At 41.0% G+C, this 576,716-nt stretch overlaps 3 protein-coding genes across 3 annotated transcripts; 2 read left to right on the top strand and 1 right to left on the bottom strand.

Annotated features, from left to right (window-relative positions):
• The first annotated feature begins 140,060 nt into the window (after window positions 1–140,060).
• Window positions 140,061–478,092, top strand: KCNH7 (potassium voltage-gated channel subfamily H member 7). Its single transcript, XM_065413350.1, has 16 exons — window positions 140,061–140,136; window positions 142,135–142,365; window positions 336,191–336,346; window positions 364,738–365,166; window positions 372,838–372,858; window positions 376,373–376,587; window positions 410,843–411,268; window positions 420,432–420,831; window positions 425,588–425,787; window positions 440,875–441,127; window positions 444,653–444,858; window positions 455,163–455,262; window positions 469,023–469,274; window positions 473,162–473,330; window positions 476,613–476,805; window positions 477,826–478,092. The coding sequence occupies exons 1-16, from the start codon at window positions 140,061–140,063 to the stop codon at window positions 478,090–478,092; spliced, it is 3,594 nt and encodes a 1,197-aa protein (XP_065269422.1).
• A 13,494-nt stretch (window positions 478,093–491,586) lies between these two features.
• On the bottom strand, window positions 491,587–513,777 carry GCA (grancalcin). Its single transcript, XM_065413853.1, has 8 exons — window positions 513,660–513,777; window positions 509,271–509,444; window positions 501,137–501,206; window positions 500,065–500,108; window positions 499,618–499,765; window positions 495,424–495,537; window positions 494,927–494,985; window positions 491,587–493,739 (listed from the first exon to the last, which is right to left on the bottom strand). The coding sequence occupies exons 1-8, from the start codon at window positions 513,681–513,683 to the stop codon at window positions 493,713–493,715; spliced, it is 660 nt and encodes a 219-aa protein (XP_065269925.1). The 5' UTR covers window positions 513,684–513,777; the 3' UTR covers window positions 491,587–493,712.
• Window positions 513,778–526,509: 12,732 nt separating this feature from the next.
• On the top strand, window positions 526,510–565,260 carry IFIH1 (interferon induced with helicase C domain 1). The gene is made up of 16 exons (XM_065412872.1): window positions 526,510–527,002; window positions 533,040–533,196; window positions 536,075–536,257; window positions 543,212–543,295; window positions 547,358–547,578; window positions 548,850–549,063; window positions 551,582–551,799; window positions 553,329–553,445; window positions 554,259–554,382; window positions 554,501–554,728; window positions 556,896–557,152; window positions 559,353–559,502; window positions 560,895–561,056; window positions 561,783–561,973; window positions 563,720–563,813; window positions 563,912–565,260. The coding sequence occupies exons 1-16, from the start codon at window positions 526,553–526,555 to the stop codon at window positions 564,092–564,094; spliced, it is 3,033 nt and encodes a 1,010-aa protein (XP_065268944.1). The 5' UTR covers window positions 526,510–526,552; the 3' UTR covers window positions 564,095–565,260.
• Window positions 565,261–576,716: the final 11,456 nt, after the last annotated feature.

Raw genomic sequence — 576,716 nt, 5'->3', positions numbered from 1 at the left:
ATTCATACGTCAGGTGTTTAAATCTTGCATGAAGGTGCAGTTTAATTACTGCTGTCATATCAGCTGGTGGATCTGATTAGCTCCACTCATGATTTGGAGCCCCTTTCTCTTTTGAGCAGAATGAACTCTGCAGTCATCCAAGTTTAGGCAGAAAGCTTAGGCTAAAGCTTTGGTTGTTACAAAGATGAATTTCTTGTAAAGCTGGACCACAAGGAAGTGATAAGTTTGGATGAGCTAGTGTGTGTGAATGTTCAGAGTGGGATGGGAACTTCACCTATATATTTTAACCAATTATGGGTTTCACCCCACTGAAAAAATAAGGATCTTGGACTAAAAAGTATAAGGGTTTTCTACATTATTTACATAAATTCTTATCTGAATTGCTTGGCACATTAAGTAGATATGTCTTTTTTTCTGAAATTAGTCATTCCAGTATTGTATTACCTACTTTCCTTGATAAGCTCCCTTGTCTTATCTGCAGGAACATATCACTTTGTGTGTCCATGATGTAAGATGTATGCTGTCCGTAGTGGTTCACAGAAAATGCTATCTTTACAAGACAGGATTTTCCAGTGCTTTGATTTGAGATTTTCTCTCTTGCTTTTAGGCTTGTTTGTTTACTATGAGTCTTATTTTCAGTTACTCTAAGGCCCCTTTACACTACCAAAGTGAGGTAAAGGAGACAATTACTAGGCAATTATGAGAATCAGGCAGTCAGTATCTTGTATAGCAACAGAACTATATTCAAAGATTCCAAAGAGCAATCAAAAACAAAGAATGAATATGATTTCACTATCTATTCTATATTTTCATTTACCAATAACTCATGTTTTAAAATAACAATCAGGTACACAACTCATTTTAGTAAAGGCTATACTATACATGCTGCACAGTATGGTAAATGAAATTCCTGAAGATAGTTAATGTGCACAGCGATTTCAAGTCAGTTGGTATTGTGTGTTTGCTGGCTCATTTGTTTTGATTAATTATTTCAGTGGGGAGGAAAAAACTTAAACTCAAATCAGGGAAATAAATCATTATTTAAAAAAATTCTCTCCATTGCAAAAGCCCATTTTTATTATGTCTACTGTTTCTTTAAGAAGCACACAACCTACACACCACCACTATTTGTCCTCCCTTTGGCTCATTCTCTCACACTTTGTAAGGAAAATTTGTCATATTTGTTAGATCAACGTAAAAGTACCTGACAGGCCTGTAATGTTGTTTTCATTTTTTGTTTAAAGTGGCTTCTTAGCAAAAGGGACAATGATTGAAACTACTAACTTCAACATTCTAGAATTGTTGGGTTGATTATTAAATATTTTATCCTCTGTATCCCTATATTTTTCCCATACTTTGTCTCTTGCCAGCAACTCTACTGCACAGTTCCCAGGGCTACTTTCAGTATCTGACCTCACGTCAATCATAACTTTTCCTCTTAGCCACCAATGCTTTCTTCCCTTTCCATTCTCTTCTGTGCTACACAGGAGCTGCCGTGGAAGAGGCAGTAGCAGGAAACAGCAGAAGAGGTGGTGTGTGTGTAAAATAAATATAAAATGTAATAGTTGAAATTACATATCTTTCTAACTTGGCGTTGGGTAATTTACACCACCGCTAAGCCTGTGGGAATGGAAAGCCTGAGTGGTGAGTTTAGCCATAAACTTTGTTTGGTGGGTTTACCTTTTGTATTCTGTGTAACAGGTTTCTTTCCAGAGTAGTAGCCTCTGGCATTTGTTTGGGGAGATGAGACTTCAGTGACATATAGTACACCGTGACAAATTAAAAAGACAAGGCTGTCTTACAAAACTGTGATCTAGCTGAAATGAAATATTTCTGGTCCAGATAATGCAGCGACAACACAACATGGTAATTCAATAAAATTGCACCGATCTTATAGTGTGTCTTCAAAATAACTGCGTTTGTCACCATTAATGTCCTGTTGTGTTTTGTCTTTCCAACGTGGGGATAAGGACCACCCTTATACAAATATCTCCAGGGCATATAGCATGTTGTCTGATAGAAATATTTTCTATTTTTCCCTCTGCTAACCATGTTAGTGGCTGGTGTAAACTGAACCCAAAGAGCAAGTATGAGCTAAGGAAAGCACGCCAGGACAATTTCTTTACAATGGAAGTCGGAATGCCCTCTTACTTTCCTCTTTAATTTCGGGTTTCGCTCTTGTGTCAACACATCCCAATCTGGTTATATAAAGATTTAAAACTCAAAAAAGGAAGCTGCTCCCCTGGTTTTCAGGTGTCCCAGGCTCCTGCTGTGCTATCATTAGCAAAAAATGGGAGGTACATTTCAAATTTCTCTATTGTAGAAGTTGCTGTACCATATTTCAGAGAGATGCCAGAAAAGGCCCATTGTTTTTCCAGTGGGTCTCCAGTGTGCATTCCTACAAATCGTGTGCACACAGAATCATCATTAGTACACACCTGTACAAATTAAGCTAAGTCCTCAGGCGAGTGATGTTTTGCATGCACAAATCTGTCCGAGACCAGAATTAGGCCCCAGAAGTCCAGATTGCAACAGTGTCATTCCCGAAAAGCTTGTGCTTATATTTAATGAAACTGAAATTCAAATCTAGTTTAATCAGACTGGAATTAGTGAGACTGGATCAAATTTTGTAACGTGATTTTTAAATTAGCTAAAATGTGAAATTTTAGAAAGTTTCGGTATTTGTCATGGGATTTTTGTGAAGCAAAAATCAGGAGTTTTTCAGGTATACCTGGGAAACTTGAGAGAAATTATTTTGAATGCTCCTCACTGAGGGAAAGGTTTGATTGTGTTAGTGGATGGAGCAGAGAGACTAGATAGATGTAAAAAATCACATCATGGGCAAAATTGGCAAATAAAAGAATAAAGATAAAATTTCAGAGGTTTTGAAATCTCTGAAATGTGTTTCAATTAAATATACAAGTAATATCCAAGCTAAGAATCTATGTAATGACAACTAAGTAAAATAATCCTCAATAAAAATAATCCTCTTCAGCCCTCCCTAAATGCAGGCTCATATACTTTCTACCACATTACAATTCTTCAGAGTGTATTGTAGGAGATATCACTATTGGAAATTCAAGTGCCTAAACATTCGCCATGCTCTTGTATTCTAAGAACTCCCACTGCCTCAAATGTACGAAGACACACATTTTTAATGAACCAAATGGACTGGTGTTTGTAACTGAGATAAGGTGTTGGGAATGGGTAATAGAAAGTCCCTGCTGAGTAAATGTAAAGTACCCACCTTACGAAATGTGAAAATAACAGGGTCTCATAGATAAATGACAGACAAAATAATCCTGTCACTTGTAGTTTGTATTCAGTACCTGAGCATTTGTTCAGAGGTTACACATTTTTAAAACCAATATCTTTTTTTAGTAACCTAGTTATATTACTGTTCCATGTGAAATATTGTAACAACAGATGGTATGCATTTACCAGGTCTTAGTGCAAAATAGTATATTGATTATGCAATTAAAGACTGTATCATGCTGCATATGCACAAGGGGACCGAATTCAGGTTGCACAGGCAACCTTAATCGTGTCATTTGCTAACTTTTGAGAGGTTGACTATGCAACCTTAATAATGTTCTTAATATTTTTTGTGTTATTTTTATTTTTTAAAACGAAGCAAACTGAACCCCCCCTCCAAATTTTCATCACATGGTATCATATGGACACCCACATGTCGTCAGCAGGCTTGGAGCCTTTAGATCTACTGCACAGACATCTGCTGCTTGAGCTAATGGGGTTACTAATAGTCTGTTGCCATCCTCTATGTGGCTCAGCACTAGAGGAGGATGAGAACCACACTTTGCCATGGATTGTATTCAGAATTGACCTGAAAGCCAGGCCAGAGCCTGGAACATCTGTGTAATGTGTTCATGATGCCCTAACAACCAACCAACCAAGAATAGAGATGGTTAAGTTGTTCAAGGAGAATTCAAACAGATTTTGGCCACTTATATATATAATTGTAGATATAATCTGACCAACCCTAAGCTATGAAGGTAGGCAGCCACATTTTTCAGTACGTCCTGTGGAAAACACATATTGTAGCAGTGGTTTACAGGGCCTCCTCTTTAAATTCTGGGTTAAAGAGTCAAACTATGGGCAAAAGTCTCTCATCTGATTCTTGCTGAGAAAAATTGTTATACTCAGAGTCATGCATTCTGCAATTGTTGGTTCAAATTAATTTCTTCTCTTCTGTTGGCTGCAATTCTGTCAGGATTGCACCTGCTTTTGCCAGGCCTGACTTTGGCCCTCTTCTCTCTGACCAGTGCTGGCAGGATGGCTTATATCTTAGACATGCATCAGGCAATGAGCCACACCCCTTCTGCACACAGCTGCAACATGTTAGAGCAATATTTACCTATAACATTTAGTCACACTGGTGTAAGCAAAGTGTATACTGTCTCCACACTAGCTTCACATATGCTGGCATGGAAGGGAGTAGCAGGAGCCGGCCAGGGGAAAAGAAAAAACAGGACCCACTATTATATGCATGATGGATCTAAATACATCAGACCAGCACTCTAGGTGCTAGTCTAGCCCCTGGGCTGCACTCATAGCAATTTGGGGACGGGAGAATGTGTCAGAGGCTGTTCTGCAGCCCTGCATCTTGATCCTGCCCGTGGATAAAGAATTTCATCTTCATGACCCCTATCCAGCTTTACCCAGGTAAAGCCCAATCAGTCTGGGTTTTTGAGTGAAGTAAACATCACCCCTTCACTTTGGGGAAAGGAATGTATTTTTCTGTATGTAAGGTGCTGTAAAAATGTACAGCAACATATAATTTGTTTGTAATAAAACAATAAAAGCAATAAGCCACAAAATAAGTCTGTTCAATATTGGCCAAAAGACAGCTCAATCTGATATAAATTGAATAAACAATTTCATATAAATTCAATTAATTAGTGTGGTCTTAAGTGTGCAAGCAGCCTATTTTGTGAAATTATGAACAATAACTGGTTCCAGAACTGCTGTTATATAATTGCCTAAAGTCAGAGGATAAAAGAGAGAGAAAGCTGAAAATCCATTATGCTCATGTAACAGTCTTACTAAAGCTAATTAGCTGCTATCTAAATTTTCACACCTCTATTTCATGAGCATCTTTGCTTCCCACAAAAGGAAAAAAAATAAACAAAAATAGTGTTAGAAACATAAGGATACTAGGCTTGATTCTCAGGTCCGCTCTAGTTACTGTGTGCCACTCAGGCACAAGATCTCCCTAAAGCTAGATAAATTGACCCCATGGGTATGTCTACACTGGAATTAAGAACCCATGGCGGGCCTGTGCCACCTGACTTGGGCTTGCAGGGCTCAGGTTAAAGGTCTGTTTAACTGCAAGGTTAATGTATTTTTCTGTATGTTCAGGCTTGGGCTGGAGCCTGGGCTCTAGGACCCTGACAGTTGGGAGGGTTCCAGAGCTCAGTCTGCAGCCAGAGCCCAAACGTCTATGCTACAATTAAACAGCCCTTTTGCACTGGCCTTGCAAACCCAAATCAGCTGGCATGGGCCAGCTGCAGGTGTCTAATTGCAGTGTAGACCTACCCTCTCTGAGGGTTCTTCTTGTGGATGGAAAGGCATATAGCCCCAAAGCACATTCTATTATATCACAGTTCCAAACGTTCTCTCGTAGGTTAATGTAATCATGGAGCTGAGGGATATTTTTATTAACGCCTGATCTGTTTGATGTCACACATTGTATTGATTAAGTATATGTAGACCCTGATGGTTTGAATGTTTAACTGTATTGTGAAGCAACTAGCAGATGTTGGATTTTTTTGTTTGGTGAATAGTGCAGTATGTGTTAGCATAAGAGTATCTTGGAAATGGAGCCCTTGATTAGGAAATGGAATTTTATAATCCCCTAGTAATTTGTTATTGACCTCTCTATACATTTGTGCAATATTTTAGGGGGCATTTTAAGGTTATAGAGGCATCAGTGAGAATATGCAGAGGCACTTCTTGAAAAAAACCTGTGCTATCAAGGAAAAATATTGGTCTTTTTGTAACCAATGTCTGAAATTATGATCTCACTGCTGGACAACACTCATGCACACTGGGTGAGAGGCAGTGCGTCTTGAAAACTAGTGATGCTATTGCTGAGTTTTCCTGTGTCTGTCAGGAAGTCCTTTACTGTACTGAGTGCCCCAAAAGAAGACACACAGTGATTCTCTATTTTCTGGTAAAATGATATTGCAGGGCTTTATTAATTGTTTCACTAATAATGTTACTTATATTATGACATTCCTATGCAGCTTAACACACATGGGTAAAACTATTAGAACCTTAAAGAAACACATTTAGCATGTTGAACTTGATTATATGAGGGGACAGCGATTACCCTACAGCTAAACTTTTTATTAATTTGCAGTAGGAAATTTCCACTTTGAAATTCATAGGCATTTAGAAAATTAATCCTTCATGAACAGAAGATAATATAGACAGTGAATTGAGCAGAAGGGAGACCTTTTCACTGTGGACACATTATCCCCAGGAGGTCTGAATGAAGAGCTCTATCTAAACCATTTTATATAAGAATCCTTTCAGTAAGGACGTTCAGCCATTGGCCTCCTTCCCCTCATTATGAACCAATAAATCTTGCATTTACAAAGCCCTGTTTATCCTGGGATCAATAAGTGCTTTCTAAAAACAGCACACCTGAGCTAGGATGCAACCACTACCGTACAGAAAACAGCAGGGTAGAACACATCAACATTTCTATTGTCAGCAAAAGATAAAGTTACCCTTTTTTATTCCCCAGCTGAAGAAACACTCCAGTTCCCGCACAGGATCCCACTAGGGAAGACTGCTTGGGAGCAATGCTAAATCAGGCCATTCTCCAACTGCTCTGACCATGTCTTATCCCTGACCTTTGTTTCTGGAGCGACAACAGATACCTGTAGGGCTCCTAACTTATATCCATTGCAACTCCTCTGTATGCATGTGTGTGCAACCTGGCCCCAGCTGAATTTGGACTTTAGGAGCTGAGTGCATGGAGTTATGCTGGCACTCTTGTCATTTTGCAGTGAGGAGTAAATTCAAACCTCATTACCCCAGATCTCAATGGGGTACTATTAAAATCCATGTGGGGAATCCTCCCCATGAGGCTATGGAGCAGCAGTAGAGATTCTCTTCAGCCGCTATTTCAGTGATTAGAATGGAGTATACAAGAAGCACCAGTAAAGATGGGCTCTTCACACAGCTCCTAGATTCTGTCGTTCCCTAGCACAGGGAGATTGAATGGATTCCACTTGCACTGACCCTACAGAGGTGATAGCAGGATTTTCCCCAGGTTTTTTTTTTTTTTTTTTTTTGGCAACATATCATTACTTCCTTACAGCACTTTATTGTACATATATAACACATATGAATTTATTAAAAATGAGGAAGTTAAAAAACAGGACAATGAATTTTTTAAATAAAAAACTGATAAATAAGCATGAACCAATAAAAATCAAGTTTTTAGATGTTTAATAGTGACTATAATTGGAAGTGTTTGGTTACATGTATTAAATGTCACAAGTATTCACAATTATTGGTTTAAATTATTTTTCTATCAATTTTCTTACCTCTGTGAAATAGAAGTCCAGAACATTTTTAACCAAAGTATATACATTTGTTAAACAGATAAATGTTGTGATTATCTTTGTTGTATATAATTCCTCTTGAGGGATTCATTTAATTGAACATACCTTTCAAAATATAATCTATGGCTTAATTAAGCTTAGCAAATATAAAATTTGAAATCACATACCCCGTATTGACAGGAAAGTTATTGCTTATTTTTATTTTTTCCTACAATGCTGCTAATGATGTTTTACTCAGACCCCTCACTGCATATATGTAGCCCAAGTATATCCAAAAAACGCTAAGTCTTTGATTTCACTGTCAGAGCTCAGAAGTCAATTCTTCATATACTGTAAGTATCTCAGTAACAAAATAAGAACTTATTGATGCTAAGTACATTTCATAGCTTGTAGAAAAGACACACATCATTGTAATGTGTGAAATTTTAATCAGAAATGTTGTGAAGGATAAAGGTAAACTGACTGCTATAATTAATGTGTTCTGCCACAGAGATTTAACTGGCACATTTGTGAAGTGTGGGCCTATGTTAACTATTCCATTGCTTAAATTCTGCCATAGCTAAAGAATAGTAGTGTGTCATGGTTTTACATTTTCCTGCTTTCTGACTATTCAAGCTCTTTCCTAACTTAGCACTAGCACTTCAAACACTAACTACTGCATGCAGTGCTTACTATTGTAAATAGTCCCAGTGACATTAAAGGGACTATGCTCGGTAGCATATATTATATCCAGTAGTAAGTGTTTGCAAGACTGAAGCCCTGATATGTAGCCTTCTCCCCCTCTACTTTACAATTTTGGGTGTTTTGTTCATTTATAATTCAATTTACGACATGTGGCCATTGTCTAAGCCCGCGGCCATAACCACACTAATAAAACAAATTTTAACATGTTGCCAATAGAACACACTCCAGTATAACTACTATCCCCACCGTAACAATGACATAGGATTAAGGAGAATAATCTACTAAAAAAAACAAAAAACCCATCACATTTAATCCATCTCTGGAAAAAGCCCAAGGCCCTGATTCTGCCACCCTTACTCACAGTGAATGGAACCATATGGTCCCATTGGAGTTGATGGAATTGGTTTGGGAGTATGGTAACACTCAGTCTAAGTAAGAGTGGCAGAATCAGGCCCTGAATGAACAAATGGGCTCTGTACCTTGCCCTAAAGGTTAACAAACTGGGCTGGGTCAGATCAATGGAGTAAGGAAATGCCAGGGTTGAGGGACTTCGAGAGAGAGAGTACTCTGACACCAGTTCCTGAAACGTCAGGTCTAGGGACTCTTTGGGAGAGTATTCATTTAACACTCATTTTCTTCTGCACATGTTGAAGAACATACATTATTTTTATATTCAATTTATATTTCATCTTACTTCCACAAGCTGAGTGCTATGTATAACTAATTACTTTAATAAAGCAATGGCAACCTTGAAAAAGACATGGAAACAGTGTTAGTACTTAATTTTTTATTCTGAAGCAATAGAAGGGTTTATGGTATAAATCACATTTGTTCTAATGACTTACAGGCCTGATCTTGCTGTCCTCAGGCAGTCAATGCTTCTCATGGGAGCTTTCCCTGCCCCAGGATAACTAAATCGGGCCCTTAATGGATATTTTATTTTCAAACTAAATTAATTTTTTTAAATCTTGCTTTTTCAAACAAAAATAATCATTAATATATTTTTTTCTTAAAATACGTCAGCATCAGCATTAGGACACGTCTCTAACTGGCATGGATTATGAATATGCAAAACAAATAATTAAGATCAAACTAAAATAGATCATTACATTACATTTACTGCATCAACCCTGCTTTACAGACAATGACACTATTTATCAATAAGATGCTATTAAAAATTAGACACTAAAGCTTCGTTTCATTTTAGTCTTTTGCAGTGTCAATCTACCTGAAAAGATCTACTGTAGAGTCCTCTTACAGTGCCAGTATGGTTGAGCAGCAAGCAAAAGACATACCAGAAAGGGGAAGACAGATATGCCACTTAAATTAAATAGGAAATGAATTGGCCAGCAAGTTGGCATGTCTGCTGAGACAAATCATAGACAACATGTCTCTCAACAACAGAACTTATTTGTTTTCTCTTGCCAAGAGATTCATCACTGCCCAGGCAAAACAGGCAAAATACATTAGTGTCATGGTAAACTGATAAAGAGAAGTGCCTCAATCTAGCATCCTCAATGGTGAAAGTCTTAGGGCTGTATTGATCTGTGTTATATAAATCTTGTTTTCTGTCTGCAGAAGTGAATCAGGAATGACCCTTAAGGTTAACAAACATTGTAATGTCTTTCAGCTGGGGCAGATGCCTATGTGTTCCCCACATTGTGTTTGGTCAAGTCCCATCTTGTCATTTTACTGCCAAGGAGCTTAACTAATTGCTGGCAATCATAAGACAGTTTGATGGAAGCAAAGAATTCCTGCAATTGTTGTGCCTCTCTCTTTTTTTAGTCTTAACAAGCACTCAAAGCCATGTAGCGGAAAACAATCAACACTGAATTAGTCAGCAGGAGTCTTAGCTGAGTTGGAACTTTATGTAATTGGCATGTCATGCTCTTACATAGCCAGGAGCAGGCCTGATTAAGCTGATGCATTTTGTTTCAGAAACTTTTACAAAAGAGGCTTTACCTCCTCTTGTTTCAGTTGCATGTCATAGTATGTGCTTAACATGATTTCCTTCTGGTGGGCATAATCATAGTACAAACATAGGGCTTTTGTAATGGGGAAGTGTTGCTACACTTGAATGTGAAGCAGTATCTGAAAATAGTGCCAGTATTAAGCAAAGTTTATTTATTGATGGTTAGCTTTTAAATAATGCACCCGCAGCTTATGTTTAAAGGTGTACAAATTCATTCATATTGCATAACTATATTGAAAAGAACTCCATTGAGATATGGATTTTTGTATTATTATTTCATGTATGGTTTCATATTTTATGCTAAGTTTGGTAAACATATTCCTATCAAGCAGGAGAGTGTTCTTCCAATCGAAACACTTCTTAGAGACGTTAATTAGCCCTCCCCATCTGATCCAATACTGTTTTACTATGTGTCTCACTCTGCCCTATAGGATAGATTTAGCCCTTACATGGAATGCTAAAAATGCCAGCCTTTATGGGAAAAGAAAGGAGCTAATGCTTATCGTTAAAGCTAAAGGCATGCCAGCTGTATTCTCGTGTACTAGTGTCCCTCTTGTCATAACCTTAAATCAAATAATATAGTTGAACTTGGCATAGATTATTCAAGCTAAAAGAGAGCAGTTTCTGAAGAAGTACTCTCTGCTTCTACTACGTCATAGCTGACAATATAAAGACAAGATTCAGAGAACTACTAGAGCTTTTTCCCCCCCCTTTTGTCATAGAAAGGTCAAGCCAGTTTTCAACATTTTATATGTATGTCATTCTCAATATAGCAACAGAATCTCTTACAGAAAACAATGTAAGTAAATGTCTCTATGAAGCTACTAGTCACCTGATCAAAAGCCAATGTTGAAAAACACTTCTAATGACTGTCTCTTATGCATCAGTGCACCTACTAATGAGCTGCCAGAAAAGGCTTTGCAAAGCTTTGCTAAGATAGAACAGGAATGTGAAAAGCCTGAGATATAACTTCCCTGCTGTGATCCCTGCCTTTCTACTAACAGGGAGCCCAGGCTCTGAGCTACTAATGAGCATGCTGGATAGTGTGTCCAAACCAATGCTGGCTATAGACAATCCACCTGTCTGCTTTCAGATACAGAGTATGGTGCATGACAGTAAGACACCCTGTTGTATTTTTTCTTTAAATAATTTAGATATTTATTGATTTTTTCACATTTTTATTTTGTCTTTGCATTGACCTTATTCTCAATGGCAACTATCACTCTGGGAAAGAAAGCAAGCAAGTTTCAAGGAAGTGCCCCCCGCCCCAAGGAAATTGGTGCCATTATGTCAGATTATAGCAATCCAGAATTTAGAATTAGTTCCTCTGTAAGCATAATTATGCATCCCAGTGTTGATATGTACAAGATATAAAAACTGAAAAAGAATACATTTTAAAATCTCAAATCTCCTTTATTTAAACAAGAGGACTTCACAGTAGAGAAGAACATCTGTTTGACACTAAAAACAGTGCAAATTGAATAAATTAAAGCCCATATTTCAAAAGGCATCTCACTCCATATCTTTATCCATAGACAAAAGCCAGCAGGATACTGGTATAAAACATTTACTTAACTCTGTTTGCAGAAATTCCCTATAAATGGAATAGTTACCACAGGATACCTTTCAACTCCAAGCTGTTCACAGAACATGTCTTGATGATACTTTGGTCCCTTTGGGTTTTTCTAGAGGTTACCCTGCCAGTTAACATTTTATTAGCCAAACACACAAAATTGTAGAAGCAATGTAACGTTGCCACTGAGCAGTAGCCAGTCACTTTTACATGGAAAGAAAAATAGAAACATAGCAACTGGATTCAGTAATAATTATTTGAATTATTTCCTGCATTCTCAGCAGAAAACCTATTTAGTTCACACAAGTCTGCATGAGCTGTTAATTTCAGTTAACATTTTTTCTGTTTGCCACCAATGACCTACATTTGGACATAATGATCACTTCCTAGATGCAACATAGTATGATAACAGAGGTAATGATTATAGTATAGATCCTACATAAAGTCTTTCTAAGTATGTTGAGAAAATATCTATTCTGTTCTTGATACATATGTCTAATTCCCATTGACATTAATAGGACTTGTGTGCACGTTGAGTGTGTGTGTGGGGGGGAAACACTTTAATTTCAAGGGTTAATACCCACAACAAGGTGGTATTAAAATACCACTGAGTATTATTAGCACATTCTAACCCATACCAATTGGACATTATTTTTTCTGAGTGGCAGCATTAATTTTATGTTCCATGACTTTTGTTTCAGTTAAAATTTTAATGGTGTTTAAACTTTTTTTTAATTAACATCCTGGATTTCCATTTTCAAATCACTTCTTAGGAGGCTCTGAAATACTTACCAGTCCAAATTTTGGGTTAAAAACATATTTACTTTTGCTTATTTTTAAATTGTCTAGGTTGCTGGGGGGGAGGGGTTATTATAATTTTTTAGGCATTTCAGCAATTTAGAAAATTTTGGAGGGACTGACCAGGGTGCAATGAAAGAAATTAGTCAGATTTGTGCATGTGGTTAAAAGCTGGAGTACCCTAATAAACATCTTGTGCCAGATATGTCAGAGTGGCTGTGCTGCACTTTATACAAGACCTGGTGTATGCAGGGGGGAGAGGTAGAGGGAGCTGTTTCTAAAACACGGTTCTGTTCTCCAGATCATTCCCCTGATGGGGCCCCCACTGGTCCCTGGTAGAACAATCTAAGACTGCTCTAAGATATGCTGGCCAGAGTGGTCCTCTAGGAGCCAATTTGCTGGCTAAGGATGGCTGAAGCATGGCGCATGCCACCCTCTTATGCTCCCATCACACCCAGAAAAGTCCTTTACATTGTGGGAGCAGGGAAATAGTGGCACTGATCTGGTTATGTCTGCTTTATGCTTTCCAGGGATCCTCCCATCTACTTGCCTGCGAGGGCAGTTCTCCGTCCTCTTTGTACCATTACAGTAGTGCAAAAAGGATGTAGCTGGGACCAAGATCTGGCCTCATGATTGCAGAATCCTTCTACTTACACTGGCAGAGTAGAGAAAAACCCAGTGGAAATAAAATGGGTTGCACAACGGAATGGTTCAAATCACTTTACTCCCTTCTCCTCGAGGCAGGCTCTGTTGGGAATAACTTTACCTCTCCCCAGGCTTGTGAGGGGAGTATGGTTGCAGAGGGAGGAGTGGAAGTTCTGATATAGGCTCTCTTCATTGTCTCTGCTCTGAAACTGGAGCAGAGGGCAACCAGATTAGAGCGTCTACTTTCTGTTAATTCACTGGCTTGGTATCCATCCTGGCAATTCCAGAGCAGTGTAGGGTGGCATTAGTGTCTGGCGAAGGCCACATACCCTGGGGCCCCTGGAAAATAGAGCCTGCATACAGGACAGAGATGTTTGTTCTCCTCTGTTTCTATGCAAATATTACCCTATTAGAGCCTATCAGGTTAGTCACACAACCCCTCTCTCACTTTTCCTGTAATAACCATGTACACTCCTCAATACATCAGACTCAATGTCTGAGGCCACACATGTAACTGAGGTAAAGAAGCTGTTGAACCATTCACCTATCATCTTCCTCAGTTTGATCAACAGATCACATACAGTGCAAGAACCCACTGAGGCTGCTGCAGTTCTAACGCTACCTCGCCTGAACCTACAGCTGGTCAAAAAATTTCAGACTAAACAGTTTTCCATCAGAAAATACAGTTTCATCAAAATCTAAACATTTAATGGGAATTTAATGTTGATTTGGAGAACATTTTCAAAAAGGAAGAAGTCAATGTTTTGCTAAGGTAAAACACTTCATTTTGACTGTTTTGATTTGTTTTATTGACATTTATACTACATGAATAAAGTTGCAACAAAATTACTCAAAATGAAATGTTTCAATGGTTCCAAATCAGAATTTTTGTTCCAAGGAAATTTTAGTTTTTTGTTCAGATTTGGAATGAAAACAAATTTCAAAATATATTGCCTGCCTGCAGAAAATCCTGTTTTCTGACTAGCTCTAATTTGTGGGTGATCTCTCATAGTAGTCAGTGTTCTAACTGGGTGGGTGCTCCCACTCAGATATTCCTGTGAAGAAATAACTGTTAATTCCAACAACTTTGCTTCATCAGCTAGAGAGTTTGGCTTCTTCAAAATGGCTGAAACATTTATGAATTTATGACTCAGAGGAGAAGACCTCTCCAGGGGTGCTGGAACAATTTGTGGGGTGCTGAGAGCCATTGAACCAAACTGTAAAACATGTATATGATGGAAACCACTTCAAGCCAGGGGGTGCAACAGCACCCCCCCCGTGCCCCTAGTTCCAGCACCTATGGACCTCTCTTCTTGAGAACAACACTTTACAGGGAGTTCCAAGAAGGCCAACAAAAATGGTTGAGGCAGGAAAACAAGTATACATGTAACTTTACTAAGCTATAAGGAGAGGGTTTGTAGAGTATGATAACAGTCTACATATTTAAAGGGTGTAAACATGAAAGTCTGAGAAAAATTAAAGAAAAAAATGTAGGCTAAATATCAGGAAAAATAGACTTCCTGACTGTGAGCTGTATTAGACAGTAGAATAGTAACCAAAGAAGTGATGGGAACCTAATAGTGGGGGACATTTGTCACTTGACTAAGAAGACCAGTTGAATGACCTAGTAGGTTTTACTCTTTTCCATCTCTATCTTCTAAGATTTTAAGCAGACAGATAAAACAAAGGGAGTCAGAATGAAGAAGCTTCAGATTCAATGCTCCCTTAACATGATTATTTTATCTTTGTTGTAACTTGCAGTTTTCTGTCATCATATCTTAATCTCTTGGTCAAATCTGGATATTATGTCAATTAGTTTCTGACTGACTTACCTTGGCTGCTGGTAAAGTGAATGTGTTATAACAGACTTGATACATGATGATTTATATATTTAGGCATTTGATGTCAATAATTACTGTACATATTATAGGACCACTTCATAAAATTACACATCTCCATAAAATAACTGCTATGGATTATTTAATTTTGAACTTCTAAAGACAAAAAATGGAAGTAGTTACAATAACCATTATTTTCAATGTTATGTAGTTAAGTGGTTTTACAAAAAAAATTAGCCTTCCAAATTACATAGTTATAATGTATTAATAGTAGCATAACATGTCATTATATTATACAGCATCATTTCATGGATATTATATAAAGTTAGACATGTTAGACTCTCTTGTCCTTATAGTTATTAGAAGACACTCAGTTTTTCAAACCATATTCTGCGTAACACTATTACTTGATGATTCCACTCCTTATCCCCTTGGGCAGATGCACAGATTAGTATCTTTGCCTCCATTCCTTCTTCTGGAATGGTGGTGGTGATCTAGCTGCCTGTGGTTTCCTCTGTGGACCCTTGATGTTCTCCCCTTTATCTTTTCACTACAAATAAAATATATTCTGCTTTGAGGGCTGCAGGAGCCATCGTGCAGCCCGTTGTGTACCCCTGATATCCTCCCCTTTTGCGTTTCACTACTAATAAAAGATATTCTGCTCTGAGGTCTGGAGGAGCCAAGGTGCAGCCCAAAGAGTGGATGAGAGTGCGATGCTGTTGGCCTGTCTTCTTTGAAGGATCACTCTTCGGAGTTTGCACATAACAAAGGAATCTATGGTATTTAGACCTTTTGTGATATGATTGCAGCATCTCCTGCTGTTGGTCCATCTGCACTATCTGGGGAGAATGCAAGGACAAACACTGGCTCCTGTGAAATCAAGAGGAAAACCAAAAATTTTATCCCATTAAAAAAAAAAAAAACCTTGATGGTGCAGAAAACCACCAGATATCCCAGTGGCTTACAACAGGGATGAAGCTGTAAATTATTCCTCTTCTGCTACATTACCTGGCATTTCTCTACATAAACTTAATCACTCTTCAATCCACCTAATGCCTCAAACTATTCAGACCCCTCTGTATTTTTAATTTACCATTTTCTGTACTTATTCTGAGCCTCTGCATTTTGTTATCTGAAAATTTTAATGTGTCTAGTTAATTTTATCCACAAGGTCACTAATGAGTATATTGAATAACACTGATTCCAATACGATCCTCTGAAATGCACCAACTGACATATGCTCCCATTAATCTCATTTTGTTTCCTGACTGTGAGACAGTTGTTTTTCAAACATATTTAATTACTGTTACCCCGATATAGATCTCCAATATTGCAGTGAATTTCTGTGCCAAAAATATTGCTAACATCTGGAAAAATTAGTATTTGTTTATGTTATTCCCTTTAGGTAGATACCTTACAACTCCAAGCGCATCAAAGATGATTATCAGGTTTGTCCAGAGACTCATGCAGACCAGAATTCCAGGATCTCCTCCTCTCCAGTTGCCCATAAAATCAGTTCCACAGCTAGGTGTTAAACTACTGTATATGGCAGAGAGTTAGGCTAACAGTTCTTTCTTATTTCTCTTTTCTAGGGTAAGACTATTATTTTTAGTTAATTGCATACGTAGGAATGTGCAGAGCACAAGAAGATATGGCCCATACCCGTTGCAAAATAAACAATACAATATAGACATATAGGGCCTAATTCCCCACTGTGTTCCAGTTGCCTTTCATTGCTCGCCCAGAATAAAACAGGAATAAAGTGAATTTCGTTGTAGGCAGATTCTCCTGTGTCAGGCAAATGGCCAGGAAATAGCTGGCATAGCAGGGGCTCTCTTATGCCCAGTGATGCAGGGCTGCCAGAATAGCTGCATGGAGTTGTTGGTAACTGGGTTAGATTAGATAAACCTGAATCTGCTCTAATTTATGCTGGTGACTACCCATGATGGTTTAAAGTCAATTTAGTCATCCCCTGGATTTATGCTTAGAGGCTTTTGGTCACATTGGCCATAATGCACAGAATGAAGACAAGATGAGAAGATCTCTAACTAGAACATAGGGATTGCTCTGTTGGATCAGACCAAAGATTCATCTTGTCTACTATCCTGTCTGTTGCAGTGGCCAGTACCAGCTGATTCAGAGGAAGGTGCAAGAACATCTAAAAAAATCTCCCCCCCCTCCCCCGCCCCGCCATGAAGGGTTCAGCCTAATGCCTACTAATTAGAGATTGACTTAAACACTGAGATTTTTATATCTCCTCAAATACTCTTTTTAACATTAACAATTAAAACTCTAGATGTTCTTGTTATCATATATATGTCCAATCCCTCTTTGAATCTTGTTAAGTTCTTGGATTCACAAGTAGATGCGAGTAAATAATTGATTTTTTCAGTTCAGTGGCTGAAGTAACAAATCCCCCAAAACAGTTTGGTTCATATTAAAAAAAATGGTTTGATTTGAACAAAATGTTTTGAAGATTGAGTCAACAAAATGCTGTTTTCAATCAACACTTCTTGGTTGAAATGTCAATTGAAGTCAATAGTTTGATTCAACATTTCATTTAGAAAATATCAATTCAAAACAAAATGTCAAAACATTTCATTGAGAAAATGTTGAAATGAAATTGAACCCAAATGTGCTAATAGTTTTGGTGACCTCAAAAATGCATTTTTTGGTGAATTTCCTATTTGCCAAAAAAAATAAATAAATAAACAATAATTCACCCAGCGCTACTCACATTCTGCAGCAGTGAGTTCCACAGTTTAATTACATATTGTGTTTATTTTAATTGTTTTTGAATTTGCCACCTTTCAATTTCATAGAATGTCTACTCATTCTTGTGTTATGAGTCAGTGTGAATAGATATTCCCAGCCTACCTTTTATATACATTTATCGTGTCCCCTCTTATTAGTCTCTTTTCTAATGTAAACAATCCTAGTCTTTTTTGTCTCTTTATATGAGAGTTTTTCCATGCCCCTAATCATTCTAACCATCTGTCTCTGAAACCTCTCTAATATTGCAATACTGTACCATTTTTGAGATAGGGTGACCAGAACAACACATAGTATTCTAGATGAGGATGTATTATTGATTTATATAATAGCATTATCAATTTTTCCATATTATTCTCTATCTCATTCCTTATGCCTGATATCTTTGCTTTTTTTTTTTTTTTGACCATATTTTTGACCTCCGTTTCACTGAGCTACCCACAATGACACCCAGGTCTATTTCCTGAATGATAGAGTTAATTTAGAATACAGGAAGGTGTATGACTAGTTCAATTTTCCCCCTCCAATGTGCATTATTTTGCACATATCAACATTGAACTTCATCTGCCATCATGTTACCTATTCACCTAGCTTGGTTAAGTCCCTCTGAAGTAGCTCACAATTTTCTCTAAAATTGACAAACCTAATTCAGTGCAAAAATTTAATAAGAAAACACTTCAGTATATTTCTTTTGTTGGTGAACTAACAATACATTTCACAGAAGAAGTGGGTTTAAAAGAGAGTTAGATTTAAGGGAAATTGATTACTTGGATACACCAGTAAAGGGAAGAATTTCCAGGCATAAGGGACGACATGGAAGAAGGCATAAAAAAGTGTGAGGTACCCCACAATACAGCTAAAAACATACAAACACTGCCCGAAGAGCTTACAGATTCAGATATCATTTGTGCAGCAGACAAAGAAAGAGATTTTAGAAGTGGCTTTTTGGGATACGCTGCAAAGTATATCTTCAGTCTTTTCTCTTCTGCACTACGGCAAATCCTGTATTCTATATTCAATTGTATCTAAATCTTGGCACCCATATTGATTCTAGCATGAGCAGTAATCCTGCTTGGCACACAGTGCAAGAAGTATTTATATTTAAATATTTATTAGTAAAGACACCATATATTTCAGTGTCTTATAAATCCCAGGCACTCATGCTCACCCTAATAATAAAGAAATAGTATGATGTTAATGAAAATTTGCATTACTATATTCACTGCCAGAAGAGGACCTCAAAGTACGTTACAAACATTAACCAGATAAGCACTGCAACTCCCTTTATAAGTAAAGGAGGGATACAGAGGTGACTTGATTCACTTCTGTGGTGGAACACAGCAACTACCTAAATTGTGTAGTAACACTACTGAGGTCCTGGTCCTGCAGTATCATAGAATCATAGAATATCGGGGTTGGAAGGGACCTCAGGAGGTCATCTAGTCCAACCCCCTGCTCAAAGCAGGACCAATCCCCAACTAAAGCAGTAGCGTCTTCTAGCATGGATCCCTGGAGCTGTGCAGAATCCCACTGATGTCAATGAAACCTCACACAAGTGTAGAGAGACTATTAATAGATCCTTATGCAATGCAGGAGATTAAGAGAATAATTGAAACTTCAAGAGGAAATCCATTCAGATATCTTCACCAAAACATATTCCTTCAACTCACTGGTGTAAAATGATCCTTATTTATCAGCCAAACACTGATGAATCATACACCATAACTGCGTGATACTGTACAAACTGATATAGACTATCAGAAATAGAACCACTTATGAATTTACTTTACATCGTTCATCACCTGAATGATTGGCATTTATGCTTTACATCATCAATGTAACTATGCTCTTACAATTAATGTTTTAGAGCACAGTTCTGTGACAAGTGGTGGATTGTATGTCACATTGAATAGACAAAGCTCTGCTTATGAGTTCACAATAAGATCCAACCTCGGGGAAAAATAGGGTCAAACCCACATCTTTTCTACCACTTCAGGGTGTGCAAACAAGTTCTGATATACACTAATTTGTCAGCCTGTTTCAAGCCAACTTTGTATAGGTTCAAGCAGTTTTAATCAAAACCTTCACTCATATCAGAGTAAGTAATGGAACTGAAAAATTAACCCATTTTTGGCAAGATTACAAGAATCCTAATTTTGATTCTTAGTGTCTTTTATTGAACCTAAATGTGTCTTGTTATAATAGTGATTTGCTGCCAATATTCTAACAAGTGTTTCTCCTTTTAAACTCAAATAAAGCTATGTCCTATGATTGCATATGCTTGCAGATAGGACAAGTAAGGGCTCTTTTTTTTATGCAAAAATGCTTTCCCATAACTATAGCCTAGGAAGGAGGAAATGCCACTTGGCAAATAAAGTTATACTAAGTGCAGTTTCTGGAACAGTTTATATTTTGTTCCTGAGAAATATACTGAGTATATATGATAGTATAGTAGAATTGGCATGGGGGGGTGGGAGGGTGAAGACCTGATAGGGGAAAGAGGTGTTGATCCCACAGGAATTTATTTTTTAAATATCTGCCATTTAGGGCAATCTGGTCCATTCAAAGGGCAAACAATTTACTCTTCAACAGTACCTATATCAGCCTCAGGGATGGACGTCATTCCTGATGGGGATAATTTAGAAGTATCCATAGAGGGGGTGAGCAGGCAGAGGAATAATCTTCTGCTTGGTGGCAGAATTTTAACAAGGGTCTCTGGTGAGCCCTTTTCAGCACATCATGGTTTTATTGAAATATTCTTCTCAAAATACTGAACCACTGACAGCTCCTGTAATCTTGCCAAAAATTGAGTAAGGAATAAAAATAAAATGATAACTTGAAATGTGTGAATAATTTTGATTTGATGATAACATCTATTGGAATCAAGGCCATAATTCAAAGCTGACTTGAAACACGTTCACATAATTCAAATTACACTAAATATCTCAAACTTTTTAGGCGTTGCTCTGATATGATGAGAGGAGGCTATGTTACAAGCTCATTTCAAACTTTCCTCTGATCTAACTGAAGATTAAAGACATCTTAGGTCCTACAACCTGAACCAGGGTAGGTCAAAGGACATACTAGGCTAGTGCTAAGTTGACTGGATAAGGTGGGCTGGGTGGTTAAGGTAACAAACTACAAGCAGATGAAATGTGTAAGCACCAAAAGAGAGAGTAGACTTGCTCAGGGTGACTTCAGGATACATAACTAGGGAGTAAAATTTAGCAAACGAACATTTAGGCTGAATTTCCTGACAGTATGGTCTATTACACAGCGGACTAGAGTCCCCTAAGGGAAACAGTTGAAGCCCCAACTCTAGGCAGGACAAACACTGGCAGGACAAACTAGACAGGACAAAGCACTGAAGATACTATAGGGAGCATTGATACTCTGGTGGTGGGTCAATTTCATATTAGGTCTATTCCACCTCTAATTTCTATGTCAAACCAATGTTTCTTTACAAAATAAACTAGAGGCATTATCTACAGGAAGCTCAGCTGAATTACAGAAGACTTCTCTTGTATTTGCTCTAGCACCTCCCTAATGTTTTAACTAGAACTAGGTTTACCAAAGACACTAGCTGAGTACTGTCCTCCATTTCCAATGTGTTTCCTCCCTGCCACCACTAGTGCAACAGATGTTTGCTTTTATGTGAAGTAGGCTCTATTTTTCCATTGTTTTCATCATACTGCTGTTCCTGCTCCTGAACTCTTGACCGTGGCTGTCACTTAATGACAGCAAGGCTGCCAGTGGAATCACTGTCCGTAGTGTTAAGTGATCTATAAATCTATGATCAAAGAACTATGGTCAGGAGAAAGTAGGTGGCCAAAGTTGAAGGTGGCCAAACCATTTAATCAAGACTCTGTGAAAATATTGTCTTCCACCAGGTACAAATGAGGCTCAGCACCACTATCATCAAGGAGACACAAAAATTCTCTTTTAGGATGCACTAGGAGAGTGACCTGGCTGAGGGTTTCTGATGTTGCACCGAGTTTCTTAGGTGCATTTTGATACAAATGCTACAGCTTAAAAAAAAATTACCAAAGAATCCAGTAACCAAAAATGCCTGTGTTCTCACTACATGTACCTTTGTTGTGGCCAAAAGAAGGCAACAGCAGAGGTACTGACTGTTTAATATTTGCTTTTATTAGGAACCATAAGAGCAACTCGTTTCCTAGTCACCTGTGAAGCACACACTCTCACAGTCCCTACAGAGGTGCCACTCAAACTCTGAACTGGACTCTGTAGTGAATTGGACAGGAGACAGAACAGTGAATCTTACAAAATGCAGCACTTAATTGGTATCACTACTCTGAATACTTGACTGTAGCATTTTGCATTGGAGCTTTGACAGAGACAGGGTATGTCATGAGATGACTAGTTTATTGTACTGACTGGTTGGAAATGAAGTATTTTGTGACAAAGCACACAGAGATTTTAGGTATTTTTTAATGTTTGAGGTGAGTTTATTCTCATTCATTCTTTTTGGAGTCCGATGAGTGAAGTTAGAGTGGTCTCCACCCAGAAGCCATAAGTTACCCCTCAGGGCATTTCAGGGTCTTTGCCTATATTTCCTTCTCAACAGGACAAATTCTCACGATAGATAGGGCTGTTGTGTGCCACTCAGGACATTTTTAAAGCAGTTTAGTATTGCCAGAGTGGCCAACTAGGGATTCCCTTAGTGTAGGAGAATCCCTTGATGCATACAGGCTCTAAACATATATCTCCTAGAGCCACAGTGTAGAGGGTATGTCAGGGTGTATCTGGGAGGGTAAAGGCACGTTTGGAGCACTCTGTGCTTTGATGATCTCCAACTGATTCAACTTTCCCTTGGGTCTAATTTATACCAGGGAATAAACCAATTCCCAGCAATCCCATGGATTAGAGGAAACACAAAAATGGCATAAAGACACTTTTGCTCCTCTTCCCTTGGGTCCTGCACAGCTCGGCAAGACTGGACACTATGTACAGTCTCCCTTGGCTTGATCTTGCAGCCTGCTCTGAGCACACAAACACATACAAGCTTATACTCAGCATGAAAGCATGATTAAAAACTCTTGTTCTGATATTATGTGTTTCCATAACTCCACAGGCTCCAGTACAGAGTGAGCTTCATTTAGTTTATAGTGGATTTGGGTATAATATTAGAGTTTAAGTACATGCCATCTTCTACCTGCCTAAGGAGGTGATTTCAGGGTGGTAAAGAAGATCAAGCCTAACGGGTGAACAACAATTAGCATGTGAGCTGAAATTCCAGGAGCCTGAAGGAGTTTGTTTGCAAGAATCTGAAAAAAAGATTGTTTTGTTCTGAAATAGCTAGAGGCCAGACTGGTAAGAGTATCAGGAAAAAGAGGGAAGGGTAAATGAGGTAATGAGGGACCTATTCTGCCATCAGTTGCTGAACACACACAGCTATTTTCCATTAAATTTAAATCAGAGATCCTTAAAATTGGCTGTCTAGTTTTTCCCTCTTTCACACATACGTTGATTTTAGTTTTGTTCTGCTACTAAACAGATCATAGATAATGCAAATGGGTGAGGCACAAAGAATTGTATCTAGGCTCAATGAACAAGTTACTCCTATTTTCTTTTCCTAAGTATACAATATTTATTACATTATATGCATGAAGCCAGATTAATTGCAATGTTTCAGCTGAAATGTTGGTCCCACCTAAGTTAGTAAATCTGATTAATGCTCCTGTAGCAACTTAAACTCTGTCCCCCTGCATTACAAGAGGGCCTCTCAATTCATGAAGGCACAGTTTATGCAGTACTACAAAATGCATTGAAGGGTACAGAAATACATACAGTTTGACTGTACATCAAGAGCACACCAATGTTACATTAGAAGTCATACACGTCAAGGGACAGAGTTAAGATTTTTGTCAGGAAATTATCCCGTAGAACCTGGTAGATGAGTATTTGCCCATCTATTCCCTTTCATACCCTTCTCATTTAAGGCCTCAAGAATGCTCCCAAATGTCAAATCCATCTGCAATTCCCTCATCAAGCATCCCATCCGACCATGGTTGCAGTTACAGAACCCTTGATACATCCTATGTCTAACAAGCACCTGGTTCTAACATCTATCTGACAAACATAGTCCTGTCCACCCTCAGGTGCTGAGTACGCCTCTCTCTCACATCTTGTCCAGAGCCATCTCTTTGTCCCTCCCTCCCAGCTATCGAAATCCTGTCATACTCCCCTCCCAACTGTAAATCATTCCATCATCATCATCCATCCCCAAGTGCCCATCTCCCAACAAAAGACAAGCACCCAGTGCTGGCCTGCCATCTCTCAGAATGCATGTAAGGCCTCAGTCCAGCAAAGCACTTAAGCATGTGCTTAACTTCAAGCATGTGAGTAGTGTCACAGACTTCATTAAAACTGTTCACATAATTAACCACAAACAAGTATGGCCAAGAACCTTCAGTGCTGATTCTGGGTCCATGCAAATTATGTAGCTTCTGGCTGTACGTGTCACATATCATATGACCAGAGAGGCTGCCATAGGCATCACCTGAGAGCTACTGTCAGGGCCTGCACTGCCTGCTTCCAGTAACTCCTATAGCAATAGCAGCTGCATCCACCTTCCCTAGCCATACAGAGGAGTCAAGACAGATCTTGCTGCCCTGTGTAGAAACTGCACAAAACTGATATTACTCCATCTCCAGGAGCACCAGAGGGGGAACAGGCAGAGCTCAGGAGATCGGGCAGATGCAATGGGTGCAGAGAAGGAGGCACAAAGGATATGAGTGGGTTGGGCAGTAGGGGGCAGTGTGCATGTTTGAGGGTTTTGACTGAGTCCTAGGGAGGTGCGAGATGAGGCAGTGTTTTAATGTGTAGTAGAGGTTGGTGTTTGAGGGTTAAAGTACATGTGGAAAGCGCGTACTGGTTGGGAATTTTTCAATGAAATGTTTCTCTGCTGAAAAATGCTGATTTGTCTAAACAGAACTAAACAGGAGCCATAAAAATTTTTAGGAAAAAAAGTTTTGATATGGTAGAAATGTCCTGTGTCAATATTGTCGAACCAGAAAGTTTTGCTTCATAGAGTTGAAATGACTTAGTTACACTAAAAAAGATTTTAAAGAGAAAAAAAGGTTGAAATCAAAACCTAATGTTTTGATTGACCCAAACCAAAAAGTCTCAGGTTATCTTTTTCCAAAAAATTTTGAGATGGGAAACATTTTCAAAATTTTGAAAGTTTTTGCAGGTTAGGAAAACAGTTTGCTGCCCTGCCCTCCATGAGACATCAGTGGGAAGGTGAGTGATAGAGTGGAGGAGTAGTTATTGGCTTCTTTCTTTTCCAAGAAAAGTAGTGTCCCATAGGCCTCTCTCAAACTTCCTCAGCAAATTGGTAGAACCAGCTCTGAGACCCTGTCTCCACAATCACAGCAGTCCTAGCTTTCAAAATATGTCATTGTTCTCTCTCTCTCTCTCTCTCTGAAAAAATAACAGGAGTACTTGTGGCACCTTAGAGACTAACAAATTTATTAGAGCATAAGCTTTCGTGGGCTACAACCCACTTCTTCGGATGCATATAGAGTGCATACACTCTATATGCATATAGTGCATATAGCCCACGAAAGCTTATGCTCTAATAAATTTGTTAGTCTCTAAGGTGCCACAAGTACTCCTGTTATTTTTGCGGATACAGACTAACACGGCTGCTACTCTGAAATCTCTCTCTCTGAGTTTACTGTTTTGTTGATCTTAGACATAGGAGCTAAGGTTTTAGTGCCGAACTAGAAGGGATATTTAGTCATGCTTCTCTAAGGCTAAAATAGAACTACTAGCATATGGAAATGTTACATACCTGGGTTTACTTTACTTTACATATCTAATGAAATGAACAATTTACATCTACTCCTTTCATTAAGCATGTAAGTAAAGTGATTTGGGACAAAACAAGGGGTTCATTTTAAGGCTATTAACGTTGACAGTTCTAGATGACAGACTATAAAACTCTATAATCTCTAACCATTTTTGTTATCTGTCTATGGACCCCTTCTGTTTCAGCTGTATGTTTTTTTGAGATTTGGTGATCAATATTGCAGGATGTTGTCCATTTGCTTTCCTTTTAGAAATGATCAAATATTACCAGCACTTCATTCCGAATTATGCCATAATGACAGTACCACGGGATCAGTTATTCCCTCTGACACCTCCTGAGAACAGGCAAGAGTGTCTTTGGAAATAATCACAGAACTGAAAACGTCACTCATATTCCCACCAGTGCTTATTAATTTTTCCTGTGGATACTCAGAGATTGTGGTAACTTGAGATGTGTCAGAACTGACCACAGGGACTATTTTCTTTGAAACTTAGGACAGAACAGACATGCTATTTGCATCCCAAGTTTGACCCCTACATTGCATAATGAGAAGCAATAGCGTGTTTATTGGCTTCTGAGAATGAGACATGGATCTTGTTTCCACCTGCTCATATTTGGATCACCCATGTTTAACAGCTCATCTGGCTGCTTCAGGCTTTGGCTACGGGCCAGCTCACAATGATAGCTGGGCACAACTATGTTATAATTTCAAATGACAATTTGTGACAAGCTGCTAGCAGTGTGATAGTCCTCCTTCCATGGTCCATGCCTACAGATTACTGTAAACACTATGAGACCAGGCTCAGTTCTGCTCTGAGTTATACCTGTGCAACTACACTGACTTCAACAGGGTTTTATTGGTATAACTGACAGCAGAATTTGTCCCATTGTCTTCAGCTAAATAAGACAGAAAGAGATAGGGGATAATATAATAGAAAGAGCTAAAGAGTTTCAGTGAGACTCATTGCGCAATCAGTGGAAAGCCTTCTCTATCTGAGGTGGCCTCATTATGACCAATGCCTTAGACAAACCATTCTTTGAAATATTTCTGCCTTGACTTATTATCAGACTAAATGATCACTGGTCTTGCCTATCATTTCTAGTTAGTTTTATCAGTATTATTAATCACATAGTGCCAACAGTGTGCTTATCCCTTTACATACAAGTAGGGTGACAAGTTCCCTGGCTTGAAGAGTTTATAATCTAGATCAGAAATTCTCAGATATTTTCGTAGTGCGGACCACATCTTAATAAAGATATTGTGTTTGGAACCACCTTCACTCCCATTCACAATCACATAACTTATTTGTAGTAACTACAGGGATTATTTACATGGAAAAGTAATATTAATAAAGTAGTGCTGTATTATTATTATGACTACCATTTTTAACACTGATAACAAGAGTAGACTACCCCATGGGACCAGCCACCTCTACACAGGCTATGAGCAGTCTCTCCAGGGACCACAGTTTTGAAACCACTGATTTAGAGTATCTTACTGTGATGGGTTCGGTCACAGAGATCCCCTTGGAACTGTCACCTGATGTGCTGAAATTACCTCTGAGCCCATTTTCCCTGCCAGCTTGGGACTTGCAGAACCCTGCCTTGTTGAGCCAGACATGCTAGCCTCCTGCAACCCAGACCCAGGATCTGGTCCATGCCCCCAAAGCTGCAGACTTAACTGAAAACAGCTCAGCACCCAGACACCCAGTTCCCAATGGGATCCAAACCCCAAATAAATCTGTTTTACTCTGTATAAAGCTTATACAGGGTACATTCATAAATTGTCCGCCCTCTATAACACTGATAGAGAGCTATGCACAGCTGTTTGCTCCCCCAGGTATTAATCGCTTACTCTGGGTTCACTAATAAACAAAAGTGATTTTATTAAGTATAAAAAGTAGGATTTAAGTGATTTCAAGTAATAACAGACAAAACAAAGTACGTCATCAAGCAAAATAAAGCAAAAACACGCAAGTCTAAGCCTAATACATTAAGAAACTGATTACAGGTAATACCTCACCCTCAGAGATGTTCCAATAAGCTTCTTTTACAGACTAGACTCCTTCCTAGTCTGGGCCCAATCTTTTCCCCTGCTACAGTCCTTGTTAGGTCCAGCAGACATCTCAGGTGGTAAGCGGGGGTTTTCTCATGACTGGCAGCCCCTTTTGTCCTGCTCCACCCCTTTTATAGCTTTGGCACAAGGCGGGAAACTTTTGTCTCTCTGGGTCCCCACCCCTCCTTCTAAATGGAAAAGTACTAGATTTAAGATGGATTCCAGTATCATGTGACATGGTCACATGTCCTGTGAGACCCCAGCCTCCATTCTTCCTGGGCTGGCCCACAGGTATACAGGAAGGTTTGCAAGTAAACAGAGCCATATACAGTTCATTGATTCTGAAGCACCCTTAATGGCTTTTACATAATATGTTTACATCAGTAATACAAGTTTATATCTTATTCTCCTAACTCCAGACATAGAAATAATACATGCAAACAATTAAGATGAACACACTCAGTAGATTATTAGCTTTGTAATGATACCTTACAAGAGACCTTTTGAATAAAGCATATTCCAGTTACATCATATTTACATTCATAAGCATATTTTCATAAAGCATATGGAGTGCAATGTCACACTTACATTCTTTGAATCTTCTACTATGTAAATAGTGGACCTCAATTTATTTTTTCTTATACATGTAAGGTATGTTTAAAACAGAGAGAGATGAAGCATATCAAAATAGCAGTATGCCATTTGGAGGCCAGGGGCGGAATGCATTAATAGAATTTTAAAAGGAGAACACAGAAGTTATGGGGTTTATCTCATAGGGAGGTCATATTATGCACCATTGTACATTATCAGACATGTAAGCACATTATAATAGAATAATAGCCAGTATCCTAGATTGCTGGCAAGGAACTATTTACATGTTGAGAATTTGAAACTAAAAGCCATTTTCAGCAGCAAAAAGCTAAAAAGATGAACTCTTTTTTGAACCTTTAGCAACTTATGATGCAAGCTAACAAAATAGAGCAGGAAAATAGCACATTGATCTTCAATTAAGGGATAAAGAAAATGTGCTCACAGCAAAACTTGAGGAGTATATAGTGTACGCAACTTATGAGAAAATTTCTTGAACAGGAAAGGCAATGCTCTGATGTGGCATAAGCATTTTTCTCAAACTTTTGTTTCTAAAATAAATTAGTAACAGAACTGTTGTACACTGCCAGTACAGACAATTTGTTCATCAAAATTTGTTTCAATATATGATATAGCTCAAAGAACACTTTGTATTTGAAACACCTGTGATTACATGATGCTTAAGATTCAGAAGGCCATACAGTTATCCCTGAGATATTGATCCTTGCTGCCATCTTGTGTTGATACTGTATGCTTCTGAGTGTTTAAAGAGGCTGATTTTCATAGTGCTATGCTGTTCTACATCTGCCTCTGTGTGCCTCTGAGAAAAACACAGCTCCATCTGTTCAATACCCAAGAATGACTAATTTTTTTAAAAATAGACCTCTGCCACCACTGCCCTAGCAGCTTGATTGTGAAAATCAGTGATTTTCAAAGATTTTTTTTTTTTTTAGTAAAAAGGCCTGTTGTGTGAAAAGTGCTTTTTACTAAACTAGGAGGGAGAGGTAATGCTATTGCATTTATAGAAATACATCCCATGAGTTACTGACCAGTTGGCATTGCTGTATGTCTTTTTAAGTTCTGTAAAACAAATAAAAAAAATCTGAGCATGCCAATGTTTACTTTATAACACAGGCTATCTTAGAAACAGATATAGTTTCTGAATAGAAAATATACAGCAGACAAAAAGGAGACACACAAAATGGATGCCCACATTTTCAAACTTCAGTGCCTAAAGTGAGTGAAAGTGTCCTAAAGTGTCTTACCTTTCAAAGGTGGTGAGCACCTGCAACTCCTTATGAAGTAAATGAGTGTTGAGAGTTTGAGTTTAAAAATCAAGACATTTATTTCAGTGTTAGGGATTTAGGTAACTAACTTACGGCACCCAGGTTTGAAAAAGGTAGCGTGTCTTTAAAAAGGTGATTTTTTTGTGATCAATTTAGGGAAGAGCAACCAAGGAGGGTAAAACAAGAACTTATCTGGATCTTTGCTGTGTACTCAAACTGATTTTACTGTACGTAGAGCTGTTCTGAAGCATGAAAGAGTTGGGTGACATTTTATTTGTATGTGCTTTTAATATCTGTACACTTCCTACTTTTAACTAGGCTGGAAAGCAGAAATACTGTAGTGCAAGCTGAGCTATTCTTGTGGTACTTCAATATGACCCAGGCAAAGAAGTACTAAAGATCTCACAAGAAAACCAAATCTTTTGAAATTACCAGGATGAATTCTCACTCAAATAGGATGAGATAAATTTATCAAAACTTCTGAACCAAGCCTTCAAATCTTTTGACGTTCACCCATAACGTACAGTAGCTTCTATAACATTTGCTACATTTACTCCCTGTGAGCATGCTTCACTTCCCTCATTGAACCAGTTATTAATCCTTTTTTTCCCCTTTCTGAGCACGTAGCAGTGGCCCACCTCTAACTTTGTTAAGTTGCGTTACTTTTTAATCACATCTGCTGCTCATGAAAGGTGCTAGATTGATAACACAGGAAACTGAAGTCTTTATCCAGAGGATGAGAGCAGCAGACATGGCACAGCACAAATTTCTTTATACTCCCCTGTCTAATATTTAGATTAACACAAAACACAATCAAGCACTAATCTAGGTGCCTTTGCCATATAGTAAAACAATAGCCACATACACCTCTACCCCGATATAACGTGACCCGATATAGCACGAATTCGGATATAACACGGTAAAGCAGCGCTCCGAGGGGGGGAGGGGCTGCGCACTCCGGTGGATCAAAGCAAGTTTGATATAACGCGGTTTCACCTATAACGTGGTAAGATTTTTTGGCTCCCAAGGACAGCGTTATATCGAGGCAGAGGTGTACTACAGTCAAAAACAAACCTAGTAGCTTCCTCAAAGCTAACAAGTGGAAAAAACATCAACACTCCAGGCATTGATCCCATCCATCAGTGCATAAATCCCAAGCCTCAGCACACCTCTCTCTCCCCAAAAGCCTAGGAAGAGATATGGGCTTTGTAGCCTTATCTACTGCCTATATGCTTTTACCTCTGACCTGTAGGGACCAATCTTAAGAGTGAGAATGTAGTTCAACCTTCATGTACATTTGATCCTTGGACTTTCTGCTGTGTATCAACTAGCCCTAATTATGGTGTCTGAGGTAGATGACATTCTACTCTTAAGTAAACAGAATCCATCCAACTTTTACATGTGATACCAACTATTTTTTATCAGTACAGACCTAGCAAGCTTCAGACCATTGATCTAGAAGAGAAGCACTTCGATCTCTATTAATTATTCTCTCTCTCTGACACACACACACCCCACCAACACCTTGGATTGAATGTAAAAATGCAATCACATTGTCACATGCTGTTATAAGCATGCATTTGTGGCTTGTATATCCCTGCGGCCTGATTCTCTACTGTCTTGCACCTACTCTAGGTATAAATCACTGCCAAGTCTGAATGGCAGAATTTTACACCCACTTTGTCAAGGTGTTCATGATTACAAAAAGGGCAAGGCGGAAGAGAACCAGAGCCAAGGTTTTTTCTCTCTCACTCTCATTCAGTTACCTGATTCACCTCAATGGAATTGGTCTGGTCTTATGAAAAAGGTCTAACAGTGTAATCTGCTGACAGTTAGTAAGTGGCATTTATGTAACCAAATCTCCGCTTTAGCCATGAGGTAGATAGGTACCCACTGATTTTGAGCTATTCTAATAATTTTGGACCATCACTATTAAGATTAAGAGGGCATCCATTTTGTGTGTCTCCTTTTTGTCTGCATTTCTTATAATAAGACATATACATGGCTCAGCTACATTAATGCATCTGTTAGTCACAAAGTGTTACATGCAAGATGTTGTCAGAAAAATCTGACACTCATACTGTAATGAAATATGTTATATACTGAAATGCACATTCAATGCCTTCATTCTTCTGATGATGCATCTCATTGAGCCTGATTCAAAGCCAAATGGAAATATTTGTATAGTTTCAGAGGGCTTTGCATCAGGCCCTTAAACTGTCAAACAATAATTAACCTATCTTTCTAATAGGGAAGATTGTTAGGCTTTGTGTATGGGCAGCTCTCTTGCCTTGTATCTAACCCCGTGCGCTTTTCCTTTATCCAAGCTAACAAAACTTGCATTTGGATTTTGTGAATAATATTAATTAGCATTTCACATGCTAAAGATGAATTTGAAAGTACACTTAATTATAATCAATTACAAGATTTTATCCAATAAGTGTTTGCATGCTTTTTATTCATCTTTCATGCATGGCAAACAAAATGCTAGAAGTCTGTGCATTATTATTTTAAAATACCCACCATCTCTTAAATGCCTTTACAGAATACACCATTCCTCTGATTTCAAATACTTCATTTCTCATGGAACACTCGAATAAGGACCTAGCTGGCCAGTAAGGTGAGTTCTTCACTATAAGCCGGCTATGTCTAATTATAAAAGATGAAGGCTTTGAAAATTTACATAATTGCTAGCTCTGGTAGGGGTCGGTAACATATTTGCATTAGCTACTTATGCTTCATACCAATACTTTTAAGCACCACTTATCAAAAATAAGTCCACCAAGTCAGAGGTGCTTAGGTGTCTAAATATTGTAACCTGTTAAATATAGGTAGTACCTCCTATTTATATCACTAAGAGGTACACAGGCTTTAAAAAAATAAAGGTGTTTGCTTTGTTTTGCTTGGCACTTAGATATGAAGGTGATAGGTACTTCAGAAAGATCACAGATAGGATTTAAAATGTTCTATTCCTTTAAAATAAATTTGTTTTAGCTACCAAAAATGTTTTGGTAATGTTCAATTTAATTCATACCTTAGGATATTCTTCAGTTTACTGCTATGTCTCAATCATTAATCTTTCATTCTAGATACAGGAATTGATGTAATTTTGTTCCTTAACAATTTGCAGGACATTAGCAGCTACCTATTCTTCTGGTCCAATCGTAACTCTATAATACTGAAATATCCACTGCATTTGTCCAACATTAATTTCCCCCTTTTCGTATAGTAGGAAAATTCCACTGGACTTACAGCTACATGGCGTACAGACTATACAACACAAAACAATAAAGCAGCACGTACATTTCAAATTCTCTGTGCTTAAAAAAAGAGCAAGATTATGTTACAAACACATCTCTTTCTTATTACGCTCAACGTCAGCAAGCACTCTTTGGGAATCCTGACACTGAATGTTTCTTTTCTCTCATTTTTATTGTATATAGTGATTTGATGTTTTTTGAACTCTGGATCAATTTGGTGACACCGTGGCTGATCTTATTTATCTCTGCTTTGCTTGGCCTATTTTTCGTTCTGAGGCTCCAGTCTCCCATTTTCCTCCAACGGTTCATTAGACTTGATCTCTTTTAGCCTTTTTACTCCCTCTCCTTTCCCCCTCCCCCCACATTGGACTCCAGGTTGCTTTATTCCATAGGTTCCCCTATAGGTTAAGCCTAAATTCTTATCCCCTCTTCTCTAACTCACAGTCAGTATTTGATTCTGTGTTTTTTTTAACCCTCTCTATAAATAACTAGGCCTGGGTACAGCCCTAACAAGTATTAAATTTTTGAAAGATTGAAGTCCCCCATGAGAACCAGAGACTGTGATCTGGAAACTTCTGTTAGTTGTTCAAAGAAAGGCTCATCTACCTCATCCTCCTGGTCTGGTGGTCTATAGCAGATGCCCACCATGACATCACCCCTCTTGTTCTCGCCTCTAAACTTAAACCAAAGACTCTCAACAGGCTTTTCTCCAGATTCATACTGGAGCTCTGAGCAATCATACTGCTCTCCTACATACAGTGCAACTCCTCCACCTTTTCTCCCCCATCTGTTCTTCCTGAACAGTTCATACCCATCCATGACAGTACTCCACTCACGTGAGTTATCCCACCAAGTCTCTGTTATTCCAATCACATCGTAGTTCCTTGACAGTGCCAGAACTTCCAATTCTTCCTGCTTGTTTCCCAGGCTTCCTGCGTTCGTGTACAGGCACCTAAGATAACTAGCCGATTGCCCGACTTTCTCAGTGTGAATCAGGAGGCCTCCCCTGTTTCACCCTCCTCCTTGTGTTTCCTCCCGGTATCCCACTTCCCCACTTACCTCAGGGCTTAGGTCTCCATCTCCCTGTGAACCTAGTTTAGAGCCCTGCTCACTAGATTAGCAAGCCTGCCTGCGAAGATGCTCTTCCCTCTCTTGGTTAGCAATCCTTCTTCCTGGAACAACATCCCATGGTCAAAGAATCCAAAGCTCTCTCTCTGACACCACCTGCATAACCATGCATTTATTTCTACAATTTGATGGTCTCTACCTGGGCCTTTTCCTTCAACAGGGAGGATGGACGAGAATATGTGCCTCAAACTCCTTGTGCCTCAAACTCCTTTAGCCTTCTTCCCAGAGCCTCATAGTCTGCAGTGACCCACTCACGGTCATTCTTGGCAGTATCATTGGTGCCCACATGGAGAAATAGGAAGGGATAGTGGTCCGAGGGTTTGATCAGTCTCGGCAGACACTCCATCACATCCTGAATTCTAGCTCCAGGCAAGCAGCACACTTCTCAAGTTTCCCGGTCTGGATGGCAGATGGATGACTCCGTCCCCCTTAGGAGGGAGTTCCCGACCACCACCACCCATCTCCTCCTCTTGGGAGTGGTGGGCATGGAACTCCCATCCCTAGGACAATGCAACCCATGCCTTTCGGTCGATGGGGTCTCCTTCTGATCCCTTCTCTCAGATGACTCTTCCAAACCATTCTCTGCCATAGTACCTGTGCAGAGAGCCTGAAAATGGTTTCTTACCTTTATCTGCACTGGGGGTACATGGATTCTCCTCTTTCTTCTTCTGGAGGTCACATGCTGCCAATTTTCTTCTTCTTAGAGCAATAGATTTGTTTTACGCAATAAGGAAAAACTGTTGTAAACACTTTCATTAAGTTATAAGGAAGACTAATAGTAATTAAATATGTTCAATGCACTGTTTTATTTGTGCTTCTTTCTGCTCAGTGCATATTACTGCTTGTTTCTCTTCTGCTGTTTTAATATTGGGATGATTCCTGCACTCAGTTCTCAGGCAAATCTCTCACTGACTTTAATGGAACTTTTGCCTGAAGTGTGAAATGTTTTGCAAAGCTCTAATCACAAAGTGTTTCAAAGGAGCAACTTGCCCGCCTTACAGGTCTCCTCATGTTCAATACGTCTGTTAATGATAACTGCTCAGTGTCCAGTTAATTTCACTTGTCAAGTAGATCATGAGCTACTTAGCACAATTTTGGAGAAAATGAGACCCTGGAACAAATTCACCCCTGGTGTAAGTGGGCAACACTCTTCAGTGGAGTTTATGTCATTGGCGACTTTGGCCCTCAGTTTTGGGTCTTTCTGAATCTAAGATGTTTGCAGTGTTGTTGTAGCCTTGTTGGTCCTGAAGAACTCTGTGTAAACTCAAAAGCTTGTCTCTTTCATCAACAGAAGTTGGTCCAAGAAAAGATATTACCTCACCTGCCTTGTCTCTCTGAATCTAAGCTGGATATTTTGAGTTAACACAACAACAGTTGCAAAAAGAATAGTAGCATCATACAGAAAAGCCCCAAATCTAATCTACATACAGAAATATGGCACAGAATAAATAGAAACACAGTAGGGGAACAATGAAAATACTAGTTACTAGGGTAACCAGAATGGACACATCTGGATAATTGTTAACTTTACCATGGCTAACTGGTTTTGAAACTATAGCTGATGCTAACAGGACTTAAAATGGAGATCTCTTACTGTGCCCCATGAGGATCACACAATACATACACCTTGGTGTGATGAGTTTTTAGTCACTGGGCATATTTTAGGCAGGGCCGGCTCCAGGCACCAGCTGAGCAAGCAGGTGCTTGGGGCGGCCAAGGGGAAGGGGCGGCACGTCGGGCTCTCGGAGGAAGGACCTGCTGCCGAATTGACGCCGAAGAAGAAAGCGGCGCAGTGGCGCTGTCGCTGATCGCGGCTCCCCCCCCCCCGCCGCTTGGGGCGGCAAAAACCCTGGAGCCGGCCTGATTTTAGGTGCCCACAGTCCAAAAGCAACATGATGTCTATCAAGTTAAGTGCATCCATAAGACTTTGCAGGTTCAGGGCCTGAATTGCCTTTCACTCCCTTGTTAGTATTAGGATGCAGATCATTACAAAGTCAAAAACATTTACAGAGCAGTATCACATTATGTCACCTCCTAGGGAGTTTCCTTACATTAACATCTTCAAAACTCAGCTCTGTTAAAAAAAAAAATAAGGGGGGGATTTATAAAAAGATTTTTCTTTGAAGTATCTAGGTTCTTCCCAAGATGTGGCAGCTTCAAAGGAGTTCCCAGCAGAGTGATAGAAGTTCTAGTTTAAACTAAAGGTAAATTGAAAGATCCTAAGTACTTGGCCCGCCCATGGAGGACTCAAATTGGCTGGTTTGGTAGAACTGTCACACAAATATGCTGCTTCTCTCCTCCCTCCCCCAGAATAAGAGCCTGGTTTTGCATTGCTTGTGCAATTTTCAGTGGGAGTTTTGCATACACAAGGATTTGGTGTAATTTTTTTAAAAGGTAGAAACTGCCTGCTATGCGAAAGCCTCAAAAGGAACTTCCTTATATTTAAGGTGTGTACATTTTTTTTTTTTTAGATATTTACATGTTAACATTTCTGTTACTCATTTTAGTAGAACTCTGGCTATGAGAGCTCCCCCGCCAATAGCAGGGTTGCTACACAGGACATTATCTTGCATTGTCCAGTCTAGTTTTACAAGTCTTAGGAGCTGGAGCTTGCCATAGTTCAGTAGCTCTCACTTTGGGGGATTTCACCCCCGAATATTTAGCCTATAGTACCTTTTTTTTCCTCCACTTCATAAAATTACTGTAAATGAAAGCCCTTTTATGATCCTCAACAACCCATATTTATTTTTATTTTTATTTTTATATTGATATTTATTTTAACTGAAGTTTCATCTTGAAATTTTCAGCTGTGTACAGAATGTGGCATTTATAATGGAGATACTGACATATCTGTATCTATACTTTGGCTATATCCACGGGGAATTAGGGAGGCCAGTGGTGAAAACCAGAGATTGAGCATTAGGATAATTGGATTCCTTTTCTGGATCTGCCATTGACTCACTATGTGACATTGGGCATGTCGATAAAGCCTGTATTGCAGTTTAAGCCACAGCTCTCAGCAAGGGGGTGAGGAGAGACTCTACCTTAGCCCTGGGTGAAATTTTGTATCCATTGAAGTCAATGGCAAAACTCCTATTGACTTCAGTGAAGCCAAATTATCACCCATTGTGCTTAGGCAGTCGTTACTGCTACACCCATTAAAATGATGCCAGGTGTCCACTGGTTGAACTTAGCCTCCATACAGGTTTTTAGCACTGCCACCATCAAGGATAAAGACTGTGGCTGCTTCTCATGTGTGAGGTAAAAGGGTAAAGTTTAATCTAGCATTCACCCCTTTCTATGCCTCAGACTGCAAATCTGTAAAATGGGAATAATAATAATTCGTCTCTACCTCACAGGAATGCTGTGAGCTTTATTTAGTGTTTGTGCAAAGTACTGGGGGAGGGAGAAAGAGAGCATGTATTGGAAATTAACTAGTTTAAGGATAATTAATACATTATTTTCTGACTGATAACATGGTGTTGAAGAAAGTGCATGGCAGAAGCTTTGTCAGATCCTCAGCTGAAAAACACTAAAGAATTGCAAAGTACTAGTCTTACTGAGATGCGGATTAATACTGTAATACTGTCACTCCAGCTTGTTAGTGATTAGATTAAATTTGTTTTCTATTCAAAACTCATTTTCAGAATTGGAAAATGTACATTAACAACAAATATTCTTTTTCAAGGCTAGCACTTTCTGGGCCTGATTCCCTTCTCACTTACAGTTTTACGCCAATGTAACTCCAGTGACTGCAGCAGTCGTCCCTGATTTCCACCAGTGTAACAGAGAGGAGAATCAGGCCTTATATATTTCTATTCCATCTGAAAGAACATTTTCCGATGTTAGTTTCCAGTGGTACTGGTCTTTCCGGTACAAACATACGGTACAAAATTCTGAAATGCATGAAATGTTCAAAAATCATGTAATTTTACCTGTTATATTGTTCTGTTTGTGTAAGTAAAGTTGCAGGTATTTAAAATTTGTGTTAGGGAATAGGGCTCTTTATTTCTGTTATTTAGAAACCAATAGGCTTTAAGGGTATATTATTGCATGTGAATGGTAAGCTGTAGTTCATGACCTAGATCTAATGGTTACTTTATCAGTTGCAATGGACAATTAAGTCTCTGAGTAGTGAAACTGACATTGAAGAGCAGATTTTGCCTCCAAGCAGCTTTCAGGATTTAGATTTCACTATATCATGTTCAGAAAGGTCAGAGCTCCGGCCAGATGACCAGTATAGAAGTGCAGATGGCACTGTATGTCACCTGACTGCTATGGGCCTCCACAACCTGCTGCAGGGGGCTGGAGTTCACAGAAAGGTTACAGACATATACAACTGCAGTGCATTACGGGTTTGTGAGCAACATGGTACTCCTTTTACTGAGCTGCATGGAATACAAGAAATGTATACAGTAACCAAAGCCAGAGGTGCAATGACAGATTACAGTCACAGACACAGCAGGGATGTTGCTCAGACAGAGAGCTTCAAATCCTTACTTCTGATCACTACCCAATATATAAATACGTGGTTAATAGGTATACTCTTCACCACCCCCAGTTACATAATCTTCCCTTTTCCTTCCCTCCCCCGCAAAATATTAGGGACTCAATTTTTAAAATGATTAGCAAATATATGTGCAAAATACATGTCTATTTGGGCAGGTGACATGATATTTGTCTATGCAAAACAGATAACTGCACGCAAGTGACCAGCACTGGTCATTTCATTTGTATAATTCCCTGCCACAGTCAGACTTTCTTGGCCTGCTGCCTCTCTATACAGTTGGCCCTCTTTCTGTGCCATGACCCAATTTGTATGCTCAATTATGGTATATGCACACACACTTTAGGTACACATTTTGCAAGTGAAATCATGCATCTAACCATTAAAAAACAAAACAAAACAGGTGTCCTATCGCCCTATTTTGAAATTTCTACAAAATAGCACAGAATAGTTTGCCTCATTCTAAAAATTGATTCAAAGGAGATCCAGCCAAAGTCTGAAAGCTACCTCAGCTAGTTTTGTGGCAATTTTTAAGGAGAGTTTAAAAAGAAGAGATATTATTTGAGGGCTTCTGCAAGATGACCCATCACAAGTCTCACTGCCTGATTCAGACTGGCTATAATTTCACGTTAGGAGTCTGGGGAAACCAATTTTCATTTTAAAAAACCATAATCCTGGCCAGATTTGGATTAGAAATGTCTGTCTTTCAAAAGCGCTGGACAGGTGAAAGATTATTCTTGGCTGATTACTCTGCACTCATCAAAAACAGTTGGTTCACAGTCTCAGAGCCCACCTTCCCCAAAATAATGAGATTGGCTTAAAAATTGGGTGATTTTAAAAAAATAACTTTTGGGTCTTTTTCTTTGCTCTCTGGGTTCTGAGCCTTTCGGGCATATTTGGGTCACATTTTCAAGATTTTCTCTCCAAGCACAAGGACTACAAACTTCGAGATTCTCACTCAATCGCTTATATCCAGGACCTGTGGCTCTAAGTAAAAGACCAAATATCAAGAGACTCATGATAATTCATGAGAGTTTAGAACACTGCCTGTCAATCCCTAGCCTCTAGGGAAGACACACACTGGCAGGTCAAAATGAGCGCTTTCAGGACCAGTAAGCTTTTGTAAACCATGGTCCCAAATCAATGCTTACAAATAAAAAGGTCATGCCCCTTAGTTCCCACACAGCCCATCTGAACTCACTCACCAACACTCACCTGTCCTCCACACCACCTACAATGGTCCCCAGCTGCACGAAGGATCAACACTGATGGGGACTGTCCCCTGCCCAGCAGCAGGTGTCCTGTGCTTTGGTGAAGAGGGACAGTGTCTGACTGTGCTGGTCAGGGAAAAGCTAGTTGTCTGTCTGTCTATAATGAAAGATATATCCATTGTAGCTAGTGTTTGTAGCATAGTATCCTGAACTGTAACTCAGCCAGTCCTTCCAACTCTCCCCACCTCAAAACCAATTGTTTTTGATGAGTGCAGAGTAATCAGCCAAGAATAACTGCCCATCGTTCACTTGTCCAGGTAGCTAAGATTTTTCACCAGATATCCCAAGTCTCCCCCTCTCTCTATCAGCAGTCCCAGTCCCCCACAGCATCCACAATTCCCATCCCCTGCCATTTTCCACTTCTCCACAGTACCCTCCATTCCCTATTTTCACATGTCCTTTTTCTCTCCTAGCAAGCCCAGATCCCTCCTTTGTTCTAGCCATAGGATCCCTCACATCCCAGCTCCACTAGTAGCTCTTTTCTTGCCCTCTTTAACCACAGCCAACCTCTCTCCTCCAAGAACCCCAGGACTGTATTCTGATCCCAGTCCTAACACCATCTCTCTTTATGGTCTTTGGACCAGACCACTCTGCCTATAATTATCATCGCTACATAGGTTATTTCATTAATAAAAATACACCACTATTTCCCCCTTTCTCTCAATACTTCACAGTAGGGTTGTTTCCCAGAGTTGTTCCAAGGCTGTTTTTACTCCCGGAGAAGAAATGTTATAAATACATTTTATAACTTTTATAAATAAATTCCCACCCTGAAGCTTATGGAACACTATATAAACAAAAACTGGGTAAATCTTACTCTTCAGTACAAACCATGTTATACTTTGTAAAATCACTCTCTGACTGCACATGATGTACTGCAGCAACAAACACTCAGATCTGGGAAGAGGCTCACACTACAGGCCTTCAGTGAGCACTGTTGGACAATGATTTGATGGTCAGAAACTAATATTGGATTGTCCAGAAAGTCACATTCACTTTCATGTAATTAAATGCATGGAGTACAGTGACATCTATAGGAGATTCTGTGTTGCTACAATAAAGCTTGTTTTTTCTTGATGCTTTGTGTATACATAAGTTATTTCACAACAAAAATCTCTGTTATCTAAAATGTATCAGGAAAAGGTAAATTAAACATCAACATTTTAATGCAGGAGACGTCTCTCCTGAGAGTTAAAATGAACTAGAACACATTCTGTAAAATACGCTCAAACAAAGCTGTAAAAGCTGATGGGAAAGAGAACAATTGCTATGGTAACCATATAATGGAAATAAAAGAACATGGAAAGTAAGGAAACAAGAGAAGGAGAAGAGTATACTGTAATGACAGAGGAACACGAACATTTTGACTGAAACTTCTATAGTAAATACTACTTAATGCACTGAATGAGAGAAACATGCACATGGAATTCAAAACATGGTAAATGAATGGCCCTATTGTAAATGCTGCATTGCTCTGTACCCTTTCTGTCGATCTTTGAACAAGATGCTATTGGGGTAACTCTCATATTGAACAGGTGCCCCATTTTCCCCTCCTACAGTGAAACCTGCAGGAGAGGGTGGAGGGGGAAGAAGTCTCTGAAGTTTCCCCTCAAAGAGAGATGTCTCCATTAGTTGCATCAGGGACTTGAGGTTTGCTGCTTTGAGGACAAGCCATGGGCTTGTTGGGGTCCACTAGGCATAGCTACCAGGTAACTCGGGAGAGCGGAAGGCCAAAAGTGCCGATGAAACTCTTTTGCTCTGGGCCTACCTGAACCCCCAAACTCCATCTTGTGCACTCTCACCTACTTCTGTGCTAACTGCTTACATGCTCTGAAGCAGGCTAAAGCAGAAATGTATTGGTCAGCGTTTCTAGCAGATGGCTGCAGTTTCACTCACACTAGCAGAAATAATAGAGATAAGGAGCGGGGGAAAGGAGGGGTAGTTAGTTTGCAGGCGTCTAACTCAAGGTCGCAAAGACTGGGAAAGTTTTCTCACAAGCTTATGTAGAGTTTATTGTAACAGCTGTCTGGAAGGGAGGGGTAAGGGGGAACAGCCAGACAAAGAGATGTATGTAAACAGTTTGGAGTATAAAAGGTAAAATTTGTTTGTATTTGTTGCACTGGATTTGAGACATGCTGGTCTCCTAGTGCCATTTCAGAGCTCTGAAATAAACTTGGCTTGCTCTCTCCCCTCGGTGTCTTTATTGGTGCCAAGCACACCGGGCGACGGACCATTGTTGTCCCCTCGAGCCCTTTAGGGCGGGCAACAGGCTGGTCCCCAATCTCCATGGATCCAGAGATACAAGTAGGAGGCCATGGCTCTTACACAAAGGCCTTGTGACCACCAGCTCATTGTCTTTGTGGCCCTGCTAGATTTGCACCGATAAGACTCTTGCAGTTGGCAGTGTTCACAAAGAACCCCCATTCAGGGACCAGTGGATGCACTCCACATTTTCACCAGGGTAACTGAATACAGAATTTGGCCCCACATCGTGTCTTGCTTAAGCAAATGGAAAGGGCAATATTTTCTACTGGTTATTTCTATTATTTCTAACTCCAACATAGTAATGAAATTAGCATGCAGCAGGTTCCTCTAGGAAGCAGTGGTCCAGGAGGGACATGTGCAATAAAATCACTCCAAAAGGAAACAGCTCATTCTTTTACAACTTATCTGATACAACTTGCTGCTATGGCAATTTGCATTAGTCTTACCGATTGGACAGATAACAATAGCCTTTGTAGTTCTTCACATTGATCTAAAAAAGGACTCAACTCCATCCATACCTCCACTCTTATTTCCTACTTTACTCCTCTTGCTTGTTCTTCCCAAGCATCCCTCCAAACTGCCTGCTTATATCTTTCTCCCAAGCCTCAGATTCATACCTTCTTCCATTATGCCTGCTAATCCTAGAAATCTCATCCTCTGCTCATTCACCAAAAGGCCATCCCTAGTGTTCTTCAAATTTCTCTTCACAAAGCACTTTATGAATGAAATAATTCATCATCAAGCTTATGGCACCATGTCATTCCTGGTACTTTAGACTCTGCACTATATTATCTGCATCAGGATTTGAAAAATTCACTTACCCACTAGTCAGTGATATACAGAAAACTTTCCTCTGTGTGTTTGTGCGTATTGATATATAGCGGGAATAAATAAATTTCTGCAATTCCTTCAAATTCTCCTTCTCTCCTGCAGCAGTCAGAAGGACTGGGAGCTTCAGACACCTACCAGCCAGAAGTTGACAAGGAAGACTGAGCCACTGAGGAGGGTTTAGGGGCTGCATTCTCCTCATAGGAATTGCAGCATCCTTCCTCATCCTATCAAATCTGGGTGAGTGGGTCAGCTTCTCAGTAAGGTTTGCTCTTATTTCACACTGGTTACTACAGTCCTGTTCCCCAAGGTCTACAAAATGCTGCCCACTCTATGGGGTTAAATGTCTCATGGCAAAAAACCAAGGCCCAGAACATCAATCATGGTCACTCTGGCTGGCTTGAGAGTCCTCAGTAGAGTATGTGCATTTGATGATGATGATTGATGATGAGTAGAGCTGTGCAGGAACTGGAATTTCATTCCCACAGAAAATTTCACATTTCTGAAATATTTATTCCAAATTGGAACACAAAGAAACAAAATGGAATTTTATGAAAAGGTACTGTCCAAGTTCCCTGAGTTCTGAGGCTTCCCAGCAACCCACTAGTCAGGATACCATGAAGCCAGGGAGCTGTGGAGCCCTGGGCCCCAAGCTCTTTGTCAGGTGGGCTGCCAAGGAGCTGCAGAACCTGAAAGCATGGGCAGTCAGGCAGCCCAGGCTGGCAGGAAACCAGGTTGGCCAGCCAGTCTATTTTCCACCAAAACTTTCAGTGGAATCAACAAGTTCCCAAAGAACATTTCTATTTCATCAAACCAACATCTTCCAGTGGAAAACTGTTCAGGCAGAAAGTTTTTGACCAGCTCTATTGGTTAGTAGATACTGGATACATTTGTCCAGTCCTTCTCTGCACTGGAATCAAAATATGATCTCTGTGAGGTAGTAACAGCATCTTTCCCTGGAACCCAGATTACTTCAAACTTATAGTTCTGTCAGTAGTTTTCCTAACCTCAGTAGGACTAACATTTGGTGTAAGACTGCTCTCATGAGCATGGTTTGCACAATCAGACCAGAAATTTGTACAAAGCTGTCTTTAGGGCTTTTACTCAAGTAACAATCGTACTGTGAGCCTAGGAGTCTAATAAGCAAAAATACCATTTCTCTGAAAGGGGCCTTATCATTTAGTTTTCTTTTAATGTGATTTATTATACAACATGCTCTTCTAGCCTCCTCTACAGGCTATACCATTTAAATGAGGTATTACAATATACACATCCTGTAACTGGTAAAACCCATTCTTCATCATACACCAGTTGGTCATTATACATATAAACACCCTTCTCAAAGAAGTGACTTTACATCTCCTCACGCAAACCTTTTTTTAAAAGAGAGAGAGAGAGAAGGCATTTTAAGGTACAACCTGAAAATCATAATATAAGAATCATCCATGAAAAATGAAAAAAAAGTATAAAATTCTCCATATAAAGTAAAATACAAAACTTTGCATTTTAAGTATGTTGCTATTAAAAGGAAATCTAATTAAATTCCACAGCAATAAGTACCTTGTGAATTTCTAGTTGCTATGGTAACAACTTATTTTTATTAAATAGAATACAAAATTATCTTCAAATACACATTTTGTTGGTATGCAAGTGAAGGGTGCCCCAAGGCAGCCTAAAGAACATTGATGGGGCTGCAATAAATGGCTTTAAAAAAAAAGAAAAAACAGCTTGTATTTGAGGATATTAATTTAGACAGGTATTTTTCAGACGATCACTTTAAAATAAGAGAACAGGGAATAGGATAGAACCCCTGCAGAGTCCAACTTTAGGATTAGTTATTAGGGGGAAAAATCTGGAGTTTGAGCCCTTCAGAGGAATAGAGAATGAACAGACCTCAATACAACATTCTTCCCCAAAGCTGAACTGGCATTTAGAGGCAGATAAGGAGGGATAGATTTGCTCACTGTGTCACCTCATTAAAGCACCAGATATTTTTCATGCCCACCCTCTACCCTCCCCAGCCCCTGCCAACTGGCAAATTCTCTAGGAAGAATCCTCAGCTAGCACAAGGAGAAGCCTCCAGAGAAATATTATCATTGCCTATTATATCTACAGCAGATACATATATATTATTAAAGTAGTTCACCACTGGATGTCATTGTTATTCCACAGAAATACAGCTAAGAAAAATTTCTTTAGCAGTAAAATCTTTAGCTCTACAGAAACATGGAACAGAGTATCACAGCTTCAGTGTATACAAGCTGATTCAGCATCATTATCCTGATTTCCAAACACAACTTAACTATTTTTAAATGGATGCATATGCTGTGTGTCCTATATGCAGCGTTTAAAATAGCTGACAAAACATTGCATCAAAGAGCACAATGAATTTGTACGGTAAATTATTCATATGCTAAGGTGTTTTGTGGATTTTTAGTGTATTCTGGTTTGAGTTGAACTTGCAAAGTTTGGTGGCTGATAGATTTATTTCCATTTTCTACCCCCAGGACTCTAGAAGCAGGAAGAAAAACTTGTTTATGGCCCCAATCCTGCAACAGTACTTCATACAGCTGCAACATTCTGCTTGCACAAATCAAACTGCAGGAATGGGGTCTGTGTCTGTTATGTGTCCCCCTCTGTGCTTGATATACAGAGGATGCAAGCCTGTTCTAGCTGTCATCTTGAGAGCCTGGTACTGTAGCGCAAAGAGAAGACCGGGTAGCTTCTCCCACAGAGCCGCTGCAGCTGTTGAATGGTTTAGTGTACCTGTAATAGAGGCATGACACACAGGAGTGCTGGGTCTTTATTTCATATCTGTAGTTGAATGAAAGCTTATACCCTTTTCACAGGGCAGTGAGGCATAGCCATGAACTCCAGTGGCTACTGTTACAGCGTCTACTTGTGTGCTTCAATCATAACAGTTTGTAGCCACCAACTGCAGTGAAGAAGCAGCTGTATGCTGTCCCATCTACAGGAGTGAGAGAAGGACTTGATTCCTGTCAGATTTTTTCCACTAGACCTCAGCTTCTTTAATTCCTTCCCAGTTCCCATTGCCAAGCCTCAGATACTGTCTGTCTCAGTTTGTCTTGCTCATAGAAGGCTAGATTCTGCGAGTCTCACCCACATTGAGTCAGGCTTTGATGGAATGCTTTGGAACTGCTCACACACACAGAGTTATGCACATATTTAGTGCCTCACTGAATTGGATTTGGACTGAAATAAGGGAGAGAAGAATAAGACCCAGAGTGTGCAGAAACTTCCCTCCGGATTTAGTTTTGAATATAAAATCTTTAGATTCAGCTTTGTATCTTTTGGTTCCACTTCAGCAACAACACAGAATCAAGTACCAAAGCATGATATTAAACCTATGTCCAGTAGTCATTTTCTGGGTATGTAAATGTGTACTGGAGATAGATCAGAAGTGGTATACATTGACTCTGTAGCTTGGCAAACAGGTATTCAGTTTTGTATCAAACTAGTCAATTGCTGCCAGATTTGCGTGGATTGGGAGTGTGTGTGCAGAGAGAGAGCACAGTAGTTCATTAATCCTTCTCACATCTTCCTTATTCACCCTGGTATTCAGAGGTGTAAATTAGAGAGGCAGATGTACAATCTGGGAAGTTTTCCAGTTTCTTTTTTTAGAAAGTGAAGCATTTAGCACTGTGGGCACTCAGAGATTTTTTGGTCTCTCACAAAGCCACCAGCAGCTGAGTGCTGAGTGGCATAATTGGGTGGGGCTCACAGCTCAGTCAGAGAGCCATCATTAACAGAGTCTACCATAGCATTCTTGTACTTCAGTAAGCAGGAGGCTAGGATGTGGGGAGGAATAGAAAAGTTATGGTTTCTCTTGCAGCTACTGGGCAAAGGTGACTTCAGTGATCTCTGGTGGAGGAGGAGGTGGGAGATTAAGAGGGGTTCCATTTCTTGTAAGGGTAGAGGGGCTTGGTATTTCAGGGATCAGGAAGGAAGGAAGGAGTTGGTTGGTTGGGAATCAGCAGAAAGGAAATCTGGATCAAAGGACAGAGATATCAGAATAATCTGGACTCTGTCATTTTCCTCCCCACCCTATGCCCTGTTTACTCATGGGGGTCCTGGACTAAAGCCCATTAACTCAATGACAGTCTATTGACTTCAGTCAGTTTTGAATCAGGCCCAAGGTGTATATATGTGCCATGTTAGCAGTGCACATGGCTGCAATGAAAATTACTCTTGGGTTCATCACCAACCTTTATCATTGGTCTCATATTCCAGCTTTTTAATTAAAAATAAAATCTTCCTTCTTTCCATTACATTTACTTGCTCTTTTACCTCCTGTGCTGAAGTAGCAGAAAGTATGTGTAAATCTTCTCTATGCACTCCCAGCTTTACCAGGACCATCCCATACTCCTGTGATAAAATATTGATACCACCCTGCCCCATCATGTATTCTCTGTCATATATATACATGCATGTGATTTGTACTATCCACCATCATGGGTCACCACCAGTGACTGAACCTCCAGTGCTAAAAGCATAAGCTAGATTCTCCACTGGCTTATACCTTGCCTTGTCATTAACACCTGGTGAAGTGAGTGCTCATTGGCTGTAAAACGCTACTCTTCCAGTTCAATAGTAAAACATAGGCATACACATCTATACAGGGTGCAAGGCAGCAGAGAATTAGACTCAGGAGGTCTGGAATGGGAAGATTCCCTCATTTCCAGTGGTGTACCACAGCATTACCTTCTAGTTCTGAAAGATCCTGAGATATTGTACTGTAAAATCATGACATTTTTAACATATGGAGAAGCTCTTCTAGGTCATGGTCAAAAATGTTTCATATTTGACCTCCAGGCTGGACTGTTGCAATTCACTGTACATAGGTACGAGCACTTCAATGTTTCAAGAGATTACAGTTAGTCCAGAAAGCGACAACCCAAATCCTCATCAACATCAGTCACTGAGAGCACTTACCCTAGTGCTCCACATTCTATGTGGACTCCACATAGAATACTGGGTTGTATTCAAGAACTTAAAGGCCCTCTTGGAAATGGTCCAGGATGCATCAGAGAGCATCTTGAACCTTTCTGACAGCTGTATTCCTAAGGAATGCTGAAGCTATCAGCCCCATAGGAGAAGCCTGTGAGAGTAACAGGACTCTCTCAACAGCAGGGCCCAGGTTTGGAACTCATTAATGGAAGAGAGAAGAATGACTACAAATCTCAGAAGTAACGATAAAACTTCTTCAATGTAGTATTCCCACAGATGGAACTCAAAACAGATAAGAAGAGAGAAGGAGGGGAAAAAGGGAAGCGGAACCAAGAAGTAAGAAATCTAAATTATATTCCTGGATCAGTCAGAGACTTCCTGTGGGACCCCAATACTCCATAGAATCATAGAATCATAGAATATCAGGGTTGGAAGGGACCTCAGGAGGTCATCTAGTCCAACCCCCTGCTCAAAGCAGGACCAATTCCCAACTAAATCATCCCAGCCAGGGCTTTGTCAAGCCGGGCCTTAAAAACCTCCAAGGAAGGAGACTCCACCACCTCCCTAGGTAACGCATTCCAGTGCTTCACCACCCTCCTAGTGAAATAGTGTTTCCTAATATCCAACCTAGACCTCCCCCACTGCAGCTTGAGACCATTGCTCCTTGTTCTGTCATCTGCCACCATTGAGAACAGCCGAGTTCCATCCTCTTTGGAACCCCCCTTCAGGTAGTTGAAGGCTGCTATCAAATCCCCCCTCATTCTTCTCTTCTGGAGACTAAACAATCCCAGTTCCCTCAGCCTCTCCTCATAAGTCATGCGCTCCAGACCCCTAATCATTTTTGTTGCCCTCCGCTGGACTCTTTCCATTTTTTCCACGTCCTTCTTGTAGTGTGGGGCCCAAAACTGGACACAGTACTCCAGATGAGGCCTCACCAATGTCGAATAAAGGGGAACGATCACGTCCCTTGATCTGCTGGCAATGCCCCTACTTATACAGCCCAAAATGCCGTTAGCCTTCTTGGCAACAAGAGCACACTGTTGACTCATATCCAGCTTCTCGTCCACTGTGACCCCTAGGTCCTTTTCTGCACAACTGCTACCTAGCCATTCGGTCCCTAGTCTGTAGCTGTGCATGGGATTCTTCCGTCCTAAGTGCAGGACTCTGCACTTGTCCTTGTTGAACCTCATCAGGTTTCTTTTGGCCCAATCCTCTAATTTGTCTAGGTCCCTCTGTATCCGATCCCTTCCCTCTAGTGTATCTACCACGCCTCCCAGTTTAGTGTCATCGGCAAACTTGCTGAGAGTGCAGTCCACACCATCCTCCAGATCATTAATAAAGATATTAAACAAAACCGGCCCCAGGACCGACCCTTGGGGCACTCCGCTTGAAATTGGCTGCCAACTAGACATGGAGCCATTGATCACTACCCGTTGAGCCCGACGATCTAGCCAGCTTTCTATCCACCTTACAGTCCATTCATCCAGCCCATACTTCTTTAACTTGGCAGCAAGAATACTGTGGGAGACCGTATCAAAAGCTTTGCTAAAGTCAAGGAATAACACATCCACTGCTTTCCCCTCATCCACAGAGCCAGTTATCTCATCATAGAAGGCAATTAGGTTAGTCAGGCACGACTTCTCCTTGGTGAATCCATGCTGACTGTTCCTGATCACTTTCCTCTCCTCTAAGTGTTTCTTAATTAATTCCTTGAGGACCTGCTCCATGATTTTTCCAGGGACTGAGGTGAGGCTGACTGGCCTGTAGTTCCCCGGATCCTCCTTCTTCCCTTTTTTAAAGATGGGCACTACATTAGCCTTTTTCCCGTCATCCGGGACCTCCCCCGATCGCCATGAGTTTTCAAAAATAATGGCTAATGGCTCTGCAATCTCATCCGCCAACTCCTTTAGCACCCTCGGATGCAGCGCATCCGGCCCCATGGACTTGTGCACGTCCAGTTTTTCTAAATAGTCCCGAACCACTTCTTTCTCCACAGAGGGCTGGTCACCTTCTCCCCATATTGTGCTGCCCAGTGCAGCAGTCTGGGAGCTGACCTTGTTTGTGAAGACAGAGGCAAAAAAATCATTGAGTACATTAGCTTTTTCCACATCCTCGGTCACTAGGTTGCCTCCCTCATTCAGTAAGGGGCTCACACTTTCCTTGACTTTCTTCTTGTTGCTAACATACCTGAAGAAACCCTTCTTGTTACTCTTAACATCTTTTGCTAGCTGTAACTCCAAGTGTGATTTGGCCTTCCTGATTTCACTCCTGCATGCCTGAGCAATATTTTTATACTCCTCCCTGGTCATTTGTCCAATCTTCCACTTCTTGTAAGCTTCTTTTTTGCGTTTAAGATCAGCAAGGATTTCACTGTTTAGCCAAGCTGGTCGCCTGCCATATTTACTATTCTTTCTACACGTCGGGATGGTTTGTTCCTGCAACCGCAATAAGGATTCTTTAAAATACAGCCAGCTCTCCTGGACCCCTTTGCCCTTCATGTTATTCTCCCAGGGGATCCTGCCCATCTGTTCCCTGAGGGAGTCAAAGTCTGCTTTTCTGAAGTCCAGGGTCCGTATTCTGCTGCTCTCCTTTCTTCCTTGTGTCAGGATCCTGAACTCGACCATCTCATGGTCACTGCCTCCCAGGTTCCCATCCACTTTTGCTTCCCCTACTAATTCTTCCCTGTTTGTGAGCAGCAGGTCAAAAAAAGCTCTGCCCCTAGTTGGTTCCTCCAGCACTTGCACCAGGAAATTGTCCCCTACACTTTCCAAAAACTTCCTGGATTGTCTGTGCAGCGCTGTATTGCTCTCCCAGCAGATATCAGGGTGATTAAAGTCTCCCATGAGAACCAGGGCCTGCGATCTAGCAACTTCTGCTAGTTGCCAAAAGAAAGCCTCGTCCACCTCATCCCCCTGGTCTGGTGGTCTATAGCAGACTCCAACCACGACATCACCCTTGTTGCTCACACTTCTCAACTTTATCCAGAGACATCTTTATCCATCACTCTGTGCCTCAGTTTCCCATCAGTAAAATGGGATAATAATACTTCCCTACCTCACACTTGTTTTTCAAATTTTATTAAGTTTTTCAACTGGCAATGCTGACAAGTTCGAGTATGGCATGTCCATGGACAACTGTAATAGTAGCTAGTGATCAGTTTGCACCCTAAAGTATAAGATTGGAAGATATTTCTTATAAATGTAGGGTGGGATTTCCAACCATTAGTTGTCAGTGGTACTTGTGCCTTAAGTCACTTAGGTGCTGTTGAAAATCCAGCCTGAATGATTATAACATGAGGATTTTTATTTTGGTTAAGGTAACTACCTGTTCATATGTGTTTGATCTTTCACGAATCTTGCTAGCTTAGAGAAAGAATCATTTAGCATCAACACTGCTGTCCCTCTAATTCCAAGTATTTAATTCAGGTCTCAGCTAGACTATGCCTCTAAATGTGCAAGCATACAGTGGTCTGTCATGGACAGTGGGTTTGTGTTCTGCTAAGCTTTTTTTGTTTGAAGCATAAATGGGGCAAACATGGTTGTAGAATGTGTTCGAGAATATGTTACAGCAAAGGTTGCAGTCAGTTACTGCCTACTCATGGACTGGGCTGCTGCATGATTCACTAACAGTATTGCTCCATTCAGATTTGACCATTCAAATTGCCCTTACAGTGCCAGCCAACTTACACTGCCAGGCCAAAGCTGTAGTATGGCTAGACCCTTCTTTACACTTGATTCTAACACTTTTTCTAATTGCTTGCTGTTCTTTTGAGCTGCTACTAGATGGCACTCAATACCCTCTTATTTTGCAGTTGTAGTGTTTTAGGTTTAGGATATATAAGACAGGCTGGCTTGTTTATTGTTCACTTTGTTCTGCCTATGGTTTTGCGGTATGTTTCTATTTTAAAACTTTTTACTTTGTTGGTTTCTTTCAATAATGTTTTCCTGCCTAGACATTAAATATTCCTTCCAAATGGAAAAAAGCAACTTTTCAATTATCTTACCGTTCTCCTTGTGTTCCATTTGCCTAGCTCAGCACAACGAGTCCCTTGGAACTCATCAAACTTTCAAGAGGTCTGTGGTCTTTTCAAATAAAAGAACTAGTCCACACTACTTTTTCTAGTAAATTATTACAGCACTTTAGAAATTAATTTGCACTTTCTTCATATTTCATTATTTAGCAATTTTAGTGCACACCTGATCCCAAAATAAAAAATGTCAGGGGAAAACTGACAGCGCCTGTAAATGTCTTTAAAATATTTTCAGCAAAAGCTTTTATAGAATGGAAGAGTCAGTACATTTCAGAGGCAATGGGCCAAATCATACCCTCCATTTTGACAAGGCAAATCCAGAGTAACTCAATTATGGTAATGAATACAGTTGGATTTTAAGTGGTGTAAGTGAGAGCACAAGTCAGCACATAGTGAATGAGAGGAGAAAACATCTACACCACATACTACCACTTGATTTAAAAGGAATCAACAATGCTGTTCTTGGGAAGTATTTAAATCTTGGACCTGAGGAAGTCAGCTGGAAGAGTCATTAGTTCCAATGGTTCTGGAGCAATCAGAGCTTTAACAGTAGAGAGGGATAATACCTAATGAATAAAATACAAATATGTCCTGGTATTAATTTGATACGTCAGTTTTTTTAAAATCTCTGAACTCTTTTATTTTGACCATACTTTCTCCACATCCAGCTTTCCCAGCTCTCCACCACCAAAGTCCCGTACTAGCCCCCATTAGCAGGAGCTCTCAGCCTTTATGCTCTACAGGCTAATTAAAACAACAGTAGTATCTGAGCCTTTCCCCACTGTCTCCCTGATGCCAGAGCATTTCACTGAGGCATGGAGCTACACATGTAGGACTTGTACACTACGTGCTGTTGTAAGTGTAGATGTAGCCCTTGACTGGAGAAGCACAAAAATGGAATGCTCCCTTAGCTCCTATGCCAACAGTTCAGCCAAACTCAGTGATCGGGACCAGAAAGTACATAGTGACTGCAAAATGCTGCCATTCTGATTTGGTAGTGTTTTATACCAGCTCTGCACATGTGTAAAGAAGAGCACAAGGTCAAGTGTACAGGAGAATAGGCCCATAAGTCTTCAAGGGATTTGATCATGTGAACAGCAAGTTTTAATTGAGATTCTAAAGGAAAAAGAAGGGAGCACACAAATGAAAAGAAACAATAAGAAATACATTTACAAGGAAAGAAGCAATAGATTATGAGGAGCACACTGTGTATAGAACAACTTTCTGCTGTTGCAGCACCTGAGCTCCGCAGGAGTGGAACTGCTTTCCACCTCAAAGTATAAACTTGTGAAGACAGAAGAGAAGACATTGTCCATCTGTAGCTCCCCCACACTGGTATGCTCTTGCCCTAGATGTAACTCAGTGTTTATCTATGACATTCTTTAACACACGGCTGAAGATCGCTCTCAGTTCTCTTTTTATTGGGTATACCATCCTGCTATGCTTGCACTTATGTTGGGTAGGGATGTTGGTGGATTTTTTTCACCCTAATCCATTATGTTTCTCATTGTTATTCTACAGAGTTCTGACAGTACAAAGTGCCAGGAGATGAGCTGAGAGCTCTCTTGGCTGTCTTGCCCTGCCTCCTTCTGAGACAGCTCCTCCCACTTTGTGGGTGGTGCTGGTTACCTGGGCCCCGGCAAAGAGGCACTTGTAGTTTGCTTACTTCTCTGCAGCTTACCATCCCATCACCCCTGAGTTCTGTACTGTTCTATTCTATGTTCTGTTATCACACTCATCCCTATAGCATCTGTGCACTTTCCAGTAGTGCATTAAGCAACGTGACTAATATCTGTCTGTGTTTTGTTCTCTCATCCTCTCCCGATGGGGAGAAAAGTGTGCAGTAGAATGTTTTGTTTTGGAATTGTTTTAAATAGAGTAATGTACATGTATACATATTAAGTTTGTTATAGAAAGCAGGTATAAGAAATTCACCCTGCACTTAGAACAGAAGGTGGTGAGGTTGTGATGGGGCTTAGTTCCTATGGGAGTTCATTCTAGAGTCTGGGCCCAGCCCTAGAGAAAGCTCTGTCCCTTGCATAGATGAGATTTACCCTTATTGTAGAAGTTCCATTGTGCCAGAGGAACAAAGTTGATGGAATCCAAAGAATGAACTGGGTCTGTTGCTCATTTCTTATGGTCCCAGAGGCCTTTGCAGATTGTACACCAAAACATTAAAGGTGCCTTACTGTTGTTATAACTCAGATAGTTTTCAGGCCTATTGCACAAGAATTTGACTTTGCTGTCAACTCAGAATATTCATTACCAATGATTGAACAACTGATATCTATGGACCCAATCCTGCCAGGTCCTCCTGAATGCCTCCTGAACGCCCATTTAAGTCAATACCCATTGAAACTGGAGTTGAATGCACTCGACACTTTGCAGGCTTGGGCTTGCAAATATTAATCAAGTCAAATGTTTATTTTAAAGAGATTATTTTTTAATAAATATGTTTCAGAATTCCCTCCCAGTTAATTCCCATCCATTGGGAAAAATAACTGAATTACTTAACAGGGCATGACTACTTTATAGGGTTTTTCTCTAAGTGTGTGAGTGAGTGGGTGGATGTGAAGCACTTACTGCAGAGATGCTAAGTCACATGAATTTTGCATTTAGTTCCTGACATAGTGAAGCCTATGCTTATTCTTAGCTCTTGCAGGAGTGCCTGAGTCCAGATCCAGCTCTTGAGAAAGTTCTCTCTCCCTCATTCTCTTCACTGGCTAGGTCTAAACACCTGGGAAGCTCTGAATATTAGGACCGAAACCTTGAATTGGACACTAGTCTCTAGGGAGCCAGTGCAGAGAGTGCAACACTGGGGTGAATTGCTCACAGAGATTCTGGTACCATTTGTTTAAAATCATCATCAGTGGGAGTTTTTTGCCTAGGGTGACTTTCAATACTTAAGTGTAAAAGTCGCACAAAGGAGATTCCCTCCCCTCCTCCCCAATGGAAAGTTTTTCATGGAAAAAATTGATTTTCAAAGAATTAACAATCAAAGAATTTTTATTAGAAATTTCTAAAATGGTGCTTCATGGGAGTTGTACTCCAGGTGCCTTGAGCTATCATGTCCCATGAAGCACCATAGTCCGGTTCCCTCTTGGTGATCTTCTGCAGTGAATCGTAGGAATCGCTGACCGTGTTGCATCATGTGTGGTGAAATTTGGGTGGAAAGTCTAACTCATAGCGGGGAATGGGGTCATGAGGTGCCCAAACTGCATCTCAAAAAGTACCAAGGCAGCATTTCCAAATCAATTTTTTTCATGTTTTGGATTAATTTTTTTGAATTTTGCTGAAAATTTCAGTTTTCATGTGTTCGGGTTTTTTGATGAAAGCCAAAGTTTTCTGTGGAAAGCACATAACTTTTTTCCCCCCACAAAAAGTGACAGAAAATATTTAACCAGCCCCAGTGACAAATACATAGATCACTCTGGGCAGATGGAAGCGTGAATTTTTGCTGCTATAGCTATTGGGCATGTAATGGAAAAGTCCAGAGGACCCAGAGACCACAAACTGACCTAATCAGATAGCAGATGCCCTTAACAAGAGAAAGTATATTCTCTGAAGCCCTTTCTTCTTTCTACCAGAGGTGCCTCAGTCTTGCCTAGATTAATCTTTACCAATTGCTCTTCACCCAGGTACTGATTTCAGCTGGACACGGAGAAAACTAGGAGATGCTGCTGGCACTTCAGCCTGTGTTGTCTGATCAGTTCTTTCAATGGATTCATACTTCGCACAACACTGCCAGCCACTGTTGAGGAATGCAAAGAACCTGGATTCATAGGTTTGCCACTTACTATTTCATGGCTTTACCTCCTCACCAGTGAAATATGTTTCTATTCTTTGATATGTTTCTAGTTCTTATTTACATTAGTTCATTTTATTAGTGTTTCTGATCATATACTCTCCCATATTTCATTTATCTTTTGCCATACTTCAGGTAAAACCTCTTTCATTTAAGGTTTGGGCAATAATACACAAATTTGTCAAACACCTCCCCCAAATTATGTCATTCCAAACAAACATCTTAGCTATGGGACATGTCCAGGTGGTGACAGTTCCTGCATTACTCCTTTGCTATCAACTAACTATTGAAGGAAATGCTGCTATTTCTTCATACATCTTTCTCAGTTTAATTGTTTTGAGATAGCACTGCAGTTTGGAGAACCTTTACTACCCTAGTGTTTTTGTGTTCTACCTCAAGAGAATTCTATACTAGAATGTCTGACTGATACTGCCACTCTCTCAAAACTGCAGGTTTTTACTCATCCTCTGCTAGAAAGAAAAAACATATTGATGGAATTAATGATATCCAAACCACAATCATTAATCCTTATATACAAGTATTATCCGGAAAGCCATTGTATAGGGCATTATATATATCCACTCACAGCAATACTTCCAGAAGACAGTAATTAATACTGGTGGTATTTATGTTTTCAGGTTTTAGGGCATTTTATCAGAACCTATTAGCAAGTTTCATTGTCTGCCTTATTGTCCCAGGGGCACATGTTGAAATAATGTTGTTTTTTTTAGAGGCACAAACATCTCTTTTTATTGCCTCATTTAACCCTATGAATATCATCAATACATTGCCTGGAAATACTCAGCTTTATCCTAAAAGTATTACTCTTTTGAGTACTAGATATTTAAAACAATATGTTTTACCTCTCCTGACATCTACTATCTTAGATATTAAGGCTGGGGACTGATTGGCTAAGCAGCAGTTCTGCAGAAAAGGACCTGGGGATTACAGTGGACGAGAAGCTGGATATCAGTCAGCAGTGTACCTTTGTTGCCAAGAAGGCCAACGGCATATTGGGCTGTATTAGTAGGAGCACTGCCAGCAGATCGAGGGAAGTGATTATTCCCCTCTATTTGGCACTGGTGAGGCCACACCTGGAGTACTGTGTCCAGTTTTGGTCCTCTCACTACAGAAAGGATGTGGACAAATTGGAGAGAGTCCAGCAGAGGGAAACAAAAATGATTAGGGGGCTGGGGCACATGACTTACAAGGAGAGGCTGATGGAACTGGGGTTATTTAGTCTGCAGAAGAGAAGAGTGAGGGGAGATTTGATAGCAGCCTTCAACTACCTGAAGGGAGGTTCCAAAGAGGATGGAGCTAGGCTGTTCTCAGTGGTGGCAGATGACAGAACAAGAAGCAATGGTCTCAAGTTGCAGTGGGGGAGGTCTAGGTTGGATATTAGGAAACACTATTTCACTAGCAGGGTAGTGAAGCACTGGAATGGGTTACCTAGGGAGGTGGTGGAATCTCTATCCTTATAGGTTTTTAAGGCCTGGCTTGACAAAGCCCTGGCTGGGATGATTTAGTTGGTGTTGGTCCTGCTTTGAGCAGGGGATTGGACTACTAGATGACCTCCTGAGGTCTCTTCCAACCTTAATATTCTATGATTCTATTTTGGTTCAACTCACTTGGTTTCTAATGTCCTGTCTCTCAACAATTCCAATACTTATCCTTCCCATCTAGGTTAATTTGTTTCTTTTCTTTTATGATGCCCTTTGCTAAGTACTTTCTTCCACTGTGTTTTTAAAATCTAATCTGAAGCTCTTATTTATTTTAAAAGCAGACTTGCTTTCCTTTAAGGAGGAGGTTTTCTAATTATCTCCTTCAGGCCTTTAGCCAGTCTTTTTGCACCACTTATCCTTTTATAATTTCAAATGGCTTTATCATTGGCATTGTTGACTCTAGAGTTATGTCTAACATCATTTGTGGCTTTCCCTAGCTAGAAAATAACAAACAAAAAACAAACAGTAAAATGATGGAGAAAAGTTATCACAAGCCACAGAATAGAATCCAAAAAGCAGTTAGGATATAATTAGACATGATTCCAAAAACACACATCCTGTTTTGAAACACCACTGAATATCTGAACAGTTTGGACTTGCATCTGAAATGAAACTTTACAACTGACAGTCCCTTCTCACTCTGACTAGACACATTGAAACCTTGGATTTCAACACTTTGAAACTTTAGAAGGGCCTGGATAAGAATCTTTGCAGTTCGGGTGCATCTCTAGACAAGCACAGTGAAACTTTTTATTGATTGGAAATAAAACTGATTCAGAGATTCAAACAGAATTTGGTTCTTTTTTCGCCTTCTTCATTTGTATATGATTCTATACTTCCTAGCTTTGACCAATATGAAAAGAACAGAATTAGCTAACTATTCTCAAGAAAAGCTATTCTTGCTAGTTTTGTGATACAGATAAGAAAGTGATTTTTTTTGTTGAAATTCATTATGCAGAAATCCACTCAAATGTGTGGGCTATGGTGTGTAATCTGTAAGTAGATACGATAAGCAAATGATACTGCAAAATGTCTTTCAATCTGAAGACTCCATCTTCTAAAAAAAAAAAAAAAAAAAAGGATTGTCTTGTGATGAAGGGAGTGGACTGGGACTCAGAAACATGGGCAACCCACCTTACCACCCTGTGCTTAGCGTGTTTTGATATATTACATGGACGTTCCCCACCTACCTGCCCTTTTTCTGTGTTTTCAGTTTAAGTTCTGTTGGGCAAGGGCTGTCTGTCTTTTACTATATGTAAGTACAGCACCTAACACAACAGGGTCCTCATCTCAGATGTGGCCTCTGGGCATTAACATGTTACAAACAATACATAATAGTAACTATAGCAATACTAGTATGAACAAAGGAATAAATGCCTTGCAAACTGCATAGTCCATTATGCCAAATTAAGTTAACTATCATGAAATCAACATACTTTCTAAACAAAAGCAGCGAATAACAGTTAGTTTAGAGGGAGACAAAGTATTCATCCAAATATCCCAAAAGATTAATTGCATTTGTCAAACATGGCTTGTATTTACCTAAGATAGCATGCTTTTTGCTGTCCAAAAGGAATTCAAATAGCTCTGTTACTGTGATGCTACAGTTTAACATACCATTGTAAACCAGTTCTGCAAAGTGTACTATGCCAGGTCCATGTAATATATCAAAACACACTAAGCACGCTTGCATTGTCATTGATGCATGTACAAGTGGAAAAGCAATTGATTATGGAATTGTTGCAACTCAGCAAGTCTTGTTCCCCAAAGAATCTGTACTAGGCATGAATGACTTGAAGATCCAATTCTCAATTCAGTAACTTTTTATTGGCACAACAAGCTACACAACTGTTGCCAAAATGTAAGAGGTAAAAAACACACTGCCCAGGATAAGGCTTCCCAGCATACTCAGGATTTTATTTGCTGTGTCCATTTGTCAAGCTGTTGAGGGTAAAAGGAGAAAGAGATATAGCAGGCATACATAGTTTAGTGGTGGAATGGGCTGAGTGCCACTGAAGGCTTCTTAGGTTTCATGTTCATCTGGACTTTAATTTAAAAATATGAAAAACCAGCAACAAATATTCTCTTTCAGTCTGCAATTATCTAGGCACTTATGGCTCCATTGCAATAGTATCTGAGCACCTAATAGACACTAATGAATTTATCTTCACAACAATGCCTGTGAGATACGGAAATATTATTACTTCATTTTACAGATGGGGAACTGAAGTACAGAGACCTTAAGTGGCTTTCCCAAGATCAAATGAAAAGTAGAAGAGCTGGGAATTGAACCCAGATCTCCTGCATCCCACAAGAAAGACCATGTTTTTTCTCCAGTGTCTTCTAATATACAAAAGAAAGGAAGGACAGAAGCTGGTAAATTCTAGACAGATGGATTAGCAGCTAGAACAAGTAGGAATAATAACCTGCCTAGAGAATATAAATAAAAAATCTGGCCACACACAGATTGCACATTGGCAAAGCTACACAGGCAAATTTGAACAAAACATTCAGAGGGTCAATCAGATCAAAACACAAGTTGACAACTTGGAACAGCAGATCAGCACAAGACAGAAAAATGTGGAGAACCTGAGAGGCCATAATCATGAGCTTCATAAAGCCCAAAGACTGGCCCAGGTGGTGATGCCAGCACTCTCCAAGAGTGCATCTTACACAGCCTCTGTTTGATTTATATTTTTATGTCCCTGTTTATTTTCTCTCAATTTCAAATGACCTAAGAAGGCCTCCTGAGTGCCTGCACTAAGGGAACTGGGAGAACTCTATAATTTTTTAGATGTACTCTTCCCCCTAGTATTTCTTCCAAATTCTGCAGCTATTAAGAAAATGGATATTCTCTATAATGGATGTGCTGTGCTGTAATTGTACTGTCATTCTGGCCAGCAGATGTGCAAGCAACATATGTTCCCTAGAAGTCTGTGTGTCAGCTAATAAACTGCAAGAAGATAGCAGTGTTCAAAGGGAGTTCCTTGGAGACCTTTGTGTGATAATTGTTAATGCATCCCTAGATAACTTACTGTCTTTGAAAGTCCATATCTTATATAAAGTATGTGTGAATACATATATGTATGTACCATTATTGTAACAGTCTTACCTTTCCAACATCAGGTCACGTGACTATGTTTCAGGTTCCTCTCAAAAGGTTTGTCTCAATTTGTCCAACTAGTCTGCAGTCTCCCACTTGCAGAAAGGCTGTTTATGTGGTTTTAGTGTCCTCCAGCCAAAACAAAATGTCCTCCCCTTCTTGCATCCAACAAAAGTCCAAAGACAAAACACATCCTTGGGACCTCCTTGGGCTAAATATTTCCTTCTCTCACAAGTCAGCCTGCACCTCAGTTGATGCAGGGCTTCTCCTAGCAATCATTTTGTGCTCCTCCCCAGGTCAGAGCCTTCACACCTACTAATGTTGTGCTGATCAACACCAGTAGTAGTTTGCCCTCCACTGACGAAACAGTTTCTTCACCCTCACCCGGCTGAACAGTTCGATAGCTCTTTTCACCCCCATCAGGGTGCCTTGGCCTTGCCTTTGATACTATAGTATAGAGGTTATGTGTGCATGTGTGTGAAGGAGAGCTTCCTCCCACCCTGTCTGTGAGTTTTGGCATGAGCCCCATAATTAGGAGCTAGGGCTCTTGTCCTACCACAAGGTTTCTGTTGCTCCTTTTGCTGTGACTTTTTACTTAATTTATTTCACCCCTCCCTTGGTCTTTCCATGTCCTGCCTGTTTCTCGGCTTCAGCACAGATCTCCTTGAAGGCCCCTTTTCATAGCCTCCATAAGTTGCTTCCCCAGCTAACTTAATGAAAAATCCCTTAATGGAAAACTGGAACACTCCAGATTCTGATCATTCTAGGCAGAACATTCCTGATCATTCTAAGCTGAACAAGTAGTTTGCCTTAAATAACCCTGTCTTTCCAAGCCTACAGTGGCATGGCTCCTGGATCCCTCGCATCGGTTCTTCTGGACTAATTTTCTCAGAATGCATTTGTTTGAGACTGAACTGGCAGCAGGGCTGTGCCCGGTCCAATGGCCAAATAGGTCATTCCCACCTCTAATTTCAATGGTTCTAAATGGTGAACAATATATAGTTAGGGCTAATTTGGCTCCTAGAGTACATAAACCAGTCACAGAAGTTCTGAACGGGGAATTGGTGAGGAAAGCAAGTGAATGCTAACTGTGCCTTGCTTATCTTTGCCATTTAAACAGCTAACACTTTTATAACTTAAAAAATGTAACTCACATCTACTACTAATTTGACATTTTTGGACATTTTTCATTTTTAACATTTTGATCAGATATTATTCCTCTTTGCTTTAGAACTGAAGCAAGTAGGAATTAATCTATATTCATAGCTGACTTGACTAAAAGTCAAGAGACTTTTTAGTAAACGCACCAGCAACAAAAGTGGCAAGCCAAATTTTGAGTTTACCAAGCTTGTCATTATCCCTTAATTATTATCTTGATAACCTATGAGGTCTATCACATTATTGAAAATTTCTGTACCACAAAAGTAAGATGCTCAATTTATGTATTGTACTGGATATGTACAGAATACATCGATATTAAAAACTCCCGTTAAAATAGTTACTGTGTGAGTGAATAACATCTGATTTAAAACTGGAATGATAATTTTTGAAAACTCAGAGATAAAGATATGGTTCCAGCAGGCAGAATGTAGGAGAGCTCTGCTTTTACAACTCTAATTCACTGAAATGTGCTAAATAGTGGAACAAATTTGCTCCCAAAGTATCTCTAATTCTTAAGGAAAAGAGTTTGGTATGCCAAAAAGGAACAAACAAAGGGACAAGAAATCTTCAGCAATTTTCTTCAGGAAGCAAATCCCTGCACTGAAGCAAGCAGGCCTGCTCTCACCATCTTGTACAGCAGGAATGGAGGAGATTCCCAGCTACATGTACATAGATATCTTGATGAAGGGGAATGAAAAATGGGCAAAATATGTTTTCATTAGTCTATATCCCAAGGTGGGAAAAATGACTCCATAGGTGAAATCTTGGCCCCATTGAAGTTAGTGGAAGCTTTGACTCCATGGTTCAATAATAATATTAAAGCCAAAGCAGTCACAATAGAGAACCAAGTGACTGAAAACTGGTTTGACAGAAATAATGGAGCCTTGGTGAAGAAATTGATGTATGTCAATGGGCCAAATTCTGCCCAGAGTCACACTGGAGAAATCCAACTGATTTTAAGTTGGATTAGAATTCAGTCCCTAACTTCAAACTTGCTTGAGTGTTGCTTTTGTCTTTACCTACCACAAAATACTAAGACTTATCTATGTTCTCAACAAATTGTCTGCAAAGTGCCATACAAATATATGTCTGAATATACTGGGCCAGATTCCTAGCTGGGGTAAATCGGTGCAGCCCCACAGTAGTCACTGATTCATCCCAGCTGAGGATCTGACCCACTAACTTTTGGTCTGTGTGTATGGAAGGGAGGATAACTTCACAGGTCAGGCGGAAAATTATCCTGGGGAAGTTCCATGGCCTGTGTCATGCAAGAGGTCAGACCAGATGATCACAGTGGTCCCTTCTGGGGTGAAAAGGTGATCACCTAGGGCAGCCAAACATTTATTAACCTGCTGGGTAAGTGATTCCAGGGTGCTTGATTCAGACATTTGCCAACTAGCCTGGAGGAATGGCACTGGCTCTGCAGTGGGTGAAGTACTTGAAATTATATTGAGATTTGAATTCCTATGGCTCAAAAAACAGCAAAACATGTCTTCCTGGGAACTGGGAAAGCAGAAATCACTCCATATCCAACACCTTCAGGCGTCACCAATCTCCTGCAGATGACTGGCATCAATAATGGAAAGTAACATATTCTACTCTGCAAAGATGAAACATTGTAAAAAAAAAAAAAAAAAAAAGCAGGACTTGAGGTAAAAACTCACTGCTACCTGTGAGTGAGGAGAGCATGTGAGAGAGACAATATGAAATCCGAGTGAATGTGTGTAAAAACAATTAGCTATCTGCATGTACCAGGAAGCTCAAGCTGGGGTCAGTGCATTTCTGTTTGTATTCAGGCAGCTGGCCAAAGAATATAGAAGCCATTTTCATCCCATTATCATTAAATTGTATTCTAGGGAAGCAGAGAATAACTATTTTCCAGGCATTTTCCATAGGCACATATTCCACATACTTTCAGAGTAAGGACAATATTTCCTGGCTAATTAATTATCTACTTCTCTCTCTCCCTTTCAGCTTCAAGTAGTAGGAATACTGCAATGCTTCCTGGCCATTAGCCAAGAGGACTCACACATGCTTTTTTCATTGTTAGACTACTGTGAAATTTAACCGTACATGTCTCTAGCACTGTTCCCTCATGTTGAGGCCGATGCTCATTTTAAAATAGACTTGCTTCAGAAAAGTGTGGAGGGCAGGCCTTTTTGCAATTCATTATCCTTTATTTTATTTTTGCCTGGCTAGCACGTCACATTCCTTTTTATGGGCCCAATCCTACTCCCAGTGATGGGCATTGGAGCAGGATTGGTTCTTAAGTGAGCAGGAATTGTTAGAGCACAACACCTCCCGTACATTTTAATAAGCAACAAACCCTGCCATACTCGGCACTTAAGCAAAACTCCTAACAATTGTGATGGGAGTTTTGCCTGAGTAAAAACTCCAGGATTTGGCTACAAATGCATTAAGGGACACATTAATGTTCTCCCTAGAGTTTTGTCATTGACTGCATTGGGAGAAGGATTTGGCCCTAAATGAGTGTAACAATAAAAGTGTGTAAGAATAGGGCTTGCCAAGATTTTATTCCTCTTATGTTTTCCTCAAGTCACATGTCTTGATCAACTCTACAATTTAAAATTAGGACATAAAAACTGGGGAACACACACTATAAACTGGAGACATATCTGGCCTTTGCAACGTTAAAAAAAAAAATCAAAGGCAAAGAAAAGTTATTATTTTCATGAATTCCAATAAGCAGTAGTAGCTATTTTTGTTCCATATCACTAATCTCCCATCACTGGTAAAGCCTTTGTTTAAAATAAAATAAAATAATGCACTCACTTTTTCTAATGTGTCAAGATAGCAGATGGCTGGGACTAAGGGACTTACCTCCACCGTGCAGCCAAAGATTGAATAAGTAATAGGGTCCCCAATATAACTTTTAGGAGTGCAAGCCAACAACAACCAGGTGTCTGTCCTCCAATCTAACAGGTCACATTTAGGGATGCAATAATAACTGATGGAAAGAGGCAACCCAAGGCTGTCCAACAGGGCTGTATTCATTTGTTGTGTTTCCTCTGATAATAAACAAACGTTCAAACACCACTAATAATAAGAACAATAGCTGGGACTCCACCATCCATTGTACTAAACTGACACCACTAAGAAACGAATACCAAGTAACCTATTGAGATCTGTTTCCACCTCTTGAATTAAGAGTGGGGAATAGATGATTACACCACAAACATGTTCCTGTCTAGAGTAGGGAAACACATGGTGTTTTAAAACACGTTAGCTAATATGAATTAACTAACACATTTTAAAACAGCACTTAGCACCTAATGTAAGCAAAGTTTAACAACTTTAAAAATGTGTCCTGGTCAAATCTAGTCTCTGTATTCCACTTAAATTTCATGTAAAGTCCAACCAGACATGGGATGCCTTCTCAAAGAAAACATTTTCCAGTAGATTGCAATCAATAAACCATTACTTCCATGAGCCTTCCTGGCACAGCCAGAAACAGCTCGCTTAATAATTTCAGGTTGAATTTACAGACTAAATTCAAGAGTTAGGCTAACTGTAACCCTAATAACACGAGATTTGTAGAAGCGAGGATTGTGTGAGGCAAGTGGGAAAGAACTGTGTGAGAAGTTGTTGCGACCTTGTGTAGATAATATGGAATGTAGACTAGAGTCTAAATAAGTGAGAAAAATAAGATATCAGGATGACCTATGTATAAACAAAATGCAGCTGTTGCTTATTATTGTCTGTAACAAAAGGTATAAATGCTTGCTGTAATTGTTTACCTGTAGAGAGACCTGTTCAGCTCTTTCCCTCCACGCAACTGCTAGAGATAATAGAGTATCTGATTTGCTGCACCCAACCAAAAGAGTGAGAACTCTGTTTTTCTCCGACAAAACAAACAAAAATCAAGCAAGGGCACGGGCATTTCATGTCCATTCCTTATCTTTCTCAATCACACATGCATTGCCTAGGGACATACAGCATAGCACAGATGGCCTTTCATGATTTTTCTGAATATGCTGATAGAGTCATTCTGCCAATGTCATTAGAATTGCCTACTACCACTGTATTACCTGTATCTTTTACATCTCTACTGTATTACTTGTATCTTTTACATCTTTCTTCATCTTGAGATTTCCTTTGTTTCCTCCCCACATAATGTTGCATATTACTCCCAGTAAATCCCAGTCTTGCTAAGCAGAACAGTACACAGCGCAGCTTGCCCAGAGTGGACAATGGAGGAACCCCCCTCCCACCCGCTTGCCTGGAAGGTAGCATAGGATAGACAGTACACCATATTCTTACAGCAGATTTCTCCCCCCCCCCCAATATTTTGTCCTCCCTAAAAAGAGGGTCTTTTTTTTCTTTCCAACAATTTAAAATAATCCCCTTCCAGCAAAGAATGAACACCACTCCAGCTCTTTCCCAAAGCACCTACAAAGCTTAGCAAGTGAGGCTGCTGCAGCCCTACTGAGATTGAGTCAGCATTGATTGTCCCTCTGAGAAAAAGGAGTGCTGTATTCTAACCATACTGCCCAGAGACACAAGGCGGCATAGTTAACCATACTGAGAGCACAGGGCTTGGCAGTTTCCTTCACCCTTCGAGCTTTCTAAAACATTCTCTACTTCCAGACCAGCCAAGGCCTTGTTTGGGCCCAATTCTATATGCATAGAGGCTTATCAGTCTGTCACAGTTACCCAGAAAATAGAGCTAAAGTGCATCAAAAGATGAGATCCATGCAAAGCTGTGCAGGAGACTTAAGGAGAAGGAAAACTAAGGTCAACAGCAGACCAACAGGAGAGGGAAAACGAAGAGCCAGATTCCAACCTCTTTACCCATGTGGGGCAGTTGTTTATTACACAGGAAATTTAATTTTCAATAGGCCAGATTGTAACTCAGCTAACATACCCATGAGGAATCTAATGGGGCTTCAAGCACCTCTCTACACTTCTGCACTTGATACCTATATCACTGGTAGCAGTGCAGTGAGAACAGCCTGTGTGGGGCTGCTGTAGCCCCTCCAGCATAGGTAGAATGGGAGTGGACAGGTAGGGGTAGGTAGTGGGCAGAGCCTCAGCTCTACTCTTCTAATGTGCTGGGCAGCACAGCTGTGCTGCCATGACAGGGGAAGTAATCTGCACCAGGTAGAGGAGCATGGGGGAAGTCATGTTTCACAATCTTCAAGAGTCACAATCCGGTTCCTGGTCTGCTTCTGGGGCAGTCCAACTACTATGCACTGCACCTTCCTCAGGGCTCATGGCAAAACCACTGTTTACCCCAGTGGGAGTATTAGTGGGAAAAGGGCCATTAAACATTAAAAAACCAACCCAGACCTATTGTTTTGTAGTTCCAGAGCCATGTGAATATTTTAAGGTGATATTTAAGGTATTATGTGCTTACGTGGCAGCCCATGATGTTGGGACCATGCTAAATTATTATTATGAATTACTCTGATTGATATGAATGAATATGGTGAACATGAGTTTGGTATGACTTGGTACATCTCACTTTACTAGAGGATTCTTGGAGCAGGATTCTCTTAGTATCAGGTAGTTGATATGGAAATTTACCGAGAATGCTGAGATTGCACTTCGATGGGTAATTGAAACTCTATCCGTGTGTGTTTTTCAATATGAAACTTTGGAACATATTAGCCGACGACCAGCTCACCAAGTAAAGATAACGAAAAAACACGCCATCAGTGAGCTTGGCACAGGCTGACCCAGGTCAAAATGACCCTTTTGGATGACACCACGCTAAGAGCTCAAGTGAATGATTGATGAAAGGATAAACATCAGCTGATCTTTGGTCTGTGTCTGTTTGCAGCCCCCTTCTAAAATAATAATTAGAAAAAACAGTACTGGAATGCCCACAAGGAATATTTCTGGGACATGTGACTCCTTGGAGAACAAAAGATATAAATGCTAAGCATCAGTGTTAGTTAGTTCCCCAATTAACATCTGAAGAGGTCTGTGATGCTGTAAAACAGAGGGTCTCGAGGTAGCCAAAACCCTGCTTTGGGAGACATTTGACCGACCAAGTACTTGAGAGCGGAAGAGAAGAGAAGAGAAGAAATCTGCATCTAGGACTGGTAGCTATACCTGCTTTGTTTGCCAATCAGGATACTGTGTAAGGCCAACATAGTTATTGAGGGTTTATGCTTGGGGAATTGAGGCTTATTAGGGAGACATATTATATAATCTTTTACTGCTTGTGTGATTCCTTCTCAAATAAACTGCTGTGCACTGAGCAAATTGAATCCGAATTTTCACTGGTACCGGTAACAATCTGCCCAGCTATGGCCCATTAAAGATTTGTTTCAACACATGGCCTCTCTGTTGAATGCAGAATGGTGCTGATCCTGATTTTTTGCTGAGGTGTCTTAAGAGTTGGTGGGATTTCAATCCACTGTGTAAGAAATTGATAGATTGGAACAGTGGTGGCAACCTGCGGCCCATCAGAGTAATCCACTGGATTAGAATCTCATGATTTACTGTATTATATCCTGCAAACTGAAAACAATACTTTTTCCTGATGAATCCAGCCTCTGTAACCCACCAGACAAAGCAAATGAAGATCAGAGACAGATCTGAAGATATATCGACATATGATTGCAGAATGCCAGTCTCTATACTTATCATAGACTTGGGATGTGCTTCTGACACCATTTTGACTGTAAGGACATGTAAGTGATTTTGGAGTGATGTTTTCTTCTTTTCCCTCTTTCAGATAGCTTTATGAAGTTTTTCTTTGACTCCTGTTTCCCTGTTTATGTTTTCCATACTTTCCTGACACAGACCACCATTTGTGGAGCTCTTTACTAAATAACTGTAATATTAGCACCTGGAACACACTTTTTGGAAACAAACTGCTCTGAATCCAGCTGCTCAAGTGTATGTTTTGGCTAACTGGGGGCAGTCTGTAATACTCAAGCGTATGTTCTTGAAGCAGCTGGACTAGAGTAGAACAGCCCATATCATGAGCTCAGCACAAATCTTAACCAAACTCAAGAACTGTCTGTTTGTGCCTTTAAGCTAAAAACACAACACAAAAGGTGACTGCCTCGTTACAGTGTTGAAGCAAAGGGCCTGTCCTAGCCTCGTACTGAGGAGCTCCTTTCCTATCCCAGGCTCACTCAGCACTGCCTGCAGTACCATCAAGCAAGCCTTCTTAACTGGCCTGCAGACTCCCTATTGGTCACTCCTGGCCCTTCTAGGCCTCTGGAGGACTAAATCTCATTGGTAGTTTGGCCGAAATAGGTTTTGCTTATGCAGGTAAGCATTAGTGTGCTGACGCCTCCAGCAAGTGGTAGAGAAGGCCTGATAAATCTGTCATAATCCCCCATGGTCCTCTTGAATATCAGACCAGCTCAAGTGTATGTCATTATGTTGCCTGCTAGAAAGTAATTTTAAAGGTTGTATCCTACTATTTAGCTCAAGTGTTCTTGGAGCAGATGGTCTTAGGCTACATTCCTGCTGATGACTAAGAACTCTATGCAAAGCCCTGGTTGGCATAGTCTAATCAGTCATGGATAATGCTGTGTTTTAAAAAAAGTTAATGACATATTTCACAACATAAGACACATTTAAATATTTGAGACATGCTGTGAAAATCAGATGGCACATTGGACCACAGCATCTTTTAGTTAATTGTAAGTTAAAGGAAAAAGGACATCATTTCCCCTTTCTTTGGGCCAAATCTGGCTTGCCCCACTCATGTAAGCCAACTAATATCAATGGGAATGTGAGCGTAAAGTGGGCACATTTGCTCATCGATAGGTCTCAGACTCACTTTAATATAACAGCAGTGATGATAGTTGCACTGATATTATGTAGGCAGACCTCCCCATACTATGATTCTAAGACTATGTTGCCAGTATTACAATTCTGTTGCAATATTTCACTCAAGGTGATGCTAATGAATGGTGACTGTCTGGTGCTGGTGTTGTTCCAAATTCCTATTTTGATATAGTTTACATCAATGGCATCTCAGACAACCATAATCAAAATGGCAGTCCATTCAAATGCACATAAGAGAAAAAGAAAGAGAAAACTAAAGCAAGAGAGACAGAATATTGAAAGAAGAAGGAGGAAGCACTGAGGACGGGAAGAACAAGTATTATCTGTTGTGAAATCAATACGGAATAGTCTTAGAAAAAAGTATATATTACTGTCTTTAGAATTTGTTTTCTAAACTGCCAATGCAGCAATATATGCCACACCACCCAGGCTGAAATATCACAAGCAAACTGAACATTCACCATACATATGCTGGAGAGTACGTTAATTTTGAACAGGGCATCAACTTAGCCTTCTTCCCCACACACAAATCAGTACTCACTATCAATATCTAAACCCTTGATTCAGCATGGGCTTTAGTTCAATATGTAATTAATTCCCATTAAAGTAAATAGGACTAAATACCATACTTAGGTTCTTTGCTGAATGAAGGCCTAAATGACACCAGCTGTGCCAATAAATTCCAGGTGCAATAAGGGCTACCATGTTTTAAAAGTTTGACCTCCACCCACCCAAAGAAATTTCAGAATGGGCCTAATTATGATTTTCTTGTGGTTTTTTTTTTTTTTTTTTTTTGTATTGGAGCCAGGTGATCTGAGAGCCAAGACATTCCATAGTCATCTCCTTTCTCATTTCCACTTTTAGTCCTCCTTTAGAAAATGAGTTATTTTCTAGAGTGTGGACAAATAATAATAATACAGGATACATCCATTTTGTTAAATATACGCAATAAAATATAAGAACAACATACACAATTGGTAGCCCTTAAAATGTTATAAAATGAAGGACCTAGTCAAGAGAACTGTTGTGAAAATTAGCCCACAGTAGCTTTCTAAACTCTGCTTATTCAGCCAGAGGTTTCCCTTTGCCAATACCAGGCTTAAGCACAGAGACAAACATAATGGACATATAATTGAAAAGCACTTCTCAACCCCACATGCACCTCTCCACACACCGTTTAAATAAGCCCCAGACTCCTGCAGACACTGAAGCTCACAGACTCATAGACTTTACGGTCAGAAGGGATCATTGTGATCTTCTAGTCTGACCTCCTGCACATTGCAGTCCACAGAACCTCACCCACTCCTGAAATAGACCCCTAACCTCTAGCTGAGTTACTGAACTCCTCAGATCATGGTTTAAAGACTTCAAGTTACAGAGAATTCACCATTTACACTATTTTAAACCTGCAAGTGACCTATGCCCCATGCTGCAGAGGAAGGCGAAACCCCCCCAGGGTCTCAGCCAATCTGACCTGGGGGAAAATTCCTTCCTGACCCCAAATATGGTGATCAGTTAGATTCTGAGCATGTGGGCAAGACCCACCAGCCAGAATTCTCTGTAGTAACTCAGAGTCCTTCCCATCTAGTGTCCCATCTTCAGCAGGTGAGGATTTTTGCTACTGGCAGTCACCGATGAGCCACATGCCAGTGTAGACAATCACATCATACCATCCCCTCCACGAACTTATCAAGCTCAGTCTTGAAGCCAGGTAGATTTCCCCCCTCAACTGCTCTCCTTGGAAGGCTGTTCCAGAACTTCACTCCTCTGATGGTTAGAAACCTTCATCTAATTTCAAGCCTAAACTTGTTGATGGCCAGTTTATAGCCATTTGTTCTTGTTTCTACATTGGCACTTAACTTAAATAACTCCTCTCCCTCCCTGGTATTTCCCTCTGATGTATTTATAGAGAGCAATTATATCTCCCCTCAGACTTCTTTTAGTTAGGCTAAACAAGCCAAGCTCTTTCAGTCTCCTCTCATAAGGTAGGTTTCCATTCCTCAGATCATCCTAGTAGCCCTTCTCTACACCTGTTTCACTTTGAATTATTTTTTCTTAAACATGGGAGACCAGAATTGCACACAGTATTCTAGATGAGGTCTCATCGGTGCCTTGTATAATGGTACTAACACTTCCCTGTCTCTACTGGAAATACCTCTCCTGATGCATCCTAGGACTGCGTTAACCTTTTTCACGGCTGTATCACATTGACGGCTCATAGTCATCCTGTGATCAGCCAATACACCCAGGTCTTTCTCTTCCTATATCACACTTAAAAAAATTGGCCAGAGGTGGTTTCTTGATAGCCTGGTGCTTAAACCAGGGTATGTTAACAGAGTATCCTGTCTTTAACTTTATTTGTAAGGCACAATACATTACATGCCTACATTCTAGCCTATAGATTGGAAAGCATGGTACAGACACTGTCATAAACCAATTGGTCTTGCCTAAGTAGGATGTGTGTCAGACAAATGTTTAACGGGGCAGCAAATAACTGAAAGTGCCATTGTTTCTTAAAGAATCCCCGAGAAGAGAAAAAAATCAAGACAAAATTCATGAGCATTTGTAACTGTCACCAAAAGAGGAGCTACTCTATTCTGTTCTATTCAAGTCATACTGCATACATCACTGTGCTTGCTGAGTACCTTGGTATTGCATTGGCTGCCTAAGAAAGCCCTGGAAATCTGTTGGTGTGCAACATGGAAAATCTTGTCTACAGCAAACTGTGTGAAAGCTATTTCATGTGTCACAGAGGACATAGAACTGATGGGTGCACCCATGGCAGGGGTGACATAGGGGACAAACTGAAACACAAAGTAGTAAATCAATGGAATCAAAATGACATGTTTTGAAATGGACAAGCAACTATTGGTAATTGGCCAAAAGCAGGCTAAATAGGAATGGATGGCCAGGATGCATACCCGTAAGAAATTAACAACCATAATTCAAAACTTTCACCCAGAAGCCACAGAAATACTGTGAGAAAGATACAACCCCAGATACTATGGGAATTGGCACCTTAGAAATACATATAACAAATAATCATATTTCCTAATCTGGCTAAAACCATGAAGTACTGACAGTCTCACAAGATAGCTTGATCTTTCAGCACAGTTTCCAGACCAAAAAGGGTTGAATGGCTTTTGGATAAGCATCCAAACTGAAGAATTTAACACTTATTCTCCTATTTTATTTGCTTATTTTAAAATGTGCTTCTTCAAAGATCTAGGGCAAATATACAGATCACTTAATATTACATACAAAATTCCAGCTAATCCAATAGCCACCTTATAAATCCTTCCCAAGCAAATAGTTTCACCTTCCCAAACCATTCTCCTCCTCAGAACAAGCCTGGAAAAAATAGTCAGGTTCTTCCATTACTAGTAGATGGTTTAATGATTGATCTGCCTCTAATATTTAATGACGTCATATATTGACTCTAATATTGATAGCCTTTTACTTACACTCCACCTTCCCCCATCCTGCTCTCTCTGGAAATCCTTTTTTATTTAGAATAAATTAATCCTGACATCTGATCTTTATCAGCTGTACTCTCCACGGAATTTTCAACTCAGTGTCTGTCACTGTCCTTGTAATGGCCTTTCTTTTTCTTACTCCTGAGGTGCTGGTGTAACATCTAAGGCTAGGTCCACACTACCCGCCTGATTCGGCGGGTAGAGATCGATCTTCTGGGATCGATTTATCGCGTCTCATCTGGACGCAATAAATCGATCCCAGAAGCGCTCCCCCGTCGACTGCGGAACTCCTGCTCGCCGAGAGGAGGAAGCGCTGTCGACGGGGGAGCTTGCCTGCGCCGCGTGGACCCGCAGTAAGTAAACTTAGTTCAATCTAGGAAACGTCGACTTCAGCTACGCTATTCTCGTAGCTGAAGTTGCGTTTCCTAGATCGATCCCCCGCCCCAGTGTGGACCAAGCCTAAGACACTGCCACTCTCACTTCTGTCTCCAGTCTTTCCCTCTTCCTCTTCCCTCCACTTCCTTTGAGGATTACTCTACCCTAGGGGAATCACAGCACTTTACAAACATAAAACCAATCTCACAACTCTCTGTGTATATTTTAATGGCAATTTTATAGATGGGCAAAGACTGATTAAGAGACAATTTGAAACAAGGAGTCAGTAGCATAGTTGGAGGTAAAAAACAGATCGTCTCAATTTCATTCCTGTTTCCTTACAGTGGCCCCTAGCAATAAGGACAGTTTCTTGCAAAGAGAGTTAAAATGTATCTTAACCTATTTTCAGGTATACTGTCTGCTGGAAAACTATTTTCATAACAATGCTAAAAACCAGATCTGTGGTTCTAAACAAATTTCCCCCTCTAACAGTTGCATTTCCTGACTGAATGAAGAAAAACAGGTGTAGATAAGTCATAACACATTAAAATTAGAATAGAGTCATGTCTCTTCTGGTCCAAGTAACAGATAAATTGCTGTTGTGCTCATATGAGTTAGCATACCCCGTTTATGTTGACAGATTACAGCTAATCATAGAGTTCTGAACTTGAATGATTATAATCCTATTATTGACTTTTAATGTATAATATGTACCTTGTTGAACTGAGCAGCCATGCTATGAATATAACACAAATTGCATGACAGTCCATTTTCCCCCCAAAACATCATTTGGCATGTGATCTGCTGCTCCTAAGTAATTTATAATAGTCATCAGTGAGTGTGGTGTGTCACTGAGATTATTCACTACCCGTCAGACAGCTTGTAAGAATTCTAATGTTTTAGGCCAGAATCACTCTGGGTCTCTCCCAGGTTCTGCAGGCCAAGGGACCCTGTCGGTGGAAAGTTAATCTGGAAGGGGCAGCAGAGCAACCTCTCGTCCACCAGGTAGACAGCTTTCATCTGGCCAGTGCAGCCACATTAGTGGGTACACCGAGCAGGAAGGGTGAAGCGCAGCCTGGAGAAGCACTGGTTCAGGGCATCCACACTGCTGTCTCTGAAGTTGCATCCACTTACACCAGAGCCTGTGTTCTCGCAGAATATGCAATCCATGTCATAAACACTTCTTTTCCACAGCCACAGTGGCAGATTGACATGAGTTACACTACTTTGCCATTTACCCTCTTTTACGTGCCTTCTCACCCTCTTACACCCAATGTGTAAGTTACAACATTTGACTCTGTTGAATTTTTTTGAATTTTTTGATAACTGCTCTCATTCTTTGTCTGTCTCATTGCCCTATTGCCTCTTCTCTGTTGTTCCTTCCCCCGCCCCCATCCTTGTGTTCTGTCCCATCACTTTTTTCTCTATTCCCTTTTCAGTGACTTGATCCTTCTCCTCCCACAATGAAGTAAGAAGAGAAAAACACTCTGGTTTGACTCTTGCTTGCCTCCACTCTGAGTTTAGTCACAAGAGATCTGTGACTCATCATTTGAACTGAGCCCAAGTACCTTGAATACTGCCACTTAAATCAGAGCACTTCTGGAAGTTTACAACCAGATTCTCACTGTGCTCAATGTCTTATAGGCACAGCAGGGTGGGGAAGCTGCAAAGGAGTGGGTTGATTCTCACTGATCAGTGGTCTGATTCTATATAAGTCCCAGCATAGCTCAATGCTGCCAGCTCAGGGCAGCTTTAATCTATGCCAGCTGACTATGGCCCTCAAGGTTCACCAACCAGGGATCTCCAGAGTGCAGTATGTTCTAGCCACACACACTCCCTTCTCTGACATGTCCCCTATGCCAAGTGCTTGCAGGGGTTTGGGTGCAAGAGTGACACTGACTTTGTTTCAATTGAGTACTTCCCTATTCCAGGAGAATCCCCAGCTGGGGAGACTGGGCTGGTTTGTGGGGCCAGAGTTAGGAAAAGAATCTAGCTCTAGACGTTTTCGTATTTTCACTAAAGCTCTTTAATGCTGAACAGTGTACTGTATGTGGTAATGGCTTTGGAAACCTGCTAGTGAATGATTACTCCTGAAAGCTGCTTATCAGGAACACGTCCAGCAACATCAAAAGGGAGGAATGTGTACTGCCTTATAGCATCAAGCTGTAGAGTTTACTTCCAGAGTCAGATGTGTAAAACTGAAGCACTCATATCAATATACTCATGACTTGTCATACAAGTACTATACTGCAGCTGTAAGAGGAGCATTTACATTACTTTACAGCATTTCCCACAAACTGAATCCTGAAGATTTAAAAGACTATACATAATCTCAGAGTTACAGCTTTAATAAGTGGTCGGTTAGACGTGCCTTATGTCTAAAATCCTATGGAAGGGTTTGTTTTAGCCATTTTATAGTTCTTTGGGACCTTACATTAAAATATCACAACAACTCTGATGAAAGGCTCATCTATGGAAAGACTCAAATAACTCCTAATTCAAATTGACTGAGAATTGTTTGCCTTGTTCCTGAGTGTAGATCCTTTCCTTTAAATACAAAAACACACATGATTATTGTTTGGGGTTTTTTTTAATACTGGTATAACTACAATTCAAACACTAAATGTTGTTCAGTTCAAATATTAGCAAACAAACAAAGAATTTTGATGTGAAAGGTAGGCTCCAAATCAACCAGAGTAACTGAGTTCCAAACAAATACTGGATAAAAAAAAGGGTACTTTTTACCAGTCAGAGAGAAATATCTAAAATGAGCTGAATGCATCTATTTTTGTCTCTAGCCTGCATATTTATATGCCAATGTTACTAAATTTAGTCATTTCTCTGTCTCCTTTTACCAGCTGTGAGCCAGCACTGTTGGGCCTGGTCTACACTATGAGTTTAGTTCGAATTTAGCAGTGTTAAATCGAATTAACCCTGCACCCGTCCACACAACGAAGCCATTTACTTCGACATAAAGGGCTCTTAAAATCGATTTCTGTACTCCTCCCCGACGAGGGGAGTAGGGCCAAAATCGACATTGCCATTTTGAATTAGGGTTAGTGTGGCCGCAATTCGATGCTATTGGCCTCCGGAAGCTATCCCACAGTGCACCATTGTGACTGCTCTGGACAGCAATCTGAACTCGGATGCACTGGCCAAGTAGACAGAAAAAGCCCCGTGAACTTTTTAATTTCATTTCCTGTTTGCCCAGCGTGGAGACCACAGGTGACCACGCAGAGCTCATCAGCACAGGTAATCATGCAGTCCAAGAATCGAAAAAGAGCACCAGCATGGACCGTACCGGAGGTACTGGATCTGATCGCTATATGGGGAGAGGATTCCGTCCTAGCAGAACTACGTTCCAAAAGATGAAATGCCAAAACATTTGAAAAAATCTCCAAGGGCATGATGGAGAGAGGCCACAATAGGGACTCACTACAGTGCCACGTGAAAGTTAAGGAGCTCAGACAAGCCTACCAGAAAACCAAAGAAACAAACGGAAGGTCCGGGGCAGAGCTACAGACATGCCGCTTCTACGCTGAGCTGCATGCAATTCTGGGGGGGGGGGGGGGGCGCCACCACTACCCCACCTCTGACCGTGGATTCCGAGGAGGAGGTAATCTCAGCAATGACTGAGGATTCTGCGGATGGGGAAGATGAGGAGGAGAATGAGGACGAGCTTGCGGAGAGCACACAGCACTCCCTTCTCCCCAACAGCCAGGATCTTTTTCTCAGCCTGACTGAAGTACCCTCCCAACCCTCCCAAGGCATTATCTCAGACAATGAGGCCATGGAAGGGACCTCTGGTGAGTGTACCTTTGTAAATATAAAACATGGTTTAAAAGCAAGCGTTTTTTAATGATTAATTTGCCCTGAGGACTTGGGATGCATTCGCAGCCAGTACAGCTACTGGAAAAGTCTGTTAACTTGTCTGGGGATGGAGCGGAAATCCTCCAGGGACATCTCCATGAAGCTCTCCTGGAGGTACTCCAGAAGCCTTTGCAGAAGGTTTCTGGGCAGTGCAGCCTTATTCCGTCCTCCATGGTAGGACACTTGACCACGCCATGCTAGTAGCAAGGAAACTGGTATCATTGCATGACAAAGCCTGGCAGCGTATGGTTCTGGTGTTTGCTGGCATTCAAGCAACATCCGTTCTTTATCTCACTGTGTTATCCTCAGGAGAGTGATATTGTTCATGGTAACCTGGTTGAAATACGGGAATTTAATTAAGGGGACAGAGGTGGCCGTTTGCCTGTGGCTGAAAAAAAATCCTTCCCTGCAGTTAGCCAAGCGGTGGGTGGGGGGGCATTGGCGCTGAGCTTTTCGCATTTGGCTAGCAGGGATCTTCCCTGATACCAGCCACGTGGTGGGGGGAGGGGTAAAGCGATCATCCCACAGAATTGGATTGGGGGGGCGGTTAGTTTGGTTTCTGCAGGGATCTTCCCTGATACCAGCCACGTGGTGGGGGGAGGGGTAAAGCGATCATCCCAGAGAATTGGATGGGTGGTGGTGAGGTTTAGTTTGGTTTCTGCTGCTGCACGTTAACAGGAAAACCGCAGCACTCAATGGGCTTTGCTTGGTATGGGAAAGGAGAGCGCTGCTTTAATGAAGGTTGCAGAAGCCGAAAGACAATGGTTTACCATGGCTGCATGCAAGCCGAATTCTGTTGCCCAGCCCTGCGTCTGTGATCTCTAACACCAAAGCTACAGGTACTCAATATATGATGCAAAATGCGACCTTGTACTGAAATCACATGTGCTATGTAATGTGAATAGTGTTGTTCACCGTGAAAGAGTATAAGCATTGTTCTGTAAAATGTATCTTTTTAAATATTTCTCTCACTTTTTTCCCCTCCCTCCCGCAGCTGCAAATTTTTCAAGCCTCCCTCCTCCGTCCTGAAGGCTATCTCAGATAAGGCAGCGAAAAAAACGCACGCGAGATGAAATGTTATCAGAAATCATGCAATCGACCCGCGATGAAAGAGCTCATCTGAATGAGTGGAAGGACATGGTATCAAAGTACAGGAAAGATGCCAGTGAACATGAGGACAGGAGGGTCGAACGTGAAGAGAGGAGGGACGCTCAAGATGAGAGGTGGCGGCAGGAAGATCAGAGGCGGCAGGATGCAACGCTGGGGCTACTGTGGGATCAAACGGACATGCTCCAGCGTCTGGTGGAGCTTCAGGAACGGCAGCAGGATCACAGAGTGCTGCTGCAGCCCCTGTATAACCGCCCTCCCCCCTCACCATGCTCCATAGCTTCCTCACCCAGACGTGTAAGAACGCGGGGGGGAGGGAGGCTCAGTGTACCCACCCACTCCACCCCAGTGGACAGCTCAAGCAAAAGGCTGTCATTATTTTGAACTTTTGAAGTGGCCTTTTCCTTCCCTCCTATCCTCCTCCCAAACCCCACCCGGGCTACCTTGTCAGTTCTCTCCTTATGTTTATAAACAATTAATAAAGAATACATGATTTTTAAATGATAGTGACTTTATTTCCTTTGAAAGCAAGCTGTGATCGAATGGGGGAGGGTGGTTTGCTTACAGGGAATGAGTCAATCAAGGGGGCGGGTTTTCATCAAGGAGAAACAAACAGAACTTTCACACCGTAGCCTGGCCAGTCATGAAACTGGTTTTCAAAGCTTCTCTGATGCGCAGCACTTCCTGGTGTGCTCTTCTAATCGCCTGGTGTTTGGCTGTGCGTAATCAGCAGCTAGGCGATTTGCCTCAGCCTCCCACCCCGCCATAAAGGTCTCCCCCTTACTCTCACAGAGATTGTGGAGCACACAGCAAGCAGTAACAACAATGGGAATATTGGTTTGGCTGAGGTCTGAGCAAGTCAGTAACGTGCGCCAGTGACCCTTTAAACGTCCAAATGCATATTCTCCCACCATTCTGCACTTGCTCAGCTGTAGTTGAACAGCTCCTGACTACTGTCCAGGCTGCCTGTGTATGGCTTCATGAGCCATGGCATTAAGGTGTAGGCTGGGTCCCCAAGGATAACTATAGGCATTTCAACATCCCCAATGGTTATTTTCTGGTCTGGGAAGTAAATCCCTTGCTGCAGACGTTTAAACAGATTAGTGTTTCTGAAGACGCGAGCATCATGAACCCTTCCTGACCATCCCACGTTGATGTTGGTGAAATGTCCCTTGTGATCCACCACTGCTTGCAGCACCATTGAAAAGTACCCCTTGTGGTTTATGTACTGGCCGCCCTGGTGCTCTGGTGCCAAGATAGGGATATGGGTTCCATCTATCACCCCACCACAGTTAGGGAATCCCATTGCAGCAAAGCCATCCACTATGACCTGCACATTTCCCAGAGTCACTGCCTTTGGTAGCAGCAGCTCAGTGATTGCTTTGGCTACTTGCATCACAGCAGCCCCCACAGTAGATTTGCTGACTCCAAATTGATTCCCGACTGACCGGTAGCTGTCTGGCATTGCAAGCTTCCACAGGGCTATCGCCACTCGCTTCTCAACTGTGAGGGCTGCTCTCATCTTGGTATTCTGGCACTTCAGGGCAGGGGAAAGCAAGTCACAAAGTTCCATGAAAGTGCCCTTACGCATGCGAAAGTTTCGCAGCCACTGGGAATCGTCCCACACCTGCAACACTATGCGGTCCCACCAGTCTGTGCTTGTTTCCCGGGCCCAGAATCGGCGTTCCACAGCTATAACATGCCCCATTAACAGCATGATCTCCAAAGCACCGGGGCCTGCGGTTTGAGAGAATTCTGTGTCCATGTCCTCATCACTCTCGTCGCCGCACTGCCGTAGCCAACTCCTCCTCGCCTGGTTTTTCAGGTCCTGGTTCAGCATAAACTGCACGATAACACGCGAGGTGTTTACAATGTTCATGACTGCTGTCTTGAGCTGAGTGGGCTCCATGCTTGCCGTGGTATGGCGTCTGCATTGTTCACCCAGGAAAAAAGGCGGGAAACGGTTGTCTGCCGTTGCTTTCCTGGAGGGAGGGAGAGGATGTACCCAGAACCACCTGTGACAATGTTTTTTGCCCCATCAGGCATTGGGATCTCAACCCAGAATTCCAATGGGCGGAGGAGACTGCGGGAATTATGGGATAGCTACCCAGATTGCAACGCTCCAGAAGTCGACGCTAGCCTTGGTACATGGACGCACTCCGCCGAATTAATGTGCTTAGTGTGGCCGCATACACTCGACTTTATACAATCGGTTCCCAAAAATCGAATTCTGTAAATTCGGGAGTAATCCCATAGTGTAGACATACCCTTGGTTTAGAAAATTAGTTACTGTTACTTCTATTAGAGATGGGCTTGAATCAAACCTCTACATCCAAATACCCTAGAACTTTGTGTTGGGGCTCTGAACTCCAGTTTTAGTACTGATCTGAATATTGCAACTAGCCTGTCTCTCTCATGTGCTGAAAAAAAAATCTCTGAACTCAAGATGCCTGATTCTAATTTCACCTACATCAGTGTAAATGAGGATTACCTCCAGCAAAGTCAACGATCTTGATGCAAAATGGCTAGGACAGCAGAATCGGAACCTGGCAGTTCAGAATCTAGATCTCAGTTTTGCAACATGGACTCATCTCTATATACTATACACTATTAACAGTGGTTCTTAGTTCTAAGGGCTGCAGCATTATTTCTTTGAGTCCTTCATGGTTCAATTATATGGAAGGCATTGTATAGTTTGAGAACTAATTATATCCACCTATATCACCTTAGGCAAGCTGTATATTATGTTTTTTACACAATGGAAAATCAGTGGAAAAATCTGTACCTATATCAAAGATTTATAGGCAACCTATGACCTAATTTGCTATCTCTGTGCAAATCAGGCAGAAAAGCAGTTGGACAAGAAGCCTATTCCAGATTCAGCTTCATTCTCATAAGTCATAATGTTGGTTTGCATTCAGATAAGGGAGGGATCAGAGACATTCGAGAGAGAAATGCTCTTCAGATGGCAGGGGAATGTGATCCAGAAGCAACTCGTCCAGAGTGTCCTTGGCCCTGATAACTTGCCAAAAATCCACTGTAGAAATTAGAATAATAATGCATAATGCCTGCATACAAGAAGAGCAATGGCAGGGCATGGAGATATAGGGAAGAGTGCATTTCAGTATTAGCCAGCGACAAGGCAGTGACTGGATACCCAAGAATACTGGTTTGATAGCCAGATTTACTGGTACTGTCCTTTCAGCACGTGGTATCTGGAATAAGATAATGTGAGCGCTGCCACCAAAAAGGTACAGCAGTATAACCATGATACACACACCTATTGGGAAGCTCTCCCTATATGATTCAGTAATTGTGGATCACTTAGTTCATTCTGGAGCTACTAATCATAATATGAATACATGAGAATGAGGGCCAACTTCTCACTCAGGTGAAGCTGGCACCAGATTGTACTGTAGTGCAGGGCCTGTAACTCCAGGTTGGTTCTCAGAGTAACTTGATTGCTTACGATTGCCTCTGAAACATCAAAGGCCATATATAGTATGGAGTCTAGGCTGGACAGTATACGTTCCTTTTTCCATTTTGGCCATGAATGACTTATTCCTGTGTAGAAATCTGCACAGCTGGTCCTAATTACAGCTTGTCAGAAAACGTCAACAAATATGAAGTTTTGACCAGGTCTAATACAGTCTGAAGTGGTATTTATGTTACGTGCTGGGACATAAGTAGTCTAGAGCCAGAACCAGAGCCGTGGGTCAGAGCTGGAATCAGAAGACAAGGGAACAGGGATTTGGGAGCAAAGGTGGCACAGGACAGATTGCAATTGCAAGTGTAATTATTGAGCAACCAGCAATCTCCTCCTGCTGCTGCTAAATTTAAATGCAGTCCTGTTAGCTTCTTGCCACCAATCAGGTGATTCTGCCACAGACCAGCTGGATTTATTTACTGGCCTGAGGGTTAAGACAGGGAGCCCTAGGCTCAGCCAAGGGGTCTCAAACCCATAGTTCCTGACAATTTACTCTACAGACAAGTGTACTGTTGGCCCAAAAGTACAAGGTGGCCCAATGTGGGGAGATGTGCAGGTACAATAGAGAATATGGAGAAAATAAACTTTCCCTTAATAAAATAATGTTTGTGTCCCTCTTCAAACAGGTATAGCTTGATTAAATTAATCTCAGCTCTGAGCCCACAATTTGCTTTTTACAAATGTTCACACGGACCAAATGCTAATGATACAAATATATACACAAGAGTGAATAATGAAGAGATGAAGAGACACACACAGACCAACTTGAAATCCAGTTTTTAAATTTGCCATGAATGATTTTGTCCTATTGTGTGAAAACTGTGCACACAGATGTGCAAGGGGAGAGTAGGACCACATATGTTATATCTTGATTTCAACTGGAGTATGGACTTAGGGCAGCCAAGGGACCCAGCATGGCCTTTTTTTAGGACAGATCCCTTACATGTACAATAGAAATGTCATTGCAATTGCTAAATTTTAATCCCAGACAGCACAAGTTATGGGAATACACAGCCTGAAAGTATTTCTCCTCTTGAAAAGCACAAGACACTCATCAGTTCAAATATCCCCCACCCCAGAAGAGTTTACACCTGCCGAAATCTTTCAGGCAGCTGATCATTGACTGGGTGCAGTTTCAAAAGCCTGTACAATCTGGCTGTTCCTTGGGGAGAACACTGATTTATCATTACAGTGCAGGAAACACAAGAAGGGTAAATATCTGTTTCTATTCCTTGCAGATAGAAACAAGGAATGTGGAATGGGTAGACTGAGAATTCCCAATTATCTTACCAGTCAAATAAAGGAATTGAAGACAACATTTATACCTAAAAATGATTGACTTCCATATTCCTCTGTAATGGAAAATACAGCAAACAGGTTGTATTATCCTATGTCAAGATGAAAATTGGATTACACAGCTAAAATTCAGCCATAGCAGAAACATCTCAGAGATAAGGTTTGCTTTCAATATGCCCTAAATTAGAAAGTGAGTAATCATTTAATATTGACTGCTTTGTATATGGTTTTGTCTCCTTACAATCATCAGAGCAGAGAAAACCATGAAACAATGCACAAAACTTCCCTAAATTGTCTTCAACAAGGTGTAATAATTTACTCAGGATTGCTTTGAAAGGATTTATCAGTAGATACATATATTATGAAAAAGTAAAAGATTATAGGCTAGAATGCTTAATAAGAGCTGATCCCACAAAAATCTTTAATTGAACCACAATAAATTATATTAAAATAACTTTCTTCTGTGAATATTATGTTTTTCATTATAGCAATGCTAGTAGTGTCAGAAAATGCAGAGTTAAAGCAAAATACGTAGATTTATATTTAATCCTGATTCATATCATTGCATTTAATTCTTTTAAGTACATGGGACCATTTAAATACATTGTACAATTCTGCTCTGGACAGCATAGGCAAGTCTCCCACTGAAGTCAGTAGGACTCACGTGTGCCTAAAGGACAATGCTGCTCATAAATCAGGTACTGTTCTGATATCCCTCTATTATGTTGTATTATACATTATTCCAGGAGAGGTCTCATTGAGTTCAATTGGCCTATTCATGGAGCAAGGTACTACTTAACAGTAAAGCTATCAGAATCTGCCCCAAAGGTATCAGATAAGAATCTGGACTATAACAAGATTTCTAGAAAATTAAGGAGGGCTCCTATTTACCATTTTTGAACATCTTGTGACTTTATGATTTTTAGAGGTAGGACACAGTCTCATTGGTTCTGCTATCACTACTGCAGTGCATCATCAATAACTTTCACTTAGTGTTCTATTTTGAATGGTTTTGAAGGTACATGCTGAACACCAGGCATATAGAAGGGAGTAAACACAAAGTGGATCTGTATTATGAAACAGCAGCACTGTGTCCAGCAACATATTAACTGGCAAAATATAATATATAAACAATATGAAATATTGGACTTTACCAGTACCTCATTTGGAGGGTAAAGCTATATAAAGACTCCATCCAAGCATATTAAGGTGAAAATAAACTTCCATACTAACAAGGACACAAGTATCATGGAAGATTATTCTACTAGCATAAGAATAAACAGCTAATGTGGGCAGCTACCACTGGCATATAACATTGTTCTTTAACCCTGTTGCCCATTTTGGGTGATAGTATACTATCTTCCCTGGTTCTGGGGACACAGTTTGATAATAAGGGGAAATAAGCAGATATTTTTTCCTTAATGTTAGTGAATAAATTTCATTTATACATTATTTACCCCTTCTAGCAGTATTTAAAATTTATACAGAAAACTGGCATTCCATCATTCTTCAGTTATGGTTTTGACTAGAGCTTCCATACATCATTGCCACTTTAAATTTTTGGCAGGTCAGTAGATCTCACAACACAGCAGCCACAAGTTCCTGATAGCAATGACCAAGATTGCACTAGTAGTACCTTCATATAACCTCTCAGCACAGCAGCACTTACATATATGTAAGCAACTGAAACCAGAGTCTTATAATGGGATTGTAGGTCAACCTTAAAAACAGCCAGTACCTATATATAGCATTGCCTATAATTAAGGTTAACCTACACATCTCATTATAAGACCCTGTTTTCAGATGCTCAGAACCTGTAAACTTTAACTGGTTGGGCTAAAATTTCCCATGCAGGGTGTCTGCCTGACGCCAAATCTTTCTGGAAAATTTCAGTTAAATTGGGTCAGCTGATTCCAAGGAAAATGCTTGGGCAAAATACATTATTATTCCCATGTTAAAAAATTCGGACATCTTTTTCTTTGACAAGTTCTAGCACTCCTATGCTTTGGAACAGGGACAGGAAATTTGGCGGCGGGGGGGGGGGGGAAGAGAGGGTGTCTTTTGCCCTCCTTCTGAAAATACACCCAAATTTCACGAAGTTAGAAGTCCTTGAAAAATCTCAGTTCTCACATAGTCAGTACAGACTTCTTAGATTTTAGCAGCTAAACTCTCCAAAGATCTGTAAAATGGGAATAATACCCCTCATCTCTCAGGAATGTGATGAAAGTACATTCATTGTTATTCATGAAATACTCAGACACTATAGTGATAAGCAGCAAAGAAAATTCCTGAGGAAATTAATAATTCTGTCTTCAGAGCAGGGTTTGAAGAGAGTGCCATAAATAAGGCATGGGGACCACACACTAAACAATGAGAAGAAAGCAAAAAGCAAACATTGAAAATTGGCTCATTAAATGAGCACCATTTTCCCTGCGCACTGAATGAGGCAGGAGCTCAGTGGAATAAAAGAGTATGTGATCATGTAATTAAAGACTGTATCCGAATGCTCACAAGGGGGTTGAATTAAGGTTGCACAGACAACTTTAATTCTGGCATTTCCTAACTTCTGAGTTCTTGATTTTGCAGTCTTAATAATGTCCTTTTAACAGAATATTTTTCACACACACATACACATACACACACCCCAAGAGCTCTACTATAGTTAAGGTTAAGATCAAGTTTTTGTTTTAAAACTTCACTGTAAGTCCTCTAACATCTACACAGTTGCTTGGATTGTCTTGAAATTTGGTGTGCCATATGGGGCAAATTTTGGGCCATTTGACACACGGGTTCCCAAGATACCCCTTGACTAAAAAACAGCATATTTTAAAGTTCAAAGAGTCTGCCAAGCTTTTTTTCAATCACACAGAGATTGACCCATGGCTCAGATCATTACACCAGGGTGTCCAGAGCTTTATTGTTACCCAAGCAGATGCCCAGCATCTACTAGCCTTTTGGGGAAAATCAAAATGTTACTTCAAAAAGAATTTGCTTCTCCCATTTAGTATTTTGCAAGCCTCATGTGCTGACATAGCAACTGTGTGGCCTAGTGGAAAGACCGTTGGACTAGCTCTGCCACTGGCCTGAAGGGTGACCTTTGGCAAGTCACTTCACCTCTCTGTGCCTCAGTTTCTCATCTGTAAAATGGGGACAATAATGCAAAGATCTTTGAGAGCTACTGATGAAAAGCACTATATGAAAGGCCTTTTGATTATTACCTAGCTACAGTAAGATGTCTGCTGCAAACCTAGGTGAGAAATACAAATGTCTAAATGAGCACTAACTGTTACCAGCAACCATTTCTTCTTCTGTTTAAAAAATAGGAAATTAAATGGCAAAGAGACTTAGCACAGAGTTAAAGTTGCCCGGCGATAGGTTGTGCCCTTCCAGAATGTCAAGTTTAGCAAAACTCAAACTTCTGAAAACCAGGAAATACAGACATGAGGGAAAGGCTCCTGCAACTTTAACTCTGCCCTTTGAGCGATGCCCCACAACATTCATAACACACGTTCCCACTCTGCCTTTCCACTGTAATGGATAGGCCCTACCTGAGCTTGCCCTGTGCTCAAACACTGAGCCTACTCCCCTGAAAGAATAGTACACTCAAAATTTAACCACTTTATACCCTTTTACAACCCCTTGACACTTACACACAGGATACCATCTAAACCTATACTTTCCCTTATCCATCATTACATCCACAGACAATCGTAATACCCTAGCTCATTACTGACAATACCTATACAAGAAGGCCCCCTACCCTGCTACTGACAGCCTACAAAATTCTGTACTGAAATGATGCAGTGAAATTGAAATTAAATGAACTCTCAAAGTATATATAGGAAGACTCACACATAGGAGGACTCAGACCCAGATCTCATGTCACAGTAACAGCTCTTCCAAGCTTTTTCCTCCACCACTCAGTACAGCTATATCTAAGACAATGAATGCAGCTGGAATGCATGCAGATAATTCCCAGCCAGCCCTGGAAATTGCCAGCCCCAGGAAGGTTGTATGCATGTTTACCTGAACTCTGTATTTCCTGGTATTCAGAAGTTTGAGTTTTGCTGAACTCAACATTCTGGAAGGGCATGAGCTATCGCCAAGGAAAATAATATATATATTATTACACAGAATTAGCTAAATATGGCTTTGTCCCCTCTTTCCTCTTAACAAATACAAAAAGTTAAAAAAAAAAAAATCAACCTCTCCAAAACCCAACATTCTTGTTATTCAGAAAATTCTTTCCACCATCCTTGGAATCCAACTTGAAATGTAAGAAACCAAACATTTGTTTTTGAGAAAAATCTATCACAGTGTCTGATTCAAGAATTCTCCTTAGTCCATTACATAACTGCAGCTCACTTTTCAGAACATACACATTGAAAACTTTGTACACAGTCTTCTTTGACATACATTTACACGTACAGGGGCAGAAGTGGTTAACTAATGTCTCCATATCACTTCACTGCATAAACCTTGACTTTACATTGGCTGAATATATAATGTTGATAAAAAATATTGCAGTTGGCTGTCACAATGCATCAGGAACATCTCCAGTTTCTGAGATATTCCATGATGAAGTGAAATATGGCAAACACAAAGTAAAAAACAATTAATTTTAAAATTTCACTTGCACTTATCTCCCCATCCTGATCCTCTCTCTGACACAACTATCAGGAAGAAGGAGGTATTTATTTTCTTCTATGATTATTAATCCCTTGGCATTGGAGTTTATGGATCAAACTGATAATGTTAAACAAAAAAAAAACAAAGAAATTTGTACAAGTGTCCATACAGACGCTGTCTTACAGGTTTGAAGTGCTCAGAGAGCTATATATGGGATAAATGTCCTTATGCTTTAGGACTTACATTGATCACTGACAGAGGATAAGAAGCCAGTGGTATGGCAGTAATTTATCTTTCATGTACCATTTGCCCTCCTCTGAAATATCTGGTATAGGCTAGTGCTGGAGGTTTAGATACCATGCTGTTATATATAAGTAAAAAGGAGAGCATATGAGAGATACATGAAGAATAACAGATTAGACAGACCTTTGGTCTCTTCTGGTTCCATAAATCATGATTCAATTAAAGACTAGCCTGAACCAGAAACTGAGATCTGAAACCCCTACATTTGGAGGGAAGTGTATGTGTTTGTGGACTCAAATCTCCAGATCTGGTTCATAGATTCCAAGGCTAGAAGGAACCATTGTGATCATCTAGTCTGACCTCCTGTATAACACCAGCCATAGCACTTCCCTGAAATAATTCCTGTTTGAACTAGAGCAGTGGTTTTCAACCTGTGGACTATTTCAGGGTCATGTTAACACCGTTGACTCTTTGGTCCTATATATTCCATCTAAAATTAATACAACAGTAAGTACTTATAGGCCAGGAAAAGGTGGGTGGGTGGGAAAGAGGGAGACAGATCTAAAACTGAAAAGGATGTTATATTTGAGAGTCAGTTCATATGTAGCCCAGGATAAGGGAAATCCTGTGAGAATAGCTGACTTTGCATTATTTCACCTATTGGGGTCAACACCTCACAAGAAGAACTCATGAGTTTTGAGTGCCATCAAACTTGAGTTCAAATCCTAGACTTGTTACAGTCACAAACCCAACCCAAACCCTGAGCCCTAGCTTATTCCTAACCTAGATTCGAACACCTCATCCTAGGCACGTTCTCTAATTAGTAATGCAGGCCTGCTATCTACGAAAAGCAGGTTCATTTGTATGGGAAGGACCACCTGGTATTGCCAACACATCACTATTCTCAGCTGGCAACGTCTTGGTGAGGATGAGAATAGTGAGATTATTCAATTGTTTTATAACCAGGCATTCATTTGAATTAATTATTGGTGGTTGTATATATGCAGATTCAACATTGTTTCTTCAATTACTGCTTCATTTGTTTAGATACAGCAAACATTCTTTGTAATCATTGCTATGCTAAGATGTAATGAGTTTACTGTAGGTGGCTAAACATTTGGGTTACTTTTGAAAGGTTTTCTGAACAAATTTAGGAAGACAGACTAATTTAATCATTGGCCTCATTGCTAATTAGCCACAACATAATGGCAAGCACTTGAGTATGTGTAACTAGGAAGAGGGCCAGAATTCTGTTTGTAAGAATGGATATTGTAAGGATCAGAAAAGAGAGTCATACCAAAAGCTAAGTAAATACTTGTATGTATCATACAGTGAAGAAGAACATCCACCTGGTCTTATAATAGTAATGTCTAATAAAGTTGAAAAGCTTTTTTCCCCATTCCCCACTGGCCATATTTGTCAACACAGAGCCCTGATTATGCTGAAGTATGACTGACATAGGGCCAGCATGGCATGCAGAGAAGTGAGGGTAGATGGAGAGGGTGTGGGTGGGCTGGGCCACTCAGATTAGGTTGCCAGCCTGTAGAAGAACTGTAGGATTACCAGAGGGAATGCCTCGCTGCTCATAAGTAGCAAACAGAACAATACAATCATCATAATTTTCTCTGTTTGGACAGATACTTGTCCAGTAAAGAAGAACTCATCCTAGCATAAAAACGAACAAGGAGTACTTGTGGCACCTTAGAGACTAACAAATTTATTTGAGCATAAGCTTTCGTGGGCTAAAACCCACTTCATCGGATGCATGCAGTGGAAAATACAGTAGGAAGATATATATACACACAGAGAACATGAAAAAATGGGTGTTGCCATACTAACTAACAAGAGTAATCAATTAAGGTGGGATATTATCAGCAGGAGAGGGGAAAAAAAACTTTTGTAGTGATAATCAGGATGGCCCATTTCCAACAGTTGACAAGAAGGTGTGAGTAACAGTAGCATGGGGAAATAGTTTTTACTCTGTGTAATGACCCATCCACTCCCAGTCTTTATTCAAGACTAATTTAATGGTGTCCAGTTTGCAAATTAATTCCAATTCTGCAGTTTCTTGTTGGAGTCTGGTTTTGAAGTTTTTTTTTGTTGGAGTATTGAGACTTTGAGGTCTGTAATTGAGTGACCAGGGAGGCTGAAGTGTTCTCCGACTGATTTTTGAGTCTTATAATTCTTGATGTCTGATTTGTGTCCATTTATTCTTTTGCATAGAGACTGTCCGGTTTGGCCAATGTACATGGCAGAAGGGTTTTAGCCCACAAAAGCTTATGCTCAAATAAATTTGTTAGACTAAGGTGCCACAAGTATTCCTTGTTCTTTTTGCTGATACAGACTAACACGGCTACCACTCTGAATCCTGTCACCCTAGCATAGTTATTCTGTCTGCTAATTGTCTGCATCAGTTTCCGTAAATGTCAATAATGTTTTTATTTTTTGGAAGAACCACACTCTATTCTGCCAAATTTTGTGTCAATGACATAGCCAGATGTCTTTCCAGCCTCCTATCAGCTCAACCTGTCTTTTAAGCATTCAAAAATATAACCTTACAATTATATGAGCTTTTGTTTATATTTCTGTTGATATAGCTATAGGTGTATGCATAGAATTAAAAAAAATTGAGACTGGAAAGTCAAACAGCCAAAGGGTAGGAAATGCCAGAATTAAGGCAACTCCCCTTCGCACACATTATGTAACTAAAAACTACCATAATGTATATGATTTTTCCCCATAGGACTCCTCACTCAGTGCACAGTAGGGGCAGTGCTCATTGAATAGTTAACTATTTAATATTTCTTTCTTCATCATTGGCCCTAGGCATTATTTACTATACACTGTCCAAACCTCATCTGAACACAGAATTATTAATTTCTGCATGGGCTTTTTATATGAGGCTTATTGTAATATTTTAGTGCTTTATGAACTTCACAACACCCCTGCAAAGGGAGGTGATATTATCCCCATTTTATACATGGAAACAGATGCATAAAGATGAAGGCCAAAATTGTCAGAGGTAACAGCTAATTTTGGGTGCCCAATACGAGAAAGACAAGACCTGATTTTTCAGAGTACTTAGCTTTTATAGCCCTGCATATGCTCAGAGGAGATCTCTCATTGACCTCAATTGCTGTGGGGGAGCGCTCAGTAGTTCTACACATCAGACCCCAGCAGCACATAGCAACACTGTGGCTGAGGCAGGGTCAGAATCCAGTTCTTAAGGACAGCATTCAACTGCCTTAACCATGAAGCCATCATTACCCTCCTGCAACCCGCTCCTCTTTCACTGCACACCTCCCAGCTTCTGCAACACATGAAGCAGGGGTCCTACAGACCGGAGCTTCACCTGCTGAACAGCTCCCATTCCCAGAGCCCTAGCCACACTCTGCACTTGTGAAAAATGTAATTAAAGACATAAGGCATCTACAGTTTCCTTACTTTTGAAGGCTTGACTTCTCATCCTGAAGATTCTTTGAATGTAGGGTTTTTACAGGATAGCCTAACTTTAAAAAATTAAAATAATTTAATCACAGAATCATACTGACACTCAATGTGTGTCATCTGCAGGGTAGATACAAGGCACAAGCCTCTACACCCCTCCCCCATCCACTTCTGCACCTATCTTCCACACCCCAGCTCCTGCCCCTCCCTACTGCTATCCCATCAGCTGCTCATCCATATTTTCCTCCTGTTGTTTTTGTTCCTGAACCCACCTCTACAGCTATCCTCCCCAGCTGCTTTCCCATCCACAGCCTCTCTAGCTCCTGTCCGCAGCCCATGTTCTTCTCCCCCTGTTCCCACCCCTTCCCCTCTGCTCTTATCTCTCTTCTCCCCCCATTCAGTTCTCTGCCCTCCTCTGCTCCTCATCCCCCTTATTCCAGGTTCCATCCCTCTCTTCCCATTCTACAACTTTGCATTCACATCAGGCTGCTTCTTCATTCATCTCCATGCTGCCTGGGCACAGCAAGGGGAGAACTGAGAACACAGGATAGACAATCCCCCTGCTTTCCATTCTAATGCCCAAGAGAAGAAGCAACCCAGCAAATGTCCTGCTCAGCCCCTGCAATTGGGGGCTGGAGCATGCACAGTCCAGCCACCACATAGGAGTTCTGAGGGGGATGGACTCTTCAGCGTTTGCTTACCAAACTCACAGTTCTGCCATAGGGCACGGCTATCCCATAGCATCCCCCTGCTAACAAAGTATTGTTCCACAGGTTCTCCCTGCCTCAGTTTCCTCTCACCAGGTTTCCAGAAAAAAATCCACAAAGGCTTTCCATTCAGTAACTCCCCCTTCTTGAGGTCTGCATTTATTAACAAAAGTCCTCAAAAATCATGTCCCAAAATAAACCAGCCTGAGCCTTTTCTAGCTAAAGTCCTTCTACAGGCCTCTATCATCCTTGTCCAACTCTCTGAATCGGAAACCAGCAGGTAACTCCTTTTCTGCTACTTTCCTCAGTCTCTCCTGATTTCTTAGGGTTTGACTCCAAGGCTGCTTTCCTGGAGACCCTTACAGTATCAGCCCCTCTAGGTTATCTTTCCAACTTCCAGCCTCTGAAATAGAGCCCTGGCTCCCAGATTGTTCACCCTAGAGTCCCCTGTTGATTTTTTCCTAGTGCCTACTTCATGAACTTTCACTAGAGCCTAGCTTGCCCCCTAGGCTTCTATTCCACTAGACTGCATTTTCTGCCCTTTTATAAGGCCCAGGTGTTTCAGGCTATCATGTGACCCCAATTAGTCCTGCCGTCTATGGCTAAATTGCAGTCAGGTGGGGCTGATTGAACAGGGTTGGCTAACTCCAGCCTCCTAGCCCTTAGAGAGGCAGGTCACCCTGTTGCAAAGTGTCTAGGGAACGTGTGCAAAATGAGATTTTTCAGAGGCTCATGTTGGCCAAATTTGAGAAGATTTTCAAAGGAACAACAAAAGGCACATCCCTGCCTCCTGGGGTCCTGTTTTCGAGCCCCCGCTCCAACATATGCAGGTGCTAGAACTCAATAAAATGGGTGTAAGAATTTTTCTTTAATCAATGGCAAACCTTATTTTCTTCCAACCTCATTCCCTCATTTTCAGATACAGCTGAACCAATTTTAGCTGAAATTCTAAAAATAAGTAATAATCAGACGTAAGCATATACCTGACATGGAAAATTGCATTACAAATGCTTACACTTTTGCCAATTTATAAGTAATTGAAAATTGGATCTTATAATGGAAAAGTACAGGACAATATTAACTATACAGATCATTACCTATGCTGCCTTTAATATAGATAGAGATGCATATATATATGGATGTGTGTATATCTATAACAAACAAAAAAATACAGTAGTTACTTTGTGTTTAAATTCAAACAGTAAGGAGAATACTGCTTAATAAACTCAGATGCTTAAATCAATAAAAATTATAGTCATTTTTAGAAACTTCCTACATTTACTAAATTCCAGTGGACCCCAGCTAACCAGCACCACCCTCAAAGTGGGAGGGACTATCTGAAAATGGGGTGGTACAAGTTAGCCAACAGAGATCTCAGCTCATCTCCTTGCACTTTGCATTATCAGAGCTCTGTAGAATAACAATGAGAAACATAATGGATTAGAATGAAAAAAATCTACCAACATCCCTACCCAACATAAGTGCAAGCATAGCAGGATGGCACACACAATAAAAGAGAACAGAGAGCGATCTTCAGCCATGTGTTAAAAATGTCATAGATAAACACTGAGTTACATCTAGGGCAAGAGCATACCAGTGTGGGGGAGCTACAGATGGAAAATGTCTTCTCTTCTGTCTTCATAAGTTTATACTTTGAGGAGGAAAGCAGTTCCACTCCTGCGGAGCTCAGGTGCTGCAACAGCAGAAAGTTGTTCTATACACAGTGTGCTCCTCATAATCTATTGCTTCTTTCCTTGTAAATGTATTTCTTATTGTTTCTTTTCATTTGTGCGTTCCCTTCTTTTTCTTCAATCAAAACTTACTGTTCTGATGGTCAAATCCCTTGAAGACATATGTGCCTATTTGCCACTACTTTTGAGCTTGTGTGGTGCTTTACACCTGTGCAGAGTGGGTGTAAAACACTACCAAATCAGAATGGCAGCATTTTGCAGTCACTGTGTACTTTCTGGCTCCGGTCACTCAGTTTGGTTGGCACAGAAGTGAAGGGTGTGGTGGGCAATGATGTTAGGGAAGTGCAAAAGTGGCATACTTGTCCAGGGCTATATCTAGCCACCTATGGCAGCATGTAGGGTACATACAAGCATTACATATGTAACTACACGGTGCAGTGGAAGGTTCCAGCAGCAGGGAAAGGCTCCAGAAGCAGGGAGATACTGAAGCCTTTCCTCACTGCCACAGCCTTTCACTGAAGCATGGAAATGCTCCAGCAGTGGGGAGGCAGTGGGGAAAGGTTCTGATCAAGAGGGGGGGAGGGGGCGCGAGGCAGCAGGGAAAAGCTCTGACAGCAGAGACATGCCAGAGCCACTCCCCATTGCCAGAGCTTTTCCCCAGCTTTCTCCTTCACTATGTCTACTCTTACAGTGGTGTGTAGAGTACAGACACTGCACACCCAGCTTGCATGGATATAAACAGCAGTATAGACAGTAAGATACAACTTAGGCAAGTATTATAGAGTAGAGGGTCTACACAGCTAAACTCCCAGAGTATGTACCCTTTACGGCTCTCTACTCACTCAAGCAGTGCCTCCTCTATCTACACTGATGTTTTTGGCAGTGTAGTTTCCTGCTGCCAGAACCTTTCCTCACCACAGTGAAAGGCTCCCACTGTGGGGAAAGGCTCCGGCAGGTGGAAGGCAGTGGGACACTACACTGCAAAAAATAGCAAAATAGATGTGGGAGGCACTGCATGGACATGTAGAGACTCATGAAGGGTATGTACCCTGGGGGTTCAGGTGCATAAGCACTCTAAACTACTTGCCTAAGCCATGTCTCACTGTCTACACTGCTATTTATACTCATTCTAGCTAGGCATGCAGTATCTGTACTCTACCTAGTGCTGTAAGTGTAGAAATAATCAAGGAGAGATGGGGGCTGTTTCAGCCCCTAACACAAGAACAACTCTAACTTCCACCAGCTTGTAATGGACTTCTAGGAAGTATCATGCCGATGTGGATCTCAAGCGCACAAGATGCTCCCATCACACTGCTTCCTGCAGTTGACATGCTTCCTATGCTGGCTGTATACCACCAGGGAATGTCCCACAATCCACAGCTGATTGCTGAAACCAGGTTTTCCACCCCTTTGAGCTGCTGGAGCAGTGCAAAGCAGCTAGAGTGGAGACCAAGATCTGGCCCACTTTGTGTAAGTGGCAATAGCCACACAAGCTGCCAGACAGTGGAGAATCAGGCACATATATTTTGGATTGCTAGTTATGTTTTCTTAATTCCATGACTCTATACACTTGCTAGTCTTCAAACAGACTAATATGGGTTTTATGATGTTTCCAGTACTGTCTCTAGAGTATATTTATTTGACAAAGAAGCAGACTTTCCTGGAGGAGTTATACCCACCTACAGGCCTGGCATGTTTATCCTTTTTATTATTTTTCACCATTTATTGAAATATTTTGCCAAATAATTTTATTTCTAAAGATTCCTCCTCCTCCTATATTTGTCTGCATTGAACTATCTCTGTCATTATTGGCTTTTAACTGATCTAAGCCTGTATCCAGATAGCTACAGTATTCTGTATTATTTACTGTTATGCCCATTTATAGTATCATCCATCTGTGACTCTCTTTGTTTTCCTTTTCTGCTTTTTGTCCCTCCCACCCAGCACCAATTTACTGCGCCAATTTTCTTCTTCTTCTTCTAGGAACAAGAAGAAAATTGGCCCAATAAATTGGGGGAGGGGAGAAACAGAAAGGGATAATTCACAAAATTGGTTACACCTACTAAGGGATATAAAAGGAAGTAAGAAGAGGTTCTTTATAAAGTCATTAAGAGAGAGAGAAAGGCCTGGTCTACACTACGAGTTTAGGTCGACTTTAGCAGCGTTATATCGAATTAAGCCTGGACACGTTCACACGACGAAGCCCTTTCTTTCGACTTAAAGGGTCCTTTAAACCGGTTTCTTTACTCCACCTCCGACGAGGGGATTAGCGATAAAATCGGCCTTAGCGGGTCGGAATTGGGGTAGTGTGAACGGAATTCGACGTTATTGGCCTCCGGGAGCTATCCCACAGTGCTTCATTGTGACCGCTCTGGACAGCACTCTCAACTCAGATGCACTGACCAGGTAGACAGGAAAAGCCCCGCGAACGTTTGAATTTCATTTCCTGTTTGCCCAGCGTGGAGAGCACAGGTGTCCACGTAGAGCACAGGTAACCGTGATGGAGTCCCAGGATCGCAAAAGAGCTCCATCATGGACCGAACGGGAGGTACGGGATCTGCTCACCATATGGGGAGATGAATGAGTGCTAGCTGAACTCCGTAGCAGTAAACGAAATGGCAAAATATTAGAAAAGGTCTCCAAGGCCATGAAGGACAGAGGCCATAACAGGGACGCACTGCAGTGCCACGTGAAAATTAAGGAGCTAAGGCAAGCCTACCACAAAGCCAGAGAGGCAAACGGAAGGTCCGGGGCAGAGCCGCAAACATGCCGCTTCTACGCGGAGCTGCATGCCATGCTAGGGGGTGCAGCCACCACTACCCCAACCATGTGCTTTGACTCCTTCAATGGAGAAACACACAGGGAAGCGGGTTTGGGGTACGAGGAAGATGAGGATGAAGATAATGTAGATAGCTCACAGCAGCAAGGAAGCGGAGAAACCGGTTTCCCCAACAGCCAGGATATGTTTATCACCCTGGACCTGGAACCAGTAACCCCCGAACTCACCCAAGGCGTGCTCCCAGACCCTGAGGGCACACAGGGGACCTCTGGTGAGTGTACCTTTGTAAATATTACACATGGTTTAAAAGCAAGCGTGTTTAATGATTAATTATTAATTTGCCCTGGCAATCGCGGCCAGTACAGCTACTGGAAAAGTCTGTTAACGTGTATGGGGATGGAGCGGAAATCCTCCAGGGACATCTCCAGAAAGCTCTCCTTCATGTACTCCCAAAGCCTTTGCAAAAGGTTTCTGGGGAGGGCTGCCTTATCCCGTCCGCCATGGTAGGACACTTTACCACACCAGGCCAGTAGCACGTAGTCTGGAATCATTGCATAACAAAGCATGGCAGCGTATGGTCCCGGTGTTTGCTGGCATGCAGACAACATCCATTCCTTATCGCTCTTTGTTATCCTCAGGAGAGTGATATCATTCACGGTCACCTGGTTGAAATGGGGCGATTTTATTAAGGGGACATTCAGAGGTGCCCGTTCCTGCTCTGATGAACAGAAATGTTCCCTGCTGTTAGCCACGCGGTGGGGGGGAGGGGTGAAGTGATCATCCCCGAGAATTGGGTGTGGCGGGGGAGGGGGGTTAGTTGGGTTTGTGCTGCATGTTAACCCGGAAACTGCAGCCCCTCCTTTTACATTGCAAACCCATTTTAAATGGCCAACCCAACGGGTGCTTGGTATGGGAAATGAGGGCACTACTGTTTGAAACCATTCCCACATATTAAGAAGGTTAAAAAAGCCAAAAGACTATGGCTTACCATGGCTGCCTGCAAGCCGAAATCTGTTGCCTGGCACTGCGTGAGTGATCTCTCACACCAAACCGGCAGGCCCTCAATATAAGAGGAAAAATGCGACCTTGTAACGAAAGCACATGTGCTGTGTAATGTGAACAGCAAAATTTAACGTGAAAGAGTGTACCCATTGTTCTCTAAAATGTGTCTTTTTTAACCACCTCTCCCTTCTCCTCCACCAGCTGCAAATGTTTCTCCTTCACAGAGGCTAGTGAAGATTAGAAGGAGAAAACGTCAGACTCGGGATGATATGTTCTCGGAGCTCCAGATGTCCTCCCACGCTGACAGAGCACAGCAGAATGCGTGGAGGCAGTCAATGTCAGACTACAGAAAAGCACAATATGAACGAGAGGAGAGGTGGCGGGCTGGTTAAGAAACAACCAATTTGTAAGCACTTACAGGATAACAGGGTAATAATAGCCAATATGGAATTGTCAAGAACAAATCACGCCAAAACAAAGTAATTTCCTTCTTTGACAGGGTTGCCTAGTGGATCGGGGGAAACAGAAGATGCTATATATATCTTAATTTTAGTAAGGCTTTTGACACACTTCTATATGACAGTCTCATAAAAAACTAGGAAAATATGGTCTAGATGAAATTACTAGAAGGTGGGGGCATAACTGGTTGGAAGTCTGTACTCCAAGAGTAGTTGTCAATTGTTCACTGTCAAACTGGGATGAGATATCTAGTGGGGCCTTACAGGGTTCTGTTATGGCTCCAATGCTTTTCAACATTTTTTTTAATAACATGGATAATCAGGGGTGCTGGAACAATTTGTATAGTGGGGGTGCTGAGAGCCATTGAACCAAACTGTAAATCCTGTGAATAATGAAAACCACTTCAAGTCAGGGGGGTGCTGCAGTACCCCCCGGCACCCTTAGTTTCAGCACCTAAGTGGATAATAGAGTACAGAGTATCCTTATACAATTTGCAGATGACACCTCGCTGGGAGGTGTTGCAAGCAGTTTGGAATTAGACTTCAAAATGATCTTGACAAATTGGAGAATTTTTGTAAAATCAACAAGATATAATTCAATGAAGACAAGTACAAAGTATCATACTTAGGAAGGAAAAAATCAAATGCACAAATACGAAAAGGAGAATAGGTAGTAGTTCTGCTGAAAAGGATCTGGGGGTTAGATTGGATCACAAATTGAATATGAGTGAACAATCTGATGCAGTTTTGAAAAGAACTAATATTCTGGAGTGTATTAACAGGAGAGTCATATGTAAAACAGAGGAGGTAATTGTCCCACTCTGCTTGGCACTGGTGAGGCTTCAGCTGGAGTACTGTCAGTTTTGGGTACCACACTTCAATTTGTCCACATTTTTGTTAGAGTCCAGAGGAGAGCAACAAAAATGATAAAAGGTTTAGAAAACCTGACTTATAAAGAAAGGTTAAAGAAACTGGGCATGTTTAGAATTGAGAAAAGAAGACTGAGTGGGGACTGAGTGAGTTTTCAAATATGGTAAGGGCTGTTATAAAGAGGACAGTGAACAATTATTCTCCATTACCAGTGAAGATAGGACAAGAAATAATGGGCTTAATCTGCAGCAAGGGAGACTTAGGCTAAACATTAGGAAAAAATATTAGGAAAAATAGGCTTCTGGGGAGATTGTGGAATCCCAGTCATTGGAAGATTTTAAGAACTGATTAGATAAATACCTGTCAGGGATGGTCTAGGTTTACTTGGTCCTGCCTGAGTGCAAGGGGCTAGACTAGATGACCTCTTGAGGTCCCTTCCTGATGTAATTTTTAAGCTTACAGTACCTTCATTTATGGGGGAAGCCTGAAAGAATTCCTTTAGTTGGCATAAGTGAACTTGTTAAACTTTGAAAAGGGGGGAAAAAGGAAAAAATGTGTGGAGGGGAGGTAGGGGAGGCCAACAAACCCATGAACAATATTCATTTCATTGTACTCAGTGGCAAAAGGTGGGAAGGAGGGGTGAGGCAAGCAAGGGTGAGAACAAAAGTGGGAAATTTTCAAAATTCAAAAATATTTAATGGATTTTTTAAAAAACATTGTTCCATTGTGAACCCTGCAAAATGAAAACAAACTCTGAAATTTTTAAGTTGTTCATGAAATTGTTTTTCTATTTTCAACCAGCTCTAGAAAAATGAATGACCAGAGAATCAAATTCCCCACAAAGAGGAAGGCAGGGTAGCATTGCACAGTTTTCTGTTTAATCATATTGTATCAATCTGTGCTGTATGATACCTCAATTTTTTCTAATATTGTGTCAGAAAAACCTGGGCAAATGTGATGACATACCCAGGCAGTCCAGGCAGGTGTATACTCAGACAGCTAACCCAAGCCACTGCCCAGGCTACCCTGACTACAGTGCTATTTTTAGTGTGCATGTGTATGTGCAAGCTGGGACTCACACCGCCCAGCTCAAATGGAGAAGCTGAATGGAGTTACAGCAGGTGCATGGTAGAATCAGAGGGCCTAGCTGCACTAGGAAAAAGACTAGCTGTTGACAATGATTGTCAAGAACGGGTTCCTGCCCCACTCCACCCCCCACAATTAGTTTTGATAATTGTTTAGGTGCAGGTGTAAGGAAGGTAGGACAAAAACTATTTTCAGTACCATTATAGTAAGCATTATGTAGACACCAAGTTTCTATCATGATTTCTGTCATGGTGCAAAGCCCCTATCCTGCCCTCACAGCATAGCATACACACACTGGGGTAATATCCATACCTTACAACACTGCCCAGCATTCACTTTTACTGGTAACTTAAATAACAAAATACAAACCCGAGCCTAAGTATTCTCTAGAGCTTAGCTTTTCCCTAGGAAAAACAACGAGGAGTACTTGTGGCACCTTAGAGACTAACAAATGTATTTGGACATAAGCTTTCATGGGCTAAAACCCACGAAAGCTTATGCCCAAATAAAGTACTCCTTGTTGATTTTGCTGATACAGACTAACATGGCTACCACTCTGAAACCTTTTCCCTAGGGTTTCTCTCTACAATGCATTGCTCTCCCTTCTCCCTCAGGGAAAGGGGCACTGAAGCATTTTTACACCCTTGATTGGAGCAATGAGCCCCACTTCCTCTGGGTTCTAGCTTAAACCAGCCTGAGTCGGCAGAACAGTGCTGCCTCTCCCTGTAGAGTCTGAAAGCCTGAAAACCCAACACAACATTCCATCTACAGTAGCAGCTACACTGTCTTCTTATTGTGGGATTGGGGCCAAAGACAATAAAGATATATCATGCATTAAGCCATGCAAATTGCAATATCTGTGACTGAAAATACATAATGTTATGTAAGGTTTCTCACTGGGTGTTTTTGTGCCATTTGTTTTATGTTCTTGTTTGATCCATTTATATAATGAGCTGAAATGAAAAATTGGCAAATAAAGGTGTAACAGTTTGCTTTCTAAAGAGAAAAGCAATATATCATTTCAAGGAGACAGATTAAGTGGAGTCTGTATATGAATTATAAAACAATATGGGGCAAGGCAAATGATGCTGCAGTACCATTCCTTTTAAGGAGTCTATTTTTCCAGATAACGGGATGTGTACATTACATCACTGCAGAAATTTGTGGTAAAATTGAGTTAACATTCTTCTTCATGAATTACCAGCCATTATGCTCAATGACTACAGTCCAGTGACACAGTGCAACACTTCATACAAACAACAAGTAATATTGCATACACCACTCCTTTATTCCAAAGATACACAAAGCACTTTGCAAAAATACGTGCAATGATAGATAGATAGATTAGATGACAAAGTCAATGACAAAACTCACTTCAGTGTGGTTAGGGTTTTGCCCATAATATATACTTACACTCACAGCACTATTGAAATGCAGCTATTTCTGTAATAGAGGGTGGAAGCCAGACAAGCACCTAGCATGCAACATACCCAGAAAGAGAAATTTTCGCCAAGAACACTGGGACAAATCTTTGTTCTTATGAAAAGGACTGTCCTATTTTAATGTCCATATGATGTAGAAATGACCTCATGTTTTAAGGTGTCATGTGAGTGCCCCCACCTCTCTGCACAAGAAACTGCACGGAACTAAACTGATCAACCTAAGAAGGATGAAAGGCTGAGTTGGCTCTGGTATTATTTGATCCTTCGTTCCAGCAGGTGAAAACATTTTCAGTCTTAGATTACTAAGCAATGCAGTATATCAGCGGTGTCATCATTATGTACATTTATTATTCAGATCTCTTATAATCTTACAGATGGAGATAGATTACACTTTAGATGCAGACAAAATCTATTTTTAATAAGAAATAGGTTAATCAAAGTAGAAAGGTCCAAGGGGATGAAAGCCTCAGTTTAAATGAATTCCTCCACTTGGCAGGTAAAACCAAACAAACAGCTATTTCTTCTTTAATTCTGCCCTGGGCTCATTGTATAAGAGACTTTCCTAGACATGTTTCAGGGCTCAGTCTCTTAGTGTAAGTTGCCCTTAACACTCACACCTAGCTATGACAGAGACCTGCCATGAAGCTGTCCTGGAGTGATGCACATCACTGGACTCACCAGAAGTTTGACCTTGAGCGCGTGTGTGCGCGCACACACACTAAAATAAAATAAAATACAAATCACTTGGTTCCCAAACTCTATAGTTCATGGGCGGGCCCTTTTCTCTTCCCCTCCCCAGACAATGTAATAGGAACACAATGAATTAATTCACTGTAGGCCCGCCAACGGCGGGGAAAAGGGGGCAATCGCCCAGGGGCCCGGCAGGCGATTTAAAAGGGTCCTGGGGGCAGTGCAGCAGAGCTAAGGCAGGCTTCCTGACCGCCCTCACTCCGCGCCACTCCCGGAAGTGTCCGGAATGGCCCTATGGCTCTGGGGGGCCTCCATGTCCTGCCCCCGCCCCCTGCGCCGACTCTCCAGCTCCCATTGGCCAGGAACTGTGGCCAATGCAAGCTGTGGGGGTGGTGCCTATGGGCAGAAGCACACGGAGAGCGCCTGGGCCCCCCGCCTAGGAGCCACTGCCATAGAGGTGTGCCAGTTGCTTTCGGAAGCCACCCGAAGTAAGCGCCACACCCTGCACTCAAACACCCTCCCAGAGCCTGCACCCTGCACCCCTTCCCAAACACAAACTCCCTCCCAGAGCCTGCACCCCACACCCCCTCCTGCACCCCAACCCCCTGCCCCAGCCTGGTGAAAGTGAGTGAGGGTGGGGGAGAGTGAGCGACAGAGAGAGGGGGGATGGAGTGGGCAGGGAGCGGGGCATCAGAAAAGGGGAGGGGCAGGGGCAGGGTTTCAGGGAAGGGGTGGGGTAGAGGGAGGGGCAAGGGTCTTTGGGTTTGTACAATTAGACAGTTGGCAACCCTACCGGGCGGGCATGTGGAAGCCTTGGCCGGGCTGGAAGAGCGTGCCCAGCTGCGCTGCCGGCAGCTCGCTGGGCACCAGCCAGCGCAGGCACAGCACCGCCCAAATGTCAGGTGGACCGCGTCCGCTCGGGTGTGGCTTGTGCATGCGTGGGAGCCTATTGACTGTTCTGCCTGGGGCCCGAATTGCTATCAGTAGGCCTGATTCACTGGCTCATTAGATCTCTTTCTACTGCAGATGGCTTCAACTGATGGCTTTATCTTCCCTTCTGGCAGTTAGGCCAGTCCTTGTGCTTAGCAGAGTCTAAGTGATAGCATACTTAATCATATCTCGGTGTGGGCACGGCAGGGGGGAAAGCCTTTGGAGTCCACGAAACCAGAGTAGCAACTCCATCTCTAATCTGGTTTCCATGAGACCTTCAGAACTTACATTTTGTGCTTTAAAAAATGTCTGGCCACTGATGGGGCTAAGCAAGCTCAGCATTTCTAATAAATAGCCCAGAGAGCTAGAGAATCGAATCAGTTTGTTTAAAAAAAAAAAAGAGGTCAGGAGTCATACAACATCAATTTCTGTATAATCAGTTCTCCCCCTTCAAGTTCCTTGGCACCAACCCAGCAGGCATCTTTACAGGTAATACTATACATGCAGATTTCTTTGGCATCCCTCAAACCCACTTGACACTACTGTATGTAATTACTGCCTTTTTTCATCAATGGAAGAGTTACTTTCCTTCCACTCCTTGTAATTTTACACTGTCAGAAGATGTTCATGTTGAGTGATGTTCATGTTGAGTCCTTCCATTTACTGCACTATTTTGGGATCCTGCTCCTCATTATGGGTAATGTTTTGGTCTTTCCCACTTACAGAATTAGAAAGCACTTCTGGAGAGCAACGTCCTCATGTAAAGTAAGACTGAAGTTTTAAAAAACACAAAATCCCAGGGAAGATGGAATGAGGAGAAGTACTTTAAGCACCTTAGCTCAATTCAAACCCATGAAATCTCACATGAAATATTAATACTTTAATGACCAGAAAGGAGTTTAATTTGATCTGCAGAATCACAACTCCAGCAGTATAATATGTCCCATGGCCATGCAAAGTGCTGAAGAAAGCAGAATATGCCCAGATTCCTCTGCCAGGAAAACTCTGACCTACAGGCTGTGGAGCAAAACACTTACTAAGCATCCCAAATAGCTGTCTAATGTATATGCCCTCTGGAAATGCTTGAGGTTTTTCTCTTTAGCTATCCATCTATGATCTCAGCAACCAACACAGTTTTTCTTTGCTCAGTGACCTTATAAATAGAAGTGCAAAGATCTAGAAAAAATTGCTAACAGCATGCACATTTTTATGAAAGGCCAGTAATTGTGAAAGTTTAACCCTAATTGCAATTATGTAGACAAATCCAGCAACAAACCTTTTATGTTCCTGAAAACACCCTGTCTGTCATCACAGCACCCGTATTTATTTGCTTTGAAAAGCAGCTCTAATTGATTTATCTGTTGCTCAGAATAACGTCATGATAAATAAATTATCACCTAAACACAATTGATTCCTAACATTTCCTTTTCTAATTATATTTATGACATATTACTAAGGCTCCCATGGTTTAAAAGCTTACATATGTTTCTTCCATTCCCGTAATCTAATCTAAGGTGCAAAGCCTGGATTTGTGCCAATAAAACCCTTTGTTAATATACTGCTACACTAGCATGGTCCATCTGGAGTTACTGTTCTGCTTGATGTCACATGACAGATCCTACCTGCACAGAAGATGAAAGGACATTCAAGGCATGTGTCTGGGGATGACAGTTTTCTTTGTGATGAACCACAGAGTCACAGCTTGTTAAGTAAGACTGTGACAGTGATAAAAGACAAAGCCATCATTTTATAGTAGAGTATGGCCTATCTGCACATGACAAGCCATACTATCTCTGATCACACATGCTGACATCTCATAATGCACTTCCCCAAGTGCCGGACAGAAATAGTCCCTGAAGACAGCACCACTAGAGAGTAATAGCATACTGCTTATCTAGGAGCAAATGAATGGAAAAAACCTGAAGTGTACAATGTGTCCCTATTAACATCACAGATAAAAGTGGCTTTCAATTTAAAATATTTTCTCCTTTGTACCTATTTCATTAAAGGTTCAATAGGCTTAGGACTACAAAATAATTACAACTAAATTGGCCTCATTTTCAATAATAGAATGATTTAAACTCTTCCACATCATGTTTTTTTTTTTTAAATTATCATGGTAAGTTTATAAAAATCAATTTAAGGCTCTCCTTCAATCCAGTACTTCAGGCTAGGTGTTCACACTGTGCGTGCATATATTTACACTACATGTAACATTCTTAGCACTTCACATCTTCCCAGTAATGTACAAACATTATTAATTAATCCTTATGGGCTCCCCGCAGGCTGAAAGCTAGAAGAAATGTGGGTTACACAGAGAGTTCAAATTAGGGGCAGGGAAGAACCCTCCAGGAGCAGGTGGTGCAGGAGACATGGGAGGTGAGACTGACAGCAGAGCGAGGCCGGTGCACAGCATGAGGCTGTTGGCCTGCTGCAGGGCATGGGATGTGCTGGTGGCTGCCTGAGAAGGAGGGGCCAGGGAAGGAATAGGAAGGTAGAAAGGGTCTCATTGGACAGAAAGAAGGATAAAGAAACTTAACAAGCTGCCACTCTCAGCTCACCATTGTGTATACAAAATACTGACATTAAAGTTATCTTCCTCTCCTGCTGGTCTAACCATCTCACTCTTCTTTCTGAATCCCTCCACTGACTTCCTCTGGCCTCCTACATCAAATCCAGGCCAGGGAACTGCACATGTATTCCCACTGCCTCCCTTCTCCCAAGTCTCCGTTACTGAATGACTCATTTGCATCCTTCTCTCACTCTCATTTTCACACCTTCTTCCGCATTTTCTCCTCTCTCCCTCTTTTTTTGCACCAGTCTAACTCTCTCTCCTCATGGAAACTGCAGGATTTTTTTCAGGGAGAATTTGTTTCTCTGATAACCTCAACCTTGGTTGCTTGATATTTGCCCCTTCAATCTGCGTTTGAGCCATATAGCTAGCTTGAGGTGAGCCCTGGCCCCAACCCTACAAAAACTAGCACATATGCTTAACTTTAAGCTTGAGTATATGCGGTATTGCCAGCTATTGACAGCATTTTATTGTGAGTCTCATGATACTTGATGTTTTTCTTAAAGCTCCAGCTCGTAGGGTCATGTGATGCACAAAAATCTCAGTTTTCATTAAAAACAAAAGCCAAAATCTTTCTGTGTGTGGAGAAATGCTTAAATTCTGACTCCTAAAAGCTCAAAATCCAAAAAGCAAATAAAAAGAATCCAACATTTATTATTTTTTAAAAACTCCTGATTGAAAAGCTAATATCATGAATTTGGGGCTTTTATTCGTGATTTTGGAATGCTTGGCATTGGTATTAATGGAGCAGTTTGATTTCAAGCATATTGAAACCTTAGCTTGTACATTCATTTCAGTCATGTCCTCCTGTGTATTTGTACCATGCTGAGCACACTGCATCAGTGCTCAAATAATAAAATAAAATCCCCAAACACTAAAAATTGATAGTTCCCAAGGTTATGAAGTTTTGGAGTTTTCTCTTTTGGAATTTGTCAGCTTAACTGGCTTTTCTGGCTGCATCTACCATGTGAAACTAAATTAGTGATGGGTGAAGTGGTTTAAGTAAGTCAAGATCACCCTGACTTCATCTGAACCCAAACTGAGCATTTTTATTTTGAGATTTAAAAGAGTTTAGTTAGCTATTTCCTTTTCTTTTTATGTTCTCTTCACATCATAGTTCCAGTCATGACTGGAAATACTACAAAGGTCACAAGAAAGAATGTTCTCACAGTATTTGGGGGTCAGTCACAGGCAGAAAGTGCTGAAAATCTACAAGAAAACCTGATCCGGTGAGTTCTTCGGCCTAGCTTTAAGATCTGAAAGACACAATTAAGCATCTGAGCTTTTGGATGCTTATCCAAACCAAACTGATTTTCTGAAACTACTGAAGTTTACCCATCACTACTCTAAATTAGTTGAATGCTGTAGGCCTAATAGCAAGTACAATGTATTATCAATAACAATATTTCAGAGTGTAGTCTTAATATATATTTGGAATGGCATTGCCTAAAACACAAGTGTGCTGTTGGTGGCTTTTCTAGTATGGTATCTACAAACAAACAAAAACAATGACAACAAAACTGTTTAATATAATACCCTGGCATTGCCACTATTGTTTAGACAAAATTTAATTTCACTGCATCTCCACAAGCTATGCAGCTACCAAAGTCACATACAGTGGTGACAGAAATTAATTATATTGTTTTCTTGGAGTGTAAGAACATTTGATACTGAGGGAGAATGCTGCCAAAAAGGATAGGAATGGATCTGCCTGCCATATGCTGATCCCCTCCCCCAGTGGATTGGCCCAAAGAACTCATCTCTAGCATTGGGATGTTCCAGCCCTCATCTAGGCTTCAATCTAATGGGAATGAGCAAAAAGGTGCAGAAGGAAGTGCATTGAGCAATAGCATGGGATGCTGAGCAGTTTGTGTTGCTGAAACCAGTCGAATGCCTCCCGCCCCCTTGCTGTGCTCTACCCTCTGGGTTCCAGGTTTATCCCTAGGTTGGATCTGGAAATATTCTAGGAATGGTTGCTATATAACATAATAGCACTTAGGGAAGCTTTACTTAGCCATTCCCTCCCTCTGACTTTAGCCATGTCCATTTTCTCTCCAGAGCAATGTTAAATTGCCTGGCATGCAAAAAGTCTAGAGAGGGAGGTATACATTCAGCAGATGGTTCTTCATTATACTGATCAGAGATGGCTGGGAACTTTTCAATTAAACTTTTTTTCATTGAAAAATGCCAATTCATCAAATCCAAAACTTTTCACAGAAATCTATTGGTTTTCAGTAAAATTTCATTGGGAGGGTTGGATGGAATTTCATTGGAAAGGTCCAGGATGGAATTTCTGGTAAAAACCAGAGAAAGACAGATGGTGAAGGCATCAGCTATAGGAGAGCTAGGTTCAAGTTCCCTCTCTGAGTCAGACCAGGGACTGGTCACACCTCCAAGGAGAATGTCCTAACCATTAGGCTAATGTCTATTGTAGGTTGAATCTCTCTCTGGTTTTACCAGAAATTTCATTCTGGACCTGAGAAACCTTTCCAACAAGCGTTTCATCAAACCTAGAGGGGTTTTAAGAGTATACTCTGCCTGATTTGGAGCAGGAATGTGAACCTGAGTTTCCCACATCCCATATGACTGTCCTAAGCACTTGGCTATGGGGTACTCTGGGGTGTCCCTCACCTTTTCTCAGAAAAAATGTCAGTGTCTCATTTTTGTTTCAAATCAGAATGGAAACAATTTCCAAAACCTCAAAATTTTTCATGAAACAGAATTCCTGTTTTCCTGCCAGCCCTAATGCTGATTTTCTGCTATTCAAGAGCACTACTGAAAGTGAAACCACAAGTGTGGAGATGTTCTGCATTATGCACATCTTCAGGCCAATGGATCAGGCTCCTAATTATGGACCTAAGCACCTAACTGCAGGCACTTAAGTCAGAAACTTTTGCCCTTACCCCCATGAGTGCATACACCCTCAGAAATCTTGCTTGTCTGATTCTTTGATTTGAAGATCTTCTGTTGCCTATTTAAATTCAAGTTTACTTGCTCTATATTTTTTTCCTGCAACACGGTTATATATTCTGCAGCTGGTTATGTTAAAAAAATAACATATGCAAAACTCAAGGACATGAAATCAAAAAATAGTAAAATATTTAATACATCTGGATTACCTACCCTTCAAGTGGGAAATAATATGAATCACTGGAAATTATAGTGCAAAACTACTATATGCCTGGATTCTGCATCTTTGGATCTTCAGCACACTTCAGCTAAAACCATTTTCACTAAACCAGTTTGAAACAAGATTTTGGACTGCTTTAGGGTAAAAGAGTAACATGAGTTAGCAAGCCAATGCACCAATAGCACAGGCACCTTCAAATTGGAGCTTGTCAAGGACTTTCTGAATTTTGAAATTTGAAATTTTAAAAACATAACCAGGACAAACTTCAAATGATTCTTCCCTCCCATCTTTTGACCAACTATTGAGCTAGTCAGTTTTTCCCCAAATTTTGAGAATTAAAAAAAAAGGGAGGAGGGAAATTATCATGATTTTTTACCCCTTTTCCCCTACCAGCTCCAGTTTAAACTGAGTCTGGAGAGTATGTTCTAGCTTAGCCATACTCCACATTAAATACCCCTTCATGCACATGACTGATCATACAATCCTGTATACAGAGGAAAAACTCCTTCATTATCTTGCATTCAGTCAATTCTAAGGTAGGAAACTAGATTGGCTTTATTTTTATCTTATCTTGGAGAGCTGTAAATACTGTTAAAGCTTGTAACATGTACCAGCTTCTTTAATAATATGGACAGGGTATTTGAGAAGTCAGCTGCAGTATTTGATGCTGTAAGGGCTGATTTTCAGAAGTGCTGAACACCTGCAGCTCCCACTGACTTCATTTGCAATTGGGGTTGCTCAGTACCTGTGGAAATCAGGCCAGGTCAAGCACTGACTCGTGGGAGGGCCCTATTTAAATAGAAAACTATACAGTTTGAAGTCTAGGTTGTTTCTGCTTCATCATGCTCTCTGTTCTGAGGTTTGTGATTCTCTGTGGCAAGGGATGTGGCTCACTAACCCTGCAGATGTCCCAAGATTAGAGATTGCACCCCAGTTTATTTCAGCCAAGCAAGCAAGTAAGGAGATGTAAATCTGGGCAAAACCTGCCAGGATCTTGGGTCTGGCACCTGACTCCTACTGGCCTGATACTCCCTTCTGCAAGCAAGTGGGAAGGGGGTGAGGGCATGAGCACAGCCCTGGCTCTGTCCCCTCTATTCCTTCGCCAGAGTATCTAGTGAGGTGTGGGGTTGCCAGCTGCATCCTTTCAAGTGCTGCAATAATTTACTTCTTGCTGGAGCAACACAGGAGTAGAATAGGAATTATGACACTCTCTGAGGACTTGTCTTCAATACAGGGATAGGTCGACCTAAGTTATACTACTACTACGTATATACTACTATATGTAAATAACGTAGCTGGAGTCGATGTAGCTTAGGTCGACTTACCATGGTGTCTTCACTGCACTGTGTTGATGGGAGACGTTCTGCCGTCGACTTACCTTACTCTTCTCGGGGAGCTGGAGTACCAGGGTCGACCGGAGACTACTCTGCCACCGATTTAGAGGATCTTCACTAGACCCGCTAAATCAACACCCGTTGCATCAATTGCAGCAGCGTCAATCTCCCCGGTAGTGCAGACAAGCCCTGAGTCACAATTCCTTCCTAGAGCTTGCCCTCAGGCAGAGCAACTGTGTACCACCCCTTACTCAGGGACGGAGCCTAAATGCTCCATCTAGCCCTATGAGATTTCACTTACATGTGTAAAGTCAAAGTAAAGACACAAAGTTCTTTCTTCAGGCAAGTTTGTTTTTCAGAGTGTAACTGAAGATCAGGAAAATGATTATAAAGTACAAAGAGACGGGGTAGTAAATTACTGAAACTGAAAAAGCTGACTGTGTCAGGACTGAAAAATAATGTTTCCTTGAATTCTCTTTAAAAGCGACCAATTGCTGTCATTGGGTACATAAGTGTTCATCTCACTCTGTGGCCATTTATTGTTTTTGTCTATTGCTACTCAGCATAAATTGCACAGAGCATCATGTATAAAGGAGACTAATGACACCCTACTTTGAGTTTTGCTATGGTTTAAAAAATCACACAATTAAGGTTTATGGTTTTTTACCCACAGCAATTTTTGTTTAAGGTATTTTTGTGTTTAAAATGTTACATGATTTGTTTTGGCTTTCATGTGAGGAATGAACAGTTGTTAATGGCTATAAAAAAACCACAATATTTAAAAAAAATAAAATAATTGAAATTAATTATAACTCTTGTATAAAATATAAAAATAATTTAGAGAAAACCCTTTGTTCCCAAGGTTCTGCAATGAGATCTGTGTGCTTGGATCCTTGCACCTGAACAAAATCCCACTGACTTCCCAGGGGTCAATGTGAATTTTGTTGCAGGATCAGCACCTTTCTTTGCAAGCTCTGTGTGTGGGCTGATCAAGCAAAAGTGTCAGTGAGCTACTGCTGATAACAATGGGGGAGATATGAAGCAAGCAGAAAGGTTTATGAGTCAGTATACACTGTGAACAATGATCAGAGAGAGTAGCAAACAGGGCAATTTGGAGGGAGTTTCAGAGGAGGAAGGAGATACTGACAAGTCTCAGAAGTGAAAAGGCTCCCTTGAGAAAGTAACAGCACTGGGCAGGGCCGCCCAGAGGGGGCAGCAAGTGGGGCAATTTGCCCCAGGCTCCGGGCCCCGCAGGGGCCCCCATGAGAGTTTTCGGCGGGTGTTCGGCGGGTGTTCGGCGGCAGGTCCTTCAGTGCCGCCGAACACAGTGAAGGGCCCGCTGCCGAAGACCCGGAGCTCCTTCCCAGAATTAGTAAAGTTTGACTACATTTATTTCAGAAGCATTTTGGCTGTAGAGCAGTGTAATGTAAATTGGCCTAGACAGATCAGAAATTTATTTAAAAAATGATTACATGAGATTTAACTTTGAAAAGTCCAAATGAATGATCCCATGAAAAATAATCCCAAACACATATACTCAATGGGAAGGAGAGCCCTAGGAAGTGAGAGACTTTGGTATTAGTAGGTAGCAAATTACACTTGAATTTTCAATGTGACAGCAGTAAAATAAACCAATGAAATTTTGGGCTGGATACACATGTAGCTCTGAGGCAACTGAGGCTGGAATATTAATTTTCTGTTAAACCACATTACCAGAAAGATAATGAGAAAGTGGAAGGAGTTTACAAAAATGTAACAAAAATGATCTAAGGGCTGGAAGAACTGACTCATAAGCAGAGCTGGCTGACATGTTCAGAATTTCAAAATGTTTAAAAAATTTCTAATTTAAAAAGTATTTTTTAAAAAAAAATTAGTTTACCCGCCTTTTCAAAAAAAGCTCAATTTATAAAATGAATAAAGATTAAAATAGCTAAGGAAGAGAATTTCAAAGTCACAAAGGGCAGTTAGGTGCCCAACTCCCACTGAAGGTCATTGCCTAACTCTCATTTGTGCCTTTGGAAATCTCCATCTCAGTTAGTACAGTTTGATGGTGGTGACTAAACAGAGACATAATAAAAGCCTACAAATATCTCAAGGGTGTTAACAATGAGGAGGAGAGTTATCTAATGTGGTACAACAGAGCAGGGGTGAAAGTAATATTAAATTTTTACCAGTACGGGGGCCGGCTCCTGTCCCCGGAAGGGGCGGGGCCTCGGGCAGAAGGGGCGGGGTTGGAGGGGTCAGCCTCCCCCAGACAGCCCATCCGCGCTGCCTGGCTCCCGCCGCCCAGGGCTCCAAAGGTGATTTAAAAGGGTCCAGGGCTCCAGCCACTGCGGCAGTAGCGGCAGCGGTGGCTGGGAGCCCCAAGCCCTTTTAAATCGCTGGCCCCGACAGGGGAGGCAAAAGGGGCAGCGACTTTAACATGGGCTGTGTATGGGCCGGTACCGGCTTCTTACCAGTACGCCGTACCAGCCCGTACCAGCCCACTTTCACCCCTGCAACAGAGTGTGAAATTCAGAAAAAGAAAATTCAGGCACTTAGGAAAAATCTGAGAGTTGCATTAGGGTGTGGAATAAGGCAGAAGTCCCAGCTTTGGGTCTTTTCAGACAAGAATGGACATAACAGTAGAAGGTGGAAACAATTCTGCACTGGCGGAGACACAGGCTGGCTGAGCTAATATGTCATTTCTACCTCTAATTTCTGTCACCCTGTGAATCACTTCTCTTTTCCATTTTGAGCATACAATTTTGGAGAAATTAGTGATAATCATGGATGCTTGTGGGAAAATGACTTGGCATGGGATTGTTATTACTGCATCATATTGCTTATCAACAATACAGAATTGAAAGTCTATTTTAATCACTTGATCAGGGTATCAAAACCTTGCCTTTCTCAACTAAAGTTAGTCATTTAATCTGTTACGCATAGAACAATTTATGTGGTATCACATTTGTAAATGACTGAGTGAAAATATGAAAGCAATAGCCACCTAATATAAAATCATTAGCAAAGGGTATAGAAGACATTATAAATGCCTATATTTTCTATAGCCAATATGGTGCATGACCATATAAAGTTCATGAGAGAGGAAAATATACTCCAAAATCTCCACAGATTTTGATAATGGATATACTGGACCTTTAAGACTATAGGGGGCCAGAAGACCCCATTCAAGGATCACTGGAATTAAGAAAGGCCCTGGAAATCGCTGTGTAGCAGGAAGAGAGGAAGCAGTCCCATGGGATTAGTAGTTGGATGGGAAAAAACAGGACACTGTCCCTTTAAAGGTCTGGACCCAGGAGCCTTGCAGTGTAAGGCTCTCTTCTCTCCCAACCAACTGGGGGAGAGCTCTATATATATATACTGCCTTCTCCCTCAGAACAGGAAGTATTCTGACAGGGAGAAGGAAGCCAGAACCAGAATGCTGACTCATGCTAGGAAGGACATGATCTGTGGCTCTAGAAAGAACAGAATAAGGGCTCTGTATATGGCACAGAGCTGGAGATGAATATGAACTTTTGTGCTGCTCTAATGAACTTTATTTTTGGGACACAGGACTGTCTTGAACTGCTTTTGGCTATTAATCCAGCTCCAGGTGGTGGTAGTCCTGAGAGAGACTGTAGGAAGTTCCTAAGGAGTTCTGAAGAGGGAAAACAGAGTGAGCGTGCTGCAGAGGCACATCTGGCCAGGAGTGCATTCCCAGTAAATGGCAACCCTGCTACAATTGCAAAAATGTGGGGAAATCAACTTATTTGCTCCTCTTGGGAGAAGTTCTCATGGCACTGCAGAATGGGCAGTGGGCATACTCCTGCAATCCTGGAGGGCCTGAGGATCTGCAGGAAAATCATGCTTAACCCCACAGGTTCCTGTTATATAGGACAGAAAGGCCAGTCCCTCTCACAATTGGCAGCACTCCTCCCTATGGAATGTGTACTGACATGGGCTATCTCCATCTTGGGTTCTCATTTCCCCACTTCTCTAGGAGCTGTACAAGAGAATTAATGCAGCTTCTAGACTGAGGGGTTCTATATAAGAAAAGGGGAAATAGTCTCCTGCTTAAGCAGAGGACTGGGAGATCTCAGTGTGAACCTGGGTAAGTTGCTTTCCCTCTCTGTGTTAATAGATATTTGTTAAGTTAATAAATATTTGTACAGCCTCAGATTCTCAGAAGGTAGGCACCACATATTTGCAAAGTATTCTTTGATTGAATTGATCAACAGGTTTTTTCCCACAAAAGTCTTTTGACTGAAAAATGACATTTTTACAAAAACACTTTTTAAAAAATCACCCATTGTATTTACATTTTCTAGTTCTTGCAAAATGTTTGATGTTGTTTCTTATATTTTACATCATTTTTGAAATAATTTTTGACATTTGTTTGTTGAAAACAATGTAGTCTTATTGAAAACAATGGGTTTTCAGTAACCAATCATATTTGAAAGCTATTTCATTACAATAGTGCTAAAAAGATGGGACAAGTTAATTTAAAAAAATGGAAAACTGGTCCATTTAGAACTGTATGAAATGGAAACAATTTTGAAATCATTTCCCCATTTTTAATGGGCTCTCACTTACAGTGTTGCCAACTCTCATGATTTTATTATCAGTCTTGTGATTTATGGTGGTTTTCTTAAAGCCCCACTCCTGAAGTCAAGAGATTTCATTTTATTAAAAGAAAGCAGAGATTTTATCACAGGGCTTGTCTACACCAGACGAGTGGACCTGCTGACATGCACTAAATGCTCCTTAGTGCAAATTACTGTAATCCCATTTCAAACAGTACTACATCAACATGCAGTAGGGAACATTTGGTGCATGGCAGCAGGGTGCACATGGTGTATATTTCAATTTACACCCCTCTAGTGCAGACTAATGCACCATGTAGAAAAGCCATACGTAGAAAATGGGAACCTACAGAAAATAGAAAGAAATGACAAGAAACCAAAATCAATTCTTGAAAATCTCATGTTCTCTTAAGATTTGTTATTTCTCATCACAGGAGAGATTTTAAAAACAACCCAATGAATCTATTGAATAATTCACTGTACTCTAAAATGTATGGTCTCCATTACTGCATTTCCTTTAATATATTATTAGCTTATTATATGAATAGCTACGTTCTTAACTGAAGGAAACCAGTTAAGCAGCTGAAGTTGACAGCATGGTCTATTAGACATGAACTAAGGTTGTGGTGTGTGTGTGTGTGTGTGTTGGGTTTTTTGTTTGTTGATTTGGGGTTTTTTTTGAATAGCAAACTGAAGGACAACAAAAGTTGCAACTGGAAGCCTGCACTCTCAATCAGCTTAGATAGGCTACACATTTCTTTTGAAGGACACAGAGTTAATTTGCCTACTTGTTATCAAGCAATTGATAGCAATATACTACCAACCACTGATTAAAGGACATTGGCTGACTTACCATCCATCTCACTCTGCTCCTCCTCCTCATCTGTTTCCTCCTTAAGGACAGATATAGTAATTGCCCTTTAGGGTAAATGTATTTATGTGATATGCAAACCGCACAGTCAGGTGTATTGGAAACACATGACTGTACACAGAACAGTAACCATGGTCTAGTCCTAATGCCAATTAAATTTCAGTGGGAATTTTGAAAGGGATTTCAGTGGGAGTAGGACCAGACCCTGTAGTCCCTGATGTAGCTGTTTTCTGTTGTGTCCACATAGTACCGCTGAAGAGGATTTGTGGGTCATAGTGGATCACAAGTGGAATGAGTCAACAATGTGATGCAGTTGTGAAAAGGGCTAATATCCAGGGCCGGCTCCAGGCACCAGCGCAGCAAGCCAGTGCCTGGGGCGGCCAACGGAAAGGGGCGGCACGTCTGGGTCAGTCCCTCTTGGAGGGAAAGATCTGCCGCCGAATTGCCGCTGAAGAATGAAGCGAAGTGTTGCCGATCGCAGCTTTTTTTTTTTTTTTTTTTTCCACTTGGGGTGGCAAAAACACTGGAGCCGGCCCTGCTAATATCATTCTGGGGTGTACTAAGAGGACAGCCGTATGTAAAACAGGGGAGGTAATTATCCCACTCTGCTTGGCACTGGTGAGGCACTGGTGAGGCTTCAGCTGGAGCACTGTGTCCAATTTTGGGTACCACACTTTAACAAAGATGTGGACAAATTGAAGAGAGTCCAGAGGAGAGCAATAAAAGGTTTAGAAAACATGACCTATGAGGAAAGGTTAAAGATACTGGGCATGTTTAGTCTTGAGAAAAGAAGACTGAGGGGGACCTCATAACACCCATCATACATGTTAATGGCTGTGATAAAGAGGATGGTGATCAGTTGTTTCTCATGTCCACTGAAGGTAGGAGAAGCAGTATTCAGCTTAATTTGCAGTACAAGAGATTTAGGTTAGATATTAGGAAAAACTTGAAGAATAGTTAAACTTTGGAATAGGCTTCCAAGAGAGGTTATGGAATTCTCTGTCACTCATGGTTTTCAAGAAAAAGTTAGACAAACATCTGTCAAGGAAGGTCTAGGTATACTTGATCTTGCAAGGGGCTGGACTAGATGACCTCTCAAGATCCGTTCCAGCTTTACATTTCTATGATTCAGTGTCACAAAGGTAACACAGCTGCCCTAACAAGAATCCTCTGCTGGTGGAGAGCTGATGTAGCTGGCTCTATACTCTACCCCTCCCCACCCAGTATAGGGTGTGTGTTGAAAGAGAAAGGGCATGCCAGGTGCAGAAGTGGATGTGACATTCTCTGATGATCCTAGGTTTGCAGAACCACCCAGGAGACAATTGCAGCTGGCAAATGCTGGAACAGTTCTGAGGCTGAAGGGATTCCCTGCCCTCCTCCTCCCCCCCCCCACGATCAGGAGAGTGCAAACATGCCTTTTGGATCTGGACATGTGTTTTTAATAAAGTTGTCATGATGGTATATTCAACTGGCATGTCTGTCCCTTCATTACATATACGGGTACCTCAATGTGTTTAAAATACATTATATAGTTCAATATGAATTCAGGCCTGAGGGTTAAAATATTATGTATATTGTGATATATTTCAGCTACAATACAATATATAAAATACACACTAATGGCCTGATGCAGTGACAATGAAGTCAATGGAAACACTTCACAGACTTAATTGAAATCAGATCCCAAACTACTTTATTTTTCATATTAGAGAGATAAGATGGGTGAGCTTTTTCATATGGAAGTTACAATATTTCTGTCTCTAAAGCTCTGAATTTTCTCTTTTTTTTTTAAAGTGATGACAAAAACCATTCACTATCCATTAGAGCTAATTGGATAATAATCAGAGATAGTGTATTTGATAAGTTTCAGAGTAGCAGCCATGTTAGTCTGTATCCGCAAAAAGAACAGGAGTACTTGTGGCACCTTAGAGACTAACAAATTTATTAGAGCATAAGCTTTCGTGGGCTACAACCCACTTCTTCATTTGTTAGTCTCTAAGGTGCCACAAGTACTCCCCGAAGAAGTGGGTTGTAGCCCACGAAAGCTTATGCTCTAATAAATTTGTTAGTCTCTAAGGTGCCACAAGTACTCCTGTTCTTTTTGTATTTGATAACTAACTTCACTATTAAACACTAAATAAATTATTCATGGTTTTTGTTTTGTTCACTATTAATTCAGACTCGAACATAACATAAATTAAAAAATGGTAATTTATTTAACAACCTCAAATTATTCACAAATATGTGTTTTAATAAACTAGTTCTACTACCCCTCATGTCTCCAGGGCAGATATTAATTACACCTTCAGGTCCCCTCCATAGTGATTAAAAGCCAGGTTACACAATTTTGCTATGTGCCACAGTTCTCAGATTTTAATATCAATTCCCAAATGAGGTCAGGGCACAGGTTGAGAAATATTAGCCCACAGCCTGTTTCTTGATCCATGCCCTAATAAACATTCCTCAGGAATGAATTCTCTCTGCTTAGCATATACACTATGAATGTATAAGAGTTTTCTTGTATCTTCAGGTCCATTAAAATTAATTATTGTAAGCATCATTTTCAAGAAAACAGACCTGGATCTGGAAGTACATTCCCACTTTCTCCCCACTGCCCTATTTACTCTCTCTTGCTTAAGTTCTTCAATGGATGGTTTCCAATCAACCAGCTTGTCACCATATTGACAGGTCTTTCAAAATATCATCAGATCTGTTTTTAAACGTGTAATAATCAGGGCCAGATTAAGGTAATCCAGGGCCCTTGGAACAACATGGCCTCATCTCTACCCCATAACTGTGGACTCCCCAGTACTTGGAAGCACAATGGCAGGGACCCTCCCTCCCCTCTCTGAGATTCATGGGTCCCTCTCTTTCCTCAAGGAGTGGCAGCAGGAGCACCCGTCCCACTGGAGGTAGCAAGGAAAGAAACAGGATTTCCCACTCTCCTAGAATACCATGGGTGGCAGCAGAGCTCCCTTTATTGCTTACCCCAGCAGAAGTGATGTACCTACTTGTGTGGATAGACCAGACCTGCTGCACTCTTCACCTGCCACATACGCAATTCTCTGCAGGGGTGGCTCCCCATAGAAGTGAGACTGTAAATCAACATCTAATTATGATGCATAAGGCAGTTCACTTATGTTAGAGCTATTGTTTCAGGCTAGCTGTAGGCTTAGGCCGAAGTCCTTGCACAAGTTCCACCCAGTTTGTTTTCAAGCTTTTCTTTGCACCCATGAGAGCTAGAAACTTCATTTTTTTAAACAAAAGCTCCAGTTCTGATGTAACATCAGTAATAATACAAAGACAATACTGGTGATGATTTGATTATCACTGATCTATTTCTCGGTGCAGATGACATCACAGAAACATAGAAAATGTAAGATAAGTCTGAAAATTCTAAGACCTGATTGTGATGGATGGGGTCAGTTCACATCTCTCAGAGCTAACCATGCCACCCTTACTTCTGCATTATTGCTGGCGACGGCAGTGCCTTCAGAGCTGGGCACCCGACCAGCAGGTGCCACTTTCCAGCCGCCCAGCTCTGAAGGCAGAGCACAAGTAAGGGAAGCAATACCACGACCCCCCTACAATAGCCTTGTGACCCCCTTTTCGTTTGGGATACCCAGTTTAAAAATGCTGACTTAAGGTCTTTACATGTTTATACTTTGCAGTTTTAAAATACATATTCATGCTTTGTTACAATACCGTGAAATTCAATTTTTAAAAAATGCTATGACCACGAAATTTATGAAAATGGACCGTGAATTTGGTAGGGCCATGCTTACAAGTAATTTTCAAATTGTTGTCTAACTACCAAGTTATTTCCACCCCCCAGGAATAATAAAAAGCAAACAAGTTGTGTCTCTATTTTTTCTTTGTTCCATGTCAATGTGAACAAAGAAACAATGCTCTGCTGACTATAAGTGAAAAAGAAATTTGGATTAGGTATGATGACAAATACCTGAAAACATTTAATTTAATGCTGTCCTAAACAGATGCCGGAAAGGGCTCTGCTGGATTTATCAGCTTGTGGGTTTTTTTCCCCTAATTCCTTAAATCATGAGAATAATGTCATAAAATGTAAATACTCCCGCTTTCCACAACACACTACATTTCACTAGACTGGCATGTCACTGCATTTTTTAGTCAAGTGAATCTATTCATAGGCAAAATTAATAGAAAAACAAATAATTATTCACGCTCTTTATTAATTCAGTTCCATTCATTTCTGGTGCCTGTGGTAGGTGACTTATTGAATTAGAGATGGCTTTGTTTATAAATGCAGATCTTATGCACAGGAGCATTCATGCCAATGTTAAATAAACACTTCTGGTTTCATTTTAGTTTACGGGGTACATGGCATGTATGAATTTAAATATTCTGTAATCAGGTGGCAGACACCATATAAATATGTCAGTACAATAGTCAACAAAATTCTCTGGGATTCCCTTGATGATAGCTAGGGCAATTCAGTGAACTGGAATCTTCAATGCACAATCACTATTCAGGTCTTTCAAACACATTGGCATTGATACTATGCACTAGCCCAGGTGGACTATATTTGCTTTCAACAAACAGATTTTATGAGAGCTTTCTTAACCACACTTGCATTTATCTCCATTTTTCCATTTTACACGTGAATGGTTTATACAAACAGCTTAGCAATTACTGGTATCAGTTTATCCCCCCACCCCTCTACAGTATTTCTTTATAAAGATGAGATCATTAGTTCACACTTTGAAGTCATCTATCAGACTCTTCAACTTTGTGCCCTATAATACATTTGGTGTTTATGAGCCTGGATAATTCAAAGTCTGTGAAGGATCATACTCCCTGATTATCCTAAGGGAGTTAGTGTATCTGGGCATCTCTTGGTCTCTCCACTATCTGCTTGGGAAAAGTGTCCTGGGACCACCCTTTTCCTGGTGAGGAGAGATTCTGTCTTCCTGGAAGTACTGACACTGGTCTCATACACACTCTATTAGCACCACTGTTAAGGGTAAACTCCCTATGTGTGCAAGTGTGCCCTTAAAGGAATTCACATTTACAAGAGACATCAGTGTGTTACTTACAAGAAATATATCTATGCCTACCAGTACATTTGTATGATTTAATGATGTTTTGTTTCCTCTTAGTTTCTTCCTCAAGGCTACCCCCACTGCATATAGTGTACAGAATGTAGGAATTTCTAGTCCTATTTTCATGTTAAATGACTTTCTGAATATATTACTTTGTCATATCTGTGACAAAAAATTAACTTTGCCTAGTGTTCAAAAAGTTATTTTCACATGAAATTTGCCGTAACATGTGTTTTATAGCTGAAACTGTAGGTTTTCTGTTCAGAAAGGCTCCTGGGGGATTTTCCCTAGATGCAAGTGAGGTATGGGCCTTAAAAGGACAAAGCAGGATTTGACTAGAAAAAGGACAGTCCCTTTTGAGAAGAAAACACATGAAGTGAAATCTTGGCTCCATCAAAGACAATTTCAAATCTACCATTGATTTTAAAAGGGAACAAGAGAAATAAGTTGTGAATATCTACAACCATGAACCTTACTGTGAATTTATTATTATTTGTTTAACACTCTTACTGCTTTCAAAGTGTGCTCTCTGACCTTTTGGGTGCCAGAACCCAGAAAACTTCTCTTACATTTACTCTCTAGCTACTTAGACATATACCAAACAACACACTGTCTGGGTAACAAGCCTAACATTGCTGTTGGAACCCCCCTTTTAATCTTCCTGACCTTCTACATTTATTTATTTAAACCTCGACATTGGATTAAGATATTTTGTGTACATTTATGACTGTGCTTCCCTTTAAGTTACTGTTTCAGTGGGGCTACTGATTGTTAATACAGCCTACTCCCCCCATTCGGTTTTGGCCAGGCCGCCTCTTAACCCCGCGGCGAACCCAAAGCAAGGAAAGAGGCCCCAATAAATTGCATGACCTTATTAGGGCATAGTGCTTATCACAGGAAACTTATGAGGGATGTATCCATAGTGTTTACCACAAAAAACGTTTCTGCAGTTTCTGCATTATATTGTTCTTCCTAATAAGGGGAAGACAGTTTGGGCACTAAAAGCCAATCAACGCGTGCCACATTTATTTTCTGAACTATATACTTAGTCGCCCCTGTATAGCAATTAAAGTGCCCCGAAACGATTCAACGTCACTGCCAGTCCAGGTCTGATCAACCTGGGCTTGACCCTTCCGCTCCCGAATCCAGCCCAAGCCTGCGTCGTGTAGCCGGCTCGAATTCACTATGTATATATGTAGTGAGCCGGTGTGGCTCCCCGCCGCCCCGGAGGGGGAAAAGCCCATCCGGAGGCCGGAGTGGGCGGAGCTAGGGAGCTCTGAGCCCGCCCCTTAGAGGGTCAGGCGGCGACCCAGAAGTATAAAAGCTCGCACTCACAGCTCAGTCAGGCCCCAGCCGCCGGAGAGACCAGACGTCTCCGACCTAGCTTGTGGCTGGGAAGACCCCGCGGCCCAAGGCGGCCGCCAGGACTGGCCAGGCCTGCCCTGCGCCCGCTATCCGGAGGAGCCGCCGGACCTGCCCTGCGCCCACTATCCAGAGGAGCTGCCGGATCTGCCGATCAATCCCTGCCCTGGCGAACCCATGATCCTGGATCCCCCAGAGACCAACACCAAGACCCAGGTAGGCCCCGAGGGGGAGTGTGGAAGTAGCCCGGGGGCAGCCGACCCCAGTCTGGCTGCAGCACTGCCAGAGCCTATGTCAGTGTGTTGCGGCCAGGATCCCCACTGACAGCAGCGGGTCTTCTGCCGCTGCTAGGGCCCCGGGCTGGGACGCAGTGGAGTGGGAGGGCCTGCATCCCCCCTGCCACCCAACCCGTGGGTGGCAGTCTCCCCCTCCCCCAGGCCTTTTGAGGCTTGGGCCTACTATTGTTGCTCAGCCCTGATTGAGGGCCTGAGCTCCTGACTCAGTGTTTGTTGCCCTGACCTAGGGCCTGGGCTTAATACTGTGTACTATTGTTGCTCAGCCCTGACTGAGGGCCTGAGCTCCTGACTCAGCGTTTGTTGCCCCGCCCTGACCTAGGGCCTGGGCTTAATACTTTGTACTATTGTTGCTCAGCCCTGACCAAGGGCCTGAGCCCCTGACGTAGCATTGGTGCCCCGCCCTGAGCCAGGGTCGGGCTTACTGTGTCTTCAGGACCGCAAGGGCTGCCGAGGGAGACCCTGCAGCCGGACGAAGTACCCAAGCACCAGTGTGTAGTGAGCCGGTGTGGCTCCCCGCTGCCCCGGAGAGGGTCGAGCCCCGGCAAACCCTTGTACAATATGCTTTCCCATCTGGCTGTTATTTGCATGGTCGTAAGTAATTAGTTAAACATCATTTTTATGTGTTTTTGTCTGTAGTTATCTTGCTCATTATCCCCTAGTGTGTTTAATTGGGAACGGGCTTTATTTTCTTATGTGCTTCCCTCCCCTTACCTTGCTCACTTAAATTTCGTTATATGGCAGCTATAGTTGTTTAAATTTAGTTATATATTATTGTAGTGGTTTAATAAGGATCCGTGAAATAAATATTTACCATACTTACCATCTTACAATAAAATTGAGTTGTATCCATTTCTCCTCGTCCTGGGTCATTCAATTCAGTCCTTCACCGAGAATCCCTAAAGAACCTCTAGCCTCAATTGGGCAGAACACTGATGTACTAAAATGAAATCTGGGCATAAGGATTTGCAGGACTAAGGCTGGAATTTGTACTATTTTATATGTAAATGACCTGGCAGGAAGATTTAAATATAAACTCAGATTTAAAATAAAATCAAAGATTGAGTGAGCAGTGTCGTTAAAGCAGATGAAGGTAAACATTCCAGAAGCAATATACGACTCAAGAACACAAATGAAACCCACCGTCTGATCAGATACTACTGGCCACATGTATTGAAGGGTTTAGCAAAGGGCTCAATTAGCACAACTGATAGTCCTCTTAGTGGTTTTCAAACAGGGGTGCATGAGAAAAATCCTGTAATGGTGGACAACCCAGTTTATTTAGTAAGACTTGTCAATCTAATAAATGTTTAATCCATAGGCGTAGTTTGATTTCTATATTGGGGGAGCAGGGCCCCTGGCTAGCAGTCACTGCTGTCCGGCTGCGCAGCTCTGAAGGCAGCGCCGCTGCCAGCAGCAGTGCAGAACTTTTGAGCTGGACGGCTGGAGAGAGATGGCTGCTTGCCGAGGTGTTCATGTTGTTTATGGTGCGGGAGGACTGCTTTTTAATCCCATTCCTGTCCCGCCCCACAATACCCATTCCTCTCCCACATGTTCCCTCATTGTTTCTTGAATTTTTACCCTACTCCCGCTATTATGGCAGCAATCCCGCTGCAGGGCTCTACTCTGAAGGCAGCGCTTCCGCCAGCAGCAGCACAGAAGTAAGGGTGGCAATGGGGACTATCCCTGCCTGTACCTGGGGATGGTGGGGCATGGGAGCTTCCCATCCACTTTGCATGATGATTCAGGGGCTTTCCAGCCATTTGCATGCAGGGTTAGAGGTTTCTAATCCCTTTGCATGGAGAAGGGGAGATGCAGGGGCTGCTCATCCCCTTGTAGGGGTGCATGAGGACTTTGATCCCACTGCATGGGTGAGTTCGGAGGGTTGGGGTGTTCCCATCCCTTTATGGGGCGGAGGTGCTGGTGGGGAGACATCTGCTGACAGCAGCACTTCCAGCCATTGCTGGGACAATTTCAGAATCCTGCAGTGGGACTGGGATCCCACGGGTCCCCCAGGACCTGCTGCCATAATAGCAGGAGTGGGATAAAAATTCAAGAAACAATGGAGTGGGTGGGAGCAGGCATGGGTACTGCGTGCCACAAACAATATGAACACCCCAGCCAGCAGCCACCGCTCTCCAGCTGCCCAGCTCTGAAGTTCTGCGCTGCTGCTAGTGGCAGCACTGCCTTCATAGCTGGGCAGCTGGAGAGGGGCAGCTGCTGGCCAGGGGCCCTGGCCCCCCCCAGTATAGAAATCCAACTACACCTCTGTTCATAATAATAATAATAATAATAGTATCCAGGACAACACACTCCAGGGCTTGTGCATTGTGTTGCATCATGTTATCCCTTACAGACCTTTTCTTTGCCCTGGTCTACACTGGGGGGGGGGGTCGACCTAAGATACGCAACTTCAGCGACGCGAATAGCATCGCTGAAGTCGGCGTATCTTAGGGCAACTTACCTGGCCATGAGGACAGCGGCGAGTCAACCGCTGCCGCTCCCCTGTCGACTCCGCTTCTGTCTTTCATGAGCTGGAGTTCCGGAGTCAACGGGGAGCGCTTTTGGGGATCGATTTATCCGCATCTAGACGAGACGTGATAAATCGATCCCCGATAGATCGATCTCTACCCACTGATCCAGAGGGTAGTGAAGACCTGCCCTTATTATTTAGCTATATTATGACCCTATCTCAGATGGGGGTATGTGGTGGACTACATTATTTGGAAAGGGGTACTCAGCCTAAAAAGTTTGAAAAAACTGCCTTAGAGGAAGTTCTTCTGGAACTTTTTTGAGCTAGATCAGTGTGGCAGAATAGGAGGGATCTTTCACTGCTGCTGATCTTGATTTACCTGTTCTGTGAATGAAGAGAAATCATCAGTTGGTTAATCTGGAGCTGTCAGTTTCGAAAGAATGGGGGGGGGGGGGGGGAAAGCCTAAGCCATATTTGGCCAGCCAGCTACAAGCATCATTCTGTAAACTGGAGGCATCTGTATCACTTAATCCAGCCAGGAATCTGGATTAATTTTTAATTTAATAAAACTAGTCTACAGTTTTGGGACACATTTTGGGCCCATTGAATTCAGAAGAGGGTCAAGGGGTAGAGAGAAGCCTTTATTCTAATGGACTGGATCACGTGGCACACATTATCATGTGCAAAAGGAAGAACAGCATACAAAGCTGGCCAAATTTCAAATGAGTAGCCTGGCTGGCAGCCGAGCCATGATCTGTGACCTTCAGCAGCTGCCGTGGGTTTTCATGGATCATTTCTGATGAACAGAGCCCAGAGTAATTACATTCTTGCAGATTACTTGGTCCTGTAATTATACTTGAAGTTACTAAGCAGTTCAAAGATTAATTACTGTGTAACTCTCAGTTTTTTGATCTAATAATAAGGGTTGTTGTGAAGGCAAATGCAACATGATGATGATGCTGTGACCACAGGGATATTAAGTACTCATGTACTTACATGACCAAAAGTGGCCAGAATTTATACTGCACATGGTGCCCTCTAAACATAAATCTGTACCTAATTTGATGTTATGGCTAGAAAGATGGGGAGCTGAGACTGCTGTTGCTGATTTGTTTCAACTAACAACAAAACAAAACTCCTCAGTTACCATGAATTGTATATACATGTAGTCTTTGAAAAAAATATTCTTGCATTGCTTTTACCCCATCTTCACTCCCCCTACCACCTGTCTCCAGATGGGTTGTTTTACCTTTCTTTACATCTTGTCTTCAACTAAATTGTGATTCCTTGGAACAGGGTCTGACTTTTACTATATTTCCACAGCACTACGCACAAAGGAGCCTCTGCGTGCTACTGTAATATTAATAATATTTGCACCACTCTGGAAAATGTGAAGTAAAATGGTTTGCTATTTATTTATTTACTGGGTAGCAGAAAGGGATTTTCACAGGTTATACAGATATAGTTAATTAGAATCAGTCTTATTCAGACAAGGGCTCTTGTGCTAAAAAGAACGTATCATATTCATAACATATTTTATACCCAGGTGAAGTTTGGTGGTGCTAAATTGACTTGGGGCCAGATTTGTAGAAGATGGAGTCTAGGGTCTGTAGAGATTACAGAGACCGAAACACCATTGTTGGGATGAATGCAAGCCTGCCCTTATTACCTGTTTTTTCACAGACCCTTACCTCCTTGCTATATGCCCCCTAATGGACATCCTGAATAGTGGCACTAAACATTGACAACCAACACCACAGAGTCAGAACTCTCACTTCGTATATGTGAGTGTGTCAGCTGAGATGCATGGTCACTGCTTTGGCTAAGAATCATATGCTTGCTACTTTAATGCCCTTGGGTACCTTGGGTAAGCCAATTAATCAAAACATGTTTTTCTTTCTTCTCCAATGCATCTCCCCCCCCTCTGCCCCCACCCCTCCCCAGTGTAAAGCCTCTTTCATTTCCCATGGTGATCAGTCAACACTTCCTTCCCTCCATGAGCCTGATTCTGCACTCACATTACTTTTATACCAGTGTAACTACATTAACTTCAATGGAATTACTTCTTATTTATACTGGTGTACTGTGTTCAGTGAACAGTGAGAGAGAGAGCAGGATCAGGCCCAATATTAACAGTGAAACATAGGAGGAAATTGCTAGAAGGAGAGAGTAATGTGAGCATTTATTTTGCCTAGATGCTGATAGTAGGTTACTTCGAATTGTATTGCTACACTTTTATTATGTTTAGGCATTAATTTTGTTGCCTAAAGCATTGAGTGATCTTTTTATTAGCAAGCGTGTATAAATCTAAATTCAAATTTCAGCAAAATGTTTATCTAAGAAAGAGAAGGAACTGTTTTAAAGAAAACATGTAAACATTTTGCATATATTATTATTATATAATAATAATAAGGCAAGCTGCAAAACGATGCATGGATACATGTTAGGAAAAAAGTTGAATGGTGGTTGCTGGAACCTGACTCATCAGCGTGTCAATATCCAGAGGGGGAAGGAGGATTTATCCACAAGAGTTTGAACAGTAAAGTTCTAGAGAATATTTAAATAGATAAAGCTCCTCTAAAACAAAGTCTGTCCTTCTCTTCCTCAAAATAATACAGTCATCCTTCAGTTTTGTTTTTATTGAATCATTTTGCAGGGAATTTAACTAATGGAAGTGAAGGAAAAATTACAGTTGCTAAAAATTGGATACTGTGATGGCTGTCACAATTTACCACCACTGTGGAACTGTGTCAGTATCCCAACTGTCAGTTATTGTCAAATACGATTTACATATGCAGAATATTTAACTCAGTCTATATTGAAACTAAAGCAAGTTAGTGTTTTTCTCAGCAGATGCTGAAGATGTCTCTTAATCACAGTATTCTAATGCTCAATTTGTTCTAACTTTACCAAAGATTAGAAAGATACCACAACTATATAAAGGGGAAAATATACTTATTAGTAAAATTGAGTGTCTGCCACGTGACTATTATTTAGGAGAAATTGATACTTTTGTGGAGAAATATACTTTCCCCATCTCACCTCCCCTTCTCCCTACCTAGCATCAGTCAAACCATGGGCCAGATTTACCAAAGGTATAGGTTAACTGGAGCCAGCCTTGCTCTCGTGGGGATAGGAGACACACTCCAATGGGTGAGCAGGTCATGGGTACTGCCACTGCCATTCCTCGGGGTCTTCCAGCAAGAGAAAGCAACTTAAATTACAGGCAGGGATCCACTGCAGCCCTGTTGGCTCAATCAACACTTCCCACAGATGCTGTATGTAAGCTAATGCATACCCATTTTGGGGTCTGCTTTGGTCCCCTGGTGCAGTGTAGATTGCAGATGACTTCTGTCACTGCAGTTTCTCTGGTAGACCCTCCAACACTGTGGGCCTCTGCTTTCTTATGGAATAGACTTTGGGCTAAATTTAGCTGGGGGCTCATGGGCCGAGTGAAATGAAGTCTAACACTCAATTTGATGAGATGTCTCTGTTTCTCTGTAATGTGATAACTTTGGAACACTCCATCCCATCAATTCCAAAATTTCAGGCAATATTCTAGGAATCAATGGGCTCAAGCCTGTTTATTTTGGTTCAAATAAGGACACTGGAACAGCCTGCTTCATTTCTCTTGTTCCCTCTTCTTCCACAGTGGTTCCTTCCAGTACTGGACATACTTGTTGGGGGGCCAGAAAGCAGAAGTATCCAGACAAAATCCAGAGGCAGGTCAGGCACCAGTCACTCTCCCTCCTTCCTAGTCCAACAACCCCAAGGATCTCACCAAATCTCTACCAAATTAAATCAACGGCCAGGTAACAGTCACTTGAGCATTAGATAACTTCTTAAGGATAAACCGCCACTGACTAAATTACTCATATTACTCATGCTTTTTCTATTCAGAATGACTATTCAAAATAAAACTGTTACTAAAACACCTATACTAGAGCTAGGCCCAGGACTTTTTAAAATCCCACCCCCGCTATTATGGATCCCAGTCCCATTGCAGGGTTCTCACCTACACTTGTGGGGTTGTTTGTGCTCTGGAGAGGCAGGTATGCTGCTTCTCCATCTCCTCCGAATTCTGGCTGGGACTTCACCATCAATTCCCTTTTGTAAAAATTAAACCAGAAATAAGTTAGTCAGCTTTTCTTCTTCATCATTAATCATCCAGGGCTATGCTGTAATGTTTTTACTTTAAGATGGCGGAAGGGCAATTATAACTGTAGAAGGCAGACTGTACTCAGTTGTTCCAGGTAATAATATCTAGCATTTTGCCATCTGCACTGTGATTCCATTGCTTACTATCAAATTACATTCCATGTAATTAAATTAAACAAAAATTGAATCAAACTCCATGTGTCTTTATCTCTACTGTAGTTATTTACATTACTTTGTTATGACTATTAGAGAAGCTCGTAAAGCTTGTCTCGCTTACCAACAAAAATCGGTCCAATAAAAGATATTACCTCACCCATCTTGTCTCTCTCTATTAGAAAACATATCCATGTAGTGAGGGGGTTAAATTAAAGGAAGAGGGCTAATTTGGTGGCCTAGCAATTATGCTTTGAATTTCCATGTAGGACAGTAGATTAAGGTTCTGGTCCTTTTCTCTTGCTATTCAGGAAGAAAAGAATGGTGAGTGATGTGGAGACAGTATTCTCAGACCTTGTGAGAGGAAGGATTGCACAACAGTGAAACCCTCTGACAGATTAAGGGGAGATGCTAAAAAACATCCCATTCTTTTTAGCAAGGAGGACTGGGGATGCAACATGGGCCCCCCTGAGAGTGAGAACTGGATGATTAAAGAAGAGACACAAAAGATAGTCAGTAAAGGAGACAGTAAGAAGTACAGTATAGTCTATAACTCTTTTCCCATTTGATCTCCAGCTCTCTGAATTGAAGCAATCCCTCTTCTTTCTCCTCATTTTATTTTGTAATTTTTTGCTACAGTGGGATTACTCAAGTGCTTAAATGGTCTGCTGTACTATGGGGGCTTATAGCTGGGTGATCAAAATGGCATAGTACTGAAAATTGGATATGGAAACATGTAATTTCATCTTTATGCAACCTTCCCACTCCATATTCATGGCTAAAACTATTGGCAGAATGGACCATGTAGGCATGTCTGTGTGGTAGAGGGAAAAAAACATAGGAAAAGAATTTGTATCCCTTGGCTATTACACTCGCACTTCTCTTATGTCTTATCTTGTTTATTCATGGTATTTGTTGACTACTGTTAGGATAAATAGCCTCCCAATAAGAGGTGTTCTAGTATGATGGTAATTACACTTATGTATAAGTCAATGTCAAGGAACTTGGAGAACTCTATTTTCAAAAAGTGCTTAATGAGAGAGGATGGTATATCTGGAGGAAGGAATAAAGCCTGAATATTGCACTGTATTGGCTTTGTCTCTTTTTATGTTTGAACACTGAGCAGGTATTGCCTCAGCTGGAAGAGGGAGAGGAAGATGGTGCATGAAAGGTGCATTTATGTAATGTTATGGAAGCCACAATAGGTGATCTACCTAGGATTTTACATGGCTGCAGTACCTGAGACCTCACAAACATTAACAAATATAATCTCACAACTCCCCTTTATGGTGGGGAAGTTCTGTCCCCATTTTACAAATAGAAAATGGAGTCAGAGGAGATTAAGGGGCTGATCTAAAGTTTAATTAAATCAGTGGAAGTCTTTCCATTGACTTCAATGGGCTTTGGATCAGACTCCAGGTGACTTGCTCAGGTTTACAAAAATAATCATAGCAGACCTGAGAATTGAACACAGGTCCCCCTAAGTCCCAGTCTCTCCTCTCTTAGTTCTTCCTTTTTCTCTGAACTAGTTGCCACAATACTGGTTGTCCAGTGCAAATCTCCATTCAGCACTACTTGTAGCTTACAGCATTCACTGTATTTGATGTGTGCTGCCGCCTTTAAACTATATATATATTTGATGTGCATACTGCATTATTCCTTGGAATAAAACATACTGCATTTTCCATTTTTGTGAAAATTACAGTGGAATGCTGATGTAGGGGTCTGACATGTTTGGAGAGATGTGCATGAAACAAGGTATAAGGGGCACCTGTTTATTTTTTATATATGTAATGTTTAATCTGAAAGAAGCTTTAGATAGTACAAACAGAAGTATTCTGTTAATGAACCATCTATTACCACCTTTTTAATCAATAATGTATCACTTACGCAGAAGTTCATGACTTAAGAAATATATTTGTAGCTTTGATAAACAGTGAATAGGCTTCAGTAACACAGTAGAATTTTAAGCTTATGCTTCAGTGAACCATGTGGCTGGTATATAGCCAGTAAACATGTAATTCGATCACAAGTAGAATGTGCATCCAACTAGTATTTGAAATGGGAAGTTTCCATTTGTTCAGAACAAGTATAAACACTCTGTATAAACAATATCAAAAGTCTATACATTCTTAAAATGGTATCCTTGTGAGTAATGTGGAAATGACTGTGGCACTAATCACTGAATCAGGCTACATCTACACTACAGGGGGGGGTCGATTTAAGATACGCAAATTCAGCTACGCGAATAGCGTAGCTGAATTCGACGTATCAGATCCGACTTACCTTGTTGTGAGGACGGCAGCAAAATCGACTGCCGCGGCTCCCAGTCGACGGCGCTTACTCCCACCTCCGCTGGTGGAGTAAGCGCGTCGATTCGGGGATCGATTGTCGCGTCCTGACGAGACGCGATAAGTCGATCCCCAAGAGATCGATTTCTACCCGCCGATTCAGGCGGGTAGTGTAGACCTAGCCTTAGACTGGATGATCTAGTGGATAGAGCGGAAGGCTGGGAGACTGTTTCCTAAGGACTCAATCCCCCAAAAGCCTGTGCATTGTGGGACTGGGAGTTTTGTCCTGGTTGTGTCACTGACGTAATGTTTACTTTTGACCAAGTCACACTGGGCCTGATTTTCCAAAAATGCGTGCATATAATTGCTCTCCTAATTATTAGAGCTGGTCAGGAATTTTCTGACAGAAATTGCCCTTTTAACAGAAACAAAATTTCTTGTGGGTAATTTCCATTTTGCCAAACGATTTCAATTTTCTATTGGGAAAATCAAAATGAGGTCTCTTTGGAAGCCCACCTGGAAGAGAAATTAAGAAAGAAAGAGAAAGAGAAATTAATAAGAGCTTTCCTGGAGTGGCGCTGGCAAGCAGAAAAATCCCATTTTGGTTCTCCTGAAACTGATTTTTTTCTGGAGGTCCCTTTCCACAGAAAAATTCACATTTCTGACTTTTTGTCCTGGTTCAGGATGGAAAAAAATTCAAAAACAAGAAAATATTCACAGGAATTGATTTCTATTTTCTGACCAGCTCTATTAATTCTGTGTTAAAATGCCCATCTTTCCAAATACCCGAGTTTACAAGCTGCTGCATAAACAGCATGAAAACTAGGCATGCTTCAGGGTGTGAATTTTTGAAAATCAGATCTTCAGTCCCTTTATATGCTTGCACAGCATGAAATAGGGCTAATACTTAGCTACCACAAAAGACTATCATTAGTATTAATTAGTACATCTGTATTGTCCAAAATTTTCAAACTTGGTTATGTAAAAGTGGGCATCTAATCCATACATAGACAAAGTAAAGTACAGCTCCAACAGTACTGTTTTAGATGCCTGAATATGTACTTAGGTGCCTAACTTCAGATACGTAACCTGGCAAATCATACAGCTACAGACACAGTGATGAACACTGATCCTTCATCACCTGAGGAAGTATGAAAGGCCATCCAAAAGTTGTAGAATGGACATGCTGCTGGGCCTGATGGTATTCCACTCAAGCTGCTGAAAGGTGCTTTGGAACCAGAGAGCAGTGGCCTGCATCAACTGTTTTTAAAAGTGTGGGCATCAAGCAAACTACCAGCGGAATGGCATCTTCGTGTCCCCATGCAAGGGTAAAGGATCTCACACTGAGTGTGGCAACTATATCATGTCTATCAGTCCCTAGAAAAGTGTTCACTCATATTCTCCTTTCATCTGAATACTATTACCTATGCAGCAAAGTAATCAGCACTGGGAAAATGGGGGAAAATGAGGTCGTTGGACAAAGCAAAGTAAGTGATGTAAAAGACATGAGTATACTAAAAATGTACATTTTCCTTGTATGCATAATAAATAAACAATACCTTATAAAATATACATAATGGCAGAGATAGGAAATCCAGGAGAGATTCTTTAAATAGATCCCCTTTCAGCATGTGGAAGACCCTCATTTGTAATTTGTGTCTGTCTTTCTGTCATTTTATACTATGGCCAAAGCTTTCAGACCTGGGTGCCTAAAATTAGGCTCCTAAATACAAAATTAGGCATTTAAATATAAGTTGGAGAGGTGCTGAGCACCTGCCCTTCCCATTGACTTCATTAGGATTTGTGGGTGCTTGGCACTGCGGAAAAAGCCAGACCATTCATATTTAGCCATATTTATTAATATGAATCCAGGAGTCTTACTTTAGACAGACACCCAGGTTTGAAAATGTTGGCCTATATAAATAGTCTTTTGTCAAAAGCAAAGACAATACATCTGCTCATAGAGCAGATTTGTGATGGAAGATGTTGCTTTGAAAGGGTTTCAGCATGTGGCATCTCTTCAGATTAGATAGACAAACACTGTTTTTTTGTTTGTTTGGTTTTTTTGCACATAATGGGGCATGCCAGGATATCATAAAAAAATGGAAAATATCGAAAGAGAAATACCTGACCTGGATTGTTTCAATTATTGTTGACTGCAATGTGAGCAATGACAGTGACAAATGCTGTGTCAGAAATAGTTATTTTGTATGATTATGTACAGTTAAAAATTACAGTGAGGTATTATTACTTGAACAAGAATACAGAAGAATTAAACATGGAAAAATACAGGAGTAGAGAGAAAATATATACACCAGGTGGAGAAGACTTCGCCTACAGAATTCAGTGTTAGAAAAAGGCTAATAATAAAAATGTTAATGACTAATTGAGTGCAATGCAGAAACCACGGTTACCTTATTTAAATCAAGTGAAAAAATGAACAAGGTATAGAACACTAAAAATGAAATAGTTCATGCTCTATTTGTCTGGATCTTCTGATTAGCATAAAACACACAGCACTACTAAGGTATATCAGAGAAACCACCTTCATAATACCAGTTGGAGCCAATACTACTAAAAGAAGCTCATATTATTCTCATGTCTTCTTGTGATTAAAATATGATTTGATTAGCCTATGCCAGAGATTCCCAACCCCTGGACCAGAACCTGCAAAACAATGATCAGCATTTGACAAAGCTGTCATTGCTCTCTGATAGTGACATATACAAGCTCTTTGGGTCTATTTAATAATCTTCCCAAAGAAATAGTGGAAGCCCCATTCCTAGGAAACATTTATAAGTAGACTGGACAAAACGTTTGAGAATGGACTGTAGAGCAGTGCTGTTCATCCTGGGGCCTCTTGTGGCTCTCAAAGCTATAGATTTTAATCTGTGTGGGTACCTGTTTTAAAAAGAAAATGTGTATTTGATTGTTAATTTGAAACATCCCTTGACCTTCACCCCATGGTTTTTAAAATAAAGTCTTTGAATCACCCCTGTTCCTACAGGGAGAAGGTAAGGCGCTGCCTCTGCAACTACCTCCCATTGCTTCCCCTGCTGTCTCATGAGAAGCTCTGGTGTGAGCCAGAGCACTTTAAGCAATTGTTGTCCCTTCTGTGCTGCAGTTGTTCAGCAGTGCCTCACTAGCAGCTTGCTGCATCACAGTGGAAGGGGAGAGGGAAGCTCTGGCTGCTCCATCATTCGTTTCCCTGCCAGACTATGGGAATCCTGCAGAGAGCAGGATGGAGGTTCAACTGGGACTGCCTGAGCCTAGGAAGTATTGACTGAGGCCCCTTGATCCTCTGAGGGTTTTAAAATAATGTTTGGCCCTCGGGATGAAAAGCTCCCACCACTAAAGAGCTGGGTGGAGAAAAGGAATTTGATATCTTCAGACTTAGTTTCATTCTGATTTGGAACAAAAACCAAAAATGTTGAAATTCTCTGCAAAAGGGAATGGAGCCTCAGCTCCAGGGCAGTCTGCCTAGTGGAGAAAGCAGAAGCTGTAGACTCTATAATTGTTGGGGTCCCAGGCACTGGGGCAGTCTGCTTGGCATGCTGCTGTAGACCCTTGAAGTCCAGGTTCCCTGCAGCCTGCCAGACAAGCTGTGAAGGAGCTGGGAGGATGAGCTAGCAGGAATCCAAGCAGGTTTCTGATGGAAACCTACCTGGGTTCCATTGGAATTTTAACAAAATTGAACCATCTCTGTGACCAGCTCTACACCAGTACTATATGGAAATCCCCCTACACTGGCATAGGGATGGTCCAAGACTTTAGAATAAATTCCCATGAGAAGTAAGTAGGCAGATCTCCTTGACCGTCACTATATAAACACATAGCAGCATGTACATACAATTTTAAAAAATCTACCAAAACTACACCGCACATACAAGTTTCTCCCTGGGAAGAAGATGAAAGAATGGAGCATGCTTGACAGATATTAATCATGTCTCTTAATGCACTATTGGAAGGTGGCTGTGGTAATGAGGGCAGTATAAGAGCCTGTATACAACTTACTAGAAATATAATTTTAAATAGATGGATTAGATGATCTACAACAAATAATTTACGCAATAACTTTTTCTGCTCCCGGATTGTCTGCTAGCAGATCGGAATTTCCTTGCATTTTTTTCTAGTTTACTCAACTTTTACAAGGTATTTAATTTTTTTCTATGATGGATTGACTTCATGTGTCCGATAATCAGTATTCAAAACCTAAGATGTGCTGGTTAGTTGTGGTGGATCACATAAATCATGTTCTATTCTATTTCTTTTCCATAAGTAGACTACAGTTCTAAAATGTCACTCAATCCTACAACAGCTAAAGGTACAGGTTAGATTAGCAGGACTAAACATGTTTATCTTTGATGACATTTCCCTTGTACCTAAATAGAAACTAGCAAACCTTTGGAGCAGAATACTGCATTTATGTGCTTTAAAACCTCTCTATATATCTTATAAGGAAAATAAATGAATAGTGGGGTATTTTTCATATCTTGCCTTATTATCATCATTATGTTTGGATTTCTGACAGATAACCATGATTGTGATTGGTGTGTGAGCTGACTAGAGAGGCACACACCATCTGGAAGCCATCACTGCCCCTCTTAATTGCCAGAATGGGTCACTAGTTAATAACTTGAGGCAATCATTGGCCAAACACCTAGGGAAGTAAGATAAGCATCTAAAGAATGTGAACACCAAAAGGACTAAAAAACAGTTTGGGGTGGGGACTAGGGATTAGACTCAACAATGGAACATTTTGCCTTAATATGACGGAACAAAATTCTATGGTCAGATCATGAAGATGGTTAAAAAGTTCCTCAAAGTAAAGGAAGTTCTATTTCTTGAGTAACTGAGAAAAGAACTGGATAACAGTGGCAAACATACCACAAGAAGCAATCCACTGGCAGGGACAGACTAGATGAGCTCCAATAATGTGTTTGTTTCACTTCTATAATTTTCTTTCCATGGCCTATTCACACTGCCTAAGCAGTACTTCCAAGTCATGCTGACTTATGACCTCCAAAACTTATCTCAGATCCCTAGCTTTCCTAATGTATCAAATCAGCAAGAACAATATATTTTGGCATACTGCAGAGTAACAACCTTTAATGCTCAGTAGAGCATTCCAGAGAAAATTATACTAGCTTGCATTTTACTTGCCCACCATGTGACACTACCTTTATTTTTCAGTCTAGGAGACTGAATTAATAAAAGTGAGTTAAGTAATTATAGCCTTTTCATTTATAATCTCTCTTGGCATTGAGCTAGAATGCCACAGCCAGAATTGCATATAAAAGTCATTTGACAATCTAACAGAAGCAAAAAGGATACATATAGGCTGGTATATTTGAGAAAGGTATATTTGAGAAAATAAGAGCATTGTGGGCTATTGCTAATACTAAGGTTTCCAAGTAGGTCCATGAGACCCTGAGAGTATGAATAATTTTGATGAAAGGTGAACATATACCTTCTCTAGATCGTGCAGTCAACCACCTCCTACTATCGTTCTGGGATCTTCATCCACCAACAGAACCTCCTCACTCTTTTCTACAGTGAGCAGCAGTCAATTCACTTTAATTCAGATCCCTGTCTTGATCAGATGCTGCAAAAATAAGATCATTGACTGTATTCAATGAAAATGAGACAAAACAATCAATCTGTAGATGAATCTCTAGCATTCCAACTGCTAATAAATACTAGACTGCAATACCAAATAAGGGAGACTGGACAAGATTCATATATTTGCCCTGTTTACGAAGGATTATGTATACTTGAACAATTGACCAGTATTGTTCATCAATAAATATGATTTACAATTAGATATTAGGATTCTCAACATTGAGAAGGTCATTGGGTGGTTGTTGTTTTTTGGACAATGTAATTCACAATTATTAAAGGTCATCATTTTCTATTGCTGGTAAAGAAATGTCTTTGGTGTTTCTTTACTTAAAAGCCAGAAAGAGATCCGTCCTAGCTGTTAAAACTGGACTAGGTGCTATGGTGTCAGGTGTTATGTATATAAATATGCAGCTCTCATTCTGTACATACAAATTCTACTAATGTAAATGGGAACTTTGCATGCATATCTGAGGCAGTATATGTCCCTTCTAACCAGTTGTACAGAGAGAGAGAGAAAGAGAGAGAGAGAGGGAAATTCAGCTGGCAGCCTTATCCGCTAATGTGAACTATACTAAAAGCAAGGGAAAATACCATATAAATTACACTGCTGTTGTACTGGTCACAGAGCCACAAGAATGTCATACTTCTCCTCCAGAGGGTAGAAATGAGCCCTATATGATTACTATTCCCCTGTTTCATATTTCTGAATATAGAGTGAAACATTTGTCTCTGTAAATAGGTAATGCATAAAAACAATTACAGGGATAATTTAGAAGCATTACACTTGTAGTCCTCCATTCAAATAAATCATTTGCAATATAAAAACGCCCTGCAAACGTGCATTCAATCCTTAAAAAGACGGATTGTATAGGTAAATGATTTCATTTCCATTATCTTGTATCCAGCTTTGCAAAAACAACAGGTTAGGAAACAAACTAGCAAACAAGAAAAACCTACGAAGGCCAGTTTCTGCCCTTAGTTACACAGATGTAAATCTAGAATTATTCGACTGTGATCAGATGGAATTACTCCAGAATTACATCCTTAAAAATAAACGCAGAATTTGGCTCTCAGGTGATAAATCTCTATGATGAAGCATAGTAACAGAGTAACAAAGGCTACGCCTGAGAAAGGCCGTTGGGAGAAAGGAAACACCTGCTAGTATTGCTGGTGAACAGGTGGAAGGCAGAGCTTTGCAGGCTCGATATCCTGTGGTTAGTATTGCCATTACAGAGAGTGGTTTTCAGGTGCCCTCCCCTGCACTCCCGCCAGCGACTTTATAAAGAAACGTTGCTAGTGAACCGATATGAGCGATCTGCTTTGTGCTTCCGTGGAGATGCTCCAGCAGAGGCAGCACCGCGTGACTGACTCCAACTACCTCTTTGTATTAGCTAACAGCAATCCCGTCGTGCTAGCCCTGCCCTCGCTGAGTGTGCGTCTCGCTGCCTCTTGTTAGTGCAGCCAGGAAACCTGAATTACAGCCTGCGACTACTAGACACTTCCCCCAGGATCTCCCTGAGCTATTACTGTGGGCTGGGGAGTACTCTGTCCAACTTGCCCCTGTTACTAGCTCGTCAGAGGGCTGCTCGGATGGCGGCGGCTGGTGCTCATCGCCCCTGGTCAGCAGCATCAGCACCACAGACAGCTCCGAGCATTTAGCATCCCCCAGCTCAAAGGCCGCCCAGCAGCAGGACTCCTGGAGCCTCCCGGGCCCGCGCTCCCCTGGCACTGCAGCCCTCAAGCCGCTCTGTAAAACCAGGGTGCCCTTAAGGGGAGGGCGCAGCTAACGGGTTGAGCCAGCGGGTCCCCTCCACCGCCGCGGCTGTCCCGGGAAGGTGCCCGCCCGGGTGGCCTGCACTGGGGCTGGCTCGGGGGAGTCCGGCGGGCAGTCTGGTGGGATCGTGGCCGAGGCCGGGCACCACCAGGCAGCCCACCCCGCTCTGGCAGCTCAGCTCGTCCCCCTAACGCCGCCTCCTTGGGGAGACCTCGCCCCCCACCCCGAATGGCGCTAAAGCCCCCTGGCAGCCCGAGCAGAACCCGCCGCTGGCGCCCGGCTCAGGGGAGGATGCCCCCCCCCCACACACACATTTCCCTTTCTGCTGCCCCCTGGCCTGGGGGGGGGGGGGGGGTGGCTGCCATTTTAGGCCACGCCTCCTGGCCTGGGGGGATTGGGCTGCGGGTCTCCTCCTTACCCCTGCTGCTGGGGCTTGCTCCAGGGCCCTGCCCTTCCCTCCCTGTCCGGGCCTGTGGCTGCCCCAGCCCAGCTGGCAGCCGGCGCTCCGCGGCTCTCCACTGGCGCGCTAGCAGCCATTCATCGGACCCGCGGGGGAGAACGAAGTGGGAGGACTCGGAGGTGCCGCTCTCCCCGGCCGGGGCCCAGCGCCCCTGGGTGCAACGGGCGGGAGGCCGAGGGGGGCGCGCTTGCCCAGACAATGGCCGAGCCCCCCCGGCGAGCTGCACAAAGGGGCCGGCTGGGGGGTAGCTAGAACGATCCGCGGTAGAGAAGTTTTCGCTGCTTCCTCTGTGGGTGGCTGCGGGCGGGAGGCTCCCCCGGCTCTACCCTCCCACCCGGCGTGGGTCTGCAGGGTTGTGCCCCGCTGCCCTCGCACGGAGCTCATTGTGCAAACCCAGGAGGCGCACGCAAGGGCAGGGAAGGCAGCTAGCTGCTTTCCCACCCAGCCGCTCCTCCTCTGGCAGGCCCTGGGTTCTTGTGCTCCTTGCAGCTGCTGCGTTGTGGGGGAGGGGGAGGATGTGGCATGTGGCAGTGGTACCGGGGTGGATCTCATGCCTGATGTCGCTGTTTGTCGCTGAGTTTTGGAGAGATTTATTGGCTGGCTCCTGCTAAGCCACGCTTGAGTAATCCGAGCTGCTGCGCGCTGTGGTGAAGCCCGGAGGGGGGGATGTGGGGGGACGTCACTCCCTCTGGTAGCAAAGCAACATTAGTCTTCCATCCCTCTAACCATCACTACAGCTTGGGAAACTGCCGGGTCACATCCATTTGCATTGGAAAATTGGCGATGTTTGGTGGTAGAGAAACAGATCGATCACCCTTGTGATTCCCCCTGCTCCTGTCCCTGCTTACCCCACCCCTACCCAGCCTAGAGACAATAGCATCCGAGGTCCCCCAGAGGAAGGAGCGGGGATGGATCTGATTCCAGTAGGAAAAGCGTGTGCCTAGAAGTGGTGCTAATGGGAAGAGATGCTGTGATCCAGAGGAGGATGATTTGTCACAAAGGGTAGCTGGCTCAGTGCTTTGGGCTGGAGCCGTGTAGAGATCATTGGAGAAGTCATTGTGCACAGGGAGCCGAAGATCTATACAAACATGCCTGTTCGCAGAGGGCATGTGGCACCACAAAATACATTTTTGGGTACAATCATACGAAAATTTGAAGGGCAAAGTAAGTTCTCTCTCTCTTTCTCTCTATTTTGATACAATAGTTTGGGTCTGCTTGGGACTAGATACATAGCAGCTCCAGACTGTTTTAAGTTTGTAGGTTGGAAAGGAAAAACAGGAGGCGAGGAAGGGATCCCGAAGAGCCTTGCTGATATTCTTGCTGATCTACATTACAGTTTTCTGTTCCCCCCTCATCTTAGGGGGCAGTTGTAATTATTGACTGTATTATATTTTGTGTTGTAGCTACTGTACCTACATTCCAGCTGTTCAGCATATCATACAGCGGGGATGCTTATGCAATATTCAAGGAAAACATTGCTAGCTTTTTTTTTTTTAACATAAATCAGAACAGGCAGACTTTGATTTAGAGGAGACAAATAACACCCAGAGGAATTGTTAAGGGAAAAGTACTCTTATTAGCTTGTCTTTGGCACTGCCTTTTTAACATATTTATCAGTGACGTTTTTGTTTATCATTAATTTATGGAAGCTTAAAGTATCTATTAAATCAATGCAAATGCATCCCCAGGGATGTTGCTGATCTAGTCTATGTATCCTTCCCTATGCAGTAGTTTCCTACCTGTCAACGATATTGAAGCTTTCATTATTTTTCTTTTAATTCCAATTTACTGTACATCTCACACTTGAAACTTAAAAATAATTTTATAACAGCATCCAAAGAAACAGTATGTTTGACACACCTAATTTAAATATTTAGCATGTTTATAATATATCAGGCCACTACAAAAAGAAACTAAGTTTAGCTTATACACTTTGCAGTTCCTTCCTAAATGTATCTACAGCAAATGTAATATTCTTGTAACTTGTGTAAGAAATAAAAGCCAGATCCTACACGTTTTACATATATAAGTATTGAAATCAATGGTACTATTTATGTTAGTACAGGGTTACAGACTCAGGCCATTGAATTGTGTGACTTACTGTTGCAGTGAATAAAGCTAGTTAATAATACAATCCTTTAAATCACTAATACAATATTATTGTGAAAATTCAGCATAATATGAAGGGGAAAGTATAAAATGCACTTTTTTCTACAAATGTTTTGATGTGTTAGAGAACAACATATTTAATTAAAAATACTAATATAGGGTCATACAATGCTCACATAACTCATGATAAATCCTATTAAAATTGTGGGGTCTGTTTGTGTGAACAAGACGAGCAGGACTTCATAAATGGTAATAACATAGCAATTGTATCAAAGCTGAATATCCATTTGTAAATGGGAGCAGTATATAGTGCAATTGTGAACAGAAATAAGTAGAATCGTTATAAGACAACTTTGATACATTACTCTCAGGTGAAAGTTTCAAGAGATATGTGTGGCTTAAGCATATCATTTTACACGTGTAGTTGAGACCAGAATTTGACCCAAGATGATCTTTTACTATGTGACTTGTAATTTCCTCTTGCTGTAATAATTTTAGCTCATAACAACTACACAAGCAACTGAATTATCATATTACATTTATTTTCTTGGGAGTTTAATTGAAAACCAGATTAATGACTTGATCCTGCTCATATTCAAGTCAATGGAAAAATCCCATTGGCTTCTGTAGTGCAGGGTTGAGACCTTTGGTTTGGGCTTGATCCTGGTAAGATCTCATGCAGATAAAACTCCCACTAACTCTTCAGTGGAGTTTTCCTCAGTAAAGACTTGCAGGACTGAGCCAATAGTCTGGGTTTCAATGACACTGAAAAAGCTATTACAAATTTGGAATTCAACAAGAGCTTTGCAAAAGGACTTGTTGGATCTGGTTTTATTTTCTTAAAAGCCAACTATCTTCATATTTAATGTATAACAAGTGTATTGAAGTTTCTTTAAGAGTTCTGGGTCAAGATAGCTATATTGAAGATCTCTACATCATAGAAATCACATGCAAAAAATAGGTAATAGGTTCTTCAACATCTGTCCTTGCAGACAACAGTTCCTGGAGTGTTGAAAAAGTACTGAAAAAATGCATCACTTTCTTGTATTGCAGATAAAAAATTCATCATTGCTAATGCTAGAGTGCAGAACTGTGCTATCATCTACTGCAATGATGGGTTTTGTGAGATGACTGGATTCTCCAGACCAGATGTCATGCAGAAACCTTGCACCTGTGATTTCCTTCATGGGCCAGAGACCAAAAGGCATCACATTGCCCAAATTGCCCAGGCACTGCTTGGGTCAGAGGAGAGGAAAGTGGAAGTCACTTATTATCACAAAGATGGTAATGTTTCTCTATTTTAAAGATTTTTAATGTGTTTGGGGGACCAGTTGGCTTGTAAATAGGTTTTTAAAGAAATTTCTTTGACACTCTGTGCAAAATCCTCAGCTAGTGTAAACTGGTGTAACTCCATGGACTTCAGTGAAACAACAATGATTTATACTATCTGAGGATCTGTCCCTATAAAATCAAATTTTTGTATTTATCAGACATTTCTACACAAATCTGTCTATTTAGAATTGGAAGAAAAATCCCCATTTTACTTATTATATGACCAGTGTACAAAAAAATTATGAACAACTTTTAATGGTACTAAAATAAAGGGTCTGACTCTTCTTTCACTTTCACTGGCATAAATCAGGAGTAACTCTAGTGCAATTCTATTGACTTCAGTAGTGTAAAACTGGTGTACATGAAAGGAGATTCAGGCCCAGACAGTTAGTTTCTATGGATGGTTTCGTATCATAGACTGTAGTAACAACATACAAGTGCCAGAGGGTTAGACTCTGCTACCCACACTCAGCTTGAGCAGTATCTTGATGTAAAAAGGATATCTGAATAAAGTGCTACTCATCCTGAGTTCAGGGTGACATAATCTGGCCCTTGTTAAGTGAAACGTAATTGAGAAAAAGTGAAAAAAGAAGAGGCAAATTCTTCTCCTAGTTGTGCTGTTGTAAATGCTGAGTAACAACTGAAATCCAGAATGATGCTGTTGTAACAAGGAAGGATTTAGGTCCCATCAAAACTGAAGGGAATTCAGTCTCCTCCATCCCTCCCCAGCCCTCAAGGAAGAATGCAGACTGAACAGAATACCATTTGTATTATGATTGTCATATGGAAGAAAGAGTAAAACAACGATGCTGTTATATATTTACTGTTGAAAGCATGAAAGGAATATGTGTCTGTGTGTTCTGAAAATGATGTATCTGGATATGGGAGTACTACAGAACTAATTATGATTCTTTATAGTTAGGTTTAAGAATTTTTTCTGATTATTCAGCATTATTTACAGGAATGTCTAGCTTCAAAGAGGTCTGAGTAATGTTTAAGTATGGTGTACTATGTTCTGTCCCTCACTGTGTATATACTCAAGAGAGAAAGCAAAGGAAACTCATATATTCAAATGTTGAGCTTAATTTAGTTTTGGAGACATGCCAGAGTACTGTTGGCATTAGTTTCAGAACTGCAATGACAGAGGCTCTCAAGCTTTAAAGTCACAGAGCCAAATTCTATTCTCAGTTATTATTATTCCAGAGTGACAAGTGGGTTGTAGCCCACGAAAGCTTATGCTCTAATAAATTTGTTAGTCTCTAAGGTGCCACAAGTACTCCTGTTCTTTTTACCAATGAAGTAAATACTGTTATTCCAGATTTATCCTGAAGTAATTGAGAGCAAAATATGGCTTACAGGTTACCCCCTCACATCTGATATTTTAAAAGTATTCTCCTTACCCTTTGGATTCTCATATTCTCTCTAGAGTTAGACCCAACCCCAACCCCTGGATCAGAACATTTTCTTGCTTTGGGGAAGTTCAGATCTTGGTAGAGATCCTCACCTAAGGTAGAGCTGCTTTGCTCAATTGATTTAATTGAGGCTCTGGCCTTCTGTGTCTTGTGGAAAGTTTTAATCTGTGTATGTTAACATGAAATATAAAATAAAAGTAGCATTGGAAGTGTGAAACACCATAGCTAACTTTGAAGAGATCACAGCCGACAGATCAAAGCACTGGCTTCTGGGTATGATCACTCAGAAGTGTTCTTCCTGCTTCAGTTTGCAAAAAATGATTAGGGGGTGGGGTGAGAAAGAGGGAAATGGTATTTACTTAAATAATTAATAAACTATCAGATTACCTTTTTAAAAATAATACATTTCTGAAATGCTGAATTACGATATTATGCAACCTGACTCATTATAGAACGTTAAGAGTAAAATATAAACAAGGCAAATGTTTATTTTCTTTTCCACATCTTACTTATTTTTTTTTTCAGTTTGCAACATATAATTTATTAAATTATAGAGCATTTAGGGGAAGATACTGTAAACAGTTATGCACAAGAGTAACCATACTTTCATGATTAGTCACTTTAAACTTAAAGGTGATACCCATGTCCGTATAGCTAATGCTCAGCCCTGGGTTTGCAGAATCAGTCCCTTTAGAAAGCCACAGATAGTGTTTTTAACAAATTAGAACCTAAATCCTTCAAAGATTTACTACTGGGCAAAATAATTTACCATGAGCATTAATACACTTCAATAAACCTTTGCACATTTGGGCCCAACTTTTGGAACTTAAATACAGAGAATTAAGGGATTGCTATTGCACCCAGGCTGTACTGAACCATTGATTTCTAGGCAAAACAGCCCATTAGTTCTTAAGAAATCCCCATAGAAATCTATTATAGTCTATGACCCCATGCTATTTGCAAGCCTGCAACAATCATTTGGAGCCCAATCCTGAATTCTTATTTCATCTACAATTCCCACCAACTTCAGGGCAACCTTTGGATGTGGAAAAAAAAAAAATCCAGGATTGGACCATTTTTTGGAGACCACTTCAATAACTTGGCGACAAGCTGGTGGCAATTCTATTTATTACACATATAGACTTTTTTGCATTCTTTCTATATTATCTGTAAGTCCTTACTATAAGAAAAGTATGAAAACATTTTAAAAAATCCTAACTAGCAATAGTGTTTTGTAAAATTAAAATGTAGTATAAAAACATGTTCAATATTATGCTGGGTGTAGTTACTCTCAGATTAGTATTATAGTGTTTATTAGCAGCTGAAATGTTCTATTTTAGTTTTCATAAAAAGTGTATGTATGTATTTTATATATAAATAAGCTTGGCAGAATTCAATTTTTAAAATAATTTGAATGATAGAATGTTTATTTTAAGCATGTTTTTCAATTAAAATTTTTACAGTTGTGGGAAATTATTGGGTGGGGTCAGATAATTATTTAATGAGAATAGATATTGAGATTTAAAAAGTTAAAGATTTATAACCATTAAAACACAAATTGTCATAATCACATCACATGTCAAATATATGCAAAGTAAATATCCTTAAGTTCTCAAACACCGTTTTTCTTACTTTGCCTATCTCTAAATTATGATTATTATTGATGGAAATATCTGTGTGTATGATGAAATCAAAGTTTACTAGCATTACTAACATTACTGCTAAAAATCTAATCCTTTCTAGCATATATATATATATATATCAGTGAAAGCTTACTAGGACCTTTTTCAATTTTCTGAAGTGGGCAGCAAGGTAGGGTGCAGAATTGATAGCTCTGATGACTGCTCATTTTGTATTATGCAGCGTTTATTTTTTTTAAGTGCTCAATCCTGTGAACAGTTAGGCATGTAACGTATTCATGTGAGTAGTAACAGTGAAATACTCAATGCTTAAAGGTTTGATTTAATCTATACACTAATTAAGAAAATGCATATATGTATAGACATGTTGCATAGCTACACACAGTATACTTCTGTACAAACACAATATATTAGTGATTCTACAGCTTCCATTGGTATGAAGGCCACAGTTCTAGCTCAGAAGAGTTGCAAGATTTTGGACTTTAAGCCTGTCAATGATGCAAAACTGAATTTTTTGCGGGAGGAGGAAATTTTTTTTGTAGCAGGCTGATTTTAGAAAAATGGTAGCTGTCGGAAGCTGCACAGAGGTTTTGAATACTGAAATAAATCCTGGGATGATGGATTAATGAGCAGAATGCAGGTGAGGTGGTCAAAGGTGCATGACAAAGACTAAATGATCATTTAGTTCCATTAATCAGTTACGTGGCTATCACCATCATGTATATTTCCCTCTACAGTATATATGATGGGGAGGAGAATATACATGATAGTGTGTCGTAACAATTTTAATGGCATGAATTTGGGATGACATCTTTATTAATCAAGCTAGAAGGATTTACCCCAATTTACCCAAAATTTCAAAGGTTTTGAAAATTTACTGCTAATCATCCTGCTTGTATGTCATAGAAATCTGAAAGGTATTTTTATCAGAAATAATTCTGCTAATATAGCATATATTTTCTTTATTTCCCTTTCTTCATTCTTTGTTAATAAAAGTCTTTGCATAATACAATCATTGTTTCTTAAGTCCTAATCATTTGTTCCAAAAGAACCTGAAGAAGAGCTCTGCATAGCTCGAAAGATTCACCCATGTTGTCTGTTCCAAACGAGACAATTATGAGGTCACCAAAAGGATTACAATTTTTTAGGGAATGATTAGAGGAGGAGATGGACTCATAAAAACTAAGAGCTCAAACATGTATCTCTTACTTACATGAGTAGTCCCATGAGTCACTGGAACTACTCATGGGAATAAGGCTGTGAGATTAGCCCCTAAATTCCTTTTTAATGCAAATGTCCTCATTAATAAAAAACTTGGGTAGATAGATGCAGGAAAAAAATCACAAGCAGCATCATTTCGAAACAGAATGTTTTTCAAAGTTGCCTGTGAGGCATTAGCAGTTGTTTAAATTAATAAATTATACTCTAAATTCATAGCAATCTAGTACAGTGTGTTCCTTACTGTTTATAACTTCCTCTCCCCAACTGGTTATCTAGAGTATATGATCTGTATTAGATACATTGGAAGGTAAGATATTGTTTATCCAGAGTATAAATTTTTGTTTTAATAAAGTTATTTGCAGTGGAAGTGTTTGAAAGCTTTTCCTTTGAGGACTCCATTTTACAGTTTAAGTCATTATTACATAAAGCATCCTGACAGCAGTAAATATTACTTGAAGTGATAAAGCTGTAAAGTTTTTGACATAAAAACTATAAATTATACAGAGATTGAGGATGGGCATATGTTAATCAAAGTATATTGTCACTGCATACTATTTTGGCATGTGTTCTGCAGACAACAGTAGGATATAACTAAAAATATAGCCTAAAAAGTCTGCTTATTAGTATGAAGTACAGGAGTTCTTTAACTACTTTACACTGATGCAGATATTTTATGGATAGAAAGTACCAATGAAGGATGTAATAATGACTAAAAAGATGATAGGAGGAAAGTGTGGTTTCAGATAGTTGTCTTGATGTTACAAACAACAAGAAGTACTTGGCATTCATCTAATTTTGAGTTATCCAGTGTGCTAGAGCTGACTGCAGAATAAAAATATTTGTGTTTCCAAAACTCACCAAGGTTCCAAATTAATGGTTTCCAGACTTCTAAGTTTTTTAAGTGCTCCTTTTCAAAACTAAGAAAAATAAAATGTACCAAAATATTGTTTAAGTTAAGTATTACTGGTGTCCTGAACCTAGTCAGAAATGTCAAGGCATTTTTGAATAATAGGTATATGCATTCCGCTTCAGCTCCAGCAGACATTTGATCACCTATTCACTTCTGAATTGCCCTGAATTGATCAGTCAATTTAAACAAGGTAGGCGCAATAGGCCCATGAGGGCAGACCCTTACACTTGCATGGGCCTCAGTGTAGTCAATGGGACTTGGCATTGATGCCAGGATATACCAGAAGGGATCCGACTGCAGAATTCAGAACTGACAAAAAAGGGAAGAGAAAGTGGAAATATGCTAATATCATGACACTGTAGGAGTTATTAGTAAAATAGGAAACATCGTATGGCTGCAGTTGGATAAAGGAAGTCTTATGCTTTCACCCCTCCTCCAACTCTCCCAGAAAAACAAGAAAATCCTTCTGTAACTATGAGTTTTTCAAAACATTCTAAAAGCTACTTATAAGTGTGTGTACATTAGGATATCATGCAGTGTTCTGGATTGAAAGCAATGGATATGAGCAGCCTTCTCCGCAGAACAGGTAAAGCACAACCATTTGTACTTCAGACTTTGGCCTACCCCCACTTCACTATGACTGTACCCCGTAACTATCTCCACATCACAGAGCCTTGAGCTAGAAGCACCAGCTGTAGTTCAGTATCCATTCACATTCAATTTTTGGGACCTTCGCTGATAGTAGTTAGGATGGGGGGTGGGTTCCCTCGTTCTTTTCCTTCTTCTCCTCCTCTGTGCTTTGACTGATTTTTTGGGCTGTTTACACTAGTTCACTAGGAACGGGACTGAAATCACAAGACACAGAATGATTAGGAGATAAAAAACTTTCAGTCATCCTGAGCTGTACTGGGATCAAACTAGTTATTTAGAGGTGATGGTTGATATCATTTCTACTCCCCTGAATCATCAAGTTCCTCAGCTTTTACAAAACAAAATGTTGTTTTAAACAGTTTTAGTTAAATTGAGTTTATTATAAGGATTTTTTGTGGGAGATAAGTTTCTCTCTCCTTTCCATGCATTCCTGCTAACTGGATGTCTAAATGAGGGAGAAAAGGGAACAAAAAATTAAATTATCTTCAAGGTTAGTCTTTCTGTCAAAACTCAGGACCTGATGGGTATTTTTGGATATATCTGATCTTAAGATATAGAGAAAAGCACAGCCAGTAGTAATTGTTTTCTCAGTGGGTAAATCCATTGGTGATGCTAATGGTTGGTGCAAGACCCTCTCTACCAGTTTAGCGCCACTCAGGTATAAATAGGGGAACTACAGGCACGGTGGTCACAGAGGAGACTTTTTCATTCACTCTGGATTGAGAAACTGCACTACCCTTGATCAGGATGGTTCATAGAAGAGGTTTGAGCAGTAGACTGGGGAGAGGCCCCTGGGTTCTCCAACTTATACTGATCCAGTAGCCTAAACCTTCCTTGATGCAGGTACAGAGAATCAGTGGTTGCTGTTTTAGCCTGCAGGCTCCAGGAGTGGTGAGACAGGAGCTATACACACACTGCAGCCCCACTGCCTACACTTGTTATGTGCAGGGAATTGTATTTTATCCCTCCCAACCCTTGCTTAGTGCTCCATAGGTAGCCCAGTTATTCAAATTTTGAGCTGGAGAAGGGAATTTCAACCATTGTGCAAGTAGTGGGCAGGATTTTTAAATGACACACATAACAGTGCAATGATTCCTAATAAATGGCAGAATTACTGTAATAAGTCCTTCCATGATGCAGTGGTGTTAAGGTAACTGGTGCTTATGAAGTTATTAGCTTGTGCCCATGAGCCACCTAATGCAGTATCTTGTCTCTGAAAGCAGCAGTACCAGAATCTTCAGAAGAAGGAGCAAGAAACTCATAGGAGGCAGATGAGGGGTAATCTGACCTCTATGAAGATTTCATCTTAATCCCTCTTAGTTAGAGATTGGTGTAAAACCTGAAGCATGCAGTTTTATACCCCTTAAGTACTGTTTTTAGCATTAATTATTATAACTTTAGATATTGTTGTTATTCATGAAAATGGCCAACATTTTTTGAAAGTTTCTGTAGTCTTTGCTAGGAAAACATCCTATGGAAAGGAGTTCCACGTTCTAATTAGGCATTGCACGAATACGTATTTCCTTTTATCAGTTTTGAATCTGTTTCCCTTCCGTTTCATTGAATGCCACCTTGTTCTTGTGTTATGAGACAGGGAAAATAGAAGCTCCTGATCTATGTTTTCGATACTATTTTATATATTTGTATCATGTCCACTTTTATTTGTTTCTGTTCTAATTGCAATCATTTCACTCTCATATGCAGAGAGTTTTTCCATGCCCATAATCAATTCTTTCTTGTCTCCTCATTCTTCAAAAAGAGGCTCAGACTGAGCAAATAAAGTAGCAGATTTAAAGAGAGACATTGGGGTAGAGCCATTGCTTTGGAAGCGTGTAGCTGTGACCTTAACCACTGGATGTTATTACACATAAGCTTTAGAATGACAGTTGGATAGTATATGTTTGTAACATTATCACTCTGCACTATGTGATCTCATGCACAGGAAAGGGGATAGTGGTGGTGTTTCTATTGTGCTGAGTTTAATTTGTTTTAGGAACCAGCTTTATAGCATTCCATATAAATTAGATTTATCTGAATACTTCTCCATGTATATATCAGAGTACTCCATATTCGGACCAGCTTCCAGGCCAAGTATGAACCTGCCTAATCAAGCAACAGAGGGCTAAGAGTAGCAGTGGAAGAGGCTTGCTGGTTGTGGGAGTGGCCAACTCACCCTTAAAGGAACACACACCAAACCAATCAGAAGGGCAGCTGTGAACCCAGATCTGAGTGCAGAGTGGATACACATATATATGTGAGTTCCACTGGCCATAGTAGGAAGCCCCCTCACCAACAGACACACACAAGAGAGGGAGGGAAAATTCTAGGCAGCCGGATCACATTGTATACAGTGGTACCTTACAATATTTGCAGACATACCTTATCACAAGTGAACACATGGACAAAGGTCTTTCGAGTTTCAACAGTTTCATGAGGTAGATCACCACACACTACATTGTCCAAGAACTAATCTGTGTCTACCAACAGCATGCATTGTATCACACACGTTTTTCTCCCTAGACACATGTATACACCAGTATAGCACCACAGTGCATTTTCAGTAAACATAGAAGGATTGGCTGTGGCTGATGTCTTTGAGGCTGCTGCTGTATATTGCTTCCTACCTTCACTTTCAGTGTGGCTCGGAGACTGGAGTAACTTCTTGTTCTGACTTGATCAGCTTTGCAGAACAATGTATTAGTATAGGTTGTGAAGTAACTGGTAGAGATCCTGGATATACTCTTTATGCTTTCTGTATAGCCAAAGTAACTTAGTCCTGACTAGGAGCTACACAGGTGGCTGCACAGTTTGGATAATAAACATGAAATTGGATTTAGTCCACACAAAATGGCCTATTTGACCCAGAAATACTACAAACCAGGAGGAAAATTATACCCAGACCCAGACCTAGCTCCTCTTTGGAAGGTCCACAGCTGCCATTGCAGTTAGTCTCAGTACAAGATTTGCTTGTTAGTCCATAATTATAGTCTGTTTTGGGGTGACTCCATATTTGAGAGATTATTTCTGAAGTTATAGGTGCAAATGCTGTTTATTTTATGGAGCTTGATTTTTGGTCTCTGTTTTTCTATATATATTTTAATTTCAAAAAGTTTCAGTTATGTTACTTTTAAGAAACATTGCACATTATGTAAACATGTTTAAAAGTTAAATGGAAATTTCATGAACTGGGAACCAGAATCCACTCAGCTCCTGACATAAAAATCTGTTTGACCCCCTGCATTTCCACAGGCAACCAAGTTAAAGCTACCCCAATAAGCTACTAGTACTGCACCACTTTTTCATTTCAATTTTCATACCTTTTTGCATTCTGTAACCACAGTGAAGTCTCATTGCTCAAGCTCACCTCACAGGTTAACAGTCTGAAACAAAGCTCAGTGTCAAAAATGTCAAAGTAATGATAGAATAAAATTCACAAAGGGGAAAGTTAGTAAGCAGCCTTGTATGTTCTACTATTTCATCAACTAGATGCAGTGTTAGAGGGCCATATTATAATTTCTTCTGCTGAAGCCCTGTACTATAGCACTGATGTATTATCCAGAAAAAGAATATGAGGGTATGGGTGTTTTCAGCAAAGAAAAGCAGTCACTGAAACCGCCAGATGACTGTTTAAAATGTCAATATTGTTAACTGTTTCACTGCTGATATTTTGAGCAGAAGCTTCCAGCTAAGAGCATTTAACCCAGAATCTCAAATTACCTCCCAAACATTCTTGGGTGCTGAAATCTCTCACTACCCAAACCTTAACTTTCCCCCTTGCAACTTCAATGATGTAGCTACACATAGTCAATACAAAAATCTGTAGCACACTGAAAACTGGAAATACAGGGATACCGAAACCAAAGTGAATTTAATACTAAAATAAACAACATACATGGATAGTATTTTTATTTTTATTTAATTCAATAAAAATCACCCATATTAAATTTAAGTGAAGCCACCACAGAAACTCAAGCCTGCCACACAAGAGAGCCAAACAAATCAGAGGGCCTTGACTCAGAATTAAGGTCCTGCTTCTCTGGTGTACCTGGACCCGTGACAATATTAAAAAATGTTGGGCTCTTTAAAAGTATTATATTGGACGCAGACACTGCCTGATTCTGTTCCCAAAAGTACCACTTCCTGAGGGACATGGGGGGTAGCTATCATTGATTTAAAGACACAGGGTCTGATTTCCAGAGATAATAAATACCCACAGTTCCCATTGACTTGAACTGCATTTGTGGGTGTTGGCATTCAGGTGTTTCAAATTCAGGTTCATGGTGTCCTCTAGGGGTCTATGATGATGCAGGTATTTGGGGACAATATCAGCTAGTAGTCAAGTGGAACGTGTGTTGCCGAAGTTGCTTTTAGATCAATAGCACTTTACATAAAAAACCTATAATCAAAAAGCATCTGGCCAAAGAAAAACCCATTATTTTAATCTACAAAGGTGGTTGTTTCAGATCAAGAATAGACAAGTACCTTCTCTCTGTCTCCCTGTCTTTGTCTTTTACCCAGTTGCCTGAAAAGCAGTTAAATGTCATGTAAACAATGCTCATACTAAACCACACATTATGAAACATTTACCTTGAGATGTTCCTGGACTTTGGAGTGTGCACCATTTTCAGAGTATTTATTTGTTAGAGGGTTCTCTGCTGATTTTCATTCAAATCAATGTGATTGTATCTCTGCAAATTTCTCCCTTTCAAAACTCATTTGTGTCAACCTGCCCTGCTCCTTCCTCTCTGAAAAAAAAACCACAGGATAATCTCATTAGTATTTTGCATGTTTGTGGCTATTCTACAAGAAAGCAATTTTTTTCTGTTTGCAGAAGAATATGAAATACAGTATTGCACAAATCCTATTTTCATTGTATTTGCAGTAAACTATTGTTACAGTTCTTCTTTGTCTCTTTCCTTGTAAAGGTGGCTTAGGACTCACAGATAGTGACATTTTTAATCATAGTAATATAAGTAAGGAAATTTTATCCTTTTGCAATTCTAAGCATCTGCCAATGTTTTCAGACTATAAAATATAACATGAATCAATTTAACACAGAGCTCTATGCAACAAAAATTATATGAGACCTTGCAGGATGTGGAAGTCCATGTATACTGGTTGTACAGTGTGCCACTCTATTCAGGAGAGATGTAAGCTTGATATCTAGGATGTATAAGATTGATGTATATGGACCAGATCCTGAGGTCTGGCTCAGGAGTGCGGGACACAGTTCAGGAAGGTGTATGAAAAGATGGCCTTAAGCCACCTTTTCACTACCCCATTCCTGGGCCAATCTGTGCTGGTCCATTCCCTTGGATCATCCTCAGGCTTGCTTTAAGTTGTACTTGTTGCCTATGGCAACAGGGACAGGCAAGTAGGGTAGCTGCTCTAATATAACCCAAGGTTCCTCCTGTACTGGGGAGATCTTTGGGACCTTCTTAGTTCAGACAGCTGAAATCTAAACATTGCTTGGACATTATATAGTTCTCATACATTGAGAGAGGCAGGTGTGGCCATGTAGAAGGCTTATCACCAATTTAGTGATCCTGGATGCTATTTTCTTTTGATTACGGACTATCAGTACCTCAACTGCAGTACTAGGTCTAAGTAGAAATATCACAGGATTCAGCTAAGAGCGTTATTTTGATTGGAAAGATAGGCATATGATATTGACAATAAGATCTAGATTTGAAAACAGACTTCAGATGGAATATGAGCCCCAATTATAGATATAGAAAAGTTATTTCACTCTCCTGGGATCTAGGAGGTTCTTTGAGTCATCTACTTGTGAAACTGCCAAAATTCCACTGTCCCAGTGCAAACAGACTATAAATGAATCTAGATATACTATAATTTCCAAGGTCTTCTCTAACAAACTTTCATCTTCATCCAAGCACACGAAACCATGAGTCTAACAGTGACTTATATGGACACATATTGATTTCAATGATTAAAGCAATAAGTCTCTGACTGATAACTTTGAAACACAATGTGAGTTTATAGTTCCAAGCCGGCATTCTCTGCAGCATTCCTGCGCTGTTACCTGCTTTCCCCCTCTGCCTCCTTTCCTAGGGCCGCATATCCACAATGTTCTGTAATCCTCCCATGGAGGAACAATAGCACTATGTGTGTGTATTTTATATATCTCCAAACTAAAGCTACTTGCTGAGAATGAGTGAGTCCCAGGAATGATGAGCAGAACCAGAATATAACATGATAGTCAGGTGCAACTAACTTTTGCAAAATAGCAATTTGTCATAGAGCAAAATAAGAATGATTTTTCATCCAACATTTAGGAATTTAGGGTCAGATTCTTGGTGCTTCAATGGGGCCATAAAACTGGCTTAACCAGCTACCTGGAGATTCCCTATGAGGAGGAGGAATCCTGATTGGTGCAGTTGTATACTGCTCCCATTTCTAACCTCTGGTGAAGGGAATATTTCCAGGAGAAATGGGGTTTATTGAGGGCATCTCTACACCCTGGTGATCCTCTGCTGCCAAAATAGCCCGTTGGGTCTAGAGGCACTTGAAACTAATTTAGTACACTCCAAGACTGCTCAAAATTATACTGGGGGGCCAAACTGGTTCTTGGCCAATCACAGGATCAATGGCAATCCAAAAGTGGAATTAAGCCACCTTCATCTCTTCCCCTTGTTTATCCTGTACTGATACAGCTGCATTGGAGGACCCAGTCTTTATGCTTTCAGAATTCCAAACAGAGACTAGGATCCCCAATTAAACAACCCAAGTATTTCTGGTGAAAACATACAAGAAGAAAGCTGTAGCTACCTGACTCACACTGTATGCATTCTCAGCTCTTTTCAAAGCGGAACAAAATAGTTTTGTCATTTGCAAACTTTTGATTTGCAAATTATTTTAAAGGTTATACTGCTGCTATCTAAAGAGAGCCATGAATCAGACATACAGTAGCTGTGACTCAGTCTTACACTACATTATTATTTTTTAACAAACTGCTTTGTTTTGTTGTGTATTATTTGCCTTCAGCTGATTTTGAATGTGTCTCTTAATTTGCAGGAAGGTTTATTTTCTCCTGATAGATGAAAAAAGACCATAAAGAATAAATGAAGTTCTGAAACACTAGCATGTTGCTCCTTTAACAAATTTGTAGAGCACAGTCTCCCCTTACCACACTGTGTTTCACTAGGATTCTGAATGTTAATGGGAGTCATGTACACTCATCAGTGGGTAAACAGACCCCTCTGCCTGAGGTGATATATTCTTTCTGCCTGGGCTGTCTCATCTCTAGTTCTGATAGACTGACAAATAATGTTCTGGTAGGATAGTCCCACACTGTAAATTGTTTTCCATCTCAGATCTCTTCCTTCATTTATATGTCACTCTTTCTAAGAATTTACATATTGACACAGCCTCACAAAACTTAGTTCCCTGGTTCAAGTGAGAATCTTCATATAAGTAGTGGTCAGTTTACCTTTGACTTATGCAGGCCTTCTTGCAAGCATGGGACAGGCTCTAACTAATATATGTCACTCTTCTACAGCAAAGTCCCCTTGTAAAAGTGATACACTGGTCTTTTGTAGCCTCATGCATTTATGTTTTAACTGTGTGTCTGCAGATGCACAGATAGGTCAATTGCCTTTTTAAGTTAGCAGCACAATTATGGGCATTCTCTCACATTTTTAATTACACTAATTGGAATTCAGTGTTATTGTACTGAATTTTTCTTGCTGGAATTTTGTAAGTTATTTCAAAATATAGTTAAAGATTTCACATGGTATGTGTGAGTGTGCATGTGTATAGAAGTAATTAAGTGTGGTCAATACTAACCACGGAATGATCCATTTCCATCAACAAGGTTTGTTGTGTTTGAAATCTCAACCAGCTTTCATGTATAATATACACAAGATTTCATATGACTTGTACATACACACTCGTGCCTTGTGGAATCTTATAGTATTATACATGAAAGCTGGTTGAGATTTCAAACACATTTCTCATGTCTAGGTTGTAGGTTGCAAATGGACCATTCTGAAACATCATTACAACTATCCAACTATGTGGCTATTCTATGGCTTCCATTAAATGAGCTGATGGTTTCAGTTGCAGACAGATAGTGCCGTTTGTGATAGAGACTAACTCGTCTACTTATTAGCATCTCCACTGGAGGCCAAGGATGGAATGGCTATGCAAACTAACCTGCCCTTTGACATTGAATGAAGTTTCCTCTAGCTCAGACAACATGCACCCTGCTGGATGTTTAGAGACATCAGCAATGGCAATACTACTACCTGTTACTTTTTCTGTGGATAACTAAAGATTTCTGTCTTTGGACCCCACTTCTTGCAGCATATTGGTTTTTCTTTGGCAGTTTTTCATCCAAATCTATGCACGTGTCAAGGGGAAAAGAGGCCTCCTTTCTGTATTCCTAAAATAGAAGAATTAGAAGAATAAGTTGGGTGGCTCGGTGCATAGTAAAGCTAACTGTGATGTGTATTTTCTTGTAAATCTCAGGCAGCTAATCAATTGTCTCCTCATATTTGGAGATAAACACAATTGCTGCTGACATACAATTATGGTGTCCCTGGTATCCATTATTCACCACTCTATCTACACTGCTGAAGATGTACTGAAAACAGATCTTCCAAGAAAGAAATATTCTTCACACCATGTGGAATTCTCTTAACAGTATCAGAGTGTCTGGAGTGAGATAACCCTGCCGAAACACTTTCCTGTCTCAGTAGAAAAAGTTCACTGCCAAGGTTTCCTTATCTAGGGCACAGGGAGAAAGGAAAATCTTTGTTCTCTATTTCTCTTCTGCTGTCACGTCTTTCATTTCTTTCTAAGTACACACACACACACACACACACACACACACACACACACAGGTGCTTATTTACTTCTACTCTCCCTCCCCATCACCATGTCCTATGGCTCACTTCCCCTGTCCCTCTGATCTTTACCAGAGGCACTTGGCACACATCAGGATCTGGTCTGTAAGAAGCAAATCCTAGCAAAGGGCAGGGCTTCTTCTTAAGAAAGGAGGAGGGAATTTAGTAGCTTTGAAACCTAGCTAAGTTGCACAGTCTTTGGTTCTTACATGGGAGCTGTCCCCAAGCCCCTCCTGCAACCTGCCTTATTCCCCACACAAAGGCCAGGGAGAAGCACGGATATTGCACTCAAGGGAGTGCAGGGATTGTTCCTTCCTAGTGCACCTAGCAACTAAACCACCCTCAAAGCAATTTTCCCTCTATGTTCACACCCTGACCTGGCCAGTAGAACAAGCTGGATGTGCCTGGGGGAGCAGGCTGTACCAGCCTAGTGGCTCGAGCATGGTACACTCACACCACAAATACTGTGGTGCTTCAGGTGAGACTGACACCTGCGACACAATCCTCACTGAAGTACCCCACGGGGCAGGGAGGTTCTGTGCCATCCTGCTGTGCCCAGCTTAGCAATTTTTATTTATTTATAAACTGACCAGTATGGGTCTGAGAGACACCATAGGTGAGCTTAAGACTAAGGTGGCTTTAAGCCAACCTTGTGCCCTCCTGATGTTGAGCTGCTCCAGGACTTCCAGTGTAATTTAGACAGCGCTGGTGGCTGGTCTAAGTTAGGCAGCCTCCTGGGTCTGCTCTATCGTCGCCAATGCCACCCTGAATCTGTGCAGTACTACATGAAGCAGCATCACCCTCAACATGCCTCTTCTGCCCTCCGTTCTCCCCGCGATGAAATCAATGAGAATCTTTCTGTTGATTTCAATGAGCTTTGGATCAGGCCCATAGATCTAGCTGCTGCCAGAATACTGAAGACACTGTAGCCTGACTCCTTACTAATGGCCACATATAATACATTGAGACAGAGGGATAGAAAGGAGACAAGATGGAACCTTAGAGAATCCCACATGAGAAATCCCTCTGGATCTCACTTGCCAAAGGGAGCATCATTTACACCCACTCTTTGTTGCTAGACAGCACCATCTCATGATCAATAGTATAAGGTCAGAGGACAGATACAACAAGCTCTTCAGTATTAAAATGAAATTGCAGTGTGTACTTTTAGGAGGCTACAACAGTGTTATGGCTACTCAGTAGATGCAAAGAGCAAGACGTACATAATAACATCGTGATGCTTCAGCAGCCCCACCTGTGGATTCCTGTAGCCCCACAGAATTGCAGTGCAGTTGGAAAGGAAGATTAAATAACACGCTCCCAGAATATTTATAATTTAGGGCTGCAACTCCATCTGTGGGTCGGATGATATTAAAAAAAAACCCCACTACTCAAACCAGACACTCACAATTTAAAATGTCACCCAAATTCAGTGGGATGACAGCCTTATTATGTGCAGTTAGGGGACATTATTCCTTATGTTCAATCCTTTATATTTATTTGGACAATGGCTGTTAAATAAATGTCAAGTGACTATTCAAGCATATTTAATGAGCATTAGCACTGATAAGTTCCTTAGCTGTATGAAGGGGGTCCATAAGCTTCATTAAGTATATTCCCACTAATTCAAAGAACTTTAAAGATATTTTCATATTATTAAAAGCTTTGGGCCCTCATTCTTTACATATTTGACACTTTAAACTAAACTAAGGTCTGTTAGTTTCTTGCTTAATTTTATTTTTAACCACCCCAGTTTGTTGTAAGGTTATACTACACAATCTGCTCACTGATTTTCTAAGAGATGCGGCTTCTCACCCTGTTCCCATCATGTCAAGTAAGAGCAGCTGGGATGATCTAGCAGCATTTGAACTTTCCAAGACTGGTGGCAAGTCAGCAACTTCTGAAATTCAATTCACTTGATGACACGCCAGGCCCAAATCTAGGAGTTTACACTGCAGTATTTGGAAAGTATTTATTTGTTTGATTTTATTTTTAATTAAGGCTTGTCTGCAAGGCAAGTTACTGCACAGCGAGTCAGGGTATAAATCTACAGCACACCAAATTGCTGCATGGTAATGTCCTCTGTGGCCACAACACAGTGAAAGTTTGGAGTGTGGCTTGGCTTACTTGAAAGTGTAGTAAACCAAGTTTGTTTTCTGTTTTTATAAGGTTGCCAAAGAGTATATGTATTGGTTTGTTATTATTGGTCTCCTGGACTGTAACAAAATTGCTATTGTAGTGTTGCTAATTAATATTTGACTGCAAACACTGGCTTGTTAGTTTAGGATGGTTCTTGCGTGCTTTGCTCTTGACACTGAAATTTGTATAGGAACTCTACAATATCTGATTTTTAATATGACATATTTCCTTGCCTACATTAGTAACACAACCTCAGAATAGTAAAACAATTTTTAAAAAAATCTGTTTAATTTCTATTATGTATGCTCTTTGTCCAAGCTCAGAGAAATGCAAAATACACAATAAAAGCAATTAAGTCAGTTTCACTTTTGACACCTCAGGTTTTTAATGCTGCAATCTGGAGTTGCAGGCACTACAGGAGAAAGTGTATTTGTTTAAAACAGAAAGTGTTTACTGGGATTTGAAAACCATGGAAATATTTTATTGGTCTTTGGCTTCATAAAAGTTTGTTTTTTGGAACCAAACTAAAATGGCTGCCATTTAAATGAACACTGAGGCATTGTTTCTTAGATATGCAGTTTATTAAGAGTTACATGAGTTTTCAATCTGTTATAAGAGAAAACATGATGTGACTAAAATAGTTCAGATAAGCATTATCAAGTGTAGCACTAACAGACTTCACAACAATTTTAAATTTAACCACACTGCATCCTCTCCATACAGAGACCAGTTCTCAAAAATTATTTCCTAGCAAGGTCTTTTATTTTGGGGGGATAGGGGAGTGGGGGAAGAGTTAACAAGGCCTAAGTTAAAGCACTATGTTTCAATTCTAATCACTTTAATCAGCACTTCAGTCTCTCAGTGGATAAACTATAAGGCCTAATTTAAGTGTTAAACTGAGAAAACTGAATCATATATAAAACATACTTGGCCACTGAAGTCCTTCGCTGCTGACCACAGCCCTGGCCAACGTGGCAGTGGCATTTGTTGGTGTTCTCTGAAGTAACTGTTGTTTCCCTGGAATGCTGGCACTCATATTCACAGATTCCAAGGCCAGAAGGTACCATTGTGATCATCTGGCCTGACCTCAGCCAGAAAATTGACCCAAAATAATTCCTAGAGCATATATTTTAGAAAAACATCCAATCTTGATTTAAAAGTTGCCAGAGATGGAGAATTCACCACGACTCTTGTTAAATTGTTCCAGTGGTTAATTATCCTCATTGTTAAAAATGTATGTTTTATTTCCAGTCTGACTTTGCCTAGCTTCTGCTTCCAACCACTTTCTCCGCTAGTTTGAAGGACTCGTTATCAAATATTTGTTCACCATGTAGGTGCTTATAGACTAATCAAGTCACCCCTTAACCTTCTCTTTGTTAAGCTAAATAGACTGAGCTCCTTGAGTCTATCACCATAAGGCATGTTTTCCAATCTTTTAGTCATTCTTGTGGCCCTTCTCTGAACCCTATCCAATTTTTACACATTCTTCTTGAATTGCAGACACCAGAACTGGAACCATATTTCAGCAGTGGTCAGACCAGTGCAAAATACAGAGGTAAAATAACCTCTCTACTCCTACTTGAGATTCCCCTGTTTATGCATCTGATGATCGCATTAGCCCTTTTGGCCACAGTGTTGCACTGGGAGCTCATGTTCAGCTGATTATCTACCGTGACTCACAATTTTTTTTCAAAGTTACTTCTGCCCAGGATAGAGACTCCCATTCTGTAAGCATGGCCTACATTCTTTGTTCCTAGATGCATACATTTATCCATATTAAAACATATATATTTTTGCTTGTGACCAGTTTACAGAGTGATCTGGATCATATCCGGGTATCAGTGACCTGTCCTCCTCAATATTTACCACTCCCCCCCAATTGTTGTCATCTGCAAACTTTATCAGTGATGATTTTATGTTTTCTTCCAGGTCAGAAATAAAAATGTTAAGTAGCATAGGGCCAAGAACCAATCCCTACAGAACCCCCTTGGAAACACACCCAATTCCCTCTTTACAATTACATGTTGAGACCTATCGGTGTTTAATAAGGCTAATGAAGGGCTTAGGAATAGAGGGAGCGGGACAGAGGGGAATAAAGGAGGGGCGATTGCAATTACAGTATTAGAGGTGGAAGCCAAACTTGACCAGCTAAATGGGACTAAATCGGGCGGACCGGATGATCTCCATCCTAGAATATTGAAGGAGCTGGCGCGAGAAATTGCAAGCCCCTTGGCGATAATTTTTAATAAATCTGTAAACTCGGGGGTGGTACCGATGGACTGGAAAATAGCTAATGTGGTTCCTATTTTTAAGAAGGGGAAAAAAAGTGACCCGGGTAACTACAGGTGTGTTAGTTTAACTTCTGTAGTATGCAAGGTCTTGGAAAAAATTTTGAAGGAAAAAGTAGTTAAGGACTTTGAGGTGAATGGCAATTGGGACAAATTACAACATGGGTTTACGAAAGGCAGATCGTGCCAAACCAACTTGATCTCCTTCTTTGAGAAAGTAACAGACCTTCTAGATAAAGGAAATGCGGTGGATCTAATTTACCTCGATTTTAGTAAAGCGTTTGATACTGTGCCGCACGAGGAATTATTGGTTAAATTGGAAAAGATGGGGATCGATATGAAATTCCAGAGGTGGATAAAGAACTGGTTAAAGGGGAGACTGCAGCGGGTAGTACTGAAAGGTGAACTGTCGGGTTGGATGGAGGTCACCAGTGGGGTTCCTCAAGGTTCGGTTTTGGGTCCGATTTTATTCAATCTATTCGTTACTGACCTCGGAACCGAATGTAGGAGTGGGCTGATAAAGTTTGCGGATGACACAAAGTTGGGAGGTATTGCCAATTCGGAGAAGGATCGGGATATTCTGCAGGGAGACTTGGATGACCTTGTAAATTGGAGTAACAATAATAGGATGAGATTTAATAGTGAGAAGTGTAAGGTGATGCATTTAGGGATGACTAATAAGAATTTTAGTTATAAGTTAGGGACGCATAGGTTGGAAGTGACGGAGGAGGAGAAGGACCTCGGAGTCCTGGTTGATCGCAGGATGACTATGAGTCGGCAATGTGACGTGGCTGTGAAAAAAGCTAATGCGATTTTGGGATGCGTTAGGCGAGGTATTTCTAGTAGGGACAGGGAGGTGCTGCTTCCGTTATACAAGGCGCTGGTGAGACCTCATTTGGAGTACTGTGTGCAGTTCTGGTCTCCTATGTTTAAAAAGGATGAACTCAAACTGGAACGGGTACAGAGAAGGGCCACTAGGATGATCCGAGGAATGGAAAACCTTTCCTATGAAAGGAGACTCGAGGAGCTCGGTTTGTTTAGCCTAACCAAAAGAAGGCTGAGGGGGGATATGATTGCTCTCTTTAAATATATCAAAGGGATTAATACCAAGGAGGGAGAGGAATTATTTCAGCTCAGTAGTAATGTGGACACGAGAACGAATGGATATAAACTGGCCGTGGGGAAGTTTAGGCTTGAAATTAGAAGAAGGTTTCTAACCGTCAGAGGGGTGAAATTTTGGAACAGCCTTCCGAGGGAAACGGTGGGGGCGAAAGACCTTTCTGGCTTCAAGATTAGGCTTGATAAGTTTATGGAGGGAATGGTTTGAAGGGATAACGTGATTTTAGTCAATTAGGCATTAACGTGCCATCGCGGGTAAAATGAGGGTCCGGCTGTAGAATCTTGCCTGTATGCTCGGGGTTCTGCTGATCGCCATATTTGGGGTCGGGAAGGAATTTTCCTCCAGGGTAGATTGGCAGAGACCCTGGAGGTTTTTCGCCTTCCTCCGCAGCATAGGGCAGGGGTCGCAGGCTGGAAGATTCTGTTGTGGGTGGGTCAGCTTTTGTGGCCTGCATCATGCGGGAGGTCAGACTAGATGACCATATTGGTCCCTTCTGACCTTAAAGTCTATGAGTCTATGAGTCTATGAGTCTATCAGTTAGCCGGTTTTTATATCATTCTAATTTTTAATCAAAATATCATGTAGTACCAAGTCAAATGACTTACAGAATTCTAAGTATATTACATCAGCACTATTACCTTTATCAAACAAACTCATCAAAAAAGGTATCACATTAGTTTGACAAACCATAAACCCACTTTGTTTGACATTAAATATGTTATGCCCTTTAATTCTTTATTAATTGAGTCCTGTATCAGCTGCTCCATTATCTTGCCTGGGATGAATGTCTGACTGACAGGCCTATAATTACCCAGGTTATCCTTTTTAAATATTGTCACAACACTAGCTTTCTTCTAGTCTTCTGGAACTTCACCAGTGTTCTAAGACTTATTGAAAATAACATGTTATTTATTTGTACTGTAATTGTTCTTTGAGATGTGGGTACAGATATGTATTCCACTCAGATGTGGGCACACCCAGCACAACAAAACAAGATAACTTTGCTTAGCAGTACCCATTGGGTACTGTCTCCTCTGTCTCTCTTAATAGGTCCCTCCCAGGGCTATTTAAGGGTGGTGCCATCCCGAACCCACAACCTTTGTAGAGGGCTGGCTCCCTCCAACCCCATGACTGCTCAGCTCTATTGGCTAGATAATTCTATTGGGGAATTAATGCGAGCGGCAATGCTAAATTCAAGCAGTCTTTGAGCTTAGGGGTAAAAATCAATTAACTCCTATCAAGCATGAGCAATCAGCCTTTTTGGGGTGAAGCAGAGAAAGGTTTGGGCAGGCAAAAAAAAAAAAAAAAGCCTGCAAGTCAGATTAAGTTCTACATCTGTTACTCTAGTTCATAGGCTGCAAAAAGCAAGTGCAAGTCCAACAAGTTGTTGGATCTTGGTAACTGTGACCAATTTCCCAGCTCATACCCAACTTCACCCTCTGCTTTGGCCTTTAGAGGCCTGATTCAGAAACCATCCCTACAGTGTTAAGGTGGTACAAAGTCCTCTGTGTGCATCTGTACCACTGCTGGCCCACCCGCATAGCTGAAGGATTCTCTACACCAGGAAAAAATTCACCTAGGGAATTGAACAATTAGGACTGTAATTGGACCCTACATTTGATGCAGACTCCATATGTCCTTTCTTCTCACTCTTGCACATCTAAACAGGGAACTTCACAAATTGGTTTAGTCTCCTAGCAAGTTTATCACCATCTACCATGGTGATTGTCCATGCAAAGGTTATAAGAAAAATAATTACTAAATGTGGAAGGAAAGAATAAAGAATAAAGCAGCTGCAGTAAAGAAGAACATATTTTTTGCCAAATTCTTATTCCAGCCTTTTCTGTTGTGTTCTCAATCCTTTCAGCAAAGACTTCAGTGTTATTTTTCTTTCTATAGTACAGAGCATGCAAAAGAAGGTATTTAACATTGATATCGACTTTTTGATTTGTAAAAAACAAACATTATTGTATTAATTTGCAAACTGTTTTGCATGTTGCTAATATACAAGACATCAAACAGTGATAGCCATGCTCAAATTTTTGCTCAGTACAATGCGTCAAGTGAAAATAAGAGCTGGACAAGCATGAGAAATCCTGCCTGGTGAGGTTCCAAGTTAGCCCAACATGCAAGGGTGGTTTGAGCTTTCTTAACAGTGCTAGAAATTTTAAAGGGAGAGAAAAAAAGATGGGGAAGGAAGGACGTGGATTCTCTCTTCTAACTCAGCATAAGTGGAACAGCTGGCATGGGGCATATGCTGTGCATGAATCAGTTGGGCACACCTAACAAATAGGTGATTACTCATGCAGTTTGCTGGTTAGCCAGAATATCAGATTTTTTTTAAAGGAGTAGAGTGGGTTTAGCTATAGTTTTAAACACACAATGGGCCAGACTATCAGAAGTGCTCAGTTTAATTTGGGCACCAAGGTATGTGGCCAGATTTTCTAAAAAGCTCAGGATGATGCAGCTGAACTCTTTTCAAAACCTGCTCATAAGCGTTTTGGTGGGAGCTGCTGGGTGTGAAAGTCTGGCCTGCATTTAGCTGCCTAAATGTGAGTTGAACAGTTTTGACAATTTGGCCTCTCTATAGGTGCTGAGCTCTTGAAAATCTGGCCCAATAAGCATACAAGGAGTTCAGTGGTACATTAGCTTTTATGATCATCATGTAGCATCTCTATCTTTTATTCTTAAATCTCAGATTTGGTGTCTAATCATTTTTGAGGGAATGGAATTTGGTATGAGGGCTTTGAACAAGAATTGCCTTTTTATCATTTGCTGCATGTCTTTCCACTGTTAGCTCTACAACAAATATCGTTGGATTCAGAACATGGCTCAGTAAAGCAGCAGCACAGAGACCTTGTTATTGTTCTGTAAATTTTCCTCATTAGCTCAACCTCCAGCATATAGCAGTGAATACATTATTCATTCATGATGGTACTCCTGTTAGATGTGCCAATATCAGCTTCCAGGCTTAAGGCAATTACAGCAAGTGGCAGGGCAAATACACCTAAATCTATGATGCATGCAATTGTACATATTTATTTAATCTATAGTAATTAGATTTAACTAAGCACCTGACACTCTAGGTCTCAGTTAGAGGTGTGTGCAAGACCACATGAAAGTCATCTGGTTCTGGGTTTCATTACAAACTCAGAAATCAGAGCAGATCAATCAAAAGATTGGATGCAGCACTTTTGACTGGCCGTGAGCCCTCTTCAGACTACCAGTGTCATGCCTCCAGGGCTCCGTTACTACAGCTATCCATGGAGGGCATCCTATTATTAAATATTTGTATTATTGTAGCACCTAGAAGTCCCAGTCCTTGACCAGGACCACCTTATGCTAGGTGCTGTACAAACGCAGAACAAAAAGAGAGCAAGAAGACTTCCACTGCACAAAGGAAAAGCAGCACAAGCTAACACCTCCTGAGGCTGTGTTAACAAGTATTCAGCTTCCTGCTTGAATTGTGAGACAACAACAGTGACGGCATCTCCCTCAGCCCTGACCCATCAACTTTGCATAGAGAGTACCCAGTAGAACACTACAGAGGAGCTTTGGTATTGGGGGAAGGAAACACCCTTCTGCAAATGTAGATTCTCTCTATGCACAGATGTGAAGGGCAGCCTAGAGCCTCAAATTACATGGCTGTAGAATCAGGATTAGAACGCAGGAATTCTTGGCTCCCAGCCCTGTGTTCAGACCACATCTCTCTCCTTTGTAAAAACACTCAGAAAGTGTCCATAGACATGAGAGCTACAGTAATACACCTCAAAGTATTGCAGAGAATGCACTGGACACCAACCTGAATGTACTATTTGGCATAATTAAACTTTGGATAAATTATGGAAGTATAAATCCTGAGCAGTTATGGGAATGTTTCACAGTTTCAACTCTTCTGACTGGACATATTGAAATAAATCTAGACCTTCAATCTCATTTACAACTTAATATGGAAGCTTTTTAGCTGGGGAACACACAAATTGTCACGGAACAGGCCTAGGTACTTCCTGCATCTACAGGTTTAATCAAATCAAAATGGAACTCACAAAGGTGCCATAAAAAGAAGAGCTGAGTCATAAAAATCTATTTCAGCAGGCAAATTCCTTACAGGAATTTAAGCAAAGTTAGCAATAATCATTGCACTTGGAATCCTTTTCTATATTTCCATGGTACAGACTCAGGGAGCCTGATATTATTATTATTAGTTTACAATTAGAACTGGTTGAATATAAGGACCCCCCCTCCCCAATTTACATAAAAATCATCTCCTCATTTTCTGTCTGAAACATTAAAAACATATTTTTGACAAGCTCTATTTATAAATGACAAGTCTAATATTTAGAGATGTGTTACTGTCACAAGATTTAGGTCTGAATTGGAAATAGCCCAGATTTTGGGGAGCGGGGCAGGAGGAATAGAGGGTGTAGGATCTAGAATTTGGGGTTGGCCCATTCCAGTGAACTATTTTCAAAATTCACATCTATTATAGCTGATTTGGGTATGTTTGAATCTGGGGGCTTGGTCTGAGCCTCTCTAATATAATGTCCTCTCCAATTGAGTGGTTTAGACCCGTGGAGCTCAATTCTCAGTCACTGATCTGGCTGCTTAGTCTGACAAAAGAGCCAGAAAGAAAATCTAAAGTGGCAGCACAGGAGAATCCTACTGTGGCATAGCAGGAGGAGTGAGAAGAAAGCATGGGAAAAGGAGGGGCAGCACATTGCACATACCACTCCAGCTGATCATGGACTAGTGTAGTGACCCCTCCTGGACGGGTACAGCCAATGTAACATAGGCTGCTTTAAGTTACACCCACCCGTCATTTCTGTCTCTGATCAATCAGGACTATGGAGGGACAGGGAAAGTTGGAAGAGAGTCATGTTCCCCACTCACTCTCTTCAGTTGAGCCAAGCATGAAATAGGCAGAGCTGCAGCTGAAATGCAAGGTTTCCCCCTTTAAAACATTCTAAACTCTGATTTTCTTCCCATTTAATCTTCAAAAAGCTTCCATATTTACAGGTATAACAAAATGTCAGACTAATGATTTTTCTGCAGCGGAGTGAAAATGTAAACTTTGAAGTGGTGGAATGAGACTTTGCTGCATATAGATCATTTAGATGCGGTGGTTTCTTGATGTACTTTTGTTTCTCGATATTTAAGTAATTTCATCTCTTTTTTTTAAAGAAGTCATTCAGGAGAAGATAATTACAAATGAAGAAGAAAAGTAACCCTGTACATTTTGATGGTAGCAAAATTAGATATTTATGAAGGGCTGACTTGCTACAGGTACAGCACACAGATTCTGTAATTAGCCCTATAACTATTCATTATTTACCCACAATTGAATTTTAACTACACTGAGCCAGCTTGCCTGGGCAATATTACCCATGAAGAATGTTCAGTCTATACTGATCAGTGTGAAGGTACTGAACCCCCTGGGAATCAGTGGGGTTGTGGTCAGAACTACAGCCTACATCACAGAGCAGGGCTAATCTCTGCCCCATTACTCCTTTGCAATAAGATTCTCCTAGATTTTCCATTCCTCCTACCCACAACCCAGTCCCACAGTTATTTTGAAGGGGATATTATGGGCCTCTGAATACCATTTATTTATTCATTTTTAAATTAAAAATATTTTCTTATTATCCCTTCGCTGCACCTAGCTAATAATGCTTTGTTCCAGATGCAAACTCAAGAGCCTCTCTTCTTCTTGATTGTTCCCAGGTGCAAAATAAACAATAAATATTAATAAAATCACCAACTTAAGCAAAACATCCCCTCAGCCACTTCATTGTTTTTTAAAAATGCTTGAAATTACTGTCTTGAGAACTCTTCTCTGACTTTCTGTGCCTTTTGGATACATTTTACAGTAACACTATTTTACAACCTTTCTTCAGAAGTGCTAAAGCCAGGAACAGATAGTACCTAATTTAACCTTACAATCTCACAAGTAGGTACCCAGTTCAGACCAGTTTCTGCAGACAGACCCTTTGCTACTGTTTGGAAGCAGGGATCCATCCATCTGCATATGGGATCAAGACCTTGCACTGCAGTGATAAGTGCTATGGAAATACCTCCAACAGATTATATAAAATGAACATCCTATTATCATTGTGAGGACATCTCCTCAAGAGGGGCAGAGCCAGACTAGAACACAGAAGCCAAAATACTCACAAGCTGGGAGGGAAGTGCACACTGCAGCAGTCAGCTACCAAATGGCCATTTTAGGACTATAATGGCTGTGTGTCTCAGATTTAAAGGGCCAGTTACTAAAGAAGAACATGCCAGAAAAAAAATCTGTTTAAACAAGTGAAGCCAAACTGTAGAGTTCAGGCAGCTGAAGTGATAGTAGCTGAATATTAACCAAAAATAAATAAATAAAATGATTAAATTCCCCTATGGGTTTGTATGTGGGATGCTGATAACCTTGAGCTGCTCCCCTCTTTGAACATCAGGAATTTGGGTGTCAGATACCCCCCAGTACAAATCTGGGACTTTCCTGAGTTTGGAAGATGTATGTTCATAAACTACCATGGTTTATTACTGTACTAAGGAAATGCACTGAGAATATGGATTTCTTTAGGTAGCCTCTGCTTCCTGTGCTTGAAATGATAACTGATGACTAAAACTGATTACTAAAACTAAAAAATTGGGAATTTTTCGATGAACATTTTCACAAATAATTTCACAAAAAAGTACATGTAGCCATTTTATCACCAGCTCTTCAGAGTGGGAAATGGAATCCAGATCTCACTTGAGCATCTTAGTTAAGGTCTCAGCCCAGGTTGACCTTCCCTTTGTCTCCAGATACGGGAAAGTCTGTCTTTTTCTATCTAGGCATATGTAATAGAGCTGGTTAGAAAATATTTTTTCTTCACAGAAAATTTAAATGAAAATAAACAAAAAATATTTTTCTCAATATTTTCAGCAGCAAATTTGATCTTTTTGTGGAAAAAAAAGAAAACCCAGAAAACTCAAAAATTTTGACTCCGAACTGCCAAAAAAACTTTCAGAAACTGATAAAAATGAAAACATTTTCAGTTTTCGCTCAAAATGTTCATTCTTCCAATATTTTTTATTTTTTTTAAATTGAAGGAAAGGAAATATTTTCTGCAATAATTTTCATTTATTCAAAAATACAATTTTCCAGCAAAGAAGATTTTTGATTGAAAAATTTCAACCAGCCCTATTGTGTAATTCCCACTAATGTCAATAGGAGGTATGTGTACATAGGCACAGGAGAACAGAGATCATTTGGACTCAGGACTCACATAACCAGTCATCAAGGAAAAAACAAAACCAACAAAACCCAAATGCATACTGAGCACCTGGTGCAGCACTCTTCTTTTAAAGATTGTCTTGGGGTTCAGCAGTTTCCACATGTTTGAATATCTGAAAGCAAAATTTCAATTTATTCTTATATCGGTGTCACAATTTTAAACTTTTCTAGCAGTTCTTTCATTGTGAACCTAGTGGGTGTGCTATATTCAGCTTTGTGAGTAATAAAGAACAATGCAGCTAAAACGAAAGAAAGCACTTTCTGAGGTCTTGTGTACCCTAATGCTGTAAGTCGCTCTAAGTTACGCTAGTTACGTTATGTAACTTAAGTCGATGTAACTTACAGCGACTTAAAGCGGTGTCTATACCACGCTAGGTTGACGGGAGACACTCTCACATTGACATAGTTTCCGCCTCTCGTTGAGGTGGAGTACTGAAATTGATGGGAGAGCACTCTCCCATTGACTTAATGCATCTTCACCAGACCCACTAAATTGAAGCTGCTGCATCAATGACAGCGGTGCCGATTTAGCGTGATAGTGAAGACAAGTCCTGAGTATATAATGGGTTTCCCCTTCTAAGATTGCTTGAAATTTAATGATTTATAGTAGCTAATACAGATTTTAAAAGGACAGATCAAAATTTGGTTTTGTTTACTTTATTCCAATAGACTTGATGTCATGTGCCAATTTGATTTGTTAGTATTATCATTTATGAAAATATTTATTACTAGGAATACAGAGAACTATAAGATAAAGGTTTAGATATGATACACTACATTACAGAATACTCTTAAGGTCTTTCATATTCTATGAGGATTCAGACCACATTGATTCTACTGGGGTTTTTTTGGTGCACATATTTGTAAAAGTGCAAAGTTTACACCTTTATTTAGAACAACCAATTACTTTTTTTCTATGCCTAGCAAAAACTATAATTTAACAATAGGCAGGTTTCATTGTGAGGTATTTATAATGATCTTTGAGAAATAAATGAAAAATTAAACATCCTTCCTTTTCCTATCTCTTCACCCATAGCCAGCACTCTGATTATGAACTTAAAATGTTTTTTTATATATTTCTGCTTGCCCTATCAAAAACACTCTACAGTATCTGAAAGCATTTTTACACCAGCAAAGTGGTGCAGAGATTTTAGATTAATTCTTCCATTAATAGTTCAGTTTCCTCTTTTCTCAGCTGAACCCACACACTCTGTTGTTTTTTAGCCTTTTATTTACACCAGCTGTTTTGTTGCTTTGTGGGATAAAGCTTGTGGTCTGCTCAGTTTCCATTTTTTAATTCAGTCCAGAAACAAACTCAGAATCTCCCGAACTCCAGATTTCTCCTGCATGTGCAAACTCCCACTCTAAGATAGGATAAATGACAGTTATTTGACTATATAATAGGAAATTAGATTACCACTAGTATGGTAAGGGCAACTTTTACTGCTTGAACAGTAAATCTACTAATACTTCTTCCACTGCCTGCCTTAACTGAATGCCCTCAAGCTCAGTGTAAATTGCTTTATTCGGTAGTGGAAGCCAAGGGCTGAAAGAAAAAATATATCGCTTTTTTATTAATATTAAAGACAGCAACTGGTAATTGCCCAATTTTTATCTATGAATTACTGAAACAGAGAACCTCAAGGTGAGCAGTAAAGTCACACTCAAGTGAGATATTTGTTTCAAGGATAACTGTGGGAACCCACTGTGTTTTATGCTGGGAATCCTTCCATCAGGGCCTAAGAAAAAAGTTCCTTCTTTGAACTGAGTGAAGTAACTGGGGTAATGTTTACATTCAAACTCCTTAATATGCATTTGCTTCTGCACAATTTTTGGAACTACCATTAAATAGAGGCACAATCATGAATGTCCCCAGCTGCTCCCATTTAGGGAACCAAACACCTGGTTGCACCAAAAAATGCTTTAGTTGAATAAAATGATTTATTGTAATAAAAGCATTAGATGGAGGCATAGATTGTGTATGCAGTATTGGAGGCCAAGTAGAGGCCTAGTTAAAAACCAGAATCAATATGATTAGTAGTGTAGTTGAGGATAAACAGAGTTTACCCACTTCTCATATGGGGAATATGGAATTTAGCTTAGGTTAGTTTACCCACTTCTTTTTTTACCATTACACCATTGAACATGATGTGCTCAGACCCTATAGCAATAGGCACCTAGATAGGCTGAATAATATGAATAATAAAATGGTGTCTGGTGTTGCACTTGTTTAACATTGGTATGGGGGGAGGATCCAGGAATCTTTACTATTTTGTAGCCCTATGCAACCAGTTGGGTGGATAAGGTGAGCAGGACAATATACCAACACAACTGAGTAGAAGCAAGGATGCTGTACACCTTTACAGGACTGTAGATCTGCCGGTGCAGTGTACACTCCCCAGATCAGTCAGAACTCTTTCTGGTGCTGCCAGAGCACATCTTCTCCATATGCCCTCCAATGCAGGATTGTACTTCTAAGGCACCATCTAGCCCTATGCAATTAAGGGAAATATATTTATTGAAATAGTAAATAGACTAGAATTTGGTCTGATGTGGTGACATTCATACTCATCTCATTTCAAAGTGCTTTCCAAAATAAAGAGCTGCCTTTCGGAAGCACAAATGAACAACTATTGTATGCTCACTAACAGCTTGATTACTAGAACCATTTGGGGATGAAGGGAGAGATAAAATTAATCAGAACATGGGGTTATCACACACTCTTTATATATATAAGATGAGGATCGATCTTTGGGAGCACTTCTGCTGAACAGCCATTAGAGATGGATCCTCATCTTAATTCTCAGCCAAAGGACCACACATCTTAAAGGATAGCTTCCTTCTAATACTGCATTGCAGTATCAGTTATGGATTTGTGCCCAAATCCTGGTATGGGTCTTGAACTCATGACTTCCTGGCTTGGACACAAGAATGCTATGAACTGAACCATAAAGATGTCATGTTGTGCTGCAAGATATGCGATAGATGCATATGCCTACAAAATAAATAATCAGCAATATATTTATAATTAATGGCTATTTAAATTACAGTAATTATCCTATTAAATTAACTCGACATCTATGTGTTAAATATACATTAAATAACTAATTATTAAAAATGTATTTCTTATATTTCAACAACATGAAGGGTACAGAATTTGGACTTGATTTTGTTCTGACTCACACTGTCTTTATTCAAGTTAATAGAATATCTTATGACCTACACAAGTATGTGTGACAGGAGAATCAGTCCCATGAAGGTAAAGAGTTGCTAATCACATTAATTTAATTACAGTTCCAATATTTAATTTAGTAGCCCTTGTAAAACATAGTTGTCGTCCTCCAACAACTAAACATTCATGTGGATGGCATAACTACTGTATTACCTTAGATTCTGTTGTAGTTTATGATTAATGGTACCACTGAAATGTAATTGTTCTGTTTGTGGTAAATGCTGACTATTTTGAATTCTACAGAGATTGTTATGACTGTGAGAGTTGCTCAAATATGAAGGCATAGTTTGGCTCTGCATCCCAGCATCAAAATGAAAATAGAGAGATCTCAGAAATGTAATTTTTGCAAACAAAGATTAGAGATATTGTACAGTCTTAAATAAACATGATCTCAACATTTATAGGGCCATTCCCTTGACTGCTGTAAATCAGCATAGTTGCACTGAAGTCAATAGAGCTACACCAGTTTATAGCAGCTGAAGATGTGGCTTGAGAACTTTTAATGTACTGTGAATGGGATAACGCGATTTTAGTCAATAGGTCAATAACGTGCCATCGCTGGTAATTAGTAACAATGGTCAATGACGGGATATTAAAAGTTACTACAGAGAACTTTTTTCCGGAGGGTCTGGCTGGAGAATCTTGCCCGCATGCTCGGGGTTCAGCTGATCGCCATATTTGGGGTCGGGAAGGAATTTTCCTCCAGGGTAGATTGGCAGAGGCCCTGGAGGTTTTTCGCCTTCCTCCGCAGCATGGGGCAGGGGTCGCTTGCTGGAGGATTCTCTGCGACTTGAAGTCTTTAAATCATGATTTGGGGACTTCAACAGCTGAGTCAAGGGAGAGAATTATTCCAGGAGTGGGTGGGTCAGCTTTTGTGGCCTGCATCATGCGAGAGGTCAGACTAGATGATCATAATGGTCCCTTCTGACCTTAAAGTCTATGAGTCTATGAATGGAATCCCAAATCCAGAAGCTCTCCCTCCCTCCCCCTTTCATAATGGAACCACAACTCTTCCACTATCAAAGGGTTCTCAGCAAGTGCCAGGGGTTAGATTCGACTCAAAGCTGTACTCCTTGCCAAATACATCCTTAGATCAGGAGGCCTTCATTTAAAAATCCCTTGAGGGAGGATTCTTTATTAGCAGCATCATTAGCAAATCATTAACTGTACACAGAGAAGGCTCTAAAGCACTCCAGGAGGAAGGCCATGAAGAGAAAACAAATAGATGTTCCTACAGACCTAGAGGGATTTTGCAAAATTTAAATGTTCATAATTTTAAAAGCACTGAACCAACTTTCTTCAGTTTTGAGATGCTTTTCCATGGTTAGTAATAAGGATGATAAAAAGAAGTCACATTTGAATTTTCTACCATCAGCAATTCTGAGTTATATTTCAGTTAGAACATCTAGTGAAATCATTCTTTAGGTCCACTTCTGTGACTCAAGAACAGCTGAATAAATTTTGTTCACATTATCCAAAATGATCGCCTTTGCCCTGAAACCAAGAATGAAAATTTTCAGCCCCAAAGTGATTTATTTGACAAAATAATGTCAATGAAAATGGAAGTTAAAATGGAAACAAGAACTCAAAAAACTATAGTATTTGTTACCCACAAATACATTTTCATCCAATGGAATATGTAAGAGATCTTCCCTAGGTGTCAACACCAGTTTCTTGACCTTGATATCAGGACCAGGATACAAGTGGTCTGACCTTGTGTTAAAGCCAGAATCCAGCCTTGGTTAGAACCAGAGCCAGGAATCAAGCCAAGGGTCAGAACCAAGAGTCAGTAACCAGAGCCAATGGTCAGAACTGCAGTCAGAAGTCAATAGTTAGAACCAGAAGCCAGGAAAGGGGACAGGACCAGATTGGGGCAGGAGCAGACTGCAGCAGGACAAGAAACAAGTCAGACCCAAAGGCAGTTACCTCTGCAGACATAAACATTGAACAGTCAGCAATTTGTTGCTGCAGCTGAGCTTAAATATAGACCTGCTGGCTCCTTTCAGCAAATTAGATGGATTGGCCAATCAGGTCATTATGGCTCAGCCCAATTGGAATCCAGATTTCAAACACTCCTAAAGTTTGGGAGTGTTCAAGCTGAAGGCTGAACTGGCTAGGCTCAGGCTTAACTTAGGGAACTCAGCACCATGATTCCTGACCCTTGATTGGCCAAACTGGCCAATTATAAGTCCCAGAAAGAGAAAAGGTGGTGGAAAATATATTTGACTTGTAGATGGGCCAGAATTGAAGGTAGAACATTCCCAAACTTTAGGAGTGTTTGAAATCTGGATTCCAATTGGAATTTTGAAAATGGCCTCCATTGTTATAATGGACCTCTGGATCTGAATACCTCAGAACTTTGGAGTCATTTAAATATAGATTCACAGCTGAGTTCTGTGCTTTCAATTCCCCTGTACTTTGGTCTGGAATTCTGTTTTTTTGTCCCTTAGAGATTTCCAATAGGTGATTTCTACTAGATTTCCACTAGATCCTTTTTGGACCAGTGGGCATTAGCAATCTGATTTTCAGAGTTGTTGAGCACCTATAGGTTCCTTTGACTTCTGGTGGAGTTGTGAGTGCTGAGAACTTTTGAAACCCAGACTCTGAATGGACTTTCCTGCTTAGAGTCTCCAAATAGCACTTTATATTAGAGATGAGCCAAGCTCTCTTGCATTTAGTTTGGATTTTGTAAACATTTGTTGATAAGGATTTGGTTTTTCAAGCCAAATTGGATTCACTATGGATTCCATTTATATGAGCTGCAGGTTGGGGTAAATTAAAATAAATGGTGCCAGTCCAATAAAACTTTACTTCAAATGCCTCCTTTTTGTTTTACAGCATTGTTTTATGTCTGTTATTTTTTGTCCAATTTACCCACATATTTAGTTTTATTCCCCCACTGTAGTATCTAAGCACCTCCTGAGTATTTAAAAATAACACACACACTTTCTTCCTTCAAAGGTGGAAGAAGAAATAGCATCATTACTTAAGTGTTCATATTCATTGGTGTATACGCAGGTGTGTTGTGCATCTGTACACCTCTACCCCGATATAACGCGACCCAATATAACACGAATTCGAATATAACGCGGTAAAGCTGTGCTCTGGGGGGGCAGGGCTGCACACTCCAGCAGATCAAAGCAAGTTTGATATAACACGTTTTCACCTATACCGCGGTAAGATTTTTTGGCTGTCGAGGACAGCGTTATATCGAGGTAGAGGTGTATGTCAATCTGAGTGTGCGTAAGAGAAGAAATTATTGAGGGACAGCTAAGATGAAGAAATTAGTTTTGCATTTAGTTCTGAAAATGAGCAAATTCCATAGTCTATGTTCAGCTCCCGTGAAGGTTCTGGCTCCCGCACTCATTAGCCTCCTGCAACTGGCTGACATTTTCATTGTTCCAGGTGCATACAGCTGTCGTGGAAGGTCATGGTTGCACAGGGAGAGGTGATCTATCAGGCAGCTAGACCCTCAACTGTATTTTGCAGTCGATGGAGAACCAATGTGGAGAGCCAAGCTCTGCGTGATGGGTTCATGGCAACTTGTATTGCCAAACAGACGGATTGCTGTCTTTTATACCAGTTGTAGTTTTTCAGGGCATACAGTTTTAATAATAATTAAGCCAAGAGATCATGAGTTTGTGGTTTGCCATGGCTAGGACTATGATGGAATGGGGAACCCAGCTGCAGGTGGAAGCTGGCATTTTCTGCTGTGATGGCTATTTGGGCATCTACCAACATCACCTTAGTCTTGCCTGGGTCAGCTTTAGCCAGGGATTACTGAGTTCTCTACTTGTTAACTATCCTCTTTTTAAAAGAAGGGGCTAGAGGTTACAGCTTTGCCTCAAACAGAAGTGCTACACCAGGTCAACATTTATTCTTCTACTCTATCCCACCTATTAAATATGTTTGCATTTCATAGTTTGCATAAATAAATTAGTTTAATGGGCTGCTTTAATGGAAACTAAAGCTCAGTCAGCTTATTTGTAGTGACATAGTCCAACTGCCTGGAATCCTACATTACAGTTACCCATAATCTCATCTATCATTATCTGTTACTTTGTGTCAGTTTTGTCCATAATAAACATGGAAAACATTAATAAAAAACTGATTAGAAACAAAGGAATGAGAACATAAAATTCAATATCCATTGTGAAAATTCAGGTCCCTGCCTGGATAATATGTTAAATAATGAGATACAAACTGATTACTTGTTTAAGAGTCACTCACAGAAAGGGTTATCGGATTGGGCCCTAAATTCACTGAGCCCAGTTTTCCACTCCTCTACGTTCGTGTAACTCCACTGGGGTTACAGCTGGACAGGAATCTGCTTTCCTCGTCCTGCAGATTGTTGAGAAAAAAAATACCCATTCCATACCAGGACTTTTGCAAAAAAGTGGGTAAGACCCTGGAATAGACTTGTGTTAGGGCACTCACCTGGATAAATCAGGCACAATAGTCCTACAACTCACACTAGGCTATTGGCTATTCTAAAATACAGCTTTCTCTGGTATTGACCAGTAAATCCATCCTGGACCTGAGATACTTCCTGTTGAAAAAGATATGTTTCTGCAAAAGGTTTCAGATTTCATGAAAAACCATTTAGTCAAAAAAGTCCTGACCAGCTCTGAGTTACGTCAGTGTAAAACCAGCCTAATGGAGCAGAGAGTCAGGCCCCTTGTCTCTGCTTGAGTCCTAACCATGCTTCTGTGGAAGTCATTCGTGAAACTTCCATTGACTTCAAAGGGAGAAGATCAGATCCTAATGTCAATCCACAAATATCAAAATCTATGATCAATTTATGCCCTGAAGCACGAAGATTGGTACTGCTCATAATTTCATCATAATTTCATTGTAGATGCTATTCCTGTTCAATAACATCTTTGTCCAACGCTTTATAGAAACTTACTAATCTATTTGACCTACAGTGATCTTTACCATTACCCTTGGGGCTAAATTCTGCCTTTCTCTCTAAGCTGCATTGAAGAGAAAAGGAGGGGAGCTGTAGCAGCACACACAAGGTTCTCGGGACCATTCTGTCTGTGCAAGAGCAATGCTTTCTGACACAGTCCTTGCTGCTGTAGTGCTTGCTTCTGGACACCAGCAGGTGGGTGTACAGGCAGTCCTCCACTTTAAGACATTTGATTTATGATGAACAGCACTTACGATTTTTATAAATTGTCATCGGGTTTTGACTTTACAATGTCGGTTTTGACTTTACGACGCTTGAGCCAACATTGTTTTATGGGAAATTCAAGTTACAACGTTTTTGACTTAAGACACGATTTTCAGGAACCAATTGGGTTGTAAGTCCAAGGACTGCCTGTACAGGGTACCATGACCCTTTGTGCACACTCACAGGCCATGCCCCCTGGGGACCATGAACACTGCCATGCATGTAGGGCTTGAAGGGACCTCAAGAAGTCATCATGTCCAGCCCCCTGCACTGTGGCAGGACAAGTAAATCTAGACCATCCCTGACTGGTGTTTGTCCAACTTGTTTTTAAACACTCCAGTGATGGGGACTCCATGACCTCCCTTGGAATTCTATTCCAGATCTTAACTACCCTTGTAGTTAGAAAGTTTTCCTAATATCTAACCTAAATCTGCATGGCTGCAGATTAAGCCCATTGCTTCTTGTCCTACCTTCAATGGACCTGGAGAACAATTGATCACTGTCCTCTTTGTAACAGCCCTTCTCATATTGGAAGATGTTTATCAGGTCACCCCCTGAGTCTTCTTTTCTCAAAGCTAAACATACCCAGTTTTTTCAACCTTTCCTCAAAGGTCAGGGTTTTTTTAAACGTTTTATCATTTTTGTTGCTCTCTTCTTTCCAGTTGTCCACATCTTTCCAAAAATGTGGTGTCCAGAATTTGACACAGTAATCCAGCTGGAGCCTCACCAGTGCCAAGTACAGTGAGACAATTACCTGCTGTGTCTTACATTCAACACTCCTGTTAATACACTGCACAATTATTTTAGCCTTTTTTGCAGCCAGACATATTAGACTATCCCTTCTCTAATGATCAATACAGTAACAGGCCAGCATTCTGTCTGGCTCCTGTACAGAGACACTAGATGGGGAAGACACTACTTCCATCTCTTGCCCCTCCTTGCAAGACATGGCAGCCATCACACGAGCAAGTGCTTGTTTGGGATTTTGAACTACAATGGGTCTTAGATGATCAGGACAAGCTTCCTTTGAGCAGAGGAAACCACTTATGTGATAGCCACCCAGTGAATGACCCACCCAGGACTGCACTGGGGTCTTCAAAGTGAAAAGCATGCACTACTACTGCTTAAGCTAAAGATCTAGAAGCTGGGAGCTTTAACAACTTGTATCTACTGTAGGGAGGCACAAAGGGGGATCAGTAACACATGCTCACCAGAAGGTTACACAAATGCAAATAATTAAACTTGTGACTTAACCATCTCTATTTCCCTACTAATCCTGATCAATACTTGTTAACTAGGTCTTTAGACATAGGGATTGTTAATGAAAAGTGCCAGAAATGTGATGGCAGCAGGCAGCCTGGTTGATCAGAGGAATAACAGCAAAACCATTTCTATGTCAAAGCTTAACTATTACCACAATTCTGATTGAAATTATTGGCTTGAACTCATCTCCTTAAATTTCTTCTGTCAAATCTCTTAGACAAAACGTTTCCTAGAACACTTCATTAGCAGGAGAAACAGTTACGACTGGCTTCTTGCTGCTAAGACAACGGAGGATTAGTCTCACCGAACACAAGGAAAGGAGTTAGTTAGGCAGGGAGGCCTTTGCAATGCACTGGAACTAACACGACCAACCATCTGAAACACAATTGACATTTTTAAAGCTTTTTAGAAAGAGTTCCCTTTAATTTATACAATTTCCATTCCAAGCTCAAGAAGTGCTGAATATTTTACTGGAATATTATATTCATTTAAAAATAGGACTATTGTGATTTACACTGGAGCCTACAATACATGCAAAGAAAGGCCCCTTTCAGTATATTGAGGGAGAGAGAGAGATTCTGATCTGACCTGCCACCCTGCTATGATCTGCTACATTGAAGTCAATGGAATTATTTTAGGTGTATACTGGCATAACTAAGATAAGAACCTCATATACTGTACATAATGCTACTTATTAGATTAGAATGGGTCAATATTAAAGGACGGAAGAGAAGGATGCAAGTGCACTCATATGACTGACACCAGATAGAGGTTTTTAATTCCTGTGTGCCTTTATATTTGAGATTAGAGCAAATATTTGTGGGTGCCCTAGTCTTAAAATTGCTATATTTGTTTTTGCGTATTAGCAAGCTGAAGTTTTACTGATCAAAAAGTAACTGAAAATCTACAATATCTAATCTTCTTTTCTTTGCTTATATTGCCAGTTTATCTCATACATGATTAATTATTGCTTGGATCTTTGTGTGTGTTTATGTTGATAGTACACTGCCATAATGATTTTCGGTATTACTGGTTTTTAAAATAGCTCTGATTTAACTTTCAGTGAAGGATTTCAGTGAAGGGAAATGGAAAAAAAATTGCCATGGTAATCTCTAAGCTGCTTAAGATAGTAAAGAAAAGGAAAACAAAGTGTTGACTGAGATACCAAATTATACTGAATATTTTCAGCTCAAGTAAAATAATTGTAGGGAAAATATTCTTACATATTTTCTTTTCATGATAGAGTTATATATTTGAAATTGTATTGCTAAAACCAGCAATGATCTCCTCTTGTATAATAATAAGCATATTCTTACATGTTTATTAAGTTACTTTGTTAGCTTAGATATGGAAAAAAATAGTTTTAACTACAACAAAATTGTATTACCTAATGACTGAATTATATAACACGTTTAATCCTGATTGATATTGCAGTGAAGCACAAACTAATCCTGCCACTAATTAATGAGTACTTCTGTATCTACAAAAAATGATTTAACTGGTCCACAGTATAGATTTTCTTGGGGCTAATTGTTCAATTTAATGAAGCAGATATCACCTACTGAGGCAAGTGCCATGTAGCCTTTGCCCAAGTGACTAACAGAGCTATGAAAACCCATTGTCCTATATCCACAGATACATGCAGGGGCAAATTCTATACTCTCTTCCACCTGTGAAATCCCACTGACTTTAATGGGAATTCACAGGTAGAACATAGCATGGGATTTGATCCATTTACTAGCTTGATGTTGACTGCTTTTATTCATGTCCTGTGAAAACTGTTCTACTCAAAATACTGAAACTAAAATTGCTAGGGTTGTAGTACTCAGTTATGAAACAAATTACTTCCCTTAAGATGAGCAAGAATATCAGAGGTTTGATTTAGTTCTCAGTCTTGAGCTTGCCAGTAACTACTGAAGGGCGTGACACCTGCATGACAGGCCAGCAAACACCAGCCACCGCAAAAATGCTTTGAGTTCATTAGGCTTGTGGGTCTCAGGCACTCTTAAAGTAATTGATAAATTAAACAGGAAAGAAAACAATTATTAAAACAAGAAACAGGAGAGCAGCTGAATACAACTGAGGAAGCCAGAGGGGCCTGATATCAGTTGTCATTATCGATGTAGGGGATCGGATAAGTTTAGGATAGCTGATAGGGAATTGTAATGACATGGTGGAATGAGATGGGGCACTCATTCACGAACAGCAGCGCAAACATTGTTGATAAAGAGCAGTCATTTGCTTAGTCACTTGATGCTTGGTGTTATTGACTGGAGTGCCAGTCTTTTCCCACCCAAGCATTACTTAGGACACTCGACTGTTTCTATATTTTAACACTAATGGCGGATTAAAATATATAAACGAATAGAATATTTGGAAAAATAAGCAAACAAAGCCACTGTTTTGAAATAAAGTAACATTATGTCTGGCAATGGGGTGAGTTAGCAAAGTCTGGGATTGAAAGCGGGACTATTAGTAAAGTACCATGGGATTTGTGTTCCAAGGATTCCTTGCTACTATATCTTTGCCTCTCATCTTGTAAAGATGTTACACACAACTTGTCATCTGCATCAGCCTCAGAAGCAGCAGTGTATCAGGAATGCTAGCATAAAGGGTGTTTTTCTGGGTCTTTGGCCCTAACCTTCAACTGGTATAAATTGGCATTTCCAACTGACTTCAGTGGAGCTATGCCTCTCTACAAAAATTGAGGGTATTTATATTTATTTTTAAAAAACATAATTTGTTATAATGTGTATTTTTATTATTCGGATTTGCTGCTCTGAATTTCCTACAGTCTTTCCTAGATGCATTTCCAATGAATGTTGGAAAGAGCATGGGTTAAATGCTTGAGAGCATCTGCAATTAAGTCAGACCATAATTTTTATATCAAAACCAAGTGTCCTTTTGTATAAGTCGCCATCACACCAAAAATCAACTGCGTGAACAAAGTGAAAACTTTTTCTGCTAGGTTTTAATGATGACACCTTTTTTTTCTGCACTGTTCTTAATGAACAGTAAGAGGAGTTACAGCTGGAAGGAGCTAAAAACAAGAGAGACACTAGAAAAGGATATTTATTCTCTATGTTTCAGACAGTGTTTGCCAAGGTATCAGACTAGCAAATATGTCTGTCAACACCTGTTCACATTTTTCAGATTGGCAGCATTAGGCAGTTAGGGCTGAATATTATTCGTAAATCTTGGATCCAGTGAAGATAGCAAATCTTCATTCACAGCCAGATTCTGGTTCTGCAGGGTGTTGAGCAGCCTCAACTCCTACTGACTTCAACAGGAGTTCATCATCAGGTCCTTGATCTAGAGCAGGTTGCCTTCATCCAAACATCACTGGCCAGGGCTTAAACAACTCCTTCACTGATTGCACTTACCACCTGATTGGTCTCCAATCAATCACAAATCTTGCCCATCTTCAGTGTCCTCTTGAGGCCTGGTTACTGAGACATCATATTCACAAACCTTAACCTTTGTCTGATCTCTTAAACTGCATCCACACTTGAAGCTAGAGGTGTGATTCCCAGTTCATGTAGACATACTCGCCTGACCTCTCATCAAGTTAGTGCTCTAAAAATAGTAGTGCATTTGTGGTAGCATGAGCAGAGGTGAGCAGCAACATGGGCTAGCCACCCTGAGTATGTAACCACAGAGTCCAGACGCATCTGTACTCAGGGCAGTTAGCCCATGCCACCACTTCCCTTGTCCGTGTTACTGTAACTGCACTGTTTTAAAGAGAGCTATCTCGGTGAGAGCTAGTGTGTGTATGTCTATGTGAGCTGGGAATCACATCCCTAGTCCAAGTGTAGACATAGTCTGAGTCATTTATTTGTTCTCTTTCTCACTACGTGACACCAAGCCCACTGGATACCAAATGCAGTACACCTTCCCAGTTCATCTTCTTGGCAGATACCCACGTTTTAGCTTCATATGTAATAGATGTCTGCAGAGATAAATTTAAAAATGCTAAGCAGGAAGTAAAGTATTCCTTTTATTGCATGTTTTATATCGTGCCAAAGGTGTAGTAAATACTTAGATATTTGGGTAGTTAAGATGTACTTGGAGGATTTTTTCAAGTTCACAAGTCTTATGTCTTTGTCGAAGAATTCATTCACAGCACAGGAAAAGCAGTCAGGTGATTTTCTGAACCGTGACCTCAATCCTCAGTTGGACACAGTAAGCACAGAGCACAGCTGAGCGGGACAGCAGCAAAATACCTATTTGAAGTTCCCTGTTGCTGGGGATTATGGCCCCAAGAGACTGGTGTACCAGCTGGGAATGGCTGAAGTGCACTGCGCTCAAACCATGCTTCCAATTGTCTATCCCCCTACACTGGGTGGGCCAGGAGGTGAGTGGTTTAGAAGCAAGCTATGCTACCTCTATACCACCTAGAGGGAGAGATCAGCCAGCCTTTCAACCCTTTTCACCACCAAAGCAGTGAAAAGGGACCAGAGTGGGGTACAGGACTGAGACTGTTGTCACAAGGCATTTTCAGTATGGAATTTCAGGAGCCTAATGAGGGGTACTTTAGCTTTACTAATAAACTTTAAAATTATATAGCCCTTGTCTTCCAAAGACCTCAAAGTGCTGATTATGCTGCTATTGCCCAGGTTTCCCTGACTTCTAGAAAAGACTTTAAAAAAATCTGACAAAAGTAGTCTCACTGTCCAGAACTTAGAACACTATCTTCTCCCATGCCAAGGTACTGCCTATGCTTGTGTGTACGTATGAATAGAATTTGCTGCTCTACAGCATTTGCCAAGTCAAGATCCACCAAATGGACAATTCCTCTTTTAAACTAGGTACCATCACTCACTGATTTTCTCCTTTAGCTTTTAAAGACTCTTGCTGAATGATTAGAAAATGGCTACAGTTTGGCATTAAACAACTGATGCAGGAGTACAGTGTTTTTGTTAAGGAACTCCTGAAAATATGTCCAAAATGTGTGTGTGAGAATTTGCTTTTTCAATACTAGCTCCATAGTGAGGGATAATGAACCCAAGAGAAGGACCTTGGGAAGTAAGCCATGTATTGATTTGTTCTTGAAGCTTTAATTGTATTTGGATGGTTATCCATGGACTGTAAGACCCAGAGATGCAAAGTGTAGCTTTGTTTTCAAAAGCTTCCGACACAAACAGATGCTGTTTTGGAATGAGGCTGGTGAATTTTGATACTCATATACTATACCTTCAATGTTTTTCCACTCATCCTTACATTATTAGTTACATGAATAAGTTTGCCTTTACCATGGTATAGGGCTTACATTATTAATACTGTTGCATTGTTATACAGATGCAGTACTGTCGTTTGAGATGGTATGATAAATTGGGGCATTGCAATGTCAATGAAGCAATTGAACTCACTATTATCTGCCAAACTCTATGGTGAATATCACTTACCACAGTAGTGACAGCTACTGATAGTTCTGTGACTTCCCGTAAAGTTAACAATTTTGGGCTGGATCCTCAGCAGGAGTAAACTGGACTAGCTCTGCTGAAGCAAATAGAGTAATGCTAATTTACACCAGCTGAGGATCTCAGCCTTTGCATATATTTGGCTTGGTTATTATAGTTATTTAGTTCAGGCTGACAGAGTCACTTTTAGTTAGCCAAATACATTTCCCATCTCCTGTGTCATAGTCAAACAACCATATTGCAGTGGGTGAATTGCTTGTAAATAGCACTTTAGGGTAGGCGTGACAGGATTGGTTCCAGGCTGTCATGACATACTGTTTTCTTGCAAACAGGTTTTTCTGTATTCATGTGTAGAAAACTCCACATATCAAATTCTGATGGCTTTCAGCACAGTATGGAACTGATATTAGAGAAAGGAAGTGGAAGCCGATCTACTCCTCTGCTTCTCTGCCACCATCACTTTCCTCTCAAGGAAGGATATATTTTACTTTAGCTTCAGTGGCACTTTTTTACAGTTTTCTTTCCCTCAGACACTTTTTATTTGTTTAATATTCTTTTCCTTTTGTATCCCTCTCTTCCCCTTAATGGTCTCAAATATTCCTCCTCTTCCAGTATCTTGTTTTCTAAATTTCCAATCTCAAATTCTTAACTATTCAGGTTTAAGGTTAAGTCTATATTAATAGTCTAAGGGGACCAATCATGCCTTAAAAATCCATCCATCTGGCTCCCATTGAAGTCAAGAGGAACTATGTTTGGTCTTTGGACTGTCACGGGGTTTGTTTCTGCTACCAATAAAATAATACTCAGTGTTACTTACCATAATGTACTATATGAATAGCTATATAGAAATTCTGTGACGATTAACACTGAATTCAGTTTCTATGGCTATTATTTTTGGCAGATGAGGTACAGAATTGCTTGTTTTTGACTCCCTACCCACTCCTAGCCGAATCTCTTGCAATGCCATCAGTGATTTCCCTCGTAATTTTACCCCATACATTTCTGTATATTTTGGGGTATGTCTACACTGCAACTGAGAGTGTGATTGTGGCACAGGGTGTGCATACCCACACTAGCTTTAATCTAGCTAGCATGCTAAAAATAGCATTGAAGCTGCAGCAGTACTTCAGGCTTCAGCATGGGCTAGTAATGAGATTACATAGCCACTGGGCCACTGCATCTTCACTGCTGTTTTCAGTGTGTGCAACACTGTGGCCACTTACTGCCTCCTGAGCACCCCTTGTGGCTAAGGTTCCTCTGTGACCATTCTACCTCTATTTCCCCTTCACCTCAGCCCCTTTAAAGAACTCACTCCATTTCTAGTGACCTTCTGAGCTCAAATCCTTTAATTTACTCTTCACCAGTTCTCCTCAGGCTGGCCACAAAGTATGTCAAAAAACAAAACTCAAGAGTTCAAAACAAAAGTCTTTTAGCTCATCTTCCTTTCTTTAACTCTCACTCACAGGCTTTATCTGGCAAGGATCATGCTCATGATTAGCTTAGATAAGTAAAGCAACAGGCTCACTTATGGGCTTAAAATTAAGTGTGTGCTTACCTACTTTGCTGGACCGGGGCTTGGGTCCCCAAACATAGACTTAATTTTGGCTGTAGTTCCCTTCTCCATAGACTGATTCTTCTGGTTTCATGCCTATCTGCGATGTTTGTTTCTGTAACAGACAGCAACTAAATCAGAAGGTATAAGAATATTACAGCTCCTTGGTCTTCCTCTCTAGAGTTACACTTAATTAATTCTTTTTAAAAATGAAATCACAATTTGCCTCAAGGAAGAATAAGGTTCCCCTAGAAAAACTGTCCCTTGGGATCTGGATTCAATAGACAGAAATTCCTTCTCTATCCTCGGGAGGCTGTAACTTTTTCACAGAGTCTGCTTTCCTGCTTTGCAAAACTCATAAGGCCTAATTCATTCCTGTGCTGCTGCTACGCTTGGCACAGGGGCTAAGGAGTGAGAGGAAAGGAACTAAGGTTACTTCAGCCAAACTTGTACTCAGCTACCCAGTGGGCTTTTACAGCAGCTGGGAATAATTGACCTTAGATTCAAAGCATAGTTTTGATGGTGGCAGAGAAGACTCTCTTCCACAGATTAGTGTCTGTAGACAGATGGCAACCCATGTAACTTACACCCAGAGACATGAGCATAACTTCACCCTCTCTCTCAGATAAGGCTCAGTAAGGTGTGGAATTTATCATTAGGCCAACCAATAGGAAAATGAAGATGTGACAGCCCAGTTGGCTTGGCCGAGGAGAGGGCTAGGTGGGTTTCTGGAAGTTCAGGATACTCAGCACTGCCCCCTACCTATACCAAATAAAACTTTCAGAAATCAAGATTGCACACTGTGTGTGCATGGGTATGTATGCATGTGCATGTTGGGGGGAATTTCGTTATCTAGTTTGTAATCTTTGTATGATTACTGCAAAGACCGCACTATTTTTCCTGATAATATATCCTGCAGCCAACTGTGCACATATGATCCTTACTCGACCAGTCCCATCTGTTGCTCTTGGTGCTCTTTGCTGCCCTTTTGGCACCTCTGCTGCTCACCCTTTAACTGAAGTGACAATTACATAATAGAGAAACAAAATTGAAACCGTAATATAAAATGTTAAAAGCTTGAGGCTAAAACAACCAAAATCTCTTTGCAGATAAAATTAAAAAATTATAAAGTATGTGAAGCCATATGATATCAATGTCAAGTCTATCAGAATTTCTAGAGCGACTTCACCATGCAGTGTAAGAAAGGCAGGTTTTGTCTGATGTACAGAATCGCTTTGTCATTAGAAGTGCAAAACCTTCAAGATTAATTAGAGCTCAAAGGATAAAATGAAACAAGGGAACTTCCCTCCCCTTCTGTCCTCTCCCAATGGACATACGGGATTCCCCTGTCCTTCTGTCTTCTACCCATGGCCCCTGGGGGATTCCCTTCCTATCCTTACCCATGGTGACACTTCTTCTTTCCTCTCCCCAGAGGCCATGGGGAACTCTCTATCTTTCTACCTCCTCTTCCCTTCTGTTCTCACTCTCTCTCACTCACTCCCAGTGGAGGGAGATGGGGATTCCTCTGCCTTCTGTCCTCTGCACAGATTTATCACACTCGTCTCTGTTTAAATATTTCAGTCTGGGAGACCTGTGTTCTCTTTCTTTCCACTCATGCACCCCCTGAGTCCTACCCTTAATTGTGCAAAAATATGAAACCACACACCCACTTCAGATTTAGTTACTGGCAGCTGTGATCTAAATAGCACTATATCCACTGAGTCCTGCTCTTGCTGTCTGTCTCCTTTTTAAATGATGATTTATTATTGATGTGGGAAATGTGGGCTTAAAAACAAATAGAAAACCAAGAATCCACTTTCAACAGCAATTATTTTTGAGGGTTCCACTCCAATACTGGTCATACCCTCTAACATTTCTTGCCGTACTCAGTGGAACCTAGCTCGGTCCCGGTAATGATAGACTACTGCATACGGTAAATTAGCAAGCATGGATGAAATTCACCCTCGTGCAGGGGGGCAGCAAAAAGCCTATGCCCCACTTAAGTGTCACATAAACCCTAAGGGATTTAAACAGGCCATGTGTAGATTCTCTGTGGAGGGGTGATGTTCACTCTGTGGGAATAAGCATGAATTTATAAAAGCCAGGAATAATGTCTGACAAATAGACTTCATTTTGATATTGATAGTTTTGTTTTAACAACTTAGAGTACTGCAGACCATAGTAGTAAGAAGTACTCTCATATATTTCATAAAAAATAATGGGGTCTCACTAAAATGATGCCTCAGTACAGAACTATCATATACTGTCTATTCCATGCTATTAACTCAGTGCTGGGGTGAGGCTGGGCTCTGTGTGAGAATTTTCTGCTCAGCTCTGTCTGCAGATCAATGAAGTAGGAAGTGGTAAGGGTCTAGTGTCCCACACTTTCTCTGATTTTCAATGTTCATTTCACTTTTTCCAGGAGGCATCACTATCCAGGACTAAGTCAACAATAGTTTAAAAAGGAGAGATTTCAGCAAAAGCAAACTTGGGAAAAGAAAAATAAGTTTACCTGCTTAATATAATTCTGATCTCTCTGATTAGTTGGAAAATATTAATATTATAGGAGGAGGTTCTCCCGCAAGACCCAACTTCTCCTGATTGATACTACAAGAGAAGTCATAAATCCTGTTTGATCTGTAGTCATAGAAATGATTGTAACGTCACTAAAACATCATTAATATTCCCATGTAGGATCACATAAAAGAAGATGGTTTCTTAGGGAGCAAATCCATGTTTAAACATAATTATAAGCCTGTTGGGATACTGACATCCCCCAACCCTTGTTCTGATCGGTTATTTAGTACTCCTAATTTCATAGGCAGAGAACCACCAACATAAACCAAAAAACTGCTATTCAGTCTTTAAAACCACTTTACACAAGAGAACAAATTTACACTTGTGACTTCCTCCACAGAAGCCATTTGCCATAGGCTATTTAAGGATGATAATCTTTAATGAAGTAAAAGAACACCATAGACGGCCTATAACATATATATTTTGAAGTTGTATAAAGTCATTGGAATAATATTAAATCTGATCATTCTGAATGTTTTCATCCTTTTAAAAAGTATTTTTTGCTTCTCAAATCATGCAGGTAAACTGATCCAGATCTTAGGCTATTAGATCATTAGTCCATATGTACGTGAAAGATATAGCAGTCTAGCCGGATTTCAGCATAACCAGTACCATTCTGGATTACACTGAGAGGCAGCATGGTCCAATTTATTGAGCACAAGGGAAGAGCCAGGAACTCCTAAGTTGTAGTTCTGGTTCTGTCACAGACTTGCTGTATGACCTTACAAAGCATTTATTAATTTTAGGTTCCTCCGTTTTTTCACTGCCCAACCTAATGCACAACATAATGCACAATGCAAATTGTGCTATAATTTAAGGGCCAAATCATGCTTTATTCATGTAGGTCATCCATTTAAGTCAATGAGACTACTCATGTGAGTAGGGCAAAAAGGACTTTGCCACAAAACCTCATGACTAACATGTCACCTGTTACCATTCACTCATCTTAATACCTAATGGAGTTTGTATACTCTTTCATAGTTGTGGACCATGCTTTTAATAGAGAAGTGGTCTCAAGAGGTGGCTCACCCTTGCCTACTATAGATGATTGTATGAATAGTCTCCTCTCCTTTGCAATTAAATAGCATCCATGTGGCAACTTCAAGGAGCATGTACATGGAAAAGTAACACTGGAGACTATTTAATGTAGTTTTAGCTGACTGTCATGCAGTTTAGCAGCTGGAAGTAAGAACCAGCGCCATGTGACCACTAGTTTGAAGCCTCTCTTAATGAAACACATGTATTTGTGTTTCTATTGGATGCAGATGTTTATTGATAAAAGGCTCCCCAGTCCTTCCTGCTATTTTCTCAGGCAAAGCACATACAAATCAGCATCATGTCATTTTCTTAGTGCATCATGGAGGTAAGGAGGATAGATAAAATGGGGAAGAAACTTGTGAGTGTTGCGGGGGAAGAGGTGTCCAGAAAAGCTCCGATCAAATTGTGATGTACCAAGTCTGAAAGTGAACACTTGCAAGCGTCAGTAAAGAGAGGCTTTGTCAAAATTAGGTCATGAAAACATTCCATAAATTTTAGTTTTTTTTTTTTTAAATTAAAGATTTAGAAGTGTCCAACAAAACAAACACCATTGACAGTGTAGCTCACACACCTCCTGGGTGTAGTGTTCTGTCCCATCTAGTGGCACTGAGACCACTTAGAGAAAGAGATAGCAATGAGTCTGCTCTACAGTCTTAGCTAACAGACATATGGCTTTTAGCTCATGCAGTATAGGCTCATGCACTAAGCTCCAGAGGTCCCAGGTTCGATCCCGATGACTAGAGTCTGTCAGTGTTACAACAGCACTCTAATAACTACTGAGTAGACCTTGGTGCTATGATTTGTTTGGAAGGGCAGCCGCCTTTCATGAGCTTGTTATTCCAGTTTGCTTATCTAATGTAGCAGGCTAATCTGCTGTGCATTTGTTCATTCTTTGTCATCACATTTTTAACCCCTTGAATGTTAGCAAAGGAGCACTTTGGCATCCAATAGGAGGATACAACACATGGGCACATCCAGCTCTTCTTCGATGTTACCCTCCACTCTCCTAAACAGTCCCTTTAAGAACAGCTGCATGAAGCCAGGAGCAATGTGAATTCAATAAGTATTCATCTTGTATGAACATTCATTAGTCCTTATGCTTAATACACAGCTGCTCCCAAATGTTGTGAATGGCATGGCAGTAAGGGATTGAATTCAAGTCAGAGTCTTTAGAAAGGTGTAGGGATTGAGCACATTTGATGTCATATTCTTCTGCTAAGAAAAGGAGAGATGCATCTATAACAATGCCTGGAGATTGGACTCTTCTAGAATGTAAGTTCTGGATTCATTCTCCTGCCTTGAGGGCAATTATGCTGCTAACCTGCTGCCTCTAGTATATGAAAATTCCAGGCCTCTGGAACTCTTCTGTTGCACATTATGTTCCATTTCTTTTAATAGGATTTGATATCTCGCAAATATTAGAAACATTTTCTCATGAGCTAATTCCCTGCTTCAGAAATTTTGTATTAAGAAATGACAAAGCAGCAAAATAAAACCATGCCCCACAAACAAACAAAACCCCACCAAACTGGCTTTAGTCAGGGCAGTGTTTCTTTTCCTCAGACACAGCTACACTGTATCTGCACTGCCTGAGAGACAGACTGCAAAGGAGGCAGCTGTTTTGAATATGTACAAACAAAAGAAGTGGTTTCTATAGCAACCAGGGAGCCATGAGAAAATTCAGCTACCCCATCCCTTCCCCCGTACACACACTGGCTTCTCTTTTGTGCAGTGGTTCACCCCTGTTTGGACAATGAGATGCTTAGTCATTTGTATTAGCATTGACATAGTGAGTTATGGTGAATATCAGAGGTACATTTATACTTTGCAAGCCAGTAAAAATTTGCAGGTTTGCAGCTAGCCCCAATGCTTTAGAACTAGTTATCTTGGAAGCCAGTACAAAATACCTGGCTACTTTACATACCTAATTTCTCATTAACCTCTGTGAATAATTATTCACAAACATTAACATAAAATATGTTCAAGCTATCTTGGACATGTATGAGGGTAGCACAACAGTAATGAGAAGCAGTTGTGGCTACAGGGAGTCATTCACTTTCAGGGTAGGTCTACACTAAGGATCAGCCCTAAGCCCATTCCTATTTGTGGTTGTAATGGACACCTTGACACAGGAGATTAGCAGTGAGGCTCCACAGAGCTTACTTTTTGCAGATGATATTTTGTTTTGCTGTGAAGATAAATATAAACTGGAAAGGGACCTAGAACTCTGGAAGGCTGCATTAGAAGAAAATGGCTTACAAATCAGCCAATAAAAGACAAAAAACATGTAATGCTTCATTCAGAGGGACAACGAGACGCCTATAAAATTAGCTGGTATAGAGTTTGTTAATTGTAGGTTGTTTTGGGTATCTTATTCTGAAATTGGATTAAAATTCATACTTTTTGCAGGCCTGAAGAAGAGCTCTGTGTAGCTCAAAAGCTTGTCTCTTTCACCAACAGAAATTGGTCCCATAAAATATATGACCTCACCCACCTTTGTGTCTCATTTACATTGTATATTAATCTTCTTCATCATCTTATCCTGTCAATCAGGGTCAGCAGCTCTTGTTTTTCATCTTCAAGTGTTCATGTCAAGTGCTGACACCAACCTTCTTCATGTCCTCTGTCAATATCTCAAATCACCTTTTTTGAGGTCTTCCTCATGGTTTTTGTCCTTGGACTATTAGCTCTTCTATTCTCAGGCCAACCTATCCCACATCTTGTTGTCTCACATGACCCATCCACCTCAGTCAAAATTCCATCAGCTTCACTTGGTTGTGACACTCTGAATACCTTTCCCAGACCTGAAGAAGAGCTCTGTGTAGCTCGAAAGCTGGTCTCTTTCACTAACAGCAGTTGGTCCAATAAAAGATATTACGTCACCTGCCTTGTCTCTCTAATATCCTGAGACCAACAGACCTACAAAACTGCAAACATAAAATATACATATTAGTTGGAGAAAAACTTGTATGAAGACAAATATTCACCTGCTGAAGAGAAACCTGTTGCAGACAATAATCGAGTATGAATTTTAATCCAATTTCAGAATAAGATACCCAAAACAACCTACAATTAACAAACTTGTTTGCTAACTTGCCTCTCTTCTCATTGAATGTATTGACCACACCTTCCCAACCTTCCCCAATCTACAATAGTTTCTAATGCATTTGTCAACCCTTTTCCTTCAAGTTTCCCTTTCCATTGGCAAGAAGCCAGAAAGAAAGTCTCTGTCCCAATTACCATTGTATTGAATGATCACTTGAAATTCATTTAAACAAACAAAAAAAACCCTCACAACTTATAGGCATACCACCCCATAAGAGACCCCAAATATGATTAGTCCTGGCTTCTGAATACTTTAGTAGTATTATCATAAACAAATTAATCAGTTATTTCAATGTCCAGAAAGAGAGAAAGTGTTTGTTTGCATACATCAAGTTTAAAAATGGAAGAATACATTTTATTTTGGTGAACTGGTCATGACCATAATTCTTGGGTAGCTGACTGAGGCATAGCTCCCATAGGAGACCTATGTTAGGTCACCACAAATAAGTGCAAATTACCAGTATTGTTTCTCTTTTCATTCACTTTGAGATTTTTGTTCACACCATTTATAACAAGTGTTTTGCTTTACTGTTTCCTTTTTCAGATGATGTTTGCTACTGCTCACAAAATAGGCATGAAAACAAGATTCAGAGTCTGAGCTAGGTTAATACGTGTCACTTTCATAGCTGCAGTGTTAGCAGACGAGGGAAAGTCTAGGTTTTACTGAGCTTTTTTTTCTGCATTTAAGTTACACACTATATGCAATATGCCATGGTCGAACTGAGAATATCATGTTCATTTTTAATTTAGATTTTATTAGGATATCAGAATGAGAAAAATGTAAGGAATATCCTCCAGCACAACATCAGGGACATATTGGTATGAGGGTAACACCTCTCTCCGCAAAGTTGGGGAGATGGAAGGCTGAGTACTGTGTCAGCTTTCTTCACCCTTCATCCCAGGACTGACATCAAAGGCAGCAACAGAGATGGGGCAGCTGATGTGGCTCAAATAATGTTGCCTATTAAGCAGGACTGAGGCACTCACTGATTCTTGTTGACTGGGTAACAGCCAAGTATCTGATGCCACCTTTCCTGTACCTAACAAGGTCCAGAATTCAACACAGCTATTTCAATACATATTCATGTTGACTGGGTTTTTGAATGGAAGGTGCCTAACTCTCATTAAAAGTCACTGAGAAATGGCCACCTTACTGAAATGCAGCCAGTTCTGCTTTACAGAGCTTCAAAGTAAGAGGGATAGGAGCATTCCACTCTCTTGCAACAAGATTTCCCCCACACACACACTTTATCCACTTTCATTTCTGATTAACCATTCACCATTTCATGGAGTACAGTAAATCTAGGAGAACTAAGTACCCTGACTTCTAGGATCTGCTTCTGCACTTCCAGCAGCTGTAGCCAGAATGTTCTCAGTTGTGGACAGAAACAGACCATCAACTAGATCTCCCTGCATCAGCTCCACAAATGCATTTTGCTGGGGATCAGCAGAGTTTGCTTTTGAAATGAAGATGGATAATGCACAACTTGGCTGCCTAGATAAAATGTGAGGTCCCTTAAGCCCTTCCTTCCAGTATGCATCAATACACGGAATCTAAAGGCTCTTCTCCCATTTGACCTTTTTTCCTTTAAAATTAATTATAATGCTTATGGACAATGACAAATGTGTCAGCGCTTTTAGGGATGTGGACACCTTCTTGGGAATGGAGGGAACTCCAACTTGTTTCACTTAGGCCATTAAGTAACCATCAGATAGTAACAAATTTTGATTACAACCAACCTGGGACAGATATGAACCAAGATAAAAAGCTCTATATTCTGTTACTATTCTCCCGAGCCATACAGTCATCTGGTTACTGTATGTGAGTACACGGTATCTGATGGGTTTAATTTTATTCTCTTGCTTTCCTGAGCTCCCCAGCTAACAATTACCTATACAGTATCTATAGACTGAAGAGGTAATTTTTTTATTCAGACTTGGATCTAGTTTAGATTTTTAGGATTCAAGCTTGAAATTGAATCAGGGCTACGACTTGCATTCACACTTGATTCTGCTGAAATTTTGTAAGCTACTTTTGTGAGATTTTGGACTCAGCTGTTGATATTATACACTGGCTAGCAAACATATATTATGCTGAAAGTACTGCCGACACTACATATTCCAAGCATTTCAATACATGTTATTAACCATTAATATAGCAGTTATATAGCCCAAAGTGGTCTTACTTTTATTATATTCCTGTTAACTTATGCTAAGCATCCCATTCCCATTAGCTAAAGTAAGCTTTGGCTTAAGTAGATAAGAAAACTGTCAGTATTGGGATATACAATTGTTTCCATATAGCAACAGAAAGGGAGTTATCCTCACAAGCCTATTTACCCTGGTACAAGTCTGGGAGGTGAGTTCAGACCCGTTAGTCCCTAGAATGCATGTGCTCAGAACAAAGATAAGGGTGCATCATGACCTGGAATGCATGGGTTCGGAACAAAAGATAATGGGATACACCATGGTACCAGAAACAAACAAGGTAAAAAGCGGATTAATTAAATCCAGTTTCAGGTGATGTATACAGTACTTTTTACTGGTAAACAAGTAGGGTATAAAAAATGGCTTTAGGGATATAACTTTAGGGAGCACACCTTCTGCGTAAGGTGAATGGAACGTCGCTGCACTGCAGACTCCCTACATATACTCTGTACCTGGCAAATCAGCTTACCCACAAATATGTGGGTGGTGCTTTCTCTTGGTAAGGTAGGTTGGACCTACCCCTCCCAGGCACTCACAAAAAATCCCTTTTAAAACCACTGTAAAGTGCTAATGTGTGTTCATTCAGCTCGACCAAGAGGTCAGCTGAACATCCCTAACCCCCTTATTTTGAATAAAGGGTACATCATTCTGCTAATTGATTTTGTTTTTTAAAAAAGGTTCTGACTAACATTTGTTACCATCCTGTAGCAGAACTGAGCAGGAGGGAAAATGCCCAAAAGGATTACCCCAGTGGAAATGAGAAATAAACCCCTTCACATTTCTGATAACAAGACAGGACACCTTGGGATTTCACTTTCCCGTCCTACAGCCGTGTGTGAGCATTGCTAATGAGGAACTCCCGTCATTTCAGGGGTACTTCCAGATTTACAACAAACTAGGATTAAGAGGCTAGAAGCCAAATTCTGGGATCAATTACATGGTGCTAGAATGACATCCAATCATGGTTAGTTGCATTCTTCCCTTTAGGTAAATCAGACATTTCTACTGAGTCGAATAAAGCTATGTGCTAATCTTTTTATGGAAGTTGCACTAACTCCTCTGTCTGGAGACATTTAAATGTGTTGATTAAGAAGACCATATTTATATCTTCAGGGAAGCATGTATTTAAAAGGGAAAAACCTTGTAGGGCAGATGTTGCAATTGGCTAAAAGATTGAAGCTGAGCTTTGTTTGATGCAAACTAGAGCGTGAACATTTATCATGTAACTTGCATTTAAAGAAACAGAATCAAACAATAAATGGACAAAAGTCAAACATGTCTTTGTACCTCAGTAGTGTACATTGAAGGTATAGAAGTATATCAGAAAGACGTCAGTTCCTAATATCTTTTATCCTGATGGGTGCATGGTTGCTTTTAAAAGATGCTTTCAGCAAACTCTGTTTGAACACACAGGCCACACCAACATTTCACTGATGTTAAATGTCACGAAACTGTACTTTGCCCAATATAATTAGAATAATCAATCATATGCATTCAGATAACATGGCCTGAAGGAAAATGGATCTTTTGCTGTCAGGGCTTATTGTACATGTGGCTAAAATTGTGAAATGTTAACTCGGCACTGATATGTTTTCCAGATCACCTAATGTATTGCTATTATATTCAAAGGCTATTGGAAAGACTTTTAGGATCCTGGCACTTGGAAATAGAAATGACATATTAGATCATTGGGCCCTGAAACTAGAGCTCGAGTGCAGGTATAATTCCCCAGGAAGATGCATCAGATAATTTTCTAAATTTCTTTGTAGTTTTCCAAATATGTTGGCTGTCTCCATTGTTAATGGAAGGGAACCAAATAGCTTTTACAAAATTGTGGTCTGGATCACTCAGGAGGAATTTTCATGTAGCAGACAAGTTTGGGATCTGAGATCAGTCCTTTGCCCACAGGGGTGGGGAGCCTGTGGGGGAACTGTGGAAAAGATAAAGTATTCCATCACACCACTCTCTAGCAGCACTTTCTGACTATGTATAGAGTCATACAGACAGGCTCTGCAAAGAGCTGCATCCAGCACAGTTGCCAACTTTCACATGGTAAATAAGCACCCCGACTTTCACAATAAGCCAAAAATCAAGCTAATCCCATTTCAAGGCCAAAACAAGCCAATCCCTAAGAACCCCAACACTCTATGTGACTAGATCCCCCCTGGTGTGCAGTCTGGGACTGTGGTGGGCCTGCTGTGCACCTCTGACTCTCTCCCTGCCTTGCTCCTGCTTGCCCCCCTTTGCCCCTGCTTGCTAAGAGCCGATCAAAAAAAAAAAAGGGGAAGCAACAAGCTACAAGCCAAACAAGCAATAAGCTACAAGCCAAAAACTAGCCAACTATCAACTCACAAGCCAATTAAGCCAAAAACAAGCCCAATGTCTGCGTTTTTTCCACAGGTTTGTCATGTCTGGCATCCAGCCCACTTCACCAAAGAGACAGATATCCCAATGAGAGGCTTTGGAGGTTGGGGGGAGGGTGATTAAATGGAGGGGATGCCTGAGGGGGGGGAGGGCTTCCAAAGGAGAAACATGTCCCTCAGTCCACCAGCAGCTCAGTGTGTGTTCCATATGTCTAGCCAAAGGATAAAACCTATGAAACAAAAATGGTGAGGATGGAGCTCTCAAGTTTATTTTGCTTATTGATCAAACAGTGCTACATTTTTTTTCAGCATTCATTGTATTTCTTTACTAGGACTATCGGGAAATTGTGTAACACAGGTACAAGGAGAGAAAATGTGTTTTCAATAGATCTACAAAAACTGGAGTGCTTTTGCCTGTTTTTTTTTTTACAATGCAAACCTCCTTTCTCCCTACTAGAAATCTTACTCAAGGGCCTGGACAAGGATTTTAAGATGCTGGAGTCAGACCCCCATAGCCCCATTGCTGTTTTAGGCTTATTTTCTGTTCTTTCCCAGGGGTTATATTCAGGCTTATGAGGAAGAAGCTTGAACTGATTGATCAAACTGCTGTGTTTTTCAGCAGCTTTTTTTAAAATCACTGTTTACAACCCAGGTCAACAGTTTGCTTGCATAACTAAATATTAACAGAAATAAAATTACAGCAAAGGAAAAACAAACATTCTGAGAAGGCCCTGCTATGGATTTGCCCAACGGAGAAATATAAAAGGGCCAAAACACCCACTTGAGATTTTAACCTATAATTATATTGGAGGAATGTTTATAACAGTAACCATAGTGGCAAATGCTAGGTTCCCTCTAGCCAGAGCCCTGTGATATGAGTGTTGAAATCAGAGCACTGATGATAAGACAGTGAGCACTCAGTTATTGGGACACTATGTCATTCAATTGTCATTATTTTGCAAGCCGGCATATTTAATTCCCTCTTATGTATTATATTGGACACTGACAACCCAACTGTCAGTTACATGTACTCCATAGCACACACATTTAATTTTTGGCACTGATTTCAGTACTTGAATCAGACTAAACCTTCCTGGCTGAGTGTACCGTGGACTTTTTACTATGAAGATCCCTTACATTCTTGGTACCACATAGTGTACACATTCGGATCCAATCTGGTGGACCTGATATTTTTATTTAAATGCAGTCAAACGGCTGAGTGAGTAAAATAAGCATTCTATTTATAGATGAACAGGCAAGATTAATTCAACACTGCTCTGGCTGCAGTTTCCCCAAAGTTATCTGGTTTTCTTATGTGGCATCTAAATATGGTTCTCTCTTAAAAAGCTATTTGTTCAGAAAAAAGTAGAAGCCCCTAGCAATCTAAAGGAGAATACAGAACATTCTCAAATACAAGCTGAAATTTTAGTATTTAATATTAACAGTGAGCATAACAAGCCCAGTGAAAGAACAGAACATTTTGAATTAACAGAATGTTGCTGGGGTAAGCTTACATTACATAGCATGGTGATGGGTGCATTATAAATATTTTAAATAGATAGACTGATAGATAGAGGGACTTAATATCTAGATTCCAACAGGAAATTCATAATTAAGTAATTTCAGTTTCTAACTTCAAATAAAAAATATTAGAATGGTAATGAAGTGATGAATAATGACTGCAAGTTGTCATCAGCTGATGGCTTTTTGGTGGCCCATTTGATATGAGTTTGGTGGTAGGATTTGAGGGGGGAGGCATAGGTATTGAAAAGAAGGAGACCTTGCTGCTGGACAGGGGCTGATTTGGCTTCCAACATAATTCGCTCTCAGAGCTGGACAGATGAGGAAGTTTTAGTCCATGGGTCGGCAACCTTTCAGAAGCGGTGTGCTGAGTCTTCATTTATTCACTCTAATTAAAGGTTTTGCGTGCCAGTAATACATTTTAACATTTTTAGAACATCTCTTTCTATAAGTCTATAATATATAACTAAACTATTGTTGTATGTAAAGTAAATAAGATTTTTAAAATGTTTAAGAAGCTTCATTTAAAATTAAATTAAAATGCAGAGCCCCCCGGACCGGTGGCCAGGACCCGGGCAGTGTGAGTGCCACTGAAAATCAGCTCACGTGCCACCTTTGGCACACATGCCATAGGTTGCCTACCCCTGTTTTAGTCACTCATTTAGAATGAACTCATGCTTTTGGCATGCAGACTGATTAAAGGACAGGTGAGGAGGTATACCACACTGGGGTAGCAACAGAAGGAACCAGGCCTTAGAGAATCCCCAGTTCTGCTGTGGTGGGGAGTAATTTACTCCCCCATATGGGAGAACAAAGACATGAATCCACCTGTTTCCCACCACTCTCTGGCCAGTTGTGCTAGAGGAAGCATTAATTATAGCCAATCTTAAAACAGGTTACATGAAGGTGGGATGGGTAGGGTGATGGCTTTTTCCTTTCGACTGTAGAATCTTTTTCCAAACTCAGATGTTTCCCCTCAGCCCTCCCTAATTCTCTCCTCCCCAAGCCCAGCTTCTATCTAGAACACGAATTATTCATTTGTAGAAGAATCAGATAACTGAGGTGATCTTTTTATTACACTAATTATTATTTCTCAGCCACTCAAACATTGTCACCAAAAGTTTCCTGATTACCCTTAAAGCACAAGCTGAGGGTATTTGCTAGACTGCCAGCTTAAAAGTCTGGGTATCATTAGATAGATGCTAACCTAAAGAAGTGGGGATTTGGGGGTTGTTTGGGGATCTCCCTCTATCTAGTCTCAAATCCTGCCCCCTCTACCAAGTCCAAATAGCTCACTGTGCTTGGGAAAGCTCTGCTGGAGTGAGGGAACCAACCAGGCAGGGGAGCAGAAGTGGAGCTCTTTCTTAGCTGCAGCTTCAGCTTTTGAGCTGGAGATCACATCTGCTGTGCTGAGGGTCATCTATGCCCAGAAAAGGAAGAGGGTTTGTGCCCTACTGCATTGAAGGGATAAACTTGGCATATATACAATGAAGTTTCACCCCAAATGGCTTAGAGTGGTGAAGAAAGGTAGCTAATTCTGTCCTTTCAGTATAGAGCAATGGTTCTCAACCTGCAGGCCACCTGTGGCCCAATCAGCACAAGCTGCGGCCCATGTGACATCCTCAGGGCCATACAAGTAGTGTTGGATGTGGCCCACAATGGTAAATAGGTTGAGAACCACTGGTATAGAGTGAGTTCCCCAATTAAAATTCCATATAGTCATTAATTTCTCTCTCCAGCTCCCAGCTCTAGTAAAAAGAGGTAATAGTTTAGTTGGATAATAAATGTGCTTGTCATTTTGCTGCATCCCTTCTCCTCCCCCTATAACTATTTGTCTCCATATTTATAGTTGAGAAATCTCATTGTCATTATCATTAGTCTGGGAAGACTTCCAGGTAAAGGAGGTAGCAAGGGAGGAGCATGACGTGTCTGCTTCATAACAAATGAGTCCTTGAGATAATCTCATACATTTCCCCCCCCCCCCCCCCAATAATGTTTCCTCTACATTTTTCTGCATACTGCACCCTTTTTCCTTTCACTACATTCAGTAAAATAAAGAAGCACAAACCTTTTGAGACAATAGCTCAGGACATTAGCTCCTGAAACTATTAGATCTCTTCTTAACAAAGCCTTTTGAAGATGGTGTCTTTACTGATTATTTTGCCATTACCATTGCTCAGTTAGTATGTAGATTTACATGGGTGAATCAGTATTCCTTTTATACCTCTTTTTTAATGTATTAACAATTTCAATTATGTATCCCATTCTAAACCTCCTGTCTTCAAATAACTTCCCAGTGGGGTAAGAAAAAACAAAGAAAAGTGATATTTCCTTATTGCTGTGCATCATATATGAATACAAACAAATGGAAATTAGAAAAATCATTACAATACACAAGCTTTACCCAAACAGCACCTGAGTAATTAAAAGAAAATAACTTTTCCCTTTAGTAGTTTCACACTTACTAACAGATGTATGCATGTGGGTCTAGTAATCTGAACCTCCCTCCAGTCACTCAGCCTGCAAACCTGTCCTCAAGGTATCACCTTGCCAGGACTCTGAACGTTTTATGTATTCACAATTCTCAAGTGCTCCAATCATAGATTTATCTTTCTGAGTTAAAGGCAAAACCCAATGCACTACAGCTCTGATCAACTGCCAACTGAACTTCTTAACCATTTGTTCTAATCACTGGACAGTCCTCATTCTAGAGAACATGCACCAGAGATTACAGGAATGGATCCTGGGAAGTTACCACAGTAAACAGTTGCCAATTTTAAAATGTCTTAGGGCTGCACTAGCTTTGTCAGACTATGACAGATCTCATCTAAATCATCTAGTTTACTCGTCTTGTTTCAGTTCATTTCAATAATCCCATTTCTTGACTTCATTTTGTTCATTTGATCTTTCCACTTCCCAAAACAGATATGTTACCAGTCATTTCACTCTGCCAGTCAAAATGTATATATCAGTGTTATCTGTGAGTTCTTTTTAGTGTCATCTCTCATTGCCTTTAAAATAGCTTGGTATGTGTCTATATATACAAACACACTAGAATAATGGAAATCAGAGAAGAAAAAGGTTGTGGATTAAGTCTCCTATTTAGTTCCCCTTGGGAAATTCATGATTGTTCCTTATAGTATATTTTGTAGAGCTTTGTCCAGCTTTAGACAACCAAACAGATGGGGCTTTACCATTTCCTTTGTGAGGCTATTCAATAGTCAATTATATTTTCCTTATAGAAAACTTTTTCCTATATTCAGTGCTATTTCATTACTCAGAATCATGTCCTCCTGGCCTATTCTATACAGTTGTCACCCCATTATGGCCCTCACTTTCTGCACTTTCAGTGAGTTTTAATTTCTGATGGTATCAGACAGGAGAATACTAGGCTACCAAAACTTAGTCCCTGTATGCAAGCTGAAAAATAAAAATTCTCTGGTGGTTGTTGCCATCTTCACCCACCTCTCATCCCTGCATTGTTAGAGCTTGCACCTTTTCAGTAATTAAAAAAAACACTTCAAATGTTTAAGGACAACATATTTAAAGCACATTTGATGGAACATTTAGACAGTAATACTAATACATGAATAATTAATAATCCTGCATTTCAAAAAAGGCCTGAGATGAGGTTGGGCCAAGCACCCAAGATTATTTATTAAAACCTTTTAACTCTGCAAATTGGGTAAAATATTTTTTTTCTCGAGAACAGTCTCTTATAAGGTTTCTTCTTTCAATCAGACCTGGACAGGAACTTTTCTTGAAATGCAAATACTTTACTTCTATTCCCATGTGAAGAATATAGTGCATACCTTCAATATCACATACATTGTTCGGTTCATATCCAGCTTTATGTGAAGGTTCAGCTCAGTTTTTATTTTATCCAATCAGTTGACACACCCCTAATGCTAAGTGCACTATTATTAATTATGGTAACACTGGAAGGCCAAACCAGGATCCTATTGTACTAGGCACTATACATATGCATAATGAAAAAACAGAGCATATATTGCCTTCTTTCTCTAAAGCAGGGATAGGCAACCTATGGCACGCGTGCCGAAGGCGGCACACGAGCTGATTTTCAGTGGCACTCACACTGCCCGGGTCCTGGCCTCCCGTCCAGGGGACTCTGCATTTTAATTGAATTTTAAATGAGCTTCTTAAACATTTTAAAAACCTTATTTACTTTACATACAACAATAGTTTAGTTATGTATTATAGACTTATAGAAAGAGACCTTATAAAAACGTTAAATTGTATTACTGGCACGCAAAACCTTAAATTAGAGTGAATAAATGAAGACTCGGCACACCACTTCTGAAAGGTTGCTGACCCCTGCTATAAAGAATAGTCCTGACCTGATCAAACTATTAATGACAAATAATCTGTCAAATTTTAGCCCCTTTTTTTCTGAATCATTTGTGAAACTATCCTCTCTTTTGTAATGTATTCATAAATATTTTTCCAAATTGTTCAGATAAACAACTCTCAACCTATGGGTTGTTCACTCAGTTCAGCTATTTGTTGTTCCCTCTTCATATGTATGATTGGTTTTGCTCTCTGTCTGAATCTTTTTAAACAGGACAATATTGAATAAGAAATAGTGACTGCTGAATACTCTTGTTCCTGCACCAATACTGTGGATTTTATACATATATGGGTACAGTCATTCCCCAAACAGTCCTATGAACATAAACCTATTTGTGTGAATGATCACGAACAGCAAATCAAAATAGGTGTGATCAAGGTTGAACTGCTCAGCTGTTCGGAATCTGAATGATCTTTGCAAACTCCGCATTTGCCATGTTCAGTCAGTTTTACCTATCTTGAAAACATTGTACTGGTGCTATTAATGTCAAAGAAACTTATCATATTTAGTAAGTACAGTGGCTGTTTAAGTAAATGAACTAATAGTTAATTTTAAAAACATTGTTGTAATTCTAAAGGATTTACTCAAAAAATTCTCAGCTCAAGCTGGTTTCTACATTACTGGTCTGAAGCATATTACTGTAGCGTCATTAAACGCAACTAAGAATTAGAGGAATTCAAAAAAATATTCTACTGCCTCCACAATCACAATCTGGCTCTTAAATTTAGAAGCAACTCAGGTAAAACCCTGGACTGATTGATTCCAATGGCAAAACGCCCTTTGACTTTAGTAGAAGGCATGATTTCACCCCCCTAGTTTCCCCTAGATCTAGTCCCATTGAAATAAGTGACAAAACTCCCGTAGGAACAGGAGCAGGCTCCCTTTCAGCAAATGTCAGTTTGACCGATTGTTTCTTTTCTTTGCGTGCCCCCAGGAATGTATTAAATAACATTCAAAACAAATTCTAGATTGTGGTCAAAGCTTAAGTTGTACTATTGTCCTGTGATAAGCTTCTTTACTTCATGCACAATATAATACTGGGGAGTCAAAATAGCGGGTAAATCTTTGCAGGCAGATTGAAAGAGTGATATCTAAGGACAGAGAGGCAGTGAGCTGTTGATTCAAAGTGGTGTATAAGCCTTTTGGGACTTAAAGTATCCAGGCTCAAACACCCATTCACCTGTGAGATTTATACCCAGAGAAAGACTCAGATGTTCAGAAAAAAGTGCTCTCTTTTTTCCACTGTTTTGACCCCCTTTGATGGGCTAAATAAGCTATTAAAATAAAATTGAAAACTTAGAGATGGAAAAGACTTGTAAGGTCCTCAGGTCTAGGCCCTGTCAATGCAGGGTATATTTTCCAGTGATTTGTTTACTTGGAACATTTAAAATAAGAGTAATGCAGATTCCAACTCGCCTCCGGTGCTTATTTCACGGTTTAACAGACCTCACTCAAAGAAAGTGTTCAGCTGTGAGCATAGGCAGGAGAGCTTTGTTGAGAACAGTGGGGGGAAAGAAGAACATGGAGGATAACATGGAAGCTGGGCATAAAAAACTATTTTAGGAAGGGGGACAGGTGACAATACCCAAAATGTACTGGAGGATGGGAATGGAAGCAGAGACAGGTAGGGTGAAGATTATGAGAAAAATATTCCCATCATCAAATCTCATCCAGATAGATTAAAACTGCAATACAAAGACACAGACAACACACAGGGAGAAGCTAGTCCTGTTTCAGGAGGTCCTTATGTATAGGGTATAAAATTTAAATTTAAAAAAAAAGGAGGCTTGAGGCAGCCAGGAGAAATTTAGTATTTTGAAGAGATTCAGAAATTTTGCTTATTTATTTAGGGTGAGATTGAGCCTTTACGGCTCGCCCTAGGCAAATTATGTCAGAGTCACATTTCCTTCTCTGATCTCCCCTGGCTCCAGGTACAAAGAAAGTTACTGCAGCCCTTTATGAAGTGGACCTTAGTTCTATACCTTGTGTTGACTCAGCTCCTCTGGCTGGTGCATTTGGGAGGTAGAGTCAAAGCTCCAACCGCTCCCTGCCTTTATTTCTGAAAAGAGCTTGACTCCTTGACAGGTGTATGAAAAAGTATTCCTAAACGAAAGAGAGGGGTTTTAGTAAGTAATCACTTATTGTTATGAATGAATTCTACTCATGTCTCCTTACTTCACACAATATACCTACTACTACTTTTGCTGCAGTGGATATCAGAGGTATAAAAATGTCATTAATACATCTTGGTAGGAATCTATTCTTTGGAAAACAGCGGATTAAGAGAGCAGTTAAGGTATGAGATTATGAAGCTATACAAAATTCTGAAGGAAAAAAGAGGACAGCTGTAGCAGGTTTATTTCAGCTATTGTCAGAAGTAAGGACAAGGAACAGTTTCGAAAAGGCTTGGGAAGCGCCGAAGACAGGGGAGAAAGGGGCAGACTGGTTTACTCAAAAGCTATCAATGTTTGATAGTTCAGGCTGTTCAGTCACCAATTTAAAATGAGAATCACAGCCCATCTCCTAATGGATAGATGTGTACAGCACAAGAATTACCTACACTAATTGGCTCAGTACTTTGTCTTAGTGGACAGGCAAATGTTGAATGGAGACTGAATCCCCTTCCTCCCCATAGAGGTAATATATAAAGATGAGGCCTGAGGAATCTGATGTCTCCAAAGCTTCCAGATACGCAGAGAAAAAGCACCTGTTCTTAGCCCCTTACATTGGGAGTAGTTTATTCTCTGTTGCAGGGCTGGACAACTCTGATGTTTAATTGGAGCCATGCCCCTGCCAATTCATTGGCACTCCCCACACCCCAACCCCGAGTTGCAGAAATGGAGCTGCACAATATTTACAAGCAAATCTAAATTGTCTGTAATATATATATCAATACCAATAAATATTAATAAAATAGTATAAAGGAATTAAACAATACTATCAAGTAGAGCTGATCAACATCTTTGTCAAAAAAAGGAGGTACATGTTAAACTAAATGTCTGCTTTAAAAAAAATCCATTTTTAACCATTTCATAATGAGGGGAAATGCCCACCTTACCCTGTGTTTTTTTTTTGTATTACTCACCCTCACCTTCCCATCCCTCTACCCTAGGGGCAGGCAAACTTTTTGGCCTGAGGGCCGCATCCGGTTTCCAAAATTGTATGGAGGGCCGATTAGGGGAGGCTGTACCTCCCCAAACAGCCAGGCATGGCCTGGCCCCAACCCCTCCTGTTTCTCACCCCGTGACAGCCCCCCTGTGACTCCTGCCCCATCCAACCCCCCCGTTCCCTGTCCCCTGACAGCCCCCGGACCCTGTGCCGCCCCATCCAACCACCCCTCTCCTTCCTGACTGCCCCCCAGGACTCCTGCCCTATCCAACCTCCCCTGTTCCCTGTCCCCTGACCGCCCCTGGAACCCCTGCCCCTGACTGCCCCCCGCTGTCCCATCCAACCCCCCCTCCTTCCTGACTGCCCCCCTGGGACTCCTGCCCCCATTCAACCCCCCCTGTTCCCTGCTCACTGACTGCCCCGACCCCTATCCACACCCCTGCCCCCTGACCACCACTCCAAACTCCCCTGCCCTCTATCCAACCCCCCCTGCTCCCTGCCCCCTTACCATGCTTCCTGGAGCATCGGTGACTGGCAGCACTACAGCCGCGCCGCCCAGAGCACCAGGACAGGCAGTCGCGCCGCCCGGCTGCAGCCAGCCACGCCACCGCACAGCACAGAGCACTGGGTCAGGCCGGGCTCTGCAGCTGCGCTGCCCCAGGAGCTCGCAGCCTCGCTGACCAGAGCATTGCACCGGCGGTGGAGAGAGTAAGCTGAGGCTGCGGGAGAGGGGGGACAGTAGGGGAGGGGCCGGGGGTGAGCCCCCTGGGCCAGGAGCTCAGGGGCCGGGCAGGAGGGTCCCACGGGCTAAAATGCACTGGTAGCTACTCCCCTTGCGGAGGTGATTTTATTACAGCGCTGGGAGAACTATCTTCCAGCGCTGGAGCTACGACTACACAGCCATGTTAAAGCGCTGCTATGGTAGCAGTGCCGCGACAGCGCTTTAACGTCGGCTGTGTAGACATTCCCTTAAAGCTACTACCAATACTCTAGACTAAAACTAGTAGACAGCTACTGTATCAAAGTCAGGCAAAGGGATCCATGAAGTTAAGTGTGTAGGAGTGGAGGTGGGAAGGGGGGTTGCGATATGACCATACCATTGTCTTTCCCTCCTCATTAACAGAAAATTCAGCAATTGCCCAAGTGCTAAATGCCTGATTTGTTTCAGATTTTACCAAAATAGTTAGCAGCAATTGGACGGCTAACATAGCGAACATCAGTGTAAATGGGGTAGGATCTGAGGGTAAAATAGGAAAATAAAAAGTTAAGAATTGCTTAAATAAGTGAGATATCTTCAGATCCACGGGGGTGAGGTGGCTAATAAAATACTTCCTGGAGTACCTAAGGAACTGACTGAAGAGATCTCTGAGCCATTAGCAATTATCTTTGAGAACTCATGGAGGAAGGGAGAGATTCCAGAGGACTGTAAAAGAAGAAATATAGTGCCTATCTATAAAAAGGGGAATAAGGACAACCCAGGGAATTATAGTCCAGGCAGCTTAATTTTGGTATCCGGAAACATAATTGCGCAAACAGACAATAAATTTGTAAGCACTCAGAAAAAAAATAAGATTATAAGTAAAAGCCAACATGGATTTGTCAAGAACAAATCATGTCAAGCCAACCTAATATCCTTCATTGGCAGCGTAACAAGCCTTGTGGATAATGGGGAGGCAGTAAATGTGGTATATCTCAATGTTAGTATGGCTTTCAATACTGTCTCACATAATCTCCTTGATTTCCTTCTTTGACAAGGTAACTGGTTTGGTGGATGGGGGAAATGCAGTGGACATAATATACCTGGACTTTAGCAAGGCTTTTGACACAATCCCACGTGACATTCTCATAAGTAAGCTGGAGAAATGTGGTCTTGGTAGAATGACCATTAAGTGGGTATATAATTGGCGAAACAACCACAAAACAAAGAGTAACTATTAAGGGAATGATGTCACATTGGAGGGAGGTCTCAAGTGGGGTTACAGAGGGATCTGTTCTGGGTCCGGTGTTATTTAACATCTTTATTAATTACCTCGATGTAAGAACAGAGAGCATACTGGTCATATTTGCAAATGACTCAAAGCTGGAGAGGATGCAAACAACTTGAGGATAGAACTGAAATTCAAAGGGATATTGATAAGTTGGAGAACTGGGCTATAGAAAATAAAATGAAATTTAACAAAGACAAATGTAATGTGCTACAATTAGGAAAGAAAAAACAATGCACAAATATAGCATGGGGGACAACTGGTTTGGCAACAGCACTGCTGAGAAGGATCTGGGAGTTGTGGTGGATCACAACCTCAATATGAGTCAACAATACGATGCTGTTGCAAAAAAAGCAAATGCAATTTTGGGTTGCATTAACAGGCCTATCATGCAAGTCATTGCAAGTGATAGTACTGCTCTACTTGGTGCTGGTTAGGCCTCAGCTGGAGTACTGTGTCCAATTTTGGTCACCGCTGTATAGAAAGGATGTAGAAAAACTAGAAAGGTACAGAGGTGAGCAACAAATATGATCAAAGGGATGGAATGCAAGCCATATGAGCAAAGGCTGAAAGAACTGAGTATGTTTAGTTTGGAAAAGAGGAAATTTGGGGGGGAGGAGGAGGGAGAACATGATAGTGGTCTCGAAAGACTGCCCTAAAAAAAAATAAAGATGACAATGGGTTCAAACTACAGCATAACAGATTTACATTAAAATCTCATGAAAGATTTCCTACCTGTAAGAACAATAGGACAATGGAACAAACTGCCTAGGGACGTCATGGAAGTTCCTTCATTGGAGGTTTTCAAAAAGGCTGGATAGCTATCTGTCTTGAATGGTTTAGATACAACGAATCCTGCATCTTGGCAAGAGGTTAGATTATATGACTATATAACCCTATGGTTCGATGATTCTGTGATCTTCTCATAGGCCAACCAGGGAAATATAGCCTAGATGAACCTACTATAAGGTGGGTGCACAACTGGTTGGAAAAGCATACTCAGGGAGTAGTTATCAATGGTTCACAATCAAGCTGGAAGGCTATATCGAGTAGCATCCTTCAGGAATCTGTCCTTAGTCCAGTTTTAGTCAATATCTTTATAAATGATTTGGATAATGGTATAGAGAGTAAAGTTATAAAGTTTGCAGATGATACCAAGCTAGGAGGGTTGCAAGATCTTTAGAGAACAAGATTAGAATTGAAAGGATCTTCACTAACTGGATAAATGGTCAGTAAGAAATAGGATGAAATTCAATAAGGACAAATGCAAAGTACTAGACTTAGGAAGGAATAATCAGTTGCACAAATACAAAATGGAAAATGACTGCCTAGGAAGGATCCGGGGGTTAAAGAAGATCACAAACTAAATGTGAGTCAACAATGTAATACTGTTGCAAAACAAAACAAAACTCTATCATCATTCTGGGATGTGTTAGCAGAAATGTTGTAAGCAAGACACAAGAAGTAATTCTTTCACTCTACTCAGCATTGGTAAGGCCTCAATTGGAGCATTGGGTCCAGTTCTGGGCACCACACTTTGGGAAAGAGGTGGACAAAATAGAGAAAGTCCAGAGGAGAACAAAAATTATTAAAGTTCTAGAAAACATGACTTGCAAGGAAGATTGAAAAAAATGGGTTTGTTTCGTCTGGAAAAGAGAAGACTGAGGGGAACATGATGCAGTCTTCACATATGTAAAACATTGTTATAAAAAGAGGGGTATGATAGGTTTGTTCTCCTTAGCCACTGAGGACAGGACAAGAAGTAATGGGTTTAAATTGCAGCAAGGGAGATTGAGGTTAGAGATTACAAAAAAACCTCTTAACTGTAAGGATAGTTGTGAAAGGGGCACTCACCACCTGTGTGCCTCCTAGTGTCTGGGTGTGTTACAGCAATCTTTTCCCCACTCCTGACACCCCTATAGATTGCAAACCTGGCTCAGCCCTCTAGTCAAGTTCCACAGTCAACCCTTCTGGAGTAGGAAAGAGTTCAACAAACTTTTGCCATCACTAAAGGCTTCAGCCCCATCTCTGAGCCCTTAAATCCAGACCTTCATTTGGACTGCTAAAGGAGCCTTTTCCCCTTCTCGGGTCTTAGGCCACTTCACCAGTGACCTCTGGGAGGGAACCTGGACCCACCCACTACTTCCGGTTCCAACCTAGTGACCCTATAAATAGCAGCAACGTACTGCTTCCTTTAATTAGTTGCTACTACATTCTCTGGTCCTCTTTCCACCAGGTCCCTTTATCTTCACCCATTAGTTTAGGATTATGTTCTCAGGTCCTCTCTCTCCCAGGTTTAGCAAATGCTGCCCATCAAGTTCCTAGGGCCAGCGAGGAGGAGCATCATCCCTCCGTTCTCAAGTCCCAGACAGAAACGGTCTTGCCAAGGCCCTGCAGCTCTTTTTATCTGAGCCTGCTTGGCCCTGACTGGTTGTTTCCATGCAGCCTTTCTAGGCAGGCCTGGAAGACCCATTTCTACTGCTCCTTCCTGGTGCAGGCTGTAGTAGGCCCACAAGGGGCCAAATACATCCCATCACAGTAGTTATGAAATGGAATAAATTACCTAGGGAGATTGTGGAATCCCCATCATTGGACACTTTTAAAGGACAGGTTAGACAAACACCTATCAGGTATAGTCTAGATAATACCTAGCTCTGCCTCAGTGCAGAGGTCTGGACTAGATGACCAATCAAGGTCCCTTCCAGTCCTACATTTCCATGATTTTTGTATCATTAACCAAAGTCTTTTGCTGCTTCACTATTGAAGTGCTGCTCATTAAGGCCCCAATACAGCAAAACACTTAAGCTTGTACATAATTTACTTGCTTAATTTTATCAGGGGAGTAGTCCCATTGAAAGTTAAGCACATGTTTAAGTGCTTTGTTGGATTAAGATGAGAGAAATTTGGAATATCCATCACATGGGAAATTTCAACATCTGTTTTTGTCCCAAATCAGGATGAAAAGTTGAAATATCAATTTTTTTTCATGGAATGGAAATTCTGAAAACATTCAATTCACAAAAGTGGAAATGTTTTGATTCAACATTTTCAACTGAAATTAGAAACATTTTGACATTGCCCAAATCAAAATGTTTCATTTCAGTTTGTTGAACTTACCTGAAATACTTTGAATCAGTTCAACATTTCCCCCCATTGTGGCACATTGCCTCCTGGGAGATATAATTCAGGAATCTGATGCCCCTATTTTCCCCTCTGGGCTTGGCTCCCTGTTTGTCTACAATGATTCACCCAGGGTAATGTTCTCCATGGTGTCCCATACACCATGCAGAGCTTGGTCAGAGAGCAATCTGCACTGCATTATGAAAGATTTAGTCCTCCAAGGAGTGTGTTCTATAGGAGAGAAAGAGGATTCAAATTATAGCTCAAATAAGGCAATGTGTTGATGAAGAAATTAATTTTAATGTTTTATTGAATTGATTTGAAACTAAACATTCTGAGTTAGTTCAAAAATGTAATATTCCAATACGGGTTGAACTGATCCAAACCAAAATATTTAACTTTGATTTTTCTGAGAGAAAATGCAGTTTCCACAAAATCAAAATCTTCTGCAGGACACTCTCAATTTTGCTGTATTTTTTTTTTTATTATTTTCAATACAGAAAATCATTCTGATGGAAAATTCCCAATTAGCTCTACTGAATAATTTGATAGTTAGCAACATTCTCTCCTTCCTACATTTTCTCTGTAGACATACACATCATGGGCCTGACACTACTGTCTTACACCGATATGATTCCATTAATTTAACTAAAGTTACTCCTGATTTACGTTGGTATAAGTCATAGGAGAATCCAGTTGCAAGAAACTGACCAAGTTTCATATTTGTCCATTACATCATTCTTTCCTTTGTTTAGTATTGATTTCAGTTCATCTTTCTCATTTCCTCAAACTCCTTGAAGTTCCTTCACTGATTTCATATGCCTTTTCAATCCTTATTAATTATCCACCTCTTGTTCTACAACATCTCCATTTTCTTTCTCATTATTCAAATTGGAATTTCATGCCAGAGTTTTTAAATTAAGTGAAATCTCTTCTCTAGCACATTGCTACCTAGTGTAAAGCCTGCTTAATACACCCTAATAGTTTTGAACTCAAAGGCTAATATACCATCTGCATAAGAGGAGCTGATCTAGACTACTTCTCATCACAGAGGCATTCCAATGCTTCAGGAATCCAAAACAAACTCCAGTATACTTTTGGGCCATCCAACAGTGATTCTCTAATAATACTGGTTTCAGTTTCCTTTCTTCATTTGCACTGGAAAGATCTTTGAGAAGATCAATTGTGTCAATCCTGTTTTTACCTATCTTCCTTAAAGTCACCCAGTAAATCTATAAAACCTCCTTTCACTAAGGTCTCTGCTTTCCCCCTCAAATTAAAAAAAAGGAAATTACCCACCACCCTAAAATAGCCTTTGTCCTTCATGTCATATTGCTTGCTCTAGTTCCCAGAAATAAGTAAAGTATCTTCATATATATATAGTCTGGGCCACATTCTTCACTATTGTATTGAGTCTTGTCCTCTGATGGATCCCTTTCAGTGCTTGCCTTTCAATCACTGGACAGGCTATTATTGCTGCCTTTTGCTTTTTCATCTGTTTTATCTTGTAGCTTCATATATGGCTGGTATGTATGTTAAGTGTATCGGTAATTGTTTCTGTTCTATTTTCTTTCATCCTTCTACGTATCTGACCCATCCTTTGTCTCAGTCTGCTAAGCATAACTTAACAGTGCTTTCCTTTGTGAATTATCTGAACCCTTTTCCCATGTTTCTCTTGGGAGTGTCAGTAATTATCCAGCTCCTTCCACCATTTCCTCCAGAATAAAAAGCAGCTATCATTTTGTTTGAGCTCCATTCAGAAACAGGAACATTGCACATCTGAATATGGCTGCATTGCTTTCATTAGCCTTCCTATGCCCCCACTGAGGTTTCTTACTTCTAGTAATTCCTTCTTTTTTTGTTGGAGCCTGCATGGATCTTGGTCAACTGGAACTCACCTGTTTCATGCCCATTATATGTGACTAGACTCCAGCCCCTGTTTGCAACCATTCCTAAACCCTGCTTGCTCAACCCAGAGGTCCCAAACAAATCGAGATCTGCTCAGAAATCACTCCAGTTTATCAAGCCAGCACATTGCCTCCTTCCTGTTTGCTGTTAATTAAGTAAACTCTGATTGCTTAGTTGATTGCTTTTAGTCCCCACCTCAGTAAGTCACACACAACCTAACTCACAACTCAGATCAATCTTTTTTTTCTGAAGATTCACTCTGCTTCTTACTCACTCTGCTGCTGCCTGGCTGCAAATGCTCCTTACTCTCTTGCTGTAAAATTACAGCTTGCCACACATGTATGGGGGGGATTTTAGCTATAAAATAAGCAATATGATAGCAGAAGATAAGGTCACCATGATAAAGCATTTGTAATTAGAGCAGGTCAGAAAGATAGGAAGAAAATTCATAAGATGCTTGATTTTTGGAGGGTGGGAATTTTAAAATTTTGTCAGATTTCAAAATCTGAAAATGTTTGACCAGTTGTAAAAATGGAGGAAAAATACAAAATTTTGAAAATCACAAAATTTCAACCAGTTCTAGTTACAAGATACATCTAGACACAGTAAAAACAACAGGTATTTAGCAGTCAGTGAAGTCACATGTAGATGTTGACACTCACAAACTCTGCCTGCCCCAATGGAGAGTGCTGGAAGGGAGAATTTGCAGCAAGTCTTTTGTTACTAGCACTACCATGTACAGTTTAACAAGAGAGTGTAGTCTCAGTCCACATCTCTTAAGCAGTCACTCTAGACCCATCAATGCAAATTCACCCTTAATGTACTGACACTGGGTATGTCTATACCCAGCCGCTAGTTCGGCGGCTGGGAATTGAAGTTCTGGGTTCGACTTATCACGTCTTGTCTGGACGCGATAAGTCGAACCAGGAAGTGATCGCCGTCGACTGCGGTACTCCAGCTATACGAGAGGAGTACCGCGGCATCGACGGGGGAGCCTGCCTGCCGCGTGTGGACCGAGGTAAGTTCGAACTAAGGTACTTCGAACTTCAGCTACGTTATTCACGTAGCTGAAGTTGCGTACCTTAGTTTGAATTGGGGGGTAAGTGTAGACCAAGCCACTGACTTCAAAAGAGGCCTGAACCTGACTTTGTGTTTATTCGCTAAAGCCTAGTTTATACGCTCAGGTCTAGCTATCCCAGAAGACCCTCCTAGAGTAGATGTAGCTTCCATCAGGGGGAAAAAAAGTATTTTTGATGGTATAACTTATAGTGAAATAAAAACTATCCAGTATAACTGCATGTATAATAGGGCTTTTTCCAGGTCAGAAATGTTTCAAAAAATTACACACCCGTGCTCAACATAACTATGTTGTCAAAAGTTTCAAGTGGCTTCAGAAACAATTACAAAATAGACCTGGCATCAGAAACAATTAAAAATGATTGCTCTCACAATGTTTGTTCCAGCATCGCTGTGCTCTAAAATTTAGTGCTTTACAAAAGGATCAAAATCAAATTCCAGGAAAGAATGAGTGACGGAGTTCAGAGGCCCTGTCAAAACACCAGGAGTTGCAGGGCTAATTAGCATCAGAGAGATAATTCTCTCCTCAGCTCTCCCACACCTGTACAAGATAGAGTCCTGGATAGGACTCATGGCCTAATTCAGCATCCAGGGAGAAATCAGAGATCCCAACAGCAGTTGCTTGTGGGCTGGGTTATAAATTTAATTGGGCTTTTTCTGCTCAATCTTCTATGTACGTGAAAGCTTTTTGATCTAACCTGCCCACACAAACACATTAAAATAAGGGACTGAGTGGCACAAAGGGGTCAGAAAGCAACCAGATCTGGTCAGTGTGGGGAAGGTCTCATGTGGAGCAGGGCTGTCTTACCTGGCTTCTGCACAATTGACCTCACTCTGACCCAGTACAGGGGCACAGAGAAGAATAGGACAGAGTGTACTGTGCTCTAGTTATGCTCTGCTGACAGTCAGTATTCAAGTAACCTATGCTGAGGCTCAGGAAAGCCCAGATTTGGACCCCACTTTCTTTTACAGTAAGCTAAGTATTTGGAGAAAAAAATCGCCTGGTCAAAGACTTGTTTTGTTGCGTAGCCACATGGTCTGTTCCACCAGCTTACCTTTGCCTGCTGGTTTATGAAGGACATTATGAGACGGGATCAAATTGTGGATGTAAGATTATCATCCATGTACCTTAGATTTATGATTTCAGAATACTGCAAGCTGATTGGAGTGTGATTATTCTACAAAAACACAGGCTCTGTCAAAAAACAAAGTTGAAAAATGCAAGTCTGTCCAAATTATTGATAGACTAAGGAATGGAGAAATGCAAAAGAAGCATGTCTCATTGAGGAAAGCATGGAATTAACAAGTAAACAAATTTAAAATTCAAAAAGATCTATGTTATTTCCCACTCTGAAAAAGCCAATAAAAGCAACTATAGACAAATACAGCAAGTTATAGCTGTGCTAAAATGATATTGCACAATGAAAAAATTAACAATCAGAATCAATTCCGATGAAGTTGGAAGATTGAAATTTGCAGGGCTTACAATATAGTTTATAAATACTAAAATTCCAGCTATGGAAAATAGAATGTAAGCTCTTAAATGAGAATGCCAATGCATGCTAGAAATGGAAGAAAACAAAATTGTCAGGAAACATGAGGATCTAATGATTAATGTTTTGAGAACTAGGTAATACCTACCTAGTAAGAAAGCACTGAGGCCAGGTCTACACTACCGCGGTAGTTCGACAGCTGGCAATCGAAGTTCCGGGTTCGATTTATCGCTTCTGGTCTGGACGCGATAAATCAATCCCGGAAGCGCTCGCCGTCGACTGCGGTACTCCAGCTCGGCAAGAGGAGTACCGCGGAGTCGACGGGGAGCCTGCCTGCCGCGTGTGGACCGCGTCTGAACCGCGGTAAGTTCGAACTAAGGTATGTCGACTTCAGCTACGTTATTCACGTAGCTGAAGTTGCGTACCTTAGTTCGAATTTGGGGGTTAGTGTAGACCAGGCCTGAGTGTCTAGGGAGAGTTTAATTACCAAAACCATAAAAAAAATTAGAACAAGAAAAAAACACTACAAAAATATTATAGAAAATAGAGTTGTTGTTTCGTAACTGTACAGCTTTTCTCTCCACTGGATCATTCTTGTAACCCACTTTAAAAGTACGTTGACATGATGTTTACACTCCAATGTGTACCTTCCTTAAAGGAAAGTATTGTTAATCATATGCAGTATTTCTCTCTTTCTTTTGCTCTCTCTCTCTGCATATCTGTGTGTGTGTATTTTATGTAATGGAGATGGGGCCAAATTGTAAATTTCAGAGCCAGCCAGCGTTTAACAACCTCAGATTAGGGGTGTTTGTGGTGGTGGTGTTTTAGATTTACAAGATAGAGGCCTAAGGAAAGGATATTGTTGGGCCTTAAGTGATTTGATTGTATGTGCACAAGTACAAATACAGTCCTGTGTTATAAAACACCATTAACTGTCATAAAGAAACGGCCCACACCACTACAGCTTCAGTGTATTGCAACAATGTTATGAACTATTATTGTAGCTGTAGCATATGATGGGGTCTGTTTTATAGAAGGACAGAGGAACATCACCGATGTTTAGAATGCTACAATATATCTAGGACCAAAAGCCCTGATAAATGAAATACTGAGATTCAAACTCTTTAAATGTAGAGGTCCACAACCATGTCAAAAAATCTGTACGCTAAAGTGTGCTCATAATTGTGCATGCATAACAGGAATTTCACATGTAAACCAGTAAATGCATCTGCTAGTGTCCTAACAAACAACTCTTGTGTGTGTAGACCCCTTTTGCAAATCCAGTTGGAACTGTGCATACAATGTCAGGTGCACTTTTACACATGCATTTTGTGTTTGTGGATCTTGGGCCTCCACCTTGAAACTTTGGCTCTTAAATTTATTCCATAATTTGTTTATCGTTTTAGATTTCACAGTTACACTATAGGAGGGGAAAAAACGGAGGGTAAAGGGTACAAAAATATAAAGTAAAACACTACCAGGTGCACAGGTATATACACATAGATGGATACCCAGCATCCTTCAGAGATGTTACATGGGATTTAAGGGAAATAAATGTTTAGTTAAAGCAGGGGAGGGGGCCACTAAAGCAACTGTATTGTGCAGATGGCTCACTAGCAGCATATGTGTTTGATTATGTGGCATACAGGTGTCTGATTACATATTTGTTAGCTAGGAAACCATCCAGCAGCCAGGTGTTTGTGGAGGGAGGTAAACATGCACTATTGTTGCAATGAGAAAAGGAGAAAAACTCATTCATTGTTATTACCTTATCTCAGGGATTGCGCAAGAACCATTGTTCTCATTTCTCTTCCCCTCCCCATCTCCCAACTGTGAGTCTTTTTCCAAGGTTACGACCATCACAACTAGAGAAGACACGTTTCAGAGGGGTAGTCGTGTTAGTCTGTATTAGTAGAAACAACAAGGAGTCCTTGTGACACCTTAGAGATTAACTAATTTATTTGGGCATAAGCTTTCGTGGGTGATAACCCACTTCATCAGATGCATGGAGTAGAAAATGTACTGGAATTAATTTGCAAACTTGACACCATCAAATTAGGCCTGAATAAAGATTGGGAGTGGCTGGGTCACTACAAAAAATAATTTTCCCTCTGTTGATATTCACCCCTTCTTGTCAATTGCTGGGAATGGGCCACATCTACCTTGATTGAATTGGCCTCGTTAGCACTACAAAAAGTAATTTCTCCTCTGTTGATATTCACCTCTTTTTGTCAACTGTTGGGAATGGCCATATCCACCCTAATTGAATTGGCCTCGTTAGCACTGACCCCCCACCCCCCCACACTTGGTAAGGCAACTCCCATCTTTTCATGTGCTGTATAAATATACCTGCTTACTGTATTTTCCACTCCATGCGTCTGATGAAGTGGGTTCTAGCCCATGAAAGCTTATACCCAAATACATTTGTTAGTCTCTAAGGTGCCACAAGGTCTCCTCGTTGTTTTAACTAGAGAAGAGTTTTCTTTGCCTTGAAATATATGGTATTGCACAGGCACAACCACAGCAGTGCGTTAGTCCATCAAACCTGCTACATGTTCTTCATGATGTCTACAACTGCTGCTGCTTGTTCTGTGGGGAGGACAAAGAGCGAGTGGGAATTTGGTGACACTCAGTAGCATCACTGCTTTTCTCTGACTGACAACAGCTCTGAGACTTTGCTATTCCTCGGTAAGTTGTTGCACACTTCCCCAGAGAAAATGTACATAACAGCAACACAGTATCATGGCTCTCTAAATGAATTTGGACTGATGTTACAGAGTGCAGAGAGGCTGTGAGAATAGGGCCCTTGGTGTTTATATTGGGTGATACCTTTCCCCCCTTCTTGACATTTTATGTTTCTATCATAACTGAATTAGACAAGTATAATCCTATGGTGCTACGTAAGGAAACTCCATGGAGATTTAGGAAATAGAAAAAATGTATATGAAAAATAGTGAAGTTAAGGTTATATTAGTGAGTTGTGGACATTGTACTGAAATGAAATCCGTGTCCAGTGGATCTATAGAGAATCTGGGTGGACAATTACACTACAGTATGTTGGGCAGTAGGAAGCCAATATTTGGAAGCCAGCATTTGGTGCTCTGAAAGAGGCAGGGGGAGAAAAGAATTTGGGAAAGATCTCAAGTGGCAATGCAAACAGTACAAATGATCAATAATTTATGCTATTATGACTCTCCATTTTCCAAATTCTACATGAGATTATCATTAACATCCTTGTTTCTGCTTCAGTCAGTGAAAAGCAGAACAATTACACCATTCCCAAATGAAACTTATGAAACCTTTAGGGCATACGTATGTCATGAGAGATGATGCTAAGGAGAGATTCGGTCAGAATGGCCACTTGCTTGATACACACAGTTCACCCCAAGGGCATACAAGTTTCCCGATAACAAACAGACACACACATATCTGTATGTCCACTGAAACTATGCATGCTAGTACAGCAAGCTAAGTGAGGTTTTGTAAAATTGGGGCATCACTGCAACAAATTTAAAATGAGGCACATGGGTGGAGGATACATCCCATACATTGCAGTTAACATTCTGTGTGAAGAATCGTCATCTGGGCGCTGCTGACCAATGACAGAATAAAATAGAGCACTGAAATGTACTGTAATTTTGTCCTTTGCTGATTAAACCCTCTCATCCTACTACGTCTGTCCCCAAATATGAAATCAATTTCAGAGTATTGCATCCAAGAACAAAAAAAGCACATGAATTGTAGATTTCACTTGCTCAGTCTGTGTCCCCTCTCTACCCTCTGCTTATCACAATCTCTCTCCATCAAAAACAACAACAACAACAACAACCAAAAACATACCCAGCATGTTCAGAAAGAGATTATGATGCAGTGATCTCCTGCTGAAGGTTACCTTGTAGTTGACCTGAGCTTAGAGAGGTATCTTTCCCAGAATTTGATTGTGTGGCAAACATTTCTCATTATAAGATATTGATAAAGTGTTGTATAAGCCAGAAATGATTCAGGGCTCAGGGAGGTCTGCAGGATTAGGACCCTTAGTGGGGAAAAAGAGTAGTGTGTTAGTTCAGGGCATTCAGACTTGTAATAGAAAATTATTCAGGCTGAGTGTACTAACGCATGTTTATAACAGTGTCTTTGAGCAATGAAGACAAGCTCAGAGACAACTACGAAGCAAAGTCAGTAAAGTTTTGTAGCAAAGGAGTAACAGCTGATCTTAAAATATTTGGAAAGGACAACTTCAAAAGCTGTACATTTAATACATTTTAGAAGCTCTGAAAAGTGACAGTAAAAAGAGCTCAAATATCCTTTTGTTGTTTACCAGCTACCAAATATGCATACAATAAATCTTATTTTTGAGAAATTAGTTCAACACCTACTTAGGAATAAAAGTGTATGAACAGTATTGGACATTGATATACTATTATTAAACACTTATTCAATGCTACCATCATCTCTCTGTTCCTCATGTTTGGGTTGTCAGCCCTATATTAACCCTTTGCATACAATACATTCCTACGCACCTAAACTGATCATTTCAAATACTGTGCATGAATAAACTCCCAGTCAGTAAATTATACTGAAGTATAGAATAAAAGTGGGTGAACCAGTTCATTTAAAAGTAATAATATTATTGTTTAATCTTTATATTGCAGTAGCACCTAAAGGCCAACCGGGTCAGGGCCCCATTGTGCGAGGTGCTGAACAAATGTATAATAAATGACACTTGATCACTGCCGCAAAGAGCTTACAGTCTAAAAGACAAGACATAACACATGGATGAGGCAAGCAAGCAGGCCAAGGGTGGGTGCCCAGGGAGAGAGGTCACAAAAATACAGTATATTTTCCTAGCTAATTCCTAGCTAATCAGGAGCATTGATCTCCACCTGCCTAACCATGATCAGGTTGCAGTTTTTGTAGGCATTATGGAAAAGGGAAGTTTTTGAAGGAGGATAAGGTGATGGGAACTTGTCCCCTGCAAAACCTTTTCCCCATTCTAGAAACTGTACCAGGAAAATTTGGTTAAGACCTGGACTTCCTGTTATCACCAAAAAGCAAAAATGGCCAGGTTCTCAGCTGTATCAGAACAATACTCAACAAAGGTGAAGAGAGATATGCAAAGGTAGCTTGAAGCAGTCTTTACAGCTCCCAGATCCTGAGGCCATTTCATGTTTGTTCCAGCCCTTGGTGTAAAGCAAAGCTGCCTCAGGGATGCCATACATCATGCTAGCAGTGAACACCTATCCTGCCCAGACACACCTCTGCAATAGATGCCAGGAGGGAAGTGGTGTTGGAGCTGCTACAATGGCTTTATAACAGGAAGATTCCTCAGGGGATCATTTAAGAGGACATGTCTTTTTTGTGCCCTCTGAACTCTGAACTTTCTGTGAACATTTTTGGTTTGGATTGCAGGGTCTCTGGACACTAAGATATAAGGTGCAGAGGAAAGGTGGTGGTACTGGCATATAGAGTGGGAAGCATTGTTTAATATTTATGCCTGGGATATAAGAACTGTAGCATAAACTATACAAAAAGTTTTAAATATAAAAATCTGAGTAGAGAAAACATACTAAAACAAACATAGGAAAATAAGGAAAATGTCCTAAGCAGGATTATTAAAAATATTGTAAAAGGAATATAAAATGAAATGAAATATTTAAAAGACGTTTCATGTGTCACTGATTTATGGGCCAAAAGCATTTGCATCCATTGCACCATAAAAAATAAAATCCATCACATACCTGTATCTTTGCTGATGCAAATGGGGTTGGCAAGTTCAGCTGCAAGAATAAAGGTTCCCAATTCAGTTGAGCCTAGCCTAAGCCATGAAGATCACTGGGGTCTGACATTCACCAGAATCCAAAGTAATCTGTTTTGGGTCCAAACTTATTTCCTATTCCTAAGCACTTTAATGCCATACAGGACCTGATCCAAAGTCTTTTGTAATCAGTGACAGTCTTTCTACTGACTTCGGTCGGCTTTGGAACAGGCCCTTAGAAGGGTAGAAGAAAGTTTGGATTAGCAGAATAAGCTACTGAAATGAGCTGCCTGGAGAATAGAAGCTTGGGTTAAAAAATATAGGCCATAAGCAGCTCTGTAAGGTTTCTGGAAGCCTGGGCCAAATATATAGGCATCTGCATTTGGCTTGTGATTCACCTTTTATGTAAGTGGGAGATTTTGTAATCCTCTAACCATATTTTGATTTTAAGGGTCACTGTATAAAGAAATAATTATGACTGCAATAAAAATGCAGACCAATAATTACATACAGTGGAATGAGGTTTGGTTAGACCCTTACATCAAATAGAACCATTAAAAGAGACTAGTGTAACAGCTTCTATTGTTGTAACAATCTGAAACACTGTTTATGATGTATTAATATGATTTTCTGGCCTATTGTTTCCAAGAGGATCTTCTCTGAGGACTAAAGCTGCAGGGTCTGAAAGAGACTGACATATTGTAAAGGAAACAAAACACACATACAAAATAGTCATCATCGTTTATTTTTACCTGTCTATGGATGTTTGGCTTAGCTACATATTTAAACCTTATCAGAACTGCCAGAAACTCTTGAGTCTACAAAATTGGATTGGGAATTTCACGAGAACAGGCTACCTGGAGAAAATCCTCACTCTTCTATGTCTGGTGTCAGTCAAAAAATACACTATGAGAACAGTGTAATATGGTTATGGCACTTCTGAGTTTGGACCAGACCAGGAACTGAAAATTCACATACCCAAACATTTCAGAATCTTAAAAGATATTTGGTTCCTGTTCAGTTGTTAAAAGAAATAAGAGTGAAAGTGCAGGGGATTGGGAGAAGAACTTTATTCCAGTCAGTTCACCAATGAATAAAAATGACTTTAATACTATTTTTATAATGTATTTATTACTATTGAGATCATAAGCTGTTGCCTTTGCTTCTAGATCTTTTACCTATTCAGAATGTACTGTCCTCAAATTGAGAAAAGCCACTAAAACCTAACAGAACAGCAGTGTATATATGTAGTTAGCCCATGTTTATATATAGTTAGTAAACATGATTATTTGGAACCCAGCTCTGTCTGTGTGGTTTCCTTATATTCTTATAGTGAAAAGACACAGTATAAGCCTATCAGTAGGTTCCCAGCTAAGGAAGTCATAAGAGTATTTATTGTCAGCTGGCAGGGAGTGGTAGGATGAGGGTATGGGGGTCTCCGTTTTGTGGCCAAATAGTGCGTCCATTTCTATTTATTGTTTAGTATGTAATGGGCATAAAAATACATGCTATCAGCTTTATCCATGGTTTATTCTTTGCAACACTATATTTCTCTATCACATGAAAAAGTGCCATTTTATAGCTCATTCTTTTCAATGAAACTTCATGTACCCAACTGGAAACGTTTGTTATAGTTTCCTTTAAATCTAAGCCTGTTCATGGAGCTTGAAATGGAAGCTCTGTTCATTCCATTATGTGCTTTTGCTAGCATGCAATCTATCTCCTGCAACAATAAATCATACCAGCACCCTTCAAAGCAGTGAAACATCACCTACACTATTCATTCGCTGCTTAAGGCCAAATCCTGCTGCAGGGAATAAGGACACTGGCAAACTTTCCTCTACTGTAGGACTCCAGTCCGTCCGAACAAGTTTCCATGGGGAAACACCACTGCATACACAATGGGATGTGCTTTGTTTGCACTCCAAACAAGAGTAGCATATACCCTTGAGACCCTTCCCTTCTCAGGGTCCTAGAGCCCGGGCTCCAGTCTAAGCCCGAACGTCTACAACTGTGGGTGTCTAATTGCAGTGTATACGTACCCTACAAGGCATCCTACTTTCACACACACACCCCTCTGCTCACCAGAGCATCAGAGGGCAGAGTCTACCCCTTTTGTATTAAGGCCATTGCCTTTTTAACTTTTTTGTAGCTATGTTATGTCCAGGTTACAAAAACGATAAAACACTTTGATGTTTTCTCTTTGGTTTGGACAAGAGACCATTTTGTTGCTTTAATTATGTGAGTTCTGAAAAGTCTAGAGATTGCTATTAGCACAAAAATGCTTCTGAACAATGAGCTCCCAGTCTTTGGCCCTTCTTAACACAAGTGATTCGAACTCCATGGCAACCCTCCTGAGAGAGTTGTCAAAAAATAGCAGGGAGGGCCATGTCAATCAGTGCATGACTTGTGACTGTTCTTCTAAGCAGCAGTAGACAATGTAAAACTACAGAGACAGTATTCTCTGCTTACTTTTCTTGGCAGTAGCCAACAGCTCTTAGTATTGTAAACATGGTTAAAAATATCCACCAGTGCAGAGCAAGATATAAATGGCCTTGGAGTGAAACATATGAGCAGACATTGTTTATCACCACTAGGTATGGGGGTAGGGCAGTATTGACATCAAATTCAGGCAGGATGTATATACAAGCTTGGGTATTTACTGAGCTGGGGCTATTGGCAGAGAACCCAGGAGGAGGAATCTGGATTCATGTTTTGGTATTTAGTAACTAAGCACAGATTCCTATTTAGAAACAAGCCTGAAAACCCATTTGGTTAATAGGTTCTTCTCCTGACAATTTTGTATATTTGGGGTATGTGTTTAGCTATAATTGTCATTAAAGATTTATTCTAAAAACCTTTACTAGCCCTTTATATCCTGTAAACTCATACAATATTTTATTCTTCAGCATAAATCAGTGAATGAGCACAATTATATTCACCTCATTTGAAGATCGTACAAGGTAATATGAACAAGTTCTACAGCAGATGGGATGAGTTTCATTGCTCAGTTAACATTTTGCTTTCTGAATCCAGCCTTACATTACAATAACTCATTCAGAAAAAGATCCCAGGGGCTGTCAATTCCAACAAGAGAGATGCATGTTTAATATATATTCTGCACATGTGCTGCACAAGAAGATTAAAATGGGAATGCTAGAGAATCTAATGCAATCAACAACATCAGGCACATTCCTTGTATTTCATAAGTGCGTGTGTGTATACAAGAGTCCCTGGGTTTAGAAAGAACTTCTGATGCCCTTGCCTCCCAAATCAATTAAAAACAATGTGAAAATGGTGCACTTTGGAAGTTCATTGTAAACAGGAGGTGGAAACAGTAGTTTATTTGTCAGTGAACCTGGAGGAATACTCCATCCTTTAAAAATGTCCCTATTTTCTTTGTTTTATGATTTTATTTATTTATTTTACTCATAGACTTTTTGGTAGCCTCCCATCATTGGAATATTTGTGTACTTCACATGCATTAATGAATGTGTACTCTCAACACCCATGTGATTTCCATTTTAGAGATGGGGAACTGAAGCACAGAGAGATCAAGGCCAGAATTTTCAAAAGAGCTCAATGCCCATCACAGGGACCAAATTTTCCAAGTGTTCTACACCTAGCATTTCCCACTGAGAACAACAGGGCCTGCTGGCTGAGCTCCTTTGAAAATCTAGCCTCTTCATTTCAGGCTTGTCTATACAGAACCAGCAACGCTCATTAGAGGTGTGATTTGTAGAGCACTCTAACTTGCTGTGCTCTCACTGCCCCAGGTACACTCTGCAGTACCACAAATTAGGTACCTTTCAGTTTGCAGCAGCGGGGTCTACATGGGGCAGTTAGAGCACTCTACAAATCACACTTCTCTAATGCAGTTTGCCAGCGCCGTCTAGACAAGCTCTTAAATATCCAAATGGGAACTGTGCTCTGCAGAAAACCAGGCCCCCATTGTGGATACAGAACACTTTCGAAAATCTGGCCTTATGTGATTTATCCAAGGTCACAAAGGAAGTTTGTGGCAGAGCCAGGATTAGAACCCGCATCACCTCCTGATGCCAATTTCAGTGCCTTAACTACAGGAGCATCTTGTTCTCTGTATGATCAATAATTTCCCAGACAGAGAACTAATTTGTCTCCTCCTTGATATTTTACTGTGGTTTACATCAAAAGTTACTAAATATTGCACCAATAATTTGCTATGAGAAAAAGATAGTGGGAATAAACATTATTTTGTAATGTTGCAAAATGGTGTTTTATCGTGGAGAACAACAAAAATAATGAGATTGATAAGGACTCTTGGGTGACTTTACATTTATCATCTGTAATATTATGTACAGTTTCTCTTTTCTAATGACATTATTATTACTATTTGGACACAGCCAGCGTACTTGGCATTGTACAGAATAAAGGGGAAAGAAGTGCTTTGTCCTGAATAATCTTTCAAATGAGAATCCCTCATTTTCAGGTCCTGTGGTTTCAGTTTGACCAGATTCTGCTTCATCTTTGAACCACTATTTGGCTGCACACTGATGAGACAATGCAACTTTTACAAAAAGAGAGAAGAGTTACGGCCAGGGTACAGAACAGATACAGCATGCTGATATTGTTGTCAATATGGGATTGCAACCCAGCCCTGTTGACATAAAAAGACTAAGCGTTTTATTATTTTGTTTTGAAAACAATGATATTAGAGTAGGATTTAGAGGAGTACATTTGCTGAAAAATAACTTGTGCTCTTAGTTGCTTTGAAGGCAGGTGATATAACTGGGCATGTACCATTCTCCTTCCATTACCAACCACAGCTTCTTTATGCTGGTCAAGCTGACAATAAAAATCTCCTCCTTGCTTGCTGCATATCTGCCAACATTATTTCTAGCCAAAAGAGTGTGGGAGGGACTCATTTCAATCGTCACTGAGCCAGGTGTGTGTGGGAAAGTGCACCTCCACTCAAAAGAATGCAGCTGTACTCTGCTGCAGCTACAGAGCTGCAATTTGGGAAGGTGCACACGTGATTTCTGAAGACAAAAAGAACAGCACTGTACAGAGAAAACAGGGTAAGAGATGAAAGTCAGAAAGAAGAGGGGAACCCTCCTCTCTTTCTGTCCCTTCCATTTTTTCTCCTTTTCTGTTTTTTCCTTACCTTCTCGTCTCTCTCTGAACCCCCATAATTTAAATATGCCAACAGTGCTTATCTTACACATAGGGTACATTACAGGAATTCCAGCAAACACACTTCATGTTTACAATTCTAATGACTTAACTTGCTTAATATTAATTACGTTAATATTCTTTTGCTGAAGCAGCAGCTTTCCCTTTTATTCAGCTGTTCTTTCTACCTCAGTGGTGTCAGCATAGCAGAGCAGTAAACCAATGGATTAGCAGTGACATTGGAAACTCCAGTGACAGAATTCTAAGGGCTGAGTTACACTGCAGAGATGTCACCCTGTGGTGCGCCCAGTGCATAGTCATATTGTCTCAAGGAAGCAAAATGTCTCTCAGAGCTCCTTGATGCACAGGGGGAGCACTGTCTCCATATGTTCCCCTTCATAGATGGCTACCTCCTGTGAGAGGGAGGAACTGGCCTGGGTGTCACCTCTGCCCCACACCAACCAGCTCCAAGATGGCTTGTACTGATAGAGATGCTAAGCTCACATAGACCTTGCACTCAGTGAACCCAAGGATTGACTGTGCTCAGACATTGCATGGGGGCTCCCTTACCTGTGCACCTGCCTAGTGTCAGGGCAAACACTCATCCTGAAATTACAGTGCAGTAGCAAATCAGCAGCAGTGGGACTGGCAGGCGATCAGTGACTTATAGATAATATGAATTCTCAGAAGGGGCCCTGCTCACCTTCCCCCAAAAGGACCCAGACCCAAAGAAAATAGTTGGTTCTTCTCTGCTCTGCAAATTTGCTATATTAGTTAAAAAATTCAGTGGATAAATCCTAATCCCAGCACAAGGTCTGAGTAACTGGGCTGCGCACTGGGGCTTTCTATGGGGGAAAAGTGCAAAAGGAAGAACTCCTCCCCTTCAAGGCTGTGCTTTGTAACTGTCATTGGGGCGCAGGGTGATCAGACAGCAAATGTGAAAAATCGGGATGGAGGTGGGGGATAATAAGAGCCTATATAAGGAAAAAGACCCCAAAATCAGGACTGTCCCTATAAAATCTGGACATCTGGTCACCCTATTGGGGCGGGAAGGGCATACAGGGGAAGGCAGAGTGTTGGATCTATGTACTTGCATCATACATACATACATACATAGCCATCAGCCCCATCCCCACCCTTATTCTGCCTAAACCCAGCTCACAAAAATATATTCTTCATGCTGTGACAAAGGTAACCAGCCTATAGCCCAGCTCTAAAATGTACTGGGGGTATGGACCCCTTCTTGGATCCTGGAATTGCCCTATTTGTCATATTTGTTCTGTGGCCAGCAGAGCCCTCCACAGGTCTGAATGTATTTACCTTCCGAATGCATGAGCTGTGCACCATTTCAGCAAGGCTTGGGTGTCTCTGTGCAGAGGCAGGCAAGTAGGTCATGTATTTCGCCTGCAGGGCCTGCCTCACAACTGGTGGGTGTTATTGTCATCTTCAATATTATCATTCCCCAGAGCACCATTTCTAAAAGCAGTCTTTTAAGGAGTGTAGTGAAAAGAAGTGTGTACCCACCCAGCACACACTTAGGGTCAGATTGTGGCTGGCCACTGAGCAAGCATGCGAGGGGACTTAGGGGAGGGAGGTGTAACAGAAGAATCCTCCCTCTCTAGCACTCAGGGGAGAGTCATAGATGCAGTCTCTGCACTCTCTGCGGCATAGATATTTGCTCTCTTTATTTCTACATGCAGCACGGCCCACCTCAGGAGGAGCATAAAGGAGAAGGGACATGCCCATCCCTCACAGCAGCCAGCACAGGCAACTAGCCACTGTGAGCAGCAGTACTGCACTCTCTTAAGGAGCGTGGTATTGGAGTGCTCCCTCTCATTTGTCTAGGATCTCAGACGCAGAGCTGTGCAAATAACCATTGTTTCAGTTCAGAGGTCAAACTGAAAAATGAATAAAGAATTCAAGTGAAGTTGACCTGAAATGTGTGGGGGTTTTTTTGTTTGTTTGTTTGTTTTTTTGTGTGGCACTACAAGAAAGTTGAAAAAATATTCATGAAACATTCCGTTCAACCCAAAACAAAATGTTTCATTTGAGGTTTTTTTAAATCTTTTAGTTTTTTTAATAAAAATAGTGAAATTTCAACACAAAATAGCTTTTGAAACAAAGTTGAATCGTTCGTGATATTTCTGATTTTTTTTTTTATTTGATCAAAACAATTTACCAAAATTGACATGAGCTCATGAATTGTTTCAGTTGTCCCAAATCTGCATTTTCCAGCCAAAAAAAATAGATTTGCATGAAAAATTTTGCCCAGCTCTACTGAAGAGGGCCTTGTTGCTCCCTGAGGCACAATCCCCCTGGAGCTTTCCCGGAGGCAATTTGTCTCCACACTGTTTTTGCATAACTCCAGCTACATAAGGAATGTAAATAGCACACCTTGAGATGATGGATTGGAAAGGAGCTGCTGCGTGATCTAGTATAACTCGCTGCAGTAGCACGGGATTGCACTATACAATGATCACTTAATGTGTCTATTAGTAACTGGTCTGCTTGGCAAATTCTGCTCCTAAACCCACAGTGACACCAAAGGAGGGGTAAATGAGAGCAGAATCTGCCGCATCATTTGTTAAGTTTAGGAAATACACAAATGCCACGTTAGGGAATGACAGAGAGAAGAGCGTGATTTTAACTCCAAACAGGGAACTTTATTAGGATAAAGAAAAAACATTCGTAAAGATTTTTTCTCCCCCATTCTCTGTTCACTGGTGAGTTTGTGCCCAGGAACTTCCCGAGAACCCACTCCAGTCTGGCTCTCTGCTGTTGATTTAAAGAAACAGAAATATATCTATATCTATATCATAACATGATGCAGTCACAATCAATGTACGGAAACATACATGGATATGTGCAGAGACTAATAGAGGCACAAAAAATAGGAGTAAGCAGAGGACTCAGTGTAAAATACAGTTTCAAAGTGGGGAGAAGAGAGTCTTTAGAGATGCCAGTGTTTCCTCTTAGCTGTTTTATTAAGTCTGATTTGAACACCGCTAGTGTTGTTGCCTGAGCAACCTCCCTTGGCAGATTGTTTTGCTGTCTAATTGACCTTGTTGTTTAAAATGTTTTTGTGAATATCACTATTATGTGTTCCTGTGTTCAGTTTCAGGCCATTACGCTTAGTTTGACAAGCCTTGTCCACCTTGCATATTTCCCCCTGCCCCCCATTCTTTGCTATTACCTCTCAAGGGTATTTCAGTCTTGTCCTATCTTTAATAAATATAAGCAACAAGGTCAAAATTTGGATTTTCCAGTCCAAGACCATTACTGCACCAGTTGTCTATTTTAAGCAGGCTACATTCATTTAGACACAAGACCCAGCACTTACAAGCAGAAAATGGACTCAAATTGCCATTCATAACTCTCATATTAGGCTAATGGACCTTTCTTTAAGCAAAACTTCAAAATGGTCCAGCTGAAATTTGTATTTATTTTTCTAAAGCTTTGCCCTTAGTTTCATCCAGTCACATCTTGTCAGGGCAAGGCCATGGGTAGCCTGTGTGCACCAGTCAGTTACCGAGTCTACCAACCAGGAGAGAAGTAACTGGGTTGGGGGGTGAGCTGAGTCAGGATACTAGGAAGTCAGGGTCAGGCACCAGGTTACAGGGAGCAGACAAGTAACAGAGTCAGGGCAGGGAGGAGTTCTCAAACTGGGGGTCGGGACCCCTCCTGGGGTCATGAGATTATTACATGGGGGGTCACGAGCTGTCAGCTTCCACCCCAAATCCCACTTTGCCTTCAGCATTTATAATGGTGTTAAATATACAAAAAGTGTTTTTAATGTATAAGGGGGGGTTACACTCAGAGGCTTGCTATATGAAAGGGGTCACCAGTAAAAAAGTTTGAGAGCCACTGGTCTAGGGTTCACAGCAAGGCAAGGTCTGGAGCAGAAGCAAGCAGGCAGTCTCCATTGTTGCTCAGACAGCTCCCCTGCTGGCTTCCTGGTTTATATACCAGCCTGAGCCAGTCAGTGGGCTGTGAAGGGGCAGCCACACAGGCTGTGCTTCCCTGCAGTGTCTAGCTTCAGCAGGTCCTTGAGTCTAAGCTTCCAATGGTGATATAGAAGCAGCAGCAGCCTAGAACCCCTGTAGTCCCAGGTTCTAATCATGCAGGTTCTTTTACATTTGTTCTGAAATTTATCTCAGGAAAGGTACTGTTCTTATGGGATTTTTCACTTAAAATCAGAAAGCACTGGAAATCTCATGAGGCAGTCTGCTCTTGTGTAATTTTCTTCCCAACAGGCCAAAGAGGATGGGGTACATTTCAGATAAGGATCCACAATACACTTGAGAAGTTTTCAGGTCACTAGTGACTAATCACTCATTGCAACCACTCTCTGTCTATCATGCTATGGAGTTAGCATTATGGCCACAGGATCTGGTATCTAACACTGCCAGAGCTTTAAAAACACACAGCCACAGGGCAAGCTCTTTGAAACAAAATGTACTCTAAGCTTGTGAGTTTAGGACAACAACAAAAATTGGTGGAAAAGAGCTCACATCTTTCAGCCTCCGCCACCCCCAACCAAAAATAATGTGAAATATTTAAACATTCTATCGATGGGACAGATCCTGAGATCTTTAGTCAGACTTTATGAAAGCAGAGCTCCCATTAACTTCAATGTGAATTTCAAATAAGTAAAAACTGTGTGACGAGAAAGTCCCAGGCTGTCCCCCAGGATCAATGTGGCTCCCTACTTGCTGTATGGAAAAGAAGAGTAATGCCTCCAAGTCCCCCTCCCCCCCCCCAACTGCCTGGCATGGATGCCTGTCTGCTAATGCTCTGTGTGGATGGAGCTTTGCAGAGGAGGTAAAGAAGGGGAGAAGCTTCTGTCAAGACCAACAATGCAGTGTTTAGAGATTTCCAGGTGAAAATCTAAATAGGAGGTAGTGCATCTCTAGCTCTCCTAACTGCAGAGATACCCAGCTAGTGGCAGTACAGTTCCTGCTGGAACTGTGCAAATAGAAAAAAAATAGAAAAATAGGGTCAGGGGAGCAGCAGCTATCCCTGCAGGAAGGTTCCTGCCTCCACATGGAAGGGGGCTTCCCTAATGATGGCTTCCTCCACAGGAAGTGCTGATCTGGCCCTGAGTAAGGTTTCCAAGACTTGTCACTATCCCTTTGACTGAAAGATATTCTTCATAGCTAGTCCAGGCTCAGATAAAACAGAGGCTGCCCACAGAAATATATAAATATTGTTAGTTTTTCAAAGAGCTTTTCATCTGAAGCCTGAAGGAAGAATGGCACTGAGCTTGTGAGGTTTTCAAGGAGGCCAGAGGTTGAACTGCTTGCAAACATAGCCTGCTGTACTGTACCTTCTGTCCTTCACTGTTCTACCACAGTTTTGAGGTTTAATGAAAGTTTAGCCAAACGGGGAGAGGGAAGGAAACAAAAAAATATTACACGCACACACACACACACACACACACACACACATACACAAAATCAGTTGGGCAATAAAATGATGGAATTCTTTAAACTGCTTGTAACGATGTTCTGTAGGAAAGAGTACGAACAGCTCAGTATATTATTTTTCTGGATGACATTTTTCTTACAGTTCTCTCAGGATGAATATTTTATTCTCACCCAGATGTTTGAGATTAAGGCCTATTAAGTTTCCCTCAGAATCCCTTCCATGACAGTGCTCCTATTTGTTCAGGGAACCCAAAAAACATCGCTTGAGGTGATGAGTGGGAGGCAATAAAGAAATGATGGTTTGGGGCTTTAACAAATACTGTGTTGTTTTAACAATGAGACACCAGCTCATGACTGGCAGCCACTTTCTCTCTCCATTTAAATGTAGTCATTGACTAGTTTGTACTATTTAAACGTGATGTGCTACTGAGATGACAATGTGCTGAGCTGTGGTACTGGAATGTTCAAGCTCAAAGGCTGACTCAGCCATACCGCAGCTGGAAGTCTAGCACATCTCACAGACAATGCACTTGGCTCATTTCTCCTCTTGCTTGCACTGTTTATACACCTATGTCACTTCATTGACTGTGCCCCCCTCAGAGAACTCCAAGAGATGTGTTTTGCCCCCAAAAGAGTGGTGTGGGGACAAGATGGGGCTGCAGTCCTGCCTCACTTCTGCACCAATTCACAGGGCATGCCTGCTATGCTGCAAGTGCCTCTTTGTATCGAAGAGTTACTGGAGAGTACCTGCTGTCTATCCAATGCTATGCCTATGTAGAGCAGCTTACTTTTGAAAAGCAGCATTTGGTACCCTGAAAGAATCAGCAGGCAAGAAGAATTAGGCAGGATCTCAATTACCAACAAAAAGCATGCAGGACAAAATGTCAGTTTCTTATAGTGTTAAGGCTCCGTTTTGCATATTCCACACAGGATTTTCGTTAATAGTCTCATTTTGACTTCAGACAGTAGAGTTCTAAAATACCCCTCTAAACATGTGAAATCTTTAGTGAGTAGATATGACACAATGTGACTTTTCTCATGGATTTTTTATTTATTTTCCTATCCTGAAAGAGTGAAACCAGTTAGAGCTTATTTGAGTTGAAGAATGACATGATGTTTTTTTTAATTTACTTTCCCAGGGGAAAAAATTGGCCTGGACAATGGCTTACTTGGGTAATGCAAAGAGCCCTTGAATTACCCCAGCGGAATCTATTGTGGACTAATGAATACAAAAACACACAAAAGTGCAGGGGGATGTGGTGGCAGGAGGGAGGAGTGGGGGGAGTCCAGAGCAGGGCAAGGGTAGGTAGGGATGTGGATGGGGAGCAGATCCAGAACAGCAGGAGATTGTGAGGGAGGAATGTGGGTAAGAGGAAGTGCTGCTTCTTGCAAAAGACTAAACCAATCCCATATTGTTTTTACTGTGGCATTATTGCTTATATGTAGGATTCGTTCTGTTTAAAATTCTTTAATATGAGTATCTGTAACTCATCAACCCCCTAAAGTAATGTAAGTTCTATGTGTGAGTGTGAATCATGAGACATTAAGTAAGTCTGGGTTCTCAAACTATTTACCATCCAGCCCCTCTTTTATCAAAGAAAGTAAACTACGAGGGGAGACAGTCAAGGGGGCATGGAGGTAGTTCCCTGTCCTAGGGGTGAGGAGAGGATAGGTGGACTCTCCAGATGAGCAGCCACGGTGAGGTGTGCACTTTTGTGTGCACTAAAGATTGACTTTTCAACCCGTAATTATCACACACACACACGAGCAGAGGTGTACAGGGGCGATAAGAAATCAAAAGACAGTTAAAATATGATTTGATGGGGTTTTTAATCTCATGATTTGCGGGGGAGGGAGTTCCAACTCATGATTTTTGTTCTCTTGAGGTTGGCAATGCTGCATCCAGGGTCTTCTGATTTAACTCCCACTCAGATGAATTGGTCTGTTCTCGCCAGTTTTACAGGTATTGTTTCAGCTTATTTGTAGACTCAGAAGAAAGAGGGACAGTGTCAACCAATGATGTTTTCTTCCTGATACCCGTGTCCCAATCCCATATTTGACACCAATGTGGCCCTTCTGCCATGTAATAGCAGCCATCAAGGGCCTTGCAGGTCCGCTTCCCAGTGGAGGAGAAATCAGGGATGCAGCGTGTGGGTATATTCTAAATATAACTTGTTTTACTTACACACATGCAGCAGTCCTTGTGCAGAGGTGATCAAACAGCATGCAGACAATCCCTTGCTCCAGAAATCTCAGCCCAATACCAATGCCTAGATCCCAGGGAGCAGCTCTGCCTCAAGAATTGAGTCTAATCAGTCCTTACTGGAGAGGACAAACTCTCCTGCTGCTCACATCGCTCCCTCTCCAAGGACCACTGCCTCTGCATATAGCCCAAAACTAACACCACCACAGCATGTCTTCCTAAGGCTGAACATTTCCTTGCAGGGTAAGATGAAAAACATGCAAGACTAGGTATACGAGCACCACCTGCTAATGTCAGCCACAACAACATTCAGTTTGTTTTGAAGGTTATTTTTATAAGGATTTAATCTACACTTTCATTTATTAAAAATACTATGTGGAAGGGAGTGGCAGCAAATTTCATGAGTGTGGCAATCACAGAAAGCACCCAGCGGTGGGAACACCAACATTACAATCTCAGTATTCAGTGAAGGAATCATTTAAACTATTTCATTATCCATAAAACCCTTTTTGAGAATCTTGGCTGAGCAGGCCTACAATTATTCTGTTCTGAGTTTTAAAATAAAATAAAAATTTCCACAAATCAACTGTCAGACATTGCTTCCAGCTGGAGGCGTTCATGATGTGATAAAATTAGGACGCCGAAAAGAAAACACACTCAATGCAAATGGGCTTGATTTGAAAGCCAGGCTTCACATTTCAGCATGGCCAATGATTCCACACACGGCACAGCTCTCTTGTCACAATGGGTCTCTGTGCCATAAAGAAAACTTTTTGAGTCCTATTATTCTGGAGCGGGATGGGCCCAAGGACACATACATGATGATGATGAGCAAACCTAAGGCTTTCCTAAAGATTTTTCAAAGTTCACCAGGCACACACAAACCTAGGGGAATCTTCATCAAAGTCAACGAAGAATGGAGAAGCTTAAATGGAGAGAAAAATTAGGGCAGCAAGAAACACACACAAAAAATAAGATGATAATAAATCGACACCATTCTCGAGGGAGACAATGGCCCTATTCTTACTGATTTGAGATAGCAGATTATCCTATGGAAAACAGGTAAACAGAAAAGCATTCACCTGTCCTCTAATGATTCGATAGATAGAGAGTTCCTTAGGGACATGTTCTCGAAAGAGCTCAGCTCCAATTTAGGATCCAAAATAAATGGGCAGATTTCCAAAATTGCTGAGCTCTTTTGAAAATGTGACACCAATGGGGGTGCTGAGTCCTTGAAAATCTGGCCCTTAGGAACTTAGGCCTGAATGCACAAGAGGAGTTAGGGGTTGTGATGTGGCAGTGGAGGAGGGTTTCCCTCATAATGTTTAGCCCAGTAGTTTGGTTACTCCCCCACCCCATTCATGTCCCCCCTCCACCTGAGGGGAAGAAGGCATTTGAACAGGGATCTACCACCTCTCAGGTGTGGGTTCTAACCACTGGGCTATGGGACATTCTGATGCTTCAACTCTCCTGTTGAAGCTGTTGCACTGTGGATCAATACAGACATTGGCACAGGATCCTAGGTCTCCAACTTCCCAGCTGAATGCTTTAACCACCAAGTTACACGGTCATTCTCATGCTTGTGCTCTCTGGCTCTCACAGAGTCATTTTGGTCACTGAAAGAGAGAGCGAGAGAGAGCGAGAGAGTGCTCATGCTCAAACCAGCCCACTTGAGGTTCCTACATTCTGAGCTTTAATTATAATTACTACCACTCTGGAAAAAAAATTACAAGTGGTAAAAACAATCACAGAACTATTTCTAGTTAGTACGTATCACAGTTCAGGGTACTGCACCTGTATTCCCCCCTTGTGGTCCACCTAGGGCATTCACTCTAGGTTCCCAGTCTGCAACCAACTGGGTTTCCAAACTCAGTCTGTTCCTCTCCAGCTGCAGCATCTCCCACTCTAACTATTGAGCTCTCCACGATTCCTGTTGCATATGGGACATGGTTGTTGCCTCTGTCAGTTTCTTCCCAGCTTCTCTCCAGGTAGTCGGCTCCAAGATTCCTCCCCCATCCCACTGGGCTGGATGTTCCCTGTGAATCTGGGCCATCATTTCTCTTCTGATCTGCAGAATACTGCAAGTTGAATAGCTTCGCCCTTGTCTGCTCCCCAGTGTTGAGCTCCCTTTCTGTGCATAGCTCAAAGCTTTGCCTAGCTGATCTTTCTTCAGCTGTTCATAACTAATTTCCCCCTGTCTCTCTTTTCACTATTCCTTTCCCCAAAAGACTGAGACTTTTCTGTGTGCTTTTTCCCTTCTCTGGTACTTGCTTTCACTACTGATGGTACTTATGGCAATTCACTCTGTCATAGATCCCACACATGATGCCACTATATTTGTCACACTTCAGGGCAGCTGCCCTTGTATTCCCCGCTGTGGTCCCTTGAAGGCCCACCTCCTTAGCTGTCACCTTTCTTGGGCAGAGATCCACATCTCTCCCTCCTGACCAGTGATTTTTCCAGGCTGCACAGTTCCCTGCCTACACTGTGATATTCCCAGTGAGCCAGACCACCTAAAAGTCAGTATCTGTGCTTTGCTTTCTCTGTAGTTATGAACAGTACCACACTGCTCTTTCTAAGCAAGCACTTGAAAGCATTTCAGAGAACACACATTAAAAACAAAAAATAAAAGAACCTACAGTCATGCTAAAAAGCTTACCGGAGGTCACCCCAACTCCAACCTTGGGCTCTGGTAGGTCTGTGTCAGTTTTTCAAAACCCACTGCTGGGTTTTCCCTCTGATTATAAGTTCATTAACTGTCTCAGATTCAGAACCACAACAACCTTAAGTAGTTCAGTCTTTCCTTTATACAGTTTGGGCCTTTGATCTTGGCCTCATGTAACAGGTGATTATCAGACAAGGGCTTATTCCTCAGGGCATAGCTTCAAAAGGTTGGGTTTTTGCATAACCAGAGGTGGGGAATTTCCATTAATCTCCCCCGAAATATTCTCCAGGAAAACCACATAACACTTTTTGTTCAAAAGTCCATTCATGTCTGGTACATTGTTCAGTATAGTCCTTTGAACCCCAAGATCTCACATCTGTCCCATCTCTCCCCTCAAAAGGTTACATACAATCCTGGCCCACAGTAATACATAAACCATTCACTTAATACAATGGACTCCAGAGATACTTGAACTTAATTCAACAAGTCGGACAGGAAATTGTCCTATCATTCACAATATGTTTTTAATCACACCAACAATTAATGAACACAATTTGTGGAGTAAAATCTTGGCACCCACTGAAATCAATGGCAACCACTGATTTCAGTGAGGCCAGCATTTCACCCCTGGCCTTTAAGCTAGTCAACATCATCCCTCAAGTCCATTTCTCTCCTGCTGGCTGTGCTGTGCCCAGCCTCACAATTCTGAGCGATCACTTAGTAAATATGGTGTGGATAGTTTTGGCAACCAGTGGGAGGGGGAAACTACCATCTAGCTGCCTTTCCTCTCAGTGGGGCCAGTCCTTGATCGTTGTCACTGTGTAAAGGGAGGGGCTCATATGTCCCCATGTCTGCAAAGCCAGGGCTCTGGCAGAATAAGAACATAAGAACATAAGAAAGGCCGTACTGGGTCAGACCAAAGGTCCATCTAGCCCAGTATCTGTCTACAGACAGTGGCCAATCCCAGGTGCCCCAGAGGGAGTGAACCTAACAGGCAATGATCAAGTGATCTCTCTCCTGCCATCCATCTCCATCCTCTGACGAACAGAGGCTAGGGACACCATTCTTACCCATCCTGGCTAATAGCCATTTATGGACTTAGCCACCATGAATTTATCCAGTCCCCTTTTAAACATTGTTATAGTCCTAGCCTTCACAACCTCCTCAGGTAAGGAGTTCCACAAGTTGACTGTGCGCTGCGTGAAGAAGAACTTCCTTTTATTTGTTTTAAACCTGCTGCCTATTAATTTCTTTTGGTGACCCCTAGTTCTTGTATTATGGGAATAAGTAAATAACTTTTCCTTATCCACTTTCTCAACATCACTCATGATTTTATATACCTCTATCATGTCCCCCCTTAGTCTTCTCTTTTCCAAACTGAAGAGTCCTAGCCTCTTTAATCTTTCCTCATATGGGACCCTCTCTAAACCCTTAATCATTTTAGTTGCTCTTTTCTGAACCTTTTCTAGTGCTAGAATATCTTTTTTGAGGTGAGGAGACCACATCTGTACACAGTATTCGAGATGTGGGCGAACCATGGATTTATATAAGGGCAATAATATATTCTCAGTCTTATTCTCTATCCCCTTTTTAATGATTCCTAACATCCTGTTTGCTTTTTTGACCGCCTCTGCACACTGCGTGGACATCTTTAGAGAACTATCCACGATGACGCCAAGATCTTTTTCCTGACTCGTTGTAGCTAAATTAGCCCCCATCATGTTGTATGTATAGTTGGGGTTATTTTTTCCAATGTGCATTACTTTACATTTATCCACATTAAATTTCATTTGCCATTTTGCTGCCCAATCACTTAGTTTTGTGAGATCTTTTTGAAGTTCTTCACAATCTGCTTTGGTCTTAACTATCTTGAGTAGTTTAGTATCATCTGCAAACTTTGCCACCTCACTGTTTACCCCTTTCTCCAGATCATTTATGAATAAATTGAATAGGATAGGTCCTAGGACTGACCCTTGGGGAACACCACTAGTTACCCCTCTCCATTCTGAGAATTTACCATTAATTCCTACCCTTTGTTCCCTGTCCTTTAACCAGTTCTCAGTCCATGAAAGGACCTTCCCTTTTATCCCATGACAGCTTAATTTACGTAAGAGCCTTTGGTGAGGGACCTTGTCAAAGGCTTTCTGGAAATCTAAGTACACTATGTCCACCGGATCCCCCTTGTCCACATGTTTGTTGACCCCTTCAAAGAACTCTAATAGATTAGTAAAACACGATTTCCCTTTACAGAAACCATGTTGACTATTGCTCAAGAGTTTATGTTTTTCTATGTGTCTGACAATTTTGTTCTTTACTATTGTTTCAACTAATTTGCCCGGTACCGACGTTAGACTTACCGGTCTGTAATTGCCGGGATCACCCCTAGAGCCCTTTTTAAATATTGGCGTTACATTAGCTAACTTCCAGTCATTGGGTACCGAAGCCGATTTAAAGGACAGGTTACAAACCTTAGTTAATAGTTCCGCAACTTCACATTTGAGTTCTTTCAGAACTCTTGGGTGAATGCCATCTGGTCCCGGTGACTTGTTAATGTTGAGTTTATCAATTAATTCCAATACCTCCTCTAGTGATACTTCAATCTGTGACAGTTCCTCAGATTTGTCACCTACAAAAGCCAGCTCAGGTTTGGGAATCTCCCTAACATCCTCAGCCGTGAAGACTGAAGCAAAGAATCCATTTAGTTTCTCCGCAATGACTTTATCATCTTTAAGCGCTCCTTTTGTATTTTCATCGTCAAGGGGCCCCACTGGTTGTTTAGCAGGCTTCCTGCTTCTGATGTACTTAAAAAACATTTTGTTATTACCTTTGGAGTTTTTGGCTAGCCGTTCTTCAAACTCCTCTTTGGCTTTTCTTATTACACTCTTGCACTTAAGTTGGCAGTGTTTGTGCTCCTTTCTATTTGCCTCACTAGGATTTGACTTCCACTTTTTAAAGGAAGTCTTTTTATCTCTCACTGCTTCTTTTACATGGTTGTTAAGCCACGGTGGCTCTTTTTTAGTTCTTTTACTGTTTTTCTTAATTTGGGGTATACATTGAAGTTGAGCCTCTATTATGGTGTCTTTAAAAAGGGCCCACGCAACTTGCAGGGATTTCACTTTAGTCACTGAACCTTTTAACTTTTGTCTAACTAACCCCCTCATTTTTGTATAGTTCCCCCTTTTGAAATTAAAGGCCACAGTGTTGGGCAGTTGAGGTGTTCTTCCCACCACAGGGATGTTGAATGCTATTGTATTATGGTCACTATTTCCAAGCGGTCCCGCTATAGTTACCTCTTGGACCAGCTCCTGCGCTCCACTCAGGATTAAATCTAGAGTCGCCTCTCCCCTTGTGGGTTCCCGTACTAGCTGCTCCATGAAGCAGTCATTTAAATTATCGAGAAATTTTATCTCTGCATTTCGTCCTGAAGTGAAATGTTCCCAGTCAATATGGGGATAATTGAAATCCCCCACTATTATTGGGTTCTTAATTTTGATAGCCTCTCTAATTTCCCTTAGCATTTCATCATCACTATTACTGTCCTGGTCAGGTGGTCGATAATAGATCCCTAATGTTATATTTTTACTAGAACATGAAATTTCTATCCATAGAGACTCTATGGAACCTGTGGATTCGCTTAAGATTTTTACTTCATTTGAATCTACACTTTCTTTAACATATAGTGCCACTCCTCCCCCTGCACGGCCTGTTCTGTCCTTCCGATATATTTTGTACCCCGGAATGATTGTGTCCCATTGATTGCTCTCAGTCCACCAGGTTTCTGTGATGCCTATTATATCTATATCCTCCTTTATCACAAGGCACTCTAGTTCACCCATCTTATTATTTAGACTTCTGGCATTTGTGTACAAGCACTTTAAAAACTTGTCCCTGTTTATTAGCCTGTCTTTTTCTGATGTGCCAGATTCTTTTTTATGTGGCTGTTTATCATCTGATCCGGCCCTTACATTATACTTTTCAGTCCTCTGCTCCTGACTATAACCTGGAGATTCTCTATCATCAGACTCTCCCCTAAGGGAAGTCTGTGTCCGATCCACACGCTCCTCTGCAGCAGTCGGAATATGTTGCTCTGCTGCATGAAAGAATGTTGGATGTGATGGATGAATAAAAACTCAATGAGTTAGCAAATGTGTCTGGGTATGTGTTCTGAGGAATGATATAGAGCAGGGGTCGGCAATGTTTGGCACGCGGCTCGCCAGGGTAAGCACCCTGGAGGGCCGGGCCAGTTTATTTACCTGCTGACGCGGCAGGTTCGGCCGATCGCGGCCCCCACTGGCTGCGGTTCGCCGTCCCGGGCCAATGGGGGCGGCGAGAAGTGGCGCGGGCGAGCGATGTAAAGATGCCGCCAGGTAAATAAACTGGCCCGGCCCGCCAGGGTGCTTACCCTGGCGAGCCGCATGCCAAACGTTGCCGACCCCGATATAGAGGTATTACTGATTAGTTTATACTGAGTTACAAGCATGTAAAAAAATAGGCTCCCTGCTCCAAGGAGGTTTGATATAAAATAAAAAAAAATATGGACAAAGGAAAGGAGGAAAGGATGTAACATAAAAACGTATTTGGAACCTGTCTTGTCATTGTCAAGAGGATTTTATATGGATTTACTTGTTCCTTAGCATCTCCTGGGCTACACTAAGCACTTTCAACACACATTGTACTCATTAGGCAAGATATGTAGATTGGTTCAACTATGTATCCTTGAACTCTTAATTCTATGCAGTGAAGTATATTCTGTGCAGGAAACATATTGTGTACATGAGTGTTAAAAGCTCATTGTTCTTCAAATGTTTTAGTGTATCTATGTGAGCTGACTCCAGCTATGAAATACACATTTATCTGAGGTTCTTGCTGATTAAATAAAAGTTTTAAAACTTATAAACAATAATGTTCATGGCACTTCTAAAGCACTCATTGCTATTATGTATGGAGCATTATTATCAGACCTTAAGTTACTCATTGATTTTTATCATTAAAATTCATTTTGTTTTGTATTTTGGATGCACTTTTTGTACTGTCCAGAGACCTACACATTTTTGGTGGGATTTTCTTAAGGAACATATGCTAAGATGTTTATAATGTCTTTGATCCCAAATTATAAAATCCATGTAGCATAGAGAAGCATAGAGACACTTAGAGGAAGATGCAAAGATTTTTAAATCTCTTAAGTACTATCATAGGAAGGTTAAAGTGAGCAACAGATCTTCAACCATTTTAACAACATTTGAAAAAGAGGAACAGATTTGTTTAAACAGGTACAAATCTTCAAAAACCCCTGACTTGATGAACAACACTTCTATTTCATCTTCATTTTCCGCCCAAAGCATTTGACAGACTGAAAAAAGAAACAGATTTTTAAATGCTAAGAAAAAAACATTGAAAGCAGCAGTTTTTGAAAAACCTCTGACACAATCACCAAAACCCAGATCTTGTTAACTTAAAAGAGAAGCTGGGAAAGGTTTTTTTTCCTCTTTCTCCCTCTCACGTATGCACACAAACATGCCCACACACTGACAGTCAGAAAGGTCAGAGAGTTGTCTTTTTAGTCCCCAGAACAAATATTTTTATTTCCTAATTTCTGCCAGGACTAAGCTGTCTCAGCCTTTTGGGGTTGAGGGAAACAATGTACTGACCTATTCAGGAGACACTCCCCCTGCACCTTCAGGGGGTCAAGGTGAACAAGAGTTTGTGTGGATGAGGTTTCCACCTCACCTAGTTCCTGATTCTTGATCACTCAGCCTCTTCAGTACAACCACAAAGCCTGGCGTCCAGATTGTGCCTCAAGAGACCAGTTGTACCTCATAGACACAGCCTTGAGTAAGGTATGATTCGGATGCTCAGCACACCAGCAACAGCAGAGGAAGTGCACCGACTGCAACCTACCTTAGGGTAGCATTAACCTGTTCTCCCCTAGGTGCCCAACCAGTTCTGCCAGCCAGTCCAGAGGGGTTTAAATCATGGGCAGTGCCCATGTGCAGCTAGATGAGAGCAGAGACTGCAGTTTTGCCTAGCCACTCTGTAGAAGGCTCTAGGTGGAGAGGGTGTAATCCGTCCCTTCATATCCTCCCGGTGCACCTGCACAGCCTCTGACTTATGGGAGGTTAATTTGTTTTGTCTGTTTTCAAACATACAGTGTCTGAGTGTTTTGCAAACTCGAGCCACACAAGAATTCTAGTGTGTTAATGTAGGAGACTGAAAAAATGGAGCACAGGGGAGAGAGGCAAAGGAAAAATAGGATTCAAAAGGGGCAGAGAGAGAGAGCAGGGTGAAAAACAGACTATGAGAACAGAAGCCGTGAGTGGAAGAGAGACATTCTGGGCTATTGGCTTCATTAGGATTTGTGCACATGCAACTGATGAGTTAATTAGGCTCCTAAAGGAAAATAAATACATTGGCCAAGATTTTCAAAGTGACCAGTGATTTGGGGGGCTTAACTTGAGATGCATTGAATGTGTCTGATTCTCAGAGAGTGCTGAGCACCCTGTGACGGGTTGGGTCACAGAGATCCCCTTGGGACTGTAACCTGATGTGCTGAGACTACCTCTGAGCCCATTTTCCCTGCCAGCTTGGGACTTCAGAACCCTTCCTTGTTGATCCAGACATGCTAGCCTGCTGCAAACACAGACCCAGGTCTGAACCATGTCCCCCAAAGCTGCAGACTTAACTGAAAATGGCTTAGCAAGTGCTCCTGTCTCTAGCACCCAGACACCCACCTCCCAATGGGATCCAAACCCCAAATGAATCCGCTTTACTCTGTATAAAGTTTATACAGGGTAAACTCATAAATTGTCCGCCCTCTGTGACACTGATAGAGAGATATGCACAGCTGTTTGCTCCCCCCCAGGTATTAATTACTTTCTCTAAGTTAATTAATAAGCAAAAGTGATTTTATTAAGTATAACAAGTACGATTTAAGTGGTTCCAAGTAATAACAGACAGAACAAAGTAAGTTATCAAGCAAAATAAAACAAAAACACGCAAGACTAAGCCTAATACATTAAGAAACTGATTACAGATGAAATCTCACACCCAGAGATTTTCCAATAAGCTTCTTTCACAGACTGGATTCCTTCCTATTCTGGGTCCAACAATCACTCACACCCCCGTAGTTACTGTCCTTTGTTCCCATTTCTTTCAGGCATTTCTTTGGGGTGGAGAGGCCATCTCTTGAGCCAGCTGAAGACAAAATGGAGAGCCTTCCATGGCCTTTTATATTCTCTCTTGTGGCCAGAAACCCCTTTGTTCTTCTGTGCAAAGCCACAGCAATAAGATGGAGTTTGTAGCCACCTGGGCAAGTCACATGTCCATGAATGATTCAGCTTTTTGCAGGCCAGTGCCATTGTTTACATGTTAGTTTGAACGTTCCCAAGAAAGCTCAGATGTGGATTGGCATCTCCCAAAGTCCATTGTCAGTTAAGTATTTCTTGATTGGGCACTTACTGAGAATAGTCCTTTCTCAAGAAGCTGACCAAATGCTTCACTGAGGCTACTTAGAATCAAACACATTGAGATACAAGTACATAGCCAATATTCATAACTTCAACTACAAAAAAGATACACACATACAGACAGCATAATCATAACTAGCAAATTACAACCTTTCTATAGACACCTTACTTGACCTCCTTTGTACAAGATTTGGTGCAACTATAGGACCTTGGTTGCAACAATGATCTATACGGTCACAGTTCATGTCAATAACGTCATACACCCACCCTCTGAAAATCAGAGACATTTAAGGTTTATGAAGCTGGGCACTCAGGATCACTAGTCACTTCTGAAAATCTAGACCATTTTATATGTCCACCTTAAGAAGGTCACCCACTTGCACTTGCTGACTCATGGGGCTTTTCTATTCTGTATAGGTTCTTATAATGCACTCATCACCATAGTATCTGAGCATGAGTGTCTTCCAGTAGTGAATTAAGTGATATGACTAACATATGTCAAGTGTGGATTCTCTCCCATATATTATATATATAGCACAAGTTCAAAAAGCTTATTCTTAAAAAAAAAAAAAAAAAAAAAAAAGGCACATGGGTCCTTATCCCTACTACATGCCTGAAATAAGTTGACAATTGCAACCTTGGGTAGCTCCCTGGTGGGGAAGTTGATGTTTTAAAAAAATATTGGGAGATATACATCCTAAGAACAGCTAGCAGCTTCTGCAGCTGCATATCTCACAATGCCCCCTAGAAGCCTACAAATTTGGGCTGGCTAGAGCTAGGGAACCATTTTTAAATGAGAGAGAAATTTACTGCAAAATATTGGGAGATAGTATTTGGTTCTATATCATCTTTCCACTGAAACCATTTTCTATAATCTATGCTATGCAGCTTCATCACATTGCACACAAAAGACTTGAATAAATGGGTATTCATTAAAACCAACCAAGATTTCTGGAAATTGTCTAAAAATAACTGATCATGGCTGACTAAGTAGAATTACATATGCCCTTTGTGAGTGTTTGGTTGGCACACAGTGCCACATGTCATACACAAGGGCACCTTTGGTGTAAGCAGATGCAGCTCCATTGATGTCAATGGAATTGTGACCACTTATGCCTGTTATGAAATCATTCCACAGTTTGTGCATGTTCCAATTCTATAAAACTTAATGTAGATATAGGCTTTTTTCCACTGTTAAAAGAGGCATTTGAAGGCAGATTTTGCAGCTTCTCTAGTTCCTTTATCTTACTTCTTTCAGCCGTTTCTTACATAAATTTGGGCCATATGTTTTTTTCAGTAACCTACTTAAATGACCAAGTGTGCAATGGAATTCCACAATCATGGCAGGACAACCTTCAGAAGCTGGTAATTCTTAGCAAACTTTTGTATTAGCATTTCTAACTGAAGTTATAAATCTTGACCCTCCTACCCACCTTTTTTAACTTGCATGATGAACCTAGGTTCACTATGTTTTGAGTTTTAGCAACATCAGTAGACGGATCAGAGATAGCACAACGGTAAAATGCACAGTTTCAGTAGCAGTAAGTTCTAACGTGTTCTGTTTTGTGCAATATTGTTCTGGCTGTGCTCCATGGACTTGGCAAAATGGTGTCTAGTCTATAGATGGGCCACACTTGATTGGTCTGAGGGTACAGTTTGACCTCAAGAGGAGGATTAAATCTGATGTGCCATCAAAAATATCACCATTTATGTACCTACATCTTAAAATATTTTGTAGGCAGGATCAGTGTTTCTGAGATTAGTAATTTGAGTATTTTTGAAACTCTTCATCCTTTTAACCGACTGAAGCTTCTGGCTTTATATTCTGTAGATTTAATGTATTATTTTACCTTTGCCCTTCTAACACATATGCCACAATAATCAATCCTTCTCCTGGATAGAAACATGCCATTTCTAAGGTTTTATTTTTAACAGCACTTTTTATAATAGATTACATTCAATTCCACTCCTGAGCTCCCAAAAGCCCAAAATAGCTTTTTTTTGGACAGTTTCTGAGTAAGAAAAATACTTCAGCTGGGCATGTTTACAACTTGGAATTGTTTAGATTCCTTCATAAAATAAAAGCTAGCTGCTGTGAAACTGACAATTAGAGCTCAGAAATATTTAAAATATTGAGATACAACTGTGCAAATTTTGATTATTTTACAGAATAACTGATTTCAATCTCTTTCATAGGTTCATTTAAGTTAGGAGGCTAAGGTTTGGAATAGTCCAATCTCTATTATGAGTTCCTGTATACCACTGAATGGGAGACAGGCACTGGGGCTTGGCAAAGAAACTTAGTTAGGATAAGAATGGAGAGCCTTAGGGAGCTAATCATGAAAGCCTGTTCAGATCTGCAAAAGACTTCAGTATGTTGGGTGCCGAGCACTTTTGAAATTTGACCACTTATTTAAAGTGAAGTGAGGTCTTTTGAAAATCTAGCCCATCATGATCTACCATTCGCTGTGTATTGAATCAAAAGAGGAAAAAATTAGCTGTTCGGAGGAAACTGGTATGTAAAGTAATAAAACTTAGGATGAGCCAGAGCATTTGAAGGGTCTAGAATCAGCTGTCCATCCTCTAGAGTTTATCATAGCAAAACATGGGATGATTAACAATATGTGACTAAATGCAGAAGTGAAGAAACCACCCCAAAGGCAGAAGTAAAGAGGAAAAATAAAAACTGTCATCAAGGAGATGGGAGATGACAACTTTAGCCCTCCCTTAGGGCACAGAATTCAATTGCACCCAGTTCAAACAACTTTAAAACAAAAAATAAAGCTACATATGATATGATAATACTAGACAGAGATTATGTGGAATCCAGAAAACAGTCACACTGTCTTTTCAACTTTCAGCCCCTTCTAGTGTCTGTGACTAGTGACAAAATAATGATGTTGCACATTTCTCTTTATTATCAACCTCTTCCATACCTGCAGGTGTTTGAAGGATCACCTCCTAAGCCTAGACCTTATTATCAGTTGGATAAGTTATAGATGTCCTATAGTATCCTTATAGGTATCCTAACTGCTACATTTCACCATCAGGTGCAGCATAAGTCCATGTATTAAAGAGGATATTTTCAAAGGCACCTTAGGAGCACACTGACTTTCCATGGGACTTCTACACCTAAATCTGTAAGGTGCTTTTAAAAACCCCATCCTAAGTTTTTTAAGTGCTTTTGGATCTTATTGTGTGAAAAGTACTGTATCCATTTAATTATCATAATAATGCCATTCCCTTGATAATGCTACATTGGACTGCAGGCCCTCTCAGAGGTCCAGAGAGGCCTGGGCCACTTCCATCTTTTGAGGCCCCTAGCCATAATAAAAAATAAAAAATGACGATACATGAAAACAAAATAAGGCACCAAAAAAAGAGTGAGGCATAATTTAAATATTTTTTATTTAACAAATGCTTAGGTCTTGTTTGAGCTTTCATCCCTCCCAATCGTGTTCTATTACATTCCCTTAACTTGTAGCTCTGCAAATTGCTTGACTGAGTAAATGCGTGTGGTCATGTACTCTCCTCTACCCTTTACACCTTTAGCAGTGCTTGTATGCTTTATAGAATGATTAGGTACTTCACTGCAGTATATCAGTAGAGTACAATAAATTACTTTTCCCAGTGGTGTCTGCTGGACTTGTCAATAGCAATGGGTCATACTGTAAATAATTATTTCCTGGCAATCACAAAAGGTTTGCAGCATTTAGTAAGCTATTGTTTTTGTATACAAATGAGGCATCTGGTTCAATATTTTAGATAAATGATTTTTCTTTTGTTGCCTGCCTGCTTATGTTTGATGAAGTTCTTGAACTGACTCTGGTTGCTCACAACCCCTTGCAGTCAAAGGAAGTTGCTTTCAGCAAAGCATGTGATGCCCCTCACATTACATTTACTTCCTTTAAGAAATGCCGATATCATACCTACAATGATCTATGGACACTGATTGCCAAACATCATGAATCAAATGGAACCACTAGTGTCTCAGCCCAATCAAGCAAAAACATCAAGGGATCAAAAAAAAGGGGAGGCCATTGTGTAGTTAACTTTGAACAGTGCGAGAAATCCACAGAATCCAAAGGATGTAATCTTGTAATGTAGTCAAGGGCAAATATAACATCCAATGTTTTTGTATTTTAGTTACATCATCTAATGAGATCAAATGGCATGTCCCATCATTAGTAGCAATACAAAAAGGAATGGAGTATAATGAGAATGTAATGGAACAAATTCTGCAGCAATATTTTTTTTCAAAACAAGAAATGGGGCACACTTTACAGGACATTTGCACCAGCCTTGCAATTGCTTCTGTGTTTTGCATCTGGGTCTTACGGAACCAGAAAATTCCGATAGAGAGGTCATACTTCAGCGTTCAGTGGAATATAAAAACTTGGTTTTGTACTTGATTGTAGCAATAATAATTTCCTTTCCAGACACTTTTATACATAGAAGATGACATAAATAATCATCTAAACCATTACTGTGCTATACCAACGGAAACAACTAGAGGACACATAAACTCTCTCCCTCAAGAGAAAAATTGGAACCTGTCTCAGCCTAGAATCCTCGTGTAATTCATTTTACATTTTTGTAATAGAATAATGACGTCCATAGGCAAGACAGGAACATGGATGGCTTGGTTCTGAGAGATGCTGAGCACCTATAACTCCCATTGCTTTCAGTGGGTATTTGCAAATGCTCTGCAACTCTGAGGAATAGGCTCTGTAATTGTGGACAAGTATTGAGTAATTGAGTTCAAGTATCTCTGGAGTCCATTGTGGACAGCTGAAGCATGCCACTGCTGACATGAGAACTGCATGCATGTGATCGCTGGAACATAGAATTTCATAACTAAGTTGATCAGTCATGGCATTTTTGAGAAGCCCCCGTTAGAAATATTAAACTTGGGAAATTTGCCCTGAATCTTGGGAAAAAATGATGCAGCTTCTCAAAGCCCAAACAAATTAATTACAGTTTGTTCTGAACTTTTTCACAGGGAAAAAAGGTTTGGAGATTATCTGGAAATATCAAAAACTGGTAAAAATTGCTTTAATAAGTAATTATCTACTCTGAATGGCTAAAATGATCTTTCCATGATGCACAGTCCCCATCCATAGTGGAAAATATGCATGTTATGAGACCTGAGGAAAATATATTTTAAAAGTCCTGGGAGCCTTTTTGTCCCCTTCTACCCTATGCCACCCAAATAATCATCTAACTCAAATTGTGTCCTTTTGGAGACATTAGACTAAAATGGGTGTACAACATGCGTGGTTTCACCCTATCCTCTTTGCAGTTCTCTCACATTTCCAGGAATCCATGATGACTGGCATTAGGATCCTGGGCTTCTCTTAGGTTAGTTTCAGTTGTTCTAATGAGCTTTTTTAGTTTTGCTTGCTTGCTATCAGAAGTTTTGTTTTCTCCACCGGCCCGAATTAAGCTTCCTCTTGGCTGTCAAGATGAAATAAAAATTAACACATTCTTACATCATAGATTTTAAAAAATTGCATAATCTTTTGTATGAAATTTAAATATTTTCTATATTATAAAAAATAGTGTGGGGAGACATCAAATGTTGCACTTTTATCTCCTTTTTCTAATTTGCAACCTAAGGTCACGGACAATGAAGGCAATGGAACTGCTCATTAAGGACAGCTCACCTGAGTAAAGATTTTCAGGAGCTCAGCCTCAATGTGTTCTCTCTATTCCCATGTGTTATCCTCTATATAAAAACAATTGTTTAAGTGCTTTAAAAAATCCACCTACCAATTTCCACACTCTGGGCCATATGTTGCCCTTGATTCATAAACACAACTTGCTTCTACCATACTTTTCCATCTTTCCAAACCAGCCTCTCACTTTGTACCCACAATCAATTTGGGCATCAAATGTGATGCGGATGATGGAATGTAGATGTCCAGCTACCTGATCGGTGCCTGCACATAGTCAGCTATCTACCCTATACCTTGTGTGCTAGCAAAATTGTGGAGTCAAAATGAAAGGCTGGTTTGAAGCCTCTAATTCTAGTGCTCCAGGCCCAGATTAAAATTAATTAAGCCATTCTAATTCTTTAGCCATTTTTATACATCTACTTGTTTGATATTATTAATACATGCACAAGGAAAATATTTTGAAGCTCTTTAAAGATAAATGTTGAAATCATGCATCAGAACTGTGAAGAAACTCCTACAACACTGCAAGCTCCACGTACACAACAGCCGTGCGTAGGTACAAGTACAGTCATTATAAACAGTGTGCCCTTTCCCCAATTTAGAAAATATAGATTAACAAGAAGAGCAGGGGCAACAATTTCCCATTTAACTGATTTACTCTCATTACTCTGTAGGTTTTTTTGTTTCCCAAACCTCCCTTTTCCCACAGAAGTGAAATGTTTGATAGCTATTTTTATATGAAATAAAAAGGAAAGACTTCATTAATTTTACTGCTGGATGGCAATCTGTATGCTGCTGAGTGAAAAAAAAAAGAGCAGCGGGGAGAGAGTACACATCTCTACAGTTTAAGTAATATGGGTCGGATTCTGATCTCAATTACATCAGTGAGAGAAGGCACAATCAGTCCTTATGTTTCTTTTTGTACCTTCAGCAAAGAGGACATTTTCAGCAGCATTGCTAGTTTCTAAATCATGGCGAAATGGAATTCAAATAAATTTTGATTATTCTGTTTTGAAAAGAGACATCACTCTTTGTGTTAATTTAAGCATAACACCAGCTTTATGTTTGTCCCAATAACATGAACCCAAACCCAGAGCATTTCTCCATAACAACTGAAGTTCACTGTGCTAAATGATCAGTTTTCTTTTTACCTAATGAGCAGTGCAATTCCTAGGAGATGCTTTTAGTTGGTGCAGAACCATATAACATGTGCAGTGTCTATGGTACGTTGTTAGTGAGGAGTCAGGTTCTTGGAAACTATTTCTATAAATTGAATTTGACAATGACAAGAGAACATATGTTCAAGAATAAATCTGACAGGCAGTCACTTTGTTTTTCCTTTTCCAGGTGACTTAACCCGCATTGTTAAAAATGCACAGTTGCTAGAGTTGGGATGGGTGCTCAATAAATAACAAAGTCTTAGGAAATCAGGAAAACACTTTGCATGAAATGCCCTACATAGAATCATAGAATCATAGAATATCAGGGTTGGAAGGGACCTCAGGAGGTCATCTAGTCCAACCCCCTGCTCAAAGCAGGACCAATTCCCAACTAAATCATCCCAGCCAGGGCTTTGTCAAGCCGGGCCTTAAAAACCTCCAAGGAAGGAGACTCCACCACCTCCCTAGGTAACGCATTCCAGTACTTCACCACCCTCCTAGTGAAATAGTGTTTCCTAATATCCAACCTAGACCTCCCCCACTGCAGCTTGAGACCATTGCTCCTTGTTCTGTCATCTGCCACCATTGAGAACAGCCGAGTTCCATCCTCTTTGGAACCCCCCTTCAGGTAGTTGAAGGCTGCTATCAAATCCCCCCTCATTCTTCTCTTCTGGAGACTAAACAATCCCAGTTCCCTCAGCCTCTCCTCATAAGTCATGCGCTCCAGACCCCTAATCATTTTTGTTGCCCTCCGCTGGACTCTTTCCATTTTTTCCACGTCCTTCTTGTAGTGTGGGGCCCAAAACTGGACACAGTACTCCAGATGAGGCCTCACCAATGTCGAATAAAGGGGAACGATCACGTCCCTTGATCTGCTGGCAATGCCCCTACTTATACAGCCCAAAATGCCGTTAGCCTTCTTGGCAACAAGAGCACACTGTTGACTCATATCCAGCTTCTCGTCCACTGTGACCCCTAGGTCCTTTTCTGCACAACTGCTACCTAGCCATTCGGTCCCTAGTCTGTAGCTGTGCATGGGATTCTTCCGTCCTAAGTGCAGGACTCTGCACTTGTCCTTGTTGAACCTCATCAGGTTTCTTTTGGCCCAATCCTCTAATTTGTCTAGGTCCCTCTGTATCCGATCCCTACCCTCTAGTGTATCTACCACGCCTCCTAGTTTAGTGTCATCGGCAAACTTGCTGAGAGTGCAGTCCACACCATCCTCCAGATCATTAATAAAGATATTAAACAAAACCGGCCCCAGGACCGACCCTTGGGGCACTCCGCTTGAAATTGGCTGCCAACTAGACATGGAGCCATTGATCACTACCCGTTGAGCCCAACGATCTAGCCAGCTTTCTATCCACCTTACAGTCCATTCATCCAGCCCATACTTCTTTAACTTGGCAGCAAGAATACTGTGGGAGACCGTATCAAAAGCTTTGCTAAATTCAAGGAATAACACATCCACTGCTTTCCCCTCATCCACAGAGCCAGTTATCTCATCATAGAAGGCAATTAGGTTAGTCAGGCACGACTTCTCCTTGGTGAATCCATGCTGACTGTTCCTGATCACTTTCCTCTCCTCTAAGTGTTTCTTAATTAATTCCTTGAGGACCTGCTCCATGATTTTTCCAGGGACTGAGGTGAGGCTGACTGGCCTGTAGTTCCCCGGATCCTCCTTCTTCCCTTTTTTAAAGATGGGCACTACATTAGCCTTTTTCCCGTCATCCGGGACCTCCCCCGATCGCCATGAGTTTTCAAAAATAATGGCTAATGGCTCTGCAATCTCATCCGCCAACTCCTTTAGCACCCTCGGATGCAGCGCATCCGGCCCCATGGACTTGTGCACGTCCAGTTTTTCTAAATAGTCCCGAACCACTTCTTTCTCCACAGAGGGCTGGTCACCTTCTCCCCATATTGTGCTGCCCAGTGCAGCAGTCTGGGAGCTGACCTTGTTTGTGAAGACAGAGGCAAAAAAATCATTGAGTACATTAGCTTTTTCCACATCCTCGGTCACTAGGTTGCCTCCCTCATTCAGTAAGGGGCCCACACTTTCCTTGACTTTCTTCTTGTTGCTAACATACCTGAAGAAACCCTTCTTGTTACTCTTAACATCTCTTGCTAGCTGCAACGCCAAGTGTGATTTGGCCTTCCTGATTTCACTCCTGCATGCCTGAGCAATATTTTTATACTCCTCCCTGGTCATTTGTCCAATCTTCCACTTCTTGTAAGCTTCTTTTTTGCGTTTAAGATCAGCAAGGATTTCACTGTTTAGCCAAGCTGGTCGCCTGCCATATTTACTATTCTTTCTACACGTCGGGATGGTTTGTTCCTGCAACCGCAATAAGGATTCTTTAAAATACAGCCAGCTCTCCTGGACTCCTTTGCCCTTCATGTTATTCTCCCAGGGGATCCTGCCCATCTGTTCCCTGAGGGAGTCAAAGTCTGCTTTTCTGAAGTCCAGGGTCCGTATTCTGCTGCTCTCCTTTCTTCCTTGTGTCAGGATCCTGAACTCGACCATCTCATGGTCACTGCCTCCCAGGTTCCCATCCACTTTTCCTTCCCCTACTAATTCTTCCCTGTTTGTGAGCAGCAGGTCAAGAAAAGCTCTGCCCCTAGTTGGTTCCTCCAGCACTTGCACCAGGAAATTGTCCCCTACACTTTCCAAAAACTTCCTGGATTGTCTGTGCACCGCTGTATTGCTCTCCCAGCAGATATCAGGGTGATTAAAGTCTCCCATGAGAACCAGGGCCTGCGATCTAGCAACTTCTGCTAGTTGCCAGAAGAAAGCCTCGTCCACCTCATCCCCCTGGTCTGGTGGTCTATAGCAGACTCCGACCACGACATCACCATTGTTGCTCACACTTCTCAACTTTATCCAGAGACACTCAGGTTTTTCTGCAGTTTCATACCGGAGCTCTGAGCAGTCATACTCCTCTCTTACATACAACGCAACTCCCCCACCTTTTCTGCCCTGCCTGTCCTTCCTGAACAGTTTATATCCATCCATGATAGTACTCCAGTCATGTGAGTTATCCCACCAAGTCTCTGTTATTCCAATCGCATCATAGTTCCCTGACTGTGCCAGGACTTCCAGTTCTCCCTGCTTGTTTCCCAGGCTTCTTGCATTTGTGTATAGGCACTTAAGATAACTCTGCACTTGTCCTTGTTGAACCTCATCAGGTTTCTTTTGGCCCAATCCTCTAATTTGTCTGTATCCGATCCCTACATGCCCTTATACATGCATTTAGGGAGAAATCCTTCTAATGCAAAACCCAAATAGACCAGGTTTTTAGTAGATGTACGAGGGAACAAACTCCTCTGTAATCTAGCAGACAAAAGCGTTACAAAATCCAACCCCGTTAAAATCAGCAAAGTCCAGCTCAGAAATAAGAAATAAGAAATATTTTTAACATTAATTATTGGAACAGATTACCAGGATTACAGAAGATTCTCCATTTAAGTCAAATTGGATGTCTTTCTGAAAGACATGCTCTGATCCCAACACAACTTCCTCGGCTAGATGCAGGGACGCTACGTAAAACCTTTGTCCTGTGTTATGCAGCAGGTCAGACTAGAAGGTCATAATGGTCCTGTCTGGCCTTAAAATCTATTAAACCATTAGCGTCCAGAACACTATCACATTCTGTCTGTACTCACCATTCCCCATACTTGCCAACTGTCTACAAACTTCACAGAACTAAACCTGTCTCTGCCTACATTAACCAGCTGTAAAAATGGGTGTAATTGTATTTATCTCACAGAGGAATTGTGAGGCTTAATTAATTAATGACTTTAAAGTGCTTTGATATTTTCAGTTAAAATGTGCTGTGTAAGTGCATACGGGGTGTAGTAATTAAGGAGAGGTGAACACCGCCCCCCCCCCAGTTTCAGTGATGTTTAATGCACACTTTCCCCCTTCTAAAAATGTATTTATAAAGCGATGAATGCTTTCATTATTTTTGATACAAGAATATTCCATGATCAAAGCTAAACTAAGATAATAAAATAAATGTATTTCATGTGTCCATTAGTACCGATAGGGCTGAATTTTATAGCTATTTCAGAGTGAGGTTTAAAAAAATAGGTTTAAAATTTCCACTGCATAGTTTAGATTCATTTACTTTTTGATAGCCAGAGTTACTAAGCAGTAAGCTAAGACTTCAATATGTTTTTCACTGACTTTTTACTTTGGCATGAGTTCTGCCTGCCCTCCCTGGGTTTCCTGTCACAGCCAGGCAGAAATGTACTAGGATCCATTCAGGTTCATCAGTGTTGCTCCTTGATATAATGGAAGGCTTGTTGGTGAGTCACAGGTTAGTGACCTCTGGGGCTCCTGTGCTGCCTGTACTGCACACTCCAGTGCTTTCCAGAGAGACCAAGGAATGGAAATTGAACCTGGCTCTCCTGTATGGTAGTGTAGAACACTAACCATCTGGTTTTGTTTCTCCTAGAAAAATTGCACCTATTAAAAATCTATTTAAAATCCTTCTTGTTAAGCCAGAGCCTATCTATAATGTAGGTGCATTTAAACTGGTTTAACCCTTGCTTTAATTTATCCACCCTTGCGTTGGTAATTTTGCATCTACATTAGGAGTTTGAATCCATTTAACTAGAAAGATTTTAAACTAGTTTTGTTAAATTACTGTAACTTGTAGTATTGATAAGGCCCATGTCACCAGGGTACCCAGAAGCTTTCTTATCTCTTTTAACCAAAACACCCCATATACCACTTGAGTACATACTAATTATCCAATATCCTCTCTGTGAATGGATGTAATCCAACATAAAATCTCACTGTGAATTGGTTGTAATTCTGTATAAAATCAACCCTCTTCTTGGTTAAGCATTACTCTTCACCCTGTTAGTGGTTAGTACTCGTCTAACTGAGCCCTAATCGATAATATACACTCCCCTCTTCTCCACAAAGCAAGCTGGGTGCACTCACTGCACAGGAAGCACAGTTCTCATGATTGTTGTAAACAATTTTCCTTTAAATGTTTTATTTCCTTTCAGTGTTTAAAAATAACTGGATAGGATACAAAATTAATGTAAACTTTCATAAATAATTGATCATAACAGCTTAAAAAGAAAGCACTTTGTTGGCCTTAAAAAATAAAAAAAATAAAAACATGAGGAGAGAAAAATCTTTCTGATGTCAATAATAAAAACACCATATCCTTTTACAGTGCCTTTCATTAAAGGATTTCAAAGAGCTTTACAGATATTATTCAACTAAGTATGTGTGTATTCTAATCCCCATTGTATTGATGGGAAAACTGAAACACAGGATCAAATTTAGCTTTGATATAAGCAGATACAAGCCCCATTACCTTTGCAGAGAGGTTTCAATGACATGCTCCTGACTCACCAGGAGTTATACATGGCAAAGCCTGAAACGCAGCCCAGGTTAGGCTTCATATAGAACAATAGTATAGACTGAAGTCAATAAACATTATTATTCCATATTGAAGACTATCAGATACAAAGATACAAAGACTCCATGCATCTGAAGAAGTGAGGTTTTTTACCCATGAAAGCTTATGCCCAAATAAATCTGTTAGTCTTTAAGGTGCCTCTGGACTCCTTGTTGTTTTTCTGGATACAGACTAACACGGCTACCCCCTGATACTAGATACAAAGATGTATGTTGATTTCTGGGTAGTCTTTTTCACAAAAAGCACAAGATGTTTGAATGACCATGACAGTAAAACATAGATGATTGGATAAAATTGCACATTTATGAAAACGTAGAAGTACTTTCCTTCCCTTTTGTTCAAGGATGAAATCCAAAAAGTGAAAGAAATGCCACACAGTTGCTCTCCATTGCAAGTATTTTGCATAGGCAAGCTGCTGTTTTAGCCAAGCTTAATAAAATACATTTTTAAATGTCATTTATTTGGATAATAAACTAGAGACTAGAATTCCAATGTGTTTATAAGAATCCTGTATTGCACTACACATGTATTGTATGGATGGGTTGGACTAAAAACTGGGATAATTCCTGTAAATTCAAAATCCAAACATTTGAAAATGGCTCTTATCAATATAATGGCTCAAACTAGAACCTGGGATGTGAACAGCCCTGAAGTTTGAAGGTGTTCAGAATGAAGCTCTATACATGAATTTTGCAACTTGAGCTGATCTGTAGTTATGGTTAAACTGGGGTAGACTGGCCAAGCATGTATTTGTCCCCCTAGGCACCTTTCTTTCTACATGTCAAATACCAAAACTTGCTCCCTTTCAGTGTTGATATTCCTTTCTCCACATTGGTACTCCTAACATTGCAGTGGGAGTTCATGTTCCCATGTCTAGCTTTAACATCCAGGCAGGCTTTCAGCCCAGCCTCTGGAAATCATGCCATGTAGAGAAGCTGCTTTGATGGTGTGGCTGGCCACACCCTAGTTACATCACACATGATCCTCTTCCAGCCAGCCCCACCCAGTCGTTTTTTCCTCTGCCAGTAAATGGAGAGAGGAGCATTGGTCTTATGATACTAAAGATAGGTTGACTTAAGTATAGTAACTGCTGTTCTTGGTGCTGGGCCCCAGGTGGGAGTGGAGCCAAACCACCTGAGGAGTTATTTTTCAAAATTCTAATAATATAGCCATTAGCTCCATTAAGGCACAATTAATTCTTGAATTGCCCATAAATCAGCTAGGAATAAATGTGTAACTATTTTAGTTTTTCACAACCATACCATGCCCTCGAACCACATAGGCAGCTCCATTTGATTATGAGGGATGCGGATCAAGGGCATGAGATGGCCTTAAGTGGTGACAATTTGACGATTATTGTGTTTGATTTGTAACTCTGCAGGTATGGTTCGGCTGATGTTTCCTTTATAAAGTGTTTTTTAATGTGGTTAAAAAAACCCTCGTCTCATATCACCCAGGCAGAAAATGACATGTAAGCTAAAAAGCAATATTTTTTCTCAAATTAAAATGCCCAAAATTGATTAAATCTTAATTAGAGATAGAGCTCCAAAGAAAACAAACCATTCCCCACAATATGTTCTCCCTTTCTCTTTCATTTTACTGAAGCCTCTGTACTCTGAAACTGTGGGACTATGATTCAGTGGATCAGGAAAAGTCAAGGTCTGGCAGGTCATGGCTGCCCTATGTGGTATAATTCCTGCCTCAGACCTGCTGGGATTGCATTATCTCCCATATAATCTCATTCCCCACACTGAGCCTATTCCACTTCTGGGAGGGTTCTGAGGGCAGCTGCTACCAGAGAGCAGCTCAGCTGTATGGAGAGATAAGCTATGAGGGGGCAGAGGGGGTGTGGTAGTAATTTTGATGGAATATATGGTCCCAAAGAGTCAAAGGTGTTGACATGACCCAGTCTCTGAGCAAGATGAAATGGTTTTAGACAAGATTTGGGGTTTGGTTTACAGAGATTTTAGCCTGCTTAGTACCAGGGCAATCACATCGCTGCAATTTTTTAACCTCTTATTACAGATACAGAAAAGAAAGAAAAAAAGTTAAAGCATTTGAAATGTACAATATTAAGTAAGGTTTTCATCTTAACAACATCCCTTGTTCCTTTGCCCTTTAGCTGGAGAGGATTTTAGAAGGAAATGCCTCCCATTTGACAGTCTTTTAAGTGGCATTAAAGGTAGTAAGAACTATCATTTTGGGGTAAAAAGGGAGGAAGTTAGTTGAGATGGGCTGGAGCTGTCCTTGTTACTGTTGTTAAAGTTCAATCCTATGTCCTAAAAGACAAACACACACAAAAGGAGAGAGAAAATAACAGCAAAGATAGAAAATGCACTTTCTGTCTCCTATGTTGACTCCAATATGCAACCTCCTTGCTGGAAGAGTGAGGCACTCAGTCTTATTAGCCACTTCAAGACCTGTTGAACTTGTACCAGCAGAGGGCTGTTTAGGGCATTGCTTTTTTCTGCCTCTTTGATCACAGGCTTACAGCAGCATTGTAAAATATACAGTCTTGACTGGCTAAGCCAGATTTTTATTAGACAGAAGGCAAAAAGGAGAGGGATAGGAAAGAGAAGAAATAAGTTGGGGAAGGAAAAGCATACATGGGGAGGCAGAGGGAGAGAGAAAGAGACAAAGTCTCACATTTCAGATAGTATTTAGGATTTAGCCAGAACCGGTGGAGGTGGTGATGTCATCTGGGTAAATCTTTCTGGGCCAGGCTGGTTAGGACATCTTTTGGGATTATGACAATGAAGGTCTAGCCGTGTCACGGTAGATCCTGAGGTCCCAGGACACAATGGGGGTGGAAGCCCTGATGGTGAAGCTTGATCTTTTCTGGTCTCCTGTCTTTCAGTCAGCCAGCATTCCCTCATTTTTCTCCCAAGGTCTTTTTCTAATCAGGATCCCCAAAGGAAGTGATGGGCAGAATCACTTCATTACTTTGCTCACTAATTAGGTCTAATTTTTAACAAACCAATTTTGGGCCATTGATTTCCAGTCCCAAACTTCTATTGTTTACCAGGCATAGTTTCAATACAGTCCTCAGTGATATCACTAGGCCTTTTTATTTGGACTAATTTAGTCTTTTTTGCCTCCCTTTCATACCATTTCCCATCAACATTTGTTGTTTTAGGTCATTGACATTTTATGAACTTTCACTCACTTTTCACAGCTGAGCTTACAATGAGGGTTAATTTGTAGGCCAAATTACCAGCACAGGGATATTCAGATTAGTGTGGAGGAATTAGACATCCTTGCCAAATGCCATTGCCTGTTCTCTCATGACGTATCCTAAGACTTTCAGGTTTTCTCCATAAACCTCAGAACATCCATGGGCTTGATGAGTCTCACTCCCTTCCTTTTCTGTTGTGTGAATGGGGGAAACTTCACTCCCTTGATGGAATAATCAGAAAGAAATTCATGAGCTGATAGTTTCCTAACTCCTTCGAATGCTTTTCCTGCATAGAAGGTGACATAACCTTTTGTGATTATCACATCCTGCAGTCAGGTTAATGTGCAATTTAATTTAATGTGTCTTCTGCCTGTATGGTGAAGGACCTGGTTGTTCTCACCAGACTTGGGAAAGGTATCTCATTTACTGAACATTATAACTGATCAATACTGTGAGTAAAGGGAGATTTATGAGGTGTATGTAACAGATATATATATATTGTGTTAGTTCACAATTCAGTTTTGAATATGTTAACAGCTTACAGCAGAGTGTATACAAAGTGACATGGAACAATAAAGTGACAACTCATGCCAAAGTAAAAAGCCAGTGAAAAACATATTGAAGCCTTAGCTTACTACTTAGTAACTCTGGCTATCAAAGAGCCAATGAATCTAAACTATGCAGTGGAAATTTTAAACCTATTTTTTAAACCTCACTCTGAAATAGCTATAAAATTCAGCCCTATCTGTACTAATGGACACATGAAATACATTTATTTTATAATCTTAGTTTAGCTTTGATCTTGGAATATTCTTGTATTCAAAAATAATGAAAGCATTCATCGCTTTATAAATACATTTTTAGAAGGGGGAAAGTGTGCATTAAACATCACTGAAAAATCTGAATGAGATGAACAGGACTGACAATAAAGCATTGTTAGGCTGTATGCAAATGAAACTTTTTAATCCTGCTGTTAGTTTCTTTCAAATATCTTTAAACATGTAGCTCTTTAGATTTGCAATATCCTTCCAACTTCATGACTGAGCTCGAGACTTCCATTTGTATCTGTAGCTTAGTCATGTTACATGCAATAGGTGTGGGGGGGGGGTTAGATTTAAACAATGGATAAACCAGATCAAACAGCAGAATTGAAACAATGGTTGTTGCACTTTAAACATAAATATATTTATTATAATTTACTACTATAAATACTATACTGTATTACTACTAATACAGGCCTGGAGTGGAGAAATCCCATCTTTCCTACTGGAAACAAGTATCTTTTTTCACAGGAACTCAGTGTTATTCAATGGAATATAGCCTTCAGAGTGGCAAGTTCCAAGAAGGCTAGGTCAAGTTCTAAGGCTCTAAGTGATGCCTTAAGTAACTCTCTGCAGTGGGACAGCTATGCCCTGCATTGGCACTGGATGTGGAGAACCTAAGATACTGCAATTTTGGTCTAAAATTTTTAAATTTTGGCTACCATTAAGCAGTCAACACACACCACCGTGACCACAGTTACTGCCAGTAGTATCTGAGATACAGCAATAATTGTCTGTTCTAAATCTCAGGAAACACTAGAGTATCTCAGATACCATTGAGTGGTAACTGTGGGGTGTGCTGATTTTTTGATTTGATGCTATGTGACTTGATTTGCTTTATTCTGCTATACCTGTATACGTTTGAATAATCATAGGAAAATTCCAAATAGCTGCAGAGGTTTACTGTAGCACAGTTATGTGCTTATGTTCTGTTTACTTCTTCATTTCCTTATGTACTTATTTGACATGATTTTCTCATTGCTGTGTTCCATTCTGATTTTTCTTGGCACTGCTAACTGTTCTGATGCCATACTGCAATTTGTTTTGTTCAGTGGGTTCTCTGTCAGATACGTGTGAAGAAGCTCTTTGATTTGCTGCTTCAATTGTCTCTTTGCAATTGGTCATTTAGTTGTCTTCAAGATTTTTCAAGCTGTGCAAATGATGAACTACTCCAAGTGTGACTCTTGAAATCTGAATTTATTCTGATTTCCCGAAAGGGCAAAGGAATCACTCTTGCCAATCAAAATGGTTTTTCATTGAATAGAAATTAAAGTTGTGCCTTACACTGGGGGGATGGGAGAGAGATGATAGGAGAATAAAATGAAAGTCCAAATCAAGCTTAATTAATCATTTAGAAACAATAAATCCTACCCAGCTAATCAGCAATCTTCACTGTCAAAACACAGCCTTGCGAGGAGAGAGAGTGTTAGAAGAAATTTGTCTTACAAATGCGACAGAAATAATGCAAATCCCTTTGTTCGTTCTTTTGAAAGCTCCTGTTTTTAAGGAAGAATGAAGGAATAAGCTCTTTTCCCGGTTTTTCTTTGTTTGGCAGACAAAGAAGGAAGACGGGAGCTGAGTGAAAGGACTGGTTACAGAAATCTATGGGGTGACATGGAAAGAGTAATATATATGGCAAGGTCACTCAGACTTTTTCCAACTGAGCACCAAATTGGCCACTTGCCAGGTTCCCAGCTGCTGTGTCTAAAATTTGCATACACTGGAGCAAACTGCATCTGATTTATCTTGAATACAGAACTGATTCCCACAGGTGTTACAGATTCCAACAGGCAATGCCCCCTCTTCTTCTGAGTGACCCTCCTCACCAATCACTGTGTCGCATTGTCCTCTGAGAATGGCAGTTTCAGTGTGCTTCACTTCAGTATTCAGTATTCAGTCTGAGTCTCGCCAGGTGCTGTACTGTAAAACTCTGTAGGCCACATATGAACAAAAGGCTGTATTTTGCCTAGTGATGGAAAATAAAAACCCACAAAGTGAAAGAGGGCAAAGGAAGGGCAGTTAAAAAGGAGTAAATTAGTTCAAATATAAGTGATTTGCTTACTGGACGGGATGGGTACTAAGAAGGAATAAAATGGGTGCTGGAACAGAAGGAAGATCAGAATCAATGAGACTGGTTCAGTGCCTACTGGAGTCAATGGAAGGATTCCCATTCACTTCAGTGGTCACTGGATTAGGTGTCATGTGAGGTCTGAGACATAGAATCATAGGTGCTGGAACTAGGGGAACTGGGGGTGCTGCTGCACCCCTGGTTTGAAGTAATAATAACAAACATCAAATCCACCTTCAGCACCCCACTATAAAAATTGTTCCAGCGCTACTGTATAGAATAGTCCATCTGAGAAAGAGAAGGTGGGTTGAGGACAAACTTTGGTGACTTTCATTCCCATTCAGCTGTAATTGTTCTCCGGTAATGAGAAGCAACTGAAAATGTTGGTGCTATGGCTGTTGTTGAGGAATTTGAACATTGTGGTCGTGGAAGGAATCCATGTACTGTAAATGATGCAATTACTAAATACATTCTATAGACACACTGGAGAACCAAGAATAGAGCCTGGGGGCTTCAGCTTGAAAAACATAGGATTCTGCCACCTGAGCTAATGGAGGTCTCCACTGTGTGGCAGCAGTAGTGGTAGGTTCCTCATGTTGCCCGTGTGAGTCAATAAACTTCAATGTGCTACTAATTTATTTCACATTACAGTTCTCAATTGTCTAGAGAATATGTTGTAATCCTTCAGAGAGGCAAAGGAGAATAGAGGTTTAAAATATTATTCTGTTTTACCTATCAGTCTAGACAATCCGATATAAATATTTAGTTAGTGATGCCTGTGAGGACAAAGCTAAGATGCAATTCGTGCCTATGACTCTGCTAGTGGAAAAGGCCTTAGATGTGGCCAGTGGAACTGTGTAGCTGCAAATCCACCATCCTCACCTTCCCCAGAACCCTCTGTGCTGGGGCACAGGGAGTCGATATAGATTCTGCATCATACAGGGCATCTACACACTTTGCACAGGGCTCCCCTAATCCTGTCATCTCCCCATATTTTTCCTTTGTCAAAAACCACAGATATTTCTGTGCTTAGGGCCTTGTGAGCCTGCAGACACATCACAGGATGCCTTTTGGGGGAAAGAGCAGCTGAGGAGTGATTGAGAAAGATAATTACTTCCTCCAGAGATCCGAGCAGACCTTCCAGCGCACGGGACAGGCTTTATACTAGAATTTATACCAGAATTTAGACGTAAGAGTTTGAACAAGGATACAAAGAGCCCTGCAAGATGACGCTAAATGCATAGACAAAGCGATGACCCCACCCACGCCTTGCCTAGCACTAATCAGTCTAGCCAGCGCTTGTGGCTTCCCATATACACACATGCTGAAAATACAATCCAACTGTTATTCTAAAAATGAGAAAAGAAACCAACCCCCCCACACACACACACCAAAAAAAAACCCCATCAATAAAAGCTTCATCTTGCCATGGGCATGCATACACTATGGTAGGGAAAGGACCATTCGTCATCATTCGTGTCTATTTACGTAGATCCCCTCTCAAGACTCCATTCCCAAATAGCAACAGCTACTGTAATGTTTAGTGACCTTCAGCAACAATACTTTTGTCTTTTGGGACTGAATTGATTTTCTCTGGCTACCATGTAGCGATTCAGAGTGTTCTTATTGACCCAGAGCTTGAAAGTGTACAGTACCACTAGCAGCAGGGGAATTGAAGTGATTGCAGCAGCTTTTAGGGCATCAGATTGAAACATAAGAGGTGCAGGCTGCATTGAGACAAAGCTCCCTCACTATTCCCTGAAATCAGCTGGTTCTGATACATGGAAGTGTATGTATTTGTGGGAGGGGGTCAACTGATTTCTAATATATAGTCTCTGGGTTATTTGATTTTATCCAGCAGAATTGACAAGTCTGATTGTTTATTTAGGGTATTTTTTAAAGTCTGCCAAAGACACCCAGAATATTGGTTGGGACCTCTTTTATTGTCTTTTTCAAAAATCCAAAAGGTATGTATTGGCAGAGGCCATTAATTTATTGATACATAAAATTTGTAGGCTGCATTAAGAGGATTGAAAGAAGATTTCTTCCACCTGTAGGGCCAAATCTTCAGCTGGTACAAATCCAAGGAACTCCATTACTTCCTTGGAGCTATGCTGATATGTCCCAACTGAGGAACTGTCCTAAGTATTTTTGAAATACTATGCTAATGCTTTCTTACAATTACTGTAAGAAAAATCAAGTCCTTTTTTCTGGGCTACTTGCGAAAAATCTTTCTAGGAACTTTTTTTTGTAAAATGCTCTAAAAGCACTATGAGGCATGAGCCACACTCATCCCTGACATAACTCCACTGGATATTTACTCCGGTGTTTGCAGTGTTCTTCACCACCTGGGGATGGTCCTACTGTCCATCCTCCTCTTAATACGATAGCATATAAGGTTTCACATTTAGCTTTACGTTTGATTCTGTACTGAAAAAAATGCATGTCTTCTTTTAAGGCCAGAATCTTTGTTATGTTAGTTACCTCGTTCTGTATGTGACATATAGGGATTTGATATGTGTTTAACTTTGCAGTTGCAGTTGCTATCTTATTCTTCATCTCACTGCAATATGTTATGCTTCTTTGCCTAAAAGTCAATAAAAGCATTTTATAGAAGCGATAAAGGAATAATGAATAGTTTAGAAAGAAGACACATTTATTTAATGTACTATGAAGATATGTTATGGGGAAATTTAAAGCTCATTTTGTTATTGTTTATCATGATGTGTCATTTGTGGTTCCACTTCAGGTTGTATCATAATATAGCACACTCCGTAACATGAATTCTGGAAGCATCTTTTGTTAAAGTTTCAAAGGGAAATATTTTATTTGAAAAAAGGCAAACTCATCTCAGCTCACTCTGAGCCCAGCCCTGCATTGCTTCTGCACTCAGATCTTCCATCAACATTTTAGGTGTGCAGGGAAAGCAGGTAAGTTTCTGTTCCTGGAAAAGATGTATGAACCGGATCATCCCCTACAAGGGACAAATCTGCACAGAAAACTGGAAACTCAGGGAGATTTCTTCCGTGGAAAGAGATGGGGTTTAGCTCCCACGCAAGCAGATGATCTCAGGAAGCTGCCTGAGGTCACGGCTGTTCATACTAATACCCTGTGCTTCTGGACTTCCTCAGGTGTCCTGCATAATCAGTCAACGTACCCATCCACTCTCCCATTGACTGCTGCGCTTAGTTTTACAGCCAATGAAGCTACACTCTGAAGAGGGTTCCACAGAGTGTACAGGGTGCACTCATCGGCCCCAGCTCTGCCTGACTCCCATGCATAGGTCTCCAGACACACAAAGGTCTGTGGAATCCAAAAAAAGAGAGGGGCAAAGCTGAAGAGCTAGCATTCCCCTAGATGTGTCATCCTCTCCGCTGAGAGAGGTGAAGGGGATGAGTGACAGAAAATGGTACAACATAAACCCTCTCTCAGGAGAGTGATATTCCCCTTGTTCCAAGTAAAATGCTAGATGTGTGTACTGGACTGGAAGGCGGAATTATTGATACTTCATCTGTTTTATGTCCAAGAATTTGGTGATCATGTAAACCAATTGGGCCCAATTCTGAAGTCAATGGGAGCTGCATACAAGTAACTGAAGGCAGTGTGAGGCCCATAAAGTAAAAGCAAGGATTTGAGACGTTGGTTCTAATGAGGGCATTCACATTTGATATGGAGAATAATTACAGAAATATGCATCTTCAAAGGTTAATAAATTATTAAATGTCAGGGTCCAATTCTGCAATCCTTATTCAGGCAAATTTCCCAGTGATGTCAACTCTTGTTTTGCCTGAGTAAGGGCTGCAGAAATAGGCCTCCCTCTTTGGAACTATTCTTTAGACGTGTAATATACACACTCAACTCTGCTGTTTTGATATTACTTTATTCCTCAAAAGCACAATCCAGCATATGACACACAGTACTTTAGTGATGTACTCCAGGAAATCCTCAAAGCACTAGAGGAATATAATGCTTCTTAGTTCCAAATCTGCTCATGCATAACGAAGGTTAGAATACACTTCCGCAGCGAATATATTCCTCTTCAATAGGGCAGGAGAGGAAAAGACTCAGGTGAATTTATTTAATAATTGATAGTGGAAATAGACTCTAATGAAATTTCCATCATCCAGAAACATGAACTCTACCTTATATTTACAGTCCTTTATTTGTCTGCTAATACCTGACTTGGCAGCTTCCTTGAATTCTCTACTTGAACAGAAAGGGCTGAAGGGTTCCTCCTGTGATAAAAGAGGGCTCACGAGAAGAAAATTTGCATGAGGTTCTCCTCACAAAGATTCTCCCAAATTATCCATCGGGGGGGGGGGGGGGAGGGGAATCTCCTATCCCTTCCAAGGGGCTGCAGGGCATGCTCACAAACCCTGCAAATCATAGGGGATCAGAAAAATGCCAAGGCCATATGCATTGAGGCCCTGTACCTTCCCAGCAGCAATACTTTCTGCCAACAGCAGCTGCTTTGGAAGCCCTCATTAGAAGGGGATTCCTGCAAGCTGCATTGTCTTTTATTTGTAAATTCTGCAGGGCCTAGGGAAAGAGGAGAGGGTCGAAATACTCCCTAAATATGCATCCTGTTGGCCCTGTTCCTGGCCTGCCCAATTTTCTCTTAGCCTTCGTAGTCTCCACCTTCTCCACTTGCACAGATCTTTGGGCAGCCTCTAGGGTGGGAAGATGGTGTGTGGAATGGCATTGACTCACAAAAAGTGGGGTTGAAGAAGATGCTGTCATGCCACTTATTGCCATATATCAAATCACCTGAAAAATCGTCTGTAGGGACTGTGCCTCTTCAAGTTGAGACAGGCATCAAATAAGACATTACGTGTCATAGTCTTCTCTAGCTTGATGCACAGATGCAACTCCCCTTAAAAGGGAGTTGAATGTATGTGTGTATACATACCCTGAGGAAAATATGCCCCTGAGTGCATACAACAGAATAATATCATGGGATTGTAAAAATGTTCCATACATTATTGTTTTAAATGCAACACATTTTTGGAAGTGGCACATTTACTGGATCTGATTCGCGTCTTACTTGCACCTTCATAAAACAGAGATAACTCGGGGGTACTGTTGTGTAAAACCTGTGAGAAGAGAATTAGCACTATATCTGATTAGATGAGGCCAGGGTTTAATTAAAATAGTAGCAATTTTAAAAAATGTACTTTAAATCAGCACATCTGAAAAATTGCTGGGTCAAATCAGGGGACCTGTAAATGCAGGTGTTCTATCTCCTGTCAGAACTCTGGGACAACCAACTGACCATGTAGGGCAGGAAAGTCATTCAAATGAGCTTCCTTCCCCCTTCCCATATTCCCACTTCTCTCTGTAAGGGACTCTGTGTGCTTTGCCTTCTTTCAGATCTAGGGTTACAGTATTTAGTGTTCTCCACCCTTGGGTTGACTTTATGACTTTTATCAAATGGGCTGTGTTTCTATTTTGGGTGTCCCACAGCAAGTCAATTAATCCATCAGCCTCAAAACTTTTTAAGGATGAACTGGCTCAGAAGTTCATAGACACATTTGTTTTGCTGGTTTAGGTTCCCTAATAGCATTTAGAGTCTAATTTTAGGCCCCAAATCCTGCAACATTTTAACCACATAGGTAAATTTCCTTATTGACTTCAATGGGACTACTTATGTGAAGGTGTTTCCAGGATTGGGGCCCTAGATGGTGGTCATATCATGTACTTTCAGAAAACTGATTCTAATACGGTTGGATGCTTTGCTAATAGTTCCCACTGCTTTATCTATAAAGCCTGCAAGTGTCTTATAAACACACAGGCAATTCGCAGCTACTGAGGCCTGTGCTTGTTACCATCAGTCAGAATTTGGAAACCTTATACCAACACTCCACATGAAAAAGTATTATCTGAAGCACTGAAGCTCACTAACGGAGTCGGTGCCCTGATATTGGTCTGATAGCAGACAGGTTCTAGAGGTCAACAGTGTAGAAACAATGAGACAATTGCAGAACTGAGCTTTAGGAGCACACCTGTGGACAAGCCATGAGTACTAGCTGCCCTTTAAGGAAACACGGTTTCAGGTCTTACCACCTAGCCATGGCCAAGACCATCGAACCTGCAGCCCCACCTTCTAGTACATCATTTGTGTAGTTCCTTCAGGCAGTTGTTATAATATAGGTTGATAACACTTTTAAAAAGTGAAGAAAGGATTCTCAGGTCCAACTCCTATAAGCTACAGGTCTCACAACATAACATTGCAGTGTACAACTGAGCATCTTCACAACTCTTTTTATCTAAAAAATACATAGACATGAAGCAAAGTCATTTTTAATTTTCTTGGATCAAGCAAAAAATAACTGTTACTGGGGCAGCAGTACGGTTTTCAATCATTTTAGCATCATATGATGGGGCAGAAACAGGTGGCCCACCACATTAATTGAAGTGACAGATCAAATATGAAAAGTACATTTGATATGCTATTAATAGTATGTGAAATGTCTAGTCAACTGCTGATTTTATAAACAGCATGAGTGTATTTGTCTTCTGTGTTGAAAGGTACTATACAGTGACTCATCAGAGGGACTGTACAATTGTGGTATTTTCAATAATGCCAAAGTAAAGACTTGATTGTGATTTCCCCTTGCAAAGCCTTTGGTGAAATGTGTGTTTGTGGGGAAAGGTTGTTCTAGGTTGAAAAGTGAACATATTATTTCTCACTCCACTGGTGATTTCTGTCTCTCTTCCCTCCCCCCCACCAACTGTTAATACATGTTGTCAGTTTTGTTTTAGAGAAAAGAGCCTGGTTTTGTTCTGGTTCCAAAGATTTGTTTCACTATCTTGTAAGAAAGGATCAGATTTACTAACTTACTCTGTGAGTACTTCCACTGATTTAAATAGTACTTGAGATGTAAACTACCACCCAGTGTAACTGTGGGGCAGAAACTGATCCAAAATAAAAATGGCTTATGTTTGTAAGAAGAATTTTGCAGATACTTAGGGCTAAAAGATCAGCACGTACTCTATAATAGGTGGACATGTGTAGTTGGATGGTTCATCTGCCAGAACAGTTTGATTTTGCTGCCATTTAGGGAATTTTAGGGAATAAAACACAAAGTAAAAAAAAAAAAAATTCACGCTTAGCAATTTCTCACACCTGCCATAATTAGACTGGTTTCCTCTGTCAGCAAAAGTCTGTTCAGATGCTGCAACATCCTTTTAAGGTCCAGGGAGGTCTTTGTTTCTGTAACTGATTGGCTCAAATGGAGTTTAAGCAGAGATGAATTTGTGCTCCAGTCCAAAATTTGGAGTGAAATCCTGGCCCCATTGAAGTCAATGCAAATTTTGTCATTGAGTTCAGCGGAGCCAGGATCTCCACCTAGGTAATGTTCACAGCTTACATTGCTATAAGTGGATTTTGTAGGCTTTAATGGATAAGAAAATCCTTAAAACCCATTTTGTGTCAGTATTTGATTACCCCAGACTCACAGGAAGAAAGACAAGATGCAAGTCTGGAGGGACACTGTTTATATACCCTCCCCAGGTGCAAGGGGCCAGTGGCTTACCTGAGCCCCATTAGCCTGGCCGCCAACTCAGATGATTGTTTCCCCCCTGCCTATCACCCCCCCCACTTCCCAGTCTCTGAGGGAGGGCAAACCCTTAAAGGAGCCACTATCCTTTTTCCCTACCAGATAACACCCCCTTGCCTTGAGGTTGCATTTTGACCATTCTAAAAGCCTGACTAGACAACACAATGGTTGTATAGCCTCTCATTGAGGGGCCAGGTTAAAAAGTGGAAGCAAGCTTGAAAGCTGCACAAAATTCAGAGTGCATTAGTTATCATTCAGTTTGGTTTATGACTTGAATACCCAAGGCAATGTTTAGGTTGGAGCTAGGCCAAGGTGCAGTAGGAGCTTATGATATGACTTGTACTGTAATTTCCTCTTCAGGTTTTGTTTAAAGGGATAAAAAATTATTTGTATGATCACTATGCTGAAATGGTAGGATCCCAGACTCGTGGGGCATTTCTTTTTAAATTATGTTATAATGTTTTAAAAGCATCTCCTTTAGCAGCCTTTAATCTAGTGTCTGCAATTGATTGTAGACACAAATTTAGTGCCCAGATTAAGACATTTGAGCTATTATGTATGTGCACAAGCAGGATTTTAGTCATAGTATTTGGGAGTTGCTACACCATCTGTAGCATCTAGGAACCACTTTGGTGATACTTAGCAGAACTGTATCTATCGCATATAGAGTCATCAATTCTCTATATGGTGTATGTACTTATAGACTTATCTGCTTGAAATAATTTTGGGGGAAAGTGATGTAATTTTATCATCAGTAAGTAACTATGAAATTCATTATCAATTCTAATAAGATTTTTGGACCTGATTTGGAAAGTAGTGATGGAAGAGAATATGTTAGATCACACTGACATGCTACTAGCCTATCCATATAGAAACTCTCCCGCTGGGTGATGTGTAGAATACCATGATAACCTAGATATCTAGATTACCATGATCATTTATGATATGTCATAGCTATGAAACAGTCTAACAGACACCAAAGGATTTAGCATTTATATTGGACACTTGAAATATCAGTACAGTGCATCAAGTAAGCAAGGCACAACTACTATCAAGACAACAGAAAAGGAACATGAAGCTTCCGCAAAGTTTGATTTCATGTGGATTAGGAAAGGTAACTGGAGAGTGAGCAAACTGAGTGTCTCAAATAGTGATAGTGAAGACAGCAACTATCAACGTCATATTGGCTTTGCAACTGACAGCCACTTGGCAACAGCTGTAACAAATGTCCTACAAGCAGATTGATTGGGGTTGTAGCCCACGAAAGCTTATGCTCTAATAAATTTGTTAGTCTCTAAGGTGCCACAAGTACTCCTGTTATTTTTGCGGATACAGACTAACACGGCTGCTACTCTGAAGCAGATTGAATTATCCAGGTGAAAGTTCCATCACTAGATGTGACAACTAATGGAGCCAATACTTCCAGCGATAGACTCAAACTCGCAGTAAAATGCAAGAGATCAAGCACTTAGTATAAGTATTTATTTGCCAGCATTTTCAATGCAAATGTTGGTGATAATTTGGCATGGGGAAAAGGAGTTATCAGAAGATAAAGCACAAAAATATAGTTATAACAGTAACCACTGGAGTTAGTGGATACTGAACCTAGTTATGTGACTGAGGGCAACTAATCTTTGGAAAACCTCCTTTGTGTCAGGTGACTGGGGCTGGGAAGTGAATGTCAGTCCTTGACCAGCACTTCAGTGTGTCACACCTCTATTTCATAGCACCAGAAGAAAACAAGGAGGCAGCTCCTCAGTTGGTGTAAATCAGTGCCGCTCCATGGCTATCAATGGAACAATGACAATTTACATCATCTGAAGATCTGACCCTAAATAATTGCAAACATGAAGCAAATGAAGCCTCCTAAATCTCTCAGTCTGGAAGGAAACATGGGCAAGAACTAGAGGAAGTGGCTCAATACTTCCAAGTGTCCCTGGAAGCAACAGGTATTGCAGAGATATCACAGAGAGTGAAATCCTCCAATCTTCTACTTGGCCCAGAGGGATTGGAATTATTCAGTAATTCCAGTGAAAGCATAGTAAAAGCTTGGCATGCACTGGCCGTGTAGAATCCAGTGGCTATTGTAATGTAACTTTGACTAGTGCATATCCCCTTATAGGAACACAGTTTTTCTCTCTTTCCTCCACATCAGACCCCAAGTAGAGTTTGGGTGAGCCACTCACAGAGATGGCCCTGCAGCCTGTACTTAACAGCAGTAATATTTGGGCTCAGATTAATCTCTAGCGGATGCTTGTTCTGAAGATTTTCCAACAGGAAAGTTCTACTCCCATGAGATGTACCCTAAGCTTTATCAGCCACCCTGTCCTAGTTGGCTTAGATTGTTTCAGTGCAGTTTGTATAATATCTAGCAGTGAAGTGGAAGTAGTGAATGTGACAGAGCAAAGCATGTGGCAGTTGCTTTACTTCTCTTTGTAATGTAATGAAAATATATAGAGTCTTGAAGCAGCTCACCATGGAATGGATTCTGAAATCCGGGGTCATGGAAAAGCCAGCAGGAGAACTAAATTGGGCATAGAATGCAGGAGTAGGTAAAAATGAATGGGAAACAAAACTGTTTCAGCTTTTCTGTCTGAAGGGACAGCTAAGGACTACGTTTGTCAACATGACACTGACAGGTAAAAGGCATTCAAGAAGAGCAGGTCTGACTTCTGGAAGAAAAGAACAGAAGTGAAAGTGCTTTACTGAAAGAAAATCAGGCTTTTCATATTTATGAATATAAAAAGCAGAGGCAAAAGGTTACCAGTGGGTCACACAGATGACAGTATTACGAAGAAAACTTCTGAGCAAGGAGACAGTGACTCCCAGAGCTTCTCAATTCAGATCAGTTCGTTAGGAGAGTCAATGTGGTGCAGCAGTGAAGACACAGCTCAATACAGACATATGTGTAGTTATCATCCAAAAAGAATTAGCGAAAAACTGTGATTCAGAGTAAAAGCATCAACTGTCTTCATGAGTGGGTTGGTGCAAAGTAAGAGTTATGGTTCTCAAAGCGGAGAGGCCAGAAATAAGTACAGAACTAGAGAATGTCAGTGTACTGTAGAGATCAGTGGGAACTGCATGGACCTGGAATGGACAGTATGGTCTTGTGCACGGGACTGAGAGTCTGGAAACCTGTCTTCTATTCCCGACATACTGTGTGACTTTGGGAAATCACTAAGGCAACCGGAAAATCAAAGAATTAATAAAAATTGATTGCAAATTTATATCTCAATGAAATCACATTTTCCTAAGGAAAAATTTTCATATGGAAATTTTCAACCAGCTATACTTCTAAAACTTTAATTAACAGGTTCTCAGCCTGGGCACAAGACCGTCAGGGGCAAGTCTGAATCAGGCGTAGCCTCCCCTTCCTCACCCCCCGCTTACCAATTCTTTCTGACCAGATGGGATTTATATTGGGAATTCCTTGTGAAACATAAGGCAACAAACCTTCTTTCTGTTGTAACAAGGTGGCATGGTATGGGAATGATTGAGTATCACTCAGTGAAAAATACCTCATGTGAAATCCCAAAGTGAAACTGTATAACCCCATAACAGGGCTCTTGAATCCCATAATGTCCTTACCCAATGTTTATTGATATTGTCTGAAACTCGTGATCTGAAAATATTGTGGGAACACATTTTCTCATCAGATTTCCAGTTCCATATTTCCTGCTTTCAACTGGACCAGAAATATCATGAGAAAGTTTCCACCCATTTCTAGGTAGGATGGAACCAGGAAACAAGGATGGGTAAAAATCAAAAATAAATTTAAAAAAAAATATAACCAAACCTTTCAAACCTCTTAAAGGGTTCAATGTGGATTCAGTTCACTTTTGGTCAATTCTTAGTTTATCTGATCTGATTTGCAAATTTCTAGGAATTTCCCATGTTTCATATATAGCTATGTAATAATACAATGTTCTTTAAATGCTGCCTTTTTGGCCTATGCAGATATGGAAATGTCCTTGAATCCACTACCTTCCCTGCACCCTCCTGTAGAAATGCTAATGCCCCATAGTGACCCGAAGAATCAATATTTATTAATACATTGAAACAGCATAGTAAGAAAGCTCATCTGTCTCAGATAAGAATCTACTGAGACATTACATTTCTTCATTCTATTTCCAGATTAATAGAATTTAAATAACTTTGTTTCTGCTGTTTATTTAAGACACAAATACGATTTTATTTGTTCAGTTAAAAACTGAAAGTATCATTTGACTTGTCAGTTTGCTTTTATGCTCCATTTATGTTCCATGGCACAATTACTATATAAATTATTCTAAATGTGAAATAATGATGGGTAGATTCTATTATTTATACACCACCAATAGCATGCTAAGTTTAAACACTAAATATAGCTTATAGATCATCTATTTATTTTAATCTATGAAAGAAAATCATAAAGTTGCATTTTTATGTTTATTATGCAAGGAGAGTATCAAAGCATAAACAATGGTCAAATGAGAAGCTGATGAAGCATACAGCCATGTCTGTGTCCCTTTCTATTCACTATTCATGAGCATTTGCACAAATGAGTTTAGTTAGAACCACTCTTTAGGAAATGGGTGTTCTTTATATGAATAGTCATATTCAAATGAAACTAATAGTGGTATTTGTTTTCAAATAACAGCACTTGTTATCTGTTGGTCACTAGTGATTATTAGTTATTTATCATTCATTATTCTTCAGGGTTAAAATTATTGTCATCTGATCAGGGAGTAAAAGTAACACTATGTGACTTAAGTGATCACTCACCTCACCAGAACTAATGACTATATCACAGGCTGGAAATTATTTGGCCAACTTATTGGTCAGTACAACCACACATTAACACATTATACAAAATCAAGATCAGTTTGTGGAGAGAAAAAAGGGCTAAATGTATTAGATAGTTTATTGACAGCAAATAATTTGTCAAGCTCCACAAATATCTATATCATCTATATCTATAGCTCTCTCTATATATATCACAGTGAGAAAAGCTGAGAAAAAAACATAAGGTTTAAAGGAAGAGATCCAATTTTCTACTTCAGTCCGGAAATGTAGCTATAAAGGTACCAGGGCAGCATTAAGAAAGGTCTTTCAGCTGAATGAAACTTATCATTTTGGTAAGTCAGCTGGGTAAATTATTAATCATTAAAATCATTTATCTTTCAAATGTTCAAATGCATTCTCCAAAGCTTCCCTAACCAGAGCCAAAATTCTTTGTACCGTAAATGATTATTTTTTTGCAAGGTTCCAGGTATTCACTGATTTCAGCTGAGTCATTAGTATTGTAAGAAAAACCTATTACACCTCTGTTACTTCCATTTCTGGTCCTGGGTGAAATCCAGAAGCAGAAAGGTACATGAATGTATTTAAAATAAAAGGGAACAATATTTTTTTCAAAACTTGTTTTATCTGTCCAGTCTGCCCTTCCTAGAGCATGTGTGTGTCTGTACAATTACCAAGAGAGAAAAGGTATACAACTACCAAGTCCATTTTGACAAGTCAGAAGGTAACACATAACTATTAAAACACCCCACAGTAATGAATTATTCACTTAGAACTTTTCTGATCCTAATTAGCCAACTCCTAGCAAATATTTATAGGTCTATTTTCCTTTCCATTCATGTTTATAACTCTGATTAGAATCAGTGGGAGTTATGTTTATGAATCAACAGCAGAAGAGACCCTCTTAAGTGGAGATACACGCTATTGCTGTACACAGAGTTTCATGATTAAAGATAAATTGGCCAACAAAAAAAATTTTTTGGTGGTGTGAAAAGGCAAAATTTCCAATTTCCATCTGCTCAGTTTTGTTTAATTTGCCAGAAGCAAAAAGCAGTTTCCACCAGTAAAACTGCTTTGACTTTGAGAAACAAGTTTTATGATCACACTGTTGGGTTAGAGGTGAAGATTTACTGAACCATGGCAGCACTCACGCACAGACACTTTGGACTGGTACATGCAGCATGGCAAATAGAACATCTCACAACCTTCTGCCCTAAAAACACAGTGCTCTTCCACTGGAGCTAAAGGAAAATGTTTCATTAGCTCTAGACCCCTACCCAAATGCACCCTTCCTCCATTCAGCATTCCACTGCTACTGGGGCAGACTCTTATAAACTAAAATACTGAGCGGATCTAACATACCCTATCCTATAGCAGGAAGTGGTGTGAACACTCATACATACTTCCCCATTAGAGTAGAGATCTTCCATGAATTCAGATGAGAGGACCAGATCCTCTGGTCCATTAAAGATGCTCTGTGACACTTGAGTCTAGCTGGCCAGTGAACATGTTTTGAACATAGAAAGTGCTATTTAATTCTAAATGCTCTGAAAATCCAGTCCAAGGTGTCTCAATTAAGACTCCCAACATTAGTGAATACTTTTGACCTTAATTTCTCTGGCTCAGATCCACAAATCCACATTGATTTCAATGGAAGTTAGGAACCTAAATACTTTTGTGGATCTGGGCTTTTGGGCCTCAGTTCCCAGCTCTGATATGGAGATAATACTCTTTCATCTCACAGGGTATCAATGTTTTGGAAGCACTCAGATACTACAATGATGAGCACCCTAGAAAAGCCCATAAGAAAATTAATAACTCTGCCTCCAGAATAGGGTTTGAATAGTGTGCAATAAATAAAGCATGGGGCCACATACTGAACAAGAGGAAGATAAAATATTGAATAGCTACTCATTAAGTGAGCACTGTCCATTCTGTACACTGAATGAGGAAGGGGTCTTGTGGAAAAAGTAGTATGTGATCATGTAATTAAAGACTGTGTCATAATGCATATGCACAAAAGGGAGGAGGGAATCATGTTGCACAGGCAACCTTAGTTCTGGCATTTGCTAACTTTTGAGTGCCTGACTTTGCAACCTTAATAATGTTCTTTTAATGTAGGGTTGTGGGTGTGTCTGTAATGTATTATTTAGCTTACAGTAACACCCTATAACAGACGTCACAGATGACTCTGTTAAACTTAGTCTTCCAACTTCTTTTACTTAGCATGTGAGCAAGTTGTAACACTTGGGAAGATATGCTGCATAATTATTAGTTTAGGATTATGCAAGTTCTGTGCAGAGACACCTTTGGAAGAGAGGTGCAAGGAGCAGCAGAGTTTGCACTCTGCCTTGGTTTCTCATTAGAGTCAATTCTTGAAGCAGTGTTGCTTCCTGGGAACCAGGCATTGGTGTTGGTCTGAAAGTCCTAAAAGAAGGCATTGCATGCATGCTGTTTGACCACTTCTGTTCTACGTCTAATGTATATACAGTCTGCAGGTAAAACAAGTTACACTTGTAGTATACCCAGAGCCCATGAGTATCTTCCACTGGGAAGCTGTCTGGAGCTTTGCAGGTCATCTGTTACAAGTTAGCAGAGGGGTGACAAGGGTGTCAGAATGGGACACTGATATCAGAAGAAGGGAACATTTACTTCCACAGGTGAGGTGAACGAAAATGGCAGGAAGGGATGTTAATAGGACCAAAGAAAAGGAAGGGAAGGGGGGCATCTGATTAGGTTAAAAGGATAGGGAGAAGAAAAGGGGGAGTCAAGACAGAATGATAGAGGGGTGCATCAAGGGCTGGGGAAATGAAGCAAGTAGTGGAGGAACTGTGAGGGAGAAAAGTGGGAGGAGGTATTGGCAAACAGCTAACAACAGATGGAAAAGACTGGCCAGACTCTAATTGTAAAATGCACTTAGCTGACATCACTTGTCTTCTGAGGTGTAAGAGTTCCAGAGGATGCTGGTTGGGCCTTGGGAGGCCATGTCTACACTTACAAGCTGACAGTGGCACAGCTGTGCCGATACAGCTGTGCCACTGTAAGAGCGCTCATGTAGCCCAAATTATGCTGATGGGAGGAGAGCTCTCCCATTGACATAATAAAACCAGCTCAATGAGCAGCGGTAGTTATGTCAGCAGGAGAGCATCTCCCGCCGACACAGTGCTGTGTACACGGGCGCTTATGCCGGCAAAACTTATATCACTCGGGGTGTATTTTTTCACATCCCTGAGCGACAAAAGTTTTGCCGACATAAGTGCTAGTGTAGACTTAGCCTAATTCTTGAACTGATGCAATTCCTGTGATTATGAGAGAGAGAAAGGGAAAAAATCACTGTTTGTTAAAAACTGACAATACCTTGTGTTGCTGACTTTTTTTTTAATCAAAACACTTGGGTTTGACCCTGCAAACCCTTTGATGCCAACAGGCATCTGGACATTCCACCCTGCAGGATTGAAGCCTTGTGTGGATTTCCTTCTGTCTTCCACACAATGTAATGGTGGTTCTCACTGGTAAGAAAGAAGATGTTTTTGTGCAAAAACTGCTGTATGCTCACAGCTGGATTACACACATGATGCATTTCAGGGTGAAATTCTGTCCCTTTATGGAGGGGAGACTCTACTTAGAAGGGGAGAAATGGGGCCAATGCTCTTATCATATTCACAAATTACTCTGTACCTCTGTTCTCTATATGCAAACATCCTGAAACGACAATAGTTGCAACTGGCTTCTACATCAAAGACTTTTAAGAAAATATTATATGACGTTATGACTTTTCTTTGCAAGATCTTCAAAGTTGTGAGTGTAGCATTCCCCTCTATTCTGCACTGGTGAGGCCACATCTGGAGTATTGCGTCTAATTTTGGGCCCCCCACTAAGGAAAGGATGTGGACAAATTGGAGAAAGTCCAGCAGAGGGCAACAAAAATTATTAGGGGGTTGGGACACATGATTTATGAGAGGCTGAGGGAACTGGGCTTATTTTAGTCGGCAGAAGAGAAAAATGAGAGGGGATTTGATAGCAGCCTTCAACTACCTGAAGGGGGTTTCCAAAGAGGATGGAGCTAGGCTGTTCTCAGTGGTGGCAGATGACAGAACAGGGAGCAATGGTCTCAAGTTGCAGTGGGGGAGGATATTTGGAAAAACTAGGAGGGCGGTGAAGCACTGGAATGGGTTACCTAGGGAGGTGGTGGAATCACGATCCTTGGAGGTTTTTAAGGGCTGGCTTTACAAAGCCCTGGCTGGGATGATTTAGTTGGGGTTGGTCCTGCTTTGAGCAAGGGGTTGGACTAGATGACCTCCTGAGGTCTCTTCCAACCTTAGTCTTCTATGATTCTATGATTCTAGCACAGAGGTCGGCAACCTTTTAGAAGTGGTGTGCCGAGTCTTCATTTATTCACTCTAATTTAAAGTTCCGCGTGCCAGTAATACATTTTAACGTTTTTAACGTATAAGTCTATAATATATAACTGAGGTATTGTTGTATGTAAAGTAAATAAGGTTTTTAAAATGTTTAAGAAGCTTCATTTAAAATTAAATTAAAATGTAGAGCCCCCCTGGACCGGTTACCAGGACCCGGGCAGTGTGAGTGCCACTGAAAATCAGATCGCGTGCCGTCTTCGGCACACGTGCCATAGGTTGCCTACCCCTGTTCTAGCAGCTGTCATCTTACCTGACAAACCAGAGACTGAACTGGGGACTTGTAGAGCTAGCGTGTCAGGCACTCAAGGTAACAGCCCAAAGAAACCCACAGTCTTTGAAATTCAGGCAGAAAAGAAATCATATAACACATTGACCAGCAGGTTACGTATACACGTCATCATGTAGGATTTCATGACTTAATAATCAGATGTGTGGATCTAAAGTTGAATTTCCCAAGAAAACAAAAACACTCTAATGAAACTTTCTTTTCCAGTTCTTTGGACTTTATAGTGTGGTAAACGTACCACTTACTCTCCCTCTCATTACTATAGGGCTAATTGATGATCAGCACTTGGAATTCTCACTGAAATTGCTGTGAGTAGCAAGTGTTCAACGTCTCTCAGGAGCTAGGTCTGAAACAGATAGATGCTGAAATATTATGGAATGAAATAATTATGCTGGATTTACTATGATCATTCAACTTCCCTTTGTGATGTATTACACGAATACACAGCACATCCCTGTGATCAGCAGTACATTAAATCTTCTAAGGAGCAGACACAGGAGTACTCTATCCAGGATAACTGTGCTTAGGAATGTCAGCTAATTGTATTAGGTTAATTTAAGCCTTTTCTTCTGTTTCCAAAGTAAGTGGTAGCATACATGGAACAGAATGTTCTCATTTTGCCGAAATAGAACAGCAACCTGTATTTCCTGAGAGAGAAATTAGTCTGGATCCCATTTGCAAAGGCAAACATAAGGAAGGGAGGAAAAAAGAAACTTATTCTTCTATATTTTCTATATTTGCTTTAAATCAAATAGTAAAGCCATGAAATAAAAATGGATCTTTTATAAAGAAATAAGATGTAATGCAGTAGGGTGTCATAAATGCACAAAATCATATCCCAGCTATAAACCTGTAACATCAAATTTTGTTGAAAGATTTGCATGTGCATTATAGTGCAGTGAGGCTAAGGTTATAATAAGGTGTGTGAGAAGTTGCACTGTGCCAAACAAGCAGAAGGAGCTTCAATTTTAAACAGCCAAGCTTTATTCATGGTGGCTTCCTCTGTATTGTATAATTACTAATGTATATCCAAGGAGATATATACAATACAAAGGCCCAACCATGCACATACCTACTACTCATCGTAGAAATCAGTGGGATGGTATAAATCAGTCTGCTGGGTAGTAATCATTTTCAGGACAGAGCTCTATTTCTGTAAATAATTACACATATAACATTTTATGGGTACTTTGCATAGGTTTAGATGATTTCACATGGTAAATAGCAGCGGAGAATCAGACTCAGGAACTCTGGGGCATATCCAGGAATGCATCATTGATTTCTGGAATCCCACTCCTGTGTTTTGCATACAAGCATATCCTACTTGTTTCTGACACAGTCAGGAGCAGCTCAATGACTTGTCTTGTGGGACTCATTATTTTATTATGTGTACTAGTTAGAGGGATGTTCACTGTGTAATGCTCAGCCTTACTGCACATGGACACCCTGTTTCCTTGTGCATATAATGGGTTATATGTTTTGCCTTTTTGCTTGGATTCCCACTCTTGCTTTAACAAAGTAGAAACTTGGTGCAATATCATTGAGGTAGTGTTATTTAGTATTTGACTTAACCAGCTGGTGCAAGCAGTACAGAGCTAATAGCCAGTCCTTACTCTGTTCTTAACTAATATTTCCATATTGTGGAATATGGTTAGGTTAGATTTCAGTCTAAAGGGGTAACACATTCTGTCACCATGAATTAGGCCTGTTTTGACCTTTTTATTTAACCACAAGGTGCTGTGAGAGTCTGGAGAGGCCAGGTACAAACATAATCTGTGTATATTCAGCTGAATAAAAAGGAGCAAGGTCTCTATTTCCCCTCAAAATCTTTTATGTATGTGTGTTTATATCAGTAACATATGCACAAGTGTAACTCCTATGAGGCTAAGTCGAGCTGAGCACTGACAGTATACTAGATGATACAGACAGGAATAACTCCATCTCTGGAGTCATGAAATGCAACAATTTTCTGACATCTAAGAAATCGGCATGTGGGATTTCTTGCCATGAGACTATGCCATAACCCTTCAACTTGACTGGATCAATCCAAATAGTTACATTACCTCTGAGTGGAAACTGTTTTAACATTATCCTGAATGACAGTATGCCCAAAGCGTGGGGTGTGAAGGGCCAGTGGAGGGGAGGGATGATAGATATCTCAGTTGTTCTCCAGAGTTTCAGCTACCTTTTTAAAATAAATAAATAAATAAATATTTAGCTGTTGGAGTTCTAAAAAATCCTTGAACCATGACCTGACTTCACATGACCTTACATAACTTCTGTTCAATGTCTTCATCAATGATTTAGATAATGGCATAGAGAGTACACTCATAAAGTTTGTGGACAATACCAAACTGGGAGGGGTTGCAAGTGCTTTGGAGGATAGGATTAAAATTCAAAATGATCTGGGCAAACTGGAGAAATGGTTTGAAGTAAATAGGATGAAATTCAATAAGGACCAAAGTACTTTGTACTTCACTTAGGAAGGAACAATCAGTTGCACACTTACAAAATGGGAAATGACTGCCGAGGAAGGAGCACTGAAGAAAGGGATCTGGGGATTATAGTGGCTCACAAGCTAAATATGAGTCAACAACAGTGTAACATTGTTGCAAAAAAAGCAAACAGCATTTTGGGATGTATTAGCAGGAGTGTTGTATGCAAGACATGAAAAGTAATTCTTATACTCTACTCAGCATTGATAAGACCTCAGTTGGAGTATTGCATCCAGTTCTGAGTGCCACATTTCAAGAAAGATGTGGTCAAATTAGAGAAGTTCCAGAGGAGAGCAACAAAAATGATTAAAGGTCTAGAAAACATGACCTATGAGGAAAGATTAAAAAAACTGGGTTGGAGAAGAGAAGATTGAAAGGGGACATGATAACAGTTTTCAAGTACATAAAAGGTTGTTACAAGGAGGAGGGAGAAAAATTGTTCTTCTTCATCTCTGAGGATAGGACAAGAAGCAATGGGCTTAAATTGCAGCAAGGGTGGTTTAGGTTGGACATTAGGAAAAACTTCCTAAATGTGAGAGTGGTTAAGCACTGGAATAAATTGACTAGAGAGGTGGTGGAATCTCCATCATTGGGGATTTTTAAGAGCAGTTTGGACAAACACCTGTCAGAGATGATCTAGATAATACTTAGTCCTGCCTTGAGTGCGGGGGAACTGGACTAGATGACCTCTTGAGGTCCCTTCCAGTTCTATGATTCTATGACTTATATGCAGCAAGGGCGGTTTAGGTTGGACATTAGGAAAAACTTCCTGACTGTCAGAGTGGTTAAGCACTGGAATAAATTGCCTCGGGAGGTTGTGGAATCTCCATCATTGGAGGTTTTTAAGAGCAGGTTAGACAAACACCTGTCAGGGATGATCTAGATAATACTCCTGACATGAGTGCAGGGGACTGAACTAGATGACGTCTCGAGGTCCCTTCCAGTCCTACAGTTCTATGATTTTATGACTTACACAGCAATGTCTCCCTGAATCTGCAGAAAGCATGAAACAATAATTCTGAGATGTGAACTACTCTCATTTGTTTCAGTGACACAGCTGCCAATAGAGATAATTTAAATGTCTATTTCATTGCTCATCCAAGTATTTAAGAAAGGACAAGAAGGATCATATTATGGAAATCTACACAAAAGCTAGAGATCTTCCCTACAGTAAAACATAGTCATCTATCACAGCTTCAGATGTGCTAGCCTGCATCTTGACAAGGATTTTCAACAATGTTATGCTAACTGAATTGAGCTAACATGATTGAAAAGCACAGCCAATGTAACCTGTCAAGACAAGGCTATAGACAAGGCTTTTATGAGTAGAGCTGGCTGAAATTTTTTGCCCCAAACTTCTTTGCTAAAAAATACAGATATGAGACAGTGAAACATTTTGGTAATTCATGTCAATTTTGCCAAACTGTTCATTTAAAAAACAAAACAAAAATCTGAAAAAATATCAGTTTCATTTCAATATTTTCATAACAAAACATTTTGAATTTTCAGTTTGAAACAAATTTTCATTCTGAAATTTCCTTAAATTTTAATTTTAAAAAATTCAAAACATTTTAAAATGGTCAAAACTGAAATGTTTCAATTTTATTTAAACAAATGTTTCATTCAACCCAAAATATTTGTTTCTACTTTTTGAGTCACCAAAAGTTGTTTAAAAATTAATTTTCAGTTCAACTTGAGTGATTTTCTGTTGTTTACTTTTTGAAATTGTCAGTAAACAAAAAGTCCATTATTCACCCAGCTCTATTTCTGAGCATGCCTTTAAAATTACAGGCAGGGCAGGGCTGAGTGGGGCATGACTGGTTTCATTTTCCAGAAGGGAGGCTCAGCTTTCACCAGTTAGGGAAACACTGTTGTATGGAAATAAACAAATACAACTTCCTTTAGCATAGCCACTGTCATCTCCTGATCTGGATGAACTGAGGTTTCATACACTGTAGAAGAAAACATTTTGAGAATTTGCACCAAGCTCTGTTGGATAATTCCACCATATTTCTTAGAAAGTGCATACGGAAACAATGTTTATCAAAACCCTATACAAAGAAAGAATCTGTTCTTGTCTGTGATGATGTCCATAATTCATGTCAAAGAGGTACTGAACTATGACAAATAAGGTTAAAGAAAATGTGGGTTGCTTTTATGTACTAAAACGATGTACACATATCTTGCATTGATCTTTTTTACATAGTTGTTTCTTTGCATTTTTTTCATAGCCAACTATATTATAAGTAGCATTAGTAAAAAAGAATCTCTAGAAAAATACCAACTAAGCAAACATGTCCACTTCTCCATTTATTCTGAAATCAGTGGTATGTTTTTTGAAAACTTTTTTCCCCCTTCAGTCATTAAACTTCACAAAGTTTAAAGTGAACAAAAATTGTACCTGGCAGAGTAAATTGGGAAACCAATAGCATCATCTTATCAGCTTATTTAAAATGTTCATGTTCACAGTGTTTTCTTTTCCAGCTGACAAAGTACTGTAACAATATTTGAATCCCTTGTCATTTGCATCAGGCTTTCAGGCATAATTACCAATACTATTTGGAGTCTATTGTAGAAGTGTGTAGCTGACAAGCTTGAGTAATCTTTCTCATTCTCTTCTTCACTTGGAAAGGTTGCTATTACATAACAGAGTCCAGGCTTGGTTTTGTGTTTTTCCCCATGAAAACTGAATGAAGTTGGCAGTGCTATACTTTTTAATCCTTTCTGGAGCTGACTAGCAAAATGCAGCAACTTTTAAATATTGTAGAATTGTGGGCTTCTCACTGTTCAAGTGTGGTGAACCAAGCATATTAGAATGTAGCATGTTAGCAAAGAGCTTGAGTCTGTTTGTTGCATTCAATGTGTGCAATGGGTTTGGAAAGACATACGGGACCAAATTCTTTGCTGATATAATTCCACTGACTTCAGTGTTATGACACGGAAGAGAAATTGGCCCAAGATTAACCAATATGTGAAAACAGATTAAGGGAAGGAAGACAAAGCAGAAGTACCTATGAACAACAAAGAGTTAGGTTGTGCCAAACAGGTACATAAGTGTGTTGGGGATAGGGCAAATTGTGCTCCTCAGGGGGAGCTCTGGGAGGTATTGCACCTCCTGGGGCACAATCACAAAAGCAGATCCTCAAGGCCCAGGAGAAAGTGTTCCTACTGTACCATCCATTTTGCAGCCTGTTCCTCCAAGAATGTCCAACCAGTTCCATAAGAGATGTGGAGAGGGAGGCAAGGCAATAGACCCCCCTACCCCTCCTGCTCACCGCTCCCTAATTTCCTCTGACACCAGGGGACATAGGTGCTGGAACTAAGGGGGCTGGGGATACTGCCACACCCCCTGGTTTGAAGTGGTTTCCATTACATACAGGGTTTACAGTTTGGTTCAATGGCTCTTAGCATCCCCACTATAAAAATTGTTCCAGCCCCCCTACCAGGGGAGGGCTTTTAGGAAGGAGCAGTCCTATGCTCCAGAGACTGCTACTGTGTCTGCCCCTTACACAGGATGAAGGCTCCTTCCCTCTCCCCTCCACACTCAGGGGAGAGCTGGGCACAATCTGGCCCTACATATGGACCAGCAATATCCATTGTGCCTGGTATCCCCAAACCACCATTGTACTAGTATACACAGACATGAAAAACAGAGATTTGGTTTGCAGTCTTGCTTTCATTATAATATGTCTAATTTTGTGACACCTCAAAGACACTTCCTGGAGTTGCACCAGAGAATTGACAAAACTGAGTTTCTGGCACTGGGGTGTCTTCCATCTGAGGTACAGTAGCAAGTCTGCCAGCTCTCTTTCCAAGAATTGCCTTGTTTAATATGTATATCAACCCATACTCCACAATCTATCATTCTGCCAAATCCAGTTTCCCACTGCCTACTCACTGTGACTGTGTTCCAAAGCAAACAATGTATTGCATTTTCATATAGCAGTTGCAGTATTGCAACATTATGTACTCCAGTCTTTTGTCTTGCACATATGGGAGCACAATATTTTATCATGTACTCTTGGCGCCAGATCCTCAGCCCAGGTTAAGTCACTCTTATGCTTTTGTGGCAGCACAAAGGGGATTTAAAGCTCCCCTCGTGGGAAAGCTGAAGGGACAGTTGGGGTTTCCCCTTGCACAAGATAAATCCCAGAGTAGTGTAAAGACAGTATAGGTATGCCAGGGTATGGCTGCGGATGGGAAAAGGTATAGCTGGAGCATCCTGTATTCTGGCATTCCCCACCAATGGAAAGGTTCCCAAGGATTCTCTGCCAACCTATCTTGGAGTAGCCATGTGGTTTAAGGTCACCTTTCCCTCTTTCCCCAGGTCCTGCACCAGGTACAGATCAGCAGGTACAGGGATATGGCCCTGGATTTCTAGAATTACCTGTGGCCTACTAGGGCCCTGCGTGCTCATAGATGGGCCAATCAGTGGGGAAGTGCCCAGGGGTGAGGGAGCAGAGCCCAAGTGGAGCAGAGCCTGTATGGGGCACCACCTCTGGAAGAAACACTGTGCAAGCCTTAGTCACCCCTGGATATAGCTCTGAGTTTCCCAGAGGTATTAAAACCTTTCACCTGACTTCTTTTAGCATTTCATAGAGATGTTAGTTAGCACTTTCACCCACTACTGCAGTCATTCCAAACCTAGCAATTCATCCACGACGACCTTGGTGGGGAAACTCTTACCTTCAACCTTGATTTCTGCCATGAATATCTACAGGTGGTGAAAATTGCAGCAGGCCCATGGACAAAAAAAGATTAGAAAAGTGTGAGTGATCTTCAAAGTTTCTTGAAACACGTGAAGTGAGACCATGTTCCTGGTGAACAGTCTGTGGACGGTTTTGCGACTCACACTTTTGAACCATCCTTAACCAGTGAGGACATTGATTTGGGTTTGTCAGGTTTGTTGGGTCCTGGAGTATTAAGAAAGTTGCCTATTAGTTGTTAGTGTGATTTTTATGGATGTACACTGAAAGCGGTTCAATTATTGTAAGTGTCGAGCAGAATTTTGATATGACAAGGCAGATGTGGCTACTTGTCCACAAGTGATGGATTTCTGTTCATTATTTTTTTATAGGAAATAATCCATTGTTAAATTAGAATAATACTTTTTGCCATGTGTATGCAAAGGAAGGCAAACATTAAAATTGTGGTTCTTTGTCAAAATGCCTAATAGGGAGTTATGCTAACAATCTTGATTGCTGTACAGTTTGACTCTTTCCTCCTTGTTCTGTTTTGCTTGTTTGGTTTCTCAACCAAATTCCTCATCTTCTTGTAAAACTGGGTTCACAACCTTTTTCCGTATTAGCATGTAGGTATGCCAATATGAATTTTCAAAGGAACATGTCAAGGCAATCACTTGCTGGATGGCACTTGCAGAACAATTGAAAAAGTGTTGCACAATTTACAAAGGTACACAAACCTGCTGTTAGATGCAGAAGGACATGTAGAATAATAACTTACAACATTTCTTGGATATTTTGCTGTACTTAGGAGTGTTGTTTAGCTTTGAGGGGTTCAGATGAGAAATTAGATAGTCCTTGTAATGGTAATTTTTGGAGGTTACTTGAATTGCTTGCAAAATATGAGAATGTTGCGAGATCAGAAAAGTGACATACTTATCAAACCAAATTCAAAATGAATTTTTCGGTTAGGCTCACAAGAAAAGTACAGCAGTCTGTTTTTGATGAGGTTAGGAAAGCTAAATATTTCTCTTTTATGTTTGATTGCACTCCAGACCTTTCCTGAATAGAACACATATCTCAGATGTTAAGGTATGCTGAGGTCTTGAAAGAAAGCAAGACGGTTGTTGAGAGCTTTGTAGATTTCATTGATATCCACACTAAAACAGGGGAGGATATTATGGAGGGTAGTCTACAGAAACTGAAAAAAGATTGGTTAGATATGGCTGATTGCAGCGATCTATGGCAACAGAGCTAACAAGGATGCAGCACACAGAGCTATTCAGAATCAAATTCAGCAAGTAAATAAGTGCACGTCTTTCTTCCCATGTGCTTCACTCACTGAATCTTTTTGGAGAAGCTGCTGCAGTGGTTGTTCCCCAAGTTGTACCCCTTTTTTTTTAATTGTTCCAAGATTGTATACCCTCTTCTACTAGTTGTTGGTATGTGTTGAAAACGCATATTAGCATTGCATTAAAATACCAAATCTTGACAAGATGGTCAGCAAGGATAGTGTCAATCTGTCTACTATGAACTCAGGTTGAGGATGTTTTTGATGTTTTAGACAAGTTCAAGGCTTCACATAATAGTATGCCAGAATTTGTCAGAAACTGATAGCTTGCAAATGAACGTTTCAGAGTTTTTGTTTCTTGTTTTGGCTGAGATATGATATAGTATCTTATTAAAACGTTGTGAGAAAAAATTGCAGTCCTTACTAAAGTCAAGATATACCACATCTACTGCTTCCTCCCTCCACAAGGCTTGTTACCATGTCAAAGAAAATTATTAGGTTGGTTTGACATGATTTGTTCTTGACAAATGCATGTTGACTGTTACTTATCTCCTTATATTCTAGGTATTTACAAATTGATTGCTTCATTATCTTTCCTGGTACAGAAGTCAAGCTGACTGATCTGTACTTCCCTGGGTTGTCCTTATTTCCCATTTTACAGATTGGTACTATATTTGCCCACTTCCAGTCCTCTGGAAACTCTCCCGTCTTCCATGAGTTTTCAAAGATAATCACTAATGGTCAAGATATCTCCTCAGTCAGCTCCTTGAGTATTATCTAGGATGTATTTCATCAGGCCCTGCTGATTTGAAGACATCTTACTTGTCTAAGTAATTTTTTAATTTGTTCTTTCCGTATTTTAGCCCCTGATCCTACCTCATTTTCTCTGGTGTTCGCTATGTTAGACATATGATTGCTACAAACCTTTTTTGTGAAAACTGAAACAAAAAGTCATTTAGCACTTCTGCTATTTCCCCATTTTCCGTTATTGTCTCCCACCCACCCCCCTTATTGAGTGATGGGCCTACACTGTCCTTGGTCGTTCTCTTGCTTCTAATGTATTTGTAGAATATTTTCATGCTACCCTTTATGTCTCTAGCTAGTTTAATCTCATTTTGTGCCTTGGTCTGTCTAATTTTGTCCCTATATGCTTGTGTTGTTTGTTTATATTCATCCTTTGTAATTTGATCAAGTTTCCACTTTTTGTAGGGCTCTTTTTTGCATTTCAGACCATTGAAGATCTGGTTAAGCCAGGGTGGTCTCTTGCCATACTTCCTGTCTTTCCTACACAGTGGAATAGTTTGCTCTTGTGTCCTTAATAATGTCTCTTTGAAAAACTGCCGTCTCTCTCAAACTGTTTTCCCCTTAGACTTTCTTCCCATGGGATCTTACATCCAACTCGTTGAGTTCGCTAAAGTCTGCCATCTTGAAGTCCATTATCTTTATTCTGCTATTTTCCCTCCCACCATTCCTTAGATCATGAACTCTATCATTTCATGATCATTTTCACCTAAACTGTTATAAAACCATGGTCCCCAACCTTTCCAGGAAACTAAACCTGTTTACCAAACATTCCTGTGTGCTAATCATTGTCCAATGGCTTCTATTGATTAATGCCCTCTCAACCACTGAAGATAGAAGCAGCAGGATACCAGAACCCAGAATGGAAGCTCATCATTATGGTCAGGAGAAAAAAAATTGAAGTTCCAGGGTGAAATCCTGATCCCATTGAAATCAGTGGCAAAACTCCCATTGACTTAAATGGGGCCAAGATTTCACTCCTAGTTTTTGAGTACTAGTACTCTCATACGTACTGGTACCAGTACTCTCATATGTAATGAGCTGAGGACCTCTATTCTAAAGCCAATTTGGTACCTACCTATGTCTTAAAAAGATACCAATGAGTAGTTTGGTAGAGAAAAATTTTTTAGAACTAGGGATGGCTTCAAATTTCAGAACCTTTCCTCCCTAAGTCCCTTAATTAATTAAGTCTCATAGAGCCTTACTGTGGCAGGTAATTATTATCTGTTTTAGTATGGGTGGAAGTGAGCCGCAGAATTGTGATTTCCCCAAAATCATCAGTTGAATCACTGGGAAAGCTTTGACTAGAAACCCAGGAGCCCTGACTCCAAATCCTTTGCAGGTAACCATTAGATTACATAAATTAATCTTTATGCAAATTTCTCCCACTGTAAGAAAAAGATTCTCTGCCTCTTTATATATTCTAGCTCTATAAATGCTTGGTAATAATAATAATAATTAATAAATAATTAATGTCAGAATGGTCTCTATAAGATATCACAGTGCTGATTGAGATTCTCAGAACACCTTGATATTTGTGATTCTGATCGGTTCAAATCAGATGTGCTGCAGTCTGGACCAGAGCATGGATTATTTATTGTGCCATTTTAACTGTTTGTCTATTACTCACTTTCTTTTACACATTCAGAATTATAATTCATGTGCAATTAGATTTTCAAGCTGATCAAAAAAGAATACCTTTAAAAACAAAATTGTATTTGGTAAAACTACAGAAATGATTCCTCAACCATAAGCGTCTTAATTTCAAGCTGCAGCAGGATATAGCTGTTATATGATTCTTCTTAAATTGGGATTGCAACTTTGTATTGAAGCTGTCTGAAACCATTTGAGAACCTTTGTAAATTATTAACCAAAGAAGGAGCTGCCAAAGAATGCACAAGCCAACTTGGCCATAAAAGCAAATCCTAGATGACTTCAACTTGTCAGCTGAGTCCCTGGAGTTATACATTTTTAATGGTAGTGCAAAATTCTTTTGTGTAAGGGGTCAGGAAAGTACAGCATATGACCATCTTATTTACAATTAACATATGTTTGTGTAACCAAAGATGTTTTGCTTGCTGGACAAGAAATAGAGTTTTCAGAGAATGTAGGATTTTGTTTTCAAAATAGAGTCTGTATCTATACATGGCAAAGGTATGGAAAGGGAGAATATATCTGAGCAAATTTCCCACCCCAGTTTAAACAAGTGAACAGAAGATATTCTTTTATTGCTGAGTGCTGAGCCCACATTGCAAAATTTAGATTTGGATTTGGATTTTAAACTTTCCAAAGATTAGGAGTGTTCAGAGCTGTGGTTTTGGTTTTTCCCAGTGTAGATATAGGGGCAAACTGTTATATTTGGATCCAGGTTCACACTCCGAACATCTCAGTGTTTGTTCGAAGGGAGGAAAGCTAATTCAAGGCTCCAGTTTAGGCCCATGTCTACTACAAACCTTTTGGCCATCCTGTCTCCTGTTCTTGATCCTCTCCTCACTCTTGCCAAAAGCAGATTACAATGCTGCATAACAAGAGAAATGTGGGTGGGAACACAGGCCAAAGAATATTTGACAGATAATTTACTTGATTGATTTCAACAGTATTTTTCAACGACTGTATATTGTTTACAAAGATAATTTCAATATTGGCCCAGCACCAGTAATACATTTAGAAAAGTTAACAAATAAGAACTCTATATCTTGATAAAAATCTTTGCTGTAGACAGATGAGTCTACCTGAAAAATGACATCGCTTAGCTGCTATTTCTTGGAATGTGTCACGCAATTATGTAGTTATAGCAGCATTAGAGCAACTTGTGTTAGCACCTGGTTCAGATCAACCATGGAGGCATGTGATTGTTGCTGTTTATAGTCTAAGAAAGGGAAAGTGGTTTTGAATGTTTTAGATGATTAATTATATTTGTCCGTCCTTATTAACATTACTGCTACAAATCTGAAGGAGATAGGCATGTTTGTACATTCTCAGATCCTTCATGTAAGAACTTCTATAAGCATTTCCTGTCTGTGGGGGGCGAGGGGGGTTGGAATGGAGGGAAGGGGAAGCAGAAGTATAACAAAATGCAACTTGTAAAGGGTTCAGTCACTGTAATGTGGTTATGCAGAAATTTATACACCCAATACTGGAGTTGTAATGTGACTTAGAAGTACATTGATTAGTTTAGTTTAGTACATAGATATCAGGCTGTGATATAACCCTTCAAGAGAATAAGCACAATGGACAGAGTTATCTGAATGATGTCCTCGTCCCAAAACAAGCAGATATTCAGAGTATGAGATACAAAAGGATTGTCCTTAGATGGAATAACATTTATTGCACCTAATTGTAAAGGCAGAATCTTCTTCATTAACGGAAACCTTTTACCACCCACTTACTTCAAACAGTAGAAAAGATAAATCAACACCTAAGCTTCTTGTATGAAATCCTGTCTATATTTAGGTCTGATTGTTCAAGAGTAAAGGTCAGATTTGAACTTCCTTCTTACTTTGCTCCCAGAGCTAAAAATACAATATATATCTCAAGAGAGGGGAAAGATCTTCAAACTTGATACTCATTTACCCTTTAAAAACTTCTGATACTTTCTTCAAGTAATTATGAAGTTTGTATTTAATCTCCTGAGCATACAGAACCAAATGTACATTATTTACTTTAAAAAGCAAGTGACAAGAAAATACGAGATTTGAATGTTCAACAAAGAGTGGACAACCAAAACCTAGCCTAACAAATGGAAAGAGAAGCACAAAAATGTGGCAGTGGGAGACAAATTCTGGGTAGACTTACCGTATATACTCGTTCATAAGCCAAATTTTTTTAGTTAAAAAGGGAAGCACCAGAGAAGGGGGTCGGCTTATGAATGGGTATAGAGAGGGAGAGGTGGGACACAGCCCCTCCCCCCAACAGAGGGAGCAAGGAGAGGCAGCACAGCCAGCGGAGCCAGAAGGGAAGAGGCGGGGCCAGAGTCTTTCCGCTTCTGGCCAGGCTGCTCTCCCCCCAGCCTTCGAAGCAGCTGCAGCTCCGGGGCTGCAGACTGCAGCCGTGCCGCTCGGCCCCGCCCCCCAGAGCAGGCTGTGGCTGCACCGCCCGGGCGCCGGAGCACGCTGCGACCATGCCGCCCAGCCCAGCCCGCTGGAACATACTGCGGCCGCGCTGCCCAGCCTGCCGGAGCAGCTCCAGCCAAATCAGAGACATCCTCCCCTGGCCCTCCCCAGATAAGGTGGGAAGGGATGGGATGGGGAGAGTGTGGGGGTCCCAGGCTAGGGGTGGGGTCATGTGGGGGGTGGTCACAGGGGTTACTCCCCTGACTCCCAGCTTCTCCCCCCCAAAAAATTTCCCCACCAATTGCTGTCCCGGCCCATCAGGGTAAGCAGCTGGCGTGCTGGGACACTTTGTTTACTTAGGTTTACTTCCGTGCCTGCAGACGCTCGAGGTAAACAAACCATCTTGGCCCACCAGCGGCTTATCCTGATGGCCCGGGAGTCAAAGTTTGCTGACCCCTGAATTATAGGGTCGGCTTATGAACAGGTTATAAAAAATTTCCATTTTTACTTATCCATCTTGGGGGGGGGGTCGGCTTATAAACGAACCGGATTATGATCAAGTATATACGGTACTCTAAATGGTCTGCACAGCATCTTAGTCAGTTTAGAATTTGGCCCTATACCAGTAACAATACATAGATAATGATATAGCTCTTTCCAAATCACCAGCAAATGGGATTACTCTCTTCAATTCCAAAAAGTCTTTAGTAAGTTAAAAAAGCAATTGACTATCTTTGTGCCCAGTAGCAGTACTGCCAGGAAATATTTATTATGCACTGTGCAAAAGGCAACATGAATGAAAATATTGGATTATTTAAGTTTAGCAAGACTGTTTGTGATTGAGATTTCTCAATGGTTTAGACTGTAGAAGTCATCAAGGTCTGTAAAAACAAGATATGGCGTTTCATACCTTTAAGGCCTGTATGATATCCCAATCAGATATTTCTGATCTAAAAAGAATGTTTTAAAAACTGACAAGATGTGACCAATAACAAGAAAAAGAATTCATTATTTTGAAGAAAAACACACACACATTACACTAATTGTCCATATTATGTGCTTTTTAGAAGTATCCATGTTAGAGACTTGACAAATCAGACACCTTAGGGCTAGAAATGTTAGGGGGAGACTGAGAATTTCCTCTCAGCCCATAGTAAAGGACTGTGCACAATTCTCACCCCGCTCCAGGGGGAAATTAAACTACTATTGCTCTATATCAGTATACAGGGTCTGTGCTGGCTCAGCTGTGTGGTCTAGCATGTTGTAGTGGGGGGTGGCATCAGAGTTCTACCTATTCCTCAGCCCTGCCCACCTATCCCCTGCCCACAGGAGTGGAAAGAATAGACCTATCGAGATTGATCAACCCAGCACATTCTGTAGCTCACAGAGAAGGTATCCCCCAGGGCAACAAAGGGATATCTTTCCCTCACTCCCCTACATAGGCATGGAGGGCAATCCATGGTCTTGTCCTTACTGAAGTCAATTTCTCACTGACTGAGAATAGGGTAAGCATGGAATATTTTAAAGTCAAATGTTGCAGTGAAGTATAATAGTCTGAGCAGAACAGCAGTGATATTGTATAATGCTGTAGATGTGTTTAATCAGCATTGACACATTGAAGGAGAGGCAGATGGAAATAGCCATTGACCTGCTATTAATACCAGAGCTAGAGATAAAAATAATCCCTTAACTTTATATAAAGAACATGAAATGTTGAGAGACAGAGAAGTTGACTGCAAAATAGATCATAGAAGGGAAATCACTTCCAGTGTTGTTTAAAACTCAAGATGGTTGCTAGATTCCAATAGGGCCATCACTAATATTTTACTATAGACTACAGAGGACACACAGAGAACTGCTCTTTATGTCTAATTGTTGGTTTCAAGGCCAAAAAAAATCATTTTTGAGCAGTGTGCTCTCCTTAGCTTAGTAGTGTTACAGGAGGCCTTAGTGAACAATGCTTCCTCTATGCCATTTAGTTCTCCTTTTAATCGTTTTATCATCCCACCATCTCCCTTCACAAACATAACAGTGGGAAAATCCCCAAAATCCTAGTTGGGTCCTGCTATAGTCAGCATTGTTGGAAACTGCCATAAAACACTGTTGTTTGGGCAAAATCAAGGCCACTGTACATCATAGTTTAAAACTTTACTATGAACTGCATCTGAAAATGTTAAGACCTATCACTAGCTCAGATAGTAACTTATTCCAGGCAATCTTTGTCAGTAATGATCATTATCTTACACAATAAACTAGGTAAGAAAAAGTCATCTACATGGTATTTCTTAATTAGAAAATACTTGAAGATGGTAAAAGCTATAATACGTACCCTTACCAAAAGTCCATAGATAGCAGGAGAAACATAACCCTGCTTATTGTATTGCTTAATATATGTTGCCACAACTTTTTAAAGCATATAACACATATTTATGATGTATTTATTAAATACTTTTTTATATAACAACATATACAAATTTACTATTTACAGTCTCTCACCTCTGAAGTACTGTCAACACACACACACACACACACACACACACACACAGCAGGAACCAGAAAAAGCAAATTCTACAAGCTCCTTAATCTCCAAACATGTTTTCGTTAAGAGAAGCAGCAGCCTGAGGAACTCAACACTTAGTTTTCTAGTCCAAATAAAACACTGCAAAGCAAATCACTTTTATGCTGCATTTCACTCTAGAACACATTAGTCTGTCTCTCGCCATCAGCTGCTTCTACAGAGTTTACTAAAGTCTCCTTCAGGAGCTTTGCACAGCTGCTAACAGGGTTTATCAAAGCCTCCAGCAAGTCAAAAATCTGTTTATCTTCATAGATGGGACAATTATACTCAGAAAGGGCTGTATTTTATCACTCTTACTCAGGCTTGGTCATATGTTTATGGATGCTATAGCATTGAATGTGGCTGCTTGTGGAATAAAGTATTACTTAAGATGAGTAAGGGTGACACTATCGGGCCAAAGGTTGGTTCTTTTTTTCTAATCATTTCAACAACAAAACTATTTTTCTTAGAATTAAAGATTAAGGGCACCACAAAAGGTAGATAGCCTGTTGCTAAAAGAATTGAGTGTGCCATCTGGGGGGAAACAAAGACATGGGCGTTACTATGTCCCTGAAATCTTCCTTCTTTTTTTCTCTTTAACCACTTTGCTATTGCCTAACCTACCCAGTATGTCAGATACAGCATATCTTCATTGTCACCGTCTTCCACCATTCTTTCATCTTTCCGAAGATTGATACCAGTGGGCTGCAGCAATGAGGACCAGCCATGCAAGTGTTAAGTAGCAGGCAGCTGCTCATGTCTCAGTTACACTTCCCAGAAGTGCCCAATTCCAGGACTGGAGAAATTAGCTGAAATACAGACATCCCCACCCATTTTGGTGCATTAAACATTCATATTTTTGAAAAAAATACTATAGGAAAACGTAAACCAAATTGTATACATGGTTTTTCCCCAAGGGAACAATAACCTAATCATTGAGGTTCACACAGTTTGTATTCACATTAACGCTATTGTTCACAACAAAATTCAGGTATTCTAAAGAGATTCAATATATAGAGGAACTCCCAATGAGGAATTAGGGTGGGCTATTTCCAGTGATCTGATGGACACAAATATTTTCCTGTTTCAGCTCCAACTTGTTACCTTTTTTCAAATTAACTAAATTGTAGTTTACATAGGCAAAAATTGATTACTATTAAAATGGTTTTAAAACTATTAACATTTTCTTATTCTAAAATTTCCTCTCCATTCATGGTTTAGGAGATTCTTCAGTACCACCCATCATCGGGCTATCAGTGTTGCTACTTCTAACTCCCATGACATAGACTGAAAGTTCATTTGCTCAGCTTAGCTGCAAGAGCACTTCTTCATCTTTTAATTCCTAGTTCAGTAGAGGAGGAAAGGAAGGAGGAAGGGACAGATTGCCTATGCCACCATTGTTGCTTTTCAGTATCATGACTGGTTTTTTCACATTGACAGAAAACACATATGCTATAGCGTTCCTCGCTAAGTGTTCCCTCCTCTATAAGTGGCAATGCTTCATTGTATCTTGGCTGTGTAAGAATGTCTCCTTGTGTGTCCTTGGGGTGTAAAAGACACAAAGGCCTGGTCTACACTAACCCCCCAATTCGAACTAAGGTACGCAACTTCAGCTACGTGAATAAGGTAGCTGAAGTCGACGTACCTTAATTCGAACTTACCGCGGTCCAGACGCGGCAGGCAGGCTCCCCCGTCGACTCCGCGTACTCCTCGTGCTGAGCAGGATTACCAGAGTCGACGGCGAGCACTTCTGGGTTCGATTTATTGCGTCCAGACAAGACGTGATAAATCGAACCCAGAAGTTCGATTGCCTGCCGCCGAACCAGCGCGTAAGTATAGACAAGCCCAAAGGAAAGCTGAACATTTGTGGCAGATAAGGGATGCAAAAGAAGATATTCTAATTCAGGATGATTTATTAAATAGTAATGTATGAAATGAAAAAGCCCTGCTCAGTTCACAGAAAGAACATAGACAATTCTGTGCAGTTACTCGAATGCTGTGTGTTTTGTTGTGTGATATAGACACAGTCACACAATATTCTACTCAGGTGCAGCAAGAAAAAAATCAATCAAGCTCAGAAGTATAAGGAGATCTCTCTCTCTCTCTCTCTCTATATATATATATATATAATTTGAATTTCTACTGGAGTGGTTTAAATTTGTCCTTTCTTGCCTTAGCTATCATGCCAGCTCTCACATAATATATATAGCTAGCTTGAGACTGTAAGTGACTCCCTGTGGACATTTCATTTTCACACACAAACACAGATCCCTCCATGAAAATTAGAGCTCTGTTTGTACCATGAAACTTTTACTATGCATCAAACGGTGGAAGATGATACCAACATTTTATAAAAAAAAAAAAATCTAGGCTGCAAACTCAGCTGAGTAATGAAGTCCTAATACCAACCCCTTTTTATAACCTTATATCTGAAATTAGTCCTAAAGTATTACATAAAATTCTGGTCCATTCCAAAATCTGCTACACTGTTGTGTGTCAGAAGTACTGCCACTGACTTCTATTAGCGAGACAAGATGGGTGAGATAATATCTTTTATTGGATCAACTTCTGTTGGTGAGAGAGACAAAGCTTTTGAGCTTACAAAGAGCTCTTCTTCGGGCTTAGGAAATGGACTCCGAGTTCTGTGTAAGCTCAACAGAAGTTGGTCCAATAAAAGAGATTACCTCACACACCTTGTCTCGCTAACATCCTGGGACCAACATGGCTACAACAACACTGCATACAACAATGGAAGATACTAAATCTTGCTGTCTGAAATGGAAACCATGACATGAAGAAAAAGGAAGCAAAACTTAACAGTGACAACTACTTCCTCAGCAAAAGCAAGAAACAAATCCTCCTCCCCAGAGGTCTCTGACTGCACACAACTCCAAATGTGCTGAACAGCTCTGCAGAAAGACTTTAGAAAAACTGAGGAATCACTTACTGCATCTCACATACTCGAGAAAGGGACCACCTCAAACACGCTGAGTACATTTCCCAGACCTGAAGAAGAGCTCTCTCACCAACAGAAGTTAGTCCAATAACAGATATTACCTCACCCATCTTGTCTCTCTAATATTTTGGGACCAATACGGCTACAACAACGCAGAATTGGCTTCTATGGCATTAATCTAGAATTAAAGCAATATAAGTGAGATCAGAATCTGGCCCTATAAAAATACTTTACCAATTAATAAAATATTGAATTGAATTTGCAGTTTTCTTAATATATTATTGTCTCAGACATTGCAATATGTTGCAGACACATGACACCTATAAATAATTGTATGTATTCCAGTTTTATAAGTGCTTTACTATAAAATCTGCTGCAATGTATTTTTGAATAATTTAAACAAATCTCTAAAGCAGACTGTGATATTGAATAATAATTTATTGGGGAAAGCATTTTCTATTCATCATTTATTAATTATTATGAAAGTATTTATAAATGCTCCCTTCATTTAAAGTGCAACCAGGATTACAAATTTTGTCCTGACAATCTCTGACAATCTGTTATTTTATTTTTTGCAAACCATAAAGCTCCAGACTTTATAATTTATATGCTTTCAATACTAATCATCTGTTCATGTACTGTACTTCCCTATCTTCAGGATTTTATGAATCCCCTTCTACCAAATATGTGGTAACTAATGATCCAACATCATAATTAAGACAGAAAAATAAAACTAAGATGACTTTCTTTTTAAGTTTAACATGTAGCCCTACACTATTGTGTTTAACATGATAGCTGCCATAGACATACAAATGCTTTGTACCCAAACAGGGATGTACCCATATTACTATACCAAGCAACAATCCAACACAATATAAAAGAAAAGGAACAATGAGAAAAGACATCATTACTATTGTTGTTATTATTCAATAATGACATAACTGTAGTGCTCAGAAGAGCAGGGCCCCACTGAACCAAGTGATGTACAAACACATATGAAGATGCAGTTCCTTAATTTCAGTTTAATGGAACTTCATTGGCGAAAAATACCAGCCCTTCCCAAACAAAAGGCCTAATTCTTTTCAGTTAGCCTTCCAACCCTAACCTTTACTCCACCAGTCCCAGCTTCCTGTCTGAGTCTGATCCCTCAAACCTTAAATACTAACATACACACCAATAGATAGATAAGATATGCAAGAAATCTCAAGTACATATTTCAATGTACATACTGAGTTCATGGCTTGTACATTTCTGAATACTCTAAGGTCCTGATTCAGGAAAGCATTCTAACTCAAGACAGCAGTTAAGCTACAGGATTTAAGCAAATGCTCAAAGTTAAGCATGGGCTTAAGAACTTTCCTGAACTGAGCCCTAAGGTATCTTCCATTTGATGAAGAATGACTCTTTTAAGTTATAGAACTATATGACAAAGTGACATTTTCAAATGAAGTGTGCTGTGAATGTTATTGCTAAGGTCACCAAGTGACAGAACATATTAAAACAAAGGGGTCCAGTCTGAAGGCAGTGCGTGGGAACTGAACTTTGCAGAACTCTAAACACAGCAAAGACCCCAGCCAATCAGAGCAACAACCTTCCGTCCACTGCCCTCAAAGCAGAGTGAGAAGAAGAAGTACAGACAGAAGACTGGCATAAAGGACAAGGAGGGCATCAGATCTGTGCCAGAGGTTAAAGAGTTGCTCTTGTCCCAGTCCATGATTGGCAGTTTTTGTAAATGCCTAATTGCTCAGTACCAACTACCAAAAGACAGGAAAGTGCATTATATTTATGCCACTTTAGAGATCCAGTGATACCCACCAAAAAAGTATTTATTATTTATTTAGTAATTGTTTATGTCCATATTAAAATACTTTCATACAAAATTAGACACATAAGGTGTTATCCTAGCCCTACTGAAGTGAATGTTAAAACTCCCATTGATTTCAGTGGAGCCAAGACTTCACCCATAAAAACTGAAAAGCTACCTGTAGTGGGTAGCATACATACTGCCACTACTGTTGCAAGAAAATAAATGTGGTATTTAAATAATAATGACTTCCACAGAATTTTGAAGCATCCCACCCTCTCGGACAATGACAGAGCTGCTGCACAGACCAACAACAAAGCCATCCTAATTTCTAGGAGTCAAATTCTTCCCTGGCATATGTGTGAAATTCACCCCTGCTCAAAGCAAAGGGCTTACCTGGTGCAAAGGCCTTCTGATGGTGCTCTGCACAGAGCTGAATTTCATTCATGTGTGCATGTAACTCCCACTAAAGTCATCAAGAATAATGCACACCTCTCTAATAGTGACCCTAAAGCGTGAAAACAATAGTGAAAATAATGGCACCAGGCACAAAACCTTTAGTCGATTATTCTATAACAGAAACTATCAGAACAGGACAAATATATGAGACAATGCAAAGCATGCTGAGATGTAAAAGCTAGTCACTGCACATGAGAATTATTACTTTAACATGAAATTTAATAAGAATTATATACTACTGAGTGCCTAAAAAAGGAAATTACAATTTGCACTCCAATGGCTCAAAGGAAGCCATTACTACCCATTAGGTAAAGAACATCCATTTCTAACTCATTTCTATATCTTTATTAAGAGATCATAACGAGGGCACTGCTATGTTCTATTGTGTTAATTCTCAAACGCTTGTATGATGGAGTTTTTGTTGTTTGTTTAAACTATAAAAAAGGGAAATTAAGCTCTGAAATGCTTCATTAACGTAACATTACCTTGCCACAATGAAATCTAGCAAAGCATAGAAATTAAGAGTCAGGGCATGGTGTTGTGCTAGCTTGAGTAACGGCTGGATGAGAAGAATGAATTCTTAGCACTAGCTGTGAAGTGCCTTTTATTTGTATGTTTCAGACAGAGCTTTAATTTTCTTTAGTGCCTACTTTGTCTCAATGGAGGAAGGGCTTCATCAGCCCCCTAGCCATTTAACGGAGTGTCAATCAAGGTGATTGCTAGGTTTTCATCCACCTTTGATTTTGAATCCCTCTGGTACCTGATTGGCTATCACAGCCCACCTTTTCATCCAGGTGGAGGGGAAAACAAACGTTTTCTGGCTTGGGCAGGAAACCATTCTGCTCCCACCCTCTAATTCATTCTCCTCCTTCTTCTGACTATGGTCATACAAATACCATGGCAGCGTGTGGCAATACATTTTAATAGGGTTTATCGGGGCCAGCCTTCCTGGTTTGCTGTGGTACCAAGTGACAGTTTGGTGAGGAAAAGGCATTTTCCTCACTGCAGATTGGCACAATTCATGGTATTTTCAACTAACTTTGAGCATTCAGTAGGTTTGATTAAGCCAACATGACAAAAATTAGCATGTGCTGGTAATATAGATCCATCAAGCCAGGTGTTATTTTTTAGTCCTGTCACAACAGAAATTCATTGTGATAATGGCACATTACCATGACCAGAGCTCACAGGAACCCTGAACACAGAGAAGTGAATCAGTGAGGCCGTGTTACTTTGAAAGTGTTGAAAGAAGGGATATTCTTTAACAATGAGCACAAGTTGGGGCTCCCTGATGAAGAAGGGATAGGTTGTGGGATTCCACCCCGGAACAAATCCCAATGTTATTACTATTGACTTGTGGTCTGTTTGACTCTGGGACTGTTAACAAAGGAAGCAGTTTGATAGGTAGGAGATAAGTTTTACTGTCAGGAAGAATAAAGGGAATAGTTTTGGTTTTATATATAATATTACGGGTTTATGGAATAAGTTAATAAAAGTTGCAGCCATTCATTTAAACCTTAGAAGAGTGTCTGGAGTGTTTATTTCTAAACTCAGAAGGCCATGACAATGTCATTTTTGTAACTTCATATAATATTGTAGTCTGCAGTGGAAAGATTGAAGTGAGGCATTTTGTGTTTTGACATGTGATAGCATATTTTATACTGTGTATCATTATTCAGTGCTTCATATCGTTTTATTATATAACATACTTGTCAGGATGTATTTTAACACATATTGGATTTCTCCTTCAATGACAAATGTTTAAGAGACTGAAATATCTTACTGGTTTCCAAAAATATATAACGGTCCTGATCCTGTACCTGCTAAGTTAATGGGAGTTTTGCCATTAACTTCAAATTGAGCAGTTTGAGCCTGGAAGGTCTGATTTTCCTTTCACTTATACATGTTTTACACTGGTATAATACTTTTGACATCAGTGCTGTTACAGCCAATTTACACTGATGTAACAGAGAGTAGAGTCAGCTCCATAGAATTTAATGACGTAACTGAATTCACAGCAATATGCTGTTTGTTTGCTTGCTGTTAATTTATGCTAAACAACCCTCTGTGTCCTTTTTTCGTTTAATGTTTCATGACCACCTTGTATCTGATTCTGCACTCCTCACTCAGGAAAACACACCCACTGAGTCATTTCCCTGTGTAAGGAGGGTACATATGGACTTTTATTGGCAAATCTAGGGCGCAACATTGTTCCTGTTGCAGTCAGTGGGAGTTTTACCATTGACATCACAGAAGCAGTGTTGGGCTCTGTTGACCTACTTAATATACCTCAAAGGGACCTGATTTTCAGAAAGTGTTGAGCATCCCCATCATTTGAAAATGAAGCTTATTTAATGAGTCCCAAGTAGATCTGGTTGGAAAATGTTTATTTTTCTATGGAAATTTTTGATGAAAATGAAAAAAAAGAAAAAGGTTTTCTTGAAAAATGCCCATAATGAATTTTAATTTGTCATCAAACCCCTGAAAACTGAACTTCTTAATAAAAAATTATGTTTGATTGATTGTCAGGAAAATTGAAATGAAACATTTTGTTTCTGGTTGGGTTCACCCACATAAAAATATTTTAGTTTGTTTAACTGAATCAAAACATTATGCTTTGGGGCAGTTGCCCCATGGTCACCCCTCTTGTTGACCTGTCATAGTGCATTATGGGAGTCACCTGTGTTTCATGATGGGGGATGTAATCCAGCCAGGACCCTGCTCCATAGTGAATGGGAGTGTGAGGCACCTGAACTACAACTCCTGTGCAATACTGTGGTAGATACGGAGGATAAAGTTTAATGTTGAACTGAGCTAAAATAAAATATTTTCATTCGGGAATGTTAAAATGTATCTTTTTGATCAAAATGTTGATACAAAATATTTCAATATTTCCAAATTGAACGTTTTGTTTGAAAATTCAGTTAAAAACTGAAAACTTTTTGGGTTTTGGGTGTTCAATTTTTCAAAGAAAAGTTGAAAAATTTCCTGGAAAGCAGATACTTTTTGTGAAAAATTTCATTTAGACAAAAAAATTCAATTTTCTGTTGAAAAATAGTTATGATGGTAATTTTCAGCCAAACTTGATCTCAAGTTAAACACCAAAAATTGAAGCAACCTTGATCCCTAGTCACTTTTGAAAATTTATGCCATAGATCCAAAACCACCTTTCAAACATGCTGGTGTAAATCAGGAGTAACTCAACTGAAATGTGCTGGAGTAAAGAGAATTAGGCCCATGTATTATAATCTGAAGTCTTTCTGTGTTATACAACTGATTGTCAAATTGTAAACCTTTACCTCATACTGATGAGCCATTAGTCCTGAAATTAACTCATTGACTGCAGTGGGCCTGCTTATGTGAATAGTTATTCTTTAATGGTCCTCTATGAGTTAAAATAAGGTGCTTGCATGGAGTGATTTGAGATATGAGATAACATACTTAAATCCTTTCTTTTTCATGTTTTATTTAAACAAAAATCATAAACATTTCTAAAGAAGAATGCAAGATTCCAGAGTGATCTAAATTGGGCATTAGCTAGATGAACTAACAGGTCTTTCCCCTCTCTGATTTCTATGACTTAACTATACTACTTAATCCCATTGCCCTTTCGCTGGGTATGTTTTTCCCTATATGTCTTCTGTGCCAAAAAGCAAATACACATTGGCAATCATTTCTACAAGGAGTGGTGAAGTTCCTACTTCAGGATAGGATTATAATTCAAAATGATCTGGACAAACTGGAGAAAGATCTGAAGTAAATAGGACGAAATTTGATAAGGACAAATGCAAAGTACTCCATTTAGGAAGGACCAATCAGTTGCACACATACAAAGTGGGAAATTACTGCCTAGGAAGAAGTACTGCAGAAAGAGAGCCGGGGGTCATAGTGGATAACAAGCTAAATATGAGTCCACAGCGTAACACTGTTGCAAAAAAAGCGAACATCATTCTAGGACATATTAGCAGGAGTGTTGTAAGCAAGACATGAAAAGTAATTCTGCCGCTCTACTCTGCGCTGATTAGACCTCAACTGGAGTATTGTGTCCAGTTCTGGGCGCTGCATTTCAGGAAAGATGTAGACAAATTGGAGAAAGTCCAGAGAAGAGCAACAAAAATGATTAAAGGTCTAGAAAACATGACCTATGAGGGGAGATTGAACAAAATTGGGTTTGTTTAGTCTGGAGAAGAGAAGACTGAGAGGGGACATGATAACAGTTTTCAAGTACATAAAAGGTTGTTACAAGGAGGAGGGAGAAAAATTGTTTTCCTTAACCTCTGAGGATGGGATAAGAAGCAATGGGCTTAACTTGCAGCAAGGGAGGTTTAGGTTGGACATTAGGAAAAACTTCCTAATTGTCAGGGTGGTTAAGCACTGGAATAAATTGCCTAGGGAGGTTGTGAAATCTTCATCATTGGAGATTTTTAAGAGCAGGTTGGACAAACACCTGTCAGGGATGGTCTAGATAATACTTAGTCCTGCCTTGAGTGCAGGGAACTGGACTAGATGATCTCTCGAAGTCCCTTCCAGTTCTATGATTTAGGGTCCAATCAGTTCCCTGTGTACTTGTGTAAACTGGCTATAGGCAGAGGAGTCAGAATCCTTCCAATCTGGTGGCAGAGCAGCATTAGTGGCACTCCATAGCCACTATTTAAGAATGCTGTAGTGTTTCTGGCTTGGGATGCAGGGCTATAAAATTGCATTGTAGTCATTCGGGCTCAGACTGGAGTCTGGGCTTGGAGACCCTGCATAGGCAGAGGGTCTCAGAGCCAGGGCTCCAGCCTGAACCCAAACGAGTTGTGTCAGTTGACCCGGGGTCTCAGACTTGGTGCCAGGGGTCTTTTATTACAGTGTAGGTAAATCCCTAGAGGTTGCTGTGACCCTGGGTGGGGAGATGGTTAACTGGCAGATCACATAATTACATGTTCACTGATCACACCCTCTTGCTACACTGGCTCATCACCAAAACTCTCATTCGTGCTGGGACACATACTTCTGCTGTCTATCTGGCCTCCTGTTCTGTTCCTTATACCGTCCTCATCACTGCAGTATCTGAGCACCTCCCAGCGATGCATTAAACAGCACGACTAACATCTGTCACATGTGGTTCTTTCTTTCTATCATTCTCTTCCCAAGGGGCAAATTGTGTAGGTAGTGTAGTGTTTTGTTTTGGTAGGCTGTGTATTTGTTTTCTTATAAGTATATGCGGCTATGTGTTTATTGAGGCCTGAAAGGCAGGTTGAGAAAGTGACTCTCACATATGGAGTGGAAGATGGTGAGGTTTGTGATGGTCCTTAGTTCCTGTGAGAGTTTTTTCCACAGTCTGGGACTAGCTTCCAAGAAAGCTCTGTCACCTGCACAGACAAACTTTTCCCTTATGGTAGAAAGTTCCATTGCGCTTGAAAAGAAGAGTTGTCAACTAAAGCCTCTGGAAGGGCACAGGCTGTTTTTAGCACTGTACCAAACAGACCGAAGTCTGTAGACCCTGACTGAGATTTGCTATAGTGGGTTTTTAAAACGCAGTGTAGACAAACCCTTCACCAATTGACATCATAAGCACTGATTTGTTCCTCAGTAAATGGGGGACTATCATGCTCTGACTTACACCCAAACATGTAGAAGATCTAGAGAGAAATAGAATAGCTACTATGCAGACAAGGAAAAAGGACAGAATTGATCTTTTTAGGGCCATGACCTAGCATTCAGATACTATGGTGACGGGCAGGGTGAGAAAAGTAAATAGAATAGAATTTCAGGGTGGTAGAACTCCTGCTGATATCAAAAAGTGTAGCAAACATACACTGAGGGTAGTATACAGGATTCCAAGGTTGAATTCAAATTACATGATTGCATAGATGAATGTATTATTTTTCTTAGATATGCTCTAAAGTCTTAATTTTCTCTTAAATATGTGAACAGCTTGATAGATGAATTTTTTTCTCTGAATTCTTATGTGTCCAAAACAAACACATAATTTAAACTCTAGTATCTAAGCAATGTAACAGTATTAAAGTGAAATAATACTGAGGCACACACACACACACACTCATGCACACATTAAGGCCCATATTCTACAATGTACATAAATGAATGGGACTTTTCATGAGCTTAGAGGTCATCACACTCTTAAATACCTTGCTGCATCAGGGCCATATACAGGGGGCATCATTATTTTTTTATAGTGTTGGAGGGGGGGGGAAGGCTGTTGCTGAGCAGTAAATTTTACCTGTTTTGTGGTGGTTGCAATATGCACTATGGTGTGCTAGGGATGGGGACTACCAAAAAGATCAGAGTAAGTTTTAACTGCTGAAATTAGTAAAGGTTAAGATTTTAATGTCATGCACTGTATACCCATTTACTCACATACTGTATGCATTAAAAGCTCATTAACATTTATTTAATAGACAGAGTTTTTAAATTCTTGGTTTTAATGATAGAAAATAGCATGACAATCATATAATTTAACAGCTTTGGTTTCTTGAAAGAAAGATGACTTATCCTGCATGTGAGAGAGATAAAGTAGGTGAGGTAATATCTTTTATTGGACCAAGTTCTGTTGGTGGAAGGTACATGCTTTCAAGCTTCACAGAGTCCTTCTTCAGGTCTGGGGAAGGAAACCAGAGTGTCTGAGCTAAATATAAATTGGAACAGATTGTTAAGCATAAGGGGTAAATGCACATTGTGAGAGAACACTTAAAATAAATTGGGCATTTGAGAGTTAGATTGTTAATCACAAGGGGTTTACACATGCTGCAGAAGGCCACTTAAAATAAAAGGATAAGCAGGCAGTGGGGTGTGTTATAAATTGTTGTAATAGCCATAAAACCACTGCCTCTGAATCCATGGTTTTAGAGTCTAGCAGAGTTATGAATTCAAGTTCCCAGACACATCTTTTGAAGGTATTATGCAGGTTTCCTTTGAGGACAAGGACTGACTCACTGATATGGAGTGATCACTTTGTGAAAAGTGTTCAAACAGGGGTGATATGATGTTTTTTGTCTTTTTTTCATTTTTCTGTGGGAGTTCATTTGAAAGTGTAGTGATTGGTTTCACCCACATAGCTGTTGTTGGGGCATTTGATGCACTGGATGAGGTACACCACATGCTGTGATAGGCATGTGTAGGACCTATGGATCTTGAACGGTATGTTCTGGGGGCTGCTCATCATTGCAGCAGTGGAGATATGCCTGCAGGCATATCTGTTGTTCTGGCAGGTCTGGTGCCACTTTGAGTTGGTATGTCTTGGTCTGTGGGGAGCTTGTTTCTGATTATGAACTTAATGAGGTTGGGGGGTTGTCTGAAGGCCAGAAGAGGGGTTCAGGAAATTTTCTTTCAGGCTGTTGTCTCCATCAAATATGGGTTGTAACTGTTTGATTATACCCCATGTGGGTTTCAATATGGGGTGGTAGATGACAACTAAGTGTATATGGTGGTGGCAATCAGGGTCCAGACACCCCAAGAGGAGACTGAGGGATTTGAAACCCATAGAATAAACAGTTGGATCAACTGATTATATACAATATTATTGTGCTATAAAAATATGCCATGTAAGGTCTTTTATGGAAGCTTGTAATGTTCTGAACTTGGTCATTATGAGATATGTACACAAACTGGTTATTCATGTATATCTAAAACTGTGCTCATAATTTGTGCTGCAACATTAAGCTCTACCTCACAGCAGGGCAGGGGATAGTGAGGTCGGGGGTGGAGGGTAAGTTGCTTCCCCAACCAGACAAGACTAGCTTCAAGCACCTAGCATTGTACAACCCAGAAAAAGATAAAAGGTGGATCATTAAAGTTAATGGGAGAAGATTAAAATGTTTTGAAACTGAAAAGGAAACCCCAGTCTTGGAAAACGAAGAAAGGAGGGAGTTTTCCCACTTTTAATATCTAGAGTGACCGAAGGGAAAAAAATCCTTAAAAATTGAAAGAGGTTGAACCCCTCAAGGATAACCTAGGCTGGTGGAACGCAGGGTGAGATCTATGTACCTGTGGGCTGGCAACTGGTGCCATGGCTCTTAGCCATTGCAGAACAGCAATAAGGCACCCAAGATTACAGGAGAGGCAGTGACAGACCCCCTTAGTAATCTGGCTATCCCAAAACATCACAGTGGCTGCCTCTCGCCCCACTGAGTATTGCAGCACAGTTTTAGATATACACAAATACACACATTCATCAGTCTTTGTACATATCTCATAATGACCATCAAGTTCAGAACATTACAAACTTTCATAAAAAATCTTACTCAGCATATCTGTATCGCACAATAACATTGTATAAAATCAGCTGATTCAACTCAGTTATGCTTTGGGATTCAGACCCCATTCTCCACTAGACAGAAAGGTCAGTGGCAGGGTTGGGACGAAGGGTTTTGTATTGAAGCAGGTTCTCCTCTGGTATTTGGGTAGCCCTTTCCATGATGCATATGAAATTTGTGCCTCCTGAATCACTGTTTACTCTTTCATTTGGGAAAAAATAAGGTTTCAAGGACTCATTGCTCCAACAGTGAAGAATTAATTTTAATCATTCATTTTTCTAGCTATTAAAAATACCTCTTTTAAAAATTATTTTATGGGGTGATGCTGAGACACATGGAACCCCATTTTCTGCATTACTATTTTGTATTGTTTTTCACTATCCTTTTTTTCATTCATTAACTGCATCCCACATGTAGTAACTGAATTGCTCCCAAGACAATACAGTTTCTGTTGAACATGTGCAGAGAGCTCTAACTGTCTAAATGCAGGTACATTTTCAAGGGAATGGCAAAAAGCACATTCCTGAAAGTAGGTCGACCCTCTTGCCAAATTTCAAGTTCTGATTTCAAAGCATAGAGGTGCTAGAGCTTCTTGACAAAACAGTTGTAAGAATTCTTTTAATATAGGCAAAACAACACATTTTTCCCTAACCTCATTCTTGGAATAGCTGAACCATTTTAGTTGAAACATCCTAAAATATTAGCCTTTTGACAGATACCCAGCATGGAAAATTTCAGCCTGAACAGCTTAACTTTGGCAAAATTATAAGTAACTGAAAAAAGGGTTTTATAATGGAATCTTAACTATAGATATTGTGACTTGCTACCTGTGCTGCCTATAATATATATCAAGAATTTAAAAAGTTTATAGAACTAAATTACTGCAGTCCTAGTGATAGGCAGATATTTATATACCTGATTCGCCTGGCTGCATGTAAGTCACAGTTATGTAGACTACCAGGTTGCTGCCCTATTTTTATGATACCACTCATGAAATAGCGAGTCGAAAATTAGATTCCTGGATGGTACTTGTAGGAATGATATTATTCGAGATGGGGGCACCAGTAGTTTGGCAAATGGAAAGACAAACAGTGGAGTTATTAGGAATCAAGCATTGACAAAAGAGGGCTGACTGCAGTAAATAAACTATTATGGGAAAAATACATTTGTATTTGACAGGGCTCTGCTAAAGGACATGTACAAGACTGGATTTGTGATGACTTTGTGTCATTCCTTTTTACTCATGGGCTACTAGCCAGGATTTTCAACATAGCTCAGCACCCACAATCAGGGCCAGATTTTCAAAAGAACTCAGCTCCCATTTCAGCACCTAAATAAATGACCAGATTTTCTGAAGAGACAGCACATTGGATGCTGAGCACTTTTGGAAATCTGGCCCTTATTTGCGTGCCTAAATGGAAACTGAACTCTTCTGAAAACATGACCCCAGTTTTTAGCACGGAGTATATGAACAACTTGCGCTGGCCTCTTTTGATAATTTCACCCACTATTATTAGGAGAAAGGTGATCAACCTATTTCATGGCAGGTACAGTATCTTACACTAGGCCCTACACAATCAGCAGTTTTACTGGAAGACAAACATATAATGTACTTGACCAGTTGATCCCTGTTGGCTATATTCAGAGCAAATGCTCATCTTGTGGCTTGAGGAGTGTTAACTCCTTTCTGGTTCAGCCTGTCCCCTATCGTCAATGTCCGACAAACACACACAATGCCTGTGGGCAATGCTTTGAGATATATCTTGACTCTTCAGGTAACCATGATACTACTTAAAAAAATGTTCTTAAAGGCACCTGACTATGCATTTCATTTAATTTTAATAGCACACTGGTTGTTTATCAAACTAAGTGCTCACTAAAGATACGTTTATTAAGATGTAATTAACAAGGTAATCAGATATATATTGTGCAGTTATATCTGTAAAACTGATGTTGAATATCAGTTAATTTGTGTTGTTGTGAATAAGTGGTTTATTAAGTTAATATTTCATAACTAAATGTAAAGATGTGTTTAGCTAAACTAAGTAGTGAATTTAAGATGAACACAATGTAATTAGTCGGTACACTTTTATATCTGGCTTACTAAATAGTTGATACATGTGAGTACTAATGATCCCATTCCTGCTCTCATTAAAGTCAATGGCAAAACTTTATTGAACTCAGTGGGAGCGGGAGCGGGCGCCAAATTATTAATAGTTAGTGGGTGTTTAAAAAATCACTATTAACTGTTTTATTATATCAAAATTAAAAACTCATTAGACATATCATTTAAAATGTCACTGTAATAGTAATAGATTTCTTACCATGTCCATGGTGATATAAGCTGTTAGAATGCTACCTAGGCAGAAGTGCTTATAAGCTCTCTTCTGACACTTTGCATTAACAGCTATGATTTAGCACAAGGAGACCTAGTGACAATGTACAAACAGGAGGGATTGCTGCAAAAGAGATGGCACATTTAGTATTAAGTAAACATCCAGTATAAACTCCTCATCAGTGCCTGGCAGACATGACCTGTGAAAGGGTCCAAACAACTTGTGGGAGGGCGCCTTGCCAGTCTAACAGATGGACATACATATGGGCAGCCTGGACATCATGTGAACCCATCAAGTACATATACTGACGGCATGATTCCAACCTAAAAACATGAGCTTTCTGTGAAGGTTAAGGGGATGTGTCATTATAATCCATCTGAGCTGGATCGGATTTCAAAAATAAAAAATAGATTTCAATGGCATTTTAGGTGAGAGTTTTGGTCTTCTTAAATCAGGTGGTGATGGAGAAAATTATTACGATGGAGTAATTATGATGAGAATCCTAAATATTTCAAAGGGGACAATAATTCTGAATGAATAGATGCATTTTTCCAGCATTCAGTGGATGTTAATGATCTTGCCCTTATAGCACATTTCATTCTAGTTGATCTTGAAGGAGTTAACAAATGTTATTAACTGATTGTGCAGAGCATAAATATAAGATTACTTTACCCACTACTGAAATGCAACCAAACCCAGAGCAAGAGGCAGTATATGTTTTACAATGCACAGCAATACTACACAACAAATTTGTACCAGGAAGTGAAGAATACTGTATTCAAATAAAATTACAAGGGAAATCTTAATAGTTGTGTTAAAACCAAATAAGAGATAGATAGCTTCAGTGCATTCAATGGTCTTTTGTTTTCCAGAAGACCATAAATATGTAATATATACATACAGTAGGACTAGTTGAAACTTTCAATAAATTTAATGCACAAAAAGTTTCCAATTTTTCTTGCATGATTTTTGAGTCCTCAATACAATGTTTTCCATGACATTTTATCAGGTCACAAATTGCTAAAATATTTTACATTTCTGGGTATTACATTAAACTAATAACAAACACAAATAATTCTCTCCCCTCCTAATATAAAATATCAGAATTTCACCAATTTAACATTTCAAATCAAATTATCATGTCGTTCATCTTTGGTAAGATATCTTTGTGGGATAGAGCAGCAAGTAGATAACTTTTACTTTACATATACAGACATGCACAGAAATTATGGCCCTAAATCAGCAAAACACTTGATCATGTGCTTAATTTCAAGCACATGAATAATAAATGAAAAATAAGAATATGCTTTAGTGCTTTACTGAACTGGGGTGGTCCTTAAGCATGTATTTAAAGTTAAGACTATGCTTAAATGCTTTTTCTGAATTGGGGCTTTACAGAGCAGGTCATAAGGGGACAGAATTGATGAAGAATGTGTACCTTCTGATTCCACCTCCAGAAGTAGCAAAAGGTTCTGTATTGGGTCCTGCATATGCCAATTGCAGAAACATGTAACTTTAGACTGCAATTTTGGGCAGCTGGTGTGAAAAAAATGAGTGGGAGACTGAGAGACTAATGATTATTGCTGCTGGCATTGTTATGGTTAGGCAGCAGAAAAGGCTAGCCTGATTCCCATCAGGATCTCATAATGTACCCATATCATTAATTCATAGATACATCGAGTTTAAGGCCAGAAGGTACCATTACATCACCTAGTCTGACCGCCTGTATATCACAGGCCATTACATTTCACTCAATTACCCCTAAATGAGCCAAATAACTTGTGTTTGACTGAACCATGTCTCCCAGAAAGGCATCCAGTCTTGACTTGAAATGGAGAATCCACCACTTCCCTTGGTATTTTTTTCCAGTGGTGGATCATCATCTCTGTTAAAAAACTGTGACTTATTTCTAATTCTAATTAAATGTGTCTGACTTCAGCTTCCAGGCATTTCTGCAGCCCCCAAATCATTTTTGTGTCTCTTTTCTGCACCCTCTTCATTTTTTTCAAATGCATTTTAAAACTGCGAACTGGATCTTGGTAATATAACCTCCCTACTCTTACTACCCTGTTTATACATCCAAGGATTGCATTGGCTCTTTTTGCCACACCATCATACTAGGAGCTCATGTTAAGGTGTTTGTCCACTATCATGCCTAAATCCAACTTTCCAGGATATAGTTCCCCATTCTGTAGATACAACCTGTCTTCCTTGTTCCTAGATGTGTAACTTTGCACTTGCCTATATTCAAATTCATTTTGACCCAGTCTGTATTACTGCCCTATCCTCATCTTTATTAACCACTCCAACAATCTTTGTGTCATCTGCAAATCTTATCAGCAGTGATTTTATATTTATTTTCAGATTACTGATGAAAACATTGACTAGCATCTGGCCTAGTGCCAATCTCTGTTGAATCCCCCGTTTGCTGATGATTCTCCATTGTTGACTACTTTGAAATCTGTTAGCCAGTTCTTAACTCACTTAACAGGTGCTTTATTGATATTTTATAGTGATCTTTTTTTAATCAGAATGTCATGCAGAACCAAGCTAAATGACTTACAAAAGTATATTACACCCGTGCAGTTACCTTTATCAACCAAACTTGTAATCTCATCAAAAACTAAAATCAGTTTTTTTTTTAACAAGACCTATTTTCCATCAAATTATATTGGCTGGCATTAATTACATTCCCATACTTTAATTCTTTATTAACTGAATCCAGTATCAACTTTTCCATTATTCTACCTGAGACTGATGTCAGGCTAATCAGCCCATAGTTACCCAGGTCATTCTGTGTACCCTTTCTGTATATTGTCACAGCATTAGCACTCTTTCAGTCTTCTGGAATTTCCCTAGTATTCCAAGATTTATAAAAAATTAATGTCAGCAGGTCAATGATCTCCTCAGCCATCTCTTTTTAGGACTTTGAATGAAAGTTTTCGAGAGGCAATGATTTAAAAACATTTATCCCTAGTAGATGTTGTTTACTAATGGACTGGAAAGTACTTCAGCATCCTTATGTGGTACAGTACATCATTCTGTTTCCAAATACAGAAAAGATTAATTGAACTCTTCTATCTTTTATGCATCATTATTAACAATTATAGCATCTCCATCTAATAATAGGGTCTATACCACCATAAAAGGATTTCTTTTGTTCCCAATAGACATGCAAAACTCTATCATCCTTAGCCCTACTAGACAAGGAATTTTATCTGATTTCTTTAGCTACCCTTATCAATTTTCTACACTTCATAACTTCTAATTTATATTAATTGCTATCTTTCCCCTTTTTTACCATTTGTTATATGTTGCTGTTTTATTTCTAATTGCTGCCTACACTTTGCCACTGAACCAGGATGGACTTTTTTAGAGTTGTGATTTTTTATACCTCTAATAAAGTTTTCTTAGGGAACCTCCAGTTTTCATTCAAAATTTTCTGTGTAATTTTTCCTACCAATCACCTTTGATCATATTCTAACTCAGTTTTGGAAATTAGTCCTTTTGAAATGCAAAGTGTATATATATATTACTGGATGAGAATGTCCTGCGCTTGTCCATATTGAATGTAATCAGGTCATGATCACTGGTCCTTAGGCAGCCACCAGCTTCCTTTCCAGTGATTAATTAATCTTTATCCATCATAACGAGGTTCAAAATGGAGTTACCTCATGTTGGGTGCAATGCCTTTTGTGTTCAGAAATTAATATCCAAAATATTTAGAAACTCTAGTGATATTTTACTACTGGCTGCATGAGATTTCCAGCAGATGTCTCTCAAATTGAAGTCCTCAACTGCAACACAATTGTGCTTTCTATACACTACAGACATGTGCTTAAGGAATAATTCATTCTGTTCTCTGGTTTGATTTGGTGGTCTCTAACAGGACCCCAATAGGACCTCCCCCTGGGCTTTGTTAGTTAGCACATTGATCTGTTTGCATTCAAGATCCTATGGTTCTGATTTATCGGTAACTCTGAAATAGGTATTGGTGTCCTTAACATAGACTGTCACCCCCGCATAGACACCTCTTTTACCCATTCTGTCCTCCTTAAACAGGTTATAACCAGTGTTTTTATCTTTACAATCATGTGAATAGTCCCACCAGATTTCAGTGAAGCCAATTATATCAAATTTCTTCTCATCAATGAGAATTTCCAATTCCTCCTGCTTGTTACCCAGACTCCTAGCATTGGTATATAAGGGTATGTCTACACTACGAGAGTAGTTCGATTTTACTTAAATCGAATATGTGGAATCGATATTACAAAGTCGAACGTGTGTGTCCACACTAAGGACAGTAATCTGACTTTGTGAGTCCACACTAACGGGGCAAGCGTCGACACTGGAAGCGGTGCACTGTGGGCAGCTATCCCACAGTTCCCGCAGTCCCCGCTGCCCATTGGAATTCTGGGTCGAGCCCCCAATGCCTTCTGGGGAAAAAAATGTGTCGAGGGTGGTTTTGGGTAACTGTCGTCATCCAACCGTCACTCCCGCCCTCCCTCCCTGAAAGCGCCGGCGGGAAATCAGTTCGCGCACTTTTCTGGTCAGTGACAGCGCGGACGCCACAGCACTGCGAGCATGGAGCCCGCTGCGACCATCGCTGCAGTTATGGCCATTGTCAACACCTCGCACCTTATCATCCACCTTTCCCAGAGGCAGATGCTGAGAAATCGGGCGAGGAGGCTACGGCAGCGCGGTGAGGACCTGAAGTCTGAGAGTGGCACAGACCTGTCACAAAGCACGGGACCCCGCGCCGAGGACATCATGGTGGCAATGGGTCATGTTGATGTTGTGGAACGGCGATTCTGGGCCCGGGAAACAAGCACGGACTGGTGGGACCGCATAGTGCTGCAGGTCTGGGATGAATCACAGTGGCTGCGAAACTTTCACATGCGGAAGGGGACTTTCCTAGAACTTTGTGAGTTGCTGTCCCCTGCCCTGAAGCGCAAGGACACCCGGATGTGAGCAGCCCTGACTGTCCAGAAGCGAGTGGCCATAGCCCTCTGGAAGCTTGCAAAGCCAGACAGCTACCGGTCAGTCGCGAACCACTTTGGCGTGGGCAAATCTACCGTGGGCGTTGTTGTGATGCAAGTAGCCAATGCAATCGTTGAGCTACTGCTCTCAAAGGTAGTGACCCTGGGAAACGTGGAGGTCATCATAGATGGCTTCGCCACGATGGGATTCCCAAACTGCGGTGGGGCTATAGATGGAACTCACATCCCTATCCTGGGACCGGACCACCAGGCCAGCCAGTACATTAACAGAAAGGGCTACTTTTCAATGGTGCTGCAAGCACTGGTGGACCATAGGGGACGTTTTACAAACATCAACGTCGGATGGCCGGGCAAGGTTCATGACACTCGTGTTTTCAGGAACTCTGGTCTGTTTAGACGGCTGCAGGAAGGTATTTACTTCCCGGACCACAAAATAACTCTTGGGGATGTGGAGATGCCTATAGTCATCCTCGGGGACCCAGCCTACCCGCTAATGCCCTGGCTCATGAAGCCCTATACAGGCGCCCTGGACACTGAAAAAGAACTCTTCAACTACCGGCTGAGCAAGTGCAGAATGGTGGTGGAGTGTGCTTTTGGACGTCTCAAGGGGAGATGGAGAACCTTACTGACTCACTCTGATCTCAGCGAAACCAATATCCCCATTGTTATTGCAGCTTGCTGTGTGCTCCACAATCTGTGTGAGAGCAAGGGGGAGACCTTTATGGCGGGGTGGGAGGTTGAGGCAAATAGCCTGGCTGCTGATTACGCCCAGCCAGACAGCCGGGCGATTAGAAGAGCCCAGCGGTACGCGCTGTGCATCCGGGAGGCTTTGAAAGCTAGGTTCCTGAGTGAGCAGGGTAACCTGTGACTATTAAGTTTGTTTACAGAGAAGCTGAACCTGCCCCCGTTTCTTTACCCAGTAAATGTTCACTATCCTCTCCAGTTAAATACCCCGTTCACCCCATTCCCCCCCCCTTCCAACACACGTTTAAAAATAAAATCACTTGAAATTTGTTAATGAACACCGTTTTCTTTACTACTGTTTTCGCGGTAAAGTGTTGAACCGGGGACGCAGACTGTGGTGGGGAGCGGGTGTAGTGTAGTGATGCAAAGGACGCTTCTAAACTCCAGGAATGACAGGCTCCGCACTGGTGGACTGGTTGTTTCAAGGGAGCCTGCCACCCCTCCTGTTCGGGACTCTGTGTGGGGGGGCTATGTGACTTTGTGGCGGGGGAGGACGGTTACAGATCCCCTGCTGCGTGGCTCTGTGATCCAGGATAAGGACCACTGCATAAGATCTCTAACCGCCCTCTCCCGCCACAAAGTCATATAGCCCCCCACACACACACACACACAGAACATGAAAACCACCTCCCAGACTGACCAGGGTAACTAGTGACTGCAATGTGTGTGTGCCCTGCTGCTGAACCTGCCCCTGCGTCTGTACCCTGGTAAAGGTGACTGTCCTGTCCAATTACCAACCCCCTTCCCCCCCTTCAGACAGACTCTCCTCTAAAAGATCATGATGGAAACAGTAATTAACAGAAACGTATTTTTAATTAGCAACTACATATGAAACTGGGGGATGAAACTGGGACGGGGGCTTGGGTGAGGCGGGAAGGAAAGGACTTATCAAATTTTGGGGAATGAGAGCCTTCTGGTACTTGAGCAGTCTGCAGGGGTGGAGTGAGAGTTTTCACGGACTCTGCCATCCCTCCTTCTTGGGACTTTGGGTGAGGGGGGTATGGGACTTTGTGGCGGGGGAGGGCGGTTAGAGATAGACTGCAGCGGGGCTCTGTCCTCCTGCCTCCGGTCCTGCAGAACATCCACAAGGCGCCGGAGCGTGTCCGTTTGCTCCCTCATTAGTCCATTCAGCGTTTGAGTCGCCTGCTGGTCTTCCTGCCGCCACCTCTCCTCCCGTTCCATGTGTGATCGGTGGATTTGGGACAAGTTCTCCCTCCACTGGGTCTGCTGGGCTGCCTGGGCTCGGGAGCAGCCCATAAGTTCCGAGAACATGTCCTCCCGTGTCCTCTTCTTCCTACGCCTAATCTGCGCTAGCCTCTGGGAGTGTGATGCCAGTCTAGGTCGGGAGACAGTCGCAGCTGTGGGATGGGAAAAAGGGAGTGAATTCCTCAGAAAGATAAATTTTTTTGTGAACAAAGAACATAGTCTTTCTCTGTGAATAAGACCATGCACAGCACCTATCACATGCGCATTCAGGACAAGGTCGAATTTTCGGCCTTCGCATTCAGTGCCTGGGGTCTTGCAGTGCAGATCAGACAAGTGGGACAGGACAGCGGAATTTGGGTAACAGGCTGACATGGTAAGCCGTAGACTTGTGGCTGATTAAAACTTTAATAATAGCACTGGCCTCCTTTCACGTTCAAAGCAATGCCAGTCCCTGCTGCCAGCAATCCGGCAAGCATGAACTCTGCCCCTGTCCCACCCCCTCGCGGCTGTCCCAGGGAAAGATCCCTGTATGCTGCTCCTCTCCCGCCTCCACCGCGTGGCTGTAAACCGCCGGTTACAGTTCTGTAAAGGAACAGGCAAGCAGTCCCAATACTAACATTCCCCTACCTAATTCAAAGCAGGTCACCATGAGCGACATCACTCTGATGAGGATTTCAGAGACGGAAAAAGAAAGGATGCTTCGGGAAAGCCTGCAAAGACCAGGGCCGTATGCCGCCATGCTCTGCAAGGCAATGATACCCGAGTACTTGCTTGTCTCCTGGCGCGGAAACGTTTCGTACCATGGAGGACCCAATAAGGCCGCTCTCCCCAGGAACCTGATGCAAAGGCTTTCCAATTACCTCCAGGAGAGCTTCGTGGAGATGTCCCAGGAGGATTTCTGCTCTATCCCCGGACATATAGACCGGATTTTACTGTAGCTGCACTGGCAGGGACTAAACAGTAGAGCGCCTAGGGCAAAACAATCATGCTAAACCGGACATTGTTAGATTTTTTTTCAGTAGTTGCACTGCCAAGGACTGAAACGTTAAGCGCCTAGGGCAAAGTAATCATGAAAAACCCATTGTTAATATTCCTGTTCTGTTAAAAATAAATGTTTACATGTTTAAAACACTTACCGACTGATCCTTCCCCTGATTCTGTGTTCGGGTTAACGCCTGGGGACGGTTGGTAGGGGATCTCTGTAAGGGTGATGAAGAGATCCTGGCTGTCGGGGAAATCAGCGTTGTAAGCGCTGTCGACTGCCTCGTCCTCCTCATCTCCTTCCTCATCTTCCCCGTCCGCTAACATGTCTGAGGAACCGGCCGTCGACAATATCCCATCCTCAGAGTCCACGGTCAGTGGTGGGGTAGTGGTGGCGGCCGCACCTAAGATGGAATGCAGTGCCTCGTAGAAACAGGATGTCTGGAGCTGGGATCCGGAGCGTCCGTTTGCCTCTTTGGTCTTCTGGTAGCCTTGTCTCAGCTCCTTGATTTTCACGCGGCACTGCGTTGCATCCCGGCTGTATCCTCTCTCTGCCATGGCTTTAGAGATCTTCTCGTAGACCTTTGCATTCCGTCTTTTCGAGCACAGCTCGGAAAGCACGGACTCATCGCCCCACACAGCGATCAGATCCAAGACTTCCCGATCAGTCCATGCTGGGGCCCTCTTTCTATTCTGAGATTGCATGGCCATCTCTGCTGGAGAGCTCTGCATCGTTGCCAGTGCAGCTGAGCTCGCCACGATATCCAAACAGGAAATGAGATTCAAACTGCCCAGACAGGAAAAGGAATTCAAATTTTCCCGGGGCTTTTCCTGTGTGGCTGGTCAGAGCATCCGAGCTCGGACTGCTGTCCAGAGCATCAACAGAGTGGTGCACTGTGGGATAGCTCCCGGAGCTATTACCGTCGATTTCCATCCATACCTAGCCTAATTCGACATGGCCATGTCGAATTTAGCGCTACTCCCCTCGTTGGGGAGGAGTACAGAAGTCGAATTTAAGAGACCTCTATGTCGAACTAAATAGCTTCGTGGTGTGGACGGGTGCAGAGTTAATCCGATGTAACGGTGCAAAATTCAACATAAACTCCTAGTGTAGACCAGGCCTAAGCAACTGAAAAATGCCTTCTCTTCACATTCTTTGCCATATCAGATCAATTTGTTTGTGACACACTGAATTTGGATTGCTTTTGCCCCCTTTGCACCCTTCCCATGCATTATTAGTTTAACACCCTTCTGGCTGCTCCAACCAATCTCCAGCTGAGATGATTAGCCCCCTACCTCTGAGATGCAGGCCAACCTATTCATACAGTCCCATCTCCCACTGGAATGTAGCCCAAAATTCCACAAACCCAAAACCTTCAGTTTCACACCAGTCATGCAACATGCAGTTCACTTTCAGCATTTTCTAGCTTCTGCCTTTCACCTATGGGACTGGAAAGATCTCCAAGAAGATCACTGGTATATCCTCTTCTTCAGCTCTCTCTTCTACAATCTGTGTAGTTCCACACGATGCCCCATCATTGGTTCCAATGTGTATCATCACCAATGGAGACTTGTCTTACAATTTCATAATCGTGTCTGATCTTGCAGTTACAGCTTGTGTCTTTACTCCACGGAAACAGAACACCATTCAGTTGTCCTTATATCCCTTTCTGAATTCTCTGTCCACTCTCCTTAATATGGAGTTGCTGATGATGATTGCTTGTCTTCTTCAGATGGTTGAAGATCCTTTCTTGGTAGTTTCTTGCTTCATATTACAAGGATGCCCATCAGGTGTGTTCCCTGTAGCTTTCAGTTCTGTTCTTCCAGAGTCAAGTTCCTGGATTCAAGGCTAATGATACTTATGATCTGTGCAATGTGAGCTTAATTGTGCCCAGCCCTGCATAGTTGTCCATAATGAGATACCCCTTTGCTTTCCATTCCTGCATAGAGTCTGGGATTTTTGTTCCTCTGAGTATAAGGAAACATCCAGTGCCAGCCCCCATAAAGAGTGTTGGGAGGAGCCCCAGTAGGGTGACCAGGTGTCCTGATTTTATAGGGACAATCCCAATTTTTGGGTCTTTTTCTTATATAGGCTCCTATTATCCCCCACCCCCATCTCGATTTTTCACATTTGCTGTCTGGTCACCCTAAGCCCCAGACCTCATGCATCCATAAGTATAAGGAGACATCTGGTGCCAGCTTCCTTAGACGGTACTGGGAAGACAGAACTGGCCAGCAGAGTGCATGTTGCACTTACACTGAGCACATGATGCGCTTGTGAAAGGGTGCAGTAGTGGGTGCCGTCTACTTCTGTGTCTGGAGCCACTATGCCTGACTGAGTTTTGCAGTTCAGGCCCAGATCTACAAAGCAATTAGAATTGGTTTATCATGTCATCTTCATAAGTTTAAAACTGTTCTGCTTTTTGATACTAACAATTAAATCACAAAAGCCTTGACTTCAATGGAGTTGCACAGGGCTAACAATAGAATTTGGTCCCATACTGTACAGCCCACACTGCTTCAAGACATTGGGTGAATTGAGACAAATTAAAAGGATGGAGTTTCAGCCTTAAACTTTTCCCCTTCTTGCTTTAGAGTGTTTTTAAATCAGTGCCTAGAATATTTGACATGGTTTAATTTGGGAAAAGAAATTAGGTTACTTTCACATAGATGTCTTAGTCTGCACTTTTTCTGCATGAGGGACAATATTTGACAGTCCTGCATTCCTTTTCCTCCTGAACATAATGAGACATTTCTCAACTGCATACCTGGAGGTGCAAAATTTCTAATGAGGGTGTAGATGGGGATCAGCTGAAAACAAAAAGAACATTTCCAGATTTAGTATGTAAGATTAAATAAATGTTAAGTCTAAGCTATCTAGTTATAATGAATGTGTAACTATTTCTGTTTGTCCACATTTTTTTAACATATTTTTATGTTTAAGGGATATTTTACCTTAAAATAATCTCATGATACTTATAAACAGGCACTAAAGTTTCTGTAATTCTTCATATTTCTATTATGAAAATGTTCTGAAAGAGGAAGTGTCCCATCATTGTTTTTTTTTAAAGAAAAGTTTAACACCTGAATCTACACTTTTGGTATCTGATTGTAAGTGGATAGGGCTATTGCTTTTAATAAACTTTGTGGAAATGTTTACCAAAACCACAAAAACTGTGTACAGGCACAGTAAAAATCCCTCCGTTTTTGGAAACTATTTCAACTACATGGAATTACAAGGAATTAATGTAATTCCAAACACTGTGACCTTTCTATTTAACAAATCTCTGTCTTTCACAGACATTGAAAAATGAATGGAAACCTAGAACTGCAGAAACCTGATTACCAGAGATTTGCACACTCACAAACAAACCCCTGTTAATTCATATAAAAACATAACTTCAACCCATTTGCACTCGATATATCCTGCTTCTCTTTACTTGCTGGGTTAAGTTATTACTGACTGAATTTAACCAATTGCTACAACTAGGTGCAACTGAAAATCTGTGCCATTTATTCACAAGCCATTCATAAGCAACACTGACCTCATGGAGAATGACAGTTCATTGGGGATATTTTGACACACTCACACACCCGAGACAAAGAGTGTTTTTTGTTTTATGGTGTTGAACTCCAGATCCTCTCTTGCAATCGCTGTCAAATGCAATTCTTGCCAAGGATCTGACATTTTGGTACCCCTTAGATAGCTCTTATTTCAGCTCCTGCTCAGCTTGACTGTATTGTGGATCCACTAAAGGAAAAGGGCATGTTCCCATATGAGTATGGGTTTAGAAAAGATGAAATCTAGTCAGTTTGCTGCAGTTGGACTTCCACAGTCTGTAACAGAGAGAGTCATAATAAAGAAGGGGCAAAGAAAAACCTCCCCAGCCATTCAACAGTCAACATGCAAGGAGTTAACAGATTTAACAGTTAAAGGTTTTCCTGAGATGTAGTCATTTGAGCAATTTGCCCAGGCTCTCCCTGCCTGGCTGCTTAGCATTTGCTGGAGCACTGTGTGGGACACAGACCCCAAGCAATCAGGCAGAACATACTTACTGCATATGCGGAGACAGGAACATGCATGTTGACAACCTGGAAGCATTGCTAATGAGAAGTGCTCTTGCTTGCTATGTTTGCAGGCAAAAGACAATGCTTAGTAGATTCCTTGTAAAGTTTATAGGCCCTAACTACTTCCAACTAGTACTGACACATCATTGCTGCAAAAGCATCACTAACGTGAGCTCATGTTCAGAGCAGCTGCAGCCCCGTGCACTGCCCCTATGCATACTCCTGGCAGCATCAGGCATAATCTGTGTGAGTGGCCAAGTCAGGAGGCATCCACACTGAAATATGTGAATCGAGCCCTCTGACTATAATCCCCATCCCAGAACATCCCCTCTGAAGCTCTGGCAGAGTTTGAGTTAGAGATTTTAAGGAAGCCTAGACAGGGAGAAAAATTCTATCTTGCGGTTCCTCTCTCAGCCTCATCTTTTTAGGCATGAACTTATGTGAAGCCTGGAGCCTGATATGGCCTTGTATCCTTGTTTCATAGACATAGTTCATCATTTTTCTATATGTTGATATTTATATTGCTTTTCTTATAGTCCATGTTCTACACACACATACAGATCTCTATGCTTGATTTTTTTATTTCACAGTTTGATTCTTTTTTCCTTGTAAAATATTTAATCACTCTATATTTTCTGAGAGTTTTTATGTATGGTTAAATAACACAGCACCATGAAACTATCCTCTCATATAAAATGTACTCAGCATTACAGTTAATCACCCTGGTTCTATTAGAGTGTAGGCGTAGATATTAATAATTATGAGTTTAGCAATAATTGTGTCTATTCTGTATTATAAGAAATGCTAGGGCGGGGGTGTAGCTATTAAAATATACCATAAATGGGATAAATGTAAAAGAAAATGAAGTCTTAAGAATGCTGGTACTTTTCAGACTGCCAGATGATTGCTGGGAGCTCCATAGTCTACAGGGGGTTAATTTTATAGTTGGCTAACTCAAAATTTATCCCCCCTCCAATACTGTAAGCATATGCCTTACTTACACTCTCTACAGCAATCATGTAAATCAGAAGTCTAAGGGTATGTCTACACCCAGCCGCTAGTTCGGCGGCTGGGAATCGAAGTTCTGGGTTCGACTTATCGCGTCTTGTCTGGACGCGATAAGTCGAACCAGGAAGTGATCGCCGTCGACTGCGGTACTCCAGCTAGACGAGAGGAGTACCGCGGCGTCGACGGGGGAACCGCGGCGTCGACAGGGGAGCCTGCCTGCTGCGTGTGGACCGAGGTAAGTTCGAACTAAGGTACTTCGAACTTCAGCTACGTTATTCACGTAGCTGAAGATGCGTACCTTAGTTCGAATTGGGGGGTAAGTGTAGACCAAGCCTAAGGGTATGTCTACACCCAGCCGTTAGTTCGGCGGCTGGGAATCGAAGTTCTGGGTTCGACTTATCGCGTCTTGTCTGGACGCGATAAGTCGAACCAGGAAGTGATCGCCGTCGACTGCGGTACTCCAGCTAGACGAGAGGAGCCTGCCTGCCGCGTGTGGACCGAGGTAAGTTCGAACTAAGGTACTTCGAACTTCAGCTACGTTATTCACGTAGCTGAAGTTGCATACCTTAGTTCGAATTGGGGGGTAAGTGTAGACCAAGCCTTAGTATCAGCAGTCACATCAGTAATACACTGAATATCTATTTGATATGGAGGGTGCAGTGAACTGTCAAGGGGAGCAGGTCCCATTAAATCATTGTAAGTTCCCTAATAAATACCAGCCAAATATATTCTTCCTCTCTTTCCCCATCCTCCCTCAAATGTAGCTCCTGGAATGAAGAGGGACATAATACATTTCAGCCTGCCAGCTATTTTTAGTTGCTCCTCCGCAATGAATCTTTTAAAAGAGACAGTCATACAGATCCATCTGCAGCCGTTTAATGGAAACTTGTGAATTCCCCATTCTTGCCACACAAGGTAGCTCATTTTCAATCAACTGGAGCTGGAAAATGGTTATGTAAAGTCGCATCCCCAATTGCATAGGTTAAAATGATGGGAATTATACAGCCCATTCCCAGAAGCTGTGTGTGGAAATAAACTATACTCATTTTGATAGAGTGGGACTGTGGTGTAGCAGTTAAAGCCTTGACTTTTGGGTCCTGTGCTTGGTTTTTTCATTGACCTGCAGTGTCACATTGGACAGGTCATTTAGTTTCTCTGTTCTACATACTTTGCAGCAGACTAGTGAGTCTTAATTAATGTGTGTTATGTTTTTTGAGGTTCTTGGAAGAGATGCACTATACAAGTGCAAAGGATTCTTATTCTCAGAGGTTCCTCCTGTTTCCAGTGTATTGCAGTGTAATGAGAATCCAGGAAAAAGACATAGGCATCTTGTATTTGAAGGCCAAATTTTTGACATATTTTGAGCAGAGTGTTCAAAACTCAGCTGGCTCAGAAGATATAGGAGCAAACTGAATCCCGAGAGCAAAAGGGCAAAAAGCAGCTACTGACATGTAGATTTGTTAGATCTTTCTTTCACGCAGGTATTTCTGAATCATCCAGTTAGCTCCAGTGTTCTTGCCCAATGTTCTGAATTTGTTTCACTGAGAAATGGGGAAATTTTCTAGAGGAAGACTGTGCTGGAAATGTTGGTGGAAATGTTTCACTAATTTTCCTATAAGTGATAATGAGATAGGCTGGCAAGCTTGTGGAGAGCCCCTTATTCTAATACTATCAGCAGACTAAATGGGGTTAGAGGCAATTGGGGTAATTTTCCTGATCTCTGGCTACTACTAAAAATTATCCCTGGGAGAAGTTACTCAACTATAGGGTTTATAAACATGCTACTGAAGAGCTTTTTTTTTTTTACTTTGGAAATGGCCACATAGCACCAACTGTCACATGTTTATGAGGACATTTTTCAGAGAGGATACCCTCAAATTTTACCCTAGATTATAGAGCTTTCATCCCTTCAGCAACAAGCTATAAACATCTCCAGCAAGGGCACTAAAGTTTGTTTGCAAAGTGATGTTGCCTCCTGCCTTGCTTTAGAGAAATCACTTTTGTTTGAATGAGAACACAACTTAATAGATCTCAGTCCTGTACTATTCTAAGGGAGCACCCTCCCCCACTCAGTTTATCACAGACTAAGGAGCAATACTTTTTTTTTCTTTTTCTTTTTTTACAAGCAGCCTTTGTTTAAATATTAGAAGAACATCACTGACATGATAGCATACAGCAAAAGCCAGCAGAAGCTTGGCAAAGGGTTCTGCTTGCTTAGAGTAGACTTCAAGCATCAGGGAGATATAGTTCATTTACAAATGTTTCAGGACAAACAATAAGGGTCCTGATTCCTGACCTTTAGCCTAACCCATCAAAATAGAAATTTTTTTCCTCAGCCAGAATCTGAGCTCAAAGCACAAAGTAAATGGTGTTTTTTTCCCCAGCAGTAGCTCTCAGAGATCACACAAGATAGAACACCCATTTGTTAGATGATTGTGCTTTTGGGTTTGTCTGGGTTGTTTTTTTTTTTAAACAGCTGCACCTTTACTCTCTTTATATCCCCTCTCTGAGAAGGCGGGGCTTTTTTGAAGAACAGCTTCTCCACTAGCCTTGTTAGTAAATGACAAGCTATCACATTGTCAGGTGTCTTCATTTCACTGCAATCTTGGCAGCTCTGCAGGACCATCTGGCTGCTGAAGCAAGGTTTTAACCCATTGCCTGCCAGGGTCCTGTACCCGTCTCTGGTAAAAGATATGGGTATTAAGATTAGAACCAAAAGGTCTTGTATTTATGTTCATGTATGAATAGTCTGGACATTATTATAAAGAAAAATATTGCACATATGTTTAGTATAATCACAAGTGAGGATCTTTCATAATTCAACTCTCCGTGCCTTTTCATGATTGTTTAGTCTTTTTGGAACTATATGAGCCAAGAATATGCAAAATGCTCTTTGCAACCTTGAACAGTTTTCATCACGAGACTAGCATGGACAGAATATCATAGAGGGAGGATGTGAACTTGTGTCACTCACTGTGGAAATGTTCAGAATAAAATATATCTGTTATGCAGTATATCCCTCACAGGCTTCTAGCCAGCCATTGGTTTGAAAATGAAAGCAGGTAGAAAATCCTGCTCATGGAAACCTCTGTTTCATTAACACTTAGTGTGAACAGACAGCAAATATGAAAAATCGGGATGGGGGTGGGGGGTAATAGGAGCCTATACAAGAAAAAGACCCCAAAATCGGGACTGTCCCTATAAAATCGGGACATCTGGTCACCCTATTAACACTGCTTTAGTTAATAAATAATATAACCCAGGCTGGATTGCTGATCACCAGTATTGTTTGCTTTAAGTAAAGTGTACATATGCTACAAAATGGAAAAGAAATAAGCGTGTAATACTAAAGTAAATAATGTGGAGACATATTCAAGGAGGTAGCATAGTCAGCTAAGGTGACCACACACATTTCGGGGAAATGAAGGAGAGCTGAAGGATAAATGCAGGACAGAATATATATTTTAAAGGACAGCACCTTAGTTTTTTATTCATGGTAAAATCTTATTAACACAAAAGCATAAATATTTACAATAGTGTATGATTATTTGCACTACTGCTGTAGAAGTATGTGACAATAGTGTATCCTATATTGATTTTATGTGGGACAGGGGATATTAGGCAACAAATAAGGAGTGTCCCTTTAAAAAAAGTACAGAATATTATGCAGTGAGAGACAAATGTACCCATACGTATTCTTCATTCTGTGCAGTACCAGGCATATATTCTCAAGCTGAATCTCAATTGTCCAGACCCTCTCTAGCTAGATAGACAAAAGATGCCATAAATGGTGAGATTCATGCCAAACAAATAAACACTGTAGAGAGTTGCAGCTGCAACTGAGGCACATAGATGCTGGAGATTAAAGTTGTTTCATTCATTCTAGTCAGTTTGCCTAAATAACAATGATGCCCAACCTTCAAACCTGCTAATGAGTGACTTGAACAAAAAAGTACAAGGGACTGAAATGTGAAATACCCATGTTTTGTTGCAAGTAACTTATAATTTATTTTAAAAGTTTAAAATAATCTTTAATTAATAGATTATAATTTTTTTGCTGAGTTTCCATCTCCTTGAGGGCATGTGTTTTGAGTATGTATCTTGAGGACAAAAAAATGGCGTGAACATTTCAGGAAAGAACAGGCAGCCTTCCCTCTTCCCACCCTGCTTCCCCACCTCGCCACGCCTTCCCCATTCTCTGTATTATCATAAAGGATTTATGTTATGTAGTTGTTTGGATTTTCCCCTGAAACAGTCACTCAAGTGTTTCATTCAAATCTTTATTCGGAGATAAAAATGAAGCAGATTCTGGAAATGATTTGCCTAGCACTACAGCCTCCACTCTCTCACAGACAGCCCATTTACTCTCCCCTGTGTTTGCTCTTTCCATTTGCTCCTTCCCTGCACATCTCTCATCAGCACCTTCAGGCCAGGAAGGAGCAGCTGTGTGGATTGTGGCAGCAGCCACTCTGGGTTTTCTGGGAATTGAAGGCCACAGCAGCTGCAGCAGGAGGGTGTCATAGCTCCTCTTTGTGTTTGACAGCTTCGGAGTGGGTGTAGTTGGTGTATGGACACACTGCCATGCACACACAGGAGGCATAATACAAACAGAGCTGGGCGACATTTCTTGGACAATCATTAATCAGCTGAAAAATGCAGCTTCTGGGCGACTGAAACTTTGTGGTCAAATAGTCAGGTCAAATTTGGTGTCTAGTTTCAGCTGAAAAAATTTAGAAAAAGTCAAAACGTTTCCTTCTGACATTCTTGTATGGAAGTGTTTTGATTTTTCATTGCAAAAAGAGGTTCCCTTTAGAAATGTAGTTAGATTTATTTTTTTAAATAAAGGGGAGAGGGGAATAAAAACCACACAAACAATTAAACGAACCAGAATGACAAACCATTTCATTTGACCCCAAATGAATGTTTTTCTTTATTTGGTTTGTCCATTAAGCCAAAACATCAATGATTTGCTCAGCTCTGCAAACCCCTATGTTTCTGCCTCCCTTCTCAGCTGCCCAGAGCAGCAGCAGATGTGAAAAAATTGCCTGAGAAGTCAAAAATGCAGCACAGGGAGACAAAATTGATTTCAAAGCATGATGGGTGAAATCCTAACCCACTGAACTCAATGGTGAAACTGTCATTGACTTCAATGGGCAGAATTTCTCCTGATGTTCAGTGAAATGCAGAAGTGGGGAGGCCTGATAAAAACTGTCACACACTTTCAAGCAACAGTGATGAACCCTTTCAAAGTGACATAATGGGTGTCCCAATACAATAATGATGGCTGTGTCTCCCACTAGTGAAATTCTGGCTTCCTGCAGGATTAGGACAATTGCTTAAATGCTGCAGTCTCTCATTTTTCAGAGATTCTGTGAGCATGGCACATGTAATGCTCTGTGAAAATCTCAGTCTCAGACAAGCTGAATTAAAATAGCTGTTTGGCATATGTCATTTTTCAAAAGGTGGCTGGTCACACGCTTGCATGTGAGAATGGAGACAGTTTTATGGTTCAGAATGCACTGACTATTGTGTTATTGTTGCCATTAGTCCACTTGCAAATGTAAAAAGTAGCTACTATCATGTGAATGAATGAGTGTGGCTTTATCTGAAAGATGGATAAATAGGGCTCTACATACTGAGGAAATCTTTCATACAAAGCTGACTTAAAGTCATCTGAAAGGGAAAGAGATTTTAATGGGCCAGATTCATCAGTATGCTTTGTGCATCACCAGCATAGTACAAAGCAAGCAGATTAGTTATTTATCAATAATAACATGTGTCTTTGTGACAGTTCTCAGGGCACCCAGGACTGTAAGTCACCCTGTTATCCCCTGCCTCCAGTGAGAGGGAGTCAGTTCCAGTCTTTCAGTCACTCAAGCACTATCCTCTGGGCTATGACAACCTTATCTTCACCTTGGAGGACAACAAGAGTTGCACCCAAGTCCCTTTAGATCATTCCCTTGTGATATTCAGCCCCTGACAGTGGCTACTCTCAGAAATTGCAGGTGCTCTGCATCCAAAGATGCAGTGGACCCCAATTTATCAGTTTTCCTTAAGCCACCACTCCTGTAAACCACACAGCACTTATGATAAAAACCAAAGGCTTAGAAAGAATAAAGAAAGAATAAAGCTTTATCTAAAAAGGAGAGAAAGTGGTGGAAACAACTGGTTACAATATTAAACAAAATCATAAAACGCCAACACTTATCAATAGTTACCTTTCCTATCTAATAAAGTATGTCGTCCCCCCCCCCCCCAAAGTTCAGTCAATTGCAGAACTGGCTGGTTTCACAAGAACCAGGATCCAAACATTCATAAAAGCCTCCTACTCTTTAATGGATTTCCACCGTGAATGGATCCAGAGTGCCTTTCCCTTTACTCAGTTATACTTGAACAGTCTTTTGTCTTTATTCATAGCCAGGGTGATCTCTTGTCTGCTGTAATTAGGGTGACCAGACAGCAAGTTTGAAAAAACAGGACAGGGGGTGGGGGTAATAGGAGCCTATATAAGAAAAAGCCCCAAATATCGGGACTGTCCCTATAAAATCGGGACATCTGGTCACCCTAGCTGTAATGTTCCCTTTAACCTCCAAGTAGTTTCCATCATTTGAAATTGCCTTTGATGGTTTTCCATTCACTGTTTTAGGATGGGGCAAGTGTAGACTATAGAACCTTGCATTCCCTCACCCGCTGACTAGAGAGGGGTAACAACTCCCTTTTGCTTGAATGGGTCACCACTGAGACTCCTGGGGACTAATTTCTACTCCAAGTCCATAAAGAATACTTTCAGTATAATACATTTTCCCTTAACTATTCTCCATACACATCTCACAGTGATTCTGAATCTCTACAAGTTATGAGGTTTCTGTAGATACCTTATATGTTACTCTTTGTGGATAAATATTCTGTAAGACATGTTTAACAGTGTGAGTTTGTTAGATTTGAGGTGAGAGTTATTTGCAAAGAACATGGGACCTTTTGCTAAGGGGTGTCTGGGTCACAGTATTTCAGCAAGGGATTGCTCCATCCTAGCCCATCTTCTCTATAGGATCCTGTTGTGAAATCATAATGCTGGATTTCTAACATCAAATTAATTTCCACAGCAGCGTATGGGCCTAGATCCTGTTCTCATTGAAGACAATAGCGTTTCTGCCACTGATTTCAATAAAATGTCAGACACCCATGATTTTGACTTAAATTCAGGAATAAGTAGAAGGAGATACTGGGCTACTGTTTAGAAAGAGCTTTTCTAAACATGGAATTCATACTGCCAAGGAAATTTCCAACTTTTCTCCAGCGTCTCTCAATCTACTCATATAGCGTCCATCACAGTAATAATTTTAACTATATATACTTAGAATTGTTTTCAATGATAAAGTAAATATTCATATTTCATGACAATTCCTGAATAATATTCTTTAAAAAGCTGAGAGAGTGAAGCTTTGGTCTTTCAGCACACTAATCTAATTTCAAATACCACTTGGATATTTAATCAATTTGTTAATAAAGGTGTAATTTTAATAATTATTCTGATTACACATCTTCTGCTTTCTCAGTGGCTACAGATAAGAATTGCAAATTCCAGAAACTTCATTAAAATTTGTATTGCTCATCAGAGGCATTTCCTACTTTCAGAATGTTTCAATAAAGAGGACAATCACGGAAATCATGCTGAGTGCCATGACAAGTAATTGAATGACTAAGAGTGCAAATATTGGATAATATTGTTTATAAACAAGTTACTTATTACTTCCTTCATTACTGTCAGCTTCATTAGAGCATCAGCTACTTTTTTCCCCAGCCACGTATTTATCTCTTTACTCTGGCGTTTTATAGTCACAGTTGCATTTTGTCTTATTCTTACATTACTTATTTTCATTTGGATACAAATAATCTAGCTTTTGCGATATTGACATCATAACAAAATGTTACTTAAGTGTGAATTATGCTGCTTAGCTGGTACCATAGCCCCTTGTGCTCTCAGGCTGTCAGACCTCATAAACTAGAAGGGGTTTGGTTTGGTGAGGTGGCTCTGGAAGCAAGGCCTTCACTAATGATCAGCAAACTGGGTCTAAATTCTACTTTAAGATTTCCTGCATACTGTGTAGTCCAGTACAGCAGAATGGAAGTTTTTGGTGATAGTACAATCAATACAATAATCTCTGTCATATTTATTTTGATATTAACTTCAGTTTATTTTAGGCTGTCCCCACATTTCAGTTTTCAATGTGCTGCTAATTTTTATATCGATCACACTTAGTTGCATTGTAGAAGCTGTCACAGGGAAGCTAGAGATTTTGGCAGCTAGGTAAAGGGCAGAGACAGAGTTTGGTACTCAAAAAGGCTTGAGAGGTGGATTGGAATTGTGGGATAAGCATATTACCTTGATGTTTCCACTAAAATGATCATCTGTGAACTATTTAGACATTTAATTTTCCACATGGTTTTCCTTAACTTTCAGAGTAAACTCCCTAGTTAGATGAATGGAGGCAGTTCTCAGAGCTATCTTTCAGGCTGTCTGCAGACTCAGGCAGAGATCATGGCGTCACCTTATATTTGGTTCACATTATAAGGTTTAAACACAACCAAACTGGCAACAAGTGTATATTCCAGTGGAATCATAGACTGCCTTGAAGCAACACCTATATGGTACAGGAAGTAGTGTTACGGAATTTGTTAGCTGGCACACCTTTCCCTTAAAGGTGGAGTGTTTCTGCAGGTGCTATCTCTTGGATGAGATGTAACATGTAGACTCTGATCACTTGTAGTCATTAAATACCCCCTGGCACTTCTTAAAAGCCCTGGTGTGATGGACAAATTCTAGCCTGGTTAAATTCATTAGGCCAAATACTCTGTTGGTGTAAATGATATAGCTCCATCAACTTCATTGGACCTATGTTGATTTACACCAGCTAAGGATCTCTCCCACTTTGTGTTCCTAAATTCCCCCTGCAATTTCCTTTGGCCACAGTATTATTCAATTTCTGTCATGTTCTTGTGCTGTATTTCTCCACAGAGGTGAATCACTACCTATGGTGTACATATCATTTGTACATGCTTGGGAGTGAAATCTTTTCTGTAAATGTGAAATAGCATTAATACTTCATGCTGTTGGAAGACGTCAAAAGCTAAAACTCCCTTGTGTGCAAAAGGTAGCCTTGAGCATGTGTTTAGTCAACGCTGTGGGTCACTGTCATCCCTGTTTCCCAAAACCATAAACATATGATCCACTGGAGTTTAGCATTCTTCAGATCCATGTGAGTTTCCTCCCAAGACAATCTCCTGCCCTTTGATTTTTCCATGAGGCAGGAGGTGGAAGGTTGCAGGATCATCACTTGATTAGTAAAACTGCATGTCACAACAGAATCCACATGCTGAAAAATTCAAAATAACAAGCTGTGACTCGAAAGTAACAATGTCTTTCAAAATGAATCAAGAAATGTCATTTTAAGTGTTAAAAGTCAATATGTATTTTGGTTAATTAGCTGAAAACATAATGGTTATTTCTAGCCTCTCTTCAGACTCTCTGTTTAACCAGTCTATGTTGCAATGCTTGGCCTGCAGCATTTCTATTTATAGCTCTCCTGGAACAGTCTTAAATTGCTTATTTTCTGTTTACTAAAGTCATCCTCTTTGTTACCATGGAAACTGTGGCAAGTGCCACAGCTTAACTGTTTTATTAAATGGATTGAAGGTACAGCTGCAAAACTTGAAGGGGAAGCATGTCCGTTTTTAGCCATAGCTCCAGCTGCCTTAAATACCACATTATAGCAAATGTTACCTTAAATATTAGGGGCCGGGTTCTGATTTCAGTTACAATGATGTACATCTTGAGTATTTCTTTTTTCAGTGGCGATACTTCTGATTTATTGTGGTGAGACCCAGATCAGGATCTGTCCTTAAAAAAATTACACTGCCTGTCGAATTTCACTGATTATTACATTCAAATGGATCAATTACAGATGATGTTCTTGCTCATCTTGGGAAGACACTTGCTCACAGTTGTATTTGTGTGAAGCTTTTAGGAGAATATTATCTTATTGCTTACAGCAATCACATTATTATTGGAATCACTGCATTCCGCTAATGTAACACCAGGAATCAGAGGGAAGCTAATGACTTTGTCCAATATCAGTTTTCCAAAAAAATTATAATGATGAACATAGGACAAAACTTTTAAATCCCCACTAAGGGATATGTATGTAAAAGGGCACTGAATTTCAGAAGTGCTAAGCAATCATACCTCCTGTTGAATTCAGTAAGAGTTGTGGTGGTCAGCATCTCTGAAATTCAGGCCTCGTGAATTAGGTCTGTCACCATGGATTTGGGTGCTTAACATCAGTTACTCAAGTTAGAAAACCTTGGCTATAAAGGTTTGGAGATGTGTTTGATGATAGAATGTGAATCACCAGTGAGTATGATCAAGTTAAAAACAAAGGACATGTTTCCATGAACATCATTTTTAATGCAAAATCAAAATGCCATTGTGAAGACCCCAAAATAATAATAGCTATATATTTACACACATAAATGTTTCATAAGTGATTCTCTCTATTGTAACCAAACCAAAAAGCTTCAAGAACCCCTGACATTTAGGAAGCGAATGTGGCTTTGTGTTCTCCAGTAAGCATTGTGGTTGATGGGGTAGCTTGCTGGTGGCATTTGATATTGAATACCTCCACAATGTGATGCTGTGTGTTTATGTTCAAAGCATTTCCAATTAATAAAAACCAGGGCACCAAAAGAAAGTGGCAACTTACCTGAGAAGTCTTTTGGAACAAGTTCACATGATAAGCTATTAGAAGACACATTTAATCTGTGCCAACAATGGCCTTATTTAAATCAAAAATGCTTCATGTGTTGGGTGAGCAAAAGAAACAATCTGCAGGATTTTTGACATTACTGGAGTTATTGGTGAAAGAAAAAAAGACACTATGCAGATTTCTTTGACTTACATAAACTTCCTTTCTTTTTCTCCCTTCTTAGGGTCCACCTTCATTTGCAACACCCACATAATCCCAGTGAAAAATCAAGAAGGAGTAGCTATGATGTTTATTATTAACTTTGAGTATGTAACAGATGATGAGAATGCGGAGTCTCTCGAGAAGTTCAACCCGATATTGCCAGCCAGACTTGTAAACCGTAAGTGGGGGGCGAGCGGAGGAGGGAAGGGGCGAGAAAGCTATCATATATCGCTGTTATTTTCATTGCAGAACAGTTTCATCCAAATTATAATTTCAGATATTATGAATTAAAAATATATCAATGGAGCTAATTGCAAAGAGAATTTGCTACTCTTGACAATACTTACCGCTCGTATAACTGTTGTATAATTTTAACGTACATAACTTTTTAGTTGCAGGTTTCCACTACAAGTGTGTCAATTTTGACTTATTGCTAAAATAGTGTATTTCAGTTTTTGACACATTTCAGCAAAAAGTGATCAAAAATATGAACTAAAGTTGAAAAACAAACCCAACCAAAACCACAACATTATCCCCAAATATCCTAATTCTATTAAGAGTTGGTACCTTACCATAAATCTAGGGAAATGTAAACTAAACCTCAGGAAACACTTCCTAACTAGAGCTGAATGTGTAATGCAAAAAATAAATAAATAAATAAATAAAAAATCCATTCATATTAGTTCAAATCTTTAAGGGCTTGATTTTGTGCCCAATGAAGTTGATGGCAACTCACCTGTTGATTTTGGTGGTACAAGGATAAAACCCTACGTTAATTTACATTGGCCATTCTCACATACCTTTTATGTTTTCATTTGCAAACATTTGAATTTTATGGAAATATTCATGGAAAGTTAATTTAATAGCTGAATGCACAAGTATTCCCAGAAATTAAATTTTAAATTTGCATGCACAAGTATTCAAACCAGAAGTACCTGCATGCTCATCTAATCAGGAGATAAAAACAATCCATAAAGTAAAACATTTTTAAAGATGTACATCAAATACATGTGAGAAATCATGAACCACTTGCAGATTGCCTGTGAACACACAAAAAAGGTTAAATTCATCAAATAAAATTATTCACTGGGAATCATTTGCTTATTCCTAACTGTGAGGGCTATTAGACTGTGAAATACCTGTGCAAAGGAGGCAATGGAAGCCCCATTGCTTGACACATTTAAAACCAGACTTCAAAGCAATAGGAGATACACTGTAGAGAGCAAACCTGCTCAAATAGAAAGATGCAATGGATAATCTAATAGGTTTTTAGTCTCTCTAACTCCTAGGAATCCATGAATATTGTTAGTTCAAACTTTTATAGGCTAAGAAATCAGAGTCCCAATCAGTTCCACAGTTAGGGTTCATATATGGCAACTCAATGTATTGCTGAAACAGCACTGGGCTATATGCATAACGACATGTTTTACTTTACAACCGTTTAAATGTATTCTTCTGGCAGAGTATTTCAGCCTGAACCAGCATTGGATAAATAAGTGTAGTTGCTATTCCTCAGGGAGAGTGTATTGAGTGACTGAAAAGGAAGGTTCTAGTAAAGCAACAACAAAACTCTTTGTTTCTGCTACTCAATTATTATTGTATTTTGGGGAGCTCTATGCTCCCCTTCCCAAATGGAAATGCACACAAGGGTACTTGAGGAGCCACGGTTCCACACCATCCTCTTTCAATATCACCAGCCTGGTGCATGCAGGTCAGATATCCTTAGGGAAAGATCATAAAGACACAGCAAATCTGAAGCCCTACTTGGTGTTCCCTATTGCCCCCACATTATACCCACTCCTTGTTCCAGCAATATGGATACCCCACCACAGCAGTGATCTTGTGATCCCTCTGACTAGGGAACACACACTATGTAATAAAGAGTGCTGCTGCTCAGAAGCATCGGCCACCAGTTATGCCTTTTCCAGAGTGGAATATGCTGCAATAGAATGATTGCTCCCTATTCCTCTCCCTTCTATCCAGGACACTGCCCTATGAAACTGAGCGTATGGGTGTAGCAGGGATCCAGCAGCTAGGGAGTTGGAGGGAACTTCTCGTCTCTATGTAGTAGAGCTGGTCAGAAATTTTCCAGTGGAATGTTTCTCTGTTGGAAAAATCCTGATTCATCAAAAGTGAAATATTTCATGAAAATTGAAAATAAAAGTTTTGGTAAGGTCAGAATATTCCATGTCAACCTTTTTGGGAAAGAATGTTTTAATTTTTCATTTCAAAATGACTTCTTTTTTTTCAATTTATATTATAAAATGATATAGAAAATGAAAAAAAGTTGAAATTCAAATGGCATATATTGAAATACTTTGAATTTTGTTTGTTCCTTTCTGGAGCAGAAGAAATTTTGAAATTGCACCACTTTCCCAATACAAAAAAAATCTGGTTCCGGTAGAGCTCTACCGTGTAGCTTTCATGGCCCATTTTCTGCAGAACCTGCATACATTTGCTCACCTTCACTTCATACAGTCAGTCCCCGAAGAGTTTCCTCTAACATATTCAGCTCTTACTGACAGATTTCCCAGAGCAGATCCATGCTAATACCTGCTCTTAGTGAGCCAGAACATGATTATTGTCTTCGTAGTCTGGTTGGTCCATTAACACTTGGAAAATTGCCTTTAGCATTACACTTAATGTGATAAAGGGACTTGGAACCTCAGCCCTCTGACTGGCAAATAACCTACCCAACTCTTTCTGGATAGAAGGCAAAGAGGGGCTGGAACATCATTGCAAGTGCCCAGGGGAGAGCTCCCCCAGTCTAAGCACAGCATAGGAGTGGCTAAGTGGTCCGATGCTGCTTCCCCACCCCTGCAAACCGCAGTGCAGGGAATTAGAGGGACTGTAGTGCACAGCGCTATAGCAATTCCGGATTGCTCCTGATTAAAGCTACCTTTGATCCCTCCCCATAGGCTGTGCCCTCTGTGCTGCATCTCTTGGAAAGCCAGCCCCGAACCTCACCCATTGTCTGCCATGCATTATGTTGTGGTTAAAAAGTACAGAAAGCATGACATAGCTATAGTACCTGCAAGTCATTTCAAATGCAAAAGAGATTTCAGTCCCCCTTTGGTGAGATACACCCTGAAATAATGTGTTCATTAAGATTTGAGGAAGAACGTTTTGTGGGTAATACAATAATTGGATGTAAGTGCACAGAATGGACTAAATTCTTCCCTCTGTTACACTTGTACAACCCCACTGAAATCAATAGTGTTGTTTGGGTATTACTGTGGAGAGATTATTGCCCATCATTTAAAACTAGCAGAATGCCTATAACGCGGCCTGCTTATAATGTATTGCAAATTATTTACAATTTTTATGAAACATATTTTCTTTACTCTTCCTCCTTTTAAATACAATCAGTCCAAGCTGTATTTTTCCTTTTTTTTTTTTTTTTTTTTTTGGTTTTTTATATAGTACATTTCAACAGAAGGTTATACTTTTCTAGAAATATTACCATTAAAATCCCATCAGGAGGTACAATAATAGTGATACAAATTATGTCTGATAGCCTCCAATACTATTCTGCATCCATTTTATGCAGGGTATGGCTTTAGGTGTTTTGAATATTCTTTGCTTTACTATTAGTTTTCAATTGCAATTTTGTATTATCAGAATAAAAAAGGACAGTTGAGTTTTCCCTAGTGTGGCTATAAAGGTAACATTGTCTGGGGGAGTGGGGGGGGGGAATAGAGTGGTAGTTAAGAAAAGGAATGTCCTTTCCCCTCCCTCCCCCCCCCCCAAGATTTCTGGCCATCAGTTCCTGTTATCTGTCTGTAATACATCAGCATGTATACTTGGAAGTGTTCTGATGCCCCACCTGAAGTCTCATGTACATTCTGTGTGCGCTTCAGAATGCCAACACCCATTTGCCTGAATTGCACTTGTCCCCAGACTCAGCTGCTGGTGCCACTCCAATCCTGAATGAGTAGGAGCCAAATTCATGTGTGGGAAGCCCAGGGCCGGCTCCAGGGTTTTTGCCGCCCCAAGCGGAAAAAAAAAAAAAAGCCGCGATCGCGATCTGCGGCGGCAATTCGGCGGGAGGTCCTTCGCTCCGAGCGGAAGTGAGGGACCATCCGCCGAATTGCCGCCGAACAGCTGGACCTGCTGCCCCTCTCCGAAGTGGCTGCCCCAAGCACCTGCTTGGCAAGCTGGTGCCTGGAGCCGGCCCTGGGGAAGCCCCAACCTTGTCAGTTCCCAATGGGCCATACTGTTGACAGGCCCTCCCATTCCTGAAATTGCACAAAATCATTAATACTTCTCTCATAGCTCTGCAATGTTCATGGAGCCACCAATCTCTGTGCTATAGGGACAGCCGACATCTGCCAAGGTTCCACAGTGCTAGCAGCATCCGTTTGGGTTCCTTGTTGGCTCCTGGTACCAGCTCATGAATTCTGTCCATCTGACAATGAGACAATGCATCTGCTATGCCATTGTCAACTCCAAGCACATGTCTGGAAGAGAAACAGATGTTAAAGCTTACACATTGTAGTACAAATGCCCTCACCAGACTCATAACACTTCATGATCTGGAGGACTGGCAGTTGGCAGTTATACTACTGCCATGATGTCACACCAGAAACACAGCCTTTTATTAGCAAACTCCATTCCCCAAATGACCACTGCAACCAAAATGGGGAAAAAATCCAGAAATGTTATATCCTGCACTACCCATTTTTTAATCCAGGTGGAGGGCCATTGCTGGGTGTGCCACCTGCCTTGGTAAAATACCCCAAAACCTGTACTTCCCAAAGCATCCAAATGGATCTTTAAATCAGCCTCAGGCATCCATTCCTCCCTCTACAATCCACTAAAATGGCTCAGCAACTGTCCCTCCACTTCCACCCCCAAATCATCCTTCATCTCTCTAGTAACTCTTATAAAATGGTGAGGTTGAGTTATGCCTCTGGTGACCTCTGCAAGCCAGGAACAGAATGCCCATCCCCAGTGTTACCACTCAGCAGGCAAAAATAAGATGCCCAACAATAGATTGCAGCTCAGCGAGTGGAACTTTCCTGGCCACTCTTCCTCCTCTAATCAAGCCCTGTAGCTCCTGAAGCTTTTTCTGAGGGAGGCACCATATACCCACCAGTGTGTCTAGCTCAATCCCCAGGTAGGTCAGTTTAAGGTTCATCCATTTTTAACTCCACTAGGACTGTCCTCAATCTTTTAGCCAGGGCCTGAAAGGTGTCTTATCAGGCTAATACACTGGTCCGAATTCGCCCTGCCTGTGAACAATAAGTCATCTAAGTAATGCACTACCTGCCATAAACCAGCTTCCCACATCACTGCCCAGTGAAGCACTGTGTTAAATTTCTCAAATGCTGAACAGGATATTGCACATCCCGTGGGCATAGCTTTGTCATAATAAAATTGTTCTTTGAAAAAGAAACACAAAAGGTTAAAGTCAGAAGGATGCACTGGCAGCAGTCAAAATGCAGACTGAATATCACACTTGGCCATCAGTGCCCCTCGGCCACAAGACCTAACCATGCACACAGCCTCATCAGAGGAGGCACAGCACATAAGAACAAAATACTGAGTCTATGCCATTGTTAACTGAGCTATCATGTGGATATGACAGGTGGTAAATTAAGCGATATTCACCCAGCACTTTCTTAGGGACCAAGCCTAGGCGAGAAGCCAGCCAGTTCTATAGAGATATGTGATTGAATGGCCCTGATGCCCTATTCTTTTTTAATTCTTCTGTACTCTTTTTCTTTACAGTATGACCCATTCCCACAAAGGACTTCAAACTTTTGTACATCACATGATTTCTTTTCCCCTAACAGAGATCCCAAACCCCACAATAAACCCAAATATGCCCCATCTGTCTTGTCAAGACACTACCAAAGGAGCACCATTAACACTTCCAGCGTAACTGGACATGGTGCTCTTGTCCAGCCCCCCCACTTTCAGCTTACCCCCCATCCCCTTCCTGTGCCTTTGCCCCCATACCCTGCTTCCACCCCCGTGGGTTTGCAGGCGGCACCTGACTTAACCATCATTCTCTTTCCCCACTGTGGTCTTCCCTGACTGCTGTGGCTGTATGGACCCGCAAGCACATTTCACAAGCATGCTTAAATTTGCAGATGCTACAAAAGCACCTGCTTTCATTAAATGCCCAGCAAATATCAGTACAAGCCTCAGGCCTCTGGCAGGCTTGGTGCAGAATGAACAGGCCACTGTCAGTGTGGAAACCAGGCCCCCGTGGTGTCATCCACTCTAACCACAGCGTACAATGTTATATTTCCCACCAGATTCCAATTTGTACTGCTGCCCTCAAGCTAAACAGTGAAACCAAGCCATGCCCCCAAACATATTATATGCCCGCCTGGTTGTATTTGAACAATGCTGGGCTTCTGTCTGGGAAACCTCTGCAATAACACTTGCATAGATCAATTTTCCCATTTTCTAGCTTCCCTTGGCCACTTGGACATCTCAATTGCCTGCTTGCTTTCCCCCAGCTTACTCTCTGTCAGTACCTCCCTGTGCAACAGTAATAATATGTCAACATAGTCACCTCTCAAAAATTTATCTTTAGTGGTACTGAGGAGAGGAACTCCCATTGGGGGTCAGCCACCCCACTCATGATTGACCATTGGGGCACCCTCAATGCCCTGTTGCCCCCAGCCACTCCTGGGGTGGCAATTTTACCCCACGAGTTCACATTCCCTATCAGTGGGTGAGATGTAGGGTGCTCATAAATCACTCCATCAAGGGCTCGTACCCCCTGGTGAGGAGGCTGCCCCACCTGACTATCACCTGTCTCCCAAACTCAAGCCCATGCTAGGTTTCCATTATTACCACTTCCGGCCCCTTCACCCATGGAAGCTCTTGGCTGCTGCAACAACTGAAAGTTAGTTTGCAACAGCTGTGTAATGCCATTAGCTTCTGTAGAAGGTGTGTGTACCCAAGACATCCCTGACACAGCTCCATCCCTGACCCCAGATCCCTGTGTAGCCTTTTGGCTAGTTCCACTACCCCATCCTTCCCTACCCCTCCCCATAGGTCCCCCAAGATGAAAAGTGGGCAAGTTCCCTGAACCCTACCGAGGTCCACCCTACAGAGACCTGATGCAGCACTGGATTGAAGGGACTCACTTTCAAACCTTGCCTCTGCAACCTCCATTTGGCACTGGTCACACTCACTCCAGCCAGCTGTGTCACTCTCCCATTGCAATCCAATTGTTCAAATGTCCTGGCTCTGGACAACCCCCTGCACTTTGTAAGCATTGTAGTGCAATGGCAACAATTCTGAAAGTAACTACCTTAATTGCTTTACCTCATTCTCTGTTGGCTCTGCCACCCCCAAACACAGCTATTTCACCACTGGGTGTGTTTGCTTCCCAGGAGCCATGCCATTTGGTAGACTGACAGACCACCCTGGGATCCACCAGCCCGAGTCCTGGGTTCAACCCCTTACCCATGTGGTGAGGATCCCACCCCCAGTCTTCCCCCTAGAGCCCCACCCCATCCCGAGCTGGGTTTGGAACTCCCACCCCCGTCTGCTCTAACACACCTGCTATGGCTGGCTGGAAGGAGGGGCATCTCCCCCTCCTCCAGTTCTCCTCAGTCTACTATGGCACTGCACCAATGGGTTTGAAACTCCCTCCCCTTCCCCTTCTGCTACTAAACAACCACCTCTGCATCTGTGGGCTGGAACTGGGGGCTCTTCCCTCACTTCTCCCTGGTCTGCTACAGCTGCCAGTTGAGTTTGAAACTCCCTCCGCCTCCTTTCTGTTACCAAATGCCTGTGGGCTATTCCAAGGGGCAAAAATATAGGAGGAAAGATTACTTTAACCATCTTTATGGTCCCCTGGGTGCAGCCAAGGACCAAATATACACATGGCTGCTCTAATTAATGCCTGGATGCTCATAGTCTCAGTGGCCATTCTGGCAGCCAGAGATTGCCAGAGCATAGGGTTGCCCAGCTGTGACCCACTTTCCTTTGACCACACCTGCTACATGGTTGGGCCTAGGAGGTGTAGAAGCTGCTACACCACCCAAGAATTCCCCCTAAACAGAAAGAATTCTTAGGAACAAGGTAGGTCCATTTGCTGAAGCTGCACAAAGCCACCAGATGGATGTGGTGGATGAGAGCAGGCACAGAGCTGAAGAAAAGAAAACCTGGGACCTTAAAATTTAGAAGAGACAGATGAGGAAGGAGTAGGAGTAGGAGAAAAGAAGGTAAAGAGCAAAGAAAACTAAATAAGGGAGAAGACTAAGAAAGAGAATGAAAAGCATAATGAAATAGGACTATAATCAATTATATTACCTTGTTAATTTTGGATACGCTTAGGCTCTTTCCTATTAGTTATAGTGGTAGGCCATTTCTCAGTACAAATACCTAATTTAAAGTTCAGTCAAGCCCAAACATTGGAAGTGAACAGCAAATTCTCTGAGAGCAAGCTATTTTTTCAACAAATAACCCTACATAGAAGGTATAGCACCAGATACAAACCGATGAGTTATGTTAATTGGAACACACAAGGAATATACATTAATGGGAAACTGGGTGGGTGGGGGAACAGATAGGATTAACATTTACTAGAGAGAAGTACCAGCATCTTAAGAGGCTCCTTTTAAGTGTAAGTTTCCTTAAACTGAATTTTCTTGTATTAAAATGTCTTTTTATACACACAAGAAAATATAGATAGCCTAGTCAGACTGCAGGAAGGCAGAGCTAATAAGTGAATGGGAAACAAAGGGAACACAGTTCTTTGCCAGGTCCCAGGAAACAAGACAATTCATCGATACTGTCACTCATCCTCTGATGCCTAAGTAAGACTTGACATAAAATATATCAAATGCAATTTTGGAAATTCCTTCCCTTTGCCTGAAAGCAATTATACTTCCAACTGCCACCAATAGCTTTGTAGGTGATTGGTGTAAACTGTACTGCCACCAAATGTTAAAACATCTAAACAGTATTTTGTCGGTACCTTCTAAGGTCCTCTTAACACAGTGTTGCACACAGTTGAGATCTAATATATTAAAAGAAAAATACACTGTTTTATGCTGTGGAGATTGCACATTGCTTTCAGGTGCTCTGCTACAGAGAAAATAGGATCTGTAAGCTCTTCAACTTTTATGAAAGACCCATTGAAGGCACTCCTCACACTGCAGGATTGAGCCCAGATTGTCTATCCTATTGTGATTAGATAGAAAAATTAAAGGTTTACTGAATGTATATTGGCAGATGTCTCATATTAGATTGCTAGCTTATTGGGGCAAGGACCCTCTCTTTGTTTTGTGTCTGTATAGTAGTTGGCACAATTGGACCCTAATCCATGACTGGGGCCCTAGAGTAATAAAACAATAAAATAAAATAAAATAATAATAATTGATAATTAATAATAAAAATAATAAGATGAGTGGACTGAGGTTAGATGAACATAGCTCAGTCTTTTAAAAGGATTGCCCTCAGAAGCATAAGAACATAAGACTGGCCCTACTGGGTCAGACCAAAGGTCCATCTAGCCCAGTATCCTGTCTTCTGACAGTGGCCAGTGCCAGGTGCCCCAGAGGGAATGAACAGAACAGGTAATCATCAAGTGATCCATTCCCTGTCGCTCCTTCCCAGCTTCTGGCAAACAGAGGCTAGGGACACCATTCCTGCCCATCCTGGCTAATAGCCATTGATGGACCTATCCTCCATGAATTTATCTAGTTCTTTTTTGAACCCTGTTATGGTCTTGGCATTCACAACATCCTCTGGCAAGGAGTTCCACAGGTTGACTGTGCATTGTGTGAAGAAATACTTCCTTTTATTTGTTTTAAACCTGCTGCCTATTAATTTCATCTTGGTGACCCTTAGTTCTTGTGTTATGAGAAGTAGTAAACAACACTTCCTTATCTACTTTCTCTACACCAGTCATGATTTTATAGACCTCAATCATATCGCCCCTTAGCCGTCTCTTTTCCAAGCTGAAAAGTCCCAGTCTTATTAATCTCTCCTCATACGGAAGCCATTCCATACCCCTAATAATTGTTGTTGCCCTTTTCTGAACCTTTTTCAATTCCAATATATCTTTTTTGAGATGGGGCGACCACATCTGCACACAGTATTCAAGATGTGGGCGTACCATGGATTTATATAGAGGCAACATGAGATTTTCTGTCCTATTATTCTGTCCCTTTCTTAATTATTCCCAGCATTCTGTTTGCTTTTTTGACTGCCACTGCACATTGAGTGGATGTTTTCAGAGAACTAACTATCCACAATGACTCCAAGATCTCTTTCTTGACTTGTAACAGCTAATTTAGACCCCCATCATTTTATATGTATAGTTGGGATTATGCTTTCCAATGTGCATTACTTTGCATTTATCAACATTAAATTTCATCTGCCATTTTGTTGCCCAGTCATCCAGTTTTGTGAGATCCTTTTGTAGCTCTTCACAGTCTGCCTGGGTCTTAACAATCTTTAGTAATTTTGTATCATCTGCAAATTTTGCCATCTCACTATTTACCCCTTTTTCCAGATCATTTATGAATATGTTGAATAGGACTGGTCCCAGAACAGGCCCCTGGGGACACCACTGTTTACCTCTCACCATTCTGAAAACTGACCATTTAGAATGTGGTGGTCAATAGCTTCTAGCACATATGCAGGAACAAGTTCAGCAACCAGCATTGTGAAAAATAAGGATACTAGCAGCACAATAGCAGTGAAAGAATCCTTTCAACTTAGTATTTTTTCTATATTTGTCCTTGTAAAGACTCATCACCAGTTCCCTTTGTTAGGATGACCAGTGGTTATACTGTGGGCATGTTGAATTTTGGAACCTTACGTGTACCATATTAGTACATAACTTGCAGTGTTTTGCAGATGGGCACTATAGAGGGACATTCTCCACTCTGTTGTCTGTAAGACTAATGTTTTCTACCAATTTTTTTGTTCAAGAACGCCTGTACACTAATAAATCAAGGCAGCCTTTGTTTGTATATAATTCTTTCCTGCTGTGCAAACGTTTAACTCATAGAGTTTTGCTTCTTAACCTTCTAATCAGCTTAGACAACTCACTGCTGTATACTTCAGAGATGAGGAAGTTTTTTCCCCAAACACTTATTATACTGCTGGGTGTATATTTCTCTTTTGAAATATGTATATATTTTCAATCTTGGGGAAGCAATCTGATTTTTCTCTATGTGGTCTGCTCAGTCATTCCTTTTATTAACTTTTACAGAAGCTGGTTTCTAGATCTAGAAATATTTTTACCCAGTTTTGTTTCAGAGGCTTGTTTTAGGGAGCTTCTCTTTTACTGTGGCTTTTTGTTAGTTAATTTTAAGTTTAATTTTGTCCTTTAATGTTATCATTCCAGAAATTTTTGGGGCTATGGAAAAAACACTTAATAATCTTTCTATGCCTCACTTACTTTCTCCATATGTAAAATGGATAATAATAATAAATAATAAAAAAAATTAATAATTAATTAATACCTACAGGTGGGGCCTAAAAATATTTGTAAGGCATTTTAAGATGCTAAGATCAAAGGAAAATCAATTTAGTTAGAAGGCTATGTGGACACTCAAATCAGTATACACCTGACTTATATTAATTTAGTTTAAGTCGAGTAGGAATTTAGTTTAAAATGACTAGGAACAGGTTTAAGCTAACCAGAATAAACCCATCTTAATCTGAAGTAAGAGTATGTACACAAAGTTTTGTGCTGGTTTAATTAAATCAGTGTAAAAACCAATTTAAGTTGCACCAATGCAACAGTTGTGTCTAGATAAGATCTTAAAAAAACATGTATTGGGAAAGGAATTTTAGGGGCCTAATTCTGTGCTGACTTACACCCCATGTAAATCAGAGTAGAATTTTCCCTAAACATCTAAAATTCATTTAAAACGTATTATTTGGGTAGCCACAATCATTACAAAACACAAGCTTTGGATAGGTTATTATTACCCACCACATACCCCACCTACTAACCCACTTGACAGGAATCTTATACAGGAAATTAAAGGGGTCAGTGACATGATTTATAGCCCAGTCCTGGCTTCTGCTCAGTTCTTCACATTTGAGGCATGCTGAATGTCTGTGAAGCTGCAGCAGTCTAATAACCGTAAAAGATCAAAATCAAAAGTGACACAGAATGGACATAGAGAAGATATGCAGCCAACAGGATGTCATAGATCTGAAGATACCAACTGTGATATGAAGAACACAGGTATAACTTTTCTACTCAAAGTCAGTGTTTTGGGGGCACTGCTATATGCACACATACAGTAAGATAATTAAAACCTCCTGCTGCTATAGTTCTGGGTTCTCCTCACATGCTGCATCATATAGATCATTGTTTTTTAAAGCTGTGAAGTCATTGTGTAAAGCAGGGGTGGCCAACCTGAGCCTGAAAATGAGACAGAATTTACCAATGAACATTGCCAAAGAGCCACAGTAATATGTCAGCAGCCCCCCCTCCGCTACCCCCCTCCAGCCCCGAGCGCCACCCGCCCACTGGCAGCCCCGCCAATCAGCGCCTCCCCCTCCTTCCCCATGCCTCCCGCCCGCCACAATCAGCTGTTTTGCAGTGCGCAGGAGGCTCTGGTGGGGAGGAGGGAGGAGCGAGGGCATGGCAGGCTCGGGAGAAGGGGCAGGGGCCTTGGGGGAAGGGGTGGAGTGGTGGCAGGACCTGAGGCAGAGCAGGGGGTTGAGCAGTGAGCACCCCACAGCACATTGGAAAGTTAGCATCTGTAGCTCCAGCCTCGGAGTCAGCACCTATACAAAGAGACACATATTAACCTCTGAAGAGCTGCATGCGGCTCCAGAGCCACAGATTGGCCACCCTGGTGTAAAGGTTAAGGAGTGAGACCGAACTTTTGCTTTTGGTAACACCTATACCAGACACTTCTAAGACAGACAAAAACAAAAAAAAAGAGTATTCCAGTTTTCCACTTATTGATGCAAGTTTCTACAGATACTAATAGCACGATCCTTCTAAAATCCTCTGCTTAGGGAACCAAATAATTTACAATACAGAATGTTTATGTTATAAGACAGATGCTTATAGTGTTCTTCAATGGAGCTGAAAGCCAGGCAGCTCCAGCTTTAGGTTAGAGATGAAAAGCTACTGTAGTAATATAAAGCCTTTCAGCAAGAGTGCATTCCTTTAAATAAAACAACCCACAACCCATTCCATTACTCAGGTGACTTTAATGTAATGTTACACTGTTCCATGCAACTAACATTTACTATCAACATGGTTTTGTAATGGAGTTTAAATCTGAGCGAGAAAAGCAAGTCAGTGTACTTTGAGCCAATTGGATGTAAGCCCAGTGCAACAGTCCTTACTCAGACAACGTTCTAGTCAGAGTTAGCAGCTTCTAAAAGACTGCAAGATCTTGGCAATATGAAAGAAACAACAAAATTGTCTGTTTGAAGGATTCCCATTTTTTCAGACTATATTAGTTCCCAATCTGCTTGCATCTGAAAATTGAAACAAAATGTCAATATTTGCTAAAAGTGAGGTGTAGTTTGCTACATTATTTTTCTTGTTTTTAATTTTTATTTGTATCTATTGGGAAGACCTTACATTGTTAAAGTCCTAATAAAAAAAAAATTTATTTAATGGTGTTTCTAAGTTTCCTAATTTTAATTTAATTTGCAATGTCAGTTCTATGTGCACTGTTGCTGTTCTTATTATTCGTATGTATCTACACAGTACCATAACTTGTCATGGTATTTGATATAGACTCTTAAAAGACAGAGCCCCTGCCTTGAGGAGCTTACAATCTAAATTAAACAAAAATAGAACAGGAAAAGATGCCAAGGAAAGTGACAGGGATAAGAGTGAAAGGGTTAAAATGAATAATAATAATGCTAATCATATTATAATTCTTATTTTAAGACGAGATGGATGTAACACAAGACGGGAGAAGTAAAGGGCCCAGGAGTGGGAGTCCACAATGGAAAGCAAAGTGAAGTGCGTTCTGAGGGATTTGAAGACAGAAAGTAGGGACGTTTGATGCACAGGAAAAGGATATTGTTCCAAGCATGGAGAGCAACATGAAAAAGGGGATAAAAGCAAAAGTGGGAGGAGGGAGCCACAAGGGAAGAAGAGTGGGCAGAGCGCAGGAGGTGAGGGAGGTGAGGAGTGACAGGAGATTAGAGATGAGATGTCAGCAGGGGCAGAGCCATGTGGAGCCTTGAAAGTAAATAGAGGGGATCTGAACTTTATGCAAAAAGAGACCAGGAGCCAGAGAAGGGACTCAAGAGATGTGTGTGTGAGAGAGAGAGTAGCAGGAGAGGAAAGGTATTTTAGCTGTTGAATGTTGGAGAGACTGAATTCAGTTGAAGCTAGACAAATTCAGACTGGAAATAAGGTGTACATTCCTAATGGAGAAAGTAATTAACCATTGGAACAATTTACCAAGGGTCTTGGTGGATTCTCCATCACTGACAATTTTTGAACCAAGAATGGATGTTTTTCTAAAAGACATGGTCTAGAAGTTATTTTGGGGCAGTTCAATGGCCTGTGTTATATGAGAAGTCAGACTTGATGATCAGAATGGTCCCTTCTGGCCTTGTAATCTACAAATCTAAGAAGGAAGAGGGAAGAGTCAGAGATGCTGAAGAGGAGGAGTTTACAGTTGTCCGTGTATGTCTTAGTGGGCAAAAATGGTGTGTTTATCTATTGTGTTAGCGCAACTGAGTTAGCTTAAAGTGATTGAAAAGTCCTGTTAAGCTGTAGACTTACATATTAGCTGGCCTTGTTCTTACTACCCCAAAAGCAACTGATTGTCTAGAACAGCTATTCAGCTGTGCATTAAAACAGTATCTGTCTAGTCCCAAAACCACAGTGGCTTATTTCCCTACTGGAAAGACAGTACTATCCCTTTCAGGTCCGTCAGAGTATCTGTAGAAAACTGATCAATAAAGAAGTTAATTATATTTCTCAAATATGTGTGTTTTGGGAGGGTCCTGTATCATTTTATCACTTCAATTTATAGGTCCGTTTTGCTACCTACTGGATGATTTCTTGGTTCTCTTCTCCTGAAAAGGACTGAGAGAAATTATTATTCTAGTCTTATTTTCATATTGCCATAGACTGGACAATGAAGAAGTGTATTAGGAACATAATACTGGTGTAGCCTGGGTAGATGGCAAATGTTTAGAAGACCTAAACTTTGCTGATGATATTGCACTACTGAGCAACATCCCTGATAAGTTACAGACAAAGACAGACAGCCTGGCAAAATAAAAAAGCAAGCCAAGCAGGGCTCAAAATTAGTTATACTAAAACAAACATCCTTGAAACCCAGATGTCAAGCTGTAACATCACATTAGAAGACAAATATATCAAGACAGTAGAACAGTTCACCTACCTGGACATCACCATATTGGCCAATGGCCATCTCAAGAAGAAAGTGACATCAAGGATAGGAAAGCCACACCATTTACTAAACTCAATAGCATATGGAAATCAAAGCTATATAGCTCCAGAACAAAACTCAGAATTTTCAATTCAAACATATTCTCAGTGCTAACATGCTAAATATCCTGCGAGAGCTGGATATTTATGTTAGATAGAAAACTAGACCCCTTGGAAAATAAATGCCTAGTAAATATTCTGGGAATTGATTGGAAAGACCTCATTACTAATGAAGGGATATGAGAAATCCCCAACCAGTAGCTCATTTTCACCAGAATCAGAAGGAAGCACTTATTTGGGGCATGTACTCCGGATGCCAACACACAAACTCCCACCTGAAGCTGTCAAGTGGAAATCAACTGGTGTGAGGAAACAAGAGCACCCAAGAGAAACCTTAAGAACTGTTAGCGGGGAGGGTAGAACAGTTGATCTGAACACCACAGAGCAGATGGAAGCAGCAGCAGATGACAGAGAGGAATGGAAGAGACTAGTATCTGCCCCATGTGCCAATATTGGCATGACAAGGATTTAATAGTAAATAATTTTCATACTGAGGGACTGTTTGGTTTTTATAATGCAGGCAGAATGCATAAGGACTTGCAGACAATACCTTTTCATATATTTTTCTGAAATCCTAAAACATTTCATTATCTTTGTGCAGGGAAAGATATATCTTTTTTCTATATCCTACAAACACACATGATGGGGTGATTCTCCTTTAAAATGAGCACTGAACACTTCATTGTCAACTATGTTTTAGCAGCAGAGCGCTTATAGAATTTGTTTAAAGTTCACAAAAAATGCTAATACTTTGGCCTGATTCTGATCTGGTGACATAGGTATAAATTGGGATAGCTCCACTGAAGCTAGTGGAACTACATCAAGGTAAAAAGGTATAAAAGAGATCTGAAACAGGCCTTTTCTTTCTAAAATCCATGGATTAACTTCACTTTAATTAGATAAAGTGATTACTGTATACGCATTGGGTATTCATACATTGAGTTTCCTATATGCAAATTATTTGGTTGTATGAACAGGCATAGCAGTTTAGCATTAGATAAGCATTATCTATGGGCAGATAAAGTATTATATTAAAAAAAAAGCTTACTATTCAACTAAGCTGTCATAAAGAATGGGTCAAATAATGTACCATGTGAAACATGAAGCATACAAGCAATAGTAACTATCTGACCTTGCACAAAATATAATAAGAAATTTGTCCAGAGTGTTATTTTTAGACATGCCACTGGGAGCACATTCATCATGAGTGAGGGATAGTCAAGAAAAATTGTGTCCAGGAGGACAAAGATTTCTAGCTAGCCAGACCAGAAGCCTAATTATGACAAAGCCTATGTTATTCTGTGTATTTGCCTCTAAGGTAAATTAAACTGAATGTTAGGTGAACTGAGACATCGCTGAGTCCTTGCTGTAGTAAAGACATAATACTGGCAATAATAAATAAATAATAATAGTAATCATCATCATCATCATCATAAATTATTAATATATGCCACTTTTCATCTTCAGCCTGCTTTTACAAATATCATCTAACTGATTAATTAATATTCTGCAAGGCAGGTAAATAAGTATTATTATTCCTATTTTATAGTGAGGAAAATAGAGAGTAAGTTACTTTTACCCCAGGATAGTCACGGTTGAGGCTGGAATTAGAACTGAAGCATTCTTGGATTCTATCTATTATTATTGGCTGTTTTTATTACAGCATCTCCAAGAATCCCCAATCAGGATCAGAGTGCCATTGTGCTGCATGTTGTACAAACAAGCAATTTTAAAAAGGCAATCTCTGCTCTATGTAGATTGCAGACTAAACAAAAATAGGATGTTACATGTGGGTGTAGCACTCAGTGGAGGGAACTGGAGAAAGAAAGACAAGGAAAACAGGAACACATGATGACATAGACGAATTGCCTACAGTTGGGGGGAATGGCTCCTCCCGCTCCGGGTCTGTGGGCGGCCAATCTGCCCCAGCAGGGCGACGGGAGACGTGGGCTCGGGCCTGTGATCAGGGCCAAACAACAAACATAGTTACGGATCCCCAGCCCCTGGTCGAGGCGGGGCAGCCAAGAGTCTCTGGCACAGGCAGCAAACAGTCAGTTAGCCCAGGCCCTTGGGCAGGGCAGGGCAGTAGAGAGTCTAAGGGGCTCAGGCCTGCACTCAGGCAGAGCAGCAAACAGTCGGGCCTCCTAGCTCTAGCAGAGGGCTGACAAGCACAGGCTTCTTGCCTAAGAGAGGGGGAGACTGCCACCCACGGCTTGGGATAGCAGGGGGGACACAGGCCCACCCACTCCACTGCAACCCAGCCCAGGGCCCTAGCAGTGGCAGAGCGGTCTGCCACTGGGTCAGCAAGGATCCTGACCGCAACACGCTGACTCACTCACTGCCAGCACTGCAGCCAGTCAGGGGTCGGCTACCCCCTGGGCCACTTCCCAACTCCCCCTCAGGGCGTACCTGGCTCTGTAGAGGGTTGTCCTGGTCGTCGGGGAAGAAGGCCTCTTTCAAGGCTTGCAGCTCCTCTGTGTTTGGGTCTGTAAATGGCCCTGGTGGTCCAGGCCAGTCCTCAGCTCCTCGGGATCTGCAGCAGCCTCCCAGCTCAGGAGTTCACAGGAGGCATCTGTCTCCTCCGGCAGCTGCCTCCCAACTGAGTTCTCCGGCCCGCCTTTTGTACTTCCGGTCCTGCCCACCGACTTCCGGTGGGAGGATTGAGCATGGCATGGCTCCATCCACCAAGGTTTAATATGGGGCTTCTCCCTCTCCGGGTCTGTGGGTGGCCAAACCGCCCCACTACACCTACATAGATCGCAAATTTTACTATTTTTTTTTTTACAAATTAAGATGAATGATTTTTTAAACACCAGGCTAGCCATTATCTTTAGGCAGTTTACTGTAGATGTGACAGTAGAGGGTAGGTTCTGAGAGGAGATTTGAAGGACAGGGTAGTGGCTTTACAAATTGACCAAAGAAAGTCACACCACGTTATAGGAAGTAGCACTGAAGAAGACGTGATGGCAGTTAGCAGTGTGCCAGACAAACCCATGATGGAATGTCTCACTTACAAATTTATGACCTAATTATTTTCAATAATACCAAGCGGTAATATTGAGTATTTCAAATACCAGTTTCATTTGCAAAATGGCAATGCTGGATTTCATACTCAGAGAAAAAATATAGTGGAAACATCAAGCTACCTCTTGAGCTTGAATTGAGTGGGCTGTATTAGATGATAGGAGAATACTAATTTGGATTGATTTTGGAAGATTTCATATTTTGGACATAGATCCTAAGAGATATGAGGAAATATCTGAGCCATTAGTGATTATCTTCAAAAAGTCATGGAAGAAGGAGAGATTCCAGAGGACTGGAAAATGGCAAATATAGTGACAATCTATAAAAAGCGGAATAAGAACAACCTGGGGAATTGAAGACCGGTCAGTTTAACTTCAGTATCTGGAATGATAATGGAGAAAATAATTAAGCAATCAATTTGCAAACACTTAGAAGATAATATGGTGATACGTAACAGTCAGCATAGATTTGTCAAGAACAAATCATGTCAAACCAACCTAATAGCTTTTATTGACAGGGTAACAAGCCTTGTGGATAGGGTGAAGCAGTATATGTGGTATATTTTGATTTAGGAAGGCTTTTGATACTGTTTCACATGACCGTCTCATAAACAAACTAGGGAAATGCAGTGGGTGCATAACAGGTTGGAAAAGTGTTCTCAAAGAGTAGCTATCAGGCGTTCACAGTCAAGTGGGCTCCCAAAGGGATCAGTTCTGAATCCAGTTCTGTTCAAAATCTTCATCAATGAATTGGATAATGGCATAGAGGGTACACTTATAAAGTTTGCAGGTGATACCAAGCTGGGAGGGGTTGCAAGTGCTTTGGAGGATACGATTAAAATTCAAAATGATCTGGACAAATTATAGAAGTGGTCTGAAGTAAATAGGAGGAAATTCAATAAGGACAAATGCAAAGTACTCCACTTAAGAAGGAACAATCAGTTGCACACAAACAAAATGGGAAATGACTGGCTTGGAAGGAGTACTGCGGAAAGGGATCTGGGGGTTATAGTGGATCACAACCTAAATATAAGTCAACAGTGTAACACTATTCCAAAAAAGCAAACATCATTCTGGGATGTATTAGCAGGAGTGTTGTAAGCAAGACACGAGATGTAATTCTTCTGCTCTACTCCATGCTGATTAGGCCTCAATTAGAGTATTGTGTTCAGTTCTGGGTGCCACATTTCAAGAAAGATGTGGACAAATTGGAAAAAGTCCAGAGAAGAGCAAGAAAAATGATTAAAGGTCTAGAAAACATGGTCTATGAGAGAAGATTGAAAAAACTGGGTTTGTTTAGTCTGGAGAAGAGAAGACTGAGAGGGGACATGATAATAGTTTTCAAGTACATTAAAGGTTGTTACAAGGAGGAGGAAGAAAAATTGTTCTCCTTAACCTCTGAGGATAGGACAAGAAACAATGGGCTTAAATTTCAGTGAGGGCAGTTTAGGCTGGACATTAGGAAAAATTTCCTGTCAGGGTGGGTAAGCACTGGAATAAATTGCCTAGGGAGGTTGTGGAATCTCCATCACTGGAGATTTTTAGGAGCAGGTTACACAAACATCTGTAAAGGATGGTCTAGATCAGTGGTGGCCAAACTGCGGCTGGCAAACCACATGCAGCTCTCTTACAGTTAAAGTGCACCTCACTAAGCCCCCTACGCCCTGCCCCCCATTCTCTGCCTACCAGACTGGGGGGAGAGCTCAGGGCTTCTGCCCTCCGGTGGGGTGGGGTGGTGGGGCTAGAAGCTTCTGGTGCCTGATGAGAATGGGGAGGCACAATTTAAAGTTTCAGCCCCCCAACAACTTGAGTCATCCCCCCAGGCACATGCACCTCTGACCCTGAGCAGACCCTCCCTGCATCTCCCAGGTGTTAGCTCCTCCTGGAAAGGCAGCAGCAAACTTCTCGGAGCTGCAGGGAGGGGCTGCTGCTTTAGCTCCATGGGGAGAGGCAGCAGCAAAAGCAGCGGTTCTCCCTGCAGCTTCCAGCTGTTTGCAGGTGCCTCTCCCTACTGCCCTAGCTCCCAGCTTGCTGGCTGAAGCAGCTGCTGTGCAGGGATGGGGTCTCAGCAGCACCATGTGACCAAGCAAGGCCAGCAAACCCTGGCAAAAATCTGGGAGGGGCACATGACCCCCCAAGCATCACTTCTGGCTTCTGCCCAGTGGGGAGGGAGGTCTCAGAACTTCAGCCCTGCAGGACATGCCTGCTGGGGCACAGAACTTCAGCAAAAGCAGGGCTTCAGCCCTGAGCCCTGGCAAGCACCTCCCCTGGGGCTGAAGCCCTGAGCCCCCTCTATCTGCAGGGCTGAAGCCCCGAGCCTGGCAGATGCACCCCAGCTCTCGAACTTTTGAAGATCGTCATATGCAGCTCAGATGGTCAGTAAGTTTGGCCACCCCAGTTCTAGATAATACTTGAGTGCAGGGGACTAGACTAGAAGACCTCTCGAGGTCCCTTCCAGTCCTACGATTCTATGATTATTTATTTTTACACAGTCCCAGACTGCTGGACAGGCATGATTTTAAATAAATTAAAATAAATAAATGTACTAGTTAATGAAACAAAATTATTACAATCACTACCTCTTATTTTTCCAATCTATAATTCTAGAATTGTTTCCCTATTTTATTAAGGAGTGTAGTATACACACATGTTAGAAGTTCCTCACCTCTTAGTCACACTATTTGTAGATCTCAAGCACTTGACAAGGGTGGATAGGAAATGTGATATTCCCTTATACAGATGGAATAACTCAGGCTCAAAGGGGTTATGTGACTTTTCCAAAGTTACATGGTAAATACATGTCAAATACAGAGGGCAAAACCTTACCGCCTACCCCAAGGAGATGGCAAATAAATCACTCAGATTTTCAGCATCAAAGCTTTCCTCTTTTTCAAATGGGATAACAATCATAATTAGCACTTCCATAGCACTTTTTCACCTAGAGTTCTTAAAGTGCTTGACGGAGGTCAGTAAACAAATATAAATAGCTCAATTTGGCTGAATGTGAGCTTGACTGTAATATCATTTACTCCAATTTTATACCAGAGCCATTCCACTACTTAACAAATTCTTATATGGAAAATTGACCCTATTTTATGCAACAAACTGAACAGTTCTTAAATTTTGCAAGTAGAAAAAATAATGTGTTTTAGAACAGTTTTCCTGCAAGTCCCATATACAATCTATCATAATTTGATTAGGCAATGTGTAGAAAAGTCATGTTCTCCCTCATTTTCCTCCATAAACAATCTCAGTATTCACATTTTTACAGCTCTGTTAAATGTTTATTTTCTTAATATGTTTTAAAATTTTAATGCTGTCTGTAAATCTAGTTTAATTGTATTTCAGATGGCAACAACCTTTCAAGTGGCTCTTCTTCAGGTAAATCTATCTGTTGTTATCCTGTTACTTCTTGTGTTCTGTGTATATTATTTCAAGGTCTTGCCGAGTTTTACATTACCCAGCCAGAGAGTAAGTTAAAGTTCAGCTCTTGCCACAGCTCTCTGAATACTCTTTTCAGCAAAACTGTAGCTATAACACTTGAACTATTAAATCTGAGATCAGCCTGTATGAAGATAAAACCAAGATGTAGTGAAGGTTGTCAGCTTATTCTGACTATAAGTCCTGAATACACAGAGCATAGAAGTCTATATATCTAGAGGTGAAATAAACCATATGATGGAAATCTTTCCAGCTGTATGAATTAGTGTTTGGAACATGACTTCATAAAGAGACCCTCCTCCTAGGGTTTTCACTTCCTGGTCTTGCAGACAGAACAAATGCTATCTACTCCATAAAGTCCAGTGATCTAGTTAATGGTAAAGGCTGGCAACTTCTTGCAAGTTTCCAATGATAAATAGGATAGATTCCTTCTCAGATTTCAAGACTACTGTACTTTGCGGTAGAAGACATTAAAAGATAGTGCTGGCCGAATAATTCATTGCATATAATATTAATTATGATTGACATTTTTTCATTAAATAATTATTTACAAATAATTGTGTTCATTTTTGAACTTAATATGTGGCTAAGAAAGATTACAATAAGAAACAATATTTTCTGTTTGAGGGGAACAAAAACACATTCTCTTCCAGCTAGCACTTTAAATGACATGAGATGGATGGAGCTAAAGTTGACACCTAATATAACTGGAGTCTCCTATAAATACAGCTTACCTTCCTTTTCACTGATTTTGAACCAGAAATGACAAAACAAAACAAAACAAAACAAAAACCTAAGATGCCTAGTAAATTTTAATATAGCAACAGGGAACAATATAATAAAATCTGGATAGACAGATAGGTAGAGAGATAAAATAAACATGTATGTTTATAAACACATAAACATATAAGCGCTTATTAATGTCATACACATAAAAATGCCATCTGTAGTTTGTCAATGTGTTGAGACAGCCAGAGAGATAAAATAATATTCCCACATGCAAGGAGGAATAAACAAGGCAGTTATTGTCCCAGAAACATGGGAGCTGCAGAAGAATTTAAAGTGGAATAAAAGTTCAACTTAAAATTTCCCAGAAAATGGGAAGTAAAGTACCCAAAATGCCAGGTCCATGCTACTGAGTTACAATGGATGAAGAAATACTCAGAGGAGGTAGCTGAGAACTAGTAGAAGTTAGGGGGTCCTTTATCTTGCTCCAGCTTCCAATCTGGCACCTGGAGATGCTTTCCTCTTCCTGTAAGGAAGGAGAGAAAAACAAAGCAAGCAGAGGAGATAATTAGGGGACCAAGAACATGACTCACATGTGTACATGCCCCTATGTTTGAGTGTGTGGAGAAATACGAGGTGGGAAAAATATGATCATAACTATCATGCCTTATTTTCTGGTCTGATAATCCCAGGGAAGTCAGAGGCATGCAGTGCATTTAAACACCTGCTATTACTTTGGCCATGGAGTCAGTGTTTAGGGATTTTATTCCTGAAAAGAAATTGGCTCCTCTTGATTCTGAGTCTGATGAGATCCACATAACAAAACCCCTGTACACTTTGTTGTATGAGTGGTTAACTGTTTTCTTCCAGCCTGAAAGCTGGCATTCAACAATAGCCTGCCTCTGCATTTCCAATAACCTGCGTTTTGGAATGATTCCCTACATGCAATCATCAGTCCATCACTGAAGAGGAGTCCCTCTGCTGCTCTCACAAACAGATCACTTGGCTCAGCTTCAGGGAAAGTCTGAGAAGACCTGCGTTATTGAGTAAATTCATGGTCTGGATAGTCAGTCAGGGATGTTTGTCAGGGAACTGTCTAGCCTGACTATTACTTTCATCAGCACTTCCTGAAGAACTGGAAAGCAGGACAAATTTTGAAGTGTTGTGATTGTAAGAGCTGGTGAACAGACCCATCTGTGGACAATGCAGTAACTATCACATCATGTGTCTAGAAATCCTGTTTACTTATAAGGGGGCAGTTATTATGATTAGATAGAAGCCAGGCAAGCTGTTTTCTTTGCTCTGACATAACATCCAAACTTATACAGCCAGATCAGTCATTCACTCTGATCTACTTAGCACAAGTTTGGTCACAGATGATGCCACACTATTGTTACCTGACAACACCTGGACATAGGCACCCCATGGGCATCTGCAGTATAGTTTTAGGGCTCTCCAGACTGGGAGAAGCTCTCACATTTGACTCTTTATTGTGCAAAGGAGGCATTTTGGCTCCTTTGAGTATCTGTCAAGTATTTCTGGAGTGGGTAATCTATGAAAGAGTGAAGGCTTAGGAGGAAGAAACATCACCTGAAGATCAGGCAAGTAGCCTGATAGAAGTTCACACTTCTTTCCCAGATAGGCACTTTTATTAAAGCCTCAGAAATCATCTTTACAGGTCCATGTATTAGAGAGTGACTGGAAGGAGCATAGCTGCCAGAGTCACCATGTAACCTGGCTAAATACCTGTGATGGGAGCTGATACTGCCTCCCAGCACATATTTGTTATGGATGCCCTTTTGCAGAAGGGAATGTTAGGGTAAGAGACTAGGAATCCACTATGTACTGAGAAATACTAAACAGAGAGAGTGAGTTAAGGTAGAGCTTTCTGCATCTACCAGAAATCCCAGTGCCTTCAGCAAGTGTACTGAAATTGAGATATTCAGCCTTAGGCACATCTCTGACTCTGCTGCAATGAAGATGTTGTGTAAGCAAATACACATTTCTGCCCCTGGAGAATTTAGGAGATGTATAACTGGTGCCATCACCATAGTAAAGACCCCTGGGGCAGTACTCAGGCCAAATGCCATTACCTTCCATTGATACAGAACTGTAACATAGGACAGGCTTAGGAATTTCTTGTAACTTAGGTGCATGAGGTTACCATGGAAACCCTTGTTCAGATAATTTTTTGCTGGAATGTCTGCTTTACAAACAGTAACTTACATCTTTGAGACTATCTATGAGAAGCATCTGGAAAGTCATAAGATGATGTAGGAGCATTAATTTTACAACCTGGCACTAACTCCATCACTTAGTGACATGAAAACAGCTTTTCCAGCCACCCCTACATGTTTCTATTCAGCACCACTCCTAAGGTCTGATTAGGGTGACCAGATAGCAAGTGTGAAAAATCGGGACAGGGGGTGGGGCGGCGGGGTAATAGGCCTCTATATAAGAAAAAGCTCCAAATATTGGGACTGTCCCTATAAAATCGGGACATCTGGTCACTCTAGGCCTGTTACTGTTGGCTTTCTATAGTTTCCTATCACTGGCCCAGGAAGGTTATATCTCTCTAAGCCTATTTAACCCTTCGCACAGAATCACAGCTGAAATACACCTTTAACCTATGTCAGGTCAGATAGCTGAAGGTTCAGCTTTCCCGGATCCGAACACAGGGTTGAACCACACTCTGTCTGCTATAACTCTGCTTCGTAGGCACATTTGAAAATTCCAATGTGGAGACAATCTAAGTTCGGGTTCTCCACGAGCTGTTGGTGCATTTTTCATGATGCTTCAACACAAGCTTATGGATGATCGAAGGCTTCCCTACATGTTGGCCTGGAGTCCATCTTTTCCTCTAATGAAGAAGAGGTTCCTCACCAATAATTATCCAGCCCATTCCAAGCACTCTGTGGACAATTAAGGACTGGCGTCAGGAAGCTTGGAAGCATGAGAAGTTTCCACCATCGTGCATTGGAGAGCTGCATGCAGAACTCTGAGGCTGAAGCCAGGAGCAGCCTTCGATGAAATTACCCAAGCACTAATGGGAGATCACCCAGAAAGGAAGGGTATGCAGGAGCAGAGGAAATTGTACTGTGATAGAAAGCCTTACTAGGAGAGGAGGGGACAGGCTGCATTACCTACTGTGATTCAGTTTGCGTGTTCCCACTGCAGTCCTGTTGTAGGAGACCCTGGGGAATGGGGTCTGGAGGAAAAAGGTCACTATGAGGTCTTTTATGTTCACACCAGCGCTTTTGTCGGTGAAAGTTTTGATGGTCGGGGTGTGTGTTTTTTTCACTATGTACTGAGAAATACTAAACCGAGAGAGTGAGTTAAGGTAGACAAAAGTGCCAGTGTAGACGTAGCTCAAGTAAAAGTACCTCAGTCAGCATACGTATCTAAAACAGGGGCTTCCTGATTTACAAAAGCTGATCCCCTGTAGTCTTTATGTAGAGAAAACTCCCATTGACACTTTTGTCTATATTGGGACTTTTGGCCTGGGCCATGAATGTTTGCATCAAGCTATGTTATATTATTGAACTAAGTGAGAATGTGCTGTGCAACTCAGACAAATTGTGGATGGTCTTTCTGCTAGCTTCAGCTACAGTATTGCAAAAGGGATCTGACTTTTTTTTTTTATAATGAACACTCAGCACATTATAAGGCTCATTGTCCATACTTTGAACATGAGCCACAATCCTCCCATTTTAAAGGATATTCTAGTTAAAAAGCAGAAAATGGGGACTTTGTTAGAGAATTTATTTCAGTTTAAAAAAGAATAACAAAGAGATATTCATATGGGTTTTCTATTTCATGCCTGAAAGTCTTAGCAATGAGCAAAATTCTCACTGTGTATTCTTTCCAGCTGAACTACAGTTAGACAGCTAAATCGGTAATGCAGTCTAACATGGTCATATTAACCTAGTGAAGCAGAAAAGACCATCTGCATCACCATGAATATGACTAAAAGAGAGCACGCCAGCAAAAAGCTTTTAACAATATCTAATGCAAGGAAATCTTATGAATGGTATTTTAAAGGAGTACAATGTAATTGATGAAAAAAGTATTATAGTAATTGTTTGACGTTCAATGTAATAAGCCTGCAAAAATGATTTATAAACTGCTTTGTAATTCAATTTCATGTGCATTAAAAAAACATATAAAATGATTTTATGTACTTCACTAATATTTAACTGTGGGCAATTTACTCAAGTATTCATAATTTGTTAGGGAAAATATATAAGAAAGCTTTCAAAACAGCTCCCAAGATGTACTGTTATTGAATCCTGATTGCACAGATTGAAAATTGGCATCTCCAGCAGCTGTCCACATCACGTTTTTCTCTTGATTTATGTAATGGAGATTTTTGTGTGTACAGTACACTGGATATGAATGGAGGTTTCCCATGGAGCATAGTAGGTAAATCTCACATACATTTATTTTGTATTAAAAATCAGAAGTTAAATACCGACTGTATAATACTTTAGTTTTCAAAATTAAATAGGCTAAGCTGTGCTATCATTTGCTGTGCATTAGCTATTGTGCATATGCTTCCCTGAAAGACATACTATATCAAAACATTTCAGTATTCTGTCTTTTGATGAGTCAAAGCATGAGCAGATTAATCTCAGTGCTATAGATTAATAAAAATTAACTATCAACAAACACTGCTAATCAGAACAGACTGAAAACAACCAAAAACCAATCCCTAACCCAAATGGAGTTTTTACCCCCAAAAGGGAGAAGTATCAGAGATTCCTTGACATCCACTAGGAACTTCACTATTGCTATTGATTTAATTGAGGAGGTGCTCAAATTCTACGGTGACGGGTGGCAATATAAAATCCTAAGAGAGAAATATAGATAAATATTAATCACAGTGCTTATTCAATGAAATGTGACATTTTTCATCACTTTAATTATTTGATGATGGTTTTTACATTATTCAACTAGCTTTTATGGTAATTTCTGTTACTGTATTCTCTGTATGTCAAAGGCATTAGAGCTACCATTTGTTAGTTGGGTTACATTATACTTGAAGGATTTGCTGTTGTTTGTTTGGGTTTTTTTTGCAATTCCCATCCCCACTCCTTGCCCACATTTTCTTTAATTATTCCATTTTGTGTACTTCCACTGCTACTTGTATTTCTTATTGTGGTGCATCATCATCCATTCATCATCACACAGCCCACCTTGAGATGCAATATGTTATGCTTAGTTATGTACATCCGTGCAAATGAACTGAAGGTATTTATGTTGAATGGGTGTAACTGAGGGTAAAATTTGGCTCTTTTCCTTTCTATTTGTAAATGTCTAGAGAAAAAATACACAATTTAAATGTACAAACATGAAATATGTTTGTGATGGACTGGGATCATGGTAAAATTGAAACTCAACTTTAGTTTTCCTGTTTGGAAAATTAGGATGTGTAAGTTTCTAATTTAAGTTATAGAGTAAATAAATGGATTTCAGTGAAATAGCAAAGGTACATTTTTAAGTATATGAAATTTATCTGACAATAAAAAACATAAATATGTATTTAAGGACATGGTTGCCTAGTAATGTGACAATTACATGTTATATCATGACTTTCATGAATTCATAGATTTTTAAAGCCAAAAGGAACCATTAGGTAAATTTAGTCTGACCCCTTGTAAAACAAAGGCTATCATATACCACCCTTGTACTGAGCCCAAAAGCTTGTGTTCAACTGAGGCATAAACCTGTCTAAAGATAACTAAAGCAATATTACTTGTATATAATATTTCTTAGTTGTGCATTCTGTTGCTAAACAGCACACACTATTAGATTTGTGTTAACTGATTACTTATGACTGGTGCTTCTATACACTATTCTGGCATTGTGAAAGAAAGATTTTATCACAAGTAACTAATTTTAGTAATTAATCTTTCTTATTTAATTTATATCTAGGCAAACTTTTTGGATTCAAGTTACCTGGACTGAGACTCTTAACATACAGAAAGCAGTCCTTACCACAGGAAGACCCTGATGCAGTTGTAGTAGATTCATCTAAGCACAGTGATGACTCAGTGGCTATGAAGCGCTTTAAATCCCCCACAAAAGAAAGCTGTAGCCCTTCTGAAGTGGATGACACAAAAGCACTGATACAGCCCAGCAAATGTTCTCCTTTGGTTAATATATCAGGACCTCTTGACCATTCTTCACCTAAACGGCAATGGGACCAACTTTACCCAGACACGCTGCAGACAAGTAAACCACTAACTCATTCCAGATCAAAGGAAAGCATTTGTAGTATAAGGAGAGCATCTTCAGTACATGATATAGAAGGATTTAACGTCCATCCTAAAAACGTTTTTAGGGATCGTCATGCAAGTGAAGGTAGGGTTGAAAATTAATAAATATTCTGTGATATATCTGAAGAGGGATTGTTGCATTGTTTTTAATTATCACTATTTCTTAAAACATAAGAGATTTTACAAATGTGATTAAAAATGATACTAAGAAAACAGTAAGGGTTCAGTCTTCTCACTCGTATGTATGTTGAGTTAGTACCTTTCTCATGGGGTGGTAGCTTATATCTTAGTTCTTAATGGAAGTATGGCAAAATCAGAGTCAGTGGTTGCAAAACTGCTGTAAACATTTACAAGCCAGGAAATGACTAAGTTAAAATTGCATGTGTAACCTTAATTCTGCCCCTTTTGGTCACATGCATTACAATATAGCCTTTAATTATATGAAGTGCTATTTCTCAGATAATGCAGTATTATATCATGCAATTTTTCTTACAACCCTTGATACATGTATAGTATTCTCATTGTCATAATAGTCCAGTGTTGGTGGCGGTGGTTTACTGACACTGGTACAAGTCAGCAATAACTCCATTGAAATCTATGGAGTTACACCAGTGTAAACCTGGAGTAAATGAGAAATGAATCAGGACCTTTAACTTTTTATACTATACACGTTCTCTTTCAACCAGAAGAATTTTCCATGGGCTTTTCCTACTGTTCTCCTGAGCTAGTCACTCCTAATCACTCAAAGAGTTTCTGGGGAATGGGCTCTATGGTTTTCAGTTCCAGGAGAGAGAAAGCTTGGGAGATCTGGAGCCAGAAGATCTTGGAGAAACAGAAGTTTGGGGGCCCTGGGAGCTAGGGAAAATAGAAAATGTGTTTGCATTGAAAACACTAAGACCCATGCATAAAGTTTTCAATGTCACTGACATTCTTATACATTGGTGTATGTAGTTTTCAATTCCAACTACTAACTTATCTGGAAACTTTTATACACTCAGCCCAAGAAGTTGTGAATATCCTGGACAATGTTGTGTGCAGGTGCATAAAACTTATCATGAAAATGCATTTTCAATTTTAAAGACTTCCAACTAGTCTCCTTCTCCTTAACCCCACACCTCTGCAACCTCAAGCTTCTCTGGCTCTTTTTCTTCCTCTTCTGTGAATTCTAGCAGTTCTGCAGGAAGGAAACTCTGCTTCTGTGAACCTCCTGAGAAATCAAACCTCTGAACCATGCACTGGGGTTAACAATAAGATTAACAAAATGTTGACATTATTCCTTCTAATTACTCCTCCTGCATTAAAGTCAAACAGCACTTGCCATGAATCCACAGCTATTTATATATAAATAGAACATAAGGCCCAGATCCACAAAGGTACCCTCAAGCCCTTTCACCCCCCTCCAGGGAAGAGCTGAGAAAGAAAAACAAAGGAAATCAGCTGTTGCCACCAGCTAATTAAACAACATATGCACAAACCTCTTAGGACACCAAAAATCCAATCCTGTTCTTAAAAAAGGTAAATTTTATTAAAAACAAAAAGAAAGAAAATACACCTGGAATTTAGGATTTTGCTAGATTTAAAAAACCCACTTACAAAAATAAAACATCAAGAATAACCTTCTTGAGGTCCAGCTTAAAGGTTACAAGCAAAATGAAAGCATTTGGGGTTAGCACAGAGGTGTCCACAAGCCAATAAGAAATAAAAGAAATAACCCTAATCGCATCTTCCTAGACCTTCCCTGACTTACTTACATATCTGGGGTTTCAGATAAGCAATCTCTAGGTATAATCTGATGGTTTTTCATACCTGGCTTAACGCTTCCTATATCATAGTTCAGCCCGGTTCCTGCTCTGCATCTCCTCTCTCCGGAGAACAATAACAAAACAGACAAAGGGAAAGTTTTTTCTCAATTTTAAAAAGTTCTAGCCCTCCGATTGGCTCTTTTGGTCAGGTGCCCACTCCCTTCTTTTTACCTATGGGCTTTTTTAACCCTTTACAGGTAAAGCAAGTAGAGAACAGCTACAAGAGAGATTTTATAACTAACTGGCTGGCTGGGTGCCCATAAAAGGAAGCTACGCCCCCCCCCCTTCATTTATCACAGGTGCCTAGTCTCATATACAAAAAATAGGGAGAAATAGGTGCTGTGCACTACAATTCACAAAGCCTAGGCAGGGAGTCACCTAAGCTAGCCAATGGGAGATGCCAACCGGAGGAATGTATGCTAAGCCCCACCCCCCTCTCTCAGAGTTTGGCGCCTCAGTCTGGACTGCCAGGAGGCACCTAGCTCTGATTACTAGCCATGAGGAAATACAGGCATTTGGCTGCCTAAGTTGCATGTGGGGACCAAAATAAAGCAGAAGGAGGTGGCTGTCCTCCCTTATAACTTTCAGCCTAGTGAATAGGATACTCACCCAGGAAACCTCTAGTTCAGGGGTAGGCAACCTATGGCACGCATGCCGAAGGCGGCATGCAAGCTGATTTTCAGTGGCACACTCACACTGCCCGGGTCCTGGCCACCGGTCCAGGGGGCTCTGCATTTTAATTTAATTTTAAATGAAAGTTCTTAAACATTTTTAAAACCTTATTTACTTTACATACAACAATAGTTTAGTTATATATTATAGACTTATAGAAAGAGACCTTCTAAAAACGTTAAAATGGATTACTGGCATGCAAAACCTTAAATTAGAGTGAATAAATGAAGACTCGGCACACCACTTCTGAAAGGTTGCCGACCTCTGCTCTAGTTCAAGTCCCCCCACCTACAGAGGGAGAGAGAGAATTTGAATAGGAATCTGCCACCTCTCAGATGAGTACCCTAACCACTGGGCTATGAGATATTTGATGTAGGGCTCCCTCAGTCTCTGCTGTTGAAGTTGTTCCACAATAATTGAATAAATATTCATTGGGTCAGTGAAAGAGTTAGAATGAGTCTATAGCCTAGTGTTAAGAGCAAATCTCTTTTCAAATCCTTTGTCATCATTAGGAGGAGGGGAAACTTGAACTGGGGGGGTCTCCCACATTGTGGGTGAGTACTTTATCCACCAGGTTTAAGACTACAAAGGAGGTCTCCCTGCTGCTGTTTGGTATGAACTTGCCTGAGAAGCCCAATTCAATAGGCTTCTGAGTATGCCTGTGGGATCAGGCTCTTGCATGGGATTAGGTGGCGATAACACCTATCTTCCCTGGTTTGTGAATCACTCAGGGGCTTAGACAGGAGACAGGCCCTCCTAGAGTGAGGCTGCAGTGCAGTGTCAAAAACTTAGGTGCCTACAGGTTAGGCGGCAGCCAATTGGGGATTTTATAGATAGCAGTGGTACCTAAAAATGGGACTCAGGTGCCTAAATACCATCGTGGATCGCACCCTAAGAACCTGAGGTTAAACCAACAGTCTTTCCAAACAGAGAGTGCCCATTGGGAGTTTTATGTAGGAGAAGACTTCAGTCTGAGGTTCTAAGCCAATAAGTGGCAAGTAATTATACGATTAAGGAGCAAATTCTGGTCTTATTCTGACCAGTGTAATTCCAGATCAATTCCATCTACTTCAGTGGAGAAAAGAAGTAAAGAAATTTCAGAAATTCATTATTTCTTACAAAATTTTAAAAAATACTTTATTAAATTTATTGATTTCAGTTTGCTGAAATGTTCATGTTAACCTTCCTTTTCCATTTTTGTTTCTCAAGGACTTACACTGAGCTTTGTGTTTGAAAGAACCTGAAAATTCAATTTAACTCACCCCAAACCAAAACATCTTGCTGGGTTTCAGGTTACAATGCAAGCCGAGGCACAAAGATCAGTTCAGAATCTGGAGCCAAACAACTCCAAAATTATGAATTTTAATTTTGGTTTGGCCCATTATGGAAATGTCAGTCTGGATCTTAAATTCCCCATAAGTTAGACAGGTTTTGATTTGGACCCCCAAAAATATTTTGGTTGTTACTTTCTATTTTCAGAGCTTTGGCTGATTAAAATAATGCTCAGCTGGTATTAATAATGTGGTGTAAATATGTTAAATCAAGTTTAATGATACATTTTCTTTGGCTGTGAATGATAAAAAGTTCTTGCAAAAATATTGATATAAATTAGTCCTTGACATTCTGTGGAGGAGCTAGATTTCACAGAATAACTACTTTACACATTTAAAATACAAAGCAAAAGAAATCTTAGTAACCTACATGAGACATTATACAGTATATATATATGTGCTATGGATGTTGTACCTGATCACAGCTGCAAACCATGAGCCTGATTCTCCATTGTCTTGCACATTTATATCCAGGCCAAGTGCAAAATGGATATAAAACTGACCTCTTTTATGAAGAACTATAAGATCTACTAATGAAAAGTGCTATAGAAGAGTTATGTTTTATTGTTACCATCATTCTGATTGCACTTGGCATAGATGTAAATGATGATATAAGGCGCAAGTGCAACAGCTGCCCTCTTGGCCAGCACACCAGAACCTCCAGAGATAAATGCATTATCTGCTCCAGCTTGAGCTAAAAAGAGCCCTGTAGGTAGGGGCTGTAACAACTCATATCCTTTGTGAATTGGCACCGAGGGGGACCTGTAACACACTCACCAGTGGGTTACACAAGGCCGTGGAGAATCAGGTCCTGTATCTTTATACAGTACATGTGGATTTTAAATATGCTGTAGAACAGTTCCAACAGCAGGATGAGTCTCAAGATTGTAGGGAGCAATAGCAACCATACCTGGTGCCATCTATTGGGAAACTTATTAGAAAATAGCAACTTATGCGGTAAGGATTTGTTACATTTTTAGCCAATGAGTCAAAATCCTACTCACCTTATTCACACAAATAGGCAAGCAGGATTTGATCCAACAAAAATTTTTCACGGCACTCAATCCAGATGTTTTAGAAGGCATGTACTATAGCTGGAGCATATAAAATCCTAAATAAAGGTAATTGCGATCATACAAGGACAAATTCTGTGGTCCTAATCAAGCAAAACATCTGGCCCAAGGGAGGCACATAGCATAGGCCAATACATTTCTTTTCACTATTCTATGTGTTTCTAGATCCTTAATAATTAGGAATTTTATGCAGAAGTCCTGATTGAAATTGAAATGTAGCCTTCAGATTTAAAACATTTTTACATTTCCTCAATCTGAAAAAATATTAATGGAGCCTGTTTAAGAGGATTCTAACAGAACAAGAATAAGGTAATTTAATTTGCTGGTAACTGCATTAATTCATCTGGATTCAAATTTGCTTACCATAGAAGGCAAGGGTCATTGAGAGTATCAGTTATTTCATGTGGTACAGCTACCTATCAATATGTATGTCAAAAATATTGAAGCTGCAGATGTCAGCTTGTTTTAAAATGCAGTTCTGTGCTGAAAAGTATGACTCAGTAAAAATGGCAGTGTGACTTTCCAAATTCAGTTGTGTGTGTTTCATTGGTTTCCATATCAAATTTACTCTGTTTGAAAGTATGAAAGTAAAAAGCCAGGGAGAGGCTATATTATCTACCTGCCCTATGCTCCAAACGCAAGATGGGTTTTTTACACTTCAAACACCAGCACCAGTATTATAACTTCTGGGGGCAGTTTAGGCCTTCATCTACACCTGGGCAACCTTAGTGGCTTCAGATTATGCCCTCCGTAACACCTGTGCAATGTACCGAAGGCTAAAGAGGTTTTGAATAGGTGTTGCTGAGATCCTAATTTAGCCTGCAGAATCTGTATTACTGTTAATGAGGCATGAGACAGAAAGAAAAATGGGCCTAGTCCTTGGGTATGGCACAGCTAAGGAGAGATGTATACTGCCTTTGTGCTCCCTAAGTCATCCCAGTTCCCAACAGCCCACTAGGAGCCAGGTGTGCCATCTGTATCCAGGGGACAAAAGCAGGTTGTGCACAGCCAGCTCCTTTCCAGGTGCCTGCCATGGCAGTTTCCCACCCCCGTTGAGCTGATCCAAAGCCCAAGGAAGTCAGTAGAAATATTTCCATTTACTTTAATGGACTTGGATTGGGTCCTATGGGCCACATTTTAAAAAACAGTTGTAGGCACCTAAAGATGTACATGGGCACCTCGACCCAGATCTATGAAGGGATTTGGGCATTGTGATGCTGAGCATCACAGTGCTTAGCTTTTAGGTATCTAGAAAATCACAAGAACAACAGTGTAATGCACAAGGCTGAGTTAGGCGCCTAGGCTCCTAGTGGGATTTTCAGAACCACCTAGCTGACAAACTCCCATTGAAATCAATGGGAGTTAAGTTGGAATTCACAAGGGGTACTTAGGTGCTACAACACTCCGCACCCCTGAGGAAGGTGCCAAGCTCCTGTACAATGCAAGGAGAGAATGAGGTGCCTAAGAATAGGATTCACAAAAGCCCAAAATGCGGATCAGAGAACCGCCCAAACTAGCCACAAGGAAATGCTGAGAAGGGGGATGTGGTCTAAACCCCACCACTCAAAGTTACTTAAGTGTCTAAGTGTGGGCCAGAGGGAGGCCCATGTCTCCATTTGGGATTCAAAGTCTTGGACCCTCTCCTGGAGTTAGGCATCTAAGCCAGGTCAGCCCTTTCTCAAGATAAGAGGAGGAGGAGGTGCTATTGCCCTCTTGCACAAAAGCCCAGTGATTAGAGCAATCACCCAGGACATGGGAAACCCAAGTTCAATTCCCCTTCTGCCTGATTTGGAGCAAGGACTTGGATTTGGGTTTCCTACCTTTCAGGAGCATTCCCTAACCATTGGGCTATAGGGTAGGTCTCTCTCTCCTGTTGAAGCTGTTCCAATGTGTATAAATAATTAAATATTCATTGGAGCAGGGGGCACTGGAACCTGAATCTCTCACATCCCACATGAATGTCCTAACCAGTGGGCTAGAAGTTATAAAGGGGTGGGCGATGGTGGGAGAGGGGGGAGCAGGGAAGAAGAGAAGCACAAGCACAACCACCACCTCTGGCTGTTTTATGTGGATTTAGGCATGCCTGGGGCATACCTACTATATCCGGCCCAAGAGGTAATTAGTGAATCCTGCTGGGGCTTAGGCATGAATGAGGTGCCTAGACATTTGGTGCCATCAGGACTGAGACAGCTGTTAGTCTGTCCAGCTGCCAAAATGTAGGTGCCTTGGGAACTTTAATGGTGGAAACGTGGGTGTCTAGAGATTTTAGGCACCTGCAGGTTTAGGCAGCCGCTGAGCAGGGATTTTGTGAATGTTGGTGGTGCCTAAATGTTGGATTTAGGAGCTAAAAGAGGCAGTTGGATGCCTATGTCCCCCTTGTGAATCCCATCCTATGTGCCTATCTGCATCTGTAGGTGCCTAAATCAACCTTTGCAAACCTTTGCAAACCTAGCCTTATGGTGCTTATTTAGTTAAAATTTACCATTTTGCCACTTCATGAAAGGATAGTTTTTTTCTTCAAAGTGCAGTGTTGGCGGATCAATCTCAAAATCAGCATATTGAGGGGAAAATGTATTGGAATTTTGCTACTGAGGTAAGGCATATGGTGGAGATTTTTCACTGTTGTAAATTGTCATAGGGCCATTATGGAGTTATGATAGTTTACAACAGCGGAGGATCTACCACATGAGTTTTAAAAGTTGTTGAACATAATCAATTATCAAAATCATTTCATCTTAACTGGAAGTCAAATTGATGGAAAAATATAGTAATTCCAGTCAAATATATATTTTAACCAATATATTGTGCATTCTCTGATGTAGATTTTAGTTTTCTTCTTTTCTCTTCTCTTCTTTATTCTTATTATGCTGAAAACCAGACAATGGTCGCAATGTCAAAGGTAACGTATGAGTATAAAAGGTACCACCCAGTTCTTCAGCTGCCACACTCCTTGGCATGTTAACTTGCCTGCTGTATGAAATGTACAAATGCAACATCCTCATGCTGACCTCTGTAGGGCCAAGTGCATTACTGAAATGATCTTTGTTTTAGTTTGTTGGAGACATAATTAGTCCCTCAGCTATAGCCACTACATTAGCTACCACTCCTTGGAAGAAGTGAAGGAATGGTTAAATAATAATTATGCTTGTTCTTCTTAAATGTTTGTTAACAAAAAGAGAGAAAGAGAGATTTATCTAATTCAGCGCTGCAGTCCTTATACAGGCAAAACCGTTATTGAAGCCACTGGGAATTTTGTCTATGAAATGAGTGTAGAATTGGATCCCTAATGAACAATCAATAGTTAGGAGGCATTTTGTTGTATTTCAGTTACCATCTTACAAGTAAAGAACATTAAATAATAATCAGGACCCATGTGGCAGACTCTTCATTTATTCCTCTTTTGTCTCCTTAAAACTAGTTTCACGCTCCTGGATGGCAGGGGGTATGGTTTCAAGCTTACTGTAGTATTCAAATGGGCATGCATGAACTTCATTGCCAATTTCACATTGAAATAACTCTTAATCATGTACACTAGTATTCAGAAATAATTTCTATTCACCAGAACAATGACAGGAAAAGGTGGCTGAGCTGTGCCTTTTATATGCCATTTGGATTTAATTCCATAGCTCCTTCTTCTGCTTCTGGAAAACACTTCTTGCACAATGCATCAGAAAACTGAATTCTGCAAGAGAAAACAGAAAACTACAGTAGTTGTAGCTAAATTTGGGAACTGTTTGGTTCATGATTTCATGCATGCTGCAAAAGTGTGTGTACCTGGTAAAATGTCTCCTTACTAAACTGCATGCAGTGCATGAGCGAAATTCTGTAAGCAATTCATCACCAGTGGACTATGAAGTCACTACATTTGCTTCTCGTGTATGTCAGCAGAGTTTTAAATATAGTGCAATGTCTTTTTTCTGTAAAACAAGTTTTGTAAGTGAATTTATTGCTGGTGAAAGATTATGGATTGACATCACAGGAGAGTGAAGTCCTCAATTAATCTACAGAACAGGTACAGCCCAAGCAGTGGCAGTGCAACACTGCCCCACCAACGTGCCTCACATCTGATCTAGAGGGATTTCTTTTGGGGCAAAGGGAGGCATATTTCATTCTCCATGTTTATTCAATCCCTGGCCTCTCTGCTGAAACTGTCAACAAGGGGCCAATTAGTGTCAGTTGTGGTGGTATTTTGTTTTTTTCTTTTGTTTTTTCCTCTCCCTGGTACAGACATCTGTCTACTAGGAAATGAATACAGAGCAGCTCACAGTTGGGAGTAATTTTCAGTCATTGCAAGCCAGACATTTGGGATTAACCCACTAATGTCCTTTAATGAAGTAACGTTATTAACTCATTGTCGATAAGATATTTTAAACCTTGGAATAACTTTTTTGAATCCAAAGGATAAAAAGCAAGGTTTTAGTCTCGTGTGCTGTAATACTAATACTATAGAAAGGGAAAAACTAAATCTCTAGTTTCAGAGTGGTAGCTGTGTTAGTCCGTCAAACAAATAAAGCCATTTCTTAGAGAGGGGTAATTAATTTGATCTCTAAACTTCCTTACAATTCTCCAGTCCCATTCCCCTCTTTAAAAAGATTACTCTGTACCAAGCACATTTTTTGGCTCCCAGACCAATTTTATAAGTTGAGTGTAGAGTAATGATCAGCTATATAGATTCAAATGCCTCTGTGCAGTATTGGAAAGAGCTACCTTTAATGGACATCCATTTCATGAAGCATTTGAGTTGTCATTGTTATTGAACAACTATCATTAATCTTATTAAAATAACACAAGACTCTGAAATATATATGGAATATGATAGGAAGTCCTATTTCTCCCAATAATTTGTTGAGAATGATAACTGTAACAATACTTCTTGAAAATTAGCGCACCAATACAAGAGGTTTTTCAGGAACATTCCATAATATTCACGAGTCAAATCCTAAACCCCTTATTCAGCTGAAGTCAATAGGAGCTTTGTCTAAATAATGTCTGAGTAAAAATGCAATAAAGATCTTGGGTTTTGGTCCATTGTTGGGTGCCTAAAAAAACAAAATGTAGACCAGATGTTAATGAATACTTCAATTCAAAGAACAGTTCTAAAATTCTTTTAGTAGTTTTACATATGGTTTATTGGATCAAATCCATCCCAGGTATATTTCTATTTGCTCTAGTAGAGTTGTATCATGGATGAATTTAACTCACTGTATATATTTAAAAATATTCGTTAGAACCAGTTATGAATCTAATTTTATTTAGAATCTCTATACATTGGACCATTGCCATCTGAGACTGGAGCACTACCAAAGCGGATCAGATTATAACATTGGCTAAATGACCATAAGACAAATTACATAAGTAAAGCACAGTCTGTCGAGAATGCAGTAATAGTAAATTGGTCCTCTATGGAGTAGACTTCAATAAACAACATAAGAATGAGATTACTGATTGAAAACTGTTTGGTACCATTTTCTCTCTATTATAGTCCTGGTCACATGAATGAAAAAAGGAGATTTAGAATCTATGTGCAAATAAAGACACAGCAGGCATTAAGTACCAGGGTATCACAATAGATGCATCATGCTAAGGGACCTAGATGTCATAGCTAATTAATTAAACCAAGGAAATGAAGAGAGACATAGGTTATAAAATACCTTAATGAAGTAGATAAATACTTGTTTTTAGTAAAATCATTTCAACTTTTTGCATTTAAAATTACTACTGTTTCTCCATCTCCACTGTAATTATTTTGCAGATGGATGTCAAATAATTTTAAACCATATCTGCACTCAGTTAATTGACTGTTATCTAAAATACCTGAAATGATTTAATCAGCAGGATTTGAAGAAAGGGCAAATATTCAAATAATATTACTCAATTTACCAAAATATGCTCAGCTTTTATAATTTATGATTTTACAGACATAAGCAACACAGGTGTCTTTAACCAGCAATAGCAAAATAACCTTGTGACTTGGCCATTCAGTGAGTCACAAGGCTGAAGACTAAAATTCTTGAGCACCCAGGCAGAACAGCCATTCCTGTACAAAATCAGTTCCTGTGCCCTTCTTTCACTTTTATATGTAAAAGTAAGGACATTATATTTCCAATCTATAGTGTGACTGGTTCCGAATTTTTAGGGACATATGTACACAGCATCCATTGACATGTATCCATTGACTTCATGTACAGTACTGTAGGCTGTGGACAAAGGGAATTATGTATGCACATTCAAGAGCAAATTTGTCCCTTATTGGCCAGTAAAAGTCCTCTTTTTATACAGACTTTTTTATTATAAACAAATTTTAGATTAACTATTTTAGGTACATATTTCTGTGGTTCATCAGTTAAACATCATGGACAACGTCTTTAGTTCTCTCCATTTGTCAAATATTAAGTATGCTTTCCAATTTTTAGGGCCTTTCAATCATATCAAGTCAAGTCTATTGGGATCCACATCGGATTCGAACCTCAACAAATATAGCACCATCAACAAAATTCCACAGCTCACTCTGAACTTTTCAGATATCAAAAATGACAAAAAGTCTTCATCGCCTCCTTCTTCGGAGAAAACAATTATTGCACCCAAGGTGAAAGATCGAACGCACAATGTAACAGAGAAGGTTACCCAGGTAGGATCTGGTTTACAATCCAATACTTTTTGTTCTCTGAATTCCTAGTCTATGTTTTAATTCTATTAAATTCATTTTTCACATTGTTTATTCTGAAACCTTGTTCATCGTGAATGATTTGGATGTTTCCAAAACATTTTAAATTATTGAGGTTTGTGCTTTCTAGATCAATTATTATCCATGCCAGCTGTAAAAGGCGTGGTTTTGTTGATATTGCTAAGCTTCTCCTAAAATGCCCTATTATACTCCAAAGTGGTGTAAATAGTAAAAAACTTTTACTATTCAGTGATGATGGGACGTAGTCTGTTATTTATAGTGTTTGGGCATTTACTTTATTGCAGCCCAGTGTCCACAGTGACTCTACATCAGTGATTCCTGACAGTGCCTGCTCAATCAATATGTGACTTATTTTGTGTAGCTTCTCATTCTGTATTCCTTTTCCTCAACCAACTTTCTGAACTGCTGGCCACTGCAAAATACAATGTAGCAGTAAATGTTATGTGATGCTACTGCTATTGGTAGCATAATGATGCCCACTAATTTATGTTCCAGTTTCTTATTTTTTCATATTACCTTTCTTTGTGGGTCACTTTTTCACACACGCATACAAAAACAGCTGTCAAAATCAGATATGAAGGCCCTTGGACTTAATTTTTACAATTTTGACGAAAGCAGACATTGTCTCTGTTGTCCACTGCTTTTCAAAACATGGTTTCCATATGCATACATACAAATATATGCTGGCACCTTCTCTTTGTTAGCATCTGTGTATGCCTGTGATAACTTCTGCCAGCAGTGGGGATGTGATGTATAATTTAAGCCAAGTTGAGCACTCTGAAAATTTGGCCCATTTTGAAGGACATTTGTTTTAATCTGCTGAAATATGTACACAAAGCAAATCTGGCTGGTGTAAGATGAGCCATACTCTAACAGCAATGTGTACAGTAGACTGAAAGTCTAGAAAATTGTAGCATAAACATTAATGGCTTTTATACCACAGCCTTTTGTATGTGGAGGAGCACAATCTCAGGAGTGGGACTGGAGAGCTTTTGCCTGGAGTGGACACCATCTCACCAGAACAGGATAAATATGATTGGTCCTTTGGTGTACATGCTCTTTCTGTGCAGAGTGGGGATTGGCCCATGATCTGGGGGAAGGAGTAGGAGATCAGGAACAAGCAGTCCCTGTGTTCCCTACAATCAGGAAGTACAGGAACTGTTACTGTGAGAGTTTCTTTTGTCCCTGACTCCTGTGCCTGAGCACAGGTGCTGGTCACAATTTGTCCCTAACAAACTGATCTGCACGCTGATAGTGTGGGTGGGTCTGGGTGTGTAAGTATAAAATACACAGTAAAGTAAAGGAGGGGGAGAGAGAGAGAGAGAATATATACACAAAATTCACACTTTGAGTATTTAGGAAAGTATAGTGCAAGAACAGGCTCTGATTAAGTATTGTCTGTTCTGTGAAAGTATCTGACGTATAAGATTGTGCTGTAAATGGTTGTTGTGGAGTTATCTGAACTTAATAATTTATTGAACACAGGAAGACACTGAAGAGTCCAAATACAGAGACTACAGAGGCTGGAAAGGTCTTCATCCATTATTCAATATGATCTATATCCAGTTTGTCACTATAGGATGCATTGCTCTCTTGCCAGACTGATGAACAGAGGAGAATATAGATAAATGGAATACGTTTTCATTTTTTAAGCCCTCAGAAGCAGTTAATGGGAACACCAGTGAATTTTCATTGCACACTTAGGAAATCAGCCTACTTTTAGTGGACAGTGCTAGTTAATGGCCACAAGAACATCAGCTGTTATACTGGTTACTGGCTGGATTGAAGGATAGCGCCCCAGGAGTTAAGAAACCAGTGATAGATGAAACTCTAGGAGCCCGAAAGGTCAATATGGATCAGCATGCAAAAGTTGGGGTGTTTATTTAAAGCTTACCAGAGCTGCTTCAATCTGTAAATATCACAAGACTTTGCTTTCTTGTGAGTTTCTCTGTGCTTGCTGCCATCAGATGGACAGGAAAACTGCTAGAACAGCCTTTCTTTTAGCATTTCAGTGACTATAATTCCAGTCCCAGCTAAAACAGCAAGTGCAGTAGTGTGAGAACACATAAAAAATCGAGTTGAGTTCAATTTTAGCTTAGAGTAGAAGTCCTGATTCATTCTTGTTTTATACCCTATCCACTTCAATTATCCAGAGTTCCAACCATTGAAAATTAACATTTTTTTCTTGGCCTCCTTTTTATATTCTAGGCCCACTGAGTTGCACGGATTTTTAGAGAAGTATTATCAAAAAATTTTGTGGGGTCTGACCATAATAAGGAGACACACAGATACAGCTGGCATGCACCACTTTGAAAATATACCACCAGAATACTTTTGAATTTTGTAGGGTATAATAAATTATTGTATTTGTTTGGAGGAACAATCAACCTCTTGCATGAAAAGACTGACAGTCATATCTCCAGTGACCCAATGAGATTATTCTCCTGTATACAGGGTTACAGTCATAAGGAACATGAGTGGAGTATAAAACCAAGAAAAATTTGAAGTATCACAAAACATAATGATCCATTAGATTTCAAGCTTTAATGTTTATAGTCTACCAAAAGAGATCAGATTCAGCCTCTGCTGGTTCAAAGGTAGAAGTTGCACTGATCTTTGCCAATGGGAGTTGCTGCACCTAAGATGATTCTGCCCCAGTGAGCAGGGATGCTGTTACAACACCATTCTCTGGGGGAGTGGACAGTTCCATCAGAGGATGGCAATTTAAATTCTCTCAGAGGCTCCATAGGAGGGCCACTAGTGGAGTCTAACGTGAGAATGGCTTGTGAATCCATATGCCCAGGCTGCCATAGTCACGTCATCTTTGAAGGCAGCACAGCCCCCTTTTGTGTCTGTAATGTATCTCTCATTGCCTTTGGAGCTCTATGCTATTAGAGATAGTCCTGTCTCATACAGAATCTCTACCTGTTCTGCACAGGCATAAAATGGTCTTCTTAATTCTAACCTAGCCTGACATTTCATACAGCAGTGGCCCTTGAAATTTGCCAGTTGTCTTAGAAAGTTAAGTAGGATTTTTCAGTTTGATAACCCTCATGTTTGCAGCTTTTAAGGCATTTTCTGTAGTAAACACTGAGAAGGACAAGTGAAATCTGCAGATACTTAGACCCCCCTGTTTATATATTGTGTCCTTGGTAAAACCAGGAGGATTTTAAAGAGCTATCATGCCACCACAACATATTGCACAATCTATGGCATAACTATCCATGAAGAAAAGTTTTCTTCAAATTCTACTGCACATTTGCCCTGACAGAATGCCATTCAATGTTATTTGAAGGCTTTCCAGTTTATCTGGATTCCAATCAAATTTCCAGTTAATCAGTAAGTATTAACACAATTTATAGGTCACACATCATTTCTTCACAAAACCACTCAGTCCAGGTGAAAACATGACCAGACACTTCATATCAGTTTACAGTAGAGGTAACAGCTGGTTTTAGCTTCAAAGAAAATTATTTCCCTTCCTTTTAATATGTATTAAAAGTAACCACTTCATTGTGAGAAGTCCATTGCACCTGCTGTGAGATCAATGAAATAGGGCATACCTCATATATTCAGCAGGCATGTTTGACCTGAATATACTTGGTACGTTCAACAGCAGTCAAAGAGGCAACATAAAATAGAAATCAGTTGTGACTTTAGCCCAGTTAATCAATCTCAAGAACCTTTTAGAGATAATCCTAAGTAAGCCTCCCTCCTTCTCAGGGCCGGCTCTGGCTTTTTTGCCGCCCCAGGCAAAAAAGCCTCCGGCCACCCCCCCCCCCCCCGCGGGGGGGGGGGGCGGAGCCGGGGGGGGGCGGCGCTCTCCCGCCGGGGGGAGGGCATCCGGAGCCCCGGGGTGAGGGTGGCGAGCCCCGGTGGGGGCTCGGCTCCCCCCCCCCCCCCCGCGGCCAGAGCGCCGGGGGCAGGGCGGCGAGCCCGGCTGTGGCCCCGCTCTCCCCGGCGGCCCGAGCGCCGCGCCGCCCCCCTCCAGGTGCCGCCCCAAGCACCAGCTTGGTTGCCTGGTGCCTGGAGCCGGCCCTGCTCCTTCTGGTCCTCATGCAATGCCTGGCCAGAGCTGCAGTCCTTGCTTCCTTGTGAGTACAAGGAATGCTCTCTGCGTGCCAGGAAAGCTGGCTAGCTGGAAGGGTTCTCCCAGCACATTCGCTTAAGGCGTGCAGCAATGTCCATGCGCCTGATGCCTATTGATGGAGTGCCAGTGGCATTGAGCTCCCTACATGCACAATGTGTCATGGAGTTCCTGTTGAGACTGTGTAGCTCTGCACTTACTCCACTGCCTAATAGGCAAGACTAATGTCTAAGGGCCAGATTTTCAAAGGCATTTAGGTATCTAAGATGTAGATAGGTGCCTGGTGGTATTTTCAAATGCACCTAGACCTGCATCTTTAGGCACCCAAATACCTTTGAAAATCTAACCCTACTAGATTTAGGGAAATTATATAAGGCCTGGCCCAATGGCTACGGAAGGCAATGGAAGTCTTTCTATTCACATCAATAATAACAGCTACTATTATTATTTGTATTGCCCCAGTGCCTAGAGACCAGCCAGGCTAAATCCACAATGTACTACTTGGCCAATGGCAGATTGCTGAAGATGAGAAAACTGTTTATAAGCCTGCATGGAAGTATTAATGGCATAAGGAGGATCTAATGTAATATAGCCTTCTACTTTCCATAGATCTGATTTATTCTTACTGCCTCTTTATACTGCTGCCATGCCAGACAGTTTCCATACTCCTCTGCCCCTTGACAGAAATATAAAATAACATATTGTCTGTCCTACTGGAGAAATAGAGATACAAGTTGTATTAGTTCTATCTTAAAATTAGTTGGTGCCTAAAATGTAATTGGATTCTTATCTTTCCCATAGTTCCCTTTAGATAGTTAACTTGTGCCTTCAACCATTGCACTTTCTTCATTGGTCAGTCGTGAAGGATTTAATCTCTTCTGGATCCATTTTCACATATTTTAAATTATTCAAGTTAGTTTTACAGAGAAATCTTTTTACATCTAATATAGCAAAAAGTCAAGTTTCATTAAAAAGCCTAGGTTTTATAAGTTATGCAAGCATAAGTCAAGCTCAATTGTCTTTTTCTAAACTCTGATGGGCTAAATTAGTGCCAAAATGCACAATTCCTATCTGCTAATGAGTCTATGTTATGGGCAGATTTTTTTTAAATCTACATTTATTCCCCAAACAATTTAGATATTATGAAAGCTCCAACAGAAATGTCTCAGATCGGCTTGACTTGCTGAGAACATTAATTCTCACTAAATTTAAAATTAAATTTGAAATGCTCTGAAAAATGCTTCATGGAACACTTCCAATTTAATTTGACATAATCTTATGTCTCTATTAACTTTGTGTCTTTCTAAAAGACTAATACAGAACCACATCGGAAATATACCATTTACTGTAATGAGAGAAAAATCTAGTAGCAGAAAGATATTCCTTCCTGCCTTATTACCATCACTTCCCAGCCTTTTCCTTTATTCCTAAACTACATAAGTAGGTACAGGGCCAAATCCTCATCTGGTGTAAATAGATGTAGTTCCATTAAAGTCAATAATAGTACGCCTATTTAAACCAGCAGCGAACCCTGCCAATAAACTAGATCTGTCTGCCTTTTGCAGACAAATTTAGTTTATCCAGGAATAAGTTAAATTTTATTTCCTGTGCATCAACAACACAGCTACTCATGGGAGAAAAAACTGACAAATGTCATTTTTTTGTGAATTTGACTAGAGGTAAAATTTTCAAAAGTGAATTTGGGATTTTCAAAAAAAAAACTCCAATGGGAGTTAGACACATAGGTGCTTTTGAAATCCCACTGGGTCCCTATCTGCATCTATAGGTGCCTAAATACTTTTGAAATCTGGCCCGAGGCCATTTGTACTCTAGGAAGCTCACCATGTTTCTAGCTTTCTAACACAGCAAAGAAGTTTCTATAGCAGGATGGAAAACCCAATGCAGAGATTAACCAACAGGATATGAGAGTAATGATACAGGGGATAATGATAAGTCAAGTTCATGGTCAGGCTGAAGCAGTGCTCCAATATTTTGTTCTGGACTGGAGTGCATCAAACAATTCCTCTCCTTCATTCCCCACACACAACATACCCTGACCATTCAACTTCTTTCTTCCATCCACCAGAGCCACATCTCTCTTCCCTTGTTTTCCATTCCTCGGCTTTATTGAAAAAAAAGCCACTTCCCACTGCTGTGGTCTGGCATCTCCACCAGGATGGCGGCTGTCTCTATAACCCAATGCCATAGAGGGTTGTCAGCTCTAGCACTGCATTGAGTTGTCAGAAAGCATGAGAGTCTCATTCTGTGGAATTTGGGATCTCTGTGATGCATCACTAATAGTGGATCTAGTAGCGGCAGAATAAGAAAGAAGGCAGAATGGGTTCCTTTTTCAGAAAGTATCTAGGGGAGGGGAGGAAAATATTTGCATCACTTCTATCACATTCTAAAGCTGGATAGGACATTCAAGGAATGAAAAAGAGAAGGGGAATGGTACAAAGATGGTGAGACAGAGAGAAAGGAAATTAATGGAAGTGATGATGGGAAATATTATCATTTTAAAAGGCCAGAGGGGAAGTAAAGGATAAAATAAGGTTAGCAAGCTAATAAGAGCAAGTAGAGGTTTGGCTGAGGAAAAGGTGGGGGAGGAAGAATCCCTGAAATAATAGCAGTGATTACAACTGAAAAGAAATACTAATTTAAGTGAAAAGCAAAATTGGGGAGAGGAGGAAAATAAGTACAAACAGTATCTTACAACTGATAAAATATGGAACCCAGAACATAATTCTTGCCCTGAAGTGTTTACAGACAGTCTGAAGATATGAACAAGTATAAGACAGTGAACAAGCATTAAGTGGTGAATGATCATTGTAGTTATACTATTTCATAGAACAGGTGCACTTTGGAATTTGTTGAAGGAGAAAAGCCTAGGATCCAGAAGTACTAGCATGTTCTTAGTGCTATAATATGGGGAGTGGCAAAAAAAGACAAAAGGAGGTTTCAGGAGAGAATCTTGGAAGGACAGTAGGTGTTGAAGGGAGAGATAATGGCAGAGATGTCAATAGTGATTGAATAGCAAAGGGTTTTTTTGAAAGTGAGCATGTGAAGAAATGTACACGGAAGAAAATGGGACATCAGTGCAGATATTCTGGAAAAGGCTTTCAGTTATAAGAGTTTCCTTCTCAGTCCTCTACTGAGAGGGAACATGGGTCTTGCATTCACTGTGGAAAAGTCAGGGAGAGTAGAGGTCCTTAAATCCACAGTACAGCCCCCTAAATCCAAGTAGCTTCTACAGTTTCAATTGCCTTCACTACTCCCCTGGCTCCTTGTGGCTTCTAGTAACATGGTTCCTGCAGAAGCTGTGCTGCCAGGAAATCCCCCAGACCACAGTTTGTCTTAGAAATTTGCTCCCAAACCATGGGTCCTACAAACCAGAGAGAGAACCCATACAAGTAACTGTAGACTTGGGCAGAGATCATAGCATCATAGACTCATAGAAATGTAGGGCTGAAAGAGACTTTGAGAAGTCATCAAGTCCAGCTCCCTCTGCTGAGGTAGGACCAAGTAAACCTAGACCATCCAAGAAAGGTGTCTGTACAACCTCTTCTTAAAAACCTCCAGTGATGAGGATTCCACAACTTCCCTTGGAAGCCTAGTCCAGAACGTAACTACCTTATAGTTAGAAAGTTTTTCCCATTAACTAATCTAAATCTTCCTTGCTACAGATTAAGCCCATTACTTCTTGTCCTACCTTCAGTAGACATGGAGAACAATTGATAACAGTCCTCTTTATAGTAGCCCTTAACATATTTGAAGACAGTTATCAGGTCCACCATCGGTCTTCTTGTCTCAGGACTAAACATGCCCAATTTTTTCAACCTTTCCTCATCAGTCAGGTTTTCTAAACCATATATATATATTTGTTGCTCTCTTTTGGACTCTATACAATTTGTCCACCTCTTTCCTAAAAGTGGCACCCAGAATTTGACACATTACTCGAGCTGAGGCCTCATCAGTGCCGAGTTGAGACAATTACCTCCCGTGTTTTATATGACACTCCTGTTAATACACTTTGGAATGATTGTAGCCTTTTTTGCAACTGCATCACATTGTTGGCTCATATTCAACTTGTGATCCACTGTAACTACCATATCCGAGTCTACCATGTAGCCAGTTATTCCCCATTGTGTAGTTTTGCATTTGATGTTTCCTTTCTAAGTGTAGTACTTTACATTTGTCTTTATTGAATTCCATCTTGTTGATTTCAGATCAATTCTCTAATTTGTCAAGGCTGTTTTGAATTCTAATCCTGTACTCCAAAGTCCTTGCAAACCCTCCCAGCTTGGTGTCATCTGCAAATTTATAAGCATATTCTACATCCATTATGCAAGTCATTAATGAAAATATTGACTAGTACTGGACCTAGGACTGACTTCTGCGGGACCCCACTTAGATACACCATCCCAGTTTGAAGAACCAATTACTTTTTGAGTATCATCTTTCAAACAGTTATGTGCCCACCTTATAGTGATTTCATCTAGACCACATTTCCCTAGTTTGCTTATGATCCAAATCAATAGAGGATGGGAGCCTAAATAGCTTTGAGTATCTGAGCCTTGGTGACATACTCTACTTTGACTTGATAGTTTTTAGGGTAGCAAGAGCATGCCACATACAACTGTTGTCCCACCATTCATGGTTCCACTCTCTACCTCTCAATATGTGGGCCTGGCCCCTTCTGGAGCTTCCACAAAGGGGCTTCTGCATAGTTTAAAGGAATGGCAGAGATTTATGCTGTAGAGACAGCACTCCTTCTTTAATAAATACCTCCAGCTCGGATTCCTAGGTTTTATCTCCCCTCCAGTGAACAGTGAGCATGGGGGAGATGGGATTTGCAATTAAGACGGGGAAAAAGGACTTGCTTGGAGAAAAATAAAAAAGGGAGATTTTGTTAATGAATTAAAACATAAAAAAGTATGAGGAAAATCCAAGGCTGTTAAAAACACTGAAAGGGAAAAAACACATTAAATTAAAGAAGCAAAAAGAAGGAAAAAAGAGAACTTAAATCAGTAAAGACATAATAGTAGAATGTTCTTATTTTATATATACAAACAGTGTTGTTATAACGTATTCTGGAGGCTTTCTGTAGATGATACATTGGAGAGTATGTCTTGAGCAGAGAAAACCAGACAATGTATGAGCGAATCAGTTCATTTCCTCACTGGTAATGCTGCTTCTCCATTCATTTTTACTCTTTTGTATCCTAAAATGGAAAGGTGAAAGGAGATCTCACCCTCCTCAGATTACCATTATGTCACTGCAAAGGGTGTCTTTCCTCACAGAACCATGGAAAAAAACAATGACGTCACCTAGACTGTTGCCAAGCCAGTGCAGAATTGTTCCTTCTTATGTATTTTCCAATGTTTCTTGAATTTTAAAGGAAGGCAGTAAGGGCTAGATTCCATTACTCTTCCTCAGGTTGAGTAGCATCTTACTGCTTGACTCGCCCCGTCAGAATAAATGGAGCTATTCAGAGTGGGGCAGGTTGTGACACACTAACTCCTATTGTGAAGCACCTCCCTTCGACGTTCCATTGAACTTAACAGGAATATCTACTGAGTAAGGTACTGCCAACGATGAGTAAGGGTATCACAATCTGGGTCAGAGTGGAATGCTGTTCAACATGAGGAAGGGGGCCAGAATCCGGACCTAAATGAGCAGATGCTGGGAATCTCATTGGACTCCCACATTGTGATCTTTTCTGGCATGTTCAGCTGCCAAGAAAAGACTCCATGCATAAGGCACATTTGGAGCTATATATGTTCTGACCATATTTTCCTCTGGATGCCCCTCACTGTATAACAATCTGAATCTTCCTGGGACAAATAGACATCTCAGCAATTTTGTCAGATTGCCCTTCCTTAAAAAATTGGAGCTGTCATGTTCCATTGTAGACATCTATCACTCGAATTAGAGTTTTGATAATACTCTCCCTTACAGCAGTTTCTTATCTTCTGAATTATAATTTCCAGGGGTGCTAAGGGAGACTATCTTCTTTAGGACAGACTCAACTTTTTTTTTTAATTGTTTCTGACAAGCTGTTCAGGAGAACAGTCCCATTTCTACACATTTTTTGCACTGACAGGTTCAGATGGGGTCTTGACACTGATTACCAGAACGAGACAAGTCTTCCCATAGGCACAAAAAGTTGATTTTATTAAAGAAAGCAGCAATGCAAAAATCTGACATCTGTCCTTTAACGTTTTTAATGAATACAAAAAAGGGCTTCCAGTCCTAAAATTACAGCCCACGGAGGTACAACAGTAAGCAACTTAATCTTTTCCCTCTCTTGTTTTATTGTAAACTCCTCATAGGCATCCAATTCACACTAATGTTTGACTCTGAAGCCAAAAGCAAGCGGTTAATTCTACTGTGAACAGAGTCAGAGCTGTATGGAGACTATAGTAACCTATATCTATCATCCATTGAAAAAAAAAGGGAGAGGTAATTTCTGAATATCCACACCCTAGGCTTGGTAACAAACCAAACTAATCAAATAATGAACATACAAGCCGGCACCCCTTTAGTCATGTTTCTTTTTTCATAAATAGAGCGTATGGCACCAAATCAGCAAAATTCAGAGATTGCCAATCCCACTCAAGTCAATGGAACTACCCACGTGTTCAAGTAAAGCATGTGCTTAAGTACCTTTCTGAATTGGGGCCCGTAGGAATTTGAAGTGTATGATGTTTCATCACAATAGTCACCTTGCAATAAGGCAAAAATCTTCTGGGTTTATAACTTTTAAATAACACTTTTCCAAACAATTTCACCATTACCCTTCAGTGAAGGAGATGAGGAAATATGTATTCTGTTTTCCTGGACAATTGGACACTTGGGTCTGATTTCCAGAAACACTGAACACCCACAGTTTGAAAAGCAAGCTCTCAAAGTTCAGACATGCACTGGTAGATCCTATATATTCACTACATGCTTTTATAATCTTGGCCAGACTCTGTTCTGTCAGTCCCAGAAGATCAAGAAATAAGTAACAATAGCCCCCAAGGCCAGTCACAGCTGTTGATATAAAAATAACTATTAGCTGATCATGACTTCAAATTAACCTTCAGGTTTGTAGGCTAAAAAAAGACTGGTTAGCAGCATCTAGGACAGACAGGGGCAATATAAGAACTAAAAATAAACCAAATTATTGAGCTGTATATTTTCAGCACTCTGATTCAGCTGACACATTGCATTGTTTACAACACTATACAATAACTCTCACACACAAACTACATTTCAAGGCTGTTAGTTTTGGAACACACACTGACAAAAGCTAGGAAATTCTAAATTAAGGGGGAACATACCTTATGATATGTCTTCCAATTACACATGTCACACTAATAATGCTTGTGGTGTGGCATTTATCTGGTTACTGTATTGAACATGTTGTTTATTTATTTCCCCTTAAACTGTGAATTTTCTTAGTTTCATCAGTTGCTATCCTGATCTTAATGTTCAATTAGTATCGCTCATACAGAAAGTTTTGTTTTTATTGCATAGTAATTTTTAGTAAGTAATAATGCAATATAATTTCATCTTTTAAACTGTGTAGTTACATAACTGAGTTTCATAATTACTATACATTGTCCTAATTGTATAAATAGTATAAGTGCATGTCATATGATCATTTAAAAATGTAATTTGTATGATGAGCATGTGGAAAAACATCTGCGTATGGGAGAGGGAACCCCGCAGTGATGATAAAACCAGTGAAAATCAATGGGCTTGATTTTCCACCACTGTGTACCTTGTGTAATCATTCACACCTGTGCAAAATTGCAACCAAATCTCAATGATGCAGTCACTTTGCACAGGGATAAATGACTGCCCCGGTGGCTACTACTGTAGGTTGTAATACTTCGGCCTCATTTTGGTTGTTAGGTTAGTGTGCAGGTGCTGGGTAGTGATGGTGGCCTGTGCTGTACAGAAGGTCAGACTGGATGATCTAGTGCTCCCTTCTGGCCTTAAACTCTATGACTACATGAGGTGCAATGGAGTGAAGAATCGAGCACATTGTTTTTAATGGATTTAAGAAAAATGAGGATTTTTCGGCATAGAATAAGGTAAAAAAATAATGGTCCTTCCTTCTGGTGTAAAAACAACACTTGGTTCAACCATCATAAACCTGGTAATCACAGACCCACAGAAATGATGTTTCAAAGCCTCCTCTGAATAGCTGTGTTTCCTGTAAGGTACCTTCCTTCTAGTCCATCCTCTTTGTGATGGATGAATCCTAAAAGGGATCAGAAATGCTGCAATATTGTATGATGAGATCACAACATACGGTGGAAATGCAGCAATCAGAGAGCCCAGGTGCTTTAAAGCATAGGAACTGAATCTACATGTTCATCCTTAATTTGCCAATGCCTTTCCCCCAGATCCAGCCTTTCCAATCAGGAGATTTCCCAGCCCCCTGCTGCGTTAGTAGGGAGTATCTAGTGCCTTAAATGTATTTGTCACCAATCAATCTGTATCTTAAGGGAATGAACAGCCTCCTCACTGTAACTGTCCTGAGCTGCATACTCTTTGATCTACTTGAGTGCATAATCAGTGATCTATTCTATGTTGTAGATCTTGAATGCAATTTGTGCTGGTGATTATACTGTATCACCTCCCACAGAGAATCACCCATTTCTCAGTTTTAATATAGGAAGAAACACAGAATGGGTGTCTTTCTACTCACTTCAGTGGGATCTGGATCAAGCCCATGAACTGCACTGCAGTTTGCGTTGAAGAAATTAGATGATTTACTGCTCCAGTGAAAATGTTGGGGATATGAGAACTGAGCTTCTCACTTCAAAACAAAACACAGGGCTCCAGATCCACAAAAGATACTTAAGCACTTTAGGCATCTAAGTCCAACATTTAGGTGCCATTGAGATCCTCAAAACCCCTAAGTTAACCTTCTAGGCACCTGAAATCCCTTGGTACCTAAATTTTAACTGTAAAAGTCCCCTAGGCTCCTAAATTTCTGCTGTTAGTGACATGCACAACGCCTCACTCTAGGCATCTCGTAGCCTCCCTAAGCTGCAGTGGGATTCTCCAACCAGGCAGAGATAGGTGTTCCCACACATATCACACCTGAAAGGCCCAATCTGGGTTCTGAACATGCCTAAAACGACCCATATGAAATCCCACCAGAGAAGGAGACACCGCCCTTGTAACTTTTAGTCCAGTGGTTAGAGCATTCATCCAGGATGTGGGAGATCCAGGGTCAGTTCCCTCCTCTGTCTGATGGGGAAAAAGGATTTTAACACACATCTCCCACCTTTCAGGAGAGTACGCTAACCACTAAGACCTGGTCTACACTACACTATGCCTTATGTCCACCGAACTATGTCAGTGTACACACTACAGCCTTGCTCCCACCAATGTAAGTGCCTTACTACACCGACATAATAACTCCACCTCCACAAGCGGCTTATGTCAGTACAATCAGGGTGAGGCAGCGTCCATGTAGACACTGCATTACTTACATCAGCTGTTGGCTGTCAGCCTGGAGCCGTGAAATTGACAAGAAAGTCCTCCCACCTGGGCTGCTGCCCCTTGTCTGGGCTCCCCGCTGGGATCCTGGCTGCACCGAGGTTCCCGGCTCCCTGCTCCCCACTGGGAGAGATTCCATGTGGCTGCCCTGCTGCCGGTGGAGAGCAGGGAGGTGACAGCCCGTGCAGCTGCCCTGCTCCTTGTGGGAAATGGGGAGGTGAGATTGCAGGCGGCTGCCCCACTCCCAGTGGCAAACCTGGAGCTGAGAATGGAGGCACCAGGCTCCCAGTGAGGAGCAGGGAACATTGGGGGGAAGCCAGCAGGGAGCTGGGTGCCTGTGGAGCACCCAGGCTCCCAGCAGGGAGAAGTGAGAAGAGCTGAGAGCAGGACTCTCAGCTTCCCATATTGCACACCACTGACCGAAGGCGGACATGAACCACCACTATAATTACTGTGATAGCTGTAAGTTGATCCCATATAGGTCACCTTAAGTTTTTAGTGTACGCATGCCCTAAGATATGGGATATTCAGGAGGGTCTCTTAGGGCACATCTTCACTACCCGCCGAATCGGCGGGTAGCAATTGATCTATTGGGGATCGACTTATCGCGTCTAGTGAAGACGCGATAAAATTGATCCCCGATGGCTCTTCCGTCAACTCCAGAAATCCACTGCGGCAAGAGGCGGAAGCAGAGTCGACGGCGGCGCAGCCGCGGTCGACTCGCCGCCATCCTCACAGCCAGGTAAGTCGACCTAAAATACGCAACTTCAGCTACGCTATTCACGTAGCTGAAGTTGCGTATCTTAGGTCGACCCCCCCCCCCCCCCCCCGTAGTGTAGACCTAGCCTTAGTCTTTCCTCTTGAAGCAGTTTCATTGTAGATAAATATTTAAATATTCATTGGGACAGAGAGAAAGTGAGTGTGAAAATGACTCTGGGTATGTCTACACAGCAATGTAAGATCAGGTTTGAGTCTGGGTTCAAGTCTAATCTCCCTTGTATCCACACACCAATTGTGTTAACCTAGGGCCTGCAGGGTCTGTCCAAGCGCAAGTTAAGGTGGGACTTAGGATCTGAGCCCTATTGCTTTCCTGTGTGCACGCGTCCCCAGCTTGACTCAGGTCCCAGAAGTCTTCCCAATGTATCCCGGAGTTCCTTGGGGCAACTTCCTTTAGATCTCTCAATGCTGACAATCTATGGTGCAGTCTATTGCAAATGGAAGCCACACCTCTGTTTGCAAAGGACAGCAGCTCAGATCTGCAGTAACCCATTGTCTGCTGATCACCAGTCTGAAAGCACACTATCAGAGAGCCTGCAAGGTTTTCAATGGAAACTGATCAAAAGAAGCTTTTTGCAAAGATTGCTGCTTCCTGGTCACAAGAGCACAGCCAGATTTTGGTGCACGCTGCCTGGGTGCCCCTTCAAATGCAGAGTGGGGACTAAGCAGCTGCCCTGTAGGGAGAGGGAGCAGCAGAGCTCTCAGGTCAGCATGGCTGGTGGAGGGTTGACCCCCAACACCCAGGGCAGTTGCCTGGTCCCCTCTCTGTTCTCTGGACCACCTCCTCTCCCCTGGCCAACCCTGGGGCTGCAAGTGCAGAGGTGCCCGGGCAGCGTGCACTGTGATGGCAGTGAGGGGGAGCCAGCCCCAAAACTTCCCCACAGCCTCCCAGGGATCCCTTATCCCTGCCTCCTGGGGTGCAGTGGGGGCAAGGATAAGGGATCCCCAGGGGGTGCTGGAGCACACTACAACCCAAGCCCTGGGAATGCCGTTCTCTGTGCCGCAGTGGGCAGCAGCCAGGCTGGGGTGTGTGTGTGTGTGTTTTTCCTCTGAAACCTACGTTTTATGTCAAATTTCAAAACAAATCAGAAAAAAAAAAAACCCCAACCAAACAAAAACACCTGCATTGAACATCCCAGTTTAAAAATTAAGAATTGCAACATTTCATTTTAATAGTTTGATGGCCCTGGAGACTGATGTCCTAATTATCCTCAGAACAGGTGCACCTGGCATTTTCCTGCCACAGTGACTCAGCTTAGAGCTGGGGAGCCCAATTCTCAGATTAGCTGGTAGTTCGTTATAAAGCCTATCCCCCACTTAGGACATACTCCTTTAATCAGCATCTGCTATTGAATAGGCAAAGAAGTGTCTTTTGTAGATCCCATTCTTAAGCACCTATCTCTCCTCTCCTCATTCATTGTATAGGGAGCCTGGGCACCTAACTCAGGTTTAGTGGATTTCAGTGATTCTATATAGCTAGATCCCTTTATGGATCCAGGCCAGTATCACTAGTACTGTGCAAACACTACAACTTTGCAGTGCTGTAATGGGGGAATATGGGGAACCACCTTCTCCATATAAAGGGATACTGACTTGTTTAGCTGATCTATCAGGTTAGCACCACTTATTGCAAGGAATGAGAGTTTTCACTGTTTAGTACTAGCAAATACATGAACTGGGAGGTCAGTGGGCAAAAGTTTAATTGTTTACTGAAAGGGTTGAGTTCCTACTTACTGCTGGTGAGAAAAAACTGAGAGTATGCCAAATGGACAAGATAAAAGTTCCAGAGATGGAACAGGTGATGGCATTTGGAACTAATGGTAACTGAGAGCCAATTATCATCAACTGGTCTGAAGCAGATAAAAGGAGAAGCTGGGCTAGCCCCTGAGAAAATTTTCTTTTGGTCTAGCTAGTGAGTAGGAATAAATGTGGTAGGCTGATCCTGGAAACCTACGAGACTATTTTCTGTTTGTTTATTTTTTTATTGAGTCTAAGGTCTGAAGCCGTAGGAAAGGGCAAGAACTAGCCAACATTGTTGTCAAAATGTATAGAGTGAAGGCCTTCTGATTTCTTTCCTTTGTATCTCCGCAATCTGAGTAAACCAGAGGAAACAGTACCTATCTCTTGACTATGTATATCTCACTTGTCAGGAAGTGGTTAATCCCAGCCTTTTACGGGTAGCAGAAGTATTAAGGGATTGGGAGAATGGGGCTCCAGACAGCATTTTTTTTTTCTTAAGGAAGAAAGGGAAGGTAACTTTAAAAAAATTCTATTCAAGCATGTCAATGAAAAGCATAATGGGGGGGATCCCAGATTATCTGAATCTACCAATTATTTTAAAAGTATAATTAAATCTTAGGGATTCACTCAAACAGTTATGGGTATTTACTGTGATTTGTGGAAGGAGGTAGCTGTCTCGGGGAGCTAATTAATGAACGGGAGCCTGCACCTCAAATTTATGTAAAATTAATTTATTAAGAATGGGTAGTATAAAGGTAAGGTACTTTTCTAAGAAGCTAAGTGATGTACAGTATTTATGCAAATTAAGTTAGCTACAATTTATATAAAATATTTATATGAAGATTTAGTGTAAGACTAGTAATCCTGGGACAACTGATAGAGCTTCCTCTTTCCAAGATCAAAGGGGCCTTGGATTAGCTATTGTCTTACATATCAGTCTGTGCAGCCTAGTTCACCTCTCTTAGGGTAGGTCTACACTTACCCGGTACTTCGGCGGCGAGCGATCGAACTTCTTGTCTGGACGCGATAAGTCGAACCAGGAAGTGCTCGCCGTCGACTGCGGTACTCCAGCTAGACGAGAGGAGTACCGCAGAGTCGACGGGGGAGCCTGCCTGCCGCGTGTGGACCGAGGTAAGTTCGAACTAAGGTACTTCGAACTTCAGCTACGTTATTCACGTAGCTGAAGTTGCGTACCTTAGTTCGAATTAGGGGGTTAGTGTAGACCTGGCCTCAGACACCTGAATAAATCTTCAGTGTGATACAGGGCTGAATCTGAGATTCACTAAGATACACTGTACCTTCAGGTATAAGACTATTCAATGAATTGCCAATTTGACATAAAATCAAAGTTGGCATTTTTTCAAGGGAGAAGAAAAACTATGGCAAACTCCACTCCTTTCAGCTGATAGAAATTTACACTTCTTTGTGACTTCTACTAGATGTGTTTGTATTGTAAGAAGTGCAGTGTTGTTCAGAAGAACCTGCTCTGATTACTGATCTCCAGAAATGAAAGAGTCCTTGATGGCAAGGAAATAGAACATTGTTATTCACGTCTGAATTTCCTACCTTTCTGCTCTGAAATTCAAGCACCTGTAGCCTGTGAATATGGTCCATTTTCAAAATAAGTTGAGCATATAGAATCATAGAAATGTAGAACTGGAAGGGTCCTTGAGATCCTCCAGACCAGTGTATCTCAGCCTTTTTTGATATCAGGGAGCTTTCAGAGACTGGCTCCAGTCCATGGATCAGTTGTTGAGAACCACTGATCTAGACCCATCCCCCCACATATAGGCAGAAAATAGCGAAGAAGCTTTTTGGAATCACATTCTCTTAATATTGAAGTAACCCATTCCTTTATCTGAAATAAAAAAGATTGTACAAGTTCTTCTCTCATATATTCATACAACTTGCTGAAGTTCAGAGGGTATGATTTTCATTGGGGTTGCCAGGGTGTAAGCAAGGGAAGAGTATAACCTGGTGAGCTTAAGTAAACCATCTCTCTCTGGCCTAGTCCGTAAGGCTTTCAATTAGCACCTAGGTTTTGGAACAGAGCAGTAGATGTATTAATCTGTTTTCTGTGGCTAATGTAGAAACCATTAGAGACCAGTTGATTTGGTCTAATAGACTCTTTTTTGCTAAGAGAGCATGCTGACTACAACTCCCTCCTAGGGCTGTGGATGTAGCCTGAAAGAGAAGCTTTTTATAGGACAATAATTTCCGACATGTATTGTAGGGTCTATTACATCTCTCTGTTACACCTTCTGCAGCACCAGGTAAGCCCAGGAAGCCATGATGATCGATGATTTAGTCCAAAGATTTTTTTAAAAAAAGTAGCCTGTATTATAGCTAGAAACCCAAGCAAACACTAGCAGAAGAAGAGTGTACAAGCAAAGGGCCTATCCCTGCTAAAGAGTTGTATATTTTTAGAGGTTACTAGACTGAGCTATGTTCTAGGGACACTGTACATATCTGTTATGTGCTTTTAATGCTCTGCAGCCATACATATGATCAGCTACAGTACCTAAAAGATTCTCCTCTCCTTGGAAAATGTCCCTAAATATAGGGCTGAGTTTTCCCCTGTGTTTGAGCTCCATTGAGCACAGGAGTAGGGGTGGGCCCATCAAGGAGACACTTATGCTTACTGATTCAATGCCAGCCCAGCTGCAGCATTAGAGTAGCTTATGCCAGCGGAGAATCAGCACAACAGAGTTCTACCACATTCCTGTAGTGTTCCCTTACCCCACAGGTTTCCTCATGCCACAGGAACTGCCAGTCATTAACTTTATGCTAGTGGCAAGTTCCCCCTCTGTAATTCTCCACTGTCTGTTTCCTAATGGAAATCTCCACTGTGAGCTGTGTGAGCAGTACAAAGTGTACAGATCATACTAGAAAATCTAGGCCATATTTTTTTATTTAGCATAAAACTGAAGACCAAATAAACGCATTGTAGGAGGGATTCCTAAATGTCTTTTCACCCTTCATTGGATGCATGAAACTTTTTCAGTGTTGTCAATGTGTATTCTGCATGTGTAGGCCCAAAGCATTACCATAACGATTTAACTATCTTTACCATATAGATTGCATATTTCCTTTTGCATTTCATTTTTATACTCAGTTTTAATCGCATCTGAATCTTTTTCATCCAGCAAACCAGTTTTAAATGGATCTTAATAAATATAGGATTTTCATAAATGGCCAAATACTTTAAAATAGCTAGCCTGGAGATAATACCAACAAGTGCGGGAGTACTTCTTTCCACTGACAGGTCATCAACTAATTATTGTAACTACATTTTGAGTGACTAAAAATGATAATAATTGAAGCCCTTGTTGCAGATGTGGTACTTAATGGCTAGCTGGCTGATTTATAAATGCTTGTTAACAGCTTAGAGGTTTTGTGGTCGATAGAACAATCAATAACGTGCTAATTCTTTCCCAATTTGTAGCCTAAAGTTTTTAAAGCATTTGCTTGAAAGGCTCCTTTAGGTTAATTCATAAAGAATTGAGTGATATGTCTCTCTTAATGCTTTTTCTGTCATTAGCACTTGCTAAAAATAGAACAGTAGTTAACATCACCTTCACTGATAATCCACAAATTACTATGGTAAGATTGAAATTTCATTAAAGTACATTCAACAAATCTGCTTATAGGTGTTGCTCTGTTGATGCATTACACACTAACATGAAAGTAACTGCAGACTGGCTGGCAGGAAAAGACTCCTAAGGCTTAAGATCTAAATGTTCCATTTTAAAAATAATGCCCAGAACAGCTTTGTAACTCTGCTCAAATGGAGGATCAAAATACTTGGATGAGAAGGCCTGCTTGTGTCTGTTTTCCACTGCAATATATTTTTGGATGAATTCTCTGATCTAGTGATTCCATTTCTGGGGATTTCAATGTGCATAGATACCAACACATCTACTATGCAAACACCAGCAATATCCAGCTGGTTCTTTGTCACCCATGGGAAATTTTCTCAGTCAGAGAGCCCAATAATTGTTTAGTACAGCTGCTGTAATTTCAAGGCACTAACCCATCTGCAGTAACGGTATGCATGCAGCAGATGAGTCATGTTGCATACACATGCGTGGTAGGTGTGGGTTTCAAGCTTGGGCTCAGATTTTAAATTTGCTCTCTGCTTCATCATATATTTTTGGGGGGATGATGTAACAGATTATTATTTAGGAATCCAAATACCAGACATTAAATGCACTTTAATAAAAGCGTTATTTTTAAAAAAAAAAGCTTGGAGTGTGGAGGATGAAGAAATAGAAATAGATTCTCTATTGTACCAAAACACTGAAATAAGAACGTAGATTACCCTGAGATAGAGACATACAGATAAAAGCTCACCTGCTGCTCACGTCTACCCACACACATCCCCTTTTACCAATATACCTCTCAACCCATAAAGCTGTAGCATTGTTCTGAAGTCACAGTATGTTTAAGCATGAGGGTACAGAATAGTGCAGAACAAATAGTTGCCGAGTAGGATTGGCAGGTGTGGAGGTAATAAAATATCCACCTAGTACTTGTGAATCACCACAGAAAGCTCAGACAAATGATTACAAACAATTTGTATTTGAAGCAGTAATACATCTGAGGCCTGGTCTACACTAGGAGTTTATGTCGAATTTAGCACCGTTACATCGAATTAACTCTGCACCCGTCCACACCACGAAGCTATTTAGTTCGACATAGAGGTCTCTTAAATTCGACTTCTGTACTCCTCCCCAACGAGGGGAGTAGCGCTAAATTCGACATGGCCATGTCGAATTAGGCTTGGTGTGGATGGAAATCGACTGTAATAGCTCCGGGAGCTATCCCACAGTGCACCACTCTGCTGACGCTCTGGACAGCAGTCCGAGCTCGGATGCTCTGACCAGCCACACAGGAAAAGCCCCGGGAAAATTTGAATTCCTTTTCCTGTCTGGGCAGTTTGAATCTCATTTCCTGTTTGGACATCGTGGCGAGCTCAGCAGCACTGGCAACGATGCAGAGCTCTCCAGCAGAGATGGCCATGCAATCGCAGAATAGAAAGAGGGCCCCAGCATGGACTGATCGGGAAGTCTTGGATCTGATCGCTGTGTGGGGCGATGAGTCCGTGACGGAATGCAAAGATCTACGAGAAGATCTCTAAAGCCATGGCAGAGAGAGGATACAGCCGGGATGAAACGCAGTGCCGCGTGAAAATCAAGGAGCTGAGACAAGGCTACCAGAAGACCAAAGAGGCAAACGGACGCTCCGGATCCCAGCCCCAGACATCCCGTTTCTACGAGGCACTGCATTCCATCCTAGGTGCGGCCGCCACCACTACCCCACCACTGACCGTGAACTCTGAGGATGGGATATTGTCGACGGCCGCTTCCTCGGACATGTTAGCGGACGGGGAAGATGAGGAAGGAGATGAGGAGGACGAGGCAGTCGACAGCGCTTACAACGCTGATTTCCCCGACAGCCAGGATCTCTTCATCACCCTTACAGAGATCCCCTACCAACCATCCCCAGGCGTTAACCCGGACACAGAATCAGGGGAAGGATCAGTCGGTAAGTGTTTTAAGCATGTAAACATTTATTTTTAACAGAACAGGAATATTAACAATATTAACAATGGGTTTTTCATGATTACTTTGCCCTAGGCGCTTCACGTTTCAGTCCTTGGCAGTGCAACTACTGAAAAAAATCTAACAATGTCCGGTTTAGCATGATTGTTTTGCCCTAGGCGCTCTACTGTTTAGTCCCTGCCAGTGCAGCTACAGTAAAATCCGGTCTATATGTCCGGGGATAGAGCAGAAATCCTCCTGGGACATCTCCACGAAGCTCTCCTGGAGGTAATTGGAAATCCTTTGCATCAGGTTCCTGGGGAGAGCGGCCTTATTGGGTCCTCCGTGGTACGAAACGTTTCCGCGCCAGGAGACAAGCAAGTACTCCAGGATCATTGCCTTGCAGAGCATGGCGGCATATGGCCCTAGTCTTTGCAGGCTTTCCCAAAGCATCCTTTCTTTCTCCGTCTCTGAAATCCTCATCAGAGTGATGTCGCTCATGGTGACCTGCTTTGAATTAGGTAGGGGAATGTTAGTATTGGGACTGCTTGCCTGTTCCTTTACAGAACTGTAACCGGCGGTTTACAGCCACGCGGTGGAGGCGGGAGAGGAGCAGCATACAGGGATCTTTCCCTGGGACAGCCGCGAGGGGGTGGGACAGGGGCAGAGTTCATGCTTGCCGGATTGCTGGCAGCAGGGACTGGCATTGCTTTGAACGTGAAAGGAGGCCAGTGCTATTATTAAAGTTTTAATCAGCCACAAGTCTACGGCTTACCATGTCGGCCTGCTACACAAATTCCGGTGTCCTGCCCTGCTTCTCTGATCTGCACTGCAAGACCCCAGGCACTGAATGCGAAGGCCGAAAATTCGACCTTGTCCTGAGTGCGCATGTGATAGGTGCTGTGCATGGTCTTGTTCACAGAGAAAGACTATGTTCTTTGTTCACAACTAAATTTATCTTTCTGAGGAATTCACTCCCTTTTTCCCATCCCACAGCTGCGACTGTCTCCCGACCTAGCCTGGCATCACACTCCCAGAGGCTAGCGCAGATTAGGCGTAGGAAGAAGAGGACACGGGAGGACATGTTCTCGGAACTTATGGGCTGCTCCCGAGCCCAGGAAGCCCAGCAGACCTAGTGGAGGGAGAACTTGTCCCAAATCCACCGATCACACATGGAACGGGAGGAGAGGTGGCGGCAGGAAGACCAGCAGGCGACTCAAACGCTGCTTGGACTAATGAGGGAGCAAACGGACACGCTCCGGCGCCTTGTGGATGTTCTGCAGGACCGGAAGCAGGAGGACAGAGCCCCGCTGCAGTCTATCTGTAACCGCCCTCCCCCGCCACCAAGTCCCATACCCCCCTCACCCAAAGTCCCAAGAAGGAGGGGCGGCAGAGTCCGTGAAAACTCTCACTCCACCCCTGCAGACTGCTCAAGTACCAGAAGGCTCTCATTCCCCAAAATTTGATAAGTCCTTTCCTTCCCGCCTCACCCAAGCCCCCGTCCCAGTTTCATCCCCCAGTTTCATGTGTAGTTGCAAATAAAAAATATGTTTCTGTTAATTACTGTTTCCATCATGTTCTTTTAGAGGAGAGTCTGTCTGAAGGGGGGGAAGGGGGTTGGTAATTGGACAGGACAGTCACCTTTACCAGGGTACAGAGGCGGGGGCAGGTTCAGCAGCAGGGCACACACACAGTGCAGTCACTAGTTACCCTGGTCAGTCTGGGAGGTGGTTTTCATGTTCTGGGGGGGGGGGGGGCGGGCTATGTGACTTTGTGGCGGGGGAGGGCGGTTAGAGATCTTATGCAGCGGTCCTTATCCTGGATCACAGAGCCACGCAGCAGGGGATCTGTAACCGTCCTCCCCCTGCCACAAAGTCACATAGCCCCCACACACAGAGTCCCGAACAGGAGGGGTGGCAGGCTCCGTTGAAACAACCAGTCCACCACTGCGGAGCCTGTCATTCCTGGAGTTTAGAAGCATCCTTTGCATCACTACACTACACCCGCTCCCCACCACAGTCTGCATCCCAGGTTCAACACTTTACCGAGAAAACAGTAATAAAGAAAACGGTGTTCATTAACAAAATTCAAGTGATTTTATTTTTAAACGTGTGTTGGAAGGGGGGGGAACGGGGTGAACGGGGTATGTAACTGTAGAGGATAGTGAACATTTACTGGGTAAAGAAACGGGGGCAGGTTCAGCTTCTCTGTAAACAAACTTAATAGTCACAGGTTACCCTGCTCACTCAGGAACCTAGCTTTCAAAGCCTCCCGGATGCACAGCGCATCCCGCTGGGCTCTTCTAATCGCCCGGCTGTCTGGCTGGGCGTAATCAGCAGCCAGGCTATTTGCCTCAACCTCCCACCCCGCCATAAAGGTCTCCCCTTTGCTCTCACACAGATTGTGGAGCACACAGCAAGCTACAATAACAATGGGGATATTGGTTTCGCTGAGATCACAGCGAGTCAGTAAGGTTCTCCATCTCCCCTTGAGACGTCCAAAAGCACACTCCACCACCATTCTGCACTTGCTCAGACGGTAGTTGAAGAGTTCTTTTTCAGTGTCCAGGGCGCCAGTATAGGGCTTCATGAGCCAGGGCATTAGCGGGTAGGCTGGGTCCCCGAGGATGACTATAGGCATCTCCACATCCCCAAGAGTTATTTTATGGTCCGGGAAGTAAATACCTTCCTGCAGCCGTCTAAACAGACCAGAGTTCCTGAAAACACGAGCGTCATGAACCTTGCCCGGCCATCCGACGTTGATGTTTGTAAAACGTCCCCTATGGTCCACCAGTGCTTGCAGCACCATTGAAAAGTAGCCCTTTCTGTTAATGTACTGGCTGGCCTGGTGGTCCGGTCCCAGGATAGGGATGTGAGTTCCATCTATAGCCCCACCGCAGTTTGGGAATCCCATCGCAGTGAAGCCATCTATGATGACCTGCGCGTTTCCCAGGGTCACTACCTTTGAGAGCAGTAGCTCAACGATTGCGTTGGCTACTTGCATGACAACAACCCCCACAGTAGATTTGCCCACGCCAAAGTGGTTCGCGACTGACCGGTAGCTGTCCGGCGTTGCAAGCTTCCAGAGGGCTATGGCCACTCGCTTCTGGACAGTCAGGGCTGCTCGCATCCGGGTGTCATTGCGCTTCAGGGCAGGGGACAGCAACTCACAAAGTTCCATGAAAGTCCCCTTCCGCATGCGAAAGTTTCGCAGCCACTGTGATTCATCCCAGACCTGCAGCACTATGCGGTCCCACCAGTCCGTGCTTGTTTCCCGGGCCCAGAATCGCCGTTCCACAACATCAACATGACCCATTGCCACCATGATGTCCTCGGCGCGGGGTCCTGTGCTTTGTGACAGGTCTGTGCCACTCTCAGACTTCAGGTCCTCACCGCGCTGCCGTAGCCTCCTCGCCCGATTTCTCAGCATCTGCCTCTGGGAAAGGTGGATGATAAGGTGCGAGGTGTTGACAACAGCCATAACTGCAGCGATGGTCGCAGCGGGCTCCATGCTCGCAGTGCTGTGGCGTCCGCGCTGTCACTGGCCAGAAAAGTGCGCGAACTGATTTCCCGCCGGCGCTTTCAGGGAGGGAGGGCGGGAGTGACGGTTGGATGACGACAGTTACCCAAAAGCACCCTCGACACATTTTTTTCCCCAGAAGGCATTGGCGGCTCGACCCAGAATTCCAATGGGCAGCGGGGACTGCGGGAACTGTGGGATAGCTGCCCACAGTGCACCGCTTCCAATGTCGACGCTTGCCCCGTTAGTGTGGACTCACAAAGTCGAATTACTGTCCTTAGTGTGGACACACACGTTCAACTTTGTAATATCGATTCCACATATTCGATTTAAGTAAAATCGAACTACTCTCGTAGTGTAGACATACCCTTAGACCAAATGCTACTTTCACTTCCACTGGGTAAATCTGGAGTGAAGGCAATGGAGTCAGAATGTATGACAGGTTAAAATCAGCTTCCATGTCTATTCTTTCTGGGTTTGCAAATAGCAATTTAGCATAGATTTTGTTGTAACTTGTATGGTAAAATATGGTGCAATTTCTCTATCAATTGGCCTTTTTTTTTCTCTGTACCATATCAATTTTTGTTAAAGATCTACCCAGCTCTGACATTGCACAGTGTTCTGACTACTGCCTATGGTCCTGTCCAATTAACTTTAAATCTTAAATATATGTCATTTAGAAATGTTTAACTCTAACTAGGAGTTGGAGAGCATTAGCTAGCCAATAATCAGATGCTTTTCAGTTAAGATAAACAGGAGTGATTATTATCAGGCAGCCAGTCTTAGTAGTAATAGACTGCAGCCCTATGTCTTACTCACTAAGCAATTAATCATACTGATGGGGTTGTAATAAATCAAAAAGGTGACAATTCATGTTCTGAACTTTCTAACCCAAAACAGGTCTAATACAAGGATTGTAATGTTGCTTAAAAATTCAGCAACACAAACTAAAGCTAACATGGAACATCAATGAAATGGTTTGCATGTTTATTATATGCATAACTGTTAACCCAAGATCAGATAAAATAAGAATCGACCCAACAGTTAGTACATACTAAACTTTTTTTTAGGTTCATAAAAGTCTGATTTATATTTGGTTCTTTGCATTAGCACATAACTCATTACCTCCCAAATTTCAGCTAAGGCCAGAAAATAAATTACTGAAAAATAACCAAAAAGCCTGTTCTTGTGGTATTCCCAGCGTAACTGAAAATTTGAGTGCTGGATAGTCACTAAATCTTTATTTCATGAGATACTGTAGCAGTCTGACCTCTAGAATAAAAGAGATTCAAACATGTTCATATAAGCATTGTGTCTTTTAGGTTCACCCATCCATAGCGTGCCATTCGTCATCTGGTGAATATGCAGGTATATTCAAAGAAGAACACTGTGCTATTTCTGGTCCTGCACACAAAGAAATATTGAGCTCATTGTTTAATGCTTTAATGAGAAATGTTTATACCTAACCTCCTGTATCTGAAGTCCCAAATGGGAAGCATACAGGCAGATATGCAAAGAGGTCACACTTTATTGTGGCAACAGATTTGTTATTGCAATCATTAAATTAGAAAGCTTAACATTAAAAAGTAATACTCTTTCAATATTAGCTTACGATACCTCAGATGCATTTTACACACTCCAATAGCAGAACATAAATGTGAGCACTAGATATAAATACGCAACATTCTGCTGTATAGTTCTAATGTAGTGGAACAGATAAAAAGGGGTAAATCAGACAGGTATAGATAAATCCTCAGTAGTGGTATTTTCTGACTGGGAAGTTGTGCTTTAATGGCCAGCCTTTGAAAAACAAATAAATTGGGTTTGTGCTGACATTTAAAGGCAGTGTAATACATTTTCTGGAGCATTAAAATCAAAAAGGAATTCAGCTATTTATCATTTCAGAATTGGGGTAGCCTTATTAGTCATCCATGTCAAGAAAGAAGATATCAAGGCAATTGAAATATGGTCATTGAAAGCCCATAATAATCACAAACTAAATCAGAAGTTCCTGAGGACATTGGTAATGCTTGTCATCAGGGGGCAAATGTTGGCTTAATTGTCATTTGTTCAGTGGCATGTGTGTAATACAGTATATTTTCAGATAGTGATTTCTGAATTCAGTCATCTCCTAAGGATGCTCAGGTGGTACTGGCTTCATAGTGATGTTATGAATAGATACAAAAAGGGAAGAAATTGTCCTTGTTGGACATAGTTTGATAGCTGTAATGGAGATAAAACACAGGAGAACTGAGAGAGGTTATCTCATGTGAGGAGAGAGACCTACGGTACTCAGAGATCATGCACCTAATGCAGCGGTTCTCAAACTGTGGGTCACCAGTTCATTTTAATGGGGTTGCCTGGCAAGGCCAGCATTAAGGGGTGGCAAGCAAGGCAACTGCCCAGAGCCTCACACCACAGGGGCCCTGCAAAGCTAAGTTGCTCAAGCTTTGGCTTCAGCCCTGTGTGGCAGGGCCAGGGTTAGACTCACCGTGGCCCAGGGCAGAAATTCTTAAATGCCTTGGAGTACCCACTAGATAAAAGTGTACAGTGCAGGTAATTCCATAATCATTTCAGTGTATATCTGGGGGGGCCTTTGTCAGTCCTCCTCCTTACCCATCCTGGTCTCCAGCCAACCCACTGCTGGGACCTCACCATTCCCGCCTCAAATAAGGTTTGGGCGGGCTATAAAGGAGAGGGGATTTGGTTCCCTGCAGTACCAGTCATAGGAGCCCTAAACCCTCCCCCCCACCTCTCGTTTCTGCTCCTTTAAAGAATACCTCCTTTAAATCCTTTACCAATCCATTTTATCTGATCACCACATCCCTTTGCTACAGAGTATCTGCACTGGACATCCGCCCCACATTTATATAATGAGTTGCAACATCATTGCCTAACTCCTGTTCCATGTTCTCCCCCAACTAAATCCCCCCAGCTGCTATGAGGAAGGTGGAAAAAAACCCACTTCACCTTGGCCAATCTGGCAGTGAGGGAAAAACTCCTTCTCAGTCTCTTCCCTCCCGCCCCCCGCTGCTGAGAAAGGAGTGACTAGTGCAATGCTGACAAAATCCAGTATTTTACCACTTCCGTGGGTGTGTGCTGCCCCACCTGATCCAGGCAAAAGAGGGCTTTTCCTGCACCAGCATGGACCTATATAGTAGCCCTTCTCTTCTGGGGGGAGATGGGTCAGTGTTCACATTCTAGGGTGAGCATATTTCCCTAAACTGAAACCGGCACACCAGGTAAGTGGTGACACCAGGTGGCCTGAGCCCCACTGCGCCTCACCGATCACCTGAGCCCTAGTTATCCTTTCTTTATGAAAATGGGAAAGAAACCAAATATAGAAAAGAATCCAACTGGTCAGTGTTTTTGACAAGATTTCCTGAATCTTAGTATTTCCCTGGAACAACTTTCACATAGCAGTATAGCATCTATGAACATAACCTGCCTGGCATAAATCAACTACACAGTATCAGTATAAAGCCAACTGGCACGCTACAAAACATCCTAGTGTGTCTCCTTGACTCTTCACCAGGAGACCCCACCCAGGAGCAGGATCTCCTTGGGAAGCCCAATACTAGAACTGCCAAGTCACAGAAAGGCTCTTCATGAGGAGACAAGCATGAGAATTCCCCAAAAAGTGAAAGATCATGTTTTGGGGAGCCCAGTACTGGGACTTCCTCCTCCAGTAATTAAATCATGTTTTAAACAGTAAAAGCTGACAGGACCATTTTTTCATTTTATTTTGGAAACCCCCTCTGTTATGGTACCCTAGGTAGCTGTCCTCTTTGGTACTGCTTAACAATGGCCTTGCTATCACTCCCAGTCCTCCATTGCCTTCAAACATATTCATTTTTTTTTCACTAGCAGAGGAACTACTGTGTTAATCTCAGAGAGACTAAAAACAGAACTATAAAAAGACAGAAAGGCGGCAGAGAAGGGCTTTAACCTCTGGGATAAACTCACTTACATGACTTGAGATGTTATTGGATCCTGACTGCTCACTCATTGGGGAATGTCAACTGCAGATTTGCTGCACTGCTGTAATATATTCCATCTTGACAGTTGCTGTTACCCCAGACTGAACATATAAGGGGGAGATACCTCAGAAAGAGGTAGGTAGACAGTCTATCATTAATCCTACCAAGTCTAAATACTTGAGACAAGATTCTCAGCTGATGTAAATTTCCATAGCTCCATTTGAGTCAATGAAACTACGCAGTTTACCCCAGCTGAGGATTTATTTTTCGTCAGCAATAAATGGCATAAGCTGACATGAACAAAATTCAGAACTAGGCCGTGATGAAGCAGAGAAACTGCCAGCAAGCTCAGCAGGGGTAAAAGAGAGACTTTGGGCCCAGCTAGCCCCGCCTTGTTATTCCTGCAGCCAAGGCCAGGCTTGGAGGGAGGAGAAAAGGAGGGAGTCTGGCTCAATTTGTGGCTGACTGGTGAAGGGGTAGGAAGTAGCTGCTTTCCTAACTGAGGGGAAGGATCACTAACTTGCTTGCCACCTGGGAGGAAGCACTGTCTCCCCAGCCATGGGAGACTGTGGAGGAGACCTAGGAGCCTCCAGCCCTGGAGGTAACTGAGTGGGTGAAGCCCAAGAACGTTGTAGAGTTTGGCCTCACCAGCTTGGGGGTGCCCTGCCTGAAGGAGCCTGAACCCATGACCAGATGCCCCTATGAAAGGCAGCACACTGTCCAACTAAATTGTTCAGTTTGGGCATGGCCCCTCTAGTCCAGACACTGGTGAGAAGTAGCCTAGGGCAGTGGGTTTAGACTCTCTGCCAGGAGGGCTGCTCCTGTTCAGGGGCTTACAGTCACAGAGCCCTTGGCTGGGACATTGTGGAAAGGGAGGGTCCAGGTGCCTCTAACACCCCCCACCCTTAAAGACTGAGGTCACCCACTCAAGCAAGGGGCTGGAGGCCTTTCCACTCTGGGGAAAATACTTCTACTGTGGATGCTCAAAGTCTAGCAAAAGGTATCTTTCCAAATCAAAACGATACTTTGCAACTAATAGTGCTGGTTAATTGTCAGCTGAAATTTTGAGTAGATTTTATTACCTTTTCTGTCTGTCATTTCTTCCTTGTTATCCCCAGCAACCCACAAAGTGAAATATGTTCTTCAAAGTTTCATAATGACAAGTATAAAATAATTTTTAAAGGCCATCTCATTTCAATTTAAGTTGTGGCTTTCATTAATTAGACTTGTGTCCTCCTATTTTGGGGGCGGTTCTGTGGCCTATATTGTACAAGAGATCAGACTAGATGATTACAATAGTCCCTTCTCACCTTGGATTCTATGAATAAGTAGCTAGGAAAGTGCCAATTATGGTGTGCTGAGTCTTCATAGAAACCTTTGAAACTCTATAGACACTTTAGACTTGTTCTGGGCAAAAATATCCCTTGATCTCAGTTGGTGCAGGATTGGCACTCATGGTGTAAAGCAGCATTTTCAAAGTATTTTCATATCCAACTAATCAATTTGTATTTCTTTACATCCTGATCCATTGTCTCAGAGTCAAAAATAATTTGGTCACCGGACATTTATTAAGGATCTTTTGCTATGTAGTGGAGTTCATTGTTAGTATTTTACTGTAAATAAAATGTGCTTACGGCCACTGAATGCAGTGAATCTTTGTTTGGGCAGCAGGGAAAAGAGGATGGGGCTCCTTTAAAGGTCCTTACTGCATTTGGGTTATAAGGAGGGACGCACATACCTGAGCAGAGCCAAGGGGCAACAGAAAGTGGCTGGTCCAATTGGGGGCTCTGACCCATCATGTGCACTTGGGGGAGGAAAAGGTATTTATACCTTAAGCAATCCACAAGGATCTCATTCTTGAGAGGGCTTCAGTAGCTGGAGCTGTCCATCCATTTAGCCAAAGAATAAATACAGACTGGACAAAGCAGTGCCTCCACTTTAGAGGGATGGTATGTAGGAGAAAGAAGATAAATTAGTCTTAATTCTTAGTCACAGTCTACTGATACTATCAATACAGGTGCTGGTAGTGGGTGAACACCTGTCCATTTTGACTGGCTTGAGAAGACAAGATACCCACATGGCCATCAAACAAAAATCAGATAACCAATTTCAGGCAATAATCAATTTTGTTGTTCAGATAGCAGTGTAAAGTTTTATATTACATTATCTATTAATCACACAAATCATCCAGTCGCCCTGTGTCTAAGAAATTGTATGTTAAAACACTGGATCTGTTTCTGATCTCATGTCACTTGTACACTACAGTTACTTTACTGTGCCTGATTCTGCTCTCATACTCTTCAGTTCCACTGAAGTCAATAGAAATAAACCAGTGTAAGTGAAAAGAAAATCAGACCCTGACTTCAGTGGAGAGTTACTCCTGATTTACACTAGCGTAGGAGAGAAAAGAATAGAGCTTGATTGTTTCTCCAGCAATACAGCACATTGGTTGGAATTTTCATATAACTGACAGAAAATTGTGAAGAGAGCTTTATTGTTCTCAATGTCTAATCCATTTATTTCATTATCTCAAAACTCTAGCAGGAGGACTGTGTTATTTATAAAGTGCATAGCAGTTTCTCCTCCCCTCACCTTCCCCCCTCCCCCCCACCCACCGCGCACACACACATACACATTGTTCTCTAATACTAGGAAAACAGCTGATTTATTCTTGTCACGTCACATGCTGGGGGTCTGAAAGGATGAAGACTGCCTCAGATGCTGTACAATGTCTGATTCAGTTTGCTATTGACTAATGTCTCCAGTGCATAAAAATACAACTAGTCCCATTAGTTAAGTGCAATTCCCAGCTAAAAAATAAATAATACATGAACGTCCTCCACCATCACCTCAGCATGGTGTTTAGTGGCTGCTTAAAGGTACCATATAATCTTGTGGATGACTTAATCGTTCCCTGCTTCACTTTTCAAAGGAGAAGAGTGGTTATTAACCCTAGTGTTCTCACAACATTTTCACAGTAGATCTTTATTGAACAGTTAGTGCTGCTTAGGTGGCTGAAGAGAGGATCTGAGTGTTATAAAACACTTGCTGCTGGAAAATTAAACAAAAATAGATGAGCTAATAAGGATTTTAAAAAGATTATAGTGGGAAAGGGTGTCTCGCTTTGATCTTGTACCAGCTAAAATTTCAAATCTTGAATAGCTAATCAAAAAGAAATGAAAGCACACAATGATTATCACACAAGTATTACTTTTTCCCCTAAGATTTCATTCTAGGTAGCTTTTTTCATTTTTTAATACATATTTTTGTAATATGTACCTATTTAAAAGATTCAGTACTAGGCAAATTGGTTGAAACTATAGTAAAGAACAGAATTATCAGATGGCTTTTGTAAAGGGAAATCATGCCTCACAAATCTACTAGAATTCTTTGAGGGGATCAATAAGAATGTGTACAAGGGTGATCCAGTGAATATAGTGTACTTAGATTTTCAGAAAGCCTTTGACAAGGTCCCTCGCCAATGACTCTTAAGTGAAGTAAGCTGTCATGGGATAAGAAGGAAGGTCTTTTCCTGGATCAGTGACTGCTTAAAAGATAGGAAATAAAGGGTAGGAATATATGGTCAGGTCTCACAATGGAGAGAGGCAAAGAGGTTATCTCCCAAGGATCTGTACTGGGACCTGTACTGTTCAACATATGCATAAATGATCTGAAAAAAGGGAAGTGGCAAAATTTGCAGATGATACAAAACTATTCCAGATAGTTAAGTCCAAAGCAGATTGTGAAGAGTTACAAAGGGATTTCACAAAACTGGGTGACTGGGCAACAAAATGGCAGATGAAATTTAGTGTTGATAAATGCAAAGTAACGCACGTTGGAAAACATAATCCCAAATATACATATAAATGATGGGGTCTAAATTAGCTGTTACCACTCAAGAAAGAGATCTTGTAGTCAGAGTTCTCTGAAAACATCCATTCAATATGCAGCATCAGTCAAAAAAACAGAATATTGGGAATAGTTAAGAAAGGGATAGATAATAGGACAGAAAATATCATGTTGCCTCTATATACATCCATGGTACACCCACATCTTGAATACCGTGTGCAGATGTGGTCATCCAATCTCAAAAAAGATGTATTGAAATTGGAAAAAGTACAGAAAAGGGAACAAAAATTATTAGGGTACGGAACAGCTTCCATATGAGGAGAGATTAATAAGACTGGGACTTTTTAGCTTGGAAAAGAGATGACTAAGCAGGGATCTGATAGAAGTCTATAAAATCATGACTAGTGTAGAGAAAGTAAATAAAGAAGTGTTATTTACTCCTCATAATGCAAGAACTAGGGATCACCAAATGAAATTAAGAGGCAGCAGGATTAAAACAAAAGAAAGTATTTCTTCACACAATGCACAGTCAGCCTGTGGAACTCTTTGCCAGAGGATGTTGTGAAGGCCAAGACTATAACGGGGATCAAAAAAGAACTAGATAAGTTCATGGAGGATAGCTCCATCATTGGTTATTAGCCAGGAGGGGCATGGATGCAAAATCATGCTCTGAAGTGTCTCTATCCTCTATTTGCCAGAAGCTGGGAATGGGCAATATGGGATGGATCACTTGATGATTGCCTGTTCTGTTCATTCCCTCTGAAGCACCTGGCATTGGCCACTGTTGGAAGACAGGACACTGGGTCAGATCAGGGGTTCCCAAACTTAGTTCATGGCTTGTTCAGGGTAAGCCCCTGGTGAGCTGCAAGATGCTTTGTTTACCTGAGCGTCTGCAGGTACGGCCGCTCACAGCTCCACTGGCTGCGGTTCGCCATTTGCCAATGGGAGCTGCAGGAAGCAGTGGCTTATGTTCTTATGATCTAATTTCCAAAAATGTAATAAATATTACTTGACAGTAGAGTGGGATTAGATGGAAATTTTGACTGCATAAGGACTCTGTAATCAGGGCCTAACCTCCAGGTCTAAATAACACAATACAGTTTAACTGTTTCACTATATTTGCTATATTTTTTTAAAATATGTACAGATTGTTTTACTCTGATTTGTTGTTTGTTTACATGGTATATTTCTTGTTCTAGGTTCTATCCTTAGGAGCAGATGTTCTGCCAGAATATAAACTCCAGACACCTCGCATCAACAAGTTTACTATATTGCACTACAGTCCTTTCAAAGCAGTCTGGGACTGGCTCATCTTGTTGCTGGTGATATATACTGCCATATTCACCCCTTACTCTGCGGCCTTCCTTCTGAATGATAGCGAAGAACAGAAGAGACGAGTGTGTGGATATTCTTGCAGCCCACTGAATGTGGTAGACTTAATTGTGGATATTATGTTTATCATTGACATTCTAATAAACTTCAGAACAACATATGTAAACCAGAATGAAGAAGTGGTAAGTGACCCAGCAAAAATAGCAATTCACTACTTCAAAGGCTGGTTCCTAATTGACATGGTTGCTGCAATACCTTTTGACCTGCTGATTTTTGGATCTGGCTCTGATGAGGTAAGCTAAAATAAAAAAGTAGCCTTTTCTTCCCAAGTATTGACTTTGATAATCTGCTGTATCCACACATAACATTTCCCTGACAGTGAGCTCAATTAGGCTGTTCAGTAATCTCCCAAGGAAAGTGGTGAAAGCCCCAGCACTTGGGACTTAAAATTTAACTGTACAAAACACCAGTAAAATGGTAGCGGATGAGCCTTCTCTGGCAGAAAAACAGACTGGATGACCCAAATCAATTTTTTCATTCTCAAATTCTTTGACACAATCTTCTTTACAAATAACAACATAAACATACCATACACACAGTATTGCAGAATAATCTTGGTGTTCTAAAGACATTTCTCTCTTCCTGTCATTAACCATGTGTGTGAGTGAAACTGTTCTGTGGATAGGTTGAGGGAATCACTCATCAGGGCTGTCAATCTGGCAAGGTTAAACCAAAACTATTACTAGGTTTGTTTTTTAAATCATTTTAGAAGTTCAAATCCTTGCTAAAATAACCTGGGCCAGATCCTCAACTGGTATAAACTAACGTAGCTCTATTAACTTCACTTGAGCTGGTCTGATTTATACCAGCTGGGGCTTTGGCACAAGAGATTTAGTACTATGGTATTTAGGTTTAATATCTATGCTCAGATGCAAAACTTAAATGTGTTATATACAGTTTAGGTAGAGCAAGTGTAAACTCGACTTGCACCAATTTTCAAATATATACATTTGAAAACTGTCCCAATATGTGTAACGCACACACATTTTGTGGATACCTGACCCAGTTCTGCCTCCTTCCAAAGAGTTTTTATTTAATTTAAGAAAGGCTAAAGTTATAATGTACTTTGTGATGAAAGCTGAACTGACAAGTAGAAAATTCTTTTTTGAGGGTAGGTAGAATTAGAGCAGTTTAAAAAAAAATAGCAGCAGCAAACCCAGCAAAATATGATGATCTGTGGGTTTCACAAAGGACACAATGAATCCACTTTTCCCCAATACCATTTTGTACATTTTGAAATAGGGGAAACTGAAAGTTTTGTGAATAATGTGTTGTGAAGGGAGACGAAGGTGAACAATAACGCTTAATTGATAATCTTAGCATGAAATTTACTCATTTCACTAGGTACCATCAGTGTCGCAATGTGGAGACTGTTATGTCTACATATACAAAGAGCAAAAACATACATTCCATCTAAAATGACTTTTTATTAAAGGAAAGCAACAAGAAGAAGGAACAAAAATCAATTCTTTGTGAAAGAGCACAATTAGTGTGTTGTCTTTGACAGACTGAACTGAATTCTGAGAATAAGATGGCTATGCTCAGAAGGGCAGTTCTTAGAAACTGAAGCAAACAAGTATTTAAGGGCCTAGAGCAAACAAATGACACGTTTAGTAGCCATTTGCACCTCAGAGACTAGTGATAATTTATAGTCTTACAAAAATTCAGAAAGAAGGAAATGTGTAACCTACAGTTTCTCTTACTTCTGCTTTTTCAGTTGTATGTAATGAGAAGGGCTTCCCTCCCTCCTTCCCTTCCATTTTCCCTCCTTTTTGATGGATAGATACTATGGTGATGTGGACCATATAAATACCTGGGAGGGAGGATGAGAGATCAGGTCCATAGGGATCCTTCTGTTTCCCACTGAAGTCGATTGAAAGATCCCCATTGCTTTCAATGGGCTCCGACACTTATAGAAGGGAAAATGGGGAGTCTGAAGATATGTGCAGGGAACAAAATTAGTGGAAAGAAAGTCTTGTGAAAGGAATACAATAAAAAGAAAGAGATGGTGCATTAAAGGGATGAGGAAAACATGAACCGTCCCCTCACCAACAAAGAGCTTTTATCTGCAAAAGAAGACCAAAAAGCACAGAGGCAGATACAGCAATAGCAGTATCTTCTTATCTTTTGCATTTGTCACACTTACCCATGGTCAGTCTCCTGTATTTCTTCTGAGTCAAGTACTATCTCCTAACTGGCACCTGCAAGGAAAAGAATGCAAAAGGGGCACCACTGATAGCACTACCATGTGGTGCTGCTATTAGCTTGGACCAATTTGTTCCTACAATGTATGGAGAAGAAGAGAACAAATCTAGGGTGGAAGCTGCAGTGAGCCTATGAAGAGGGGCTACATCACTGCTTCTCCACCTTTCCCCCTCTGGAAATTATCCACCTGACCCCTATATTGTGAGGAAAAAGTCCATAGAGTCAGGGAATGGAGAGAAGCTAGGAAGGAACCACTCTTAAGTGGCCTGATCCAAAGCCCACCATGGTTAATGAAGACTCCCAATGCTCTTTAGATTTGTCCCTAAGTGTCATGGTTCTCCCCTCCAACAGACGTATGGCAGGAAAAGGTGTGGAGTGGTAGATTCTATAGTGATGGGCACTTTAGAAATACTCTAGGTAGGTACGTAAAATTGCAGAACAGCAGCAAAGAATATTCTGGCAGCTGAATTCCCAAATAGCACAAAGTTCAGCAAAAAAATGGCTTGTTGCTTATAGTGGATATAAAGAAATCAATTTATTCATTTTATCCCTCTCTCATAATTGAATATTTCTGCTAACTGTAGAATCTAGTTAGCTTTGTCTGAGGAACAACCGGTCTATGGACTTTATGACCAGTTCAGCATATCTTTTCAATAAACTCCTCTCTCTCTCTCATTTATAGCATTAGATATAGAGTTACTTTCTAAAGCTGCTGGGTGAAAGTCTAAACTTCACTTTTATTGTAGTTTGGTTTCCTATGTTCCTGAGTATAATATTTCTAGTATGATCCCTTTTTAATAGCCCAGTGAGAGAGAGTGAATGTAAAACCTTTACAATGAAGTGCCTGTCATTTCATAGACACTTTCTGTCATGGGGGTGCCTTTCCCTGAAAAAGCTTTTTTCATTACCTAGGGGTTCTTCAGATAAGAGCCCCTGCTAACAATTGTGCCTGGACATCCTTTTTATTAGCCAACATCAGTTCTAAAGAGAGCATCATGTGTGCTCACCCAGCTTTAGCAAACCTAGCTATCAAACTGTGCCTAGAAAGGGCAGGATATAATCAAAATGCCACATGCAGCATTACTTGAATACCTCTATTTGTGCCTTAGTTTGTCAATACAGGAAACTAATATAAAGAAATCAATTTATTCATTTTATCCCTCTCTCATAATTGAATATTTCTGCTAACTGTAGAATCTAATGTAAAATAAACCTTTTCAGTTTAAATAGATTTTTAACACAATACTATTATAGCTGTTGTGCGCTGTTCTCTTCTCTGTGTGTTTTGACTGTTGAGTGACATCCGTGAAACTTTGGGAGGTTAGGGGATGACATACATTATCTTTTTGCCTTCTGTTACTCTGATAGTTTATTTTGAATCTTGTTGCTAGAATCTGGCCTAGATTTTCAGAAAAATGTACATGCAGTTGCATAGCTAAGTGTGCGCGCACACAAATAAATCATTTGCATGCACATTTACAATGATTGGTCATGATACCTTGATCAAAAATTAAATATACTTTTTTTTTTTTAAGCGCCTTATTTACCTACCATCTTCCTACTTCAGGTCCCAGATGCAGTGAGAGATGAGGACGGAGGGATCTGCTGATAATCAGAGTTTTTTCTTTATCATATAGGCCCCAGTTCAGCAAAAGATGTAAGCACGTGCTTTAATGGCTTCAACAGGAGTGCTCACGTGCTTAAAGTTATGGACATAAGTGTTTTGCTGAATCGGGGGTAGAGAGGGAAAACATCATCCTGAAAGTTACAGAAGGAAGTAAGATCCTGTGCTATTGCTATTTGTACAAATAATAGTAATACTGACCAGTGTTACTGTATAAGGCATGTTCAAACCCTGTATCAACAGGAAAAAAAGTAATCTTAGGAAATGGGGGGGGGCACGAGAACCCAGGAAATGGGCAGCAAGTTTAAAACAAATAAAAGGAAGTTCTTCACACAGCGCACAGTCAACCTGTGGCACTCCTTGCCTGAGGAGGTTGTGAAGGCTAGGACTATAACAGGGTTTAAAAGAGAACTAGATAAATTCATGGAGGTTAAGTCCATTAATGGCTATTAGCCAGGATGGGTAAGGAATGGTGTCCCTAGCCTCTGTCTGTCAGAGGGTGGAGATGGATGGCAGGAGAGATCACTTGATCATTACCTGTTAGATTCACTCCCTCTGGGACACCTGGCATTGGTCACTGTCGGTAGACAGGATACTGGGCTGGATGGACCTTTGGTCTGACCCAGTATGGCCATTCTTATGTACAATTGAATGGGCCATTTTAAATTGGTAACAATGTCAGAAAAAGGGATGACTTTGTGGTTAACATGAAGGCATATGAATCAAATACTTCTATTCTGAGCTCTGAATTAAGTAAGTCTCACAATGCACATGCTAGGTAATATGTCCATTTTACAGCTTGGGAAATGTTATGATGAAAAAATATGCCCAATAGCAGCCCTAGGGATAGGACCGAAGAGTCCTGACCCCCAGTCTACTGTTCAAATTGGTAGACTCCCGTGTCTCCCTTAAACTGTATATTAAAACCAAGCTCCAAACATCACAGAAACTGATATCATACATAGTTTTCACTTCCCACTTTAGCACTTAATTTGCAAATCAAATTTTCAAACTTTCATATCATGGACTATGTCTTTTCATATGAATCATCCCCCCTTGCATTTGCAATCCTAAGGACCACCTCACCATCCATTCATGATCACATAATATTATGGTGGGAACTACAGAAATCATTTACACGAATAAGCAATCTCAGGAAAGTCTTTAGTGTATTTTTAGCTGCCTTTAAGTCTATCAACTTGAAACTAGGAGGAGCTCCAGTACTGATTGCCCAGTCAGCTGTCTGTGGACCTACAGCAATGATCCATGGACCACAGTTTGAGAATAAATGTCCTATTGTAAATTACTAATATTCATTATTAAGATGTTGGTGTGAAGGACAATGATGACACATACAGCAGAAAGGTTTTCAACTTCAACAAAGTCCTCAGAAGAGGCTATTTAGCAAACTGAGAAATCACAGGGTGAGCGGCAAAGCTCTATCATGGATTAGAAAATGGTTTAAACAGAGAAAGAGGTTAATAGGGGTTTTCCTCAAGGATCTTCAGTAGGCTTGCTCTTATTTTATATATTTATTCATGATCTGGAAAAGAGGTGAACAAAGAGGTGCCAAAATTTGCAGGTGACACAAAATGAATTAGGCTAGTCTATTCTAAAAAAAAAATTGAGGAACTTCAGAAAGACCTTATAACACTAGTAAGCTGGGAAACATGGTGACAGAGGAAATACAATGTAGATAAATACACTGTTAAGGATTAGTTTGAGCTATGCATACACATCAAGTGTTATTTAGTTTTTAAAAGAGACAAATAAGAGCGGACATGATAGAAATATATGCATTAATAATAATAATGAATATTTTGAAGAAAATAAAACCACCAAAACAAGATGAGGGATCTAACCATCAGGGTTTGAGTTATAATGGCTGTTAGCTCAGAATGAACACCATTTGTGCAGATAATTAGCTAATCCCAACTCAGTCTTCCAAACAATTGAATACCAGTAATACCTTCCAAATGATGCCTCTGCAATCAGACAGACTAATGGATCTTCCTGTTTCTAGTCATTCCATCATCAATTGACCTCCAACAAAACAGCCTCATGTTATAAATCAGTTCAACATCAGGGCCCTGGAAATTGAGGATCTAAACTAATCTCAATAGTGAGGAAGGAGACAGTAATCGGGCTTGAGGAAAACCCATAACTAATGGGTAAGGATTTTATAAGATATCCTCAATGTCATACTCCCAGAAGATAAACTAACTGTGAACTAATGTGATTAGCAGGATTTTTTCTAAATTGATGGTAGGCAGAAGTTTATAAACATTTCTCTCTCTCAAGCTTCTCAGGAATGGTATCAAATAATCCTTCCTAACAATCTGAACCGTTACAATTTGGGGGTGAGCTCACATAAACCCTTGTTGTTGGCAGACCCATACAGAGATGGTCTATGAGTTATTACCTGAATGTTATGATCATGGTTTTAAGCATGGATTTGAGCCATTATAAAAGTTAAAACTTGATTTTTAAAATGTATCGCCTTCTGGATCAGGAAGCAATGTAATTACTGCAAACCAAATGTCAGAAGCCATCCAGGAAGTATGTGGAGGTTCACCATCTCTTTTACATATAGATCAGCGGTTCTCAGACTGTGGGTTGGGGCCCTAAAGTGGGTCTCAACCCCATTTTAATGGGGTCGCCAGGGCTGGTGTTAGACTTGCTGGAGCTCGGAGCTGAAGCCTGAGCCCCACTGCCTGGGGCCGAAGCTGAAGTCCAAGCCCAACCACCTGGGGCCGACGCCCAAGGGCTTCAGCCCTGGGCAGCGGGGCTCAGGTTACAAACTCCCCTGCCCAGGGCTGAATATCTTGGGCTTTGGCTTGGCCATGGCCCCCCACTGAGGGGGGCAGGGCTCGTGTGGGCTCAGGCTTCAGTCCCCGCCTCGTGGGGTCATGTAGTAATTTTTGTTGTCAGAAGGGGTTCAAGTGCAGTGAAGTTTGAGAACCCCTGATATAGATGGTCTCTGTACAGACCTTTGAGAATGAAAAGATATTAATCAGTACCAGAATATTTACAAGTATCGGGTACAGTACAACCATTTGGTTTAGGTAGTGTGTTTGGAATATGTCCATTAAAGTAAAGTTCTTAACAAAGTTGACTTGTATTAAGGTGAAGTGATGGCATAGGGAGAATGAAGTGTTGTTCATTCATTTAAGAAAATCTCTGACTTCCAAGATATTGATGCACGAGGTGAAACAGTGATTTTTACTACGAGTGTCTTGTACTAGCTGTGATATTTCTACTAAACAGCTGTGCTTTTCAAAAATATGCCACTTAGTCCATTGACCAAGTGAATCAAAAGTATCAAGACTATACTAGATTTATTGGCTAATAAAATGAATCAGTTTTAGCTCAGCCTAGCTGAATATAAAAGTAGCTCACTATCAACAGCAAAGCTGCTCTTTCATCTCTGATGGATTTTTTTTTTTTTTTTTGTAATCAAAATGTGAATTTGCTTTCCTGAAGCAAGGTAACTGAAAAACTGGTGTTGCCTATTAAGGGCCCAATGAAAAGCCATTGACTTCAAGGGGCTCCGGTTCAAGCTCTAGCTAATCCAAATCTGTAACCTCAATAGCTGTGCATGTTGTAACTGTATTATGCTGACCCACAGTGAACCCTAAACAGCTGCCAAATAAAAATTAAGTGGTTATCCAGCAAATCCTTATTCTCACAGGGCCAGCCTGTGGCCCGGTTTGTGCAGCCATGCAAGATTTTAAGAAATCAGATAGCAAGCAGTTCAGGGAGGAGAGCAGCCTCCACAGTGCTGCTACATCCTTTGGGTAAACTGGTGGGAACGGGTGTCCTGGGGCAAGCAGTGGAGCATTGGCATGATGAGCATGCTGGGGGAAGTATGCTGTACTAGGTGCTTTCGTCTTGGAGCAAGAGGGAATGAAGGCTGTGACAGTCTGCCTTCTGTGTGTTCCCATGGCAGTACAATGGGGCAAAGCCAAGATTGCACCTACAAATAATTTCATTGAAATAAAAAAAAATAAAAAATCAATGATGCTATTTGCCTAAGATTGCTCATGTGTGTAAGTGGGACAGAACAGAGTACTAAACCATTAGACTCTGATATTGCAAAGATTTACACGAGCTTAAATTAAACTCAGTATATGCAAGGTTAAGCACATGCATAGCTTTTCACATGATTTGGGGCCTCAGTGAACTTCTCAGAATGTTGAAATCACTCTCAGTTCAGCCTCATCCATCATAATGCAACTGAGGTATTGACTGAAATTATTCTCTGTCAACAGACTGTTATGCAAAAATTAATTATCCTACACCACCTTCCTTCCAATTCCTGTAATCAGAAAACAATAATTCATACATCGTTTTTTCTTCTTCTGTTTATTGCATCATTATGTTCTAATTCAAGTGTCCTTCATATAATATTTCATGAATAACAGACTGCACAATAATTACACATTTATTTAGTCCAGGAATAAGTCTAGAAGAAATATGATGATGTCATTAAACTGTTCGCACTGATTTGTTACACCCACAATGGACTTTGATTCAGCTGCCAACTTTTTGGCATTACCATCACATAGCGGTAGCTTAATCAGCTGCTGTTACTCAATTATCACAATGTAGTGTTGTAATATAAGAGTAGCGGATTTGTTACAAACATACTATACTGTCCTTTTACAAATGTTGCACATGCAACACATTTTTCATGTAGGGGTTGACCATACTGTTGTGATCTCACGCTGAAACACATAAAATAGAGAGAGGTTTAATAAAACATTAATAACTAGTTTAGTACTTTGTGAGAAGACATTTTAATGTGCAGAGTATTCCTATCAGAACCTTTCATAAAGCTAAGAGAACTTGTTAAATGTTATGTATTATAGATGCATACAGAAAACTTTCTCCTGACATTTACTATGCTTTAATATTACATTCACAGACTTAATGGGTAGCCAAAATATTTGTTGCTAAGTTCTCTATTTGAAATTCTACAGTTACTATTTATAGTGTTCTTGATAATCTATTTTAAAGGGCACTAACCACAAGCATATAACATGACTCAATAGTGCATAGGACCTGGTAAATGCCAACTATAGAATGCTGGGTAATTGTAGAGTGAGGGGCAAACCCCACCTTTCTGCCTAGGGCAGCCGTGGAACTTGGTGCAGTTCTGCTGCACAAAAGGTGGTGCTAGATTTCACATGCTATATACCATTGGTGATATGTAGCATTCTAATATTTTGCTGCCTTATGGAGTTAGGAAAATAGATCAGGAACAATGTTCAAATGATTCTAGACATCACAATGATGATAATGGTTAAAGATGACATAACTTAACAAAACATATCAGACAGTTCATTTCCTCAGTATATTTTACATTATAATCATGTAGGAGGCTTTGAGAGGAAATGAAATCAACATTAAATTGAAATAGGTTGCTATCACTTAAACTTTTTTGCTTCTAATAAATGACAGTCTTTCTTTACCCACTTCAGGCTGACTTGTTCATGTTTGCCATTTTGGAGTATGCTTGCTAGTGATGAAAATCAGTTTCTAATGTCTGTGTCTTATTTTCACAGACAACAACGTTAATCGGTCTTCTGAAGACAGCTAGGCTGCTGCGTTTGGTGAGGGTTGCACGGAAATTGGACAGATATTCAGAATATGGTGCTGCAGTTCTGATGCTCCTTATGTGCATATTTGCACTAATTGCACACTGGCTTGCTTGCATTTGGTATGCCATTGGGAATGTAGAAAGGCCGTACTTGATTAAAAAAATCGGCTGGTTGGATTCTCTAGGAGAACAATTAGGAAAACCCTACAATGTGACTGATCAAAGCTCTGGACCATCCATCAAGGACAAATATGTTACCGCACTTTATTTTACCTTCAGCAGTCTGACAAGCGTAGGGTTTGGAAATGTATCTCCTAACACCAACTCAGAGAAAATCTTTTCCATTTGTGTCATGTTGATTGGCTGTAAGTATTTTTTATTTTATGTTATTTTATTTTTAACTCAGTATTTGAACAATGGATACAATAGAGTTTAAGTTTGTTAAATTATAAACATGGAGGGAGGAAGATAGATAAATGAAAAAAATGACTATACATAAATATATATTTATAGCATATCATGCTGAGTCTTGGAGTCTCAGGTATGGAATTGTCTCCGTGAAATATATATAGATATGGAAATACAAAGGCTCCAATTCTATAAGTTTCTGAAGAATGTGCCTGACTTTAAACACATTAGTAGAACCTTGACTTCTATAAGACCAGTGGTGCAGGAAGTCCCTTGCTGAATTGGAGCCAAAAGGAGAAGGTCTCGGAGTGTTAAAAAAACAAAATACAACCTTTTCTCAATAGAAAATGCTTATTTGAGCACTTTCTATGCTCAGGTGAGATTTCCAAATGTGCACAATACATTCATTAATATATGCAGCTCATATTCCTACTTGCATCTGTAACATTGCACAATCTGCATTAAAATGTCTGGTATTGGCCACTATCCATGTACTGTATTACGATCTGAAATTACTTTTTTCAGAATAAGCAGCTTCCATCTAGTTGAAAACAGTTGAGTCATGACAAAGAAAAAAGCTTTTTAAACACATAGCACATTGACAAATAAGCCCCAATATCACCAAGGCCCTCAAGTGTCAAAAGTTGAAAGATGTATAAAAAATTGAGAGGACGGATCATCTGGGTATTTGCTTTGCTCCTCTCCTGATTGTGGGTTCCAGTTCCATGTTTTGACAGGTGATAGCTGAAAAGTCAGAGATTCCATTGATCTGCCTGTGTTGTGTGGATGTTTGCCCTGTTGCATGGGAAGTGTTGTCAGGCACACACACCGGAACAGATCCAGCACTATTTGGACCTTGATCCTGCCAGCCCTTGCACCATGTGCAGCTGTGAGAGGGAAGAGAGCGTTTCTTTTGCTAGTGTGAGCAGATACCGTGGACAGGCACCAATGAGTCTGTACACTAGACAGAGTCCTCAGTACTGAGTAGAAATAAGTTTCAAGGCCCTTGGGCACCCACTTCCTGACTCTCAAGAGCAGATGATAAAAAAGGGCCCTGCTGTAGGTAGAGGATAGGTGAATCTGAGGAGTCTGAGGCTAAAGTACAATGTTCCACATATCAATGATATGACTCTTTGGCCTTACTGAAGTTTCAAAGCAGAGGTAACTTGGCATCCAACCAACATTTCTCTCATAGCTGCAGGATCAGGTTCCATATGTTCTCTGCCCTGCTCATCACTTTTTACATTGTGTTTATAAGTGCATTACTCATGCAGAATCAAGGCCTTTATTGGCAAACTTCAACAGCCTGTAAGAGCCTGGCACCACCAACAAATTCTCCCGGAAATTCTCTGGTTCCCTCTTTCTAGCAGTTGCCTTACTGAGACCACATCATTCATTGAGTTATGTTTGATCATGTAATAGTCTCATATTCTTTACTCCTTCCATTCTGAGCCACACTCACCTACAGGGAATGTGTTAGACAGTTTGTATCAAATACAAGAAGAGGAGGACAAACATACACCTGGTAGTCTCAGCACTTGGCGACAGAAAGCAGCAAGCAGTATAGAATTGGTCTCACTTTATTCCTCATGACCTTTACTACTGTAAATAGTTGTTGCAATGCACATGAGAACTGTTGAGTATGGCCAAATCCTCGTTTCCCTACTCAATTCTTTATCAGAAAAAAATCCATTTTGGCTTCAGAGGGAACTTTGTCTGAAGAGGCTAAGAACAATAGTATTTAGTCTGATGTGAACACATGAAAAATAGGGTACATGTTATGACACGGTACTCAATTAAAAACGCTCAGGGGAAAAAATTTCAAGTGAGGTCTCTTAGCTAAATGCTTTCATATCCCGCAGAAACAAAATGCTGCTGTTTTTTAAAATGGAACCGCCAAGGTTCGGTTCTCCCTTTAAAAAGTCTACAACTAAAGAACTGTAGGAACCATAATAGCATGGGTCTTTTACAAATATAATTATATTTGTATTTTCTGAAATATATGTAGATTTTAAAACAAATTGCTTATTTAAGTCCGACCTCTATCGGACCAAATAAAGCACTTTAGTTTTTGTGTTTCCCTGATAGGCAACAAGAATCATTTGAAGCCTAGATAGACTTCTGTAGGAGACGAGAGTGAAAAGATTGGACTATTTAATTTAGGAAAGGTGACACGATAAATATATACCAAAAAAGAACGATACCAAAAAGGCTTACTGGGTTACTCCTATTTACCTTTTTCATAATGTACAAACAATGGAATAGTCAATGAAGTTGAAAAGCATTATATTTAGAGCTGATAAAGGAAATACTTTTGTTTTTACTGAACATAAAATTAATCTGTGGAATTCATTTCTACCACATATTGTTTCAAGTCTATAGTTTAATGAGACTAGACATTTATATGGCAAATGAAGTTATGTTAAAAATTATAAAAACTATTCAGAAAGGATATAAGTGCTCCTGCATCAGGGCATAAGTCAAACACTAACTGATGGGGGTTAGGAAGAGACTTCCCCACTGGATAAGTTGTTCCATGATTGTCCAATACAAGTTTTCTTTCACCTTCCTCTGAAGTATTTGGTACTTTACTAGAAGTTCTGTTTGTAAGACACAGAATACTGGGCCAGATGGATCATTGGTCTGATTCATATGGCAGTTCCTATGTTCCTCTGACTTGCTTTTCTGATCCATTAACCCATCATAACAGGTTTCAGAGTAGCAGCCGTGTTAGTCTGTATCCGCAAAAAGAACAGGAGTACTTGTGGCACCTTAGAGACTAACAAATTTATTAGAGCATAAGCTTTCGTGGGCTACAGCCCACTTCTTCGGATGCATATGCCCACGAAAGCTTATGCTCTAATAAATTTGTTAGTCTCTAAGGTGCCACAAGTACTCCTGTTCTTTTAACCCATCATAGAGTCTCTCCTTCTGTTAACAACAACTGCTAAAGGAAAAATATGTAATGTTAAGGTATTCCTCACAAAAATTGAGACTTCATCGCAGCAGTAGCCAATGTCTTTAAAGATAGAACCACCTTTTTATGGAAAACTATTGTTTTAGTAGAGCTTAATTTTAAATCAGATTGAATTTGTTTAGGGATTGGTAATCAAGGTGCAGCTTTGAAATTCTCATTGAAGTTCTAGAGCTTTGATGTAACATTAAAGAAACTTACATCACAGTAGCTTTTCTCCCTTAGATGAAAGGAACAGTGTCTTCTTTGTCTTTCCAGGAAAAAAAAAATCAAAATGAATACTATAAACTGGTGGTGCTGTGTGTCTCATTTGAAAATTTTACAAAATCTATTGAGTTACCAAAAACAGAAATTTTAAGGAGTAGAAATCGAATGCACTAAAACCAGCCTTAGACTCTGATCCTGCAAAGGAGCCACAGAGTCCTATTTATGTCAGTGGTGTGCTACATAGGCATGTCTCCTTACAAGCAAATTGCTTTACAGGATAAGGAGCTGAATTTTCAGTGAGTTATTGGAGCTATTTAACCTAAAGAGACTTACATCTGATTCTGCTTTTTATTTATGTCAGGAGCATGTGTCCAGAATGGCTCCAAACATTTCTCATATTATAACAGATTTTAAAATACAAAATTGAGATTTGGCTGCAAACATCCAACAGTCCATCCAGTCTCCATTATTTCAACCTATGTTATTTAAAACTCTGCGTTATATGAAACTGGATCTTGTCCCCCTGTTAGCCAAATAGGGCCCGTTCTCCCCCCGGAGCTTACCTAATTACACCAAGGAGGCACGGAGAGACAAGAAGACGGGTACCAAGTTCTTTATTGATCGATCAGCTGAGCGGGTGCTCTCATCGGCTAATGCCAGAAGAGAGACACACCTTACATGGCCGAACAGGCCCTTTTTATAACCAGTAACAAACAACTTAGCCTTCATCCTTTTGCGTCATTACGCTGACCTATAGATAATAGGTTACACAGGATACATATATTATTTTGGGGAGGGGGATACAAGAGACATCTGTGGCGGATACATTTGTCATTTTGAAGGGAAAACAAGGTACATTTGTTGACCCTTTGCACTAAATACCTTGGGGATATATGGGGAAACAGCTACATATACTTGTGAGCCAAGTGAGCCAATTAAATTGGTTAACAAATAGCTGACATGATTAAATGCATGGTTAAATGCACGTCCTTGGTTCTATTTAGATCTTTAGGCCTTTTCTATCACCCCTATAACATTTAATTAGATTGAAAAAGAATCTGTTACTCAAACTAACCTCCCAATAGTCTTTAGATAATCAAGGTCACACTCTAGTTCAGTTTTAGGCCCCAATCCTGCAAAACCTTATGTATTTGCTTACTTTTACCCACTGCAAGCAGTCCTGTTGAAGTCTATAGGTTGGTAAAGTTAAGCCACAGGTGCATAATCTTCACAGGATCAGAACTAAAAATCTTCAAAACCAAACACTGCAATCGTGTTTAGCTAATATTTTTAAAACTTCTTTCAGTGAACGTTCCTTCTGTGAAGCTCACCATTAACATACTCAGACAATTAACAAGCTATGAATGTCTTTCTTACATCAGGCAATATCAAATCCAGTTTCTGTTTAGAAGACCAAAATGTCACTAAATCTGATCTGAGCTGTTTTCCATACTAGTCTCTGCAGTAATAACAGCTGTGTTTTGTGCAGAATGTAGTGATATTAGCTAACTGTTTGTTTCTATCTAATCCAGCATTAATGTATGCGAGTATTTTTGGAAATGTATCTGCAATAATCCAAAGACTGTATTCGGGAACTGCACGGTATCACATGCAGATGCTGCGAGTAAAAGAGTTTATACGCTTTCATCAAATCCCCAACCCTTTGCGGCAGCGGCTCGAGGAGTACTTCCAGCATGCGTGGACATACACCAATGGCATTGACATGAACATGGTATGTAATTCTACTTTTGGAAATTAATATCACAACGTCCTAGTGGTCTAGAATGAAACGATTCTGATAATTTCGGAGATGCTAGATTATGTTTCTTTCTCGCAGGTTTACTTTTTGCCCTAGAGACAGGCCCAGGTTCCCAATCCGTGTCATCACATGGTATTGAAACAAGATGTCACATAGCAGTGTCCTATTATACAGTGCAATGTAGCATAGACCCATAAGATATCACTTCCCCCCTTTTGGAGAAACTGTATCAAGTCAGTAGACTCAAATTCTTGGTATTCTCCACCACTTCTAATTTGGTTGTGCGTTAACCCTTCTCCAAATCCCAGTCTCACAGACTTTGGAACATAGCACACCATCAGTTTTTACATTGAGCAGCTCAGTGAAATCAAAGGGAGTTCTGCATAAATATTTACAGCATGCTATGGCCACCTGAAAGTTTGGAGCAGCCCAGATTCCATTGTTAACATGGAGTTCCATGATTAATGAGGGGGGCAGCCAGTGGTGTGGCACAGGTGGTGAGGAAGAGACAATGGCCAATATTTTTTTTTAATGGTTAATAATTGTGGTGAGTGCTTCAATTTTTGGGTGCCAGAGTTGGGATGTTTTAAAGGTACCTGATTTTCAGAGAATGGATACTCAGCACCAAAGTTGGGCATCCAAAAACTGAGGCATTCCAAATCACTAGTCACTTTGAAAATCTTGCCTATAGTACTAATCATTGAACTCCTAGTGTTGATACATGCAGCACAGGTTGGGAACCACTGCTGGGTGCTATGGACTAAAAAAAAGAAGTGGGGAGAAAGAATCTTAAGAACACTTGCTCCAAATGCAGCTTTTTTCAGGATTTATTTTAAACATTCAGCTTGATCCAGACACCTCAGTTTCACACCAGTGTAACTCAGTTAGAATATACAGCATTACACTTGCATAAAATCAGTACAGAATGAGGCCCTTTTTCAGCATTTCATGACACAGCACTAGTACAATGTAGCATGTACTTTGGAGGTGGGGAAAGTGGATTAGTTGGCATCCCAAAAGAGAAGAATTCTAATCAGAAAATAGCCTGAATAACAACTGAGTTCCCACCCACCAATCTCCATGTCTTTGCTGAAAGCCATCACAGTATTAACCATTCAGCAATTCACAGAGTTCTTACTATTTTAGAAAGAAATGCCAGGATACTTTTTACCCATGACACAGTGTTATAGACACTGATGGAATATTGTAAATAAGTCTTATATCAAGCTACAGACTATGGCATGCTAAAAGGAAATAACATCATTAGCAGAAGTAGGCATCCACTTGCTTTGCTTCTTTTCCAAAAGACAGAAATCTCCTTTCTGATAAGTTGAACCACTCAAGTTCAAGCCATCAATGGTATAATACAAGCTCAGATAACTTCCTAAGCTATTCTAAGACTGATGGATCTGAGACCTTGCCTAGCTTTCTAAATGGTTGGAAGGAAAAGAAACTCCACAAGTTTCAGTACAATGTAAATAGAAATTAAACCCTTACTAATGTTGCCTTAAATATAAAATCTTCCAAAGGGGTGGTTGTTTCTCTGTGAATAAGTTGGAAGAGTGCACACCTTATGTCAGTAGATAAGGGCAGTGATTTGATAAAAGGCATTTAGGGCTCAATCACTGATAGCTTGACTTCTTGGTTACTGTGACATAAAAGCAGATTTTATGGGCAACAACCTATAATCAATCTATAAACAATTCCCCATTGCCCACACGCACACAGTCAGACACACTTGTGCAGGCATTGCTGCACCTCAAGGGAGAATTCCTACCTCAGAACAGGCGGTGTTTGCACAAGCCTCTCTTGGAGGTTACACTAGTGGAAAGGCAGCGTCAGAGCTTGATCCTATATGTTACTGAATGGCCCTAACTCTCATTGAAGTCAGTGGGGTTTGAGATGCTCGGCACTGTGCTGGATCAAGCCCTTGAGTTGGAGTAGGTCTGATTCTAGTCCAGCACAGTATTTCTGAAGGTATTAAATAACAGGAGTGCACCTTAAAAGGAACTCCCCTTCACAACTCCTGGATGTGACTGCTATGGAGACACCTGTATGAAACAGTACCCACAAATTGGATGTTGTCTGGTTAAACTTTGCATAATGCAGAAATTGGTATGTTGGGAGTTGTCTTAGATTTGTCATTTATGTGAAATACAAATTAAATGGATTAAACATCCCCACCTACATCAATATGATTGTGAGGCAGTATGAAGGTTTTGTTTTAAATAAAATATGAAACAATAACAATCCAGATTAGTGGCTTGTTTTGTTATATTTTATTTCTTACTCTCTCATGCTAGTCTATCTCTCAAGTCTATGACAATCATTTAATTTACTTTTAATGTGTGTTTGTTTGAATATATTACACATCAATTCAAGGTTGATATGCCAGTTGTCTGATTTATGTTGTACTTATGAAAGATTTATCTCTTTCCTGTCTGCTTCATTCCTAAATACATGGAATAACACCATCCACTGGTAAGAGCAGGAGGTATTTGTATCAAATTTAATTCCAGTGTAAAGTGTGGAGAATATCCATGTTATCTGTTGGGTTTAGAGCTTGTTTAATGTTTTCTATTTTTAGTTGTAACCTTTTTGCATGATGAACTGGTAGATAACAAAGAGAAACGCACCTAAATTGAATCAGGGGCAAAACAGATAAAACTGCTTGATGTTGCCACATTTATTAGACAGTTTTATCCCACAACTCTAATCAAACTTCTCTGTCGAAAAAAGGTCATGTGTATATGATATTCATTAGATAGTTGCTCTGTAGAAATGTCACACTCTGATAAACTTGCCATGCTGATCATTCTGCATTTTCCTTTTTATGTGAATGCTTTTAGTTCAAACCCCATATGCATGTTAGCAGCAAGTACTGACGAAGCTTTCCAGGCTCTAAACCATGTCCATATGCAATGGACTGGCATGTGGTTTTGAGAGTTTGAACTTGCATGAAATCTCTATATTTACATCCAAAGGGACCAATTCTGTCCTCAGGCGTGTGTGACTCCTGCCAACTTCAACCGGAGTTCTGTGTGAATATCTAAGGGCAGAATTTGATCCTGACTCTCTCCCTCCTCCCCCATCTCATCACTGAAATCTGAGTAAAAATAAAGTCTAAAATAATTTTTCTTCTTTGAAACCTGAAATTTATGAATAATTTACATCATATACATAACTAATAATATGAATTTTGTTTCAAAAAATGCTTTTACGTGTCAGGACTAATAATTTAAGAATTCAGGGAAAACAAACTAACTTTTCACTTAAGAAATAATACTGTACTTAGATAAATAAACTTCCTTTCTTTAAGTATCAGAGGGGTAGCCGTGTTAGTCTGAATCTGTAAAAAGCAACAGAGGGTCCTGTGGCACCTTTAAGACTAACAGAAGTATTGGGAGCATAAGCTTTCGTGGGTAAAAACCTCACTTCTTCTTGCATCTGAAGAAGTGAGGTTCTTACCCACGAAAGCTTATGCTCCCAATACTTCTGTTAGTCTTAAAGGTGCCACAGGACCCTCTGTTGCTTTTTCCTTTCTTTAAAAAATCCTGCAGTTTTTTTAACTGAAAATAAGGAGATAATATTTCATGTTCGTCTTAGATGACTAAACATAAAAGTAACCTTAAAGCTCTGGTGGTGAAATATGATAAGAAAATGATTAATTTGTTCCTCTCTGCTTCACTTCTACATCTCTTTGATTTTGATGCATTGCATAATGTATTTTGATAAAACAGTTGTACTGATAATATAATTTTGCATGGATTGGATAAACAGTATTTAGGATTTACTTTAATCTGGATCAAATTCTTGAGTCTACAGAATAAGCATAATTTAAATCATGCTGTCATTTTATTCACTGGCAAAGTTAGTTACAAAAGATGATTTATAATGAAAGCTCCTGCCAGTCCCTGAGATTTAAAAGGATTGTTTCGTTATGTTCTAGAATTTTTCAAACTATCCTGTTCTGGTTTTTCTTGTATTCTTTTCTCCTTATGTTTTCCACTTCCTTCCAATATTATCAGTCCAGCACCCACTGATAACAGCATGACTGTACTACCCCTTATAGAAAGAAGCAGTACTTAATATCTGAAGATCCTTTTTTCAATTATGCATGTGTTTCTTCTAACCCCCACTTTCCCATGGATTTTTCTGTGCATCACGATAGGTGTATTGGTTTATTTTGCCTAAAAGAAAGTCCAAAATAAGTGGGCCATGCTCTGGGAAGGGTTTGCCCAAACATGTATTTTAATTAACATTTCAAATATAGACTGAAGGAAGTTTTACTTTTTATTTTTGGATTTAGTACTATAAAAGGGGATAACAGGTCATCATTTCTTCCAATATACATTTTTAGGCTCTTCTCCTGCAAGCACTATGAATATGCTTAATTTTGACGCATGTGACTAGTCTCATTGGCTGCAATGGTGCTAGTTGTGTGTATGAAGAAAAGCACCTGCATAACTATATGCAGGATAAGGGCCATAAATGGTACTGTACCAAAAAGGCAGCTTTCACCAGCTGGTAGTGCACAGAAGTTTCTCAGTTTTATATTCTGTGGTACAACTGTTTCAACACAGTCTACATTTGCTTATGCTCCTCATACAATCACTTCTGAAGCCCAAAGTGATGCTTCCATCATGTGCTATCTATGTACATCCCAGAAAGATAAGAGAATAATTCACATTTCACAAGCCAAAGTGAGGTTACTTAACTCCATCCTGACCAGAGCCATTAACTACATTGATTTCCCTATCACATCTGAACTGTACCCAGATTGCAAGAGTTTGGATCATTAACCTGTAAATCAATTGGCTGAGATTAGAACTGAGTGGGAATTTTCCAACAGAAAGGTTTTTTTTCTGAAAATGTCAATTTGTTGAAACTGAAACTTTTTGCAGGAACATGCCAGCTGTAATGAAAACTTTTGATGCAGAATGGGAAATTTTCTGAAAATTTTCAAAATAAAATAAAATTGCAGGACAGTTTCCTACTCAGTTTTACTTGAGACAGCCAAAAAGTACTTCAAATATGAATAGATTGGGAATTGGGACGTTGTTTTTTCCTTGTCTATTGTAATAATGGCTAATGAACAAAAAAACTACAGCTAATCGAGAGATCCAACAGAAGAGACTTATGAGACTTGAGTATATGAATAAACTAATCTTGTATCAATAGTTCATTGCATTGTTTTGTGGGCTGTCTCACAAACAGGATAATTACTAATCTTTCTACCATTGATTGCCTTCATTCCATAATGAAGACAGGATATGACTCACCACTGAACTGACCATGAAGTAAAAAAAAAAAAAAGAGAGAGATGGTCAGCCACATTCTACAACAGTTGACGTTTCCAAGAGGTTTTCAGGAGTGAACATTTCAGTGATCCATTATGGAGGTCACAGAGACATGAGGAGGTCTTGTGGTTAAGGCACTGGACTGGAACTCAGGAGATATAGCTTGGGCAAGTCATTAACATCTCCTTGTCTTATCTGCCACTGGGACAAGGATAAAATCATACTTCCCTACCTCGCAAGAGTGGTGTAAGTCAAAAATAATTGTCTGAAAGATTTCACAGTGATGAAGTCCCTATACATACTTAGATAGACAGTGATAATCAGAACAAAATCTGCATTCAAAAGAGCAGGTCACAGCCTGAAGCCTGGCCTTTCACTCTGCCCATCTTAGAAAAGAGACCACCTACGTTGTCCCTGGAAACCTCATGGACCTTGCCAGCTTCCTAATTTTTATAGTAGTAAAAATTATTCTCTCCTTGAATTAGGGGGTCAGTGACCTAATAAAACATTCAGACCACTTGCTGTCCACAACACTTAAGCTCCCAAACACTGCCTACCACCATCCAGTTCGCCACAGCTCACAGATAAACTCACAAAGTTAATAAGGAAGCTGGCATTTGGATGGAGAATTCCAGCAAAAGTATTTCACACAAACTTGTGCATACATGCTGATTGAAGCCAAAAGATTCTACTTCTCCATGATGATAGCAATCAGCAAATCTCATCCCAAGGGGAATCACATGAAAACCCAGATTGCCTCCTCTGACTGCTATCTGTTTTAAGGAACTCTTTCATGTTGTGCCAAAATCATGTGAATCCATGACAATTTTTTAGGCACAGAGAAGAAGAATCTCATATTTCCACCCATCGCGATAGAAATGTGCCTAATCCTATACATAGAGGCACTAGATGCACTGAAAGGATTTTGTGCCTCCACCTCTGACCTTGCCCTTTGTCCTTTTTAACTGGTCAAAGCCATGTGAAATGCTATGTGAAATTCCCACTGCTCACAGAAACCATTAACTCCTCCTAGAGATGGAACTTGGCCTTGTGTCCTAGTATCCTGAAACATGCTCTAAATGGCATGTTCTTAAGAAAACTAAAACTCAGATACCACTGACATAGCTTAACTATTGTAGAGTCTAGAACCTCTTCTCCCTGGCAAGGTTATTATGTAAGTGAATGCAAAGAGATTTTAGTAGTGCCTGGCCTTCAGTGATAGCCTAGATCCCTCCAGTCAGGCTTTAGGCTGGTTCCTGTCAGACAGCCAAAACTGATGGAAGCTCTCCTTATGATGAGCAGTGGCAAAACAATGGTGCTGAAACTTCTAGAATTGTCAGCAATTCTGGATACTATCAATCACAAGATATTATTGCTTGACCCTGTCTGTTATAATGAGAATAAATGGGATGCTTTTAAACTATCTATTCTTTTTTCTTCTCAAAGATCCTAAGAGTTAGCTGTTTCTCTCCTCCCTGTGACCTTTACCCATGCTCTCCCAGAGGATGCAACAGTTAGGGACCTGATACAGAACCCATAAAATAGAATCTTTTGATTGACTTCATTGTGTTTTGGATCAGGCCTATAATGAGATGACAAGGGGTACATTGCCAGTAATTTCACATAGCTCTGTCACCTTTTTATTCATCTTAGAAAGTGCAGTCTCCCTGATATCCTACCACATAAAGTAAATTGGAGTAAAGAACAGCTGGCTCTAACTGAACCCAGGAAAGACCAAAGAAATGATAGTTAGAAGAAAGAATCTCTAGCTATATCTGAGGGTTTAGATGTTTCTTTAGTTGCTTTACCAAAACTTTCTCATTTCTTTCCATAAAAACTGGAGATTTCAGACCGAATATTAACTGGTGAGATTGCTAGCCATAAATCACCCATCTGTCACCCTGTCCTTCTAAAAGGAGGAATTAAAATCTTCTCCAATTCTAGACAAATTGTCTCCTCACTGGACTTCTCAAAAGAAGGGATACATATAAGTCCAACTCATAGGTTGGAGCCTGAAGCTCCCTAAGTGTCTACAGAATGTAAGTCTTGAAACATTGTTACATGCCTCAAAGACTTATCTCCTATAGTCATATCGATAGGTTTAAAAATTGCCTTTTTCACCGTAGATGGAAGAAAATATGGTGGAAAAATATAAAATATCTTTCTCCATTCTGCACATCACTCTGATCTATAATAAACTGGCTAAAAACCCAGCCAAGTAAATTGTATTAACTTTAAAAGTTCTTAGAAGTTAGGTTGACATAGGCTGGAATAGCTATAACATAGCTAACTCCCAGAGGAGGCGCAGCTATGTTGATATAGGAATGTTTCACTTGATGTAACTGCCATTGCTCAGGGAAGGGTATTCCAACACCAACAGAAAAAAAATTTCCATTGGTGCAGACTGCATCTACATACTAAAGGATTATGTCAGAATAGCTATGATGTTGTAGCTTTGCATAGTGTAGACATATGCTAAGGCATGTACCTGAGTATTAGATGGGTTAGTTAAGGAAAAGCATGTGGAGATTCCCTCAGCAAATCTCCAAGGGCTTAATTCTGCATCTATTGAAGTCAATGGAAAAAATCCCATTGACTTAAATGGTGAAGGATTAAGCCCATAATGCATAAATGTTCTCTTACGTGCCTACGCTTATCCCTGCCTCTTCAATTATTAGTATACCTGCCTGCATTCATAAACAGGTCTGACTCTCGCTTTAGGGGAGGGATGCCAAGCAAAAATGAGTTTGGGGTGAGCCGTCGTCCAAACATAGTTAGTGCGATCTCTTCCGCAGAAAGTCTACTCTGATTGTCAAGTACATGCCACTTTATATTTGATCATGTCCGTATCAAAAGAGACAACTTGAACCATTGGAAGAAAGACAGACACAGAGTACAAGGAGCACCACTGACTGCCACCAGGACCAGTGTATTGCAACATGTACTGCTTGTGGAATCAAAATATATGTTAAAAAAAGGGATACTGCATCCCTGAGGATTTCCATCCAAAGTCAAGCCTATGCCTGACAGAACAAAAAACTGAATTTCCAAGGAGTGTGAAAACAGTACCGCTGAATACGAAACACAAATCATGTACCACGCTTGCCCCAATGAACATGCAATATGTAAAAGTAATGTAGCTTGAAATGGTCGGCAAAAATACATGGAACATGACACTCTGGGCCAAGTAGAGCGAAGATAAAAACAAAGAAACAAAACACATTGCATCACATGATCACATGAGCCAGAACATATTAATAAAAGGCCTGTTAGCATGGTGCAAAAACAGCTCTAAGGCTAGCCCATGCATGTTTCTTCATGATTGCTCATTTATAGAGGATTTATTGTGCAATAATCCTGTCCAACCTGGAAAGGAGACTCAGTTAAGGGATGCAAAAGACCTGTGAAATAGTGGTTACCTTGAAATACTCATCATTAACTACACAGGAGTCTTTGACTTTACTGATGTATTTGTGGGTTTTTCATGAGTATAATCCCACCAATAAAGCAATGGAAATAACTGCTGTAGCAGTATCCTGAGTTGCACCTATTGGAGTACTTCCCTAGTATCTTGTAAGGGATAGAAGTTGATGGCATATCAAAAAACTGTTCAGAAGTTCAACAGAAAATGCAAAACCCACATGGCTCATCATATACATTATTATTGACTCAGACAGTAAACACAGGCCACTTTTCCTAATTATGAATTGTATCTATCAGTAGCCAATATAAAAATAAGATGGTTGCCTGAGGTTAAACCTCATAGATATTGCTCATTCTACTCTCATAAATCCCTGTGCACCAAGATACATGTGAGGTTGGCATCCAATAGAACATTCTTGGAAAAGCTTTCAATACCAGTCATCTCAGGGTATGTCTTCACTGCCATTAGACTCATGCCAGCTGGTGCGGGCTAACGGGCTGTTTCATTGTGGTATAGGTGTTCGGGCTTGGGCTGGAGCCCAAGCTTTGGGACACAGCCCGAATGTCTACCCTGCAATTAAACAGCCTCTTAGCCCAAGCCCTGTGAGCCCGAGTCAGCTGGCATGGGCCAGCCACGGATGTCTCACTGGAGTGTAGACATACCCACAGTAAGTTATGTGGCAAGAATTCCTCACCACCTCCAAAGAACTAATCTTCTAGCCAATTTGAATAATCGCAATACCTTCCTTTCTAGGTTGCTCCTGATCATGACACACAGCTTGGCATAGAGAATCCTCCCCTGTGTATGAGCTTAACTTTTCTCACTGAGGATGCCAAATAAGATCAGTCAAACATTATGTACCATACAGTGGGTTACAAAGATGAGGAATGAGTTTGTGCCCCATCACTGCCAAAGAACAGAGCTAAAACCCGTAGTAAAGAAGTACAATAGCATTGTGCGGAGAGCAGAGTCTCCTGAATTACACTCAAGTACCATGGTGGGGAAGCCCCTACCCCAGGGGCGGGCAAATTTTTTGGCCTGAAGGCTGCATCAGGTTTCCAAAATTGTATGGATGGCTGGTTAGGGGAGGCTGTGCCTCCCCAAACAGCCAGGCGTGGCCCGGCCAACACCCCCTATCCAACCCCCCCCTCCTTCCTGACTGCCCCCCGGGACCCTTGCCCTCATGTTCCCCACCCTCTGACCACCCCGACCCCTATCCACACCCCTGCCCCCTTACCACCACCCCGAACTCCCCTGCCCTCTATCCAACCCCCGCTGCTTCCTGCCCCCTTACCACGCTGCCTGGAGCACTGGTGGCTGGCGGCACTACAGCCGTGCCGCCCAGAGCACCAGGACAGGCAGCCGCACCGCCCGCTTCGAGCGAGCCACGCCACCACGCAACACAGAGCACCAGGTCAGGCCGTGGCTCTGCAGCTGCGCTGCCCCAGGAGCTCGCAGCCCCACCGCCCAGAGCATTGCGCCAGCGGCGCAGTGAGCTGAGGCTGCGGGGCAGGAGGAACAGCCAGGGAGGGGCCAGGGGCTAACCTCCCGGGCCAGGAGCTCAAAGGCCGGGCAGGAGGGTCCCGCGGGCCGTAGTTTGCCCACCTCTGCCCTAGAGGTTCAGCTGCAAAAAACATGAAAATCTGTGTTTTTGCTGAACAGAGCCCAGTGGGAAGAGATTACTGAGGTGTCAGAGTGTGGAGGTAGAAACATGAAGGGGAAGAATGGAGAAACTAAAACACACACATTTAAAAATCTTCTCCTGATAGACCCCCCGCAACACTATTATCTCAAAATCTGTCACCTAGAATGATGCTGTTTTGAGAGCAGTTCCTATCTCTGTTGTACTCAGTGTTGTCAACTTTCATGATTTCATCACAAGTCTCACAATTGTTAGCGTTTTTCTTAAAGCTCCAGCTTGTGGAGTCAAATAGCTACAAGAGAATCTCAGCTTTTATTTTTTAAAAGAGTAAGTTTTTAGTCCTCCTGGTCACAGAGAAACTTGTAAATGTGACCAGAGTGTATTTAATGGCCTAGAAACTAGATGATAGATCAAAAGAACCCCCACTCTATTTAAAAAAAAAACATAATTTTTAAAGACCTGACTCCTGATTATTGAAAACTTTGGGTTGGCAATTCTGGGTACTCTATAAATATTAAGGCCTGGTTTCCCAATTCACCAATCTAACAGGAGTTGTAACTCCATTAATCTGAATACAGTTATTCTGGATTTACAGTGCTGTGAGATCAGAATCACTCTTCATTTTTTTTTTAACATCTTGGTAAAATTGCTGAACCAAATATTTTCATAAAGACCAGCATGGATTAGAAAAGAATAAGTAAATTTTATGGCAGATTGTGTTTTAAATTATTCTGTCAATTTGCTAATATTTAAAATAGGATCAAGTATAATATAGGTGGTGAGGCAATTCTGCTCTTAGTAGTACTGTATATACCAATGTTCTAACAAATTTTAACTCTTCTGAAGTCAAGAATTTAGGCTGTGATTTTTCAAAACTGCCTTAATGGAGTTAAGCACCCAATTCCCATCACAATTAAATGGATTTTGGGTGCCCATTTTCCTTAGGGACCGTTGAAAATCATAGCTTCAAATCATAAATGCTTTTAATACCTGATTTATGGTATTTTAGGGTATAATCTGTCTGGGGCAGGGCCTATCTCCTCATACATGTTTGTACAGTGCCTAGTACATTTTGGGTGCTATTGAAATATGAATACAGCAACTAACAAATATTAAGCAATGGTTTATAATATCTTCATAGTCAGAACAAATTAATGACCTTTATACTTGTTTCTCTAAATAAACCAAAAATGTGCAGAAATATTAACTAAACCAACAAACATGCTCTGCATAGCTTTTGTTTAATAGTAAAGTACAATTCTTTGTTAACTAATACAAATAAAAACAGAAGTGAATCTGATTCATGTTAAGGCTGTGCTTTTGTGTGTCTAACAACATAAAAACATTTCACTTTTAGCACATCTGAACTGAAAATATGTTGGTATTTCATGTCATTTAAAACTGGGGCTCTTCTAAATTACATTAAAATGGGAGCATAACAAAAAGAGAGAGGAAAGAAATAATTAAACACTTCAAAATATTAAGTTCTTTTCTTCAATCACATGAACAGAAACCAAAATAATTTAAAAGAAAATATTTCCAACTTTTCATCCCCCAGACGGTTGATTTAATATGTTTAGATATCAGTTTTTCTGTATTATTCAGAACATGGTAAATTTTGTAAATGATAGCAACTTGTTAATATGTTTGGATATAACCATATTAAAATAAATAGAATCAATTGTACTTTAAGCAGTATCTGGTTATATGTAGTTAGACATTGGTAACAGAGTGCTAAAATAGGAGCTTTTCCTTTTTATTTTTTTGTTTTCCTTTGCTTCTTGTTGAATTCTGGCTTCTTTGAAGATGTATGACTGGTGTGATAGTGTCCAAAGGCCATAAATTGTTAAACTATTTGTATAAATGTGTGTTATAACATTGTGTTTTCTGTTATTTCACAGTAGAAGCTGTATTGATTTCTGTTAGCAATCATAGAAATATTTCAAAAGCAATTAAAGGTACTAATGTTTCATTTGTAAATCATAGCTTGGCTTTGGTGGACAAATAGCCTCATGTCAGAAATGTACACATCCCTCTTCTCTGTTAACAAGGCAAGAGATAGCGGTTAAGAACCTATTTATGGACTGCACAGAGCTTTATTGTGCTGAAATAAGAAAATATACAGTGAGGACTGAATACTGTTATGACAGGAATTATTTTAAATTGCATTCTCTACAGAAATATCCATTGATATTACTTATGTGCGTGTGTACACACTGTAAAAGAAAAAGTAGTAGATCAATAGACTGTGTTAATAGCAGGAAGGCAAATCCTGTTCACATTACTCATATGATTAGTCCCATTGTGGCGAATTCAGATATGTATATGCAACTCCCCCTGAAATCAAAGAAAACTGTGCAATAAAAAAGAATTTGGCCCATTAACTTCAATGGGATTCTCTGCATAAGTGAAAAATAAGCAGGATGTGGCCCAAGAAGTGGACAGTGCATAGTAACTTATGTGTGAGTCCTGTTTCTGAATACAATGAGTTTACTCAATGGGTGGGCATTGTTTCCATTGAAATGAATGGTAAAACTTCCATTACCTTCAGACGAAACAAAGGTTAAGGCTGAACAATTTAGCAAATCTCGTGCCCATAATGACCAAGTTGTAAGCAGAATCCTAGTCTTCATTCTATGAACAAAATTAACATTGTATCTTTGGGGAATCCTGAGGTTCTAGTTCAGGTAAACTCCAGTGAACCTGAATAACAAATAAGCAAGTACCTGCAGTTTATGGGCCAGATCCTCAGCTTGTGTAAATCTGGCTTGAATGGAGTACACAGATTTGCTATGGAGGATCTGGGCTATACATTTCTAAATTAAATATATTTAACAATACTTATCAATTTAAATTTTCACAGTTATGCAAAATTATAGGTTTTAATCTTTTTTCCCTATTTTTATCTATTTAAATTTTCAGTTGTGGGAAATAATGGGGGTCAGACAATAATTGTTGTAGACCCTGAGAGTCAAAAAGTTAAAGCCTTGTAATCATTAAAACACAAATAGCCAACATCACAGGTCAAGATATACAAAGTAAGTGTACTTAAACCAAACTCTAAGTTCTCAAGCAGCATTTTTCTTACTTCACCTACTTGTAAATTTTGATTATTATCAATGGAAATATTTTTGTCAGAGTGTGTATGGTGAAATCGACATTTAGTGACCTTTACCTATAAAAATCTAATCCTTCCAAGCTTAGTTATATCTTATCGTTATCCTGTTGCAATATATTCATACATGTTCTGATTACATTTCCTGTAATGCAAGAAATAAAAAAAATCGTGCGTGGGCACTAGATAGGGTGACCAGACAGCAAATGTGAAAAATCGGGACGGGGGTGGCGGTAATAGGAGCCTATATAAGAAAAAGACTCAAAACTCGGGACTGTCCCTATAAAATCGAGACATCTGGTCACCCTAGCACTACACTTTCAAGAGAGCCTGCTAGTATTCAAATTAAATGATATAGAGAACACCTATTTGATCCCATATTTTGATCAAACTACACGTTCATTAAATTGGATTAATTGAAAATACAGTAACTCCTCACTTAAAGTCGTCCCGGTTAACGTTCTTTCGTTGTTACGTTGCTGATCAATTAGAGAACATGCTCATTTAAAGTTGTGCAATGCTCCCTTATAATGTTGTTTGACAGCTGCCTGCTTTGTCCATTGCTTGCAGAAAGAGCAGCCCATTGGAGCTGGCTGGTGGGGGCTTGGAACCCGGGTGGACCGGAAGCCCCCCATCAGCTCCCCGCTCCTCCAAGTTCCCTGTGCAGCAGCCGCCCAGCAGGCTATCAATTGCCGGCAGTTCCGCTGTCCCTCCCCCCACTGCCATGTGCTGCTCCCGGGAGCCTCCTGCTTGCTGTGGGGGGGGAGGGGGAAGAGGAGGGCTAATATCAGGGTGTCCCCCTCCCCCCTGCTCCTGCACCCCGCCTACCCCATCTCCATAGAGCAGGGGTAGAACATGACAGGGCTCAGGACAGAGGGAGGGAGGGAGCGTGCTGGCAGCAGCTGCTGTCTCAACTTCCTGGTCTACTTAAAAAGGCAATCTACTTAGAGTGGTTCAGTGTACTTAAAGGGGCAATGTGCATCTCTCTCTCTCTCTCTCTCTCTCTCTCTCACACACACACACACACACACACACACACACACACAGGGTGTGTGTCTCGGTCTCTGTCTGTCATGCTGTCTCCCCTCCCTCCATTCGTGCTGCCTTGTAGAGTATGAGGCTACATTAACAACAATGTGTTAACCCTTGAGGGTTCAGCCCAGTTCTAGTTCATCATTTAGCAGTAAGGCATTCCCTGGGAAATATCCCACCCTCTGACTCCACCACCTCAACCAAGTTTCACAATCATCATTGCTGTGTACAGTATTAAATTGTTTGTTTAAAACGTATACTGTGTATACATTTTGTGGTGAAAAAAATTCCCTGGACCCAAAAACCCCCCCATTTACATTAATTCTTATGGGAAAATTGGATTTGCTTAACATAGTTTCGCTTAAAGTCGCATTTTTCAGGAACATAACTACAACATTAAGTGAGGAGTTACTGTATTCTGAACAGCCTTGCTACTCACCACTATTTTTATGTCAATGCATTCATATTGGGAACAAAGAAAACATTACAAGTTATTTAAAATTATTTGCATAGTATTGATGTGAAACTCTTTCATTTTTCTCTTCAGGTCCTAAAGGGGTTTCCAGAATGCTTACAAGCTGACATTTGTCTACACCTCAACCAAAACTTGCTTCAGAACTGCAAAGCTTTCCAGGGGGCCAGTAAAGGTTGTCTCCGAGCTTTAGCTATGAAGTTTAAGACAACCCATGCTCCTCCTGGTGACACCTTAGTCCACTGTGGTGATGTTCTCACAGCTCTTTACTTCCTGTCAAGAGGCTCCATTGAAATCCTCAAGAATGACATTGTTGTAGCCATTCTTGGTATGTATTTGCAAACTAAGGAGATGGAATGTCATCTTTCTGCTAGCACAAACTACAGAACAGCAGACTGAAAAGGTCCATTGCCATATTTGGTTCGTGTACCCTGTGAATGACACAGTCAATTTAAAATCAAGCTTCTCAATGACTAATTTAGCAGCACCACCTACATAATATCCTCACCTCATGGGCAGGAAGGGGGCCTGTCTGTATCACAAGTGACTTTGCTGTACAGGGGAAAGGATAGGATCTGGAGAGTCCATGCAGGGAGTGGAGAATCCCTATGCACCAAAGAGCCCAGCTGCCTGTGCATTTAGAATTTTCCCTGATCAACTCCAACATAAATCCCTGCCTACGTTAATATTATTGACACAGCATTAATGTAGGCACTTTCCCCTCCTGTGAGTCAGTCCTATGGCATTGGCTGGTGACAGAATCCTTAGAGGTGAGGTTACAATTGGAGATGGGTGAATAATGGATTTTTCCATGCATTGGCAATTCCAAAAAATTGGGAGGAAAAATTGTTTTGCATCAAAACACAAACGAAATTTTGAAAAATGTAAAAGTAAAAAAAAAATTATTTTGAGTCCAACAAAATGTTTCATTTCAATTTTGAGCATTTTAAACATTTTTCACTGGGTTTTTTTAACAGAATTAAAGGAAATGTTGAACCAAAAAGTCATTTTGAATTTTAAAACTGAAGTGTTTCATTTAGAAAATGTTGAAATTAAATGTTTTGATTTGGGAGAATTTTGGAGGGGAGGGGTCAACTGAAGCAATTTTGACAAGAATTCATGAAATGTTTCGGTGTTGCCAAATCTGCATTTTTCACCAAAAATTGTTTCATGCAAAAAATGTCACCTATCTTTAATTACAGTGGAGTTGTGTAGAACAAAAAGTTTTAACCTTCCTCACTGGAGTCAATAGAAGTTTTGTCATCTACTTCACTGGGAGCAGGATCAAACCCCAACAGAAAAAACAGAGGGGAGAGAGAGGCTAGTGCAGAGACAAATGACCTCCCTATATTACCTGAGTGCCACAGAGGTTTTGTGGTATAACAGACTCCTACTCTTATTGCAACCCTATCCCTCTGGAAGGAATAACGCCAGGAAACTAGAAGGAGAACCATATGGAGCTTCCAGAACACCTTCCAGTAGAGTGTTCAATCTATTCCATGGAGACCATCTTAAAATATGTGAAAATAATTGTAGTCCTCACAGTCAAGAAAAGAAATGAGGGAATTATTTTTATTTTATTGTCTATTGTGCTGTGCAAATGATAGGCTTTTATGCTTGCTTGCTGCTGCATTGGTCAATAAGGGTTTGTGACAGCAAGAATATAAACACATGGGAGAGTACAAGTCAACAATAAAACAATATTGGTCAGAATGATGGGCTGGTTTAAATTAGCCTGCATGAAATTAGCCTGCAATAAAATCTCATTGTAAAAAAACAAAGATAAACAACATTTTGCCAAAAACATCTTGGGCCCTACTATTGCCTCCTGCAGAAAAGCACACAGGAGGGAAAATGGAAACCTCCTGTTGATGCATCCTTCCCTCCACTGGGAAAGGTTTGCAGCCACACACAAGTGGCATGGCCAAAGCCCTCTGCACTGTGCATATGCAGGAGCGGCGCCAGGGTTTTTGCCGCCCTAGGCGGCATCGCTCCTCCTCTGAGCATTCGGCGGCGGGGGTCCTTCCGCTCCGCGTCTTCAGGGCACTTCAGCGGCGGGTCCCGGAGCGAGTGAAGGACCCGCTGCCGAATTTCCGCCAAAGACCTGGAGCAGAAGGACCCCCCGCTGCCAAATTTCCGCCGAGGGCGGCAAAATGCCACCCCCCAAATCCTGCTGCCCTAGGTGACCGCCTAGGGTCGCCTAGTGGAAGCACCGGCCCAGTGCATATGTCCCCAAATCCTCAATGAAACCCTTAGATGTGAGGGGGGTCTGGACAGTCAGTCCCTCCTTGGTGCTCCCCAAGCCCCTTCCTCCTAGCAGCAGGTCATTCAAGAGCCAAGCCGTGCGATCACTATGGATCTGATTGCAGCGGCAAACTAACCCTTTTCTCAGGGGGAGATAATGCAGTTCAGCATTATAATGGAAAAACCAGTAGTCCTGGAAAGTATAATGATACGTAGTTGGACTGCTCCCAGTTCCTCCCTCTCTGGACTGCCATTCCCCCCCAAATTTTCAGAACTCCAACCATGCAGTATATTGGGGGAGGAGGCTTTTTAGCATTGTTGGTTGGGGGGGGGGGGGGGCGGCAAGGTTTGTATGATGGTTCATTGCTACCTCTTTCCAGGCCAGAGCTGAAGGGTGTTTGTGATCATTTTGTCCCCTCTGTGCCTTGCAGAAGAAGGGATTATAGGGAAGAAACAAAGGCCAAGATTTCCCAAATGGCTACTGATTCACTGAATTTGGGTACCCAACTTGAAACACTCTGGGCCCTATTTTCAGAGGAGCTGAGCATCCAAAACTTTGTTTTGAAGTAAATTGGAGCTATGGGTGCTCAGCACTTCTGATAACAAGGTACAAAGTGTCTCAAGATGGGCACCCAAAATCAAAGTTCAAACCTGAACATGTTGGCCAAAATCTTTGTACATTTTTGAAAGACAGATAATGGAGATGAATTCTGGACCCATTTCAATCGGAAGGCCTGATCCCACATACCTCACTGCATGCAATGGAGATTTTGCCTGAATAAAGTGCGGAGTGATTACAGAGTTCCTGGTCCTCCACAGCTACCAGAGATCAGGATGCAGCAGGGATCTTAATAAACGAGGGAACTTCCTTGTCAAAGGGTTCTCTAGTTACTGCGTAAGGCATGGTTCTTTGTGTCTATGTCCTCACACTACATATGCTATGAAAGATCAGACGCAGATTTTGGAAAAACAAGCATGTACATTACTGATGACAATGTTAGTAATAAATACTGTAAATGTGTCAAGGTTGAAGGAAAGCAGAGTTGTAAAAGTATCAGCATGAAAACAGCTCTGTTTACGGGGCTCCTGTCTCTTGAGGTATTGAATTACTGTTCAAAATTAATTCTAACATTGAAAATTGAGTCAGCTTCTTCCATTGCAGATCTTTGGGGAAAGGACTATGTCATCATATATATTTGTACATTTGCTAACACAATGTGGTCTCAATCCAGATTGGGAGCTCTGGGCACTACTGTAATATAAAATATCATTATCAAGAATATTATTTACTACTCTAGATTATATTTTTGTTACAAGAAGGGGCTAGTAGAAATTCTGCATGTATTCTGTTATGGCAGGAATAATGCAGAACTGATTCAAAACAGAGTTTTAAAATTTCCAGGTTTTCCTCTCACTTAGTCCGGTTTTATACCAGTGTAACTCCATTGATTTTGATGGAATTACTCCTCTTACATACACTAGTGTAAATCAGGATAATCAGGTTTTATAACTTCATATCCCATAGTATACGTTTCTTAAAGAGTTATGGGTGCATTCATTTTAATGGATTTCTCATAATTAAAATAATCTGTCTGATTTTGTTTTGCAGGTAAAAATGATATTTTTGGAGAGATGGTACATCTTTATGCAAAACCAGGGAAATCAAATGCAGATGTGAGAGCTTTAACCTACTGTGACTTGCATAAGATCCAGCGAGAAGACCTACTAGAGGTTTTGGATATGTATCCTGAATTTTCTGATCTCTTTCTCACCAATCTAGAACTGACTTTTAATCTGAGACACGAAACTTCAAAGGTACATACAGTAGGTGTTATTTTTTTCTATGATTTTCTTTCGAGTGTATGTGTTAAGTCACAGAAAAGAGAGATCCCTGGAAAATATAAATTCTGGCTCTTCTCTTACACCAAAGTTAAATTGACTAAGAATGGTGTGAGAGTGGAATCAGTTCCATATGATCAAAACTGGAAAATAAATGAAAAACAAAAGGTTAACAGAATTAAAAGCAAAAGGCTTGAGGCCAAATGCTATTAAAAAAAACCAAAAACTTATCTGTGTGGTCCCAGCAAAGTCGGTTAGACCTAGCAGAAGTGAATGAGATGACTCAGGTGATGTTAAACTACCAAGATTTGGTTCTATATTCAAATACACCGCTACCTCGATATAACGCGACCCGATATAACACGAATTCGGATATAATGCGGTAAAGCAGTGCTCCAGGGGGACGGGGCTGCGCACTCCGGTGGATCAAAGCAAGTTCAATATAACGCAGTTTCACCTATAACGCAGTAAGATTTTTTGGCTCCCGAGGACAGCGTTCTATCGAGGTAGAGGTAGTGTTAAGATTTCAACCAGAGGGATTTAGAATATTTTGATACACCCATTAAAAAACTGTTTTGAAATAAACATGAATATAAACTTAAATATATTGACAGTGTCAAATTTCTGTCATTATCAGAAATACAAAATAAACAAGAATCAGGCTACCCTGGTTCCATTTATGACTAATACTACAACAAATGTAATTGTCTTGCAAATCTTCTTCCACAGTTCTGTCCTCTTGGACTACATTTCCTATATTCAAAATTAACTAATAAAACATATGAAGCACTCTTGGTAGGACACCCCACGCTTGTCTTCTCTACTCTGAACCTGCTGAACCTCCGCTTGTCTCTCCTCCCACCAATGACTTCCTTACGATGCCTCCCTGCCCACAGTGTCCCCTTCAAGAAAGGAGAAGGAAGTGCAGCCTGGGTAGAGTTTACATCTCCCTGGAAGTTTGTCAATCAGGATTTGGAAAAAAAAAATAGAGAGTTGGATATTGGCTGAAGGGAAGGATGCTTCTGGCTAACAGGAGCGAGAGGTGTTGCATTAGTTTGGATGGAATAAATGGGCCCAAAGAGTCAAAGGTGTTAAGATATTGTCACAGTCCAACATTAAACAGTGTTAAACAAGACTTGGGGTTTGATATACAGAGACATCAGCCTGCATAGTACCATGGCAAATACATAATTAAAAATCTTGTTAACCTTTTATTAAAGATACAGAAAAGAATGGGGGGAATTTGCATTATTTGAAATCATAGAATAGCTGGATTGGAAGGGACCTCAGGAGGTCATCTAGTCCAACCCCCTGCTCAAAGCAGAACCACTCCCCAGACAGATTTTTGCCAGAGATCCCTAAATGGCCCCCTCAAGGATTGAATTTACAACCCTGGTTTAGCAGGCCAATGTCAAACCACTGAGCTATCCCTCCCCGCTAAAGAAAAAAAAGAAATCCATGGCACCTTTAATAAGTTACCATCTGCCAATGGATAACCCAATAACAGTTCAGGAGACAGAAATGTAAAGTCTTAAGTAAAGCTTTCATTTTAACATCATCCCTTGTTCTCTTGCCTTTTAGCCGTAAAGTTTTTAGGAGGAAACCCCTTGTCTGACAGTCTTTTAGATGGTATCAAAGATAGTAATCACTGTCCTTTTGGGGGAAATGGGAGGAAGTTAGTTGAGATGGGCTGGGGGTTTCTAAACAGATGGGCTGTTGTTGCTGAAGTTCAACCCCATTTCCTAGAAGACAAAACAAGACACAAACACACAAAAGGGGAGAGGAAACAACAGCAAAGATAGAAAATGCGGCTTCTATCTCTGATGTTGAATCTCACTTGCAACCTCGCTGCTGAAAAAAAAGGAAGGCACAACACACAGTCTCATCAGTCACTCCGAGACCTGGCAAACTTATACCAGCATCAGGCTATTTAGGGCATTCCTTTTAACTGCCTCTTTCTGGTCACAGGCTCTCAGCAGTGTTGCAAAATATACAGTTTTTGCCAGCTAAATTAGACTCCTCTTAGACAGAAGGCAAAAGGAGAGGGAGAGGAAATAAGGTGGGGGAAGGAAAAGAATACACAGAGTTGGAGGAGCAGGGTGTGATAAAGTCTCACATCCCAAGTAGTGGTTGGGATTTAGCTGGAGCCAGGTACAGGGGCGGCTCTAAGCACCAGCAAAGCAAGCACGTGCTTGGGGCAGCCCACTTGCAGGGGTGGCAGGGATTCAGCATGGGAGCGGAGAACCAACAGGGGAGCTGTAGTTCCTTGGTTAGCTCCCTGCCTATAGAGCCAGCCCTCAAGCAGGGAAAGAACTACATTTCCCAGCATTCCCTTGGCCACTACCAACAGGAAAGAGGGGGAGGGAGGGAGGTAGCTGAGACCTCATGCTGCAGTGAATGGAGAGCTGCACTGGGAAGGGCAGGGATACCATATTTTAACATTCAAAAAATAGGACACTCCACGGGAAGGGAGGGTAGCCCCACCCTGCCACCATCCACTCCCTCCGACTGCCCCCCACAGAAACCCCAACCCATCCAACCCTTCCTGCTCCCTGTCCCCTGATCACCCCCTCCCGGGACCCCTGCCCCTAACTGCCCCCCAGGATCCCACCCCCTATCTAAGCCTCCCTTCTCCTTGTCCCCAACTGCCCCCTCCTGAGACTTCCCCCCGAGGACCCCACCCCCTACCTGTCCCCTGACAAACCCCCGGGACTCCCATGCCTGTCCAACCGCTGCCTGTCCCCTGACTGCCCCCCCCCAAACCTCCGCCCCATCCAACCCCCCAGCCCCCTTACCGTGACACTCAGACCAGCGTGTCTGGCTCCGCGCAGCGCCAGACACTGCTGCATACATGCTGCCATGCTCCCCCGCAGAGCCACAGCCCCCTCCCCTCCCTCCCCCCCCCAGCACCTGCCTTCCAGATTTGAACACCTCAAAATTCAGGAGTGCTCAAGCTCAGTTTGGGCAGCTGTTACTTCATTTCTCCCAAATCAAATATACTGATCCACTGTAACTTGCTGTAGAAAAAGTAGGATAAAATTGAGCAAGAAATGCTTCCCAGTGATTATTAGGACTGGAATTGCTATTTTCAACAGCCATTGCCTTTTTTGTTTGTTTGTTTGTTTGTTTAAAAGGAAGACAGTGATATTGCATTGGCAAATTCCCCATAGAAAGAAAGAGAGGAACAAAAGAATAATAAAGGCACCTCAACTTTTCTTCATTTATGTAGGACAGTCTTATAATATGCATCCAGATATCCTCCAGTCACACAAGCTGAAAATTGTTCCACTTTACTGCAGTTCTGTAACCATATGGGAACCAATCCTGTCTGTGTTCTGTGCACATCTAAAATTCCTGCTGAATGACCTGCCGTGGGAGCGAGTTACCAGTGACCCAGGGCTGCGGCGACAGGAGGGTGCAGGTGGGGGGGGGGAGAGAGAGCCCAGGGCTGGGGCAGCAGGGGGGTCCGGTGAGGAGCCCAGGGCTGGGACGGGGGGCAGCCAAAAAATTTTTTGCTTGGGGCGGCAAAAAACCTAGAGCCGGCCCTGGCCAGGTAGAGGTGACTATATCTTCTGGCTCCCTCTTTTTTGGCCTAGTCTGGTCAGGACACCTTTCAGGATTAGGATGAAGATCCAGGGTCCCAGGAGACCATGGGGCAGCAGGTATGATGGTGAAGCTCGCTCCTTCCCCTTCTCTCATCTTTCAGTCAGTCGGTGTTCTGGCACCCAGCTTTTCCCCTATGGGCTCTTTGTTTTTAAGAACCCCAAAAGGGACTGATGGGCAAAATAGTCCGTCCACTCATTATTTTATCCACCAATTAGGCCTAATTTCTAACACACCAATTTTGGTTTATTGATTTCCAGTCCCATGCTTCTCTTGTTTGCCAGCATGATTTGAAACACAATCCTTGAATTCTCAGTAGTCCTTTCTGTTTGGACTAAGTCAGTCTTTGTCTCCCTTTCGTACCTTTTCCCATCAGCATTTATTGTAAGTGGCTATTGTGACCATTTATAAACCTTCACTCACTTTTTACTGTTGAGCTCCCAATTAGGGTACATTTGTAGGCCTAATCACCACAACATAATCCCTCTTTTTCTGTTAACCAGTTCTGCCTACGATCAGACATTTGTTCATAATGTCACAAAAAACATATTTCAATTTAAGCATATAGAGGAGGATGGGGGAGGGTACTTGGTTATTATTTATCCCACAGCTGGCATTTACAAATCTTATTTGATTACATCTTACCAAAATTACAGTTAAACCTTCCAGATGTTAACAAAAGCTAAGAACTTACCACTTACTTCTTTTGTAGCTAAAACAAATCTCAAACAGCTGCTGTTATATGACTGTAAGATGTTTAAAAACAAACCAGCTGTTATCAGTTCTTTGGCTGTATGCCCAGAATGGGTAAAGATGGGGGGGGGGAAACTTTCCCCTTCTTTTTGCCGCTTACACATTCAAAGCTGCATATTTACACAAACTGTGAAAATTTATGTACCAATGGTTAAACTTTGTCACATGGAGAAATTTGTTTAGCCCTGATGGCATTTTTACCCAAGCGTATTGCCTTCTTTTACAAAGAAGCAACAAGATGATGTTCTTTAGGAATCACTTCTGCATTTGAGCTATTTCAGAGGTGGGCAAACTATGGCCCGTGGGACCATCCTGCCCGGCCCCCGAGCCCCTGGCCTGGGAGGCTCGCCCCCGACCCCTCCCCTGCTGTCTTCCCTCCCCCGCAGCCTCAGCTCGCTCGCTCTGCCGCCAGCGCAATGCTCTGGGCTGTGAGCTCCTGGGGCAGCGCAGCTGCGGTGCTCTGTGCTGCGTGGTGGCGGCAGCGTGGCCCAGCTCCAGCCAGGCGGAACAGCTGTAGCGCTGCCAGCCACCAGTGATCCAGGCTGCGGTAAGGGGGCAGGGAGCGGGGGGGTTGGATAGAGGGCAGGGGAGTTCAGGGTGGTGGTCGGGGGGGAACGAATGGGGGTAGGGGTCCCAGGGGGGCAGTCAGGAAGGAAGGGGGGTTGGATGGGGCAGCGGGGGGCAGTCAGGGGCAGGGGTTCCAGGGGCAGCCAGGGGACAGGGAGAAGGAGTGGTTGGATGGGGCAGGAGTCCCGGGAGGGCAGATAGGAGGTGGGGGCCGGGCCATGACCCCCTCCCCTAACCGGCCCGCTATACAATTTACAAAACCCGATGCGGCCCTCAGGCCAAAAAGTTTGCCTGCCCCTGAGCTATCTGTAACACCCAAAGGCAGTAAAACTTAGCAGGCATTTGTACTCTGACAGACCTTGCCCACCTTTTTCACTGCCAATATTTGTGAGGGCAGCTAAGCCCACCATGAGAATCTAACCTGTGGAACAAAAAAAATTGACACCACAAACAAAACAGAAAAAAAATTGCAAAAACATAAAACAAGAATAACCCCAAAACATTGCAAAAACAATAAGGAAAATATATTTTAAAAACAAAAACAACAAAAATTGCAAAAACACAAAATCACAAAAGTCTTTTAGATGGTATTAAAGATGGTAAAGACTATTCTTTTTGGGGAAAAGAGAGGAAGCTAGTTGAGCTAGACTCAGGGCTGGCCTCAGGGGTGGGCCACCTGGGCAGCTGCTCAGGGTGCCCAGTCGTCAAAGGGGTGCTATGCAGCAGCGCAGGGTTGTGCGCTGCTGGTGTAGTATCAGAAACTGCTCCCTGAGGAGGGCATCCAGATTTCTCCCTGCTTCCTCCTGGCAGAGCAACATGGGGGGAGTGGTGACACAGATACTGCATGCACCCCCAATGTTCCTCCGTGCTCCTCTAGAGAGCTGTTGGGGGGGGGGGAAGCAAGGAGCAACACCAAGAGCTCCTTGCATCCAGGTCACTTTCCCCACTTGGGCTGTGCTCTGAGGCAAGCAGCAGGAGCTGCTGCTGTCTGCCCTCCCCTTACGTAGCCCAGATGGGGAAAGTGACCTGGATGCAGGGAGGTCACTCCTTGCTCCCCCCCCCCACACACACACAGCCCCCTAGGGGTGCATGGAGGAGCAACGTTCTAGGGGGAGCAAAGGAATAAAGTCAAGAAGGAAAGTGATACTTCCCCCGCCCCCGATGTGTAAAGTCTTACATCCTAGGTGGTGGTCAAGATTTACCCAGAGGCAGTGGAGGTGGCAATGTTACCTACCTCCCTGTTTTGGCCCAGTCTGGTCAGGACATCTTTCAGGATTAGGATGAAGAAGGTCTGGGACGTTAGGAGACAGTGGGGGTGACAGCTATGGTGGTGAAGCTTGCTCCTTCCCCTCTTTTTGTCTTTCAGTTAGCCAGTGCTGACCTAAGTTCCTTTTTAAGGACACCAAAAGGGAGTGATGGGCAGAAAAGCCTATCCTCTCATTGTATTGGAAATTAGACCTAATTAGTGGATAAAACATCAATTTTGGTTAATTGATTTTTAGTCCTACACTTCTCGTTTCCCAGGCATGATTTAAAACACAGTACTTGAGTTAGTCCAGTAGGCCTTTCTGTTTGGACTAAATCAGTCTGTCTCCCTTTCCCTTCAACATTTATTGGTATTGGTTATTGTGACATTTTACAAACTTTCACTCACTTTTCACAGTTAAGCTCACACTTAAGGTAAATTTGTAGGCCTAGTTATCACAACACAGGAGGAACAAGAGAGAAGCACCTAGGTAGCTTTGCTTAACACTTAATGCCGTAGAAGTGCATCTAGCCATGTCCAGAAAGTATGGGCTATACTGCACAGTGGATCTGTCCCTTTATAGTTGTATATTTGAAAAACTTAGTTAAAATTTAGATTTAATTATTCCTGCTATACATCACAGTATTCCAGGTTTTCCAGTATATTTTAAAGTAGAGATAATACAGCCTTAGTATGGAGAGACCTCCCTGTAGCACTCTGCTCTTGAATCCATGCTGAGACATGGGGAAGACAGAGACCACTGGGATTTTGTACGCAAATGACGGGCACGAGGGTTGCTGATCAGCAAAGTACAAATCAGGGAGGTTCTACATATGTTTTAGGTTTTTGTTGTTGTTTTTTTAATAGAATATATTAAAAGTCACTTTATAGAACAAATCATGTTATGTTTAATGCTGAGCCTTTTCATAAAATTTTTATTTTTTTTTCTTTACAAAATTATCCTTTCTGTGCCATATGTTAACTCTGCTTTGGAAAGGTCATCGCTGTTATTTAAATGTTAGATATACTTTACTGATACATTGAAGATAGGCCTGAAACTCTGCATATTTGAGAGCTTCTGGAGGATAGAATTAGTTCTACATGATAGGGACTTGTGAGCAACTATTTCCTGTACTTTCATTATAATAATGTTTTATAATTATTTTTCTCCTTGGAGGCTCGTTGTCAGTTAAAATGAAACTCTATCCATCATGTGTGTCAAAAATCCATGATGTAGAACCCAGAGACAGTCCCCTTACACCCATCCTCCCCACCTATTAGTTCCTTGGGGGTGGCTCCTGATTCTTACTGCCCCACCCATACACGCCCAAGTGAAGAAGCAACTAGAGACACCTTTGGGGTTCCACACAGTGGGAAGACACCCTTGCCTATGAATTCTCAGGAACACGGTCTTCACTAGTAACTCACTGACTAACACAATGTTTCTCAAATGCGGCCACTGTGGCCGCATGCAGCCACCAGGGGCTTTTCATGCAGCAATGACAGCCTCCTGGGTGGTGATGGGGGGAGGCAAAGCATCAGCCCTTCCCACTCCTCCTTATTGCTCCTGGAGAGAGGTGGGACACAACGCTGCAGGAGCAAGGTGAGTTCTTGATCCACGCTGGGGGGTGGGGGGTTGGGCGGCAGGCTCCAGCGGCAGGACTTCAGGAACCTGGCTGTGCGGCCCTGGGCTCCGACTGCGGAGCTTCAGTCTCCAACCCCTCGTTCCAGCTGTGGGGCAGCAGGCACTGGCCCCCGGCTCCAGTCCCAAGCGAGCGGCGGCAATTCGGCGGCAGCTCTACCGCGCCGCTTCATTCTTTGGCGGCAATTCAGCGGCCGGCCCTTCCCCTGAGGGACCCTCTGCCGAATTGCCGCCGAAGACCCGGACGTGCCGCCCCTTCCCATTGGCTGCCCCAAGCACCTGCTTGCTGCACTGGTGCCTGGAGCTGGCCCTGCAGCCTAGGCTCTGGTGCTGTTCCCCTGCCCTAACTACACGGCAGCAGGCGCCAACCCACAGCTCTGGCCGTGCGGCCCCTGGCACTGATCTCCTGCCCCAGCTGCGTGGCATCAGGCTTCCCTGCACAGCAGCAGGCCCCAGCCCACAGCTCTGTTCCCACGTAGCGGCAGGCGCTGACTCCTGGCTCCGGCACTCAGCTCTGGCCCTACAGCAGCAGGCACTGGCCCTGGGCACTGACTCACAGCTCCGGCTGCGCGGCAGCAGGTTCCGATCCCTGCCTCCAGCCACGCAGTTCCTGTCCCCAGCTCCAGGCTCTGGCTGAGGGCACTGAGCCCCAGCCCTGGCTGCATGGCAGCAGACACCAGGCCCTGGCTCTGGCCACGTGACAATGGGGCTCATCACCCATCGCCCTTGGCCACTGCTGCCTCCTACGGCCCCATATCCATTGCTCCTGGACCCCGGTGCCTTCCTGGTCTCGCATCCATCCCCCATTGCCTGAGGTCCCCACAGTCTCCCCCGGCCCCGCATCCATCCCACCATCACCTCTGGCCCCTGCTGCCTTCCCCTTTGGACCCTGCATCCAGGGCTTAATGGGTCCTGGGGCTTGCTGAGAAAAGTGATATTAACAAACACGCAAGTATCACTTTTCACAGCAGACTTACTAGATATCTGTGAAAAGTGATACTTGTATGTTTGTTAATATCACTTTTCATAGCCTCCCAGGTAAGTGCGCTGTGATATTAACAAATATACAACGGTCACTTTTCACAGCAAGCCCCAGGACCCAATAAGCCCTGGGTGGGGGGCTGAAGGGAAAGGCAGCATTATTTTTATTATTGAGTCTGCCAAAAAAAACCTACAAATACAATGACTTGGATGTGAATCTGTGCATTTTTAATTGTTTTTCCTAAAGTTAATTAAGTATTTTAGGGGAAAGTGTCACTGTGGCCACCAGTGAGAGTTGGCGGCTGCACTGTGAGGCCACCAAAAAAATTGTTGTGAGAACACTGCACTAACATAACTCTCAAAATAATATGTAAATGATGCAATCAGCACATTTGTGACCAATGTGCTTTTGGAAACTCCAGGCGGTCCCATTTTTTTATTTAGCCGATAGATGCCTGTGCCTGGCTATCCCTGAGCTATTCCTACCTTCTTTTCGCCTAGCTTTTCTCTCCATTATTCCATCTGTGGGGCACTGTTGTGAAGTCCATATAAATCTAAACCTCATCCTTCAGGACTACAATGAGAGTGGCAGCAAGAGCAGTAAATGTTTCACCGTCCCTTCTTCCCAGCCCAGTCACATGACCAAGCAACTTGCCAATTGGCATGTCCTCTCTCACCAGTAAGAGGAAGGGAAGTGGGTTCAAAGCCCATGCCTTGTGCATATTCACACACAGCACTGCCTTCATGCCATATCATTTGTTTTTAAATACATTATCAGCATGTTATTGCTCAATTTTTTGGCACTAAAAACAATTCAAATGTGTTAAATGCTTCTTGAATCCATTTCTGCAACAAAAAGCACAAGTTAAAACTTCATGTAGACAACAAGATAAGATGGATAAAAAGAGAAACCACAACTTTCAACTACAGAAAAAATGTTTCAATGAGGTGAATTGGAGAGGGAGGAAGGGAGGGACTGGACAGATAATAAAGAGTAAAATGCATGGTGTTTATCAACCTTATATTTATCGTTGTAAAACGTAACCTTTGTAATCATTACCATGTAATTAAACATCACAGCTAATTATAATCAGTTACCACATTACTGCCTGCAATAATACACATCCTTTGTAAGAGCTTATTTTAATTTTTTTTCTTATTTAACTTCACCACGCTTTGTTACTTAAAAAACACTATTCCAAGAAGCTCAGGAGCTGATGACAACACACTCATGCATTATAGTGAACTAATTTGTCTGGACATTATTATTTCAGCATCAGATGGTAACACTGCTGGAATTGTTCCATGTGATCATTTTAATTATTAATATTGAGCTATGTCAATAGTGTTTTCATTCGATCCTGACTGAGTAGTGTAATCTTGCCTTCCTTAAAACAGGAACATGATTAACAGTCAATCGCCTATTGATAATATACTGTTTTCAAATGGGACTAATCTGTCATTGCATTACATGTTTCATTAATCAAGGCTGATCTCATAATAAGATCACAAACCACTAATGATTCGGATGGAGATAACTGCAAACTTCGAAGAAGGAAATTGTCCTTTGAAAGTGAAGTAGAGAAAGGTAATTAACTTCATGTCTTATATTTAATAGACAGCACTGGGACATTATTCATTGATATTTAAGAGGGTATTCTTTTCACTGGGTAACAGAGATACATTAAGGTTCCATTGCAGCAATTACTTGTGAGCTACTCAAGGTTTTGTGGCTCAGCAGGCAGGGAGTTGTACGCAGTGGCTCTCAAAATAATTACACACGGACACTGGATATCAGCTTCACCTTACCATGACTCCTCAACCACCACTACAGATCCCATTGCTTTATATGTGTATATACTTAGACAACATCGTGTCCTGCAATATCCTATTAAAATATTTGGAGATTCTAGTCTGTTGGATTTTTATTAGTCGTATTAATTGTATTCTCCCACTAAGCAGTGATTTTGTGCTTGATGCAGGCTAGTGTTTCTCAGTTCCTGTGATATCCCTGAAATTATAGCATTTTGTCTGCAGTGTACAATATATAATTGTGTGTGTGTGTGTGTGTGTGTGTGTGTGTGTGTGTGTGTATACACACACACATACACACTCACCCTAGTGAATTTGTGCCTCAATTGGCAGTGTGCAGATGGGTCTCTTGGCCGGTCTTCAGGTAGCATTTTCTATGCTTACATGTAACATAAAAGGCCATTGGGAGTAATCAGAATGGAGGGGAGCATTTGGCCAAATATTAACTCAGGATACCAGCATTAAGAGCTCACAAATACCAAGGGCATTGGTTAGGTACTCATGAAGGAAGCTAAATTAAAACTTGTATGCCTTTCTTTGGAGCTGGGTGAATCCCGTTCGCGCGCGCGTGTGTGTGTGTCCAATTATTTATTTGGCAAATCAATGTTTCTGGCATTTGCCCCACTCTGCCTTTCATGTTCCACTGTTAAAGGCCAATCCTAAATGCAGGTCAACACTTTGAGAGCCAAAACTTGCTGATGATAAATGAAGGACAGGTGGAGTGCTGGAAGAAGAAGGACTTTAGACCAGTGTGTTCCTGGTTAGCAGAATGGCATTACCATTTTATCAAAGCAGCATCTTTGAGCCATGAAGCCACAAGTGACAACACATCTGGCAAGAAAATGCCCCCATGAAATATTCAGTCTGCTCATCAAAAAGAATCTGTTGACAGAGGTGCCTTACCTCAATAACCTTCACATTTCTTATCAGAAAACATACCCTGCCTCCTAGACAATATGGAAGTGATTTGTCAGCCTGTGCTTCCTGCTCAGAATAGCCTGCTAAAATGCCAGGAGGGTGGCAAAAACTGTTTTTTTCCTCTTACCAGTAGTTCTTGCCTGCTAAATTATGAGTCTCGCTGAGCAGTCTTCCAATTGCTGGCATTCTTTCACATTACTTTTGACAGGATGTCATTTGCCACAGTTTTGTCAATGAAAATAGCATGCCTTTGTGGGAGAACAAAAATGAATGGTAGCCTACCCCTAAATTCTGGTAATTATAATATGTTATCTGGCTGGCTGAGTCACACCAGAGAGAGAAACTCCACTTCTGGAGAGAGGGTAACCAGTGAGAGTGTAGAGTTTTGGTCCCAACGGCACACTTCTTCCCTGCCCTAGTCTATGCTGCAAAACTCTGCATGCGGCCATAGCTGTAACGGAGCACATGGAGTTGTTTTTCTGTAGCCTGTCGCAGGGCCTGTGTTGTTCTGTGAAGAACCATGGCAGTTCCACTGATTTCAAGGCCTTCCACACCTGTGGGAGGGTGTTAGAACAGAATTTGGCACATTCTAACTTAGACCACAATCGATAAACAGTTTGGGACAGACAGTACAGCAGTTTGAGTGGTACAGCACAAAAGGCACAGCCCTTGGCTGAGAGACATATTTATGGTCACAGTCTTGTTACTGTTTAGATAAAATGTTGTATAAAGAACTTTTAACAGTCATATTTTCGCTTCATAAATAAAATCTCTAAAAATTAAGCAATCCGTGCATGTTCTTATGAGGTTTCAATGTTTTAAATCTCAGTAAAATCTTAATGATTTATATAGTCAGTTGTTCATGTTGCCTCTCTAGTGCGGTACCTAACTTACATTCTTGATCTTACAGAAGGGGGGCTCTTTTTAATAGACATATGGACCTCCTGCTAGTGCTTCCCATTCAGCTGTTGACCAACTGGTAAATTATACTGTTTGAAATTGCACTTGTCCCTTTTTGGTGTGAGCCTACAGTAGTTTGAGATTTTCTCCCTTGTGGACTGTTAAACATGGATTTGTATTTCTCTCTCCCTTCAGTTCATGTGAGCCTGATTTGGACCTTGTTGCCCTGGTAACTCATTGTGCAATAGTTTCATCAGGGACTTAAAGAGCTGTGAGATATTGTATATGATTTATCTGCAGTATGTACTCACTTTCTTTCCTAGAAATGGGACAATTAATTCAGTCAAGGTAGTTTGTGATTTGCTGAACAAGCATTGCACTCTCGTGTGGTGATACAAGACTGTCTTACTCTACCACAGACGCATTTCCAGCATATTCTAGATGATTCACCACATATCTGATCTTAGCTTCTATGTATGGCTTATTCTTTAATGGCCAAACCCTGGTCCCAGAGAGCTATGTGGTGCAGAGCTAGCTGCAGTTCTGTAGCCCAGCCTGACTCTGTGGTTGCCAAGAGCAGTTGGAATCCTGAGAGAGCCCTCGTTAGGGGTTGCCACATGTCCACTACCTGGCAGTTTTACCCTCACACTTACCCAGTGGGATTCCATGACTCTTATCCCATCCCATCTTTTGGGAATAGTGTTGGGGGGTGGGGGTCCTCTGTGCATATGCAGAGCACCACCACAGCTGTAGAAGCCAGTTGCCACAGATGACTGACAGTCATCCACAGAAATTCTTACCAAGTTTACTTGGGCCCAACAGTGCTACTGGCTGACAGTTTGTAAGCAGAGCTGTCAGCCAGGGTGAAGTTTTCTCCTCAACCTAAACAGGTGAGAAGCAATGGGGTGGTACAGTGCCTTCACCTATGCTTTTGCCTCCTGGCCCACCCACAGGGGAACATTTTTTCCTTTCTTCCCCATTCCCCCTCTCTCTCTCTCTCTCTCATAACAGGTCAGTAGGAGTTATCCCAACCTCATGGCCCACTGGGTGGGGAGAAGGGGAAAAGTAGTTAACCCTGAATTCAGACGTGCTGTGGACCCACTCTACTCCACCCACCTATGCTGGCCTGGCCATCTTCAGGGTCAATAAAGCCAGCATAAAACCCCCATATGTGGCATAAAGGAAGTCATGGCATTGAGGTCATGGTCAGAATTTAGCCCTGAGAGTAAATTCATGGGTAGTAGGGCTTTGAAAACACTTTTTTGGTGAGCTAGTCAGACTTCCTGCATCATTACTCACTCTGGTGTCATTTAATTTTTTGTTAACATTGGCATTGATGGTATCTAAGAACTTCACCTCATTGGGTCTATTCCAGCATATAATCATTCTTACCATGGAGAGATGTTCTCCATGTCAGCCTGGAATTCATTTTGTCCTTAGCTGAAAGCTATCAGATGCACACAGAAATATGATGAACCTCAAGAGGCAATCGGTTGTGAAGACTATCCATTCCAAGCAGAAGATTACTTCAGGAAGAATGAGGTCAAACTGTATTAGTGATCTTTCAAACTCCTTTGGACAGGGCATGTAAAATCCATTAGCCACATCCAGGATAGTTGTTTTAAATGCACCATCTTAGATGCAGTAACTTGAATGGAATGATGATGTCCTTGAAGTAAACAGAATTACTCTGGATTTTCATCAGTGTAAAAGAGATCAAAATCTGGCCCACGCTTCTAGGGCAAAATCTAGTGAGAGGCATATTGTTCTGTTAATACCCATCGATTCAGTGAAAATCGTTGTTTTGTCAACTTATTTGCCAACTAGTCCAGGACGAGACACTTAACTCTTGACAGGAAAATTTTATTTTCTTGGATTTCATTTTAGGAGCCCACAAAAGAAAGTCTCTATGAATCCTGCTGATTGCATTTGCCCAGCTTGAAAGCAAGAAATGTGTTCCTCAAATCCTACATTTTGCAAGGACTCCCTGACAGCAAGTATATAATCATCAGACAATCCATCACTGCAGTTGTCCATCTGCTCCTATTGCAGCCTGTCCCAGGGGAGCACAGCTCCTACAAGAGCCTTGTTTCCAAGGGTAACTCCTACTGAAGCAGTTTTCCCATGAAATGTGGCCTTCTGGAAATGTATATGCAGTCATACATACTGTCAGCTATCAGAGAAAAATAATCTTGTAGTGGAAGATAAGCTCTGAGTATAAGAGACTGGAATTCTATCATTGGAGTCAGAGATCCTTCGGCCTTCACCCTGCATCATTTTGTATTACCCTCACATTGTCATCTCAGTAACATTAAGATTGTGGCAAAACCAGACAAAGCTCAAAATATTCAGAGATCAGGCTCTCACTCCATCCCTAACTCATGCCATTGTGCTAAAAATGGCACAAAAGAATAAGTTAAGGATTGAATGTTTGCTTTAACTTTGAAGTTTCTGGCTTTGAATTTGACACACATTTACAGTCACTCAAAACTAGCTCTTTTTTATTCAATTTAAAGAAAGGAAAATAAATCTTTATGGAAAGGTTATCTAGCCTGTATTTGCCTGCTGTCCCATTTCCCAGAGTAAATACACTTAAGGTGCTATAAAAATAATTACATACACAAAAACTACATTAAAAGAGCATTATTAAGGTTGCAAAGTCAGGCATTCAAAAGTCAGGAAATGCCAGAATTAAGGCTCTCTGTGCAACTTTAATTCAGCTCCCTTATGCCTATACATTATAACACAGTCTAATTCCATGATCACATACTACTTTTTCCAGAAGTCCCCTGCTTCATTCAATGCACAGAATGCATGGTGCTCACTTAGTAAGCAGCTATTCAATATTTTGTTTGCTTCATTAATGCAGTATGTAGGTGCTCAACAAGGTAAATTAGCTGCACAAAGCGTTGTCCTTGGTGGAGTTCAAAGTGGATTCTTCTCTCAGGTTCAAGAAACTTTTCTAGGAGTTCTTGTGTGTGCACAGATGTTAGTGTTCTTTTCTTTTCTGCTATGGCATGGTTGCTTTGGCAAACACAGAAGAGTCTAGCAATGTAGTCTTGAAATGGCCAGGCTTTGGCTTAGTCTTCCCTCTTCAAATATATTGTTCCAAAGCCAAGCAGTCCTTTCTGGGAATGCTTTTTCTTCATTTCTCATTAATTTTGTCTGAGACCTTGTTAGGTGCAATGTCTCAGAAGAGCACAGCCACTTAGGAAGGTAGTAACAGGTCAAGGTCGCATCATGTAATGGGTCATAAACACATAAATATGGCATTGTTGTAAAATTCAGCTATGAATGAATCTATGATGATTTCAGGAGTCTTCACATCAGTCATATTTTATTTCAATTAAAATCTGGAATCACTTTTAGTTTCCCAAAATTTGAAGCTGTCTGTGGAATGACTTCAGCACCATTCATTAGATACAGTGAACTTTAGCACGGCCTTTCATTATGGCCAAAGACTGTCACTGTAACTTTCCACCATTTAAAGAAAAGTAATTTCAGAACAACAAAATCCCACATTAAAATAACACTATGAGATGCTTTAAGCCAACAAAAACAAAGAGGCTGCCAGTCTGTCCTTAATTCTCACTCCGCTGAGTATAGTGTGGAACATATGGGATATAAAATTACCCACTGTTCAGAGACCTTTGCAGTATTCAAGTGCATTGAAGTTGGTTAAGGACAGAGTTCGAGGCTCAATTCCACAGCTTTTGTCAGCTTGTTTCAGAGCAATAGAGCCAAATGTTCTGCCTGGCCATAACCAGTTTTCCATTTTTGCACTCACAATTTAGCTCTTTTGTATGTCTAAGAACCAAACTGCACCCACAATCAGATACTTACACATCTAAATTACCTAATTAGTGATCAGAATTGGTTTGGTAGAAAAACTGCAGATGTTTGCATTTGCAATTTGTGTGTGCAAAGGTGGAGGCCGTCATTTAAAAATATGGCCCCTAAATTTGTGTGTACATATTCTACTTCAATTGGAAAATAAATCTACTGAAGCCCTCAGAAATAATGTCGTCTTCCGTAATAATGCTTTGCCCTTCCATAGTTTTTTCCATCTAAGGATTTCAAAGCCCTTTACCAAAATGAATGTGTTAAAATTCAACAGCCCTGTGAACTATGTTTGCATTGTCATCTCTGCACGTTGTGCTTGGCTATCTGTGGATGGAAGATGCTATAGATGTATTGTATAATAGTACAATTATTTCTGGGGAAACAGGCGCTGAGGGTATGTCTATACTGCAGCTGGAGCTCTAGGACCCTGAGAGGTGGGAGGGCCCCAGAGCTTGATGTGCAGCCCTAGCCTGGATGTCTACACTGCAATTAAACATCCCCTTAGCCTGAGCCCTGCGAGCCTGAGTCAGCTGCCACGGGCCAGCCACCGGTGTCTAATTACAGCGTAGACATACTGTGAGTTAAGATACTTACCTAAATCAGAACAGAGATGGGAACAGGAACCAGATCCTGTAACATACAGTCTAGGATTTGGCCTTTATAATAATGTAATCCGAAGGATTCCAAATTACTTCTTATAACTTTCATTTGATGATTTCTTATTGTTTACTTGGTAGGCTCTTAATATTAAAGGCATATTTTAACCATAGCATAAAATTTGTATTGAATCATCTTGCACTGAGTCATTCTCATCTGGAAGAAGAGACAATCTTTCATCCTCACATTCACCAGTACTCAACTTCTGCTATCCCCTCTGATGTAGGACCCAGTGGGACCACACACAATAGTGAACACTACCCCAGGGTTTAAGTGTTTGTACCATCTGACCAAACTTAGCTGGGCATATGGAATTAATCTCTTCTCCACTTGCTTTTCCATCAGTGACTATACCAAGCCATAGTTAACATAATACAACATGCAACTTTCCCTTATGGTCATAGGCTTGTCTAATTAAACACAGAGCAGAATACACATAAAGGGGAGTAGTGCTTACAAGTCATATATTGTTCTATGAATATTAGATAGTATTCATGTTCTTTTTGGTACTACTGAGTGAAAAGTAGTTATTACAGTAGTTAGGAATAAAACTTCACTAGTTTTCTTTGGCCTGCTCCTAGTCTGTGCTAAAGAATCATTCACATATCATGACTATATAGGGATGGAAGATATGCATGTCTTTGTGCAGAAAAGTACAAACTGTGCATCAACAGACTGATTTTTGCAAACATATGGCAGGAGGGGGTGTTGTAAGGAAGTGAAGCAGTGATCAGGTGAGCTCACTGCATGTAAGGTAAGGCCCAAAATGTATTTAGACAGTGTGACAGTGCACGACTCACCGCTGTGGCACCTCCTGCTTGTCATCTCAGTGAATTAGCATTTCCAGCCTCTGGAGTGCCCTCTGCAGGCCAGTGTCCCACTGCCGCTGGCCCCCATATCCCTCCCAGGACCCTGGTGCCCTTTTATCTGGGGTGCTGCCCCCTGGCAATACCCCCACACTCTGCCTCTGGGTCTCCTCTCTGGAGAACCCCCAACCCTCTAATCCCCACCTTGCCTCAGTCATGGGCTACTGCCAGTCACCATCTAGCCCCCGCTCACTGGGGCAGACTGCAGTGTAAAAGCCACTCATCATAGGCAAGGGGGGTTTGGACCTGCTGCCTCTGCCTACCCGTGGGCTGCCCCCTGCAACTCCAGTACCTAATTGGCCTTCCACTAGGCCACAGTCTGGGGGATTTCCAGGCCGGAGCTCCTCTGGCCTTCCTCTAGCCCTACTCCACTCCAGGTACCTTCTCTCAGCTCCCTGCAGCCAAGTCCCTCCCTCTCAAAGCTAGAGAGAGTCTGTCAGCCTCTGACCCTCAGCCCTCTTATAGGGCCAGCTATGGCCTGATTGGGGCATGGCCCCAGCTGTGGCTACTTCCCCCAATCAGCCTAGCTGTTCCTTCCCTGCCACAGCCTCTCCCCCGGCTGGTTTAAGCCTTTTAAGGCAGTAGCGGGTCATTACAGGGGTTGTACATTTTAATTTTGACATGTTTACAAAATGTATTTGTTCAAACCATTTTTGTAACTGTTTGATAGAGAGTTTATTCTAACTGGCAACTGTCATTTGCAGGCTTTTCACTTAACTATGTGCTATTCTTGGTGTGTGATTAGTCACCGAAGACATTATTATTTCTGCTTTCTGACTAGATGGCTGACATTTTTAAACAGGAGACTCCTGTTCACTAACACCTTTGTTTGCATATGAATATGGATAATCATATAGAAACTATGGACAACTTGAAGAAACACTCACTAAAATACCAAGTAAAGATATTACCCTTGTAACTGGGGACTTAAATGCAAAAGTTGGAACTGCAAGATCTCATAAAGAAGTAATGGGAAACAATGGTCTGGGTTCGTAAAATGAGAGAGGAAGGCATGTAGTTGAATTCTGCAGCTCTAATCCCCATTTTCACTCAGCAGGTGGAGGTCACCTGACAGTATGGCAAAGAACCAAAATCACCTATGGAATAAATATAACAATGCTGGAAATTGAATGGAAAATGGACAAGGACTTTCATGAGTACAGACTGGGTCAGCCCATCAGCTGTTAGCCTCAAACATAAATTGCAACTTTAAAGATACCATGTTTGTCAGGTCTACTGCATTTGGACTTGTCCAGAATCAATTAAAATTATGGGTTTGAGGAATTGGCACAGATGAAAGAGGAGAATAACCCCAATGAACTTTGGAATAAAGTGAAAACTGTTATGTTTAAAAGGCCAAACACACATTCCAAAAAGTCAGTGTCAGACTACACCATGGTTAACTGAGAAGGTGTTTGAGTTGGCAGAAAAATGATACAGAGTAAAAGAGAATGGTTTGGAAATGGAAAAATATAGAAGAGAATATTCAAAGGCAGACTAGACAAGACAAGAGCAAATATATAAGGGCAAAATGCATGGAACTTGAGAAATGTAAACAGAGTAATAATATAAAAGATAGATTCACAGTGGTCAGACTTCTTACCAAAAGCTTTTCACTGTGATCAAACATAATAATAAATCATGATGGCAGACTCCTGACTGAGGGTGATGATACTAAACACAGGTGAAGAGATTACTGTGCCAATCTGTATGCCTCACCAGAGCCACTCATAATACAGGCTGGCAGAAAAGAGAATATAGAACTGGAGCTGTCAGTCTTATGAGAGAGAGAATGAAGCCTGGAAAAAGCACCAGGGATAGATAACAGGCCTGCAGAATTGTTAAAAGTGATTGGCGAACACAGTATTGATCTTATGTGGAAAATTTGTAAAGATGTACAGGTGACTAGAGGCAGAGGACTGGACGAAGGGCATTTTTCTGCCCTTACCAAAGAAGGGAGACATAACCAAGTATAGTAATTATTGTACCATCTCCCTGATTTCACACATGAGCAAAGTTCTGGTTTATATAATCCAAGATTGCATGATAGAGGCAGAACTACCACCACCACAAGTTGGTTTCAGAGTTTTTGAAATGTGATGCTGGCAAAGGTTCTTGTATACCTCATGGATGGGGGGGAAATGAATGCCTATGTTAAAAATATTATTGGAGAGAAGCAGACTCTGATGTTGGAAATGAACAGATGCAAACATATGTACTGTGATCACACTAGGCAAAGAGATGAAAATAATCTAGAGAAAGATATGGAAAAAAATGGTGAAGGGTTGTCATAGTAGGAAACAATCAATGAGGAGATGGATGGTGTGCAGCAAATCACTGGAAGGTCAACTGCTGAGTGCTCAAAATTAGCAATGGATTGTGGAGCCTTCCAAAAATTCTGCCACCATATTCAATATTTAGACATGAATAAATGGATTTATCTATACAGAAACCAGCCATCCTACCAACATTCCTGCAAACAAAATTCCCTTCGTGTGAAGAGATGTGACTATCAAATAAAAGGGGAACAATGATGGCTGGACCAAACCACCATTGGGAATATGAATGAAAATTTGTAGACTGTTTTACAGCATTTACTTCACACTCAGAATGTGCCACGCCTCAGCAAGTGCCTTACCTGGTGGTGTTTAAAATGGTGTGGCAGGATTTTATAAAAGGGGCTAGAAAATGTCATGTCCAGTGATAGGTTTGTAGTTATACAAGCAAAGTTAATTTTAAGGATTATCTGTCTCATGATGTGTGGTGTAAATTGTTTTCTGCAAGGGTTAGTAAGGTAGTCACCTCACTTCCTACACAAAATTGAATGTGTCTAGACACACTAAGGTTTTTACTTGGAGGTGGGAGAAAGGAATTAAAGGTTTGCCTTCTTCTGAAGCAACAGACTAGATAGCTGGTCCAATTCTATAAGCAAAGTCTAGTTGACCAAATTCCACTAATAATAAAAAAGCACCTGTTGCTCCCCATGTAATATATTACTATGCCACTTTTATTGGTATCAAAATTTGCAGTGGCATTAAGTATAAAGAAATCCCAGTTCACATAGGCTGCCACTCACTGAACTGAGACAATCTTTTTTACTACTGAATTAGCATGACAAAAAATAAAAGAAAAATGTCTGTTCTCTAGTAATTGTCACATCTGGAAGACTCAGAAAAGTACTGGAATAAGAAGTCATTTCAAAGGCCTGATCATGTCCCTAATTCTTCTTGCCCGTCTCCCTGAAAGGGGGGATATAGTCTTTCCCATAGTTAGAAGTCAAGGGCTTTGTTATTTTCAAGGCTGAAAAGTCAGACACTGTTGCTCCTATAAATCAGGAATTCCAGTGTCATCATGTTCATTTGTGCTCTTTGGCAGACATATAAAAAAAATCACAGACTAAAATGAGTCCCATAAATGGTGCACATTATGTTTGAAAGGATGTTTGGCAAAGCAGGAGGTTACAAAATATTCAGCCTCTGAAAAATTGTTTCCAGCAATCTGAATGAATAAGTGAAACGCATCTCATTGGAAAACAAATGGAGGAGGGAGGATGAATCTTTAGTGAAGATAATAATCAGTTCAGAAATCAAGCTTTTTCCTTGCAGTCAAACAGGGGAGGGAAAGAGAGGGGAAGAGCTTATTTGGAATTGCCAGTCTGTATAATGGACAGAGAACTTAAGGAATTTATTCCTGCACAGAAAAAGCCCAGCCAGAGAAAAAGCCATTCCTGTCATCTGCAATGTTCATTCCAACCCAATAACGTGGATTCATTAGAAAAAGCAGAAATGATCGTGCCCTATCTGAATAAAGCATTACCTAGAGACTGCTTGTAATGTATTTCAGCTGAACTGCCCTGTGAACTCCATTAGCTCCTACAGTTCAGAGCCAAATAAAGAATGCAATTTCCATTTTTAATTCATATTTTAGTCATACAACATCATAGGATTATTCTCAGTGCTAATGTTTTTGCTACATTTCCTTACAGTGAAGATTTCGTTTCCAGCCTAAAATGAAAACCTTCCTGGAGTAACCGCATAATGAAAAAGCAATGTTAAAATTTCTGAATGCAGGAAGAGAACTAGCAGATGCAGAAATGGCATTGAACACATGTTATGAAACTGATCAACTAGTGGGCAAAAGTTATCTTCCTTCGATTTGGAACCCAGATAATATCATTGGAAGGGACCTCCCTTTCATCTATTCCTTTGTACTTGGGCCAAAGTGTTCACAACACCAGAAGTATAGATATTTGTATCAAAATATGCTGTCAGCTACACCGACATAAATCCAGACTAACTGCAGTGGAGTCAACTGAATTACTCTGGTTTTACAGCAGTGTAACTGAAAGCAGAATTTGGTTTTGTGCCTCTAGCTATTACAGTGATTGGCACTCTGTAAATATGATAGATCAGTCCTCTTCACACACTTCAGCCATTATGCGATCTCTCCTGTCTATGTTAGAACTGTCTCTGCGTGACCTCTCTTTGCAAACTAGTTCATTGATCAATCTTTCTTTTATAAAGTACCTATGACTGCTATTTTTGATTCACATATTCCCATGAGAATACAAAATTGTTCAAAAAATGTGGACATGTAAATGTTTCCATTTCAAGTCAATGTAGCATTGAGTAGTTAAGCCCATTGTCTTTGTAGGACTGCAATAAAACAGTTCCATCACCCAAGAGTGAGGACAGGGGAAATCGCTGCAAGAATCGTCTCATGGAGCTTTAGCCTCCATCGTTCCATCAGGAGCATGGGAGGATGGGAATTGCTGGCCAAAGGGCCATCCCACAAAACCTACAGATCCCCTGCAAGCCACACTGTGCAAGCCCACCTGCATCTGTGCTGCGCCACAGCACCATCCCTGTTCCACTTGCCATGTGGTTTCTCCAGCAGGTGACAGGGATCCTTGTTAAAAGGGGAGCCTCACTGTGGAGACAAGACCAACAGAAAGTGAATTCAGCTCAATGCTGTATTAATTTCCCGCAGGGACTCCAGTGAATGCAGGTGGGGATGATGTGCATCAAACTTGGCCTTGCCCCCAGCTTGATCATCGCTACCACTCACCACTTGCAGATCTCTGAACTCATGGAGTCAGTGCAATAGAGGGAGATGCTGCTGCAAAGGCAACAGAGCCTCGCTTTCTGAGCAGGAGGAGGTTCACTCTGTGTGCAGATCATGGGGGTATGATCAGGCCCACTTACATCATTGTAAATGATGACCGGGAAACCGTGTTAGAAAAGAAGAAACCCTGGGAATGTACAGAATCTTGTATTAACCATTGCTGTGAGGATTACATGCACTCTAGAATTATGTTGATTAGTAATTAGCTGAAACCAGATGGGGAATCATGCTACCTCCCCAGGAAGTTAATGCAAACTAGTTACAGTATTTATATCTAATTGAGACTCCCCTGCTAAAATATGTTCTAAATAAACCTTCAGGACTGGAATTATCTTCACATTTCAGTTAAAAATAGGCAAGATCAAATATTGGATTTGAAATGATACAATAAAATACACTTTAAATGTTACTCTAAAGGCAGTGCAAGAGGCCTCCATACTCACCAGATGATCACTGTTGGTTTCTTGTCCTTATTTTATTTGTTTCAATTTGTAATATGTTGCTGTAACTGCCAGAAATCAAAAATACAGCCCCAGGAAAGTATTGAACCATTAGCTGCTCCTCACTCCGGAACCTAAAAATATTCGAAGATGAATTCAAGATTCGACCAATACCCATCTTACCACACGCACCACATCAGCCCTTGTCATGTACCTCACTCCCCAAAAACCTGGTAAAGAGATGGGCCTTGCAGTGAACCCTAATGGTCAACAGACTGGGCCTATTTTCAACCAAGTTGAAGGCAGTAGATTCCAAGGTTGAGGTGCTCTCAGAGAGAATGCCTGCTGGCAGCCCCCTTCTCTTGTAGACTGAGGGGGCTCCAGCACAAACACCTGAGATTGCTTTATAAATGAATGGTAGAACCTGCATTAGAAGGAATATCTCCAACATCTCTACTGTGGTCCTTAATAGAAGAGGCATTAAAGTTATGTTATCCCTAACAGACAGTGAACTTGCTAATTGATATAACTTCTACTCTGCCCCTGAGGCCAGTGGTGGTGCTAGCCCATTGGGGCTCTAAGCAGGAATATTTTGGGCCCCTCCACACACAACCACATACTAATAATTAATGTTGGGGGGGCTTGAGCTGCTTGGGGCCCTAAGGAATTGCTTAGTCTGTTTATGCCTAGCGCCGGCTTGGCCTGAGGTCCAGGATAAATTGGAATAAGATCTCATGCACTGCACATTATTGTATACAATTATTTCTATTTGACAGGCTATGATAAAGAAAACAATCAGAATGATCCTGAAGACTCCGTGGATAATACTAGACATTATCAGTGTACCAAGAAACACTTTGAAGAGAAGAAAAGTGAGTCATCATCTTTGGTATCATCCATTGAAGATGAGCAGAAACCTCTCTTCTCTGAAATAATCAATTACCCATCAATGATAGGGAAAACTACAGGGCTGGACTTCGAAGAAGTGGTGCGTGCAACAGAAAGGATCCATATTGACAAAAGAAGCCATTCTTGCAGAGGTAATCTATTCCATGTTGCTATTTTGTAAAGATGGCCTATTCATTTTTGCTCTGATGATCAGTGGGAGAGAAATAAACCTCTTCAGAATGCTTCCATTGACAAATAATACATTAATTTACCTTTTAAGGGTTTCATGAAACATTGACAAAATAATCTTCTTTCATGTCAAATGTGGAATGTTCAGAGAATTATTTCCCTTGAGAGGCACTATGGTTTGGTAGCCTGGGAATGAGATTGGAATCCAGGAGCTCTTAAATTTTAGTCTAGGCTTTGCAAATGACTTCCTGAATCATCTTGGACAAGTCATTTAAGCCAACATTTTCATTTCATTTCATAATGTTGGATGCCTCTATTTTTTGGATGCCTAAAATAAATGGGCACCTTTGAAAAGCTGGGCCTTACTGTCTGTGGATTAAATTTTACCTTAGTTAATGATGGCTTTCACTATTGTAAACAAAGCCAGAGGATTCACAGTTGTGGTGAGTCCATCAGATGGAGGTTGGAGTGAAAAAAGTTGACTGCCCATCATGCTACAGTGTTGGGTGGCAGTACAAAACCCTAGATAGAAAGCTAGATAGGGATACTAAATATGAGTTTCACAAACCCAGTCTAGTTAAAGGAGATAAATAAATATTTCATTTAGAAAATGTTGAAAAAACATTTTGATTTTTTTTTTTTCAAAAAATGTTGAGGTTTGTTTTTGACTTAAACAATTTGGTGAAATTGACATGAATTCATGAAATATTTTGATGTCATCAAATTTCCATTTTTTGCACACACTCAAAAAAAGTTTTGCTCATAAACTTTTACCAGCTTAACCCATTTTCTTCATATTTTATACTATTGAACATGTAAAATAGTGTTGAAGCAATGCATAACAATGAGATTGAAAGACATGTTATCTAGTTCTGTAATATTACTTAATTAAAAATGATGAAATATCACACAGGAACACATCTTGACTTCAGTGGGAAATTTGCTTGAGTAAGAAGAGCAGAATTTGGTTCTTAGTATATGTCATATGGTTTACAGTGATTAAGCAATCTCAGTTAACTTAATATGGAATGAGTGTTTTATATCATCTCATCAAACATTCTTTTCTCTTTCTTTAAAACCTTAATTTTCTGTGATAGGGTGAACTAATGAAAAGTCTATTTATACAACATTAAAGGTTTTGTTGCTGAAGATGCATTTACAGTTGCTTCTGTTTACTATGGACTACTTCTATATTTAGTGCTTATTGCTTTTTTCCTCAACAATTTATTTCCTGGTACAATAAATTTTGCCACACAAATTCAGGATCAACTTTAGGTTTCTAAGATATTATTTTAAATTATTCTAAAAACTAATCCAGCAGAACAACATATTTTGATAGTCCAAAGGCCAAGCTATGTGACATCTGGTCTTCTCAGGGTAAGGTCAAATGCTGATATAAACGTGTTTTGTACATATTGCTGTTCGAAAGCTTACCTTGCCCCTGCCGGTAACCAGAAATGTGTCCTTGCAGCTATAGCAACGTTTTCCAAGGCAACCTAGTGCAGATTTTACTCTGAGCTAAATTTATCAAGTCTAAAGGGTGTGCATTTTGATTAAGACCATTATAAAAGCCAACATTTTGAGTGGGTGAATGGGTGTCTTTGTAATCCTGCATTTTTAGTGGTGTATTTGAAAGCTGATCACCTTTCTTATAGCTTCTATAAAAAGTCACATTGGTTTTGATTGGTTTTAAATTAAATTCTCATTCCTGATATCAATTAGAAATTGATTTTATGTTCTCTAAAGGCAGTTGTAAATCTAATCTGAGTCTATAAGTATAAATCTTGTAAATATACATATAAATGAACTTCTATATAAGCTTCCATAACTCATTACCATTACAAAAGATATATTTTTAGCCTAGTCCTTATTTTATTTTTTGTTTTAAATGTTAGCAGTTAATGTACTGTCCATGAAAGGAAGGGATTATTAACCTTGAATTGGATAGGGTGGGACAGGCAGTCTAAATGTTGCCAGTGTAATCCTGACCTGCAGCACTCATTTTATTTCAATCCTGAGCCTCTCTTAACAGCACATGGGTAGCTTCTATGTAGCTGCTGCTCCCTCTTCCCCCCTCCCCACTGCAGAACAATCCCATTTTCCACTCTTTGGGGCCTCCCATGGCCTTTATTCAGGTCATAGGATTTCATTCTTGAACTGTTTAGATTAACCAGGCCATATATTTATTAATTTAGTTCACAGCTTGAGAACAATCCTCCAGTCTTCCAAGGCCATGCTGAATAGTAATGTTTTGACTGTCTCCTGGCCATGGCTTTTGTGGCTGTTCATACATGTGGGACTACCTAAGAAGATGCACAGAACAAGGGGAGTGACTTATCCCTTGAAGGATATGTCTAGATTAGAGTTTATTATGGTCCTGTTTTGAATTCAGGTTAATTGGCAATTGCATTTTAAACATTAATCTAGATACTCCACAAACATTTATTCCAGGACACAAACAACTGTCATTCAACCCAGGGCTGACCAAGAGACACCAAGACCAGGTACAGGAAAATATGTGATTTTAGTGGGTGATTTATATGTAAAATCTAAGGGATTTTACAGAGCAGTAAAGAAGAAGTGTAAACAAACAGCATTTATTGTTTACATTTCATTCCTGATAGTCATTGTCTATAATCAATGAGTTGCTTTTCCAATATCCTGCAAACATTCTACAAACAGATATGGATTAAGATTATGCTGGGTCTGAATCTGTCAGAATTTTGCTCCCTGCCCCTCTCAGAAAGCTCTCCAGTTTCCTCAGACAACTGTAAATTGTACCATGCATGCTAGCTGAGTCAAAATTACACAATTCTCACCCATTCCCTTTCCCATGGGGCCATGTAGTGAGTGGTCGGAGAAGCTGAATGGGCCACCATGGAGCCAAGGTGAAATCTCCTCCTCCTTCAGCCCTATTCATACTATCAGGTGCCTATTACACCCTATGACATTCATAGACTCACTATAGCCCTAGGAAACCCTGGGACCCCTCAGATCCCAAAGATCCATTAATCCAATAAAGCTCATCTCCCCCTTCTCTGCTAAAAGGAGAGGAAGAACTCCTCCTCCTTTTTGGTTTATGTGGTGAGAGCTCCCCTTCCTGATTCAATCTACTTTAACCACTGTATATAACTTTGGGAGGGACTTCCTTTCTTTACTATGGAATATTCCTTTCTTTACTATGGAATATGCTCCCATCTGGTAAAAGGATTAGCTGGGGGCATTTGGACAGGTCTCTCTGGTGTCCTCCAAAGGCCCTTCTTTCTTATAGGTAAGTCTCTAGCTGTTATGATTGCAAAGAAAACCTTGAAAATGTGAAATGAGTGTAACTGATGAGGATGGAGTCATCTGCCTGGGTTTGAAGAGAGTCTGAACTAGTAGCTCTGAGAAGTGACGTGCCTCACCCTTTTCAATGGGTGCTAACATTGTCAGTTATAATTCTTTAAATGTCAACATTGTTGATGATTACACTGCCCATCAAAGTATGTACAAAAGGAGAGGGAGTATATGATGATGCTCTACCCCAGCATTTCCCAAAGACTGTGCATAAAGGGTGCACCAACAACTGCTGGGGCAAGCATGGAAGATGTACAGACTAAGATGTTGGCCTTTAACAACATAAGAAGGAATTGCAGGTCAGAGCTGTGATTGGTTTAATTTACCTTACCTGAAGAGGGAGGGCTTAACTTTCAAAGGTTTGCGAAACACTGTTTTATGTTCACTTGGCTGAACACTCCTAAAAATCAAGTGTAGAGACTGTAGCTCTAACTCAGTCATGCCATACATTCCATTAGTGTCTATTCTTAGTGGATCTGTACGTTTATACTTCAAGAGGTTTGTTTTTTGGCAGACATCAGTGATAAAAGAAACTGGGAGTGGGAAAACACCAAGGGGCACCAGGACGTCTCCAGACAGTCAGCATTACCTCATGTTACATGGGGCATCTGTGAAACTGAAAGTGAGCTGACCTATGGGGAAGTGGAGCACCGGCTAGATTTACTTCAAGAACAACTCAACAGGTAAAAGCAATTATGTGACAGGATCAGATTGGGTTGATAACAACACCATTGATATCAATGGAGCCACAAGGATGAATTTGGTGGGAGATTTTCATAAGCACCTAAATGAATCTAAGTCACTTAGGGCCAGATTTTTTTAAAGTATTAAGGCTCCTAACAATGCAGATAGGTGCTTGGCAGAAATCGCAAAAGTGGCTAGGCACCCACCTGCATCTTTAAGTACCGAAATACAAATCTGGCCCTTAAGCCCTTTGAAAATCCTATCCTGGGATGGGTAGGTGCAGGTTTTTGACTCTCTCCGTCATCCGTCTTTCCCCTGAACTTTTCCTCTAAAAGCAGTTCCTGGCTTTCTACACACAGTTCCTGTGCCCAGAAAATGGGAGGTGCTATGCTTTCCTGGGGGTGTACTGAGCGAACCAGCTGCCTTCCTTGCAGAAGCAGCATTTGTATGATAGGCATCTTCACTTTTGATGAGTAAACCTCCTTTTGCAGCTGTCTCTATAATAAACAGCCATGGGAGTATCACAAGTGCAAAACACACGTACTACAATAGAAAACAGTCATTTTCTTTGTCACAATACTGCATGTGTAAGTTACCTTTGCTAATACATCTCATCTTCCTTCTCCCCCTCCCTATTGGTGTCTAACATATATAGTTGGTGGCTAAACAGAATAGCTTATGGAATCTTAAAAATATGGTGAAAGTATTCTGATCAGTCATACACTATAATTTACCATGTAATTTCAGTTCATTTTAAGTTGGCCTGTGCTCGGGTCTGTGGCTTTTTATTATTTTCCCCAGCATTTCATTACTCTCAACATTTTTGCCATGACAATTACACAATTTAACTCCAAATTTACCATGACACAAATTCAGCCTTAATTATACTTTAGTACATCTTCATTGGCACACTGTATTGTACATTTTAACAAGCAACTGAAAGTGAGTGTAAGGACGGCGTGCCCCCTTTGCATTCTGTGAACCAATCAAACTTCAGTACTCTCATTTCTAGTGACATACTATATGCTACAAGATACATGTTTTAACATGTAGGTTGAAATTCCTATAAATCATGAATGAAGTAGAACTATGTAGGTATTTATCTACCTATCTAATCTAACTAGGCACTTACTGGGCTCCCATCACAGCATTTGAGGACTTATATATAATAATATCTTGCTTTCATTATATAATAATAGCTAGAGCTATTGCTTGGTGCTGGTATTAGGGTTATTGATGCCATAGACAAAGATTTTGCGGCAGGGAGTTTTCTGATGAACTGCTGAGATTTTAGTTTTATTTATTTCTTTTTCTGGATTTTATCCACATCCCACTTCATTTATTAATTCTTTTGGTGCTTTTTAAGGTACCTTTGTGCCTCCTGGATTCTGCACCTGGCTAGTCCCTGGCACAGGTCAGATCAGCTGCAAGGGAACTACTCTAATTTATGCAAGCTTTGAACAACTATTCTGGTGACCCAGAAAAGTCAGAGAGCAATGTGCCCTGGGCATACCTCCTACCCTCAGCCGTGTCCCTGATATGATGCTAAACTGGGGGTACATGGTGGACTGGTATAGGGTTTTATACAAGCTGGGGAAGCCCAGTGACCACCTATCACTCTCTTTCTCCTGCTTTTATGCCCAGCCATAATATGGCTGTTTTTTAAGGGTTTGTTTGTTTGTTTGGCTGTTTTTTGTGGGGTGGTGTTAAATGGTCAAGTGAGAAAGAATGAAGAGTAGAAGAAATTAGAACTCTCTGATTTGGAGTGGAGGGGAACTGAAAGGAGGGCCATTCTAAAGGCAGGGGGAGCAGGGGCGGAGAGGTACGAGAGGGCAAAATTATCAGCCAAGTTCTCAAATTCGTGCACGTCTTCTGTTCAAAAAGGAATTATGACAGTTTTAGCAGACATGCTCTTTGGATGGTGGTGCTGCTGCAGCATTTTTTCCCTGTGGTATCGGCAGGATGCTTACTCTGAGGTCAATATTGGCATATTGGCAATCAGCACACAACGTAAGGGAGCTGAGCAGAGGATGAATAGGACATGAATGGGTATAACCCCAGGGCTTGAGCTGTGTATTAGGTTGCTTTTATAAAAGCTGATGCCACAGAATCTATGGCAACAACAGCTGACCTAGGAGCAACGTTTCCTTTAATATCTACGTGAGGAGCAAAGGCATCTTCAGTGTCCATTAGGGGACAGAGATCAGGTGCAAGTTTAGGGCTTAGTGCACAGCAAAAATCTGCTAGAGCAGGAGTAATTCCGCTGCTGCAGAGCTGTAGTTGGGACGTTCACAACACTGAGGGCTGTTGACATAAACATTTATTTACAGTGAAAATGATTCTGTCAGGAGGTGAGTTCCAATACAGGAGGATTTATATCCAGATTACAATCTATTATAACACATTGTGTGGTCTCCTAGCAGCTGGGGAGGCACAATAGGCATTACCCATTGCTGAGTCTGTTAATTATGTTGGCAAGACAACTTGAAAATCATTTCAGTGCCATGGCAATGGAAGTGTGGAGAAGATAAGCAGACTCAAATGTTATGACTTACACCAAGGTTTATTTAAACTTTCAGGATTCATGCACCAAATCATGAAGAGTTAGTCAATCAGTCAAACAATCAATAAATATACCACTTTTGAACATCAACTATGTCGAGTTTAGTTCTGAATTTTGAACACAGCTTCAGATCAGTTCTTCCCACCCACCCCCCGAATCCTACTTTAAATTCTAATAATTCACCATGCACCTAAAGAGATTTCTGTTTTCAAGACCTTTACTTAAAACAACTGTGGGAAAACATAAATTATGTAGCCTTGTTGTGTTGTATCCCCTTAGAAGTAGCTTTGGGACTGTCAGAGTTGTCTGTTGCTTTAGAAATCCTGGATCAGATCCTCAGCCTGTATAAATCAACACAGCTCCAGTTAAATCAATAGGGGCTATGCCAGTTTATGTCAGCTGAGAATCTGGCCCCCAATATTCATATTAATTGCAAACAGAAATGATAGTAATGTATTATTCTTTAATTAAACTCTTAACTAAGGTCTGGAGCAAACATTAGAATGTATATTCTGTATGAGAGCGTGAGCTGCTAGCCATGGAATGGCTCAGTGCTCCCCCTTCTGTTCTTTCCTATTCAAAACATGATAATACTGTTACACATAATGGCTTGCTTTGTTAATGAGCTGCAGATCCCTCTTGAATGCATTTGTAATCGGTGTGTTAAAACATAATCATCCATGACCATGTGTTAATTGATTTCATATTACTTCCCTAGGCTTGAATCCCAAATGACTGCTGACATTCAAACCATCCTGCAGCTTCTGCAGAGGCAGTCAACACTCATTCCACCTGCATATAGTATAGTGACTGCAAGTGCAGAATATCAACAGCCAGCTATCCGGGTGATGCAAAGCCTTCATCCTGTAGTATCTATTAAAACAGATAGAAGCTTCAGTCCTTCATCACAGGTATGGATGTGCCCAGAATCAGCTATAGTGATTGATTAACGTTGTTACCTATTGCTGGAAGACTGAGCATTTGTTCTGTAGTTTTCTGAACAGGAAATTGTAACTTGGCCAAATGTCTCCACAGGATTCATCTAGTTATATTATTTTGGAAGCGAATCTCTAGAGGTCAAATTTCCTACTGTGTAGAAGCCAAATATAGGTCTCAAAGCTACAAATGTAGTCATCATCATGCATTTAGCAATGGTTGTCGACCCCACAGAAAAATATAGAGGAAGAGGGGAATAAGAGGCAGGCCCAAGTCACAAAAGGGTAGATTGTGGTTAGCCCGGCAGGGGAGCATGTGGAAGGACTCAAGAAATTTCCAGTCATGACCCAAGGCTTGCCTTGAGACACATCTTGCTTGCACCGGCCATGCAGAAACTCAACTGATGCACCAGGGAGTGTATGCTGCCTAAGTGGGTGGGGGAGGATTACACTCCCTCAGCACTCCTGGAGGTAAAGTGCATGTGCCAGAGAGTTGCCACCAGGACATCTCTGCACACTTTCTATCACAGGCTCTGACTTAAAAGATACAGAATAACCCAGTGTTTGGATCTGTATCCAGATCCACACTGCCCCAAAGTTAGGAATTTGATACAGTCCCAGATTTTGATTCTGAACTGCCCCAGATTTCAGAGACCCAGGAGCTCAGTGTTGGCCCATCTCAAGACAGTTCAGTCTCTGACTGAAAATTTTCATAAGATATAGAGCCAGGAACAACTAGCCTGAGGAAGAAGGGTGGGATTTCCTGGTTTATCCTCCAAATAAGTCCTGGGCAGAATTGCATTAGACTACAATTAATTGAACACAGTATTTAGTGAAAATCGTTGATTTCTCTGCTCATGTTTCAGATTCGGTTTGCAAAGAATGGTTTGGGGTTGGGAGGGGTTTTTTGGATTTTGTTCATTTTCAGTAGAAACAGGAGTATCCATGAGACTGTTTTAAATATATTGTCACCTTATTTCTTTTCCTTTCTCTCAGTGTCCTGAATTTCTAGACCTTGAAAAATCGAAACTTAAATCCAAAGAATCCCTCTCAAGTGGAGTGCATCTTAACACGGCCTCAGAAGACAATTTGGCTTCTTTTTTAGAACAAGAACATGACCAGTCGTTAGAGTTTCACCCACAGCATTATAAAACTTATCTTCATTCCATTAGGCATCCTTCCTTGCCAGATTCTTCCCTAAACACTATAGGAATCTTGGGTCTTCATAGGCATGTTTCTGATCCTGGTCTTCCTGGGAAATAATCCTTTTATACTATTACTTCACATAAAATGTAAGTGCTTTTAATGGCTGTTTCCTTTTTTTTTTTTTTTTTTTGTATTTAAATCCTCTATACTTGACTCAGGGGCTACAAGGATATACCATTATATGCAAAAGTACTGTATATTTTCCTAAATTTGAAGCTTGTAAGGTAAAGTTGAGCAGTTACGATGTATATATATATATATATATATATATATATATATATATATATATATATATATATATATATATATATATATATAAACTGTATGTTCCAAATGTAAAACTGCCAGCATTCTCAAGGCACCTTATATTTTTTAATTTTTTTAAAACACATGCATGTTCTGAAATTACAATTTATGTTGCATGGAAATTACCATTTACTGCTTTCATTGAAATGGTACTTTATTGTGGATAAGCCTTCAAAGCAAATAAGAGACCAGGTGATGATGATAATCCACACGGTCGTAACTCATACTTCACTGAGCTCTTCTAGTTCAAACCGAAACCTTCTTCCAACTCACATTTGAAAAGATACAATTATCCTTCTTGTACTGAGCGTTTTACAGTCAATGGCCATCATTCTGCTGCTTAGAGAAAGAATAAGAGAACAATGTCTACCAGGTTCTAAAACATTAAGATATAGTACAGAAAGCAGCCGCTTCAAAGCAAATTGAAGTAGGTCACTATTTTAACAGGCAGAACAACAGTACTACACAATGGGAAAGTATTGTCACTGATTGCATCTACAAGACCACGCTAACTGAATAATTTGTTTTCAATATTTTGGGATTTTTATTTTTATCCTCATCATGACTAAAGGTTGGCTGTCATAAACAGGCAGGTAGTTCTCATCTGTCACCCAAACATAATCAAATGCAATAAATATAATTTCTTTGTAATACAGAAGACTGTGTTCCTTTTGTTCAGTGCAAACTACTAACAAGCTGTATAATTAAAATATTTTACAAGTTTTCTTTTTATAATTATCAAAATTGTTGTTTGTGATATCTCTTTTTACCTACTGGTCCCTCATAGAGAGCTAGTGAATATATATATATATATACACACACACACAAATCTATGTGCATGTGTGTGTGTATACATATATACGTATATGTAATATATATGTATATACATACAAATATGTGTGTATATATCGACACATGTATGTGAGTATAGATATATGTATATATACATATGTACATATGTAAAATCACTTTAAAGTACAGTTGTAAACTTTCTTATTACAAAACAAGTAATCTTGTGTCCACAGCTGACTACACTAGAATAAATTGAGTTAAGGTCCATAGGCTTTAAATACAGTATGTACTGTATATGCATAATGCTTTGTCAATACTTAGATTTAATTTTATTAAAATATTATACTGCTTCAAATATTGTGTTTGTTTTAGAAATAACTGACCTTTTTTTATTCCTGTTTTTAAATATCTAAAGGTGGTCATGTGATTTTCTAATCTTTAAACGAAGCTTTAAAGTAGAAATCCCCTTGGAGGGGAACTCTGCTCAGTTCTGAAAAAGCAGAGACACAGGCAAGTTAATGGGTGGGCATATATAATTTAAACTATAACCAAACTGAAACGTAGGCTCTAGAAATGCTAAGGACTGATGCAACGGCGATTGCCCCTCATATGTACAAGCACTGGTTCTGGCAGGTCAGAGTTTATAGTAGTGCCCTCACAGATTTTGTATCTTGATTCATGGTAGCTTTAATCATAACTAGCCAGTAGATAAACACAAGAGACCCCATTCTCCTCCCCTTATGCCATTGGGTTAGTCATGATTTTATTTGTGTGTACAGAAATCAAATTTAACTTACTAATTTACACTATTGCAAGTGAGAAGAGAATCAGGCCCTTGGCACATGGGATCTGATTCTCTTCTTGCTCACTCTAGTTTTACATCAGCGGTGAAAGAACCCAACCCTGAAAGGTGTGGGGCGTCCTCAGCTCCCACGGTAGTCTGGAGGTGTGGTGGTGGTTTCACACTTCCCATGACTGGACCCTAAGTGAGCTCAGAATCAGACCCACTAGCATTCTCTGCTCAGAATCACTGAAACGAAACAGAGATGCTGAACAATGAGTAAATATCGTCTACCTTCACCTTTTTGTGCTGTAAGAGTTCATTGTTTCTGCTTTATCTTAATGAGGCAACCATCTGCTAAATGTTAATGCCTATTACCAAGTACAAAACAGCACAATTTCTAGCAAAACCACAAATATTTTTGTAGATTAAAAATAGTCTGATTTAAATTAAGAATTAAATTAAAGTAAATGAAAGAGATAGAGTTTAGCAAGTGCATTTCATACTATAGCTTTCCACAATCATGCAGTGGGACCCACTGTAACACACAGGCCAGGGACAGCTCAGCAGAGTACAGCTGCTTCTCCTCTACTATATGCAGAGGAAGAGCTCCTCCCCTTATCCCTCTCCTGGCTTGTGAAACGAGGTCTCCCCAGGCAGTGGACTCTGAAGTGGGAGCTGCTGAAGGGGATGGTACTTGGCTAAGGAGTTTCTGAGGCTCCCAGCCTCTTGCCAGTAGATGGAGCAGCAAAACATAATGAGGGAAGTCATAATATCACAGCTAGGAGACATCCATCCATTCTCCAGTAATGGGGGAAAGATCAGTCCACCCTTCAAGTGGCAATGGGGGAGGAAGACCCACTGCCTGCAGCTCTTTCTCCCCTCAGGGAGCACATAAAGTAAGATTCTATACAAAACTCTATCTTTGGAACAGTCTTAATCTTCTACATTGCATGAAATGCCATCAGGCACTTCAAACATTCCTGGTCCAGTCCCACCATTGTCCCGCATTCTTGTTTTTGAATCAGTAAGATGGCTCTATCTTGGTGACGTTTACATTTATAGAAATGGGGATGGAACACCTACTGTCAAGGCTGAATCCCCACTCTGTCACTTTGAGTGCAGAAGGTGGGGGCCTACAAGGATTCTAAAAATTAATACTTGCCACTCCAGGCTTGTATTACACTCCCAAGGTTACAGCTTCTCTCTGACCTTGGCTTGGTAAACACTGACACCGCCCAAATGCAAAAAAAAAAACCCTTTGAACATAGGAAGGAGCACTTGGGAATTCCTCCCTGTGGGGTACCCTCAAGCCTTTTCACACACACACACCCTCCCGGGGAAGAGCTGAGAAAGAAAACAAAGGAAATGTGCTGTGACTACCAGCTAATCAAACAACATGCACAAACCTCTTAGGACACCAAAACTCCAATCCTGTTCTTTAAAAAGGTAAATTTTGTTAAAAACAAAAAGGAAAAAAATACATCTGGAACTTAGGCTTTTTGCTAGATCTTAAAAGAAACAATTACAAAAATTAAGCACCCAAAATAGCTTTCTTGGGGGTTCAGCTTAAAGGTTACAAGCAAACAAAAGCATCTGGGGTTAGCACAGAGGAGATCCACCAGCCAAAAAAAAAAAAAAAAACCTAATTGTGCCTATTTAAACATGCCCTGTCCAATAATTTCTTCTAGGTATGGAAGATGATTTTTTATACCTGATTCTAGCATTACACAGTATTCCTGCTGCCCTCTGTTCCCCTCTTTCCCAGAGAGACACAACACACAAACAAAGAGAAGTTTTTTTCTCCCATTTTAAAAAGTTCTAGCCCTCCCATTGGCTCTTTTGCTCAGGTGCTCACTCCTTTTCCTTTACCTGGGGAACTTTGTTAACCCTTTACAGGTAAAGCAAGCAGAGAACAGCCACCAAGAGGGACTTTATAGCTAACTAGCTGGCTGGGTGTCCCTTCATTTATCACACCAACCCAGCTCCATCCATGGCTGAAACACACCCACCTACACACACACCCTTCTTCATGCAGCTGGCTATGGTCTGCCTGAGCACAACGCCACTCAAGTACATTTCTTGTCTTGCTCCCATTCTCTCCTTTGCTGCTTCTATGGCCACCTAGTGAAGTCATGCCCCATTACCCTATAACTTCAAAAGTTGTGACCAGTATTGCTGTGCACTTCCACCTATTTTGATTCACTTTAACGACTGAGAGAAGAATTTGAGAGGTAAACTAATAAAGGAGTCTAACATGGCTATTTGCATAAAGAGTTTGAAGGTGTCAGCTGTTTACAACTATTCTTAAGAAATGTTTGAATTCTCTCACGTATTGGCACAGATTCATTTCTTAGCTGGTCTCTGCACATTCTTAGAGCCCTTTGTACAAACTAGATGAAAATACGATGCTGTCTGTAGTTAATAGCAACAAGCTGGAGCATCCTTTGCATTATTTTAGCCACATACTACTAATTGTGTGGCTCTGGGAACCAGTTTATCCAGTTCAAATCTCTCTCAGTTGGAAGGGTGGCAAGGGACCATGAAAATTGTTTCTCCCCTCCCCAGCTACCTTCCTGGGAGCCTGGTGGTTAGAATCCCTGTGTTCAAACCCTGGAAGTGAAAGTGTCTAGCATTTGGTCCAGAGACTGAAGCTACTTTGGATAGGTTGTAATGCTAGCTGAACACTAAATGTGCAGAACATCCCAGCTGCACATGTATGTAGAGTGGCCTCCCGGCAGACAGATAGCCATGTCCATGTCCCTTGCAGACCCATTGGATTGCAGTGTAGGAATTGAAAGGTTGTTAGTCTCACCATGGTGCTGTATAAAAGCCATGGTAAGGGTGAAGAAAAGTCAGTGCTGCTGCATGAAGGGTCAACTGACTCCACAATCCCTGGGAAGAGCTAGTCCCATCTAAACTCCACAATCCCCTATCTCCCTTCAGTGGGACGATTCCTAGGAAATCCCAGTTTCCCTTGCAGAGATTTCCTGTCGCTCTGTCCCCTCCCAGGGATTTCTCCATAGGATAGAGCAGTTTTCAGATCTTTTCATCACTTTACATAGTTTTACTTTTATTTACTACGTCAGTCACCTCCTGGATGCTCCTTTATTGCTACTTTCCCCCTTCCATCTTACTTTAAATTAAACTGTGCTGTAGTGGCCTGCTTGATTCTTCCCATGCTGAAGGCAATGAAAGTTTGCCCCTGACTTTAATGGGATCTAGGTGAGGTCGTAAATGTGCTTTTTTTTAAAGAAAGATAAAAAGTGGCCAACTCTAACTGTTATTGAAACCCCAATCTGCCTAGCAACTGGAGCTGGGAGAAGACCCAGCGCTTGTATTCAAATGAGCCCATTCACTGATTGGTTTCAGTGGCACTTTCCTGGGGCCACATTTATCTTTCACATTTTTATATAAAAATCTCAATTATATTCTGTCTTTTTAATTTTTTTATATATGAATTAAAATATGCCAGTTGCGAGGAAGTATCTGAGAAATTCACAAATGGCTAATGCAAGTTAAAGCAAAGGGTGTTTTAAATATAAGGGGCCAGCTGCTATAAATCAGCATAGCTATCCATGAAGTTACACTGATTTACATAATCTGAGGAGCTTAAAGTTTAAAGATATCATTCACAGCTTGGACACCAGGCAAGGGTCAAAAACTATGCACAACAAACTGTTAAAAGAACATTATTAATATTGCAAAGTCAAGAACTCAAAAGTTAGAAAATATCAGAATTAAAGTGTCTCATGCAACCTTAATTCTCCCCACTTGTGCCTATGCATTATGATACAGTCTTTAATTGCATGATCATATACTATATTTTCCACAGGATGCCTGCTTCATTCAGTGCACCTTTTCTGAGAGCTAAATCCAAACAGCAAGACTTCTTCAGTGAATTTTTATTACATTAAAACTATTTTGCAGCTTATATATATAATGATTATTCATTTAACAGGTTTTACTCAAAATGAAGGGATTTTGATAAGTTTATTTAAAAAAAAAAAAAAAAAAGGCAAGAGCAAAACTTGCTGATGTCTGAAACTACCGGTTCCCTTGAGAGGAACCTTAATTTTGCAGCCTTCTTATGCTTTATAATATGTGTATACTTCAAAATTACATAGCAGCTCCATTTTATTTTTTTTTGTTCTTCCTTCAAGGCCCACTCTTTTCATTCCATCTTTTCTTCTCCACTCCTCCTTTTCTTCTGATACCAAGAAAGGAAAAATAATATGTCCATTTTAGTTCGTGAGAGTGAAAATGTTGGCCTGGCTTATTCTTTTTGACTACTATAGATGTCAGCTGATACCTACTAATAACACATATTGGTAGAGATGAAATTACACAGTAAAGTTCAAATCTGGTTGAGACCTAGATTTGAGGATTTTGGTTTAGGCCCATCTTTGTTTAATGATCATGGATGGAATATTACTTGGAGTCTGCAACATGGCAGGAGAGGGGCACAGCTTCTATAATGAAAGCTGGATGTAACATTCCATCATAAGCTTTCAATTATTTACAATATAAGTTATGTTGACTATTCCTGCATTTTGAACATGAGTATATACTACTATTTTGAGCCTGATTCACCTTTCTCTAAATTGGGTATAAGTAATTCCAGGGAAGCCAACAGAGTTACAAATACCAAATTTTACACCAGTTTCAGGCTATGTCTACACTGCACTTTTGTCGGTAAAACTTTTGTCAATCAGGGGTGTGAAAAAACAAACAAAAAGCACTGACAAAAAGCACTCCACCGACAAAGCTACCACCGCTCGTTGAGGGTGGTTTTATTTTGCCGGCAGGAGAATTCTCTGCTGCCGGCAAAGAGCAGATACACAGGAGACTTTACAGCTACTGTAAGGTATGCAGTGTAGACATAGCCTAAGAAGAGAATCAGGTCCATCATGTGTGTAGATTCACACAAAATCATACTTTGTGTTTGCATGTATAATGTTTATTTATGCACATATTCTGTAATCTATAACTCCTTAGCAATTTGCAATTTTCAGAAGACATTCAGCTTGTCCATTGTTTGACTTTTTGATGTCATTATGTCTTTGACAATGTTTTGACTGGAATTTTGCAGTATCCATAAGATTGGTTTTATTTCTTTAATCATGAAAAGTCAAGTGGTTTTCACACTAAGAATTTTCCTTATTTAAAAATGTGTATGCTCTCCTCATATAGAATCATAGAATTAGAAGGGACCTCGAGAGGTCATCTAGCCCAGTCCCCTGCACTCAAGGCAGGACTAAGTATTATATCCACCATCCCTGACAGGTGTTTGTCCAACCTGCTCTTAAAAATCCCCAGATCATTTTGAATTTTAATCCTATCCTCCAAATCACTTGCAACCCTTTCCAACTTTGTATCATCTGCAAACTTTATAAGTGTACTCTCTATGCCATTATCTAAATCAATGATGAAGATATTGAACAGAACCGGACCCAGAACCGATCCCTGCGGGACCCCACTCATTATGCCCTTCCAGCATGACTGTGAACCACTGATACTCTCTGGGAACGATTTCCCAACCAGTTATGCACCCACCTTATAGTAGCTCCATCTAGGTTGTATTTCCCTAGTTTGTTTATGAGAAGGTCATGCAAGACAGTATCAAAAGCCTTACTAAAGTCAAGATATACCACATCTACCGCTTCCCCTCATCCACAAGGCTTGTTACCCTGTCAAAGAAAGCTATCAGGTTGGTTTGACACGATTTGTTCTTGACAAATCCATGCTGACTGTTATTTATCACTTTATTATCTTCTAGGTGTTTGCAAATTGATTGCTTAATTATTTGCTCCATTATCTTTCCGGGAATGAAAGTTAAGCTGACTGGTCTGTAATTCCTCGGGTTGTCCTTATTTCCCTTTTTATAGATGGACACTATATTTGCCCTTTTCCACTCTTCTGGAATGTCTCCCATCTTCCATGACTTTTCAAAGATAATTGCTAATGGCTCAGATATCTCCTCAGTCAGCTCCTAGGATGCATTTCATAGGCCCTGGTGATTTGAAGACATCTAACTTGTCTAAGTAATTTTTGACTTGTTCTTTCCCTATTTTAGATTCTGATGCTACCTCATTTTCACTGGCATTCACTATGTTAGACGTCCAATCACCACCAACCTTCTTGGTGAAAACCGAAACAAAGAAGTCATTAAGCACCTCTGCCATTCCCACATTTTCTGTTACTGTCTTTCCCCCCTCATTGAGTAATGGACCTACTCTGTCCTTGGTTTTCCTCTTGCTTCTAATGTATTTGTAGAATGTTTTCTTGTTTCCTTTTATGTCCCTACCTAGTTTGATCTTGTTTTGTGCCTTGGCTTTTCTAATTTTGTCCCTACATACTTGTGTTATTTGTTTATATTCATCCTTTGTAATTTGACCAAGTTTCCACTTTTTGTAGGACTCTTTTTTGAGTTTAGATCATTGAAGATCTCCTGGGTAAGCCAGGGTGGTCTCTTGCCAAACTTTCTAACTTTCCTACGCAGTGGGATAGTTTGCTCTTGTGCCCTTAATAATGTCTCTCTGAAAAACTGCCAACTGTCTTCAATTGTTTTTCCCCTTAGACTTGCTTCCCATGGGATTTTACCTACCAACTCCCTGAGTTTGCTAAACTCTGCCTTCTTGAAATCCATTGTCTTTATTGTGCCGTTCTCCCTACCATTCCTTAGAATCATGAAATCTACCATTTCATGATCACTTTCACTCAAGTTGCCTTCCACTTTCAAATTCTCAACCAGTTCCTCCCTATTTGTCAAAATCAAATCTAGAACAGCCTCCCCCCTAGTAGCTTTCTCCACCTTCTGAAATAAAAAATTGTCTCCAATACATTCCAAGAACTTGTTGGATAATCTGTGCCCTGCTGTGTTATTTTCCCAACAGATGTCTGGGTAGTTGAAGTCCCCCATCACCACCAAGTCCTGTGCTTTGGATGATTTTGTTAGTTGTTTAAAAAAAGCCTCATACACCTCTTCTTCCTGGTTTGGTGATCTGTAGTATACCCCTACCATGACATCACCCTTGTTTTTTACCCCTTTTATCTTTACCCAGAGACTTTCAACAAGTCTGTCTCTTATTTCTATCTCAACCTCAGTCCAAGTGTATACATTTTTAATGTATAAGGCAACACCTCCTCCCTTTTTTCCCTGCCTGTCCTTCCTGAGCAAGCTGTATCCTTCTATACCAATATTCCAGTCATGCATATTATCCCACCACGTCTCCATGACGCCAAGTATGAAATAGTTGTGTTTATTTACTAGCATTTTGAGTTCTTCCTGTTTATTCCCCATACTTCTTGCATTAGTATATAGACATTTAAGATACCGATTTGATCCCCCCCCCCCCACTCAGTTCTGTCTTGTCTCTCCCTTATTTCTGCTATAACAGTCCACACTCCCTCCTCCCCCAGATTTTTTACTTACCTGTGGGCTTTGGTCACCTGCCCCAGTTGAACCTAGTTTAAAGCCCTCCTCACTAGGTTAGCCAATCTGTAGCCAAATATGCTCTTCCCCTTGGATAGGTGGACCCCATCTCTGCGGAGCAGTCCTTCTTCCTGAAACAGGAATATGCACTACATATGCACTATATATCAAAATAAATCCAAACCTAGGTATATTTGGAGAATAATAGTCTGACTTCAGTTGCTATACAGTAGTTCTTAATTTAAAGGGGCATTGTAAAGTTAAAATTTTTCTGTCTAAACGATTTTATCTACTGTTGTAATATTGCTGAAATTGCTTTTTTTAAAATATTTTAAATTGATAGTGTGCCTTTATCAAAATGAAATGTTACCCAAAAACTACATTTCCCAGAACTCATAGTCCCTAGAGGATATTATTCACTTAAATATTCAAAACCCTGCATAGTGTTTTGATCAAGTATTTCAAATTGGTTTTGAAGAAAGTCAGAGTTAAAATTGCTGCTTACAGTTTTGGCAGGGACCGAAGTCAGAAAGACAATACATTATTTTGAAAATTCTGAAAAGAAGAAAACCAAACCCATATTTAGAAATATTACTGATGTTTTAATTCCTTATGGGGTCACTCAACTGTTTTACTCATATAAGGTGTGGAACCTTGCTGCCTTTTGTAATGTAAGTATGAGAGAATCTGCGGTGGTTTTTACCGATAATGAATGACATAACTGACCAAAGCAGATTGTGAGCTCCCTGTGTTTATCCACATAATGTTGCATGCAAGTGATTTTTAAAGTAACTTTCTTTGTATGAACAAATGTTTTTCCAAGATCGTGTTAAGGACAATGTAATCTGCATACATAATCAATTTTTGCAATAACCTTCTGCAAATAACTGTAAATGATAAATGTAAACTATAGAGTAAAACTGGTCGCAAAAATGTAATAATTAAATAATTGCAAATGGTGTATTAAACACATACAAGAATTTAAGGGGGGAAACCTGATCTCTGTTATTATGTTTATAATAGAAGAGCATATATGAAAATATGGCAATTTCAAATATTTAATCAAGATTTTTTGCCAGTATGGAGCTACCAACTATCTAAGATACAGAAGTTAGAAAAGCTCAGGTTTTTTTTTTCATTAAAAATGTTATGAGGGTCTATACCCTTTAACATAGAGGTTATAGACCCGTGTGTTATAGAATGGTGATGCGCTCTAATATTTTATCAAGGGGCTCCTACAAAACAGCTCCACATAGCACGGCATTAACATGCTATTGTACCAGGGATGGCTATACTTGCAGAGAGGAAGGTTAAGAGACTGGAATACCTATTCATTTATTTGCCCATAAAAAAAAAATCTTTTCCATAACTAAAGGGGCAGAGAACACCACTGTGCAAAAATCAGACTGAGCACTTCCTGGCAATGTAGGATGCCCAGATGTCCCAATTTTATAGGGACAATCCTGATATTTGGGGCTTTTTCTTATATAGGTGCCAATTACCCCTCAGCCCCTGTCCTGATTTTTCACACTTACTATCTGGTCACCCTATGGCAATGTGTGCACTAGATTTTGTTCCTGAAAATATATGTATATCAGTTGGTATAATAGATGTGGGTAAGAACCTCCAGCGGGAGCTAGGGGCATCTTCTCCTATGAAAGTTTTTGAAAAGAGTTGGCATATGTTGCAAGCCAAAGGCAAAGAATTGCTCTTCAGAATAAATGTTTGTGTGAGCCTCGGGTATCAGTCATTTACAGTAGGGATGATTTATCCAACAGGTGGAGAAGAGGTGATTGTCACAAACTGGTAAATTACCCAATCTGCCCTTTCATATGGAGGCAGAAATTTAAGACTGGTCAGAGGTGACCTCATCCAGTACATTACTAGCATAGAGCATTTCACTGGTAGTGTTGTCTCTGGGCTCTAATGAGATGTTAAGTGATCCCTTCTAGACTGCATTAGGGGAAAACAGAAATAATAATATAAAATGCTTTAGCTAAGTAGGGTAGTCAGTGAATGAAGTTCCAAAGCCTGCCAGTGTGGTGCACCACTTCTGATATATATTTACATTGCCCTGAATTAGCACCACAGAAACATCAGGCTGCCACCCCAGGAGTGGTTTGCCCTTTAATCCAACTTCACTCTTTGGGTATGTCTACACTGCAGATTGGCGTGTGCCTGCTGGCTAAAATCAACAGACACATGCTACCTCTGCTTGAGCTAACATGCTAAAAATAGCAGTGTAGCCACTTGAGTACAAATCCACCCAGACCCCCTGGGTACCTACTCAGGCAGGTACCCCAAGCTGCTACCCATGCTACCTGCTATTTTTAGCATGTTAGCTTGAGCAGAGCTAGTGCTTCTGCCTTCTGCAGCTGAGAAGCATGCTCCCACCTGCACTGTGTGACTGCTAGGAAATCGCTGCTAGGGTTGATTTCTCTCACCTACAAATGCACAGAGAGGGATCCTAGCAGATCAGCTCCATTAGTGTAGCATTCACCCCACCTTGCATGAACACACGGAGGTTCCAATTGTATCCAGAATCTCTACAAGAGCTGCCTGAGACCTCACAGCGAGAGATCAGTGGCACATTATTAGGAATGTTTTGCTCCCTAATCTTTTGCAGAAGTAATGTCACAGCACAAAGCAGACCTAGCCACAAAGTTTAGACTAGAATAGCAAATCATGCAATTGGTTAAACAGCTCTAAGTGCTTTATATTGAAGATTACTCAGCCCATACTAAAATCAGCCACTCTCACTGAGCCAGGGATGGTCAGATTTTCAAGAACTCAGCATCCAACATGCTGAGCTTTTTTGAAAAACTGGCCCCACTAGTGGTTGTTAAGCCAAGCCCTGCTGACAATTCTGGCGATATAGTCAGTGGAATTGGAAACTGTTACAGAATAAGGAGATCTTGCTTATAGGAAAAATGCTAAGGTAAAGCGAGACTCAGCTCTGACATATATAATTACTCTAGATTTACCACAGTGTAAGTGAATGAAGTTACCAGTACAGTGGCTTTACATTGGTGTAAACACACCAAATTTAGGTTGACTTTACACTGGTATCAGGGGCGGCTCTAGCTTTTTTGCCGCTCCAAGCACGGCAGGCAGGCTGCCTTCGATGGCATGCCTGCGGGAGGTCCGCTGGTCCCGCGGCTTCGGCGTACCCGCCGCTGAATTGCCACCGAAGCCGCGGACCTCCCGCAGGCATGCCGCCGAAGGCAGCCTGACTGCCACCCTTGCAGAGACCGGCAGGCTGCCCCCTGCGGCTTGCCGCCCCAGGCACACGCTTGAGTGCTGGTGCCTGGAGCCGCCGCTGACTGGTATAACAAAAGACCTTGGCCCAGACTCATAACTAGCATTTTGCAAAGCAGAAAACATTGGGCTGGTCTTTATTCATTCACAAGGATGCCCTTTGACTGATTTAAATTTTGTCTCATCAGTGAGATGAGAGTAAAGTGAGTTTGCTGTATACACTGAGCAAAGTGGTAGTCTGCTATGAACAGTGACTTCTGTATACAAAAGATGGCCACTTCATTATCACTGGAAGCAGGTTTGTCTGTCACATCTATGCAGGTTACTCCAGTTTTTGTTACTTTTTACACAGTAGCACTGTAAACAAAACAGCTTTGAGTAATGTACCATTTCTCATGCAGCAACACAATTAACTAAATTTTACTGGCAGAGTTAAATTCTTCTCATTTACCTCCAAGCAAACCCCACTAAAAAAAAAAAAAAAAAAAGTTGTGCAGATGTAACTGAAGGCAGAATTTGGCCTATTTAATTCACACTGAATCTTTGTGACTGCACAATAGGAAAGAACCCAGCCTGGCTTTCTGATTCCAGGTGGAAGTTGTGGGGAGTCAGAGAAAATTCCCTTTTTTACTTGCAAACTAAACAAAAGTGATCCAGATTTACTGAGACGTAAATAGACATGAAATGCAGACATGCTACACTTACGGACTTTCCAGAAGTATGAATACTTTAAATGGATAGTTTCTTGCTGACCTATAATAAGACTGTGTAGGATGTCCCTGGCCCATGATCACACCGATTTTGCATTTCCTTTATATACAAAAATTTCATTAGCAAAAACTAACATTTTCTTTAGATTTGTGTGTATGCATGTGTTGCATTTGACCCTCTAGGATCTGCTAATCAACTATGCCTATTTAGCGTATACTGATTTTTTTGAAAAAATTATGCTTGGAAAAAGGAAGCTACAAGAAAAATATTGTCTGTAAATATTTTAGTTTAATAAGGGCAAAGATAACATACAGAAATAAAATCCACTGTGGAATCATAAGTGATCATGACAAATTTTACTGCTACTGTTCAAGAGGAGCACATCCTGGACCCTGTAATTGCATGAAAAACATTCTGGAGAAGTTGCTTTCCTCACTGTAGAGCTATGTGTGAGTAGTAGATGTAATTGTATTATTCTTACGAAAGCATTTGCTACTTGACTTTTCAATGCCCATTTGGGATGGTTTTGGATCATTAACCAACACAGTGTGGCTATGCTCTTTGTAATGGAAGTTAATTTAGTCCATGTAAGACTTCCCCTAGGATTGATTTGCCTCCCCTGTCATTTAAAATGTATTTTAATTCCATTTTAATATAGAATTGTAAAGCTGGATTTTTTAAAAAATATTTGGCAGACTTTTTAAACCTAGATGAAATGCATCATTTATAAACCATAGCATCTCCTGTAACATAACAGGTTTTTGTACAACAAATGTATGGCAAGCTATTTGAATGCTTATTTCTTTAAAAAAAAAAAATCTCAAAGATGACTTGGAAAATTGTTCACTGTTTACAAATAAAAGTACGTGTACACAAATGAGTATATTCAGTATCTTTACAACATGAATACTTATTGGCAATAGGTCTAAACCTGCACAAAAATTGTTTACTTATTTCAGTCTTGAACAGCAGGATATGCAAATATTTAGTTCGATACAGATCTGAAAATTTACTTCCAATAGTTACTATAATGCAAATACAATTAAGAGGGATCTAAAAAGGTTGAATACATTTCAGTATCAAAAATATTCAGCAAAATCATTCTTAAATTGTTATGTTTAGTAGTATACTTGTGACACTATGGGAATAGGTGTAAGAAGCACAGAATTACATACGACACTGCTCATTGGCAAAATGTATACACGCGCGCACACAACAGAACTACAAGACTAAAAGTGTCTTGTTTGTCATGAGAAAAATATTTCCATAAATTCTTAACCACAGAGTACTCTCAATGCATCACAGTAAGTCTCCACTTCAAGCATGACATGAGCATAACTTCCAATTTAACCCCTGCTAAGGTTTGTTGTTGAAGGATTCAGAACCTAGAATGGCTGTGGATTACAAAATTTGGGACTGAACGAAACCAACAGAAGTTTGATGAGATGTAGAGTTGATCATAGTTGTGACCCACTCATTACTTCTCTGTTAGAAGCACTGCTGAAATATCCTAGCAAAATAAGGACCTGCTTGAGTAATCCCTTAAATCAGACACTTCTGTTCACTGGGTTATTTTCTTGATCTCAAAATGGAATAGGTTCACCAACTTGAGGGTCTACTGGGAGTCAATTTTTACAGAATAGATGAGGGCTTGAAAGCTTTCAAACTGAAAGGAAAGTGAACTCTATGAAGACTCACAATAGTCCCTTGAAGATTTTCTTTTTTTTTGGCTTTCTGCATGTTGATTAGCAGAGAGGGTCTCAACTATTATTCAACAAGCACTGTCCAATTCATAAATAAACCAAATAGAAGAACAATTTGTAACAGTCTGCCTCAGAAAAAAAAAAACCTATTGCAATGAGTTTGGAGAGTTTTACCTAACAACTTGTTTTAAGTTGTTTCTGGTGGAATATTGAACTAGTGTCACCAAGCAACTAGAATTCCTCAGAATATGCCATCTGAAACAATGTACTACCACTTTGATGGTCACATGAAATACCTATATTAGATTAGATTAAAAACAGGATGTCTGATATTCTGCTCATGTATGCAGTCTAAATACATATAAAAATGAAATGGTCTATGCTTGCAACTGTTACAAGCAAAAAGTTTGTTTAGTCTTCATTAAGCTTGAGTGCATAACAATAGGGTACTTGTCTGGAATTATGCATGTACATATAAAGAGTATGCTTCTGAAAAATAACTAAAAATGAAAAAAAAAATTATTGCTCTTAACTGTGCACTAAAATCAAAACATTTATTCAAAGTGGATGTCTTAACAGGCAGAAAGATGGGGGAAGTCTGCTACAGCTTCAATTCACAGCAGGTTCAGTTAATTTCTTCTCAGCAGAAGACTTCACAGGTCGGAGTCTATATCCTTCAGCAGCTTTCCACTCAGATTGCCATGGTACACTGCAAAAACTAGAAGGGGGAAAAAAAAAAAAGGTAGCTAACATTCAGCACACCACCACATTGGGAAATGAAAACAATTGGAAGACTACAAATTATCAGATCATCTAAAGAGTTCAGGAATTGTCTGTCTTGGTTTTGTCAGTTTTTGGGGGGAGAGGGGAGGAGAGAGGAGAGAGATGGAGAAGAGAACAATGAATACCTAGAAGAAACTGTGGGAACACAACTTGGGACTTGTCTACTGGATGAACAAATGCTTAGAAGTGTTCACAGAATTAGAAAGGAATAACATTTAGAGATTTGTTTTGTTTTTAAATTTTCAGCATTAAAGACTTTCAAATTGCTAAATTTGTACTATTAATAACGCATACACTATAGAATGTCATGTATGTTTATGATGCTAAGTCAGTGCCATATAGGTAACAGATGACTGTTACAATCTCAGGGTACGTCTATACCCAGCCGCTAGTTCGGCGGCTGGCAATCAAACTTCTGGGTTCGACTTATCGCGTCTTGTCTGGACGCGATAAGTCGAACCCGGAAGTGCTCGCCGTCGACTGCGGTACTCCTGCTCGGTGAGAGGAGTACCGCGGAGTCGACGGGGGAGCCTGCCTGCCGCGTGTGGACCGAGGTAAGATCGAACTAAGGTACTTCGAACTTCAGCTACGTTATTCACGTAGCTGAAGTTGCGTACCTTAGTTCGATTTGGGGGGGTTAGTGTAGACCAAGCCTAAGAGTCTGATCCTGCAAACACTTCCTACTGAATAGTAGTCCAATGAAGTCAATGGGCATACTCTCAGTAGTAATTACTACCCACAGCCCATGAATAGACTACACAAAACATATTAAGCCCTCAGCTCTGTAAAGACTTATGCATGTGCTTATCTTTAAACATGTGAGTAGTCCTACTGAGTTCATCCTGTGCTTAAATCTTTGAAGGATTAAGGCCTTGGATTACAGAGTGGCTGCTTTACAGGAGGGATGTTTTTAGTCATTCTTTGGAGGTGAAGGTACAGGAAAGTTAACATGAATGCAACCAAAGAGTTTATTATAAAAAACATTTCTGAGAAGACAAAGCATAATGGAAGATAAGATTTTAAAATCAAATTTAAACATGCAGCTCTAGTCAGTCATTTGCAACAAAAAATGTTTTCATACAGTCCTGACAAATTTGAGTATTTTAATCTAGAGATACTTACATCATCATATACAAAATTCACATATCCCTGTTGCATGTTGTCTCGTCTTCTGAAGAAATCTTAGAAAAGAATAAAATAAGTAAATTGGAGCTTTGCAAAACTCCAAAGTATTTAATGTAAACACTAAATGTAAATTTGGTTGGCAGTATTACTTTGTCAAACATTTCTCGTTTTTTTCCCCCAAGGCAAATTTGTCACTTTTGAACCAGTTTAACATTTCATACTTCTTTCCTTCCACATTCTATCTAAACTTACAGTAAAAAAGCAAAAATACTTTCTAGGTATCCTGAATACTGAACAACTATTACTCAAAACACTGAAGACAATTATGTACAAAATAAACTTTTAAAATGTAATCTTAGAATTGTAAGAGGAGATTTAAGAACTTGAAGAATAATCTTTACACTGCAATTCTAATTTTTCCTCATCTAAAAATTGTAACATAACACACTCTGTACTGCATTTTTATTTCAAAAAATAGAAAACCCCATACATACCTGTCAATGCCCGTAATTTCACACAGCAAGCCACATAGTCATCAAAAAAGATTTTGCCGTTCTTGCTATAACGTTTTACAATAGCAGTTAGTGTTTGAGGGCTTAATCTGTAACCTAAAAGACCAAAAATAGGAAGTTATAGCCTGTAATGTTGTCAGTTTTGCAACAGTTTGCTGGATAATCTTTGGAAAGTATGACTACTGAAATAATAATTACTATACATCCTGTATTGCAGTCAATGCTGTTTATAGGGCACATTGAAGAAGTATTCATATACAGCAGTGAAAAAGTTCAAGTTTTCTGACATTAGAACAGTTCCATTATACATGGTGACTGGAAAAAGGCTAATGTAGTGCCCATCTTTAAAAAAGGGAAGAAGGAGGATCCAGGAAACTACAGGCCAGTCAGCCTCACCTCAGTCCCTGGAAAAATCATGGAGCAGGTCCTCAAGGAATCAATTATGAAACACTTAGAGGAGAGGAAAGTGATCGGGAACAGTCAGCATGGACTCACCAAGGGGAAGTCGTGCCTGACTAACCTAATTGCCTTCTATGATGAGATAACTGGCTCTGTGGATGAGGGGAAAGCAGTGGACGTGTTATTCCTTGACTTTAGCAAAGCTTTTGATACGGTCTCCCACAGTATTCTTGCTGCCAAGTTAAAGAAGTATGGGCTGGATGAATGGACTGTAAGGTGGATAGAAAGCTGGCTAGATCGTCGGGCTCAACGGGTAGTGATCAATGGCTCCATGTCTAGTTGGCAGCCAGTTTCAAGCGGAGTGCCCCAAGGGTCGGTCCTGGGGCCGGGTTTGTTTAATATCTTTATTAATGATCTGGAGTGGACTGCACTCTCAGCAAGTTTGCCGATGACACTAAACTAGGAGGCGTGGTAGATACACTAGAGGGTAGGGATCGGATACAGAGGGACCTAGACAAATTAGAGGATTGGGCCAAAAGAAACCTGATGAGGTTCAACAAGGACAAGTGCAGAGTCCTGCACTTAGGACAGAAGAATCCCATGCACAGCTACAGACTAGGGACCGAATGGCTAGGTAGCAGTTCTGCAGAAAAGGACCTAGGGGTCACAGTAGACGAGAAGCTGGATATGAGTCAACAGTGTGCTCTTGTTGCCAAGAAGGCTAACGGCATTTTGGGCTGTATAAGTAGGGGCATTGCCAGCAGATCGAGGGACGTGATCGTTCCCCTTTATTCGACATTGGTGAGGCCTCATCTGGAGTACTGTGTCCAGTTTTGGGCCCCACACTACAAGAAGGATGTGGAAAAATTGGAAAGAGTCCAGCAGAGGGCAACAAAAATGATTAGGGGTCTGGAGTGCATGACTTATGAGGAGAGGCTGAGGGAACTGGGATTGTTTAGTCTCCAGAAGAGAAGAATGAGGGGGGATTTGATAGCAGCCTACAACTACCTGAAGGGGGGTTCCAAAGAGGATGGAACTCTGCTGTTCTCAATGGTGGCAGATGACAGAACAAGGAGCAATGGTCTCAAGTTGCAGTGGGGGAGGTCTAGGTTGGATATTAGGAAACACTATTTCACTAGGAGGGTGGTGAAGCACTGGAATGCGTTACCTAGGGAGGTGGTGGAGTCTCCTTCCTTGGAGGTTTTTAAGGCCCGGCTTGACAAAGCCCTGGCTGGGATGATTTAGTTGGGAATTGGTCCTGCTTTGAGCAGGGGGTTGGACTAGATGACCTCCTGAGGTCCCTTCCAACCCTGATATTCTATGATTCTATGGTGTCCCCATCCTGAAATTCATCTGAAAGGACAACTTCAGACATTATCAGAAACAGTCAAGACATTAGTGGGGAGGGATAGCTCAGTGGTTTGAGCATTGACCTGCTAAACCCAGGGTTGTGAGTTCAATCCTTGAGGGGGCCACTTAGGGATCTGGAGCAAAAACAGTACTTGGTCCTGCTAGTGAAGGCAGGGGGCTGGACTCGATGACCTTTCAAGGTCCCTTCCAGTTCTAGGAGATAGGATATCTCCATAAATTATTATTATTATTTAATCTTTCACTTAAAGCAGAGATTAAGTAAATAAACATATTAAACAGAGATACTAATTCTGTGTAATCAAGTCACCCTTGACTTTTTTGCATGGTCTTAGCAAAAGTAGCCAGAGGCTGGCTTGTGGACATTTCTAACAAGGCCCAGCAAAAGGATGTTTAGCATCTACTGCCTGTTTGCCAGTTCACCTGCCAATTGCTTTATTTGGAACACACTCTGCACTAGTATTATTAGAGTGGCTTAACTCAACTCAGAGCCTTCTACAAGTAAGAAAGTGCAGCATGCTCAGACAGCATGACTCTCCACTGTACAAAGAGGAATTTCTGTGCTTTAATGCTGCTTGACAGGTTGAAGAGAGAGGGGAAAAGTCAAACACAAAGGCAAATAAAGAAAAGATGAGAGGATTACAAAACCAGCCTGTCAGAACCATCGTGAACATGAACTTCTGCCTCTAGAAAAGTAGGTTCCTGTGCCTGATTGTTGCAGGAGCAACACAGGATGTTCTAGACCCCCTTTCATAACTTCAGAAAGTGTAAGAAGAGAGGGAAGAGAATCTTATTTAGGTATATAATGTTTTCCAAATTGCATACACTTTAAAAAGTAGTAGTTTTCAAGCAAGAGGCCAGAGACATCTCATGCAGGATTCAAGTCTCTAGCAAATTCAGCTTCCCTTGGCATTTATTCTTCCCGGCCTCCTGTCATTCAGAATCAAGCGTGGAGATGTCTATACTGCAATCTGAGCTGTGACAGGCCCATGCTAGCACTGCTAAAAACAGCAGCGTAGATGTGGCAACACAGGCTTTCCTATGGGTTAGGTTACATTGCTGAAGACCATGTCCCTACATCTACACTGTTACCCACACAAGTATTGCCATAGATATGTCTACCTGAGCTGCAATCATACCCCCAGTAGTGGAGTCAATGTCTACCTATGACTCAAGAGTAACTAGGAAGCTATTAACTTCCACCCACTACCTCTATTCAATAATTAACTTAGCAGCAGCTGCTAAAAGTTGCAGCCCAGAGACTTAAGGATAGTCTGTGCATATAATATCCCATGCACAAAGTAACTATTGCTCCAAACACCTGCAGCACTTTGATCCACAAAAGCATTAGCCTCTCCCACTCAGAGGGAAATGGAACAGGCTGGCTATACACCAATATTCCAGAAATGCAGTTTAACAGAAAGCCTTTTTATGTCAGTGCAGTGTCTGGTACTGGTTCCTGATTTACTATTGTTGGCTAGCAGCAGCTATGATAAAGATTTGTATAACTTTTTTACATTGGGGTATTCTAGACGAAGAGCAACTTTTAGTCACTAATCTTTAACGACCTACTATCAAAGGGGAAGCACACAGGCTTGTGTACATCTGCCCTATAAGATGGTCTAGGTTCATCATAGTTTCTGTGTGTATCTTTATACACCTCTAACCCGATATGTCCTCGGGAGCCAAAAAATCTTACCACATTATAGGTGAAACCGTGTTATATCGAACTTGCTTTGATCCGCCGGAGTGCGCAGCCCCGCCCCCCCGGAGCACTGCTTTACCACGTTATAACCGAATTCGTGTTATATCAGGTCACGTTATATCGGGGTAGAGGTGTACTCTGCTGAAATGCTGTGCCCCCAGGACATATTTTGCCTCATTAGGAAGACATATGCCCATGACTCCTCCAGCGGCAGAATATACTGAAAGTCTTCCTTTCCCTCCTGTACCCCAAATTGATGCATTAGCCCTGTGTATGCCAATACCAAGAAGTGCTGCATCTAAAAACTTGTTATGAAAATTAACACTGTGTTCAGTATTGAACATGGCATTTATTTTAAGAGGGATTTCCTGTCTCCTCCCAATCTTCAAGGATGTGTGTCCAGATGACCAATCTTTCCATCAGAAGATAGCTATATACAGCTCCCTATGAAGCTTATTGACACTATTTCTGGGCTAGCCAGAAAGGGAGGAATACTTAGTTGATAGTTTGGAGTTCCAGAAACGAAGCATGGTACCCGTACAACACTGCTGGCAAGCCCTATACTTTGACCTAATAGATAGCAACACAATCCACTGCAACCTTCCATATTCTACATGCTGCATCCTTATAATTAAAGTAGTAATATATATTGCAATAAATAGAACAAACAGGAGGCTGTAGAAGTTTTTCAAATGCTATCTTACCCATAGCTGCAATGACTTGACCCAATTCATGAAGTTCCACGGTTCCACTTCGGTCTTGATCAATCATCATGAAATTTTGCTTCCAAGCATTAAGAGCTGCCCAGAGTTCTTTGAATTCATTAAATCCCATTTTTCCTGTATAATCTCTCTGATGTAGTTTTGTTAACAAAAATAACTTAATACATTGAAATTAATAACTTAATAGGACAACCAAATTATTAAATTACATATACTTTCAAGTCACATAAGGCAGTTTGACTTCTAACCACCCTGACAACACTAATACAATCAATAACTGTGCAACATTAAAAATTAATGGAGCCCAAAGATAGTGTTCTAAAACATATTAGTTTAAAATGGTTCGAAATTCTAGTTTCTTCTCAGGATTATTAATTGGTTTAAACTGACTTTAAGATTACAGTATAGTCTAGATTTTCCCAAGGATACATCCATCAGGGAGATCATAATTCTGCAGGTTTCCAAACTGAATGCTGAAAAATAGTCAAAGATTGATTCGAAACTAGATTAATTTTACTGTTGTAATTTCTAGTAACCAGTGACGTTTCAGTGACAATAGTCAACACATGAATTAATTTACTTTTGCGAGAGATTTTGAAAGCTCACCAGGAAAAACAAAATCAAGTAGGCTAAAAGGACACGGAGATATTTGCTTCTACATTACTAGTTATTTAAGCCATGGGTTAGATGTGGATAAAATGCAGGACATTAGATTGCTTTTTAGCATCTACTGAGCCAGGAACTGGTGACCCAACTCCTGTTCTTAATGGAGAGTATTAATTCAGTATCAGCAGGGAGAACAAGGTTTAAACAGGCATGGAAACCAAGTTACCATCTCAACTCAGTATCTCAAGGTGAAGGCACATTTGGCAGGCCAGTGTAGGAAAGCTTGCTCTACTACTAGGCTACGCATGTCAAATACACAGTAATACCTTAAGAACAGTAAGATTTGGTATTAAAATCATAACCTATAAAGCAAAGATACTTTATTTTGATGCCAGGAGTTTTATTAAATCCTTATAACAAAATAAGAGACTATTTTGCCTTCCGAATAGGAGTTTTGGAATGTGTTGCACTCGAGATCCTACCTGGTCTCTAACCATATGCCATTTCATTCAAAGGGATTACAAAGCATGGTACATGTCTTGGGAGGGGGATGAGCACCCACCAGAGCCCAGACCCTGTGATTGCAACTGTTTTTATATTCTGTTGTGTAAGAGGGAAAGCATGAGAGAAAGTAAAAATAAAGTGTACTGGAAACACTGTACAGATGAACTAGCACAAATGCTGATCTTCAGGATTGGCATTAGCAGGGCTGTACCATTTATTTAAGGTGCATAGAAAGGACACATGCCAGCACCAAGTGGAAATCTGTGATAAGGAAGGAAATGAAAGAGGTACACATGGGAGAGAGGGAATGCTCCTTGAAGAACAGAAATTCCAAAATATCATCCACAAGTTAAAAAAAGAAAGTGTACAGTAGCAACATTCAAAGTCTTACGAGAATAGGTCCCACTGATTCCAGACTGTGTTAAGCATCTCTGTAGTTCCTCTGCATCCACTTCACCATCCTGTAGAACAGAGTGCATAGGTTTATGGTCATGGACACTTATCAATACAAATTCATGCAAAAATGAAGTGCCAGTGAATAACCTAACTGAAGACAAACGAATTAGTTCATTATAACTAGGTAAAGATATTTAATACTTAAAAAATTAAAAACAATACTACAGAATGGTGCCTCGTCTAAATCAAGAATCTGCAGCACTAAAGTTAAATAGAATTCCTTGCTTACAGCAATTACATGGAATCCTTCTATCTTAGCAACAGTAATTAAATGGAATCTTATCTTAGCAACAAATACCTATTTAAAATGAGCCTTCAGCAGTAGTTGTTACAGTGACATTTTCTGATAATCAGTATAGAATTTTCATAAAGTTGCAAACAATTCTATCAAATAATTGGTTAAGATGTTTTCTGCACTTATTTCTATTTTGTTCATGATTTTAATGAGAGCCTTCTAGAGTATCAGAGCCTCCATTTTGAAACTAATTATTAAAAAGGTCCTTTTCTTTTGCCCATCACATCTCCCATTATATGTCAAGGGTCCCCTGTAGTTTTGCTGCTGTTCCTTTGGTTGATGTATACAATAAAACTGACATTTTGACCATTTTGTGGTCAAAGAACCTATGATGCTATTAAGAGCAGGGATGTTATTCCCAGTGCCCTGGCTAAATTTCAATTTGTGTAGTTATATTCTAACTACCTAAATCCTTCTATAGTTCAGTGGATACATATTCCTCACTTACAGTGCTAAGCTATTGTACTGTGTTGCTGTGCAGTTTTAAACAGCTTGCAGATGTTTCTCTTTTTAGAAGAATACGAACTCTTCAAACTGAAAAGGGAAAAAAAAAAAAAAAAAAAAGGAGCTGCCCTGTTCCACACCGAAGGCAGTGATAGCTGCATTTTAGCAATGGGTCAAGTTATTCCAGATTCAATATAGTCGATTGTGCTGTACAGTGCTTTAGAATCCTGCAGGTTGAAAAGCAATAAAGAGGGATATGATGCTGTCTGATGACTGACTGTTGAACATACAGGACATGTGACTATACTAGACGTGCTTTTTCTGTCAGCCAAGTATCACTGTGTCTGTTACCTCGTGTTCCTCTGCTCTGTTCCTAGCATCTTGTTCTCTCAGCATCTCCACAGAGCACTTCAAAAGAAGGATATTAAAATAACCCAAAAGCTTGCTTATTTCACTGCCAGTACTGATTATAGCTGAAGTAGAACGATGCAGATAAGAGCAACATAAAAAGGTGAATCTGAAAGCTAAACATCCCATATAGACATGTACAGTTCAGCCCTCTGAACACCCAAGACCAAAAGGTAACAAGCTCTCAAAACCTCCACATTTGATCCTATAAAAAGGATTCTCCAAAAACCAAGATCTCAAGAAGCAAGTGAGTGTAACAGGAAAATCATCTTCCTTGGAAAAACAACAACAACAAAACACATGACAAAGGACTTTAAACAAGGTTCTCTAAGCTTCACTGACAGCTTTGTAGAAAGGTCTAATCAGCTGGGCTTCCGCTCTGTCGTGGAACTAGAAACTATGGCAGCAAGCTAAGTTTTGTGGCTAGTTAGTAAGTATAAATAGCTGACACACTGAGCAGATCTTGTATCGGGTGGAATGACATCTCTATGAAAAGACAAGCAGCACTTTTCACTGTACTTAGGTATACACTCTAAGTAACTTTTGGAAGAGCCATGTTTCAGTTCTAGGATATCATGATTGGCCAACATAAACAGTTAAATAAGGAAATCCAGCATGCAAGTCAAATTATTTTACTGCTACTGTATCTTACACTAAAATGCTAAAATTTGGTTTTTATAAAACATAAAATTAAACATGAGCTGTAAAATAGGAAGAACCAATTTTTGGTGAGCTTGTCCCATGAATAGATAGAAGTTAAATCTGAGAGAAAATATTGTAAGATCCATTTTTCTTGTTCCTTGCCCTGCCATTCTTTATACTGTCTTAAGGGTAAAGCCATGAGGATAGCACATTCAGAGGAACTCCCCAGAAACAAAGCAAAATTAGCCCATCCTGGTAAAATTCATCTTGTTCCTGCTTATATCATTGGATTTCATGCAGGAGCAGAGGTGACATTGTCATCTTGAAGGGAGTAAGAAAAGAAAGAGGTGTTCCATTTGCAGCTCTCCATGGAGGACTGAATTTCACCCATAACACTGTGTAGACTACACACAATCACATGCTCTTCATCAATCCACATCTGCCTGACTGAGGAGCAACACCAGCAGGCTCTAAAGTAAAAGTGATCAGCTCTATTAAGCTGCAAGAATCTCCACAGTATGGAGCCTTTATCCTCAAATGGGAAAAAGGACATTTTTCAATGGGTAAGCTCACACACACAAAAAAAAAAAAAAGAAGGGTGAAGAAAAAGAAGGGAACTGAATAGCTTAAATTTTAGTGAGGTGAATATTATATTTCTGAATCTCATTTACTAGTCATATCAATAGTACAATGAAAGTCAGAAATACAATTTTCCCCTTTTGCCCTCCACCCAAAAAGCAATTCAATCCCCATGTTTCTGAATTTCTACCTGCTCAGTTCTTTGAGAGTCAAGGCCAGCGCTTCCATCACCCCACTGGTCTTGCTACATGGTAGATGACAGATTGTGGTTATGTGCCTCGTACTTCAGGAGTGAATGTGTATTCCCCCTACAAAAAACTAAGTTTACTATAGTATTATACTTGAGAATTTTAAAAAAATAAATAAAAGGAAAACCCCCTCTAAAAGTCAGCAAGTGCTCAGTTAAGATTCCAAAAGGAGCTCACAAAAACTAACTCAGCTCCTTACCCACATGTCTTACAATAAGGGCTTTTGTTACATAGTTACACAAATACACATGCATGCAAGGAAGAGAGACCAATATATGTTTCAAGGTTTGTCATATTGCAAAGCATACTGCACTTAGAACAGAGATATGGAAAAGAGTGGACAACAGAAGACCTCTTTGTTAACTGTAATCTACTTTTACTTACAGATGTAAATTTCCTGAAGATAAATTTGGAATAGAATTGATTTTGACAGCAAAGACAATGCAGGTTTGCACACTGAAGCTACAAAGTTCTCTCACTATTCCTTGGTAGACAACAGTGAATGAACCAAGCTATTTCTGAGTTATCGGAGACAGACAACAAACAGTAGGAACATGCTAAATCTGTTGAGTTCCATAGCTCAAAACCAGCTCATCCAATAGTCATGAAACTGGAGACCACACTTTTAGGCCGATACTAACCAGGAGACACTTTCGCTGAAACACATTTGAGAAAATTAGAATGTGAAAAAATAGGGAATGGAATGGCTCCTGCAAACTTAGCTAGGAGTTATTCAGGATTTCATAATAAAGCATGCTATCAGAAGGAAAACAGGTGGCTTGCACGTAGCTCAACCAGGTTCCAACACTCATCCATCAACCTCTCTATTTTGGAGTTTGTCCACTCTGTTTAGGGACTATGTGAAACTGCGTCTTTCACCAAGTGTAATCTTCGTCTCCTCTGAGGCATGCATGATGCAAGCTTGACTGTTATGCCTATAAACCAAAGTCTTGATTTAATCTAGCTTTGAATTCACTCTAACATGCTGGAGGACACTAATCCTACCGATGAGCTTGGCTGACAAAACAAGAAATGATCTTTAGCAAAAGTTATTTATGGAGACAGATTCCTGAAAGGTAGAAAGAAATCTTTTACACTAAAAGTTTGAAATAATTTGAGCTTTGGACAAACATTTCCTTTGCCTAGTTCAATTTCATATGAGCATCAGGATAAAGGGAAACCCACAATTTTGGGAATGGCAGAGAGTTTTAATTCTGAGTTTTTCTCAGCTGCCAGTCCAATTAACTGTATAACTAAACTGGTAACTGAAAAAAACCACACAATATCCACTCTAAAATTAAGCAATGACCTTTTCTCCCCCACTCTTTAGGTTGCGTGCATTTCTTTTGTGTAGCAGGTACTTATCTTACAGTGATACTGTGTAAGAGCCTATATAGAAGAGGGGAATATTCAGTCCCTCTTTCTATTTCTCCACTTTTAGGGGGAGAAGACAAGAGCACAGTCATATCCAATTTTTTTTTTTTTTTAAACCTTTTCCTTTCTTCCCTTCACCACCACCACCACAATTACTCACTGAGGAGTCAGATGCAGATGCTTCTCCTACTCTGTTTATGCCTCATCACATTCTCCCCCACCTTTTTGGGCCTCTGCTTTGAATCATGTCTTGTACCTCTGGAACAGTGTGAAACTGATAGAATCGTAACTCGTGTTACTGCCGCTCCTGCTGAAGACATGCTATGGGTTGAATCCTGCTCTCACAAAAGTAAATGGCAAAACTATCATCTCTCTATAACGGCTATTATAAAGTCGCAAGCTATGCATTTAGGCCCCAATCCTGCACCTGGATATGTGTAGGTATGGATCCCTATGCCTGAGCAAAACTGCTAATAATTCCAGGAGAGCGAAATGGAACAGGCCTTTCTGAGCAATACCCAGAGTGGTTTAAAAGGACAACATTTTTATTTTATTTTTTAAATTCAGATTTTTTTTAAAAGTGTATTTAAAATTATGACAACTTACATTAAGGTCTAAATGTACTATAAGTTATTAATCATTTCAATTAAATTAATATTATGAAGTTTTAAAAACAGTCAAACTAACCACTGATCTAATGAAAGCCACTAGCTTAGCACCTGCAACCAGATTTAGCATTTGAAGAAACTCAGCTTTTGACACCAGTAGTCTCCACCGAGAATATTTTCTTCATTTTAGCTTATTCAACTAGTTCAGTTCAATGACTAGTTCATTCAAAGTTAAGAAACCAATTAGGAGTTGAAAAAGCAATCAAGCTTATTTTCCTCTTCCAATCTATGAATAAAAACTAGGTGTGAGGACGAGTTCTACTACAGTAGAACCTCAGAGTTACAAGCACCTCGGGAATGGAGGTTGTCATAACTCTGAAATGTTCGTAACTCAGAAAAAAATATTATGGTTGTTCAAGTTTACAACTGAACATTGACTTAATACAGCTTTAAAACTTTATTATGGAGAAGAAAAAGGTTGTTTTTCCTTTTCCCCCCTGTAGTTCACATTTAACACAGTACTGTACTAGATTTGCTTTTTGGTCTCTGCTGCTGCCTGACTGCATACTTCCAGTTCCAAATGAGGTGTGTCGTTAACTGGTCAGTTTGTAACTCTGGTGTTTGTAACCCTGAGGTTCTACTGTATTTCTAAAATCTTGAAGGACATGGTGACCAAAAACAATCACTTCAATTCACCAAGGATAATACTTCCTAGTTTTAAATGCAAAATGTTTTGATAAAGTTTTTCCCTTATGTATCCAGCACATTTAAGGTTCAGTTTTACTGAACTAGTCAAACAATTTTACATATTTTTGGACATAATTGAATTCCAATTTCCATCCAAATACAGCTGGACACATCACTAGTAAATAAGAAATACATCATTCACCATTTTAAACATAAAAGTGTAAAGTTAGGAATATGAATGTATGTTAAGCTACATAATTGCTTAAATCCTCCTGGTCAGCAAAAGAGTATCAAATTTAGTGTAATGGCTATATTTAATTGCAAATCAACATGTTTTAATGGCTACCAACCAATGAGAATCAAAAATTTCTTTAGGAAGATAACCATAAAAAGCACAATTGCAAAACAAGATTACCATTGATGTAAATCAAGGTTTCCTGCTTGCTGATTTAAATCAATCCACCCTGGTTATACCAGATCATATCAGTCCTAGTACTAATCCAATGACCAGACAGAAAGTGAGTTTTAGTTTACTGTTCCTAGCAGCACCAATTTATTTTGCATGCCCCAACCAGTCAAACAGTTCAGACAGGTTTGCAATTCAGAGGTAAACATGTGGGTACTTCTGGCCTGTAATCACTGAAACTGAATGTTTTTGCAAAGGAAGTCATAAGTGTCCTAGTTGAGGCAATTTAATTATGAAGTCTTAATATGCCTTTGCTAATACCTTTTGGATACGTTTTATCCTCTTAGAAAATGTCATGTCTTAAGCATGTTTGAGAAGGAAGAAAACCAACGGTGATCAAGTATTGCTCAGGGATCACATACAGCTACACAGCAGTTTTAATATAATTTGGACCCTTTACTCAGGAATGCATTAAAAATGTCTGTGTTGCTCTAAGCGCTGCAGCTATTTTACAGTGTATCCATCTGCTCCTGCTTCCACAGGTTAGTAGGGACAAAGGCAGGATATGACTCATCACAAAACAGAAAAAGTGGTGTTCTGCACCAAAAAAGAAATAAAGGATAAAAGATGATTAGGCAAGCAGAGTCAAGGCAGCACAATGCATCTTAAAGCAGAAGTCAATAGACAGTTTGAGGTTCACAGCCTCAATCTGTAATGACTGTGTGACTTATGCCAGAAGGGTGGGTGGGGAGGAGGGGGGGGAAAAAGCAGCTCCTGTAATCCAGAAGAGAAGATTACTCACCTGGAACTGGAGATCTTCAAATACATTGCCTCTGCAGATCCACGTTCTTAGGAATGTGCATGTTGGCAGCACAAATCCCAAACCATCTAGAGAACAGTAACCTGTGGGGCCATGCACATGCCCTCTGTGAATCCTTGTCAGCCCCCTTTCCCTCCCCCCGCCCCCACATTTTTCCCCCAGATCACACCGAGAAACTTCCCGGTTCTTATTCCTTACATCACTTGATCATATGTTGTGCTGTTGCTGCCATTCCCATTACAGAAACATAATGCAGATTGGGACATGGTATCTATTTTCACTCCCACCCAATACAATCGTCATGTATACGTTATTCTCAGTGTTTAATACCCTTATTTTATACTACACCTTTACCCAGATATAACGCGACCGGATATAACACGGTAAGGCAGCGCTCCGGGGGGGAGGAGGGGGCCTGGGCTGCACAGTCCAGCGGATCAAAGCAAGTTAGATATAACACGGTTTCACCTATAACGTGGCAAGATTTTTTGGCTCCCGAGGACAGCGTTGTATCGGGGTAGAGATATATATAGCTCTTCAAAGCCATTCAATAGCATGCTGGCACAATAAGCCAGTTAAAAAAAAGTGACTAGATTCTTCTACCCTCCATCACTATCTTACCAAAACATACTATGCAATCCTGTATCAATAAGAGATACTGTTTGGATAGCAATATGTGACTGAGGAACTTAAATATCAGATCTAGGACCTCAGGTTAAAAGAAGCACTTTAATACAATTCAGGCAGCATCCATTTTAAAGACCCAAGTCCCTTGGGATTTTACTTTTAGATGCCATGTTCTTGCACTGTCTTTCCCTTTCTGCTTTGTCCTGTATGAAAGTACCAAAATTAGTTTCATGAGAATCCTGGTTTGGTCTCAGACACCACTTGAATAGGATTTTAGTGTTTCCCTTTACTACCTGCATAAAAAACTGTGGCACAATACTATGAAAGTGCCCTGGAGAGAGAGAGAGAGAGAGAGAGAGAGAGAGATTGAGATTGAGGGAGACCATCACCTTCACTTCAGTAGGCAGTGAAAACATGAATATGGAATACTTATAAAAACTTAGGTAGATCTATCTTTATTAATAGAGTAATAAGACTACCAAGTCTGCAAAGGTTTAACAGGCTCTTATTATTATTATTATTATTTTGGGGGATGGGGGACACAGTAATTGGTTCTTCCTTTAGGCAATCACAGGTATTTTTGAAGAGGTCTATATTTCAAGCATGTAAAACTGTAAAGTTTGTTCTTCAGGTTAAGAAAGTATTACTGAAGGATGAAAGCTTGTTTACAGCTCACCACTGACATTAGACTTTATACTACTAGTCACAAACACTGTTCAATTAACTGAGGAGAGGGGACATCAAACTCAAATGCCAGTTTTAGTTACCATTATTGTTAAACACAATCCAATTTTACCTGGTGAGAGACAATTCTTGAGAGCTTTAATAATATTGTACTGAGCAAGCTAAGTGTTCTTCTTTCACAAAAAAAGCAGACTTTGCTAGGTAAACTCATAAGGCTTACTTAATTACATTACATATACTACTGTACCTGTCCAGCGATAGCAGCGAAGTAAGTCCACATAGGGTCAGCAGCAGCAGAGTAAGTACCAGAATATGCAGAATATCCAGAGTATCCTCCATGAGGCATATTTGGTACTGCTCCTGGCATTGGCTGTCCCACTGTCATTTGCATTCCTGGCATCTGACCACTGTAACCTCCATACTTTTGTGAAAAAGAGAAATATTTCAGTGTCTTCACCAGCTCAATCTATAGTAACAGACTTCCACTTACAAAGTCAGCTTATTCATGATGCACTTTTATTTAAATGCCCATTACACAGCCTAATTCAAATAACTATACCACTTCAAATTCATCAGTCATATATCCAAACACTGGCACCACATTATCTGCCCCCCCCCTTTTTTTTTTAAGAAGTTACGTATGCTGTGATCACACAACACTTTCTAATTCAGAGTTTTTAGAATAGTTCTAAAATGAATACACCTCTACCCTGATAGAACGCGGTCCTTGGGAGACAAAAAAAAAATCTCACTGCGTTATAGGTGAGACCGCGTTATATCAAACTTGCTTTGGCGTTCCTTGTTCCCTGACCGCCGCCTCCAGAGACCCCTGTCCCTAATCACTCCCAGGACCCCACCCCCTACCCAACCCCCCTGCTCCCTGTCCCCTGACTGCTCCAACCCCTATCCACACCCTCCGCCCCCTGACAGGCACTCACCGGCAGCGGCGGGAAGCGGAGCAACGTGGCCCCAGCGTGCTCCACTCCGCCACCTCCCAGCCGTGGCATTCCGCTTCCCACCGCCGGTGAGTGCAGGGAGGTTGGGGAAAGGATGCCCCCCGTACTCACCTGTGGCAGGAAGCGGAGTGCCGCAGCTGGGAGCTGCGGGAGTAGAGTGGGCTGCTCTGCTTCCCACTGCCGGTGAGTGCGGGGAGGTTGGGGAAAGGACGCCCTCCGCACTCACCTGTGGCAGGAAGCAGAGCAATGCAGCCCCAGACCGCTCCACTACGCCACCTCCCAGCCACGGCACTCCGCTTCCCGCCGCCGGTGAGTGCGGGGAGGTTGGGGAAAGGATGCCCCCCGTATTCACCTGTGGCGGGAAGCGGAGTGCTGTGGCTGGGAGCTGGCGGAGTAGAGCGGGCTGGGGCTGGGCTGCTCCGCTTCCCACCGCCGGTAAGTGCGAGGAGGCTGGGGGAAAGGACGCCCTCCGCACTCACCGGCGGCAGGAAGCGGAGCGATGCGGCCCCAGTCCGCTTTCCTTGCCCCAGCTGTGTCGCTGAGGGGGGGTGTTGGGGAAAGGTCCCGCACTCACCTGTGGCGGGAAATGGAGCCGCGGCTGGGAGCTGGCGGCATGGAATAGGCTGGAGCTGGGCTGCTCCGCTTCTGCTACTGAGTGTGTGGGGGATCCCTTCCCCCAAACCCCCTCCCCCGAACGACACTGCTGGGGCCAGGGAAGCGGAGCAGGCTGCTCCCGGCCCCCTGCTAATCCCCCGGGCCACTCTGGGACTGCAGGGCCCCCAAATCCCCCCTCCCCCCGCTCCTAGACCCGGGGCCCCCTTAACACGCTGCTCAGAGCGGCAGGTCAGAGTTTTACCGCGTTGTATGTGAACCCGTGTTATATCGGGTCACGTTATATGGGGGTAGAGGTATACTTTACTAGGTGATTGCAAAAGAATAAATTGCACTACCAAATAAATGTTTTATGAGAAATTAAATTATTTTCCAAAAAGAAATGGCAGTTGTTAGTGGTTCTCTTTTAAATGGAGGTATAAAACAGAGAATATGGACACTTTTTTGCAGAATTTAGTAACTAATTCCAGTTTGGATAAAGTCTAACCATCTAATCCTACCTGCAGTTTCCATTAATTACATTATATTCTTCACTCCTGTGCTAAACTGTTTAGTTATTTAAATCAGTCATACAGACTGTTTCAGCAGTCTTGACAGGTTGAGCAGAGAAACTGTACTGTGATGTTGAAATGGGTGGGCCTTCAACTACTAAAATAATGCTTAGAAGCGATTTTTATTTGTATATAGCAGAGGACCTCATCCTCCAATAAGCACTTATTTTTATCAGTACCATAAGGACAACCTTCAAAATTTGAGGGTTTTCTTTCCCCTGACTCTGACTTATTAAAGAGTGGGAGGAAAAATATAATGAACACGCTAATTGCCTTTTGCTCATCAATAGAAACTGAAAGGATTTTCCAAAATAATTCAGCACCAGATCAGACACAAATGCCAGTGCCAAGGCAACTAGTGGGTGAGAGATAGGAGACAGAACTGGAAGCTGAACCATAGCCCTACTGAGAAGGGAATGAAACCAACTCTGCACATTGATGCTTCAACAGAAAGCTCTAGCATAAAAATAGAAGACTCTGCAGAGGCAGCTGTCAATATTGGATACTTCTTTAAAAGGCAGCTTAGAATGGCCCCAAAGAATTCATCCTCTGTATAATATTTCAAAAGTAGTATCAGATCCAAGAAAGCAGTGAGGGTACCCTACCCTTCAGAATCCCAAGAAGTAGATTGCGTAGCTATAGTACTACCCGTGTTCCAGTATTAAAAATGAGTACTTTTCAATGTAGCTTTAAGGAAGAAGAAATGGTCTGAGGGGACAAATGCTCCAGTGGAAGATGGGACCCATGTAGCTACTCTTGACTAAGTAAAGCTGAAAGAAGACAGCTAAGCGCCTAGTTACACCTGAGCCTATCTGTGCAGCTGAGACTTGTTTTATGGTTAGGGAATTACTGAAGGACAATCTCAGAGGAGCAACCTGGAAGTCTCCATAGACAGCCTGTCTTCAAAGTTGGTAAATATCTGGGCTATGGATCCTGACTGATCAAACTTCGTATTTGCTTAATTTGATCGGCGGAGAACGTTTTAGTAGGTCAAGGCACTGCGTTTATTTTCCTTCTGCTGTGCCACAGTTATAAATACAAGAATAGTGTCTCTTACCTAGAAGAAAAAATTGTATTATTGAGGACTGGATACTAGTTAGCTACAAGTGACCTGTGCTGCTATGAAGTGAGAGGTGCCTTACAGTGGTGCCCGCAGCTGTACACATTATGCATGGTGCACACCGCTGCAGTAGCAAGGAGGAGCAGGCATAGCTGCTACTCCATTACCTACTTAGGTTTAATTCTGCTGATCCTCTGTTGTGACACAGGGATGGAAAGGCCAAAATTAAGTGATTGGTGCTGCGACTCCCATGCATCATGTCACAATGCCACTCATTCAATCTTGGTCCCACTCCCTCATCATACCAGAGGGGCTGTGGAACCAAGCCTGAGTGGACAGCTCCTGCACCAGAGCTACCAGCAGGGGCCTGCCTTGCCCCACTTCCAGCTGCTCCTGTCCCATCTCAGGAATGGGGAAGGGCACTGCACCAGGCTGGAAAGTGGGGGCAGAGCATGGTGTGGTCTCAGCAGAGGGAATGGCATCACAGGTTTATAGCACACACCACGGGAAAAACTACTGAGCACACTACAAACTCACAGAAGTGGCTCCATATTTGTACAGGGCCATTTTGTAACTGGGTGTGCCTCCTGTTGCAACATCACCACTCTCCCGTGGTGGTTTGTGAGGACAGTTCAGGCTCCATGATTATTCCAGCCCAAGACCAACTAGGACCGTCAGAAAGGCGCTCCGTGCCAGAGCAGTCTGTGGCGATGGCCACGAGAAACGGAAGTCCCAACTGCTTCCCAGGATAATTTGGACTGCATTTAAAGAGCGGTGACGCAAAGGTTAGAGGCGCCGCAATCCCAGTTCTCCTTCTCCAACAGCTACTCACTGAAACTGGCTCTGCTTGTTCTGAAAGAGCCAAATTTTCTGTGTTTCACACCAGGGCCCCCCGCCAGCCCTCGAGCACTGACTTCATTCTCTTGACCCCTCCCGTGTGCTCCACGCCACGAGTGGGTGCGAGCTGCCGCTCTAGGCAATCACCCTGCCTGGCTTCCCGTGCCACTGCTAGGGGCGTCGCAAGAGGCCCAGGGCCGCGCCTTCCGGGGCCTACCCGCGGCGACTACTCACTACCGGGAAGTGCACGAACGGGTGACGAGAGCCCCCTCGGGCGCCCCCCACATCCCTCCCGCGCAGGCGGCCCCCAGCACAGCTGGGAGCCTGCCACGCCCGGCCGCCGGGGCGGGGCCTGCCCGTCACGGCTCGAGCGATCGTTCCCTCCCACGCCCGCTGCGCCCGCCCAACCGCACGGCAGCCCCGAGGAGCTGCTGGTCCCGCCGGCCCTGGTGGGCTGGGAGGGCCCAGCCCAGCTCGGGCCTTTGTCCCGTGCGGAAGCGCAAGGCCCCCAGGCGGCAGGGCCTCACTCTACCCTCTCCCCGCGGAGCCCACAAGGGGCGACGTCGGGGCTTTGTTCAGGCCGCGGGGGCTGGGCCGGGCCCCTCGTCGCAGCTACTCACCGCTCCGAACCCCGGGTAGGCCATGGCGGAGACACGGGCCGAGCCGCTGCCGTCACAGTTCACAGCCCGGGAACCTGCTGCCGCTGCTACGCCGCCGACTCACCCCGCCCGATCGCGGAAGCTCGGAGGAGCCAGGGCCTCCGAGCCCTGCCATTGGCTGGCGGGCTCCCCGCCCCCTCGCCGTCAGGCCTCGTGAGGGCGGGGCACAACTCCCCTCCCCCCAGTTTGTGCAGGGCCGGCGGCAGGGAGCGAGCGAAAGGACACGTGTGGGGAGGGGGAAGGCGTTGGTAAGGAGGAGAGGGGCGGTGTGTGGGGGAGGGGTTCTCTCTCAGTTGTTATATTGCAGACAGTAACGAAGTGAAACTGGAGCCAGAGCAGAATGCCGCTCTGGCTGCGTAGAGCAGGCAGGCCGCCGAGCCACTGCGCTAGTGTCAGAACCGGCAGAGGGAGAGGCTGCGCTGGGGGATTTGTAAGGTGGGTCGCAACAGCAGCAATGGTTTTTTGATTGGTACTTAAACAAGGGCGGGTGATCTGTTACCCTCTTGTGTGGAGATGCACTTGGAAGCATTGGGGTCTAAAACCCTCAATTTCAAAATCAAAGGTTGGGCTGGAAATGTTTTCCCTCCTGTTATTTCAAATATGATCGTTACTGAAGCCAAAAGAGAAAACAAAATATTATTCTTTTGAATTTGTTTAATTTTTGCATGTGACAGCACTTTGTACTTAGTCAGAGGCCCCTGCTGTTTATGTTGGCCTTTCAACCAGTAATAGGGAAGAGGGAAAATATTTTTTTAAAACGTGGAAATGTGTTTCTACAACCATAAAAACTGACTGGGGGATTCAGGGACTTGTTTAGCAACTGAGACTATTTAACTTTTTTTAACTGACTTGATTTCAGGTGCCCCTTTAATGTTTGTAAACACTTTAAACCCTTACAAGTATACGTATATTTTACAAGTCAAATACTCTAGGCCTAATTCTCCACAGCTCTACACATTGCATAGTCACTATCTGTGCAAAATAGGCATAAGGCCCACTCTACATATACAAGTTGTGCCAATGTAATTCCTTACTCCTGCGCACTTCCCAGCCTGTGCAAAAGGATGCACTTAATTGTGCAAATCCCCACCACAACTGCTCCCTGCTGTGGATTTCCCTACACCCAACTGGGGCCTTGCCCTATTGACCTGGAGCAGTCTGGGATGGCAGGCTTTCTTATTGCCATTGCCATCATTTCTCAGCTCTGAAAGCAGGTCTCACTCTAGTGTTATGGCAAGGTAGGTCGGGCAAGCTTGGCACACCACTCAGGAATGTGGCCTTTCAGGTCCTGACATTCAGCAGCCACTGCTGATTGTTCCAGGTCTCTATAATGATTCAGCTCTTCTTGTACTGAGTGCAACTGCTCTGAAAATAGATCAAATACAAATTCCTAAACAGCTTCAAAACATGGAGTTCTCCTCAGGCGACTCCTTCCACCTCCAAATTCATTTAGTCAGCACTTCTGGATCAGTCAGTGAGAATTCTGTCCAGTATAACAGGATCTGCTTTCTTGTCACAATAATGAGCTGCTGCATTCCTCTGTGCTTAGGGTTGTGAGCTGTTTGGAACGGGAATGGGGACCAGCTGAGTTCTGGGATATGGTGGAAGAAATAATAGGTGATTGACCTCTATTCCCACAATTCACTCAGATGCCAGCAGATATCCTACAATATACCATGAAAAAGAGATCCATTTTGCCCTTACCAAGCAAGAGTGCCTTTAGGCTAAAGGTTTGTAAACTGCTTTGAGATGTTCTGATTAAAGGAGCTATAGAATTGCAAACATCTCTTTGCTGTGAGCCAGATTCTTCCATCTTTCCTCAAATAGTCTCATTGGGGAAAAGATACTACTTAACATAAGGGTGGCAGAATCTGGCCTTTTCTTACAGTAGCTACACTTACACTTCATTCTGGGTGTTTGATTTACTTTTAGTTGCTTTCGATGTACTGTGTGTGTGTGTGTGTGCCAGTGACCATCTACACTTACTAAAAAAATAGCATCACTCTCCTAGAAACCTTTGAGAGTGTATTTGATGACCTTCTTTAATTTTCTTGATTTTTTTTTTTCTTGGGGATTATGCACCTGAATCAATAGATGGAATTACACAATAGAGAGAAAGTTTGCAGGGAGGGAAATTAAACAATTTATACATTTACAAGTTTCTCAAGAGAAAGATGTCATGAAGAAAAATGAAAATATGTGGGAAAGGGAGAGTGAAGAGCTTTAGAATCTAATGAGGAAAAGGGAAAATTGACAAAAAGGAAATGGGCAAAGTGAAATGAAAGCAAAATACTGTGAATAAGGGAAAGAGAAACAGAAAATGGATCATGATCAAAGAAAAGACACAAAGCACTAGATGTGTGTACTTTTGAAGATTTTTGTTGTAGTGCAAATTTTTTTAGACCAACAGAAGGTCAAGTCATTAGCACAGTTTTCCTGCCCATGTAGGATGCATAGATTGGAACAGAGATCCTGAGGGGCTAAATGGAGGGGAGACTGGGAGTGTCATAGAGTTTAAGGCCCAAAGAGACCACCAGATCACTAACCTCTTGTCTATCACAGGCCACCCGCACCACTCAGTACTAAACCCAACAACTGAAATTAGATGAAAATATTACAGCCCACAGGAGACTAGACTTATGTGCCAAAGGCAGTGAATAGGAGTGACTGAGATGTACCAGTGCCCAATCCCCCAAGGATGACAGGAAAATGAGTAAGTGGCTAATCGTGGGCAAGTGAAACCCCCCGACACTGCAGTGGAAGGAAAAAAACCCAAGGTCACTGCCAATCTGACCCGGGGAAAAATTCCTTCCTGATCCCACATAACAGCAATCAGTTAGCAAGAAACAGCCAGCCAAGCACCTGAGAGAGAGAATGCTCTGTACCACCTCAGAATCCTTACCTTCCCTGCCCAAGGTCCCATCTCCAGTTGTGGCCATCCCTGATGCATCAGCGGAAGGAGATTTTTTTTTTTTTTTTTAAAGTTACACTGAGGAAAAAAATCCCTTCCTGACCCCTGCAGGTGGCTGGCTGAAGTCCTAAAGCATAAGCTTGTAGGAACATAACATTAAAAAAAAAAAAAAAAAAAAAAAAAAAAAGATTGGGAGGCTGTTCCAGAAGCTCATCCCTCTGATGGTTAGAAACCTAATTTCCAGACTGAATTTATTCATGGCCAGTTTATATCCATTTGCTCTTGTGCCAACATTATCCTTTAGCTTAAATAGCTCTCCACCCTCTCTAGTGTTTACCCCCCCCCAACACATTTATAAGGAGCAATCGTATCCCCTTTCAGACTTCATTCTACTAGACTAAACAAGCCAAGTTTCTCTTATGTGATGGGCCCTCCTTTCTCCTGATCACCCTAGTAGGCCTTCTTTGCAACTGTTCCAGTTTGATTTCATCTTTCTTGAACACGGTTGACCAGAATTGTACATGGTATTCCAAATGAGGTCTTACCAGTGCCTTGTACGATGGTATTAATACTTATCTATCGCTACTGGAAATGCATTGCCTGATATATCCTAGGATCACATTTGCCTTTTTCACAGCTGCATCACATTGGTGGCTCATAGCATGGGGGGCGGGTATAAGAGGCTTGGGGAAGCTAAGAAATGGGGTAAGAAATCCTGGGTGCGGTGCACCTCCTTTTGGAAGCCCACCAGCCCACTGCCTTTGGAGCGCCTTGCCTTGCCAGAAGTTCCTGCAGCGGCCACAGGGAGCTGCTGGGGTCCTTGCAGTGGCTGAGGGAGCCGCTGCCGTCCCCCCTGCTGGCAGCTGGGAATCTGCGGGGGTCCCCCCTGCCTGTGGCGGCTGGGAATTTGGGGGCACCGCTGCCTCAGGCAATGGGGGTTCCTCATGGCTCCCTGCTGCTGGACCCTGCAGTTCCCAGCCATCGGTGTTGAAGTCACGGAGGTCTTTGGAAGTCATGGATTCCGTGACCGCCGTAACTAAATCGTAGCCTTACTCATAGTTATCCTGTGATCGACCCACAAACCCAGGTCTCTCTCCTTCTTTGTTGCTTCCAACTGATAAATCCCCAGCTTGTAGCAGAAATTAATATTATTAGACCTTAAGTGCATGACTTTACACTTTGTACTATTGGATTTTATCCCATTTCTTTCACACCAGTCGTCAAAGTCATCCTAATCTTTTTATATACTGTAATATTCTGATCCTCCTCTGTATTGATGATGCTTCCCAAGTTTCTTATCAGCAAATTTCATTACCACATGCCTGCTTTTTGTGCCAAGGGCATTTTAAGAGATTGAGGCCTACCTTGTAGCACCCACGTCCTGCTGGTCCCCAGCTTGCGCTTGCTGAGCCAGCAGCCTCTCTGGGGAATTCTGCCTGAAACCTTCTCACCAAGTCCAGGGAAGGTAGTTTCCAGCAGGGTCAGTTGTTGGGTTTTTTATTATTATTATTATTATTTCAAGTCTTAACAAACAAAATCAAAACTTCCCCCAGTTTGTCCTTCACCCCCCGTAAGTTCCTCAACCCAAAGTTCCTGGCTCTTATCTCAGAGCCTTTTCATAATAGGACTTCCTCACAGTTTCCCTTCTGTCCATTTTTGTTTCTGGAAGTGGTCCCTCCCAGCAGTAGCTCCCAACCTCTAGCAGGAATTGCAGCTCCTCCTCTCCATTTCCTGCTCCTCCTTTTATGAGGATCACCCAGTAAAGCTGCAGGTCTTTCCCCAGGGGTAAAGCTTGAGGAAAAGAAGCACAAGAGTCTGTTCTCACTAGAGCATTCTCTCCTCCAGAGCCTGGAATGAAACCTAAGACTCCTGACTCCCACCATTCCTCTGCTGTCAGCAAGTACCTAAGAAACCCCTGGCAAAGTGTCTCATTGCCCTGCAGTGCTGGTCCACATAATGGATGACAACCTACTATTTCTATTGTTTAGCTCAAGTGGCAAGGATCTAAAGTTTCAGCCTTGTGGATGACCTATATGGGTGTTAATATGATGCCACATGATGGAATTTTGGGGGAGAGGGCATTAGTTTGCCTTTTTTAAAATCCAGGAAATTACACAGACAAAATTACACTAAAAGAATATTATTAAGATTGTAAAAGGCTAGTAATCAAAAGTTAGGAAATGCCATAATTAAAGACAGAGCAACCTTAATCAGCCCTCTTGCATGTATGTATTATGATTATGCTTGGAACGATTCAGTTTTTATCAGTAAATGTCAATTTCACCATACACACAAAAACCAATGAAAAAATATTTCCATCAATAATTGAAATTTATGGATAGGCAAAGTAAGAAAAATGCTGCTTGAGAATTTATTAGACTTTGATTTAAGGATATTCTATTTTGTATATATTTTGACATGGGATGTTGACAACTTGTGTTTTAATGGTTATAAAGCTTTAACTTCTTGAATCTTGACATCTACTGTCATTAAATAACTATTGCTTGACCTCCTCCATAATTTCACACAACTGTGAATATTTAAATAGATAAAATTTGAAAAAATGCTTAAAATAAATATAATTATTCGTTGAAATTTATTTTAAAAAATTGAATTTGGCTAAGTCTAATTGTAATTCAGTCTTTTCATGATCGCATATATTTTTCCACAGAACCGGTGCCTCATTCAATGTTCAGAATGGACAGTGTTCTTAATGTTTCTTTAACAATTTTTTTGTGTGTGTAATATTTCAGTTACCTATCAGTTTCCAATATAAAAGATGTTTGTGACCATTTTTCCAGGAACTCGATCGCTTACGTTGTTTACAGCGAGCCTTTGAAATGTGCCGGGCAAAAGTCCTTGGGCTAGGGAAGTTCTTTTCCTTTGTCCCACAAAATTCCATTCAAGTCTAGCTGAGTTATAAATACTAACAATCACTATTTCCTTTCTGCCACTTGCATTCCCCAGTTTTTTTTGGCAGCATGTCAAAATAATAATTGAATGTAAACATTCGAAAGAGCCACCCCACCACTGGAGCCAATGCAGCAGCAGCAGTAGCAAACTATACTCGGCATACGTGGGAGCTGCTGGAGTAGCTGTAGTGGCAGTGAGGAAAGAGCCAGACAGAGCTCCAGCCCCTCCCTGACAACACCCCTGGATTCAGCAAGAGGTCCCAGCAATCCATCTCCCCAATGTAGGGGCAATCACCTCTCTCCAGTGTGAAAGAGGAGACAGTTGGGCCATCCCCCAGATCTATCACATACTGTCAGTGGTCCTTCATTGTCTGGGATAAGTATTCTCCTGCCATTAATGTAATTAGTCTATAGGTCAAGTTGTAATAGTCTGTGTTGAAGTACTGAAGGTTCAAACTCTGCTGTTGATGCAACATGAGGGTGTAAATAATGGAATTTGTTTTTACCTCCTTCCTTTAAAACTAGGAAATTACTTACAAAAATATTCCATTCAAAGAACTCTAGGTTGCAAAGTCAAGAATTTAAAAGTTTATGATTGCCCATACATTCCTCCTTGTGTGAGTGCATTATGATATAGTCTTTAATTACACAATCTCATACTTTTTTTTCCCCTCTGGGTACTTGACTTACTCAGGGTACAAGTTGGATGCACAATAGGGCATAATTAAGTTTGCCCAAGCAACCATAACTCTGGCATTTCCCAGCTTTTGAGAGCTGGATTTAATTTAATCTTTTTTTTCTCTTTTTATTTTATTTATTTTTTTTACATAAAATCATGTATGGATTTTATGCAAATATGGATTTGGTGGAGTACCTACGCCAATGGGAGGAAGCATCTTCAAAAAATACGTAGGTGTCTGCTTCCAGGAGAGGGTTCCTGGCTGTGAATCCCAAGCAGAAATAGGTTCCTCCCTCCAGCCTAGATTTATGTACCCAAGTTTGTGTGAGGAATGGGGCTTAGGACACACTCCTCTCATCAGTATCTCCCTTTGGCTAGTTTACACTGGTCCCCACTTAGCATGCTGGCTTTGGCAAATCCCGTTCTTAGGCACCTGTCTTTCCCCATTCATTATATAGAGAGCCTAGGTGCTGGACTCAGATTTTGTGGATTCCAGTGGCTTTTTTTCTAGGCACCTAAAAGTTAGGTGTTGTAATGCTTACTGTCACAATGCCTGAGTCCCGTTGTAAATCTAGCCCTCAGTGTGTAGTATCAGTCTTTCCTGGGTTGGGGAGACAGGCTACTATGCTTATATCTGGTTTTATCCTAATTTACAAATTAAAACAATGGATCTTAACCCAAGAAAAACAGGGTTATAATAAAAATGTTGTAGTCATGAACTGTAGCTTTGCTGTCAGGTGTGGCTGTAATGATACTTTTATAAAACTCCATATATATGGAATGGATTCCAGCATGTCTTAGTTTAGAAATTTTAACAGACAAACTCCCCCTTTTACTAAAATGAAAACATTTTTAATGTGCTTTTGAAAATCCCACGAGGTACTAGGTTATGCACCTATCTTAATCTGTAGGTACCTAAATAACTTTAAAAATATGGCCCCCACTCCTAGTATCTGTTTCCGTATAGCCCTGTTCAAGGAATAATGACTTGTGCTTGTGCTAACCAAAGGTGCCATGGCAACAAGGATGCTCAGAAAAAGTAAGGGTGGGTGAAGACGTTACTTAGCAACAAGGATCTTTAGGTTGGAAAGCTCTGTTCCTAATTGTGAAGGAGAATGACATTCAGAATCAGAAAATGTAAAAACTCAAGGAGGGAATGTGCAGTGACTGGTGATGGTAATGTGTTGGAAAGAAGTATCAGAGGAAAGTCAGAGGGGCATTATTATGAAATCTTAGGGAATATTGGAGCTTCTGAACAGACCTGGAACAAACCAGAAATAAAAAAGGAACAGTAAGAGACAACAATCGAACCAAACAGCACAGAGTGAAATGAAACCAAAACCCAGAATGGAAGTACAGAAAAGAGAAATAGAAAGCAAACAGTGTTGAAAGAGAAAAACAAAGAACTATAAAACAGAAGAGAGAGTTTCTATGTACATATCTAGTTACAGCTCTACTTAAGAACATCATAATGACTGGGTCAGACCAATAGCTCAGTATCCTATTTTCCAACAGTGGCCAGCACCAAATAATTCAGAGAGAATTAATGGAACAGGTTTATTATCAAGTGATCCATCCCCTGTTGTCTAGTCCCAACTTCTAGCAGTCAGAGGTTTAGGGACACCCGGATTATGGGGTAGTGCTCTTGACCATCTTGGCTAATAGCCATTTATGGACCTATCCTCCATGAACTTATTTAACTCTTTTCTGAACTGAGTTATACTTTTGGCCATCACAGCATCCCATGACAATGAGTTCCACAGATTAGTTGTGCATTGTGTGAAAAAGTACTTCCTCTTGTTTGCATTAAATCTGATGCGTATTAATATCATTGGGTTTTTGTATTGTGAGAAAGGGTAAAAAATAACACTTCTCTATTCACTTTCTCCACACCATTCATGATTTTATAGACCGCTAACATATCCCTCCTTAGTTGTCTCTTTTCTAAGATGAACAGTCCCAGTCTTTTTAATCTCTCCTCATATGGGAGCTAATCATTTTTGTTGCCCTTATCTGTACCTTATCCAATTCTAATATCTCCCCTTTGAGATGGAGTGACCAGAAAGTATTCAAGGTGTGGGCATACCATGTATTTATATGACATCATGATATTTTCTGCCTTATTATCTATTCCTTTCCTAAGGGTTCCTAACATTCTGTTGGCTTGTGCTGCTGTACATTGAGTAGATGTTTTCAGAGAACTATCTGTGTTGACTCCAAGCTCTCTTTCTTGAGTGGTAACAGCTAAATTAGAATCCATCATTTTGTGTGTACAGTTGGGATTATATTTTCCAATGTGCATTAGTTTGCACTTATCAACAATGAATTGCATCTGCCATTTAGACATGTTTTGAAGTATTTAACACTTTGCCCTTTTTGGGCCAAAGCCCACTGAAATCTATGGAAAAATCTCATTGACATCAATGGAATCTGTATTAGGCCCATAGAGTCTTTCATCAAAGGTTAGAAGTCACAAAGACTAAATAAAACATTACAGATTTATGTCAGTATAACTACGTCACTCAGGGGAGTGGAAAATGGGCTTCTCACATTGACAGCTACCGCCTCTCAGAGAGGTGGAGTACTTACGCTGATTGGAGAAGCTTTCCCATTGGCATAGGTAGTGTCTTCACTACAGTGGTACAGTGCTGCAGTTGTACCGATGCAGCTGTGAGTGTACACAAGCCCTAAGACACAAAACTTCCTTGCACAGCAGATGAGAACATTATTTATTTGACAACTTTACAGAAGGGGAAAACAGACAGACACAGAAGAGTGAAGTGACTTCACAGAAACTAATGTAATTTAGCAAGTTACTACTTGGATATTTGGAATGCTGATTTGAGTGCCCAAATGTGGAAGCGGTTGCCTTAATTTAGGCACCCCAATTTTGAAAGCTCCACTCACAAATTATACAGGAAATGGGGCGCTATAATGATGACACTAAAGATATGTCTACACTTTGAGTTGGCGATATGAGTCCCAGTTTGAGGAGACATACCCACACTAGCACTCACTGAGCTAGCATGCTAAAAATAGATGGTAGCCATGACTGGAGGAGCTAGCCACCCCATCTACATACCCGTCTGAGGCACCAGGCACATACTTAAGGCACCGAGCACCACCCATCCCTTGCGCTACTGCGACTACACTATGTTTAGTATGCTAGTTCAAACAGAGTTAGCAAGGATATATCTTCTCAAGCTGGGAATTACATCCCCAATTTGAAGAGTAGACATATCCTAAGCCAGGTTTGGCCAAACCTGAGTGACACTGCGACCCCATATGCCAGGTTGCAACACCCAGAGTGGGGAGTCAGAACCCCCACAGGTTCTGCTGCTGCAAGGAGAGTACAGGCTTGCTCTCCAACACCTCCCTCACCCAGGGCCTTCCCTCCACACCAGGCCAAGATTAGGGTTGTGGTGTGAGGGAAGAGGGTCCTGCTGCAACTGGTCAGTTCCCCCTCGGCAGGGAGAGGAGGAGGAGGATCATTGCCTGTGATTTTGCCATCCCTCTCCCCCACCCTGCAGTGAATTTGGATTCTGGATGGGTCATACAAAGGAAAAAATGCATCTGGTAAGTCCCCTTAGTATAAAGTTTGGGAACCACTGCCCTAAGATGAGGTCATCAGGTTGATCTGTGGCGAGATCCTCTCCTGAAATCTTATTAGAAGTGCCAGATTTATTCTTTCTTGGTTTAAATTCATCATGCCTTTCCTCACCAGCAAAAAAAAAAACCAGTTTTCTTGAAAGCAGTTATGGATTTTTGTGATTTATTCATTAAAAATAAAAACATATTAAAGGACAAATTCTCAAGAAGTCCACTTTTTGGAGCCACCTGCACATATATTAAAGCCATCTATAATAGTTTAGATTAAGCAAAACATTTAAGGCCTGCTCCTTTCAAGGGATCTGGATTAATTCTCTTGTGTTGGCTGATCTTAACAAACTGACTGTTCCTTAGTGAAAGCCCTAGCCATATGTATATGCACAATGCACATGTGCAAAAGTGAAAAGAGATGTTTGTCACAGAGAAGTAATCTACACTTTGTGGCAGCAGCTGCCCCTCACTTTCATGTCTCCACTCTGAATTTGATAGGACAAGAAGCTTTTGATTTTTTTCTTTCTTGAAACTAATTATATTGGCAAGGAATTATTTTAAACCCCAAAAAACCTTTTTGGTGGAGAATCATGTTTAATCAAGCCTCTAGCAGGCAGTTGCTTTCAGTTTTTTCTGACAGAAGACCTGGATTATCTAGACGTGCTAGATTATGATTTTAATACCACAGTCCTGTGTAGGTAAAACTGAAAAAATGTATCCTTCAAGGAGAAGGCTCTAGCCCAATGGTTCTCAAACTATTGTACTGCTAACCCCTTCCACATGTCACACTCAGAGGCTTGCTCCCCTTTATAAATTAAAAACACTTGTTTTATATATTTAACACCATTATAAATGCTGGAGGCAAAGCGAGGTTTGGGGTGGAGGCTGACAGCTCGTGACCCCCAATGTAGTAACCCTGAAACCCCCTGAGGGGTCCCAACCCCCAGTTTGAGAACCCCTGCTCTAGCCATCTCCCATGTCTTTGCCCCTCTACTCCCATATTTAGTGTTGTCAATTCTTGTGATCTGATTTTGCCAGAAGCTAGGATTGGGTGACAGGGCATGGATCACTTGATGATAACCTGTCTGTTCATTCCCTTTGGGGCACCTGCCATTGGCCACTGTGAGAGGACAGGATACTGGGCTTGATGGACCTTTGGTCTGACCCAGTATAGCTGTTCTTATGATTGCAAGTTGGTCTTGTGATATTTAGTGGATATTTTTACAATCTCCAGCTGCTAGAATCAAGAGATTGCACTATTGCTGCAAATTTAAGAAATTTACGTTTTAAAAAAAAAAACAAGAAGAGATTTTCATTCACTTTTGGCTAAAATACATATATACACAATTGGTCAATGTAGTCTGTAGTTTAGGAGTGCTCCTCAATTCCTTGCTGTCACATAGCAGCATCAGGGAGCCATGCTTCCTACCATTTTTAGTTAGCTGAGATTCCATCCTATCCTAATTGGATGGTGACCTGGCATCAGCAATACGTGCTTTTGTGACCTGCTGACTGGGGGGGAAAAAAGCAATGCAACATACCTGGTTGTCAAACCATCAGCTCCTAGGAAACTCCAGCCAATACAGAATGTTACAATGTACTTCCTCAGCAACATTGGCTACCTCCAGTATGTCTAACATGTTTTCTGCTTTTTACACTGGCTTCCCATTGAATGTCAAGTTCAAGATGCTCTATGGCCTGAACCCAGCATATCTAATATATTGCTTAGACCTGCGGGATAAGGATTGTAGCTGACAACTCCTTCTACCATAAGGTCAAGATTGTCGGACAGAACCATCTCTAGATCTGTTCTGATAGTGTGAAGCAAACTCCCTCAGGAACTAAGGGCCCTCACAAATCCCACCTCCTTCCACTTCCAGGGCAAGGCATGCTTCTTCAAGCTGCCTTCTCTAACATAGACACACAGCAGCATGCACATTTAAAAATACCCAAAGACCTTCCAAAACAGATGTTAGTCATGTTGCTTATTGCAGGGGGTGGAGGATACTCAGCTACCACAGTATTGTGATGTGGGTGGTATAGGAACCTATACAGAACCGGCCCTCATGGTTGTAAAGAAAAGCTTGGAAAGTGAAGAGTGTGGGACCTAATGGCTCAGAAAACAGAAGGCAAATCAAATCCCACACTTAACAACTCCTCATGAATTTTAAACCAATCTCATGATTTTGGGGGAGCTGTTTTGTGCTGCACATATGACTCCTGTGCCCCCTCTGTATTCTCTTCCTTTTCCCCCTCCGCCGCCCCCCTCTGCCGGCAAGAGTCGCTCCCGTGCTGGGCTGGCCACCTGGGCTTCGGCGGGGGCTGGCTGCAGGACTCAGGAAGACGCCTCAGTCAGCCCTTTGCGTTTGGAAACCGAACAGCGGGCAGGAATCGAAACCGAAAGCGGCCGGCTGGGGAAGTTTAAAAGCGCCGTGCGCGTCCCCTGCTCAGCAGAACCTCGGAGGCACGGAGCGGGGCACCCCGGAGAGGCGTGCCCAGGCCACCAGCCTGCCCCTAGCCGGCCCGCACCGACCCCAAGAGAAGCGCAAAGGCTGAGGGTTAGCTACACCCTTCCAGCAAGGGCCGGGCGCAGGGGGCGAACCGCATCCACCCGCCCCCGTCCAAGCGGCTAGGACCTGAGCCCCGGAGAAGCGCAGGGAACCTCCCCCTTCCCTGGGCACTAGGGACTCCTGGAGCAGCGGGGGAGCGCCGTGACCTCAGCCCTGCCACGGTGACTCCGGGCGCAGGAGAGATGGCGGCCCTATCGCCCGACGAGCAGTTCCTTTATCTGCTCTCCTGCTTCAGGGCCCGGCTCACACAGTCCATACGGGTGGCACCGGTGCTGGACCGCCTGGCCACGCTGAGCCTGCAGGAGAAGGAGCGGATCCGGGCGGTCGCTGCGCAGCAGGGCGACCCGCAGGCGGCTGAGGAACTGCTGGACGCGGTGGCGCGGAGCTGCCAGCAGCAGGGCTGGATCCAGCAATTTGTCACTGCGCTGCAGCAGGGGGGCAGCGACCTGGCCGCCTGCTACGTGAATCCCAGCCTGAGCGAGCTGCCCTCCCCGGCAGAGGAGGCCGAGCATGACCTGTGCGTGCACCTGGTGCAGCTGCTCTATAGCACCCTGGTGGACAAGCTGAAGAGCCTGCAGGTCGTCAACAAGTGTGTGGAGAAGGGACTCTTCCAGGGCGATGACCGGGAGCGGGTAGGTAGCGCTGCCCCCTCCACCCCCGGTGCTGGGCCTGGCCGCGGAGCTGCTGCATTTCCACACACCCCTTTAACCCACAGAGCTGGAGAGGCAGCTACCGTGGCATTGTTTGCCCGGCAGCAGGGGTGCGGGGCAGGATTCCCGGGCAGGGTGGTCGAGCCTCATCGTCTCCCTGTCAAAGGAAAGCCTCACCCAGGCCGAGCGCTGCTCGCCTGATTCCCGCCCCGCCGCAGCAGCCGTTCGCAGGGGAGAAGCGCTGCATCTGGGATTCCTTCCCTCCCTCACCGGGCAGCGAGCCCAGGAGAGAAGTACAGGAATGGGCCTTCCCGGCCTCTGGTCCCACCGCCCACAAGCATTCAGGTGACCTGGGTGGCGAAAACCCCTCTGCAGAACTGAACTTCCTCTCCCATTGCTCATAACTGGCGCTTGTACAACATAGGGTGACCAGACAGCAAATGTGAAAAATCGGGTCAGGGTGGTGGGTAATAGGAGCCTATTTAAGAAAAAGACCCCAAAATCGGGAATGTCCCTATAAAATCGGACATCATGTTTGCTCTCCTATTTCCTGCTCTCCTATTCCTGCTGTCCCCCACCCCATATTTGTTAATTGTGTGCCTTTTTTTTTTTCTTGCTGTGTCTTGTGCTTGGAACAGCCCCTCTCTGATAATACACCTGATGACCATCTTTTCATACAAATTCCTCCTCAGAATATGTCTGCTATATCTTTTAACAATAATCCACTAACCAATGAATCTCTCTGTGTATGGTAAAAAAGGTACCATTTTGAGGTTGGAATTTTTTGGGTTCTCTGGTATCTGTTATGAGTGATTGGCTTACATAGATTGTAAGCCTTTTGAGGTGAAAACCATGGCTTGGTCTACACTACAGAGTTAGGTTAAGGTAAGGCAGCTTATGTGGACCTAATTAAGTCAGTGTCTACACTAGAATGCTACTTCCCTGGAAGTAAGTGGCCTGCTACACCAACATAATACCAACCTCCACAAGAGGTGCACCGCTTATGTCAGTGTAATTAGGGCGATGCAGGGTCTGTGTAGACATTGCCTTACTTACATTGACTCTTGGCTGTTGTTCTTGTCAGTTTCAGGGCTCAAAGCAGAAGTGGGGCTCTCAGCTGAAGCTGTGAAACTGACAAGAATGTCAATTTCACTGCTGGTATGCTCCATGCTATGAAATTGAGCTCTTCACTGGGCTCCAGCTATGAGCCCCGTCTGGCTGTCAGTGCCCCATACTTGGCTATTAGTGCCCCTCAATGCCCCACTTAAGTCGTTGCCAGCGCTCCTGGTGAGGGCACGCACCACCAGCAGAAGGAGTGTAGTGCAAATACCAATACCTGACTGAATTACTGTGGTGGCTGTATGTCAACCTAAATTGTCAACCTAATTTTGTAGTGTAGACAAGCCCCCAGTCTTTACTCTCTAAATTGTACAGTTCTGTGTACACTGTGCTAAATAAATGTGTGGATTTTATGGCCAGTGGTCTCATAAATATGGGAAATACTGTGTATGGTTTGGGAACTCAACAAATGATCTGAAAGTGACAGCTACAGAGAAGTTCAGTTGCGTTCTTTTAATAGGTTTGCTTTTGCCTGTTTATCAGTCGACGAATTACTTAAATCACTAGACTGAGCATCAGGAGATGTTTTAGTTCCTAGCTCTGCAACTGACTTCCTGGGAAACCTTGCACAAGTCGCTTAATTCCTCCACATCTGTAAAATGGGGATAATACCTCCTTTGATTGTCTTGTCTGCTTAAGCAGTAATTTAAGAAAGTATCCTCATTTTCTGGCAACCATCTGCCTTGAAAGACAGTGTAAGCACCAAAGCAGAACAGGTATTGTGTGTTATGCTCTAGCATTGCAAGTAGCTAATTCTCAAGCTACAGTCCTTGCCACAGATAAAGCACAGGGTGGGAGGATGGCACACTGCTAGGTGTAGCAGTGTGGGACTCACCCCGCGGCACCTCCTGCTGGTCTCTGTTGGGAATTAGCTCTGCCAGCCTTGGAGCGCCCTCTGCAGGACGGTGATCTGCCTTGCCGCTGGCCCCGTGTCCCTCCCAGGACCCCGGTGCCCCTTTTCTCTGGGTGCTGCCCCCTGGCAGTAACCCCTCAGTCTCCCCTCCCCGGGGAACCCCCACCCACTATCCCCACCTCGCCTCAGTATACGGCTACTGCCAGTCATTGTCTAGCCTCCACGCCTTGGGGCAGACTGCAGTATCAGCCTACTCATCACTGGCAAGGTTGGGTTTGGACCTGCTGCCTTTGCCTACTCCTGGATTGCCCTCTGCAACCACCAGTACCTTTTAGCCCAATGCTAGGCCCCAGCCTGGGGCTTTCCAGGCTGGAGCTCCCCAGCTCCTCTGCCTTTCCCCAGCCCTGCTCCACTCAGGTACCCTGTCTCTAGATCCCTGAAGCCAGGCCCTTCTCTCTCTGAATGCAGAGAGACACTTTTTCTGGGCCTCCGGCTCACAGCCTTTTATAGGGACCAGCTGGGCCTGATTGGGGCATAGCCCAGCTGTGGCTGCTTTTCCCTGCCACAGCCCTCTCCCTGGCTGTTTTAAGCCTTTCAGGGCAGGGACAGGGTAACCACCCCACTACATAAGACTTCAGTACCAGGACCTCCTCCGGACCTGGAAACTGTTCTCAGCGACCAGGTCCGTGGTGGCCACCGAAGGGGCTGATCTCCTCGCAGAGCCCCTGCTACACAATCCCCAGCTCCGTGTGCGGGTGGCGGAGTCCCCCTCGGTGCGCCAGAGGTTGGTCCTGACAGAAATCACCAGAGTCGGAGACCTCCTGGATTACGACCGGGGAGGCTGGCTGGATCCCCTGACCCTCGCTCGGCGTATGGGGCTTTCCAGGCCTTGTACTCTCCGGCGCGTACCTCGGGAGGTGAGGGCTGCTTTGCCGCCCGCTGCTCGGGCCTACCTCGACCGGGTCCTGCACGAGGGCGAGCCCCGCCCACCCTCCACTCTGGACCTTTTCATCGGCCCCTGCCCCGTGGACCCAACCGCCACCCTACGCCCCTTCTCTGTGAGCCGGCTACACGATCTGCAGCCGGTCCACTTCCAAACCGCGCCAAGGAAACACCTATACACGCTCATGCTCCACACCCTTCACTTCCTCACCCTCGTGTCCCACCCCACTCCTGCCACCTCTAGAGGGTGAGAAGCCCCCGTGGGCCAGCCTATACTCCACCCTGGTCCCGAGGCCCGCCGGGGATATCAGCTGGCAGCTCCTTCACGGGGCCGTGAGCACGGGCGTGTATTTGGCGCGGTTTACCCCTGTCCCAGACACCTGCCCCTTCTGCGGCGTGAGGGAGACCCTGGCTCACATTTACTTGGAGTGCACCAGGTTGCAGCCCCTATACCGGCTCCTCAAGAATATTCTGTTATGTTTCTGGCTGCACTTTTCCCCTCACCTCCTTATCTATGCACTCCCCAGCTGTGGCCCCCCAAAGACACAGGACCTCCTAGTCAACCTGCTCCTGGCTCTGGCTAAAACGGCCATCTATGCAACCAGGGAGAGGAGGTTGGCCAATGGAGACTCCTGTGACTGTGGGGCCTGTTTCAGATCCTCTGTCCATTCATGTATCCAGGCAGAGTTCCTCTGGGCGGCATCCACTGGCTCCCTTGACGCCTTTAAGGAGCAGTGGGCACTGTCCGGGGTTCTCTGCTTGGTGTCCCCGTCAGGTTTCCTTCTTTTGATCCTCTGACCTCACTCCCGTCCCTGTTATCTCATAAGTTGTCCCCCGAAATCAGTTGGGTTTCAGGTCCTGTAGATCTTCCCCTTAGGCTGGGGGGGGGGGGATCCTTTAGCAGGAAGCCCGCCCACTTCCCAGAACCCAATAGGTACATAGAACTTCACCTCTTTAACTCCCTGGTGCAGCCCTCTAGCGTAGCTGCATCTTCCCAGCTTGCGGTGTTGATGCTGAAAGTTTTCACGTCCCTCTTGCAAATGTCCTTGAACCTGAACCTAGGTTGTCCCAGTGACCTTGGAGCATCTGCAAGTTCTCTGTACAGGAGATCTTTTGGAATGTGTTCAACCAGTGAAGATAACTAAGCCAATGGAGACATCTGTGTTGGATTATAATGATTAGACTTGGCAATTTTGCTTTCTCAATTATTTTGGTGTGAGGAACTTTGGTTTCTTACTTGATACTTAGAACACGGTAAAGACAGCAGGTGTGGAAGGTATTTAGCTTTTTCTCATGACTACTTTAAGCAGTCCAGGTCTCACCACCATACTGCAGTGTGCTCAGAATGCACATTTAGTGGACCCATATTTTGGTGTTCAATATTAATTTCCCATTATCCCACATACATTTGCTCAGCTGCCCAAATGTGGTGCCTGCCTTCCATATGTGAGAATTAACCTTGTCATCTTGAGATAAGATATCTGATACAGTTGATCTCAGAAAACAGAACTTGTGTACAACTTCTAGTGTGGTGCTAGCTATTAAAACTTCTGGTGCAGTCAACACACCTTGTGTCAGACTCATTGTCTTCTTTAGACTGTTGGTTAGTCCAAATTCATCATAAGCTAGTGCAAAGCTACAGTAGAACCTCAGAGTTACAAACACCTCAGGAATGCAGGTTGTTCAGAACTGAACAAAACATTATGGTTGTACTTTCAAAAGTTTACAACTGAACATTGACTTAAGATGGCTGAAACTTTACTATGCGGAAGAAAAATGCTCCTTTTCCTTTATTTTATTTTTAGTAGTTTACGTTTAACACAGTACTGTACTGTATTTGGGTTTTTTTGTCTCTGCTGCTGCCTGATTGCCTACTTCCAAATGAAGTGTGTGGTTGACTGGTCAGTTCGTGACTCTGGTGTTCGTAAATCTGAGGTTCTACTATATTCAAAGTTGCTGGAGCGCCTCTTCGCCATGTATGACAAGTACTCCATCATCAGCTAAAAGAAGTTCTCTTGTAAGCAGGTGTTTAATTTTGCTAGATGCGCAATGTTGTAGAGTTTTCTATCTGATCTTGTATGGTGATGTACACCCTCAGTTTGCTAGGTGAAAAAGCATGACAAAGCGGCAGAGAGAAGAATATACCAAAGAGTGTTGGTGCCAGAACACATCCCTGTTTGACACCATTGCAGATTTCAAAGCTATCAGAGTGATCACCATCAGACTGAACTGTAATCTTCATGTGATCAGACTGAGGAGGATTGGGGGGCAACCAATTCTCTCTAGCAAATGGAAAAGGCCCTTTCTGCTTGCTAGCGCAAAAGCCTTTGTAAGCTCTACAGATGGGGCTGGGGAAAAGAAAGGAAAAGAGTAACGTTAGACATTATGATTAACTTTCACCCACCGAGCTAAAATGCATACATTGTTCCATGTAAGCAATTACTTTAGTTGCAATGGAGATGTTATACAACCGTAAATGAGAAGAAATATGGCCCCCCAACTGTGAAAGAGGAGTGGAGGTCCATGTGATCCATCTCTCAGTTAAGGGGAGGGGTGTGTGTGCGTGCACGTGCATGCCACAGAATGTGGTCATACCATGGGTTCAGCCTGCAGCCAGTAGGATCTGCAACTTCAGTACCTCTTTATTTCAGCCTTTATTTATACCACCTACCTTAAAATATACCACTGGTCAGACGGTTGCAAAGAAATCATTGTTTGATGCCGGACCTCACAAACTAAGGCCTGGTCTACACTGGGAGGGTGGGGGGAAATCGATCTAAGATACGCAACTTCAGCTACGAGACTTACTCCACGTCCTCGCAGCATGGGATCGATGGCCACCGCTCCCCCGTCGACTTTGCTTCCGCCTCTCGCCGAGCTGGACTTCAGCAGTCGATGGGAGAGCGATCGGGGATCGATTTATTGCGTCTACACTACACTCACCTGTTTTGTATTTTTATCTGTATGTATTCAGACTTCAAGAAGAAAAAAAACAGTTCTGTACATTTTGTCTTTACTATGTTGTTTAAGCCTTTTTTTAAAAAAAATTGTTCTGAGGTTTTAATCTTACTTTGAGGATTTGTTTTCTCCTTCTATTTTAACCAGATCTTAGCTGCAACTGAAAATCGTGGAGATAGGGAAGGTGCACGGGAGTTGTTAAGTAGAATAATAAAGAAGAAAGATTGGTTCTCTCAATTTTTGGCTGTCCTGCGTGAAACTAAGCATGGAGACCTTGCAGATGAACTAAGTGGAAATGTACCAGGTAATTGTTATTTCACTAGTTTAAATTATGACTTTTCACTGGCTTTGCTTTCTGTGCCTGTACTAAGTCTTTGGGCCTAATTCCAGAATTCACTTCAGTGGGACTACTTATTTAAGGATTACTTATATAAAGGTGTCAGGATAAGGCTCTTAATTTCTTACTTACTGACTGACTTTTCAACACATAACCAGACAAATGACAAATTTAATGAAGATTAACTACTTAAATTATAATTCAGTTGCATATTTTCCAGCCAACTTTTATTAACTTTGTTTTGAATACAGTATTTTTAAAATCCATGTAATTTTCAGCACAAAGGCATTCTGAAAATTGTTTTTGATAAACACAAACTGACAGTTTCAGGTTTCTTGCACAACAAAAAGGTTTATGTCTCCCTAAGAACCCCTAGTTACAAATGCATGTACTCTTGAAGATCTCCTATATGGGTAAGACAATCAGAGGTTTCAGATGTTAAATACATTAGAGTAAACAAATCATTCACTCATGTAAATGACAAAATTGAGAGGGCTTTAGTGTTTCAGTTGCTATTAACTATTCATACTACCACAGAATGATTGTCATGTTTTAAGATCATCCTTTCCAGATTGCTGACCAGGATTCTTCAACAGCTAAAAAAGAAGCAGCAGCTCAGATATCTGTTCCAGGATTTAGATCAGTACTCAGCACATGCTGGGACATTTTAGAAGTTTTTGGGACTTTTAGAAGTTTAGTACCAGATTTGTTAAGTCTCCTGTTCAGCCAGGAAGGTCCTGTTTTTTCATCAGTTTTTTGAACTGTCCCCCCATGGCAGCTTCAGCTTCCCCATTTGAAGAGCTGAGGAGACACTGGCTCAGGGGGTTTGTCTATAGTTAGCACATAGGACTTCACCAGGTAAGGCTATGATTAGAATCTTCTAGGCCTCTAAGAGGCATCTCCCTGCTAATAGCAGGAAGCAGCCAGATCCCCCTCTCAGCCCAGGGCAAGCAGCAGCTAGTATCAGGGACTAGCAACCCAACCACAGTCCTCCACCCAGTACAGGACAGGTTGCAACCAGGACAGAGCATCAAGGAGTCAACCCAGGTTGATGCCAGAGCCAGCTAGCAGCATATTTGTTCCCGTGTTCCTAAAGTTCATTCCATGCAGCAGCTTTGTCTGACTTAACTTCTAACTTGCTGTCATTTATGTAAACAATGTAATGCATATTCCTCAAATATGTACATTAGAGTATTAAGTTGTTTGTGTACAAACTGCAGATTTCTGAACCTTCAGCTTTAACGTTGCTCTGTGCAGATACTGTGCAGGGTAAAAAGTTGAAAAAGGCTGTTATTCAGTGCACTGTTGAGGCCAGGTCTACACTACACACTTTGGTATAACTACTTTGCTCAGTAGTGTGAAAAATCCACACCCCTGAGCAACGCTGTTATACTAACTTTAACCCACAATGTGTACACAGCACTATGTCAGCAGGAGAGCTTCTTCCGCCAACATAGCTACCGCCTTTCCCACAATTTGAGGACTTCAATAACTCAGACATAGGTTAGGGGTTTGTTACAGGAGTGGGTGGGTGAGATTCTGTGGCCTGCGTTGTGCAGGAGGTCAGACTAGATGATCATAATGGTCCCTTCTGACCTTAGTCTATGAGGTGGAGTTACTAAGCCAATGGGAGAGCTCTCCCATCGGCTTAGAGCATCTTCACCAGAAGCACTACAGCTGCACAGTTGCAAGTTTATAGTGTAGACCTGCCCTGAGTCTTAGCGCTTTAATTCAGTAACCTGGGCTAATGCAGGCCTCAACAAGACATTACATAGAATAGCATGCAGCAAGTCCATCATGCTGTTATCACCAAAAAATTAATATTTTCCCATGTCAGGAATGCTGTGTGCATGTAGGATATGGTGAGAGTGGATGATGGACCCTCTGAGGGGGTTGACCTGCCCACCTTTTTGTATATGTCTCCACAATTGTAAGGACATCCAGCACTCTAAAAGGCCCTCTGTCGTTGGTGTGTAGTCAAGAACATTGTAAGAAAAAGAGGTGGCAAAATTTTGTCTCTCTGCTCTCTGATCCCAAATGACTTGTTAATGGAAAATGGCTTCTTGAAGTTGTATGCAGAAAGACAAGGTGTGGAAAAAAACCCTCAAAATAAGAGAAATTTAGTAATTTCTCTAATCCTGCAAAACAAGGCCACTTTTTAAAAACAAAAATTTTAATAAATGAACAAAAGTGGAAAACCCTGGAGTGCAGTTTTCTCCAGTGCTTCTGTGTAGAGCACTCATATGTAATTTATCAAACTGCTTTGTTATTACTGACGAATATTCCAACTTTTATGCATTTGGTGTACCCACACTGAAAACTAAAAGTACCACAAGGGTTGAGTCTAAAAGAGGGATGGTCTTTGCATTGAAAAGAATGCAGAACAATGACAGAACATTGTTAAGCCAAACCCTCTATTATGTTTTCTGGATTTATGGACTCACATTATAACACAGGATGAATCCTGCTCGCCTTTATGTCCATGCAACTCCATTGACTTCAGCAAGGATATACAAATATAATAGAAAGCAGAATCTGGCAGAATTTTATTTTCAGACCTAAACAGATCAAACATTTTTGTTTTTTCCCCCCTAGAAATGGTGGCAGTAAGTATTATAAACACAGCGAGTCCAATTTTCCAGTGTAGGTATCTGAAGAAATCATCTAAATCCTATATTTTGACCCTCAGGTCAACACTTAGGACATTTACACCCCTATGTGCTGACTCAGACATGCAAATATGAGATTAGACTTTGTTTAGTCGCCTGCGTTTGGAGAGTGGGCTGCACGTTTCAGTGAAAACAGCTTGTTTTGTGATGCAGTTCAAATTCTATTACTTTTCTAGAAACAGAAAACAAAGAAAATGGGATCAAGCAGCCAGCTACTACAGATGAGGACATGGAAGCTGAAGAGCCGTTGGCCTCTGAAGTGGGGGAGGAGCTGAAGCAGAGTGATGAAATGAATGGTAGTCTGGCCAGTGAGAGCATTATATTAGGAACATCTTTTGAAGACGCTTCTGTAGTTTCAGGTAATGTAATAATGAGTACTTTGTTTTAGCATGTCACATGACATGACAAAACTTCAGGAATTAGGAGTAGCTGAAACCAAGATCTGTAAAATATCAGAGATAGATTTGTTTCAAGTAAGTTCTCTGTAGGCTAGAAATTTCAGTTTACTGAATTATGCTATTAGCACTGCTAAGGGCATAAGTGAAAAGGAGAAAGTACACCCTGGTGGAAGTGGTAAATTCCCACCCTACTCCCCACTGCATATTTACAGTAATATAAACAACTGCTTATCCACTTTGGGCCAAATTCTGCAGCCTTTGTTCTGTCCTTAAGTAAAACTGTCACTTGAATTCAATGAGAGATGCAGTGGGCTAAGGCATGACTAAAAACTGCCACACTTTTAACTGATTAAACACACCTGGAGAAAAATCTCCCCTAAGGCATCAGTAGGGGGTCCAGGAACCATTTTGCTTGCACAAGACAGAATGGCTCAGGAGGACCTGTGCCAAAGCAATCTGCAGCACTCCTACCTGCTGTTCCCATGGAGCAGGGGTCACTCCCATGGAACCAGTGCAGGTTTATAGTGAACATACAGGATTTGCTACTTTAGCATGGCCTTCGTGCTTTGCTCACGTTTGATAAAAAGAGCATCAGTATTTGTCTTCCTCCTGTTTGTAATAAAATATTTTAAAACTATTTGAAAACTAGTGTTAAGATGTTGTTTGAATAAATGTATAATTCTCATATAGGTTCAACAATTATCACAGATTTCAGGTTAAATCAGGCCAGGTCTACATTAGAAAAGGTTTGCTTGTATGGTTATACTACTATAACTATACTGGAAAATCCTCCTGATGTAGGGGCAGCCTATACTGGCAAAAGTACTTTTATGCTAGTATAATTGTGTCTCCACTAGGGCTTTTGCCAGTAATTGTCTAACAGCTTTTTAAGGGCAAATGTTTTCTTTACACCAAAAAGAACATGATCTAATAAGTTAAGTTTGATTATGTACAAACACAGAATCAGAAATAACATTTTTAATTACTTATATTCCCATTGTTTGTGAGAATTCATTTTTGAAAAATGTGCCTTGAACCATAAATAGCAGCAGTACAGGTCCATATGGGATCCGATGATTCAAACATATGCTTGTGATCTTGGAAGACTTTCACATCTGTTACAGGTTCAGATATAGCCCATGTTGATAGTAATGATAATGGTCAAGATAAATCCTGCCTGCCTTGCTCCATATGTGCTGATCCAAACAGGGATTTTAATGGAGCTTCTCATATGAGTAAGGCAAAGAGGGATTTGGCTCTGAAAACTGTAACCCTTGGACAAGGGTAACAAGACAGCTACTTTTTTGTCCAACATAATATAAACAATATATCACAAAGTGTTTGTTTTAAAGTAACTGGTAGATTGATACCTACTGTGACAAAGTTCCTCCTCTATCTTGGTGGGTCCTGCACTTATTGGCGGATTTTCTTGCCTCAGAGATTCACCATGTGGGTTGGGGAACAGCCCAGAGATCTTCCCCTCTGGAAGAACCCACAGTCCAGGTCAATTGGGAGGTTTGGGGGGAACCCAGGCCCACCCTCTACTCCGGGTTCCAGCCCAGGGCCCTGTGGACTGCAGCTGTCTATAGTGCCTCCTGTAACAGCTGCATGACAGCTACAACTCCCTGGGCTACTTCCCCATGGCCTCCTCCAAACACCTTCCTTATTCTCACCACAGGACCTTCCTCCTGGTGTCTGATAATGCTTGTGCTCCTCAGTCCTCCAGCAGCACACCCTCTCAGCTCCATGCGCCTCTTGCTCCCAGCTCCTCACACTCCCACCACAAACTGAAGTGAGCTCCTTTTTAAAACCCAGATGCCCTGATTAGCCTGCCTTAATTGATTCTAGCAGCTTCTTCTTAATTGGCACCAGATGTTCTAATTAGCCTGCCTGCCTTAACTGGTTCTAGCAGGTTCCTGATTACTCTAGTGCAGCCCCTGCTCTGGTCACTCAGGGAACAGAAAACTACTCATTCAGTGACCAGTATATTTGCACTCTACCAGACTCCTGTACCCCACTGGTCTGGGTCTGTCACACTACATAAAAAACATGCTAAGTACTGAACTGATCAGATTGAACTCCCTTTCACTCTTAGGGTATGCCTACACTGGAAACTTCAAAGTGCTGCCATGGGAACGCTCCCGCGGCAGCGCTTTGAAGTGCGAATGTGGTCGCATGCGAGCTCTCTCCCAGCGCTCCTGGTAATCCACCTCCATGAGTGGATTAGCTCCGAGTGCTGAGAGTGCAGTTCCCAGCGCTCGGAGCCTGTCTACACTAGTGCTTTAAAGTTGAAAAATCACCCCCCTGAGCCAGCAAGTTAGAGCACTATAAAAGGTAAGTGTAGACAAGCTCTAAGTAAGGGTCTTTCCAGAACAGGGCCCGGACACAACGACATTCCCTGAGCCTGGTTATGTTTCCATGCCTTTGCTCTTTTCTGGGTGTTGCCCCTAACCTCCCTTCCATCCACACACAACAACCGCTCACTTTAGTGGTGATTTTAGTCTGGGCTATCTGACCCAGATGAGGGTGTGGGTTAGAGCCTGGGTTTCGCTTTCACTCAGGCTGGTAAACCACTGACTTTGCAGTGAGGACACAGGCTGAATCACTTGAATGGTGATAGTTTTCCAGTGTCTGCCCTTGGTTCCTTCCCATGTTCCCAGAGAGACAGACAAATTCTCCCATAATTAATTGGAAAAGAATCATAGAGCAGCTCCATTTAGTGCAGCACAGAGAACATGGGATGTGCCCCCATAAGTCCTCGTGACTCATGCCTGGTGAGTGCAGCACCAGTCATGACCCAGTAACCTCAGGTAGGGCTTTGCATTGTAGCATCTCTCACCCAGTCTCCTTAAAAACAATTTCAGTTTTGTTTGACAAGATCTATTTTCCATACAGTTATGTTGATTGACATTAATTATGCTATAGAAAGATAAGTTCTATAAGACACTTCCATAGGGATGGAGAATGGGGAAGTAGCTACTGTACCCTGTTTTCCACCCCACCTTCCCCTCCACACACAGATTGGAACCTATAGATCCAAGTTTTGCACTATGGGCCAGATTTTCAAAAGTAATTTGCACCCAGCTGCTCCCATTGTGACATATGGCCATTGAGTGTTGAGCTCTTTTGAAAATCCAACCTTACATCTGAGTTCACTATAAATTGATTCCACTGCATTCATTTTAAAAAGGAAGGTTTCAAATATGTCTTACAAATGATTCTCTGATTCCCTCATGTTAGAAATGCCTCACATTGTTTTAATATTGCAGTCCAGCTAATTAGGTTTACAAGATTGTTTACATTTTGATTCCAATACTTTCTCCATTATGTTTGTCCATGTGTTCTACATTTTAGGTGTATTTCCCAGTATAATGTAGCACGAGGGGGTGCTCTTTTCCATTTTATCAAAAGCACAAGGGACCTTATTCTCCACTGTCTTGCACTACATGTGCAATCATTTCTGTCTGTGCAAAGTAGGTGTAAAAGGCTTTGTAAGGAGCAGTGAAGAGTAGGGCACAACAAGCACTCTGAGGGAAGGATAACAAGGCTGATGAAAACGGTCGAAATATCAGCCTCTTTGTTTTGATCATTTGGGGAAGGTATACTTTTTTTTAAAGTAATTTATGAAAATGACCACAATTTTAAAATAGAGAATGTTACTCTTCTTTCACCTGAAAAACCCTCTTTCATTTTGGAAAATGAGTTCTCTTTCATTTCTCTTCTAATGGATTCTCTTGAGGGAGGGTTTTATACTGTAGCTTGCGATTTAAATGTTAGCACAGAGAATATATTAACATTTTTTTAGGGCCAGATTTTGGTGCTGCCCTTAGGGATGTGCCAGAAAACCTACACCCATAGTGGAGCAGCTGATCTCTTCACTGGGAATGTAGAGCCTTTCTTGTCCGGTCACTCATTAGAAGTTAGACCAGATTATAGTGGCCATTTTGAACGCCTGAATGGAGTGGTTGGTAGACTCACTCCAGGCCCCAGTGACAGGTGTTCACATCACAAAGCAGCCATCAGTGCTTGTGCCCTTGGTGGTGGTCTCATCAGAGAGGACAGATCAAGAGTAGATATTGATGGTGGCTCTCCAGGACAAAGATAAAGATTGCTCTGCAGTTGCCTCTATTTTATTTGTTCTGTGGACAAATAAGAGGATTAATTTCTGGTATCAGCCACCTTTCAAGGGCACTAAAACTTGCTTTAAAGAGAGCAAGACCAAGCTGTCATGTAGTCCCTGGCTTGGGACATGCTGACCATGAAACAGATTACTTCTCCCCCCACACATTTCTCACCAGTATGCTTGTATCATATATTTAAAAGGTACCATTCTCAGAAGCAAGTGTAACTTCTCTTTATCCAGAAAGTGCTAGATCTCATTTTTTTATCAGAAGCTTTTATTATTAATGATCCTTTTGTTATGTGGATTATTTGTTGACTACAGCAGGACACATGTATATGAGTAATAATGGATTATTCATTGAAAACCTACTAATAGGTAGTATTGGCCAGGTGTTCTACTGCCTTGCATCTTGTGTAGTCATTTAAACCTGTGCAAAGTAGATGCACACACTACCCTCTGAACTTGTTAGTTTTCTATACTTGCTTTGCAGTCACTTTGCACAGATGGAAATAACATAAAAAAGCTGCAAGGCAGTAGGGAATCAGGTCATGTGGGCTAGATGTTTCAGAAAAGTTCTTCATCCATTTAGACACCAAAATAGTTGAGCCTTTTTGAAAATCTGACCATACTGTCAAGCTTATAATTTAATTCTGCCATATCGTTGTCCTCCAGAAGAGGGCGGGCTAAACATTGAAATGAGTCTGTCATACCAGAGATTTTCATTGCAGTGTTCAAGTCTTCTAGCAGGTATAACATAATTGTTACTTTCTAGTTTTATTTGGAAATTGTTTAGTAGGTTAAATGTTACCTCTTTGCCGTTAAACAACATGAAAAGACTTTTTTTTAGTTGTGCTACTTAAAAGGCACCAATGTAAAAGTCACTTCTGGCTGAATTTTTTTTTTTTTTTTTTGCTTGCTTGTTTGTTTTTAAATCTACTATAGATACAAATAATACCTAAGATTACATTGGCTGAAAAAGAGTAGAAGGGAACATTTTTTTTCCTTTTTTCAGTTTTCATTCTTTCTTCATTTGGCAGCACTTGGTTTATAGTCGTTTTCACTTTTTTTCCTTTTATAGCTATTGTTAGTCAGTGTCCCTACTCTTCCATGCAGAAACAGATAGGTATGAAATATGATTGTTAAAATAACCCCCCCCCCCCCCCCCCAAAAAAAAGCCAGGGGGATTCAGGGGCACGTGTAGAATCAAACTAAGTTTAAACACAGTTTCAGAAACTTAGATTTCATGTTGAAGGAGTCTCTTTAACATTTTTTTGGAGAAAATACACTTGCCTTAACAAGTTGTAGTATGATTACAACCACAAAGTACATTTAATTGCTAAGGCCCTGATCCTGCAAACACTTGAGCACATGCCTCTATTAGAGTAGCAACAACATTATTTTCAGGAGTCAAGGAAAATGAGATGAACTATTAACAATCTTTGGTATAACTTGTATGCTATAACTGTAAGTTGGTGGTGTTGTGTGCTGTGCTTTAGCCATGTTTCACCTCAGTGGTAACCAAAGTGACATGGCCAGATATAAGTGTAGTCAATAGAGTGCTTTCGGACCCTGTGGAACAATACTGTGTAAGTATAAGATTTTCACTTAGTTTTTAGACTGAAATTTTAGGTTTAAAATTAATCAAATGAAATTTTGTCTTAAGCTCTGTAGGAGAGGAGCCATGTCTTCATATATGCTTACATAACTGCAAGCACAGTGGGACACCAGACTAGATTAGGGGCTCTGGATGGTACTGTAATACAAATAATAGATTTTTTTAAATTTTACTAAGTTCCAATCAGTTACACATGTAGAAGTCAATTAAAGGCAGTGAGGTTGTAGGGACTGAACTGACCTATATAGCCTTTCTGACTGGTAATAGTAATACCCAAGAAGGAAAGCTCATTTTGTCTCTTGATACTTCATTGTTTGCCAAGCTGGCAAGGAAAAGCAAATCCAGGTATTGAGCTTGTTAATAAGAGGCTTACAAGCAAGTCTTATTGGAAGTTAGATTTGTCACAGTAAACTTCTGTAACTTGTTAGTTCTTGCTGTTTTTATATTTATATATTTCAACAAGATAAACCCCAAGAAAAAACATTAAGAAATCTGACAAGATACGTTGTGTCAGCTTTGGGAGTGCAGGGTACATATGTAAATGATTTTTATGACTGACCATAAATTAGACCAGAAAGTGCTGGTGAACTTCCTGTACACTTTAAAGAAATTTGAGGTCCTAGCACATTCATGTTTAACTTCAACTTTCTGTATTCTGTTATTGTCTGGTTATGTCTGTAGCCTAAAGTGTCAAAATAGGTCTCCCAAGGAATCATTTTTACTTCTACAGTTTGCAAACCACAAAGTCTTTAGATTTATTGGGAGATGGGCGTCTCTACAGGTTACCACAGCAGTTCTTCCTCCAGTTCACGCAAAGCTAAATGCTGGGCCTGGGTCTGGCCACTTTGGACTCTTAAAGCTGGAAAATTGCCCTATATAGGGGCAGGCAAGCATTCCCCCTGACAGTATGGAATCCTCCTATGGCATAGCTGATTCTATACTATCTGCACCTCTCCCTCCTGCGCACCACAGCCTTGGTATAGGGAGCAGGACTGAATGCTTGGTTCTCCTCTAGATTGTCAGCCACCACAGCCTGTTGCTGCAGCTAACATAACTTGGAGCTCCCCTCAGCTTTTTGGCATGCCTTTGTTGAAATACAGTGTTAACTACAAGCACGCAGGGAAATATTCTTATGTCATAAAACATATAGATTTATTTTTAATGTTATCTTTTACAGAGTCTGATGTCAGTTTGCCAGATGCAAGTGTCAGTTGCTTAAATGAAAGCATGGGACACAGTAGCGCCACAAGTGGTGATTCAGGTACGATTTCTTTATATATTCTAGTAAGCGTGAAATAAGATGTATGGGAGCAAGCACATGGAGTGTTCTGTACCAAGAACGACGGTTTCATTGTGAGCTCCAGCTTAGTCTGTAAGCTCTTCGGGGCAAGGACTCTAGTTTCATGTAACACAGTGGGATCCTGACTGGGTCCTCTGGGCTCTTCCATAATATAAATGCCTAACGATATGCGACGTGCCATAAAGTAATTCATCACTTGCCTTTTCTGCAACTTCCCTCAAAGTAAAGTGCATCCCGGAAAAGAGAGTCAGTTTGTGCTCAGCCCCTGAATAAGGCAGTGAGAGGGAACAAGTTTTAGCAGCACTTTGACTGGTTATGTTTTGAGGGATCTAAGGGCTAGGGACAAGATTTTTCAGGAGCAGCTGTGTGACTTTAGGAGAACAAGTTCCACTGAAAATTAGAGAGACTTGTGTTCCTAAATCACTTAGAGCCAGCTACACAAAGGTATTTAGGCACGTACATCCAACATTTAGGCACCACTGACATTCACAAAATCACTGCTCAGCTGCCACCTATGTCCCCTAGACACCTAAGTTTCCGCTAGTCAATGTTTGCAAAGCTGACTAATTGCTGACTCCACCCCACAGCTAGCCAGCTCCTCAGCGCCCTAGTCCCAGAGGACACACAGCAAGATTTTCAAACTAAGAGGGGGAATGCCTTGGGCAGGGACTTGAACCAACATCTCTCACATCCCAGCTGAGTGCCCTAACCACCAGACTGTTGAGTATTCTGAGGGGTGGCTCTCTATCTCTCTTGTTGGGACTGTTCCATTTAGTATAAATAACTAAATATTGATTGGGCCAGAGAGAGACTGATTCTATAGCCCACTGGTTAAGGCACTCACCTGAGAGGTGGGGAAGATAGGTTCAAGTCTCTGCTCAAGATCAGACAGAGCAGGGATTTGAGCTTGGGTCTCCTACATCCCAGTGCCCCACTCACTTAGCTCTTGTGCATATGCACTCTCTCACTCTCTCTTCTTTTGCTCCGCCTCCCCCCTGGATTTTTTTGTGAGAAAGGCCTCTGTTTTGAGGGCGGCACCAGCCTCTGGCCCATCAGTAAGGGATTTAAGGCCAGGATTAATAGGAATTAGGCACCTAAATAACTTTGAGGCTCTGGCCCCAAAGACCTGTCCCTTTCCTGTGCATTTCATTCCCGGCTAGTTTAGATGGCTCCCTGCTCAGCTTGCTGGTTTCTGAGGATCACCTCCTTAGGTGCCTCACTCTCCCTATACAATACATAGCCTAAGCACCTAACTCAGGGGCTGAGAATTTCACGAGGCAGCAGGGTGGCTAGGGATTAAGCGCTGCAACATGAGCAGAGCAATACCTAAGTATCATTGTGGATCTTCGTAGGCAGAGCTCGGTTGCCATCAAAGGGAAACCTTTTGTTTTCAGGGATCTAGCCCTAATAAAGATTGCCTCTGGCTCCCCTTTGTGTGGTGGCTGGGAACAATCTGGGTCTCCAGATATAACCAGCTGACACAATCTGTCTAATAAAACCAACATAAGGCGTTCATGAAACCAATATTAATAATATGAAAGCTTCATATAGGGCCTGGTCCAACACCAACTGAAGTCTACGAAAAGATTCCCATTGACTTCAGTGGGCATTGGGTCAGGCCATCGTGCTATATATGTTCAAAATGTACAAACATTAATCACTCAGGGTATGGGATAAAAGGGGTTTTAAATTTTTTTATTAATGTGTTAACTTGTTGAAGGTGAGCCCTGGGGTTCACCAGGACCAGTTAACACATGCTAAAATACAGCTTGCTCTGTCTACAGTCGGGTTTTAAAAAGATGTTCGTTAAAATATGTTTGCTAACACAATTCTTGATAAACTATGGTTTGTTTGTTTTTACTCATCTAGCAAATCTAGTGAAGGCCAATATTAGAGCTAAGGAGAGAGAGAGGCCGCCTGCTAATGACAAAGTTTGGTATTTTAAATGAGTGTCAAGGGCGCTGTAATACTGTCATCAGTGGTTTACTAATAGTGTCTTATTGTAGTGAAGTTTTTGTCCTTCACTTAGGTTTGATGGCAGTTTGATATTCAAAGATAATTTTTCTTTAAAAAAAAAATGGAGGTTAGGAAAAGGATGCAAAGCAAGAAATACTGATCGTGTGAGTAGATCCAGCACAGCAATTCATATGAGCCTTTCAGGGAAACAGCTAACTGGGAGAAAAGGACATCGCATAAAGGACATTATTTAAAAAAAAATTAAATCTATATGTTTATCAAAAGAGAGGAAAAAAGATACAGAAGAAAGAGAAATATTTTCCTAAAGCGGTTAGGTTAGTTTGAGGATTTCAAGACGTTGAAAGTTAACCAAACAGACAGGTGATACAGTGCTAGTTTCAATATGATTAATCTATTGGATTTAGCCAAGCAGAAAGCAAACAAATGCACTTCCTCAAAACGGAGCAGTAGTAGTTAGATGACTACTGCCAAGCACTCTCTGGTGTGAATTTTCCTTTGCTCAGATAGTACTGCACTCAGACTAAAAGATAAAACAAGCGAAAAACACTTAGAAATGGAACCCGGATGTTTCCATCAGCAGTCTTTTCTCAAGGTTCATTAAATTCTGTTAGTTTAGTTTTATTTAATGGAATCAGATACAAAAAATGGGACACATTATACACAAAATAAGTAACAGTGATGTTAAAAGCCCTGCAATTCTTCATCCAGTGATCTCATCAGACAATGAGAGCGGGGTTTGGGGTTTGTTTTTTGTTTAGTGAAAGAGTGTCTTTATCTTTGCTGTGGAATGTAAGCACTTTGAGAACATATAAAGAGAGTTCTATAAAAATATGGTTGAAAATAAAATAAATCTTAAATAAATGTATATACAATAGTGTAGAAATAAGTTCTGCCTTTTAAAATGCAGTAAGTTAATATGCATCAACTCAGGGCTTGATCCTGTTCCTGCTGTCTTTGTGCTGCGAGATTAGCATTGAGCCCATAATGTCACTCAGATTATGTCTACACTGCAAACTGAGGTGTGGTTGCACCATATTCGCATTGCTAGCCCTTGCTGCTGCATCTACTCTACTCTTTTCAGCCATGCTAGCATGGATATGCCTGCCTGTGCTGCAATCACACCTCAGATTGCACTATAGACATACCCTTGGGAGGCAAGTGAAGATGGGATTGTAGCATGGGGAAGCATACCTGTGCTAGCTTTAATCTAGCTAGCATAGGTAACAGCAGTGAAGGCGTGGCAGTAATGTAATTCATGTGGGATTATACATATCAATGAAAGGTTAGCAGTATTTCAGGAGACATGGATTTCCAGAATCTGGACTACTTATTATGGACCAAATCCTTGGTCCTGCACAAAGCCCAAATAAATGGGATATGTGAGCGGGGGATTCTATGGCGGATGACTAAATACAGAGCAGCAGTAGAGCTGTACAAAGGCTACTACCGCCCCCGGGCTGCCTTAGCGTCTCCAGTCACTATACTCCCTCCTCACACAGTGGTTTTGGTGGTGGATTCTCAGTTTGTGGATCATGTACCGAAAAGCTTTGCTTCATACTTAGACAGACAGAGTCCTTACAGAGCCCTATGGTATGCAGAGATTGTTTCCTTTAACATCCATCAATAGAACTATACTAGCTCACAGCATTCGAGGACTTACTTCCACTGCCCTTACTTGTGTTGGAGGATTTGGCTCTATAGGTGTTAAGTAATAAATTAACACATATAACTGGCTTTGCCTATTTCCTGATTATGTTTATTCTGAACAAGCCTCTGACTGGGCTGCTTTTCAACCCAGGAAGTCCCTTAGATGAATTAAAGTAAAACTTTTGGACATGTCCAGTTATCTACGCCAGATTTTTCTGTTAGTATAAGGAAAATTGTTCAGATTTGCACAAGACGAAAGCAGTTACATGGAGAGGCCTTCATTTTACTCGGAAAACATATGTCATATTTAAATTTGTATTATATTTAAACTTTTCCCATGTTATTTGTAGAATTTGCTGGTGATTTCCTCTGTTTGACTGTATTTTTCCAATCTCTTAGATGAGGACAATATGGACAAAAGAGCTTCCCCTGAACCAGAGCTGATTCTCAGAGATTACCAGATGGAGGTTGCAAAACCAGCACTGAATGGGGAGAACGTTATAATATGTCTCCCTACAGGCAGTGGTAAAACCAGAGTGGCTGTTTACATTACCAAAGAGCATTTGGATAAGAAGAAAAGAGCATCAGAGCCTGGAAAAGTTATAGTACTTGTGAATAAGGTATCCTGTGCCATTATAACAGGAATAGCAGATTAAAGCTTTTTGCATTATCAGAAATGTGGGGCCAGAAGGGACCTCAAGAAATCATCTAGTCTAGTCCCTGAGCTGAGGCAGGGCCGTGTATACCAGGTTAATATTAATCTTTTAAATTAAGCACAAATCATTATGCCAATAAACTCTTTGAATCGAGCTATGTTTAAGAGGGCAGTGATCCAGATTCTGATCTCCATTACGCTGGTGTAAATCCAAAGGACTCCCATTTACATCAGTACAACTGAGAAGCTAATCTGCCCTATCAATTATATAGAGAAAAAAATTACCATTATCTGTGTTACTTAGAACAGTTTAGATGAAAATTGAAAATATTATTTAAAAAAAATCAAAATGTATGTTTCATCATTATGATATTTTTATACCTGAGTTTGATAATGAAGGCCATCTGCTGGGTTTCGCTTTTCTTTGTAGCAATTTTTAGCCAGTTTTTCTGAGTGGTTCTGTTGAGGAAGAACAAGTTTAAGTTTACAGCACTGCAATGGAATGTATAAATTAAAACTGTTCTCACTGAAATTTTAAAATACTATACAAATATTTCTATTCACATTAGAATTGTGTAAATAAACAAAAAAGTATAGCCTATACCCTTAACTTAAAAAATATTTAAATTGTCGGTGTGTCTTTAAGATCTATTTGTTAAAATATTTCTCTAGAGTTTAATAAAAATATCTGTATTAAAAATTTTGGTGGATAGATTTTTTTTTACCACATTATTAGGGGCGTGGGGGGGGGAACATGCCCCTAAATAACTAATTAATGAAACCTTTAGAAGATTTTTCATTCTTGATGTAAAAATCCAGTAAACCCACTCTCATAAAAATACAGTACAGTCCTTAGTACAGTACTTTGCCATTGGGCATTTTCCACTGTCTCTGTAGCACAAAATACCCCAGGTCTGTAGTATTATAGGCATTAATAATTCTGTCTAGATTGGGGTATATTCTCTCACAGTGCATGTACTCTATATTCCATTAATGCCAATGAGTATTTTGTGTACTTAGAGAAGAAATTTACCCCAAAATATGTAATAAAGGTATGTGTATCCAGTGTGACAAGCTCATCTAAAAGGTCTGGGGATACTGTTATAGAATAAATACTGGTTTACACAGAATGGAAGTTTGTTAGCTAACAATCATTTGATGTGTGATATGCATTTAATAGAATTAATTCTGCGTGTCCTGTGTAGTTCAAATTCTTCTCTGGAAACTTTTATTCAGGTACCACTAGTGGAGCAGCATTTCAGAAAAGAGTTCAACCCATTCCTGAAGCATTGGTATCGGGTTACTGGATTAAGTGGTGATTCTCAGCTGAAAATCTCATTTCCTGAAGTTGTAAGAAAGAATGATGTCATTATCAGTACTGCCCAGATCCTTGAGAATTCACTGTTGAATGCAACCACAGAAGATGATGAAGAAGGTGTCCAGTTATCAGGCAAGTTTTTCACTCTAGGTTTTCTTTGGGGGACTTAACGTGTGGTTCCTCTCTGGAAAGTGTCAGTGTGAAAAAGGCACGGTGGGGTTCCATGCTCATTGTTTCTTACTGCTGTTTTTCTAATTGTTAACCTTGCAAACTCAACCTGAGCTGTGAGAGTCAAGATGAATTCTTGCCCTCTTGCGCACCATCACCAGAAATAAAAATTTTGGCAGCCAAATTAGACAGAGTGATACCTTTGCATCTCCATTCCCTTCAATGTGTTTGCCAAAGTGAACTGACTGGAATCTAGTAAACAATTATGTGGATGATGCAAAAGGGAATAGAATCCAGCTGATGCAATCTTAGCTGTGTTGATCCAATAGCAATGATGGACAAAAAACAGTAAGAACTTTATTTTAGTTAAGTAGATATGACTGAATACAGAATAGGAACCACTTTGCTGAGTAGTAAGATATCATTTTTACATAGTCACTTTTCAAAGCCGAATTGTACTTGAGTCCTTAGCTGTTATATTCCTTTACACACACACACACACACACACACACACACACACAGAGAAATGGGATTGCTCAACATCACAACTCTGTGAGGTAGGCAACTATAACAATATCCCATTGTTGGAGAAACTAAGGTCCACAAAAGTTAAACTACTTGCCCAAATTAATAAAGGGATCTGTGAGGGGAATGGGAAGGAATTCTCCTATTTCCCAGCAATAGACCAGCAGTGGAGCTACAGCGCGTGCGCCTGACTCCATTGACTTCAGTGGGGCCACGATTTCACCCAAGCTGTGGATCCTGCCACGTGTAGTCTCCAAATCATGTGTCCCATTTCCATAGCGGAAATGCACCTATTCTGGTAGGCTAGGCCCCTCTGAATAACAACTGTAATGCCTTCCAAAATATACAGGTTCCAAGTGGAAGGGCAAAATAGGTGTTATAAGAATCCAATTCAGGAGACTCTGAGAACCTGCTGGTACTATAGCAATAGACCTGCAATACTTTGGGACAAAGCAAAATGGGCTGTGCCCATTCTGACGTACTGGGGCACTGTGTGAGGACATACACATCTCCTCAGTGAATATATAGCACAAGCTAATCTCCTTTCCTAGCTGTCAATATTCAGCCCTAAAGTGCCCGTTGTTCATTCTCCACATCTCCTCCCTTTCTCCTTATCTTTTCTCATGGCCTTTTTAAACAGGAGTCTTAAATTTCACTCCACTGCCTACATATGCAAATAGAACAGGGAGATGTTTTATGTCTTTGATTGCCACCCTGTGATTTTAAAATAGTATAGAGCATCCTTGACACAGTCCCTTTTCTAACTGTAGAGTACTGCATGCTTCTGCTTTGCATTTTTGTGGCAGGGTTGCCAGTTACGGAGCGCCCCTTCTTGGCCAGGGGTGCTTCTGCAGCACCTTCACTCTGTTCCCTCTCTTTTGGGTCCCCTCTGGATCTCCCCGCAGCCTTTCTCAGGACTTCCACCAACCCCCTCCTGGGGCTGAGTTAATAGCAAAAAGCAGGTCAAATGGTCTTCATTGTCCCAAATATAAAGTCCATTACAGCAACACAAAAGTTCATACTCCTCTCCAGTTATTCTGCCACAGGTGGAGCTCTTACCCTGCCCCAGACTGTTTTTCTTGGGGCTGCCAATCATGTACTTCCTAGTGGGAGCTCAGCATTCTGGGTCTGGCTTCCTTCTCCATGGTGGTGCATTCTCTCTTCCAAAGGAGAAGGCAGCATATATACTGCCCTTCTTCGGAGAGCTTGCCCCCAATTTCCTGCCCCACCCTACATTACAGGGCTTCTGGTCCCTGCCTCCCCCCCCCCCCCCCCCCCAAGTCTCTGGAACAAGGTCTTCCAGCCACCTCTGGTCTTGAAAAACAAGCAAACAATATCTAATTATCCTCAGTTTCCCCAATTACAAGACACTGGTGATGATACAGTAACTTAACATTTCTGTATTCTTTCCAATGGCTTTTGTGTATCTCTTCTATATATAGCTTGCCCTCCTCCCCATCTTTTTTTTTTTTTTTTTTCTTTTTTCTTTCTTTCTTAAGGGAAAAAACCTCTGTCTGCTTAGACTGTGAGCTTCTTGGGCAAGGCCATCCATTCCTGAATGTCTGGAAAGCATTTAACACGTCATAGGTGCTCTCATAAATAAATAATAAAGCACAGTTTGTTGAACACATGGTTAAAAAAGTGTGTTTCTGGGGTTCATTCTTGCAACAACAAAAGGCAGTTTATATAATGTAAAAAAATACTTTGCACTTTAATAGTGCTGTTTCAAACAGATTTCAAAGCACATTGCAATACATACACATACATAAACACAACCCTCCAGGGATATTGCATGAAATTTACTTTCTTTTAAAGCAAATATATTTTAGATCCCAAACAGATTTACAGGGTCCCTCTTCATTAGTGGCATGGTATCCTTTGCTGTAAGAAGATTGATTTACTCCAGTACTGCATTCAAAGGAAATCTTAACCATTTTGTACTGGGTGTGTTTTCCAGACTTTTCTCTCATTGTTATTGATGAATGTCATCACACCCAGAAGGAAGGCGTCTATAACAATATAATGCGACGTTATTTAAAAGAAAAGATGAAAAACAATAGATTCAGAAAAGAAAACAAACCCCTGATTCCACAGCCTCAGATCCTGGGACTAACTGCTTCACCTGGCGTAGGAGGAGCAAGAACTCATCAGAAAGCTGAAGAACATATTCTGAAAGTAAGTAGCCCTTAAAGTTGCAAATCACCAAGGAATATTATCTTATTCAAGCAAAATTCCTATTGAAGTCAGTATTTTGCTGTAAATGAATCCCCTAATTTTTGGTGGGTACATAGGCCTGATTCTGTAAACCTCATAAGTAAGTTGTCCCTTTGAAGTTAGTGAAATCATTTGCATGAGTAAGGATTTGCAGGATCTGGTAAATAGATAGGGTTGGCTTCACTTTATTATTAGAAACCTACAAATCCCATCAGTGCTCTGGAAATTGTGGAGTACTGTCATGTCCTGCAGGAACATGTTGTTTTTTAGATGTGTTTTTTAGAGCTGCTGATATTTTAGAGCTTCAACATTTGTGTGGGTTGAAGAAGGTGGGAAACAATCCAGTAATACTTAAACAGGCAGAAATTGTTGTGGATAGAACAATAAGCAATCAAAGGTGTAAATTTCTAACAATTAGAACTTCTAATTAGGAAGGAAGAATGGGTAATTTGCATAAGATGATTCTGGAGACAGTGGCCAACTTCTGCTCTTATTTACACAGCTGTAAATCCCGTGTAACTCTATTTTAAATGGACTCCATTGGAATTATATTGGTGAAACAAAAAGCAGAATTTAGCCCAATGCCTTAGTGCAATTTCTAGGTGAGCCAATTACTGTTGAATAGGCATGCCCTATAAGAAGAAGTTGTGTTGTCTCAAGCCAGTTAGATTAGGAAGAATTGTGAGGTACTTTTAAAAATACAGCCACTTGCTGTCTTAAAGAAAACCAGAAAAACTATATTCTTCATCTGTATTGAAAACTTAGTAAATAGGATATTTGTTTTTGGTTTAATTTTTGATGAAGAAATGTTGCAATTCAGATTTCTAGACTCTTGCAAATAGATTGCTACTGCTGATGTCATATACCCTTTGTTTTCTACATTCATGAAGATATAAATGTTTCCCTTTATCGTCACTGAGATTAATATAATAGAGAGAAAATATTTTCTTACTGAAAACATCAAAAGTGAAAAAATCTCTCAATCTGTGCAGTTAACAGGCAAATGTCTACATGTTTCATGTTCCAAAAAGGTCCAGGTCCAGCTCATACTTTTATAATTACTCTCTGAAACCCAATTTCCTATATTCCACTTTATTATCCTACATGTATCCAAAGTCTTTTTGATCTAGATTTTTCATGTCTAAATCTTGATGTACTTTTTTTTTTCTCATCTCAAATTCCCATTTTGCAATCTAAGCTGATAGTTACATTTGTTTGTTTCCTCTATACAGGAAGGCTCATCTTCAATTTACAATGTGGTTTGATTCTCTTATCTCAGATGCTTTTCCCACATTTCTTTACATTTTGCAGAACTATATAGGATACATAGGATGTGCACACTGTCTTTTTAAGGAAGAACTTAAATTAGATCAACTACCATGTTAAAACATGTATATAAAGAAAGAAGGCACAGTATACTCATCCAACTGTTTATGTAGAATAACTCATAACATATATGAAAAGTAAAACAAAAATCTTTCTCCTTCCAGATTTGTGCTAATCTTGATGCATATAGACTCATGACTGTTGAAGAACATGTCTCCCAGCTGAAAGATCAGGTGAAGGAACCATATAAGAAGTTTGTGATTGCAGATGACAAAAGAAGGGTATGATGTTTTGTTTTTGTTTTGTTTTGTTTTGTTTTGTTTTTGCAAAATCTAAGCAGTAAAGTACGTTCATCTTTAAAGAGGTATTGATTGGAGTCAAGGTTTTTTAGGCCAACACTATTGCCCTGCAGGTTGATAGTGATCCACAGTATTTCTACTCATCCAACAATAAATGAACTCTTTGGAAAAAGAAACAAAATTTATGTACACCTCTACCCCGATATAACGCGACCCGATATAACACGAATTCGGATATCACGTGGTAAAGCAGTGCTCCGGGGGGCGGGGCTGCGCGCTCCGGCGGATCAAAGCAAGTTCGATATAACGCGGTTTCACCTATAACACGGTAAGATTTTTTGGCTCCCGAGGACAGCGTTATATCGGAGTAGAGGTGTATGTTGAAATTAATGATGCACTGTATTTCTGTAGACAAATGTCAAGCTGAATGTAAAATGTTTCTTTCCTTTTCAAAAAGGCTTTGGGTTGCTCTTATATTTTTGAGATAACAGAAAGAATTGTATTAATTTGGGGTTGTAGTTAAGTTTGTGTTGTGAGGAAATTTGCATTACTTTATACTCATTAGAAATGTATTATGTGGACAGTATAATATTTATGATGTCCTTAGCTATTCATTTCCTTGGCTTTAAGTGTTTAGATAAGCAAGTACCTTCAGCAACCTTAATTGTTTTCTGAAACAAATTTTTGTTTAAGGAATTTCCTGTAGACAATATTAAACTGAAAAGGTCAGTCCATTTTTGTTGCTGGCAGAATAACGATTGTAAGTTTAATTACTTTTTATCCATGTGCTTTTAGGATCCCTTTAGAGAGAAAATTACAGAAATCATGACAGAAATTCAAAATTATTGTCACCTCAACCCAACATTTGAATTTGGAACTCAGCCCTACGAACAGTGGGCGGTTAAAGAGGAGAAAAAAGGTATTAAAAATACTTTAACATAAATGCATCATGACTTTGGAGGTGTTTTAGCCATCTGTGTGTGCAACCATACAAACAGACACAGATACAGATGTGTATATATATGTTCTGTTTTTAGCTGCAAAAGAAGAAAACCGTAAAGAACGTGTTTGTGCAGAGCATTTAAAGAAATATAATGATGCCCTGCAAATTAATGACACTATCCGAATGATCGATGCATACAACCACCTCAATAACTTCTATAAGGAGGAGAAAAGCAAGAAAACAACAGTAAATGAAGACGACGATGAACCAGTAGCATCAAAACTAGATGAAACAGATACGTTTCTGATAAAGTTATTTTACGGTGAGCATGAAATATACGGTAATACTTAGTAAAATCTGAAATCCATGCAGCTGACTAGTATACACTGCTGACGTAATATGTGATTTGCATTGGTACTTATTAGTTCACAGACACTTCTATGGCATTCAGTGCTATAGAGTTTGTATGTCACAGCATACTGTATAAAATATATTAAACACCCTGTCAGCATCATACGATATTTTCATATCTAATGGTATAGTCCATTGTACAAAAGTGTATTCTCGTATTCAAGATTTTGCATATTTCTGATGCAAGCTCAGGAGATCATTTATCGCACGTTAACCAGTCTGTCAGGTACTTGAAGTTTCTGGGGATTGATAATTGTGAGACGCAGTCTCTCATGTCTAGGTCACTGGTGTGAATCCAGTCTAGGTTGATGACTGAAACTTGTTTCTGTCAGATGGTTGTTTGATGGGCTATGTGAAGTTCTTCAAACATGATCATTAAATCCTCTGCCCTTCTTCTCAGGCTGCCAACAAGAACAACTATGACTGCTAATTGTAGGGGTGATTCTGTCATGTGGATAGTTGTTTGGTAGTCTCGGCCTATTGCAGCTAGACTAACATTTTTTAGTACAATAAATAAGGCAAGCTATGCTTCTGATTTGTTATGGCTCTTTTAATTCAAACCCTTGTGCCAAAAAAACACACACTATATTTTTACTTTTCATTCAGAGGAGAAAGTTCTGATTATTGTTAATATAAATTACCATAGACCTCAATGGGAACAGGATCAGACCGATTGATAATTTGGACCAAATCCTAGTTGCCATCTAGAATTTAGAAGTGTGTGTTGGGTTCTTTGTTGCTATAAATACAAACCCTCTGTGCCTCCACCACCACATATGCACACATCATAGTGAGCCAGGAAAAATAGCTTCCTAATAGAAATGGCTTTTTACTAAAGATAAAGCGTACTGGAAACCTGAGGGATATTCTAAAGAGAAAGGGCCCCATCAAATTAGGTCACAAAATTTAGGTTTTGTGAAACCACGCTGCAAAGCCAAACTTATTATAAAGATTTATTGTAAAATATTTAATAGCATCTTAAATATGCCTGGTCCTTACAGAATATAGATAACATCCGTTATTGTAGATAAGCCTCAAAGAGATAATAGGCACAACAGTCACAGTAGAAATGTTTGATATATTTTTTTTTCAACTTCCAGTGGAGGAAGGTTTATATTTAAAGGAAATCCCTTCAAATGTTTGCAGCCTGAACATGTCAACATTGGGTTAATATCTGAGAACTAGAAAGTTAAACAGCTCAGAAAGTAAAACTTAGTAGACTAGCCTGTTTTTCATTGCCAAAAGTGAATGAAATTCAAAGAGCCTAATGAGGGAACAGTAAATTAAAAATCTATTCCATTTTATTACTGAAGGTGGCATTAGTGACACTGGGAAAGAAATTTATTTTTACATTAATTTTTCTCTGTTGTTTAAGACAGGGGATTGCCTATGGGAGGTGGTCCTTACTGTAGATTTCACTGTGTAATGGTTTTAACTAATTAGAGTGCCTAAAGAAACTTGTCACACCTCCAATATTTGATTACATTCTAAGATAGTATTAATAAGTCTCATTCCCTCAAAAAAGCACATTATGTGTGATGGAATTCACTATATGCTCCTCCCATGCTGTGGCAAACATATAGTGTAATGAACGTGTCTAAGGCCATTCAGCTGAAATTTGCATTCCTCTGTAAGGCACTGAACGTATAACGTTTTTTTCAGACAATAAGCCAAACCTGGTGCTTCTTCCATGCAATGGAAATTGTCAGTGCGGGGCATCCTTACAAGGGTCCCTCAATGGGCATGGCCTCTGTCCTCTCAAAGCCACCACCCCACAAATGCACTCCAGTTGTAAGGTCCAGTGTGTCTTAATGTAGGGATTTTTAATATAAAGCCTGCCAACACTTCTCAAGCTGTTCGGTAGATTAGTGTAAGGGCTAAAGTATTGTTTATTCTTGAGAGCGCAAAAATGTTGTAACATAAAGTAGTTTGTAAAGTAAATTGCTGTGTCCCAGCCCTTCATACTGTGGTGTGAATTAGCTTGTATGGGAGAAATATAAATTCATTCTGCTTTTTGACTTTTCTAAAGCATTTATTTACATGATGGCATCTTGTTGATTTTATATTTATTTTTACAGCAAAAAAGAAACAGCTGAAAGAGTTGGCTGGAAAGCCGGAATATGAAAATGAGAAGCTGACACAGTTGCGAAACACCTTAATGGAGGAGTTCACAAAGACTGATGAAGCTAGGGGAATTATCTTCACAAAGACTCGGCAAAGTGCATTTGCCCTTTTTCAGTGGATTAAGGACAACACAAAATTTGAAGAAGTGGGAATTAAAGCTCACTACCTTATTGGCGCTGGGCATAACAGTGAATTTAAACCCATGACTCAGGTAACTCTAACAGAAAATGTAATTAAAGGAGTGGTGTTAAACATGTGTTTATATTTAAAGGAGGCAGCTTGTCTTAATTGTTAGAGCAGAGGACTGGGAGTCAGGAGACCTGAATTCTAGTCCCACAGCTGTGTCTGACTTCGTGCGATCTTGTTCAAATCACCTACCTGCTTTGTGTCTCATTTCTCCATCTGAAGAGTGGGGGCACTCATAGCCACCTTTGGTAAAGCACTTTGAGAGGCTTAGTTGAAAAGCATTACGTAAGTACGTAGAAAACTAGACCATCCCGCCCTCACTTATCAGCTGAGTCCTGGATCAGAATTCTGAGCTATGTCTTCACTGACAAAAAAGGGGTGTTTTTACCATGTTACAACTAACACTCCATTAGCTATCATGCAGTACAAACATAGTGGAGACAAGGCACTGTAGCCAAGGACGGCGGAAGGTATAGTGCTGATCCTGCTACCTCCTGGTGTAAATTCCAAGTGCCTGGTCTTCTCTTCATTATCTCACTCTAAAATTCTATCATGCATTAGTTATCTCATAACAAAACACCTTTGTGTCAGTGAAGACAAGGCCTAAGGTTCCCCTAGAAGAGATGATCTTACAAAGGCCAAACGAGTAGGGATTGTTGGGAATTTTCTGCTTTGGGTGTTCGTAATGTCACCTCTTCCAGGGAAGAACCCAGAACTCTGTGTTAAGGGTCCCTCCTGCAAACACCACCGAGAGCAGCACCGAGAGCAGAATTCCACTTGACTAACACTCAGTACAAGCCTACTGACATCAATGAACTGACTTCTGTCATTTGTTACATCTGTACAAACCCTTGAGTTCAGTGGGGCAGCCTGGGCAGGACAGACCTGGGCCCTTTATATATATATATATATATATATACATATATATTCTGGCACTAAAGTGGGATATTAAACTAATTTTTGTAAAATACAATTTATCCTTAAAAATTGTATTTTAAGAGACAAAAATAATACCTATTGTCATATTTAGTATTAAATTGAAAAGAAAAGAGTTGTAATGTTATTGACCTCTGTCTGTTCTTTGTATTGCTGTTTACTTAATTTGATTAGGCCCATATGCTTCACACCAGGGCTGGATAATTATTGAATGAGAAATTGCCAAAATTCACAATGAATATTATTCACAATGAATCACTCAGTTTGGTTTACTTCATGCTATTCTGTTTGTTGACTGTGCTTTCTGTGTGACTTTCTGCAGCCAAAAATTATTCAGATTTCAAAAATGAATGTTCTAATTGGCTAAATTTTCCCCTTGTATTTCTGTTCTAGCTCCCAATGAGACAGACTATCATTTCAGCACTTTAAAAAACAAGTGTGGTTTACATGCTAGACAGAACCAATTTACATCAGGGTTTCTCAGTTTAAAAATATGTTAGGAATTGTTCCCTCAGAGACATGATTCTGGTTTAGATGAAGATTTTTTGCAATATGGTATAATGATAAAAGAGCAAACAGAGCTTTTCTTTGAAAGCCGCTAGCTTCTAAAGTTGAACAGAGCATGTAGAAAGATTTCAAAAGATGTCACATGTCCCTGCACACAAGATTGTTTTGTTCTAAAAGCCTGGTCAGTGCTCCAGTTTTTTCATTGCCAAGTCACTATGCTGTTTATCTAAAGAGGAAAATTTTACATTAAATTATTATTATTATTATTATTATTAGGAAATTAAAAAACCTTTTGGGCCTGGTTATGGAGGTGCTGAGCCCCATCACTCCAGTTGAAATCAGCGATAGTAGCAGATGTTCGCAGCACCTCTGAAAATCAGCACCTTATTTTTTTTTCTATCAGTGCTGCTGTTAATGACAGAAAAAGAACCGGTATTGTCCAACCCCTCTGACACCTCCTAATTCACTAACATTATAGGGTGAAATTTTCCACATTTGGACACTTAATATTAATATTAGGTGCTTAAATAAAAGTGACCTGATTTTTTTTCTTTTTCAAAGGTATTGTGCATCTACAGCACCCATTTAAGTCAGTGGTGTGGTTTCTTATCCCCTTAAAAAATGCTTAAATATGGTGCCTAATATTAAGTGCCCAAGTTTTCAAACTTTGGCCATAATTCACTGCACTTTTTAAAGAAAGGAAAGGGTGACTAGTTTTAGGTGCTAGAAGTTAACACTGAAAGTTAATATATTGAATCAAATTCATGGAATTGTTTTTACAGAATGAACAAAGGGAAATAATCAGTAAATTTCGTGCTGGAAACGTCAACCTACTTATTGCTACTACTGTGGCTGAAGAAGGCCTGGATATCAAAGAGTGTAACATAGTTATCCGCTATGGTCTTGTCACCAATGAAATAGCTATGGTGCAGGTATGTCAGTTTACAACATGGGTCTTTTTTTTTTTTAAATATGGTTTGTATTTGGGGTTGTGTTTTTGTTGTGGTTTTAAATAAGGTCAGCATTTCTCATTGTCGTGTCTAAAAACCAAAATAACTTTTTTCAGTCAGGAGGCGGATTGGAGGTGATACACAGGAGCTATGCGCTCTCTGATGGCTGTTTTCAAACCAGTTTAATACGAATGATGATTTTTTAGAATTGTACGTATCATATTTGGAGCAAATCTTGGGACCCTTGCGGACTAAAGGGGAACATATAAGAACATAACGTAAGAACATAAGAAAGGCCGTACCGGGTCAGACCAAAGGTCCATCTAGCCCAGTATCCTGTCTACCGACAGTGGCCAATGCCAGGTGCCCCAGAGGGAGTGAACCTAACAGGCAATGATCAAGTGATCTCTCTCCTGCCATCCATCTCCACCCTCTGACAGACAGAGGCTAGGGAAGGTGCTCAGAGAGGTGTTCTGCACAGTTGTATACTAAGGCCATTTCCATGCATCATCCTCTGCCTGTGCACAGTGTGAAATTCACCCAGGTGCGAAGTGCCTGCTCAAAGCTCTTCACAATATTTAAGATCTGTGGTGGCCCTTTCTGAAGATAGGAGGGAGGATGGGCAGAGCAAATGTGAAGGGCTGGCCTTTACTCCCTTGTACCATGTTGGAGAAGGGGCTTCAGAAGGAGAAGTGTACCCACCCCTTCTATTGATTTAATGAGCTTTCATTTACTAACTCTTCCCTGCCCCCTCACAAAAATAATTGACAAAGGCTTTTAGTGGAAAAAAATTCTAAATCATTCACTGACAATATTAATTATTTGTATTGCATCGGAATCTGGAGGCCCCAGCCCTGGTGTGCTAGACACAGTACAAATAGATAACAAAAGACACCCATGCTCAGAAAAGTTTACAGTCCAAGTAATAAACAGAATATAGAATTTTGAAGGCATTTGCTATGGTAAATAACATGCAAAGGAACACTTGCATCCCAAAATACCACTGTGTCAATGCTAGAATTTTATGTGTGAACTAATATGGGGTTTGTGTGTGCAACACTTTTTTTTTTTCCCCGGGCAAAACTTAGGTTCTGAGTTTCAAAGATATTTGTCTCATGATCCCTTTAGTACCATATCTCCTTAACACCCACGTGCTAGGTGTTTTATCTTTAATGGACTACAGAAATAGCCCAGGGTATTAGAATGCTGTTTATCCAAGAGCCAGGTGAATAATCTTTAACTGCAAATATGCTGCACAGGGATTCTTATTCTCTTAACTTCAAGTAAGAAACACTGAACATCTTTAGTTACATGAATATGGCTGAGCGAAAGGCTGTGCAGGATTTCTAAGCCTATGTTTCTTGCAAACTGCAGGCCCGGGGTCGAGCTCGAGCTGATGAGAGCACCTATGTACTGGTGGCATCTGGTGGATCGGGAGCTGTTGAACGTGAAAATGTTAATATATTTCGTGAGCAAATGATGTATAAAGCTATTCAACGTGTCCAAAGGATGCGACGGGAGGAATATTTAAATAAGGTATTGCCTCTGACTCCTACTTAGAATCATAGAATACCAGAGTTAGAAGGGACCTCAAGAGGTTATGTAGTCCAATCCCCTGCTCAAAGCAGGACTAATCCCCAGACGGATTTTTACCCCAGTTCTCTAAGTGGCCCCCTCAAGGATTGAACTCACAACCCTGGGTTTAGCAGGCCAATGCTCAAACCACTGAGCTATCCCTCCCCCTTGTCTTATAAAGAGAAACAGGTGTGTTTCTTGAAGACTAGAAGGAACACTGTCAACACAAAATCTTATTTAAAAAAAAAAGTTATCTGGTATGACAGTTGCCCCCAATTCCTCATGCCAATATTTATTGTTTTACAACCACATTTACCTGTTTTTAAAAGAACATTTTCTCTTTCCTGTTGATGATGATCGAAAAACCCACATAAACTAGGTGAAACTGACTATGAACAAAGTAAAGTAACTGAAAATTTAGAGAAAAATACTGTTCTCAAATCTCTGTGACAGTCGTTGTAGGAGTTACTTGTAACAAGAAGAGCCAGACATAAATTGTTGGGCAAAAGAGTGATTTTAAAGTTGACCGTGTCCTTTTAACTGTATCCATTTCCAGAACCTGTATTCATTGCAAGTGTCTGGAGTTTTGGAAATAAACTTGGAAATAAATCTTTCAGTTCTATAGATCTGCTGCTGTAGCTTCAGCAGACTATGACAGTGTTGTTGTTCTTGTTGTTCTGCTTCTAGATTCAGGGCTTTCAGATGCAAAGTATAATGGAAAAAAAAATGAAGGCGAAGAGAGATCAGCTTAAGACATACAAGGAAAATCCATCACTAATAACTTTCCTTTGCAAAAATTGCCACAAACTGAAATGTTCTGGGGAAGACATACAAGTTATAGAAAACATGCATCATGTCAATGTGAAAAAGGAGTTCCAGTAAGTGTTACCCAACTACTTGTTCTCTTTGAGGAAGGAACCTGTTTTACTGTCAGTATGTCTGCAAAGAGCCCGTAACATTCCAGCTGCTATAAAATAAAATATCAAAGTATTTTGGGGGATATCTAAGCCAAATTCTGGCTAGTAAGAAATGGAGGACTCATTCCTCAGCTACACAAGGTTTTGGTGCAGCTGAGGAGGGTGGTGGGGCATGGTGGCCCTACGCTGAATATAGGATGAAATATCAATAAATGAAAAAGATTGGGTTCCAGTTGCAATATTGACTAGGTCACTTTGTATAGACTGCATGTAATTAACAATCCAACCAACAACCGAAAATGCTAAGTACGTGCAATGTTGCAAACTGCAATACAGCATGTTTATATTTCCTTTTGTTTTCTGTTTTAGCAGTTTTTTGATATTAAACTTGCAACTTTAATGTTAAGCTAATTTTTAACTTCTGTGTATCTTCAAGAGACAGAAAAGCGAAAAAAAGTTGTGCAATTATTTTTGGAGTCAGTTTTAAACATTACGGCTTTATATATTGAAGACAATAAAATAGCTATGGTACTATGCTGTTATATAACTATATCTGTAACACTGTAGTTGCTGAGCTCCATAATATCATAAGGTGAAACTAACCCAGTACAAAGGGGTCTACACAAGGCCCTGTACGCTAGTCAAACGCTGCTTAAACCTTGGTGCTGGGTGTAGAACAGTGATCCTAGGATGTTGCATGGGCATGTGGTGTGTGTTGGGGTAAATTTCACCCACTGATCATAATGTAACAGAAATACTATTAGAAATGTCTTGCTGCAGCTGCACAAAAGAAATTGTAATTGCTTACAATGGAGTGTGTGTGTTGTATTTCCAATTTGCCAATCAATTATTCTTCACTGTGAACTAGCTCTATATCAGACTCCTCCCGACCCTTGAGCACTCCCCAAAAAGTTACTTTTGGTGGAGACCTCTTGCGGTAGGTTTCAGTCTAGGAGAAAGTTTGAGAATGTTTATGAGAAAGTGAAAATGGGGAGTTAGAGAAAAGTTGAGCAGCAGCGGTAAATATTAGTTTCTATGGTAGCAAAATGATAAGGAGGCCCCACAAAGAGCTCAGTAAGCAGCATACCACCTTGTTAGCATAATGTTGGCAGCTGCCTACCCAAGCACTAGATTAGTAATTCTTTTAACACTTCCACAGAGCCTAGGAACTCCAAACATCAAGCATTCAGTAGAATAACGAGCAGAATGAAGTACACGCACTCTGTAGCTTTGTATTTTCAGAACCAGGCACAGCTCCACATTGAGAGGAAATACAGAAGCAGGGCCACCCACTCCCATGCACTATTTCTCCCAAAGCTCCATGGCACATAGAGCAAGCCAGCTGCACCACCACGTCTGAGGGTGTAGCATGCTCTCCTTTCTAAGGAGGGTATGCTCTGATGGCCAGTACGTAGAGAAGGGAGGGTCAGTTATGGCACCACTTCTCCCCTGTCTCCTAAGTAGGAGCTACCAGAGAGTAGCTTCTACACTCAGAGGTGCATACAGAGTGCAGTTGTCATTGTCTTGCCCTTGCATTGTCTTGTACACACACAAGGGTCAGTCAGAGTTTATGGCAGCAGCTCTAGTATAGCCATTTTACCCCCACATCTTACTTCAGCAGTTATGGTCTCAGTGTACTGTATTTAAGGCCATCTCTGCTGTAAAAAGTATAACACAATCTGATTAATCTTTCCTGTCCATTTTCAGGGACCTTTACAGCATAAGAGAAAATAAAACACTGCAAGAAAAACATGCCGATTACCAAATAAATGGTGAAATTATCTGCAAAGACTGTGGGCAAGTAAGTGTGTGTTCCCTTTTTCTATTTTCTGCCAATATATTTCTGTCTGATTACACTGAATATTTTAACTGAAATATAACCTTCCTTACATTTTTCAGGCTTGGGGAAATATGATGGTGCACCGAGGTGTAGACCTGCCTTGCTTAAAGATCAGAAATTTTGTAGTTGTATTCAAGGATAAGAAAACCTCAAACAAAATTTTCAAAAAATGGGGAGAGCTACCAATCAAGTTCCCTGTCTTTGACTATGCAGAGCATTATGTTTCCAGTGACGAAGATTAAGAATTCATTCAAGGATGTAAAGAAATGCAACTATTCAGCATTATTTTGACTGCTATAATCAGACTCCTCTTTTGCATACAGAAGGCCAAATTTTGCATCCTACAGACTGTGGAAGGCCTTGAATGCAGTAAAACTATTGTGTGTGAAGAGGAAGGACATGGAGAGGAGAGAGGACTATGCTGTCTGGCAGCTGTTTACGCTCCAGCATGCAGTGGAGGTTTGGGATGGGTTGAGGAAAAAGAAGACCTCATGGAGCCAGGCTTAGTGTGGGTCCACAGAACAAGACTACTCTACCTACACAGCAGAATCCAGTCACTTATCAAGGTCTCCCTTATATTTTTTTAATTGCAGCTGTCATTTTTATTATTGTAATGAGTGCCTTTCGCTGACTGAGACTTCCTTCAAATAGCCTTTCGCTGGCTGAGACTGTCTTCAAATATTTTGGGGGTTTTATCTCAAGAGACGCTTTTTAAAAAATAACTTGATTGTAGTTCAAATGTGCTGAAAGCAGGGATTGGGAATCAGTTTTTGGTGACACAGCAGCAGAAGTGGAGTACAGGGTATGCAAGCATTATCCCAGTGCAAGAGTTGGTTAGGGCCACTGACTCCTAGAAGCGGTCTAAGCTGGTCATTTTCCTCTCCTCTTTCCTCATGCTCACATTGCTACTACTCAGAAGCACAGGTGAGCTTGCTGTCTCCACTTCTACACTATGTCCTGAAAGAGGAGGCCGGTGAGGGGAGTAGATTTACCTAGTGTTGTCTCCCAGAATGCTCTGCTTCTCTCCCTTTATGCCATCAGCTGGCTACTCCCAAATGTGTTATGTGGTCAGACTAAAACTAAACTACTATTAAAACATGGTTTGAAAAATCACTGTATTTAAACCCATTTAAATATCCAGCCTCTCAAATTCCAGAACTTCGGTGACAAATATAACTTTACCTGTGCAGTAACATGAAAAGACTGTGTAAAATGTTGGAGATAAAATAATGTAGCCCATTAATAAATAATCTCTGTAAACTGTGATACAGCTTACTTCCTGTCGCCATTAGTGCATAGACATTCATATACAGTAATTGTTGGAGCTTCTCTTCATGACATATTTTTTTAAACATGTGGTGTAAAATCCTGGTCCTATTTGAAGTTGATGGCAAAACTCCTATTGACTTCAATAGGGCCAGGATTCCACCCTTGCAATTTAAAGTGCAGCTCTGCGCTAAAGTGACTGCAAAAATGGCACCATGTGGTTCCATATTTGTCTCATTGACCAATTACATATTTTCTCAGCTTACAAGTAAGGTAACTGTGGGTTTTGTCTTGTCTTCCATAATGTCAGCGTTGTAAACTCAACCTGGGATCTCTGAAAGTAAAGCTGTGTTCTTTCTGGCTTGATCATCATTGCTGGTAACCTTGACCTGCATAGGCGCCGACTCCATGGGTGCCCCGGGGCTGGAGCACCCACGGGAAAAAAAATAGTGGGTGCTGAGTACCCACCGACAGGCTCCTCCTCCCCTCCTTAGCACCAGGCTCCGCCGATCAGCTCGTCCCGTACCCCGCAATGCCTTCCACCGGCCACCATCAGCTGTTTGGCAGTGTGCTGGTAGAGGATCAGGGGGTGGGCCTGGGCGACACATGGCCCAGATGTGGGGAGTGGAATGGGCAGGATCAGCCCCTTCCAGCCACTGAGACGCTGCTCTGCAGCCCTGCGCAGCGGTTGCCTGAGAGAGCCTGGCTGGGGAGGTGACTCCCGCTGCTTGCCCGGGCTCGGGTGCTGGGGTCCCCAGCAGCCGAGCCAGATGGGGAGCGGAAGCCACCTCCTCCCCAGCCAGGCTCTCTCAGGCAGCTGCCGGGCAGGGCTGCAGAGCAGCAACCAGGAGGGGCTGGCGTTAAAAGTGGGGAGGAGGGAGAGCAGCAGAATGTGCCAGGATGGCAGGCGCAGTGGGAGGACAAAGCGCCCCCCCATGTAGGTAACATGGGGCAGGGAGAGTGCGGTGGCCCCGGGGCTGCGCGCGGGGGGGACACACACATGACCTGCCCTTTTGCTCGTGCCCCCCCACTATGAGGAGGCACCAGTTCAATATGGGGTACCCTCGAGGGAGGGAGCAGGGCAGGCAGTGGTTGGGCAGGGGTGGGACATTGGGGGGAAGGGGTGGAGTGGGGGCGGGGCCTAGGATGGAGCAGGCGGTCAAACACCCCCCTGGGAAATCTGGAAGTCGGCGCCTATGCTGACCCGAATGAGATCTGCAAAAATGCAGTTGAGATGCAGCTGCATTGCGCTGCAACTCCAGGTGAAGATCCTGCAGTTGAAACATAGCTAAAAATTCATTTTGATTATGCACAAGACAGAAAGTAATCCAGCTCACTCTCTCATATGTATATCAGCTTTATGTTGCTAACAGGAGTAAAAAGTAGTATGAACTTGGTTTTGTTATTAAAGAATCAGTGTCCACAAGGAGCAGTTCTGTTGAGTTAGGACTTCTGACCACACTTTAGGCATATTAAATTGTTACAAAAAAAGCAACATAAATTATGACTGGCAGAAAACAGTAGCATAACACAGATATCAACAAACTGTGGTATGGAACAATGTTACATTTTAATTTACATATGTCAATGTCTATTCTGATAGGCTCATCTGAGGTCTATATTGTTTTATTTAAATTCTTGCCTCGGTCATTCAGATAACTCATGGGAATCTCTGCTGATTGACTCAGGAGTCAATTTTAGTATTTGCCCCTTTAATTTCATTGTGGATTAAAATGTTAATATTTAAAAATACTACTAAACTAAATTTCATGATGGATATGGAGAAATATCCAGGTATTTCTTATGAAAACGTTTAGATGGCATGTAGTAATACCTTCTTACAGTGGTGCTGTTTCACTGAGCATCAAGTTTTTTATTGACACTCAAGATAAATGCTGAATTTGGCTTCACCTCAATCAGTCTCTACCATATTTCAATTAAACTGGATGTTCTGCTCATCTGAAGTGATAGCGGCTCATTTTTAAATGAATAAAAGGGTTATAAAAATAAATTTGTATTCTGATGATAAATTTTCCACTACAGGAAGACTGTAGATTACAATGTGCATAAACTGTATAAATTGTGGCCTGGATAACTGGATAATTTAGACCTATAAATAACCCAATAAACTACTACTTCATGGATGGAAATAACTTTCTGACGTCAAAAGTGTGAAGGCCAACAAATTTATATCCACTCAATGTTCTGAGATGGTATTTTACAGGTCCTTTATTGATACTGTTAAAACAAAAATGGTAGTGGGATACTAGAGGATAAATAGAACATGGAACATGAGGGTTGAATTTTACATGTATATATCTAATCCATAATGATATTCCTCCTCTTACATATTGTGTAAAGTATGATACAGTTTATAAATGAAAGCTTCATTCATTTCAGTACACAGCCTTATGTCCTTATTATTCTCTTTTGTCCTTCTTTTAAAATTTTTTTTTACAAACCAATGCCTCTCGTACATGTCATCTCTAGAAAGAAAGATGTTGTGTAGTTTTACTGTAATATTGTTAGCAGTTAGAGTGAAGTTGATGCCGGTTCAGCGCTTTGACTACTACTGGGAGCTGTTGGTTATTCTGCACTGGCTGAGATCACATTTTACAAGCCCAAATACACATATCTGCATGGCAATGAATGGAGGCTATGTCATACACATATCTTTGGCTTCTGGTGAGTAAGTCATCTATGCTGTGCCATCATACTTGTGATTTATGGTATGGCCCTTGCTAGCTGTTCTATCATAGCCAACTAAGCATGTGTGCCATCCTCATATCATGCATAACCTATGACACCAAATACTGAGGCTCCAGTTCACATATTGGCTAGGCAATTTTCACTCCAGTGCATTTGTTCACATATGGTGTTGTAAAACTCATATTGCTCATCCAGGAAGTGCAAAGTTGTAAAGATGGGACTAAATTTTCATATCTGTATCTGCTAGTTTTATCTCCATTTATTGCCTTATGGTCCCAAAGTCCTCCAAGAGAGTGACAAATCCACACAAGGTTCCTGATTGTATTTTGCACTTAGAGCTCTGATTTTACTGACAGATGTGGAGAGGAAAAAAACATGTCTAATTATTAGGAATTTGTCTAGCTACGTTTGTGGATTCTTAAGAGTGCACAATAGTTCAGCTAAGGGTTAACTGTAAGTTAGGCTTCCATTGATTTCCTTCTGCTCTAGATTTTAGTTGTATTTTGTATTTTCCCATCCACTTTTGGTCAGGTGTCCTGCACACAACACACCTCTATGCCTCCATTTCTTCATCTGTAAAATGGGGATAATGCTTTACCTGCCTAACTGGCACAGGTGTTGTGAAGAGTAATTAGATAATGTCAGTAATATACTTTGAATGTGACGAGAGAGATACAGGTGTACGGTCAAAATTTTGAAACGGTACCTAAAATTAGGCATCTAAATACACAGGTTTGGGCACCTGATTCAAGGGGGCCTGTGTTTACCGTGATGATGAGCCTCTGCACTTCCAAACGATATTTGGTTCCCCAAGTTTCATATGAACCTCACCCTATATAGAGTAGTGATACCACCTTCCTTGATTTCACTGCTGCTGCATTTCCCAGTAGTACTGGCTGTCTACTCCCTCCTGTTAACGCTACTTCCTAACTCCACCCACTAGGACCTGACTGGCTTGGGTGGATGGTGACTCTACTGTCAGTTAAGTACCTTTCATATCAGCATGTCCTAAAGGGACAGTGTCAATAGGTTCTTTTTATTTTAGCTGGATGTTACAGTAACTAGAAGCTTTGGAAGCTCACCTCCTAGGCTCCGAGCATGTGAAATTGCCATGGGGTGGAGCAAACAGGCCTAAGTAACTAGAAACTACATTGAAGTTGTTACTCATACAGTGTGAGGTTCCCCTTTGCTCATGCCCTAGTACAGCAAGGAAGAGCCAGGCCTAGATTCTCGCAGCAAAGGAGGGCTGCTTACATAACATTTTGCTTATATAACATTTCTCCAAAGCTGTACATATGGCATGTCAAAAATGTGATTCTAAGGGCAAAATTCTCCCTTTGTATTTACATTGATTCAATTCATATGTGTTCTCCCTAAATATGTACAGCTCTCAACGGCATATGCAGGGAGAGCTGAATGGTAGAGTCCAGATCTGTTGATCTGAGAGAGTTTTGCCTTGTGTACTGAGATCTCCAAAGCTGCTCTTTTGTGTATTACTCAGCAGTCTGAACATGCAAAACATTATTTTCTGTTTTAACTAACTTTTGATGTAAGAGCCCATGGGCCTAGACCCAGAATTTGCAGGATTCGAGGCAGACACTATTGCTTTGTTGCCTTCAGGGGTCCAGGCAGGGTTGCCACCAAGAATTATTGAGGGGGTAAGTCCTGCAGGAAGTCCTGCCATAAGGAGCATGAGCGACAGCCATCTGTGATTCCCTGATTGGCTGGCACTCCACATATAAACCAGGAACCCATTTCTGGGTGCTTCTGCCTTAGATCCCACTTGCTGTGACTTGCCTTGATCCAAGACTTGCAGCTCTCAGACTAGGCTCACCTCCTGACCCTGATTCTGGGTTTACCGTCTAAGACTTAAGACCATTGCTGATCAAGGCCCTGGCCTGTCCCAACCCTGATTCTCACCTCATGCTCTCAGTTTGGTAACAGACTCTGACTTTGTGTTTGTGACCTGGGTTGGCCCTGGATTGATCTTTTCCCCACCCCCATACTGAGCAGCTCAGTCCGTGACCATAGGCTGCCCATGACCCAGCTCTGACATTCACACTCTCCTACTTCCATGCTCCCGCTTCTATCACCTTATTGTAAACCTAAAGATTACTGTTTTCCATGCTTCTCTCAAGTTTTTCACCTGATAGTATTTTCGTTCAGTATCCGAACTGTTTTTGTTTCTAATTTTTGTCTTTTTTTCCACCCCTTTTGCTCATTTGCTTGCTCCTTCTCTGACCTATCTTTCCTACACTCCTCTTTCTTACTGGTACTGTATGGCTAGCACATGTGGAAAGTAGAGACAGCTCTGTGATGGTTACTCAGTGTATCTGATATCACATGCCTGGACACTGACAATAACATTTTGAAGCACGGAAAGTTGAGACTAATGTACTGGAAGAAACAGCAGAGAGACATTGGTAGGGTCAGTAGTTTTTCATGGCTTGTGATGTTACTCTTACTATTGCAAGTTGCTGCTTGACTTCTCTGCTTATTACAACACATGCTTAAAATGGTTAGACCTCCAAATTAGAAAAATACACATTTTTGTGGGATCATGGTCTTTTTGTTAACTTGTTGTCTTGGTATGTGTCATATGAGTTTGAATCATTTCCTCTGTGGAGTTCTGTAAATGCCCATCCAATAGAAGCAGCTGAATATTTGGAAACTGGCTGTTTTGATCAAACACTGAGGTTTTGGGGTTTTTTTCCCCTTCTGTTTATTAGTATTTCCTCCTCTTGAGGTTTTGGGATATTTTTGATTGTGTCAGATATGCCCAGACATGGTGGGGGGAAAATTGACTTGTGCAAATCCTGATTGCCCTGGAACAGTGCGTATGTAATTTGTTCTCCAAAACACAAGGGAAGGAATTGATAGTTTAGCTACAGTTTCCTCAGTGACCATATCCACTTGATGTTACTCAATATCAAGAGGTCTATATTATAAATACTGTATATAAAAATAATACATTTTCTGATGCTCAATTCATTTTTCCTAAAGACTCCCTCAAGGTTTAGGACCTTGGAAGTATAGAACAACAATTAATTACAAATGTTGATCTAAATGAAAGATGTTTTTCTAGCAAATAATTGTCTATCTGATGCCATCTTTCTTCTAGAACTGGTCAAAAAATAAAAATGAAAGTGATCTCCATGGGGAAAAATTGAAATTTCTTTTTTTTTTAATACATTTAATGAGGGTGAATTATTATTTTTCATTTTCCCCCAAACATTTTTGTATTGAAAACCTCAAAATAGCAATTGTTTATTTTTTGTGGGGTTTTTTTGTTACCTGGGTTTTGAAAAACTAAAAATGTTGAGAATCGTATCAGTGAATGTTTTGGATGAATTGTTTCTTTTTATTTATTTTTTGAATATTTTTTACATTTTTTGTGGAGGAAAAAATTTATAAGAACAAATGTATTCTGCAACTTTCAGCTGGCTCTACTTTCATTGCCTTATTAAGGATCACTACTCCTGTGCAGTGCAGTTCTATCCTTTAGGCATCAAAAGGCCTCATGAACAATCTATCATTTCTGCCTTTTTTTGTCGGTCTTGGTTTCCTTTTCCAAGGAATTAGTCACTCTGAGGAGCAACACTCATCACTGTTCATTCTGCATCTCCTTTATTATCTAGATAAAAGTAAGGAGGGGAGAGGGAAACAATCAATAATGAGAAAAAGCAACCCAGACTTCAAATTGCAGTTGTTCTGAGAATTTTGTCTAATTTTGCCTTTTTACGCTGTCAGGGCCAGTTCAGACAATTCTGCCAAACCTGCAGCTCAAGGGTCCCCTGGGTGGTGGCAGACCCACCAATGGTAGTTTGAAGATTACTGTTCATACTTCAGGCTTGTGTTGAGTGAAAGTTGCTTCATGCTGGCTGTGTGTTCCGAGGGGATAAGGACTCGAGCGCCCATGTGTGGATGGGTGTCTCTTCTCCATTTATTACTGCCTTGAGGCACAGCACAGCCCTGGTTCCACCAGTATCTACTTTGACAGGAAACCTGTGTTCACTCTGTCTGGGATCTTCAAAGGAGAGAGGTATCTAGCTCCCATTCAGTTTCAATGAGATTGGGGTGCTCGGCTTCCTTTTACTACTTAGAAAATCCCAACAGTTAGGAATATACTAATTCTTACCACAAACACACATCACTATTCTGGACTCATTTCCTATTCTCCCCCCTTCTCATTCTACATGAACTCAACCCGTGCAGTTTGTATACTGTAGGAGTTTGGGACAGGTGAGGGGAGCAGGACACTCACTGAATATTAGGCCTTTTCTCTACTACCCAGAAAACAACAGCCACATCTGAGTCCACAATATTCAGTTAGATGGCACAGTTATTTATTTTCTGTTCAATTCCCTTGAGAAGGACACAGGCTATGACAATATTCTAACCCTTAGGTAAAGAATCTAATGTCCATTTCCAGGGTATCAAAGGTTCTTTCAGACAATGCCTGTGGAATAAGCTCCCAATGGAAGTGGTGGAAGTGGCACCTTTAAAACTAAATTGGAAAAAATATATAGGGTATTAGAAGAGGGCTAAGGCTCAGTGCACATTAGACACAGGTCATGTGCGAGGCTGGAGGCAGTGTTAGTGGGAATTGTATCAGCATCCCTGATTGAAGGAATGCAGTTGTCCTGTGTAAGGCAGGTTCACAGTTTGGGGGGTAGTACGCCAAGGGGTGTCTGGATGGAAGTAGCCAAAAATCCTGTTTTTGTCATTTCTTGGTAAAGTGAGTGGAATCATTTACACCAGATACAGACTTTGCCAAAGATGTTCAAGCCTCTGTCACCTCAAGAATAGAATACTGCAATGAGCTCTACATAGATCTATACCTCAGAACACTCAACAAGTTAACCTGATGCAGAATGTGGCAGCCTAGAGCAGTTGTTCTCAACCAGGGGGATGCATACCCCTTGGGGTACACAGAGGTCTTTCTTTCTGTGTAAGGTTATGCTTACACAGAGGGGGGACATCAACTCATCTAGATATTTGCCTAGTTTTACAACAGGCCACATAAAAAGCACCAGTGAAGTCAGTAAAAACTAAAATTTCACAGACAATGACTTGTTTATACTGCTCTATATATCAGTGTTTCTTAACCTGGGGGTCACGATTTATTTTATAATTATATGATGAAAACAAGAAAGTAAGCAATTTTTTCAGTAATAGTGTGCTGTGAAACGTTTGTATTTTTAAGTCTGATTTTGTAAGCAAGTAGTTTTTAAGTGAGGCAAAACTTGGGGGTAGACAAGACAAATCAGATTCCTGAAAGGGGTACAGTAATCTGGAAAGGTTAAGAAACACTGGCCTAGAACACATAGTACAGATGCTTCAGGAACTGTACCTGGTGTCTCTGAGTTTCTGGGCAGAGTGCAAGGTCTTGCTTTTGACCCTTTAAAGCCCCTAATGTGTTGAGACAGTGGTTTGGGCCCAGACAATGTAAGTGACCCTTATCTCCTTCTTCCACAGTACTACAGTTGTTAACAGCAGTGTCGTTCAATCTGAAGTCCCATTGATTAATAGGACCAAGGGCCAATCAACACAGTGGGATCCATTGTGCTAGGTGCTGTACAAACACAGAACAGCAGACAGTTCCTGCTCCGAAGAGTTTAGAGTCTAACTAGAGAAGACAGACACAGGGCGGGGGAAGTGGTAGAACACACAAGCAACATGAACAGTGCGATGGCAGACAACATCATGTTAGTGCCATGATTTCTGGGAGGGAAGGGAAGAGAGTGTGTTTAGTTAGGAGAGGATAAGATGACAGGGGAGAGGAGGGAAGGGGCAAAGGAAGGGGAGAATAGGGTCAGAACAGCAGTTGTGGTATGAAGCAGAGGTAAGAAATTGTGAGAAAGGCTGGGGGTGGGGAGTTAGAGCAAACAGTCATTCAGCACAATTAAAACTGTTGGAAGTTCTCTGAATGTCCAGAGAGCCGACTTTGGCTGCTTCTCTCCTCCTGTCTGGAATATCTGGCTGGTTCCTCTCTCTGGTTGTCCCCCAAGGCCACTACCACCTGGGTCCTAGTGCTCTCAGAGTGGGGAAGGTTTCCCTTGCACAGTTCTGGGTCATAGGGGGTGTCAATGGGAGGAGTGACCCCCAGCTGGGCTCCATTTTATTGCTATAAAAGTTGGTGAGCTGCTGGCAGGGCATTCTCTGAGAAGACCCTCTACTCAAGAATGTCCTTTTCCTACTTTTCCAATATATCTGGGATCGGTTAAGCTTCAGGACTTGTCACAAAGCCCATAACTTCTCTAGGGCATTTGAGGAGGAGTGGTGGGAGTGGTTTGGAAGGGTTATGAGGAGATGCCTTATGTTGGAGGCACTGGGGGATGGGGGGTGATTGTAGTATTTATTGGTTGTCAGTTATCTGGGTCACTTGTTAATTTGAGTTATGTGAGGATACCCAGCATATACAAAGAAAGGGCACTTACGGGTGTGGTATTACAAATAAAATATTGTCTTCATTTTTAAATACATTAGTAAACAATCAGGTAGTACTGGACTAACTGGCCCAAGAGATCTCTAACCACTCTATATCCTGTAACAGCATGAGAGAAATTTTGTGTATAATCTACTATAGGTGTGATAGAGGTAAGGTCACTTCCGGGTGTTAAATGTACAGTTTCTCCAACTGTCTTTGGCACTAGTTCAGATCTGTGAGGTAAGCTTCCTTGCCAAAAGGGGGAGACAGAGACAAAGTTGAGAATGTGGGTTGCTTGTTTGGCTGAGTATGGAGACAAAGCAGAGGAAAACTCACAGCCCCTCTCAAGTAAGGCCTTCATTTGAAAGGCAGATATTACCAGCTAAAATAATTGATCAACTGAAGGAGGTAAGGAAGAAAGAGACTTTCTTAGCTGACTCGTGTCAACACAGTATGGGGAAGAGGTGGCAGCTAATAGGTTTAGACCCTATTTAGGGTGACCACATGTCCCAGTGTTCTGGGGATCTTCTGGTTTTGGGGGGATGTCCTGGGCTTTCAGATGGGTTTGCTAAAACTGAGTCAATTCCTAGTTCTCATGTGTTCATAGAGCTTCTGCTGTTGCTGGACTGGGCTGAGCTATAGTTTATGCTGTCCTGAAACAGCCCAGCTGTGCTTCACTAGCCCCTGCTTCTCTGCAGAGCATAGATTTTGACTCCACTCCCTGCCTGCTCTGGACTGGCTCCTCCATAGGCCACTGTCCAAGAGGGACCCAGGAGTCTTGCAGACATATTTGAACAGCCTGATCCAGTCCCATGCTGAAGTAATTAGGTGAAAATGTCATTACTGATTCTTTGCAGAGATGTCAGAAGAGGTCAGCTTTTCAGTTCTGAACTTTCCTTATGAAGTATTTCTGTGCAGTGAGGGGAAAATGGAAACCTGCATCTGGAAAGACAAAGGAAGATCAATGTTACCAAAAAAAAAAAAAAACCCCAAACAAAACAAAATAACACCCTGTATATTTGCTAAACCCACTTGCTGGCTGGTAGAGAAATCTGTCAGTACAAGCACTGTGTTGCACTACTGTAAGATATTCTATGGGGCCCCTTGCAAGCACCAGAATATGGCACATGCTGAGGCTGGGGCAGGAGATAAGAGAGGCCGTGCTGAGGTGGGGCCATAGTGCAGCACGTTATGGGAGACTGTGGGCAGCTCTGGGTTGTGGAGCTGTCCAAAGGCAGCCCAGGGAGGGCTGCCATTACTTGAAGCAGCTCCTTGGGCTGCCTAGATTAAGGAGGGTTGTTTCTGTGGTGTTCAGTGGTCAGTGCTTAAGGTGCTTGTAAGACATCTTTATTCTGTGTCCAGTTCCAACTGACTGTTCATAACAAAAGCTAGAACTTTACTGCACTCACCTAGACTCCCTTGTCTGACAAACAGGCACAGTCTGCAATATCACAGTTTCAGTATGACATTATCTCTAAGGGCTGTGTCTACATGTAGGACTTTTTCTAATCTCCCACCAATGTTATTGCACTGGTGCAGCTCTGAGCATAGCTAAATGACACAAAGGTAAAAATACCTACGGCCAGTCTACACAAGTGCTGTCACCTTTTCCTATCACCAGTGGAGCTGTTCCGAAGCTAAAGCAATAATCAGAAAATTTGAGAAATGCCTAACTATATTTACAAAAGCAACAGAGGGTCTTCAGATGCAATCTGAAGAAGTGAGGTTCTTACCCACGAAAGCTTATGCTCCCAATACTTCTGTTAGTCTTAAAGGTGCCACAGGACCCTCTGTTGCTTTTTACAGATTCAGACTAACACGGCTACCCCTCTGATACTTAACTATATTTACAGTATGCTCTGATTACAACAGCATGATTTTACTTCTCTTCATTAACTTCAGTGAGCTTTGGATCAGCCCCTATATGCCTATGGGGACAGAGGGACATGCACTACCATGGCTAGAGCACTCACACAGCCAGTTGTATGTGTATTGTTTGGCTCACTAAAATGAGTTGAATGGGGGGGGGAAGTGTTGTTTTTCCTCGACACTGAAATATCAAGTGTTTTTTTTTTTTAAATCCTTAGCAGCAACGGGGCCAAACAGAAGAAAAATCCAAAGCCCATGGAAGTCAGTGAAAAGACTTCCATTGACTTCAATGGACTTTGCATCAGGCCCATAGATGTTTCCCATTCAAATCTATACTGTAAAGTCTACTGCACAAATTATCATTTTCACAGAAGAACATATAATAATTTTCTTCACATGCTAAAGAGCTATTGATTTAAAGAAATTAAAAAATGTATGTATTTCTGTTCCTCACTCTGCATTTCTTATACAGTCTTCATTTGTTTTTTCTCCCCAAAACTAAACATATAAGCATAATATATACAAATAAAAAGAAGTGCTTTACTTTTCTTTAATTTGTTACTTCGTTGAGAATAGAAATAAGGTCATCG

Source organism: Emys orbicularis, chromosome 11 (assembly GCF_028017835.1).
Source record: "Emys orbicularis isolate rEmyOrb1 chromosome 11, rEmyOrb1.hap1, whole genome shotgun sequence".
In the NCBI taxonomy this organism is placed as follows: Eukaryota; Metazoa; Chordata; order Testudines; family Emydidae; genus Emys; species Emys orbicularis.
This window is presented reverse-complemented; position numbering and strand designations above follow the sequence as displayed.

Excerpts from the sequence above, each read along its gene's own strand:
- GCA (XM_065413853.1), bottom strand. The coding sequence starts at position 513,683 with ATGGCCTACCCGGGGTTCGGAGCG. Across the intron at positions 509,445-513,659 it reads CCTACCCGGGGTTCGGAGCG|TATGGAGGTTACAGTGGTCA; the intron begins GTGAGTAGCTGC and ends TTTTCACAAAAG. Across the intron at positions 494,986-495,423 it reads GAAATTACGGGCATTGACAG|ATTTCTTCAGAAGACGAGAC; the intron begins GTATGTATGGGG and ends TTCTTTTCTAAG.
- IFIH1 (XM_065412872.1), top strand. The coding sequence starts at position 526,553 with ATGGCGGCCCTATCGCCCGACGAGCAGTTCCTTTATCTGCTCTCCTGC. Across the intron at positions 527,003-533,039 it reads AGGGCGATGACCGGGAGCGG|ATCTTAGCTGCAACTGAAAA; the intron begins GTAGGTAGCGCT and ends TATTTTAACCAG. Across the intron at positions 551,800-553,328 it reads CTGAAGAACATATTCTGAAA|ATTTGTGCTAATCTTGATGC; the intron begins GTAAGTAGCCCT and ends TTCTCCTTCCAG.
- KCNH7 (XM_065413350.1), top strand. The coding sequence starts at position 140,061 with ATGCCTGTTCGCAGAGGGCATGTGGCACCACAAAATACATTTTTGGGT. Across the intron at positions 372,859-376,372 it reads CAATGGTCGCAATGTCAAAG|GGCCTTTCAATCATATCAAG; the intron begins GTAACGTATGAG and ends TCCAATTTTTAG. Across the intron at positions 476,806-477,825 it reads GCTTCAGTCCTTCATCACAG|TGTCCTGAATTTCTAGACCT; the intron begins GTATGGATGTGC and ends CCTTTCTCTCAG.